Source organism: Chroicocephalus ridibundus, chromosome Z, assembly GCF_963924245.1.
Source record: "Chroicocephalus ridibundus chromosome Z, bChrRid1.1, whole genome shotgun sequence".
NCBI lineage: Eukaryota > Metazoa > Chordata > Aves > Charadriiformes > Laridae > Chroicocephalus > Chroicocephalus ridibundus.
Window position 1 is genome coordinate 38,325,724 of NC_086316.1, and position 565,531 is coordinate 38,891,254.

Consider the following 565,531-nt stretch of genomic DNA (forward strand, 5'->3'; position numbering starts at 1 on the left):
TGGGCCTTGTTCTCTCTGTCTCTGGGGACTGCTCTCGCTGCTCAGGTTGTCTCTTTGCTATCACTCACGTGAGAGCTACACTGAAAAGCAGGAACCATTGGAGGTTCCTCTCACATAGAAAGAGCCAGGAGGGAAAAGTGCGGCTTCTCCTCACTGTCTCCACAAACTCTATCCAATTGCACCAGCTACCTCTATGCTATCACTCTCAGAAGAGCTGCCCTAAAAACAGATTGCCGGCTAGATGTCAATTTTTCCAACGGCTCCTTCGACATGAGAGAACGGGGACTTTGGAGGTCGGAGGCGGCAGGGAAACGCGCAGCCCCAAGGTCTGTGGGGCCATGCAAGCCGCTCCCAGAGAGCTTTAGAACAAGCCACACTTTTCCCTCCTGGCTCCTCGAGAAAGTGCCAAGAGGGAAAAGTGGATCTCCTCGCTCTCTCCAGAAACTACTTCCACTTATCGCTTTGCTTACACTCTCCTCGGAGCTAGGCGCAAAACCAACAACCATCTACTAGATCTCCCACATGGGAAGTGCCAAGAGGGACTTGTAGGGCTTCTTCCCACTGTCTCTAGGAACGGCTTGCACCGTCCCAGTAACCTCAGTTGTTACGCTCTGCAAAGAGCTGCACACAAAAGCAGCAAAACAAGGAAATTGCTCCCATATGGCAAGTGGCCGGAGGGCAATGTAGGGCTTCTTCTCAGGGTCTCGAGGAACTGCTCTCACTGGTTCAGGCAGTTCTGGGCTAACCCTCTCCAGAGAGCGGTCGTCAAAACAAACCAACAAAGAAAGAAACATCTGGGGATATCTGCCACATGGAAAGCCCCGGGAGGGAAAAGGAAGGCTTGTTCTCAGTGTCTCTAGGAACTGCTTTCAGTGTGCAGGGAACTGGTGTGCTCACACTCTCTTCGGAGCTGCCCTGAAAACAGGGAACCATGTGCAGATTGCTCCCACACAAAAAGTGCGGGAAGGGAAAAGTGGTTCTTGTTCTCACTGTCTCCAGAAACTACTTCCACTTATCGCTTTGCTTACACTCTCCTCGGAGCTAGGCGCAAAACCAACAACCATCTACTAGATCTCCCACATGGGAAGTGCCAAGAGGGACTTGTAGGGCTTCTTCCCACTGTCTCTAGGAACGGCTTGCACGGTCCCAGTAACCTCAGTTGTTACGCTCTGCAAAGAGCTGCACACAAAAGCAGCAAAACAAGGAAATTGCTCCCGTATGGCAAGTGGCCGGAGGGAAATGTAGGGCTTCTTCTCAGGGTCTCGAGGAACTGCTCTCACTGGTTCAGGCAGTTCTGGGCTAACCCTCTCCAGAGAGCGGTCGTCAAAACAAACCAACAAAGAAAGAAACATCTGGGGATATCTGCCACATGGAAAGCCCCGGGAGGGAAAAGGAAGGCTTGTTCTCAGTGTCTCTAGGAAGTGCTTTCAGTGTGCAGGGATCTGGTGTGCTCACACTCTCTTTAGAGCTGTACTGAAAACCGGAACCGTGTGGAGGTTGCTCCCACACAAAAAGTGCCGGGAGGGAAAAGTGGGCCTTGTTCTCACTGTCTCTGGGAACTGCTCTCGCTGCTCAGGTTGTCTCTTTGCTATCACTCACGTGAGAGCTACACTGAAAAGCAGGAACCATTGGAGGTTCCTCTCACATAGAAAGAGCCAGGAGGGAAAAGTGGGGCTTCTCCTCACTGTCTCCGCAAACTCTATCCAATTGCACCAGCTACCTCTATGCTATCACTCTCAGAAGAGCTGCCCTAAAAACAGATTGCCGGCTAGATGCCAATTTTTCCAACGGGTCCTTCGACATGAGAGAACGGGTACTTTGGAGGTCGGAGGCGGCAGGGAAACGCGCAGCCCCAAGGTCTGTGGGGCCATGCAAGCCGCTCCCAGAGAGCTTTAGAACAAGCCACACTTTTCCCTCCTGGCTCCTCGAGAAAGTGCCAAGAGGGAAAAGTGGATCTCCTCGCTGTCTCCAGAAACTACTGCCACTTATCGCTTTGCTTACACTCTCCTCGGAGCTAGGCGCAAAACCAACAACCATCTACTAGATCTCCCACATGGGAAGTGCCAAGAGGGACTTGTAGGGCTTCTTCCCACTGTCTCTAGGAACGGCTTGCACCGTCCCAGTAACCTCAGTTGTTACGCTCTGCAAAGAGCTGCACACAAAAGCAGCAAAACAAGGAAATTGCTCCCATATGGCAAGTGGCCGGAGGGAAATGTAGGGCTTCTTCTCAGGGTCTCGAGGAACTGCTCTCACTGGTTCAGGCAGTTCTGGGCTAACCCTCTCCAGAGAGCGGTCCTGGTCTTACAGACCAACAAACAAAGAAAGAAACATCTGGGGATATCTGCCACATGGAAAGCCCCGGGAGGGAAAAGGAAGGCTTGTTCTCAGTGTCTCTAGGAACTGCTTTCAGTGTGCAGGGAACTGGTGTGCTCACACTCTCTTCGGAGCTGCCCTGAAAACAGGGAACCGTGTGCAGATTGCTCCCACACAAAAAGTGGGGGAAGGGAAAAGTGGTTCTTGTTGTCACTGTCTCCAGAAACTACTTCCACTTATCGCTTTGCTTACACTCTCCTCGGAGCTAGGCGCAAAACCAACAACCATCTTGCTAGATCTCCCACATGGGAAGTGCCAAGAGGGACTTGTAGGGCTTCTTCCCACTGTCTCTAAGAACGGCTTGCACCGTCCCAGTAAGCTCAGTTGTTACGCTCTGCAAAGAGCTGCACACAAAAGCAGCAAAACAAGGAAATTGCTCCTATATGGCAAGGGGCCGGAGGGCAATGTAGGGCTTCTTCTCAGGGTCTCGAGGAACTGCTCTCACTGGTTCAGGCAGTTCTGGGCTAACCCTCTCCAGAGAGCGTTCCTCAAAACAAACCAACAAAGAAAGAAACATCTGGGGATATCTGCCACATGGAAAGCCCCGGGAGGGAAAAGGAAGGCTTGTTCTCAGTGTCTCTAGGAAGTGCTTTCAGTGTGCAGGGAACTGGTGTGCTCACACTCTCTTTAGAGCTGTACTGAAAACCGGAACCGTGTGGAGGTTGCTCCCACACAAAAAGTGCCGGGAGGGAAAAGTGGGCCTTGTTCTCTCTGTCTCTGGGGACTGCTCTCGCTGCTCAGGTTGTCTCTTTGCTATCACTCACGTGAGAGCTACACTGAAAAGCAGGAACCATTGGAGGTTCCTCTCACATAGAAAGAGCCAGGAGGGAAAAGTGCGGCTTCTCCTCACTGTCTCCACAAACTCTATCCAATTGCACCAGCTACCTCTATGCTATCACTCTCAGAAGAGCTGCCCTAAAAACAGATTGCCGGCTAGATGTCAATTTTTCCAACGGCTCCTTCGACATGAGAGAACGGGGACTTTGGAGGTCGGAGGCGGCAGGGAAACGCGCAGCCCCAAGGTCTGTGGGGCCATGCAAGCCGCTCCCAGAGAGCTTTAGAACAAGCCACACTTTTCCCTCCTGGCTCCTCGAGAAAGTGCCAAGAGGGAAAAGTGGATCTCCTCGCTCTCTCCAGAAACTACTTCCACTTATCGCTTTCCTTACACTCTCCTCGGAGCTAGGCGCAAAACCAACAACCATCTACTAGATCTCCCACATGGGAAGTGCCAAGAGGGACTTGTAGGGCTTCTTCCCACTGTCTCTAGGAACGGCTTGCACCGTCCCAGTAACCTCAGTTGTTACGCTCTGCAAAGAGCTGCACACAAAAGCAGCAAAACAAGGAAATTGCTCCCATATGGCAAGTGGCCGGAGGGCAATGTAGGGCTTCTTCTCAGGGTCTCGAGGAACTGCTCTCACTGGTTCAGGCAGTTCTGGGCTAACCCTCTCCAGAGAGCGGTCGTCAAAACAAACCAACAAAGAAAGAAACATCTGGGGATATCTGCCACATGGAAAGCCCCGGGAGGGAAAAGGAAGGCTTGTTCTCAGTGTCTCTAGGAACTGCTTTCAGTGTGCAGGGAACTGGTGTGCTCACACTCTCTTCGGAGCTGCCCTGAAAACAGGGAACCATGTGCAGATTGCTCCCACACAAAAAGTGCGGGAAGGGAAAAGTGGTTCTTGTTCTCACTGTCTCCAGAAACTACTTCCACTTATCGCTTTGCTTACACTCTCCTCGGAGCTAGGCGCAAAACCAACAACCATCTACTAGATCTCCCACATGGGAAGTGCCAAGAGGGACTTGTAGGGCTTCTTCCCACTGTCTCTAGGAACGGCTTGCACGGTCCCAGTAACCTCAGTTGTTACGCTCTGCAAAGAGCTGCACACAAAAGCAGCAAAACAAGGAAATTGCTCCCGTACGGCAAGTGGCCGGAGGGAAATGTAGGGCTTCTTCTCAGGGTCTCGAGGAACTGCTCTCACTGGTTCAGGCAGTTCTGGGCTAACCCTCTCCAGAGAGCGGTCCTGGTCCTACAGACCAACAAACAAAGAAAGAAACATCTGGGGATATCTGCCCCATGGAAAGCCCCGGGAGGGAAAAGGAAGGCTTGTTCTCAGTGTCTCTGGGAAGTGCTTTCAGTGTGCAGGGAACTGGTGTGCTCACACTCTCTTCGGAGCTGCCCTGAAAACAGGGAACCGTGTGCAGATTGCTCCCACACAAAAAGTGGGGGAAGGGAAAAGTGGTTCTTGTTGTCACTGTCTCCAGAAACTACTTCCACTTATCGCTTTGCTTACACTCTCCTCGGAGCTAGGCGCAAAACCAACAACCATCTTGCTAGATCTCCCACATGGGAAGTGCCAAGAGGGACTTGTAGGGCTTCTTCCCACTGTCTCTAGGAACGGCTTGCACGGTCCCAGTAACCTCAGTTGTTCCGCTCTGCAAAGAGCTGCACACAAAAGCAGCAAAACAAGGAAATTGCTCCCATATGGCAAGCGGCCGGAGGGAAATGTAGGGCTTCTTCTCAGGGTCTCGAGGAACTGCTCTCACTGGTTCAGGCAGTTCTGGGCTAACCCTCTCCAGAGAGCGTTCCTCAAAACAAACCAACAAAGAAAGAAACATCTGGGGATATCTGCCACATGGAAAGCCCCGGGAGGGAAAAGGAAGGCTTGTTCTCAGTGTCTCTAGGAAGTGCTTTCAGTGTGCAGGGAACTGGTGTGCTCACACTCTCTTTAGAGCTGTACTGAAAACCGGAACCGTGTGGAGGTTGCTCCCACACAAAAAGTGCCGGGAGGGAAAAGTGGGCCTTGTTCTCTCTGTCTCTGGGAACTGCTCTCGCTGCTCAGGTTGTCTCTTTGCTATCACTCACGTGAGAGCTACACTGAAAAGCAGGAACCATTGGAGGTTCCTCTCACATAGAAAGAGCCAGGAGGGAAAAGTGCGGCTTCTCCTCACTGTCTCCACAAACTCTATCCAATTGCACCAGCTACCTCTATGCTATCACTCTCAGAAGAGCTGCCCTAAAAACAGATTGCCGGCTAGATGTCAATTTTTCCAACGGCTCCTTCGACATGAGAGAACGGGGACTTTGGAGGTCGGAGGCGGCAGGGAAACGCGCAGCCCCAAGGTCTGTGGGGCCATGCAAGCCGCTCCCAGAAAGCTTTAGAACAAGCCACACTTTTCCCTCCTGGCTGCTCGAGAAAGTGCCAAGAGGGAAAAGTGGATCTCCTCACTCTCTCCAGAAACTACTTCCACTTATCGCTTTGCTTACACTCTCCTCGGAGCTAGGCGCAAAACCAACAACCATCTACTAGATCTCCCACATGGGAAGTGCCAAGAGGGACTTGTAGGGCTTCTTCCCACTGTCTCTAGGAACGGCTTGCACCGTCCCAGTAACCTCAGTTGTTACGCTCTGCAAAGAGCTGCACACAAAAGCAGCAAAACAAGGAAATTGCTCCCATATGGCAAGTGGCCGGAGGGAAATGTAGGGCTTCTTCTCAGGGTCTCGAGGAACTGCTCTCACTGGTTCAGGCAGTTCTGGGCTAACCCTCTCCAGAGAGCGGTCGTCAAAACAAACCAACAAAGAAAGAAACATCTGGGGATATCTGCCACATGGAAAGCCCCGGGAGGGAAAAGGAAGGCTTGTTCTCAGTGTCTCTAGGAAGTGCTTTCAGTGTGCAGGGAACTGGTGTGCTCACACTCTCTTCGGAGCTGCCCTGAAAACAGGGAACCGTGTGCAGATTGCTCCCACACAAAAAGTGCGGGAAGGGAAAAGTGGTTCTTGTTCTCACTGTCTCCAGAAACTACTTCCACTTATCGCTTTGCTTACACTCTCCTCGGAGCTAGGCGCAAAACCAACAACCATCTTGCTAGATCTCCCACATGGGAAGTGCCAAGAGGGACTTGTAGGCCTTCTTCCCACTGTCTCTAAGAACGGCTTGCACCGTCCCAGTAACCTCAGTTGTTACGCTCTGCAAAGAGCTGCACACAAAAGCAGCAAAACAAGGAAATTGCTCCCATATGGCAAGTGGCCGGAGGGAAATGTAGGGCTTCTTCTCAGGGTCTCGAGGAACTGCTCTCACTGGTTCAGGCAGTTCTGGGCTAACCCTCTCCAGAGAGCGGTCCTGGTCCTACAGACCAACAAACAAAGAAAGAAACATCTGGGGATATCTGCCCCATGGAAAGCCCCGGGAGGGAAAAGGAAGGCTTGTTCTCAGTGTCTCTGGGAAGTGCTTTCAGTGTGCAGGGAACTGGTGTGCTCACACTCTCTTCGGAGCTGCCCTGAAAACAGGGAACCGTGTGCAGATTGCTCCCACACAAAAAGTGGGGGAAGGGAAAAGTGGTTCTTGTTCTCACTGTCTCCAGAAACTACTTCCACTTATCGCTTTGCTTACACTCTCCTCGGAGCTAGGCGCAAAACCAACAACCATCTTGCTAGATCTCCCACATGGGAAGTGCCAAGAGGGACTTGTAGGGCTTCTTCCCACTGTCTCTAGGAACGGCTTGCACGGTCCCAGTAACCTCAGTTGTTCCGCTCTGCAAAGAGCTGCACACAAAAGCAGCAAAACAAGGAAATTGCTCCCGTATGGCAAGCGGCCGGAGGGAAATGTAGGGCTTCTTCTCAGGGTCTCGAGGAACTGCTCTCACTGGTTCAGGCAGTTCTGGGCTAACCCTCTCCAGAGAGCGTTCCTCAAAACAAACCAACAAAGAAAGAAACATCTGGGGATATCTGCCACATGGAAAGCCCCGGGAGGGAAAAGGAAGGCTTGTTCTCAGTGTCTCTAGGAAGTGCTTTCAGTGTGCAGGGAACTGGTGTGCTCACACTCTCTTTAGAGCTGTACTGAAAACCGGAACCGTGTGGAGGTTGCTCCCACACAAAAAGTGCCGGGAGGGAAAAGTGGGCCTTGTTCTCTCTGTCTCTGGGAACTGCTCTCGCTGCTCAGGTTGTCTCTTTGCTATCACTCACGTGAGAGCTACACTGAAAAGCAGGAACCATTGGAGGTTCCTCTCACATAGAAAGAGCCAGGAGGGAAAAGTGCGGCTTCTCCTCACTGTCTCCACAAACTCTATCCAATTGCACCAGCTACCTCTATGCTATCACTCTCAGAAGAGCTGCCCTAAAAACAGATTGCCGGCTAGATGTCAATTTTTCCAACGGGTCCTTCGACGTGAGAGAACGGGGACTTTGGAGGTCGGAGGCGGCAGGGAAACGCGCAGCCCCAAGGTCTGTGGGGCCATGCAAGCCGCTCCCAGAGAGCTTTAGAACAAGCCACACTTTTCCCTCCTGGCTGCTCGAGAAAGTGCCAAGAGGGAAAAGTGGATCTCCTCACTCTCTCCAGAAACTACTTCCACTTATCGCTTTGCTTACACTCTCCTCGGAGCTAGGCGCAAAACCAACAACCATCTACTAGATCTCCCACATGGGAAGTGCCAAGAGGGACTTGTAGGGCTTCTTCCCACTGTCTCTAGGAACGGCTTGCACCGTCCCAGTAACCTCAGTTGTTACGCTCTGCAAAGAGCTGCACACAAAAGCAGCAAAACAAGGAAATTGCTCCCATATGGCAAGTGGCCGGAGGGAAATGTAGGGCTTCTTCTCAGGGTCTCGAGGAACTGCTCTCACTGGTTCAGGCAGTTCTGGGCTAACCCTCTCCAGAGAGCGGTCGTCAAAACAAACCAACAAAGAAAGAAACATCTGGGGATATCTGCCACATGGAAAGCCCCGGGAGGGAAAAGGAAGGCTTGTTCTCAGTGTCTCTAGGAAGTGCTTTCAGTGTGCAGGGAACTGGTGTGCTCACACTCTCTTCGGAGCTGCCCTGAAAACAGGGAACCGTGTGCAGATTGCTCCCACACAAAAAGTGCGGGAAGGGAAAAGTGGTTCTTGTTCTCACTGTCTCCAGAAACTACTTCCACTTATCGCTTTGCTTACACTCTCCTCGGAGCTAGGCGCAAAACCAACAACCATCTTGCTAGATCTCCCACATGGGAAGTGCCAAGAGGGACTTGTAGGCCTTCTTCCCACTGTCTCTAAGAACGGCTTGCACCGTCCCAGTAACCTCAGTTGTTACGCTCTGCAAAGAGCTGCACACAAAAGCAGCAAAACAAGGAAATTGCTCCCATATGGCAAGTGGCCGGAGGGCAATGTAGGGCTTCTTCTCAGGGTCTCGAGGAACTGCTCTCACTGGTTCAGGCAGTTCTGGGCTAACCCTCTCCAGAGAGCGGTCGTCAAAACAAACCAACAAAGAAAGAAACATCTGGGGATATCTGCCACATGGAAAGCCCCGGGAGGGAAAAGGAAGGCTTGTTCTCAGTGTCTCTAGGAACTGCTTTCAGTGTGCAGGGAACTGGTGTGCTCACACTCTCTTCGGAGCTGCCCTGAAAACAGGGAACCATGTGCAGATTGCTCCCACACAAAAAGTGCGGGAAGGGAAAAGTGGTTCTTGTTCTCACTGTCTCCAGAAACTACTTCCACTTATCGCTTTGCTTACACTCTCCTCGGAGCTAGGCGCAAAACCAACAACCATCTACTAGATCTCCCACATGGGAAGTGCCAAGAGGGACTTGTAGGGCTTCTTCCCACTGTCTCTAGGAACGGCTTGCACGGTCCCAGTAACCTCAGTTGTTACGCTCTGCAAAGAGCTGCACACAAAAGCAGCAAAACAAGGAAATTGCTCCCGTATGGCAAGTGGCCGGAGGGAAATGTAGGGCTTCTTCTCAGGGTCTCGAGGAACTGCTCTCACTGGTTCAGGCAGTTCTGGGCTAACCCTCTCCAGAGAGCGGTCCTCAAAACAAACCAACAAAGAAAGAAACATCTGGGGATATCTGCCACATGGAAAGCCCCGGGAGGGAAAAGGAAGGCTTGTTCTCAGTGTCTCTAGGAAGTGCTTTCAGTGTGCAGGGATCTGGTGTGCTCACACTCTCTTTAGAGCTGTACTGAAAACCGGAACCGTGTGGAGGTTGCTCCCACACAAAAAGTGCCGGGAGGGAAAAGTGGGCCTTGTTCTCACTGTCTCTGGGAACTGCTCTCGCTGCTCAGGTTGTCTCTTTGCTATCACTCACGTGAGAGCTACACTGAAAAGCAGGAACCATTGGAGGTTCCTCTCACATAGAAAGAGCCAGGAGGGAAAAGTGCGGCTTCTCCTCACTGTCTCCGCAAACTCTATCCAATTGCACCAGCTACCTCTATGCTATCACTCTCAGAAGAGCTGCCCTAAAAACAGATTGCCGGCTAGATGCCAATTTTTCCAACGGGTCCTTCGACATGAGAGAACGGGTACTTTGGAGGTCGGAGGCGGCAGGGAAACGCGCAGCCCCAAGGTCTGTGGGGCCATGCAAGCCGCTCCCAGAGAGCTTTAGAACAAGCCACACTTTTCCCTCCTGGCTCCTCGAGAAAGTGCCAAGAGGGAAAAGTGGATCTCCTCGCTGTCTCCAGAAACTACTGCCACTTATCGCTTTGCTTACACTCTCCTCGGAGCTAGGCGCAAAACCAACAATCATGTTGCTAGATCTCCCACATGGGAAGTGCCAAGAGGGACTTGTAGGCCTTCTTCCCACTGTCTCTAGGAACGGCTTGCACCGTCCCAGTAACCTCAGTTGTTACGCTCTGCAAAGAGCTGCACACAAAAGCAGCAAAACAAGGAAATTGCTCCCATATGGCAAGTGGCCGGAGGGAAATGTAGGGCTTCTTCTCAGGGTCTCGAGGAACTGCTCTCACTGGTTCAGGCAGTTCTGGGCTAACCCTCTCCAGAGAGCGGTCCTGGTCCTACAGACCAACAAACAAAGAAAGAAACATCTGGGGATATCTGCCCCATGGAAAGCCCCGGGAGGGAAAAGGAAGGCTTGTTCTCAGTGTCTCTGGGAAGTGCTTTCAGTGTGCAGGGAACTGGTGTGCTCACACTCTCTTCGGAGCTGCCCTGAAAACAGGGAACCGTGTGCAGATTGCTCCCACACAAAAAGTGGGGGAAGGGAAAAGTGGTTCTTGTTCTCACTGTCTCCAGAAACTACTTCCACTTATCGCTTTGCTTACACTCTCCTCGGAGCTAGGCGCAAAACCAACAACCATCTTGCTAGATCTCCCACATGGGAAGTGCCAAGAGGGACTTGTAGGGCTTCTTCCCACTGTCTCTAGGAACGGCTTGCACGGTCCCAGTAACCTCAGTTGTTCCGCTCTGCAAAGAGCTGCACACAAAAGCAGCAAAACAAGGAAATTGCTCCCGTATGGCAAGCGGCCGGAGGGAAATGTAGGGCTTCTTCTCAGGGTCTCGAGGAACTGCTCTCACTGGTTCAGGCAGTTCTGGGCTAACCCTCTCCAGAGAGCGTTCCTCAAAACAAACCAACAAAGAAAGAAACATCTGGGGATATCTGCCACATGGAAAGCCCCGGGAGGGAAAAGGAAGGCTTGTTCTCAGTGTCTCTAGGAAGTGCTTTCAGTGTGCAGGGAACTGGTGTGCTCACACTCTCTTTAGAGCTGTACTGAAAACCGGAACCGTGTGGAGGTTGCTCCCACACAAAAAGTGCCGGGAGGGAAAAGTGGGCCTTGTTCTCTCTGTCTCTGGGAACTGCTCTCGCTGCTCAGGTTGTCTCTTTGCTATCACTCACGTGAGAGCTACACTGAAAAGCAGGAACCATTGGAGGTTCCTCTCACATAGAAAGAGCCAGGAGGGAAAAGTGCGGCTTCTCCTCACTGTCTCCACAAACTCTATCCAATTGCACCAGCTACCTCTATGCTATCACTCTCAGAAGAGCTGCCCTAAAAACAGATTGCCGGCTAGATGTCAATTTTTCCAACGGGTCCTTCGACGTGAGAGAACGGGGACTTTGGAGGTCGGAGGCGGCAGGGAAACGCGCAGCCCCAAGGTCTGTGGGGCCATGCAAGCCGCTCCCAGAGAGCTTTAGAACAAGCCACACTTTTCCCTCCTGGCTGCTCGAGAAAGTGCCAAGAGGGAAAAGTGGATCTCCTCACTCTCTCCAGAAACTACTTCCACTTATCGCTTTGCTTACACTCTCCTCGGAGCTAGGCGCAAAACCAACAACCATCTACTAGATCTCCCACATGGGAAGTGCCAAGAGGGACTTGTAGGGCTTCTTCCCACTGTCTCTAGGAACGGCTTGCACCGTCCCAGTAACCTCAGTTGTTACGCTCTGCAAAGAGCTGCACACAAAAGCAGCAAAACAAGGAAATTGCTCCCATATGGCAAGTGGCCGGAGGGAAATGTAGGGCTTCTTCTCAGGGTCTCGAGGAACTGCTCTCACTGGTTCAGGCAGTTCTGGGCTAACCCTCTCCAGAGAGCGGTCGTCAAAACAAACCAACAAAGAAAGAAACATCTGGGGATATCTGCCACATGGAAAGCCCCGGGAGGGAAAAGGAAGGCTTGTTCTCAGTGTCTCTAGGAAGTGCTTTCAGTGTGCAGGGAACTGGTGTGCTCACACTCTCTTCGGAGCTGCCCTGAAAACAGGGAACCGTGTGCAGATTGCTCCCACACAAAAAGTGCGGGAAGGGAAAAGTGGTTCTTGTTCTCACTGTCTCCAGAAACTACTTCCACTTATCGCTTTGCTTACACTCTCCTCGGAGCTAGGCGCAAAACCAACAACCATCTTGCTAGATCTCCCACATGGGAAGTGCCAAGAGGGACTTGTAGGCCTTCTTCCCACTGTCTCTAAGAACGGCTTGCACCGTCCCAGTAACCTCAGTTGTTACGCTCTGCAAAGAGCTGCACACAAAAGCAGCAAAACAAGGAAATTGCTCCCATATGGCAAGTGGCCGGAGGGCAATGTAGGGCTTCTTCTCAGGGTCTCGAGGAACTGCTCTCACTGGTTCAGGCAGTTCTGGGCTAACCCTCTCCAGAGAGCGGTCGTCAAAACAAACCAACAAAGAAAGAAACATCTGGGGATATCTGCCACATGGAAAGCCCCGGGAGGGAAAAGGAAGGCTTGTTCTCAGTGTCTCTAGGAACTGCTTTCAGTGTGCAGGGAACTGGTGTGCTCACACTCTCTTCGGAGCTGCCCTGAAAACAGGGAACCATGTGCAGATTGCTCCCACACAAAAAGTGCGGGAAGGGAAAAGTGGTTCTTGTTCTCACTGTCTCCAGAAACTACTTCCACTTATCGCTTTGCTTACACTCTCCTCGGAGCTAGGCGCAAAACCAACAACCATCTACTAGATCTCCCACATGGGAAGTGCCAAGAGGGACTTGTAGGGCTTCTTCCCACTGTCTCTAGGAACGGCTTGCACGGTCCCAGTAACCTCAGTTGTTACGCTCTGCAAAGAGCTGCACACAAAAGCAGCAAAACAAGGAAATTGCTCCCGTATGGCAAGTGGCCGGAGGGAAATGTAGGGCTTCTTCTCAGGGTCTCGAGGAACTGCTCTCACTGGTTCAGGCAGTTCTGGGCTAACCCTCTCCAGAGAGCGGTCCTCAAAACAAACCAACAAAGAAAGAAACATCTGGGGATATCTGCCACATGGAAAGCCCCGGGAGGGAAAAGGAAGGCTTGTTCTCAGTGTCTCTAGGAAGTGCTTTCAGTGTGCAGGGATCTGGTGTGCTCACACTCTCTTTAGAGCTGTACTGAAAACCGGAACCGTGTGGAGGTTGCTCCCACACAAAAAGTGCCGGGAGGGAAAAGTGGGCCTTGTTCTCACTGTCTCTGGGAACTGCTCTCGCTGCTCAGGTTGTCTCTTTGCTATCACTCACGTGAGAGCTACACTGAAAAGCAGGAACCATTGGAGGTTCCTCTCACATAGAAAGAGCCAGGAGGGAAAAGTGCGGCTTCTCCTCACTGTCTCCGCAAACTCTATCCAATTGCACCAGCTACCTCTATGCTATCACTCTCAGAAGAGCTGCCCTAAAAACAGATTGCCGGCTAGATGCCAATTTTTCCAACGGGTCCTTCGACATGAGAGAACGGGTACTTTGGAGGTCGGAGGCGGCAGGGAAACGCGCAGCCCCAAGGTCTGTGGGGCCATGCAAGCCGCTCCCAGAGAGCTTTAGAACAAGCCACACTTTTCCCTCCTGGCTCCTCGAGAAAGTGCCAAGAGGGAAAAGTGGATCTCCTCGCTGTCTCCAGAAACTACTGCCACTTATCGCTTTGCTTACACTCTCCTCGGAGCTAGGCGCAAAACCAACAATCATGTTGCTAGATCTCCCACATGGGAAGTGCCAAGAGGGACTTGTAGGCCTTCTTCCCACTGTCTCTAGGAACGGCTTGCACGGTCCCAGTAACCTCAGTTGTTACGCTCTGCAAAGAGCTGCACACAAAAGCAGCAAAACAAGGAAATTGCTCCCATATGGCAAGTGGCCGGAGGGAAATGTAGGGCTTCTTCTCAGGGTCTCGAGGAACTGCTCTCACTGGTTCAGGCAGTTCTGGGCTAACCCTCTCCAGAGAGCGGTCCTGGTCCTACAGACCAACAAACAAAGAAAGAAACATCTGGGGATATCTGCCCCATGGAAAGCCCCGGGAGGGAAAAGGAAGGCTTGTTCTCAGTGTCTCTGGGAAGTGCTTTCAGTGTGCAGGGAACTGGTGTGCTCACACTCTCTTCGGAGCTGCCCTGAAAACAGGGAACCGTGTGCAGATTGCTCCCACACAAAAAGTGGGGGAAGGGAAAAGTGGTTCTTGTTCTCACTGTCTCCAGAAACTACTTCCACTTATCGCTTTGCTTACACTCTCCTCGGAGCTAGGCGCAAAACCAACAACCATCTTGCTAGATCTCCCACATGGGAAGTGCCAAGAGGGACTTGTAGGGCTTCTTCCCACTGTCTCTAGGAACGGCTTGCACGGTCCCAGTAACCTCAGTTGTTCCGCTCTGCAAAGAGCTGCACACAAAAGCAGCAAAACAAGGAAATTGCTCCCATATGGCAAGCGGCCGGAGGGAAATGTAGGGCTTCTTCTCAGGGTCTCGAGGAACTGCTCTCACTGGTTCAGGCAGTTCTGGGCTAACCCTCTCCAGAGAGCGTTCCTCAAAACAAACCAACAAAGAAAGAAACATCTGGGGATATCTGCCACATGGAAAGCCCCGGGAGGGAAAAGGAAGGCTTGTTCTCAGTGTCTCTGGGAAGTGCTTTCAGTGTGCAGGGAACTGGTGTGCTCACACTCTCTTTAGAGCTGTACTGAAAACCGGAACCGTGTGGAGGTTGCTCCCACACAAAAAGTGCCGGGAGGGAAAAGTGGGCCTTGTTCTCTCTGTCTCTGGGAACTGCTCTCGCTGCTCAGGTTGTCTCTTTGCTATCACTCACGTGAGAGCTACACTGAAAAGCAGGAACCATTGGAGGTTCCTCTCACATAGAAAGAGCCAGGAGGGAAAAGTGCGGCTTCTCCTCACTGTCTCCACAAACTCTATCCAATTGCACCAGCTACCTCTATGCTATCACTCTCAGAAGAGCTGCCCTAAAAACAGATTGCCGGCTAGATGTCAATTTTTCCAACGGGTCCTTCGACATGAGAGAACGGGGACTTTGGAGGTCGGAGGCGGCAGGGAAACGCGCAGCCCCAAGGTCTGTGGGGCCATGCAAGCCGCTCCCAGAGAGCTTTAGAACAAGCCACACTTTTCCCTCCTGGCTGCTCGAGAAAGTGCCAAGAGGGAAAAGTGGATCTCCTCACTCTCTCCAGAAACTACTTCCACTTATCGCTTTGCTTACACTCTCCTCGGAGCTAGGCGCAAAACCAACAACCATCTACTAGATCTCCCACATGGGAAGTGCCAAGAGGGACTTGTAGGGCTTCTTCCCACTGTCTCTAGGAACGGCTTGCACCGTCCCAGTAACCTCAGTTGTTACGCTCTGCAAAGAGCTGCACACAAAAGCAGCAAAACAAGGAAATTGCTCCCATATGGCAAGTGGCCGGAGGGAAATGTAGGGCTTCTTCTCAGGGTCTCGAGGAACTGCTCTCACTGGTTCAGGCAGTTCTGGGCTAACCCTCTCCAGAGAGCGGTCGTCAAAACAAACCAACAAAGAAAGAAACATCTGGGGATATCTGCCACATGGAAAGCCCCGGGAGGGAAAAGGAAGGCTTGTTCTCAGTGTCTCTAGGAAGTGCTTTCAGTGTGCAGGGAACTGGTGTGCTCACACTCTCTTCGGAGCTGCCCTGAAAACAGGGAACCGTGTGCAGATTGCTCCCACACAAAAAGTGCGGGAAGGGAAAAGTGGTTCTTGTTCTCACTGTCTCCAGAAACTACTTCCACTTATCGCTTTGCTTACACTCTCCTCGGAGCTAGGCGCAAAACCAACAACCATCTTGCTAGATCTCCCACATGGGAAGTGCCAAGAGGGACTTGTAGGCCTTCTTCCCACTGTCTCTAAGAACGGCTTGCACCGTCCCAGTAAGCTCAGTTGTTACGCTCTGCAAAGAGCTGCACACAAAAGCAGCAAAACAAGGAAATTGCTCCTATATGGCAAGGGGCCGGAGGGCAATGTAGGGCTTCTTCTCAGGGTCTCGAGGAACTGCTCTCACTGGTTCAGGCAGTTCTGGGCTAACCCTCTCCAGAGAGCGTTCCTCAAAACAAACCAACAAAGAAAGAAACATCTGGGGATATCTGCCCCATGGAAAGCCCCGGGAGGGAAAAGGAAGGCTTGTTCTCAGTGTCTCTAGGAAGTGCTTTCAGTGTGCAGGGAACTGGTGTGCTCACACTCTCTTTAGAGCTGTACTGAAAACCGGAACCGTGTGGAGGTTGCTCCCACACAAAAAGTGCCGGGAGGGAAAAGTGGGCCTTGTTCTCACTGTCTCTGGGAACTGCTCTCGCTGCTCAGGTTGTCTCTTTGCTATCACTCACGTGAGAGCTACACTGAAAAGCAGGAACCATTGGAGGTTCCTCTCACATAGAAAGAGCCAGGAGGGAAAAGTGGGGCTTCTCCTCACTGTCTCCACAAACTCTATCCAATTGCACCAGCTACCTCTATGCTATCACTCTCAGAAGAGCTGCCCTAAAAACAGATTGCCGGCTAGATGCCAATTTTTCCAACGGGTCCTTCGACATGAGAGAACGGGTACTTTGGAGGTCGGAGGCGGCAGGGAAACGCGCAGCCCCAAGGTCTGTGGGGCCATGCAAGCCGCTCCCAGAGAGCTTTAGAACAAGCCACACTTTTCCCTCCTGGCTCCTCGAGAAAGTGCCAAGAGGGAAAAGTGGATCTCCTCGCTGTCTCCAGAAACTACTGCCACTTATCGCTTTGCTTACACTCTCCTCGGAGCTAGGCGCAAAACCAACAATCATCTTGCTAGATCTCCCACATGGGAAGTGCCAAGAGGGACTTGTAGGCCTTCTTCCCACTGTCTCTAGGAACGGCTTGCACCGTCCCAGTAACCTCAGTTGTTACGCTCTGCAAAGAGCTGCACACAAAAGCAGCAAAACAAGGAAATTGCTCCCATATGGAAAGTGGCCGGAGGGAAATGTAGGGCTTCTTCTCAGGGTCTCGAGGAACTGCTCTCACTGGTTCAGGCAGTTCTGGGCTAACCCTCTCCAGAGAGCGGTCCTGGTCCTACAGACCAACAAACAAAGAAAGAAACATCTGGGGATATCTGCCCCATGGAAAGCCCCGGGAGGGAAAAGGAAGGCTTGTTCTCAGTGTCTCTGGGAACTGCTTTCAGTGTGCAGGGAACTGGTGTGCTCACACTCTCTTCGGAGCTGCCCTGAAAACAGGGAACCGTGTGCAGCTTGCTCCCACACAAAAAGTGGCGGAAGGGAAAAGTGGTTCTTGTTCTCACTGTCTCCAGAAACTACTTCCACTTATCGCTTTGCTTACAATCTCCTCGGAGCTAGGCGCAAAACCAACAACCATCTTGCTAGATCTCCCACATGGGAAGTGCCAAGAGGGACTTGTAGGGCTTCTTCCCACTGTCTCTAGGAACGGCTTGCACGGTCCCAGTAACCTCAGTTGTTACGCTCTGCAAAGAGCTGCACACAAAAGCAGCAAAACAAGGAAATTGCTCCCATATGGCAAGCGGCCGGAGGGAAATGTAGGGCTTCTTCTCAGGGTCTCAAGGAACTGCTCTCACTGGTTCAGGCAGTTCTGGGCTAACCCTCTCCAGAGAGCGTTCCTCAAAACAAACCAAGAAAGAAAGAAACATCTGGGGATATCTGCCACATGGAAAGCCCCGGGAGGGAAAAGGAAGGCTTGTTCTCAGTGTCTCTAGGAAGTGCTTTCAGTGTGCAGGGATCTGGTGTGCTCACACTCTCTTTAGAGCTGTACTGAAAACCGGAACCGTGTGGAGGTTGCTCCCACACAAAAAGTGCCGGGAGGGAAAAGTGGGCCTTGTTCTCACTGTCTCTGGGAACTGCTCTCGCTGCTCAGGTTGTCTCTTTGCTATCACTCACGTGAGAGCTACACTGAAAAGCAGGAACCATTGGAGGTTCCTCTCACATAGAAAGAGCCAGGAGGGAAAAGTGCGGCTTCTCCTCACTGTCTCCGCAAACTCTATCCAATTGCACCAGCTACCTCTATGCTATCACTCTCAGAAGAGCTGCCCTAAAAACAGATTGCCGGCTAGATGCCAATTTTTCCAACGGGTCCTTCGACATGAGAGAACGGGGACTTTGGAGGTCGGAGGCGGCAGGGAAACGCGCAGCCCCAAGGTCTGTGGGGCCATGCAAGCCGCTCCCAGAGAGCTTTAGAACAAGCCACACTTTTCCCTCCTGGCTGCTCGAGAAAGTGCCAAGAGGGAAAAGTGGATCTCCTCACTCTCTCCAGAAACTACTTCCACTTATCGCTTTGCTTACACTCTCCTCGGAGCTAGGCGCAAAACCAACAACCATCTACTAGATCTCCCACATGGGAAGTGCCAAGAGGGACTTGTAGGGCTTCTTCCCACTGTCTCTAGGAACGGCTTGCACCGTCCCAGTAACCTCAGTTGTTACGCTCTGCAAAGAGCTGCACACAAAAGCAGCAAAACAAGGAAATTGCTCCCATATGGCAAGTGGCCGGAGGGAAATGTAGGGCTTCTTCTCAGGGTCTCGAGGAACTGCTCTCACTGGTTCAGGCAGTTCTGGGCTAACCCTCTCCAGAGAGCGGTCGTCAAAACAAACCAACAAAGAAAGAAACATCTGGGGATATCTGCCACATGGAAAGCCCCGGGAGGGAAAAGGAAGGCTTGTTCTCAGTGTCTCTAGGAAGTGCTTTCAGTGTGCAGGGAACTGGTGTGCTCACACTCTCTTCGGAGCTGCCCTGAAAACAGGGAACCGTGTGCAGATTGCTCCCACACAAAAAGTGCGGGAAGGGAAAAGTGGTTCTTGTTCTCACTGTCTCCAGAAACTACTTCCACTTATCGCTTTGCTTACACTCTCCTCGGAGCTAGGCGCAAAACCAACAACCATCTTGCTAGATCTCCCACATGGGAAGTGCCAAGAGGGACTTGTAGGCCTTCTTCCCACTGTCTCTAAGAACGGCTTGCACCGTCCCAGTAAGCTCAGTTGTTACGCTCTGCAAAGAGCTGCACACAAAAGCAGCAAAACAAGGAAATTGCTCCTATATGGCAAGGGGCCGGAGGGCAATGTAGGGCTTCTTCTCAGGGTCTCGAGGAACTGCTCTCACTGGTTCAGGCAGTTCTGGGCTAACCCTCTCCAGAGAGCGTTCCTCAAAACAAACCAACAAAGAAAGAAACATCTGGGGATATCTGCCCCATGGAAAGCCCCGGGAGGGAAAAGGAAGGCTTGTTCTCAGTGTCTCTAGGAAGTGCTTTCAGTGTGCAGGGAACTGGTGTGCTCACACTCTCTTTAGAGCTGTACTGAAAACCGGAACCGTGTGGAGGTTGCTCCCACACAAAAAGTGCCGGGAGGGAAAAGTGGGCCTTGTTCTCACTGTCTCTGGGAACTGCTCTCGCTGCTCAGGTTGTCTCTTTGCTATCACTCACGTGAGAGCTACACTGAAAAGCAGGAACCATTGGAGGTTCCTCTCACATAGAAAGAGCCAGGAGGGAAAAGTGGGGCTTCTCCTCACTGTCTCCACAAACTCTATCCAATTGCACCAGCTACCTCTATGCTATCACTCTCAGAAGAGCTGCCCTAAAAACAGATTGCCGGCTAGATGCCAATTTTTCCAACGGGTCCTTCGACATGAGAGAACGGGTACTTTGGAGGTCGGAGGCGGCAGGGAAACGCGCAGCCCCAAGGTCTGTGGGGCCATGCAAGCCGCTCCCAGAGAGCTTTAGAACAAGCCACACTTTTCCCTCCTGGCTCCTCGAGAAAGTGCCAAGAGGGAAAAGTGGATCTCCTCGCTGTCTCCAGAAACTACTGCCACTTATCGCTTTGCTTACACTCTCCTCGGAGCTAGGCGCAAAACCAACAATCATCTTGCTAGATCTCCCACATGGGAAGTGCCAAGAGGGACTTGTAGGCCTTCTTCCCACTGTCTCTAGGAACGGCTTGCACCGTCCCAGTAACCTCAGTTGTTACGCTCTGCAAAGAGCTGCACACAAAAGCAGCAAAACAAGGAAATTGCTCCCATATGGAAAGTGGCCGGAGGGAAATGTAGGGCTTCTTCTCAGGGTCTCGAGGAACTGCTCTCACTGGTTCAGGCAGTTCTGGGCTAACCCTCTCCAGAGAGCGGTCCTGGTCCTACAGACCAACAAACAAAGAAAGAAACATCTGGGGATATCTGCCCCATGGAAAGCCCCGGGAGGGAAAAGGAAGGCTTGTTCTCAGTGTCTCTGGGAAGTGCTTTCAGTGTGCAGGGAACTGGTGTGCTCACACTCTCTTCGGAGCTTTCCTGAAAACAGGGAACCGTGTGCAGCTTGCTCCCACACAAAAAGTGGCGGAAGGGAAAAGTGGTTCTTGTTCTCACTGTCTCCAGAAACTACTTCCACTTATCGCTTTGCTTACACTCTCCTCGGAGCTAGGCGCAAAACCAACAACCATCTTGCTAGATCTCCCACATGGGAAGTGCCAAGAGGGACTTGTAGGGCTTCTTCCCACTGTCTCTAGGAACGGCTTGCACGGTCCCAGTAACCTCAGTTGTTACGCTCTGCAAAGAGCTGCACACAAAAGCAGCAAAACAAGGAAATTGCTCCCATATGGCAAGCGGCCGGAGGGAAATGTAGGGCTTCTTCTCAGGGTCTCGAGGAACTGCTCTCACTGGTTCAGGCAGTTCTGGGCTAACCCTCTCCAGAGAGCGTTCCTCAAAACAAACCAAGAAAGAAAGAAACATCTGGGGATATCTGCCACATGGAAAGCCCCGGGAGGGAAAAGGAAGGCTTGTTCTCAGTGTCTCTAGGAAGTGCTTTCAGTGTGCAGGGAACTGGTGTGCTCACACTCTCTTTAGAGCTGTACTGAAAACCGGAACCGTGTGGAGGTTGCTCCCACACAAAAAGTGCCGGGAGGGAAAAGTGGGCCTTGTTCTCACTGTCTCTGGGAACTGCTCTCGCTGCTCAGGTTGTCTCTTTGCTATCACTCACGTGAGAGCTACACTGAAAAGCAGGAACCATTGGAGGTTCCTCTCACATAGAAAGAGCCAGGAGGGAAAAGTGGGGCTTCTCCTCACTGTCTCCGCAAACTCTATCCAATTGCACCAGCTACCTCTATGCTATCACTCTCAGAAGAGCTGCCCTAAAAACAGATTGCCGGCTAGATGCCAATTTTTCCAACGGGTCCTTCGACATGAGAGAACGGGTACTTTGGAGTTCGGAGGCGGCAGGGAAACGTGCAGCCCCAAGGTCTGTGGGGCCATGCAAGCCGCTCCCAGAGAGCTTTAGAACAAGCCACACTTTTCCCTACTGGCTCCTCGAGAAAGTGCCAAGAGGGAAAAGTGGATCTCCTCGCTGTCTCCAGAAACTACTGCCACTTATCGCTTTGCTTACACTCTCCTCGGAGCTAGGCGCAAAACCAACAACCATCTTGCTAGATCTCCCACATGGGAAGTGCCAAGAGGGACTTGTAGGCCTTCTTCCCACTGTCTCTAGGAACGGCTTGCACCGTCCCAGTAACCTCAGTTGTTACGCTCTGCAAAGAGCTGCACACAAAAGCAGCAAAACAAGGAAATTGCTCCCATATGGCAAGTGGCCGGAGGGAAATGTAGGGCTTCTTCTCAGGGTCCCGAGGAACTGCTCTCACTGGTTCAGGCAGTTCTGGGCTAACCCTCTCCAGAGAGCGGTCCTGGTCCTACAGACCAACAAACAAAGAAAGAAACATCTGGGGATATCTGCCACATGGAAAGCCCCGGGAGGGAAAAGGAAGGCTTGTTCTCAGTGTCTCTAGGAAGTGCTTTCAGTGTGCAGGGAACTGGTGTGCTCACACTCTCTTCGGAGCTGCCCTGAAAACAGGGAACCGTGTGCAGATTGCTCCCACACAAAAAGTGCGGGAAGGGAAAAGTGGTTCTTGTTCTCACTGTCTCCAGAAACTACTTCCACTTATCGCTTTGCTTACACTCTCCTCGGAGCTAGGCGCAAAACCAACAACCATCTTGCTAGATCTCCCACATGGGAAGTGCCAAGAGGGACTTGTAGGCCTTCTTCCCACTGTCTCTAGGAACGGCTTGCACGGTCCCAGTAACCTCAGTTGTTACGCTCTGCAAAGAGCTGCACACAAAAGCAGCAAAACAAGGAAATTGCTCCCATATGGAAAGTGGCCGGAGGGAAATGTAGGGCTTCTTCTCAGGGTCTCGAGGAACTGCTCTCACTGGTTCAGGCAGTTCTGGGCTAACCCTCTCCAGAGAGCGGTCCTGGTCCTACAGACCAACAAACAAAGAAAGAAACATCTGGGGATATCTGCCCCATGGAAAGCCCCGGGAGGGAAAAGGAAGGCTTGTTCTCAGTGTCTCTGGGAAGTGCTTTCAGTGTGCAGGGAACTGGTGTGCTCACACTCTCTTCGGAGCTGCCCTGAAAACAGGGAACCGTGTGCAGCTTGCTCCCACACAAAAAGTGGGGGAAGGGAAAAGTGGTTCTTGTTCTCACTGTCTCCAGAAACTACTTCCACTTATCGCTTTGCTTACAATCTCCTCGGAGCTAGGCGCAAAACCAACAACCATCTTGCTAGATCTCCCACATGGGAAGTGCCAAGAGGGACTTGTAGGGCTTCTTCCCACTGTCTCTAGGAACGGCTTGCACGGTCCCAGTAACCTCAGTTGTTACGCTCTGCAAAGAGCTGCACACAAAAGCAGCAAAACAAGGAAATTGCTCCCATATGGCAAGCGGCCGGAGGGAAATGTAGGGCTTCTTCTCAGGGTCTCGAGGAACTGCTCTCACTGGTTCAGGCAGTTCTGGGCTAACCCTCTCCAGAGAGCGTTCCTCAAAACAAACCAACAAAGAAAGAAACATCTGGGGATATCTGCCACATGGAAAGCCCCGGGAGGGAAAAGGAAGGCTTGTTCTCAGTGTCTCTAGGAAGTGCTTTCAGTGTGCAGGGAACTGGTGTGCTCACACTCTCTTTAGAGCTGTACTGAAAACCGGAACCGTGTGGAGGTTGCTCCCACACAAAAAGTGCCGGGAGGGAAAAGTGGGCCTTGTTCTCACTGTCTCTGGGAACTGCTCTCGCTGCTCAGGTTGTCTCTTTGCTATCACTCACGTGAGAGCTACACTGAAAAGCAGGAACCATTGGAGGTTCCTCTCACATAGAAAGAGCCAGGAGGGAAAAGTGGGGCTTCTCCTCACTGTCTCCGCAAACTCTATCCAATTGCACCAGCTACCTCTATGCTATCACTCTCAGAAGAGCTGCCCTAAAAACAGATTGCCGGCTAGATGCCAATTTTTCCAACGGGTCCTTCGAGATGAGAGAACGGGTACTTTGGAGTTCGGAGGCGGCAGGGAAACGTGCAGCCCCAAGGTCTGTGGGGCCATGCAAGCCACTCCCAGAGAGCTTTAGAACAAGCCACACTTTTCCCTACTGGCTCCTCGAGAAAGTGCCAAGAGGGAAAAGTGGATCTCCTCGCTGTCTCCAGAAACTACTGCCACTTATCGCTTTGCTTACACTCTCCTCGGAGCTAGGCGCAAAACCAACAACCATCTTGCTAGATCTCCCACATGGGAAGTGCCAAGAGGGACTTGTAGGCCTTCTTCCCACTGTCTCTAGGAACGGCTTGCACGGTCCCAGTAACCTCAGTTGTTACGCTCTGCAAAGAGCTGCACACAAAAGCAGCAAAACAAGGAAATTGCTCCCATATGGCAAGCGGCCGGAGGGAAATGTAGGGCTTCTTCTCAGGGTCTCGAGGAACTGCTCTCACTGGTTCAGGCAGTTCTGGGCTAACCCTCTCCAGAGAGCGTTCCTCAAAACAAACCAACAAAGAAAGAAACATCTGGGGATATCTGCCACATGGAAAGCCCCGGGAGGGAAAAGGAAGGCTTGTTCTCAGTGTCTCTAGGAAGTGCTTTCAGTGTGCAGGGAACTGGTGTGCTCACACTCTCTTTAGAGCTGTACTGAAAACCGGAACCGTGTGGAGGTTGCTCCCACACAAAAAGTGCCGGGAGGGAAAAGTGGGCCTTGTTCTCACTGTCTCTGGGAACTGCTCTCGCTGCTCAGGTTGTCTCTTTGCTATCACTCACGTGAGAGCTACACTGAAAAGCAGGAACCATTGGAGGTTCCTCTCACATAGAAAGAGCCAGGAGGGAAAAGTGGGGCTTCTCCTCACTGTCTCCGCAAACTCTATCCAATTGCACCAGCTACCTCTATGCTATCACTCTCAGAAGAGCTGCCCTAAAAACAGATTGCCGGCTAGATGCCAATTTTTCCAACGGGTCCTTCGAGATGAGAGAACGGGTACTTTGGAGTTCGGAGGCGGCAGGGAAACGTGCAGCCCCAAGGTCTGTGGGGCCATGCAAGCCACTCCCAGAGAGCTTTAGAACAAGCCACACTTTTCCCTACTGGCTCCTCGAGAAAGTGCCAAGAGGGAAAAGTGGATCTCCTCGCTGTCTCCAGAAACTACTGCCACTTATCGCTTTGCTTACACTCTCCTCGGAGCTAGGCGCAAAACCAACAACCATCTTGCTAGATCTCCCACATGGGAAGTGCCAAGAGGGACTTGTAGGCCTTCTTCCCACTGTCTCTAGGAACGGCTTGCACCGTCCCAGTAACCTCAGTTGTTACGCTCTGCAAAGAGCTGCACACAAAAGCAGCAAAACAAGGAAATTGCTCCCATATGGCAAGTGGCCGGAGGGAAATGTAGGGCTTCTTCTCAGGGTCTCGAGGAACTGCTCTCACTGGTTGAGGCAGTTCTGGGCTAACCCTCTCCAGAGAGCGGTCCTGGTCCTACAGACCAACAAACAAAGAAAGAAACATCTGGGGATATCTGCCACATGGAAAGCCCCGGGAGGGAAAAGGAAGGCTTGTTCTCAGTGTCTCTGGGAAGTGCTTTCAGTGTGCAGGGAACTGGTGTGCTCACACTCTCTTCGGAGCTGCCCTGAAAACAGGGAACCGTGTGCAGATTGCTCCCACACAAAAAGTGGGGGAAGGGAAAAGTGGTTCTTGTTCTCACTGTCTCCAGAAACTACTTCCACTTATCGCTTTGCTTACACTCTCCTCGGAGCTAGGCGCAAAACCAACAACCATCTTGCTAGATCTCCCACATGGGAAGTGCCAAGAGGGACTTGTAGGGCTTCTTCCCACTGTCTCTAGGAACGGCTTGCACGGTCCCAGTAACCTCAGTTGTTACGCTCTGCAAAGAGCTGCACACAAAAGCAGCAAAACAAGGAAATTGCTCCCATATGGCAAGTGGCCGGAGGGAAATGTAGGGCTTCTTCTCAGGGTCTCGAGGAACTGCTCTCACTGGTTCAGGCAGTTCTGGGCTAAGCCTCTCCAGAGAGCGGTCCTGGTCCTACAGACCAACAAACAAAGAAAGAAACATCTGGGGATATCTGCCACATGGAAAGCCCCGGGAGGGAAAAGGAAGGCTTGTTCTCAGTGTCTCTGGGAAGTGCTTTCAGTGTGCAGGGAACTGGTGTGCTCACACTCTCTTCGGAGCTGCCCTGAAAACAGGGAACCGTGTGCAGATTGCTCCCACACAAAAAGTGGGGGAAGGGAAAAGTGGTTCTTGTTCTCACTGTCTCCAGAAACTACTGCCACTTATCGCTTTGCTTACACTCTCCTCGGAGCTAGGCGCAAAACCAACAACCATCTTGCTAGATCTCCCACATGGGAAGTGCCAAGAGGGACTTGTAGGGCTTCTTCCCACTGTCTCTAGAACGGCTTGCACGGTCCCAGTAACCTCAGTTGTTACGCTCTGCAAAGAGCTGCACACAAAAGCAGCAAAACAAGGAAATTGCTCCCATATGGCAAGCGGCCGGAGGGAAATGTAGGGCTTCTTCTCAGGGTCTCGAGGAACTGCTCTCACTGGTTCAGGCAGTTCTGGGCTAACCCTCTCCAGAGAGCGTTCCTCAAAACAAACCAACAAAGAAAGAAACATCTGGGGATATCTGCCACATGGAAAGCCCCGGGAGGGAAAAGGAAGGCTTGTTCTCAGTGTCTCTAGGAAGTGCTTTCAGTGTGCAGGGAACTGGTGTGCTCACACTCTCTTTAGAGCTGTACTGAAAACCGGAACCGTGTGGAGGTTGCTCCCACACAAAAAGTGCCGGGAGGGAAAAGTGGGCCTTGTTCTCACTGTCTCTGGGAACTGCTCTCGCTGCTCAGGTTGTCTCTTTGCTATCACTCACGTGAGAGCTACACTGAAAAGCAGGAACCATTGGAGGTTCCTCTCACATAGAAAGAGCCAGGAGGGAAAAGTGGGGCTTCTCCTCACTGTCTCCGCACACTCTATCCAATTGCACCAGCTACCTCTATGCTATCACTCTCAGAAGAGCTGCCCTAAAAACAGATTGCCGGCTAGATGCCAATTTTTCCAACGGGTCCTTCGAGATGAGAGAACGGGGACTTTGGAGGTCGGAGGCGGCAGGGAAACGCGCAGCCCCAAGGTCTGTGGGGCCATGCAAGCCGCTCCCAGAGAGCTTTAGAACAAGCCACACTTTTCCCTCCTGGCTCCTCGAGAAAGTGCCAAGAGGGAAAAGTGGATCTCCTCGCTGTCTCCAGAAACTACTGCCACTTATCGCTTTGCTTACACTCTCCTCGGAGCTAGGCGCAAAACCAACAATCATCTTGCTAGATCTCCCACATGGGAAGTGCCAAGAGGGACTTGTAGGCCTTCTTCCCACTGTCTCTAGGAACGGCTTGCACCGTCCCAGTAACCTCAGTTGTTACGCTCTGCAAAGAGCTGCACACAAAAGCAGCAAAACAAGGAAATTGCTCCCATATGGAAAGTGGCCGGAGGGAAATGTAGGGCTTCTTCTCAGGGTCTCGAGGAACTGCTCTCACTGGTTCAGGCAGTTCTGGGCTAAGCCTCTCCAGAGAGCGGTCCTGGTCCTACAGACCAACAAACAAAGAAAGAAACATCTGGGGATATCTGCCCCATGGAAAGCCCCGGGAGGGAAAAGGAAGGCTTGTTCTCAGTGTCTCTGGGAAGTGCTTTCAGTGTGCAGGGAACTGGTGTGCTCACACTCTCTTCGGAGCTGCCCTGAAAACAGGGAACCGTGTGCAGCTTGCTCCCACACAAAAAGTGGGGGAAGGGAAAAGTGGTTCTTGTTCTCACTGTCTCCAGAAACTACTTCCACTTATCGCTTTGCTTACAATCTCCTCGGAGCTAGGCGCAAAACCAACAACCATCTTGCTAGATCTCCCACATGGGAAGTGCCAAGAGGGACTTGTAGGGCTTCTTCCCACTGTCTCTAGGAACGGCTTGCACGGTCCCAGTAACCTCAGTTGTTACGCTCTGCAAAGAGCTGCACACAAAAGCAGCAAAACAAGGAAATTGCTCCCATATGGCAAGCGGCCGGAGGGAAATGTAGGGCTTCTTCTCAGGGTCTCGAGGAACTGCTCTCACTGGTTCAGGCAGTTCTGGGCTAACCCTCTCCAGAGAGCGTTCCTCAAAACAAACCAACAAAGAAAGAAACATCTGGGGATATCTGCCACATGGAAAGCCCCGGGAGGGAAAAGGAAGGCTTGTTCTCAGTGTCTCTAGGAAGTGCTTTCAGTGTGCAGGGAACTGGTGTGCTCACACTCTCTTTAGAGCTGTACTGAAAACCGGAACCGTGTGGAGGTTGCTCCCACACAAAAAGTGCCGGGAGGGAAAAGTGGGCCTTGTTCTCACTGTCTCTGGGAACTGCTCTCGCTGCTCAGGTTGTCTCTTTGCTATCACTCACGTGAGAGCTACACTGAAAAGCAGGAACCATTGGAGGTTCCTCTCACATAGAAAGAGCCAGGAGGGAAAAGTGGGGCTTCTCCTCACTGTCTCCGCAAACTCTATCCAATTGCACCAGCTACCTCTATGCTATCACTCTCAGAAGAGCTGCCCTAAAAACAGATTGCCGGCTAGATGCCAATTTTTCCAACGGGTCCTTCGAGATGAGAGAACGGGTACTTTGGAGTTCGGAGGCGGCAGGGAAACGTGCAGCCCCAAGGTCTGTGGGGCCATGCAAGCCACTCCCAGAGAGCTTTAGAACAAGCCACACTTTTCCCTACTGGCTCCTCGAGAAAGTGCCAAGAGGGAAAAGTGGATCTCCTCGCTGTCTCCAGAAACTACTGCCACTTATCGCTTTGCTTACACTCTCCTCGGAGCTAGGCGCAAAACCAACAACCATCTTGCTAGATCTCCCACATGGGAAGTGCCAAGAGGGACTTGTAGGCCTTCTTCCCACTGTCTCTAGGAACGGCTTGCACCGTCCCAGTAACCTCAGTTGTTACGCTCTGCAAAGAGCTGCACACAAAAGCAGCAAAACAAGGAAATTGCTCCCATATGGCAAGTGGCCGGAGGGAAATGTAGGGCTTCTTCTCAGGGTCTCGAGGAACTGCTCTCACTGGTTGAGGCAGTTCTGGGCTAACCCTCTCCAGAGAGCGGTCCTGGTCCTACAGACCAACAAACAAAGAAAGAAACATCTGGGGATATCTGCCACATGGAAAGCCCCGGGAGGGAAAAGGAAGGCTTGTTCTCAGTGTCTCTGGGAAGTGCTTTCAGTGTGCAGGGAACTGGTGTGCTCACACTCTCTTCGGAGCTGCCCTGAAAACAGGGAACCGTGTGCAGATTGCTCCCACACAAAAAGTGGGGGAAGGGAAAAGTGGTTCTTGTTCTCACTGTCTCCAGAAACTACTTCCACTTATCGCTTTGCTTACACTCTCCTCGGAGCTAGGCGCAAAACCAACAACCATCTTGCTAGATCTCCCACATGGGAAGTGCCAAGAGGGACTTGTAGGGCTTCTTCCCACTGTCTCTAGGAACGGCTTGCACGGTCCCAGTAACCTCAGTTGTTACGCTCTGCAAAGAGCTGCACACAAAAGCAGCAAAACAAGGAAATTGCTCCCATATGGCAAGTGGCCGGAGGGAAATGTAGGGCTTCTTCTCAGGGTCTCGAGGAACTGCTCTCACTGGTTCAGGCAGTTCTGGGCTAACCCTCTCCAGAGAGCGGTCCTGGTCCTACAGACCAACAAACAAAGAAAGAAACATCTGGGGATATCTGCCACATGGAAAGCCCCGGGAGGGAAAAGGAAGGCTTGTTCTCAGTGTCTCTGGGAAGTGCTTTCAGTGTGCAGGGAACTGGTGTGCTCACACTCTCTTCGGAGCTGCCCTGAAAACAGGGAACCGTGTGCAGATTGCTCCCACACAAAAAGTGGGGGAAGGGAAAAGTGGTTCTTGTTCTCACTGTCTCCAGAAACTACTGCCACTTATCGCTTTGCTTACACTCTCCTCGGAGCTAGGCGCAAAACCAACAACCATCTTGCTAGATCTCCCACATGGGAAGTGCCAAGAGGGACTTGTAGGGCTTCTTCCCACTGTCTCTAGAACGGCTTGCACGGTCCCAGTAACCTCAGTTGTTACGCTCTGCAAAGAGCTGCACACAAAAGCAGCAAAACAAGGAAATTGCTCCCATATGGCAAGCGGCCGGAGGGAAATGTAGGGCTTCTTCTCAGGGTCTCGAGGAACTGCTCTCACTGGTTCAGGCAGTTCTGGGCTAACCCTCTCCAGAGAGCGTTCCTCAAAACAAACCAACAAAGAAAGAAACATCTGGGGATATCTGCCACATGGAAAGCCCCGGGAGGGAAAAGGAAGGCTTGTTCTCAGTGTCTCTAGGAAGTGCTTTCAGTGTGCAGGGAACTGGTGTGCTCACACTCTCTTTAGAGCTGTACTGAAAACCGGAACCGTGTGGAGGTTGCTCCCACACAAAAAGTGCCGGGAGGGAAAAGTGGGCCTTGTTCTCACTGTCTCTGGGAACTGCTCTCGCTGCTCAGGTTGTCTCTTTGCTATCACTCACGTGAGAGCTACACTGAAAAGCAGGAACCATTGGAGGTTCCTCTCACATAGAAAGAGCCAGGAGGGAAAAGTGGGGCTTCTCCTCACTGTCTCCGCACACTCTATCCAATTGCACCAGCTACCTCTATGCTATCACTCTCAGAAGAGCTGCCCTAAAAACAGATTGCCGGCTAGATGCCAATTTTTCCAACGGGTCCTTCGAGATGAGAGAACGGGGACTTTGGAGGTCGGAGGCGGCAGGGAAACGCGCAGCCCCAAGGTCTGTGGGGCCATGCAAGCCGCTCCCAGAGAGCTTTAGAACAAGCCACACTTTTCCCTCCTGGCTCCTCGAGAAAGTGCCAAGAGGGAAAAGTGGATCTCCTCGCTGTCTCCAGAAACTACTGCCACTTATCGCTTTGCTTACAATCTCCTCGGAGCTAGGCGCAAAACCAACAACCATCTTGCTAGATCTCCCACATGGGAAGTGCCAAGAGGGACTTGTAGGGCTTCTTCCCACTGTCTCTAGGAACGGCTTGCACGGTCCCAGTAACCTCAGTTCTTACGCTCTGCAAAGAGCTGCACACAAAAGCAGCAAAACAAGGAAATTGCTCCCATATGGCAAGCGGCCGGAGGGAAATGTAGGGCTTCTTCTCAGGGTCTCGAGGAACTGCTCTCACTGGTTCAGGCAGTTCTGGGCTAACCCTCTCCAGAGAGCGTTCCTCAAAACAAACCAACAAAGAAAGAAACATCTGGGGATATCTGCCACATGGAAAGCCCCGGGAGGGAAAAGGAAGGCTTGTTCTCAGTGTCTCTAGGAAGTGCTTTCAGTGTGCAGGGAACTGGTGTGCTCACACTCTCTTTAGAGCTGTACTGAAAACCGGAACCGTGTGGAGGTTGCTCCCACACAAAAAGTGCCGGGAGGGAAAAGTGGGCCTTGTTCTCACTGTCTCTGGGAACTGCTCTCGCTGCTCAGGTTGTCTCTTTGCTATCACTCACGTGAGAGCTACACTGAAAAGCAGGAACCATTGGAGGTTCCTCTCACATAGAAAGAGCCAGGAGGGAAAAGTGGGGCTTCTCCTCACTGTCTCCGCAAACTCTATCCAATTGCACCAGCTACCTCTATGCTATCACTCTCAGAAGAGCTGCCCTAAAAACAGATTGCCGGCTAGATGCCAATTTTTCCAACGGGTCCTTCGACATGAGAGAACGGGTACTTTGGAGGTCGGAGGCGGCAGGGAAACGCGCAGCCCCAAGGTCTGTGGGGCCATGCAAGCCGCTCCCAGAGAGCTTTAGAACAAGCCACACTTTTCCCTCCTGGCTCCTCGAGAAAGTGCCAAGAGGGAAAAGTGGATCTCCTCGCTGTCTCCAGAAACTACTGCCACTTATCGCTTTGCTTACACTCTCCTCGGAGCTAGGCGCAAAACCAACAACCATCTTGCTAGATCTCCCACATGGGAAGTGCCAAGAGGGACTTGTAGGCCTTCTTCCCACTGTCTCTAGGAACGGCTTGCACGGTCCCAGTAACCTCAGTTGTTACGCTCTGCAAAGAGCTGCACACAAAAGCAGCAAAACAAGGAAATTGCTCCCATATGGCAAGTGGCCGGAGGGAAATGTAGGGCTTCTTCTCAGGGTCTCGAGGAACTGCTCTCACTGGTTGAGGCAGTTCTGGGCTAACCCTCTCCAGAGAGCGGTCCTGGTCCTACAGACCAACAAACAAAGAAAGAAACATCTGGGGATATCTGCCACATGGAAAGCCCCGGGAGGGAAAAGGAAGGCTTGTTCTCAGTGTCTCTGGGAAGTGCTTTCAGTGTGCAGGGAACTGGTGTGCTCACACTCTCTTCGGAGCTGCCCTGAAAACAGGGAACCGTGTGCAGATTGCTCCCACACAAAAAGTGGGGGAAGGGAAAAGTGGTTCTTGTTCTCACTGTCTCCAGAAACTACTTCCACTTATCGCTTTGCTTACACTCTCCTCGGAGCTAGGCGCAAAACCAACAACCATCTTGCTAGATCTCCCACATGGGAAGTGCCAAGAGGGACTTGTAGGGCTTCTTCCCACTGTCTCTAGGAACGGCTTGCACGGTCCCAGTAACCTCAGTTGTTACGCTCTGCAAAGAGCTGCACACAAAAGCAGCAAAACAAGGAAATTGCTCCCATATGGCAAGTGGCCGGAGGGCAATGTAGGGCTTCTTCTCAGGGTCTCGAGGAACTGCTCTCACTGGTTCAGGCAGTTCTGGGCTAACCCTCTCCAGAGAGCGGTCCTGGTCCTACAGACCAACAAACAAAGAAAGAAACATCTGGGGATATCTGCCACATGGAAAGCCCCGGGAGGGAAAAGGAAGGCTTGTTCTCAGTGTCTCTGGGAAGTGCTTTCAGTGTGCAGGGAACTGGTGTGCTCACACTCTCTTCGGAGCTGCCCTGAAAACAGGGAACCGTGTGCAGATTGCTCCCACACAAAAAGTGGGGGAAGGGAAAAGTGGTTCTTGTTCTCACTGTCTCCAGAAACTACTGCCACTTATCGCTTTGCTTACACTCTCCTCGGAGCTAGGCGCAAAACCAACAACCATCTTGCTAGATCTCCCACATGGGAAGTGCCAAGAGGGACTTGTAGGGCTTCTTCCCACTGTCTCTAGAACGGCTTGCACGGTCCCAGTAACCTCAGTTGTTACGCTCTGCAAAGAGCTGCACACAAAAGCAGCAAAACAAGGAAATTGCTCCCATATGGCAAGCGGCCGGAGGGAAATGTAGGGCTTCTTCTCAGGGTCTCGAGGAACTGCTCTCACTGGTTCAGGCAGTTCTGGGCTAACCCTCTCCAGAGAGCGTTCCTCAAAACAAACCAACAAAGAAAGAAACATCTGGGGATATCTGCCACATGGAAAGCCCCGGGAGGGAAAAGGAAGGCTTGTTCTCAGTGTCTCTAGGAAGTGCTTTCAGTGTGCAGGGAACTGGTGTGCTCACACTCTCTTTAGAGCTGTACTGAAAACCGGAACCGTGTGGAGGTTGCTCCCACACAAAAAGTGCCGGGAGGGAAAAGTGGGCCTTGTTCTCACTGTCTCTGGGAACTGCTCTCGCTGCTCAGGTTGTCTCTTTGCTATCACTCACGTGAGAGCTACACTGAAAAGCAGGAACCATTGGAGGTTCCTCTCACATAGAAAGAGCCAGGAGGGAAAAGTGGGGCTTCTCCTCACTGTCTCCGCAAACTCTATCCAATTGCACCAGCTACCTCTATGCTATCACTCTCAGAAGAGCTGCCCTAAAAACAGATTGCCGGCTAGATGCCAATTTTTCCAACGGGTCCTTCGAGATGAGAGAACGGGGACTTTGGAGGTCGGAGGCGGCAGGGAAACGCGCAGCCCCAAGGTCTGTGGGGCCATGCAAGCCACTCCCAGAGAGCTTTAGAACAAGCCACACTTTTCCCTCCTGGCTCCTCGAGAAAGTGCCAAGAGGGAAAAGTGGATCTCCTCGCTCTCTCCAGAAACTACTGCCACTTATCGCTTTGCTTACACTCTCCTCGGAGCTAGGCGCAAAACCAACAACCATCTTGCTAGATCTCCCACATGGGAAGTGCCAAGAGGGACTTGTAGGGCTTCTTCCCACTGTCTCTAGAACGGCTTGCACGGTCCCAGTAACCTCAGTTGTTACGCTCTGCAAAGAGCTGCACACAAAAGCAGCAAAACAAGGAAATTGCTCCCATATGGCAAGCGGCCGGAGGGAAATGTAGGGCTTCTTCTCAGGGTCTCGAGGAACTGCTCTCACTGGTTCAGGCAGTTCTGGGCTAACCCTCTCCAGAGAGCGTTCCTCAAAACAAACCAACAAAGAAAGAAACATCTGGGGATATCTGCCACATGGAAAGCCCCGGGAGGGAAAAGGAAGGCTTGTTCTCAGTGTCTCTAGGAAGTGCTTTCAGTGTGCAGGGAACTGGTGTGCTCACACTCTCTTTAGAGCTGTACTGAAAACCGGAACCGTGTGGAGGTTGCTCCCACACAAAAAGTGCCGGGAGGGAAAAGTGGGCCTTGTTCTCACTGTCTCTGGGAACTGCTCTCGCTGCTCAGGTTGTCTCTTTGCTATCACTCACGTGAGAGCTACACTGAAAAGCAGGAACCATTGGAGGTTCCTCTCACATAGAAAGAGCCAGGAGGGAAAAGTGGGGCTTCTCCTCACTGTCTCCGCACACTCTATCCAATTGCACCAGCTACCTCTATGCTATCACTCTCAGAAGAGCTGCCCTAAAAACAGATTGCCGGCTAGATGCCAATTTTTCCAACGGGTCCTTCGAGATGAGAGAACGGGGACTTTGGAGGTCGGAGGCGGCAGGGAAACGCGCAGCCCCAAGGTCTGTGGGGCCATGCAAGCCGCTCCCAGAGAGCTTTAGAACAAGCCACACTTTTCCCTCCTGGCTCCTCGAGAAAGTGCCAAGAGGGAAAAGTGGATCTCCTCGCTGTCTCCAGAAACTACTGCCACTTATCGCTTTGCTTACAATCTCCTCGGAGCTAGGCGCAAAACCAACAACCATCTTGCTAGATCTCCCACATGGGAAGTGCCAAGAGGGACTTGTAGGGCTTCTTCCCACTGTCTCTAGGAACGGCTTGCACGGTCCCAGTAACCTCAGTTCTTACGCTCTGCAAAGAGCTGCACACAAAAGCAGCAAAACAAGGAAATTGCTCCCATATGGCAAGCGGCCGGAGGGAAATGTAGGGCTTCTTCTCAGGGTCTCGAGGAACTGCTCTCACTGGTTCAGGCAGTTCTGGGCTAACCCTCTCCAGAGAGCGTTCCTCAAAACAAACCAACAAAGAAAGAAACATCTGGGGATATCTGCCACATGGAAAGCCCCGGGAGGGAAAAGGAAGGCTTGTTCTCAGTGTCTCTAGGAAGTGCTTTCAGTGTGCAGGGAACTGGTGTGCTCACACTCTCTTTAGAGCTGTACTGAAAACCGGAACCGTGTGGAGGTTGCTCCCACACAAAAAGTGCCGGGAGGGAAAAGTGGGCCTTGTTCTCACTGTCTCTGGGAACTGCTCTCGCTGCTCAGGTTGTCTCTTTGCTATCACTCACGTGAGAGCTACACTGAAAAGCAGGAACCATTGGAGGTTCCTCTCACATAGAAAGAGCCAGGAGGGAAAAGTGGGGCTTCTCCTCACTGTCTCCGCAAACTCTATCCAATTGCACCAGCTACCTCTATGCTATCACTCTCAGAAGAGCTGCCCTAAAAACAGATTGCCGGCTAGATGCCAATTTTTCCAACGGGTCCTTCGACATGAGAGAACGGGTACTTTGGAGGTCGGAGGCGGCAGGGAAACGCGCAGCCCCAAGGTCTGTGGGGCCATGCAAGCCGCTCCCAGAGAGCTTTAGAACAAGCCACACTTTTCCCTCCTGGCTCCTCGAGAAAGTGCCAAGAGGGAAAAGTGGATCTCCTCGCTCTCTCCAGAAACTACTGCCACTTATCGCTTTGCTTACACTCTCCTCGGAGCTAGGCGCAAAACCAACAACCATCTTGCTAGATCTCCCACATGGGAAGTGCCAAGAGGGACTTGTAGGCCTTCTTCCCACTGTCTCTAGGAACGGCTTGCACGGTCCCAGTAACCTCAGTTGTTACGCTCTGCAAAGAGCTGCACACAAAAGCAGCAAAACAAGGAAATTGCTCCCATATGGCAAGTGGCCGGAGGGAAATGTAGGGCTTCTTCTCAGGGTCTCGAGGAACTGCTCTCACTGGTTGAGGCAGTTCTGGGCTAACCCTCTCCAGAGAGCGGTCCTGGTCCTACAGACCAACAAACAAAGAAAGAAACATCTGGGGATATCTGCCACATGGAAAGCCCCGGGAGGGAAAAGGAAGGCTTGTTCTCAGTGTCTCTGGGAAGTGCTTTCAGTGTGCAGGGAACTGGTGTGCTCACACTCTCTTCGGAGCTGCCCTGAAAACAGGGAACCGTGTGCAGATTGCTCCCACACAAAAAGTGGGGGAAGGGAAAAGTGGTTCTTGTTCTCACTGTCTCCAGAAACTACTTCCACTTATCGCTTTGCTTACACTCTCCTCGGAGCTAGGCGCAAAACCAACAACCATCTTGCTAGATCTCCCACATGGGAAGTGCCAAGAGGGACTTGTAGGGCTTCTTCCCACTGTCTCTAGGAACGGCTTGCACGGTCCCAGTAACCTCAGTTGTTACGCTCTGCAAAGAGCTGCACACAAAAGCAGCAAAACAAGGAAATTGCTCCCATATGGCAAGTGGCCGGAGGGCAATGTAGGGCTTCTTCTCAGGGTCTCGAGGAACTGCTCTCACTGGTTCAGGCAGTTCTGGGCTAACCCTCTCCAGAGAGCGGTCCTGGTCCTACAGACCAACAAACAAAGAAAGAAACATCTGGGGATATCTGCCACATGGAAAGCCCCGGGAGGGAAAAGGAAGGCTTGTTCTCAGTGTCTCTGGGAAGTGCTTTCAGTGTGCAGGGAACTGGTGTGCTCACACTCTCTTCGGAGCTGCCCTGAAAACAGGGAACCGTGTGCAGATTGCTCCCACACAAAAAGTGGGGGAAGGGAAAAGTGGTTCTTGTTCTCACTGTCTCCAGAAACTACTGCCACTTATCGCTTTGCTTACACTCTCCTCGGAGCTAGGCGCAAAACCAACAACCATCTTGCTAGATCTCCCACATGGGAAGTGCCAAGAGGGACTTGTAGGGCTTCTTCCCACTGTCTCTAGAACGGCTTGCACGGTCCCAGTAACCTCAGTTGTTACGCTCTGCAAAGAGCTGCACACAAAAGCAGCAAAACAAGGAAATTGCTCCCATATGGCAAGCGGCCGGAGGGAAATGTAGGGCTTCTTCTCAGGGTCTCGAGGAACTGCTCTCACTGGTTCAGGCAGTTCTGGGCTAACCCTCTCCAGAGAGCGTTCCTCAAAACAAACCAACAAAGAAAGAAACATCTGGGGATATCTGCCACATGGAAAGCCCCGGGAGGGAAAAGGAAGGCTTGTTCTCAGTGTCTCTAGGAAGTGCTTTCAGTGTGCAGGGAACTGGTGTGCTCACACTCTCTTTAGAGCTGTACTGAAAACCGGAACCGTGTGGAGGTTGCTCCCACACAAAAAGTGCCGGGAGGGAAAAGTGGGCCTTGTTCTCACTGTCTCTGGGAACTGCTCTCGCTGCTCAGGTTGTCTCTTTGCTATCACTCACGTGAGAGCTACACTGAAAAGCAGGAACCATTGGAGGTTCCTCTCACATAGAAAGAGCCAGGAGGGAAAAGTGGGGCTTCTCCTCACTGTCTCCGCAAACTCTATCCAATTGCACCAGCTACCTCTATGCTATCACTCTCAGAAGAGCTGCCCTAAAAACAGATTGCCGGCTAGATGCCAATTTTTCCAACGGGTCCTTCGAGATGAGAGAACGGGGACTTTGGAGGTCGGAGGCGGCAGGGAAACGCGCAGCCCCAAGGTCTGTGGGGCCATGCAAGCCACTCCCAGAGAGCTTTAGAACAAGCCACACTTTTCCCTCCTGGCTCCTCGAGAAAGTGCCAAGAGGGAAAAGTGGATCTCCTCGCTCTCTCCAGAAACTACTGCCACTTATCGCTTTGCTTACACTCTCCTCGGAGCTAGGCGCAAAACCAACAACCATCTTGCTAGATCTCCCACATGGGAAGTGCCAAGAGGGACTTGTAGGGCTTCTTCCCACTGTCTCTAGAACGGCTTGCACGGTCCCAGTAACCTCAGTTGTTACGCTCTGCAAAGAGCTGCACACAAAAGCAGCAAAACAAGGAAATTGCTCCCATATGGCAAGCGGCCGGAGGGAAATGTAGGGCTTCTTCTCAGGGTCTCGAGGAACTGCTCTCACTGGTTCAGGCAGTTCTGGGCTAACCCTCTCCAGAGAGCGTTCCTCAAAACAAACCAACAAAGAAAGAAATATCTGGGGATATCTGCCACATGGAAAGCCCCGGGAGGGAAAAGGAAGGCTTGTTCTCAGTGTCTCTAGGAAGTGCTTTCAGTGTGCAGGGAACTGGTGTGCTCACACTCTCTTTAGAGCTGTACTGAAAACCGGAACCGTGTGGAGGTTGCTCCCACACAAAAAGTGCCGGGAGGGAAAAGTGGGCCTTGTTCTCACTGTCTCTGGGAACTGCTCTCGCTGCTCAGGTTGTCTCTTTGCTATCACTCACGTGAGAGCTACACTGAAAAGCAGGAACCATTGGAGGTTCCTCTCACATAGAAAGAGCCAGGAGGGAAAAGTGGGGCTTCTCCTCACTGTCTCCGCAAACTCTATCCAATTGCACCAGCTACCTCTATGCTATCACTCTCAGAAGAGCTGCCCTAAAAACAGATTGCCGGCTAGATGCCAATTTTTCCAACGGGTCCTTCGACGTGAGAGAACGGGTACTTTGGAGGTCGGAGGCGGCAGGGAAACGCGCAGCCCCAAGGTCTCTGGGGCCATGCAAGCCGCTCCCAGAGAGCTTTAGAACAAGCCACACTTTTCCCTCCTGGCTCCTCGAGAAAGTGCCAAGAGGGAAAAGTGGATCTCCTCGCTCTCTCCAGAAACTACTGCCACTTATCGCTTTGCTTACACTCTCCTCGGAGCTAGGCGCAAAACCAACAATCATCTTGCTAGATCGCCCACATGGGAAGTGCCAAGAGGGACTTGTAGGCCTTCTTCCCACTGTCTCTAGGAATGGCTTGCACCGTCCCAGTAACCTCAGTTGTTACGCTCTGCAAAGAGCTGCACACAAAAGCAGCAAAACAAGGAAATTGCTCCCATATGGCAAGTGGCCGGAGGGAAATGTAGGGCTTCTTCTCAGGGTCTCGAGGAACTGCTCTCACTGGTTCAGGCAGTTCTGGGCTAACCCTCTCCAGAGAGCGGTCCTGGTCCTACAGACCAACAAACAAAGAAAGAAACATCTGGGGATATCTGCCACATGGAAAGCCCCGGGAGGGAAAAGGAAGGCTTGTTCTCAGTGTCTCTGGGAAGTGCTTTCAGTGTGCAGGGAACTGGTGTGCTCACACTCTCTTCAGAGCTGCCCTGAAAACAGGGAACCGTGTGCAGATTGCTCCCACACAAAAAGTGGGGGAAGGGAAAAGTGGTTCTTGTTCTCACTGTCTCCAGAAACTACTGCCACTTATCGCTTTGCTTACAATCTCCTCGGAGCTAGGCGCAAAACCAACAACCATCTTGCTAGATCTCCCACATGCGAAGTGCCAAGAGGGACTTGTAGGGCTTCTTCCCACTGTCTCTAGGAACGGCTTGCACGGTCCCAGTAACCTCAGTTGTTACGCTCTGCAAAGAGCTGCACACAAAAGCAGCAAAACAAGGAAATTGCTCCCATATGGCAAGCGGCCGGAGGGAAATGTAGGGCTTCTTCTCAGGGTCTCGAGGAACTGCTCTCACTGGTTCAGGCAGTTCTGGGCTAACCCTCTCCAGAGAGCGTTCCTCAAAACAAACCAACAAAGAAAGAAACATCTGGGGATATCTGCCACATGGAAAGCCCCGGGAGGGAAAAGGAAGGCTTGTTCTCAGTGTCTCTAGGAAGTGCTTTCAGTGTGCAGGGAACTGGTGTGCTCACACTCTCTTTAGAGCTGTACTGAAAACCGGAACCGTGTGGAGGTTGCTCCCACACAAAAAGTGCCGGGAGGGAAAAGTGGGCCTTGTTCTCACTGTCTCTGGGAACTGCTCTCGCTGCTCAGGTTGTCTCTTTGCTATCACTCACGTGAGAGCTACACTGAAAAGCAGGAACCATTGGAGGTTCCTCTCACATAGAAAGAGCCAGGAGGGAAAAGTGGGGCTTCTCCTCACTGTCTCCGCAAACTCTATCCAATTGCACCAGCTACCTCTATGCTATCACTCTCAGAAGAGCTGCCCTAAAAACAGATTGCCGGCTAGATGCCAATTTTTCCAACGGGTCCTTCGACATGAGAGAACGGGGACTTTGGAGGTCGGAGGCGGCAGGGAAACGCGCAGCCCCAAGGTCTGTGGGGCCATGCAAGCCGCTCCCAGAGAGCTTTAGAACAAGCCACACTTTTCCCTCCTGGCTCCTCGAGAAAGTGCCAAGAGGGAAAAGTGGATCTCCTCGCTGTCTCCAGAAACTACTGCCACTTATCGCTTTGCTTACACTCTCCTCGGAGCTAGGCGCAAAACCAACAATCATCTTGCTAGATCGCCCACATGGGAAGTGCCAAGAGGGACTTGTAGGCCTTCTTCCCACTGTCTCTAGGAATGGCTTGCACCGTCCCAGTAACCTCAGTTGTTACGCTCTGCAAAGAGCTGCACACAAAAGCAGCAAAACAAGGAAATTGCTCCCATATGGCAAGTGGCCGGAGGGAAATGTAGGGCTTCTTCTCAGGGTCTCGAGGAACTGCTCTCACTGGTTCAGGCAGTTCTGGGCTAACCCTCTCCAGAGAGCGGTCCTGGTCCTACAGACCAACAAACAAAGAAAGAAACATCTGGGGATATCTGCCACATGGAAAGCCCCGGGAGGGAAAAGGAAGGCTTGTTCTCAGTGTCTCTGGGAAGTGCTTTCAGTGTGCAGGGAACTGGTGTGCTCACACTCTCTTCAGAGCTGCCCTGAAAACAGGGAACCGTGTGCAGATTGCTCCCACACAAAAAGTGGGGGAAGGGAAAAGTGGTTCTTGTTCTCACTGTCTCCAGAAACTACTGCCACTTATCGCTTTGCTTACAATCTCCTCGGAGCTAGGCGCAAAACCAACAACCATCTTGCTAGATCTCCCACATGCGAAGTGCCAAGAGGGACTTGTAGGGCTTCTTCCCACTGTCTCTAGGAACGGCTTGCACGGTCCCAGTAACCTCAGTTGTTACGCTCTGCAAAGAGCTGCACACAAAAGCAGCAAAACAAGGAAATTGCTCCCATATGGCAAGCGGCCGGAGGGAAATGTAGGGCTTCTTCTCAGGGTCTCGAGGAACTGCTCTCACTGGTTCAGGCAGTTCTGGGCTAACCCTCTCCAGAGAGCGTTCCTCAAAACAAACCAACAAAGAAAGAAACATCTGGGGATATCTGCCACATGGAAAGCCCCGGGAGGGAAAAGGAAGGCTTGTTCTCAGTGTCTCTAGGAAGTGCTTTCAGTGTGCAGGGAACTGGTGTGCTCACACTCTCTTTAGAGCTGTACTGAAAACCGGAACCGTGTGGAGGTTGCTCCCACACAAAAAGTGCCGGGAGGGAAAAGTGGGCCTTGTTCTCACTGTCTCTGGGAACTGCTCTCGCTGCTCAGGTTGTCTCTTTGCTATCACTCACGTGAGAGCTACACTGAAAAGCAGGAACCATTGGAGGTTCCTCTCACATAGAAAGAGCCAGGAGGGAAAAGTGGGGCTTCTCCTCACTGTCTCCGCAAACTCTATCCAATTGCACCAGCTACCTCTATGCTATCACTCTCAGAAGAGCTGCCCTAAAAACAGATTGCCGGCTAGATGCCAATTTTTCCAACGGGTCCTTCGACATGAGAGAACGGGGACTTTGGAGGTCGGAGGCGGCAGGGAAACGCGCAGCCCCAAGGTCTGTGGGGCCATGCAAGCCGCTCCCAGAGAGCTTTAGAACAAGCCACACTTTTCCCTCCTGGCTCCTCGAGAAAGTGCCAAGAGGGAAAAGTGGATCTCCTCGCTGTCTCCAGAAACTACTGCCACTTATCGCTTTGCTTACACTCTCCTCGGAGCTAGGCGCAAAACCAACAATCATCTTGCTAGATCTCCCACATGGGAAGTGCCAAGAGGGACTTGTAGGGCTTCTTCCCACTGTCTCTAGGAACGGCTTGCACCGTCCCAGTAACCTCAGTTGTTACGCTCTGCAAAGAGCTGCACACAAAAGCAGCAAAACAAGGAAATTGCTCCCGTATGGCAAGTGGCCGGAGGGAAATGTAGGGCTTCTTCTCAGGGTCTCGAGGAACTGCTCTCACTGGTTGAGGCAGTTCTGGGCTAAGCCTCTCCAGAGAGCGGTCCTGGTCCTACAGACCAACAAACAAAGAAAGAAACATCTGGGGATATCTGCCACATGGAAAGCCCCGGGAGGGAAAAGGAAGGCTTGTTCTCAGTGTCTCTGGGAAGTGCTTTCAGTGTGCAGGGAACTGGTGTGCTCACACTCTCTTCAGAGCTGCCCTGAAAACAGGGAACCGTGTGCAGATTGCTCCCACACAAAAAGTGGGGGAAGGGAAAAGTGGTTCTTGTTCTCACTGTCTCCAGAAACTACTTCCACTTATCGCTTTGCTTACAATCTCCTCGGAGCTAGGCGCAAAACCAACAACCATCTTGCTAGATCTCCCACATGCGAAGTGCCAAGAGGGACTTGTAGGGCTTCTTCCCACTGTCTCTAGGAACGGCTTGCACGGTCCCAGTAACCTCAGTTGTTACGCTCTGCAAAGAGCTGCACACAAAAGCAGCAAAACAAGGAAATTGCTCCCATATGGCAAGCGGCCGGAGGGAAATGTAGGGCTTCTTCTCAGGGTCTCGAGGAACTGCTCTCACTGGTTCAGGCAGTTCTGGGCTAACCCTCTCCAGAGAGCGTTCCTCAAAACAAACCAACAAAGAAAGAAACATCTGGGGATATCTGCCACATGGAAAGCCCCGGGAGGGAAAAGGAAGGCTTGTTCTCAGTGTCTCTAGGAAGTGCTTTCAGTGTGCAGGGAACTGGTGTGCTCACACTCTCTTTAGAGCTGTACTGAAAACCGGAACCGTGTGGAGGTTGCTCAGAGACAAAAAGTGCCGGGAGGGAAAAGTGGGCCTTGTTCTCACTGTCTCTGGGAACTGCTCTCGCTGCTCAGGTTGTCTCTTTGCTATCACTCACGTGAGAGCTACACTGAAAAGCAGGAACCATTGGAGGTTCCTCTCACATAGAAAGAGCCAGGAGGGAAAAGTGGGGCTTCTCCTCACTGTCTCCGCAAACTCTATCCAATTGCACCAGCTACCTCTATGCTATCACTCTCAGAAGAGCTGCCCTAAAAACAGATTGCCGGCTAGATGCCAATTTTTCCAACGGGTCCTTCGACGTGAGAGAACGGGTACTTTGGAGGTCGGAGGCGGCAGGGAAACGCGCAGCCCCAAGGTCTGTGGGGCCATGCAAGCCGCTCCCAGAGAGCTTTAGAACAAGCCACACTTTTCCCTCCTGGCTCCTCGAGAAAGTGCCAAGAGGGAAAAGTGGATCTCCTCGCTCTCTCCAGAAACTACTGCCACTTATCGCTTTGCTTACACTCTCCTCGGAGCTAGGCGCAAAACCAACAATCATCTTGCTAGATCGCCCACATGGGAAGTGCCAAGAGGGACTTGTAGGCCTTCTTCCCACTGTCTCTAGGAATGGCTTGCACCGTCCCAGTAACCTCAGTTGTTACGCTCTGCAAAGAGCTGCACACAAAAGCAGCAAAACAAGGAAATTGCTCCCATATGGCAAGTGGCCGGAGGGAAATGTAGGGCTTCTTCTCAGGGTCTCGAGGAACTGCTCTCACTGGTTCAGGCAGTTCTGGGCTAACCCTCTCCAGAGAGCGGTCCTGGTCCTACAGACCAACAAACAAAGAAAGAAACATCTGGGGATATCTGCCACATGGAAAGCCCCGGGAGGGAAAAGGAAGGCTTGTTCTCAGTGTCTCTGGGAAGTGCTTTCAGTGTGCAGGGAACTGGTGTGCTCACACTCTCTTCAGAGCTGCCCTGAAAACAGGGAACCGTGTGCAGATTGCTCCCACACAAAAAGTGGGGGAAGGGAAAAGTGGTTCTTGTTCTCACTGTCTCCAGAAACTACTGCCACTTATCGCTTTGCTTACAATCTCCTCGGAGCTAGGCGCAAAACCAACAACCATCTTGCTAGATCTCCCACATGCGAAGTGCCAAGAGGGACTTGTAGGGCTTCTTCCCACTGTCTCTAGGAACGGCTTGCACGGTCCCAGTAACCTCAGTTGTTACGCTCTGCAAAGAGCTGCACACAAAAGCAGCAAAACAAGGAAATTGCTCCCATATGGCAAGCGGCCGGAGGGAAATGTAGGGCTTCTTCTCAGGGTCTCGAGGAACTGCTCTCACTGGTTCAGGCAGTTCTGGGCTAACCCTCTCCAGAGAGCGTTCCTCAAAACAAACCAACAAAGAAAGAAACATCTGGGGATATCTGCCACATGGAAAGCCCCGGGAGGGAAAAGGAAGGCTTGTTCTCAGTGTCTCTAGGAAGTGCTTTCAGTGTGCAGGGAACTGGTGTGCTCACACTCTCTTTAGAGCTGTACTGAAAACCGGAACCGTGTGGAGGTTGCTCCCACACAAAAAGTGCCGGGAGGGAAAAGTGGGCCTTGTTCTCACTGTCTCTGGGAACTGCTCTCGCTGCTCAGGTTGTCTCTTTGCTATCACTCACGTGAGAGCTACACTGAAAAGCAGGAACCATTGGAGGTTCCTCTCACATAGAAAGAGCCAGGAGGGAAAAGTGGGGCTTCTCCTCACTGTCTCCGCAAACTCTATCCAATTGCACCAGCTACCTCTATGCTATCACTCTCAGAAGAGCTGCCCTAAAAACAGATTGCCGGCTAGATGCCAATTTTTCCAACGGGTCCTTCGACATGAGAGAACGGGGACTTTGGAGGTCGGAGGCGGCAGGGAAACGCGCAGCCCCAAGGTCTGTGGGGCCATGCAAGCCGCTCCCAGAGAGCTTTAGAACAAGCCACACTTTTCCCTCCTGGCTCCTCGAGAAAGTGCCAAGAGGTAAAAGTGGATCTCCTCGCTGTCTCCAGAAACTACTGCCACTTATCGCTTTGCTTACACTCTCCTCGGAGCTAGGCGCAAAACCAACAATCATCTTGCTAGATCTCCCACATGGGAAGTGCCAAGAGGGACTTGTAGGGCTTCTTCCCACTGTCTCTAGGAACGGCTTGCACCGTCCCAGTAACCTCAGTTGTTACGCTCTGCAAAGAGCTGCACACAAAAGCAGCAAAACAAGGAAATTGCTCCCGTATGGCAAGTGGCCGGAGGGAAATGTAGGGCTTCTTCTCAGGGTCTCGAGGAACTGCTCTCACTGGTTGAGGCAGTTCTGGGCTAAGCCTCTCCAGAGAGCGGTCCTGGTCCTACAGACCAACAAACAAAGAAAGAAACATCTGGGGATATCTGCCACATGGAAAGCCCCGGGAGGGAAAAGGAAGGCTTGTTCTCAGTGTCTCTGGGAAGTGCTTTCAGTGTGCAGGGAACTGGTGTGCTCACACTCTCTTCGGAGCTGCCCTGAAAACAGGGAACCGTGTGCAGATTGCTCCCACACAAAAAGTGGGGGAAGGGAAAAGTGGTTCTTGTTCTCACTGTCTCCAGAAACTACTTCCACTTATCGCTTTGCTTACACTCTCCTCGGAGCTAGGCGCAAAACCAACAACCATCTTGCTAGATCTCCCACATGGGAAGTGCCAAGAGGGACTTGTAGGCCTTCTTCCCACTGTCTCTAGGAACGGCTTGCACGGTCCCAGTAACCTCAGTTGTTACGCTCTGCAAAGAGCTGCACACAAAAGCAGCAAAACAAGGAAATTGCTCCCATATGGCAAGCGGCCGGAGGGAAATGTAGGGCTTCTTCTCAGGGTCTCGGGGAACTGCTCTCACTGGTTCAGGCAGTTCTGGGCTAACCCTCTCCAGAGAGCGTTCCTCAAAACAAACCAACAAAGAAAGAAACATCTGGGGATATCTGCCACATGGAAAGCCCCGGGAGGGAAAAGGAAGGCTTGTTCTCAGTGTCTCTAGGAAGTGCTTTCAGTGTGCAGGGAACTGGTGTGCTCACACTCTCTTTAGAGCTGTACTGAAAACCGGAACCGTGTGGAGGTTGCTCCCACACAAAAAGTGCCGGGAGGGAAAAGTGGGCCTTGTTCTCACTGTCTCTGGGAACTGCTCTCGCTGCTCAGGTTGTCTCTTTGCTATCACTCACGTGAGAGCTACACTGAAAAGCAGGAACCATTGGAGGTTCCTCTCACATAGAAAGAGCCAGGAGGGAAAAGTGGGGCTTCTCCTCACTGTCTCCGCAAACTCTATCCAATTGCACCAGCTACCTCTATGCTATCACTCTCAGAAGAGCTGCCCTAAAAACAGATTGCCGGCTAGATGCCAATTTTTCCAACGGGTCCTTCGACGTGAGAGAACGGGTACTTTGGAGGTCGGAGGCGGCAGGGAAACGCGCAGCCCCAAGGTCTGTGGGGCCATGCAAGCCGCTCCCAGAGAGGTTTAGAACAAGCCACACTTTTCCCTCCTGGCTCCTCGAGAAAAGTGCCAAGAGGGAAAAGTGGATCTCCTCGCTGTCTCCAGAAACTACTGCCACTTATCGCTTTGCTTACAATCTCCTCGGAGCTAGGCGCAAAACCAACAACCATCTTGCTAGATCTCCCACATGGGAAGTGCCAAGAGGGACTTGTAGGCCTTCTTCCCACTGTCTCTAGGAACGGCTTGCACCATCCCAGTAACCTCAGTTGTTACGCTCTGCAAAGAGCTGCACACAAAAGCAGCAAAACAAGGAAATTGCTCCCATATGGCAAGCGGCCGGAGGGAAATGTAGGGCTTCTTCTCAGGGTCTCGAGGAACTGCTCTCACTGGTTCAGGCAGTTCTGGGCTAACCCTCTCCAGAGAGCGGTCCTGGTCCTACAGACCAACAAACAAAGAAAGAAACATCTGGGGATATCTGCCACATGGAAAGCCCCGGGAGGGAAAAGGAAGGCTTGTTCTCAGTGTCTCTGGGAACTGCTTTCAGTGTGCAGGGAACTGGTGTGCTCACACTCTCTTCGGAGCTGCCCTGAAAACAGGGAACCGTGTGCAGCTTGCTCCCACACAAAAAGTGGGGGAAGGGAAAAGTGGTTCTTGTTCTCACTGTCTCCAGAAACTACTGCCACTTATCGCTTTGCTTACAATCTCCTCGGAGCTAGGCGCAAAACCAACAACCATCTTGCTAGATCTCCCACATGGGAAGTGCCAAGAGGGACTTGTAGGGCTTCTTCCCACTGTCTCTAGGAACGGCTTGCACCGTCCCAGTAACCTCAGTTGTTACGCTCTGCAAAGAGCTGCACACAAAAGCAGCAAAACAAGGAAATTGCTCCCATATGGCAAGCGGCCGGAGGGCAATGTAGGGCTTCTTCTCAGGGTCTCGAGGAACTGCTCTCACTGGTTCAGGCAGTTCTGGGCTAACCCTCTCCAGAGAGCGTTCCTCAAAACAAACCAACAAAGAAAGAAACATCTGGGGATATCTGCCACATGGAAAGCCCCGGGAGGGAAAAGGAAGGCTTGTTCTCAGTGTCTCTAGGAAGTGCTTTCAGTGTGCAGGGAACTGGTGTGCTCACACTCTCTTTAGAGCTGTACTGAAAACCGGAACCGTGTGGAGGTTGCTCCCACACAAAAAGTGCCGGGAGGGAAAAGTGGGCCTTGTTCTCACTGTCTCTGGGAACTGCTCTCGCTGCTCAGGTTGTCTCTTTGCTATCATTCACGTGAGAGCTACACTGAAAAGCAGGAACCATTGGAGGTTCCTCTCACATAGAAAGAGCCAGGAGGGAAAAGTGGGGCTTCTCCTCACTGTCTCCGCAAACTCTATCCAATTGCACCAGCTACCTCTATGCTATCACTCTCAGAAGAGCTGCCCTAAAAACAGATTGCCGGCTAGATGCCAATTTTTCCAACGGGTCCTTCGACGTGAGAGAACGGGTACTTTGGAGGTCGGAGGCGGCAGGGAAACGCGCAGCCCCAAGGTCTGTGGGGCCATGCAAGCCGCTCCCAGAGAGCTTTCGAACAAGCCACACTTTTCCCTCCTGGCTCCTCGAGAAAGTGCCAAGAGGGAAAAGTGGATCTCCTCGCTGTCTCCAGAAACTACTGCCACTTATCGCTTTGCTTACACTCTCCTCGGAGCTAGGCGCAAAACCAACAATCATCTTGCTAGATCTCCCACATGGGAAGTGCCAAGAGGGACTTGTAGGGCTTCTTCCCACTGTCTCTAGGAACGGCTTGCACCGTCCCAGTAAGCTCAGTTGTTACGCTCTGCAAAGAGCTGCACACAAAAGCAGCAAAACAAGGAAATTGCTCCCGTATGGCAAGTGGCCGGAGGGAAATGTAGGGCTTCTTCTCAGGGTCTCGAGGAACTGCTCTCACTGGTTCAGGCAGTTCTGGGCTAACCCTCTCCAGAGAGCGGTCCTGGTCCTACAGACCAACAAACAAAGAAAGAAACATCTGGGGATATCTGCCACATGGAAAGCCCCGGGAGGGAAAAGGAAGGCTTGTTCTCAGTGTCTCTGGGAACTGCTTTCAGTGTGCAGGGAACTGGTGTGCTCACACTCTCTTCGGAGCTGCCCTGAAAACAGGGAACCGTGTGCAGCTTGCTCCCACACAAAAAGTGGGGGAAGGGAAAAGTGGTTCTTGTTCTCACTGTCTCCAGAAACTACTGCCACTTATCGCTTTGCTTACAATCTCCTCGGAGCTAGGCGCAAAACCAACAACCATCTTGCTAGATCTCCCACATGGGAAGTGCCAAGAGGGACTTGTAGGGCTTCTTCCCACTGTCTCTAGGAACGGCTTGCACCGTCCCAGTAACCTCAGTTGTTACGCTCTGCAAAGAGCTGCACACAAAAGCAGCAAAACAAGGAAATTGCTCCCATATGGCAAGCGGCCGGAGGGCAATGTAGGGCTTCTTCTCAGGGTCTCGAGGAACTGCTCTCACTGGTTCAGGCAGTTCTGGGCTAACCCTCTCCAGAGAGCGTTCCTCAAAACAAACCAACAAAGAAAGAAACATCTGGGGATATCTGCCACATGGAAAGCCCCGGGAGGGAAAAGGAAGGCTTGTTCTCAGTGTCTCTAGGAAGTGCTTTCAGTGTGCAGGGAACTGGTGTGCTCACACTCTCTTTAGAGCTGTACTGAAAACCGGAACCGTGTGGAGGTTGCTCCCACACAAAAAGTGCCGGGAGGGAAAAGTGGGCCTTGTTCTCACTGTCTCTGGGAACTGCTCTCGCTGCTCAGGTTGTCTCTTTGCTATCATTCACGTGAGAGCTACACTGAAAAGCAGGAACCATTGGAGGTTCCTCTCACATAGAAAGAGCCAGGAGGGAAAAGTGGGGCTTCTCCTCACTGTCTCCGCAAACTCTATCCAATTGCACCAGCTACCTCTATGCTATCACTCTCAGAAGAGCTGCCCTAAAAACAGATTGCCGGCTAGATGCCAATTTTTCCAACGGGTCCTTCGACGTGAGAGAACGGGTACTTTGGAGGTCGGAGGCGGCAGGGAAACGCGCAGCCCCAAGGTCTGTGGGGCCATGCAAGCCGCTCCCAGAGAGCTTTCGAACAAGCCACACTTTTCCCTCCTGGCTCCTCGAGAAAGTGCCAAGAGGGAAAAGTGGATCTCCTCGCTGTCTCCAGAAACTACTGCCACTTATCGCTTTGCTTACACTCTCCTCGGAGCTAGGCGCAAAACCAACAATCATCTTGCTAGATCTCCCACATGGGAAGTGCCAAGAGGGACTTGTAGGGCTTCTTCCCACTGTCTCTAGGAACGGCTTGCACCGTCCCAGTAAGCTCAGTTGTTACGCTCTGCAAAGAGCTGCACACAAAAGCAGCAAAACAAGGAAATTGCTCCCGTATGGCAAGTGGCCGGAGGGAAATGTAGGGCTTCTTCTCAGGGTCTCGAGGAACTGCTCTCACTGGTTCAGGCAGTTCTGGGCTAACCCTCTCCAGAGAGCGGTCCTGGTCCTACAGACCAACAAACAAAGAAAGAAACATCTGGGGATATCTGCCACATGGAAAGCCCCGGGAGGGAAAAGGAAGGCTTGTTCTCAGTGTCTCTGGGAACTGCTTTCAGTGTGCAGGGAACTGGTGTGCTCACACTCTCTTCGGAGCTGCCCTGAAAACAGGGAACCGTGTGCAGCTTGCTCCCACACAAAAAGTGGGGGAAGGGAAAAGTGGTTCTTGTTCTCACTGTCTCCAGAAACTACTGCCACTTATCGCTTTGCTTACAATCTCCTCGGAGCTAGGCGCAAAACCAACAACCATCTTGCTAGATCTCCCACATGGGAAGTGCCAAGAGGGACTTGTAGGGCTTCTTCCCACTGTCTCTAGGAACGGCTTGCACCGTCCCAGTAACCTCAGTTGTTACGCTCTGCAAAGAGCTGCACACAAAAGCAGCAAAACAAGGAAATTGCTCCCATATGGCAAGCGGCCGGAGGGCAATGTAGGGCTTCTTCTCAGGGTCTCGAGGAACTGCTCTCACTGGTTCAGGCAGTTCTGGGCTAACCCTCTCCAGAGAGCGTTCCTCAAAACAAACCAACAAAGAAAGAAACATCTGGGGATATCTGCCACATGGAAAGCCCCGGGAGGGAAAAGGAAGGCTTGTTCTCAGTGTCTCTAGGAAGTGCTTTCAGTGTGCAGGGAACTGGTGTGCTCACACTCTCTTTAGAGCTGTACTGAAAACCGGAACCGTGTGGAGGTTGCTCCCACACAAAAAGTGCCGGGAGGGAAAAGTGGGCCTTGTTCTCACTGTCTCTGGGAACTGCTCTCGCTGCTCAGGTTGTCTCTTTGCTATCATTCACGTGAGAGCTACACTGAAAAGCAGGAACCATTGGAGGTTCCTCTCACATAGAAAGAGCCAGGAGGGAAAAGTGGGGCTTCTCCTCACTGTCTCCGCAAACTCTATCCAATTGCACCAGCTACCTCTATGCTATCACTCTCAGAAGAGCTGCCCTAAAAACAGATTGCCGGCTAGATGCCAATTTTTCCAACGGGTCCTTCGACGTGAGAGAACGGGTACTTTGGAGGTCGGAGGCGGCAGGGAAACGCGCAGCCCCAAGGTCTGTGGGGCCATGCAAGCCGCTCCCAGAGAGCTTTCGAACAAGCCACACTTTTCCCTCCTGGCTCCTCGAGAAAGTGCCAAGAGGGAAAAGTGGATCTCCTCGCTGTCTCCAGAAACTACTTCCACTTATCGCTTTGCTTACACTCTCCTCGGAGCTAGGCGCAAAACCAACAATCATCTTGCTAGATCTCCCACATGGGAAGTGCCAAGAGGGACTTGTAGGGCTTCTTCCCACTGTCTCTAGGAACGGCTTGCACCGTCCCAGTAAGCTCAGTTGTTACGCTCTGCAAAGAGCTGCACACAAAAGCAGCAAAACAAGGAAATTGCTCCCGTATGGCAAGTGGCCGGAGGGAAATGTAGGGCTTCTTCTCAGGGTCTCGAGGAACTGCTCTCACTGGTTGAGGCAGTTCTGGGCTAAGCCTCTCCAGAGAGCGGTCCTGGTCCTACAGACCAACAAACAAAGAAAGAAACATCTGGGGATATCTGCCACATGGAAAGCCCCGGGAGGGAAAAGGAAGGCTTGTTCTCAGTGTCTCTGGGAAGTGCTTTCAGTGTGCAGGGAACTGGTGTGCTCACACTCTCTTCGGAGCTGCCCTGAAAACAGGGAACCGTGTGCAGATTGCTCCCACACAAAAAGTGGGGGAAGGGAAAAGTGGTTCTTGTTCTCACTGTCTCCAGAAACTACTTCCACTTATCGCTTTGCTTACACTCTCCTCGGAGCTAGGCGCAAAACCAACAACCATCTTGCTAGATCTCCCACATGGGAAGTGCCAAGAGGGACTTGTAGGCCTTCTTCCCACTGTCTCTAGGAACGGCTTGCACGGTCCCAGTAACCTCAGTTGTTACGCTCTGCAAAGAGCTGCACACAAAAGCAGCAAAACAAGGAAATTGCTCCCATATGGCAAGCGGCCGGAGGGAAATGTAGGGCTTCTTCTCAGGGTCTCGAGGAACTGCTCTCACTGGTTCAGGCAGTTCTGGGCTAACCCTCTCCAGAGAGCGTTCCTCAAAACAAACCAACAAAGAAAGAAACATCTGGGGATATCTGCCACATGGAAAGCCCCGGGAGGGAAAAGGAAGGCTTGTTCTCAGTGTCTCTAGGAAGTCTTTCAGTGTGCAGGGAACTGGTGTGCTCACACTCTCTTTAGAGCTGTACTGAAAACCGGAACCGTGTGGAGGTTGCTCCCACACAAAAAGTGCCGGGAGGGAAAAGTGGGCCTTGTTCTCACTGTCTCTGGGAACTGCTCTCGCTGCTCAGGTTGTCTCTTTGCTATCACTCACGTGAGAGCTACACTGAAAAGCAGGAACCATTGGAGGTTCCTCTCACATAGAAAGAGCCAGGAGGGAAAAGTGGGGCTTCTCCTCACTGTCTCCGCAAACTCTATCCAATTGCACCAGCTACCTCTATGCTATCACTCTCAGAAGAGCTGCCCTAAAAACAGATTGCCGGCTAGATGCCAATTTTTCCAACGGGTCCTTCGACGTGAGAGAACGGGTACTTTGGAGGTCGGAGGCGGCAGGGAAACGCGCAGCCCCAAGGTCTGTGGGGCCATGCAAGCCGCTCCCAGAGAGCTTTAGAACAAGCCACACTTTTCCCTCCTGGCTCCTCGAGAAAGTGCCAAGAGGGAAAAGTGGATCTCCTCGCTGTCTCCAGAAACTACTGCCACTTATCGCTTTGCTTACAATCTCCTCGGAGCTAGGCGCAAAACCAACAACCATCTTGCTAGATCTCCCACATGGGAAGTGCCAAGAGGGACTTGTAGGCCTTCTTCCCACTGTCTCTAGGAACGGCTTGCACCATCCCAGTAACCTCAGTTGTTACGCTCTGCAAAGAGCTGCACACAAAAGCAGCAAAACAAGGAAATTGCTCCCATATGGCAAGCGGCCGGAGGGAAATGTAGGGCTTCTTCTCAGGGTCTCGAGGAACTGCTCTCACTGGTTCAGGCAGTTCTGGGCTAACCCTCTCCAGAGAGCGGTCCTGGTCCTACAGACCAACAAACAAAGAAAGAAACATCTGGGGATATCTGCCACATGGAAAGCCCCGGGAGGGAAAAGGAAGGCTTGTTCTCAGTGTCTCTGGGAACTGCTTTCAGTGTGCAGGGAACTGGTGTGCTCACACTCTCTTCGGAGCTGCCCTGAAAACAGGGAACCGTGTGCAGCTTGCTCCCACACAAAAAGTGGGGGAAGGGAAAAGTGGTTCTTGTTCTCACTGTCTCCAGAAACTACTTCCACTTATCGCTTTGCTTACACTCTCCTCGGAGCTAGGCGCAAAACCAACAACCATCTTGCTAGATCTCCCACATGGGAAGTGCCAAGAGGGACTTGTAGGGCTTCTTCCCACTGTCTCTAGAACGGCTTGCACGGTCCCAGTAACCTCAGTTGTTACGCTCTGCAAAGAGCTGCACACAAAAGCAGCAAAACAAGGAAATTGCTCCCATATGGCAAGTGGCCGGAGGGAAATGTAGGGCTTCTTCTCAGGGTCTCGAGGAACTGCTCTCACTGGTTCAGGCAGTTCTGGGCTAACCCTCTCCAGAGAGCGGTCCTGGTCCTACAGACCAACAAACAAAGAAAGAAACATCTGGGGATATCTGCCACATGGAAAGCCCCGGGAGGGAAAAGGAAGGCTTGTTCTCAGTGTCTCTGGGAACTGCTTTCAGTGTGCAGGGAACTGGTGTGCTCACACTCTCTTCGGAGCTGCCCTGAAAACAGGGAACCGTGTGCAGCTTGCTCCCACACAAAAAGTGGGGGAAGGGAAAAGTGGTTCTTGTTCTCACTGTCTCCAGAAACTACTTCCACTTATCGCTTTGCTTACACTCTCCTCGGAGCTAGGCGCAAAACCAACAACCATCTTGCTAGATCTCCCACATGGGAAGTGCCAAGAGGGACTTGTAGGGCTTCTTCCCACTGTCTCTAGAACGGCTTGCACGGTCCCAGTAACCTCAGTTGTTACGCTCTGCAAAGAGCTGCACACAAAAGCAGCAAAACAAGGAAATTGCTCCCATATGGCAAGCGGCCGGAGGGAAATGTAGGGCTTCTTCTCAGGGTCTCGAGGAACTGCTCTCACTGGTTCAGGCAGTTCTGGGCTAACCCTCTCCAGAGAGCGTTCCTCAAAACAAACCAACAAAGAAAGAAACATCTGGGGATATCTGCCACATGGAAAGCCCCGGGAGGGAAAAGGAAGGCTTGTTCTCAGTGTCTCTAGGAAGTGCTTTCAGTGTGCAGGGAACTGGTGTGCTCACACTCTCTTTAGAGCTGTACTGAAAACCGGAACCGTGTGGAGGTTGCTCCCACACAAAAAGTGCCGGGAGGGAAAAGTGGGCCTTGTTCTCACTGTCTCTGGGAACTGCTCTCGCTGCTCAGGTTGTCTCTTTGCTATCACTCACGTGAGAGCTACACTGAAAAGCAGGAACCATTGGAGGTTCCTCTCACATAGAAAGAGCCAGGAGGGAAAAGTGGGGCTTCTCCTCACTGTCTCCGCAAACTCTATCCAATTGCACCAGCTACCTCTATGCTATCACTCTCAGAAGAGCTGCCCTAAAAACAGATTGCCGGCTAGATGCCAATTTTTCCAACGGGTCCTTCGACGTGAGAGAACGGGTACTTTGGAGGTCGGAGGCGGCAGGGAAACGCGCAGCCCCAAGGTCTGTGGGGCCATGCAAGCCGCTCCCAGAGAGCTTTAGAACAAGCCACACTTTTCCCTCCTGGCTCCTCGAGAAAGTGCCAAGAGGGAAAAGTGGATCTCCTCGCTCTCTCCAGAAACTACTGCCACTTATCGCTTTGCTTACACTCTCCTCGGAGCTAGACGCAAAACCAACAATCATCTTGCTAGATCGCCCACATGGGAAGTGCCAAGAGGGACTTGTAGGCCTTCTTCCCACTGTCTCTAGGAATGGCTTGCACCGTCCCAGTAACCTCAGTTGTTACGCTCTGCAAAGAGCTGCACACAAAAGCAGCAAAACAAGGAAATTGCTCCCATATGGCAAGTGGCCGGAGGGAAATGTAGGGCTTCTTCTCAGGGTCTCGAGGAACTGCTCTCACTGGTTCAGGCAGTTCTGGGCTAACCCTCTCCAGAGAGCGGTCCTGGTCCTACAGACCAACAAACAAAGAAAGAAACATCTGGGGATATCTGCCACATGGAAAGCCCCGGGAGGGAAAAGGAAGGCTTGTTCTCAGTGTCTCTGGGAAGTGCTTTCAGTGTGCAGGGAACTGGTGTGCTCACACTCTCTTCAGAGCTGCCCTGAAAACAGGGAACCGTGTGCAGCTTGCTCCCACACAAAAAGTGGGGGAAGGGAAAAGTGGTTCTTGTTCTCACTGTCTCCAGAAACTACTGCCACTTATCGCTTTGCTTACAATCTCCTCGGAGCTAGGCGCAAAACCAACAACCATCTTGCTAGATCTCCCACATGCGAAGTGCCAAGAGGGACTTGTAGGGCTTCTTCCCACTGTCTCTAGGAACGGCTTGCACGGTCCCAGTAACCTCAGTTGTTACGCTCTGCAAAGAGCTGCACACAAAAGCAGCAAAACAAGGAAATTGCTCCCATATGGCAAGCGGCCGGAGGGAAATGTAGGGCTTCTTCTCAGGGTCTCGAGGAACTGCTCTCACTGGTTCAGGCAGTTCTGGGCTAACCCTCTCCAGAGAGCGTTCCTCAAAACAAACCAACAAAGAAAGAAACATCTGGGGATATCTGCCACATGGAAAGCCCCGGGAGGGAAAAGGAAGGCTTGTTCTCAGTGTCTCTAGGAAGTGCTTTCAGTGTGCAGGGAACTGGTGTGCTCACACTCTCTTTAGAGCTGTACTGAAAACCGGAACCGTGTGGAGGTTGCTCAGAGACAAAAAGTGCCGGGAGGGAAAAGTGGGCCTTGTTCTCACTGTCTCTGGGAACTGCTCTCGCTGCTCAGGTTGTCTCTTTGCTATCACTCACGTGAGAGCTACACTGAAAAGCAGGAACCATTGGAGGTTCCTCTCACATAGAAAGAGCCAGGAGGGAAAAGTGGGGCTTCTCCTCACTGTCTCCGCAAACTCTATCCAATTGCACCAGCTACCTCTATGCTATCACTCTCAGAAGAGCTGCCCTAAAAACAGATTGCCGGCTAGATGCCAATTTTTCCAACGGGTCCTTCGACGTGAGAGAACGGGTACTTTGGAGGTCGGAGGCGGCAGGGAAACGCGCAGCCCCAAGGTCTCTGGGGCCATGCAAGCCGCTCCCAGAGAGCTTTCGAACAAGCCACACTTTTCCCTCCTGGCTCCTCGAGAAAGTGCCAAGAGGGAAAAGTGGATCTCCTCGCTGTCTCCAGAAACTACTGCCACTTATCGCTTTGCTTACACTCTCCTCGGAGCTAGGCGCAAAACCAACAATCATCTTGCTAGATCTCCCACATGGGAAGTGCCAAGAGGGACTTGTAGGGCTTCTTCCCACTGTCTCTAGGAACGGCTTGCACCGTCCCAGTAACCTCAGTTGTTACGCTCTGCAAAGAGCTGCACACAAAAGCAGCAAAACAAGGAAATTGCTCCCGTATGGCAAGTGGCCGGAGGGAAATGTAGGGCTTCTTCTCAGGGTCTCGAGGAACTGCTGTCACTGGTTGAGGCAGTTCTGGGCTAAGCCTCTCCAGAGAGCGGTCGTGGTCCTACAGACCAACAAACAAAGAAAGAAACATCTGGGGATATCTGCCACATGGAAAGCCCCGGGAGGGAAAAGGAAGGCTTGTTCTCAGTGTCTCTGGGAAGTGCTTTCAGTGTGCAGGGAACTGGTGTGCTCACACTCTCTTCGGAGCTGCCCTGAAAACAGGGAACCGTGTGCAGATTGCTCCCACACAAAAAGTGGGGGAAGGGAAAAGTGGTTCTTGTTGTCACTGTCTCCAGAAACTACTTCCACTTATCGCTTTGCTTACACTCTCCTCGGAGCTAGGCGCAAAACCAACAACCATCTTGCTAGATCTCCCACATGGGAAGTGCCAAGAGGGACTTGTAGGCCTTCTTCCCACTGTCTCTAGGAACGGCTTGCACCGTCCCAGTAACCTCAGTTGTTACGCTCTGCAAAGAGCTGCACACAAAAGCAGCAAAACAAGGAAATTGCTCCCATATGGCAAGCGGCCGGAGGGAAATGTAGGGCTTCTTCTCAGGGTCTCGAGGAACTGCTCTCACTGGTTCAGGCAGTTCTGGGCTAACCCTCTCCAGAGAGCGTTCCTCAAAACAAACCAACAAAGAAAGAAACATCTGGGGATATCTGCCCCATGGAAAGCCCCGGGAGGGAAAAGGAAGGCTTGTTCTCAGTGTCTCTAGGAAGTGCTTTCAGTGTGCAGGGAACTGGTGTGCTCACACTCTCTTTAGAGCTGTACTGAAAACCGGAACCGTGTGGAGGTTGCTCCCACACAAAAAGTGCCGGGAGGGAAAAGTGGGCCTTGTTCTCACTGTCTCTGGGAACTGCTCTCGCTGCTCAGGTTGTCTCTTTGCTATCACTCACGTGAGAGCTACACTGAAAAGCAGGAACCATTGGAGGTTCCTCTCACATAGAAAGAGCCAGGAGGGAAAAGTGGGGCTTCTCCTCACTGTCTCCGCAAACTCTATCCAATTGCACCAGCTACCTCTATGCTATCACTCTCAGAAGAGCTGCCCTAAAAACAGATTGCCGGCTAGATGCCAATTTTTCCAACGGGTCCTTCGACGTGAGAGAACGGGTACTTTGGAGGTCGGAGGCGGCAGGGAAACGCGCAGCCCCAAGGTCTGTGGGGCCATGCAAGCCGCTCCCAGAGAGGTTTAGAACAAGCCACACTTTTCCCTCCTGGCTCCTCGAGAAAAGTGCCAAGAGGGAAAAGTGGATCTCCTCGCTGTCTCCAGAAACTACTGCCACTTATCGCTTTGCTTACAATCTCCTCGGAGCTAGGCGCAAAACCAACAACCATCTTGCTAGATCTCCCACATGGGAAGTGCCAAGAGAGACTTGTAGGCCTTCTTCCCACTGTCTCTAGGAACGGCTTGCACCGTCCCAGTAACCTCAGTTGTTACGCTCTGCAAAGAGCTGCACACAAAAGCAGCAAAACAAGGAAATTGCTCCTATATGGCAAGCGGCCGGAGGGAAATGTAGGGCTTCTTCTCAGGGTCTCGAGGAACTGCTCTCACTGGTTCAGGCAGTTCTGGGCTAACCCTCTCCAGAGAGCGGTCCTGGTCCTACAGACCAACAAACAAAGAAAGAAACATCTGGGGATATCTGCCACATGGAAAGCCCCGGGAGGGAAAAGGAAGGCTTGTTCTCAGTGTCTCTGGGAACTGCTTTCAGTGTGCAGGGAACTGGTGTGCTCACACTCTCTTCGGAGCTGCCCTGAAAACAGGGAACCGTGTGCAGCTTGCTCCCACACAAAAAGTGGGGGAAGGGAAAAGTGGTTCTTGTTCTCACTGTCTCCAGAAACTACTGCCACTTATCGCTTTGCTTACAATCTCCTCGGAGCTAGGCGCAAAACCAACAACCATCTTGCTAGATCTCCCACATGGGAAGTGCCAAGAGGGACTTGTAGGGCTTCTTCCCACTGTCTCTAGGAACGGCTTGCACGGTCCCAGTAACCTCAGTTGTTACGCTCTGCAAAGAGCTGCACACAAAAGCAGCAAAACAAGGAAATTGCTCCCATATGGCAAGCGGCCGGAGGGAAATGTAGGGCTTCTTCTCAGGGTCTCGAGGAACTGCTCTCACTGGTTCAGGCAGTTCTGGGCTAACCCTCTCCAGAGAGCGTTCCTCAAAACAAACCAACAAAGAAAGAAACATCTGGGGATATCTGCCACATGGAAAGCCCCGGGAGGGAAAAGGAAGGCTTGTTCTCAGTGTCTCTAGGAAGTGCTTTCAGTGTGCAGGGAACTGGTGTGCTCACACTCTCTTTAGAGCTGTACTGAAAACCGGAACCGTGTGGAGGTTGCTCCCACACAAAAAGTGCCGGGAGGGAAAAGTGGGCCTTGTTCTCACTGTCTCTGGGAACTGCTCTCGCTGCTCAGGTTGTCTCTTTGCTATCACTCACGTGAGAGCTACACTGAAAAGCAGGAACCATTGGAGGTTCCTCTCACATAGAAAGAGCCAGGAGGGAAAAGTGGGGCTTCTCCTCACTGTCTCCGCAAACTCTATCCAATTGCACCAGCTACCTCTATGCTATCACTCTCAGAAGAGCTGCCCTAAAAACAGATTGCCGGCTAGATGCCAATTTTTCCAACGGGTCCTTCGACGTGAGAGAACGGGTACTTTGGAGGTCGGAGGCGGCAGGGAAACGCGCAGCCCCAAGGTCTGTGGGGCCATGCAAGCCGCTCCCAGAGAGCTTTCGAACAAGCCACACTTTTCCCTCCTGGCTCCTCGAGAAAGTGCCAAGAGGGAAAAGTGGATCTCCTCGCTGTCTCCAGAAACTACTGCCACTTATCGCTTTGCTTACACTCTCCTCGGAGCTAGGCGCAAAACCAACAATCATCTTGCTAGATCTCCCACATGGGAAGTGCCAAGAGGGACTTGTAGGGCTTCTTCCCACTGTCTCTAGGAACGGCTTGCACCGTCCCAGTAAGCTCAGTTGTTACGCTCTGCAAAGAGCTGCACACAAAAGCAGCAAAACAAGGAAATTGCTCCCGTATGGCAAGTGGCCGGAGGGAAATGTAGGGCTTCTTCTCAGGGTCTCGAGGAACTGCTCTCACTGGTTGAGGCAGTTCTGGGCTAAGCCTCTCCAGAGAGCGGTCCTGGTCCTACAGACCAACAAACAAAGAAAGAAACATCTGGGGATATCTGCCACATGGAAAGCCCCGGGAGGGAAAAGGAAGGCTTGTTCTCAGTGTCTCTGGGAAGTGCTTTCAGTGTGCAGGGAACTGGTGTGCTCACACTCTCTTCGGAGCTGCCCTGAAAACAGGGAACCGTGTGCAGATTGCTCCCACACAAAAAGTGGGGGAAGGGAAAAGTGGTTCTTGTTCTCACTGTCTCCAGAAACTACTTCCACTTATCGCTTTGCTTACACTCTCCTCGGAGCTAGGCGCAAAACCAACAACCATCTTGCTAGATCTCCCACATGGGAAGTGCCAAGAGGGACTTGTAGGCCTTCTTCCCACTGTCTCTAGGAACGGCTTGCACGGTCCCAGTAACCTCAGTTGTTACGCTCTGCAAAGAGCTGCACACAAAAGCAGCAAAACAAGGAAATTGCTCCCATATGGCAAGCGGCCGGAGGGAAATGTAGGGCTTCTTCTCAGGGTCTCGAGGAACTGCTCTCACTGGTTCAGGCAGTTCTGGGCTAACCCTCTCCAGAGAGCGTTCCTCAAAACAAACCAACAAAGAAAGAAACATCTGGGGATATCTGCCACATGGAAAGCCCCGGGAGGGAAAAGGAAGGCTTGTTCTCAGTGTCTCTAGGAAGTCTTTCAGTGTGCAGGGAACTGGTGTGCTCACACTCTCTTTAGAGCTGTACTGAAAACCGGAACCGTGTGGAGGTTGCTCCCACACAAAAAGTGCCGGGAGGGAAAAGTGGGCCTTGTTCTCACTGTCTCTGGGAACTGCTCTCGCTGCTCAGGTTGTCTCTTTGCTATCACTCACGTGAGAGCTACACTGAAAAGCAGGAACCATTGGAGGTTCCTCTCACATAGAAAGAGCCAGGAGGGAAAAGTGGGGCTTCTCCTCACTGTCTCCGCAAACTCTATCCAATTGCACCAGCTACCTCTATGCTATCACTCTCAGAAGAGCTGCCCTAAAAACAGATTGCCGGCTAGATGCCAATTTTTCCAACGGGTCCTTCGACGTGAGAGAACGGGTACTTTGGAGGTCGGAGGCGGCAGGGAAACGCGCAGCCCCAAGGTCTGTGGGGCCATGCAAGCCGCTCCCAGAGAGCTTTAGAACAAGCCACACTTTTCCCTCCTGGCTCCTCGAGAAAGTGCCAAGAGGGAAAAGTGGATCTCCTCGCTGTCTCCAGAAACTACTGCCACTTATCGCTTTGCTTACAATCTCCTCGGAGCTAGGCGCAAAACCAACAACCATCTTGCTAGATCTCCCACATGCGAAGTGCCAAGAGGGACTTGTAGGGCTTCTTCCCACTGTCTCTAGGAACGGCTTGCACGGTCCCAGTAACCTCAGTTGTTACGCTCTGCAAAGAGCTGCACACAAAAGCAGCAAAACAAGGAAATTGCTCCCATATGGCAAGCGGCCGGAGGGAAATGTAGGGCTTCTTCTCAGGGTCTCGAGGAACTGCTCTCACTGGTTCAGGCAGTTCTGGGCTAACCCTCTCCAGAGAGCGGTCCTGGTCCTACAGACCAACAAACAAAGAAAGAAACATCTGGGGATATCTGCCACATGGAAAGCCCCGGGAGGGAAAAGGAAGGCTTGTTCTCAGTGTCTCTGGGAACTGCTTTCAGTGTGCAGGGAACTGGTGTGCTCACACTCTCTTCGGAGCTGCCCTGAAAACAGGGAACCGTGTGCAGCTTGCTCCCACACAAAAAGTGGGGGAAGGGAAAAGTGGTTCTTGTTCTCACTGTCTCCAGAAACTACTTCCACTTATCGCTTTGCTTACACTCTCCTCGGAGCTAGGCGCAAAACCAACAACCATCTTGCTAGATCTCCCACATGGGAAGTGCCAAGAGGGACTTGTAGGGCTTCTTCCCACTGTCTCTAGAACGGCTTGCACGGTCCCAGTAACCTCAGTTGTTACGCTCTGCAAAGAGCTGCACACAAAAGCAGCAAAACAAGGAAATTGCTCCCATATGGCAAGTGGCCGGAGGGAAATGTAGGGCTTCTTCTCAGGGTCTCGAGGAACTGCTCTCACTGGTTCAGGCAGTTCTGGGCTAACCCTCTCCAGAGAGCGGTCCTGGTCCTACAGACCAACAAACAAAGAAAGAAACATCTGGGGATATCTGCCACATGGAAAGCCCCGGGAGGGAAAAGGAAGGCTTGTTCTCAGTGTCTCTGGGAACTGCTTTCAGTGTGCAGGGAACTGGTGTGCTCACACTCTCTTCGGAGCTGCCCTGAAAACAGGGAACCGTGTGCAGCTTGCTCCCACACAAAAAGTGGGGGAAGGGAAAAGTGGTTCTTGTTCTCACTGTCTCCAGAAACTACTTCCACTTATCGCTTTGCTTACACTCTCCTCGGAGCTAGGCGCAAAACCAACAACCATCTTGCTAGATCTCCCACATGGGAAGTGCCAAGAGGGACTTGTAGGGCTTCTTCCCACTGTCTCTAGAACGGCTTGCACGGTCCCAGTAACCTCAGTTGTTACGCTCTGCAAAGAGCTGCACACAAAAGCAGCAAAACAAGGAAATTGCTCCCATATGGCAAGCGGCCGGAGGGAAATGTAGGGCTTCTTCTCAGGGTCTCGAGGAACTGCTCTCACTGGTTCAGGCAGTTCTGGGCTAACCCTCTCCAGAGAGCGTTCCTCAAAACAAACCAACAAAGAAAGAAACATCTGGGGATATCTGCCACATGGAAAGCCCCGGGAGGGAAAAGGAAGGCTTGTTCTCAGTGTCTCTAGGAAGTGCTTTCAGTGTGCAGGGAACTGGTGTGCTCACACTCTCTTTAGAGCTGTACTGAAAACCGGAACCGTGTGGAGGTTGCTCCCACACAAAAAGTGCCGGGAGGGAAAAGTGGGCCTTGTTCTCACTGTCTCTGGGAACTGCTCTCGCTGCTCAGGTTGTCTCTTTGCTATCACTCACGTGAGAGCTACACTGAAAAGCAGGAACCATTGGAGGTTCCTCTCACATAGAAAGAGCCAGGAGGGAAAAGTGGGGCTTCTCCTCACTGTCTCCGCAAACTCTATCCAATTGCACCAGCTACCTCTATGCTATCACTCTCAGAAGAGCTGCCCTAAAAACAGATTGCCGGCTAGATGCCAATTTTTCCAACGGGTCCTTCGACGTGAGAGAACGGGTACTTTGGAGGTCGGAGGCGGCAGGGAAACGCGCAGCCCCAAGGTCTGTGGGGCCATGCAAGCCGCTCCCAGAGAGCTTTAGAACAAGCCACACTTTTCCCTCCTGGCTCCTCGAGAAAGTGCCAAGAGGGAAAAGTGGATCTCCTCGCTCTCTCCAGAAACTACTGCCACTTATCGCTTTGCTTACACTCTCCTCGGAGCTAGACGCAAAACCAACAATCATCTTGCTAGATCGCCCACATGGGAAGTGCCAAGAGGGACTTGTAGGCCTTCTTCCCACTGTCTCTAGGAATGGCTTGCACCGTCCCAGTAACCTCAGTTGTTACGCTCTGCAAAGAGCTGCACACAAAAGCAGCAAAACAAGGAAATTGCTCCCATATGGCAAGTGGCCGGAGGGAAATGTAGGGCTTCTTCTCAGGGTCTCGAGGAACTGCTCTCACTGGTTCAGGCAGTTCTGGGCTAACCCTCTCCAGAGAGCGGTCCTGGTCCTACAGACCAACAAACAAAGAAAGAAACATCTGGGGATATCTGCCACATGGAAAGCCCCGGGAGGGAAAAGGAAGGCTTGTTCTCAGTGTCTCTGGGAAGTGCTTTCAGTGTGCAGGGAACTGGTGTGCTCACACTCTCTTCAGAGCTGCCCTGAAAACAGGGAACCGTGTGCAGCTTGCTCCCACACAAAAAGTGGGGGAAGGGAAAAGTGGTTCTTGTTCTCACTGTCTCCAGAAACTACTGCCACTTATCGCTTTGCTTACAATCTCCTCGGAGCTAGGCGCAAAACCAACAACCATCTTGCTAGATCTCCCACATGCGAAGTGCCAAGAGGGACTTGTAGGGCTTCTTCCCACTGTCTCTAGAACGGCTTGCACGGTCCCAGTAACCTCAGTTGTTACGCTCTGCAAAGAGCTGCACACAAAAGCAGCAAAACAAGGAAATTGCTCCCATATGGCAAGCGGCCGGAGGGAAATGTAGGGCTTCTTCTCAGGGTCTCGAGGAACTGCTCTCACTGGTTCAGGCAGTTCTGGGCTAACCCTCTCCAGAGAGCGTTCCTCAAAACAAACCAACAAAGAAAGAAACATCTGGGGATATCTGCCACATGGAAAGCCCCGGGAGGGAAAAGGAAGGCTTGTTCTCAGTGTCTCTAGGAAGTGCTTTCAGTGTGCAGGGAACTGGTGTGCTCACACTCTCTTTAGAGCTGTACTGAAAACCGGAACCGTGTGGAGGTTGCTCAGAGACAAAAAGTGCCGGGAGGGAAAAGTGGGCCTTGTTCTCACTGTCTCTGGGAACTGCTCTCGCTGCTCAGGTTGTCTCTTTGCTATCACTCACGTGAGAGCTACACTGAAAAGCAGGAACCATTGGAGGTTCCTCTCACATAGAAAGAGCCAGGAGGGAAAAGTGGGGCTTCTCCTCACTGTCTCCGCAAACTCTATCCAATTGCACCAGCTACCTCTATGCTATCACTCTCAGAAGAGCTGCCCTAAAAACAGATTGCCGGCTAGATGCCAATTTTTCCAACGGGTCCTTCGACGTGAGAGAACGGGTACTTTGGAGGTCGGAGGCGGCAGGGAAACGCGCAGCCCCAAGGTCTCTGGGGCCATGCAAGCCGCTCCCAGAGAGCTTTCGAACAAGCCACACTTTTCCCTCCTGGCTCCTCGAGAAAGTGCCAAGAGGGAAAAGTGGATCTCCTCGCTGTCTCCAGAAACTACTGCCACTTATCGCTTTGCTTACACTCTCCTCGGAGCTAGGCGCAAAACCAACAATCATCTTGCTAGATCTCCCACATGGGAAGTGCCAAGAGGGACTTGTAGGGCTTCTTCCCACTGTCTCTAGGAACGGCTTGCACCGTCCCAGTAACCTCAGTTGTTACGCTCTGCAAAGAGCTGCACACAAAAGCAGCAAAACAAGGAAATTGCTCCCGTATGGCAAGTGGCCGGAGGGAAATGTAGGGCTTCTTCTCAGGGTCTCGAGGAACTGCTGTCACTGGTTGAGGCAGTTCTGGGCTAAGCCTCTCCAGAGAGCGGTCGTGGTCCTACAGACCAACAAACAAAGAAAGAAACATCTGGGGATATCTGCCACATGGAAAGCCCCGGGAGGGAAAAGGAAGGCTTGTTCTCAGTGTCTCTGGGAAGTGCTTTCAGTGTGCAGGGAACTGGTGTGCTCACACTCTCTTCGGAGCTGCCCTGAAAACAGGGAACCGTGTGCAGATTGCTCCCACACAAAAAGTGGGGGAAGGGAAAAGTGGTTCTTGTTGTCACTGTCTCCAGAAACTACTTCCACTTATCGCTTTGCTTACACTCTCCTCGGAGCTAGGCGCAAAACCAACAACCATCTTGCTAGATCTCCCACATGGGAAGTGCCAAGAGGGACTTGTAGGCCTTCTTCCCACTGTCTCTAGGAACGGCTTGCACCGTCCCAGTAACCTCAGTTGTTACGCTCTGCAAAGAGCTGCACACAAAAGCAGCAAAACAAGGAAATTGCTCCCATATGGCAAGCGGCCGGAGGGAAATGTAGGGCTTCTTCTCAGGGTCTCGAGGAACTGCTCTCACTGGTTCAGGCAGTTCTGGGCTAACCCTCTCCAGAGAGCGTTCCTCAAAACAAACCAACAAAGAAAGAAACATCTGGGGATATCTGCCCCATGGAAAGCCCCGGGAGGGAAAAGGAAGGCTTGTTCTCAGTGTCTCTAGGAAGTGCTTTCAGTGTGCAGGGAACTGGTGTGCTCACACTCTCTTTAGAGCTGTACTGAAAACCGGAACCGTGTGGAGGTTGCTCCCACACAAAAAGTGCCGGGAGGGAAAAGTGGGCCTTGTTCTCACTGTCTCTGGGAACTGCTCTCGCTGCTCAGGTTGTCTCTTTGCTATCACTCACGTGAGAGCTACACTGAAAAGCAGGAACCATTGGAGGTTCCTCTCACATAGAAAGAGCCAGGAGGGAAAAGTGGGGCTTCTCCTCACTGTCTCCGCAAACTCTATCCAATTGCACCAGCTACCTCTATGCTATCACTCTCAGAAGAGCTGCCCTAAAAACAGATTGCCGGCTAGATGCCAATTTTTCCAACGGGTCCTTCGACGTGAGAGAACGGGTACTTTGGAGGTCGGAGGCGGCAGGGAAACGCGCAGCCCCAAGGTCTGTGGGGCCATGCAAGCCGCTCCCAGAGAGGTTTAGAACAAGCCACACTTTTCCCTCCTGGCTCCTCGAGAAAAGTGCCAAGAGGGAAAAGTGGATCTCCTCGCTGTCTCCAGAAACTACTGCCACTTATCGCTTTGCTTACAATCTCCTCGGAGCTAGGCGCAAAACCAACAACCATCTTGCTAGATCTCCCACATGGGAAGTGCCAAGAGAGACTTGTAGGCCTTCTTCCCACTGTCTCTAGGAACGGCTTGCACCGTCCCAGTAACCTCAGTTGTTACGCTCTGCAAAGAGCTGCACACAAAAGCAGCAAAACAAGGAAATTGCTCCTATATGGCAAGCGGCCGGAGGGAAATGTAGGGCTTCTTCTCAGGGTCTCGAGGAACTGCTCTCACTGGTTCAGGCAGTTCTGGGCTAACCCTCTCCAGAGAGCGGTCCTGGTCCTACAGACCAACAAACAAAGAAAGAAACATCTGGGGATATCTGCCACATGGAAAGCCCCGGGAGGGAAAAGGAAGGCTTGTTCTCAGTGTCTCTGGGAACTGCTTTCAGTGTGCAGGGAACTGGTGTGCTCACACTCTCTTCGGAGCTGCCCTGAAAACAGGGAACCGTGTGCAGCTTGCTCCCACACAAAAAGTGGGGGAAGGGAAAAGTGGTTCTTGTTCTCACTGTCTCCAGAAACTACTGCCACTTATCGCTTTGCTTACAATCTCCTCGGAGCTAGGCGCAAAACCAACAACCATCTTGCTAGATCTCCCACATGGGAAGTGCCAAGAGGGACTTGTAGGGCTTCTTCCCACTGTCTCTAGGAACGGCTTGCACGGTCCCAGTAACCTCAGTTGTTACGCTCTGCAAAGAGCTGCACACAAAAGCAGCAAAACAAGGAAATTGCTCCCATATGGCAAGCGGCCGGAGGGAAATGTAGGGCTTCTTCTCAGGGTCTCGAGGAACTGCTCTCACTGGTTCAGGCAGTTCTGGGCTAACCCTCTCCAGAGAGCGTTCCTCAAAACAAACCAACAAAGAAAGAAACATCTGGGGATATCTGCCACATGGAAAGCCCCGGGAGGGAAAAGGAAGGCTTGTTCTCAGTGTCTCTAGGAAGTGCTTTCAGTGTGCAGGGAACTGGTGTGCTCACACTCTCTTTAGAGCTGTACTGAAAACCGGAACCGTGTGGAGGTTGCTCCCACACAAAAAGTGCCGGGAGGGAAAAGTGGGCCTTGTTCTCACTGTCTCTGGGAACTGCTCTCGCTGCTCAGGTTGTCTCTTTGCTATCACTCACGTGAGAGCTACACTGAAAAGCAGGAACCATTGGAGGTTCCTCTCACATAGAAAGAGCCAGGAGGGAAAAGTGGGGCTTCTCCTCACTGTCTCCGCAAACTCTATCCAATTGCACCAGCTACCTCTATGCTATCACTCTCAGAAGAGCTGCCCTAAAAACAGATTGCCGGCTAGATGCCAATTTTTCCAACGGGTCCTTCGACGTGAGAGAACGGGTACTTTGGAGGTCGGAGGCGGCAGGGAAACGCGCAGCCCCAAGGTCTGTGGGGCCATGCAAGCCGCTCCCAGAGAGCTTTAGAACAAGCCACACTTTTCCCTCCTGGCTCCTCGAGAAAAGTGCCAAGAGGGAAAAGTGGATCTCCTCGCTGTCTCCAGAAACTACTGCCACTTATCGCTTTGCTTACAATCTCCTCGGAGCTAGGCGCAAAACCAACAACCATCTTGCTAGATCTCCCACATGGGAAGTGCAAAGAGGGACTTGTAGGCCTTCTTCCCACTGTCTCTAGGAACGGCTTGCACCGTCCCAGTAACCTCAGTTGTTACGCTCTGCAAAGAGCTGCACACAAAAGCAGCAAAACAAGGAAATTGCTCCCATATGGCAAGCGGCCGGAGGGAAATGTAGGGCTTCTTCTCAGGGTCTCGAGGAACTGCTCTCACTGGTTGAGGCAGTTCTGGGCTAAGCCTCTCCAGAGAGCGGTCCTGGTCCTACAGACCAACAAACAAAGAAAGAAACATCTGGGGATATCTGCCACATGGAAAGCCCCGGGAGGGAAAAGGAAGGCTTGTTCTCAGTGTCTCTGGGAAGTGCTTTCAGTGTGCAGGGAACTGGTGTGCTCACACTCTCTTCGGAGCTGCCCTGAAAACAGGGAACCGTGTGCAGATTGCTCCCACACAAAAAGTGGGGGAAGGGAAAAGTGGTTCTTGTTCTCACTGTCTCCAGAAACTACTGCCACTTATCGCTTTGCTTACAATCTCCTCGGAGCTAGGCGCAAAACCAACAACCATCTTGCTAGATCTCCCACATGGGAAGTGCCAAGAGGGACTTGTAGGGCTTCTTCCCACTGTCTCTAGGAACGGCTTGCACGGTCCCAGTAACCTCAGTTGTTACGCTCTGCAAAGAGCTGCACACAAAAGCAGCAAAACAAGGAAATTGCTCCCATATGGCAAGTGGCCGGAGGGAAATGTAGGGCTTCTTCTCAGGGTCTCGAGGAACTGCTCTCACTGGTTCAGGCAGTTCTGGGCTAACCCTCTCCAGAGAGCGTTCCTCAAAACAAACCAACAAAGAAAGAAACATCTGGGGATATCTGCCACATGGAAAGCCCCGGGAGGGAAAAGGAAGGCTTGTTCTCAGTGTCTCTAGGAAGTGCTTTCAGTGTGCAGGGAACTGGTGTGCTCACACTCTCTTTAGAGCTGTACTGAAAACCGGAACCGTGTGGAGGTTGCTCCCACACAAAAAGTGCCGGGAGGGAAAAGTGGGCCTTGTTCTCACTGTCTCTGGGAACTGCTCTCGCTGCTCAGGTTGTCTCTTTGCTATCACTCACGTGAGAGCTACACTGAAAAGCAGGAACCATTGGAGGTTCCTCTCACATAGAAAGAGCCAGGAGGGAAAAGTGCGGCTTCTCCTCACTGTCTCTGCAAACTCTATCCAATTGCACCAGCTACCTCTATGCTATCACTCTCAGAAGAGCTGCCCTAAAAACAGATTGCCGGCTAGATGCCAATTTTTCCAACGGGTCCTTCGACATGAGAGAACGGGTACTTTGGAGGTCGGAGGCGGCAGGGAAATGCGCAGCCCCAAGGTCTGTGGGGCCATGCAAGCCGCTCCCAGAGAGCTTTAGAACAAGCCACACTTTTCCCTCCTGGCTCCTCGAGAAAGTGCCAAGAGGGAAAAGTGGATCTCCTCGCTGTCTCCAGAAACTACTGCCACTTATCGCTTTGCTTACACTCTCCTCGGAGCTAGGCGCAAAACCAACAATCATCTTGCTAGATCACCCACATGGGAAGTGCCAAGAGGGACTTGTAGGCCTTCTTCCCACTGTCTCTAGGAATGGCTTGCACCGTCCCAGTAACCTCAGTTGTTACGCTCTGCAAAGAGCTGCACACAAAAGCAGCAAAACAAGGAAATTGCTCCCATATGGCAAGTGGCCGGAGGGAAATGTAGGGCTTCTTCTCAGGGTCTCGAGGAACTGCTCTCACTGGTTCAGGCAGTTCTGGGCTAACCCTCTCCAGAGAGCGGTCCTGGTCCTACAGACCAACAAACAAAGAAAGAAACATCTGGGGATATCTGCCACATGGAAAGCCCCGGGAGGGAAAAGGAAGGCTTGTTCTCAGTGTCTCTGGGAACTGCTTTCAGTGTGCAGGGAACTGGTGTGCTCACACTCTCTTCGGAGCTGCCCTGAAAACAGGGAACCGTGTGCAGCTTGCTCCCACACAAAAAGTGGGGGAAGGGAAAAGTGGTTCTTGTTCTCACTGTCTCCAGAAACTACTGCCACTTATCGCTTTGCTTACAATCTCCTCGGAGCTAGGCGCAAAACCAACAACCATCTTGCTAGATCTCCCACATGGGAAGTGCCAAGAGGGACTTGTAGGGCTTCTTCCCACTGTCTCTAGGAACGGCTTGCACGGTCCCAGTAACCTCAGTTGTTACACTCTGCAAAGAGCTGCACACAAAAGCAGCAAAACAAGGAAATTGCTCCCATATGGCAAGCGGCCGGAGGGAAATGTAGGGCTTCTTCTCAGGGTCTCGAGGAACTGCTCTCACTGGTTCAGGCAGTTCTGGGCTAACCCTCTCCAGAGAGCGGTCCTGGTCCTACAGACCAACAAACAAAGAAAGAAACATCTGGGGATATCTGCCACATGGAAAGCCCCGGGAGGGAAAAGGAAGGCTTGTTCTCAGTGTCTCTGGGAACTGCTTTCAGTGTGCAGGGAACTGGTGTGCTCACACTCTCTTTAGAGCTGCCCTGAAAACAGGGAACCGTGTGCAGATTGCTCCCACACAAAAAGTGGGGGAAGGGAAAAGTGGTTCTTGTTCTCACTGTCTCCAGAAACTACTGCCACTTATCGCTTTGCTTACAATCTCCTCGGAGCTAGGCGCAAAACCAACAACCATCTTGCTAGATCTCCCACATGGGAAGTGCCAAGAGGGACTTGTAGGGCTTCTTCCCACTGTCTCTAGGAACGGCTTGCACGGTCCCAGTAACCTCAGTTGTTACGCTCTGCAAAGAGCTGCACACAAAAGCAGCAAAACAAGGAAATTGCTCCCATATGGCAAGCGGCCGGAGGGAAATGTAGGGCTTCTTCTCAGGGTCTCGAGGAACTGCTCTCACTGGTTCAGGCAGTTCTGGGCTAACCCTCTCCAGAGAGCGTTCCTCAAAACAAACCAACAAAGAAAGAAACATCTGGGGATATCTGCCACATGGAAAGCCCCGGGAGGGAAAAGGAAGGCTTGTTCTCAGTGTCTCTAGGAAGTGCTTTCAGTGTGCAGGGAACTGGTGTGCTCACACTCTCTTTAGAGCTGTACTGAAAACCGGAACCGTGTGGAGGTTGCTCCCACACAAAAAGAGCCGGGAGGGAAAAGTGGGCCTTGTTCTCACTGTCTCTGGGAACTGCTCTCGCTGCTCAGGTTGTCTCTTTGCTATCACTCACGTGAGAGCTACACTGAAAAGCAGGAACCATTGGAGGTTCCTCTCACATAGAAAGAGCCAGGAGGGAAAAGTGGGGCTTCTCCTCACTGTCTCCGCAAACTCTATCCAATTGCACCAGCTACCTCTATGCTATCACTCTCAGAAGAGCTGCCCTAAAAACAGATTGCCGGCTAGATGCCAATTTTTCCAACGGGTCCTTCGACATGAGAGAACGGGGACTTTGGAGGTCGGAGGCGGCAGGGAAACGCGCAGCCCCAAGGTCTGTGGGGCCATGCAAGCCGCTCCCAGAGAGCTTTAGAACAAGCCACACTTTTCCCTCCTGGCTCCTCGAGAAAGTGCCAAGAGGGAAAAGTGGATCTCCTCGCTGTCTCCAGAAACTACTGCCACTTATCGCTTTGCTTACACTCTCCTCGGAGCTAGGCGCAAAACCAACAATCATCTTGCTAGATCGCCCACATGGGAAGTGCCAAGAGGGACTTGTAGGCCTTCTTCCCACTGTCTCTAGGAATGGCTTGCACCGTCCCAGTAACCTCAGTTGTTACGCTCTGCAAAGAGCTGCACACAAAAGCAGCAAAACAAGGAAATTGCTCCCATATGGCAAGTGGCCGGAGGGAAATGTAGGGCTTCTTCTCAGGGTCTCGAGGAACTGCTCTCACTGGTTCAGGCAGTTCTGGGCTAACCCTCTCCAGAGAGCGGTCCTGGTCCTACAGACCAACAAACAAAGAAAGAAACATCTGGGGATATCTGCCACATGGAAAGCCCCGGGAGGGAAAAGGAAGGCTTGTTCTCAGTGTCTCTGGGAACTGCTTTCAGTGTGCAGGGAACTGGTGTGCTCACACTCTCTTCGGAGCTGCCCTGAAAACAGGGAACCGTGTGCAGATTGCTCCCACACAAAAAGTGCGGGAAGGGAAAAGTGGTTCTTGTTCTCACTGTCTCCAGAAACTACTGCCACTTATCGCTTTGCTTACAATCTCCTCGGAGCTAGGCGCAAAACCAACAACCATCTTGCTAGATCTCCCACATGGGAAGTGCCAAGAGGGACTTGTAGGCCTTCTTCCCACTGTCTCTAGGAACGGCTTGCACCGTCCCAGTAACCTCAGTTGTTACGCTCTGCAAAGAGCTGCACACAAAAGCAGCAAAACAAGGAAATTGCTCCCATATGGCAAGCGGCCGGAGGGAAATGTAGGGCTTCTTCTCAGGGTCTCGAGGAACTGCTCTCACTGGTTCAGGCAGTTCTGGGCTAACCCTCTCCAGAGAGCGTTCCTCAAAACAAACCAACAAAGAAAGAAACATCTGGGGATATCTGCCACATGGAAAGCCCCGGGAGGGAAAAGGAAGGCTTGTTCTCAGTGTCTCTAGGAAGTGCTTTCAGTGTGCAGGGAACTGGTGTGCTCACACTCTCTTTAGAGGTGTACTGAAAACCGGAACCGTGTGGAGGTTGCTCCCAGACAAAAAGTGCCGGGAGGGAAAAGTGGGCCTTGTTCTCACTGTCTCTGGGAACTGCTCTCGCTGCTCAGGTTGTCTCTTTGCTATCACTCACGTGAGAGCTACACTGAAAAGCAGGAACCATTGGAGGTTCCTCTCACATAGAAAGAGCCAGGAGGGAAAAGTGGGGCTTCTCCTCACTGTCTCCGCAAACTCTATCCAATTGCACCAGCTACCTCTATGCTATCACTCTCAGAAGAGCTGCCCTAAAAACAGATTGCCGGCTAGATGCCAATTTTTCCAACGGGTCCTTCGACATGAGAGAACGGGTACTTTGGAGGTCGGAGGCGGCAGGGAAACGCGCAGCCCCAAGGTCTGTGGGGCCATGCAAGCCGCTCCCAGAGAGCTTTAGAACAAGCCACACTTTTCCCTCCTGGCTCCTCGAGAAAGTGCCAAGAGGGAAAAGTGGATCTCCTCGCTCTCTCCAGAAACTACTTCCACTTATCGCTTTGCTTACACTCTCCTCGGAGCTAGGCGCAAAACCAACAATCATCTTGCTAGATCTCCCACATGGGAAGTGCCAAGAGGGACTTGTAGGCCTTCTTCCCACTGTCTCTAGGAACGACTTGCACCGTCCCAGTAACCTCAGTTGTTACGCTCTGCAAAGAGCTGCACACAAAAGCAGCAAAACAAGGAAATTGCTCCCATATGGCAAGCGGCCGGAGGGCAATGTAGGGCTTCTTCTCAGGGTCTCGAGGAACTGCTCTCACTGGTTCAGGCAGTTCTGGGCTAACCCTCTCCAGAGAGCGTTCCTCAAAACAAACCAACAAAGAAAGAAACATCTGGGGATATCTGCCACATGGAAAGCCCCGGGAGGGAAAAGGAAGGCTTGTTCTCAGTGTCTCTGGGAACTGCTTTCAGTGTGCAGGGAACTGGTGTGCTCAAACTCTCTTTAGAGCTGCCCTGAAAACAGGGAACCGTGTGCAGATTGCTCCCACACAAAAAGTGGGGGAAGGGAAAAGTGGTTCTTGTTCTCACTGTCTCCAGAAACTACTGCCACTTATCGCTTTGCTTACAATCTCCTCGGAGCTAGGCGCAAAACCAACAACCATCTTGCTAGATCTCCCACATGGGAAGTGCCAAGAGGGACTTGTAGGGCTTCTTCCCACTGTCTCTAGGAACGGCTTGCACGGTCCCAGTAACCTCAGTTGTTACGCTCTGCAAAGAGCTGCACACAAAAGCAGCAAAACAAGGAAATTGCTCCCATATGGCAAGCGGCCGGAGGGAAATGTAGGGCTTCTTCTCAGGGTCTCGAGGAACTGCTCTCACTGGTTCAGGCAGTTCTGGGCTAACCCTCTCCAGAGAGCGTTCCTCAAAACAAACCAACAAAGAAAGAAACATCTGGGGATATCTGCCACATGGAAAGCCCCGGGAGGGAAAAGGAAGGCTTGTTCTCAGTGTCTCTAGGAAGTGCTTTCAGTGTGCAGGGAACTGGTGTGCTCACACTCTCTTTAGAGCTGTACTGAAAACCGGAACCGTGTGGAGGTTGCTCCCACACAAAAAGTGCCGGGAGGGAAAAGTGGGCCTTGTTCTCACTGTCTCTGGGAACTGCTCTCGCTGCTCAGGTTGTCTCTTTGCTATCACTCACGTGAGAGCTACACTGAAAAGCAGGAACCATTGGAGGTTCCTCTCACATAGAAAGAGCCAGGGGGGAAAAGTGGGGCTTCTCCTCACTGTCTCCGCAAACTCTATCCAATTGCACCAGCTACCTCTATGCTATCACTCTCAGAAGAGCTGCCCTAAAAACAGATTGCCGGCTAGATGCCAATTTTTCCAACGGGTCCTTCGACATGAGAGAACGGGTACTTTGGAGGTCGGAGGCGGCAGGGAAACGCGCAGCCCCAAGGTCTGTGGGGCCATGCAAGCCGCTCCCAGAGAGCTTTAGAACAAGCCACACTTTTCCCTCCTGGCTCCTCGAGAAAGTGCCAAGAGGGAAAAGTGGATCTCCTCGCTGTCTCCAGAAACTACTGCCACTTATCGCTTTGCTTACACTCTCCTCGGAGCTAGGCGCAAAACCAACAATCATCTTGCTATATCACCCACATGGGAAGTGCCAAGAGGGACTTGTAGGCCTTCTTCCCACTGTCTCTAGGAATGGCTTGCACCGTCCCAGTAACCTCAGTTGTTACGCTCTGCAAAGAGCTGCACACAAAAGCAGCAAAACAAGGAAATTGCTCCCATATGGCAAGTGGCCGGAGGGAAATGTAGGGCTTCTTCTCAGGGTCTCGAGGAACTGCTCTCACTGGTTCAGGCAGTTCTGGGCTAACCCTCTCCAGAGAGCGGTCCTGGTCCTACAGACCAACAAACAAAGAAAGAAACATCTGGGGATATCTGCCACATGGAAAGCCCCGGGAGGGAAAAGGAAGGCTTGTTCTCAGTGTCTCTAGGAAGTGCTTTCAGTGTGCAGGGAACTGGTGTGCTCACACTCTCTTTAGAGCTGTACTGAAAACCGGAACCGTGTGGAGGTTGCTCAGAGACAAAAAGTGCCGGGAGGGAAAAGTGGGCCTTGTTCTCACTGTCTCTGGGAACTGCTCTCGCTGCTCAGGTTGTCTCTTTGCTATCACTCACGTGAGAGCTACACTGAAAAGCAGGAACCATTGGAGGTTCCTCTCACATAGAAAGAGCCAGGAGGGAAAAGTGGGGCTTCTCCTCACTGTCTCCGCAAACTCTATCCAATTGCACCAGCTACCTCTATGCTATCACTCTCAGAAGAGCTGCCCTAAAAACAGATTGCCGGCTAGATGCCAATTTTTCCAACGGGTCCTTCGACGTGAGAGAACGGGTACTTTGGAGGTCGGAGGCGGCAGGGAAACGCGCAGCCCCAAGGTCTCTGGGGCCATGCAAGCCGCTCCCAGAGAGCTTTCGAACAAGCCACACTTTTCCCTCCTGGCTCCTCGAGAAAGTGCCAAGAGGGAAAAGTGGATCTCCTCGCTGTCTCCAGAAACTACTGCCACTTATCGCTTTGCTTACACTCTCCTCGGAGCTAGGCGCAAAACCAACAATCATCTTGCTAGATCTCCCACATGGGAAGTGCCAAGAGGGACTTGTAGGGCTTCTTCCCACTGTCTCTAGGAACGGCTTGCACCGTCCCAGTAAGCTCAGTTGTTACGCTCTGCAAAGAGCTGCACACAAAAGCAGCAAAACAAGGAAATTGCTCCCGTATGGCAAGTGGCCGGAGGGAAATGTAGGGCTTCTTCTCAGGGTCTCGAGGAACTGCTGTCACTGGTTGAGGCAGTTCTGGGCTAAGCCTCTCCAGAGAGCGGTCGTGGTCCTACAGACCAACAAACAAAGAAAGAAACATCTGGGGATATCTGCCACATGGAAAGCCCCGGGAGGGAAAAGGAAGGCTTGTTCTCAGTGTCTCTGGGAAGTGCTTTCAGTGTGCAGGGAACTGGTGTGCTCACACTCTCTTCGGAGCTGCCCTGAAAACAGGGAACCGTGTGCAGATTGCTCCCACACAAAAAGTGGGGGAAGGGAAAAGTGGTTCTTGTTGTCACTGTCTCCAGAAACTACTTCCACTTATCGCTTTGCTTACACTCTCCTCGGAGCTAGGCGCAAAACCAACAACCATCTTGCTAGATCTCCCACATGGGAAGTGCCAAGAGGGACTTGTAGGCCTTCTTCCCACTGTCTCTAGGAACGGCTTGCACCGTCCCAGTAACCTCAGTTGTTACGCTCTGCAAAGAGCTGCACACAAAAGCAGCAAAACAAGGAAATTGCTCCCATATGGCAAGCGGCCGGAGGGAAATGTAGGGCTTCTTCTCAGGGTCTCGAGGAACTGCTCTCACTGGTTCAGGCAGTTCTGGGCTAACCCTCTCCAGAGAGCGTTCCTCAAAACAAACCAACAAAGAAAGAAACATCTGGGGATATCTGCCCCATGGAAAGCCCCGGGAGGGAAAAGGAAGGCTTGTTCTCAGTGTCTCTAGGAAGTGCTTTCAGTGTGCAGGGAACTGGTGTGCTCACACTCTCTTTAGAGCTGTACTGAAAACCGGAACCGTGTGGAGGTTGCTCCCACACAAAAAGTGCCGGGAGGGAAAAGTGGGCCTTGTTCTCACTGTCTCTGGGAACTGCTCTCGCTGCTCAGGTTGTCTCTTTGCTATCACTCACGTGAGAGCTACACTGAAAAGCAGGAACCATTGGAGGTTCCTCTCACATAGAAAGAGCCAGGAGGGAAAAGTGGGGCTTCTCCTCACTGTCTCCGCAAACTCTATCCAATTGCACCAGCTACCTCTATGCTATCACTCTCAGAAGAGCTGCCCTAAAAACAGATTGCCGGCTAGATGCCAATTTTTCCAACGGGTCCTTCGACGTGAGAGAACGGGTACTTTGGAGGTCGGAGGCGGCAGGGAAACGCGCAGCCCCAAGGTCTGTGGGGCCATGCAAGCCGCTCCCAGAGAGGTTTAGAACAAGCCACACTTTTCCCTCCTGGCTCCTCGAGAAAAGTGCCAAGAGGGAAAAGTGGATCTCCTCGCTGTCTCCAGAAACTACTGCCACTTATCGCTTTGCTTACAATCTCCTCGGAGCTAGGCGCAAAACCAACAACCATCTTGCTAGATCTCCCACATGGGAAGTGCCAAGAGAGACTTGTAGGCCTTCTTCCCACTGTCTCTAGGAACGGCTTGCACCGTCCCAGTAACCTCAGTTGTTACGCTCTGCAAAGAGCTGCACACAAAAGCAGCAAAACAAGGAAATTGCTCCTATATGGCAAGCGGCCGGAGGGAAATGTAGGGCTTCTTCTCAGGGTCTCGAGGAACTGCTCTCACTGGTTCAGGCAGTTCTGGGCTAACCCTCTCCAGAGAGCGGTCCTGGTCCTACAGACCAACAAACAAAGAAAGAAACATCTGGGGATATCTGCCACATGGAAAGCCCCGGGAGGGAAAAGGAAGGCTTGTTCTCAGTGTCTCTGGGAACTGCTTTCAGTGTGCAGGGAACTGGTGTGCTCACACTCTCTTCGGAGCTGCCCTGAAAACAGGGAACCGTGTGCAGCTTGCTCCCACACAAAAAGTGGGGGAAGGGAAAAGTGGTTCTTGTTCTCACTGTCTCCAGAAACTACTGCCACTTATCGCTTTGCTTACAATCTCCTCGGAGCTAGGCGCAAAACCAACAACCATCTTGCTAGATCTCCCACATGGGAAGTGCCAAGAGGGACTTGTAGGGCTTCTTCCCACTGTCTCTAGGAACGGCTTGCACGGTCCCAGTAACCTCAGTTGTTACGCTCTGCAAAGAGCTGCACACAAAAGCAGCAAAACAAGGAAATTGCTCCCATATGGCAAGCGGCCGGAGGGAAATGTAGGGCTTCTTCTCAGGGTCTCGAGGAACTGCTCTCACTGGTTCAGGCAGTTCTGGGCTAACCCTCTCCAGAGAGCGTTCCTCAAAACAAACCAACAAAGAAAGAAACATCTGGGGATATCTGCCACATGGAAAGCCCCGGGAGGGAAAAGGAAGGCTTGTTCTCAGTGTCTCTAGGAAGTGCTTTCAGTGTGCAGGGAACTGGTGTGCTCACACTCTCTTTAGAGCTGTACTGAAAACCGGAACCGTGTGGAGGTTGCTCCCACACAAAAAGTGCCGGGAGGGAAAAGTGGGCCTTGTTCTCACTGTCTCTGGGAACTGCTCTCGCTGCTCAGGTTGTCTCTTTGCTATCACTCACGTGAGAGCTACACTGAAAAGCAGGAACCATTGGAGGTTCCTCTCACATAGAAAGAGCCAGGAGGGAAAAGTGGGGCTTCTCCTCACTGTCTCCGCAAACTCTATCCAATTGCACCAGCTACCTCTATGCTATCACTCTCAGAAGAGCTGCCCTAAAAACAGATTGCCGGCTAGATGCCAATTTTTCCAACGGGTCCTTCGACGTGAGAGAACGGGTACTTTGGAGGTCGGAGGCGGCAGGGAAACGCGCAGCCCCAAGGTCTGTGGGGCCATGCAAGCCGCTCCCAGAGAGCTTTAGAACAAGCCACACTTTTCCCTCCTGGCTCCTCGAGAAAAGTGCCAAGAGGGAAAAGTGGATCTCCTCGCTGTCTCCAGAAACTACTGCCACTTATCGCTTTGCTTACAATCTCCTCGGAGCTAGGCGCAAAACCAACAACCATCTTGCTAGATCTCCCACATGGGAAGTGCAAAGAGGGACTTGTAGGCCTTCTTCCCACTGTCTCTAGGAACGGCTTGCACCGTCCCAGTAACCTCAGTTGTTACGCTCTGCAAAGAGCTGCACACAAAAGCAGCAAAACAAGGAAATTGCTCCCATATGGCAAGCGGCCGGAGGGAAATGTAGGGCTTCTTCTCAGGGTCTCGAGGAACTGCTCTCACTGGTTGAGGCAGTTCTGGGCTAAGCCTCTCCAGAGAGCGGTCCTGGTCCTACAGACCAACAAACAAAGAAAGAAACATCTGGGGATATCTGCCACATGGAAAGCCCCGGGAGGGAAAAGGAAGGCTTGTTCTCAGTGTCTCTGGGAAGTGCTTTCAGTGTGCAGGGAACTGGTGTGCTCACACTCTCTTCGGAGCTGCCCTGAAAACAGGGAACCGTGTGCAGATTGCTCCCACACAAAAAGTGCGGGAAGGGAAAAGTGGTTCTTGTTCTCACTGTCTCCAGAAACTACTGCCACTTATCGCTTTGCTTACAATCTCCTCGGAGCTAGGCGCAAAACCAACAACCATCTTGCTAGATCTCCCACATGGGAAGTGCCAAGAGGGACTTGTAGGGCTTCTTCCCACTGTCTCTAGGAACGGCTTGCACGGTCCCAGTAACCTCAGTTGTTACGCTCTGCAAAGAGCTGCACACAAAAGCAGCAAAACAAGGAAATTGCTCCCATATGGCAAGTGGCCGGAGGGAAATGTAGGGCTTCTTCTCAGGGTCTCGAGGAACTGCTCTCACTGGTTCAGGCAGTTCTGGGCTAACCCTCTCCAGAGAGCGTTCCTCAAAACAAACCAACAAAGAAAGAAACATCTGGGGATATCTGCCACATGGAAAGCCCCGGGAGGGAAAAGGAAGGCTTGTTCTCAGTGTCTCTAGGAAGTGCTTTCAGTGTGCAGGGAACTGGTGTGCTCACACTCTCTTTAGAGCTGTACTGAAAACCGGAACCGTGTGGAGGTTGCTCCCACACAAAAAGTGCCGGGAGGGAAAAGTGGGCCTTGTTCTCACTGTCTCTGGGAACTGCTCTCGCTGCTCAGGTTGTCTCTTTGCTATCACTCACGTGAGAGCTACACTGAAAAGCAGGAACCATTGGAGGTTCCTCTCACATAGAAAGAGCCAGGGGGGAAAAGTGGGGCTTCTCCTCACTGTCTCCGCAAACTCTATCCAATTGCACCAGCTACCTCTATGCTATCACTCTCAGAAGAGCTGCCCTAAAAACAGATTGCCGGCTAGATGCCAATTTTTCCAACGGGTCCTTCGACATGAGAGAACGGGTACTTTGGAGGTCGGAGGCGGCAGGGAAACGCGCAGCCCCAAGGTCTGTGGGGCCATGCAAGCCGCTCCCAGAGAGCTTTAGAACAAGCCACACTTTTCCCTCCTGGCTCCTCGAGAAAGTGCCAAGAGGGAAAAGTGGATCTCCTCGCTGTCTCCAGAAACTACTGCCACTTATCGCTTTGCTTACACTCTCCTCGGAGCTAGGCGCAAAACCAACAATCATCTTGCTATATCACCCACATGGGAAGTGCCAAGAGGGACTTGTAGGCCTTCTTCCCACTTTCTCTAGGAATGGCTTGCACCGTCCCAGTAACCTCAGTTGTTACGCTCTGCAAAGAGCTGCACACAAAAGCAGCAAAACAAGGAAATTGCTCCCATATGGCAAGTGGTCGGAGGGAAATGTAGGGCTTCTTCTCAGGGTCTCGAGGAACTGCTCTCACTGGTTGAGGCAGTTCTGGGCTAACCCTCTCCAGAGAGCGGTCCTGGTCCTACAGACCAACAAACAAAGAAAGAAACATCTGGGGATATCTGCCACATGGAAAGCCCCGGGAGGGAAAAGGAAGGCTTGTTCTCAGTGTCTCTGGGAACTGCTTTCAGTGTGCAGGGAACTGGTGTGCTCACACTCTCTTCGGAGCTGCCCTGAAAACAGGGAACCGTGTGCAGCTTGCTCCCACACAAAAAGTGGGGGAAGGGAAAAGTGGTTCTTGTTCTCACTGTCTCCAGAAACTACTGCCACTTATCGCTTTGCTTACAATCTCCTCGGAGCTAGGCGCAAAACCAACAACCATCTTGCTAGATCTCCCACATGGGAAGTGCCAAGAGGGACTTGTAGGGCTTCTTCCCACTGTCTCTAGGAACGGCTTGCACGGTCCCAGTAACCTCAGTTGTTACGCTCTGCAAAGAGCTGCACACAAAAGCAGCAAAACAAGGAAATTGCTCCCATATGGCAAGTGGCCGGAGGGAAATGTAGGGCTTCTTCTCAGGGTCTCGAGGAACTGCTCTCACTGGTTCAGGCAGTTCTGGGCTAACCCTCTCCAGAGAGCGTTCCTCAAAACAAACCAACAAAGAAAGAAACATCTGGGGATATCTGCCACATGGAAAGCCCCGGGAGGGAAAAGGAAGGCTTGTTCTCAGTGTCTCTAGGAAGTGCTTTCAGTGTGCAGGGAACTGGTGTGCTCACACTCTCTTTAGAGCTGTACTGAAAACCGGAACCGTGTGGAGGTTGCTCCCACACAAAAAGTGCCGGGAGGGAAAAGTGGGCCTTGTTCTCACTGTCTCTGGGAACTGCTCTCGCTGCTCAGGTTGTCTCTTTGCTATCACTCACGTGAGAGCTACACTGAAAAGCAGGAACCATTGGAGGTTCCTCTCACATAGAAAGAGCCAGGAGGGAAAAGTGCGGCTTCTCCTCACTGTCTCTGCAAACTCTATCCAATTGCACCAGCTACCTCTATGCTATCACTCTCAGAAGAGCTGCCCTAAAAACAGATTGCCGGCTAGATGCCAATTTTTCCAACGGGTCCTTCGACATGAGAGAACGGGTACTTTGGAGGTCGGAGGCGGCAGGGAAATGCGCAGCCCCAAGGTCTCTGGGGCCATGCAAGCCGCTCCCAGAGAGCTTTAGAACAAGCCACACTTTTCCCTCCTGGCTCCTCGAGAAAGTGCCAAGAGGGAAAAGTGGATCTCCTCGCTGTCTCCAGAAACTACTGCCACTTATCGCTTTGCTTACACTCTCCTCGGAGCTAGGCGCAAAACCAACAATCATCTTGCTAGATCACACACATGGGAAGTGCCAAGAGGGACTTGTAGGCCTTCTTCCCACTGTCTCTAGGAATGGCTTGCACCGTCCCAGTAACCTCAGTTGTTACGCTCTGCAAAGAGCTGCACACAAAAGCAGCAAAACAAGGAAATTGCTCCCATATGGCAAGTGGCCGGAGGGAAATGTAGGGCTTCTTCTCAGGGTCTCGAGGAACTGCTCTCACTGGTTCAGGCAGTTCTGGGCTAACCCTCTCCAGAGAGCGGTCCTGGTCCTACAGACCAACAAACAAAGAAAGAAACATCTGGGGATATCTGCCACATGGAAAGCCCCGGGAGGGAAAAGGAAGGCTTGTTCTCAGTGTCTCTGGGAACTGCTTTCAGTGTGCAGGGAACTGGTGTGCTCACACTCTCTTCGGAGCTGCCCTGAAAACAGGGAACCGTGTGCAGCTTGCTCCCACACAAAAAGTGGGGGAAGGGAAAAGTGGTTCTTGTTCTCACTGTCTCCAGAAACTACTGCCACTTATCGCTTTGCTTACAATCTCCTCGGAGCTAGGCGCAAAACCAACAACCATCTTGCTAGATCTCCCACATGGGAAGTGCCAAGAGGGACTTGTAGGGCTTCTTCCCACTGTCTCTAGGAACGGCTTGCACGGTCCCAGTAACCTCAGTTGTTACACTCTGCAAAGAGCTGCACACAAAAGCAGCAAAACAAGGAAATTGCTCCCATATGGCAAGCGGCCGGAGGGAAATGTAGGGCTTCTTCTCAGGGTCTCGAGGAACTGCTCTCACTGGTTCAGGCAGTTCTGGGCTAACCCTCTCCAGAGAGCGGTCCTGGTCCTACAGACCAACAAACAAAGAAAGAAACATCTGGGGATATCTGCCACATGGAAAGCCCCGGGAGGGAAAAGGAAGGCTTGTTCTCAGTGTCTCTGGGAACTGCTTTCAGTGTGCAGGGAACTGGTGTGCTCACACTCTCTTTAGAGCTGCCCTGAAAACAGGGAACCGTGTGCAGATTGCTCCCACACAAAAAGTGGGGGAAGGGAAAAGTGGTTCTTGTTCTCACTGTCTCCAGAAACTACTGCCACTTATCGCTTTGCTTACAATCTCCTCGGAGCTAGGCGCAAAACCAACAACCATCTTGCTAGATCTCCCACATGGGAAGTGCCAAGAGGGACTTGTAGGCCTTCTTCCCACTGTCTCTAGGAACGGCTTGCACGGTCCCAGTAACCTCAGTTGTTACGCTCTGCAAAGAGCTGCACACAAAAGCAGCAAAACAAGGAAATTGCTCCCATATGGCAAGCGGCCGGAGGGAAATGTAGGGCTTCTTCTCAGGGTCTCGAGGAACTGCTCTCACTGGTTCAGGCAGTTCTGGGCTAACCCTCTCCAGAGAGCGTTCCTCAAAACAAACCAACAAAGAAAGAAACATCTGGGGATATCTGCCACATGGAAAGCCCCGGGAGGGAAAAGGAAGGCTTGTTCTCAGTGTCTCTAGGAAGTGCTTTCAGTGTGCAGGGAACTGGTGTGCTCACACTCTCTTTAGAGCTGTACTGAAAACCGGAACCGTGTGGAGGTTGCTCCCACACAAAAAGTGCCGGGAGGGAAAAGTGGGCCTTGTTCTCACTGTCTCTGGGAACTGCTCTCGCTGCTCAGGTTGTCTCTTTGCTATCACTCACGTGAGAGCTACACTGAAAAGCAGGAACCATTGGAGGTTCCTCTCACATAGAAAGAGCCAGGAGGGAAAAGTGGGGCTTCTCCTCACTGTCTCCGCAAACTCTATCCAATTGCACCAGCTACCTCTATGCTATCACTCTCAGAAGAGCTGCCCTAAAAACAGATTGCCGGCTAGATGCCAATTTTTCCAACGGGTCCTTCGACATGAGAGAACGGGGACTTTGGAGGTCGGAGGCGGCAGGGAAACGCGCAGCCCCAAGGTCTGTGGGGCCATGCAAGCCGCTCCCAGAGAGCTTTAGAACAAGCCACACTTTTCCCTCCTGGCTCCTCGAGAAAGTGCCAAGAGGGAAAAGTGGATCTCCTCGCTGTCTCCAGAAACTACTGCCACTTATCGCTTTGCTTACACTCTCCTCGGAGCTAGGCGCAAAACCAACAATCATCTTGCTAGATCGCCCACATGGGAAGTGCCAAGAGGGACTTGTAGGCCTTCTTCCCACTGTCTCTAGGAATGGCTTGCACCGTCCCAGTAACCTCAGTTGTTACGCTCTGCAAAGAGCTGCACACAAAAGCAGCAAAACAAGGAAATTGCTCCCATATGGCAAGTGGCCGGAGGGAAATGTAGGGCTTCTTCTCAGGGTCTCGAGGAACTGCTCTCACTGGTTCAGGCAGTTCTGGGCTAACCCTCTCCAGAGAGCGGTCCTGGTCCTACAGACCAACAAACAAAGAAAGAAACATCTGGGGATATCTGCCACATGGAAAGCCCCGGGAGGGAAAAGGAAGGCTTGTTCTCAGTGTCTCTGGGAACTGCTTTCAGTGTGCAGGGAACTGGTGTGCTCACACTCTCTTCGGAGCTGCCCTGAAAACAGGGAACCGTGTGCAGATTGCTCCCACACAAAAAGTGCGGGAAGGGAAAAGTGGTTCTTGTTCTCACTGTCTCCAGAAACTACTGCCACTTATCGCTTTGCTTACAATCTCCTCGGAGCTAGGCGCAAAACCAACAACCATCTTGCTAGATCTCCCACATGGGAAGTGCCAAGAGGGACTTGTAGGCCTTCTTCCCACTGTCTCTAGGAACGGCTTGCACCGTCCCAGTAACCTCAGTTGTTACGCTCTGCAAAGAGCTGCACACAAAAGCAGCAAAACAAGGAAATTGCTCCCATATGGCAAGCGGCCGGAGGGAAATGTAGGGCTTCTTCTCAGGGTCTCGAGGAACTGCTCTCACTGGTTCAGGCAGTTCTGGGCTAACCCTCTCCAGAGAGCGTTCCTCAAAACAAACCAACAAAGAAAGAAACATCTGGGGATATCTGCCACATGGAAAGCCCCGGGAGGGAAAAGGAAGGCTTGTTCTCAGTGTCTCTAGGAAGTGCTTTCAGTGTGCAGGGAACTGGTGTGCTCACACTCTCTTTAGAGGTGTACTGAAAACCGGAACCGTGTGGAGGTTGCTCCCAGACAAAAAGTGCCGGGAGGGAAAAGTGGGCCTTGTTCTCACTGTCTCTGGGAACTGCTCTCGCTGCTCAGGTTGTCTCTTTGCTATCACTCACGTGAGAGCTACACTGAAAAGCAGGAACCATTGGAGGTTCCTCTCACATAGAAAGAGCCAGGAGGGAAAAGTGGGGCTTCTCCTCACTGTCTCCGCAAACTCTATCCAATTGCACCAGCTACCTCTATGCTATCACTCTCAGAAGAGCTGCCCTAAAAACAGATTGCCGGCTAGATGCCAATTTTTCCAACGGGTCCTTCGACATGAGAGAACGGGTACTTTGGAGGTCGGAGGCGGCAGGGAAACGCGCAGCCCCAAGGTCTGTGGGGCCATGCAAGCCGCTCCCAGAGAGCTTTAGAACAAGCCACACTTTTCCCTCCTGGCTCCTCGAGAAAGTGCCAAGAGGGAAAAGTGGATCTCCTCGCTCTCTCCAGAAACTACTTCCACTTATCGCTTTGCTTACACTCTCCTCGGAGCTAGGCGCAAAACCAACAATCATCTTGCTAGATCTCCCACATGGGAAGTGCCAAGAGGGACTTGTAGGCCTTCTTCCCACTGTCTCTAGGAACGACTTGCACCGTCCCAGTAACCTCAGTTGTTACGCTCTGCAAAGAGCTGCACACAAAAGCAGCAAAACAAGGAAATTGCTCCCATATGGCAAGCGGCCGGAGGGCAATGTAGGGCTTCTTCTCAGGGTCTCGAGGAACTGCTCTCACTGGTTCAGGCAGTTCTGGGCTAACCCTCTCCAGAGAGCGTTCCTCAAAACAAACCAACAAAGAAAGAAACATCTGGGGATATCTGCCACATGGAAAGCCCCGGGAGGGAAAAGGAAGGCTTGTTCTCAGTGTCTCTGGGAACTGCTTTCAGTGTGCAGGGAACTGGTGTGCTCAAACTCTCTTTAGAGCTGCCCTGAAAACAGGGAACCGTGTGCAGATTGCTCCCACACAAAAAGTGGGGGAAGGGAAAAGTGGTTCTTGTTCTCACTGTCTCCAGAAACTACTGCCACTTATCGCTTTGCTTACAATCTCCTCGGAGCTAGGCGCAAAACCAACAACCATCTTGCTAGATCTCCCACATGGGAAGTGCCAAGAGGGACTTGTAGGGCTTCTTCCCACTGTCTCTAGGAACGGCTTGCACGGTCCCAGTAACCTCAGTTGTTACGCTCTGCAAAGAGCTGCACACAAAAGCAGCAAAACAAGGAAATTGCTCCCATATGGCAAGCGGCCGGAGGGAAATGTAGGGCTTCTTCTCAGGGTCTCGAGGAACTGCTCTCACTGGTTCAGGCAGTTCTGGGCTAACCCTCTCCAGAGAGCGTTCCTCAAAACAAACCAACAAAGAAAGAAACATCTGGGGATATCTGCCACATGGAAAGCCCCGGGAGGGAAAAGGAAGGCTTGTTCTCAGTGTCTCTAGGAAGTGCTTTCAGTGTGCAGGGAACTGGTGTGCTCACACTCTCTTTAGAGCTGTACTGAAAACCGGAACCGTGTGGAGGTTGCTCCCACACAAAAAGTGCCGGGAGGGAAAAGTGGGCCTTGTTCTCACTGTCTCTGGGAACTGCTCTCGCTGCTCAGGTTGTCTCTTTGCTATCACTCACGTGAGAGCTACACTGAAAAGCAGGAACCATTGGAGGTTCCTCTCACATAGAAAGAGCCAGGGGGGAAAAGTGGGGCTTCTCCTCACTGTCTCCGCAAACTCTATCCAATTGCACCAGCTACCTCTATGCTATCACTCTCAGAAGAGCTGCCCTAAAAACAGATTGCCGGCTAGATGCCAATTTTTCCAACGGGTCCTTCGACATGAGAGAACGGGTACTTTGGAGGTCGGAGGCGGCAGGGAAACGCGCAGCCCCAAGGTCTGTGGGGCCATGCAAGCCGCTCCCAGAGAGCTTTAGAACAAGCCACACTTTTCCCTCCTGGCTCCTCGAGAAAGTGCCAAGAGGGAAAAGTGGATCTCCTCGCTGTCTCCAGAAACTACTTCCACTTATCGCTTTGCTTACACTCTCCTCGGAGCTAGGCGCAAAACCAACAATCATCTTGCTATATCACCCACATGGGAAGTGCCAAGAGGGACTTGTAGGCCTTCTTCCCACTGTCTCTAGGAATGGCTTGCACCGTCCCAGTAACCTCAGTTGTTACGCTCTGCAAAGAGCTGCACACAAAAGCAGCAAAACAAGGAAATTGCTCCCATATGGCAAGTGGCCGGAGGGAAATGTAGGGCTTCTTCTCAGGGTCTCGAGGAACTGCTCTCACTGGTTCAGGCAGTTCTGGGCTAACCCTCTCCAGAGAGCGTTCCTCAAAACAAACCAACAAAGAAAGAAACATCTGGGGATATCTGCCACATGGAAAGCCCCGGGAGGGAAAAGGAAGGCTTGTTCTCAGTGTCTCTAGGAAGTGCTTTCAGTGTGCAGGGAACTGGTGTGCTCACACTCTCTTTAGAGCTGTACTGAAAACCGGAACCGTGTGGAGGTTGCTCCCACACAAAAAGTGCCGGGAGGGAAAAGTGGGCCTTGTTCTCACTGTCTCTGGGAACTGCTCTCGCTGCTCAGGTTGTCTCTTTGCTATCACTCACGTGAGAGCTACACTGAAAAGCAGGAACCATTGGAGGTTCCTCTCACATAGAAAGAACCAGGGGGGAAAAGTGGGGCTTCTCCTCACTGTCTCCACAAACTCTATCCAATTGCACCAGCTACCTCTATGCTATCACTCTCAGAAGAGCTGCCCTAAAAACAGATTGCCGGCTAGATGCCAATTTTTCCAACGGGTCCTTCGACATGAGAGAACGGGTACTTTGGAGGTCGGAGGCGGCAGGGAAACGCGCAGCCCCAAGGTCTGTGGGGCCATGCAAGCCGCTCCCAGAGAGCTTTAGAACAAGCCACACTTTTCCCTCCTGGCTCCTCGAGAAAGTGCCAAGAGGGAAAAGTGGATCTCCTCGCTCTCTCCAGAAACTACTGCCACTTATCGCTTTGCTTACACTCTCCTCGGAGCTAGGCGCAAAACCAACAATCATCTTGCTATATCACCCACATGGGAAGTGCCAAGAGGGACTTGTAGGCCTTCTTCCCACTGTCTCTAGGAATGGCTTGCACCGTCCCAGTAACCTCAGTTGTTACGCTCTGCAAAGAGCTGCACACAAAAGCAGCAAAACAAGGAAATTGCTCCCATATGGCAAGTGGCCGGAGGGAAATGTAGGGCTTCTTCTCAGGGTCTCGAGGAACTGCTCTCACTGGTTCAGGCAGTTCTGGGCTAACCCTCTCCAGAGAGCGGTCCTGGTCCTACAGACCAACAAACAAAGAAAGAAACATCTGGGGATATCTGCCACATGGAAAGCCCCGGGAGGGAAAAGGAAGGCTTGTTCTCAGTGTCTCTGGGAACTGCTTTCAGTGTGCAGGGAACTGGTGTGCTCACACTCTCTTCGGAGCTGCCCTGAAAACAGGGAACCGTGTGCAGCTTGCTCCCACACAAAAAGTGGGGGAAGGGAAAAGTGGTTCTTGTTCTCACTGTCTCCAGAAACTACTGCCACTTATCGCTTTGCTTACACTCTCCTCGGAGCTAGGCGCAAAACCAACAACCATCTTGCTAGATCTCCCACATGGGAAGTGCCAAGAGGGACTTGTAGGCCTTCTTCCCACTGTCTCTAGGAACGGCTTGCACCGTCCCAGTAACCTCAGTTGTTACGCTCTGCAAAGAGCTGCACACAAAAGCAGCAAAACAAGGAAATTGCTCCCATATGGCAAGCGGCCGGAGGGAAATGTAGGGCTTCTTCTCAGGGTCTCGAGGAACTGCTCTCACTGGTTCAGGCAGTTCTGGGCTAACCCTCTCCAGAGAGCGTTCCTCAAAACAAACCAACAAAGAAAGAAACATCTGGGGATATCTGCCACATGGAAAGCCCCGGGAGGGAAAAGGAAGGCTTGTTCTCAGTGTCTCTAGGAAGTGCTTTCAGTGTGCAGGGAACTGGTGTGCTCACACTCTCTTTAGAGCTGTACTGAAAACCGGAACCGTGTGGAGGTTGCTCCCACACAAAAAGTGCCGGGAGGGAAAAGTGGGCCTTGTTCTCACTGTCTCTGGGAACTGCTCTCGCTGCTCAGGTTGTCTCTTTGCTATCACTCACGTGAGAGCTACACTGAAAAGCAGGAACCATTGGAGGTTCCTCTCACATAGAAAGAGCCAGGGGGGAAAAGTGGGGCTTCTCCTCACTGTCTCCGCAAACTCTATCCAATTGCACCAGCTACCTCTATGCTATCACTCTCAGAAGAGCTGCCCTAAAAACAGATTGCCGGCTAGATGCCAATTTTTCCAACGGGTCCTTCGACATGAGAGAACGGGGACTTTGGAGGTCGGAGGCGGCAGGGAAACGCGCAGCCCCAAGGTCTGTGGGGCCATGCAAGCCGCTCCCAGAGAGCTTTAGAACAAGCCACACTTTTCCCTCCTGGCTCCTCGAGAAAGTGCCAAGAGGGAAAAGTGGATCTCCTCGCTGTCTCCAGAAACTACTGCCACTTATCGCTTTGCTTACACTCTCCTCGGAGCTAGGCGCAAAACCAATAATCATCTTGCTAGATCGCCCACATGGGAAGTGCCAAGAGGGACTTGTAGGCCTTCTTCCCACTGTCTCTAGGAATGGCTTGCACCGTCCCAGTAACCTCAGTTGTTACGCTCTGCAAAGAGCTGCACACAAAAGCAGCAAAACAAGGAAATTGCTCCCATATGGCAAGTGGCCGGAGGGAAATGTAGGGCTTCTTCTCAGGGTCTCGAGGAACTGCTCTCACTGGTTCAGGCAGTTCTGGGCTAACCCTCTCCAGAGAGCGGTCCTGGTCCTACAGACCAACAAACAAAGAAAGAAACATCTGGGGATATCTGCCACATGGAAAGCCCCGGGAGGGAAAAGGAAGGCTTGTTCTCAGTGTCTCTGGGAACTGCTTTCAGTGTGCAGGGAACTGGTGTGCTCACACTCTCTTCGGAGCTGCCCTGAAAACAGGGAACCGTGTGCAGATTGCTCCCACACAAAAAGTGCGGGAAGGGAAAAGTGGTTCTTGTTCTCACTGTCTCCAGAAACTACTGCCACTTATCGCTTTGCTTACAATCTCCTCGGAGCTAGGCGCAAAACCAACAACCATCTTGCTAGATCTCCCACATGGGAAGTGCCAAGAGGGACTTGTAGGCCTTCTTCCCACTGTCTCTAGGAACGGCTTGCACCGTCCCAGTAACCTCAGTTGTTACGCTCTGCAAAGAGCTGCACACAAAAGCAGCAAAACAAGGAAATTGCTCCCATATGGCAAGCGGCCGGAGGGAAATGTAGGGCTTCTTCTCAGGGTCTCGAGGAACTGCTCTCACTGGTTCAGGCAGTTCTGGGCTAACCCTCTCCAGAGAGCGTTCCTCAAAACAAACCAACAAAGAAAGAAACATCTGGGGATATCTGCCACATGGAAAGCCCCGGGAGGGAAAAGGAAGGCTTGTTCTCAGTGTCTCTAGGAAGTGCTTTCAGTGTGCAGGGAACTGGTGTGCTCACACTCTCTTTAGAGCTGTACTGAAAACCGGAACCGTGTGGAGGTTGCTCCCAGACAAAAAGTGCCGGGAGGGAAAAGTGGGCCTTGTTCTCACTGTCTCTGGGAACTGCTCTCGCTGCTCAGGTTGTCTCTTTGCTATCACTCACGTGAGAGCTACACTGAAAAGCAGGAACCATTGGAGGTTCCTCTCACATAGAAAGAGCCAGGAGGGAAAAGTGGGGCTTCTCCTCACTGTCTCCGCAAACTCTATCCAATTGCACCAGCTACCTCTATGCTATCACTCTCAGAAGAGCTGCCCTAAAAACAGATTGCCGGCTAGATGCCAATTTTTCCAACGGGTCCTTCGACATGAGAGAACGGGTACTTTGGAGGTCGGAGGCGGCAGGGAAACGCGCAGCCCCAAGGTCTGTGGGGCCATGCAAGCCGCTCCCAGAGAGCTTTAGAACAAGCCACACTTTTCCCTCCTGGCTCCTCGAGAAAGTGCCAAGAGGGAAAAGTGGATCTCCTCGCTCTCTCCAGAAACTACTTCCACTTATCGCTTTGCTTACACTCTCCTCGGAGCTAGGCGCAAAACCAACAATCATCTTGCTAGATCTCCCACATGGGAAGTGCCAAGAGGGACTTGTAGGCCTTCTTCCCACTGTCTCTAGGAACGACTTGCACCGTCCCAGTAACCTCAGTTGTTACGCTCTGCAAAGAGCTGCACACAAAAGCAGCAAAACAAGGAAATTGCTCCCATATGGCAAGCGGCCGGAGGGCAATGTAGGGCTTCTTCTCAGGGTCTCGAGGAACTGCTCTCACTGGTTCAGGCAGTTCTGGGCTAACCCTCTCCAGAGAGCGTTCCTCAAAACAAACCAACAAAGAAAGAAACATCTGGGGATATCTGCCACATGGAAAGCCCCGGGAGGGAAAAGGAAGGCTTGTTCTCAGTGTCTCTGGGAACTGCTTTCAGTGTGCAGGGAACTGGTGTGCTCAAACTCTCTTTAGAGCTGCCCTGAAAACAGGGAACCGTGTGCAGATTGCTCCCACACAAAAAGTGGGGGAAGGGAAAAGTGGTTCTTGTTCTCACTGTCTCCAGAAACTACTGCCACTTATCGCTTTGCTTACAATCTCCTCGGAGCTAGGCGCAAAACCAACAACCATCTTGCTAGATCTCCCACATGGGAAGTGCCAAGAGGGACTTGTAGGGCTTCTTCCCACTGTCTCTAGGAACGGCTTGCACGGTCCCAGTAACCTCAGTTGTTACGCTCTGCAAAGAGCTGCACACAAAAGCAGCAAAACAAGGAAATTGCTCCCATATGGCAAGCGGCCGGAGGGAAATGTAGGGCTTCTTCTCAGGGTCTCGAGGAACTGCTCTCACTGGTTCAGGCAGTTCTGGGCTAACCCTCTCCAGAGAGCGTTCCTCAAAACAAACCAACAAAGAAAGAAACATCTGGGGATATCTGCCACATGGAAAGCCCCGGGAGGGAAAAGGAAGGCTTGTTCTCAGTGTCTCTAGGAAGTGCTTTCAGTGTGCAGGGAACTGGTGTGCTCACACTCTCTTTAGAGCTGTACTGAAAACCGGAACCGTGTGGAGGTTGCTCCCACACAAAAAGTGCCGGGAGGGAAAAGTGGGCCTTGTTCTCACTGTCTCTGGGAACTGCTCTCGCTGCTCAGGTTGTCTCTTTGCTATCACTCACGTGAGAGCTACACTGAAAAGCAGGAACCATTGGAGGTTCCTCTCACATAGAAAGAGCCAGGGGGGAAAAGTGGGGCTTCTCCTCACTGTCTCCGCAAACTCTATCCAATTGCACCAGCTACCTCTATGCTATCACTCTCAGAAGAGCTGCCCTAAAAACAGATTGCCGGCTAGATGCCAATTTTTCCAACGGGTCCTTCGACATGAGAGAACGGGTACTTTGGAGGTCGGAGGCGGCAGGGAAACGCGCAGCCCCAAGGTCTGTGGGGCCATGCAAGCCGCTCCCAGAGAGCTTTAGAACAAGCCACACTTTTCCCTCCTGGCTCCTCGAGAAAGTGCCAAGAGGGAAAAGTGGATCTCCTCGCTGTCTCCAGAAACTACTGCCACTTATCGCTTTGCTTACACTCTCCTCGGAGCTAGGCGCAAAACCAACAATCATCTTGCTATATCACCCACATGGGAAGTGCCAAGAGGGACTTGTAGGCCTTCTTCCCACTGTCTCTAGGAATGGCTTGCACCGTCCCAGTAACCTCAGTTGTTACGCTCTGCAAAGAGCTGCACACAAAAGCAGCAAAACAAGGAAATTGCTCCCATATGGCAAGTGGCCGGAGGGAAATGTAGGGCTTCTTCTCAGGGTCTCGAGGAACTGCTCTCACTGGTTCAGGCAGTTCTGGGCTAACCCTCTCCAGAGAGCGGTCCTGGTCCTACAGACCAACAAACAAAGAAAGAAACATCTGGGGATATCTGCCACATGGAAAGCCCCGGGAGGGAAAAGGAAGGCTTGTTCTCAGTGTCTCTGGGAACTGCTTTCAGTGTGCAGGGAACTGGTGTGCTCACACTCTCTTCGGAGCTGCCCTGAAAACAGGGAACCGTGTGCAGCTTGCTCCCACACAAAAAGTGGGGGAAGGGAAAAGTGGTTCTTGTTCTCACTGTCTCCAGAAACTACTGCCACTTATCGCTTTGCTTACAATCTCCTCGGAGCTAGGCGCAAAACCAACAACCATCTTGCTAGATCTCCCACATGGGAAGTGCCAAGAGGGACTTGTAGGGCTTCTTCCCACTGTCTCTAGGAACGGCTTGCACGGTCCCAGTAACCTCAGTTGTTACGCTCTGCAAAGAGCTGCACACAAAAGCAGCAAAACAAGGAAATTGCTCCCATATGGCAAGTGGCCGGAGGGAAATGTAGGGCTTCTTCTCAGGGTCTCGAGGAACTGCTCTCACTGGTTCAGGCAGTTCTGGGCTAACCCTCTCCAGAGAGCGTTCCTCAAAACAAACCAACAAAGAAAGAAACATCTGGGGATATCTGCCACATGGAAAGCCCCGGGAGGGAAAAGGAAGGCTTGTTCTCAGTGTCTCTAGGAAGTGCTTTCAGTGTGCAGGGAACTGGTGTGCTCACACTCTCTTTAGAGCTGTACTGAAAACCGGAACCGTGTGGAGGTTGCTCCCACACAAAAAGTGCCGGGAGGGAAAAGTGGGCCTTGTTCTCACTGTCTCTGGGAACTGCTCTCGCTGCTCAGGTTGTCTCTTTGCTATCACTCACGTGAGAGCTACACTGAAAAGCAGGAACCATTGGAGGTTCCTCTCACATAGAAAGAGCCAGGAGGGAAAAGTGGGGCTTCTCCTCACTGTCTCCACAAACTCTATCCAATTGCACCAGCTACCTCTATGCTATCACTCTCAGAAGAGCTGCCCTAAAAACAGATTGCCGGCTAGATGCCAATTTTTCCAACGGGTCCTTCGACATGAGAGAACGGGTACTTTGGAGGTCGGAGGCGGCAGGGAAACGCGCAGCCCCAAGGTCTGTGGGGCCATGCAAGCCGCTCCCAGAGAGCTTTAGAACAAGCCACACTTTTCCCTCCTGGCTCCTCGAGAAAGTGCCAAGAGGGAAAAGTGGATCTCCTCGCTGTCTCCAGAAACTACTGCCACTTATCGCTTTGCTTACACTCTCCTCGGAGCTAGGCGCAAAACCAACAATCATCTTGCTATATCACCCACATGGGAAGTGCCAAGAGGGACTTGTAGGCCTTCTTCCCACTGTCTCTAGGAATGGCTTGCACCGTCCCAGTAACCTCAGTTGTTACGCTCTGCAAAGAGCTGCACACAAAAGCAGCAAAACAAGGAAATTGCTCCCATATGGCAAGTGGCCGGAGGGAAATGTAGGGCTTCTTCTCAGGGTCTCGAGGAACTGCTCTCACTGGTTCAGGCAGTTCTGGGCTAACCCTCTCCAGAGAGCGGTCCTGGTCCTACAGACCAACAAACAAAGAAAGAAACATCTGGGGATATCTGCCACATGGAAAGCCCCGGGAGGGAAAAGGAAGGCTTGTTCTCAGTGTCTCTGGGAACTGCTTTCAGTGTGCAGGGAACTGGTGTGCTCACACTCTCTTCGGAGCTGCCCTGAAAACAGGGAACCGTGTGCAGCTTGCTCCCACACAAAAAGTGGGGGAAGGGAAAAGTGGTTCTTGTTCTCACTGTCTCCAGAAACTACTGCCACTTATCGCTTTGCTTACACTCTCCTCGGAGCTAGGCGCAAAACCAACAACCATCTTGCTAGATCTCCCACATGGGAAGTGCCAAGAGGGACTTGTAGGCCTTCTTCCCACTGTCTCTAGGAACGGCTTGCACCGTCCCAGTAACCTCAGTTGTTACGCTCTGCAAAGAGCTGCACACAAAAGCAGCAAAACAAGGAAATTGCTCCCATATGGCAAGCGGCCGGAGGGAAATGTAGGGCTTCTTCTCAGGGTCTCGAGGAACTGCTCTCACTGGTTCAGGCAGTTCTGGGCTAACCCTCTCCAGAGAGCGTTCCTCAAAACAAACCAACAAAGAAAGAAACATCTGGGGATATCTGCCCCATGGAAAGCCCCGGGAGGGAAAAGGAAGGCTTGTTCTCAGTGTCTCTAGGAAGTGCTTTCAGTGTGCAGGGAACTGGTGTGCTCACACTCTCTTTAGAGCTGTACTGAAAACCGGAACCGTGTGGAGGTTGCTCCCACACAAAAAGTGCCGGGAGGGAAAAGTGGGCCTTGTTCTCACTGTCTCTGGGAACTGCTCTCGCTGCTCAGGTTGTCTCTTTGCTATCACTCACGTGAGAGCTACACTGAAAAGCAGGAACCATTGGAGGTTCCTCTCACATAGAAAGAGCCAGGGGGGAAAAGTGGGGCTTCTCCTCACTGTCTCCGCAAACTCTATCCAATTGCACCAGCTACCTCTATGCTATCACTCTCAGAAGAGCTGCCCTAAAAACAGATTGCCGGCTAGATGCCAATTTTTCCAACGGGTCCTTCGACATGAGAGAACGGGTACTTTGGAGGTCGGAGGCGGCAGGGAAACGCGCAGCCCCAAGGTCTGTGGGGCCATGCAAGCCGCTCCCAGAGAGCTTTAGAACAAGCCACACTTTTCCCTCCTGGCTCCTCGAGAAAGTGCCAAGAGGGAAAAGTGGATCTCCTCGCTGTCTCCAGAAACTACTGCCACTTATCGCTTTGCTTACACTCTCCTCGGAGCTAGGCGCAAAACCAACAATCATCTTGCTATATCACCCACATGGGAAGTGCCAAGAGGGACTTGTAGGCCTTCTTCCCACTGTCTCTAGGAATGGCTTGCACCGTCCCAGTAACCTCAGTTGTTACGCTCTGCAAAGAGCTGCACACAAAAGCAGCAAAACAAGGAAATTGCTCCCATATGGCAAGTGGCCGGAGGGAAATGTAGGGCTTCTTCTCAGGGTCTCGAGGAACTGCTCTCACTGGTTCAGGCAGTTCTGGGCTAACCCTCTCCAGAGAGCGGTCCTGGTCCTACAGACCAACAAACAAAGAAAGAAACATCTGGGGATATCTGCCACATGGAAAGCCCCGGGAGGGAAAAGGAAGGCTTGTTCTCAGTGTCTCTGGGAACTGCTTTCAGTGTGCGGGGAACTGGTGTGCTCACACTCTCTTCGGAGCTGCCCTGAAAACAGGGAACCGTGTGCAGCTTGCTCCCACACAAAAAGTGGGGGAAGGGAAAAGTGGTTCTTGTTCTCACTGTCTCCAGAAACTACTGCCACTTATCGCTTTGCTTACAATCTCCTCGGAGCTAGGCGCAAAACCAACAACCATCTTGCTAGATCTCCCACATGGGAAGTGCCAAGAGGGACTTGTAGGGCTTCTTCCCACTGTCTCTAGGAACGGCTTGCACGGTCCCAGTAACCTCAGTTGTTACGCTCTGCAAAGAGCTGCACACAAAAGCAGCAAAACAAGGAAATTGCTCCCATATGGCAAGTGGCCGGAGGGAAATGTAGGGCTTCTTCTCAGGGTCTCGAGGAACTGCTCTCACTGGTTCAGGCAGTTCTGGGCTAACCCTCTCCAGAGAGCGGTCCTGGTCCTACAGACCAACAAACAAAGAAAGAAACATCTGGGGATATCTGCCACATGGAAAGCCCCGGGAGGGAAAAGGAAGGCTTGTTCTCAGTGTCTCTGGGAACTGCTTTCAGTGTGCAGGGAACTGGTGTGCTCACACTCTCTTCGGAGCTGCCCTGAAAACAGGGAACCGTGTGCAGCTTGCTCCCACACAAAAAGTGGGGGAAGGGAAAAGTGGTTCTTGTTCTCACTGTCTCCAGAAACTACTGCCACTTATCGCTTTGCTTACACTCTCCTCGGAGCTAGGCGCAAAACCAACAACCATCTTGCTAGATCTCCCACATGGGAAGTGCCAAGAGGGACTTGTAGGGCTTCTTCCCACTGTCTCTAGGAACGGCTTGCACCGTCCCAGTAACCTCAGTTGTTACGCTCTGCAAAGAGCTGCACACAAAAGCAGCAAAACAAGGAAATTGCTCCCATATGGCAAGCGGCCGGAGGGAAATGTAGGGCTTCTTCTCAGGGTCTCGAGGAACTGCTCTCACTGGTTCAGGCAGTTCTGGGCTAACCCTCTCCAGAGAGCGTTCCTCAAAACAAACCAACAAAGAAAGAAACATCTGGGGATATCTGCCACATGGAAAGCCCCGGGAGGGAAAAGGAAGGCTTGTTCTCAGTGTCTCTAGGAAGTGCTTTCAGTGTGCAGGGAACTGGTGTGCTCACACTCTCTTTAGAGCTGTACTGAAAACCGGAACCGTGTGGAGGTTGCTCCCACACAAAAAGTGCCGGGAGGGAAAAGTGGGCCTTGTTCTCACTGTCTCTGGGAACTGCTCTCGCTGCTCAGGTTGTCTCTTTGCTATCACTCACGTGAGAGCTACACTGAAAAGCAGGAACCATTGGAGGTTCCTCTCACATAGAAAGAGCCAGGGGGGAAAAGTGGGGCTTCTCCTCACTGTCTCCGCAAACTCTATCCAATTGCACCAGCTACCTCTATGCTATCACTCTCAGAAGAGCTGCCCTAAAAACAGATTGCCGGCTAGATGCCAATTTTTCCAACGGGTCCTTCGACATGAGAGAACGGGTACTTTGGAGGTCGGAGGCGGCAGGGAAACGCGCAGCCCCAAGGTCTGTGGGGCCATGCAAGCCGCTCCCAGAGAGCTTTAGAACAAGCCACACTTTTCCCTCCTGGCTCCTCGAGAAAGTGCCAAGAGGGAAAAGTGGATCTCCTCGCTGTCTCCAGAAACTACTGCCACTTATCGCTTTGCTTACACTCTCCTCGGAGCTAGGCGCAAAACCAACAATCATCTTGCTATATCACCCACATGGGAAGTGCCAAGAGGGACTTGTAGGCCTTCTTCCCACTGTCTCTAGGAATGGCTTGCACCGTCCCAGTAACCTCAGTTGTTACGCTCTGCAAAGAGCTGCACACAAAAGCAGCAAAACAAGGAAATTGCTCCCATATGGCAAGTGGCCGGAGGGAAATGTAGGGCTTCTTCTCAGGGTCTCGAGGAACTGCTCTCACTGGTTCAGGCAGTTCTGGGCTAACCCTCTCCAGAGAGCGGTCCTGGTCCTACAGACCAACAAACAAAGAAAGAAACATCTGGGGATATCTGCCACATGGAAAGCCCCGGGAGGGAAAAGGAAGGCTTGTTCTCAGTGTCTCTGGGAACTGCTTTCAGTGTGCAGGGAACTGGTGTGCTCACACTCTCTTCGGAGCTGCCCTGAAAACAGGGAACCGTGTGCAGCTTGCTCCCACACAAAAAGTGGGGGAAGGGAAAAGTGGTTCTTGTTCTCACTGTCTCCAGAAACTACTGCCACTTATCGCTTTGCTTACAATCTCCTCGGAGCTAGGCGCAAAACCAACAACCATCTTGCTAGATCTCCCACATGGGAAGTGCCAAGAGGGACTTGTAGGGCTTCTTCCCACTGTCTCTAGGAACGGCTTGCACGGTCCCAGTAACCTCAGTTGTTACGCTCTGCAAAGAGCTGCACACAAAAGCAGCAAAACAAGGAAATTGCTCCCATATGGCAAGCGGCCGGAGGGAAATGTAGGGCTTCTTCTCAGGGTCTCGAGGAACTGCTCTCACTGGTTCAGGCAGTTCTGGGCTAACCCTCTCCAGAGAGCGTTCCTCAAAACAAACCAACAAAGAAAGAAACATCTGGGGATATCTGCCACATGGAAAGCCCCGGGAGGGAAAAGGAAGGCTTGTTCTCAGTGTCTCTAGGAAGTGCTTTCAGTGTGCAGGGAACTGGTGTGCTCACACTCTCTTTAGAGCTGTACTGAAAACCGGAACCGTGTGGAGGTTGCTCCCAGACAAAAAGTGCCGGGAGGGAAAAGTGGGCCTTGTTCTCACTGTCTCTGGGAACTGCTCTCGCTGCTCAGGTTGTCTCTTTGCTATCACTCACGTGAGAGCTACACTGAAAAGCAGGAACCATTGGAGGTTCCTCTCACATAGAAAGAGCCAGGAGGGAAAAGTGGGGCTTCTCCTCACTGTCTCCGCAAACTCTATCCAATTGCACCAGCTACCTCTATGCTATCACTCTCAGAAGAGCTGCCCTAAAAACAGATTGCCGGCTAGATGCCAATTTTTCCAACGGGTCCTTCGACATGAGAGAACGGGGACTTTGGAGGTCGGAGGCGGCAGGGAAACACGCAGCCCCAAGGTCTGTGGGGCCATGCAAGCCGCTCCCAGAGAGCTTTAGAACAAGCCACACTTTTCCCTCCTGGCTCCTCGAGAAAGTGCCAAGAGGGAAAAGTGGATCTCCTCGCTGTCTCCAGAAACTACTGCCACTTATCGCTTTGCTTACACTCTCCTCGGAGCTAGGCGCAAAACCAACAATCATCTTGCTAGATCGCCCACATGGGAAGTGCCAAGAGGGACTTGTAGGCCTTCTTCCCACTGTCTCTAGGAATGGCTTGCACCGTCCCAGTAACCTCAGTTGTTACGCTCTGCAAAGAGCTGCACACAAAAGCAGCAAAACAAGGAAATTGCTCCCATATGGCAAGTGGCCGGAGGGAAATGTAGGGCTTCTTCTCAGGGTCTCGAGGAACTGCTCTCACTGGTTCAGGCAGTTCTGGGCTAACCCTCTCCAGAGAGCGGTCCTGGTCCTACAGACCAACAAACAAAGAAAGAAACATCTGGGGATATCTGCCACATGGAAAGCCCCGGGAGGGAAAAGGAAGGCTTGTTCTCAGTGTCTCTGGGAACTGCTTTCAGTGTGCAGGGAACTGGTGTGCTCACACTCTCTTCGGAGCTGCCCTGAAAACAGGGAACCGTGTGCAGCTTGCTCCCACACAAAAAGTGGGGGAAGGGAAAAGTGGTTCTTGTTCTCACTGTCTCCAGAAACTACTGCCACTTATCGCTTTGCTTACAATCTCCTCGGAGCTAGGCGCAAAACCAACAACCATCTTGCTAGATCTCCCACATGGGAAGTGCCAAGAGGGACTTGTAGGGCTTCTTCCCACTGTCTCTAGGAACGGCTTGCACGGTCCCAGTAACCTCAGTTGTTACGCTCTGCAAAGAGCTGCACACAAAAGCAGCAAAACAAGGAAATTGCTCCCATATGGCAAGCGGCCGGAGGGAAATGTAGGGCTTCTTCTCAGGGTCTCGAGGAACTGCTCTCACTGGTTCAGGCAGTTCTGGGCTAACCCTCTCCAGAGAGCGTTCCTCAAAACAAACCAACAAAGAAAGAAACATCTGGGGATATCTGCCACATGGAAAGCCCCGGGAGGGAAAAGGAAGGCTTGTTCTCAGTGTCTCTAGGAAGTGCTTTCAGTGTGCAGGGAACTGGTGTGCTCACACTCTCTTTAGAGCTGTACTGAAAACCGGAACCGTGTGGAGGTTGCTCCCAGACAAAAAGTGCCGGGAGGGAAAAGTGGGCCTTGTTCTCACTGTCTCTGGGAACTGCTCTCGCTGCTCAGGTTGTCTCTTTGCTATCACTCACGTGAGAGCTACACTGAAAAGCAGGAACCATTGGAGGTTCCTCTCACATAGAAAGAGCCAGGAGGGAAAAGTGGGGCTTCTCCTCACTGTCTCCGCAAACTCTATCCAATTGCACCAGCTACCTCTATGCTATCACTCTCAGAAGAGCTGCCCTAAAAACAGATTGCCGGCTAGATGCCAATTTTTCCAACGGGTCCTTCGACATGAGAGAACGGGTACTTTGGAGGTCGGAGGCGGCAGGGAAACGCGCAGCCCCAAGGTCTGTGGGGCCATGCAAGCCGCTCCCAGAGAGCTTTAGAACAAGCCACACTTTTCCCTCCTGGCTCCTCGAGAAAGTGCCAAGAGGGAAAAGTGGATCTCCTCGCTGTCTCCAGAAACTACTGCCACTTATCGCTTTGCTTACACTCTCCTCGGAGCTAGGCGCAAAACCAACAACCATCTACTAGATCTCCCACATGGGAAGTGCCAAGAGGGACTTGTAGGGCTTCTTCCCACTGTCTCTAGGAACGGCTTGCACCGTCCCAGTAACCTCAGTTGTTACGCTCTGCAAAGAGCTGCACACAAAAGCAGCAAAACAAGGAAATTGCTCCCATATGGCAAGTGGCCGGAGGGAAATGTAGGGCTTCTTCTCAGGGTCTCGAGGAACTGCTCTCACTGGTTCAGGCAGTTCTGGGCTAACCCTCTCCAGAGAGCGGTCCTGGTCTTACAGACCAACAAACAAAGAAAGAAACATCTGGGGATATCTGCCACATGGAAAGCCCCGGGAGGGAAAAGGAAGGCTTGTTCTCAGTGTCTCTGGGAACTGCTTTCAGTGTGCAGGGAACTGGTGTGCTCACACTCTCTTCGGAGCTGCCCTGAAAACAGGGAACCGTGTGCAGCTTGCTCCCACACAAAAAGTGGGGGAAGGGAAAAGTGGTTCTTGTTCTCACTGTCTCCAGAAACTACTGCCACTTATCGCTTTGCTTACAATCTCCTCGGAGCTAGGCGCAAAACCAACAACCATCTTGCTAGATCTCCCACATGGGAAGTGCCAAGAGGGACTTGTAGGGCTTCTTCCCACTGTCTCTAGGAACGGCTTGCACGGTCCCAGTAACCTCAGTTGTTACGCTCTGCAAAGAGCTGCACACAAAAGCAGCAAAACAAGGAAATTGCTCCCATATGGCAAGCGGCCGGAGGGAAATGTAGGGCTTCTTCTCAGGGTCTCGAGGAACTGCTCTCACTGGTTCAGGCAGTTCTGGGCTAACCCTCTCCAGAGAGCGTTCCTCAAAACAAACCAACAAAGAAAGAAACATCTGGGGATATCTGCCACATGGAAAGCCCCGGGAGGGAAAAGGAAGGCTTGTTCTCAGTGTCTCTAGGAAGTGCTTTCAGTGTGCAGGGAACTGGTGTGCTCACACTCTCTTTAGAGCTGTACTGAAAACCGGAACCGTGTGGAGGTTGCTCCCACACAAAAAGTGCCGGGAGGGAAAAGTGGGCCTTGTTCTCACTGTCTCTGGGAACTGCTCTCGCTGCTCAGGTTGTCTCTTTGCTATCACTCACGTGAGAGCTACACTGAAAAGCAGGAACCATTGGAGGTTCCTCTCACATAGAAAGAGCCAGGGGGGAAAAGTGGGGCTTCTCCTCACTGTCTCCGCAAACTCTATCCAATTGCACCAGCTACCTCTATGCTATCACTCTCAGAAGAGCTGCCCTAAAAACAGATTGCCGGCTAGATGCCAATTTTTCCAACGGGTCCTTCGACATGAGAGAACGGGGACTTTGGAGGTCGGAGGCGGCAGGGAAACGCGCAGCCCCAAGGTCTGTGGGGCCATGCAAGCCGCTCCCAGAGAGCTTTAGAACAAGCCACACTTTTCCCTCCTGGCTCCTCGAGAAAGTGCCAAGAGGGAAAAGTGGATCTCCTCGCTGTCTCCAGAAACTACTGCCACTTATCGCTTTGCTTACACTCTCCTCGGAGCTAGGCGCAAAACCAACAATCATCTTGCTATATCACCCACATGGGAAGTGCCAAGAGGGACTTGTAGGCCTTCTTCCCACTGTCTCTAGGAATGGCTTGCACCGTCCCAGTAACCTCAGTTGTTACGCTCTGCAAAGAGCTGCACACAAAAGCAGCAAAACAAGGAAATTGCTCCCATATGGCAAGTGGCCGGAGGGAAATGTAGGGCTTCTTCTCAGGGTCTCGAGGAACTGCTCTCACTGGTTCAGGCAGTTCTGGGCTAACCCTCTCCAGAGAGCGGTCCTGGTCCTACAGACCAACAAACAAAGAAAGAAACATCTGGGGATATCTGCCACATGGAAAGCCCCGGGAGGGAAAAGGAAGGCTTGTTCTCAGTGTCTCTGGGAACTGCTTTCAGTGTGCAGGGAACTGGTGTGCTCACACTCTCTTCGGAGCTGCCCTGAAAACAGGGAACCGTGTGCAGCTTGCTCCCACACAAAAAGTGGGGGAAGGGAAAAGTGGTTCTTGTTCTCACTGTCTCCAGAAACTACTGCCACTTATCGCTTTGCTTACAATCTCCTCGGAGCTAGGCGCAAAACCAACAACCATCTTGCTAGATCTCCCACATGGGAAGTGCCAAGAGGGACTTGTAGGGCTTCTTCCCACTGTCTCTAGGAACGGCTTGCACGGTCCCAGTAACCTCAGTTGTTACGCTCTGCAAAGAGCTGCACACAAAAGCAGCAAAACAAGGAAATTGCTCCCATATGGCAAGCGGCCGGAGGGAAATGTAGGGCTTCTTCTCAGGGTCTCGAGGAACTGCTCTCACTGGTTCAGGCAGTTCTGGGCTAACCCTCTCCAGAGAGCGTTCCTCAAAACAAACCAACAAAGAAAGAAACATCTGGGGATATCTGCCACATGGAAAGCCCCGGGAGGGAAAAGGAAGGCTTGTTCTCAGTGTCTCTAGGAAGTGCTTTCAGTGTGCAGGGAACTGGTGTGCTCACACTCTCTTTAGAGCTGTACTGAAAACCGGAACCGTGTGGAGGTTGCTCCCACACAAAAAGTGCCGGGAGGGAAAAGTGGGCCTTGTTCTCACTGTCTCTGGGAACTGCTCTCGCTGCTCAGGTTGTCTCTTTGCTATCACTCACGTGAGAGCTACACTGAAAAGCAGGAACCATTGGAGGTTCCTCTCACATAGAAAGAGCCAGGGGGGAAAAGTGGGGCTTCTCCTCACTGTCTCCGCAAACTCTATCCAATTGCACCAGCTACCTCTATGCTATCACTCTCAGAAGAGCTGCCCTAAAAACAGATTGCCGGCTAGATGCCAATTTTTCCAACGGGTCCTTCGACATGAGAGAACGGGGACTTTGGAGGTCGGAGGCGGCAGGGAAACGCGCAGCCCCAAGGTCTGTGGGGCCATGCAAGCCGCTCCCAGAGAGCTTTAGAACAAGCCACACTTTTCCCTCCTGGCTCCTCGAGAAAGTGCCAAGAGGGAAAAGTGGATCTCCTCGCTGTCTCCAGAAACTACTGCCACTTATCGCTTTGCTTACACTCTCCTCGGAGCTAGGCGCAAAACCAACAATCATCTTGCTATATCACCCACATGGGAAGTGCCAAGAGGGACTTGTAGGCCTTCTTCCCACTGTCTCTAGGAATGGCTTGCACCGTCCCAGTAACCTCAGTTGTTACGCTCTGCAAAGAGCTGCACACAAAAGCAGCAAAACAAGGAAATTGCTCCCATATGGCAAGTGGCCGGAGGGAAATGTAGGGCTTCTTCTCAGGGTCTCGAGGAACTGCTCTCACTGGTTCAGGCAGTTCTGGGCTAACCCTCTCCAGAGAGCGGTCCTGGTCCTACAGACCAACAAACAAAGAAAGAAACATCTGGGGATATCTGCCACATGGAAAGCCCCGGGAGGGAAAAGGAAGGCTTGTTCTCAGTGTCTCTGGGAACTGCTTTCAGTGTGCAGGGAACTGGTGTGCTCACACTCTCTTCGGAGCTGCCCTGAAAACAGGGAACCGTGTGCAGCTTGCTCCCACACAAAAAGTGGGGGAAGGGAAAAGTGGTTCTTGTTCTCACTGTCTCCAGAAACTACTGCCACTTATCGCTTTGCTTACACTCTCCTCGGAGCTAGGCGCAAAACCAACAACCATCTTGCTAGATCTCCCACATGGGAAGTGCCAAGAGGGACTTGTAGGCCTTCTTCCCACTGTCTCTAGGAACGGCTTGCACCGTCCCAGTAACCTCAGTTGTTACGCTCTGCAAAGAGCTGCACACAAAAGCAGCAAAACAAGGAAATTGCTCCCATATGGCAAGCGGCCGGAGGGAAATGTAGGGCTTCTTCTCAGGGTCTCGAGGAACTGCTCTCACTGGTTCAGGCAGTTCTGGGCTAACCCTCTCCAGAGAGCGTTCCTCAAAACAAACCAACAAAGAAAGAAACATCTGGGGATATCTGCCACATGGAAAGCCCCGGGAGGGAAAAGGAAGGCTTGTTCTCAGTGTCTCTAGGAAGTGCTTTCAGTGTGCAGGGAACTGGTGTGCTCACACTCTCTTTAGAGCTGTACTGAAAACCGGAACCGTGTGGAGGTTGCTCCCACACAAAAAGTGCCGGGAGGGAAAAGTGGGCCTTGTTCTCACTGTCTCTGGGAACTGCTCTCGCTGCTCAGGTTGTCTCTTTGCTATCACTCACGTGAGAGCTACACTGAAAAGCAGGAACCATTGGAGGTTCCTCTCACATAGAAAGAGCCAGGGGGGAAAAGTGGGGCTTCTCCTCACTGTCTCCGCAAACTCTATCCAATTGCACCAGCTACCTCTATGCTATCACTCTCAGAAGAGCTGCCCTAAAAACAGATTGCCGGCTAGATGCCAATTTTTCCAACGGGTCCTTCGACATGAGAGAACGGGTACTTTGGAGGTCGGAGGCGGCAGGGAAACGCGCAGCCCCAAGGTCTGTGGGGCCATGCAAGCCGCTCCCAGAGAGCTTTAGAACAAGCCACACTTTTCCCTCCTGGCTCCTCGAGAAAGTGCCAAGAGGGAAAAGTGGATCTCCTCGCTCTCTCCAGAAACTACTGCCACTTATCGCTTTGCTTACACTCTCCTCGGAGCTAGGCGCAAAACCAACAATCATCTTGCTATATCACCCACATGGGAAGTGCCAAGAGGGACTTGTAGGCCTTCTTCCCACTGTCTCTAGGAATGGCTTGCACCGTCCCAGTAACCTCAGTTGTTACGCTCTGCAAAGAGCTGCACACAAAAGCAGCAAAACAAGGAAATTGCTCCCATATGGCAAGTGGCCGGAGGGAAATGTAGGGCTTCTTCTCAGGGTCTCGAGGAACTGCTCTCACTGGTTCAGGCAGTTCTGGGCTAACCCTCTCCAGAGAGCGGTCCTGGTCCTACAGACCAACAAACAAAGAAAGAAACATCTGGGGATATCTGCCACATGGAAAGCCCCGGGAGGGAAAAGGAAGGCTTGTTCTCAGTGTCTCTGGGAACTGCTTTCAGTGTGCAGGGAACTGGTGTGCTCACACTCTCTTCGGAGCTGCCCTGAAAACAGGGAACCGTGTGCAGCTTGCTCCCACACAAAAAGTGGGGGAAGGGAAAAGTGGTTCTTGTTCTCACTGTCTCCAGAAACTACTGCCACTTATCGCTTTGCTTACACTCTCCTCGGAGCTAGGCGCAAAACCAACAACCATCTTGCTAGATCTCCCACATGGGAAGTGCCAAGAGGGACTTGTAGGCCTTCTTCCCACTGTCTCTAGGAACGGCTTGCACCGTCCCAGTAACCTCAGTTGTTACGCTCTGCAAAGAGCTGCACACAAAAGCAGCAAAACAAGGAAATTGCTCCCATATGGCAAGCGGCCGGAGGGAAATGTAGGGCTTCTTCTCAGGGTCTCGAGGAACTGCTCTCACTGGTTCAGGCAGTTCTGGGCTAACCCTCTCCAGAGAGCGTTCCTCAAAACAAACCAACAAAGAAAGAAACATCTGGGGATATCTGCCCCATGGAAAGCCCCGGGAGGGAAAAGGAAGGCTTGTTCTCAGTGTCTCTAGGAAGTGCTTTCAGTGTGCAGGGAACTGGTGTGCTCACACTCTCTTTAGAGCTGTACTGAAAACCGGAACCGTGTGGAGGTTGCTCCCACACAAAAAGTGCCGGGAGGGAAAAGTGGGCCTTGTTCTCACTGTCTCTGGGAACTGCTCTCGCTGCTCAGGTTGTCTCTTTGCTATCACTCACGTGAGAGCTACACTGAAAAGCAGGAACCATTGGAGGTTCCTCTCACATAGAAAGAGCCAGGGGGGAAAAGTGGGGCTTCTCCTCACTGTCTCCGCAAACTCTATCCAATTGCACCAGCTACCTCTATGCTATCACTCTCAGAAGAGCTGCCCTAAAAACAGATTGCCGGCTAGATGCCAATTTTTCCAACGGGTCCTTCGACATGAGAGAACGGGTACTTTGGAGGTCGGAGGCGGCAGGGAAACGCGCAGCCCCAAGGTCTGTGGGGCCATGCAAGCCGCTCCCAGAGAGCTTTAGAACAAGCCACACTTTTCCCTCCTGGCTCCTCGAGAAAGTGCCAAGAGGGAAAAGTGGATCTCCTCGCTGTCTCCAGAAACTACTGCCACTTATCGCTTTGCTTACACTCTCCTCGGAGCTAGGCGCAAAACCAACAATCATCTTGCTATATCACCCACATGGGAAGTGCCAAGAGGGACTTGTAGGCCTTCTTCCCACTGTCTCTAGGAATGGCTTGCACCGTCCCAGTAACCTCAGTTGTTACGCTCTGCAAAGAGCTGCACACAAAAGCAGCAAAACAAGGAAATTGCTCCCATATGGCAAGTGGCCGGAGGGAAATGTAGGGCTTCTTCTCAGGGTCTCGAGGAACTGCTCTCACTGGTTCAGGCAGTTCTGGGCTAACCCTCTCCAGAGAGCGGTCCTGGTCCTACAGACCAACAAACAAAGAAAGAAACATCTGGGGATATCTGCCACATGGAAAGCCCCGGGAGGGAAAAGGAAGGCTTGTTCTCAGTGTCTCTGGGAACTGCTTTCAGTGTGCGGGGAACTGGTGTGCTCACACTCTCTTCGGAGCTGCCCTGAAAACAGGGAACCGTGTGCAGCTTGCTCCCACACAAAAAGTGGGGGAAGGGAAAAGTGGTTCTTGTTCTCACTGTCTCCAGAAACTACTGCCACTTATCGCTTTGCTTACAATCTCCTCGGAGCTAGGCGCAAAACCAACAACCATCTTGCTAGATCTCCCACATGGGAAGTGCCAAGAGGGACTTGTAGGGCTTCTTCCCACTGTCTCTAGGAACGGCTTGCACGGTCCCAGTAACCTCAGTTGTTACGCTCTGCAAAGAGCTGCACACAAAAGCAGCAAAACAAGGAAATTGCTCCCATATGGCAAGTGGCCGGAGGGAAATGTAGGGCTTCTTCTCAGGGTCTCGAGGAACTGCTCTCACTGGTTCAGGCAGTTCTGGGCTAACCCTCTCCAGAGAGCGGTCCTGGTCCTACAGACCAACAAACAAAGAAAGAAACATCTGGGGATATCTGCCACATGGAAAGCCCCGGGAGGGAAAAGGAAGGCTTGTTCTCAGTGTCTCTGGGAACTGCTTTCAGTGTGCAGGGAACTGGTGTGCTCACACTCTCTTCGGAGCTGCCCTGAAAACAGGGAACCGTGTGCAGCTTGCTCCCACACAAAAAGTGGGGGAAGGGAAAAGTGGTTCTTGTTCTCACTGTCTCCAGAAACTACTGCCACTTATCGCTTTGCTTACACTCTCCTCGGAGCTAGGCGCAAAACCAACAACCATCTTGCTAGATCTCCCACATGGGAAGTGCCAAGAGGGACTTGTAGGGCTTCTTCCCACTGTCTCTAGGAACGGCTTGCACCGTCCCAGTAACCTCAGTTGTTACGCTCTGCAAAGAGCTGCACACAAAAGCAGCAAAACAAGGAAATTGCTCCCATATGGCAAGCGGCCGGAGGGAAATGTAGGGCTTCTTCTCAGGGTCTCGAGGAACTGCTCTCACTGGTTCAGGCAGTTCTGGGCTAACCCTCTCCAGAGAGCGTTCCTCAAAACAAACCAACAAAGAAAGAAACATCTGGGGATATCTGCCACATGGAAAGCCCCGGGAGGGAAAAGGAAGGCTTGTTCTCAGTGTCTCTAGGAAGTGCTTTCAGTGTGCAGGGAACTGGTGTGCTCACACTCTCTTTAGAGCTGTACTGAAAACCGGAACCGTGTGGAGGTTGCTCCCACACAAAAAGTGCCGGGAGGGAAAAGTGGGCCTTGTTCTCACTGTCTCTGGGAACTGCTCTCGCTGCTCAGGTTGTCTCTTTGCTATCACTCACGTGAGAGCTACACTGAAAAGCAGGAACCATTGGAGGTTCCTCTCACATAGAAAGAGCCAGGGGGGAAAAGTGGGGCTTCTCCTCACTGTCTCCGCAAACTCTATCCAATTGCACCAGCTACCTCTATGCTATCACTCTCAGAAGAGCTGCCCTAAAAACAGATTGCCGGCTAGATGCCAATTTTTCCAACGGGTCCTTCGACATGAGAGAACGGGTACTTTGGAGGTCGGAGGCGGCAGGGAAACGCGCAGCCCCAAGGTCTGTGGGGCCATGCAAGCCGCTCCCAGAGAGCTTTAGAACAAGCCACACTTTTCCCTCCTGGCTCCTCGAGAAAGTGCCAAGAGGGAAAAGTGGATCTCCTCGCTGTCTCCAGAAACTACTGCCACTTATCGCTTTGCTTACACTCTCCTCGGAGCTAGGCGCAAAACCAACAATCATCTTGCTATATCACCCACATGGGAAGTGCCAAGAGGGACTTGTAGGCCTTCTTCCCACTGTCTCTAGGAATGGCTTGCACCGTCCCAGTAACCTCAGTTGTTACGCTCTGCAAAGAGCTGCACACAAAAGCAGCAAAACAAGGAAATTGCTCCCATATGGCAAGTGGCCGGAGGGAAATGTAGGGCTTCTTCTCAGGGTCTCGAGGAACTGCTCTCACTGGTTCAGGCAGTTCTGGGCTAACCCTCTCCAGAGAGCGGTCCTGGTCCTACAGACCAACAAACAAAGAAAGAAACATCTGGGGATATCTGCCACATGGAAAGCCCCGGGAGGGAAAAGGAAGGCTTGTTCTCAGTGTCTCTGGGAACTGCTTTCAGTGTGCAGGGAACTGGTGTGCTCACACTCTCTTCGGAGCTGCCCTGAAAACAGGGAACCGTGTGCAGCTTGCTCCCACACAAAAAGTGGGGGAAGGGAAAAGTGGTTCTTGTTCTCACTGTCTCCAGAAACTACTGCCACTTATCGCTTTGCTTACAATCTCCTCGGAGCTAGGCGCAAAACCAACAACCATCTTGCTAGATCTCCCACATGGGAAGTGCCAAGAGGGACTTGTAGGGCTTCTTCCCACTGTCTCTAGGAACGGCTTGCACGGTCCCAGTAACCTCAGTTGTTACGCTCTGCAAAGAGCTGCACACAAAAGCAGCAAAACAAGGAAATTGCTCCCATATGGCAAGCGGCCGGAGGGAAATGTAGGGCTTCTTCTCAGGGTCTCGAGGAACTGCTCTCACTGGTTCAGGCAGTTCTGGGCTAACCCTCTCCAGAGAGCGTTCCTCAAAACAAACCAACAAAGAAAGAAACATCTGGGGATATCTGCCACATGGAAAGCCCCGGGAGGGAAAAGGAAGGCTTGTTCTCAGTGTCTCTAGGAAGTGCTTTCAGTGTGCAGGGAACTGGTGTGCTCACACTCTCTTTAGAGCTGTACTGAAAACCGGAACCGTGTGGAGGTTGCTCCCAGACAAAAAGTGCCGGGAGGGAAAAGTGGGCCTTGTTCTCACTGTCTCTGGGAACTGCTCTCGCTGCTCAGGTTGTCTCTTTGCTATCACTCACGTGAGAGCTACACTGAAAAGCAGGAACCATTGGAGGTTCCTCTCACATAGAAAGAGCCAGGAGGGAAAAGTGGGGCTTCTCCTCACTGTCTCCGCAAACTCTATCCAATTGCACCAGCTACCTCTATGCTATCACTCTCAGAAGAGCTGCCCTAAAAACAGATTGCCGGCTAGATGCCAATTTTTCCAACGGGTCCTTCGACATGAGAGAACGGGGACTTTGGAGGTCGGAGGCGGCAGGGAAACACGCAGCCCCAAGGTCTGTGGGGCCATGCAAGCCGCTCCCAGAGAGCTTTAGAACAAGCCACACTTTTCCCTCCTGGCTCCTCGAGAAAGTGCCAAGAGGGAAAAGTGGATCTCCTCGCTGTCTCCAGAAACTACTGCCACTTATCGCTTTGCTTACACTCTCCTCGGAGCTAGGCGCAAAACCAACAATCATCTTGCTAGATCGCCCACATGGGAAGTGCCAAGAGGGACTTGTAGGCCTTCTTCCCACTGTCTCTAGGAATGGCTTGCACCGTCCCAGTAACCTCAGTTGTTACGCTCTGCAAAGAGCTGCACACAAAAGCAGCAAAACAAGGAAATTGCTCCCATATGGCAAGTGGCCGGAGGGAAATGTAGGGCTTCTTCTCAGGGTCTCGAGGAACTGCTCTCACTGGTTCAGGCAGTTCTGGGCTAACCCTCTCCAGAGAGCGGTCCTGGTCCTACAGACCAACAAACAAAGAAAGAAACATCTGGGGATATCTGCCACATGGAAAGCCCCGGGAGGGAAAAGGAAGGCTTGTTCTCAGTGTCTCTGGGAACTGCTTTCAGTGTGCAGGGAACTGGTGTGCTCACACTCTCTTCGGAGCTGCCCTGAAAACAGGGAACCGTGTGCAGCTTGCTCCCACACAAAAAGTGGGGGAAGGGAAAAGTGGTTCTTGTTCTCACTGTCTCCAGAAACTACTGCCACTTATCGCTTTGCTTACAATCTCCTCGGAGCTAGGCGCAAAACCAACAACCATCTTGCTAGATCTCCCACATGGGAAGTGCCAAGAGGGACTTGTAGGGCTTCTTCCCACTGTCTCTAGGAACGGCTTGCACGGTCCCAGTAACCTCAGTTGTTACGCTCTGCAAAGAGCTGCACACAAAAGCAGCAAAACAAGGAAATTGCTCCCATATGGCAAGCGGCCGGAGGGAAATGTAGGGCTTCTTCTCAGGGTCTCGAGGAACTGCTCTCACTGGTTCAGGCAGTTCTGGGCTAACCCTCTCCAGAGAGCGTTCCTCAAAACAAACCAACAAAGAAAGAAACATCTGGGGATATCTGCCACATGGAAAGCCCCGGGAGGGAAAAGGAAGGCTTGTTCTCAGTGTCTCTAGGAAGTGCTTTCAGTGTGCAGGGAACTGGTGTGCTCACACTCTCTTTAGAGCTGTACTGAAAACCGGAACCGTGTGGAGGTTGCTCCCAGACAAAAAGTGCCGGGAGGGAAAAGTGGGCCTTGTTCTCACTGTCTCTGGGAACTGCTCTCGCTGCTCAGGTTGTCTCTTTGCTATCACTCACGTGAGAGCTACACTGAAAAGCAGGAACCATTGGAGGTTCCTCTCACATAGAAAGAGCCAGGAGGGAAAAGTGGGGCTTCTCCTCACTGTCTCCGCAAACTCTATCCAATTGCACCAGCTACCTCTATGCTATCACTCTCAGAAGAGCTGCCCTAAAAACAGATTGCCGGCTAGATGCCAATTTTTCCAACGGGTCCTTCGACATGAGAGAACGGGGACTTTGGAGGTCGGAGGCGGCAGGGAAACGCGCAGCCCCAAGGTCTGTGGGGCCATGCAAGCCGCTCCCAGAGAGCTTTAGAACAAGCCACACTTTTCCCTCCTGGCTCCTCGAGAAAGTGCCAAGAGGGAAAAGTGGATCTCCTCGCTGTCTCCAGAAACTACTGCCACTTATCGCTTTGCTTACACTCTCCTCGGAGCTAGGCGCAAAACCAACAACCATCTACTAGATCTCCCACATGGGAAGTGCCAAGAGGGACTTGTAGGGCTTCTTCCCACTGTCTCTAGGAACGGCTTGCACCGTCCCAGTAACCTCAGTTGTTACGCTCTGCAAAGAGCTGCACACAAAAGCAGCAAAACAAGGAAATTGCTCCCATATGGCAAGTGGCCGGAGGGAAATGTAGGGCTTCTTCTCAGGGTCTCGAGGAACTGCTCTCACTGGTTCAGGCAGTTCTGGGCTAACCCTCTCCAGAGAGCGGTCCTGGTCTTACAGACCAACAAACAAAGAAAGAAACATCTGGGGATATCTGCCACATGGAAAGCCCCGGGAGGGAAAAGGAAGGCTTGTTCTCAGTGTCTCTGGGAACTGCTTTCAGTGTGCAGGGAACTGGTGTGCTCACACTCTCTTCGGAGCTGCCCTGAAAACAGGGAACCGTGTGCAGCTTGCTCCCACACAAAAAGTGGGGGAAGGGAAAAGTGGTTCTTGTTCTCACTGTCTCCAGAAACTACTGCCACTTATCGCTTTGCTTACAATCTCCTCGGAGCTAGGCGCAAAACCAACAACCATCTTGCTAGATCTCCCACATGGGAAGTGCCAAGAGGGACTTGTAGGGCTTCTTCCCACTGTCTCTAGGAACGGCTTGCACGGTCCCAGTAACCTCAGTTGTTACGCTCTGCAAAGAGCTGCACACAAAAGCAGCAAAACAAGGAAATTGCTCCCATATGGCAAGCGGCCGGAGGGAAATGTAGGGCTTCTTCTCAGGGTCTCGAGGAACTGCTCTCACTGGTTCAGGCAGTTCTGGGCTAACCCTCTCCAGAGAGCGTTCCTCAAAACAAACCAACAAAGAAAGAAACATCTGGGGATATCTGCCACATGGAAAGCCCCGGGAGGGAAAAGGAAGGCTTGTTCTCAGTGTCTCTAGGAAGTGCTTTCAGTGTGCAGGGAACTGGTGTGCTCACACTCTCTTTAGAGCTGTACTGAAAACCGGAACCGTGTGGAGGTTGCTCCCACACAAAAAGTGCCGGGAGGGAAAAGTGGGCCTTGTTCTCACTGTCTCTGGGAACTGCTCTCGCTGCTCAGGTTGTCTCTTTGCTATCACTCACGTGAGAGCTACACTGAAAAGCAGGAACCATTGGAGGTTCCTCTCACATAGAAAGAGCCAGGGGGGAAAAGTGGGGCTTCTCCTCACTGTCTCCGCAAACTCTATCCAATTGCACCAGCTACCTCTATGCTATCACTCTCAGAAGAGCTGCCCTAAAAACAGATTGCCGGCTAGATGCCAATTTTTCCAACGGGTCCTTCGACATGAGAGAACGGGGACTTTGGAGGTCGGAGGCGGCAGGGAAACGCGCAGCCCCAAGGTCTGTGGGGCCATGCAAGCCGCTCCCAGAGAGCTTTAGAACAAGCCACACTTTTCCCTCCTGGCTCCTCGAGAAAGTGCCAAGAGGGAAAAGTGGATCTCCTCGCTGTCTCCAGAAACTACTGCCACTTATCGCTTTGCTTACACTCTCCTCGGAGCTAGGCGCAAAACCAACAATCATCTTGCTATATCACCCACATGGGAAGTGCCAAGAGGGACTTGTAGGCCTTCTTCCCACTGTCTCTAGGAATGGCTTGCACCGTCCCAGTAACCTCAGTTGTTACGCTCTGCAAAGAGCTGCACACAAAAGCAGCAAAACAAGGAAATTGCTCCCATATGGCAAGTGGCCGGAGGGAAATGTAGGGCTTCTTCTCAGGGTCTCGAGGAACTGCTCTCACTGGTTCAGGCAGTTCTGGGCTAACCCTCTCCAGAGAGCGGTCCTGGTCCTACAGACCAACAAACAAAGAAAGAAACATCTGGGGATATCTGCCACATGGAAAGCCCCGGGAGGGAAAAGGAAGGCTTGTTCTCAGTGTCTCTGGGAACTGCTTTCAGTGTGCAGGGAACTGGTGTGCTCACACTCTCTTCGGAGCTGCCCTGAAAACAGGGAACCGTGTGCAGCTTGCTCCCACACAAAAAGTGGGGGAAGGGAAAAGTGGTTCTTGTTCTCACTGTCTCCAGAAACTACTGCCACTTATCGCTTTGCTTACAATCTCCTCGGAGCTAGGCGCAAAACCAACAACCATCTTGCTAGATCTCCCACATGGGAAGTGCCAAGAGGGACTTGTAGGGCTTCTTCCCACTGTCTCTAGGAACGGCTTGCACGGTCCCAGTAACCTCAGTTGTTACGCTCTGCAAAGAGCTGCACACAAAAGCAGCAAAACAAGGAAATTGCTCCCATATGGCAAGCGGCCGGAGGGAAATGTAGGGCTTCTTCTCAGGGTCTCGAGGAACTGCTCTCACTGGTTCAGGCAGTTCTGGGCTAACCCTCTCCAGAGAGCGTTCCTCAAAACAAACCAACAAAGAAAGAAACATCTGGGGATATCTGCCACATGGAAAGCCCCGGGAGGGAAAAGGAAGGCTTGTTCTCAGTGTCTCTAGGAAGTGCTTTCAGTGTGCAGGGAACTGGTGTGCTCACACTCTCTTTAGAGCTGTACTGAAAACCGGAACCGTGTGGAGGTTGCTCCCACACAAAAAGTGCCGGGAGGGAAAAGTGGGCCTTGTTCTCACTGTCTCTGGGAACTGCTCTCGCTGCTCAGGTTGTCTCTTTGCTATCACTCACGTGAGAGCTACACTGAAAAGCAGGAACCATTGGAGGTTCCTCTCACATAGAAAGAGCCAGGGGGGAAAAGTGGGGCTTCTCCTCACTGTCTCCGCAAACTCTATCCAATTGCACCAGCTACCTCTATGCTATCACTCTCAGAAGAGCTGCCCTAAAAACAGATTGCCGGCTAGATGCCAATTTTTCCAACGGGTCCTTCGACATGAGAGAACGGGGACTTTGGAGGTCGGAGGCGGCAGGGAAACGCGCAGCCCCAAGGTCTGTGGGGCCATGCAAGCCGCTCCCAGAGAGCTTTAGAACAAGCCACACTTTTCCCTCCTGGCTCCTCGAGAAAGTGCCAAGAGGGAAAAGTGGATCTCCTCGCTGTCTCCAGAAACTACTGCCACTTATCGCTTTGCTTACACTCTCCTCGGAGCTAGGCGCAAAACCAACAATCATCTTGCTATATCACCCACATGGGAAGTGCCAAGAGGGACTTGTAGGCCTTCTTCCCACTGTCTCTAGGAATGGCTTGCACCGTCCCAGTAACCTCAGTTGTTACGCTCTGCAAAGAGCTGCACACAAAAGCAGCAAAACAAGGAAATTGCTCCCATATGGCAAGTGGCCGGAGGGAAATGTAGGGCTTCTTCTCAGGGTCTCGAGGAACTGCTCTCACTGGTTCAGGCAGTTCTGGGCTAACCCTCTCCAGAGAGCGGTCCTGGTCCTACAGACCAACAAACAAAGAAAGAAACATCTGGGGATATCTGCCACATGGAAAGCCCCGGGAGGGAAAAGGAAGGCTTGTTCTCAGTGTCTCTGGGAACTGCTTTCAGTGTGCAGGGAACTGGTGTGCTCACACTCTCTTCGGAGCTGCCCTGAAAACAGGGAACCGTGTGCAGCTTGCTCCCACACAAAAAGTGGGGGAAGGGAAAAGTGGTTCTTGTTCTCACTGTCTCCAGAAACTACTGCCACTTATCGCTTTGCTTACAATCTCCTCGGAGCTAGGCGCAAAACCAACAACCATCTTGCTAGATCTCCCACATGGGAAGTGCCAAGAGGGACTTGTAGGGCTTCTTCCCACTGTCTCTAGGAACGGCTTGCACGGTCCCAGTAACCTCAGTTGTTACGCTCTGCAAAGAGCTGCACACAAAAGCAGCAAAACAAGGAAATTGCTCCCATATGGCAAGCGGCCGGAGGGAAATGTAGGGCTTCTTCTCAGGGTCTCGAGGAACTGCTCTCACTGGTTCAGGCAGTTCTGGGCTAACCCTCTCCAGAGAGCGTTCCTCAAAACAAACCAACAAAGAAAGAAACATCTGGGGATATCTGCCACATGGAAAGCCCCGGGAGGGAAAAGGAAGGCTTGTTCTCAGTGTCTCTAGGAAGTGCTTTCAGTGTGCAGGGAACTGGTGTGCTCACACTCTCTTTAGAGCTGTACTGAAAACCGGAACCGTGTGGAGGTTGCTCCCACACAAAAAGTGCCGGGAGGGAAAAGTGGGCCTTGTTCTCACTGTCTCTGGGAACTGCTCTCGCTGCTCAGGTTGTCTCTTTGCTATCACTCACGTGAGAGCTACACTGAAAAGCAGGAACCATTGGAGGTTCCTCTCACATAGAAAGAGCCAGGGGGGAAAAGTGGGGCTTCTCCTCACTGTCTCCGCAAACTCTATCCAATTGCACCAGCTACCTCTATGCTATCACTCTCAGAAGAGCTGCCCTAAAAACAGATTGCCGGCTAGATGCCAATTTTTCCAACGGGTCCTTCGACATGAGAGAACGGGGACTTTGGAGGTCGGAGGCGGCAGGGAAACGCGCAGCCCCAAGGTCTGTGGGGCCATGCAAGCCGCTCCCAGAGAGCTTTAGAACAAGCCACACTTTTCCCTCCTGGCTCCTCGAGAAAGTGCCAAGAGGGAAAAGTGGATCTCCTCGCTGTCTCCAGAAACTACTGCCACTTATCGCTTTGCTTACACTCTCCTCGGAGCTAGGCGCAAAACCAACAATCATCTTGCTATATCACCCACATGGGAAGTGCCAAGAGGGACTTGTAGGCCTTCTTCCCACTGTCTCTAGGAATGGCTTGCACCGTCCCAGTAACCTCAGTTGTTACGCTCTGCAAAGAGCTGCACACAAAAGCAGCAAAACAAGGAAATTGCTCCCATATGGCAAGTGGCCGGAGGGAAATGTAGGGCTTCTTCTCAGGGTCTCGAGGAACTGCTCTCACTGGTTCAGGCAGTTCTGGGCTAACCCTCTCCAGAGAGCGGTCCTGGTCCTACAGACCAACAAACAAAGAAAGAAACATCTGGGGATATCTGCCACATGGAAAGCCCCGGGAGGGAAAAGGAAGGCTTGTTCTCAGTGTCTCTGGGAACTGCTTTCAGTGTGCAGGGAACTGGTGTGCTCACACTCTCTTCGGAGCTGCCCTGAAAACAGGGAACCGTGTGCAGCTTGCTCCCACACAAAAAGTGGGGGAAGGGAAAAGTGGTTCTTGTTCTCACTGTCTCCAGAAACTACTGCCACTTATCGCTTTGCTTACAATCTCCTCGGAGCTAGGCGCAAAACCAACAACCATCTTGCTAGATCTCCCACATGGGAAGTGCCAAGAGGGACTTGTAGGGCTTCTTCCCACTGTCTCTAGGAACGGCTTGCACGGTCCCAGTAACCTCAGTTGTTACGCTCTGCAAAGAGCTGCACACAAAAGCAGCAAAACAAGGAAATTGCTCCCATATGGCAAGCGGCCGGAGGGAAATGTAGGGCTTCTTCTCAGGGTCTCGAGGAACTGCTCTCACTGGTTCAGGCAGTTCTGGGCTAACCCTCTCCAGAGAGCGTTCCTCAAAACAAACCAACAAAGAAAGAAACATCTGGGGATATCTGCCACATGGAAAGCCCCGGGAGGGAAAAGGAAGGCTTGTTCTCAGTGTCTCTAGGAAGTGCTTTCAGTGTGCAGGGAACTGGTGTGCTCACACTCTCTTTAGAGCTGTACTGAAAACCGGAACCGTGTGGAGGTTGCTCCCACACAAAAAGTGCCGGGAGGGAAAAGTGGGCCTTGTTCTCACTGTCTCTGGGAACTGCTCTCGCTGCTCAGGTTGTCTCTTTGCTATCACTCACGTGAGAGCTACACTGAAAAGCAGGAACCATTGGAGGTTCCTCTCACATAGAAAGAGCCAGGGGGGAAAAGTGGGGCTTCTCCTCACTGTCTCCGCAAACTCTATCCAATTGCACCAGCTACCTCTATGCTATCACTCTCAGAAGAGCTGCCCTAAAAACAGATTGCCGGCTAGATGCCAATTTTTCCAACGGGTCCTTCGACATGAGAGAACGGGTACTTTGGAGGTCGGAGGCGGCAGGGAAACGCGCAGCCCCAAGGTCTGTGGGGCCATGCAAGCCGCTCCCAGAGAGCTTTAGAACAAGCCACACTTATCCCTCCTGGCTCCTCGAGAAAGTGCCAAGAGGGAAAAGTGGATCTCCTCGCTGTCTCCAGAAACTACTGCCACTTATCGCTTTGCTTACACTCTCCTCGGAGCTAGGCGCAAAACCAACAATCATCTTGCTATATCACCCACATGGGAAGTGCCAAGAGGGACTTGTAGGCCTTCTTCCCACTGTCTCTAGGAATGGCTTGCACCGTCCCAGTAACCTCAGTTGTTACGCTCTGCAAAGAGCTGCACACAAAAGCAGCAAAACAAGGAAATTGCTCCCATATGGCAAGTGGCCGGAGGGAAATGTAGGGCTTCTTCTCAGGGTCTCGAGGAACTGCTCTCACTGGTTCAGGCAGTTCTGGGCTAACCCTCTCCAGAGAGCGGTCCTGGTCCTACAGACCAACAAACAAAGAAAGAAACATCTGGGGATATCTGCCACATGGAAAGCCCCGGGAGGGAAAAGGAAGGCTTGTTCTCAGTGTCTCTGGGAACTGCTTTCAGTGTGCAGGGAACTGGTGTGCTCACACTCTCTTCGGAGCTGCCCTGAAAACAGGGAACCGTGTGCAGCTTGCTCCCACACAAAAAGTGGGGGAAGGGAAAAGTGGTTCTTGTTCTCACTGTCTCCAGAAACTACTGCCACTTATCGCTTTGCTTACAATCTCCTCGGAGCTAGGCGCAAAACCAACAACCATCTTGCTAGATCTCCCACATGGGAAGTGCCAAGAGGGACTTGTAGGGCTTCTTCCCACTGTCTCTAGGAACGGCTTGCACGGTCCCAGTAACCTCAGTTGTTACGCTCTGCAAAGAGCTGCACACAAAAGCAGCAAAACAAGGAAATTGCTCCCATATGGCAAGCGGCCGGAGGGAAATGTAGGGCTTCTTCTCAGGGTCTCGAGGAACTGCTCTCACTGGTTCAGGCAGTTCTGGGCTAACCCTCTCCAGAGAGCGTTCCTCAAAACAAACCAACAAAGAAAGAAACATCTGGGGATATCTGCCACATGGAAAGCCCCGGGAGGGAAAAGGAAGGCTTGTTCTCAGTGTCTCTAGGAAGTGCTTTCAGTGTGCAGGGAACTGGTGTGCTCACACTCTCTTTAGAGCTGTACTGAAAACCGGAACCGTGTGGAGGTTGCTCCCACACAAAAAGTGCCGGGAGGGAAAAGTGGGCCTTGTTCTCACTGTCTCTGGGAACTGCTCTCGCTGCTCAGGTTGTCTCTTTGCTATCACTCACGTGAGAGCTACACTGAAAAGCAGGAACCATTGGAGGTTCCTCTCACATAGAAAGAGCCAGGGGGGAAAAGTGGGGCTTCTCCTCACTGTCTCCGCAAACTCTATCCAATTGCACCAGCTACCTCTATGCTATCACTCTCAGAAGAGCTGCCCTAAAAACAGATTGCCGGCTAGATGCCAATTTTTCCAACGGGTCCTTCGACATGAGAGAACGGGGACTTTGGAGGTCGGAGGCGGCAGGGAAACGCGCAGCCCCAAGGTCTGTGGGGCCATGCAAGCCGCTCCCAGAGAGCTTTAGAACAAGCCACACTTTTCCCTCCTGGCTCCTCGAGAAAGTGCCAAGAGGGAAAAGTGGATCTCCTCGCTGTCTCCAGAAACTACTGCCACTTATCGCTTTGCTTACACTCTCCTCGGAGCTAGGCGCAAAACCAACAATCATCTTGCTATATCACCCACATGGGAAGTGCCAAGAGGGACTTGTAGGCCTTCTTCCCACTGTCTCTAGGAATGGCTTGCACCGTCCCAGTAACCTCAGTTGTTACGCTCTGCAAAGAGCTGCACACAAAAGCAGCAAAACAAGGAAATTGCTCCCATATGGCAAGTGGCCGGAGGGAAATGTAGGGCTTCTTCTCAGGGTCTCGAGGAACTGCTCTCACTGGTTCAGGCAGTTCTGGGCTAACCCTCTCCAGAGAGCGGTCCTGGTCCTACAGACCAACAAACAAAGAAAGAAACATCTGGGGATATCTGCCACATGGAAAGCCCCGGGAGGGAAAAGGAAGGCTTGTTCTCAGTGTCTCTGGGAACTGCTTTCAGTGTGCAGGGAACTGGTGTGCTCACACTCTCTTCGGAGCTGCCCTGAAAACAGGGAACCGTGTGCAGCTTGCTCCCACACAAAAAGTGGGGGAAGGGAAAAGTGGTTCTTGTTCTCACTGTCTCCAGAAACTACTGCCACTTATCGCTTTGCTTACAATCTCCTCGGAGCTAGGCGCAAAACCAACAACCATCTTGCTAGATCTCCCACATGGGAAGTGCCAAGAGGGACTTGTAGGGCTTCTTCCCACTGTCTCTAGGAACGGCTTGCACCGTCCCAGTAACCTCAGTTGTTACGCTCTGCAAAGAGCTGCACACAAAAGCAGCAAAACAAGGAAATTGCTCCCATATGGCAAGCGGCCGGAGGGAAATGTAGGGCTTCTTCTCAGGGTCTCGAGGAACTGCTCTCACTGGTTCAGGCAGTTCTGGGCTAACCCTCTCCAGAGAGCGTTCCTCAAAACAAACCAACAAAGAAAGAAACATCTGGGGATATCTGCCACATGGAAAGCCCCGGGAGGGAAAAGGAAGGCTTGTTCTCAGTGTCTCTAGGAAGTGCTTTCAGTGTGCAGGGAACTGGTGTGCTCACACTCTCTTTAGAGCTGTACTGAAAACCGGAACCGTGTGGAGGTTGCTCCCACACAAAAAGTGCCGGGAGGGAAAAGTGGGCCTTGTTCTCACTGTCTCTGGGAACTGCTCTCGCTGCTCAGGTTGTCTCTTTGCTATCACTCACGTGAGAGCTACACTGAAAAGCAGGAACCATTGGAGGTTCCTCTCACATAGAAAGAGCCAGGGGGGAAAAGTGGGGCTTCTCCTCACTGTCTCCGCAAACTCTATCCAATTGCACCAGCTACCTCTATGCTATCACTCTCAGAAGAGCTGCCCTAAAAACAGATTGCCGGCTAGATGCCAATTTTTCCAACGGGTCCTTCGACATGAGAGAACGGGGACTTTGGAGGTCGGAGGCGGCAGGGAAACGCGCAGCCCCAAGGTCTGTGGGGCCATGCAAGCCGCTCCCAGAGAGCTTTAGAACAAGCCACACTTTTCCCTCCTGGCTCCTCGAGAAAGTGCCAAGAGGGAAAAGTGGATCTCCTCGCTGTCTCCAGAAACTACTGCCACTTATCGCTTTGCTTACACTCTCCTCGGAGCTAGGCGCAAAACCAACAATCATCTTGCTATATCACCCACATGGGAAGTGCCAAGAGGGACTTGTAGGCCTTCTTCCCACTGTCTCTAGGAATGGCTTGCACCGTCCCAGTAACCTCAGTTGTTACGCTCTGCAAAGAGCTGCACACAAAAGCAGCAAAACAAGGAAATTGCTCCCATATGGCAAGTGGCCGGAGGGAAATGTAGGGCTTCTTCTCAGGGTCTCGAGGAACTGCTCTCACTGGTTCAGGCAGTTCTGGGCTAACCCTCTCCAGAGAGCGGTCCTGGTCCTACAGACCAACAAACAAAGAAAGAAACATCTGGGGATATCTGCCACATGGAAAGCCCCGGGAGGGAAAAGGAAGGCTTGTTCTCAGTGTCTCTGGGAACTGCTTTCAGTGTGCAGGGAACTGGTGTGCTCACACTCTCTTCGGAGCTGCCCTGAAAACAGGGAACCGTGTGCAGCTTGCTCCCACACAAAAAGTGGGGGAAGGGAAAAGTGGTTCTTGTTCTCACTGTCTCCAGAAACTACTGCCACTTATCGCTTTGCTTACAATCTCCTCGGAGCTAGGCGCAAAACCAACAACCATCTTGCTAGATCTCCCACATGGGAAGTGCCAAGAGGGACTTGTAGGGCTTCTTCCCACTGTCTCTAGGAACGGCTTGCACGGTCCCAGTAACCTCAGTTGTTACGCTCTGCAAAGAGCTGCACACAAAAGCAGCAAAACAAGGAAATTGCTCCCATATGGCAAGCGGCCGGAGGGAAATGTAGGGCTTCTTCTCAGGGTCTCGAGGAACTGCTCTCACTGGTTCAGGCAGTTCTGGGCTAACCCTCTCCAGAGAGCGTTCCTCAAAACAAACCAACAAAGAAAGAAACATCTGGGGATATCTGCCACATGGAAAGCCCCGGGAGGGAAAAGGAAGGCTTGTTCTCAGTGTCTCTAGGAAGTGCTTTCAGTGTGCAGGGAACTGGTGTGCTCACACTCTCTTTAGAGCTGTACTGAAAACCGGAACCGTGTGGAGGTTGCTCCCACACAAAAAGTGCCGGGAGGGAAAAGTGGGCCTTGTTCTCACTGTCTCTGGGAACTGCTCTCGCTGCTCAGGTTGTCTCTTTGCTATCACTCACGTGAGAGCTACACTGAAAAGCAGGAACCATTGGAGGTTCCTCTCACATAGAAAGAGCCAGGGGGGAAAAGTGGGGCTTCTCCTCACTGTCTCCGCAAACTCTATCCAATTGCACCAGCTACCTCTATGCTATCACTCTCAGAAGAGCTGCCCTAAAAACAGATTGCCGGCTAGATGCCAATTTTTCCAACGGGTCCTTCGACATGAGAGAACGGGGACTTTGGAGGTCGGAGGCGGCAGGGAAACGCGCAGCCCCAAGGTCTGTGGGGCCATGCAAGCCGCTCCCAGAGAGCTTTAGAACAAGCCACACTTTTCCCTCCTGGCTCCTCGAGAAAGTGCCAAGAGGGAAAAGTGGATCTCCTCGCTGTCTCCAGAAACTACTGCCACTTATCGCTTTGCTTACACTCTCCTCGGAGCTAGGCGCAAAACCAACAATCATCTTGCTATATCACCCACATGGGATGTGCCAAGAGGGACTTGTAGGCCTTCTTCCCACTGTCTCTAGGAATGGCTTGCACCGTCCCAGTAACCTCAGTTGTTACGCTCTGCAAAGAGCTGCACACAAAAGCAGCAAAACAAGGAAATTGCTCCCATATGGCAAGTGGCCGGAGGGAAATGTAGGGCTTCTTCTCAGGGTCTCGAGGAACTGCTCTCACTGGTTCAGGCAGTTCTGGGCTAACCCTCTCCAGAGAGCGGTCCTGGTCCTACAGACCAACAAACAAAGAAAGAAACATCTGGGGATATCTGCCACATGGAAAGCCCCGGGAGGGAAAAGGAAGGCTTGTTCTCAGTGTCTCTAGGAAGTGCTTTCAGTGTGCAGGGAACTGGTGTGCTCACACTCTCTTTAGAGCTGTACTGAAAACCGGAACCGTGTGGAGGTTGCTCCCACACAAAAAGTGCTGGGAGGGAAAAGTGGGCCTTGTTCTCACTGTCTCTGGGAACTGCTCTCGCTGCTCAGGTTGTCTCTTTGCTATCACTCACGTGAGAGCTACACTGAAAAGCAGGAACCATTGGAGGTTCCTCTCACATAGAAAGAGCCAGGGGGGAAAAGTGGGGCTTCTCCTCACTGTCTCCGCAAACTCTATCCAATTGCACCAGCTACCTCTATGCTATCACTCTCAGAAGAGCTGCCCTAAAAACAGATTGCCGGCTAGATGCCAATTTTTCCAACGGGTCCTTCGACATGAGAGAACGGGTACTTTGGAGGTCGGAGGCGGCAGGGAAACGCGCAGCCCCAAGGTCTGTGGGGCCATGCAAGCCGCTCCCAGAGAGCTTTAGAACAAGCCACACTTTTCCCTCCTGGCTCCTCGAGAAAGTGCCAAGAGGGAAAAGTGGATCTCCTCGCTGTCTCCAGAAACTACTGCCACTTATCGCTTTGCTTACACTCTCCTCGGAGCTAGGCGCAAAACCAACAATCATCTTGCTATATCACCCACATGGGAAGTGCCAAGAGGGACTTGTAGGCCTTCTTCCCACTGTCTCTAGGAATGGCTTGCACCGTCCCAGTAACCTCAGTTGTTACGCTCTGCAAAGAGCTGCACACAAAAGCAGCAAAACAAGGAAATTGCTCCCATATGGCAAGTGGCCGGAGGGAAATGTAGGGCTTCTTCTCAGGGTCTCGAGGAACTGCTCTCACTGGTTCAGGCAGTTCTGGGCTAACCCTCTCCAGAGAGCGGTCCTGGTCCTACAGACCAACAAACAAAGAAAGAAACATCTGGGGATATCTGCCACATGGAAAGCCCCGGGAGGGAAAAGGAAGGCTTGTTCTCAGTGTCTCTGGGAACTGCTTTCAGTGTGCAGGGAACTGGTGTGCTCACACTCTCTTCGGAGCTGCCCTGAAAACAGGGAACCGTGTGCAGCTTGCTCCCACACAAAAAGTGGGGGAAGGGAAAAGTGGTTCTTGTTCTCACTGTCTCCAGAAACTACTGCCACTTATCGCTTTGCTTACAATCTCCTCGGAGCTAGGCGCAAAACCAACAACCATCTTGCTAGATCTCCCACATGGGAAGTGCCAAGAGGGACTTGTAGGGCTTCTTCCCACTGTCTCTAGGAACGGCTTGCACGGTCCCAGTAACCTCAGTTGTTACGCTCTGCAAAGAGCTGCACACAAAAGCAGCAAAACAAGGAAATTGCTCCCATATGGCAAGCGGCCGGAGGGAAATGTAGGGCTTCTTCTCAGGGTCTCGAGGAACTGCTCTCACTGGTTCAGGCAGTTCTGGGCTAACCCTCTCCAGAGAGCGTTCCTCAAAACAAACCAACAAAGAAAGAAACATCTGGGGATATCTGCCCCATGGAAAGCCCCGGGAGGGAAAAGGAAGGCTTGTTCTCAGTGTCTCTAGGAAGTGCTTTCAGTGTGCAGGGAACTGGTGTGCTCACACTCTCTTTAGAGCTGTACTGAAAACCGGAACCGTGTGGAGGTTGCTCCCACACAAAAAGTGCCGGGAGGGAAAAGTGGGCCTTGTTCTCACTGTCTCTGGGAACTGCTCTCGCTGCTCAGGTTGTCTCTTTGCTATCACTCACGTGAGAGCTACACTGAAAAGCAGGAACCATTGGAGGTTCCTCTCACATAGAAAGAGCCAGGAGGGAAAAGTGGGGCTTCTCCTCACTGTCTCCGCAAACTCTATCCAATTGCACCAGCTACCTCTATGCTATCACTCTCAGAAGAGCTGCCCTAAAAACAGATTGCCGGCTAGATGCCAATTTTTCCAACGGGTCCTTCGACATGAGAGAACGGGGACTTTGGAGGTCGGAGGCGGCAGGGAAACGCGCAGCCCCAAGGTCTGTGGGGCCATGCAAGCCGCTCCCAGAGAGCTTTAGAACAAGCCACACTTTTCCCTCCTGGCTCCTCGAGAAAGTGCCAAGAGGGAAAAGTGGATCTCCTCGCTGTCTCCAGAAACTACTGCCACTTATCGCTTTGCTTACACTCTCCTCGGAGCTAGGCGCAAAACCAACAATCATCTTGCTAGATCGCCCACATGGGAAGTGCCAAGAGGGACTTGTAGGCCTTCTTCCCACTGTCTCTAGGAATGGCTTGCACCGTCCCAGTAACCTCAGTTGTTACGCTCTGCAAAGAGCTGCACACAAAAGCAGCAAAACAAGGAAATTGCTCCCATATGGCAAGTGGCCGGAGGGAAATGTAGGGCTTCTTCTCAGGGTCTCGAGGAACTGCTCTCACTGGTTCAGGCAGTTCTGGGCTAACCCTCTCCAGAGAGCGGTCCTGGTCCTACAGACCAACAAACAAAGAAAGAAACATCTGGGGATATCTGCCACATGGAAAGCCCCGGGAGGGAAAAGGAAGGCTTGTTCTCAGTGTCTCTGGGAACTGCTTTCAGTGTGCAGGGAACTGGTGTGCTCACACTCTCTTCGGAGCTGCCCTGAAAACAGGGAACCGTGTGCAGATTGCTCCCACACAAAATGTGGGGGAAGGGAAAAGTGGTTCTTGTTCTCACTGTCTCCAGAAACTACTGCCACTTATCGCTTTGCTTACAATCTCCTCGGAGCTAGGCGCAAAACCAACAACCATCTTGCTAGATCTCCCACATGGGAAGTGCCAAGAGGGACTTGTAGGGCTTCTTCCCACTGTCTCTAGGAACGGCTTGCACGGTCCCAGTAACCTCAGTTGTTACGCTCTGCAAAGAGCTGCACACAAAAGCAGCAAAACAAGGAAATTGCTCCCATATGGCAAGCGGCCGGAGGGAAATGTAGGGCTTCTTCTCAGGGTCTCGAGGAACTGCTCTCACTGGTTCAGGCAGTTCTGGGCTAACCCTCTCCAGAGAGCGTTCCTCAAAACAAACCAACAAAGAAAGAAACATCTGGGGATATCTGCCACATGGAAAGCCCCGGGAGGGAAAAGGAAGGCTTGTTCTCAGTGTCTCTAGGAAGTGCTTTCAGTGTGCAGGGAACTGGTGTGCTCACACTCTCTTTAGAGCTGTACTGAAAACCGGAACCGTGTGGAGGTTGCTCCCACACAAAAAGTGCCGGGAGGGAAAAGTGGGCCTTGTTCTCACTGTCTCTGGGAACTGCTCTCGCTGCTCAGGTTGTCTCTTTGCTATCACTCACGTGAGAGCTACACTGAAAAGCAGGAACCATTGGAGGTTCCTCTCACATAGAAAGAGCCAGGGGGGAAAAGTGGGGCTTCTCCTCACTGTCTCCGCAAACTCTATCCAATTGCACCAGCTACCTCTATGCTATCACTCTCAGAAGAGCTGCCCTAAAAACAGATTGCCGGCTAGATGCCAATTTTTCCAACGGGTCCTTCGACATGAGAGAACGGGGACTTTGGAGGTCGGAGGCGGCAGGGAAACGCGCAGCCCCAAGGTCTGTGGGGCCATGCAAGCCGCTCCCAGAGAGCTTTAGAACAAGCCACACTTTTCCCTCCTGGCTCCTCGAGAAAGTGCCAAGAGGGAAAAGTGGATCTCCTCGCTGTCTCCAGAAACTACTGCCACTTATCGCTTTGCTTACACTCTCCTCGGAGCTAGGCGCAAAACCAACAATCATCTTGCTATATCACCCACATGGGATGTGCCAAGAGGGACTTGTAGGCCTTCTTCCCACTGTCTCTAGGAATGGCTTGCACCGTCCCAGTAACCTCAGTTGTTACGCTCTGCAAAGAGCTGCACACAAAAGCAGCAAAACAAGGAAATTGCTCCCATATGGCAAGTGGCCGGAGGGAAATGTAGGGCTTCTTCTCAGGGTCTCGAGGAACTGCTCTCACTGGTTCAGGCAGTTCTGGGCTAACCCTCTCCAGAGAGCGGTCCTGGTCCTACAGACCAACAAACAAAGAAAGAAACATCTGGGGATATCTGCCACATGGAAAGCCCCGGGAGGGAAAAGGAAGGCTTGTTCTCAGTGTCTCTAGGAAGTGCTTTCAGTGTGCAGGGAACTGGTGTGCTCACACTCTCTTCGGAGCTGCCCTGAAAACAGGGAACCGTGTGCAGCTTGCTCCCACACAAAAAGTGGGGGAAGGGAAAAGTGGTTCTTGTTCTCACTGTCTCCAGAAACTACTGCCACTTATCGCTTTGCTTACAATCTCCTCGGAGCTAGGCGCAAAACCAACAACCATCTTGCTAGATCTCCCACATGGGAAGTGCCAAGAGGGACTTGTAGGGCTTCTTCCCACTGTCTCTAGGAACGGCTTGCACGGTCCCAGTAACCTCAGTTGTTACGCTCTGCAAAGAGCTGCACACAAAAGCAGCAAAACAAGGAAATTGCTCCCATATGGCAAGCGGCCGGAGGGAAATGTAGGGCTTCTTCTCAGGGTCTCGAGGAACTGCTCTCACTGGTTCAGGCAGTTCTGGGCTAACCCTCTCCAGAGAGCGTTCCTCAAAACAAACCAACAAAGAAAGAAACATCTGGGGATATCTGCCACATGGAAAGCCCCGGGAGGGAAAAGGAAGGCTTGTTCTCAGTGTCTCTAGGAAGTGCTTTCAGTGTGCAGGGAACTGGTGTGCTCACACTCTCTTTAGAGCTGTACTGAAAACCGGAACCGTGTGGAGGTTGCTCCCACACAAAAAGTGCCGGGAGGGAAAAGTGGGCCTTGTTCTCACTGTCTCTGGGAACTGCTCTCGCTGCTCAGGTTGTCTCTTTGCTATCACTCACGTGAGAGCTACACTGAAAAGCAGGAACCATTGGAGGTTCCTCTCACATAGAAAGAGCCAGGAGGGAAAAGTGGGGCTTCTCCTCACTGTCTCCGCAAACTCTATCCAATTGCACCAGCTACCTCTATGCTATCACTCTCAGAAGAGCTGCCCTAAAAACAGATTGCCGGCTAGATGCCAATTTTTCCAACGGGTCCTTCGACATGAGAGAACGGGGACTTTGGAGGTCGGAGGCGGCAGGGAAACGCGCAGCCCCAAGGTCTGTGGGGCCATGCAAGCCGCTCCCAGAGAGCTTTAGAACAAGCCACACTTTTCCCTCCTGGCTCCTCGAGAAAGTGCCAAGAGGGAAAAGTGGATCTCCTCACTGTCTCCAGAAACTACTGCCACTTATCGCTTTGCTTACACTCTCCTCGGAGCTAGGCGCAAAACCAACAATCATCTTGCTAGATCTCCCACATGGGAAGTGCCAAGAGGGACTTGTAGGGCTTCTTCCCACTGTCTCTAGGAATGGCTTGCACCGTCCCAGTAACCTCAGTTGTTACGCTCTGCAAAGAGCTGCACACAAAAGCAGCAAAACAAGGAAATTGCTCCCATATGGCAAGTGGCCGGAGGGAAATGTAGGGCTTCTTCTCAGGGTCTCGAGGAACTGCTCTCACTGGTTCAGGCAGTTCTGGGCTAACCCTCTCCAGAGAGCGGTCCTGGTCCTACAGACCAACAAACAAAGAAAGAAACATCTGGGGATATCTGCCACATGGAAAGCCCCGGGAGGGAAAAGGAAGGCTTGTTCTCAGTGTCTCTGGGAACTGCTTTCAGTGTGCAGGGAACTGGTGTGCTCACACTCTCTTCGGAGCTGCCCTGAAAACAGGGAACCGTGTGCAGCTTGCTCCCACACAAAAAGTGGGGGAAGGGAAAAGTGGTTCTTGTTCTCACTGTCTCCAGAAACTACTGCCACTTATCGCTTTGCTTACAATCTCCTCGGAGCTAGGCGCAAAACCAACAACCATCTTGCTAGATCTCCCACATGGGAAGTGCCAAGAGGGACTTGTAGGGCTTCTTCCCACTGTCTCTAGGAATGGCTTGCACCGTCCCAGTAACCTCAGTTGTTACGCTCTGCAAAGAGCTGCACACAAAAGCAGCAAAACAAGGAAATTGCTCCCATATGGCAAGTGGCCGGAGGGAAATGTAGGGCTTCTTCTCAGGGTCTCGAGGAACTGCTCTCACTGGTTCAGGCAGTTCTGGGCTAACCCTCTCCAGAGAGCGTTCCTCAAAACAAACCAACAAAGAAAGAAACATCTGGGGATATCTGCCACATGGAAAGCCCCGGGAGGGAAAAGGAAGGCTTGTTCTCAGTGTCTCTAGGAAGTGCTTTCAGTGTGCAGGGAACTGGTGTGCTCACACTCTCTTTAGAGCTGTACTGAAAACCGGAACCGTGTGGAGGTTGCTCCCACACAAAAAGTGCCGGGAGGGAAAAGTGGGCCTTGTTCTCACTGTCTCTGGGAACTGCTCTCGCTGCTCAGGTTGTCTCTTTGCTATCACTCACGTGAGAGCTACACTGAAAAGCAGGAACCATTGGAGGTTCCTCTCACATAGAAAGAGCCAGGAGGGAAAAGTGGGGCTTCTCCTCACTGTCTCCGCAAACTCTATCCAATTGCACCAGCTACCTCTATGCTATCACTCTCAGAAGAGCTGCCCTAAAAACAGATTGCCGGCTAGATGCCAATTTTTCCAACGGGTCCTTCGACATGAGAGAACGGGTACTTTGGAGGTCGGAGGCGGCAGGGAAACGCGCAGCCCCAAGGTCTGTGGGGCCATGCAAGCCGCTCCCAGAGAGCTTTAGAACAAGCCACACTTTTCCCTCCTGGCTCCTCGAGAAAGTGCCAAGAGGGAAAAGTGGATCTCCTCACTGTCTCCAGAAACTACTGCCACTTATCGCTTTGCTTACACTCTCCTCGGAGCTAGGCGCAAAACCAACAATCATCTTGCTAGATCTCCCACATGGGAAGTGCCAAGAGGGACTTGTAGGGCTTCTTCCCACTGTCTCTAGGAATGGCTTGCACCGTCCCAGTAACCTCAGTTGTTACGCTCTGCAAAGAGCTGCACACAAAAGCAGCAAAACAAGGAAATTGCTCCCATATGGCAAGTGGCCGGAGGGAAATGTAGGGCTTCTTCTCAGGGTCTCGAGGAACTGCTCTCACTGGTTCAGGCAGTTCTGGGCTAACCCTCTCCAGAGAGCGGTCCTGGTCCTACAGACCAACAAACAAAGAAAGAAACATCTGGGGATATCTGCCACATGGAAAGCCCCGGGAGGGAAAAGGAAGGCTTGTTCTCAGTGTCTCTGGGAACTGCTTTCAGTGTGCAGGGAACTGGTGTGCTCACACTCTCTTCGGAGCTGCCCTGAAAACAGGGAACCGTGTGCAGCTTGCTCCCACACAAAAAGTGGGGGAAGGGAAAAGTGGTTCTTGTTCTCACTGTCTCCAGAAACTACTGCCACTTATCGCTTTGCTTACAATCTCCTCGGAGCTAGGCGCAAAACCAACAACCATCTTGCTAGATCTCCCACATGGGAAGTGCCAAGAGGGACTTGTAGGGCTTCTTCCCACTGTCTCTAGGAACGGCTTGCACGGTCCCAGTAACCTCAGTTGTTACGCTCTGCAAAGAGCTGCACACAAAAGCAGCAAAACAAGGAAATTGCTCCCATATGGCAAGCGGCCGGAGGGAAATGTAGGGCTTCTTCTCAGGGTCTCGAGGAACTGCTCTCACTGGTTCAGGCAGTTCTGGGCTAACCCTCTCCAGAGAGCGTTCCTCAAAACAAACCAACAAAGAAAGAAACATCTGGGGATATCTGCCACATGGAAAGCCCCGGGAGGGAAAAGGAAGGCTTGTTCTCAGTGTCTCTAGGAAGTGCTTTCAGTGTGCAGGGAACTGGTGTGCTCACACTCTCTTTAGAGCTGTACTGAAAACCGGAACCGTGTGGAGGTTGCTCCCACACAAAAAGTGCCGGGAGGGAAAAGTGGGCCTTGTTCTCACTGTCTCTGGGAACTGCTCTCGCTGCTCAGGTTGTCTCTTTGCTATCACTCACGTGAGAGCTACACTGAAAAGCAGGAACCATTGGAGGTTCCTCTCACATAGAAAGAGCCAGGAGGGAAAAGTGGGGCTTCTCCTCACTGTCTCCGCAAACTCTATCCAATTGCACCAGCTACCTCTATGCTATCACTCTCAGAACAGCTGCCCTAAAAACAGATTGCCGGCTAGATGCCAATTTTTCCAACGGGTCCTTCGACATGAGAGAACGGGGACTTTGGAGGTCGGAGGCGGCAGGGAAACGCGCAGCCCCAAGGTCTGTGGGGCCATGCAAGCCGCTCCCAGAGAGCTTTAGAACAAGCCACACTTTTCCCTCCTGGCTCCTCGAGAAAGTGCCAAGAGGGAAAAGTGGATCTCCTCGCTCTCTCCAGAAACTACTTCCACTTATCGCTTTGCTTACACTCTCCTCGGAGCTAGGCGCAAAACCAACAACCATCTACTAGATCTCCCACATGGGAAGTGCCAAGAGGGACTTGTAGGGCTTCTTCCCACTGTCTCTAGGAATGGCTTGCACCGTCCCAGTAACCTCAGTTGTTACGCTCTGCAAAGAGCTGCACACAAAAGCAGCAAAACAAGGAAATTGCTCCCATATGGCAAGTGGCCGGAGGGAAATGTAGGGCTTCTTCTCAGGGTCTCGAGGAACTGCTCTCACTGGTTCAGGCAGTTCTGGGCTAACCCTCTCCAGAGAGCGGTCCTGGTCCTACAGACCAACAAACAAAGAAAGAAACATCTGGGGATATCTGCCACATGGAAAGCCCCGGGAGGGAAAAGGAAGGCTTGTTCTCAGTGTCTCTGGGAACTGCTTTCAGTGTGCAGGGAACTGGTGTGCTCACACTCTCTTCGGAGCTGCCCTGAAAACAGGGAACCGTGTGCAGATTGCTCCCACACAAAAAGTGCGGGAAGGGAAAAGTGGTTCTTGTTCTCACTGTCTCCAGAAACTACTGCCACTTATCGCTTTGCTTACACTCTCCTCGGAGCTAGGCGCAAAACCAACAACCATCTTGCTAGATCTCCCACATGGGAAGTGCCAAGAGGGACTTGTAGGGCTTCTTCCCACTGTCTCTAGGAACGGCTTGCACCGTCCCAGTAACCTCAGTTGTTACGCTCTGCAAAGAGCTGCACACAAAAGCAGCAAAACACGGAAATTGCTCCTATATGGCAAGTGGCCGGAGGGAAATGTAGGGCTTCTTCTCAGGGTCTCGAGGAACTGCTCTCACTGGTTCAGGCAGTTCTGGGCTAACCCTCTCCAGAGAGTGTTCCTCAAAACAAACCAACAAAGAAAGAAACATCTGGGGATATCTGCCACATGGAAAGCCCCGGGAGGGAAAAGGAAGGCTTGTTCTCAGTGTCTCTAGGAAGTGCTTTCAGTGTGCAGGGAACTGGTGTGCTCACACTCTCTTTAGAGCTGTACTGAAAACCGGAACCGTGTGGAGGTTGCTCCCACACAAAAAGTGCCGGGAGGGAAAAGTGGGCCTTGTTCTCACTGTCTCTGGGAACTGCTCTCGCTGCTCAGGTTGTCTCTTTGCTATCACTCACGTGAGAGCTACACTGAAAAGCAGGAACCATTGGAGGTTCCTCTCACATAGAAAGAGCCAGGAGGGAAAAGTGGGGCTTCTCCTCACTGTCTCCGCAAACTCTATCCAATTGCACCAGCTACCTCTATGCTATCACTCTCAGAAGAGCTGCCCTAAAAACAGATTGCCGGCTAGATGCCAATTTTTCCAACGGGTCCTTCGACATGAGAGAACGGGGACTTTGGAGGTCGGAGGCGGCAGGGAAACGCGCAGCCCCAAGGTCTGTGGGGCCATGCAAGCCGCTCCCAGAGAGCTTTAGAACAAGCCACACTTTTCCCTCCTGGCTCCTCGAGAAAGTGCCAAGAGGGAAAAGTGGATCTCCTCGCTCTCTCCAGAAACTACTTCCACTTATCGCTTTGCTTACACTCTCCTCGGAGCTAGGCGCAAAACAACAACCATCTACTAGATCTCCCACATGGGAAGTGCCAAGAGGGACTTGTAGGCCTTCTTCCCACTGTCTCTAGGAACGGCTTGCACCGTCCCAGTAACCTCAGTTGTTACGCTCTGCAAAGAGCTGCACACAAAAGCAGCAAAACAAGGAAATTGCTCCCATATGGCAAGTGGCCGGAGGGAAATGTAGGGCTTCTTCTCAGGGTCTCGAGGAACTGCTCTCACTGGTTCAGGCAGTTCTGGGCTAACCCTCTCCAGAGAGCGGTCCTGGTCCTACAGACCAACAAACAAAGAAAGAAACATCTGGGGATATCTGCCACATGGAAAGCCCCGGGAGGGAAAAGGAAGGCTTGTTCTCAGTGTCTCTGGGAACTGCTTTCAGTGTGCAGGGAACTGGTGTGCTCACACTCTCTTCGGAGCTGCCCTGAAAACAGGGAACCGTGTGCAGATTGCTCCCACACAAAAAGTGCGGGAAGGGAAAAGTGGTTCTTGTTCTCACTGTCTCCAGAAACTACTGCCACTTATCGCTTTGCTTACACTCTCCTCGGAGCTAGGCGCAAAACCAACAACCATCTTGCTAGATCTCCCACATGGGAAGTGCCAAGAGGGACTTGTAGGGCTTCTTCCCACTGTCTCTAGGAACGGCTTGCACCGTCCCAGTAACCTCAGTTGTTACGCTCTGCAAAGAGCTGCACACAAAAGCAGCAAAACACGGAAATTGCTCCTATATGGCAAGTGGCCGGAGGGAAATGTAGGGCTTCTTCTCAGGGTCTCGAGGAACTGCTCTCACTGGTTCAGGCAGTTCTGGGCTAACCCTCTCCAGAGAGTGTTCCTCAAAACAAACCAACAAAGAAAGAAACATCTGGGGATATCTGCCACATGGAAAGCCCCGGGAGGGAAAAGGAAGGCTTGTTCTCAGTGTCTCTAGGAAGTGCTTTCAGTGTGCAGGGAACTGGTGTGCTCACACTCTCTTTAGAGCTGTACTGAAAACCGGAACCGTGTGGAGGTTGCTCCCACACAAAAAGTGCCGGGAGGGAAAAGTGGGCCTTGTTCTCACTGTCTCTGGGAACTGCTCTCGCTGCTCAGGTTGTCTCTTTGCTATCACTCACGTGAGAGCTACACTGAAAAGCAGGAACCATTGGAGGTTCCTCTCACATAGAAAGAGCCAGGAGGGAAAAGTGGGGCTTCTCCTCACTGTCTCCGCAAACTCTATCCAATTGCACCAGCTACCTCTATGCTATCACTCTCAGAAGAGCTGCCCTAAAAACAGATTGCCGGCTAGATGCCAATTTTTCCAACGGGTCCTTCGACATGAGAGAACGGGGACTTTGGAGGTCGGAGGCGGCAGGGAAACGCGCAGCCCCAAGGTCTGTGGGGCCATGCAAGCCGCTCCCAGAGAGCTTTAGAACAAGCCACACTTTTCCCTCCTGGCTCCTCGAGAAAGTGCCAAGAGGGAAAAGTGGATCTCCTCGCTCTCTCCAGAAACTACTTCCACTTATCGCTTTGCTTACACTCTCCTCGGAGCTAGGCGCAAAACAACAACCATCTACTAGATCTCCCACATGGGAAGTGCCAAGAGGGACTTGTAGGGCTTCTTCCCACTGTCTCTAGGAACGGCTTGCACCGTCCCAGTAACCTCAGTTGTTACACTCTGCAAAGAGCTGCACACAAAAGCAGCAAAACAAGGAAATTGCTCCCATATGGCAAGTGGCCGGAGGGAAATGTAGGGCTTCTTCTCAGGGTCTCGAGGAACTGCTCTCACTGGTTCAGGCAGTTCTGGGCTAACCCTCTCCAGAGAGCGGTCCTGGTCCTACAGACCAACAAACAGAGAAAGAAACATCTGGGGATATCTGCCCCATGGAAAGCCCCGGGAGGGAAAAGGAAGGCTTGTTCTCAGTGTCTCTAGGAAGTGCTTTCAGTGTGCAGGGAACTGGTGTGCTCACACTCTCTTCGGAGCTGCCCTGAAAACAGGGAACCGTGTGCAGATTGCTCCCACACAAAAAGTGCGGGAAGGGAAAAGTGGTTCTTGTTCTCACTGTCTCCAGAAACTACTTCCACTTATCGCTTTGCTTACACTCTCCTCGGAGCTAGGCGCAAAACCAACAACCATCTTGCTAGATCTCCCACATGGGAAGTGCCAAGAGGGACTTGTAGGCCTTCTTCCCACTGTCTCTAAGAACGGCTTGCACCGTCCCAGTAAGCTCAGTTGTTACGCTCTGCAAAGAGCTGCACACAAAAGCAGCAAAACAAGGAAATTGCTCCCATATGGCAAGTGGCCGGAGGGAAATGTAGGGCTTCTTCTCAGGGTCTCGAGGAACTGCTCTCACTGGTTCAGGCAGTTCTGGGCTAACCCTCTCCAGAGAGCGGTCCTGGTCCTACAGACCAACAAACAAAGAAAGAAACATCTGGGGATATCTGCCCCATGGAAAGCCCCGGGAGGGAAAAGGAAGGCTTGTTCTCAGTGTCTCTAGGAAGTGCTTTCAGTGTGCAGGGAACTGGTGTGCTCACACTCTCTTCGGAGCTGCCCTGAAAACAGGGAACCATGTGCAGATTGCTCCCACACAAAAAGTGCGGGAAGGGAAAAGTGGTTCTTGTTCTCACTGTCTCCAGAAACTACTTCCACTTATCGCTTTGCTTACACTCTCCTCGGAGCTAGGCGCAAAACCAACAACCATCTTGCTAGATCTCCCACATGGGAAGTGCCAAGAGGGACTTGTAGGCCTTCTTCCCACTGTCTCTAGGAACGGCTTGCACCGTCCCAGTAACCTCAGTTGTTACGCTCTGCAAAGAGCTGCACACAAAAGCAGCAAAACACGGAAATTGCTCCTATATGGCAAGTGGCCGGAGGGAAATGTAGGGCTTCTTCTCAGGGTCTCGAGGAACTGCTCTCACTGGTTCAGGCAGTTCTGGGCTAACCCTCTCCAGAGAGTGTTCCTCAAAACAAACCAACAAAGAAAGAAACATCTGGGGATATCTGCCACATGGAAAGCCCCGGGAGGGAAAAGGAAGGCTTGTTCTCAGTGTCTCTAGGAAGTGCTTTCAGTGTGCAGGGAACTGGTGTGCTCACACTCTCTTTAGAGCTGTACTGAAAACCGGAACCGTGTGGAGGTTGCTCCCAGACAAAAAGTGCCGGGAGGGAAAAGTGGGCCTTGTTCTCACTGTCTCTGGGAACTGCTCTCGCTGCTCAGGTTGTCTCTTTGCTATCACTCACGTGAGAGCTACACTGAAAAGCAGGAACCATTGGAGGTTCCTCTCACATAGAAAGAGCCAGGAGGGAAAAGTGGGGCTTCTCCTCACTGTCTCCGCAAACTCTATCCAATTGCACCAGCTACCTCTATGCTATCACTCTCAGAAGAGCTGCCCTAAAAACAGATTGCCGGCTAGATGCCAATTTTTCCAACGGGTCCTTCGACATGAGAGAACGGGTACTTTGGAGGTCGGAGGCGGCAGGGAAACGCGCAGCCCCAAGGTCTGTGGGGCCATGCAAGCCGCTCCCAGAGAGCTTTAGAACAAGCCACACTTTTCCCTCCTGGCTCCTCGAGAAAGTGCCAAGAGGGAAAAGTGGATCTCCTCGCTGTCTCCAGAAACTACTTCCACTTATCGCTTTGCTTACACTCTCCTCGGAGCTAGGCGCAAAACCAACAACCATCTTGCTAGATCTCCCACATGGGAAGTGCCAAGAGGGACTTGTAGGCCTTCTTCCCACTGTCTCTAAGAACGGCTTGCACCGTCCCAGTAACCTCAGTTGTTACGCTCTGCAAAGAGCTGCACACAAAAGCAGCAAAACAAGGAAATTGCTCCCATATGGCAAGTGGCCGGAGGGAAATGTAGGGCTTCTTCTCAGGGTCTCGAGGAACTGCTCTCACTGGTTCAGGCAGTTCTGGGCTAACCCTCTCCAGAGAGCGTTCCTCAAAACAAACCAACAAAGAAAGAAACATCTGGGGATATCTGCCACATGGAAAGCCCCGGGAGGGAAAAGGAAGGCTTGTTCTCAGTGTCTCTAGGAAGTGCTTTCAGTGTGCAGGGAACTGGTGTGCTCACACTCTCTTCGGAGCTGCCCTGAAAACAGGGAACCGTGTGCAGATTGCTCCCACACAAAAAGTGCGGGAAGGGAAAAGTGGTTCTTGTTCTCACTGTCTCCAGAAACTACTTCCACTTATCGCTTTGCTTACACTCTCCTCGGAGCTAGGCGCAAAACCAACAACCATCTTGCTAGATCTCCCACATGGGAAGTGCCAAGAGGGACTTGTAGGCCTTCTTCCCACTGTCTCTAAGAACGGCTTGCACCGTCCCAGTAACCTCAGTTGTTACGCTCTGCAAAGAGCTGCACACAAAAGCAGCAAAACAAGGAAATTGCTCCCATATGGCAAGTGGCCGGAGGGAAATGTAGGGCTTCTTCTCAGGGTCTCGAGGAACTGCTCTCACTGGTTCAGGCAGTTCTGGGCTAACCCTCTCCAGAGAGCGGTCCTGGTCCTACAGACCAACAAACAAAGAAAGAAACATCTGGGGATATCTGCCACATGGAAAGCCCCGGGAGGGAAAAGGAAGGCTTGTTCTCAGTGTCTCTAGGAAGTGCTTTCAGTGTGCAGGGAACTGGTGTGCTCACACTCTCTTTAGAGCTGTACTGAAAACCGGAACCGTGTGGAGGTTGCTCCCAGACAAAAAGTGCCGGGAGGGAAAAGTGGGCCTTGTTCTCACTGTCTCTGGGAACTGCTCTCGCTGCTCAGGTTGTCTCTTTGCTATCACTCACGTGAGAGCTACACTGAAAAGCAGGAACCATTGGAGGTTCCTCTCACATAGAAAGAGCCAGGAGGGAAAAGTGGGGCTTCTCCTCACTGTCTCCGCAAACTCTATCCAATTGCACCAGCTACCTCTATGCTATCACTCTCAGAAGAGCTGCCCTAAAAACAGATTGCCGGCTAAATGCCAATTTTTCCAACGGGTCCTTCGACATGAGAGAACGGGGACTTTGGAGGTCGGAGGCGGCAGGGAAACGCGCAGCCCCAAGGTCTGTGGGGCCATGCAAGCCGCTCCCAGAGAGCTTTAGAACAAGCCACACTTTTCCCTCCTGGCTCCTCGAGAAAGTGCCAAGAGGGAAAAGTGGATCTCCTCGCTGTCTCCAGAAACTACTGCCACTTATCGCTTTGCTTACACTCTCCTCGGAGCTAGGCGCAAAACCAACAACCATCTACTAGATCTCCCACATGGGAAGTGCCAAGAGGGACTTGTAGGCCTTCTTCCCACTGTCTCTAGGAACGGCTTGCACCGTCCCAGTAACCTCAGTTGTTACGCTCTGCAAAGAGCTGCACACAAAAGCAGCAAAACAAGGAAATTGCTCCCATATGGCAAGTGGCCGGAGGGAAATGTAGGGCTTCTTCTCAGGGTCTCGAGGAACTGCTCTCACTGGTTCAGGCAGTTCTGGGCTAACCCTCTCCAGAGAGTGGTCCTGGTCCTACAGACCAACAAACAAAGAAAGAAACATCTGGGGATATCTGCCCCATGGAAAGCCCCGGGAAGGAAAAGGAAGGCTTGTTCTCAGTGTCTCTGGGAACTGCTTTCAGTGTGCAGGGAACTGGTGTGCTCACACTCTCTTCGGAGCTGCCCTGAAAACAGGGAACCGTGTGCAGATTGCTCCCACACAAAAAGTGGGGGAAGGGAAAAGTGGTTCTTGTTCTCACTGTCTCCAGAAACTACTTCCACTTATCGCTTTGCTTACACTCTCCTCGGAGCTAGGCGCAAAACCAACAACCATCTACTAGATCTCCCACATGGGAAGTGCCAAGAGGGACTTGTAGGGCTTCTTCCCACTGTCTCTAGGAACGGCTTGCACCGTCCCAGTAACCTCAGTTGTTACGCTCTGCAAAGAGCTGCACACAAAAGCAGCAAAACAAGGAAATTGCTCCTATATGGCAAGTGGCCGGAGGGAAATGTAGGGCTTCTTCTCAGGGTCTCGAGGAACTGCTCTCACTGGTTCAGGCAGTTCTGGGCTAACCCTCTCCAGAGAGTGTTCCTCAAAACAAACCAACAAAGAAAGAAACATCTGGGGATATCTGCCACATGGAAAGCCCCGGGAGGGAAAAGGAAGGCTTGTTCTCAGTGTCTCTAGGAAGTGCTTTCAGTGTGCAGGGAACTGGTGTGCTCACACTCTCTTTAGAGCTGTACTGAAAACCGGAACCGTGTGGAGGTTGCTCAGAGACAAAAAGTGCCGGGAGGGAAAAGTGGGCCTTGTTCTCACTGTCTCTGGGAACTGCTCTCGCTGCTCAGGTTGTCTCTTTGCTATCACTCACGTGAGAGCTACACTGAAAAGCAGGAACCATTGGAGGTTCCTCTCACATAGAAAGAGCCAGGAGGGAAAAGTGGGGCTTCTCCTCACTGTCTCCGCAAACTCTATCCAATTGCACCAGCTACCTCTATGCTATCACTCTCAGAAGAGCTGCCCTAAAAACAGATTGCCGGCTAGATGCCAATTTTTCCAACGGGTCCTTCGACATGAGAGAACGGGGACTTTGGAGGTCGGAGGCGGCAGGGAAACGCGCAGCCCCAAGGTCTGTGGGGCCATGCAAGCCGCTCCCAGAGAGCTTTAGAACAAGCCACACTTTTCCCTCCTGGCTCCTCGAGAAAGTGCCAAGAGGGAAAAGTGGATCTCCTCGCTGTCTCCAGAAACTACTTCCACTTATCGCTTTGCTTACACTCTCCTCGGAGCTAGGCGCAAAACAACAACCATCTACTAGATCTCCCACATGGGAAGTGCCAAGAGGGACTTGTAGGCCTTCTTCCCACTGTCTCTAGGAACGGCTTGCACGGTCCCAGTAACCTCAGTTGTTACGCTCTGCAAAGAGCTGCACACAAAAGCAGCAAAACACGGAAATTGCTCCTATATGGCAAGTGGCCGGAGGGAAATGTAGGGCTTCTTCTCAGGGTCTCGAGGAACTGCTCTCACTGGTTCAGGCAGTTCTGGGCTAACCCTCTCCAGAGAGCGGTCCTGGTCCTACAGACCAACAAACAAAGAAAGAAACATCTGGGGATATCTGCCCCATGGAAAGCCCCGGGAGGGAAAAGGAAGGCTTGTTCTCAGTGTCTCTAGGAAGTGCTTTCAGTGTGCAGGGAACTGGTGTGCTCACACTCTCTTCGGAGCTGCCCTGAAAACAGGGAACCGTGTGCAGATTGCTCCCACACAAAAAGTGCGGGAAGGGAAAAGTGGTTCTTGTTCTCACTGTCTCCAGAAACTACTTCCACTTATCGCTTTGCTTACACTCTCCTCGGAGCTAGGCGCAAAACCAACAACCATCTTGCTAGATCTCCCACATGGGAAGTGCCAAGAGGGACTTGTAGGCCTTCTTCCCACTGTCTCTAAGAACGGCTTGCACCGTCCCAGTAACCTCAGTTGTTACGCTCTGCAAAGAGCTGCACACAAAAGCAGCAAAACAAGGAAATTGCTCCCATATGGCAAGTGGCCGGAGGGCAATGTAGGGCTTCTTCTCAGGGTCTCGAGGAACTGCTCTCACTGGTTCAGGCAGTTCTGGGCTAACCCTCTCCAGAGAGCGGTCCTGGTCCTACAGACCAACAAACAAAGAAAGAAACATCTGGGGATATCTGCCACATGGAAAGCCCCGGGAGGGAAAAGGAAGGCTTGTTCTCAGTGTCTCTAGGAAGTGCTTTCAGTGTGCAGGGAACTGGTGTGCTCACACTCTCTTCGGAGCTGCCCTGAAAACAGGGAACCATGTGCAGATTGCTCCCACACAAAAAGTGCGGGAAGGGAAAAGTGGTTCTTGTTCTCACTGTCTCCAGAAACTACTTCCACTTATCGCTTTGCTTACACTCTCCTCGGAGCTAGGCGCAAAACCAACAACCATCTTGCTAGATCTCCCACATGGGAAGTGCCAAGAGGGACTTGTAGGCCTTCTTCCCACTGTCTCTAGGAACGGCTTGCACCGTCCCAGTAACCTCAGTTGTTACGCTCTGCAAAGAGCTGCACACAAAAGCAGCAAAACACGGAAATTGCTCCTATATGGCAAGTGGCCGGAGGGCAATGTAGGGCTTCTTCTCAGGGTCTCGAGGAACTGCTCTCACTGGTTCAGGCAGTTCTGGGCTAACCCTCTCCAGAGAGTGGTCCTGGTCCTACAGACCAACAAACAAAGATAGAAACATCTGGGGATATCTGCCACATGGAAAGCCCCGGGAAGGAAAAGGAAGGCTTGTTCTCAGTGTCTCTGGGAACTGCTTTCAGTGTGCAGGGAACTGGTGTGCTCACACTCTCTTCGGAGCTGCCCTGAAAACAGGGAACCGTGTGCAGATTGCTCCCACACAAAAAGTGGGGGAAGGGAAAAGTGGTTCTTGTTCTCACTGTCTCCAGAAACTACTGCCACTTATCGCTTTGCTTACACTCTCCTCGGAGCTAGGCGCAAAACCAACAACCATCTACTAGATCTCCCACATGGGAAGTGCCAAGAGGGACTTGTAGGGCTTCTTCCCACTGTCTCTAGGAACGGCTTGCACCGTCCCAGTAACCTCAGTTGTTACGCTCTGCAAAGAGCTGCACACAAAAGCAGCAAAACACGGAAATTGCTCCTATATGGCAAGTGGCCGGAGGGAAATGTAGGGCTTCTTCTCAGGGTCTCGAGGAACTGCTCTCACTGGTTCAGGCAGTTCTGGGCTAACCCTCTCCAGAGAGCGTTCCTCAAAACAAACCAACAAAGAAAGAAACATCTGGGGATATCTGCCACATGGAAAGCCCCGGGAGGGAAAAGGAAGGCTTGTTCTCAGTGTCTCTAGGAAGTGCTTTCAGTGTGCAGGGAACTGGTGTGCTCACACTCTCTTTAGAGCTGTACTGAAAACCGGAACCGTGTGGAGGTTGCTCCCACACAAAAAGTGCCGGGAGGGAAAAGTGGGCCTTGTTCTCACTGTCTCTGGGAACTGCTCTCGCTGCTCAGGTTGTCTCTTTGCTATCACTCACGTGAGAGCTACACTGAAAAGCAGGAACCATTGGAGGTTCCTCTCACATAGAAAGAGCCAGGAGGGAAAAGTGGGGCTTCTCCTCACTGTCTCCGCAAACTCTATCCAATTGCACCAGCTACCTCTATGCTATCACTCTCAGAAGAGCTGCCCTAAAAACAGATTGCCGGCTAGATGCCAATTTTTCCAACGGGTCCTTCGACATGAGAGAACGGGGACTTTGGAGGTCGGAGGCGGCAGGGAAACGCGCAGCCCCAAGGTCTGTGGGGCCATGCAAGCCGCTCCCAGAGAGCTTTAGAACAAGCCACACTTTTCCCTCCTGGCTCCTCGAGAAAGTGCCAAGAGGGAAAAGTGGATCTCCTCGCTGTCTCCAGAAACTACTTCCACTTATCGCTTTGCTTACACTCTCCTCGGAGCTAGGCGCAAAACCAACAACCATCTTGCTAGATCTCCCACATGGGAAGTGCCAAGAGGGACTTGTAGGCCTTCTTCCCACTGTCTCTAAGAACGGCTTGCACCGTCCCAGTAACCTCAGTTGTTACGCTCTGCAAAGAGCTGCACACAAAAGCAGCAAAACAAGGAAATTGCTCCCATATGGCAAGTGGCCGGAGGGCAATGTAGGGCTTCTTCTCAGGGTCTCGAGGAACTGCTCTCACTGGTTCAGGCAGTTCTGGGCTAACCCTCTCCAGAGAGCGGTCCTGGTCCTACAGACCAACAAACAAAGAAAGAAACATCTGGGGATATCTGCCACATGGAAAGCCCCGGGAGGGAAAAGGAAGGCTTGTTCTCAGTGTCTCTAGGAAGTGCTTTCAGTGTGCAGGGAACTGGTGTGCTCACACTCTCTTCGGAGCTGCCCTGAAAACAGGGAACCATGTGCAGATTGCTCCCACACAAAAAGTGCGGGAAGGGAAAAGTGGTTCTTGTTCTCACTGTCTCCAGAAACTACTTCCACTTATCGCTTTGCTTACACTCTCCTCGGAGCTAGGCGCAAAACCAACAACCATCTTGCTAGATCTCCCACATGGGAAGTGCCAAGAGGGACTTGTAGGCCTTCTTCCCACTGTCTCTAGGAACGGCTTGCACCGTCCCAGTAACCTCAGTTGTTACGCTCTGCAAAGAGCTGCACACAAAAGCAGCAAAACACGGAAATTGCTCCTATATGGCAAGTGGCCGGAGGGCAATGTAGGGCTTCTTCTCAGGGTCTCGAGGAACTGCTCTCACTGGTTCAGGCAGTTCTGGGCTAACCCTCTCCAGAGAGTGGTCCTGGTCCTACAGACCAACAAACAAAGATAGAAACATCTGGGGATATCTGCCACATGGAAAGCCCCGGGAAGGAAAAGGAAGGCTTGTTCTCAGTGTCTCTGGGAACTGCTTTCAGTGTGCAGGGAACTGGTGTGCTCACACTCTCTTCGGAGCTGCCCTGAAAACAGGGAACCGTGTGCAGATTGCTCCCACACAAAAAGTGGGGGAAGGGAAAAGTGGTTCTTGTTCTCACTGTCTCCAGAAACTACTGCCACTTATCGCTTTGCTTACACTCTCCTCGGAGCTAGGCGCAAAACCAACAACCATCTACTAGATCTCCCACATGGGAAGTGCCAAGAGGGACTTGTAGGGCTTCTTCCCACTGTCTCTAGGAACGGCTTGCACCGTCCCAGTAACCTCAGTTGTTACGCTCTGCAAAGAGCTGCACACAAAAGCAGCAAAACACGGAAATTGCTCCTATATGGCAAGTGGCCGGAGGGAAATGTAGGGCTTCTTCTCAGGGTCTCGAGGAACTGCTCTCACTGGTTCAGGCAGTTCTGGGCTAACCCTCTCCAGAGAGCGTTCCTCAAAACAAACCAACAAAGAAAGAAACATCTGGGGATATCTGCCACATGGAAAGCCCCGGGAGGGAAAAGGAAGGCTTGTTCTCAGTGTCTCTAGGAAGTGCTTTCAGTGTGCAGGGAACTGGTGTGCTCACACTCTCTTTAGAGCTGTACTGAAAACCGGAACCGTGTGGAGGTTGCTCCCACACAAAAAGTGCCGGGAGGGAAAAGTGGGCCTTGTTCTCACTGTCTCTGGGAACTGCTCTCGCTGCTCAGGTTGTCTCTTTGCTATCACTCACGTGAGAGCTACACTGAAAAGCAGGAACCATTGGAGGTTCCTCTCACATAGAAAGAGCCAGGAGGGAAAAGTGGGGCTTCTCCTCACTGTCTCCGCAAACTCTATCCAATTGCACCAGCTACCTCTATGCTATCACTCTCAGAAGAGCTGCCCTAAAAACAGATTGCCGGCTAGATGCCAATTTTTCCAACGGGTCCTTCGACATGAGAGAACGGGGACTTTGGAGGTCGGAGGCGGCAGGGAAACGCGCAGCCCCAAGGTCTGTGGGGCCATGCAAGCCGCTCCCAGAGAGCTTTAGAACAAGCCACACTTTTCCCTCCTGGCTCCTCGAGAAAGTGCCAAGAGGGAAAAGTGGATCTCCTCGCTGTCTCCAGAAACTACTTCCACTTATCGCTTTGCTTACACTCTCCTCGGAGCTAGGCGCAAAACAACAACCATCTACTAGATCTCCCACATGGGAAGTGCCAAGAGGGACTTGTAGGCCTTCTTCCCACTGTCTCTAGGAACGGCTTGCACGGTCCCAGTAACCTCAGTTGTTACGCTCTGCAAAGAGCTGCACACAAAAGCAGCAAAACACGGAAATTGCTCCTATATGGCAAGTGGCCGGAGGGAAATGTAGGGCTTCTTCTCAGGGTCTCGAGGAACTGCTCTCACTGGTTCAGGCAGTTCTGGGCTAACCCTCTCCAGAGAGCGGTCCTGGTCCTACAGACCAACAAACAAAGAAAGAAACATCTGGGGATATCTGCCCCATGGAAAGCCCCGGGAGGGAAAAGGAAGGCTTGTTCTCAGTGTCTCTAGGAAGTGCTTTCAGTGTGCAGGGAACTGGTGTGCTCACACTCTCTTCGGAGCTGCCCTGAAAACAGGGAACCGTGTGCAGATTGCTCCCACACAAAAAGTGCGGGAAGGGAAAAGTGGTTCTTGTTCTCACTGTCTCCAGAAACTACTTCCACTTATCGCTTTGCTTACACTCTCCTCGGAGCTAGGCGCAAAACCAACAACCATCTTGCTAGATCTCCCACATGGGAAGTGCCAAGAGGGACTTGTAGGCCTTCTTCCCACTGTCTCTAAGAACGGCTTGCACCGTCCCAGTAAGCTCAGTTGTTACGCTCTGCAAAGAGCTGCACACAAAAGCAGCAAAACAAGGAAATTGCTCCCATATGGCAAGTGGCCGGAGGGAAATGTAGGGCTTCTTCTCAGGGTCTCGAGGAACTGCTCTCACTGGTTCAGGCAGTTCTGGGCTAACCCTCTCCAGAGAGCGGTCCTGGTCCTACAGACCAACAAACAAAGAAAGAAACATCTGGGGATATCTGCCCCATGGAAAGCCCCGGGAGGGAAAAGGAAGGCTTGTTCTCAGTGTCTCTAGGAAGTGCTTTCAGTGTGCAGGGAACTGGTGTGCTCACACTCTCTTCGGAGCTGCCCTGAAAACAGGGAACCATGAGCAGATTGCTCCCACACAAAAAGTGCGGGAAGGGAAAAGTGGTTCTTGTTCTCACTGTCTCCAGAAACTACTTCCACTTATCGCTTTGCTTACACTCTCCTCGGAGCTAGGCGCAAAACCAACAACCATCTTGCTAGATCTCCCACATGGGAAGTGCCAAGAGGGACTTGTAGGCCTTCTTCCCACTGTCTCTAGGAACGGCTTGCACGGTCCCAGTAACCTCAGTTGTTACGCTCTGCAAAGAGCTGCACACAAAAGCAGCAAAACACGGAAATTGCTCCTATATGGCAAGTGGCCGGAGGGAAATGTAGGGCTTCTTCTCAGGGTCTCGAGGAACTGCTCTCACTGGTTCAGGCAGTTCTGGGCTAACCCTCTCCAGAGAGTGTTCCTCAAAACAAACCAACAAAGAAAGAAACATCTGGGGATATCTGCCACATGGAAAGCCCCGGGAGGGAAAAGGAAGGCTTGTTCTCAGTGTCTCTAGGAAGTGCTTTCAGTGTGCAGGGAACTGGTGTGCTCACACTCTCTTTAGAGCTGTACTGAAAACCGGAACCGTGTGGAGGTTGCTCAGAGACAAAAAGTGCCGGGAGGGAAAAGTGGGCCTTGTTCTCACTGTCTCTGGGAACTGCTCTCGCTGCTCAGGTTGTCTCTTTGCTATCACTCACGTGAGAGCTACACTGAAAAGCAGGAACCATTGGAGGTTCCTCTCACATAGAAAGAGCCAGGAGGGAAAAGTGGGGCTTCTCCTCACTGTCTCCGCAAACTCTATCCAATTGCACCAGCTACCTCTATGCTATCACTCTCAGAAGAGCTGCCCTAAAAACAGATTGCCGGCTAGATGCCAATTTTTCCAACGGGTCCTTCGACATGAGAGAACGGGGACTTTGGAGGTCGGAGGCGGCAGGGAAACGCGCAGCCCCAAGGTCTGTGGGGCCATGCAAGCCGCTCCCAGAGAGCTTTAGAACAAGCCACACTTTTCCCTCCTGGCTCCTCGAGAAAGTGCCAAGAGGGAAAAGTGGATCTCCTCGCTGTCTCCAGAAACTACTTCCACTTATCGCTTTGCTTACACTTTCCTCGGAGCTAGGCGCAAAACAACAACCATCTACTAGATCTCCCACATGGGAAGTGCCAAGAGGGACTTGTAGGCCTTCTTCCCACTGTCTCTAGGAACGGCTTGCACGGTCCCAGTAACCTCAGTTGTTACGCTCTGCAAAGAGCTGCACACAAAAGCAGCAAAACACGGAAATTGCTCCTATATGGCAAGTGGCCGGAGGGAAATGTAGGGCTTCTTCTCAGGGTCTCGAGGAACTGCTCTCACTGGTTCAGGCAGTTCTGGGCTAACCCTCTCCAGAGAGCGGTCCTGGTCCTACAGACCAACAAACAAAGAAAGAAACATCTGGGGATATCTGCCCCATGGAAAGCCCCGGGAGGGAAAAGGAAGGCTTGTTCTCAGTGTCTCTAGGAAGTGCTTTCAGCGTGCAGGGAACTGGTGTGCTCACACTCTCTTCGGAGCTGCCCTGAAAACAGGGAACCGTGTGCAGATTGCTCCCACACAAAAAGTGCGGGAAGGGAAAAGTGGTTCTTGTTCTCACTGTCTCCAGAAACTACTTCCACTTATCGCTTTGCTTACACTCTCCTCGGAGCTAGGCGCAAAACCAACAACCATCTTGCTAGATCTCCCACATGGGAAGTGCCAAGAGGGACTTGTAGGCCTTCTTCCCACTGTCTCTAAGAACGGCTTGCACCGTCCCAGTAAGCTCAGTTGTTACGCTCTGCAAAGAGCTGCACACAAAAGCAGCAAAACAAGGAAATTGCTCCCATATGGCAAGTGGCCGGAGGGCAATGTAGGGCTTCTTCTCAGGGTCTCGAGGAACTGCTCTCACTGGTTCAGGCAGTTCTGGGCTAACCCTCTCCAGAGAGCGGTCCTGGTCCTACAGACCAACAAACAAAGAAAGAAACATCTGGGGATATCTGCCCCATGGAAAGCCCCGGGAGGGAAAAGGAAGGCTTGTTCTCAGTGTCTCTAGGAAGTGCTTTCAGCGTGCAGGGAACTGGTGTGCTCACACTCTCTTCGGAGCTGCCCTGAAAACAGGGAACCATGTGCAGATTGCTCCCACACAAAAAGTGCGGGAAGGGAAAAGTGGTTCTTGTTCTCACTGTCTCCAGAAACTACTTCCACTTATCGCTTTGCTTACACTCTCCTCGGAGCTAGGCGCAAAACCAACAACCATCTTGCTAGATCTCCCACATGGGAACTGCCAAGAGGGACTTGTAGGCCTTCTTCCCACTGTCTCTAAGAACGGCTTGCACCGTCCCAGTAAGCTCAGTTGTTACGCTCTGCAAAGAGCTGCACACAAAAGCAGTAAAACAAGGAAATTGCTCCCATATGGCAAGTGGCCGGAGGGAAATGTAGGGCTTCTTCTCAGGGTCTCGAGGAACTGCTCTCACTGGTTCAGGCAGTTCTGGGCTAACCCTCTCCAGAGAGTGTTCCTCAAAACAAACCAACAAAGAAAGAAACATCTGGGGATATCTGCCACATGGAAAGCCCCGGGAGGGAAAAGGAAGGCTTGTTCTCAGTGTCTCTAGGAAGTGCTTTCAGTGTGCAGGGAACTGGTGTGCTCACACTCTCTTTAGAGCTGTACTGAAAACCGGAACCGTGTGGAGGTTGCTCCCAGACAAAAAGTGCCGGGAGGGAAAAGTGGGCCTTGTTCTCACTGTCTCTGGGAACTGCTCTCGCTGCTCAGGTTGTCTCTTTGCTATCACTCACGTGAGAGCTACACTGAAAAGCAGGAACCATTGGAGGTTCCTCTCACATAGAAAGAGCCAGGAGGGAAAAGTGGGGCTTCTCCTCACTGTCTCCGCAAACTCTATCCAATTGCACCAGCTACCTCTATGCTATCACTCTCAGAAGAGCTGCCCTAAAAACAGATTGCCGGCTAGATGCCAATTTTTCCAACGGGTCCTTCGACATGAGAGAACGGGGACTTTGGAGGTCGGAGGCGGCAGGGAAACGCGCAGCCCCAAGGTCTGTGGGGCCATGCAAGCCGCTCCCAGAGAGCTTTAGAACAAGCCACACTTTTCCCTCCTGGCTCCTCGAGAAAGTGCCAAGAGGGAAAAGTGGATCTCCTCGCTGTCTCCAGAAACTACTTCCACTTATCGCTTTGCTTACACTCTCCTCGGAGCTAGGCGCAAAACAACAACCATCTACTAGATCTCCCACATGGGAAGTGCCAAGAGGGACTTGTAGGCCTTCTTCCCACTGTCTCTAGGAACGGCTTGCACGGTCCCAGTAACCTCAGTTGTTACGCTCTGCAAAGAGCTGCACACAAAAGCAGCAAAACACGGAAATTGCTCCTATATGGCAAGTGGCCGGAGGGAAATGTAGGGCTTCTTCTCAGGGTCTCGAGGAACTGCTCTCACTGGTTCAGGCAGTTCTGGGCTAACCCTCTCCAGAGAGCGGTCCTGGTCCTACAGACCAACAAACAAAGAAAGAAACATCTGGGGATATCTGCCCCATGGAAAGCCCCGGGAGGGAAAAGGAAGGCTTGTTCTCAGTGTCTCTAGGAAGTGCTTTCAGTGTGCAGGGAACTGGTGTGCTCACACTCTCTTCGGAGCTGCCCTGAAAACAGGGAACCGTGTGCAGATTGCTCCCACACAAAAAGTGCGGGAAGGGAAAAGTGGTTCTTGTTCTCACTGTCTCCAGAAACTACTTCCACTTATCGCTTTGCTTACACTCTCCTCGGAGCTAGGCGCAAAACCAACAACCATCTTGCTAGATCTCCCACATGGGAAGTGCCAAGAGGGACTTGTAGGCCTTCTTCCCACTGTCTCTAAGAACGGCTTGCACCGTCCCAGTAACCTCAGTTGTTACGCTCTGCAAAGAGCTGCACACAAAAGCAGCAAAACAAGGAAATTGCTCCCATATGGCAAGTGGCCGGAGGGAAATGTAGGGCTTCTTCTCAGGGTCTCGAGGAACTGCTCTCACTGGTTCAGGCAGTTCTGGGCTAACCCTCTCCAGAGAGCGGTCCTGGTCCTACAGACCAACAAACAAAGAAAGAAACATCTGGGGATATCTGCCCCATGGAAAGCCCCGGGAGGGAAAAGGAAGGCTTGTTCTCAGTGTCTCTAGGAAGTGCTTTCAGTGTGCAGGGAACTGGTGTGCTCACACTCTCTTCGGAGCTGCCCTGAAAACAGGGAACCATGTGCAGATTGCTCCCACACAAAAAGTGCGGGAAGGGAAAAGTGGTTCTTGTTCTCACTGTCTCCAGAAACTACTTCCACTTATCGCTTTGCTTACACTCTCCTCGGAGCTAGGCGCAAAACCAACAACCATCTTGCTAGATCTCCCACATGGGAAGTGCCAAGAGGGACTTGTAGGCCTTCTTCCCACTGTCTCTAGGAACGGCTTGCACCGTCCCAGTAACCTCAGTTGTTACGCTCTGCAAAGAGCTGCACACAAAAGCAGCAAAACACGGAAATTGCTCCCATATGGCAAGTGGCCGGAGGGCAATGTAGGGCTTCTTCTCAGGGTCTCGAGGAACTGCTCTCACTGGTTCAGGCAGTTCTGGGCTAACCCTCTCCAGAGAGTGTTCCTCAAAACAAACCAACAAAGAAAGAAACATCTGGGGATATCTGCCACATGGAAAGCCCCGGGAGGGAAAAGGAAGCCTTGTTCTCAGTGTCTCTAGGAAGTGCTTTCAGTGTGCAGGGAACTGGTGTGCTCACACTCTCTTTAGAGCTGTACTGAAAACCGGAACCGTGTGGAGGTTGCTCAGAGACAAAAAGTGCCGGGAGGGAAAAGTGGGCCTTGTTCTCACTGTCTCTGGGAACTGCTCTCGCTGCTCAGGTTGTCTCTTTGCTATCACTCACGTGAGAGCTACACTGAAAAGCAGGAACCATTGGAGGTTCCTCTCACATAGAAAGAGCCAGGAGGGAAAAGTGGGGCTTCTCCTCACTGTCTCCGCAAACTCTATCCAATTGCACCAGCTACCTCTATGCTATCACTCTCAGAAGAGCTGCCCTAAAAACAGATTGCCGGCTAGATGCCAATTTTTCCAACGGGTCCTTCGACATGAGAGAACGGGGACTTTGGAGTTCGGAGGCGGCAGGGAAACGTGCAGCCCCAAGGTCTGTGGGGCCATGCAAGCCGCTCCCAGAGAGCTTTAGAACAAGCCACACTTTTCCCTCCTGGCTCCTCGAGAAAGTGCCAAGAGGGAAAAGTGGATCTCCTCGCTGTCTCCAGAAACTACTTCCACTTATCGCTTTGCTTACACTCTCCTCAGAGCTAGGCGCAAAACCAACAACCATCTTGCTAGATCTCCCACATGGGAAGTGCCAAGAGGGACTTGTAGGCCTTCTTCCCAATGTCTCTAGGAACGGCTTGCACCGTCCCAGTAAGCTCAGTTGTTACGCTCTGCAAAGAGCTGCACACAAAAGCAGCAAAACAAGGAAATTGCTCCCATATGGCAAGTGGCCGGAGGGCAATGTAGGGCTTCTTCTCAGGGTCTCGAGGAACTGCTCTCACTGGTTCAGGCAGTTCTGGGCTAACCCTCTCCAGAGAGCGGTCCTGGTCCTACAGACCAACAAACAAAGAAAGAAACATCTGGGGATATCTGCCACATGGAAAGCCCCGGGAGGGAAAAGGAAGGCTTGTTCTCAGTGTCTCTGGGAACTGCTTTCAGTGTGCAGGGAACTGGTGTGCTCACACTCTCTTCGGAGCTGCCCTGAAAACAGGGAACCGTGTGCAGATTGCTCCCACACAAAAAGTGGGGGAAGGGAAAAGTGGTTCTTGTTCTCACTGTCTCCAGAAACTACTGCCACTTATCGCTTTGCTTACACTCTCCTCGGAGCTAGGCGCAAAACCAACAACCATCTTGCTAGATCTCCCACATGGGAAGTGCCAAGAGGGACTTGTAGGGCTTCTTCCCACTGTCTCTAGGAACGGCTTGCACCGTCCCAGTAACCTCAGTTGTTACGCTCTGCAAAGAGCTGCACACAAAAGCAGCAAAACACGGAAATTGCTCCTATATGGCAAGTGGCCGGAGGGAAATGTAGGGCTTCTTCTCAGGGTCTCGAGGAACTGCTCTCACTGGTTCAGGCAGTTCTGGGCTAACCCTCTCCAGAGAGTGTTCCTCAAAACAAACCAACAAAGAAAGAAACATCTGGGGATATCTGCCACATGGAAAGCCCCGGGAGGGAAAAGGAAGGCTTGTTCTCAGTGTCTCTAGGAAGTGCTTTCAGTGTGCAGGGAACTGGTGTGCTCACACTCTCTTTAGAGCTGTACTGAAAACCGGAACCGTGTGGAGGTTGCTCAGAGACAAAAAGTGCCGGGAGGGAAAAGTGGGCCTTGTTCTCACTGTCTCTGGGAACTGCTCTCGCTGCTCAGGTTGTCTCTTTGCTATCACTCACGTGAGAGCTACACTGAAAAGCAGGAACCATTGGAGGTTCCTCTCACATAGAAAGAGCCAGGAGGGAAAAGTGGGGCTTCTCCTCACTGTCTCCGCAAACTCTATCCAATTGCACCAGCTACCTCTATGCTATCACTCTCAGAAGAGCTGCCCTAAAAACAGATTGCCGGCTAGATGCCAATTTTTCCAACGGGTCCTTCGACATGAGAGAACGGGGACTTTGGAGGTCGGAGGCGGCAGGGAAACGCGCAGCCCCAAGGTCTGTGGGGCCATGCAAGCCGCTCCCAGAGAGCTTTAGAACAAGCCACACTTTTCCCTCCTGGCTCCTCGAGAAAGTGCCAAGAGGGAAAAGTGGATCTCCTCGCTCTCTCCAGAAACTACTTCCACTTATCGCTTTGCTTACACTCTCCTCGGAGCTAGGCGCAAAACAACAACCATCTACTAGATCTCCCACATGGGAAGTGCCAAGAGGGACTTGTAGGGCTTCTTCCCACTGTCTCTAGGAACGGCTTGCACCGTCCCAGTAACCTCAGTTGTTACGCTCTGCAAAGAGCTGCACACAAAAGCAGCAAAACAAGGAAATTGCTCCTATATGGCAAGTGGCCGGAGGGAAATGTAGGGCTTCTTCTCAGGGTCTCGAGGAACTGCTCTCACTGGTTCAGGCAGTTCTGGGCTAACCCTCTCCAGAGAGCGGTCCTGGTCCTACAGACCAACAAACAAAGAAAGAAACATCTGGGGATATCTGCCACATGGAAAGCCCCGGGAGGGAAAAGGAAGGCTTGTTCTCAGTGTCTCTAGGAAGTGCTTTCAGCGTGCAGGGAACTGGTGTGCTCACACTCTCTTCGGAGCTGCCCTGAAAACAGGGAACCATGTGCAGATTGCTCCCACACAAAAAGTGCGGGAAGGGAAAAGTGGTTCTTGTTCTCACTGTCTCCAGAAACTACTTCCACTTATCGCTTTGCTTACACTCTCCTCGGAGCTAGGCGCAAAACCAACAACCATCTTGCTAGATCTCCCACATGGGAAGTGCCAAGAGGGACTTGTAGGCCTTCTTCCCACTGTCTCTAGGAACGGCTTGCACCGTCCCAGTAACCTCAGTTGTTACGCTCTGCAAAGAGCTGCACACAAAAGCAGCAAAACACGGAAATTGCTCCCATATGGCAAGTGGCCGGAGGGCAATGTAGGGCTTCTTCTCAGGGTCTCGAGGAACTGCTCTCACTGGTTCAGGCAGTTCTGGGCTAACCCTCTCCAGAGAGCGTTCCTCAAAACAAACCAACAAAGAAAGAAACATCTGGGGATATCTGCCACATGGAAAGCCCCGGGAGGGAAAAGGAAGGCTTGTTCTCAGTGTCTCTAGGAAGTGCTTTCAGTGTGCAGGGAACTGGTGTGCTCACACTCTCTTTAGAGCTGTACTGAAAACCGGAACCGTGTGGAGGTTGCTCCCACACAAAAAGTGCCGGGAGGGAAAAGTGGGCCTTGTTCTCACTGTCTCTGGGAACTGCTCTCGCTGCTCAGGTTGTCTCTTTGCTATCACTCACGTGAGAGCTACACTGAAAAGCAGGAACCATTGGAGGTTCCTCTCACATAGAAAGAGCCAGGAGGGAAAAGTGGGGCTTCTCCTCACTGTCTCCGCAAACTCTATCCAATTGCACCAGCTACCTCTATGCTATCACTCTCAGAAGAGCTGCCCTAAAAACAGATTGCCGGCTAGATGCCAATTTTTCCAACGGGTCCTTCGACATGAGAGAACGGGGACTTTGGAGGTCGGAGGCGGCAGGGAAACGCGCAGCCCCAAGGTCTGTGGGGCCATGCAAGCCGCTCCCAGAGAGCTTTAGAACAAGCCACACTTTTCCCTCCTGGCTCCTCGAGAAAGTGCCAAGAGGGAAAAGTGGATCTCCTCGCTGTCTCCAGAAACTACTTCCACTTATCGCTTTGCTTACACTCTCCTCGGAGCTAGGCGCAAAACCAACAACCATCTACTAGATCTCCCACATGGGAAGTGCCAAGAGGGACTTGTAGGGCTTCTTCCCACTGTCTCTAGGAACGGCTTGCACCGTCCCAGTAACCTCAGTTGTTACGCTCTGCAAAGAGCTGCACACAAAAGCAGCAAAACAAGGAAATTGCTCCTATATGGCAAGTGGCCGGAGGGAAATGTAGGGCTTCTTCTCAGGGTCTCGAGGAACTGCTCTCACTGGTTCAGGCAGTTCTGGGCTAACCCTCTCCAGAGAGCGTTCCTCAAAACAAACCAACAAAGAAAGAAACATCTGGGGATATCTGCCACATGGAAAGCCCCGGGAGGGAAAAGGAAGGCTTGTTCTCAGTGTCTCTAGGAAGTGCTTTCAGTGTGCAGGGAACTGGTGTGCTCACACTCTCTTCGGAGCTGCCCTGAAAACAGGGAACCGTGTGCAGATTGCTCCCACACAAAAAGTGGGGGAAGGGAAAAGTGGTTCTTGTTCTCACTGTCTCCAGAAACTACTTCCACTTATCGCTTTGCTTACACTCTCCTCGGAGCTAGGCGCAAAACCAACAACCATCTTGCTAGATCTCCCACATGGGAAGTGCCAAGAGGGACTTGTAGGGCTTCTTCCCACTGTCTCTAGGAACGGCTTGCACGGTCCCAGTAACCTCAGTTGTTACGCTCTGCAAAGAGCTGCACACAAAAGCAGCAAAACAAGGAAATTGCTCCCATATGGCAAGTGGCCGGAGGGAAATGTAGGGCTTCTTCTCAGGGTCTCGAGGAACTGCTCTCACTGGTTCAGGCAGTTCTGGGCTAACCCTCTCCAGAGAGTGTTCCTCAAAACAAACCAACAAAGAAAGAAACATCTGGGGATATCTGCCACATGGAAAGCCCCGGGAGGGAAAAGGAAGGCTTGTTCTCAGTGTCTCTAGGAAGTGCTTTCAGTGTGCAGGGAACTGGTGTGCTCACACTCTCTTTAGAGCTGTACTGAAAACCGGAACCGTGTGGAGGTTGCTCCCACACAAAAAGTGCCGGGAGGGAAAAGTGGGCCTTGTTCTCACTGTCTCTGGGAACTGCTCTCGCTGCTCAGGTTGTCTCTTTGCTATCACTCACGTGAGAGCTACACTGAAAAGCAGGAACCATTGGAGGTTCCTCTCACATAGAAAGAGCCAGGAGGGAAAAGTGGGGCTTCTCCTCACTGTCTCCGCAAACTCTATCCAATTGCACCAGCTACCTCTATGCTATCACTCTCAGAAGAGCTGCCCTAAAAACAGATTGCCGGCTAGATGCCAATTTTTCCAACGGGTCCTTCGACATGAGAGAACGGGGACTTTGGAGGTCGGAGGCGGCAGGGAAACGCGCAGCCCCAAGGTCTGTGGGGCCATGCAAGCCGCTCCCAGAGAGCTTTAGAACAAGCCACACTTTTCCCTCCTGGCTCCTCGAGAAAGTGCCAAGAGGGAAAAGTGGATCTCCTCGCTGTCTCCAGAAACTACTTCCACTTATCGCTTTGCTTACACTCTCCTCGGAGCTAGGCGCAAAACCAACAACCATCTACTAGATCTCCCACATGGGAAGTGCCAAGAGGGACTTGTAGGGCTTCTTCCCACTGTCTCTAGGAACGGCTTGCACCGTCCCAGTAACCTCAGTTGTTACGCTCTGCAAAGAGCTGCACACAAAAGCAGCAAAACAAGGAAATTGCTCCTATATGGCAAGTGGCCGGAGGGAAATGTAGGGCTTCTTCTCAGGGTCTCGAGGAACTGCTCTCACTGGTTCAGGCAGTTCTGGGCTAACCCTCTCCAGAGAGCGGTCCTGGTCCTACAGACCAACAAACAAAGAAAGAAACATCTGGGGATATCTGCCCCATGGAAAGCCCCGGGAGGGAAAAGGAAGGCTTGTTCTCAGTGTCTCTAGGAAGTGCTTTCAGCGTGCAGGGAACTGGTGTGCTCACACTCTCTTCGGAGCTGCCCTGAAAACAGGGAACCATGTGCAGATTGCTCCCACACAAAAAGTGCGGGAAGGGAAAAGTGGTTCTTGTTCTCACTGTCTCCAGAAACTACTGCCACTTATCGCTTTGCTTACACTCTCCTCGGAGCTAGGCGCAAAACCAACAACCATCTTGCTAGATCTCCCACATGGGAAGTGCCAAGAGGGACTTGTAGGCCTTCTTCCCACTGTCTCTAGGAACGGCTTGCACGGTCCCAGTAACCTCAGTTGTTACGCTCTGCAAAGAGCTGCACACAAAAGCAGCAAAACACGGAAATTGCTCCTATATGGCAAGTGGCCGGAGGGAAATGTAGGGCTTCTTCTCAGGGTCTCGAGGAACTGCTCTCACTGGTTCAGGCAGTTCTGGGCTAACCCTCTCCAGAGAGTGTTCCTCAAAACAAACCAACAAAGAAAGAAACATCTGGGGATATCTGCCACATGGAAAGCCCCGGGAGGGAAAAGGAAGGCTTGTTCTCAGTGTCTCTAGGAAGTGCTTTCAGTGTGCAGGGAACTGGTGTGCTCACACTCTCTTTAGAGCTGTACTGAAAACCGGAACCGTGTGGAGGTTGCTCAGAGACAAAAAGTGCCGGGAGGGAAAAGTGGGCCTTGTTCTCACTGTCTCTGGGAACTGCTCTCGCTGCTCAGGTTGTCTCTTTGCTATCACTCACGTGAGAGCTACACTGAAAAGCAGGAACCATTGGAGGTTCCTCTCACATAGAAAGAGCCAGGAGGGAAAAGTGGGGCTTCTCCTCACTGTCTCCGCAAACTCTATCCAATTGCACCAGCTACCTCTATGCTATCACTCTCAGAAGAGCTGCCCTAAAAACAGATTGCCGGCTAGATGCCAATTTTTCCAACGGGTCCTTCGACATGAGAGAACGGGGACTTTGGAGGTCGGAGGCGGCAGGGAAACGCGCAGCCCCAAGGTCTGTGGGGCCATGCAAGCCGCTCCCAGAGAGCTTTAGAACAAGCCACACTTTTCCCTCCTGGCTCCTCGAGAAAGTGCCAAGAGGGAAAAGTGGATCTCCTCGCTGTCTCCAGAAACTACTTCCACTTATCGCTTTGCTTACACTCTCCTCGGAGCTAGGCGCAAAACCAACAACCATCTACTAGATCTCCCACATGGGAAGTGCCAAGAGGGACTTGTAGGGCTTCTTCCCACTGTCTCTAGGAACGGCTTGCACCGTCCCAGTAACCTCAGTTGTTACGCTCTGCAAAGAGCTGCACACAAAAGCAGCAAAACAAGGAAATTGCTCCCATATGGCAAGTGGCCGGAGGGAAATGTAGGGCTTCTTCTCAGGGTCTCGAGGAACTGCTCTCACTGGTTCAGGCAGTTCTGGGCTAACCCTCTCCAGAGAGCGGTCCTGGTCCTACAGACCAACAAACAAAGAAAGAAACATCTGGGGATATCTGCCCCATGGAAAGCCCCGGGAGGGAAAAGGAAGGCTTGTTCTCAGTGTCTCTAGGAAGTGCTTTCAGCGTGCAGGGAACTGGTGTGCTCACACTCTCTTCGGAGCTGCCCTGAAAACAGGGAACCATGTGCAGATTGCTCCCACACAAAAAGTGCGGGAAGGGAAAAGTGGTTCTTGTTCTCACTGTCTCCAGAAACTACTTCCACTTATCGCTTTGCTTACACTCTCCTCGGAGCTAGGCGCAAAACCAACAACCATCTTGCTAGATCTCCCACATGGGAAGTGCCAAGAGGGACTTGTAGGCCTTCTTCCCACTGTCTCTAGGAACGGCTTGCACCGTCCCAGTAACCTCAGTTGTTACGCTCTGCAAAGAGCTGCACACAAAAGCAGCAAAACACGGAAATTGCTCCCATATGGCAAGTGGCCGGAGGGCAATGTAGGGCTTCTTCTCAGGGTCTCGAGGAACTGCTCTCACTGGTTCAGGCAGTTCTGGGCTAACCCTCTCCAGAGAGCGTTCCTCAAAACAAACCAACAAAGAAAGAAACATCTGGGGATATCTGCCACATGGAAAGCCCCGGGAGGGAAAAGGAAGGCTTGTTCTCAGTGTCTCTAGGAAGTGCTTTCAGTGTGCAGGGAACTGGTGTGCTCACACTCTCTTTAGAGCTGTACTGAAAACCGGAACCGTGTGGAGGTTGCTCCCACACAAAAAGTGCCGGGAGGGAAAAGTGGGCCTTGTTCTCACTGTCTCTGGGAACTGCTCTCGCTGCTCAGGTTGTCTCTTTGCTATCACTCACGTGAGAGCTACACTGAAAAGCAGGAACCATTGGAGGTTCCTCTCACATAGAAAGAGCCAGGAGGGAAAAGTGGGGCTTCTCCTCACTGTCTCCGCAAACTCTATCCAATTGCACCAGCTACCTCTATGCTATCACTCTCAGAAGAGCTGCCCTAAAAACAGATTGCCGGCTAGATGCCAATTTTTCCAACGGGTCCTTCGACATGAGAGAACGGGGACTTTGGAGGTCGGAGGCGGCAGGGAAACGCGCAGCCCCAAGGTCTGTGGGGCCATGCAAGCCGCTCCCAGAGAGCTTTAGAACAAGCCACACTTTTCCCTCCTGGCTCCTCGAGAAAGTGCCAAGAGGGAAAAGTGGATCTCCTCGCTGTCTCCAGAAACTACTTCCACTTATCGCTTTGCTTACACTCTCCTCGGAGCTAGGCGCAAAACCAACAACCATCTACTAGATCTCCCACATGGGAAGTGCCAAGAGGGACTTGTAGGGCTTCTTCCCACTGTCTCTAGGAACGGCTTGCACCGTCCCAGTAACCTCAGTTGTTACGCTCTGCAAAGAGCTGCACACAAAAGCAGCAAAACAAGGAAATTGCTCCTATATGGCAAGTGGCCGGAGGGAAATGTAGGGCTTCTTCTCAGGGTCTCGAGGAACTGCTCTCACTGGTTCAGGCAGTTCTGGGCTAACCCTCTCCAGAGAGCGTTCCTCAAAACAAACCAACAAAGAAAGAAACATCTGGGGATATCTGCCACATGGAAAGCCCCGGGAGGGAAAAGGAAGGCTTGTTCTCAGTGTCTCTAGGAAGTGCTTTCAGTGTGCAGGGAACTGGTGTGCTCACACTCTCTTCGGAGCTGCCCTGAAAACAGGGAACCGTGTGCAGATTGCTCCCACACAAAAAGTGGGGGAAGGGAAAAGTGGTTCTTGTTCTCACTGTCTCCAGAAACTACTTCCACTTATCGCTTTGCTTACACTCTCCTCGGAGCTAGGCGCAAAACCAACAACCATCTTGCTAGATCTCCCACATGGGAAGTGCCAAGAGGGACTTGTAGGCCTTCTTCCCACTGTCTCTAGGAACGGCTTGCACGGTCCCAGTAACCTCAGTTGTTACGCTCTGCAAAGAGCTGCACACAAAAGCAGCAAAACACGGAAATTGCTCCTATATGGCAAGTGGCCGGAGGGAAATGTAGGGCTTCTTCTCAGGGTCTCGAGGAACTGCTCTCACTGGTTCAGGCAGTTCTGGGCTAACCCTCTCCAGAGAGTGTTCCTCAAAACAAACCAACAAAGAAAGAAACATCTGGGGATATCTGCCACATGGAAAGCCCCGGGAGGGAAAAGGAAGGCTTGTTCTCAGTGTCTCTAGGAAGTGCTTTCAGTGTGCAGGGAACTGGTGTGCTCACACTCTCTTTAGAGCTGTACTGAAAACCGGAACCGTGTGGAGGTTGCTCCCACACAAAAAGTGCCGGGAGGGAAAAGTGGGCCTTGTTCTCACTGTCTCTGGGAACTGCTCTCGCTGCTCAGGTTGTCTCTTTGCTATCACTCACGTGAGAGCTACACTGAAAAGCAGGAACCATTGGAGGTTCCTCTCACATAGAAAGAGCCAGGAGGGAAAAGTGGGGCTTCTCCTCACTGTCTCCGCAAACTCTATCCAATTGCACCAGCTACCTCTATGCTATCACTCTCAGAAGAGCTGCCCTAAAAACAGATTGCCGGCTAGATGCCAATTTTTCCAACGGGTCCTTCGACATGAGAGAACGGGGACTTTGGAGGTCGGAGGCGGCAGGGAAACGCGCAGCCCCAAGGTCTGTGGGGCCATGCAAGCCGCTCCCAGAGAGCTTTAGAACAAGCCACACTTTTCCCTCCTGGCTCCTCGAGAAAGTGCCAAGAGGGAAAAGTGGATCTCCTCGCTCTCTCCAGAAACTACTTCCACTTATCGCTTTGCTTACACTCTCCTCGGAGCTAGGCGCAAAACCAACAACCATCTACTAGATCTCCCACATGGGAAGTGCCAAGAGGGACTTGTAGGGCTTCTTCCCACTGTCTCTAGGAACGGCTTGCACCGTCCCAGTAACCTCAGTTGTTACGCTCTGCAAAGAGCTGCACACAAAAGCAGCAAAACAAGGAAATTGCTCCTATATGGCAAGTGGCCGGAGGGAAATGTAGGGCTTCTTCTCAGGGTCTCGAGGAACTGCTCTCACTGGTTCAGGCAGTTCTGGGCTAACCCTCTCCAGAGAGCGGTCCTGGTCCTACAGACCAACAAACAAAGAAAGAAACATCTGGGGATATCTGCCCCATGGAAAGCCCCGGGAGGGAAAAGGAAGGCTTGTTCTCAGTGTCTCTAGGAAGTGCTTTCAGCGTGCAGGGAACTGGTGTGCTCACACTCTCTTCGGAGCTGCCCTGAAAACAGGGAACCATGTGCAGATTGCTCCCACACAAAAAGTGCGGGAAGGGAAAAGTGGTTCTTGTTCTCACTGTCTCCAGAAACTACTTCCACTTATCGCTTTGCTTACACTCTCCTCGGAGCTAGGCGCAAAACCAACAACCATCTTGCTAGATCTCCCACATGGGAAGTGCCAAGAGGGACTTGTAGGCCTTCTTCCCACTGTCTCTAGGAACGGCTTGCACGGTCCCAGTAACCTCAGTTGTTACGCTCTGCAAAGAGCTGCACACAAAAGCAGCAAAACACGGAAATTGCTCCCATATGGCAAGTGGCCGGAGGGCAATGTAGGGCTTCTTCTCAGGGTCTCGAGGAACTGCTCTCACTGGTTCAGGCAGTTCTGGGCTAACCCTCTCCAGAGAGTGTTCCTCAAAACAAACCAACAAAGAAAGAAACATCTGGGGATATCTGCCACATGGAAAGCCCCGGGAGGGAAAAGGAAGGCTTGTTCTCAGTGTCTCTAGGAAGTGCTTTCAGTGTGCAGGGAACTGGTGTGCTCACACTCTCTTTAGAGCTGTACTGAAAACCGGAACCGTGTGGAGGTTGCTCAGAGACAAAAAGTGCCGGGAGGGAAAAGTGGGCCTTGTTCTCACTGTCTCTGGGAACTGCTCTCGCTGCTCAGGTTGTCTCTTTGCTATCACTCACGTGAGAGCTACACTGAAAAGCAGGAACCATTGGAGGTTCCTCTCACATAGAAAGAGCCAGGAGGGAAAAGTGGGGCTTCTCCTCACTGTCTCCGCAAACTCTATCCAATTGCACCAGCTACCTCTATGCTATCACTCTCAGAAGAGCTGCCCTAAAAACAGATTGCCGGCTAGATGCCAATTTTTCCAACGGGTCCTTCGACATGAGAGAACGGGGACTTTGGAGTTCGGAGGCGGCAGGGAAACGTGCAGCCCCAAGGTCTGTGGGGCCATGCAAGCCGCTCCCAGAGAGCTTTAGAACAAGCCACACTTTTCCCTCCTGGCTCCTCGAGAAAGTGCCAAGAGGGAAAAGTGGATCTCCTCGCTGTCTCCAGAAACTACTGCCACTTATCGCTTTGCTTACACTCTCCTCAGAGCTAGGCGCAAAACCAACAACCATCTTGCTAGATCTCCCACATGGGAAGTGCCAAGAGGGACTTGTAGGCCTTCTTCCCACTGTCTCTAGGAACGGCTTGCACCGTCCCAGTAACCTCAGTTGTTACGCTCTGCAAAGAGCTGCACACAAAAGCAGCAAAACAAGGAAATTGCTCCTATATGGCAAGTGGCCGGAGGGAAATGTAGGGCTTCTTCTCAGGGTCTCGAGGAACTGCTCTCACTGGTTCAGGCAGTTCTGGGCTAACCCTCTCCAGAGAGTGTTCCTCAAAACAAACCAACAAAGAAAGAAACATCTGGGGATATCTGCCACATGGAAAGCCCCGGGAGGGAAAAGGAAGGCTTGTTCTCAGTGTCTCTAGGAAGTGCTTTCAGTGTGCAGGGAACTGGTGTGCTCACACTCTCTTTAGAGCTGTACTGAAAACCGGAACCGTGTGGAGGTTGCTCCCACACAAAAAGTGCCGGGAGGGAAAAGTGGGCCTTGTTCTCACTGTCTCTGGGAACTGCTCTCGCTGCTCAGGTTGTCTCTTTGCTATCACTCACGTGAGAGCTACACTGAAAAGCAGGAACCATTGGAGGTTCCTCTCACATAGAAAGAGCCAGGAGGGAAAAGTGGGGCTTCTCCTCACTGTCTCCGCAAACTCTATCCAATTGCACCAGCTACCTCTATGCTATCACTCTCAGAAGAGCTGCCCTAAAAACAGATTGCCGGCTAGATGCCAATTTTTCCAACGGGTCCTTCGACATGAGAGAACGGGGACTTTGGAGTTCGGAGGCGGCAGGGAAACGTGCAGCCCCAAGGTCTGTGGGGCCATGCAAGCCGCTCCCAGAGAGCTTTAGAACAAGCCACACTTTTCCCTCCTGGCTCCTCGAGAAAGTGCCAAGAGGGAAAAGTGGATCTCCTCGCTCTCTCCAGAAACTACTGCCACTTATCGCTTTGCTTACACTCTCCTCAGAGCTAGGCGCAAAACCAACAACCATCTTGCTAGATCTCCCACATGGGAAGTGCCAAGAGGGACTTGTAGGCCTTCTTCCCACTGTCTCTAGGAACGGCTTGCACCGTCCCAGTAAGCTCAGTTGTTACGCTCTGCAAAGAGCTGCACACAAAAGCAGCAAAACAAGGAAATTGCTCCTATATGGCAAGGGGCCGGAGGGCAATGTAGGGCTTCTTCTCAGGGTCTCGAGGAACTGCTCTCACTGGTTCAGGCAGTTCTGGGCTAACCCTCTCCAGAGAGCGTTCCTCAAAACAAACCAACAAAGAAAGAAACATCTGGGGATATCTGCCACATGGAAAGCCCCGGGAAGGAAAAGGAAGGCTTGTTCTCAGTGTCTCTGGGAACTGCTTTCAGTGTGCAGGGAACTGGTGTGCTCACACTCTCTTCGGAGCTGCCCTGAAAACAGGGAACCGTGTGCAGATTGCTCCCACACAAAAAGTGGGGGAAGGGAAAAGTGGTTCTTGTTCTCACTGTCTCCAGAAACTACTTCCACTTATCGCTTTGCTTACACTCTCCTCGGAGCTAGGCGCAAAACCAACAACCATCTTGCTAGATCTCCCACATGGGAAGTGCCAAGAGGGACTTGTAGGCCTTCTTCCCACTGTCTCTAGGAACGGCTTGCACCGTCCCAGTAACCTCAGTTGTTACGCTCTGCAAAGAGCTGCACACAAAAGCAGCAAAACACGGAAATTGCTCCTATATGGCAAGTGGCCGGAGGGAAATGTAGGGCTTCTTCTCAGGGTCTCGAGGAACTGCTCTCACTGGTTCAGGCAGTTCTGGGCTAACCCTCTCCAGAGAGTGGTCCTCAAAACAAACCAACAAAGAAAGAAACATCTGGGGATATCTGCCACATGGAAAGCCCCGGGAGGGAAAAGGAAGGCTTGTTCTCAGTGTCTCTAGGAAGTGCTTTCAGTGTGCAGGGAACTGGTGTGCTCACACTCTCTTTAGAGCTGTACTGAAAACCGGAACCGTGTGGAGGTTGCTCCCACACAAAAAGTGCCGGGAGGGAAAAGTGGGCCTTGTTCTCACTGTCTCTGGGAACTGCTCTCGCTGCTCAGGTTGTCTCTTTGCTATCACTCACGTGAGAGCTACACTGAAAAGCAGGAACCATTGGAGGTTCCTCTCACATAGAAAGAGCCAGGAGGGAAAAGTGGGGCTTCTCCTCACTGTCTCCGCAAACTCTATCCAATTGCACCAGCTACCTCTATGCTATCACTCTCAGAAGAGCTGCCCTAAAAACAGATTGCCGGCTAGATGCCAATTTTTCCAACGGGTCCTTCGACATGAGAGAACGGGGACTTTGGAGGTCGGAGGCGGCAGGGAAACGCGCAGCCCCAAGGTCTGTGGGGCCATGCAAGCCGCTCCCAGAGAGCTTTAGAACAAGCCACACTTTTCCCTCCTGGCTCCTCGAGAAAGTGCCAAGAGGGAAAAGTGGATCTCCTCGCTCTCTCCAGAAACTACTTCCACTTATCGCTTTGCTTACACTCTCCTCGGAGCTAGGCGCAAAACCAACAACCATCTACTAGATCTCCCACATGGGAAGTGCCAAGAGGGACTTGTAGGGCTTCTTCCCACTGTCTCTAGGAACGGCTTGCACCGTCCCAGTAACCTCAGTTGTTACGCTCTGCAAAGAGCTGCACACAAAAGCAGCAAAACAAGGAAATTGCTCCTATATGGCAAGTGGCCGGAGGGAAATGTAGGGCTTCTTCTCAGGGTCTCGAGGAACTGCTCTCACTGGTTCAGGCAGTTCTGGGCTAACCCTCTCCAGAGAGCGGTCCTGGTCCTACAGACCAACAAACAAAGAAAGAAACATCTGGGGATATCTGCCCCATGGAAAGCCCCGGGAGGGAAAAGGAAGGCTTGTTCTCAGTGTCTCTAGGAAGTGCTTTCAGCGTGCAGGGAACTGGTGTGCTCACACTCTCTTCGGAGCTGCCCTGAAAACAGGGAACCATGTGCAGATTGCTCCCACACAAAAAGTGCGGGAAGGGAAAAGTGGTTCTTGTTCTCACTGTCTCCAGAAACTACTTCCACTTATCGCTTTGCTTACACTCTCCTCGGAGCTAGGCGCAAAACCAACAACCATCTTGCTAGATCTCCCACATGGGAAGTGCCAAGAGGGACTTGTAGGCCTTCTTCCCACTGTCTCTAGGAACGGCTTGCACCGTCCCAGTAACCTCAGTTGTTACGCTCTGCAAAGAGCTGCACACAAAAGCAGCAAAACACGGAAATTGCTCCCATATGGCAAGTGGCCGGAGGGAAATGTAGGGCTTCTTCTCAGGGTCTCGAGGAACTGCTCTCACTGGTTCAGGCAGTTCTGGGCTAACCCTCTCCAGAGAGTGGTCCTCAAAACAAACCAACAAAGAAAGAAACATCTGGGGATATCTGCCACATGGAAAGCCCCGGGAGGGAAAAGGAAGGCTTGTTCTCAGTGTCTCTAGGAAGTGCTTTCAGTGTGCAGGGAACTGGTGTGCTCACACTCTCTTTAGAGCTGTACTGAAAACCGGAACCGTGTGGAGGTTGCTCCCACACAAAAAGTGCCGGGAGGGAAAAGTGGGCCTTGTTCTCACTGTCTCTGGGAACTGCTCTCGCTGCTCAGGTTGTCTCTTTGCTATCACTCACGTGAGAGCTACACTGAAAAGCAGGAACCATTGGAGGTTCCTCTCACATAGAAAGAGCCAGGAGGGAAAAGTGGGGCTTCTCCTCACTGTCTCCGCAAACTCTATCCAATTGCACCAGCTACCTCTATGCTATCACTCTCAGAAGAGCTGCCCTAAAAACAGATTGCCGGCTAGATGCCAATTTTTCCAACGGGTCCTTCGACATGAGAGAACGGGGACTTTGGAGGTCGGAGGCGGCAGGGAAACGCGCAGCCCCAAGGTCTGTGGGGCCATGCAAGCCGCTCCCAGAGAGCTTTAGAACAAGCCACACTTTTCCCTCCTGGCTCCTCGAGAAAGTGCCAAGAGGGAAAAGTGGATCTCCTCGCTCTCTCCAGAAACTACTTCCACTTATCGCTTTGCTTACACTCTCCTCGGAGCTAGGCGCAAAACCAACAACCATCTACTAGATCTCCCACATGGGAAGTGCCAAGAGGGACTTGTAGGGCTTCTTCCCACTGTCTCTAGGAACGGCTTGCACCGTCCCAGTAACCTCAGTTGTTACGCTCTGCAAAGAGCTGCACACAAAAGCAGCAAAACAAGGAAATTGCTCCTATATGGCAAGTGGCCGGAGGGAAATGTAGGGCTTCTTCTCAGGGTCTCGAGGAACTGCTCTCACTGGTTCAGGCAGTTCTGGGCTAACCCTCTCCAGAGAGCGGTCCTGGTCCTACAGACCAACAAACAAAGAAAGAAACATCTGGGGATATCTGCCCCATGGAAAGCCCCGGGAGGGAAAAGGAAGGCTTGTTCTCAGTGTCTCTAGGAAGTGCTTTCAGCGTGCAGGGAACTGGTGTGCTCACACTCTCTTCGGAGCTGCCCTGAAAACAGGGAACCATGTGCAGATTGCTCCCACACAAAAAGTGCGGGAAGGGAAAAGTGGTTCTTGTTCTCACTGTCTCCAGAAACTACTTCCACTTATCGCTTTGCTTACACTCTCCTCGGAGCTAGGCGCAAAACCAACAACCATCTTGCTAGATCTCCCACATGGGAAGTGCCAAGAGGGACTTGTAGGCCTTCTTCCCACTGTCTCTAGGAACGGCTTGCACCGTCCCAGTAACCTCAGTTGTTACGCTCTGCAAAGAGCTGCACACAAAAGCAGCAAAACACGGAAATTGCTCCCATATGGCAAGTGGCCGGAGGGCAATGTAGGGCTTCTTCTCAGGGTCTCGAGGAACTGCTCTCACTGGTTCAGGCAGTTCTGGGCTAACCCTCTCCAGAGAGTGTTCCTCAAAACAAACCAACAAAGAAAGAAACATCTGGGGATATCTGCCACATGGAAAGCCCCGGGAGGGAAAAGGAAGGCTTGTTCTCAGTGTCTCTAGGAAGTGCTTTCAGTGTGCAGGGAACTGGTGTGCTCACACTCTCTTTAGAGCTGTACTGAAAACCGGAACCGTGTGGAGGTTGCTCCCACACAAAAAGTGCCGGGAGGGAAAAGTGGGCCTTGTTCTCACTGTCTCTGGGAACTGCTCTCGCTGCTCAGGTTGTCTCTTTGCTATCACTCACGTGAGAGCTACACTGAAAAGCAGGAACCATTGGAGGTTCCTCTCACATAGAAAGAGCCAGGAGGGAAAAGTGGGGCTTCTCCTCACTGTCTCCGCAAACTCTATCCAATTGCACCAGCTACCTCTATGCTATCACTCTCAGAAGAGCTGCCCTAAAAACAGATTGCCGGCTAGATGCCAATTTTTCCAACGGGTCCTTCGACATGAGAGAACGGGGACTTTGGAGGTCGGAGGCGGCAGGGAAACGCGCAGCCCCAAGGTCTGTGGGGCCATGCAAGCCGCTCCCAGAGAGCTTTAGAACAAGCCACACTTTTCCCTCCTGGCTCCTCGAGAAAGTGCCAAGAGGGAAAAGTGGATCTCCTCGCTGTCTCCAGAAACTACTTCCACTTATCGCTTTGCTTACACTCTCCTCGGAGCTAGGCGCAAAACCAACAACCATCTTGCTAGATCTCCCACATGGGAAGTGCCAAGAGGGACTTGTAGGCCTTCTTCCCACTGTCTCTAGGAACGGCTTGCACCGTCCCAGTAACCTCAGTTGTTACGCTCTGCAAAGAGCTGCACACAAAAGCAGCAAAACAAGGAAATTGCTCCTATATGGCAAGTGGCCGGAGGGAAATGTAGGGCTTCTTCTCAGGGTCTCGAGGAACTGCTCTCACTGGTTCAGGCAGTTCTGGGCTAACCCTCTCCAGAGAGCGTTCCTCAAAACAAACCAACAAAGAAAGAAACATCTGGGGATATCTGCCACATGGAAAGCCCCGGGAGGGAAAAGGAAGGCTTGTTCTCAGTGTCTCTAGGAAGTGCTTTCAGTGTGCAGGGAACTGGTGTGCTCACACTCTCTTCGGAGCTGCCCTGAAAACAGGGAACTGTGTGCAGATTGCTCCCACACAAAAAGTGCGGGAAGGGAAAAGTGGTTCTTGTTCTCACTGTCTCCAGAAACTACTTCCACTTATCGCTTTGCTTACACTCTCCTCGGAGCTAGGCGCAAAACCAACAACCATCTTGCTAGATCTCCCACATGGGAAGTGCCAAGAGGGACTTGTAGGCCTTCTTCCCACTGTCTCTAAGAACGGCATGCACCGTCCCAGTAAGCTCAGTTGTTACGCTCTGCAAAGAGCTGCACACAAAAGCAGCAAAACAAGGAAATTGCTCCCATATGGCAAGTGGCCGGAGGGAAATGTAGGGCTTCTTCTCAGGGTCTCGAGGAACTGCTCTCACTGGTTCAGGCAGTTCTGGGCTAACCCTCTCCAGAGAGTGTTCCTCAAAACAAACCAACAAAGAAAGAAACATCTGGGGATATCTGCCACATGGAAAGCCCCGGGAGGGAAAAGGAAGGCTTGTTCTCAGTGTCTCTAGGAAGTGCTTTCAGTGTGCAGGGAACTGGTGTGCTCACACTCTCTTTAGAGCTGTACTGAAAACCGGAACCGTGTGGAGGTTGCTCAGAGACAAAAAGTGCCGGGAGGGAAAAGTGGGCCTTGTTCTCACTGTCTCTGGGAACTGCTCTCGCTGCTCAGGTTGTCTCTTTGCTATCACTCACGTGAGAGCTACACTGAAAAGCAGGAACCATTGGAGGTTCCTCTCACATAGAAAGAGCCAGGAGGGAAAAGTGGGGCTTCTCCTCACTGTCTCCGCAAACTCTATCCAATTGCACCAGCTACCTCTATGCTATCACTCTCAGAAGAGCTGCCCTAAAAACAGATTGCCGGCTAGATGCCAATTTTTCCAACGGGTCCTTCGACATGAGAGAACGGGGACTTTGGAGTTCGGAGGCGGCAGGGAAACGTGCAGCCCCAAGGTCTGTGGGGCCATGCAAGCCGCTCCCAGAGAGCTTTAGAACAAGCCACACTTTTCCCTCCTGGCTCCTCGAGAAAGTGCCAAGAGGGAAAAGTGGATCTCCTCGCTGTCTCCAGAAACTACTTCCACTTATCGCTTTGCTTACACTCTCCTCAGAGCTAGGCGCAAAACCAACAACCATCTTGCTAGATCTCCCACATGGGAAGTGCCAAGAGGGACTTGTAGGCCTTCTTCCCACTGTCTCTAGGAACGGCTTGCACCGTCCCAGTAACCTCAGTTGTTACGCTCTGCAAAGAGCTGCACACAAAAGCAGCAAAACAAGGAAATTGCTCCTATATGGCAAGTGGCCGGAGGGCAATGTAGGGCTTCTTCTCAGGGTCTCGAGGAACTGCTCTCACTGGTTCAGGCAGTTCTGGGCTAACCCTCTCCAGGGAGTGTTCCTCAAAACAAACCAACAAAGAAAGAAACATCTGGGGATATCTGCCACATGGAAAGCCCCGGGAGGGAAAAGGAAGGCTTGTTCTCAGTGTCTCTAGGAAGTGCTTTCAGTGTGCAGGGAACTGGTGTGCTCACACTCTCTTTAGAGCTGTACTGAAAACCGGAACCGTGTGGAGGTTGCTCCCACACAAAAAGTGCCGGGAGGGAAAAGTGGGCCTTGTTCTCACTGTCTCTGGGAACTGCTCTCGCTGCTCAGGTTGTCTCTTTGCTATCACTCACGTGAGAGCTACACTGAAAAGCAGGAACCATTGGAGGTTCCTCTCACATAGAAAGAGCCAGGAGGGAAAAGTGGGGCTTCTCCTCACTGTCTCCGCAAACTCTATCCAATTGCACCAGCTACCTCTATGCTATCACTCTCAGAAGAGCTGCCCTAAAAACAGATTGCCGGCTAGATGCCAATTTTTCCAACGGGTCCTTCGACATGAGAGAACGGGGACTTTGGAGTTCGGAGGCGGCAGGGAAACGTGCAGCCCCAAGGTCTGTGGGGCCATGCAAGCCGCTCCCAGAGAGCTTTAGAACAAGCCACACTTTTCCCTCCTGGCTCCTCGAGAAAGTGCCAAGAGGGAAAAGTGGATCTCCTCGCTCTCTCCAGAAACTACTTCCACTTATCGCTTTGCTTACACTCTCCTCGGAGCTAGGCGCAAAACCAACAACCATCTACTAGATCTCCCACATGGGAAGTGCCAAGAGGGACTTGTAGGGCTTCTTCCCACTGTCTCTAGGAACGGCTTGCACCGTCCCAGTAACCTCAGTTGTTACGCTCTGCAAAGAGCTGCACACAAAAGCAGCAAAACAAGGAAATTGCTCCTATATGGCAAGTGGCCGGAGGGAAATGTAGGGCTTCTTCTCAGGGTCTCGAGGAACTGCTCTCACTGGTTCAGGCAGTTCTGGGCTAACCCTCTCCAGAGAGCGGTCCTGGTCCTACAGACCAACAAACAAAGAAAGAAACATCTGGGGATATCTGCCCCATGGAAAGCCCCGGGAGGGAAAAGGAAGGCTTGTTCTCAGTGTCTCTAGGAAGTGCTTTCAGCGTGCAGGGAACTGGTGTGCTCACACTCTCTTCGGAGCTGCCCTGAAAACAGGGAACCATGTGCAGATTGCTCCCACACAAAAAGTGCGGGAAGGGAAAAGTGGTTCTTGTTCTCACTGTCTCCAGAAACTACTTCCACTTATCGCTTTGCTTACACTCTCCTCGGAGCTAGGCGCAAAACCAACAACCATCTTGCTAGATCTCCCACATGGGAAGTGCCAAGAGGGACTTGTAGGCCTTCTTCCCACTGTCTCTAGGAACGGCTTGCACCGTCCCAGTAACCTCAGTTGTTACGCTCTGCAAAGAGCTGCACACAAAAGCAGCAAAACACGGAAATTGCTCCCATATGGCAAGTGGCCGGAGGGCAATGTAGGGCTTCTTCTCAGGGTCTCGAGGAACTGCTCTCACTGGTTCAGGCAGTTCTGGGCTAACCCTCTCCAGAGAGTGTTCCTCAAAACAAACCAACAAAGAAAGAAACATCTGGGGATATCTGCCACATGGAAAGCCCCGGGAGGGAAAAGGAAGGCTTGTTCTCAGTGTCTCTAGGAAGTGCTTTCAGTGTGCAGGGAACTGGTGTGCTCACACTCTCTTTAGAGCTGTACTGAAAACCGGAACCGTGTGGAGGTTGCTCAGAGACAAAAAGTGCCGGGAGGGAAAAGTGGGCCTTGTTCTCACTGTCTCTGGGAACTGCTCTCGCTGCTCAGGTTGTCTCTTTGCTATCACTCACGTGAGAGCTACACTGAAAAGCAGGAACCATTGGAGGTTCCTCTCACATAGAAAGAGCCAGGAGGGAAAAGTGGGGCTTCTCCTCACTGTCTCCGCAAACTCTATCCAATTGCACCAGCTACCTCTATGCTATCACTCTCAGAAGAGCTGCCCTAAAAACAGATTGCCGGCTAGATGCCAATTTTTCCAACGGGTCCTTCGACATGAGAGAACGGGGACTTTGGAGTTCGGAGGCGGCAGGGAAACGTGCAGCCCCAAGGTCTGTGGGGCCATGCAAGCCGCTCCCAGAGAGCTTTAGAACAAGCCACACTTTTCCCTCCTGGCTCCTCGAGAAAGTGCCAAGAGGGAAAAGTGGATCTCCTCGCTGTCTCCAGAAACTACTTCCACTTATCGCTTTGCTTACACTCTCCTCGGAGCTAGGCGCAAAACCAACAACCATCTTGCTAGATCTCCCACATGGGAAGTGCCAAGAGGGACTTGTAGGCCTTCTTCCCACTGTCTCTAGGAACGGCTTGCACCGTCCCAGTAACCTCAGTTGTTACGCTCTGCAAAGAGCTGCACACAAAAGCAGCAAAACAAGGAAATTGCTCCTATATGGCAAGTGGCCGGAGGGCAATGTAGGGCTTCTTCTCAGGGTCTCGAGGAACTGCTCTCACTGGTTCAGGCAGTTCTGGGCTAACCCTCTCCAGAGAGTGTTCCTCAAAACAAACCAACAAAGAAAGAAACATCTGGGGATATCTGCCACATGGAAAGCCCCGGGAGGGAAAAGGAAGGCTTGTTCTCAGTGTCTCTAGGAAGTGCTTTCAGTGTGCAGGGAACTGGTGTGCTCACACTCTCTTTAGAGCTGTACTGAAAACTGGAACCGTGTGGAGGTTGCTCAGAGACAAAAAGTGCCGGGAGGGAAAAGTGGGCCTTGTTCTCACTGTCTCTGGGAACTGCTCTCGCTGCTCAGGTTGTCTCTTTGCTATCACTCACGTGAGAGCTACACTGAAAAGCAGGAACCATTGGAGGTTCCTCTCACATAGAAAGAGCCAGGAGGGAAAAGTGGGGCTTCTCCTCACTGTCTCCGCAAACTCTATCCAATTGCACCAGCTACCTCTATGCTATCACTCTCAGAAGAGCTGCCCTAAAAACAGATTGCCGGCTAGATGCCAATTTTTCCAACGGGTCCTTCGACATGAGAGAACGGGGACTTTGGAGGTCGGAGGCGGCAGGGAAACGCGCAGCCCCAAGGTCTGTGGGGCCATGCAAGCCGCTCCCAGAGAGCTTTAGAACAAGCCACACTTTTCCCTCCTGGCTCCTCGAGAAAGTGCCAAGAGGGAAAAGTGGATCTCCTCGCTGTCTCCAGAAACTACTTCCACTTATCGCTTTGCTTACACTCTCCTCAGAGCTAGGCGCAAAACCAACAACCATCTACTAGATCTCCCACATGGGAAGTGCCAAGAGGGACTTGTAGGGCTTCTTCCCACTGTCTCTAGGAACGGCTTGCACCGTCCCAGTAACCTCAGTTGTTACGCTCTGCAAAGAGCTGCACACAAAAGCAGCAAAACAAGGAAATTGCTCCTATATGGCAAGTGGCCGGAGGGAAATGTAGGGCTTCTTCTCAGGGTCTCGAGGAACTGCTCTCACTGGTTCAGGCAGTTCTGGGCTAACCCTCTCCAGAGAGCGTTCCTCAAAACAAACCAACAAAGAAAGAAACATCTGGGGATATCTGCCACATGGAAAGCCCCGGGAGGGAAAAGGAAGGCTTGTTCTCAGTGTCTCTAGGAACTGCTTTCAGTGTGCAGGGAACTGGTGTGCTCACACTCTCTTCGGAGCTGCCCTGAAAACAGGGAACTGTGTGCAGATTGCTCCCACACAAAAAGTGCGGGAAGGGAAAAGTGGTTCTTGTTCTCACTGTCTCCAGAAACTACTTCCACTTATCGCTTTGCTTACACTCTCCTCGGAGCTAGGCGCAAAACCAACAACCATCTTGCTAGATCTCCCACATGGGAAGTGCCAAGAGGGACTTGTAGGCCTTCTTCCCACTGTCTCTAAGAACGGCATGCACCGTCCCAGTAAGCTCAGTTGTTACGCTCTGCAAAGAGCTGCACACAAAAGCAGCAAAACAAGGAAATTGCTCCCATATGGCAAGTGGCCGGAGGGAAATGTAGGGCTTCTTCTCAGGGTCTCGAGGAACTGCTCTCACTGGTTCAGGCAGTTCTGGGCTAACCCTCTCCAGAGAGTGTTCCTCAAAACAAACCAACAAAGAAAGAAACATCTGGGGATATCTGCCACATGGAAAGCCCCGGGAGGGAAAAGGAAGGCTTGTTCTCAGTGTCTCTAGGAAGTGCTTTCAGTGTGCAGGGAACTGGTGTGCTCACACTCTCTTTAGAGCTGTACTGAAAACCGGAACCGTGTGGAGGTTGCTCAGAGACAAAAAGTGCCGGGAGGGAAAAGTGGGCCTTGTTCTCACTGTCTCTGGGAACTGCTCTCGCTGCTCAGGTTGTCTCTTTGCTATCACTCACGTGAGAGCTACACTGAAAAGCAGGAACCATTGGAGGTTCCTCTCACATAGAAAGAGCCAGGAGGGAAAAGTGGGGCTTCTCCTCACTGTCTCCGCAAACTCTATCCAATTGCACCAGCTACCTCTATGCTATCACTCTCAGAAGAGCTGCCCTAAAAACAGATTGCCGGCTAGATGCCAATTTTTCCAACGGGTCCTTCGACATGAGAGAACGGGGACTTTGGAGTTCGGAGGCGGCAGGGAAACGTGCAGCCCCAAGGTCTGTGGGGCCATGCAAGCCGCTCCCAGAGAGCTTTAGAACAAGCCACACTTTTCCCTCCTGGCTCCTCGAGAAAGTGCCAAGAGGGAAAAGTGGATCTCCTCGCTGTCTCCAGAAACTACTTCCACTTATCGCTTTGCTTACACTCTCCTCAGAGCTAGGCGCAAAACCAACAACCATCTTGCTAGATCTCCCACATGGGAAGTGCCAAGAGGGACTTGTAGGCCTTCTTCCCACTGTCTCTAGGAACGGCTTGCACCGTCCCAGTAACCTCAGTTGTTACGCTCTGCAAAGAGCTGCACACAAAAGCAGCAAAACAAGGAAATTGCTCCTATATGGCAAGTGGCCGGAGGGCAATGTAGGGCTTCTTCTCAGGGTCTCGAGGAACTGCTCTCACTGGTTCAGGCAGTTCTGGGCTAACCCTCTCCAGGGAGTGTTCCTCAAAACAAACCAACAAAGAAAGAAACATCTGGGGATATCTGCCACATGGAAAGCCCCGGGAGGGAAAAGGAAGGCTTGTTCTCAGTGTCTCTAGGAAGTGCTTTCAGTGTGCAGGGAACTGGTGTGCTCACACTCTCTTTAGAGCTGTACTGAAAACCGGAACCGTGTGGAGGTTGCTCCCACACAAAAAGTGCCGGGAGGGAAAAGTGGGCCTTGTTCTCACTGTCTCTGGGAACTGCTCTCGCTGCTCAGGTTGTCTCTTTGCTATCACTCACGTGAGAGCTACACTGAAAAGCAGGAACCATTGGAGGTTCCTCTCACATAGAAAGAGCCAGGAGGGAAAAGTGGGGCTTCTCCTCACTGTCTCCGCAAACTCTATCCAATTGCACCAGCTACCTCTATGCTATCACTCTCAGAAGAGCTGCCCTAAAAACAGATTGCCGGCTAGATGCCAATTTTTCCAACGGGTCCTTCGACATGAGAGAACGGGGACTTTGGAGTTCGGAGGCGGCAGGGAAACGTGCAGCCCCAAGGTCTGTGGGGCCATGCAAGCCGCTCCCAGAGAGCTTTAGAACAAGCCACACTTTTCCCTCCTGGCTCCTCGAGAAAGTGCCAAGAGGGAAAAGTGGATCTCCTCGCTCTCTCCAGAAACTACTTCCACTTATCGCTTTGCTTACACTCTCCTCGGAGCTAGGCGCAAAACCAACAACCATCTACTAGATCTCCCACATGGGAAGTGCCAAGAGGGACTTGTAGGGCTTCTTCCCACTGTCTCTAGGAACGGCTTGCACCGTCCCAGTAACCTCAGTTGTTACGCTCTGCAAAGAGCTGCACACAAAAGCAGCAAAACAAGGAAATTGCTCTTATATGGCAAGTGGCCGGAGGGAAATGTAGGGCTTCTTCTCAGGGTCTCGAGGAACTGCTCTCACTGGTTCAGGCAGTTCTGGGCTAACCCTCTCCAGAGAGCGGTCCTGGTCCTACAGACCAACAAACAAAGAAAGAAACATCTGGGGATATCTGCCCCATGGAAAGCCCCGGGAGGGAAAAGGAAGGCTTGTTCTCAGTGTCTCTAGGAAGTGCTTTCAGCGTGCAGGGAACTGGTGTGCTCACACTCTCTTCGGAGCTGCCCTGAAAACAGGGAACCATGTGCAGATTGCTCCCACACAAAAAGTGCGGGAAGGGAAAAGTGGTTCTTGTTCTCACTGTCTCCAGAAACTACTTCCACTTATCGCTTTGCTTACACTCTCCTCGGAGCTAGGCGCAAAACCAACAACCATCTTGCTAGATCTCCCACATGGGAAGTGCCAAGAGGGACTTGTAGGCCTTCTTCCCACTGTCTCTAGGAACGGCTTGCACCGTCCCAGTAACCTCAGTTGTTACGCTCTGCAAAGAGCTGCACACAAAAGCAGCAAAACACGGAAATTGCTCCCATATGGCAAGTGGCCGGAGGGCAATGTAGGGCTTCTTCTCAGGGTCTCGAGGAACTGCTCTCACTGGTTCAGGCAGTTCTGGGCTAACCCTCTCCAGAGAGTGTTCCTCAAAACAAACCAACAAAGAAAGAAACATCTGGGGATATCTGCCACATGGAAAGCCCCGGGAGGGAAAAGGAAGGCTTGTTCTCAGTGTCTCTAGGAAGTGCTTTCAGTGTGCAGGGAACTGGTGTGCTCACACTCTCTTTAGAGCTGTACTGAAAACCGGAACCGTGTGGAGGTTGCTCAGAGACAAAAAGTGCCGGGAGGGAAAAGTGGGCCTTGTTCTCACTGTCTCTGGGAACTGCTCTCGCTGCTCAGGTTGTCTCTTTGCTATCACTCACGTGAGAGCTACACTGAAAAGCAGGAACCATTGGAGGTTCCTCTCACATAGAAAGAGCCAGGAGGGAAAAGTGGGGCTTCTCCTCACTGTCTCCGCAAACTCTATCCAATTGCACCAGCTACCTCTATGCTATCACTCTCAGAAGAGCTGCCCTAAAAACAGATTGCCGGCTAGATGCCAATTTTTCCAACGGGTCCTTCGACATGAGAGAACGGGGACTTTGGAGTTCGGAGGCGGCAGGGAAACGTGCAGCCCCAAGGTCTGTGGGGCCATGCAAGCCGCTCCCAGAGAGCTTTAGAACAAGCCACACTTTTCCCTCCTGGCTCCTCGAGAAAGTGCCAAGAGGGAAAAGTGGATCTCCTCGCTGTCTCCAGAAACTACTTCCACTTATCGCTTTGCTTACACTCTCCTCGGAGCTAGGCGCAAAACCAACAACCATCTTGCTAGATCTCCCACATGGGAAGTGCCAAGAGGGACTTGTAGGCCTTCTTCCCACTGTCTCTAGGAACGGCTTGCACCGTCCCAGTAACCTCAGTTGTTACGCTCTGCAAAGAGCTGCACACAAAAGCAGCAAAACAAGGAAATTGCTCCTATATGGCAAGTGGCCGGAGGGCAATGTAGGGCTTCTTCTCAGGGTCTCGAGGAACTGCTCTCACTGGTTCAGGCAGTTCTGGGCTAACCCTCTCCAGAGAGTGTTCCTCAAAACAAACCAACAAAGAAAGAAACATCTGGGGATATCTGCCACATGGAAAGCCCCGGGAGGGAAAAGGAAGGCTTGTTCTCAGTGTCTCTAGGAAGTGCTTTCAGTGTGCAGGGAACTGGTGTGCTCACACTCTCTTTAGAGCTGTACTGAAAACTGGAACCGTGTGGAGGTTGCTCCCACACAAAAAGTGCCGGGAGGGAAAAGTGGGCCTTGTTCTCACTGTCTCTGGGAACTGCTCTCGCTGCTCAGGTTGTCTCTTTGCTATCACTCACGTGAGAGCTACACTGAAAAGCAGGAACCATTGGAGGTTCCTCTCACATAGAAAGAGCCAGGAGGGAAAAGTGGGGCTTCTCCTCACTGTCTCCGCAAACTCTATCCAATTGCACCAGCTACCTCTATGCTATCACTCTCAGAAGAGCTGCCCTAAAAACAGATTGCCGGCTAGATGCCAATTTTTCCAACGGGTCCTTCGACATGAGAGAACGGGGACTTTGGAGGTCGGAGGCGGCAGGGAAACGCGCAGCCCCAAGGTCTGTGGGGCCATGCAAGCCGCTCCCAGAGAGCTTTAGAACAAGCCACACTTTTCCCTCCTGGCTCCTCGAGAAAGTGCCAAGAGGGAAAAGTGGATCTCCTCGCTGTCTCCAGAAACTACTTCCACTTATCGCTTTGCTTACACTCTCCTCGGAGCTAGGCGCAAAACCAACAACCATCTACTAGATCTCCCACATGGGAAGTGCCAAGAGGGACTTGTAGGGCTTCTTCCCACTGTCTCTAGGAACGGCTTGCACCGTCCCAGTAACCTCAGTTGTTACGCTCTGCAAAGAGCTGCACACAAAAGCAGCAAAACAAGGAAATTGCTCCTATATGGCAAGTGGCCGGAGGGAAATGTAGGGCTTCTTCTCAGGGTCTCGAGGAACTGCTCTCACTGGTTCAGGCAGTTCTGGGCTAACCCTCTCCAGAGAGCGTTCCTCAAAACAAACCAACAAAGAAAGAAACATCTGGGGATATCTGCCACATGGAAAGCCCCGGGAGGGAAAAGGAAGGCTTGTTCTCAGTGTCTCTAGGAACTGCTTTCAGTGTGCAGGGAACTGGTGTGCTCACACTCTCTTCGGAGCTGCCCTGAAAACAGGGAACTGTGTGCAGATTGCTCCCACACAAAAAGTGCGGGAAGGGAAAAGTGGTTCTTGTTCTCACTGTCTCCAGAAACTACTTCCACTTATCGCTTTGCTTACACTCTCCTCGGAGCTAGGCGCAAAACCAACAACCATCTTGCTAGATCTCCCACATGGGAAGTGCCAAGAGGGACTTGTAGGCCTTCTTCCCACTGTCTCTAAGAACGGCATGCACCGTCCCAGTAAGCTCAGTTGTTACGCTCTGCAAAGAGCTGCACACAAAAGCAGCAAAACAAGGAAATTGCTCCCATATGGCAAGTGGCCGGAGGGAAATGTAGGGCTTCTTCTCAGGGTCTCGAGGAACTGCTCTCACTGGTTCAGGCAGTTCTGGGCTAACCCTCTCCAGAGAGCGGTCCTGGTCCTACAGACCAACAAACAAAGAAAGAAACATCTGGGGATATCTGCCCCATGGAAAGCCCCGGGAGGGAAAAGGAAGGCTTGTTCTCAGTGTCTCTAGGAAGTGCTTTCAGCGTGCAGGGAACTGGTGTGCTCACACTCTCTTCGGAGCTGCCCTGAAAACAGGGAACCATGTGCAGATTGCTCCCACACAAAAAGTGCGGGAAGGGAAAAGTGGTTCTTGTTCTCACTGTCTCCAGAAACTACTTCCACTTATCGCTTTGCTTACACTCTCCTCGGAGCTAGGCGCAAAACCAACAACCATCTTGCTAGATCTCCCACATGGGAAGTGCCAAGAGGGACTTGTAGGCCTTCTTCCCACTGTCTCTAGGAACGGCTTGCACCGTCCCAGTAACCTCAGTTGTTACGCTCTGCAAAGAGCTGCACACAAAAGCAGCAAAACACGGAAATTGCTCCCATATGGCAAGTGGCCGGAGGGCAATGTAGGGCTTCTTCTCAGGGTCTCGAGGAACTGCTCTCACTGGTTCAGGCAGTTCTGGGCTAACCCTCTCCAGAGAGTGTTCCTCAAAACAAACCAACAAAGAAAGAAACATCTGGGGATATCTGCCACATGGAAAGCCCCGGGAGGGAAAAGGAAGGCTTGTTCTCAGTGTCTCTAGGAAGTGCTTTCAGTGTGCAGGGAACTGGTGTGCTCACACTCTCTTTAGAGCTGTACTGAAAACCGGAACCGTGTGGAGGTTGCTCAGAGACAAAAAGTGCCGGGAGGGAAAAGTGGGCCTTGTTCTCACTGTCTCTGGGAACTGCTCTCGCTGCTCAGGTTGTCTCTTTGCTATCACTCACGTGAGAGCTACACTGAAAAGCAGGAACCATTGGAGGTTCCTCTCACATAGAAAGAGCCAGGAGGGAAAAGTGGGGCTTCTCCTCACTGTCTCCGCAAACTCTATCCAATTGCACCAGCTACCTCTATGCTATCACTCTCAGAAGAGCTGCCCTAAAAACAGATTGCCGGCTAGATGCCAATTTTTCCAACGGGTCCTTCGACATGAGAGAACGGGGACTTTGGAGTTCGGAGGCGGCAGGGAAACGTGCAGCCCCAAGGTCTGTGGGGCCATGCAAGCCGCTCCCAGAGAGCTTTAGAACAAGCCACACTTTTCCCTCCTGGCTCCTCGAGAAAGTGCCAAGAGGGAAAAGTGGATCTCCTCGCTCTCTCCAGAAACTACTGCCACTTATCGCTTTGCTTACACTCTCCTCAGAGCTAGGCGCAAAACCAACAACCATCTTGCTAGATCTCCCACATGGGAAGTGCCAAGAGGGACTTGTAGGCCTTCTTCCCACTGTCTCTAGGAACGGCTTGCACCGTCCCAGTAAGCTCAGTTGTTACGCTCTGCAAAGAGCTGCACACAAAAGCAGCAAAACAAGGAAATTGCTCCTATATGGCAAGGGGCCGGAGGGCAATGTAGGGCTTCTTCTCAGGGTCTCGAGGAACTGCTCTCACTGGTTCAGGCAGTTCTGGGCTAACCCTCTCCAGAGAGCGTTCCTCAAAACAAACCAACAAAGAAAGAAACATCTGGGGATATCTGCCACATGGAAAGCCCCGGGAGGGAAAAGGAAGGCTTGTTCTCAGTGTCTCTGGGAACTGCTTTCAGTGTGCAGGGAACTGGTGTGCTCACACTCTCTTCGGAGCTGCCCTGAAAACAGGGAACCGTGTGCAGATTGCTCCCACACAAAAAGTGGGGGAAGGGAAAAGTGGTTCTTGTTCTCACTGTCTCCAGAAACTACTTCCACTTATCGCTTTGCTTACACTCTCCTCGGAGCTAGGCGCAAAACCAACAACCATCTTGCTAGATCTCCCACATGGGAAGTGCCAAGAGGGACTTGTAGGCCTTCTTCCCACTGTCTCTAGGAACGGCTTGCACGGTCCCAGTAACCTCAGTTGTTACGCTCTGCAAAGAGCTGCACACAAAAGCAGCAAAACACGGAAATTGCTCCTATATGGCAAGTGGCCGGAGGGAAATGTAGGGCTTCTTCTCAGGGTCTCGAGGAACTGCTCTCACTGGTTCAGGCAGTTCTGGGCTAACCCTCTCCAGAGAGCGTTCCTCAAAACAAACCAACAAAGAAAGAAACATCTGGGGATATCTGCCACATGGAAAGCCCCGGGAGGGAAAAGGAAGGCTTGTTCTCAGTGTCTCTAGGAAGTGCTTTCAGTGTGCAGGGAACTGGTGTGCTCACACTCTCTTTAGAGCTGTACTGAAAACCGGAACCGTGTGGAGGTTGCTCCCACACAAAAAGTGCCGGGAGGGAAAAGTGGGCCTTGTTCTCACTGTCTCTGGGAACTGCTCTCGCTGCTCAGGTTGTCTCTTTGCTATCACTCACGTGAGAGCTACACTGAAAAGCAGGAACCATTGGAGGTTCCTCTCACATAGAAAGAGCCAGGAGGGAAAAGTGGGGCTTCTCCTCACTGTCTCCGCAAACTCTATCCAATTGCACCAGCTACCTCTATGCTATCACTCTCAGAAGAGCTGCCCTAAAAACAGATTGCCGGCTAGATGCCAATTTTTCCAACGGGTCCTTCGACATGAGAGAACGGGGACTTTGGAGGTCGGAGGCGGCAGGGAAACGCGCAGCCCCAAGGTCTGTGGGGCCATGCAAGCCGCTCCCAGAGAGCTTTAGAACAAGCCACACTTTTCCCTCCTGGCTCCTCGAGAAAGTGCCAAGAGGGAAAAGTGGATCTCCTCGCTGTCTCCAGAAACTACTTCCACTTATCGCTTTGCTTACACTCTCCTCGGAGCTAGGCGCAAAACCAACAACCATCTACTAGATCTCCCACATGGGAAGTGCCAAGAGGGACTTGTAGGGCTTCTTCCCACTGTCTCTAGGAACGGCTTGCACCGTCCCAGTAACCTCAGTTGTTACGCTCTGCAAAGAGCTGCACACAAAAGCAGCAAAACAAGGAAATTGCTCCTATATGGCAAGTGGCCGGAGGGAAATGTAGGGCTTCTTCTCAGGGTCTCGAGGAACTGCTCTCACTGGTTCAGGCAGTTCTGGGCTAACCCTCTCCAGAGAGCGGTCCTGGTCCTACAGACCAACAAACAAAGAAAGAAACATCTGGGGATATCTGCCCCATGGAAAGCCCCGGGAGGGAAAAGGAAGGCTTGTTCTCAGTGTCTCTAGGAAGTGCTTTCAGCGTGCAGGGAACTGGTGTGCTCACACTCTCTTCGGAGCTGCCCTGAAAACAGGGAACCATGTGCAGATTGCTCCCACACAAAAAGTGCGGGAAGGGAAAAGTGGTTCTTGTTCTCACTGTCTCCAGAAACTACTTCCACTTATCGCTTTGCTTACACTCTCCTCGGAGCTAGGCGCAAAACCAACAACCATCTTGCTAGATCTCCCACATGGGAAGTGCCAAGAGGGACTTGTAGGCCTTCTTCCCACTGTCTCTAGGAACGGCTTGCACCGTCCCAGTAACCTCAGTTGTTACGCTCTGCAAAGAGCTGCACACAAAAGCAGCAAAACACGGAAATTGCTCCCATATGGCAAGTGGCCGGAGGGCAATGTAGGGCTTCTTCTCAGGGTCTCGAGGAACTGCTCTCACTGGTTCAGGCAGTTCTGGGCTAACCCTCTCCAGAGAGTGTTCCTCAAAACAAACCAACAAAGAAAGAAACATCTGGGGATATCTGCCACATGGAAAGCCCCGGGAGGGAAAAGGAAGGCTTGTTCTCAGTGTCTCTAGGAAGTGCTTTCAGTGTGCAGGGAACTGGTGTGCTCACACTCTCTTTAGAGCTGTACTGAAAACCGGAACCGTGTGGAGGTTGCTCAGAGACAAAAAGTGCCGGGAGGGAAAAGTGGGCCTTGTTCTCACTGTCTCTGGGAACTGCTCTCGCTGCTCAGGTTGTCTCTTTGCTATCACTCACGTGAGAGCTACACTGAAAAGCAGGAACCATTGGAGGTTCCTCTCACATAGAAAGAGCCAGGAGGGAAAAGTGGGGCTTCTCCTCACTGTCTCCGCAAACTCTATCCAATTGCACCAGCTACCTCTATGCTATCACTCTCAGAAGAGCTGCCCTAAAAACAGATTGCCGGCTAGATGCCAATTTTTCCAACGGGTCCTTCGACATGAGAGAACGGGGACTTTGGAGTTCGGAGGCGGCAGGGAAACGTGCAGCCCCAAGGTCTGTGGGGCCATGCAAGCCGCTCCCAGAGAGCTTTAGAACAAGCCACACTTTTCCCTCCTGGCTCCTCGAGAAAGTGCCAAGAGGGAAAAGTGGATCTCCTCGCTGTCTCCAGAAACTACTTCCACTTATCGCTTTGCTTACACTCTCCTCAGAGCTAGGCGCAAAACCAACAACCATCTTGCTAGATCTCCCACATGGGAAGTGCCAAGAGGGACTTGTAGGCCTTCTTCCCACTGTCTCTAGGAACGGCTTGCACCGTCCCAGTAACCTCAGTTGTTACGCTCTGCAAAGAGCTGCACACAAAAGCAGCAAAACAAGGAAATTGCTCCCATATGGCAAGTGGCCGGAGGGAAATGTAGGGCTTCTTCTCAGGGTCTCGAGGAACTGCTCTCACTGGTTCAGGCAGTTCTGGGCTAACCCTCTCCAGAGAGTGTTCCTCAAAACAAACCAACAAAGAAAGAAACATCTGGGGATATCTGCCACATGGAAAGCCCCGGGAGGGAAAAGGAAGGCTTGTTCTCAGTGTCTCTAGGAAGTGCTTTCAGTGTGCAGGGAACTGGTGTGCTCACACTCTCTTTAGAGCTGTACTGAAAACCGGAACCGTGTGGAGGTTGCTCCCACACAAAAAGTGCCGGGAGGGAAAAGTGGGCCTTGTTCTCACTGTCTCTGGGAACTGCTCTCGCTGCTCAGGTTGTCTCTTTGCTATCACTCACGTGAGAGCTACACTGAAAAGCAGGAACCATTGGAGGTTCCTCTCACATAGAAAGAGCCAGGAGGGAAAAGTGGGGCTTCTCCTCACTGTCTCCGCAAACTCTATCCAATTGCACCAGCTACCTCTATGCTATCACTCTCAGAAGAGCTGCCCTAAAAACAGATTGCCGGCTAGATGCCAATTTTTCCAACGGGTCCTTCGACATGAGAGAACGGGGACTTTGGAGGTCGGAGGCGGCAGGGAAACGCGCAGCCCCAAGGTCTGTGGGGCCATGCAAGCCGCTCCCAGAGAGCTTTAGAACAAGCCACACTTTTCCCTCCTGGCTCCTCGAGAAAGTGCCAAGAGGGAAAAGTGGATCTCCTCGCTGTCTCCAGAAACTACTTCCACTTATCGCTTTGCTTACACTCTCCTCGGAGCTAGGCGCAAAACCAACAACCATCTACTAGATCTCCCACATGGGAAGTGCCAAGAGGGACTTGTAGGCCTTCTTCCCACTGTCTCTAGGAACGGCTTGCACCGTCCCAGTAACCTCAGTTGTTACGCTCTGCAAAGAGCTGCACACAAAAGCAGCAAAACAAGGAAATTGCTCCTATATGGCAAGTGGCCGGAGGGAAATGTAGGGCTTCTTCTCAGGGTCTCGAGGAACTGCTCTCACTGGTTCAGGCAGTTCTGGGCTAACCCTCTCCAGAGAGCGTTCCTCAAAACAAACCAACAAAGAAAGAAACATCTGGGGATATCTGCCACATGGAAAGCCCCGGGAGGGAAAAGGAAGGCTTGTTCTCAGTGTCTCTAGGAAGTGCTTTCAGTGTGCAGGGAACTGGTGTGCTCACACTCTCTTCGGAGCTGCCCTGAAAACAGGGAACCGTGTGCAGATTGCTCCCACAGAAAAAGTGCGGGAAGGGAAAAATGGTTCTTGTTCTCACTGTCTCCAGAAACTACTTCCACTTATCGCTTTGCTTACACTCTCCTCGGAGCTAGGCGCAAAACCAACAACCATCTTGCTAGATCTCCCACATGGGAAGTGCCAAGAGGGACTTGTAGGCCTTCCTCCCACTGTCTCTAGGAACGGCATGCACCGTCCCAGTAAGCTCAGTTGTTACGCTCTGCAAAGAGCTGCACACAAAAGCAGCAAAACAAGGAAATTGCTCCCATATGGCAAGTGGCCGGAGGGAAATGTAGGGCTTCTTCTCAGGGTCTCGAGGAACTGCTCTCACTGGTTCAGGCAGTTCTGGGCTAACCCTCTCCAGAGAGCGGTCCTGGTCCTACAGACCAACAAACAAAGAAAGAAACATCTGGGGATATCTGCCCCATGGAAAGCCCCGGGAGGGAAAAGGAAGGCTTGTTCTCAGTGTCTCTAGGAAGTGCTTTCAGTGTGCAGGGAACTGGTGTGCTCACACTCTCTTCGGAGCTGCCCTGAAAACAGGGAACCATGTGCAGATTGCTCCCACACAAAAAGTGCGGGAAGGGAAAAGTGGTTCTTGTTCTCACTGTCTCCAGAAACTACTTCCACTTATCGCTTTGCTTACACTCTCCTCGGAGCTAGGCGCAAAACCAACAACCATCTTGCTAGATCTCCCACATGGGAAGTGCCAAGAGGGACTTGTAGGCCTTCTTCCCACTGTCTCTAGGAACGGCTTGCACCGTCCCAGTAAGCTCAGTTGTTACGCTCTGCAAAGAGCTGCACACAAAAGCAGCAAAACAAGGAAATTGCTCCCATATGGCAAGTGGCCGGAGGGAAATGTAGGGCTTCTTCTCAGGGTCTCGAGGAACTGCTCTCACTGGTTCAGGCAGTTCTGGGCTAACCCTCTCCAGAGAGCGGTCCTGGTCCTACAGACCAACAAACAAAGAAAGAAACATCTGGGGATATCTGCCCCATGGAAAGCCCCGGGAGGGAAAAGGAAGGCTTGTTCTCAGTGTCTCTAGGAAGTGCTTTCAGTGTGCAGGGAACTGGTGTGCTCACACTCTCTTCGGAGCTGCCCTGAAAACAGGGAACCATGTGCAGATTGCTCCCACACAAAAAGTGCGGGAAGGGAAAAGTGGTTCTTGTTCTCACTGTCTCCAGAAACTACTTCCACTTATCGCTTTGCTTACACTCTCCTCGGAGCTAGGCGCAAAACCAACAACCATCTTGCTAGATCTCCCACATGGGAAGTGCCAAGAGGGACTTGTAGGCCTTCTTCCCACTGTCTCTAGGAACGGCTTGCACCGTCCCAGTAACCTCAGTTGTTACGCTCTGCAAAGAGCTGCACACAAAAGCAGCAAAACACGGAAATTGCTCCCATATGGCAAGTGGCCGGAGGGAAATGTAGGGCTTCTTCTCAGGGTCTCGAGGAACTGCTCTCACTGGTTCAGGCAGTTCTGGGCTAACCCTCTCCAGAGAGTGTTCCTCAAAACAAACCAACAAAGAAAGAAACATCTGGGGATATCTGCCACATGGAAAGCCCCGGGAGGGAAAAGGAAGGCTTGTTCTCAGTGTCTCTAGGAAGTGCTTTCAGTGTGCAGGGAACTGGTGTGCTCACACTCTCTTCGGAGCTGCCCTGAAAACAGGGAACCGTGTGCAGATTGCTCCCACACAAAAAGTGCGGGAAGGGAAAAGTGGTTCTTGTTCTCACTGTCTCCAGAAACTACTTCCACTTATCGCTTTGCTTACACTCTCCTCGGAGCTAGGCGCAAAACCAACAACCATCTTGCTAGATCTCCCACATGGGAAGTGCCAAGAGGGACTTGTAGGCCTTCTTCCCACTGTCTCTAAGAACGGCTTGCACCGTCCCAGTAAGCTCAGTTGTTACGCTCTGCAAAGAGCTGCACACAAAAGCAGCAAAACAAGGAAATTGCTCCCATATGGCAAGTGGCCGGAGGGCAATGTAGGGCTTCTTCTCAGGGTCTCGAGGAACTGCTCTCACTGGTTCAGGCAGTTCTGGGCTAACCCTCTCCAGAGAGTGTTCCTCAAAACAAACCAACAAAGAAAGAAACATCTGGGGATATCTGCCCCATGGAAAGCCCCGGGAGGGAAAAGGAAGGCTTGTTCTCAGTGTCTCTAGGAAGTGCTTTCAGTGTGCAGGGAACTGGTGTGCTCACACTCTCTTTAGAGCTGTACTGAAAACCGGAACCGTGTGGAGGTTGCTCAGAGACAAAAAGTGCCGGGAGGGAAAAGTGGGCCTTGTTCTCACTGTCTCTGGGAACTGCTCTCGCTGCTCAGGTTGTCTCTTTGCTATCACTCACGTGAGAGCTACACTGAAAAGCAGGAACCATTGGAGGTTCCTCTCACATAGAAAGAGCCAGGAGGGAAAAGTGGGGCTTCTCCTCACTGTCTCCGCAAACTCTATCCAATTGCACCAGCTACCTCTATGCTATCACTCTCAGAAGAGCTGCCCTAAAAACAGATTGCCGGCTAGATGCCAATTTTTCCAACGGGTCCTTCGACATGAGAGAACGGGGACTTTGGAGTTCGGAGGCGGCAGGGAAACGTGCAGCCCCAAGGTCTGTGGGGCCATGCAAGCCGCTCCCAGAGAGCTTTAGAACAAGCCACACTTTTCCCTCCTGGCTCCTCGAGAAAGTGCCAAGAGGGAAAAGTGGATCTCCTCGCTGTCTCCAGAAACTACTTCCACTTATCGCTTTGCTTACACTCTCCTCAGAGCTAGGCGCAAAACCAACAACCATCTTGCTAGATCTCCCACATGGGAAGTGCCAAGAGGGACTTGTAGGCCTTCTTCCCACTGTCTCTAGGAACGGCTTGCACCATCCCAGTAACCTCAGTTGTTACGCTCTGCAAAGAGCTGCACACAAAAGCAGCAAAACAAGGAAATTGCTCCTATATGGCAAGTGGCCGGAGGGCAATGTAGGGCTTCTTCTCAGGGTCTCGAGGAACTGCTCTCACTGGTTCAGGCAGTTCTGGGCTAACCCTCTCCAGAGAGCGTTCCTCAAAACAAACCAACAAAGAAAGAAACATCTGGGGATATCTGCCACATGGAAAGCCCCGGGAAGGAAAAGGAAGGCTTGTTCTCAGTGTCTCTGGGAACTGCTTTCAGTGTGCAGGGAACTGGTGTGCTCACACTCTCTTCGGAGCTGCCCTGAAAACAGGGAACCGTGTGCAGATTGCTCCCACACAAAAAGTGGGGGAAGGGAAAAGTGGTTCTTGTTCTCACTGTCTCCAGAAACTACTTCCACTTATCGCTTTGCTTACACTCTCCTCGGAGCTAGGCGCAAAACCAACAACCATCTTGCTAGATCTCCCACATGGGAAGTGCCAAGAGGGACTTGTAGGCCTTCTTCCCACTGTCTCTAGGAACGGCTTGCACGGTCCCAGTAACCTCAGTTGTTACGCTCTGCAAAGAGCTGCACACAAAAGCAGCAAAACACGGAAATTGCTCCTATATGGCAAGTGGCCGGAGGGAAATGTAGGGCTTCTTCTCAGGGTCTCGAGGAACTGCTCTCACTGGTTCAGGCAGTTCTGGGCTAACCCTCTCCAGAGAGTGTTCCTCAAAACAAACCAACAAAGAAAGAAACATCTGGGGATATCTGCCACATGGAAAGCCCCGGGAGGGAAAAGGAAGGCTTGTTCTCAGTGTCTCTAGGAAGTGCTTTCAGTGTGCAGGGAACTGGTGTGCTCACACTCTCTTTAGAGCTGTACTGAAAACCGGAACCGTGTGGAGGTTGCTCAGAGACAAAAAGTGCCGGGAGGGAAAAGTGGGCCTTGTTCTCACTGTCTCTGGGAACTGCTCTCGCTGCTCAGGTTGTCTCTTTGCTATCACTCACGTGAGAGCTACACTGAAAAGCAGGAACCATTGGAGGTTCCTCTCACATAGAAAGAGCCAGGAGGGAAAAGTGCGGCTTCTCCTCACTGTCTCCACAAACTCTATCCAATTGCACCAGCTACCTCTATGCTATCACTCTCAGAAGAGCTGCCCTAAAAACAGATTGCTGGCTAAATGCCAATTATTCCAACGGGTCCTTCGACATGAGAGAACGGGGACTTTGGAGGTCGGAGGCGGCAGGGAAACGCGCAGCCCCAAGGTCTGTGGGGCCATGCAAGCCGCTCCCAGAGAGCTTTAGAACAAGCCACACTTTTCCCTCCTGGCTCCTCGAGAAAGTGCCAAGAGGGAAAAGTGGATCTCCTCGCTGTCTCCAGAAACTACTTCCACTTATCGCTTTGCTTACACTCTCCTCGGAGCTAGGCGCAAAACCAACAACCATCTACTAGATCTCCCACATGGGAAGTGCCAAGAGGGACTTGTAGGCCTTCTTCCCACTGTCTCTAGGAACGGCTTGCACCGTCCCAGTAACCTCAGTTGTTACGCTCTGCAAAGAGCTGCACACAAAAGCAGCAAAACAAGGAAATTGCTCCCATATGGCAAGTGGCCGGAGGGCAATGTAGGGCTTCTTCTCAGGGTCTCGAGGAACTGCTCTCACTGGTTCAGGCAGTTCTGGGCTAACCCTCTCCAGAGAGCGTTCCTCAAAACAAACCAACAAAGAAAGAAACATCTGGGGATATCTGCCCCATGGAAAGCCCCGGGAGGGAAAAGGAAGGCTTGTTCTCAGTGTCTCTAGGAAGTGCTTTCAGTGTGCAGGGAACTGGTGTGCTCACACTCTCTTTAGAGCTGTACTGAAAACCGGAACCGTGTGGAGGTTGCTCCCACACAAAAAGTGCCGGGAGGGAAAAGTGGGCCTTGTTCTCACTGTCTCTGGGAACTGCTCTCGCTGCTCAGGTTGTCTCTTTGCTATCACTCACGTGAGAGCTACACTGAAAAGCAGGAACCATTGGAGGTTCCTCTCACATAGAAAGAGCCAGGAGGGAAAAGTGGGGCTTCTCCTCACTGTCTCCGCAAACTCTATCCAATTGCACCAGCTACCTCTATGCTATCACTCTCAGAAGAGCTGCCCTAAAAACAGATTGCCGGCTAGATGCCAATTTTTCCAACGGGTCCTTCGACATGAGAGAACGGGGACTTTGGAGGTCGGAGGCGGCAGGGAAACGCGCAGCCCCAAGGTCTGTGGGGCCATGCAAGCCGCTCCCAGAGAGCTTTAGAACAAGCCACACTTTTCCCTCCTGGCTCCTCGAGAAAGTGCCAAGAGGGAAAAGTGGATCTCCTCGCTCTCTCCAGAAACTACTTCCACTTATCGCTTTGCTTACACTCTCCTCGGAGCTAGGCGCAAAACCAACAACCATCTACTAGATCTCCCACATGGGAAGTGCCAAGAGGGACTTGTAGGCCTTCTTCCCACTGTCTCTAGGAACGGCTTGCACCGTCCCAGTAACCTCAGTTGTTACGCTCTGCAAAGAGCTGCACACAAAAGCAGCAAAACAAGGAAATTGCTCCCATATGGCAAGTGGCCGGAGGGAAATGTAGGGCTTCTTCTCAGGGTCTCGAGGAACTGCTCTCACTGGTTCAGGCAGTTCTGGGCTAACCCTCTCCAGAGAGTGGTCCTGGTCCTACAGACCAACAAACAAAGAAAGAAACATCTGGGGATATCTGCCACATGGAAAGCCCCGGGAGGGAAAAGGAAGGCTTGTTCTCAGTGTCTCTAGGGACTGCTTTCAGTGTGCAGGGAACTGGTGTGCTCACACTCTCTTCGGAGCTGCCCTGAAAACAGGGAACCGTGTGCAGATTGCTCCCACACAAAAAGTGCGGGAAGGGAAAAGTGGTTCTTGTTCTCACTGTCTCCAGAAACTACTTCCACTTATCGCTTTGCTTACACTCTCCTCGGAGCTAGGCGCAAAACCAACAACCATCTTGCTAGATCTCCCACATGGGAAGTGCCAAGAGGGACTTGTAGGCCTTCTTCCCACTGTCTCTAAGAACGGATTGCACCGTCCCAGTAACCTCAGTTGTTACGCTCTGCAAAGAGCTGCACACAAAAGCAGCAAAACAAGGAAATTGCTCCAATATGGCAAGTGGCCGGAGGGCAATGTAGGGCTTCTTCTCAGGGTCTCGAGGAACTGCTCTCACTGGTTCAGGCAGTTCTGGGCTAACCCTCTCCAGAGAGCGTTCCTCAAAACAAACCAACAAAGAAAGAAACATCTGGGGATATCTGCCCCATGGAAAGCCCCGGGAGGGAAAAGGAAGGCTTGTTCTCAGTGTCTCTAGGAAGTGCTTTCAGTGTGCAGGGAACTGGTGTGCTCACACTCTCTTTAGAGCTGTACTGAAAACCGGAACCGTGTGGAGGTTGCTCCCAGACAAAAAGTGCCGGGAGGGAAAAGTGGGCCTTGTTCTCACTGTCTCTGGGAACTGCTCTCGCTGCTCAGGTTGGCTCTTTGCTATCATTCACGTGAGAGCTACACTGAAAAGCAGGAACCATTGGAGGTTCCTCTCACATAGAAAGAGCCAGGAGGGAAAAGTGGGGCTTCTCCTCACTGTCTCCGCAAACTCTATCCAATTGCACCAGCTACCTCTATGCTATCACTCCCAGAAGAGCTGCCCTAAAAACAGATTGCCGGCTAGATGCCAATTTTTCCAATGGGTCCTTCGACATGAGAGAACGGGGACTTTGGAGGTCGGAGGCGGCAGGGAAACGCGCAGCCCCAAGGTCTGTGGGGCCATGCAAGCCGCTCCCAGAGAGCTTTAGAACAAGCCACACTTTTCCCTCCTGGCTCCTCGAGAAAGTGCCAAGAGGGAAAAGTGGATCTCCGCGCTCTCTCCAGAAACTACTTCCACTTATCGCTTTGCTTACACTCTCCTCGGAGCTAGGCGCAAAACCAACAATCATCTTGCTAGATCTCCCACATGGGAAGTGCCAAGAGGGACTTGTAGGGCTTCTTCCCACTGTCTCTAGGAACGGCTTGCACCGTCCCAGTAACCTCAGTTGTTACGCTCTGCAAAGAGCTGCACACAAAAGCAGCAAAACAAGGAAATTGCTCCCATATGGCAAGTGGCCGGAGGGAAATGTAGGGCTTCTTCTCAGGGTCCCGAGGAACTGCTCTCACTGGTTCAGGCAGTTCTGGGCTAAGCCTCTCCAGAGAGCGGTCCTGGTCCTACAGACCAACAAACAAAGAAAGAAACATCTGGGGATATCTGCCACATGGAAAGCCCCGGGAGGGAAAAGGAAGGCTTGTTCTCAGTGTCTCTAGGAAGTGCTTTCAGTGTGCAGGGAACTGGTGTGCTCACACTCTCTTCGGAGCTGCCCTGAAAACAGGGAACCGTGTGCAGATTGCTCCCACACAAAAAGTGCGGGAAGGGAAAAGTGGTTCTTGTTCTCACTGTCTCCAGAAACTACTTCCACTTATCGCTTTGCTTACACTCTCCTCGGAGCTAGGCGCAAAACCAACAACCATCTTGCTAGATCTCCCACATGGGAAGTGCCAAGAGGGACTTGTAGGCCTTCTTCCCACTGTCTCTAAGAACGGCTTGCACCGTCCCAGTAACCTCAGTTGTTACGCTCTGCAAAGAGCTGCACACAAAAGCAGCAAAACAAGGAAATTGCTCCAATATGGCAAGTGGCCGGAGGGCAATGTAGGGCTTCTTCTCAGGGTCTCGAGGAACTGCTCTCACTGGTTCAGGCAGTTCTGGGCTAACCCTCTCCAGAGAGCGTTCCTCAAAACAAACCAACAAAGAAAGAAACATCTGGGGATATCTGCCACATGGAAAGCCCCGGGAGGGAAAAGGAAGGCTTGTTCTCAGTGTCTCTAGGAAGTGCTTTCAGTGTGCAGGGAACTGGTGTGCTCACACTCTCTTTAGAGCTGTACTGAAAACCGGAACCGTGTGGAGGTTGCTCCCACACAAAAAGTGCCGGGAGGGAAAAGTGGGCCTTGTTCTCACTGTCTCTGGGAACTGCTCTCGCTGCTCAGGTTGGCTCTTTGCTATCATTCACGTGAGAGCTACACTGAAAAGCAGGAACCATTGGAGGTTCCTCTCACATAGAAAGAGCCAGGAGGGAAAAGTGGGGCTTCTCCTCACTGTCTCCGCAAACTCTATCCAATTGCACCAGCTACCTCTATGCTATCACTCCCAGAAGAGCTGCCCTAAAAACAGATTGCCGGCTAGATGCCAATGTTTCCAATGGGTCCTTCGACATGAGAGAACGGGGACTTTGGAGGTCGGAGGCGGCAGGGAAACGCGCAGCCCCAAGGTCTGTGGGGCCATGCAAGCCGCTCCCAGAGAGCTTTAGAACAAGCCACACTTTTCCCTCCTGGCTCCTCGAGAAAGTGCCAAGAGGGAAAAGTGGATCTCCTCGCTGTCTCCAGAAACTACTTCCACTTATCGCTTTGCTTACACTCTCCTCGGAGCTAGGCGCAAAACCAACAATCATCTTGCTAGATCTCCCACATGGGAAGTGCCAAGAGGGACTTGTAGGCCTTCTTCCCACTGTCTCTAGGAACGGCTTGCACCGTCCCAGTAACCTCAGTTGTTACGCTCTGCAAAGAGCTGCACACAAAAGCAGCAAAACAAGGAAATTGCTCCCATATGGCAAGTGGCCGGAGGGAAATGTAGGGCTTCTTCTCAGGGTCCCGAGGAACTGCTCTCACTGGTTCAGGCAGTTCTGGGCTAACCCTCTCCAGAGAGCGGTCTTGGTCCTACAGACAAACAAACAAAGAAAGAAACATCTGGGGATATCTGCCACATGGAAAGCCCCGGGAGGGAAAAGGAAGGCTTGTTCTCAGTGTCTCTAGGAAGTGCTTTCAGTGTGCAGGGAACTGGTGTGCTCACACTCTCTTCAGAGCTGCCCTGAAAACAGGGAACCGTGTGCAGATTGCTCCCACACAAAAACTGGGGGAAGGGAAAAGTGGTTCTTGTTCTCACTGTCTCCAGAAACTACTTCCACTTATCGCTTTGCTTACACTCTCCTCGGAGCTAGGCGCAAAACCAACAACCATCTTGCTAGATCTCCCACATGGGAAGTGCCAAGAGGGACTTGTAGGCCTTCTTCCCACTGTCTCTAGGAACGGCTTGCACCGTCCCAGTAACCTCAGTTGTTACGCTCTGCAAAGAGCTGCACACAAAAGCAGCAAAACACGGAAATTGCTCCTATATGGCAAGTGGCCGGAGGGAAATGTAGGGCTTCTTCTCAGGGTCTCGAGGAACTGCTCTCACTGGTTCAGGCAGTTCTGGGCTAACCCTCTCCAGAGAGTGTTCCTCAAAACAAACCAACAAAGAAAGAAACATCTGGGGATATCTGCCACATGGAAAGCCCCGGGAGGGAAAAGGAAGGCTTGTTCTCAGTGTCTCTAGGAAGTGCTTTCAGTGTGCAGGGAACTGGTGTGCTCACACTCTCTTTAGAGCTGTACTGAAAACCGGAACCGTGTGGAGGTTGCTCCCACACAAAAAGTGCCGGGAGGGAAAAGTGGGCCTTGTTCTCACTGTCTCTGGGAACTGCTCTCGCTGCTCAGGTTGTCTCTTTGCTATCACTCACGTGAGAGCTACACTGAAAAGCAGGAACCATTGGAGGTTCCTCTCACATAGAAAGAGCCAGGAGGGAAAAGTGCGGCTTCTCCTCACTGTCTCCACAAACTCTATCCAATTGCACCAGCTACCTCTATGCTATCACTCTCAGAAGAGCTGCCCTAAAAACAGATTGCTGGCTAAATGCCAATTATTGCAACGGGTCCTTCGACATGAGAGAACGGGGACTTTGGAGGTCGGAGGCGGCAGGGAAACGCGCAGCCCCAAGGTCTGTGGGGCCATGCAAGCCGCTCCCAGAGAGCTTTAGAACAAGCCACACTTTTCCCTCCTGGCTCCTCGAGAAAGTGCCAAGAGGGAAAAGTGGATCTCCTCGCTGTCTCCAGAAACTACTTCCACTTATCGCTTTGCTTACACTCTCCTCGGAGCTAGGCGCAAAACCAACAACCATCTTGCTAGATCTCCCACATGGGAAGTGCCAAGAGGGACTTGTAGGGCTTCTTCCCACTGTCTCTAGGAACGGCTTGCACCGTCCCAGTAACCTCAGTTGTTACGCTCTGCAAAGAGCTGCACACAAAAGCAGCAAAACAAGGAAATTGCTCCCATATGGCAAGTGGCCGGAGGGCAATGTAGGGCTTCTTCTCAGGGTCTCGAGGAACTGCTCTCACTGGTTCAGGCAGTTCTGGGCTAACCCTCTCCAGAGAGCGTTCCTCAAAACAAACCAACAAAGAAAGAAACATCTGGGGATATCTGCCCCATGGAAAGCCCCGGGAGGGAAAAGGAAGGCTTGTTCTCAGTGTCTCTAGGAAGTGCTTTCAGTGTGCAGGGAACTGGTGTGCTCACACTCTCTTTAGAGCTGTACTGAAAACCGGAACCGTGTGGAGGTTGCTCCCACACAAAAAGTGCCGGGAGGGAAAAGTGGGCCTTGTTCTCACTGTCTCTGGGAACTGCTCTCGCTGCTCAGGTTGTCTCTTTGCTATCACTCACGTGAGAGCTACACTGAAAAGCAGGAACCATTGGAGGTTCCTCTCACATAGAAAGAGCCAGGAGGGAAAAGTGGGGCTTCTCCTCACTGTCTCCGCAAACTCTATCCAATTGCACCAGCTACCTCTATGCTATCACTCCCAGAAGAGCTGCCCTAAAAACAGATTGCCGGCTAGATGCCAATTTTTCCAACGGGTCCTTCGACATGAGAGAACGGGTACTTTGGAGGTCGGAGGCGGCAGGGAAACGCGCAGCCCCAAGGTCTGTGGGGCCATGCAAGCCGCTCCCAGAGAGCTTTAGAACAAGCCACACTTTTCCCTCCTGGCTCCTCGAGAAAGTGCCAAGAGGGAAAAGTGGATCTCCTCGCTGTCTCCAGAAACTACTTCCACTTATCGCTTTGCTTACACTCTCCTCGGAGCTAGGCGCAAAACCAACAACCATCTACTAGATCTCCCACATGGGAAGTGCCAAGAGGGACTTGTAGGGCTTCTTCCCACTGTCTCTAGGAACGGCTTGCACCGTCCCAGTAACCTCAGTTGTTACGCTCTGCAAAGAGCTGCACACAAAAGCAGCAAAACAAGGAAATTGCTCCCATATGGCAAGTGGCCGGAGGGCAATGTAGGGCTTCTTCTCAGGGTCTCGAGGAACTGCTCTCACTGGTTCAGGCAGTTCTGGGCTAAGCCTCTCCAGAGAGCGGTCCTGGTCCTACAGACCAACAAACAAAGAAAGAAACATCTGGGGATATCTGCCACATGGAAAGCCCCGGGAGGGAAAAGGAAGGCTTGTTCTCAGTGTCTCTAGGAAGTGCTTTCAGTGTGCAGGGAACTGGTGTGCTCACACTCTCTTCGGAGCTGCCCTGAAAACAGGGAACCGTGTGCAGATTGCTCCCACACAAAAAGTGCGGGAAGGGAAAAGTGGTTCTTGTTCTCACTGTCTCCAGAAACTACTTCCACTTATCGCTTTGCTTACACTCTCCTCGGAGCTAGGCGCAAAACCAACAACCATCTTGCTAGATCTCCCACATGGGAAGTGCCAAGAGGGACTTGTAGGCCTTCTTCCCACTGTCTCTAAGAACGGCTTGCACCGTCCCAGTAACCTCAGTTGTTACGCTCTGCAAAGAGCTGCACACAAAAGCAGCAAAACAAGGAAATTGCTCCAATATGGCAAGTGGCCGGAGGGCAATGTAGGGCTTCTTCTCAGGGTCTCGAGGAACTGCTCTCACTGGTTCAGGCAGTTCTGGGCTAACCCTCTCCAGAGAGCGTTCCTCAAAACAAACCAACAAAGAAAGAAACATCTGGGGATATCTGCCACATGGAAAGCCCCGGGAGGGAAAAGGAAGGCTTGTTCTCAGTGTCTCTAGGAAGTGCTTTCAGTGTGCAGGGAACTGGTGTGCTCACACTCTCTTTAGAGCTGTACTGAAAACCGGAACCGTGTGGAGGTTGCTCCCACACAAAAAGTGCCGGGAGGGAAAAGTGGGCCTTGTTCTCACTGTCTCTGGGAACTGCTCTCGCTGCTCAGGTTGGCTCTTTGCTATCATTCACGTGAGAGCTACACTGAAAAGCAGGAACCATTGGAGGTTCCTCTCACATAGAAAGAGCCAGGAGGGAAAAGTGGGGCTTCTCCTCACTGTCTCCGCAAACTCTATCCAATTGCACCAGCTACCTCTATGCTATCACTCCCAGAAGAGCTGCCCTAAAAACAGATTGCCGGCTAGATGCCAATGTTTCCAATGGGTCCTTCGACATGAGAGAACGGGGACTTTGGAGGTCGGAGGCGGCAGGGAAACGCGCAGCCCCAAGGTCTGTGGGGCCATGCAAGCCGCTCCCAGAGAGCTTTAGAACAAGCCACACTTTTCCCTCCTGGCTCCTCGAGAAAGTGCCAAGAGGGAAAAGTGGATCTCCTCGCTGTCTCCAGAAACTACTTCCACTTATCGCTTTGCTTACACTCTCCTCGGAGCTAGGCGCAAAACCAACAACCATCTTGCTAGATCTCCCACATGGGAAGTGCCAAGAGGGACTTGTAGGGCTTCTTCCCACTGTCTCTAGGAACGGCTTGCACCGTCCCAGTAACCTCAGTTGTTACGCTCTGCAAAGAGCTGCACACAAAAGCAGCAAAACAAGGAAATTGCTCCCATATGGCAAGTGGCCGGAGGGCAATGTAGGGCTTCTTCTCAGGGTCTCGAGGAACTGCTCTCACTGGTTCAGGCAGTTCTGGGCTAACCCTCTCCAGAGAGCGTTCCTCAAAACAAACCAACAAAGAAAGAAACATCTGGGGATATCTGCCCCATGGAAAGCCCCGGGAGGGAAAAGGAAGGCTTGTTCTCAGTGTCTCTAGGAAGTGCTTTCAGTGTGCAGGGAACTGGTGTGCTCACACTCTCTTTAGAGCTGTACTGAAAACCGGAACCGTGTGGAGGTTGCTCCCACACAAAAAGTGCCGGGAGGGAAAAGTGGGCCTTGTTCTCACTGTCTCTGGGAACTGCTCTCGCTGCTCAGGTTGTCTCTTTGCTATCACTCACGTGAGAGCTACACTGAAAAGCAGGAACCATTGGAGGTTCCTCTCACATAGAAAGAGCCAGGAGGGAAAAGTGGGGCTTCTCCTCACTGTCTCCGCAAACTCTATCCAATTGCACCAGCTACCTCTATGCTATCACTCCCAGAAGAGCTGCCCTAAAAACAGATTGCCGGCTAGATGCCAATTTTTCCAACGGGTCCTTCGACATGAGAGAACGGGTACTTTGGAGGTCGGAGGCGGCAGGGAAACGCGCAGCCCCAAGGTCTGTGGGGCCATGCAAGCCGCTCCCAGAGAGCTTTAGAACAAGCCACACTTTTCCCTCCTGGCTCCTCGAGAAAGTGCCAAGAGGGAAAAGTGGATCTCCTCGCTGTCTCCAGAAACTACTTCCACTTATCGCTTTGCTTACACTCTCCTCGGAGCTAGGCGCAAAACCAACAACCATCTACTAGATCTCCCACATGGGAAGTGCCAAGAGGGACTTGTAGGGCTTCTTCCCACTGTCTCTAGGAACGGCTTGCACCGTCCCAGTAACCTCAGTTGTTACGCTCTGCAAAGAGCTGCACACAAAAGCAGCAAAACAAGGAAATTGCTCCCATATGGCAAGTGGCCGGAGGGCAATGTAGGGCTTCTTCTCAGGGTCTCGAGGAACTGCTCTCACTGGTTCAGGCAGTTCTGGGCTAAGCCTCTCCAGAGAGCGGTCCTGGTCCTACAGACCAACAAACAAAGAAAGAAACATCTGGGGATATCTGCCACATGGAAAGCCCCGGGAGGGAAAAGGAAGGCTTGTTCTCAGTGTCTCTAGGAAGTGCTTTCAGTGTGCAGGGAACTGGTGTGCTCACACTCTCTTCGGAGCTGCCCTGAAAACAGGGAACCGTGTGCAGATTGCTCCCACACAAAAAGTGCGGGAAGGGAAAAGTGGTTCTTGTTCTCACTGTCTCCAGAAACTACTTCCACTTATCGCTTTGCTTACACTCTCCTCGGAGCTAGGCGCAAAACCAACAACCATCTTGCTAGATCTCCCACATGGGAAGTGCCAAGAGGGACTTGTAGGCCTTCTTCCCACTGTCTCTAAGAACGGCTTGCACCGTCCCAGTAACCTCAGTTGTTACGCTCTGCAAAGAGCTGCACACAAAAGCAGCAAAACAAGGAAATTGCTCCAATATGGCAAGTGGCCGGAGGGCAATGTAGGGCTTCTTCTCAGGGTCTCGAGGAACTGCTCTCACTGGTTCAGGCAGTTCTGGGCTAACCCTCTCCAGAGAGCGTTCCTCAAAACAAACCAACAAAGAAAGAAACATCTGGGGATATCTGCCACATGGAAAGCCCCGGGAGGGAAAAGGAAGGCTTGTTCTCAGTGTCTCTAGGAAGTGCTTTCAGTGTGCAGGGAACTGGTGTGCTCACACTCTCTTTAGAGCTGTACTGAAAACCGGAACCGTGTGGAGGTTGCTCCCACACAAAAAGTGCCGGGAGGGAAAAGTGGGCCTTGTTCTCACTGTCTCTGGGAACTGCTCTCGCTGCTCAGGTTGGCTCTTTGCTATCATTCACGTGAGAGCTACACTGAAAAGCAGGAACCATTGGAGGTTCCTCTCACATAGAAAGAGCCAGGAGGGAAAAGTGGGGCTTCTCCTCACTGTCTCCGCAAACTCTATCCAATTGCACCAGCTACCTCTATGCTATCACTCCCAGAAGAGCTGCCCTAAAAACAGATTGCCGGCTAGATGCCAATGTTTCCAATGGGTCCTTCGACATGAGAGAACGGGGACTTTGGAGGTCGGAGGCGGCAGGGAAACGCGCAGCCCCAAGGTCTGTGGGGCCATGCAAGCCGCTCCCAGAGAGCTTTAGAACAAGCCACACTTTTCCCTCCTGGCTCCTCGAGAAAGTGCCAAGAGGGAAAAGTGGATCTCCTCGCTGTCTCCAGAAACTACTTCCACTTATCGCTTTGCTTACACTCTCCTCGGAGCTAGGCGCAAAACCAACAATCATCTTGCTAGATCTCCCACATGGGAAGTGCCAAGAGGGACTTGTAGGCCTTCTTCCCACTGTCTCTAGGAACGGCTTGCACCGTCCCAGTAACCTCAGTTGTTACGCTCTGCAAAGAGCTGCACACAAAAGCAGCAAAACAAGGAAATTGCTCCCATATGGCAAGTGGCCGGAGGGAAATGTAGGGCTTCTTCTCAGGGTCCCGAGGAACTGCTCTCACTGGTTCAGGCAGTTCTGGGCTAACCCTCTCCAGAGAGCGGTCTTGGTCCTACAGACAAACAAACAAAGAAAGAAACATCTGGGGATATCTGCCACATGGAAAGCCCCGGGAGGGAAAAGGAAGGCTTGTTCTCAGTGTCTCTAGGAAGTGCTTTCAGTGTGCAGGGAACTGGTGTGCTCACACTCTCTTCAGAGCTGCCCTGAAAACAGGGAACCGTGTGCAGATTGCTCCCACACAAAAACTGGGGGAAGGGAAAAGTGGTTCTTGTTCTCACTGTCTCCAGAAACTACTTCCACTTATCGCTTTGCTTACACTCTCCTCGGAGCTAGGCGCAAAACCAACAACCATCTTGCTAGATCTCCCACATGGGAAGTGCCAAGAGGGACTTGTAGGCCTTCTTCCCACTGTCTCTAGGAACGGCTTGCACCGTCCCAGTAAGCTCAGTTGTTACGCTCTGCAAAGAGCTGCACACAAAAGCAGCAAAACAAGGAAATTGCTCCAATATGGCAAGTGGCCGGAGGGCAATGTAGGGCTTCTTCTCAGGGTCTCGAGGAACTGCTCTCACTGGTTCAGGCAGTTCTGGGCTAACCCTCTCCAGAGAGCGTTCCTCAAAACAAACCAACAAAGAAAGAAACATCTGGGGATATCTGCCCCATGGAAAGCCCCGGGAGGGAAAAGGAAGGCTTGTTCTCAGTGTCTCTAGGAAGTGCTTTCAGTGTGCAGGGAACTGGTGTGCTCACACTCTCTTTAGAGCTGTACTGAAAACCGGAACCGTGTGGAGGTTGCTCCCAGACAAAAAGTGCCGGGAGGGAAAAGTGGGCCTTGTTCTCACTGTCTCTGGGAACTGCTCTCGCTGCTCAGGTTGGCTCTTTGCTATCATTCACGTGAGAGCTACACTGAAAAGCAGGAACCATTGGAGGTTCCTCTCACATAGAAAGAGCCAGGAGGGAAAAGTGGGGCTTCTCCTCACTGTCTCCGCAAACTCTATCCAATTGCACCAGCTACCTCTATGCTATCACTCCCAGAAGAGCTGCCCTAAAAACAGATTGCCGGCTAGATGCCAATTTTTCCAATGGGTCCTTCGACATGAGAGAACGGGGACTTTGGAGGTCGGAGGCGGCAGGGAAACGCGCAGCCCCAAGGTCTGTGGGGCCATGCAAGCCGCTCCCAGAGAGCTTTAGAACAAGCCACACTTTTCCCTCCTGGCTCCTCGAGAAAGTGCCAAGAGGGAAAAGTGGATCTCCGCGCTCTCTCCAGAAACTACTTCCACTTATCGCTTTGCTTACACTCTCCTCGGAGCTAGGCGCAAAACCAACAATCATCTTGCTAGATCTCCCACATGGGAAGTGCCAAGAGGGACTTGTAGGGCTTCTTCCCACTGTCTCTAGGAACGGCTTGCACCGTCCCAGTAACCTCAGTTGTTACGCTCTGCAAAGAGCTGCACACAAAAGCAGCAAAACAAGGAAATTGCTCCCATATGGCAAGTGGCCGGAGGGAAATGTAGGGCTTCTTCTCAGGGTCCCGAGGAACTGCTCTCACTGGTTCAGGCAGTTCTGGGCTAAGCCTCTCCAGAGAGCGGTCCTGGTCCTACAGACCAACAAACAAAGAAAGAAACATCTGGGGATATCTGCCACATGGAAAGCCCCGGGAGGGAAAAGGAAGGCTTGTTCTCAGTGTCTCTAGGAAGTGCTTTCAGTGTGCAGGGAACTGGTGTGCTCACACTCTCTTCGGAGCTGCCCTGAAAACAGGGAACCGTGTGCAGATTGCTCCCACACAAAAAGTGCGGGAAGGGAAAAGTGGTTCTTGTTCTCACTGTCTCCAGAAACTACTTCCACTTATCGCTTTGCTTACACTCTCCTCGGAGCTAGGCGCAAAACCAACAACCATCTTGCTAGATCTCCCACATGGGAAGTGCCAAGAGGGACTTGTAGGCCTTCTTCCCACTGTCTCTAAGAACGGCTTGCACCGTCCCAGTAACCTCAGTTGTTACGCTCTGCAAAGAGCTGCACACAAAAGCAGCAAAACAAGGAAATTGCTCCAATATGGCAAGTGGCCGGAGGGCAATGTAGGGCTTCTTCTCAGGGTCTCGAGGAACTGCTCTCACTGGTTCAGGCAGTTCTGGGCTAACCCTCTCCAGAGAGCGTTCCTCAAAACAAACCAACAAAGAAAGAAACATCTGGGGATATCTGCCACATGGAAAGCCCCGGGAGGGAAAAGGAAGGCTTGTTCTCAGTGTCTCTAGGAAGTGCTTTCAGTGTGCAGGGAACTGGTGTGCTCACACTCTCTTTAGAGCTGTACTGAAAACCGGAACCGTGTGGAGGTTGCTCCCACACAAAAAGTGCCGGGAGGGAAAAGTGGGCCTTGTTCTCACTGTCTCTGGGAACTGCTCTCGCTGCTCAGGTTGGCTCTTTGCTATCATTCACGTGAGAGCTACACTGAAAAGCAGGAACCATTGGAGGTTCCTCTCACATAGAAAGAGCCAGGAGGGAAAAGTGGGGCTTCTCCTCACTGTCTCCGCAAACTCTATCCAATTGCACCAGCTACCTCTATGCTATCACTCCCAGAAGAGCTGCCCTAAAAACAGATTGCCGGCTAGATGCCAATGTTTCCAATGGGTCCTTCGACATGAGAGAACGGGGACTTTGGAGGTCGGAGGCGGCAGGGAAACGCGCAGCCCCAAGGTCTGTGGGGCCATGCAAGCCGCTCCCAGAGAGCTTTAGAACAAGCCACACTTTTCCCTCCTGGCTCCTCGAGAAAGTGCCAAGAGGGAAAAGTGGATCTCCTCGCTGTCTCCAGAAACTACTTCCACTTATCGCTTTGCTTACACTCTCCTCGGAGCTAGGCGCAAAACCAACAATCATCTTGCTAGATCTCCCACATGGGAAGTGCCAAGAGGGACTTGTAGGCCTTCTTCCCACTGTCTCTAGGAACGGCTTGCACCGTCCCAGTAACCTCAGTTGTTACGCTCTGCAAAGAGCTGCACACAAAAGCAGCAAAACAAGGAAATTGCTCCCATATGGCAAGTGGCCGGAGGGAAATGTAGGGCTTCTTCTCAGGGTCCCGAGGAACTGCTCTCACTGGTTCAGGCAGTTCTGGGCTAACCCTCTCCAGAGAGCGGTCTTGGTCCTACAGACAAACAAACAAAGAAAGAAACATCTGGGGATATCTGCCACATGGAAAGCCCCGGGAGGGAAAAGGAAGGCTTGTTCTCAGTGTCTCTAGGAAGTGCTTTCAGTGTGCAGGGAACTGGTGTGCTCACACTCTCTTCAGAGCTGCCCTGAAAACAGGGAACCGTGTGCAGATTGCTCCCACACAAAAACTGGGGGAAGGGAAAAGTGGTTCTTGTTCTCACTGTCTCCAGAAACTACTTCCACTTATCGCTTTGCTTACACTCTCCTCGGAGCTAGGCGCAAAACCAACAACCATCTTGCTAGATCTCCCACATGGGAAGTGCCAAGAGGGACTTGTAGGCCTTCTTCCCACTGTCTCTAGGAACGGCTTGCACCGTCCCAGTAAGCTCAGTTGTTACGCTCTGCAAAGAGCTGCACACAAAAGCAGCAAAACAAGGAAATTGCTCCAATATGGCAAGTGGCCGGAGGGCAATGTAGGGCTTCTTCTCAGGGTCTCGAGGAACTGCTCTCACTGGTTCAGGCAGTTCTGGGCTAACCCTCTCCAGAGAGCGTTCCTCAAAACAAACCAACAAAGAAAGAAACATCTGGGGATATCTGCCACATGGAAAGCCCCGGGAGGGAAAAGGAAGGCTTGTTCTCAGTGTCTCTAGGAAGTGCTTTCAGTGTGCAGGGAACTGGTGTGCTCACACTCTCTTTAGAGCTGTACTGAAAACCGGAACCGTGTGGAGGTTGCTCCCACACAAAAAGTGCCGGGAGGGAAAAGTGGGCCTTGTTCTCACTGTCTCTGGGAACTGCTCTCGCTGCTCAGGTTGTCTCTTTGCTATCACTCACGTGAGAGCTACACTGAAAAGCAGGAACCATTGGAGGTTCCTCTCACATAGAAAGAGCCAGGAGGGAAAAGTGGGGCTTCTCCTCACTGTCTCCGCAAACTCTATCCAATTGCACCAGCTACCTCTATGCTATCACTCTCAGAAGAGCTGCCCTAAAAACAGATTGCCGGCTAGATGCCAATTTTTCCAACGGGTCCTTCGACATGAGAGAACGGGGACTTTGGAGGTCGGAGGCGGCAGGGAAACGCGCAGCCCCAAGGTCTGTGGGGCCATGCAAGCCGCTCCCAGAGAGCTTTAGAACAAGCCACACTTTTCCCTCCTGGCTCCTCGAGAAAGTGCCAAGAGGGAAAAGTGGATCTCCTCGCTGTCTCCAGAAACTACTTCCACTTATCGCTTTGCTTACACTCTCCTCGGAGCTAGGCGCAAAACCAACAACCATCTTGCTAGATCTCCCACATGGGAAGTGCCAAGAGGGACTTGTAGGGCTTCTTCCCACTGTCTCTAGGAACGGCTTGCACCGTCCCAGTAACCTCAGTTGTTACGCTCTGCAAAGAGCTGCACACAAAAGCAGCAAAACAAGGAAATTGCTCCCATATGGCAAGTGGCCGGAGGGAAAAGTAGGGCTTCTTCTCAGGGTCTCGAGGAACTGCTCTCACTGGTTCAGGCAGTTCTGGGCTAACCCTCTCCAGAGAGTGGTCCTGGTCCTACAGACCAACAAACAAAGAAAGAAACATCTGGGGATATCTGCCACATGGAAAGCCCCGGGAGGGAACAGGAAGGCTTGTTCTCAGTGTCTCTAGGAACTGCTTTCAGTGTGCAGGGAACTGGTGTGCTCACACTCTCTTCGGAGCTGCCCTGAAAACAGGGAACCATGTGCAGATTGCTCCCACACAAAAAGTGCGGGAAGGGAAAAGTGGTTCTTGTTCTCACTGTCTCCAGAAACTACTTCCACTTATCGCTTTGCTTACACTCTCCTCGGAGCTAGGCGCAAAACCAACAACCATCTTGCTAGATCTCCCACATGGGAAGTGCCAAGAGGGACTTGTAGGCCTTCTTCCCACTGTCTCTAAGAACGGCTTGCACCGTCCCAGTAACCTCAGTTGTTACGCTCTGCAAAGAGCTGCACACAAAAGCAGCAAAACAAGGAAATTGCTCCTATATGGCAAGGGGCCGGAGGGCAATGTAGGGCTTCTTCTCAGGGTCTCGAGGAACTGCTCTCACTGGTTCAGGCAGTTCTGGGCTAACCCTCTCCAGAGAGCGTTCCTCAAAACAAACCAACAAAGAAAGAAACATCTGGGGATATCTGCCACATGGAAAGCCCCGGGAGGGAAAAGGAAGGCTTGTTCTCAGTGTCTCTAGGAAGTGCTTTCAGTGTGCAGGGAACTGGTGTGCTCACACTCTCTTTAGAGCTGTACTGAAAACCGGAACCGTGTGGAGGTTGCTCCCAGACAAAAAGTGCCGGGAGGGAAAAGTGGGCCTTGTTCTCACTGTCTCTGGGAACTGCTCTCACTGCTCAGGTTGTCTCTTTGCTATCACTCACGTGAGAGCTACACTGAAAAGCAGGAACCATTGGAGGTTCCTCTCACATAGAAAGAGCCAGGAGGGAAAAGTGGGGCTTCTCCTCACTGTCTCCGCAAACTCTATCCAATTGCACCAGCTACCTCTATGCTATCACTCTCAGAAGAGCTGCCCTAAAAACAGATTGCCGGCTAGATGCCAATTTTTCCAACGGGTCCTTCGACATGAGAGAACGGGGACTTTGGAGGTCGGAGGCGGCAGGGAAACGCGCAGCCCCAAGGTCTGTGGGGCCATGCAAGCCGCTCCCAGAGAGCTTTAGAACAAGCCACACTTTTCCCTCCTGGCTCCTCGAGAAAGTGCCAAGAGGGAAAAGTGGATCTCCTCGCTCTCTCCAGAAACTACTTCCACTTATCGCTTTGCTTACACTCTCCTCGGAGCTAGGCGCAAAACCAACAACCATCTTGCTAGATCTCCCACATGGGAAGTGCCAAGAGGGACTTGTAGGCCTTCTTCCCACTGTCTCTAAGAACGGCTTGCACCGTCCCAGTAAGCTCAGTTGTTACGCTCTGCAAAGAGCTGCACACAAAAGCAGCAAAACAAGGAAATTGCTCCTATATGGCAAGGGGCCGGAGGGCAATGTAGGGCTTCTTCTCAGGGTCCCGAGGAACTGCTCTCACTGGTTCAGGCAGTTCTGGGCTAAGCCTCTCCAGAGAGCGGTCCTGGTCCTACAGACCAACAAACAAAGAAAGAAACATCTGGGGATATCTGCCACATGGAAAGCCCCGGGAGGGAAAAGGAAGGCTTGTTCTCAGTGTCTCTAGGAAGTGCTTTCAGTGTGCAGGGAACTGGTGTGCTCACACTCTCTTCGGAGCTGCCCTGAAAACAGGGAACCGTGTGCAGATTGCTCCCACACAAAAAGTGCGGGAAGGGAAAAGTGGTTCTTGTTCTCACTGTCTCCAGAAACTACTTCCACTTATCGCTTTGCTTACACTCTCCTCGGAGCTAGGCGCAAAACCAACAACCATCTTGCTAGATCTCCCACATGGGAAGTGCCAAGAGGGACTTGTAGGCCTTCTTCCCACTGTCTCTAGGAACGGCTTGCACCGTCCCAGTAAGCTCAGTTGTTACGCTCTGCAAAGAGCTGCACACAAAAGCAGCAAAACAAGGAAATTGCTCCAATATGGCAAGTGGCCGGAGGGCAATGTAGGGCTTCTTCTCAGGGTCTCGAGGAACTGCTCTCACTGGTTCAGGCAGTTCTGGGCTAACCCTCTCCAGAGAGCGTTCCTCAAAACAAACCAACAAAGAAAGAAACATCTGGGGATATCTGCCCCATGGAAAGCCCCGGGAGGGAAAAGGAAGGCTTGTTCTCAGTGTCTCTAGGAAGTGCTTTCAGTGTGCAGGGAACTGGTGTGCTCACACTCTCTTTAGAGCTGTACTGAAAACCGGAACCGTGTGGAGGTTGCTCCCACACAAAAAGTGCCGGGAGGGAAAAGTGGGCCTTGTTCTCACTGTCTCTGGGAACTGCTCTCGCTGCTCAGGTTGGCTCTTTGCTATCATTCACGTGAGAGCTACACTGAAAAGCAGGAACCATTGGAGGTTCCTCTCACATAGAAAGAGCCAGGAGGGAAAAGTGGGGCTTCTCCTCACTGTCTCCGCAAACTCTATCCAATTGCACCAGCTACCTCTATGCTATCACTCCCAGAAGAGCTGCCCTAAAAACAGATTGCCGGCTAGATGCCAATTTTTCCAATGGGTCCTTCGACATGAGAGAACGGGGACTTTGGAGGTCGGAGGCGGCAGGGAAACGCGCAGCCCCAAGGTCTGTGGGGCCATGCAAGCCGCTCCCAGAGAGCTTTAGAACAAGCCACACTTTTCCCTCCTGGCTCCTCGAGAAAGTGCCAAGAGGGAAAAGTGGATCTCCGCGCTCTCTCCAGAAACTACTTCCACTTATCGCTTTGCTTACACTCTCCTCGGAGCTAGGCGCAAAACCAACAATCATCTTGCTAGATCTCCCACATGGGAAGTGCCAAGAGGGACTTGTAGGGCTTCTTCCCACTGTCTCTAGGAACGGCTTGCACCGTCCCAGTAACCTCAGTTGTTACGCTCTGCAAAGAGCTGCACACAAAAGCAGCAAAACAAGGAAATTGCTCCCATATGGCAAGTGGCCGGAGGGAAATGTAGGGCTTCTTCTCAGGGTCCCGAGGAACTGCTCTCACTGGTTCAGGCAGTTCTGGGCTAAGCCTCTCCAGAGAGCGGTCCTGGTCCTACAGACCAACAAACAAAGAAAGAAACATCTGGGGATATCTGCCACATGGAAAGCCCCGGGAGGGAAAAGGAAGGCTTGTTCTCAGTGTCTCTAGGAAGTGCTTTCAGTGTGCAGGGAACTGGTGTGCTCACACTCTCTTCGGAGCTGCCCTGAAAACAGGGAACCGTGTGCAGATTGCTCCCACACAAAAAGTGCGGGAAGGGAAAAGTGGTTCTTGTTCTCACTGTCTCCAGAAACTACTTCCACTTATCGCTTTGCTTACACTCTCCTCGGAGCTAGGCGCAAAACCAACAACCATCTTGCTAGATCTCCCACATGGGAAGTGCCAAGAGGGACTTGTAGGCCTTCTTCCCACTGTCTCTAAGAACGGCTTGCACCGTCCCAGTAACCTCAGTTGTTACGCTCTGCAAAGAGCTGCACACAAAAGCAGCAAAACAAGGAAATTGCTCCAATATGGCAAGTGGCCGGAGGGCAATGTAGGGCTTCTTCTCAGGGTCTCGAGGAACTGCTCTCACTGGTTCAGGCAGTTCTGGGCTAACCCTCTCCAGAGAGCGTTCCTCAAAACAAACCAACAAAGAAAGAAACATCTGGGGATATCTGCCACATGGAAAGCCCCGGGAGGGAAAAGGAAGGCTTGTTCTCAGTGTCTCTAGGAAGTGCTTTCAGTGTGCAGGGAACTGGTGTGCTCACACTCTCTTTAGAGCTGTACTGAAAACCGGAACCGTGTGGAGGTTGCTCCCACACAAAAAGTGCCGGGAGGGAAAAGTGGGCCTTGTTCTCACTGTCTCTGGGAACTGCTCTCGCTGCTCAGGTTGGCTCTTTGCTATCATTCACGTGAGAGCTACACTGAAAAGCAGGAACCATTGGAGGTTCCTCTCACATAGAAAGAGCCAGGAGGGAAAAGTGGGGCTTCTCCTCACTGTCTCCGCAAACTCTATCCAATTGCACCAGCTACCTCTATGCTATCACTCCCAGAAGAGCTGCCCTAAAAACAGATTGCCGGCTAGATGCCAATGTTTCCAATGGGTCCTTCGACATGAGAGAACGGGGACTTTGGAGGTCGGAGGCGGCAGGGAAACGCGCAGCCCCAAGGTCTGTGGGGCCATGCAAGCCGCTCCCAGAGAGCTTTAGAACAAGCCACACTTTTCCCTCCTGGCTCCTCGAGAAAGTGCCAAGAGGGAAAAGTGGATCTCCTCGCTGTCTCCAGAAACTACTTCCACTTATCGCTTTGCTTACACTCTCCTCGGAGCTAGGCGCAAAACCAACAATCATCTTGCTAGATCTCCCACATGGGAAGTGCCAAGAGGGACTTGTAGGCCTTCTTCCCACTGTCTCTAGGAACGGCTTGCACCGTCCCAGTAACCTCAGTTGTTACGCTCTGCAAAGAGCTGCACACAAAAGCAGCAAAACAAGGAAATTGCTCCCATATGGCAAGTGGCCGGAGGGAAATGTAGGGCTTCTTCTCAGGGTCCCGAGGAACTGCTCTCACTGGTTCAGGCAGTTCTGGGCTAACCCTCTCCAGAGAGCGGTCTTGGTCCTACAGACAAACAAACAAAGAAAGAAACATCTGGGGATATCTGCCACATGGAAAGCCCCGGGAGGGAAAAGGAAGGCTTGTTCTCAGTGTCTCTAGGAAGTGCTTTCAGTGTGCAGGGAACTGGTGTGCTCACACTCTCTTCAGAGCTGCCCTGAAAACAGGGAACCGTGTGCAGATTGCTCCCACACAAAAACTGGGGGAAGGGAAAAGTGGTTCTTGTTCTCACTGTCTCCAGAAACTACTTCCACTTATCGCTTTGCTTACACTCTCCTCGGAGCTAGGCGCAAAACCAACAACCATCTTGCTAGATCTCCCACATGGGAAGTGCCAAGAGGGACTTGTAGGCCTTCTTCCCACTGTCTCTAGGAACGGCTTGCACCGTCCCAGTAAGCTCAGTTGTTACGCTCTGCAAAGAGCTGCACACAAAAGCAGCAAAACAAGGAAATTGCTCCAATATGGCAAGTGGCCGGAGGGCAATGTAGGGCTTCTTCTCAGGGTCTCGAGGAACTGCTCTCACTGGTTCAGGCAGTTCTGGGCTAACCCTCTCCAGAGAGCGTTCCTCAAAACAAACCAACAAAGAAAGAAACATCTGGGGATATCTGCCACATGGAAAGCCCCGGGAGGGAAAAGGAAGGCTTGTTCTCAGTGTCTCTAGGAAGTGCTTTCAGTGTGCAGGGAACTGGTGTGCTCACACTCTCTTTAGAGCTGTACTGAAAACCGGAACCGTGTGGAGGTTGCTCCCACACAAAAAGTGCCGGGAGGGAAAAGTGGGCCTTGTTCTCACTGTCTCTGGGAACTGCTCTCGCTGCTCAGGTTGTCTCTTTGCTATCACTCACGTGAGAGCTACACTGAAAAGCAGGAACCATTGGAGGTTCCTCTCACATAGAAAGAGCCAGGAGGGAAAAGTGGGGCTTCTCCTCACTGTCTCCGCAAACTCTATCCAATTGCACCAGCTACCTCTATGCTATCACTCTCAGAAGAGCTGCCCTAAAAACAGATTGCCGGCTAGATGCCAATTTTTCCAACGGGTCCTTCGACATGAGAGAACGGGGACTTTGGAGGTCGGAGGCGGCAGGGAAACGCGCAGCCCCAAGGTCTGTGGGGCCATGCAAGCCGCTCCCAGAGAGCTTTAGAACAAGCCACACTTTTCCCTCCTGGCTCCTCGAGAAAGTGCCAAGAGGGAAAAGTGGATCTCCTCGCTGTCTCCAGAAACTACTTCCACTTATCGCTTTGCTTACACTCTCCTCGGAGCTAGGCGCAAAACCAACAACCATCTTGCTAGATCTCCCACATGGGAAGTGCCAAGAGGGACTTGTAGGGCTTCTTCCCACTGTCTCTAGGAACGGCTTGCACCGTCCCAGTAACCTCAGTTGTTACGCTCTGCAAAGAGCTGCACACAAAAGCAGCAAAACAAGGAAATTGCTCCCATATGGCAAGTGGCCGGAGGGAAAAGTAGGGCTTCTTCTCAGGGTCTCGAGGAACTGCTCTCACTGGTTCAGGCAGTTCTGGGCTAACCCTCTCCAGAGAGTGGTCCTGGTCCTACAGACCAACAAACAAAGAAAGAAACATCTGGGGATATCTGCCACATGGAAAGCCCCGGGAGGGAACAGGAAGGCTTGTTCTCAGTGTCTCTAGGAACTGCTTTCAGTGTGCAGGGAACTGGTGTGCTCACACTCTCTTCGGAGCTGCCCTGAAAACAGGGAACCATGTGCAGATTGCTCCCACACAAAAAGTGCGGGAAGGGAAAAGTGGTTCTTGTTCTCACTGTCTCCAGAAACTACTTCCACTTATCGCTTTGCTTACACTCTCCTCGGAGCTAGGCGCAAAACCAACAACCATCTTGCTAGATCTCCCACATGGGAAGTGCCAAGAGGGACTTGTAGGCCTTCTTCCCACTGTCTCTAAGAACGGCTTGCACCGTCCCAGTAACCTCAGTTGTTACGCTCTGCAAAGAGCTGCACACAAAAGCAGCAAAACAAGGAAATTGCTCCTATATGGCAAGGGGCCGGAGGGCAATGTAGGGCTTCTTCTCAGGGTCTCGAGGAACTGCTCTCACTGGTTCAGGCAGTTCTGGGCTAACCCTCTCCAGAGAGCGTTCCTCAAAACAAACCAACAAAGAAAGAAACATCTGGGGATATCTGCCACATGGAAAGCCCCGGGAGGGAAAAGGAAGGCTTGTTCTCAGTGTCTCTAGGAAGTGCTTTCAGTGTGCAGGGAACTGGTGTGCTCACACTCTCTTTAGAGCTGTACTGAAAACCGGAACCGTGTGGAGGTTGCTCCCAGACAAAAAGTGCCGGGAGGGAAAAGTGGGCCTTGTTCTCACTGTCTCTGGGAACTGCTCTCACTGCTCAGGTTGTCTCTTTGCTATCACTCACGTGAGAGCTACACTGAAAAGCAGGAACCATTGGAGGTTCCTCTCACATAGAAAGAGCCAGGAGGGAAAAGTGGGGCTTCTCCTCACTGTCTCCGCAAACTCTATCCAATTGCACCAGCTACCTCTATGCTATCACTCTCAGAAGAGCTGCCCTAAAAACAGATTGCCGGCTAGATGCCAATTTTTCCAACGGGTCCTTCGACATGAGAGAACGGGGACTTTGGAGGTCGGAGGCGGCAGGGAAACGCGCAGCCCCAAGGTCTGTGGGGCCATGCAAGCCGCTCCCAGAGAGCTTTAGAACAAGCCACACTTTTCCCTCCTGGCTCCTCGAGAAAGTGCCAAGAGGGAAAAGTGGATCTCCTCGCTCTCTCCAGAAACTACTTCCACTTATCGCTTTGCTTACACTCTCCTCGGAGCTAGGCGCAAAACCAACAACCATCTTGCTAGATCTCCCACATGGGAAGTGCCAAGAGGGACTTGTAGGCCTTCTTCCCACTGTCTCTAAGAACGGCTTGCACCGTCCCAGTAAGCTCAGTTGTTACGCTCTGCAAAGAGCTGCACACAAAAGCAGCAAAACAAGGAAATTGCTCCTATATGGCAAGGGGCCGGAGGGCAATGTAGGGCTTCTTCTCAGGGTCTCGAGGAACTGCTCTCACTGGTTCAGGCAGTTCTGGGCTAACCCTCTCCAGAGAGCGTTCCTCAAAACAAACCAACAAAGAAAGAAACATCTGGGGATATCTGCCACATGGAAAGCCCCGGGAGGGAAAAGGAAGGCTTGTTCTCAGTGTCTCTAGGAAGTGCTTTCAGTGTGCAGGGAACTGGTGTGCTCACACTCTCTTTAGAGCTGTACTGAAAACCGGAACCGTGTGGAGGTTGCTCCCAGACAAAAAGTGCCGGGAGGGAAAAGTGGGCCTTGTTCTCACTGTCTCTGGGAACTGCTCTCGCTGCTCAGGTTGTCTCTTTGCTATCACTCACATGAGAGCTACACTGAAAAGCAGGAACCATTGGAGGTTCCTCTCACATAGAAAGAGCCAGGAGGGAAAAGTGGGGCTTCTCCTCACTGTCTCCGCAAACTCTATCCAATTGCACCAGCTACCTCTATGCTATCACTCTCAGAAGAGCTGCCCTAAAAACAGATTGCCGGCTAGATGCCAATTTTTCCAACGGGTCCTTCGACATGAGAGAACGGGGACTTTGGAGGTCGGAGGCGGCAGGGAAACGCGCAGCCCCAAGGTCTGTGGGGCCATGCAAGCCGCTCCCAGAGAGCTTTAGAACAAGCCACACTTTTCCCTCCTGGCTCCTCGAGAAAGTGCCAAGAGGGAAAAGTGGATCTCCTCGCTGTCTCCAGAAACTACTGCCACTTATCGCTTTGCTTACACTCTCCTCGGAGCTAGGCGCAAAACCAACAACCATCTTGCTAGATCTCCCACATGGGAAGTGCCAAGAGGGACTTGTAGGGCTTCTTCCCACTGTCTCTAGGAACGGCTTGCACCGTCCCAGTAACCTCAGTTGTTAGGCTCTGCAAAGAGCTGCACACAAAAGCAGCAAAACAAGGAAATTGCTCCCATATGGCAAGTGGCCGGAGGGAAAAGTAGGGCTTCTTCTCAGGGTCTCGAGGAACTGCTCTCACTGGTTCAGGCAGTTCTGGGCTAACCCTCTCCAGAGAGTGGTCCTGGTCCTACAGACCAACAAACAAAGAAAGAAACATCTGGGGATATCTGCCCCATGGAAAGCCCCGGGAGGGAAAAGGAAGGCTTGTTCTCAGTGTCTCTAGGAACTGCTTTCAGTGTGCAGGGAACTGGTGTGCTCACACTCTCTTCGGAGCTGCCCTGAAAACAGGGAACCATGTGCAGATTGCTCCCACACAAAAAGTGCGGGAAGGGAAAAGTGGTTCTTGTTCTCACTGTCTCCAGAAACTACTTCCACTTATCGCTTTGCTTACACTCTCCTCGGAGCTAGGCGCAAAACCAACAACCATCTTGCTAGATCTCCCACATGGGAAGTGCCAAGAGGGACTTGTAGGCCTTCTTCCCACTGTCTCTAGGAACGGCTTGCACCGTCCCAGTAAGCTCAGTTGTTACGCTCTGCAAAGAGCTGCACACAAAAGCAGCAAAACAAGGAAATTGCTCCTATATGGCAAGGGGCCGGAGGGCAATGTAGGGCTTCTTCTCAGGGTCTCGAGGAACTGCTCTCACTGGTTCAGGCAGTTCTGGGCTAACCCTCTCCAGAGAGCGTTCCTCAAAACAAACCAACAAAGAAAGAAACATCTGGGGATATCTGCCACATGGAAAGCCCCGGGAGGGAAAAGGAAGGCTTGTTCTCAGTGTCTCTAGGAAGTGCTTTCAGTGTGCAGGGAACTGGTGTGCTCACACTCTCTTTAGAGCTGTACTGAAAACCGGAACCGTGTGGAGGTTGCTCAGAGACAAAAAGTGCCGGGAGGGAAAAGTGGGCCTTGTTCTCACTGTCTCTGGGAACTGCTCTCACTGCTCAGGTTGTCTCTTTGCTATCACTCACGTGAGAGCTACACTGAAAAGCAGGAACCATTGGAGGTTCCTCTCACATAGAAAGAGCCAGGAGGGAAAAGTGGGGCTTCTCCTCACTGTCTCCGCAAACTCTATCCAATTGCACCAGCTACCTCTATGCTATCACTCTCAGAAGAGCTGCCCTAAAAACAGATTGCCGGCTAGATGCCAATTTTTCCAACGGGTCCTTCGACATGAGAGAACGGGGACTTTGGAGGTCGGAGGCGGCAGGGAAACGCGCAGCCCCAAGGTCTGTGGGGCCATGCAAGCCGCTCCCAGAGAGCTTTAGAACAAGCCACACTTTTCCCTCCTGGCTCCTCGAGAAAGTGCCAAGAGGGAAAAGTGGATCTCCTCGCTCTCTCCAGAAACTACTTCCACTTATCGCTTTGCTTACACTCTCCTCGGAGCTAGGCGCAAAACCAACAACCATCTACTAGATCTCCCACATGGGAAGTGCCAAGAGGGACTTGTAGGGCTTCTTCCCACTGTCTCTACGAACGGCTTGCACCGTCCCAGTAACCTCAGCTGTTACGCTCTGCAAAGAGCTGCACACAAAAGCAGCAAAACAAGGAAATTGCTCCCATATGGCAAGTGGCCGGAGGGAAATGTAGGGCTTCTTCTCAGGGTCTCGAGGAACTGCTCTCACTGGTTCAGGCAGTTCTGGGCTAACCCTCTCCAGAGAGTGGTCCTGGTCCTACAGACCAACAAACAAAGAAAGAAACATCTGGGGATATCTGCCACATGGAAAGCCCCGGGAGGGAAAAGGAAGGCTTGTTCTCAGTGTCTCTAGGAAGTGCTTTCAGTGTGCAGGGAACTGGTGTGCTCACACTCTCTTCGGAGCTGCCCTGAAAACAGGGAACCGTGTGCAGATTGCTCCCACACAAAAAGTGCGGGAAGGGAAAAGTGGTTCTTGTTCTCACTGTCTCCAGAAACTACTTCCACTTATCGCTTTGCTTACAATCTCCTCGGAGCTAGGCGCAAAACCAACAACCATCTTGCTAGATCTCCCACATGGGAAGTGCCAAGAGGGACTTGTAGGCCTTCTTCCCACTGTCTCTAAGAACGGCTTGCACCGTCCCAGTAAGCTCAGTTGTTACGCTCTGCAAAGAGCTGCACACAAAAGCAGCAAAACAAGGAAATTGCTCCTATATGGCAAGGGGCCGGAGGGCAATGTAGGGCTTCTTCTCAGGGTCTCGAGGAACTGGTCTCACTGGTTCAGGCAGTTCTGGGCTAACCCTCTCCAGAGAGCGTTCCTCAAAACAAACCAACAAAGAAAGAAACATCTGGGGATATCTGCCACATGGAAAGCCCCGGGAGGGAAAAGGAAGGCTTGTTCTCAGTGTCTCTAGGAAGTGCTTTCAGTGTGCAGGGAACTGGTGTGCTCACACTCTCTTTAGAGCTGTACTGAAAACCGGAACCGTGTGGAGGTTGCTCCCACACAAAAAGTGCCGGGAGGGAAAAGTGGGCCTTGTTCTCACTGTCTCTGGGAACTGCTCTCGCTGCTCAGGTTGTCTCTTTGCTATCACTCACGTGAGAGCTACACTGAAAAGCAGGAACCATTGGAGGTTCCTCTCACATAGAAAGAGCCAGGAGGGAAAAGTGGGGCTTCTCCTCACTGTCTCCGCAAACTCTATCCAATTGCACCAGCTACCTCTATGCTATCACTCTCAGAAGAGCTGCCCTAAAAACAGATTGCCGGCTAGATGCCAATTTTTCCAACGGGTCCTTCGACATGAGAGAACGGGGACTTTGGAGGTCGGAGGCGGCAGGGAAACGCGCAGCCCCAAGGTCTGTGGGGCCATGCAAGCCGCTCCCAGAGAGCTTTAGAACAAGCCACACTTTTCCCTCCTGGCTCCTCGAGAAAGTGCCAAGAGGGAAAAGTGGATCTCCTCGCTGTCTCCAGAAACTACTGCCACTTATCGCTTTGCTTACACTCTCCTCGGAGCTAGGCGCAAAACCAACAACCATCTTGCTAGATCTCCCACATGGGAAGTGCCAAGAGGGACTTGTAGGGCTTCTTCCCACTGTCTCTAGGAACGGCTTGCACCGTCCCAGTAACCTCAGTTGTTACGCTCTGCAAAGAGCTGCACACAAAAGCAGCAAAACAAGGAAATTGCTCCCATATGGCAAGTGGCCGGAGGGAAAAGTAGGGCTTCTTCTCAGGGTCTCGAGGAACTGCTCTCACTGGTTCAGGCAGTTCTGGGCTAACCCTCTCCAGAGAGTGGTCCTGGTCCTACAGACCAACAAACAAAGAAAGAAACATCTGGGGATATCTGCCCCATGGAAAGCCCCGGGAGGGAAAAGGAAGGCTTGTTCTCAGTGTCTCTAGGAACTGCTTTCAGTGTGCAGGGAACTGGTGTGCTCACACTCTCTTCGGAGCTGCCCTGAAAACAGGGAACCATGTGCAGATTGCTCCCACACAAAAAGTGCGGGAAGGGAAAAGTGGTTCTTGTTCTCACTGTCTCCAGAAACTACTTCCACTTATCGCTTTGCTTACACTCTCCTCGGAGCTAGGCGCAAAACCAACAACCATCTTGCTAGATCTCCCACATGGGAAGTGCCAAGAGGGACTTGTAGGCCTTCTTCCCACTGTCTCTAGGAACGGCTTGCACCGTCCCAGTAAGCTCAGTTGTTACGCTCTGCAAAGAGCTGCACACAAAAGCAGCAAAACAAGGAAATTGCTCCTATATGGCAAGGGGCCGGAGGGCAATGTAGGGCTTCTTCTCAGGGTCTCGAGGAACTGCTCTCACTGGTTCAGGCAGTTCTGGGCTAACCCTCTCCAGAGAGCGTTCCTCAAAACAAACCAACAAAGAAAGAAACATCTGGGGATATCTGCCACATGGAAAGCCCCGGGAGGGAAAAGGAAGGCTTGTTCTCAGTGTCTCTAGGAAGTGCTTTCAGTGTGCAGGGAACTGGTGTGCTCACACTCTCTTTAGAGCTGTACTGAAAACCGGAACCGTGTGGAGGTTGCTCCCAGACAAAAAGAGCCGGGAGGGAAAAGTGGGCCTTGTTCTCACTGTCTCTGGGAACTGCTCTCGCTGCTCAGGTTGTCTCTTTGCTATCACTCACGTGAGAGCTACACTGAAAAGCAGGAACCATTGGAGGTTCCTCTCACATAGAAAGAGCCAGGAGGGAAAAGTGGGGCTTCTCCTCACTGTCTCCGCAAACTCTATCCAATTGCACCAGCTACCTCTATGCTATCACTCTCAGAAGAGCTGCCCTAAAAACAGATTGCCGGCTAGATGCCAATTTTTCCAACGGGTCCTTCGACATGAGAGAACGGGGACTTTGGAGGTCGGAGGCGGCAGGGAAACGCGCAGCCCCAAGGTCTGTGGGGCCATGCAAGCCGCTCCCAGAGAGCTTTAGAACAAGCCACACTTTTCCCTCCTGGCTCCTCGAGAAAGTGCCAAGAGGGAAAAGTGGATCTCCTCGCTGTCTCCAGAAACTACTGCCACTTATCGCTTTGCTTACACTCTCCTCGGAGCTAGGCGCAAAACCAACAACCATCTACTAGATCTCCCACATGGGAAGTGCCAAGAGGGACTTGTAGGCCTTCTTCCCACTGTCTCTAGGAACGGCTTGCACCGTCCCAGTAAGCTCAGTTGTTACGCTCTGCAAAGAGCTGCACACAAAAGCAGCAAAACAAGGAAATTGCTCCCATATGGCAAGTGGCCGGAGGGAAATGTAGGGCTTCTTCTCAGGGTCTCGAGGAACTGCTCTCACTGGTTCAGGCAGTTCTGGGCTAACCCTCTCCAGAGAGCGTTCCTCAAAACAAACCAACAAAGAAAGAAACATCTGGGGATATCTGCCACATGGAAAGCCCCGGGAGGGAAAAGGAAGGCTTGTTCTCAGTGTCTCTAGGAAGTGCTTTCAGTGTGCAGGGAACTGGTGTGCTCACACTCTCTTTAGAGCTGTACTGAAAACCGGAACCGTGTGGAGGTTGCTCCCACACAAAAAGTGCCGGGAGGGAAAAGTGGGCCTTGTTCTCACTGTCTCTGGGAACTGCTCTCGCTGCTCAGGTTGTCTCTTTGCTATCACTCACGTGAGAGCTACACTGAAAAGCAGGAACCATTGGAGGTTCCTCTCACATAGAAAGAGCCAGGAGGGAAAAGTGGGGCTTCTCCTCACTGTCTCCGCAAACTCTATCCAATTGCACCAGCTACCTCTATGCTATCACTCTCAGAAGAGCTGCCCTAAAAACAGATTGCCGGCTAGATGCCAATTTTTCCAACGGGTCCTTCGACATGAGAGAACGGGGACTTTGGAGGTCGGAGGCGGCAGGGAAACGCGCAGCCCCAAGGTCTGTGGGGCCATGCAAGCCGCTCCCAGAGAGCTTTAGAACAAGCCACACTTTTCCCTCCTGGCTCCTCGAGAAAGTGCCAAGAGGGAAAAGTGGATCTCCTCGCTGTCTCCAGAAACTACTTCCACTTATCGCTTTGCTTACACTCTCCTCGGAGCTAGGCGCAAAACCAACAATCATCTTGCTAGATCTCCCACATGGGAAGTGCCAAGAGGGACTTGTAGGCCTTCTTCCCACTGTCTCTAGGAACGGCTTGCACCGTCCCAGTAACCTCAGTTGTTACGCTCTGCAAAGAGCTGCACACAAAAGCAGCAAAACAAGGAAATTGCTCCCATATGGCAAGTGGCCGGAGGGAAATGTAGGGCTTCTTCTCAGGGTCCCGAGGAACTGCTCTCACTGGTTCAGGCAGTTCTGGGCTAACCCTCTCCAGAGAGCGGTCTTGGTCCTACAGACAAACAAACAAAGAAAGAAACATCTGGGGATATCTGCCACATGGAAAGCCCCGGGAGGGAAAAGGAAGGCTTGTTCTCAGTGTCTCTAGGAAGTGCTTTCAGTGTGCAGGGAACTGGTGTGCTCACACTCTCTTCAGAGCTGCCCTGAAAACAGGGAACCGTGTGCAGATTGCTCCCACACAAAAACTGGGGGAAGGGAAAAGTGGTTCTTGTTCTCACTGTCTCCAGAAACTACTTCCACTTATCGCTTTGCTTACACTCTCCTCGGAGCTAGGCGCAAAACCAACAACCATCTTGCTAGATCTCCCACATGGGAAGTGCCAAGAGGGACTTGTAGGCCTTCTTCCCACTGTCTCTAGGAACGGCTTGCACCGTCCCAGTAAGCTCAGTTGTTACGCTCTGCAAAGAGCTGCACACAAAAGCAGCAAAACAAGGAAATTGCTCCAATATGGCAAGTGGCCGGAGGGCAATGTAGGGCTTCTTCTCAGGGTCTCGAGGAACTGCTCTCACTGGTTCAGGCAGTTCTGGGCTAACCCTCTCCAGAGAGCGTTCCTCAAAACAAACCAACAAAGAAAGAAACATCTGGGGATATCTGCCACATGGAAAGCCCCGGGAGGGAAAAGGAAGGCTTGTTCTCAGTGTCTCTAGGAAGTGCTTTCAGTGTGCAGGGAACTGGTGTGCTCACACTCTCTTTAGAGCTGTACTGAAAACCGGAACCGTGTGGAGGTTGCTCCCAGACAAAAAGTGCCGGGAGGGAAAAGTGGGCCTTGTTCTCACTGTCTCTGGGAACTGCTCTCGCTGCTCAGGTTGTCTCTTTGCTATCACTCACGTGAGAGCTACACTGAAAAGCAGGAACCATTGGAGGTTCCTCTCACATAGAAAGAGCCAGGAGGGAAAAGTGGGGCTTCTCCTCACTGTCTCCGCAAACTCTATCCAATTGCACCAGCTACCTCTATGCTATCACTCTCAGAAGAGCTGCCCTAAAAACAGATTGCCGGCTAGATGCCAATTTTTCCAACGGGTCCTTCGACATGAGAGAACGGGGACTTTGGAGGTCGGAGGCGGCAGGGAAACGCGCAGCCCCAAGGTCTGTGGGGCCATGCAAGCCGCTCCCAGAGAGCTTTAGAACAAGCCACACTTTTCCCTCCTGGCTCCTCGAGAAAGTGCCAAGAGGGAAAAGTGGATCTCCTCGCTGTCTCCAGAAACTACTTCCACTTATCGCTTTGCTTACACTCTCCTCGGAGCTAGGCGCAAAACCAACAACCATCTTGCTAGATCTCCCACATGGGAAGTGCCAAGAGGGACTTGTAGGGCTTCTTCCCACTGTCTCTAGGAACGGCTTGCACCGTCCCAGTAACCTCAGTTGTTACGCTCTGCAAAGAGCTGCACACAAAAGCAGCAAAACAAGGAAATTGCTCCCATATGGCAAGTGGCCGGAGGGAAAAGTAGGGCTTCTTCTCAGGGTCTCGAGGAACTGCTCTCACTGGTTCAGGCAGTTCTGGGCTAACCCTCTCCAGAGAGTGGTCCTGGTCCTACAGACCAACAAACAAAGAAAGAAACATCTGGGGATATCTGCCACATGGAAAGCCCCGGGAGGGAACAGGAAGGCTTGTTCTCAGTGTCTCTAGGAACTGCTTTCAGTGTGCAGGGAACTGGTGTGCTCACACTCTCTTCGGAGCTGCCCTGAAAACAGGGAACCATGTGCAGATTGCTCCCACACAAAAAGTGCGGGAAGGGAAAAGTGGTTCTTGTTCTCACTGTCTCCAGAAACTACTTCCACTTATCGCTTTGCTTACACTCTCCTCGGAGCTAGGCGCAAAACCAACAACCATCTTGCTAGATCTCCCACATGGGAAGTGCCAAGAGGGACTTGTAGGCCTTCTTCCCACTGTCTCTAAGAACGGCTTGCACCGTCCCAGTAAGCTCAGTTGTTACGCTCTGCAAAGAGCTGCACACAAAAGCAGCAAAACAAGGAAATTGCTCCTATATGGCAAGGGGCCGGAGGGCAATGTAGGGCTTCTTCTCAGGGTCTCGAGGAACTGCTCTCACTGGTTCAGGCAGTTCTGGGCTAACCCTCTCCAGAGAGCGTTCCTCAAAACAAACCAACAAAGAAAGAAACATCTGGGGATATCTGCCACATGGAAAGCCCCGGGAGGGAAAAGGAAGGCTTGTTCTCAGTGTCTCTAGGAAGTGCTTTCAGTGTGCAGGGAACTGGTGTGCTCACACTCTCTTTAGAGCTGTACTGAAAACCGGAACCGTGTGGAGGTTGCTCCCAGACAAAAAGTGCCGGGAGGGAAAAGTGGGCCTTGTTCTCACTGTCTCTGGGAACTGCTCTCGCTGCTCAGGTTGTCTCTTTGCTATCACTCACATGAGAGCTACACTGAAAAGCAGGAACCATTGGAGGTTCCTCTCACATAGAAAGAGCCAGGAGGGAAAAGTGGGGCTTCTCCTCACTGTCTCCGCAAACTCTATCCAATTGCACCAGCTACCTCTATGCTATCACTCTCAGAAGAGCTGCCCTAAAAACAGATTGCCGGCTAGATGCCAATTTTTCCAACGGGTCCTTCGACATGAGAGAACGGGGACTTTGGAGGTCGGAGGCGGCAGGGAAACGCGCAGCCCCAAGGTCTGTGGGGCCATGCAAGCCGCTCCCAGAGAGCTTTAGAACAAGCCACACTTTTCCCTCCTGGCTCCTCGAGAAAGTGCCAAGAGGGAAAAGTGGATCTCCTCGCTGTCTCCAGAAACTACTGCCACTTATCGCTTTGCTTACACTCTCCTCGGAGCTAGGCGCAAAACCAACAACCATCTTGCTAGATCTCCCACATGGGAAGTGCCAAGAGGGACTTGTAGGGCTTCTTCCCACTGTCTCTAGGAACGGCTTGCACCGTCCCAGTAACCTCAGTTGTTAGGCTCTGCAAAGAGCTGCACACAAAAGCAGCAAAACAAGGAAATTGCTCCCATATGGCAAGTGGCCGGAGGGAAAAGTAGGGCTTCTTCTCAGGGTCTCGAGGAACTGCTCTCACTGGTTCAGGCAGTTCTGGGCTAACCCTCTCCAGAGAGTGGTCCTGGTCCTACAGACCAACAAACAAAGAAAGAAACATCTGGGGATATCTGCCCCATGGAAAGCCCCGGGAGGGAAAAGGAAGGCTTGTTCTCAGTGTCTCTAGGAACTGCTTTCAGTGTGCAGGGAACTGGTGTGCTCACACTCTCTTCGGAGCTGCCCTGAAAACAGGGAACCATGTGCAGATTGCTCCCACACAAAAAGTGCGGGAAGGGAAAAGTGGTTCTTGTTCTCACTGTCTCCAGAAACTACTTCCACTTATCGCTTTGCTTACACTCTCCTCGGAGCTAGGCGCAAAACCAACAACCATCTTGCTAGATCTCCCACATGGGAAGTGCCAAGAGGGACTTGTAGGCCTTCTTCCCACTGTCTCTAGGAACGGCTTGCACCGTCCCAGTAAGCTCAGTTGTTACGCTCTGCAAAGAGCTGCACACAAAAGCAGCAAAACAAGGAAATTGCTCCTATATGGCAAGGGGCCGGAGGGCAATGTAGGGCTTCTTCTCAGGGTCTCGAGGAACTGCTCTCACTGGTTCAGGCAGTTCTGGGCTAACCCTCTCCAGAGAGCGTTCCTCAAAACAAACCAACAAAGAAAGAAACATCTGGGGATATCTGCCACATGGAAAGCCCCGGGAGGGAAAAGGAAGGCTTGTTCTCAGTGTCTCTAGGAAGTGCTTTCAGTGTGCAGGGAACTGGTGTGCTCACACTCTCTTTAGAGCTGTACTGAAAACCGGAACCGTGTGGAGGTTGCTCAGAGACAAAAAGTGCCGGGAGGGAAAAGTGGGCCTTGTTCTCACTGTCTCTGGGAACTGCTCTCACTGCTCAGGTTGTCTCTTTGCTATCACTCACGTGAGAGCTACACTGAAAAGCAGGAACCATTGGAGGTTCCTCTCACATAGAAAGAGCCAGGAGGGAAAAGTGGGGCTTCTCCTCACTGTCTCCGCAAACTCTATCCAATTGCACCAGCTACCTCTATGCTATCACTCTCAGAAGAGCTGCCCTAAAAACAGATTGCCGGCTAGATGCCAATTTTTCCAACGGGTCCTTCGACATGAGAGAACGGGGACTTTGGAGGTCGGAGGCGGCAGGGAAACGCGCAGCCCCAAGGTCTGTGGGGCCATGCAAGCCGCTCCCAGAGAGCTTTAGAACAAGCCACACTTTTCCCTCCTGGCTCCTCGAGAAAGTGCCAAGAGGGAAAAGTGGATCTCCTCGCTCTCTCCAGAAACTACTTCCACTTATCGCTTTGCTTACACTCTCCTCGGAGCTAGGCGCAAAACCAACAACCATCTACTAGATCTCCCACATGGGAAGTGCCAAGAGGGACTTGTAGGGCTTCTTCCCACTGTCTCTACGAACGGCTTGCACCGTCCCAGTAACCTCAGCTGTTACGCTCTGCAAAGAGCTGCACACAAAAGCAGCAAAACAAGGAAATTGCTCCCATATGGCAAGTGGCCGGAGGGAAATGTAGGGCTTCTTCTCAGGGTCTCGAGGAACTGCTCTCACTGGTTCAGGCAGTTCTGGGCTAACCCTCTCCAGAGAGTGGTCCTGGTCCTACAGACCAACAAACAAAGAAAGAAACATCTGGGGATATCTGCCACATGGAAAGCCCCGGGAGGGAAAAGGAAGGCTTGTTCTCAGTGTCTCTAGGAAGTGCTTTCAGTGTGCAGGGAACTGGTGTGCTCACACTCTCTTCGGAGCTGCCCTGAAAACAGGGAACCGTGTGCAGATTGCTCCCACACAAAAAGTGCGGGAAGGGAAAAGTGGTTCTTGTTCTCACTGTCTCCAGAAACTACTTCCACTTATCGCTTTGCTTACAATCTCCTCGGAGCTAGGCGCAAAACCAACAACCATCTTGCTAGATCTCCCACATGGGAAGTGCCAAGAGGGACTTGTAGGCCTTCTTCCCACTGTCTCTAAGAACGGCTTGCACCGTCCCAGTAAGCTCAGTTGTTACGCTCTGCAAAGAGCTGCACACAAAAGCAGCAAAACAAGGAAATTGCTCCTATATGGCAAGGGGCCGGAGGGCAATGTAGGGCTTCTTCTCAGGGTCTCGAGGAACTGCTCTCACTGGTTCAGGCAGTTCTGGGCTAACCCTCTCCAGAGAGCGTTCCTCAAAACAAACCAACAAAGAAAGAAACATCTGGGGATATCTGCCACATGGAAAGCCCCGGGAGGGAAAAGGAAGGCTTGTTCTCAGTGTCTCTAGGAAGTGCTTTCAGTGTGCAGGGAACTGGTGTGCTCACACTCTCTTTAGAGCTGTACTGAAAACCGGAACCGTGTGGAGGTTGCTCCCACACAAAAAGTGCCGGGAGGGAAAAGTGGGCCTTGTTCTCACTGTCTCTGGGAACTGCTCTCGCTGCTCAGGTTGTCTCTTTGCTATCACTCACGTGAGAGCTACACTGAAAAGCAGGAACCATTGGAGGTTCCTCTCACATAGAAAGAGCCAGGAGGGAAAAGTGGGGCTTCTCCTCACTGTCTCCGCAAACTCTATCCAATTGCACCAGCTACCTCTATGCTATCACTCTCAGAAGAGCTGCCCTAAAAACAGATTGCCGGCTAGATGCCAATTTTTCCAACGGGTCCTTCGACATGAGAGAACGGGGACTTTGGAGGTCGGAGGCGGCAGGGAAACGCGCAGCCCCAAGGTCTGTGGGGCCATGCAAGCCGCTCCCAGAGAGCTTTAGAACAAGCCACACTTTTCCCTCCTGGCTCCTCGAGAAAGTGCCAAGAGGGAAAAGTGGATCTCCTCGCTGTCTCCAGAAACTACTGCCACTTATCGCTTTGCTTACACTCTCCTCGGAGCTAGGCGCAAAACCAACAACCATCTTGCTAGATCTCCCACATGGGAAGTGCCAAGAGGGACTTGTAGGGCTTCTTCCCACTGTCTCTAGGAACGGCTTGCACCGTCCCAGTAACCTCAGTTGTTACGCTCTGCAAAGAGCTGCACACAAAAGCAGCAAAACAAGGAAATTGCTCCCATATGGCAAGTGGCCGGAGGGAAAAGTAGGGCTTCTTCTCAGGGTCTCGAGGAACTGCTCTCACTGGTTCAGGCAGTTCTGGGCTAACCCTCTCCAGAGAGTGGTCCTGGTCCTACAGACCAACAAACAAAGAAAGAAACATCTGGGGATATCTGCCCCATGGAAAGCCCCGGGAGGGAAAAGGAAGGCTTGTTCTCAGTGTCTCTAGGAACTGCTTTCAGTGTGCAGGGAACTGGTGTGCTCACACTCTCTTCGGAGCTGCCCTGAAAACAGGGAACCATGTGCAGATTGCTCCCACACAAAAAGTGCGGGAAGGGAAAAGTGGTTCTTGTTCTCACTGTCTCCAGAAACTACTTCCACTTATCGCTTTGCTTACACTCTCCTCGGAGCTAGGCGCAAAACCAACAACCATCTTGCTAGATCTCCCACATGGGAAGTGCCAAGAGGGACTTGTAGGCCTTCTTCCCACTGTCTCTAGGAACGGCTTGCACCGTCCCAGTAAGCTCAGTTGTTACGCTCTGCAAAGAGCTGCACACAAAAGCAGCAAAACAAGGAAATTGCTCCTATATGGCAAGGGGCCGGAGGGCAATGTAGGGCTTCTTCTCAGGGTCTCGAGGAACTGCTCTCACTGGTTCAGGCAGTTCTGGGCTAACCCTCTCCAGAGAGCGTTCCTCAAAACAAACCAACAAAGAAAGAAACATCTGGGGATATCTGCCACATGGAAAGCCCCGGGAGGGAAAAGGAAGGCTTGTTCTCAGTGTCTCTAGGAAGTGCTTTCAGTGTGCAGGGAACTGGTGTGCTCACACTCTCTTTAGAGCTGTACTGAAAACCGGAACCGTGTGGAGGTTGCTCCCAGACAAAAAGAGCCGGGAGGGAAAAGTGGGCCTTGTTCTCACTGTCTCTGGGAACTGCTCTCGCTGCTCAGGTTGTCTCTTTGCTATCACTCACGTGAGAGCTACACTGAAAAGCAGGAACCATTGGAGGTTCCTCTCACATAGAAAGAGCCAGGAGGGAAAAGTGGGGCTTCTCCTCACTGTCTCCGCAAACTCTATCCAATTGCACCAGCTACCTCTATGCTATCACTCTCAGAAGAGCTGCCCTAAAAACAGATTGCCGGCTAGATGCCAATTTTTCCAACGGGTCCTTCGACATGAGAGAACGGGGACTTTGGAGGTCGGAGGCGGCAGGGAAACGCGCAGCCCCAAGGTCTGTGGGGCCATGCAAGCCGCTCCCAGAGAGCTTTAGAACAAGCCACACTTTTCCCTCCTGGCTCCTCGAGAAAGTGCCAAGAGGGAAAAGTGGATCTCCTCGCTGTCTCCAGAAACTACTGCCACTTATCGCTTTGCTTACACTCTCCTCGGAGCTAGGCGCAAAACCAACAACCATCTACTAGATCTCCCACATGGGAAGTGCCAAGAGGGACTTGTAGGCCTTCTTCCCACTGTCTCTAGGAACGGCTTGCACCGTCCCAGTAACCTCAGATGTTACGCTCTGCAAAGAGCTGCACACAAAAGCAGCAAAACAAGGAAATTGCTCCCATATGGCAAGTGGCCGGAGGGAAATGTAGGGCTTCTTCTCAGGGTCTCGAGGAACTGCTCTCACTGGTTCAGGCAGTTCTGGGCTAACCCTCTCCAGAGAGCGTTCCTCAAAACAAACCAACAAAGAAAGAAACATCTGGGGATATCTGCCACATGGAAAGCCCCGGGAGGGAAAAGGAAGGCTTGTTCTCAGTGTCTCTAGGAAGTGCTTTCAGTGTGCAGGGAACTGGTGTGCTCACACTCTCTTTAGAGCTGTACTGAAAACCGGAACCGTGTGGAGGTTGCTCCCACACAAAAAGTGCCGGGAGGGAAAAGTGGGCCTTGTTCTCACTGTCTCTGGGAACTGCTCTCGCTGCTCAGGTTGTCTCTTTGCTATCACTCACGTGAGAGCTACACTGAAAAGCAGGAACCATTGGAGGTTCCTCTCACATAGAAAGAGCCAGGAGGGAAAAGTGGGGCTTCTCCTCACTGTCTCCGCAAACTCTATCCAATTGCACCAGCTACCTCTATGCTATCACTCTCAGAAGAGCTGCCCTAAAAACAGATTGCCGGCTAGATGCCAATTTTTCCAACGGGTCCTTCGACATGAGAGAACGGGGACTTTGGAGGTCGGAGGCGGCAGGGAAACGCGCAGCCCCAAGGTCTGTGGGGCCATGCAAGCCGCTCCCAGAGAGCTTTAGAACAAGCCACACTTTTCCCTCCTGGCTCCTCGAGAAAGTGCCAAGAGGGAAAAGTGGATCTCCTCGCTCTCTCCAGAAACTACTTCCACTTATCGCTTTGCTTACACTCTCCTCGGAGCTAGGCGCAAAACCAACAACCATCTACTAGATCTCCCACATGGGAAGTGCCAAGAGGGACTTGTAGGGCTTCTTCCCACTGTCTCTAGGAACGGCTTGCACCGTCCCAGTAACCTCAGCTGTTACGCTCTGCAAAGAGCTGCACACAAAAGCAGCAAAACAAGGAAATTGCTCCCATATGGCAAGTGGCCGGAGGGAAATGTAGGGCTTCTTCTCAGGGTCTCGAGGAACTGCTCTCACTGGTTCAGGCAGTTCTGGGCTAACCCTCTCCAGAGAGTGGTCCTGGTCCTACAGACCAACAAACAAAGAAAGAAACATCTGGGGATATCTGCCACATGGAAAGCCCCGGGAGGGAAAAGGAAGGCTTGTTCTCAGTGTCTCTAGGAACTGCTTTCAGTGTGCAGGGAACTGGTGTGCTCACACTCTCTTCGGAGCTGCCCTGAAAACAGGGAACCGTGTGCAGATTGCTCCCACACAAAAAGTGCGGGAAGGGAAAAGTGGTTCTTGTTCTCACTGTCTCCAGAAACTACTTCCACTTATCGCTTTGCTTACAATCTCCTCGGAGCTAGGCGCAAAACCAACAACCATCTTGCTAGATCTCCCACATGGGAAGTGCCAAGAGGGACTTGTAGGCCTTCTTCCCACTGTCTCTAAGAACGGCTTGCACCGTCCCAGTAAGCTCAGTTGTTACGCTCTGCAAAGAGCTGCACACAAAAGCAGCAAAACAAGGAAATTGCTCCTATATGGCAAGGGGCCGGAGGGCAATGTAGGGCTTCTTCTCAGGGTCTCGAGGAACTGCTCTCACTGGTTCAGGCAGTTCTGGGCTAACCCTCTCCAGAGAGCGTTCCTCAAAACAAACCAACAAAGAAAGAAACATCTGGGGATATCTGCCACATGGAAAGCCCCGGGAGGGAAAAGGAAGGCTTGTTCTCAGTGTCTCTAGGAAGTGCTTTCAGTGTGCAGGGAACTGGTGTGCTCACACTCTCTTTAGAGCTGTACTGAAAACCGGAACCGTGTGGAGGTTGCTCCCACACAAAAAGTGCCGGGAGGGAAAAGTGGGCCTTGTTCTCACTGTCTCTGGGAACTGCTCTCGCTGCTCAGGTTATCTCTTTGCTATCACTCACGTGAGAGCTACACTGAAAAGCAGGAACCATTGGAGGTTCCTCTCACATAGAAAGAGCCAGGAGGGAAAAGTGGGGCTTCTCCTCACTGTCTCCGCAAACTCTATCCAATTGCACCAGCTACCTCTATGCTATCACTCTCAGAAGAGCTGCCCTAAAAACAGATTGCCGGCTAGATGCCAATTTTTCCAACGGGTCCTTCGACATGAGAGAACGGGGACTTTGGAGGTCGGAGGCGGCAGGGAAACGCGCAGCCCCAAGGTCTGTGGGGCCATGCAAGCCGCTCCCAGAGAGCTTTAGAACAAGCCACACTTTTCCCTCCTGGCTCCTCGAGAAAGTGCCAAGAGGGAAAAGTGGATCTCCTCGCTCTCTCCAGAAACTACTTCCACTTATCGCTTTGCTTACACTCTCCTCGGAGCTAGGCGCAAAACCAACAACCATCTACTAGATCTCCCACATGGGAAGTGCCAAGAGGGACTTGTAGGGCTTCTTCCCACTGTCTCTAGGAACGGCTTGCACCGTCCCAGTAACCTCAGCTGTTACGCTCTGCAAAGAGCTGCACACAAAAGCAGCAAAACAAGGAAATTGCTCCCATATGGCAAGTGGCCGGAGGGAAATGTAGGGCTTCTTCTCAGGGTCTCGAGGAACTGCTCTCACTGGTTCAGGCAGTTCTGGGCTAACCCTCTCCAGAGAGTGGTCCTGGTCCTACAGACCAACAAACAAAGAAAGAAACATCTGGGGATATCTGCCACATGGAAAGCCCCGGGAGGGAAAAGGAAGGCTTGTTCTCAGTGTCTCTAGGAACTGCTTTCAGTGTGCAGGGAACTGGTGTGCTCACACTCTCTTCGGAGCTGCCCTGAAAACAGGGAACCGTGTGCAGATTGCTCCCACACAAAAAGTGCGGGAAGGGAAAAGTGGTTCTTGTTCTCACTGTCTCCAGAAACTACTTCCACTTATCGCTTTGCTTACAATCTCCTCGGAGCTAGGCGCAAAACCAACAACCATCTTGCTAGATCTCCCACATGGGAAGTGCCAAGAGGGACTTGTAGGCCTTCTTCCCACTGTCTCTAAGAACGGCTTGCACCGTCCCAGTAAGCTCAGTTGTTACGCTCTGCAAAGAGCTGCACACAAAAGCAGCAAAACAAGGAAATTGCTCCTATATGGCAAGGGGCCGGAGGGCAATGTAGGGCTTCTTCTCAGGGTCTCGAGGAACTGCTCTCACTGGTTCAGGCAGTTCTGGGCTAACCCTCTCCAGAGAGCGTTCCTCAAAACAAACCAACAAAGAAAGAAACATCTGGGGATATCTGCCACATGGAAAGCCCCGGGAGGGAAAAGGAAGGCTTGTTCTCAGTGTCTCTAGGAAGTGCTTTCAGTGTGCAGGGAACTGGTGTGCTCACACTCTCTTTAGAGCTGTACTGAAAACCGGAACCGTGTGGAGGTTGCTCCCACACAAAAAGTGCCGGGAGGGAAAAGTGGGCCTTGTTCTCACTGTCTCTGGGAACTGCTCTCGCTGCTCAGGTTATCTCTTTGCTATCACTCACGTGAGAGCTACACTGAAAAGCAGGAACCATTGGAGGTTCCTCTCACATAGAAAGAGCCAGGAGGGAAAAGTGGGGCTTCTCCTCACTGTCTCCGCAAACTCTATCCAATTGCACCAGCTACCTCTATGCTATCACTCTCAGAAGAGCTGCCCTAAAAACAGATTGCCGGCTAGATGCCAATTTTTCCAACGGGTCCTTCGACATGAGAGAACGGGGACTTTGGAGGTCGGAGGCGGCAGGGAAACGCGCAGCCCCAAGGTCTGTGGGGCCATGCAAGCCGCTCCCAGAGAGCTTTAGAACAAGCCACACTTTTCCCTCCTGGCTCCTCGAGAAAGTGCCAAGAGGGAAAAGTGGATCTCCTCGCTGTCTCCAGAAACTACTGCCACTTATCGCTTTGCTTACACTCTCCTCGGAGCTAGGCGCAAAACCAACAACCATCTTGCTAGATCTCCCACATGGGAAGTGCCAAGAGGGACTTGTAGGGCTTCTTCCCACTGTCTCTAGGAACGGCTTGCACCGTCCCAGTAACCTCAGTTGTTACGCTCTGCAAAGAGCTGCACACAAAAGCAGCAAAACAAGGAAATTGCTCCCATATGGCAAGTGGCCGGAGGGAAAAGTAGGGCTTCTTCTCAGGGTCTCGAGGAACTGCTCTCACTGGTTCAGGCAGTTCTGGGCTAACCCTCTCCAGAGAGTGGTCCTGGTCCTACAGACCAACAAACAAAGAAAGAAACATCTGGGGATATCTGCCACATGGAAAGCCCCGGGAGGGAAAAGGAAGGCTTGTTCTCAGTGTCTCTAGGAACTGCTTTCAGTGTGCAGGGAACTGGTGTGCTCACACTCTCTTCGGAGCTGCCCTGAAAACAGGGAACCATGTGCAGATTGCTCCCACACAAAAAGTGCGGGAAGGGAAAAGTGGTTCTTGTTCTCACTGTCTCCAGAAACTACTTCCACTTATCGCTTTGCTTACACTCTCCTCGGAGCTAGGCGCAAAACCAACAACCATCTTGCTAGATCTCCCACATGGGAAGTGCCAAGAGGGACTTGTAGGCCTTCTTCCCACTGTCTCTAGGAACGGCTTGCACCGTCCCAGTAAGCTCAGTTGTTACGCTCTGCAAAGAGCTGCACACAAAAGCAGCAAAACAAGGAAATTGCTCCTATATGGCAAGGGGCTGGAGGGCAATGTAGGGCTTCTTCTCAGGGTCTCGAGGAACTGCTCTCACTGGTTCAGGCAGTTCTGGGCTAACCCTCTCCAGAGAGCGTTCCTCAAAACAAACCAACAAAGAAAGAAACATCTGGGGATATCTGCCACATGGAAAGCCCCGGGAGGGAAAAGGAAGGCTTGTTCTCAGTGTCTCTAGGAAGTGCTTTCAGTGTGCAGGGAACTGGTGTGCTCACACTCTCTTTAGAGCTGTACTGAAAACCGGAACCGTGTGGAGGTTGCTCCCAGACAAAAAGAGCCGGGAGGGAAAAGTGGGCCTTGTTCTCACTGTCTCTGGGAACTGCTCTCGCTGCTCAGGTTGTCTCTTTGCTATCACTCACGTGAGAGCTACACTGAAAAGCAGGAACCATTGGAGGTTCCTCTCACATAGAAAGAGCCAGGAGGGAAAAGTGGGGCTTCTCCTCACTGTCTCCGCAAACTCTATCCAATTGCACCAGCTACCTCTATGCTATCACTCTCAGAAGAGCTGCCCTAAAAACAGATTGCCGGCTAGATGCCAATTTTTCCAACGGGTCCTTCGACATGAGAGAACGGGGACTTTGGAGGTCGGAGGCGGCAGGGAAACGCGCAGCCCCAAGGTCTGTGGGGCCATGCAAGCCGCTCCCAGAGAGCTTTAGAACAAGCCACACTTTTCCCTCCTGGCTCCTCGAGAAAGTGCCAAGAGGGAAAAGTGGATCTCCTCGCTGTCTCCAGAAACTACTGCCACTTATCGCTTTGCTTACACTCTCCTCGGAGCTAGGCGCAAAACCAACAACCATCTACTAGATCTCCCACATGGGAAGTGCCAAGAGGGACTTGTAGGCCTTCTTCCCACTGTCTCTAGGAACGGCTTGCACCGTCCCAGTAACCTCAGATGTTACGCTCTGCAAAGAGCTGCACACAAAAGCAGCAAAACAAGGAAATTGCTCCCATATGGCAAGTGGCCGGAGGGAAATGTAGGGCTTCTTCTCAGGGTCTCGAGGAACTGCTCTCACTGGTTCAGGCAGTTCTGGGCTAACCCTCTCCAGAGAGCGTTCCTCAAAACAAACCAACAAAGAAAGAAACATCTGGGGATATCTGCCACATGGAAAGCCCCGGGAGGGAAAAGGAAGGCTTGTTCTCAGTGTCTCTAGGAAGTGCTTTCAGTGTGCAGGGAACTGGTGTGCTCACACTCTCTTTAGAGCTGTACTGAAAACCGGAACCGTGTGGAGGTTGCTCCCACACAAAAAGTGCCGGGAGGGAAAAGTGGGCCTTGTTCTCACTGTCTCTGGGAACTGCTCTCGCTGCTCAGGTTGTCTCTTTGCTATCACTCACGTGAGAGCTACACTGAAAAGCAGGAACCATTGGAGGTTCCTCTCACATAGAAAGAGCCAGGAGGGAAAAGTGGGGCTTCTCCTCACTGTCTCCGCAAACTCTATCCAATTGCACCAGCTACCTCTATGCTATCACTCTCAGAAGAGCTGCCCTAAAAACAGATTGCCGGCTAGATGCCAATTTTTCCAACGGGTCCTTCGACATGAGAGAACGGGTACTTTGGAGTTCGGAGGCGGCAGGGAAACGTGCAGCCCCAAGGTCTGTGGGGCCATGCAAGCCGCTCCCAGAGAGCTTTAGAACAAGCCACACTTTTCCCTCCTGGCTCCTCGAGAAAGTGCCAAGAGGGAAAAGTGGATCTCCTCGCTGTCTCCAGAAACTACTTCCACTTATCGCTTTGCTTACACTCTCCTCGGAGCTAGGCGCAAAACCAACAACCATCTACTAGATCTCCCACATGGGAAGTGCCAAGAGGGACTTGTAGGGCTTCTTCCCACTGTCTCTAGGAACGGCTTGCACCGTCCCAGTAACCTCAGTTGTTAGGCTCTGCAAAGAGCTGCACACAAAAGCAGCAAAACAAGGAAATTGCTCCCATATGGCAAGTGGCCGGAGGGCAATGTAGGGCTTCTTCTCAGGGTCTCGAGGAACTGCTCTCACTGGTTCAGGCAGTTCTGGGCTAACCCTCTCCAGAGAGTGGTCCTGGTCCTACAGACCAACAAACAAAGAAAGAAACATCTGGGGATATCTGCCCCATGGAAAGCCCCGGGAGGGAAAAGGAAGGCTTGTTCTCAGTGTCTCTAGGAACTGCTTTCAGTGTGCAGGGAACTGGTGTGCTCACACTCTCTTCGGAGCTGCCCTGAAAACAGGGAACCATGTGCAGATTGCTCCCACACAAAAAGTGCGGGAAGGGAAAAGTGGTTCTTGTTCTCACTGTCTCCAGAAACTACTTCCACTTATCGCTTTGCTTACACTCTCCTCGGAGCTAGGCGCAAAACCAACAACCATCTTGCTAGATCTCCCACATGGGAAGTGCCAAGAGGGACTTGTAGGCCTTCTTCCCACTGTCTCTAGGAACGGCTTGCACCGTCCCAGTAAGCTCAGTTGTTACGCTCTGCAAAGAGCTGCACACAAAAGCAGCAAAACAAGGAAATTGCTCCTATATGGCAAGGGGCTGGAGGGCAATGTAGGGCTTCTTCTCAGGGTCTCGAGGAACTGCTCTCACTGGTTCAGGCAGTTCTGGGCTAACCCTCTCCAGAGAGCGTTCCTCAAAACAAACCAACAAAGAAAGAAACATCTGGGGATATCTGCCACATGGAAAGCCCCGGGAGGGAAAAGGAAGGCTTGTTCTCAGTGTCTCTAGGAAGTGCTTTCAGTGTGCAGGGAACTGGTGTGCTCACACTCTCTTTAGAGCTGTACTGAAAACCGGAACCGTGTGGAGGTTGCTCCCAGACAAAAAGAGCCGGGAGGGAAAAGTGGGCCTTGTTCTCACTGTCTCTGGGAACTGCTCTCGCTGCTCAGGTTGTCTCTTTGCTATCACTCACGTGAGAGCTACACTGAAAAGCAGGAACCATTGGAGGTTCCTCTCACATAGAAAGAGCCAGGAGGGAAAAGTGGGGCTTCTCCTCACTGTCTCCGCAAACTCTATCCAATTGCACCAGCTACCTCTATGCTATCACTCTCAGAAGAGCTGCCCTAAAAACAGATTGCCGGCTAGATGCCAATTTTTCCAACGGGTCCTTCGACATGAGAGAACGGGGACTTTGGAGGTCGGAGGCGGCAGGGAAACGCGCAGCCCCAAGGTCTGTGGGGCCATGCAAGCCGCTCCCAGAGAGCTTTAGAACAAGCCACACTTTTCCCTCCTGGCTCCTCGAGAAAGTGCCAAGAGGGAAAAGTGGATCTCCTCGCTGTCTCCAGAAACTACTGCCACTTATCGCTTTGCTTACACTCTCCTCGGAGCTAGGCGCAAAACCAACAACCATCTACTAGATCTCCCACATGGGAAGTGCCAAGAGGGACTTGTAGGCCTTCTTCCCACTGTCTCTAGGAACGGCTTGCACCGTCCCAGTAACCTCAGATGTTACGCTCTGCAAAGAGCTGCACACAAAAGCAGCAAAACAAGGAAATTGCTCCCATATGGCAAGTGGCCGGAGGGAAATGTAGGGCTTCTTCTCAGGGTCTCGAGGAACTGCTCTCACTGGTTCAGGCAGTTCTGGGCTAACCCTCTCCAGAGAGCGTTCCTCAAAACAAACCAACAAAGAAAGAAACATCTGGGGATATCTGCCACATGGAAAGCCCCGGGAGGGAAAAGGAAGGCTTGTTCTCAGTGTCTCTAGGAAGTGCTTTCAGTGTGCAGGGAACTGGTGTGCTCACACTCTCTTTAGAGCTGTACTGAAAACCGGAACCGTGTGGAGGTTGCTCCCACACAAAAAGTGCCGGGAGGGAAAAGTGGGCCTTGTTCTCACTGTCTCTGGGAACTGCTCTCGCTGCTCAGGTTGTCTCTTTGCTATCACTCACGTGAGAGCTACACTGAAAAGCAGGAACCATTGGAGGTTCCTCTCACATAGAAAGAGCCAGGAGGGAAAAGTGGGGCTTCTCCTCACTGTCTCCGCAAACTCTATCCAATTGCACCAGCTACCTCTATGCTATCACTCTCAGAAGAGCTGCCCTAAAAACAGATTGCCGGCTAGATGCCAATTTTTCCAACGGGTCCTTCGACATGAGAGAACGGGTACTTTGGAGTTCGGAGGCGGCAGGGAAACGTGCAGCCCCAAGGTCTGTGGGGCCATGCAAGCCGCTCCCAGAGAGCTTTAGAACAAGCCACACTTTTCCCTCCTGGCTCCTCGAGAAAGTGCCAAGAGGGAAAAGTGGATCTCCTCGCTGTCTCCAGAAACTACTTCCACTTATCGCTTTGCTTACACTCTCCTCGGAGCTAGGCGCAAAACCAACAACCATCTACTAGATCTCCCACATGGGAAGTGCCAAGAGGGACTTGTAGGGCTTCTTCCCACTGTCTCTAGGAACGGCTTGCACCGTCCCAGTAAGCTCAGTTGTTAGGCTCTGCAAAGAGCTGCACACAAAAGCAGCAAAACAAGGAAATTGCTCCCATATGGCAAGTGGCCGGAGGGAAATGTAGGGCTTCTTCTCAGGGTCTCGAGGAACTGCTCTCACTGGTTCAGGCAGTTCTGGGCTAACCCTCTCCAGAGAGTGGTCCTGGTCCTACAGACCAACAAACAAAGAAAGAAACATCTGGGGATATCTGCCCCATGGAAAGCCCCGGGAGGGAAAAGGAAGGCTTGTTCTCAGTGTCTCTAGGAACTGCTTTCAGTGTGCAGGGAACTGGTGTGCTCACACTCTCTTCGGAGCTGCCCTGAAAACAGGGAACCATGTGCAGATTGCTCCCACACAAAAAGTGCGGGAAGGGAAAAGTGGTTCTTGTTCTCACTGTCTCCAGAAACTACTTCCACTTATCGCTTTGCTTACACTCTCCTCGGAGCTAGGCGCAAAACCAACAACCATCTTGCTAGATCTCCCACATGGGAAGTGCCAAGAGGGACTTGTAGGCCTTCTTCCCACTGTCTCTAGGAACGGCTTGCACCGTCCCAGTAAGCTCAGTTGTTACGCTCTGCAAAGAGCTGCACACAAAAGCAGCAAAACAAGGAAATTGCTCCTATATGGCAAGGGGCTGGAGGGCAATGTAGGGCTTCTTCTCAGGGTCTCGAGGAACTGCTCTCACTGGTTCAGGCAGTTCTGGGCTAACCCTCTCCAGAGAGCGTTCCTCAAAACAAACCAACAAAGAAAGAAACATCTGGGGATATCTGCCACATGGAAAGCCCCGGGAGGGAAAAGGAAGGCTTGTTCTCAGTGTCTCTAGGAAGTGCTTTCAGTGTGCAGGGAACTGGTGTGCTCACACTCTCTTTAGAGCTGTACTGAAAACCGGAACCGTGTGGAGGTTGCTCCCACACAAAAAGTGCCGGGAGGGAAAAGTGGGCCTTGTTCTCACTGTCTCTGGGAACTGCTCTCGCTGCTCAGGTTGTCTCTTTGCTATCACTCACGTGAGAGCTACACTGAAAAGCAGGAACCATTGGAGGTTCCTCTCACATAGAAAGAGCCAGGAGGGAAAAGTGGGGCTTCTCCTCACTGTCTCCGCAAACTCTATCCAATTGCACCAGCTACCTCTATGCTATCACTCTCAGAAGAGCTGCCCTAAAAACAGATTGCCGGCTAGATGCCAATTTTTCCAACGGGTCCTTCGACATGAGAGAACGGGGACTTTGGAGGTCGGAGGCGGCAGGGAAACGCGCAGCCCCAAGGTCTGTGGGGCCATGCAAGCCGCTCCCAGAGAGCTTTAGAACAAGCCACACTTTTCCCTCCTGGCTCCTCGAGAAAGTGCCAAGAGGGAAAAGTGGATCTCCTCGCTGTCTCCAGAAACTACTGCCACTTATCGCTTTGCTTACACTCTCCTCGGAGCTAGGCGCAAAACCAACAACCATCTACTAGATCTCCCACATGGGAAGTGCCAAGAGGGACTTGTAGGCCTTCTTCCCACTGTCTCTAGGAACGGCTTGCACCGTCCCAGTAACCTCAGATGTTACGCTCTGCAAAGAGCTGCACACAAAAGCAGCAAAACAAGGAAATTGCTCCCATATGGCAAGTGGCCGGAGGGAAATGTAGGGCTTCTTCTCAGGGTCTCGAGGAACTGCTCTCACTGGTTCAGGCAGTTCTGGGCTAACCCTCTCCAGAGAGCGTTCCTCAAAACAAACCAACAAAGAAAGAAACATCTGGGGATATCTGCCACATGGAAAGCCCCGGGAGGGAAAAGGAAGGCTTGTTCTCAGTGTCTCTAGGAAGTGCTTTCAGTGTGCAGGGAACTGGTGTGCTCACACTCTCTTTAGAGCTGTACTGAAAACCGGAACCGTGTGGAGGTTGCTCCCACACAAAAAGTGCCGGGAGGGAAAAGTGGGCCTTGTTCTCACTGTCTCTGGGAACTGCTCTCGCTGCTCAGGTTGTCTCTTTGCTATCACTCACGTGAGAGCTACACTGAAAAGCAGGAACCATTGGAGGTTCCTCTCACATAGAAAGAGCCAGGAGGGAAAAGTGGGGCTTCTCCTCACTGTCTCCGCAAACTCTATCCAATTGCACCAGCTACCTCTATGCTATCACTCTCAGAAGAGCTGCCCTAAAAACAGATTGCCGGCTAGATGCCAATTTTTCCAACGGGTCCTTCGACATGAGAGAACGGGTACTTTGGAGTTCGGAGGCGGCAGGGAAACGTGCAGCCCCAAGGTCTGTGGGGCCATGCAAGCCGCTCCCAGAGAGCTTTAGAACAAGCCACACTTTTCCCTCCTGGCTCCTCGAGAAAGTGCCAAGAGGGAAAAGTGGATCTCCTCGCTGTCTCCAGAAACTACTTCCACTTATCGCTTTGCTTACACTCTCCTCGGAGCTAGGCGCAAAACCAACAACCATCTACTAGATCTCCCACATGGGAAGTGCCAAGAGGGACTTGTAGGGCTTCTTCCCACTGTCTCTAGGAACGGCTTGCACCGTCCCAGTAACCTCAGTTGTTACGCTCTGCAAAGAGCTGCACACAAAAGCAGCAAAACAAGGAAATTGCTCCCATATGGCAAGTGGCCGGAGGGAAATGTAGGGCTTCTTCTCAGGGTCTCGAGGAACTGCTCTCACTGGTTCAGGCAGTTCTGGGCTAACCCTCTCCAGAGAGTGGTCCTGGTCCTACAGACCAACAAACAAAGAAAGAAACATCTGGGGATATCTGCCCCATGGAAAGCCCCGGGAGGGAAAAGGAAGGCTTGTTCTCAGTGTCTCTAGGAACTGCTTTCAGTGTGCAGGGAACTGGTGTGCTCACACTCTCTTCGGAGCTGCCCTGAAAACAGGGAACCGTGTGCAGATTGCTCCCACACAAAAAGTGTGGGAAGGGAAAAGTGGTTCTTGTTCTCACTGTCTCCAGAAACTACTTCCACTTATCGCTTTGCCTACACTCTCCTCGGAGCTAGGCGCAAAACCAACAACCATCTTACTAGATCTCCCACATGGGAAGTGCCAAGAGGGACTTGTAGGCCTTCTTCCCACTGTCTCTAAGAACGGCTTGCACCGTCCCAGTAAGCTCAGTTGTTACGCTCTGCAAAGAGCTGCACACAAAAGCAGCAAAACAAGGAAATTGCTCCTATATGGCAAGGGGCCGGAGGGCAATGTAGGGCTTCTTCTCAGGGTCTCGAGGAACTGCTCTCACTGGTTCAGGCAGTTCTGGGCTAACCCTCTCCAGAGAGCGTTCCTCAAAACAAACCAACAAAGAAAGAAACATCTGGGGATATCTGCCACATGGAAAGCCCCGGGAGGGAAAAGGAAGGCTTGTTCTCAGTGTCTCTAGGAAGTGCTTTCAGTGTGCAGGGAACTGGTGTGCTCACACTCTCTTTAGAGCTGTACTGAAAACCGGAACCGTGTGGAGGTTGCTCCCACACAAAAAGTGCCGGGAGGGAAAAGTGGGCCTTGTTCTCACTGTCTCTGGGAACTGCTCTCGCTGCTCAGGTTGTCTCTTTGCTATCACTCACGTGAGAGCTACACTGAAAAGCAGGAACCATTGGAGGTTCCTCTCACATAGAAAGAGCCAGGAGGGAAAAGTGGGGCTTCTCCTCACTGTCTCCGCAAACTCTATCCAATTGCACCAGCTACCTCTATGCTATCACTCTCAGAAGAGCTGCCCTAAAAACAGATTGCCGGCTAGATGCCAATTTTTCCAACGGGTCCTTCGACATGAGAGAACGGGGACTTTGGAGGTCGGAGGCGGCAGGGAAACGCGCAGCCCCAAGGTCTGTGGGGCCATGCAAGCCGCTCCCAGAGAGCTTTAGAACAAGCCACACTTTTCCCTCCTGGCTCCTCGAGAAAGTGCCAAGAGGGAAAAGTGGATCTCCTCCCTGTCTCCAGAAACTACTGCCACTTATCGCTTTGCTTACACTCTCCTCGGAGCTAGGCGCAAAACCAACAACCATCTTGCTAGATCTCCCACATGGGAAGTGCCAAGAGGGACTTGTAGGGCTTCTTCCCACTGTCTCTAGGAACGGCTTGCACCGTCCCAGTAACCTCAGTTGTTACGCTCTGCAAAGAGCTGCACACAAAAGCAGCAAAACAAGGAAATTGCTCCCATATGGCAAGTGGCCGGAGGGAAAAGTAGGGCTTCTTCTCAGGGTCTCGAGGAACTGCTCTCACTGGTTCAGGCAGTTCTGGGCTAACCCTCTCCAGAGAGTGGTCCTGGTCCTACAGACCAACAAACAAAGAAAGAAACATCTGGGGATATCTGCCACATGGAAAGCCCCGGGAGGGAAAAGGAAGGCTTGTTCTCAGTGTCTCTAGGAACTGCTTTCAGTGTGCAGGGAACTGGTGTGCTCACACTGTCTTCGGAGCTGCCCTGAAAACAGGGAACCATGTGCAGATTGCTCCCACACAAAAAGTGCGGGAAGGGAAAAGTGGTTCTTGTTCTCACTGTCTCCAGAAACTACTTCCACTTATCGCTTTGCTTACACTCTCCTCGGAGCTAGGCGCAAAACCAACAACCATCTTGCTAGATCTCCCACATGGGAAGTGCCAAGAGGGACTTGTAGGGCTTCTTCCCACTGTCTCTAGGAACGGCTTGCACCGTCCCAGTAAGCTCAGTTGTTACGCTCTGCAAAGAGCTGCACACAAAAGCAGCAAAACAAGGAAATTGCTCCTATATGGCAAGGGGCTGGAGGGCAATGTAGGGCTTCTTCTCAGGGTCTCGAGGAACTGCTCTCACTGGTTCAGGCAGTTCTGGGCTAACCCTCTCCAGAGAGCGTTCCTCAAAACAAACCAACAAAGAAAGAAACATCTGGGGATATCTGCCACATGGAAAGCCCCGGGAGGGAAAAGGAAGGCTTGTTCTCAGTGTCTCTAGGAAGTGCTTTCAGTGTGCAGGGAACTGGTGTGCTCACACTCTCTTTAGAGCTGTACTGAAAACCGGAACCGTGTGGAGGTTGCTCCCAGACAAAAAGAGCCGGGAGGGAAAAGTGGGCCTTGTTCTCACTGTCTCTGGGAACTGCTCTCGCTGCTCAGGTTGTCTCTTTGCTATCACTCACGTGAGAGCTACACTGAAAAGCAGGAACCATTGGAGGTTCCTCTCACATAGAAAGAGCCAGGAGGGAAAAGTGGGGCTTCTCCTCACTGTCTCCGCAAACTCTATCCAATTGCACCAGCTACCTCTATGCTATCACTCTCAGAAGAGCTGCCCTAAAAACAGATTGCCGGCTAGATGCCAATTTTTCCAACGGGTCCTTCGACATGAGAGAACGGGGACTTTGGAGGTCGGAGGCGGCAGGGAAACGCGCAGCCCCAAGGTCTGTGGGGCCATGCAAGCCGCTCCCAGAGAGCTTTAGAACAAGCCACACTTTTCCCTCCTGGCTCCTCGAGAAAGTGCCAAGAGGGAAAAGTGGATCTCCTCGCTGTCTCCAGAAACTACTGCCACTTATCGCTTTGCTTACACTCTCCTCGGAGCTAGGCGCAAAACCAACAACCATCTTGCTAGATCTCCCACATGGGAAGTGCCAAGAGGGACTTGTAGGCCTTCTTCCCACTGTCTCTAGGAACGGCTTGCACCGTCCCAGTAACCTCAGATGTTACGCTCTGCAAAGAGCTGCACACAAAAGCAGCAAAACAAGGAAATTGCTCCCATATGGCAAGTGGCCGGAGGGAAATGTAGGGCTTCTTCTCAGGGTCTCGAGGAACTGCTCTCACTGGTTCAGGCAGTTCTGGGCTAACCCTCTCCAGAGAGTGGTCCTGGTCCTACAGACCAACAAACAAAGAAAGAAACATCTGGGGATATCTGCCCCATGGAAAGCCCCGGGAGGGAAAAGGAAGGCTTGTTCTCAGTGTCTCTAGGAACTGCTTTCAGTGTGCAGGGAACTGGTGTGCTCACACTCTCTTCGGAGCTGCCCTGAAAACAGGGAACCGTGTGCAGATTGCTCCCACACAAAAACTGGGGGAAGGGAAAAGTGGTTCTTGTTCTCACTGTCTCCAGAAACTACTTCCACTTATCGCTTTGCCTACACTCTCCTCGGAGCTAGGCGCAAAACCAACAACCATCTTGCTAGATCTCCCACATGGGAAGTGCCAAGAGGGACTTGTAGGCCTTCTTCCCACTGTCTCTAAGAACGGCTTGCACCGTCCCAGTAAGCTCAGTTGTTACGCTCTGCAAAGAGCTGCACACAAAAGCAGCAAAACAAGGAAATTGCTCCTATATGGCAAGGGGCCGGAGGGCAATGTAGGGCTTCTTCTCAGGGTCTCGAGGAACTGCTCTCACTGGTTCAGGCAGTTCTGGGCTAACCCTCTCCAGAGAGCGTTCCTCAAAACAAACCAACAAAGAAAGAAACATCTGGGGATATCTGCCACATGGAAAGCCCCGGGAGGGAAAAGGAAGGCTTGTTCTCAGTGTCTCTAGGAAGTGCTTTCAGTGTGCAGGGAACTGGTGTGCTCACACTCTCTTTAGAGCTGTACTGAAAACCGGAACCGTGTGGAGGTTGCTCCCACACAAAAAGTGCCGGGAGGGAAAAGTGGGCCTTGTTCTCACTGTCTCTGGGAACTGCTCTCGCTGCTCAGGTTGTCTCTTTGCTATCACTCACGTGAGAGCTACACTGAAAAGCAGGAACCATTGGAGGTTCCTCTCACATAGAAAGAGCCAGGAGGGAAAAGTGGGGCTTCTCCTCACTGTCTCCGCAAACTCTATCCAATTGCACCAGCTACCTCTATGCTATCACTCTCAGAAGAGCTGCCCTAAAAACAGATTGCCGGCTAGATGCCAATTTTTCCAACGGGTCCTTCGACATGAGAGAACGGGGACTTTGGAGGTCGGAGGCGGCAGGGAAACGCGCAGCCCCAAGGTCTGTGGGGCCATGCAAGCCGCTCCCAGAGAGCTTTAGAACAAGCCACACTTTTCCCTCCTGGCTCCTCGAGAAAGTGCCAAGAGGGAAAAGTGGATCTCCTCGCTGTCTCCAGAAACTACTTCCACTTATCGCTTTGCTTACACTCTCCTCGGAGCTAGGCGCAAAACCAACAACCATCTACTAGATCTCCCACATGGGAAGTGCCAAGAGGGACTTGTAGGGCTTCTTCCCACTGTCTCTAGGAACGGCTTGCACCGTCCCAGTAACCTCAGTTGTTAGGCTCTGCAAAGAGCTGCACACAAAAGCAGCAAAACAAGGAAATTGCTCCCATATGGCAAGTGGCCGGAGGGAAATGTAGGGCTTCTTCTCAGGGTCTCGAGGAACTGCTCTCACTGGTTCAGGCAGTTCTGGGCTAACCCTCTCCAGAGAGTGGTCCTGGTCCTACAGACCAACAAACAAAGAAAGAAACATCTGGGGATATCTGCCCCATGGAAAGCCCCGGGAGGGAAAAGGAAGGCTTGTTCTCAGTGTCTCTAGGAACTGCTTTCAGTGTGCAGGGAACTGGTGTGCTCACACTCTCTTCGGAGCTGCCCTGAAAACAGGGAACCGTGTGCAGATTGCTCCCACACAAAAAGTGTGGGAAGGGAAAAGTGGTTCTTGTTCTCACTGTCTCCAGAAACTACTTCCACTTATCGCTTTGCCTACACTCTCCTCGGAGCTAGGCGCAAAACCAACAACCATCTTGCTAGATCTCCCACATGGGAAGTGCCAAGAGGGACTTGTAGGCCTTCTTCCCACTGTCTCTAAGAACGGCTTGCACCGTCCCAGTAAGCTCAGTTGTTACGCTCTGCAAAGAGCTGCACACAAAAGCAGCAAAACAAGGAAATTGCTCCTATATGGCAAGGGGCCGGAGGGCAATGTAGGGCTTCTTCTCAGGGTCTCGAGGAACTGCTCTCACTGGTTCAGGCAGTTCTGGGCTAACCCTCTCCAGAGAGCGTTCCTCAAAACAAACCAACAAAGAAAGAAACATCTGGGGATATCTGCCACATGGAAAGCCCCGGGAGGGAAAAGGAAGGCTTGTTCTCAGTGTCTCTAGGAAGTGCTTTCAGTGTGCAGGGAACTGGTGTGCTCACACTCTCTTTAGAGCTGTACTGAAAACCGGAACCGTGTGGAGGTTGCTCCCACACAAAAAGTGCCGGGAGGGAAAAGTGGGCCTTGTTCTCACTGTCTCTGGGAACTGCTCTCGCTGCTCAGGTTGTCTCTTTGCTATCACTCACGTGAGAGCTACACTGAAAAGCAGGAACCATTGGAGGTTCCTCTCACATAGAAAGAGCCAGGAGGGAAAAGTGGGGCTTCTCCTCACTGTCTCCGCAAACTCTATCCAATTGCACCAGCTACCTCTATGCTATCACTCTCAGAAGAGCTGCCCTAAAAACAGATTGCCGGCTAGATGCCAATTTTTCCAACGGGTCCTTCGACATGAGAGAACGGGGACTTTGGAGGTCGGAGGCGGCAGGGAAACGCGCAGCCCCAAGGTCTGTGGGGCCATGCAAGCCGCTCCCAGAGAGCTTTAGAACAAGCCACACTTTTCCCTCCTGGCTCCTCGAGAAAGTGCCAAGAGGGAAAAGTGGATCTCCTCGCTGTCTCCAGAAACTACTGCCACTTATCGCTTTGCTTACACTCTCCTCGGAGCTAGGCGCAAAACCAACAACCATCTTGCTAGATCTCCCACATGGGAAGTGCCAAGAGGGACTTGTAGGCCTTCTTCCCACTGTCTCTAGGAACGGCTTGCACCGTCCCAGTAACCTCAGTTGTTACGCTCTGCAAAGAGCTGCACACAAAAGCAGCAAAACAAGGAAATTGCTCCCATATGGCAAGTGGCCGGAGGGAAAAGTAGGGCTTCTTCTCAGGGTCTCGAGGAACTGCTCTCACTGGTTCAGGCAGTTCTGGGCTAACCCTCTCCAGAGAGTGGTCCTGGTCCTACAGACCAACAAACAAAGAAAGAAACATCTGGGGATATCTGCCACATGGAAAGCCCCGGGAGGGAAAAGGAAGGCTTGTTCTCAGTGTCTCTAGGAACTGCTTTCAGTGTGCAGGGAACTGGTGTGCTCACACTCTCTTCGGAGCTGCCCTGAAAACAGGGAACCATGTGCAGATTGCTCCCACACAAAAAGTGCGGGAAGGGAAAAGTGGTTCTTGTTCTCACTGTCTCCAGAAACTACTTCCACTTATCGCTTTGCTTACACTCTCCTCGGAGCTAGGCGCAAAACCAACAACCATCTTGCTAGATCTCCCACATGGGAAGTGCCAAGAGGGACTTGTAGGCCTTCTTCCCACTGTCTCTAGGAACGGCTTGCACCGTCCCAGTAAGCTCAGTTGTTACGCTCTGCAAAGAGCTGCACACAAAAGCAGCAAAACAAGGAAATTGCTCCTATATGGCAAGGGGCCGGAGGGCAATGTAGGGCTTCTTCTCAGGGTCTCGAGGAACTGCTCTCACTGGTTCAGGCAGTTCTGGGCTAACCCTCTCCAGAGAGCGTTCCTCAAAACAAACCAACAAAGAAAGAAACATCTGGGGATATCTGCCACATGGAAAGCCCCGGGAGGGAAAAGGAAGGCTTGTTCTCAGTGTCTCTAGGAAGTGCTTTCAGTGTGCAGGGAACTGGTGTGCTCACACTCTCTTTAGAGCTGTACTGAAAACCGGAACCGTGTGGAGGTTGCTCCCAGACAAAAAGAGCCGGGAGGGAAAAGTGGGCCTTGTTCTCACTGTCTCTGGGAACTGCTCTCGCTGCTCAGGTTGTCTCTTTGCTATCACTCACGTGAGAGCTACACTGAAAAGCAGGAACCATTGGAGGTTCCTCTCACATAGAAAGAGCCAGGAGGGAAAAGTGGGGCTTCTCCTCACTGTCTCCGCAAACTCTATCCAATTGCACCAGCTACCTCTATGCTATCACTCTCAGAAGAGCTGCCCTAAAAACAGATTGCCGGCTAGATGCCAATTTTTCCAACGGGTCCTTCGACATGAGAGAACGGGGACTTTGGAGGTCGGAGGCGGCAGGGAAACGCGCAGCCCCAAGGTCTGTGGGGCCATGCAAGCCGCTCCCAGAGAGCTTTAGAACAAGCCACACTTTTCCCTCCTGGCTCCTCGAGAAAGTGCCAAGAGGGAAAAGTGGATCTCCTCGCTGTCTCCAGAAACTACTGCCACTTATCGCTTTGCTTACACTCTCCTCGGAGCTAGGCGCAAAACCAACAACCATCTACTAGATCTCCCACATGGGAAGTGCCAAGAGGGACTTGTAGGCCTTCTTCCCACTGTCTCTAGGAACGGCTTGCACCGTCCCAGTAACCTCAGATGTTACGCTCTGCAAAGAGCTGCACACAAAAGCAGCAAAACAAGGAAATTGCTCCCATATGGCAAGTGGCCGGAGGGAAATGTAGGGCTTCTTCTCAGGGTCTCGAGGAACTGCTCTCACTGGTTCAGGCAGTTCTGGGCTAACACTCTCCAGAGAGCGTTCCTCAAAACAAACCAACAAAGAAAGAAACATCTGGGGATATCTGCCACATGGAAAGCCCCGGGAGGGAAAAGGAAGGCTTGTTCTCAGTGTCTCTAGGAAGTGCTTTCAGTGTGCAGGGAACTGGTGTGCTCACACTCTCTTTAGAGCTGTACTGAAAACCGGAACCGTGTGGAGGTTGCTCCCACACAAAAAGTGCCGGGAGGGAAAAGTGGGCCTTGTTCTCACTGTCTCTGGGAACTGCTCTCGCTGCTCAGGTTGTCTCTTTGCTATCACTCACGTGAGAGCTACACCGAAAAGCAGGAACCATTGGAGGTTCCTCTCACATAGAAAGAGCCAGGAGGGAAAAGTGGGGCTTCTCCTCACTGTCTCCGCAAACTCTATCCAATTGCACCAGCTACCTCTATGCTATCACTCTCAGAAGAGCTGCCCTAAAAACAGATTGCCGGCTAGATGCCAATTTTTCCAACGGGTCCTTCGACATGAGAGAACGGGGACTTTGGAGTTCGGAGGCGGCAGGGAAACGTGCAGCCCCAAGGTCTGTGGGGCCATGCAAGCCGCTCCCAGAGAGCTTTAGAACAAGCCACACTTTTCCCTCCTGGCTCCTCGAGAAAGTGCCAAGAGGGAAAAGTGGATCTCCTCGCTGTCTCCAGAAACTACTTCCACTTATCGCTTTGCTTACACTCTCCTCGGAGCTAGGCGCAAAACCAACAACCATCTACTAGATCTCCCACATGGGAAGTGCCAAGAGGGACTTGTAGGGCTTCTTCCCACTGTCTCTAGGAACGGCTTGCACCGTCCCAGTAACCTCAGTTGTTAGGCTCTGCAAAGAGCTGCACACAAAAGCAGCAAAACAAGGAAATTGCTCCCATATGGCAAGTGGCCGGAGGGAAATGTAGGGCTTCTTCTCAGGGTCTCGAGGAACTGCTCTCACTGGTTCAGGCAGTTCTGGGCTAACCCTCTCCAGAGAGTGGTCCTGGTCCTACAGACCAACAAACAAAGAAAGAAACATCTGGGGATATCTGCCACATGGAAAGCCCCGGGAGGGAAAAGGAAGGCTTGTTCTCAGTGTCTCTAGGAACTGCTTTCAGTGTGCAGGGAACTGGTGTGCTCACACTCTCTTCGGAGCTGCCCTGAAAACAGGGAACCGTGTGCAGATTGCTCCCACACAAAAAGTGTGGGAAGGGAAAAGTGGTTCTTGTTCTCACTGTCTCCAGAAACTACTTCCACTTATCGCTTTGCTTACACTCTCCTCGGAGCTAGGCGCAAAACCAACAACCATCTTGCTAGATCTCCCACATGGGAAGTGCCAAGAGGGACTTGTAGGCCTTCTTCCCACTGTCTCTAAGAACGGCTTGCACCGTCCCAGTAAGCTCAGTTGTTACGCTCTGCAAAGAGCTGCACACAAAAGCAGCAAAACAAGGAAATTGCTCCCATATGGCAAGCGGCCGGAGGGAAATGTAGGGCTTCTTCTCAGGGTCTCGAGGAACTGCTCTCACTGGTTCAGGCAGTTCTGGGCTAACCCTCTCCAGAGAGCGTTCCTCAAAACAAACCAACAAAGAAAGAAACATCTGGGGATATCTGCCACATGGAAAGCCCCGGGAGGGAAAAGGAAGGCTTGTTCTCAGTGTCTCTAGGAAGTGCTTTCAGTGTGCAGGGAACTGGTGTGCTCACACTCTCTTTAGAGCTGTACTGAAAACCGGAACCGTGTGGAGGTTGCTCCCACACAAAAAGTGCCGGGAGGGAAAAGTGGGCCTTGTTCTCACTGTCTCTGGGAACTGCTCTCGCTGCTCAGGTTGTCTCTTTGCTATCACTCACGTGAGAGCTACACTGAAAAGCAGGAACCATTGGAGGTTCCTCTCACATAGAAAGAGCCAGGAGGGAAAAGTGGGGCTTCTCCTCACTGTCTCCGCAAACTCTATCCAATTGCACCAGCTACCTCTATGCTATCACTCTCAGAAGAGCTGCCCTAAAAACAGATTGCCGGCTAGATGCCAATTTTTCCAACGGGTCCTTCGACATGAGAGAACGGGGACTTTGGAGGTCGGAGGCGGCAGGGAAACGCGCAGCCCCAAGGTCTGTGGGGCCATGCAAGCCGCTCCCAGAGAGCTTTAGAACAAGCCACACTTTTCCCTCCTGGCTCCTCGAGAAAGTGCCAAGAGGGAAAAGTGGATCTCCTCGCTGTCTCCAGAAACTACTGCCACTTATCGCTTTGCTTACACTCTCCTCGGAGCTAGGCGCAAAACCAACAACCATCTACTAGATCTCCCACATGGGAAGTGCCAAGAGGGACTTGTAGGGCTTCTTCCCACTGTCTCTAGGAACGGCTTGCACCGTCCCAGTAACCTCAGTTGTTACGCTCTGCAAAGAGCTGCACACAAAAGCAGCAAAACAAGGAAATTGCTCCCATATGGCAAGTGGCCGGAGGGAAATGTAGGGCTTCTTCTCAGGGTCTCGAGGAACTGCTCTCACTGGTTCAGGCAGTTCTGGGCTAACCCTCTCCAGAGAGCGTTCCTCAAAACAAACCAACAAAGAAAGAAACATCTGGGGATATCTGCCACATGGAAAGCCCCGGGAGGGAAAAGGAAGGCTTGTTCTCAGTGTCTCTAGGAAGTGCTTTCAGTGTGCAGGGAACTGGTGTGCTCACACTCTCTTTAGAGCTGTACTGAAAACCGGAACCGTGTGGAGGTTGCTCCCACACAAAAAGTGCCGGGAGGGAAAAGTGGGCCTTGTTCTCACTGTCTCTGGGAACTGCTCTCGCTGCTCAGGTTGTCTCTTTGCTATCACTCACGTGAGAGCTACACTGAAAAGCAGGAACCATTGGAGGTTCCTCTCACATAGAAAGAGCCAGGAGGGAAAAGTGGGGCTTCTCCTCACTGTCTCCGCAAACTCTATCCAATTGCACCAGCTACCTCTATGCTATCACTCTCAGAAGAGCTGCCCTAAAAACAGATTGCCGGCTAGATGCCAATTTTTCCAACGGGTCCTTCGACATGAGAGAACGGGGACTTTGGAGGTCGGAGGCGGCAGGGAAACGCGCAGCCCCAAGGTCTGTGGGGCCATGCAAGCCGCTCCCAGAGAGCTTTAGAACAAGCCACACTTTTCCCTCCTGGCTCCTCGAGAAAGTGCCAAGAGGGAAAAGTGGATCTCCTCGCTGTCTCCAGAAACTACTTCCACTTATCGCTTTGCTTACACTCTCCTCGGAGCTAGGCGCAAAACCAACAACCATCTACTAGATCTCCCACATGGGAAGTGCCAAGAGGGACTTGTAGGGCTTCTTCCCACTGTCTCTAGGAACGGCTTGCACCGTCCCAGTAACCTCAGTTGTTACGCTCTGCAAAGAGCTGCACACAAAAGCAGCAAAACAAGGAAATTGCTCCCATATGGCAAGCGGCCGGAGGGAAATGTAGGGCTTCTTCTCAGGGTCTCGAGGAACTGCTCTCACTGGTTCAGGCAGTTCTGGGCTAACCCTCTCCAGAGAGCGTTCCTCAAAACAAACCAACAAAGAAAGAAACATCTGGGGATATCTGCCACATGGAAAGCCCCGGGAGGGAAAAGGAAGGCTTGTTCTCAGTGTCTCTAGGAAGTGCTTTCAGTGTGCAGGGAACTGGTGTGCTCACACTCTCTTTAGAGCTGTACTGAAAACCGGAACCGTGTGGAGGTTGCTCCCACACAAAAAGTGCCGGGAGGGAAAAGTGGGCCTTGTTCTCACTGTCTCTGGGAACTGCTCTCGCTGCTCAGGTTGTCTCTTTGCTATCACTCACGTGAGAGCTACACTGAAAAGCAGGAACCATTGGAGGTTCCTCTCACATAGAAAGAGCCAGGAGGGAAAAGTGGGGCTTCTCCTCACTGTCTCCGCAAACTCTATCCAATTGCACCAGCTACCTCTATGCTATCACTCTCAGAAGAGCTGCCCTAAAAACAGATTGCCGGCTAGATGCCAATTTTTCCAACGGGTCCTTCGACATGAGAGAACGGGGACTTTGGAGGTCGGAGGCGGCAGGGAAACGCGCAGCCCCAAGGTCTGTGGGGCCATGCAAGCCGCTCCCAGAGAGCTTTAGAACAAGCCACACTTTTCCCTCCTGGCTCCTCGAGAAAGTGCCAAGAGGGAAAAGTGGATCTCCTCGCTGTCTCCAGAAACTACTGCCACTTATCGCTTTGCTTACACTCTCCTCGGAGCTAGGCGCAAAACCAACAACCATCTTGCTAGATCTCCCACATGGGAAGTGCCAAGAGGGACTTGTAGGCCTTCTTCCCACTGTCTCTAGGAACGGCTTGCACGGTCCCAGTAACCTCAGTTGTTACGCTCTGCAAAGAGCTGCACACAAAAGCAGCAAAACAAGGAAATTGCTCCCATATGGCAAGTGGCCGGAGGGCAATGTAGGGCTTCTTCTCAGGGTCTCGAGGAACTGCTCTCACTGGTTCAGGCAGTTCTGGGCTAACCCTCTCCAGAGAGCGTTCCTCAAAACAAACCAACAAAGAAAGAAACATCTGGGGATATCTGCCACATGGAAAGCCCCGGGAGGGAAAAGGAAGGCTTGTTCTCAGTGTCTCTAGGAAGTGCTTTCAGTGTGCAGGGAACTGGTGTGCTCACACTCTCTTTAGAGCTGTACTGAAAACCGGAACCGTGTGGAGGTTGCTCCCAGACAAAAAGTGCCGGGAGGGAAAAGTGGGCCTTGTTCTCACTGTCTCTGGGAACTGCTCTCGCTGCTCAGGTTGTCTCTTTGCTATCACTCACGTGAGAGCTACACTGAAAAGCAGGAACCATTGGAGGTTCCTCTCACATAGAAAGAGCCAGGAGGGAAAAGTGCGGCTTCTCCTCACTGTCTCCACAAACTCTATCCAATTGCACCAGCTACCTCTATGCTATCACTCTCAGAAGAGCTGCCCTAAAAACAGATTGCCGGCTAGATGCCAATTTTTCCAACGGGTCCTTCGACATGAGAGAACGGGGACTTTGGAGGTCGGAGGCGGCAGGGAAACGCGCAGCCCCAAGGTCTGTGGGGCCATGCAAGCCGCTCCCAGAGAGCTTTAGAACAAGCCACACTTTTCCCTCCTGGCTCCTCGAGAAAGTGCCAAGAGGGAAAAGTGGATCTCCTCGCTGTCTCCAGAAACTACTTCCACTTATCGCTTTGCTTACACTCTCCTCGGAGCTAGGCGCAAAACCAACAACCATCTACTAGATCTCCCACATGGGAAGTGCCAAGAGGGACTTGTAGGGCTTCTTCCCACTGTCTCTAGGAACGGCTTGCACCGTCCCAGTAACCTCAGTTGTTACGCTCTGCAAAGAGCTGCACACAAAAGCAGCAAAACAAGGAAATTGCTCCCATATGGCAAGCGGCCGGAGGGAAATGTAGGGCTTCTTCTCAGGGTCTCGAGGAACTGCTCTCACTGGTTCAGGCAGTTCTGGGCTAACCCTCTCCAGAGAGCGTTCCTCAAAACAAACCAACAAAGAAAGAAACATCTGGGGATATCTGCCACATGGAAAGCCCCGGGAGGGAAAAGGAAGGCTTGTTCTCAGTGTCTCTAGGAAGTGCTTTCAGTGTGCAGGGAACTGGTGTGCTCACACTCTCTTTAGAGCTGTACTGAAAACCGGAACCGTGTGGAGGTTGCTCCCAGACAAAAAGTGCCGGGAGGGAAAAGTGGGCCTTGTTCTCACTGTCTCTGGGAACTGCTCTCGCTGCTCAGGTTGTCTCTTTGCTATCACTCACGTGAGAGCTACACTGAAAAGCAGGAACCATTGGAGGTTCCTCTCACATAGAAAGAGCCAGGAGGGAAAAGTGGGGCTTCTCCTCACTGTCTCCACAAACTCTATCCAATTGCACCAGCTACCTCTATGCTATCACTCTCAGAAGAGCTGCCCTAAAAACAGATTGCCGGCTAGATGCCAATTTTTCCAACGGGTCCTTCGACATGAGAGAACGGGGACTTTGGAGGTCGGAGGCGGCAGGGAAACGCGCAGCCCCAAGGTCTGTGGGGCCATGCAAGCCGCTCCCAGAGAGCTTTAGAACAAAGCCACACTTTTCCCTCCTGGCTCCTCGAGAAAGTGCCAAGAGGGAAAAGTGGATCTCCTCGCTGTCTCCAGAAACTACTTCCACTTATCGCTTTGCTTACACTCTCCTCGGAGCTAGGCGCAAAACCAACAACCATCTACTAGATCTCCCACATGGGAAGTGCCAAGAGGGACTTGTAGGCCTTCTTCCCACTGTCTCTAGGAACGGCTTGCACCGTCCCAGTAACCTCAGTTGTTACGCTCTGCAAAGAGCTGCACACAAAAGCAGCAAAACAAGGAAATTGCTCCCATATGGCAAGCGGCCGGAGGGAAATGTAGGGCTTCTTCTCAGGGTCTCGAGGAACTGCTCTCACTGGTTCAGGCAGTTCTGGGCTAACCCTCTCCAGAGAGCGTTCCTCAAAACAAACCAACAAAGAAAGAAACATCTGGGGATATCTGCCACATGGAAAGCCCCGGGAGGGAAAAGGAAGGCTTGTTCTCAGTGTCTCTAGGAAGTGCTTTCAGTGTGCAGGGAACTGGTGTGCTCACACTCTCTTTAGAGCTGTACTGAAAACCGGAACCGTGTGGAGGTTGCTCCCACACAAAAAGTGCCGGGAGGGAAAAGTGGGCCTTGTTCTCACTGTCTCTGGGAACTGCTCTCGCTGCTCAGGTTGTCTCTTTGCTATCACTCACGTGAGAGCTACACTGAAAAGCAGGAACCATTGGAGGTTCCTCTCACATAGAAAGAGCCAGGAGGGAAAAGTGGGGCTTCTCCTCACTGTCTCCGCAAACTCTATCCAATTGCACCAGCTACCTCTATGCTATCACTCTCAGAAGAGCTGCCCTAAAAACAGATTGCCGGCTAGATGCCAATTTTTCCAACGGGTCCTTCGACATGAGAGAACGGGGACTTTGGAGGTCAGAGGCGGCAGGGAAACGCGCAGCCCCAAGGTCTGTGGGGCCATGCAAGCCGCTCCCAGAGAGCTTTAGAACAAGCCACACTTTTCCCTCCTGGCTCCTCGAGAAAGTGCCAAGAGGGAAAAGTGGATCTCCTCGCTGTCTCCAGAAACTACTGCCACTTATCGCTTTGCTTACACTCTCCTCGGAGCTAGGCGCAAAACCAACAACCATCTACTAGATCTCCCACATGGGAAGTGCCAAGAGGGACTTGTAGGCCTTCTTCCCACTGTCTCTAGGAACGGCTTGCACCGTCCCAGTAACCTCAGTTGTTACGCTCTGCAAAGAGCTGCACACAAAAGCAGCAAAACAAGGAAATTGCTCCCATATGGCAAGTGGCCGGAGGGCAATGTAGGGCTTCTTCTCAGGGTCTCGAGGAACTGCTCTCACTGGTTCAGGCAGTTCTGGGCTAACCCTCTCCAGAGAGCGTTCCTCAAAACAAACCAACAAAGAAAGAAACATCTGGGGATATCTGCCACATGGAAAGCCCCGGGAGGGAAAAGGAAGGCTTGTTCTCAGTGTCTCTAGGAAGTGCTTTCAGTGTGCAGGGAACTGGTGTGCTCACACTCTCTTTAGAGCTGTACTGAAAACCGGAACCGTGTGGAGGTTGCTCCCAGACAAAAAGTGCCGGGAGGGAAAAGTGGGCCTTGTTCTCACTGTCTCTGGGAACTGCTCTCGCTGCTCAGGTTGTCTCTTTGCTATCACTCACGTGAGAGCTACACTGAAAAGCAGGAACCATTGGAGGTTCCTCTCACATAGAAAGAGCCAGGAGGGAAAAGTGGGGCTTCTCCTCACTGTCTCCACAAACTCTATCCAATTGCACCAGCTACCTCTATGCTATCACTCTCAGAAGAGCTGCCCTAAAAACAGATTGCCGGCTAGATGCCAATTTTTCCAACGGGTCCTTCGACATGAGAGAACGGGGACTTTGGAGGTCGGAGGCGGCAGGGAAACGCGCAGCCCCAAGGTCTGTGGGGCCATGCAAGCCGCTCCCAGAGAGCTTTAGAACAAGCCACACTTTTCCCTCCTGGCTCCTCGAGAAAGTGCCAAGAGGGAAAAGTGGATCTCCTCGCTGTCTCCAGAAACTACTTCCACTTATCGCTTTGCTTACACTCTCCTCGGAGCTAGGCGCAAAACCAACAACCATCTTGCTAGATCTCCCACATGGGAAGTGCCAAGAGGGACTTGTAGGCCTTCTTCCCACTGTCTCTAAGAACGGCATGCACCGTCCCAGTAACCTCAGTTGTTACGCTCTGCAAAGAGCTGCACACAAAAGCAGCAAACAAGGAAATTGCTCCCATATGGCAAGTGGCCGGAGGGCAATGTAGGGCTTCTTCTCAGGGTCTCGAGGAACTGCTCTCACTGGTTCAGGCAGTTCTGGGCTAACCCTCTCCAGAGAGCGTTCCTCAAAACAAACCAACAAAGAAAGAAACATCTGGGGATATCTGCCACATGGAAAGCCCCGGGAGGGAAAAGGAAGGCTTGTTCTCAGTGTCTCTAGGAACTGCTTTCAGTGTGCAGGGAACTGGTGTGCTCACACTCTCTTTAGAGCTGTACTGAAAACCGGAACCGTGTGGAGGTTGCTCCCACACAAAAAGTGCCGGGAGGGAAAAGTGGGCCTTGTTCTCACTGTCTCTGGGAACTGCTCTCGCTGCTCAGGTTGTCTCTTTGCTATCACTCACGTGAGAGCTACACTGAAAAGCAGGAACCATTGGAGGTTCCTCTCACATAGAAAGAGCCAGGAGGGAAAAGTGGGGCTTCTCCTCACTGTCTCCGCAAACTCTATCCAATTGCACCAGCTACCTCTATGCTATCACTCTCAGAAGAGCTGCCCTAAAAACAGATTGCCGGCTAGATGCCAATTTTTCCAACGGGTCCTTCGACATGAGAGAACGGGTACTTTGGAGTTCGGAGGCGGCAGGGAAACGTGCAGCCCCAAGGTCTGTGGGGCCATGCAAGCCGCTCCCAGAGAGCTTTAGAACAAGCCACACTTTTCCCTCCTGGCTCCTCGAGAAAGTGCCAAGAGGGAAAAGTGGATCTCCTCGCTGTCTCCAGAAACTACTTCCACTTATCGCTTTGCTTACACTCTCCTCGGAGCTAGGCGCAAAACCAACAACCATCTTGCTAGATCTCCCACATGGGAAGTGCCAAGAGGGACTTGTAGGCCTTCTTCCCACTGTCTCTAGGAACGGCTTGCACCGTCCCAGTAACCTCAGTTGTTATGCTCTGCAAAGAGCTGCACACAAAAGCAGCAAAACAAGGAAATTGCTCCCATATGGCAAGTGGCCGGAGGGAAATGTAGGGCTTCTTCTCAGGGTCTCGAGGAACTGCTCTCACTGGTTCAGGCAGTTCTGGGCTAACCCTCTCCAGAGAGCGTTCCTCAAAACAAACCAACAAAGAAAGAAACATCTGGGGATATCTGCCACATGGAAAGCCCCGGGAGGGAAAAGGAAGGCTTGTTCTCAGTGTCTCTAGGAAGTGCTTTCAGTGTGCAGGGAACTGGTGTGCTCACACTCTCTTTAGAGCTGTACTGAAAACCGGAACCGTGTGGAGGTTGCTCCCACACAAAAAGTGCCGGGAGGGAAAAGTGGGCCTTGTTCTCACTGTCTCTGGGAACTGCTCTCGCTGCTCAGGTTGTCTCTTTGCTATCACTCACGTGAGAGCTACACTGAAAAGCAGGAACCATTGGAGGTTCCTCTCACATAGAAAGAGCCAGGAGGGAAAAGTGGGGCTTCTCCTCACTGTCTCCGCAAACTCTATCCAATTGCACCAGCTACCTCTATGCTATCACTCTCAGAAGAGCTGCCCTAAAAACAGATTGCCGGCTAGATGCCAATTTTTCCAACGGGTCCTTCGACATGAGAGAACGGGGACTTTGGAGGTCGGAGGCGGCAGGGAAACGCGCAGCCCCAAGGTCTGTGGGGCCATGCAAGCCGCTCCCAGAGAGCTTTAGAACAAGCCACACTTTTCCCTCCTGGCTCCTCGAGAAAGTGCCAAGAGGGAAAAGTGGATCTCCTCGCTCTCTCCAGAAACTACTTCCACTTATCGCTTTGCTTACACTCTCCTCGGAGCTAGGCGCAAAACCAACAACCATCTACTAGATCTCCCACATGGGAAGTGCCAAGAGGGACTTGTAGGGCTTCTTCCCACTGTCTCTAGGAACGGCTTGCACCGTCCCAGTAACCTCAGTTGTTACGCTCTGCAAAGAGCTGCACACAAAAGCAGCAAAACAAGGAAATTGCTCCCATATGGCAAGTGGCCGGAGGGAAATGTAGGGCTTCTTCTCAGGGTCTCGAGGAACTGCTCTCACTGGTTCAGGCAGTTCTGGGCTAACCCTCTCCAGAGAGTGGTCCTGGTCCTACAGACCAACAAACAAAGAAAGAAACATCTGGGGATATCTGCCACATGGAAAGCCCCGGGAGGGAAAAGGAAGGCTTGTTCTCAGTGTCTCTAGGAACTGCTTTCAGTGTGCAGGGAACTGGTGTGCTCACACTCTCTTCGGAGCTGCCCTGAAAACAGGGAACCGTGTGCAGATTGCTCCCACACAAAAAGTGCGGGAAGGGAAAAGTGGTTCTTGTTCTCACTGTCTCCAGAAACTACTTCCACTTATCGCTTTGCTTACACTCTCCTCGGAGCTAGGCGCAAAACCAACAACCATCTTGCTAGATCTCCCACATGGGAAGTGCCAAGAGGGACTTGTAGGCCTTCTTCCCACTGTCTCTAAGAACGGCATGCACCGTCCCAGTAACCTCAGTTGTTACGCTCTGCAAAGAGCTGCACACAAAAGCAGCAAAACAAGGAAATTGCTCCCATATGGCAAGTGGCCGGAGGGAAATGTAGGGCTTCTTCTCAGGGTCTCGAGGAACTGCTCTCACTGGTTCAGGCAGTTCTGGGCTAACCCTCTCCAGAGAGCGTTCCTCAAAACAAACCAACAAAGAAAGAAACATCTGGGGATATCTGCCACATGGAAAGCCCCGGGAGGGAAAAGGAAGGCTTGTTCTCAGTGTCTCTAGGAAGTGCTTTCAGTGTGCAGGGAACTGGTGTGCTCACACTCTCTTTAGAGCTGTACTGAAAACCGGAACCGTGTGGAGGTTGCTCCCACACAAAAAGTGCCGGGAGGGAAAAGTGGGCCTTGTTCTCACTGTCTCTGGGAACTGCTCTCGCTGCTCAGGTTGTCTCTTTGCTATCACTCACGTGAGAGCTACACTGAAAAGCAGGAACCATTGGAGGTTCCTCTCACATAGAAAGAGCCAGGAGGGAAAAGTGGGGCTTCTCCTCACTGTCTCCGCAAACTCTATCCAATTGCACCAGCTACCTCTATGCTATCACTCTCAGAAGAGCTGCCCTAAAAACAGATTGCCGGCTAGATGCCAATTTTTCCAACGGGTCCTTCGACATGAGAGAACGGGGACTTTGGAGGTCGGAGGCGGCAGGGAAACACGCAGCCCCAAGGTCTGTGGGGCCATGCAAGCCGCTCCCAGAGAGCTTTAGAACAAGCCACACTTTTCCCTCCTGGCTCCTCGAGAAAGTGCCAAGAGGGAAAAGTGGATCTCCTCGCTCTCTCCAGAAACTACTTCCACTTATCGCTTTGCTTACACTCTCCTCGGAGCTAGGCGCAAAACCAACAACCATCTACTAGATCTCCCACATGGGAAGTGCCAAGAGGGACTTGTAGGGCTTCTTCCCACTGTCTCTAGGAACGGCTTGCACCGTCCCAGTAACCTCAGTTGTTACGCTCTGCAAAGAGCTGCACACAAAAGCAGCAAAACAAGGAAATTGCTCCCATATGGCAAGTGGCCGGAGGGAAATGTAGGGCTTCTTCTCAGGGTCTCGAGGAACTGCTCTCACTGGTTCAGGCAGTTCTGGGCTAACCCTCTCCAGAGAGTGGTCCTGGTCCTACAGACCAACAAACAAAGAAAGAAACATCTGGGGATATCTGCCACATGGAAAGCCCCGGGAGGGAAAAGGAAGGCTTGTTCTCAGTGTCTCTAGGAAGTGCTTTCAGTGTGCAGGGAACTGGTGTGCTCACACTCTCTTCGGAGCTGCCCTGAAAACAGGGAACCGTGTGCAGATTGCTCCCACACAAAAAGTGCGGGAAGGGAAAAGTGGTTCTTGTTCTCACTGTCTCCAGAAACTACTTCCACTTATCGCTTTGCTTACACTCTCCTCGGAGCTAGGCGCAAAACCAACAACCATCTTGCTAGATCTCCCACATGGGAAGTGCCAAGAGGGACTTGTAGGCCTTCTTCCCACTGTCTCTAAGAACGGCATGCACCGTCCCAGTAACCTCAGTTGTTACGCTCTGCAAAGAGCTGCACACAAAAGCAGCAAAACAAGGAAATTGCTCCCATATGGCAAGTGGCCGGAGGGCAATGTAGGGCTTCTTCTCAGGGTCTCGAGGAACTGCTCTCACTGGTTCAGGCAGTTCTGGGCTAACCCTCTCCAGAGAGCGTTCCTCAAAACAAACCAACAAAGAAAGAAACATCTGGGGATATCTGCCACATGGAAAGCCCCGGGAGGGAAAAGGAAGGCTTGTTCTCAGTGTCTCTAGGAAGTGCTTTCAGTGTGCAGGGAACTGGTGTGCTCACACTCTCTTTAGAGCTGTACTGAAAACCGGAACCGTGTGGAGGTTGCTCCCAGACAAAAAGTGCCGGGAGGGAAAAGTGGGCCTTGTTCTCACTGTCTCTGGGAACTGCTCTCGCTGCTCAGGTTGTCTCTTTGCTATCACTCACGTGAGAGCTACACTGAAAAGCAGGAACCATTGGAGGTTCCTCTCACATAGAAAGAGCCAGGAGGGAAAAGTGGGGCTTCTCCTCACTGTCTCCGCAAACTCTATCCAATTGCACCAGCTACCTCTATGCTATCACTCTCAGAAGAGCTGCCCTAAAAACAGATTGCCGGCTAGATGCCAATTTTTCCAACGGGTCCTTCGACATGAGAGAACGGGGACTTTGGAGGTCGGAGGCGGCAGGGAAACACGCAGCCCCAAGGTCTGTGGGGCCATGCAAGCCGCTCCCAGAGAGCTTTAGAACAAGCCACACTTTTCCCTCCTGGCTCCTCGAGAAAGTGCCAAGAGGGAAAAGTGGATCTCCTCGCTCTCTCCAGAAACTACTTCCACTTATCGCTTTGCTTACACTCTCCTCGGAGCTAGGCGCAAAACCAACAACCATCTACTAGATCTCCCACATGGGAAGTGCCAAGAGGGACTTGTAGGGCTTCTTCCCACTGTCTCTAGGAACGGATTGCACCGTCCCAGTAACCTCAGTTGTTACGCTCTGCAAAGAGCTGCACACAAAAGCAGCAAAACAAGGAAATTGCTCCCATATGGCAAGTGGCCGGAGGGAAATGTAGGGCTTCTTCTCAGGGTCTCGAGGAACTGCTCTCACTGGTTCAGGCAGTTCTGGGCTAACCCTCTCCAGAGAGTGGTCCTGGTCCTACAGACCAACAAACAAAGAAAGAAACATCTGGGGATATCTGCCACATGGAAAGCCCCGGGAGGGAAAAGGAAGGCTTGTTCTCAGTGTCTCTAGGAAGTGCTTTCAGTGTGCAGGGAACTGGTGTGCTCACACTCTCTTCGGAGCTGCCCTGAAAACAGGGAACCGTGTGCAGATTGCTCCCACACAAAAAGTGCGGGAAGGGAAAAGTGGTTCTTGTTCTCACTGTCTCCAGAAACTACTTCCACTTATCGCTTTGCTTACACTCTCCTCGGAGCTAGGCGCAAAACCAACAACCATCTTGCTAGATCTCCCACATGGGAAGTGCCAAGAGGGACTTGTAGGCCTTCTTCCCACTGTCTCTAAGAACGGCATGCACCGTCCCAGTAACCTCAGTTGTTACGCTCTGCAAAGAGCTGCACACAAAAGCAGCAAAACAAGGAAATTGCTCCCATATGGCAAGTGGCCGGAGGGAAATGTAGGGCTTCTTCTCAGGGTCTCGAGGAACTGCTCTCACTGGTTCAGGCAGTTCTGGGCTAACCCTCTCCAGAGAGCGTTCCTCAAAACAAACCAACAAAGAAAGAAACATCTGGGGATATCTGCCACATGGAAAGCCCCGGGAGGGAAAAGGAAGGCTTGTTCTCAGTGTCTCTAGGAAGTGCTTTCAGTGTGCAGGGAACTGGTGTGCTCACACTCTCTTTAGAGCTGTACTGAAAACCGGAACCGTGTGGAGGTTGCTCCCACACAAAAAGTGCCGGGAGGGAAAAGTGGGCCTTGTTCTCACTGTCTCTGGGAACTGCTCTCGCTGCTCAGGTTGTCTCTTTGCTATCACTCACGTGAGAGCTACACTGAAAAGCAGGAACCATTGGAGGTTCCTCTCACATAGAAAGAGCCAGGAGGGAAAAGTGGGGCTTCTCCTCACTGTCTCCGCAAACTCTATCCAATTGCACCAGCTACCTCTATGCTATCACTCTCAGAAGAGCTGCCCTAAAAACAGATTGCCGGCTAGATGCCAATTTTTCCAACGGGTCCTTCGACATGAGAGAACGGGGACTTTGGAGGTCGGAGGCGGCAGGGAAACACGCAGCCCCAAGGTCTGTGGGGCCATGCAAGCCGCTCCCAGAGAGCTTTAGAACAAGCCACACTTTTCCCTCCTGGCTCCTCGAGAAAGTGCCAAGAGGGAAAAGTGGATCTCCTCGCTCTCTCCAGAAACTACTTCCACTTATCGCTTTGCTTACACTCTCCTCGGAGCTAGGCGCAAAACCAACAACCATCTACTAGATCTCCCACATGGGAAGTGCCAAGAGGGACTTGTAGGGCTTCTTCCCACTGTCTCTAGGAACGGCTTGCACCGTCCCAGTAACCTCAGTTGTTACGCTCTGCAAAGAGCTGCACACAAAAGCAGCAAAACAAGGAAATTGCTCCCATATGGCAAGTGGCCGGAGGGAAATGTAGGGCTTCTTCTCAGGGTCTCGAGGAACTGCTCTCACTGGTTCAGGCAGTTCTGGGCTAACCCTCTCCAGAGAGTGGTCCTGGTCCTACAGACCAACAAACAAAGAAAGAAACATCTGGGGATATCTGCCACATGGAAAGCCCCGGGAGGGAAAAGGAAGGCTTGTTCTCAGTGTCTCTAGGAAGTGCTTTCAGTGTGCAGGGAACTGGTGTGCTCACACTCTCTTCGGAGCTGCCCTGAAAACAGGGAACCGTGTGCAGATTGCTCCCACACAAAAAGTGCGGGAAGGGAAAAGTGGTTCTTGTTCTCACTGTCTCCAGAAACTACTTCCACTTATCGCTTTGCTTACACTCTCCTCGGAGCTAGGCGCAAAACCAACAACCATCTTGCTAGATCTCCCACATGGGAAGTGCCAAGAGGGACTTGTAGGCCTTCTTCCCACTGTCTCTAAGAACGGCATGCACCGTCCCAGTAACCTCAGTTGTTACGCTCTGCAAAGAGCTGCACACAAAAGCAGCAAAACAAGGAAATTGCTCCCATATGGCAAGTGGCCGGAGGGCAATGTAGGGCTTCTTCTCAGGGTCTCGAGGAACTGCTCTCACTGGTTCAGGCAGTTCTGGGCTAACCCTCTCCAGAGAGCGTTCCTCAAAACAAACCAACAAAGAAAGAAACATCTGGGGATATCTGCCACATGGAAAGCCCCGGGAGGGAAAAGGAAGGCTTGTTCTCAGTGTCTCTAGGAAGTGCTTTCAGTGTGCAGGGAACTGGTGTGCTCACACTCTCTTTAGAGCTGTACTGAAAACCGGAACCGTGTGGAGGTTGCTCCCACACAAAAAGTGCCGGGAGGGAAAAGTGGGCCTTGTTCTCACTGTCTCTGGGAACTGCTCTCGCTGCTCAGGTTGTCTCTTTGCTATCACTCACGTGAGAGCTACACTGAAAAGCAGGAACCATTGGAGGTTCCTCTCACATAGAAAGAGCCAGGAGGGAAAAGTGGGGCTTCTCCTCACTGTCTCCGCAAACTCTATCCAATTGCACCAGCTACCTCTATGCTATCACTCTCAGAAGAGCTGCCCTAAAAACAGATTGCCGGCTAGATGCCAATTTTTCCAACGGGTCCTTCGACATGAGAGAACGGGGACTTTGGAGGTCGGAGGCGGCAGGGAAACACGCAGCCCCAAGGTCTGTGGGGCCATGCAAGCCGCTCCCAGAGAGCTTTAGAACAAGCCACACTTTTCCCTCCTGGCTCCTCGAGAAAGTGCCAAGAGGGAAAAGTGGATCTCCTCGCTCTCTCCAGAAACTACTTCCACTTATCGCTTTGCTTACACTCTCCTCGGAGCTAGGCGCAAAACCAACAACCATCTTGCTAGATCTCCCACATGGGAAGTGCCAAGAGGGACTTGTAGGCCTTCTTCCCACTGTCTCTAGGAACGGCTTGCACCGTCCCAGTAACCTCAGTTGTTACGCTCTGCAAAGAGCTGCACACAAAAGCAGCAAAACAAGGAAATTGCTCCCATATGGCAAGTGGCCGGAGGGAAAAGTAGGGCTTCTTCTCAGGGTCTCGAGGAACTGCTCTCACTGGTTCAGGCAGTTCTGGGCTAACCCTCTCCAGAGAGTGGTCCTGGTCCTACAGACCAACAAACAAAGAAAGAAACATCTGGGGATATCTGCCACATGGAAAGCCCCGGGAGGGAAAAGGAAGGCTTGTTCTCAGTGTCTCTAGGAACTGCTTTCAGTGTGCAGGGAACTGGTGTGCTCACACTCTCTTCGGAGCTGCCCTGAAAACAGGGAACCATGTGCAGATTGCTCCCACACAAAAAGTGCGGGAAGGGAAAAGTGGTTCTTGTTCTCACTGTCTCCAGAAACTACTTCCACTTATCGCTTTGCTTACACTCTCCTCGGAGCTAGGCGCAAAACCAACAACCATCTTGCTAGATCTCCCACATGGGAAGTGCCAAGAGGGACTTGTAGGCCTTCTTCCCACTGTCTCTAGGAACGGCTTGCACCGTCCCAGTAAGCTCAGTTGTTACGCTCTGCAAAGAGCTGCACACAAAAGCAGCAAAACAAGGAAATTGCTCCTATATGGCAAGGGGCCGGAGGGCAATGTAGGGCTTCTTCTCAGGGTCTCGAGGAACTGCTCTCACTGGTTCAGGCAGTTCTGGGCTAACCCTCTCCAGAGAGCGTTCCTCAAAACAAACCAACAAAGAAAGAAACATCTGGGGATATCTGCCACATGGAAAGCCCCGGGAGGGAAAAGGAAGGCTTGTTCTCAGTGTCTCTAGGAAGTGCTTTCAGTGTGCAGGGAACTGGTGTGCTCACACTCTCTTTAGAGCTGTACTGAAAACCGGAACCGTGTGGAGGTTGCTCCCAGACAAAAAGAGCCGGGAGGGAAAAGTGGGCCTTGTTCTCACTGTCTCTGGGAACTGCTCTCGCTGCTCAGGTTGTCTCTTTGCTATCACTCACGTGAGAGCTACACTGAAAAGCAGGAACCATTGGAGGTTCCTCTCACATAGAAAGAGCCAGGAGGGAAAAGTGGGGCTTCTCCTCACTGTCTCCGCAAACTCTATCCAATTGCACCAGCTACCTCTATGCTATCACTCTCAGAAGAGCTGCCCTAAAAACAGATTGCCGGCTAGATGCCAATTTTTCCAACGGGTCCTTCGACATGAGAGAACGGGGACTTTGGAGGTCGGAGGCGGCAGGGAAACGCGCAGCCCCAAGGTCTGTGGGGCCATGCAAGCCGCTCCCAGAGAGCTTTAGAACAAGCCACACTTTTCCCTCCTGGCTCCTCGAGAAAGTGCCAAGAGGGAAAAGTGGATCTCCTCGCTGTCTCCAGAAACTACTGCCACTTATCGCTTTGCTTACACTCTCCTCGGAGCTAGGCGCAAAACCAACAACCATCTACTAGATCTCCCACATGGGAAGTGCCAAGAGGGACTTGTAGGCCTTCTTCCCACTGTCTCTAGGAACGGCTTGCACCGTCCCAGTAACCTCAGATGTTACGCTCTGCAAAGAGCTGCACACAAAAGCAGCAAAACAAGGAAATTGCTCCCATATGGCAAGTGGCCGGAGGGAAATGTAGGGCTTCTTCTCAGGGTCTCGAGGAACTGCTCTCACTGGTTCAGGCAGTTCTGGGCTAACACTCTCCAGAGAGCGTTCCTCAAAACAAACCAACAAAGAAAGAAACATCTGGGGATATCTGCCACATGGAAAGCCCCGGGAGGGAAAAGGAAGGCTTGTTCTCAGTGTCTCTAGGAAGTGCTTTCAGTGTGCAGGGAACTGGTGTGCTCACACTCTCTTTAGAGCTGTACTGAAAACCGGAACCGTGTGGAGGTTGCTCCCACACAAAAAGTGCCGGGAGGGAAAAGTGGGCCTTGTTCTCACTGTCTCTGGGAACTGCTCTCGCTGCTCAGGTTGTCTCTTTGCTATCACTCACGTGAGAGCTACACCGAAAAGCAGGAACCATTGGAGGTTCCTCTCACATAGAAAGAGCCAGGAGGGAAAAGTGGGGCTTCTCCTCACTGTCTCCGCAAACTCTATCCAATTGCACCAGCTACCTCTATGCTATCACTCTCAGAAGAGCTGCCCTAAAAACAGATTGCCGGCTAGATGCCAATTTTTCCAACGGGTCCTTCGACATGAGAGAACGGGGACTTTGGAGTTCGGAGGCGGCAGGGAAACGTGCAGCCCCAAGGTCTGTGGGGCCATGCAAGCCGCTCCCAGAGAGCTTTAGAACAAGCCACACTTTTCCCTCCTGGCTCCTCGAGAAAGTGCCAAGAGGGAAAAGTGGATCTCCTCGCTGTCTCCAGAAACTACTTCCACTTATCGCTTTGCTTACACTCTCCTCGGAGCTAGGCGCAAAACCAACAACCATCTACTAGATCTCCCACATGGGAAGTGCCAAGAGGGACTTGTAGGGCTTCTTCCCACTGTCTCTAGGAACGGCTTGCACCGTCCCAGTAACCTCAGTTGTTAGGCTCTGCAAAGAGCTGCACACAAAAGCAGCAAAACAAGGAAATTGCTCCCATATGGCAAGTGGCCGGAGGGAAATGTAGGGCTTCTTCTCAGGGTCTCGAGGAACTGCTCTCACTGGTTCAGGCAGTTCTGGGCTAACCCTCTCCAGAGAGTGGTCCTGGTCCTACAGACCAACAAACAAAGAAAGAAACATCTGGGGATATCTGCCACATGGAAAGCCCCGGGAGGGAAAAGGAAGGCTTGTTCTCAGTGTCTCTAGGAACTGCTTTCAGTGTGCAGGGAACTGGTGTGCTCACACTCTCTTCGGAGCTGCCCTGAAAACAGGGAACCGTGTGCAGATTGCTCCCACACAAAAAGTGTGGGAAGGGAAAAGTGGTTCTTGTTCTCACTGTCTCCAGAAACTACTTCCACTTATCGCTTTGCTTACACTCTCCTCGGAGCTAGGCGCAAAACCAACAACCATCTTGCTAGATCTCCCACATGGGAAGTGCCAAGAGGGACTTGTAGGCCTTCTTCCCACTGTCTCTAAGAACGGCTTGCACCGTCCCAGTAACCTCAGTTGTTACGCTCTGCAAAGAGCTGCACACAAAAGCAGCAAAACAAGGAAATTGCTCCCATATGGCAAGCGGCCGGAGGGAAATGTAGGGCTTCTTCTCAGGGTCTCGAGGAACTGCTCTCACTGGTTCAGGCAGTTCTGGGCTAACCCTCTCCAGAGAGCGTTCCTCAAAACAAACCAACAAAGAAAGAAACATCTGGGGATATCTGCCACATGGAAAGCCCCGGGAGGGAAAAGGAAGGCTTGTTCTCAGTGTCTCTAGGAAGTGCTTTCAGTGTGCAGGGAACTGGTGTGCTCACACTCTCTTTAGAGCTGTACTGAAAACCGGAACCGTGTGGAGGTTGCTCCCACACAAAAAGTGCCGGGAGGGAAAAGTGGGCCTTGTTCTCACTGTCTCTGGGAACTGCTCTCGCTGCTCAGGTTGTCTCTTTGCTATCACTCACGTGAGAGCTACACTGAAAAGCAGGAACCATTGGAGGTTCCTCTCACATAGAAAGAGCCAGGAGGGAAAAGTGGGGCTTCTCCTCACTGTCTCCGCAAACTCTATCCAATTGCACCAGCTACCTCTATGCTATCACTCTCAGAAGAGCTGCCCTAAAAACAGATTGCCGGCTAGATGCCAATTTTTCCAACGGGTCCTTCGACATGAGAGAACGGGGACTTTGGAGGTCGGAGGCGGCAGGGAAACGCGCAGCCCCAAGGTCTGTGGGGCCATGCAAGCCGCTCCCAGAGAGCTTTAGAACAAGCCACACTTTTCCCTCCTGGCTCCTCGAGAAAGTGCCAAGAGGGAAAAGTGGATCTCCTCGCTGTCTCCAGAAACTACTTCCACTTATCGCTTTGCTTACACTCTCCTCGGAGCTAGGCGCAAAACCAACAACCATCTACTAGATCTCCCACATGGGAAGTGCCAAGAGGGACTTGTAGGGCTTCTTCCCACTGTCTCTAGGAACGGCTTGCACCGTCCCAGTAACCTCAGTTGTTACGCTCTGCAAAGAGCTGCACACAAAAGCAGCAAAACAAGGAAATTGCTCCCATATGGCAAGTGGCCGGAGGGAAATGTAGGGCTTCTTCTCAGGGTCTCGAGGAACTGCTCTCACTGGTTCAGGCAGTTCTGGGCTAACCCTCTCCAGAGAGCGTTCCTCAAAACAAACCAACAAAGAAAGAAACATCTGGGGATATCTGCCACATGGAAAGCCCCGGGAGGGAAAAGGAAGGCTTGTTCTCAGTGTCTCTAGGAAGTGCTTTCAGTGTGCAGGGAACTGGTGTGCTCACACTCTCTTTAGAGCTGTACTGAAAACCGGAACCGTGTGGAGGTTGCTCCCACACAAAAAGTGCCGGGAGGGAAAAGTGGGCCTTGTTCTCACTGTCTCTGGGAACTGCTCTCGCTGCTCAGGTTGTCTCTTTGCTATCACTCACGTGAGAGCTACACTGAAAAGCAGGAACCATTGGAGGTTCCTCTCACATAGAAAGAGCCAGGAGGGAAAAGTGGGGCTTCTCCTCACTGTCTCCGCAAACTCTATCCAATTGCACCAGCTACCTCTATGCTATCACTCTCAGAAGAGCTGCCCTAAAAACAGATTGCCGGCTAGATGCCAATTTTTCCAACGGGTCCTTCGACATGAGAGAACGGGGACTTTGGAGGTCGGAGGCGGCAGGGAAACGCGCAGCCCCAAGGTCTGTGGGGCCATGCAAGCCGCTCCCAGAGAGCTTTAGAACAAGCCACACTTTTCCCTCCTGGCTCCTCGAGAAAGTGCCAAGAGGGAAAAGTGGATCTCCTCGCTGTCTCCAGAAACTACTTCCACTTATCGCTTTGCTTACACTCTCCTCGGAGCTAGGCGCAAAACCAACAACCATCTACTAGATCTCCCACATGGGAAGTGCCAAGAGGGACTTGTAGGGCTTCTTCCCACTGTCTCTAGGAACGGCTTGCACCGTCCCAGTAACCTCAGTTGTTACGCTCTGCAAAGAGCTGCACACAAAAGCAGCAAAACAAGGAAATTGCTCCCATATGGCAAGCGGCCGGAGGGAAATGTAGGGCTTCTTCTCAGGGTCTCGAGGAACTGCTCTCACTGGTTCAGGCAGTTCTGGGCTAACCCTCTCCAGAGAGCGTTCCTCAAAACAAACCAACAAAGAAAGAAACATCTGGGGATATCTGCCACATGGAAAGCCCCGGGAGGGAAAAGGAAGGCTTGTTCTCAGTGTCTCTAGGAAGTGCTTTCAGTGTGCAGGGAACTGGTGTGCTCACACTCTCTTTAGAGCTGTACTGAAAACCGGAACCGTGTGGAGGTTGCTCCCACACAAAAAGTGCCGGGAGGGAAAAGTGGGCCTTGTTCTCACTGTCTCTGGGAACTGCTCTCGCTGCTCAGGTTGTCTCTTTGCTATCACTCACGTGAGAGCTACACTGAAAAGCAGGAACCATTGGAGGTTCCTCTCACATAGAAAGAGCCAGGAGGGAAAAGTGGGGCTTCTCCTCACTGTCTCCGCAAACTCTATCCAATTGCACCAGCTACCTCTATGCTATCACTCTCAGAAGAGCTGCCCTAAAAACAGATTGCCGGCTAGATGCCAATTTTTCCAACGGGTCCTTCGACATGAGAGAACGGGGACTTTGGAGGTCGGAGGCGGCAGGGAAACGCGCAGCCCCAAGGTCTGTGGGGCCATGCAAGCCGCTCCCAGAGAGCTTTAGAACAAGCCACACTTTTCCCTCCTGGCTCCTCGAGAAAGTGCCAAGAGGGAAAAGTGGATCTCCTCGCTGTCTCCAGAAACTACTGCCACTTATCGCTTTGCTTACACTCTCCTCGGAGCTAGGCGCAAAACCAACAACCATCTTGCTAGATCTCCCACATGGGAAGTGCCAAGAGGGACTTGTAGGCCTTCTTCCCACTGTCTCTAGGAACGGCTTGCACGGTCCCAGTAACCTCAGTTGTTACGCTCTGCAAAGAGCTGCACACAAAAGCAGCAAAACAAGGAAATTGCTCCCATATGGCAAGTGGCCGGAGGGCAATGTAGGGCTTCTTCTCAGGGTCTCGAGGAACTGCTCTCACTGGTTCAGGCAGTTCTGGGCTAACCCTCTCCAGAGAGCGTTCCTCAAAACAAACCAACAAAGAAAGAAACATCTGGGGATATCTGCCACATGGAAAGCCCCGGGAGGGAAAAGGAAGGCTTGTTCTCAGTGTCTCTAGGAAGTGCTTTCAGTGTGCAGGGAACTGGTGTGCTCACACTCTCTTTAGAGCTGTACTGAAAACCGGAACCGTGTGGAGGTTGCTCCCAGACAAAAAGTGCCGGGAGGGAAAAGTGGGCCTTGTTCTCACTGTCTCTGGGAACTGCTCTCGCTGCTCAGGTTGTCTCTTTGCTATCACTCACGTGAGAGCTACACTGAAAAGCAGGAACCATTGGAGGTTCCTCTCACATAGAAAGAGCCAGGAGGGAAAAGTGGGGCTTCTCCTCACTGTCTCCACAAACTCTATCCAATTGCACCAGCTACCTCTATGCTATCACTCTCAGAAGAGCTGCCCTAAAAACAGATTGCCGGCTAGATGCCAATTTTTCCAACGGGTCCTTCGACATGAGAGAACGGGGACTTTGGAGGTCGGAGGCGGCAGGGAAACGCGCAGCCCCAAGGTCTGTGGGGCCATGCAAGCCGCTCCCAGAGAGCTTTAGAACAAGCCACACTTTTCCCTCCTGGCTCCTCGAGAAAGTGCCAAGAGGGAAAAGTGGATCTCCTCGCTGTCTCCAGAAACTACTTCCACTTATCGCTTTGCTTACACTCTCCTCGGAGCTAGGCGCAAAACCAACAACCATCTACTAGATCTCCCACATGGGAAGTGCCAAGAGGGACTTGTAGGGCTTCTTCCCACTGTCTCTAGGAACGGCTTGCACCGTCCCAGTAACCTCAGTTGTTACGCTCTGCAAAGAGCTGCACACAAAAGCAGCAAAACAAGGAAATTGCTCCCATATGGCAAGCGGCCGGAGGGAAATGTAGGGCTTCTTCTCAGGGTCTCGAGGAACTGCTCTCACTGGTTCAGGCAGTTCTGGGCTAACCCTCTCCAGAGAGCGTTCCTCAAAACAAACCAACAAAGAAAGAAACATCTGGGGATATCTGCCACATGGAAAGCCCCGGGAGGGAAAAGGAAGGCTTGTTCTCAGTGTCTCTAGGAAGTGCTTTCAGTGTGCAGGGAACTGGTGTGCTCACACTCTCTTTAGAGCTGTACTGAAAACCGGAACCGTGTGGAGGTTGCTCCCAGACAAAAAGTGCCGGGAGGGAAAAGTGGGCCTTGTTCTCACTGTCTCTGGGAACTGCTCTCGCTGCTCAGGTTGTCTCTTTGCTATCACTCACGTGAGAGCTACACTGAAAAGCAGGAACCATTGGAGGTTCCTCTCACATAGAAAGAGCCAGGAGGGAAAAGTGGGGCTTCTCCTCACTGTCTCCACAAACTCTATCCAATTGCACCAGCTACCTCTATGCTATCACTCTCAGAAGAGCTGCCCTAAAAACAGATTGCCGGCTAGATGCCAATTTTTCCAACGGGTCCTTCGACATGAGAGAACGGGGACTTTGGAGGTCGGAGGCGGCAGGGAAACGCGCAGCCCCAAGGTCTGTGGGGCCATGCAAGCCGCTCCCAGAGAGCTTTAGAACAAAGCCACACTTTTCCCTCCTGGCTCCTCGAGAAAGTGCCAAGAGGGAAAAGTGGATCTCCTCGCTGTCTCCAGAAACTACTTCCACTTATCGCTTTGCTTACACTCTCCTCGGAGCTAGGCGCAAAACCAACAACCATCTACTAGATCTCCCACATGGGAAGTGCCAAGAGGGACTTGTAGGCCTTCTTCCCACTGTCTCTAGGAACGGCTTGCACCGTCCCAGTAACCTCAGTTGTTACGCTCTGCAAAGAGCTGCACACAAAAGCAGCAAAACAAGGAAATTGCTCCCATATGGCAAGCGGCCGGAGGGAAATGTAGGGCTTCTTCTCAGGGTCTCGAGGAACTGCTCTCACTGGTTCAGGCAGTTCTGGGCTAACCCTCTCCAGAGAGCGTTCCTCAAAACAAACCAACAAAGAAAGAAACATCTGGGGATATCTGCCACATGGAAAGCCCCGGGAGGGAAAAGGAAGGCTTGTTCTCAGTGTCTCTAGGAAGTGCTTTCAGTGTGCAGGGAACTGGTGTGCTCACACTCTCTTTAGAGCTGTACTGAAAACCGGAACCGTGTGGAGGTTGCTCCCACACAAAAAGTGCCGGGAGGGAAAAGTGGGCCTTGTTCTCACTGTCTCTGGGAACTGCTCTCGCTGCTCAGGTTGTCTCTTTGCTATCACTCACGTGAGAGCTACACTGAAAAGCAGGAACCATTGGAGGTTCCTCTCACATAGAAAGAGCCAGGAGGGAAAAGTGGGGCTTCTCCTCACTGTCTCCGCAAACTCTATCCAATTGCACCAGCTACCTCTATGCTATCACTCTCAGAAGAGCTGCCCTAAAAACAGATTGCCGGCTAGATGCCAATTTTTCCAACGGGTCCTTCGACATGAGAGAACGGGGACTTTGGAGGTCAGAGGCGGCAGGGAAACGCGCAGCCCCAAGGTCTGTGGGGCCATGCAAGCCGCTCCCAGAGAGCTTTAGAACAAGCCACACTTTTCCCTCCTGGCTCCTCGAGAAAGTGCCAAGAGGGAAAAGTGGATCTCCTCGCTGTCTCCAGAAACTACTGCCACTTATCGCTTTGCTTACACTCTCCTCGGAGCTAGGCGCAAAACCAACAACCATCTACTAGATCTCCCACATGGGAAGTGCCAAGAGGGACTTGTAGGCCTTCTTCCCACTGTCTCTAGGAACGGCTTGCACCGTCCCAGTAACCTCAGTTGTTACGCTCTGCAAAGAGCTGCACACAAAAGCAGCAAAACAAGGAAATTGCTCCCATATGGCAAGTGGCCGGAGGGCAATGTAGGGCTTCTTCTCAGGGTCTCGAGGAACTGCTCTCACTGGTTCAGGCAGTTCTGGGCTAACCCTCTCCAGAGAGCGTTCCTCAAAACAAACCAACAAAGAAAGAAACATCTGGGGATATCTGCCACATGGAAAGCCCCGGGAGGGAAAAGGAAGGCTTGTTCTCAGTGTCTCTAGGAAGTGCTTTCAGTGTGCAGGGAACTGGTGTGCTCACACTCTCTTTAGAGCTGTACTGAAAACCGGAACCGTGTGGAGGTTGCTCCCAGACAAAAAGTGCCGGGAGGGAAAAGTGGGCCTTGTTCTCACTGTCTCTGGGAACTGCTCTCGCTGCTCAGGTTGTCTCTTTGCTATCACTCACGTGAGAGCTACACTGAAAAGCAGGAACCATTGGAGGTTCCTCTCACATAGAAAGAGCCAGGAGGGAAAAGTGCGGCTTCTCCTCACTGTCTCCACAAACTCTATCCAATTGCACCAGCTACCTCTATGCTATCACTCTCAGAAGAGCTGCCCTAAAAACAGATTGCCGGCTAGATGCCAATTTTTCCAACGGGTCCTTCGACATGAGAGAACGGGGACTTTGGAGGTCGGAGGCGGCAGGGAAACGCGCAGCCCCAAGGTCTGTGGGGCCATGCAAGCCGCTCCCAGAGAGCTTTAGAACAAGCCACACTTTTCCCTCCTGGCTCCTCGAGAAAGTGCCAAGAGGGAAAAGTGGATCTCCTCGCTGTCTCCAGAAACTACTTCCACTTATCGCTTTGCTTACACTCTCCTCGGAGCTAGGCGCAAAACCAACAACCATCTACTAGATCTCCCACATGGGAAGTGCCAAGAGGGACTTGTAGGCCTTCTTCCCACTGTCTCTAAGAACGGCATGCACCGTCCCAGTAACCTCAGTTGTTACGCTCTGCAAAGAGCTGCACACAAAAGCAGCAAACAAGGAAATTGCTCCCATATGGCAAGTGGCCGGAGGGCAATGTAGGGCTTCTTCTCAGGGTCTCGAGGAACTGCTCTCACTGGTTCAGGCAGTTCTGGGCTAACCCTCTCCAGAGAGCGTTCCTCAAAACAAACCAACAAAGAAAGAAACATCTGGGGATATCTGCCACATGGAAAGCCCCGGGAGGGAAAAGGAAGGCTTGTTCTCAGTGTCTCTAGGAACTGCTTTCAGTGTGCAGGGAACTGGTGTGCTCACACTCTCTTTAGAGCTGTACTGAAAACCGGAACCGTGTGGAGGTTGCTCCCACACAAAAAGTGCCGGGAGGTAAAAGTGGGCCTTGTTCTCACTGTCTCTGGGAACTGCTCTCGCTGCTCAGGTTGTCTCTTTGCTATCACTCACGTGAGAGCTACACTGAAAAGCAGGAACCATTGGAGGTTCCTCTCACATAGAAAGAGCCAGGAGGGAAAAGTGGGGCTTCTCCTCACTGTCTCCGCAAACTCTATCCAATTGCACCAGCTACCTCTATGCTATCACTCTCAGAAGAGCTGCCCTAAAAACAGATTGCCGGCTAGATGCCAATTTTTCCAACGGGTCCTTCGACATGAGAGAACGGGTACTTTGGAGTTCGGAGGCGGCAGGGAAACGTGCAGCCCCAAGGTCTGTGGGGCCATGCAAGCCGCTCCCAGAGAGCTTTAGAACAAGCCACACTTTTCCCTCCTGGCTCCTCGAGAAAGTGCCAAGAGGGAAAAGTGGATCTCCTCGCTGTCTCCAGAAACTACTTCCACTTATCGCTTTGCTTACACTCTCCTCGGAGCTAGGCGCAAAACCAACAACCATCTTGCTAGATCTCCCACATGGGAAGTGCCAAGAGGGACTTGTAGGCCTTCTTCCCACTGTCTCTAGGAACGGCTTGCACCGTCCCAGTAACCTCAGTTGTTATGCTCTGCAAAGAGCTGCACACAAAAGCAGCAAAACAAGGAAATTGCTCCCATATGGCAAGTGGCCGGAGGGAAATGTAGGGCTTCTTCTCAGGGTCTCGAGGAACTGCTCTCACTGGTTCAGGCAGTTCTGGGCTAACCCTCTCCAGAGAGCGTTCCTCAAAACAAACCAACAAAGAAAGAAACATCTGGGGATATCTGCCACATGGAAAGCCCCGGGAGGGAAAAGGAAGGCTTGTTCTCAGTGTCTCTAGGAAGTGCTTTCAGTGTGCAGGGAACTGGTGTGCTCACACTCTCTTTAGAGCTGTACTGAAAACCGGAACCGTGTGGAGGTTGCTCCCACACAAAAAGTGCCGGGAGGGAAAAGTGGGCCTTGTTCTCACTGTCTCTGGGAACTGCTCTCGCTGCTCAGGTTGTCTCTTTGCTATCACTCACGTGAGAGCTACACTGAAAAGCAGGAACCATTGGAGGTTCCTCTCACATAGAAAGAGCCAGGAGGGAAAAGTGGGGCTTCTCCTCACTGTCTCCGCAAACTCTATCCAATTGCACCAGCTACCTCTATGCTATCACTCTCAGAAGAGCTGCCCTAAAAACAGATTGCCGGCTAGATGCCAATTTTTCCAACGGGTCCTTCGACATGAGAGAACGGGGACTTTGGAGGTCGGAGGCGGCAGGGAAACGCGCAGCCCCAAGGTCTGTGGGGCCATGCAAGCCGCTCCCAGAGAGCTTTAGAACAAGCCACACTTTTCCCTCCTGGCTCCTCGAGAAAGTGCCAAGAGGGAAAAGTGGATCTCCTCGCTCTCTCCAGAAACTACTTCCACTTATCGCTTTGCTTACACTCTCCTCGGAGCTAGGCGCAAAACCAACAACCATCTACTAGATCTCCCACATGGGAAGTGCCAAGAGGGACTTGTAGGGCTTCTTCCCACTGTCTCTAGGAACGGCTTGCACCGTCCCAGTAACCTCAGTTGTTACGCTCTGCAAAGAGCTGCACACAAAAGCAGCAAAACAAGGAAATTGCTCCCATATGGCAAGTGGCCGGAGGGAAATGTAGGGCTTCTTCTCAGGGTCTCGAGGAACTGCTCTCACTGGTTCAGGCAGTTCTGGGCTAACCCTCTCCAGAGAGTGGTCCTGGTCCTACAGACCAACAAACAAAGAAAGAAACATCTGGGGATATCTGCCACATGGAAAGCCCCGGGAGGGAAAAGGAAGGCTTGTTCTCAGTGTCTCTAGGAACTGCTTTCAGTGTGCAGGGAACTGGTGTGCTCACACTCTCTTCGGAGCTGCCCTGAAAACAGGGAACCGTGTGCAGATTGCTCCCACACAAAAAGTGCGGGAAGGGAAAAGTGGTTCTTGTTCTCACTGTCTCCAGAAACTACTTCCACTTATCGCTTTGCTTACACTCTCCTCGGAGCTAGGCGCAAAACCAACAACCATCTTGCTAGATCTCCCACATGGGAAGTGCCAAGAGGGACTTGTAGGCCTTCTTCCCACTGTCTCTAAGAACGGCATGCACCGTCCCAGTAACCTCAGTTGTTACGCTCTGCAAAGAGCTGCACACAAAAGCAGCAAAACAAGGAAATTGCTCCCATATGGCAAGTGGCCGGAGGGAAATGTAGGGCTTCTTCTCAGGGTCTCGAGGAACTGCTCTCACTGGTTCAGGCAGTTCTGGGCTAACCCTCTCCAGAGAGCGTTCCTCAAAACAAACCAACAAAGAAAGAAACATCTGGGGATATCTGCCACATGGAAAGCCCCGGGAGGGAAAAGGAAGGCTTGTTCTCAGTGTCTCTAGGAAGTGCTTTCAGTGTGCAGGGAACTGGTGTGCTCACACTCTCTTTAGAGCTGTACTGAAAACCGGAACCGTGTGGAGGTTGCTCCCACACAAAAAGTGCCGGGAGGGAAAAGTGGGCCTTGTTCTCACTGTCTCTGGGAACTGCTCTCGCTGCTCAGGTTGTCTCTTTGCTATCACTCACGTGAGAGCTACACTGAAAAGCAGGAACCATTGGAGGTTCCTCTCACATAGAAAGAGCCAGGAGGGAAAAGTGGGGCTTCTCCTCACTGTCTCCGCAAACTCTATCCAATTGCACCAGCTACCTCTATGCTATCACTCTCAGAAGAGCTGCCCTAAAAACAGATTGCCGGCTAGATGCCAATTTTTCCAACGGGTCCTTCGACATGAGAGAACGGGGACTTTGGAGGTCGGAGGCGGCAGGGAAACACGCAGCCCCAAGGTCTGTGGGGCCATGCAAGCCGCTCCCAGAGAGCTTTAGAACAAGCCACACTTTTCCCTCCTGGCTCCTCGAGAAAGTGCCAAGAGGGAAAAGTGGATCTCCTCGCTCTCTCCAGAAACTACTTCCACTTATCGCTTTGCTTACACTCTCCTCGGAGCTAGGCGCAAAACCAACAACCATCTACTAGATCTCCCACATGGGAAGTGCCAAGAGGGACTTGTAGGGCTTCTTCCCACTGTCTCTAGGAACGGCTTGCACCGTCCCAGTAACCTCAGTTGTTACGCTCTGCAAAGAGCTGCACACAAAAGCAGCAAAACAAGGAAATTGCTCCCATATGGCAAGTGGCCGGAGGGAAATGTAGGGCTTCTTCTCAGGGTCTCGAGGAACTGCTCTCACTGGTTCAGGCAGTTCTGGGCTAACCCTCTCCAGAGAGTGGTCCTGGTCCTACAGACCAACAAACAAAGAAAGAAACATCTGGGGATATCTGCCACATGGAAAGCCCCGGGAGGGAAAAGGAAGGCTTGTTCTCAGTGTCTCTAGGAAGTGCTTTCAGTGTGCAGGGAACTGGTGTGCTCACACTCTCTTCGGAGCTGCCCTGAAAACAGGGAACCGTGTGCAGATTGCTCCCACACAAAAAGTGCGGGAAGGGAAAAGTGGTTCTTGTTCTCACTGTCTCCAGAAACTACTTCCACTTATCGCTTTGCTTACACTCTCCTCGGAGCTAGGCGCAAAACCAACAACCATCTTGCTAGATCTCCCACATGGGAAGTGCCAAGAGGGACTTGTAGGCCTTCTTCCCACTGTCTCTAAGAACGGCATGCACCGTCCCAGTAACCTCAGTTGTTACGCTCTGCAAAGAGCTGCACACAAAAGCAGCAAAACAAGGAAATTGCTCCCATATGGCAAGTGGCCGGAGGGCAATGTAGGGCTTCTTCTCAGGGTCTCGAGGAACTGCTCTCACTGGTTCAGGCAGTTCTGGGCTAACCCTCTCCAGAGAGCGTTCCTCAAAACAAACCAACAAAGAAAGAAACATCTGGGGATATCTGCCACATGGAAAGCCCCGGGAGGGAAAAGGAAGGCTTGTTCTCAGTGTCTCTAGGAAGTGCTTTCAGTGTGCAGGGAACTGGTGTGCTCACACTCTCTTTAGAGCTGTACTGAAAACCGGAACCGTGTGGAGGTTGCTCCCACACAAAAAGTGCCGGGAGGGAAAAGTGGGCCTTGTTCTCACTGTCTCTGGGAACTGCTCTCGCTGCTCAGGTTGTCTCTTTGCTATCACTCACGTGAGAGCTACACTGAAAAGCAGGAACCATTGGAGGTTCCTCTCACATAGAAAGAGCCAGGAGGGAAAAGTGGGGCTTCTCCTCACTGTCTCCGCAAACTCTATCCAATTGCACCAGCTACCTCTATGCTATCACTCTCAGAAGAGCTGCCCTAAAAACAGATTGCCGGCTAGATGCCAATTTTTCCAACGGGTCCTTCGACATGAGAGAACGGGGACTTTGGAGGTCGGAGGCGGCAGGGAAACACGCAGCCCCAAGGTCTGTGGGGCCATGCAAGCCGCTCCCAGAGAGCTTTAGAACAAGCCACACTTTTCCCTCCTGGCTCCTCGAGAAAGTGCCAAGAGGGAAAAGTGGATCTCCTCGCTCTCTCCAGAAACTACTTCCACTTATCGCTTTGCTTACACTCTCCTCGGAGCTAGGCGCAAAACCAACAACCATCTACTAGATCTCCCACATGGGAAGTGCCAAGAGGGACTTGTAGGCCTTCTTCCCACTGTCTCTAGGAACGGCTTGCACCGTCCCAGTAACCTCAGTTGTTACGCTCTGCAAAGAGCTGCACACAAAAGCAGCAAAACAAGGAAATTGCTCCCATATGGCAAGTGGCCGGAGGGAAATGTAGGGCTTCTTCTCAGGGTCTCGAGGAACTGCTCTCACTGGTTCAGGCAGTTCTGGGCTAACCCTCTCCAGAGAGTGGTCCTGGTCCTACAGACCAACAAACAAAGAAAGAAACATCTGGGGATATCTGCCACATGGAAAGCCCCGGGAGGGAAAAGGAAGGCTTGTTCTCAGTGTCTCTAGGAAGTGCTTTCAGTGTGCAGGGAACTGGTGTGCTCACACTCTCTTCGGAGCTGCCCTGAAAACAGGGAACCGTGTGCAGATTGCTCCCACACAAAAAGTGCGGGAAGGGAAAAGTGGTTCTTGTTCTCACTGTCTCCAGAAACTACTTCCACTTATCGCTTTGCTTACACTCTCCTCGGAGCTAGGCGCAAAACCAACAACCATCTTGCTAGATCTCCCACATGGGAAGTGCCAAGAGGGACTTGTAGGCCTTCTTCCCACTGTCTCTAAGAACGGCATGCACCGTCCCAGTAACCTCAGTTGTTACGCTCTGCAAAGAGCTGCACACAAAAGCAGCAAAACAAGGAAATTGCTCCCATATGGCAAGTGGCCGGAGGGAAATGTAGGGCTTCTTCTCAGGGTCTCGAGGAACTGCTCTCACTGGTTCAGGCAGTTCTGGGCTAACCCTCTCCAGAGAGCGTTCCTCAAAACAAACCAACAAAGAAAGAAACATCTGGGGATATCTGCCACATGGAAAGCCCCGGGAGGGAAAAGGAAGGCTTGTTCTCAGTGTCTCTAGGAAGTGCTTTCAGTGTGCAGGGAACTGGTGTGCTCACACTCTCTTTAGAGCTGTACTGAAAACCGGAACCGTGTGGAGGTTGCTCCCACACAAAAAGTGCCGGGAGGGAAAAGTGGGCCTTGTTCTCACTGTCTCTGGGAACTGCTCTCGCTGCTCAGGTTGTCTCTTTGCTATCACTCACGTGAGAGCTACACTGAAAAGCAGGAACCATTGGAGGTTCCTCTCACATAGAAAGAGCCAGGAGGGAAAAGTGGGGCTTCTCCTCACTGTCTCCGCAAACTCTATCCAATTGCACCAGCTACCTCTATGCTATCACTCTCAGAAGAGCTGCCCTAAAAACAGATTGCCGGCTAGATGCCAATTTTTCCAACGGGTCCTTCGACATGAGAGAACGGGGACTTTGGAGGTCGGAGGCGGCAGGGAAACACGCAGCCCCAAGGTCTGTGGGGCCATGCAAGCCGCTCCCAGAGAGCTTTAGAACAAGCCACACTTTTCCCTCCTGGCTCCTCGAGAAAGTGCCAAGAGGGAAAAGTGGATCTCCTCGCTCTCTCCAGAAACTACTTCCACTTATCGCTTTGCTTACACTCTCCTCGGAGCTAGGCGCAAAACCAACAACCATCTACTAGATCTCCCACATGGGAAGTGCCAAGAGGGACTTGTAGGGCTTCTTCCCACTGTCTCTAGGAACGGCTTGCACCGTCCCAGTAACCTCAGTTGTTACGCTCTGCAAAGAGCTGCACACAAAAGCAGCAAAACAAGGAAATTGCTCCCATATGGCAAGTGGCCGGAGGGAAATGTAGGGCTTCTTCTCAGGGTCTCGAGGAACTGCTCTCACTGGTTCAGGCAGTTCTGGGCTAACCCTCTCCAGAGAGTGGTCCTGGTCCTACAGACCAACAAACAAAGAAAGAAACATCTGGGGATATCTGCCACATGGAAAGCCCCGGGAGGGAAAAGGAAGGCTTGTTCTCAGTGTCTCTAGGAAGTGCTTTCAGTGTGCAGGGAACTGGTGTGCTCACACTCTCTTCGGAGCTGCCCTGAAAACAGGGAACCGTGTGCAGATTGCTCCCACACAAAAAGTGCGGGAAGGGAAAAGTGGTTCTTGTTCTCACTGTCTCCAGAAACTACTTCCACTTATCGCTTTGCTTACACTCTCCTCGGAGCTAGGCGCAAAACCAACAACCATCTTGCTAGATCTCCCACATGGGAAGTGCCAAGAGGGACTTGTAGGCCTTCTTCCCACTGTCTCTAAGAACGGCATGCACCGTCCCAGTAACCTCAGTTGTTACGCTCTGCAAAGAGCTGCACACAAAAGCAGCAAAACAAGGAAATTGCTCCCATATGGCAAGTGGCCGGAGGGCAATGTAGGGCTTCTTCTCAGGGTCTCGAGGAACTGCTCTCACTGGTTCAGGCAGTTCTGGGCTAACCCTCTCCAGAGAGCGTTCCTCAAAACAAACCAACAAAGAAAGAAACATCTGGGGATATCTGCCACATGGAAAGCCCCGGGAGGGAAAAGGAAGGCTTGTTCTCAGTGTCTCTAGGAAGTGCTTTCAGTGTGCAGGGAACTGGTGTGCTCACACTCTCTTTAGAGCTGTACTGAAAACCGGAACCGTGTGGAGGTTGCTCCCACACAAAAAGTGCCGGGAGGGAAAAGTGGGCCTTGTTCTCACTGTCTCTGGGAACTGCTCTCGCTGCTCAGGTTGTCTCTTTGCTATCACTCACGTGAGAGCTACACTGAAAAGCAGGAACCATTGGAGGTTCCTCTCACATAGAAAGAGCCAGGAGGGAAAAGTGGGGCTTCTCCTCACTGTCTCCGCAAACTCTATCCAATTGCACCAGCTACCTCTATGCTATCACTCTCAGAAGAGCTGCCCTAAAAACAGATTGCCGGCTAGATGCCAATTTTTCCAACGGGTCCTTCGACATGAGAGAACGGGGACTTTGGAGGTCGGAGGCGGCAGGGAAACACGCAGCCCCAAGGTCTGTGGGGCCATGCAAGCCGCTCCCAGAGAGCTTTAGAACAAGCCACACTTTTCCCTCCTGGCTCCTCGAGAAAGTGCCAAGAGGGAAAAGTGGATCTCCTCGCTCTCTCCAGAAACTACTTCCACTTATCGCTTTGCTTACACTCTCCTCGGAGCTAGGCGCAAAACCAACAACCATCTACTAGATCTCCCACATGGGAAGTGCCAAGAGGGACTTGTAGGGCTTCTTCCCACTGTCTCTAGGAACGGCTTGCACCGTCCCAGTAACCTCAGTTGTTACGCTCTGCAAAGAGCTGCACACAAAAGCAGCAAAACAAGGAAATTGCTCCCATATGGCAAGTGGCCGGAGGGAAATGTAGGGCTTCTTCTCAGGGTCTCGAGGAACTGCTCTCACTGGTTCAGGCAGTTCTGGGCTAACCCTCTCCAGAGAGTGGTCCTGGTCCTACAGACCAACAAACAAAGAAAGAAACATCTGGGGATATCTGCCACATGGAAAGCCCCGGGAGGGAAAAGGAAGGCTTGTTCTCAGTGTCTCTAGGAACTGCTTTCAGTGTGCAAGGAACTGGTGTGCTCACACTCTCTTCGGAGCTGCCCTGAAAACAGGGAACCGTGTGCAGATTGCTCCCACACAAAAAGTGCGGGAAGGGAAAAGTGGTTCTTGTTCTCACTGTCTCCAGAAACTACTTCCACTTATCGCTTTGCTTACACTCTCCTCGGAGCTAGGCGCAAAACCAACAACCATCTTGCTAGATCTCCCACATGGGAAGTGCCAAGAGGGACTTGTAGGGCTTCTTCCCACTGTCTCTAAGAACGGCATGCACCGTCCCAGTAACCTCAGTTGTTACGCTCTGCAAAGAGCTGCACACAAAAGCAGCAAAACAAGGAAATTGCTCCCATATGGCAAGTGGCCGGAGGGCAATGTAGGGCTTCTTCTCAGGGTCTCGAGGAACTGCTCTCACTGGTTCAGGCAGTTCTGGGCTAACCCTCTCCAGAGAGCGTTCCTCAAAACAAACCAACAAAGAAAGAAACATCTGGGGATATCTGCCACATGGAAAGCCCCGGGAGGGAAAAGGAAGGCTTGTTCTCAGTGTCTCTAGGAAGTGCTTTCAGTGTGCAGGGAACTGGTGTGCTCACACTCTCTTTAGAGCTGTACTGAAAACCGGAACCGTGTGGAGGTTGCTCCCACACAAAAAGTGCCGGGAGGGAAAAGTGGGCCTTGTTCTCACTGTCTCTGGGAACTGCTCTCGCTGCTCAGGTTGTCTCTTTGCTATCACTCACGTGAGAGCTACACTGAAAAGCAGGAACCATTGGAGGTTCCTCTCACATAGAAAGAGCCAGGAGGGAAAAGTGGGGCTTCTCCTCACTGTCTCCGCAAACTCTATCCAATTGCACCAGCTACCTCTATGCTATCACTCTCAGAAGAGCTGCCCTAAAAACAGATTGCCGGCTAGATGCCAATTTTTCCAACGGGTCCTTCGACATGAGAGAACGGGGACTTTGGAGGTCGGAGGCGGCAGGGAAACACGCAGCCCCAAGGTCTGTGGGGCCATGCAAGCCGCTCCCAGAGAGCTTTAGAACAAGCCACACTTTTCCCTCCTGGCTCCTCGAGAAAGTGCCAAGAGGGAAAAGTGGATCTCCTCGCTCTCTCCAGAAACTACTTCCACTTATCGCTTTGCTTACACTCTCCTCGGAGCTAGGCGCAAAACCAACAACCATCTTGCTAGATCTCCCACATGGGAAGTGCCAAGAGGGACTTGTAGGCCTTCTTCCCACTGTCTCTAGGAACGGCTTGCACCGTCCCAGTAACCTCAGTTGTTACGCTCTGCAAAGAGCTGCACACAAAAGCAGCAAAACAAGGAAATTGCTCCCATATGGCAAGTGGCCGGAGGGAAATGTAGGGCTTCTTCTCAGGGTCTCGAGGAACTGCTCTCACTGGTTCAGGCAGTTCTGGGCTAACCCTCTCCAGAGAGTGGTCCTGGTCCTACAGACCAACAAACAAAGAAAGAAACATCTGGGGATATCTGCCACATGGAAAGCCCCGGGAGGGAAAAGGAAGGCTTGTTCTCAGTGTCTCTAGGAACTGCTTTCAGTGTGCAGGGAACTGGTGTGCTCACACTCTCTTCGGAGCTGCCCTGAAAACAGGGAACCGTGTGCAGATTGCTCCCACACAAAAAGTGCGGGAAGGGAAAAGTGGTTCTTGTTCTCACTGTCTCCAGAAACTACTTCCACTTATCGCTTTGCTTACACTCTCCTCGGAGCTAGGCGCAAAACCAACAACCATCTTGCTAGATCTCCCACATGGGAAGTGCCAAGAGGGACTTGTAGGCCTTCTTCCCACTGTCTCTAAGAACGGCATGCACCGTCCCAGTAACCTCAGTTGTTACGCTCTGCAAAGAGCTGCACACAAAAGCAGCAAAACAAGGAAATTGCTCCCATATGGCAAGTGGCCGGAGGGCAATGTAGGGCTTCTTCTCAGGGTCTCGAGGAACTGCTCTCACTGGTTCAGGCAGTTCTGGGCTAACCCTCTCCAGAGAGCGTTCCTCAAAACAAACCAACAAAGAAAGAAACATCTGGGGATATCTGCCACATGGAAAGCCCCGGGAGGGAAAAGGAAGGCTTGTTCTCAGTGTCTCTAGGAAGTGCTTTCAGTGTGCAGGGAACTGGTGTGCTCACACTCTCTTTAGAGCTGTACTGAAAACCGGAACCGTGTGGAGGTTGCTCCCACACAAAAAGTGCCGGGAGGGAAAAGTGGGCCTTGTTCTCACTGTCTCTGGGAACTGCTCTCGCTGCTCAGGTTGTCTCTTTGCTATCACTCACGTGAGAGCTACACTGAAAAGCAGGAACCATTGGAGGTTCCTCTCACATAGAAAGAGCCAGGAGGGAAAAGTGGGGCTTCTCCTCACTGTCTCCGCAAACTCTATCCAATTGCACCAGCTACCTCTATGCTATCACTCTCAGAAGAGCTGCCCTAAAAACAGATTGCCGGCTAGATGCCAATTTTTCCAACGGGTCCTTCGACATGAGAGAACGGGGACTTTGGAGGTCGGAGGCGGCAGGGAAACACGCAGCCCCAAGGTCTGTGGGGCCATGCAAGCCGCTCCCAGAGAGCTTTAGAACAAGCCACACTTTTCCCTCCTGGCTCCTCGAGAAAGTGCCAAGAGGGAAAAGTGGATCTCCTCGCTCTCTCCAGAAACTACTTCCACTTATCGCTTTGCTTACACTCTCCTCGGAGCTAGGCGCAAAACCAACAACCATCTACTAGATCTCCCACATGGGAAGTGCCAAGAGGGACTTGTAGGCCTTCTTCCCACTGTCTCTAGGAACGGCTTGCACCGTCCCAGTAACCTCAGTTGTTACGCTCTGCAAAGAGCTGCACACAAAAGCAGCAAAACAAGGAAATTGCTCCCATATGGCAAGTGGCCGGAGGGAAATGTAGGGCTTCTTCTCAGGGTCTCGAGGAACTGCTCTCACTGGTTCAGGCAGTTCTGGGCTAACCCTCTCCAGAGAGTGGTCCTGGTCCTACAGACCAACAAACAAAGAAAGAAACATCTGGGGATATCTGCCACATGGAAAGCCCCGGGAGGGAAAAGGAAGGCTTGTTCTCAGTGTCTCTAGGAACTGCTTTCAGTGTGCAGGGAACTGGTGTGCTCACACTCTCTTCGGAGCTGCCCTGAAAACAGGGAACCGTGTGCAGATTGCTCCCACACAAAAAGTGCGGGAAGGGAAAAGTGGTTCTTGTTCTCACTGTCTCCAGAAACTACTTCCACTTATCGCTTTGCTTACACTCTCCTCGGAGCTAGGCGCAAAACCAACAACCATCTTGCTAGATCTCCCACATGGGAAGTGCCAAGAGGGACTTGTAGGCCTTCTTCCCACTGTCTCTAAGAACGGCATGCACCGTCCCAGTAACCTCAGTTGTTACGCTCTGCAAAGAGCTGCACACAAAAGCAGCAAAACAAGGAAATTGCTCCCATATGGCAAGTGGCCGGAGGGCAATGTAGGGCTTCTTCTCAGGGTCTCGAGGAACTGCTCTCACTGGTTCAGGCAGTTCTGGGCTAACCCTCTCCAGAGAGCGTTCCTCAAAACAAACCAACAAAGAAAGAAACATCTGGGGATATCTGCCACATGGAAAGCCCCGGGAGGGAAAAGGAAGGCTTGTTCTCAGTGTCTCTAGGAAGTGCTTTCAGTGTGCAGGGAACTGGTGTGCTCACACTCTCTTTAGAGCTGTACTGAAAACCGGAACCGTGTGGAGGTTGCTCCCACACAAAAAGTGCCGGGAGGGAAAAGTGGGCCTTGTTCTCACTGTCTCTGGGAACTGCTCTCGCTGCTCAGGTTGTCTCTTTGCTATCACTCACATGAGAGCTACACTGAAAAGCAGGAACCATTGGAGGTTCCTCTCACATAGAAAGAGCCAGGAGGGAAAAGTGGGGCTTCTCCTCACTGTCTCCGCAAACTCTATCCAATTGCACCAGCTACCTCTATGCTATCACTCTCAGAAGAGCTGCCCTAAAAACAGATTGCCGGCTAGATGCCAATTTTTCCAACGGGTCCTTCGACATGAGAGAACGGGGACTTTGGAGGTCGGAGGCGGCAGGGAAACGCGCAGCCCCAAGGTCTGTGGGGCCATGCAAGCCGCTCCCAGAGAGCTTTAGAACAAGCCACACTTTTCCCTCCTGGCTCCTCGAGAAAGTGCCAAGAGGGAAAAGTGGATCTCCTCGCTCTCTCCAGAAACTACTTCCACTTATCGCTTTGCTTACACTCTCCTCGGAGCTAGGCACAAAACCAACAATCATCTTGCTAGATCTCCCACATGGGAAGTGCCAAGAGGGACTTGTAGGGCTTCTTCCCACTGTCTCTAGGAACGGCTTGCACCGTCCCAGTAACCTCAGTTGTTACGCTCTGCAAAGAGCTGCACACAAAAGCAGCAAAACAAGGAAATTGCTCCCATATGGCAAGTGGCCGGAGGGAAATGTAGGGCTTCTTCTCAGGGTCTCGAGGAACTGCTCTCACTGGTTCAGGCAGTTCTGGGCTAACCCTCTCCAGAGAGCGGTCCTGGTCCTACAGACCAACAAACAAAGAAAGAAACATCTGGGGATATCTGCCACATGGAAAGCCCCGGGAGGGAAAAGGAAGGCTTGTTCTCAGTGTCTCTAGGAAGTGCTTTCAGTGTGCAGGGAACTGGTGTGCTCACACTCCCTTCGGAGCTGCCCTGAAAACAGGGAACCGTGTGCAGATTGCTCCCACACAAAAAGTGCGGGAAGGGAAAAGTGGTTCTTGTTCTCACTGTCTCCAGAAACTACTTCCACTTATCGCTTTGCTTACACTCTCCTCGGAGCTAGGCGCAAAACCAACAACCATCTTGCTAGATCTCCCACATGGGAAGTGCCAAGAGGGACTTGTAGGCCTTCTTCCCACTGTCTCTAAGAACGGCATGCACCGTCCCAGTAACCTCAGTTGTTACGCTCTGCAAAGAGCTGCACACAAAAGCAGCAAAACAAGGAAATTGCTCCCATATGGCAAGTGGCCGGAGGGCAATGTAGGGCTTCTTCTCAGGGTCTCGAGGAACTGCTCTCACTGGTTCAGGCAGTTCTGGGCTAACCCTCTCCAGAGAGCGTTCCTCAAAACAAACCAACAAAGAAAGAAACATCTGGGGATATCTGCCACATGGAAAGCCCCGGGAGGGAAAAGGAAGGCTTGTTCTCAGTGTCTCTAGGAAGTGCTTTCAGTGTGCAGGGAACTGGTGTGCTCACACTCTCTTTAGAGCTGTACTGAAAACCGGAACCGTGTGGAGGTTGCTCCCACACAAAAAGTGCCGGGAGGGAAAAGTGGGCCTTGTTCTCACTGTCTCTGGGAACTGCTCTCGCTGCTCAGGTTGTCTCTTTGCTATCACTCACGTGAGAGCTACACTGAAAAGCAGGAACCATTGGAGGTTCCTCTCACATAGAAAGAGCCAGGAGGGAAAAGTGGGGCTTCTCCTCACTGTCTCCGCAAACTCTATCCAATTGCACCAGCTACCTCTATGCTATCACTCTCAGAAGAGCTGCCCTAAAAACAGATTGCCGGCTAGATGCCAATTTTTCCAACGGGTCCTTCGACATGAGAGAACGGGGACTTTGGAGGTCGGAGGCGGCAGGGAAACACGCAGCCCCAAGGTCTGTGGGGCCATGCAAGCCGCTCCCAGAGAGCTTTAGAACAAGCCACACTTTTCCCTCCTGGCTCCTCGAGAAAGTGCCAAGAGGGAAAAGTGGATCTCCTCGCTCTCTCCAGAAACTACTTCCACTTATCGCTTTGCTTACACTCTCCTCGGAGCTAGGCGCAAAACCAACAACCATCTACTAGATCTCCCACATGGGAAGTGCCAAGAGGGACTTGTAGGCCTTCTTCCCACTGTCTCTAGGAACGGCTTGCACCGTCCCAGTAACCTCAGTTGTTACGCTCTGCAAAGAGCTGCACACAAAAGCAGCAAAACAAGGAAATTGCTCCCATATGGCAAGTGGCCGGAGGGAAATGTAGGGCTTCTTCTCAGGGTCTCGAGGAACTGCTCTCACTGGTTCAGGCAGTTCTGGGCTAACCCTCTCCAGAGAGTGGTCCTGGTCCTACAGACCAACAAACAAAGAAAGAAACATCTGGGGATATCTGCCACATGGAAAGCCCCGGGAGGGAAAAGGAAGGCTTGTTCTCAGTGTCTCTAGGAACTGCTTTCAGTGTGCAGGGAACTGGTGTGCTCACACTCTCTTCGGAGCTGCCCTGAAAACAGGGAACCGTGTGCAGATTGCTCCCACACAAAAAGTGCGGGAAGGGAAAAGTGGTTCTTGTTCTCACTGTCTCCAGAAACTACTTCCACTTATCGCTTTGCTTACACTCTCCTCGGAGCTAGGCGCAAAACCAACAACCATCTTGCTAGATCTCCCACATGGGAAGTGCCAAGAGGGACTTGTAGGCCTTCTTCCCACTGTCTCTAAGAACGGCATGCACCGTCCCAGTAACCTCAGTTGTTACGCTCTGCAAAGAGCTGCACACAAAAGCAGCAAAACAAGGAAATTGCTCCCATATGGCAAGTGGCCGGAGGGCAATGTAGGGCTTCTTCTCAGGGTCTCGAGGAACTGCTCTCACTGGTTCAGGCAGTTCTGGGCTAACCCTCTCCAGAGAGCGTTCCTCAAAACAAACCAACAAAGAAAGAAACATCTGGGGATATCTGCCACATGGAAAGCCCCGGGAGGGAAAAGGAAGGCTTGTTCTCAGTGTCTCTAGGAAGTGCTTTCAGTGTGCAGGGAACTGGTGTGCTCACACTCTCTTTAGAGCTGTACTGAAAACCGGAACCGTGTGGAGGTTGCTCCCACACAAAAAGTGCCGGGAGGGAAAAGTGGGCCTTGTTCTCACTGTCTCTGGGAACTGCTCTCGCTGCTCAGGTTGTCTCTTTGCTATCACTCACATGAGAGCTACACTGAAAAGCAGGAACCATTGGAGGTTCCTCTCACATAGAAAGAGCCAGGAGGGAAAAGTGGGGCTTCTCCTCACTGTCTCCGCAAACTCTATCCAATTGCACCAGCTACCTCTATGCTATCACTCTCAGAAGAGCTGCCCTAAAAACAGATTGCCGGCTAGATGCCAATTTTTCCAACGGGTCCTTCGACATGAGAGAACGGGGACTTTGGAGGTCGGAGGCGGCAGGGAAACGCGCAGCCCCAAGGTCTGTGGGGCCATGCAAGCCGCTCCCAGAGAGCTTTAGAACAAGCCACACTTTTCCCTCCTGGCTCCTCGAGAAAGTGCCAAGAGGGAAAAGTGGATCTCCTCGCTCTCTCCAGAAACTACTTCCACTTATCGCTTTGCTTACACTCTCCTCGGAGCTAGGCACAAAACCAACAATCATCTTGCTAGATCTCCCACATGGGAAGTGCCAAGAGGGACTTGTAGGGCTTCTTCCCACTGTCTCTAGGAACGGCTTGCACCGTCCCAGTAACCTCAGTTGTTACGCTCTGCAAAGAGCTGCACACAAAAGCAGCAAAACAAGGAAATTGCTCCCATATGGCAAGTGGCCGGAGGGAAATGTAGGGCTTCTTCTCAGGGTCTCGAGGAACTGCTCTCACTGGTTCAGGCAGTTCTGGGCTAACCCTCTCCAGAGAGTGGTCCTGGTCCTACAGACCAACAAACAAAGAAAGAAACATCTGGGGATATCTGCCACATGGAAAGCCCCGGGAGGGAAAAGGAAGGCTTGTTCTCAGTGTCTCTAGGAACTGCTTTCAGTGTGCAGGGAACTGGTGTGCTCACACTCTCTTCGGAGCTGCCCTGAAAACAGGGAACCGTGTGCAGATTGCTCCCACACAAAAAGTGCGGGAAGGGAAAAGTGGTTCTTGTTCTCACTGTCTCCAGAAACTACTTCCACTTATCGCTTTGCTTACACTCTCCTCGGAGCTAGGCGCAAAACCAACAACCATCTTGCTAGATCTCCCACATGGGAAGTGCCAAGAGGGACTTGTAGGCCTTCTTCCCACTGTCTCTAAGAACGGCATGCACCGTCCCAGTAAGCTCAGTTGTTACGCTCTGCAAAGAGCTGCACACAAAAGCAGCAAAACAAGGAAATTGCTCCAATATGGCAAGTGGCCGGAGGGCAATGTAGGGCTTCTTCTCAGGGTCTCGAGGAACTGCTCTCACTGGTTCAGGCAGTTCTGGGCTAACCCTCTCCAGAGAGCGTTCCTCAAAACAAACCAACAAAGAAAGAAACATCTGGGGATATCTGCCACATGGAAAGCCCCGGGAGGGAAAAGGAAGGCTTGTTCTCAGTGTCTCTAGGAAGTGCTTTCAGTGTGCAGGGAACTGGTGTGCTCACACTCTCTTTAGAGCTGTACTGAAAACCGGAACCGTGTGGAGGTTGCTCCCACACAAAAAGTGCCGGGAGGGAAAAGTGGGCCTTGTTCTCACTGTCTCTGGGAACTGCTCTCGCTGCTCAGGTTGTCTCTTTGCTATCACTCACGTGAGAGCTACACTGAAAAGCAGGAACCATTGGAGGTTCCTCTCACATAGAAAGAGCCAGGAGGGAAAAGTGGGGCTTCTCCTCACTGTCTCCGCAAACTCTATCCAATTGCACCAGCTACCTCTATGCTATCACTCTCAGAAGAGCTGCCCTAAAAACAGATTGCCGGCTAGATGCCAATTTTTCCAACGGGTCCTTCGACATGAGAGAACGGGGACTTTGGAGGTCGGAGGCGGCAGGGAAACACGCAGCCCCAAGGTCTGTGGGGCCATGCAAGCCGCTCCCAGAGAGCTTTAGAACAAGCCACACTTTTCCCTCCTGGCTCCTCGAGAAAGTGCCAAGAGGGAAAAGTGGATCTCCTCGCTCTCTCCAGAAACTACTTCCACTTATCGCTTTGCTTACACTCTCCTCGGAGCTAGGCGCAAAACCAACAACCATCTACTAGATCTCCCACATGGGAAGTGCCAAGAGGGACTTGTAGGCCTTCTTCCCACTGTCTCTAGGAACGGCTTGCACCGTCCCAGTAACCTCAGTTGTTACGCTCTGCAAAGAGCTGCACACAAAAGCAGCAAAACAAGGAAATTGCTCCCATATGGCAAGTGGCCGGAGGGAAATGTAGGGCTTCTTCTCAGGGTCTCGAGGAACTGCTCTCACTGGTTCAGGCAGTTCTGGGCTAACCCTCTCCAGAGAGTGGTCCTGGTCCTACAGACCAACAAAAAAGAAAGAAACATCTGGGGATATCTGCCACATGGAAAGCCCCGGGAGGGAAAAGGAAGGCTTGTTCTCAGTGTCTCTAGGAAGTGCTTTCAGTGTGCAGGGAACTGGTGTGCTCACACTCTCTTCGGAGCTGCCCTGAAAACAGGGAACCGTGTGCAGATTGCTCCCACACAAAAAGTGCGGGAAGGGAAAAGTGGTTCTTGTTCTCACTGTCTCCAGAAACTACTTCCACTTATCGCTTTGCTTACACTCTCCTCGGAGCTAGGCGCAAAACCAACAACCATCTTGCTAGATCTCCCACATGGGAAGTGCCAAGAGGGACTTGTAGGCCTTCTTCCCACTGTCTCTAAGAACGGCATGCACCGTCCCAGTAACCTCAGTTGTTACGCTCTGCAAAGAGCTGCACACAAAAGCAGCAAAACAAGGAAATTGCTCCCATATGGCAAGTGGCCGGAGGGCAATGTAGGGCTTCTTCTCAGGGTCTCGAGGAACTGCTCTCACTGGTTCAGGCAGTTCTGGGCTAACCCTCTCCAGAGAGTGGTCCTGGTCCTACAGACCAACAAACAAAGAAAGAAACATCTGGGGATATCTGCCACATGGAAAGCCCCGGGAGGGAAAAGGAAGGCTTGTTCTCAGTGTCTCTAGGAACTGCTTTCAGTGTGCAGGGAACTGGTGTGCTCACACTCTCTTCGGAGCTGCCCTGAAAACAGGGAACCGTGTGCAGATTGCTCCCACACAAAAAGTGGGGGAAGGGAAAAGTGGTTCTTGTTCTCACTGTCTCCAGAAACTACTTCCACTTATCGCTTTGCTTACACTCTCCTCGGAGCTAGGCGCAAAACCAACAACCATCTTGCTAGATCTCCCACATGGGAAGTGCCAAGAGGGACTTGTAGGCCTTCTTCCCACTGTCTCTAAGAACGGCATGCACCGTCCCAGTAAGCTCAGTTGTTACGCTCTGCAAAGAGCTGCACACAAAAGCAGCAAAACAAGGAAATTGCTCCAATATGGCAAGTGGCCGGAGGGCAATGTAGGGCTTCTTCTCAGGGTCTCGAGGAACTGCTCTCACTGGTTCAGGCAGTTCTGGGCTAACCCTCTCCAGAGAGCGTTCCTCAAAACAAACCAACAAAGAAAGAAACATCTGGGGATATCTGCCACATGGAAAGCCCCGGGAGGGAAAAGGAAGGCTTGTTCTCAGTGTCTCTAGGAAGTGCTTTCAGTGTGCAGGGAACTGGTGTGCTCACACTCTCTTTAGAGCTGTACTGAAAACCGGAACCGTGTGGAGGTTGCTCCCACACAAAAAGTGCCGGGAGGGAAAAGTGGGCCTTGTTCTCACTGTCTCTGGGAACTGCTCTCGCTGCTCAGGTTGTCTCTTTGCTATCACTCACGTGAGAGCTACACTGAAAAGCAGGAACCATTGGAGGTTCCTCTCACATAGAAAGAGCCAGGAGGGAAAAGTGGGGCTTCTCCTCACTGTCTCCGCAAACTCTATCCAATTGCACCAGCTACCTCTATGCTATCACTCTCAGAAGAGCTGCCCTAAAAACAGATTGCCGGCTAGATGCCAATTTTTCCAACGGGTCCTTCGACATGAGAGAACGGGGACTTTGGAGGTCGGAGGCGGCAGGGAAACACGCAGCCCCAAGGTCTGTGGGGCCATGCAAGCCGCTCCCAGAGAGCTTTAGAACAAGCCACACTTTTCCCTCCTGGCTCCTCGAGAAAGTGCCAAGAGGGAAAAGTGGATCTCCTCGCTCTCTCCAGTCCACTTATCGCTTTGCTTACACTCTCCTCGGAGCTAGGCGCAAAACCAACAACCATCTACTAGATCTCCCACATGGGAAGTGCCAAGAGGGACTTGTAGGGCTTCTTCCCACTGTCTCTAGGAACGGCTTGCACCGTCCCAGTAACCTCAGTTGTTACGCTCTGCAAAGAGCTGCACACAAAAGCAGCAAAACAAGGAAATTGCTCCCATATGGCAAGTGGCCGGAGGGCAATGTAGGGCTTCTTCTCAGGGTCTCGAGGAACTGCTCTCACTGGTTCAGGCAGTTCTGGGCTAACCCTCTCCAGAGAGTGGTCCTGGTCCTACAGACCAACAAACAAAGAAAGAAACATCTGGGGATATCTGCCACATGGAAAGCCCCGGGAGGGAAAAGGAAGGCTTGTTCTCAGTGTCTCTAGGAACTGCTTTCAGTGTGCAGGGAACTGGTGTGCTCACACTCTCTTCGGAGCTGCCCTGAAAACAGGGAACCGTGTGCAGATTGCTCCCACACAAAAAGTGGGGGAAGGGAAAAGTGGTTCTTGTTCTCACTGTCTCCAGAAACTACTTCCACTTATCGCTTTGCTTACACTCTCCTCGGAGCTAGGCGCAAAACCAACAACCATCTTGCTAGATCTCCCACATGGGAAGTGCCAAGAGGGACTTGTAGGCCTTCTTCCCACTGTCTCTAAGAACGGCATGCACCGTCCCAGTAACCTCAGTTGTTACGCTCTGCAAAGAGCTGCACACAAAAGCAGCAAAACAAGGAAATTGCTCCCATATGGCAAGTGGCCGGAGGGCAATGTAGGGCTTCTTCTCAGGGTCTCGAGGAACTGCTCTCACTGGTTCAGGCAGTTCTGGGCTAACCCTCTCCAGAGAGCGTTCCTCAAAACAAACCAACAAAGAAAGAAACATCTGGGGCTATCTGCCACATGGAAAGCCCCGGGAGGGAAAAGGAAGGCTTGTTCTCAGTGTCTCTAGGAAGTGCTTTCAGTGTGCAGGGAACTGGTGTGCTCACACTCTCTTTAGAGCTGTACTGAAAACCGGAACCGTGTGGAGGTTGCTCCCAGACAAAAAGTGCCGGGAGGGAAAAGTGGGCCTTGTTCTCACTGTCTCTGGGAACTGCTCTCGCTGCTCAGGTTGTCTCTTTGCTATCACTCACGTGAGAGCTACACTGAAAAGCAGGAACCATTGGAGGTTCCTCTCACATAGAAAGAGCCAGGAGGGAAAAGTGGGGCTTCTCCTCACTGTCTCCGCAAACTCTATCCAATTGCACCAGCTACCTCTATGCTATCACTCTCAGAAGAGCTGCCCTAAAAACAGATTGCCGGCTAGATGCCAATTTTTCCAACGGGTCCTTCGACATGAGAGAACGGGGACTTTGGAGGTCGGAGGCGGCAGGGAAACACGCAGCCCCAAGGTCTGTGGGGCCATGCAAGCCGCTCCCAGAGAGCTTTAGAACAAGCCACACTTTTCCCTCCTGGCTCCTCGAGAAAGTGCCAAGAGGGAAAAGTGGATCTCCTCGCTCTCTCCACAAACTACTTCCACTTATCGCTTTGCTTACACTCTCCTCGGAGCTAGGCGCAAAACCAACAACCATCTACTAGATCTCCCACATGGGAAGTGCCAAGAGGGACTTGTAGGCCTTCTTCCCACTGTCTCTAGGAACGGCTTGCACCGTCCCAGTAACCTCAGTTGTTACGCTCTGCAAAGAGCTGCACACAAAAGCAGCAAAACAAGGAAATTGCTCCCATATGGCAAGTGGCCGGAGGGAAATGTAGGGCTTCTTCTCAGGGTCTCGAGGAACTGCTCTCACTGGTTCAGGCAGTTCTGGGCTAACCCTCTCCAGAGAGTGGTCCTGGTCCTACAGACCAACAAAAAAGAAAGAAACATCTGGGGATATCTGCCACATGGAAAGCCCCGGGAGGGAAAAGGAAGGCTTGTTCTCAGTGTCTCTAGGAAGTGCTTTCAGTGTGCAGGGAACTGGTGTGCTCACACTCTCTTCGGAGCTGCCCTGAAAACAGGGAACCGTGTGCAGATTGCTCCCACACAAAAAGTGCGGGAAGGGAAAAGTGGTTCTTGTTCTCACTGTCTCCAGAAACTACTTCCACTTATCGCTTTGCTTACACTCTCCTCGGAGCTAGGCGCAAAACCAACAACCATCTTGCTAGATCTCCCACATGGGAAGTGCCAAGAGGGACTTGTAGGCCTTCTTCCCACTGTCTCTAGGAACGGCTTGCACCGTCCCAGTAACCTCAGTTGTTACGCTCTGCAAAGAGCTGCACACAAAAGCAGCAAAACACGGAAATTGCTCCTATATGGCAAGTGGCCGGAGGGAAATGTAGGGCTTCTTCTCAGGGTCTCGAGGAACTGCTCTCACTGGTTCAGGCAGTTCTGGGCTAACCCTCTCCAGAGAGTGTTCCTCAAAACAAACCAACAAAGAAAGAAACATCTGGGGATATCTGCCCCATGGAAAGCCCCGGGAGGGAAAAGGAAGGCTTGTTCTCAGTGTCTCTAGGAAGTGCTTTCAGTGTGCAGGGAACTGGTGTGCTCACACTCTCTTTAGAGCTGTACTGAAAACCGGAACCGTGTGGAGGTTGCTCCCACACAAAAAGTGCCGGGAGGGAAAAGTGGGCCTTGTTCTCACTGTCTCTGGGAACTGCTCTCGCTGCTCAGGTTGTCTCTTTGCTATCACTCACGTGAGAGCTACACTGAAAAGCAGGAACCATTGGAGGTTCCTCTCACATAGAAAGAGCCAGGAGGGAAAAGTGGGGCTTCTCCTCACTGTCTCCGCAAACTCTATCCAATTGCACCAGCTACCTCTATGCTATCACTCTCAGAAGAGCTGCCCTAAAAACAGATTGCCGGCTAGATGCCAATTTTTCCAACGGGTCCTTCGACATGAGAGAACGGGGACTTTGGAGGTCGGAGGCGGCAGGGAAACGCGCAGCCCCAAGGTCTGTGGGGCCATGCAAGCCGCTCCCAGAGAGCTTTAGAACAAGCCACACTTTTCCCTCCTGGCTCCTCGAGAAAGTGCCAAGAGGGAAAAGTGGATCTCCTCGCTCTCTCCAGAAACTACTGCCACTTATCGCTTTGCTTACACTCTCCTCGGAGCTAGGCGCAAAACCAACAACCATCTTGCTAGATCTCCCACATGGGAAGTGCCAAGAGGGACTTGTAGGGCTTCTTCCCACTGTCTCTAGGAACGGCTTGCACCGTCCCAGTAAGCTCAGTTGTTACGCTCTGCAAAGAGCTGCACACAAAAGCAGCAAAACAAGGAAATTGCTCCCATATGGCAAGTGGCCGGAGGGAAAAGTAGGGCTTCTTCTCAGGGTCTCGAGGAACTGCTCTCACTGGTTCAGGCAGTTCTGGGCTAACCCTCTCCAGAGAGCGTTCCTCAAAACAAACCAACAAAGAAAGAAACATCTGGGGATATCTGCCACATGGAAAGCCCCGGGAGGGAAAAGGAAGGCTTGTTCTCAGTGTCTCTAGGAAGTGCTTTCAGTGTGCAGGGAACTGGTGTGCTCACACTCTCTTCGGAGCTGCCCTGAAAACAGGGAACCGTGTGCAGATTGCTCCCACACAAAAAGTGCGGGAAGGGAAAAGTGGTTCTTGTTCTCACTGTCTCCAGAAACTACTTCCACTTATCGTTTTGCTTACACTCTCCTCGGAGCTAGGCGCAAAACCAACAACCATCTTGCTAGATCTCCCACATGGGAAGTGCCAAGAGGGACTTGTAGGCCTTCTTCCCACTGTCTCTAGGAACGGCTTGCACCGTCCCAGTAACCTCAGTTGTTACGCTCTGCAAAGAGCTGCACACAAAAGCAGCAAAACAAGGAAATTGCTCCCATATGGCAAGTGGCCGGAGGGAAATGTAGGGCTTCTTCTCAGGGTCTCGAGGAACTGCTCTCACTGGTTCAGGCAGTTCTGGGCTAACCCTCTCCAGAGAGCGTTCCTCAAAACAAACCAACAAAGAAAGAAACATCTGGGGATATCTGCCACATGGAAAGCCCCGGGAGGGAAAAGGAAGGCTTGTTCTCAGTGTCTCTAGGAAGTGCTTTCAGTGTGCAGGGAACTGGTGTGCTCACACTCTCTTTAGAGCTGTACTGAAAACCGGAACCGTGTGGAGGTTGCTCCCACACAAAAAGTGCCGGGAGGGAAAAGTGGGCCTTGTTCTCACTGTCTCTGGGAACTGCTCTCGCTGCTCAGGTTGTCTCTTTGCTATCACTCACGTGAGAGCTACACTGAAAAGCAGGAACCATTGGAGGTTCCTCTCACATAGAAAGAGCCAGGAGGGAAAAGTGGGGCTTCTCCTCACTGTCTCCGCAAACTCTATCCAATTGCACCAGCTACCTCTATGCTATCACTCTCAGAAGAGCTGCCCTAAAAACAGATTGCCGGCTAGATGCCAATTTTTCCAACGGGTCCTTCGACATGAGAGAACGGGGACTTTGGAGGTCGGAGGCGGCAGGGAAACGCGCAGCCCCAAGGTCTGTGGGGCCATGCAAGCCGCTCCCAGAGAGCTTTAGAACAAGCCACACTTTTCCCTCCTGGCTCCTCGAGAAAGTGCCAAGAGGGAAAAGTGGATCTCCTCGCTGTCTCCAGAAACTACTTCCACTTATCGCTTTGCTTACACTCTCCTCGGAGCTAGGCGCAAAACCAACAACCATCTACTAGATCTCCCACATGGGAAGTGCCAAGAGGGACTTGTAGGGCTTCTTCCCACTGTCTCTAGGAACGGCTTGCACCGTCCCAGTAACCTCAGTTGTTACGCTCTGCAAAGAGCTGCACACAAAAGCAGCAAAACAAGGAAATTGCTCCCATATGGCAAGTGGCCGGAGGGAAATGTAGGGCTTCTTCTCAGGGTCCCGAGGAACTGCTCTCACTGGTTCAGGCAGTTCTGGGCTAACCCTCTCCAGAGAGCGGTCCTGGTCCTACAGACCAACAAACAAAGAAAGAAACATCTGGGGATATCTGCCCCATGGAAAGCCCCGGGAGGGAAAAGGAAGGCTTGTTCTCAGTGTCTCTAGGAAGTGCTTTCAGTGTGCAGGGAACTGGTGTGCTCACAATCTCTTCGGAGCTGCCCTGAAAACAGGGAACCGTGTGCAGATTGCTCCCACACAAAAAGTGGGGGAAGGGAAAAGTGGTTCTTGTTCTCACTGTCTCCAGAAACTACTTCCACTTATCGCTTTGCTTACACTCTCCTCGGAGCTAGGCGCAAAACCAACAACCATCTTGCTAGATCTCCCACATGGGAAGTGCCAAGAGGGACTTGTAGGCCTTCTTCCCACTGTCTCTAGGAACGGCTTGCACCGTCCCAGTAACCTCAGTTGTTACGCTCTGCAAAGAGCTGCACACAAAAGCAGCAAAACAAGGAAATTGCTCCAATATGGCAAGTGGCCGGAGGGAAATGTAGGGCTTCTTCTCAGGGTCTCGAGGAACTGCTCTCACTGGTTCAGGCAGTTCTGGGCTAACCCTCTCCAGAGAGCGTTCCTCAAAACAAACCAACAAAGAAAGAAACATCTGGGGATATCTGCCACATGGAAAGCCCCGGGAGGGAAAAGGAAGGCTTGTTCTCAGTGTCTCTAGGAAGTGCTTTCAGTGTGCAGGGAACTGGTGTGCTCACACTCTCTTTAGAGCTGCCCTGAAAACCGGAACCGTGTGGAGGTTGCTCCCACACAAAAAGTGCCGGGAGGGAAAAGTGGGCCTTGTTCTCACTGTCTCTGGGAACTGCTCTCGCTGCTCAGGTTGTCTCTTTGCTATCACTCACGTGAGAGCTACACTGAAAAGCAGGAACCATTGGAGGTTCCTCTCACATAGAAAGAGCCAGGAGGGAAAAGTGGGGCTTCTCCTCACTGTCTCCGCAAACTCTATCCAATTGCACCAGCTACCTCTATGCTATCACTCTCAGAAGAGCTGCCCTAAAAACAGATTGCCGGCTAGATGCCAATTTTTCCAACGGGTCCTTCGACATGAGAGAACGGGGACTTTGGAGGTCGGAGGCGGCAGGGAAACGCGCAGCCCCAAGGTCTGTGGGGCCATGCAAGCCGCTCCCAGAGAGCTTTAGAACAAGCCACACTTTTCCCTCCTGGCTCCTCGAGAAAGTGCCAAGAGGGAAAAGTGGATCTCCTCGCTCTCTCCAGAAACTACTGCCACTTATCGCTTTGCTTACACTCTCCTCGGAGCTAGGCGCAAAACCAACAACCATCTTGCTAGATCTCCCACATGGGAAGTGCCAAGAGGGACTTGTAGGCCTTCTTCCCACTGTCTCTAAGAACGGCATGCACCGTCCCAGTAAGCTCAGTTGTTACGCTCTGCAAAGAGCTGCACACAAAAGCAGCAAAACAAGGAAATTGCTCCCATATGGCAAGTGGCCGGAGGGCAATGTAGGGCTTCTTCTCAGGGTCTCGAGGAACTGCTCTCACTGGTTCAGGCAGTTCTGGGCTAACCCTCTCCAGAGAGCGTTCCTCAAAACAAACCAACAAAGAAAGAAACATCTGGGGATATCTGCCACATGGAAAGCCCCGGGAGGGAAAAGGAAGGCTTGTTCTCAGTGTCTCTAGGAAGTGCTTTCAGTGTGCAGGGAACTGGTGTGCTCACACTCTCTTTAGAGCTGTACTGAAAACCGGAACCGTGTGGAGGTTGCTCCCACACAAAAAGTGCCGGGAGGGAAAAGTGGGCCTTGTTCTCACTGTCTCTGGGAACTGCTCTCGCTGCTCAGGTTGTCTCTTTGCTATCACTCACGTGAGAGCTACACTGAAAAGCAGGAACCATTGGAGGTTCCTCTCACATAGAAAGAGCCAGGAGGGAAAAGTGGGGCTTCTCCTCACTGTCTCCGCAAACTCTATCCAATTGCACCAGCTACCTCTATGCTATCACTCTCAGAAGAGCTGCCCTAAAAACAGATTGCTGGCTAAATGCCAATTTTTCCAACGGGTCCTTCGACATGAGAGAACGGGGACTTTGGAGGTCGGAGGCGGCAGGGAAACGCGCAGCCCCAAGGTCTGTGGGGCCATGCAAGCCGCTCCCAGAGAGCTTTAGAACAAGCCACACTTTTCCCTCCTGGCTCCTCGAGAAAGTGCCAAGAGGGAAAAGTGGATCTCCTCGCTGTCTCCAGAAACTACTTCCACTTATCGCTTTGCTTACACTCTCCTCGGAGCTAGGCGCAAAACCAACAACCATCTTGCTAGATCTCCCACATGGGAAGTGCCAAGAGGGACTTGTAGGCCTTCTTCCCACTGTCTCTAAGAACGGCATGCACCGTCCCAGTAAGCTCAGTTGTTACGCTCTGCAAAGAGCTGCACACAAAAGCAGCAAAACAAGGAAATTGCTCCCATATGGCAAGTGGCCGGAGGGCAATGTAGGGCTTCTTCTCAGGGTCTCGAGGAACTGCTCTCACTGGTTCAGGCAGTTCTGGGCTAACCCTCTCCAGAGAGCGTTCCTCAAAACAAACCAACAAAGAAAGAAACATCTGGGGATATCTGCCACATGGAAAGCCCCGGGAGGGAAAAGGAAGGCTTGTTCTCAGTGTCTCTAGGAAGTGCTTTCAGTGTGCAGGGAACTGGTGTGCTCACACTCTCTTTAGAGCTGTACTGAAAACCGGAACCGTGTGGAGGTTGCTCCCACACAAAAAGTGCCGGGAGGGAAAAGTGGGCCTTGTTCTCACTGTCTCTGGGAACTGCTCTCGCTGCTCAGGTTGTCTCTTTGCTATCACTCACGTGAGAGCTACACTGAAAAGCAGGAACCATTGGAGGTTCCTCTCACATAGAAAGAGCCAGGAGGGAAAAGTGGGGCTTCTCCTCACTGTCTCCGCAAACTCTATCCAATTGCACCAGCTACCTCTATGCTATCACTCTCAGAAGAGCTGCCCTAAAAACAGATTGCCGGCTAGATGCCAATTTTTCCAACGGGTCCTTCGACATGAGAGAACGGGGACTTTGGAGGTCGGAGGCGGCAGGGAAACGCGCAGCCCCAAGGTCTGTGGGGCCATGCAAGCCGCTCCCAGAGAGCTTTAGAACAAGCCACACTTTTCCCTCCTGGCTCCTCGAGAAAGTGCCAAGAGGGAAAAGTGGATCTCCTCGCTCTCTCCAGAAACTACTTCCACTTATCGCTTTGCTTACACTCTCCTCGGAGCTAGGCGCAAAACCAACAACCATCTACTAGATCTCCCACATGGGAAGTGCCAAGAGGGACTTGTAGGCCTTCTTCCCACTGTCTCTAGGAACGGCTTGCACCGTCCCAGTAACCTCAGTTGTTACGCTCTGCAAAGAGCTGCACACAAAAGCAGCAAAACAAGGAAATTGCTCCCATATGGCAAGTGGCCGGAGGGAAATGTAGGGCTTCTTCTCAGGGTCTCGAGGAACTGCTCTCACTGGTTCAGGCAGTTCTGGGCTAACCCTCTCCAGAGAGTGGTCCTGGTCCTACAGACCAACAAACAAAGAAAGAAACATCTGGGGATATCTGCCACATGGAAAGCCCCGGGAGGGAAAAGGAAGGCTTGTTCTCAGTGTCTCTAGGAACTGCTTTCAGTGTGCAGGGAACTGGTGTGCTCACACTATCTTCGGAGCTGCCCTGAAAACAGGGAACCGTGTGCAGATTGCTCCCACACAAAAAGTGCGGGAAGGGAAAAGTGGTTCTTGTTCTCACTGTCTCCAGAAACTACTTCCACTTATCGCTTTGCTTACACTCTCCTCGGAGCTAGGCGCAAAACCAACAACCATCTTGCTAGATCTCCCACATGGGAAGTGCCAAGAGGGACTTGTAGGCCTTCTTCCCACTGTCTCTAAGAACGGCATGCACCGTCCCAGTAAGCTCAGTTGTTACGCTCTGCAAAGAGCTGCACACAAAAGCAGCAAAACAAGGAAATTGCTCCCATATGGCAAGTGGCCGGAGGGCAATGTAGGGCTTCTTCTCAGGGTCTCGAGGAACTGCTCTCACTGGTTCAGGCAGTTCTGGGCTAACCCTCTCCAGAGAGCGTTCCTCAAAACAAACCAACAAAGAAAGAAACATCTGGGGATATCTGCCACATGGAAAGCCCCGGGAGGGAAAAGGAAGGCTTGTTCTCAGTGTCTCTAGGAAGTGCTTTCAGTGTGCAGGGAACTGGTGTGCTCACACTCTCTTTAGAGCTGTACTGAAAACCGGAACCGTGTGGAGGTTGCTCCCACACAAAAAGTGCCGGGAGGGAAAAGTGGGCCTTGTTCTCACTGTCTCTGGGAACTGCTCTCGCTGCTCAGGTTGTCTCTTTGCTATCACTCACGTGAGAGCTACACTGAAAAGCAGGAACCATTGGAGGTTCCTCTCACATAGAAAGAGCCAGGAGGGAAAAGTGGGGCTTCTCCTCACTGTCTCCGCAAACTCTATCCAATTGCACCAGCTACCTCTATGCTATCACTCTCAGAAGAGCTGCCCTAAAAACAGATTGCCGGCTAGATGCCAATTTTTCCAACGGGTCCTTCGACATGAGAGAACGGGGACTTTGGAGGTCGGAGGCGGCAGGGAAACGCGCAGCCCCAAGGTCTGTGGGGCCATGCAAGCCGCTCCCAGAGAGCTTTAGAACAAGCCACACTTTTCCCTCCTGGCTCCTCGAGAAAGTGCCAAGAGGGAAAAGTGGATCTCCTCGCTCTCTCCAGAAACTACTTCCACTTATCGCTTTGCTTACACTCTCCTCGGAGCTAGGCGCAAAACCAACAACCATCTACTAGATCTCCCACATGGGAAGTGCCAAGAGGGACTTGTAGGCCTTCTTCCCACTGTCTCTAGGAACGGCTTGCACCGTCCCAGTAACCTCAGTTGTTACGCTCTGCAAAGAGCTGCACACAAAAGCAGCAAAACAAGGAAATTGCTCCCATATGGCAAGTGGCCGGAGGGCAATGTAGGGCTTCTTCTCAGGGTCTCAAGGAACTGCTCTCACTGGTTCAGGTAGTTCTGGGCTAACCCTCTCCAGAGAGCGTTCCTCAAAACAAACCAACAAAGAAAGAAACATCTGGGGATATCTGCCACATGGAAAGCCCCGGGAGGGAAAAGGAAGGCTTGTTCTCAGTGTCTCTAGGAACTGCTTTCAGTGTGCAGGGAACTGGTGTGCTCACACTCTCTTCGGAGCTGCCCTGAAAACAGGGAACCGTGTGCAGATTGCTCCCACACAAAAAGTGCGGGAAGGGAAAAGTGGTTCTTGTTCTCACTGTCTCCAGAAACTACTTCCACTTATCGCTTTGCTTACACTCTCCTCGGAGCTAGGCGCAAAACCAACAACCATCTTGCTAGATCTCCCACATGGGAAGTGCCAAGAGGGACTTGTAGGCCTTCTTCCCACTGTCTCTAAGAACGGCATGCACCGTCCCAGTAACCTCAGTTGTTACGCTCTGCAAAGAGCTGCACACAAAAGCAGCAAAACAAGGAAATTGCTCCCATATGGCAAGTGGCCGGAGGGCAATGTAGGGCTTCTTCTCAGGGTCTCGAGGAACTGCTCTCACTGGTTCAGGCAGTTCTGGGCTAACCCTCTCCAGAGAGCGTTCCTCAAAACAAACCAACAAAGAAAGAAACATCTGGGGATATCTGCCACATGGAAAGCCCCGGGAGGGAAAAGGAAGGCTTGTTCTCAGTGTCTCTAGGAAGTGCTTTCAGTGTGCAGGGAACTGGTGTGCTCACACTCTCTTTAGAGCTGTACTGAAAACCGGAACCGTGTGGAGGTTGCTCCCACACAAAAAGTGCCGGGAGGGAAAAGTGGGCCTTGTTCTCACTGTCTCTGGGAACTGCTCTCGCTGCTCAGGTTGTCTCTTTGCTATCACTCACGTGAGAGCTACACTGAAAAGCAGGAACCATTGGAGGTTCCTCTCACATAGAAAGAGCCAGGAGGGAAAAGTGGGGCTTCTCCTCACTGTCTCCGCAAACTCTATCCAATTGCACCAGCTACCTCTATGCTATCACTCTCAGAAGAGCTGCCCTAAAAACAGATTGCTGGCTAAATGACAATTATTCCAACGGGTCCTTCGACATGAGAGAACGGGGACTTTGGAGGTCGGAGGCGGCAGGGAAACGCGCAGCCCCAAGGTCTGTGGGGCCATGCAAGCCGCTCCCAGAGAGCTTTAGAACAAGCCACACTTTTCCCTCCTGGCTCCTCGAGAAAGTGCCAAGAGGGAAAAGTGGATCTCCTCGCTGTCTCCAGAAACTACTTCCACTTATCGCTTTGCTTACACTCTCCTCGGAGCTAGGCGCAAAACCAACAACCATCTTGCTAGATCTCCCACATGGGAAGTGCCAAGAGGGACTTGTAGGGCTTCTTCCCACTGTCTCTAGGAACGGCTTGCACCGTCCCAGTAACCTCAGTTGTTACGCTCTGCAAAGAGCTGCACACAAAAGCAGCAAAACAAGGAAATTGCTCCCATATGGCAAGTGGCCGGAGGGCAATGTAGGGCTTCTTCTCAGGGTCTCGAGGAACTGCTCTCACTGGTTCAGGCAGTTCTGGGCTAACCCTCTCCAGAGAGCGTTCCTCAAAACAAACCAACAAAGAAAGAAACATCTGGGGATATCTGCCACATGGAAAGCCCCGGGAGGGAAAAGGAAGGCTTGTTCTCAGTGTCTCTAGGAAGTGCTTTCAGTGTGCAGGGAACTGGTGTGCTCACACTCTCTTTAGAGCTGTACTGAAAACCGGAACCGTGTGGAGGTTGCTCCCACACAAAAAGTGCCGGGAGGGAAAAGTGGGCCTTGTTCTCACTGTCTCTGGGAACTGCTCTCGCTGCTCAGGTTGTCTCTTTGCTATCATTCACGTGAGAGCTACACTGAAAAGCAGGAACCATTGGAGGTTCCTCTCACATAGAAAGAGCCAGGAGGGAAAAGTGGGGCTTCTCCTCACTGTCTCCGCAAACTCTATCCAATTGCACCAGCTACCTCTATGCTATCACTCTCAGAAGAGCTGCCCTAAAAACAGATTGCCGGCTAGATGCCAATTTTTCCAACGGGTCCTTCGACATGAGAGAACGGGGACTTTGGAGGTCGGAGGCGGCAGGGAAACGCGCAGCCCCAAGGTCTGTGGGGCCATGCAAGCCGCTCCCAGAGAGCTTTAGAACAAGCCACACTTTTCCCTCCTGGCTCCTCGAGAAAGTGCCAAGAGGGAAAAGTGGATCTCCTCGCTGTCTCCAGAAACTACTTCCACTTATCGCTTTGCTTACACTCTCCTCGGAGCTAGGCGCAAAACCAACAACCATCTTGCTAGATCTCCCACATGGGAAGTGCCAAGAGGGACTTGTAGGCCTTCTTCCCACTGTCTCTAGGAACGGCTTGCACCGTCCCAGTAACCTCAGTTGTTACGCTCTGCAAAGAGCTGCACACAAAAGCAGCAAAACAAGGAAATTGCTCCCATATGGCAAGTGGCCGGAGGGAAATGTAGGGCTTCTTCTCAGGGTCTCGAGGAACTGCTCTCACTGGTTCAGGCAGTTCTGGGCTAACCCTCTCCAGAGAGTGGTCCTGGTCCTACAGACCAACAAACAAAGAAAGAAACATCTGGGGATATCTGCCACATGGAAAGCCCCGGGAGGGAAAAGGAAGGCTTGTTCTCAGTGTCTCTAGGAACTGCTTTCAGTGTGCAGGGAACTGGTGTGCTCACACTATCTTCGGAGCTGCCCTGAAAACAGGGAACCGTGTGCAGATTGCTCCCACACAAAAAGTGCGGGAAGGGAAAAGTGGTTCTTGTTCTCACTGTCTCCAGAAACTACTTCCACTTATCGCTTTGCTTACACTCTCCTCGGAGCTAGGCGCAAAACCAACAACCATCTACTAGATCTCCCACATGGGAAGTGCCAAGAGGGACTTGTAGGCCTTCTTCCCACTGTCTCTAGGAACGGCTTGCACCGTCCCAGTAACCTCAGTTGTTACGCTCTGCAAAGAGCTGCACACAAAAGCAGCAAAACAAGGAAATTGCTCCCATATGGCAAGTGGCCGGAGGGAAATGTAGGGCTTCTTCTCAGGGTCTCGAGGAACTGCTCTCACTGGTTCAGGCAGTTCTGGGCTAACCCTCTCCAGAGAGTGGTCCTGGTCCTACAGACCAACAAACAAAGAAAGAAACATCTGGGGATATCTGCCACATGGAAAGCCCCGGGAGGGAAAAGGAAGGCTTGTTCTCAGTGTCTCTAGGAACTGCTTTCAGTGTGCAGGGAACTGGTGTGCTCACACTATCTTCGGAGCTGCCCTGAAAACAGGGAACCGTGTGCAGATTGCTCCCACACAAAAAGTGCGGGAAGGGAAAAGTGGTTCTTGTTCTCACTGTCTCCAGAAACTACTGCCACTTATCGCTTTGCTTACACTCTCCTCGGAGCTAGGCGCAAAACCAACAACCATCTTGCTAGATCTCCCACATGGGAAGTGCCAAGAGGGACTTGTAGGCCTTCTTCCCACTGTCTCTAAGAACGGCATGCACCGTCCCAGTAACCTCAGTTGTTACGCTCTGCAAAGAGCTGCACACAAAAGCAGCAAAACACGGAAATTGCTCCCATATGGCAAGTGGCCGGAGGGCAATGTAGGGCTTCTTCTCAGGGTCTCGAGGAACTGCTCTCACTGGTTCAGGCAGTTCTGGGCTAACCCTCTCCAGAGAGCGTTCCTCAAAACAAACCAACAAAGAAAGAAACATCTGGGGATATCTGCCACATGGAAAGCCCCGGGAGGGAAAAGGAAGGCTTGTTCTCAGTGTCTCTAGGAAGTGCTTTCAGTGTGCAGGGAACTGGTGTGCTCACACTCTCTTTAGAGCTGTACTGAAAACCGGAACCGTGTGGAGGTTGCTCCCACACAAAAAGTGCCGGGAGGGAAAAGTGGGCCTTGTTCTCACTGTCTCTGGGAACTGCTCTCGCTGCTCAGGTTGTCTCTTTGCTATCACTCACGTGAGAGCTACACTGAAAAGCAGGAACCATTGGAGGTTCCTCTCACATAGAAAGAGCCAGGAGGGAAAAGTGGGGCTTCTCCTCACTGTCTCCGCAAACTCTATCCAATTGCACCAGCTACCTCTATGCTATCACTCTCAGAAGAGCTGCCCTAAAAACAGATTGCCGGCTAGATGCCAATTTTTCCAACGGGTCCTTCGACATGAGAGAACGGGGACTTTGGAGGTCGGAGGCGGCAGGGAAACGCGCAGCCCCAAGGTCTGTGGGGCCATGCAAGCCGCTCCCAGAGAGCTTTAGAACAAGCCACACTTTTCCCTCCTGGCTCCTCGAGAAAGTGCCAAGAGGGAAAAGTGGATCTCCTCGCTGTCTCCAGAAACTACTTCCACTTATCGCTTTGCTTACACTCTCCTCGGAGCTAGGCGCAAAACCAACAACCATCTTGCTAGATCTCCCACATGGGAAGTGCCAAGAGGGACTTGTAGGCCTTCTTCCCACTGTCTCTAAGAACGGCATGCACCGTCCCAGTAACCTCAGTTGTTACGCTCTGCAAAGAGCTGCACACAAAAGCAGCAAAACAAGGAAATTGCTCCCATATGGCAAGTGGCCGGAGGGCAATGTAGGGCTTCTTCTCAGGGTCTCGAGGAACTGCTCTCACTGGTTCAGGCAGTTCTGGGCTAACCCTCTCCAGAGAGCGTTCCTCAAAACAAACCAACAAAGAAAGAAACATCTGGGGATATCTGCCACATGGAAAGCCCCGGGAGGGAAAAGGAAGGCTTGTTCTCAGTGTCTCTAGGAAGTGCTTTCAGTGTGCAGGGAACTGGTGTGCTCACACTCTCTTTAGAGCTCTACTGAAAACCGGAACCGTGTGGAGGTTGCTCCCACACAAAAAGTGCCGGGAGGGAAAAGTGGGCCTTGTTCTCACTGTCTCTGGGAACTGCTCTCGCTGCTCAGGTTGTCTCTTTGCTATCACTCACGTGAGAGCTACACTGAAAAGCAGGAACCATTGGAGGTTCCTCTCACATAGAAAGAGCCAGGAGGGAAAAGTGGGGCTTCTCCTCACTGTCTCCGCAAACTCTATCCAATTGCACCAGCTACCTCTATGCTATCACTCTCAGAAGAGCTGCCCTAAAAACAGATTGCTGGCTAAATGACAATTATTCCAACGGGTCCTTCGACATGAGAGAACGGGGACTTTGGAGGTCGGAGGCGGCAGGGAAACGCGCAGCCCCAAGGTCTGTGGGGCCATGCAAGCCGCTCCCAGAGAGCTTTAGAACAAGCCACACTTTTCCCTCCTGGCTCCTCGAGAAAGTGCCAAGAGGGAAAAGTGGATCTCCTCGCTGTCTCCAGAAACTACTTCCACTTATCGCTTTGCTTACACTCTCCTCGGAGCTAGGCGCAAAACCAACAACCATCTTGCTAGATCTCCCACATGGGAAGTGCCAAGAGGGACTTGTAGGGCTTCTTCCCACTGTCTCTAGGAACGGCTTGCACCGTCCCAGTAAGCTCAGTTGTTACGCTCTGCAAAGAGCTGCACACAAAAGCAGCAAAACAAGGAAATTGCTCCCATATGGCAAGTGGCCGGAGGGCAATGTAGGGCTTCTTCTCAGGGTCTCGAGGAACTGCTCTCACTGGTTCAGGCAGTTCTGGGCTAACCCTCTCCAGAGAGCGTTCCTCAAAACAAACCAACAAAGAAAGAAACATCTGGGGATATCTGCCACATGGAAAGCCCCGGGAGGGAAAAGGAAGGCTTGTTCTCAGTGTCTCTAGGAAGTGCTTTCAGTGTGCAGGGAACTGGTGTGCTCACACTCTCTTTAGAGCTGTACTGAAAACCGGAACCGTGTGGAGGTTGCTCCCACACAAAAAGTGCCGGGAGGGAAAAGTGGGCCTTGTTCTCACTGTCTCTGGGAACTGCTCTCGCTGCTCAGGTTGTCTCTTTGCTATCATTCACGTGAGAGCTACACTGAAAAGCAGGAACCATTGGAGGTTCCTCTCACATAGAAAGAGCCAGGAGGGAAAAGTGGGGCTTCTCCTCACTGTCTCCGCAAACTCTATCCAATTGCACCAGCTACCTCTATGCTATCACTCTCAGAAGAGCTGCCCTAAAAACAGATTGCCGGCTAGATGCCAATTTTTCCAACGGGTCCTTCGACATGAGAGAACGGGGACTTTGGAGGTCGGAGGCGGCAGGGAAACGCGCAGCCCCAAGGTCTGTGGGGCCATGCAAGCCGCTCCCAGAGAGCTTTAGAACAAGCCACACTTTTCCCTCCTGGCTCCTCGAGAAAGTGCCAAGAGGGAAAAGTGGATCTCCTCGCTGTCTCCAGAAACTACTTCCACTTATCGCTTTGCTTACACTCTCCTCGGAGCTAGGCGCAAAACCAACAACCATCTTGCTAGATCTCCCACATGGGAAGTGCCAAGAGGGACTTGTAGGCCTTCTTCCCACTGTCTCTAGGAACGGCTTGCACCGTCCCAGTAACCTCAGTTGTTACGCTCTGCAAAGAGCTGCACACAAAAGCAGCAAAACAAGGAAATTGCTCCCATATGGCAAGTGGCCGGAGGGAAATGTAGGGCTTCTTCTCAGGGTCTCGAGGAACTGCTCTCACTGGTTCAGGCAGTTCTGGGCTAACCCTCTCCAGAGAGTGGTCCTGGTCCTACAGACCAACAAACAAAGAAAGAAACATCTGGGGATATCTGCCACATGGAAAGCCCCGGGAGGGAAAAGGAAGGCTTGTTCTCAGTGTCTCTAGGAACTGCTTTCAGTGTGCAGGGAACTGGTGTGCTCACACTATCTTCGGAGCTGCCCTGAAAACAGGGAACCGTGTGCAGATTGCTCCCACACAAAAAGTGCGGGAAGGGAAAAGTGGTTCTTGTTCTCACTGTCTCCAGAAACTACTTCCACTTATCGCTTTGCTTACACTCTCCTCGGAGCTAGGCGCAAAACCAACAACCATCTTGCTAGATCTCCCACATGGGAAGTGCCAAGAGGGACTTGTAGGGCTTCTTCCCACTGTCTCTAAGAACGGCATGCACCGTCCCAGTAACCTCAGTTGTTACGCTCTGCAAAGAGCTGCACACAAAAGCAGCAAAACAAGGAAATTGCTCCCATATGGCAAGTGGCCGGAGGGCAATGTAGGGCTTCTTCTCAGGGTCTCGAGGAACTGCTCTCACTGGTTCAGGCAGTTCTGGGCTAACCCTCTCCAGAGAGCGTTCCTCAAAACAAACCAACAAAGAAAGAAACATCTGGGGATATCTGCCACATGGAAAGCCCCGGGAGGGAAAAGGAAGGCTTGTTCTCAGTGTCTCTAGGAAGTGCTTTCAGTGTGCAGGGAACTGGTGTGCTCACACTCTCTTTAGAGCTGTACTGAAAACCGGAACCGTGTGGAGGTTGCTCCCACACAAAAAGTGCCGGGAGGGAAAAGTGGGCCTTGTTCTCACTGTCTCTGGGAACTGCTCTCGCTGCTCAGGTTGTCTCTTTGCTATCATTCACGTGAGAGCTACACTGAAAAGCAGGAACCATTGGAGGTTCCTCTCACATAGAAAGAGCCAGGAGGGAAAAGTGGGGCTTCTCCTCACTGTCTCCGCAAACTCTATCCAATTGCACCAGCTACCTCTATGCTATCACTCTCAGAAGAGCTGCCCTAAAAACAGATTGCCGGCTAGATGCCAATTTTTCCAACGGGTCCTTCGACATGAGAGAACGGGGACTTTGGAGGTCGGAGGCGGCAGGGAAACGCGCAGCCCCAAGGTCTGTGGGGCCATGCAAGCCGCTCCCAGAGAGCTTTAGAACAAGCCACACTTTTCCCTCCTGGCTCCTCGAGAAAGTGCCAAGAGGGAAAAGTGGATCTCCTCGCTGTCTCCAGAAACTACTTCCACTTATCGCTTTGCTTACACTCTCCTCGGAGCTAGGCGCAAAACCAACAACCATCTTGCTAGATCTCCCACATGGGAAGTGCCAAGAGGGACTTGTAGGCCTTCTTCCCACTGTCTCTAGGAACGGCTTGCACCGTCCCAGTAACCTCAGTTGTTACGCTCTGCAAAGAGCTGCACACAAAAGCAGCAAAACAAGGAAATTGCTCCCATATGGCAAGTGGCCGGAGGGCAATGTAGGGCTTCTTCTCAGGGTCTCGAGGAACTGCTCTCACTGGTTCAGGCAGTTCTGGGCTAACCCTCTCCAGAGAGTGGTCCTGGTCCTACAGACCAACAAACAAAGAAAGAAACATCTGGGGATATCTGCCACATGGAAAGCCCCGGGAGGGAAAAGGAAGGCTTGTTCTCAGTGTCTCTAGGAACTGCTTTCAGTGTGCAGGGAACTGGTGTGCTCACACTATCTTCGGAGCTGCCCTGAAAACAGGGAACCGTGTGCAGATTGCTCCCACACAAAAAGTGCGGGAAGGGAAAAGTGGTTCTTGTTCTCACTGTCTCCAGAAACTACTTCCACTTATCGCTTTGCTTACACTCTCCTCGGAGCTAGGCGCAAAACCAACAACCATCTACTAGATCTCCCACATGGGAAGTGCCAAGAGGGACTTGTAGGCCTTCTTCCCACTGTCTCTAGGAACGGCTTGCACCGTCCCAGTAACCTCAGTTGTTACGCTCTGCAAAGAGCTGCACACAAAAGCAGCAAAACAAGGAAATTGCTCCCATATGGCAAGTGGCCGGAGGGAAATGTAGGGCTTCTTCTCAGGGTCTCGAGGAACTGCTCTCACTGGTTCAGGCAGTTCTGGGCTAACCCTCTCCAGAGAGTGGTCCTGGTCCTACAGACCAACAAACAAAGAAAGAAACATCTGGGGATATCTGCCACATGGAAAGCCCCGGGAGGGAAAAGGAAGGGTTGTTCTCAGTGTCTCTAGGAACTGCTTTCAGTGTGCAGGGAACTGGTGTGCTCACACTATCTTCGGAGCTGCCCTGAAAACAGGGAACCGTGTGCAGATTGCTCCCACACAAAAAGTGCGGGAAGGGAAAAGTGGTTCTTGTTCTCACTGTCTCCAGAAACTACTGCCACTTATCGCTTTGCTTACACTCTCCTCGGAGCTAGGCGCAAAACCAACAACCATCTTGCTAGATCTCCCACATGGGAAGTGCCAAGAGGGACTTGTAGGCCTTCTTCCCACTGTCTCTAAGAACGGCATGCACCGTCCCAGTAACCTCAGTTGTTACGCTCTGCAAAGAGCTGCACACAAAAGCAGCAAAACAAGGAAATTGCTCCCATATGGCAAGTGGCCGGAGGGCAATGTAGGGCTTCTTCTCAGGGTCTCGAGGAACTGCTCTCACTGGTTCAGGCAGTTCTGGGCTAACCCTCTCCAGAGAGCGTTCCTCAAAACAAACCAACAAAGAAAGAAACATCTGGGGATATCTGCCACATGGAAAGCCCCGGGAGGGAAAAGGAAGGCTTGTTCTCAGTGTCTCTAGGAAGTGCTTTCAGTGTGCAGGGAACTGGTGTGCTCACACTCTCTTTAGAGCTGTACTGAAAACCGGAACCGTGTGGAGGTTGCTCCCACACAAAAAGTGCCGGGAGGGAAAAGTGGGCCTTGTTCTCACTGTCTCTGGGAACTGCTCTCGCTGCTCAGGTTGTCTCTTTGCTATCACTCACGTGAGAGCTACACTGAAAAGCAGGAACCATTGGAGGTTCCTCTCACATAGAAAGAGCCAGGAGGGAAAAGTGGGGCTTCTCCTCACTGTCTCCGCAAACTCTATCCAATTGCACCAGCTACCTCTATGCTATCACTCTCAGAAGAGCTGCCCTAAAAACAGATTGCCGGCTAGATGCCAATTTTTCCAACGGGTCCTTCGACATGAGAGAACGGGGACTTTGGAGGTCGGAGGCGGCAGGGAAACGCGCAGCCCCAAGGTCTGTGGGGCCATGCAAGCCGCTCCCAGAGAGCTTTAGAACAAGCCACACTTTTCCCTCCTGGCTCCTCGAGAAAGTGCCAAGAGGGAAAAGTGGATCTCCTCGCTGTCTCCAGAAACTACTGCCACTTATCGCTTTGCTTACACTCTCCTCGGAGCTAGGCGCAAAACCAACAACCATCTTGCTAGATCTCCCACATGGGAAGTGCCAAGAGGGACTTGTAGGCCTTCTTCCCACTGTCTCTAAGAACGGCATGCACCGTCCCAGTAACCTCAGTTGTTACGCTCTGCAAAGAGCTGCACACAAAAGCAGCAAAACAAGGAAATTGCTCCCATATGGCAAGTGGCCGGAGGGCAATGTAGGGCTTCTTCTCAGGGTCTCGAGGAACTGCTCTCACTGGTTCAGGCAGTTCTGGGCTAACCCTCTCCAGAGAGCGTTCCTCAAAACAAACCAACAAAGAAAGAAACATCTGGGGATATCTGCCACATGGAAAGCCCCGGGAGGGAAAAGGAAGGCTTGTTCTCAGTGTCTCTAGGAAGTGCTTTCAGTGTGCAGGGAACTGGTGTGCTCACACTCTCTTTAGAGCTGTACTGAAAACCGGAACCGTGTGGAGGTTGCTCCCACACAAAAAGTGCCGGGAGGGAAAAGTGGGCCTTGTTCTCACTGTCTCTGGGAACTGCTCTCGCTGCTCAGGTTGTCTCTTTGCTATCACTCACGTGAGAGCTACACTGAAAAGCAGGAACCATTGGAGGTTCCTCTCACATAGAAAGAGCCAGGAGGGAAAAGTGGGGCTTCTCCTCACTGTCTCCGCAAACTCTATCCAATTGCACCAGCTACCTCTATGCTATCACTCTCAGAAGAGCTGCCCTAAAAACAGATTGCTGGCTAAATGCCAATTATTCCAACGGGTCCTTCGACATGAGAGAACGGGGACTTTGGAGGTCGGAGGCGGCAGGGAAACGCGCAGCCCCAAGGTCTGTGGGGCCATGCAAGCCGCTCCCAGAGAGCTTTAGAACAAGCCACACTTTTCCCTCCTGGCTCCTCGAGAAAGTGCCAAGAGGGAAAAGTGGATCTCCTCGCTGTCTCCAGAAACTACTTCCACTTATCGCTTTGCTTACACTCTCCTCGGAGCTAGGCGCAAAACCAACAACCATCTTGCTAGATCTCCCACATGGGAAGTGCCAAGAGGGACTTGTAGGGCTTCTTCCCACTGTCTCTAAGAACGGCATGCACCGTCCCAGTAACCTCAGTTGTTACGCTCTGCAAAGAGCTGCACACAAAAGCAGCAAAACAAGGAAATTGCTCCCATATGGCAAGTGGCCGGAGGGCAATGTAGGGCTTCTTCTCAGGGTCTCGAGGAACTGCTCTCACTGGTTCAGGCAGTTCTGGGCTAACCCTCTCCAGAGAGCGTTCCTCAAAACAAACCAACAAAGAAAGAAACATCTGGGGATATCTGCCACATGGAAAGCCCCGGGAGGGAAAAGGAAGGCTTGTTCTCAGTGTCTCTAGGAAGTGCTTTCAGTGTGCAGGGAACTGGTGTGCTCACACTCTCTTTAGAGCTGTACTGAAAACCGGAACCGTGTGGAGGTTGCTCCCACACAAAAAGTGCCGGGAGGGAAAAGTGGGCCTTGTTCTCACTGTCTCTGGGAACTGCTCTCGCTGCTCAGGTTGTCTCTTTGCTATCATTCACGTGAGAGCTACACTGAAAAGCAGGAACCATTGGAGGTTCCTCTCACATAGAAAGAGCCAGGAGGGAAAAGTGGGGCTTCTCCTCACTGTCTCCGCAAACTCTATCCAATTGCACCAGCTACCTCTATGCTATCACTCTCAGAAGAGCTGCCCTAAAAACAGATTGCCGGCTAGATGCCAATTTTTCCAACGGGTCCTTCGACATGAGAGAACGGGGACTTTGGAGGTCGGAGGCGGCAGGGAAACGCGCAGCCCCAAGGTCTGTGGGGCCATGCAAGCCGCTCCCAGAGAGCTTTAGAACAAGCCACACTTTTCCCTCCTGGCTCCTCGAGAAAGTGCCAAGAGGGAAAAGTGGATCTCCTCGCTGTCTCCAGAAACTACTTCCACTTATCGCTTTGCTTACACTCTCCTCGGAGCTAGGCGCAAAACCAACAACCATCTTGCTAGATCTCCCACATGGGAAGTGCCAAGAGGGACTTGTAGGCCTTCTTCCCACTGTCTCTAGGAACGGCTTGCACCGTCCCAGTAACCTCAGTTGTTACGCTCTGCAAAGAGCTGCACACAAAAGCAGCAAAACAAGGAAATTGCTCCCATATGGCAAGTGGCCGGAGGGAAATGTAGGGCTTCTTCTCAGGGTCTCGAGGAACTGCTCTCACTGGTTCAGGCAGTTCTGGGCTAACCCTCTCCAGAGAGTGGTCCTGGTCCTACAGACCAACAAACAAAGAAAGAAACATCTGGGGATATCTGCCACATGGAAAGCCCCGGGAGGGAAAAGGAAGGCTTGTTCTCAGTGTCTCTAGGAACTGCTTTCAGTGTGCAGGGAACTGGTGTGCTCACACTATCTTCGGAGCTGCCCTGAAAACAGGGAACCGTGTGCAGATTGCTCCCACACAAAAAGTGCGGGAAGGGAAAAGTGGTTCTTGTTCTCACTGTCTCCAGAAACTACTTCCACTTATCGCTTTGCTTACACTCTCCTCGGAGCTAGGCGCAAAACCAACAACCATCTACTAGATCTCCCACATGGGAAGTGCCAAGAGGGACTTGTAGGCCTTCTTCCCACTGTCTCTAGGAACGGCTTGCACCGTCCCAGTAACCTCAGTTGTTACGCTCTGCAAAGAGCTGCACACAAAAGCAGCAAAACAAGGAAATTGCTCCCATATGGCAAGTGGCCGGAGGGAAATGTAGGGCTTCTTCTCAGGGTCTCGAGGAACTGCTCTCACTGGTTCAGGCAGTTCTGGGCTAACCCTCTCCAGAGAGTGGTCCTGGTCCTACAGACCAACAAACAAAGAAAGAAACATCTGGGGATATCTGCCACATGGAAAGCCCCGGGAGGGAAAAGGAAGGGTTGTTCTCAGTGTCTCTAGGAACTGCTTTCAGTGTGCAGGGAACTGGTGTGCTCACACTATCTTCGGAGCTGCCCTGAAAACAGGGAACCGTGTGCAGATTGCTCCCACACAAAAAGTGCGGGAAGGGAAAAGTGGTTCTTGTTCTCACTGTCTCCAGAAACTACTGCCACTTATCGCTTTGCTTACACTCTCCTCGGAGCTAGGCGCAAAACCAACAACCATCTTGCTAGATCTCCCACATGGGAAGTGCCAAGAGGGACTTGTAGGCCTTCTTCCCACTGTCTCTAAGAACGGCATGCACCGTCCCAGTAACCTCAGTTGTTACGCTCTGCAAAGAGCTGCACACAAAAGCAGCAAAACAAGGAAATTGCTCCCATATGGCAAGTGGCCGGAGGGCAATGTAGGGCTTCTTCTCAGGGTCTCGAGGAACTGCTCTCACTGGTTCAGGCAGTTCTGGGCTAACCCTCTCCAGAGAGCGTTCCTCAAAACAAACCAACAAAGAAAGAAACATCTGGGGATATCTGCCACATGGAAAGCCCCGGGAGGGAAAAGGAAGGCTTGTTCTCAGTGTCTCTAGGAAGTGCTTTCAGTGTGCAGGGAACTGGTGTGCTCACACTCTCTTTAGAGCTGTACTGAAAACCGGAACCGTGTGGAGGTTGCTCCCACACAAAAAGTGCCGGGAGGGAAAAGTGGGCCTTGTTCTCACTGTCTCTGGGAACTGCTCTCGCTGCTCAGGTTGTCTCTTTGCTATCACTCACGTGAGAGCTACACTGAAAAGCAGGAACCATTGGAGGTTCCTCTCACATAGAAAGAGCCAGGAGGGAAAAGTGGGGCTTCTCCTCACTGTCTCCGCAAACTCTATCCAATTGCACCAGCTACCTCTATGCTATCACTCTCAGAAGAGCTGCCCTAAAAACAGATTGCCGGCTAGATGCCAATTTTTCCAACGGGTCCTTCGACATGAGAGAACGGGGACTTTGGAGGTCGGAGGCGGCAGGGAAACGCGCAGCCCCAAGGTCTGTGGGGCCATGCAAGCCGCTCCCAGAGAGCTTTAGAACAAGCCACACTTTTCCCTCCTGGCTCCTCGAGAAAGTGCCAAGAGGGAAAAGTGGATCTCCTCGCTGTCTCCAGAAACTACTGCCACTTATCGCTTTGCTTACACTCTCCTCGGAGCTAGGCGCAAAACCAACAACCATCTTGCTAGATCTCCCACATGGGAAGTGCCAAGAGGGACTTGTAGGCCTTCTTCCCACTGTCTCTAAGAACGGCATGCACCGTCCCAGTAACCTCAGTTGTTACGCTCTGCAAAGAGCTGCACACAAAAGCAGCAAAACAAGGAAATTGCTCCCATATGGCAAGTGGCCGGAGGGCAATGTAGGGCTTCTTCTCAGGGTCTCGAGGAACTGCTCTCACTGGTTCAGGCAGTTCTGGGCTAACCCTCTCCAGAGAGCGTTCCTCAAAACAAACCAACAAAGAAAGAAACATCTGGGGATATCTGCCACATGGAAAGCCCCGGGAGGGAAAAGGAAGGCTTGTTCTCAGTGTCTCTAGGAAGTGCTTTCAGTGTGCAGGGAACTGGTGTGCTCACACTCTCTTTAGAGCTGTACTGAAAACCGGAACCGTGTGGAGGTTGCTCCCACACAAAAAGTGCCGGGAGGGAAAAGTGGGCCTTGTTCTCACTGTCTCTGGGAACTGCTCTCGCTGCTCAGGTTGTCTCTTTGCTATCACTCACGTGAGAGCTACACTGAAAAGCAGGAACCATTGGAGGTTCCTCTCACATAGAAAGAGCCAGGAGGGAAAAGTGGGGCTTCTCCTCACTGTCTCCGCAAACTCTATCCAATTGCACCAGCTACCTCTATGCTATCACTCTCAGAAGAGCTGCCCTAAAAACAGATTGCTGGCTAAATGCCAATTATTCCAACGGGTCCTTCGACATGAGAGAACGGGGACTTTGGAGGTCGGAGGCGGCAGGGAAACGCGCAGCCCCAAGGTCTGTGGGGCCATGCAAGCCGCTCCCAGAGAGCTTTAGAACAAGCCACACTTTTCCCTCCTGGCTCCTCGAGAAAGTGCCAAGAGGGAAAAGTGGATCTCCTCGCTGTCTCCAGAAACTACTTCCACTTATCGCTTTGCTTACACTCTCCTCGGAGCTAGGCGCAAAACCAACAACCATCTTGCTAGATCTCCCACATGGGAAGTGCCAAGAGGGACTTGTAGGGCTTCTTCCCACTGTCTCTAAGAACGGCATGCACCGTCCCAGTAACCTCAGTTGTTACGCTCTGCAAAGAGCTGCACACAAAAGCAGCAAAACAAGGAAATTGCTCCCATATGGCAAGTGGCCGGAGGGCAATGTAGGGCTTCTTCTCAGGGTCTCGAGGAACTGCTCTCACTGGTTCAGGCAGTTCTGGGCTAACCCTCTCCAGAGAGCGTTCCTCAAAACAAACCAACAAAGAAAGAAACATCTGGGGATATCTGCCACATGGAAAGCCCCGGGAGGGAAAAGGAAGGCTTGTTCTCAGTGTCTCTAGGAAGTGCTTTCAGTGTGCAGGGAACTGGTGTGCTCACACTCTCTTTAGAGCTGTACTGAAAACCGGAACCGTGTGGAGGTTGCTCCCACACAAAAAGTGCCGGGAGGGAAAAGTGGGCCTTGTTCTCACTGTCTCTGGGAACTGCTCTCGCTGCTCAGGTTGTCTCTTTGCTATCACTCACGTGAGAGCTACACTGAAAAGCAGGAACCATTGGAGGTTCCTCTCACATAGAAAGAGCCAGGAGGGAAAAGTGGGGCTTCTCCTCACTGTCTCCGCAAACTCTATCCAATTGCACCAGCTACCTCTATGCTATCACTCTCAGAAGAGCTGCCCTAAAAACAGATTGCTGGCTAAATGCCAATTATTCCAACGGGTCCTTCGACATGAGAGAACGGGGACTTTGGAGGTCGGAGGCGGCAGGGAAACGCGCAGCCCCAAGGTCTGTGGGGCCATGCAAGCCGCTCCCAGAGAGCTTTAGAACAAGCCACACTTTTCCCTCCTGGCTCCTCGAGAAAGTGCCAAGAGGGAAAAGTGGATCTCCTCGCTGTCTCCAGAAACTACTTCCACTTATCGCTTTGCTTACACTCTCCTCGGAGCTAGGCGCAAAACCAACAACCATCTTGCTAGATCTCCCACATGGGAAGTGCCAAGAGGGACTTGTAGGGCTTCTTCCCACTGTCTCTAGGAACGGCTTGCACCGTCCCAGTAACCTCAGTTGTTACGCTCTGCAAAGAGCTGCACACAAAAGCAGCAAAACAAGGAAATTGCTCCCATATGGCAAGTGGCCGGAGGGCAATGTAGGGCTTCTTCTCAGGGTCTCGAGGAACTGCTCTCACTGGTTCAGGCAGTTCTGGGCTAACCCTCTCCAGAGAGCGTTCCTCAAAACAAACCAACAAAGAAAGAAACATCTGGGGATATCTGCCACATGGAAAGCCCCGGGAGGGAAAAGGAAGGCTTGTTCTCAGTGTCTCTAGGAACTGCTTTCAGTGTGCAGGGAACTGGTGTGCTCACACTCTCTTTAGAGCTGTACTGAAAACCGGAACGGTGTGGAGGTTGCTCCCACACAAAAAGTGCCGGGAGGGAAAAGTGGGCCTTGTTCTCACTGTCTCTGGGAACTGCTCTCGCTGCTCAGGTTGTCTCTTTGCTATCATTCACGTGAGAGCTACACTGAAAAGCAGGAACCATTGGAGGTTCCTCTCACATAGAAAGAGCCAGGAGGGAAAAGTGGGGCTTCTCCTCACTGTCTCCGCAAACTCTATCCAATTGCACCAGCTACCTCTATGCTATCACTCTCAGAAGAGCTGCCCTAAAAACAGATTGCCGGCTAGATGCCAATTTTTCCAACGGGTCCTTCGACATGAGAGAACGGGGACTTTGGAGGTCGGAGGCGGCAGGGAAACGCGCAGCCCCAAGGTCTGTGGGGCCATGCAAGCCGCTCCCAGAGAGCTTTAGAACAAGCCACACTTTTCCCTCCTGGCTCCTCGAGAAAGTGCCAAGAGGGAAAAGTGGATCTCCTCGCTGTCTCCAGAAACTACTTCCACTTATCGCTTTGCTTACACTCTCCTCGGAGCTAGGCGCAAAACCAACAACCATCTTGCTAGATCTCCCACATGGGAAGTGCCAAGAGGGACTTGTAGGCCTTCTTCCCACTGTCTCTAGGAACGGCTTGCACCGTCCCAGTAACCTCAGTTGTTACGCTCTGCAAAGAGCTGCACACAAAAGCAGCAAAACAAGGAAATTGCTCCTATATGGCAAGTGGCCGGAGGGAAATGTAGGGCTTCTTCTCAGGGTCTCGAGGAACTGCTCTCACTGGTTCAGGCAGTTCTGGGCTAACCCTCTCCAGAGAGTGGTCCTGGTCCTACAGACCAACAAACAAAGAAAGAAACATCTGGGGATATCTGCCACATGGAAAGCCCCGGGAGGGAAAAGGAAGGCTTGTTCTCAGTGTCTCTAGGAACTGCTTTCAGTGTGCAGGGAACTGGTGTGCTCACACTATCTTCGGAGCTGCCCTGAAAACAGGGAACCGTGTGCAGATTGCTCCCACACAAAAAGTGCGGGAAGGGAAAAGTGGTTCTTGTTCTCACTGTCTCCAGAAACTACTGCCACTTATCGCTTTGCTTACACTCTCCTCGGAGCTAGGCGCAAAACCAACAACCATCTACTAGATCTCCCACATGGGAAGTGCCAAGAGGGACTTGTAGGCCTTCTTCCCACTGTCTCTAGGAACGGCTTGCACCGTCCCAGTAACCTCAGTTGTTACGCTCTGCAAAGAGCTGCACACAAAAGCAGCAAAACAAGGAAATTGCTCCCATATGGCAAGTGGCCGGAGGGAAATGTAGGGCTTCTTCTCAGGGTCTCGAGGAACTGCTCTCACTGGTTCAGGCAGTTCTGGGCTAACCCTCTCCAGAGAGTGGTCCTGGTCCTACAGACCAACAAACAAAGAAAAAAACATCTGGGGATATCTGCCACATGGAAAGCCCCGGGAGGGAAAAGGAAGGCTTGTTCTCAGTGTCTCTAGGAACTGCTTTCAGTGTGCAGGGAACTGGTGTGCTCACACTATCTTCGGAGCTGCCCTGAAAACAGGGAACCGTGTGCAGATTGCTCCCACACAAAAAGTGCGGGAAGGGAAAAGTGGTTCTTGTTCTCACTGTCTCCAGAAACTACTGCCACTTATCGCTTTGCTTACACTCTCCTCGGAGCTAGGCGCAAAACCAACAACCATCTTGCTAGATCTCCCACATGGGAAGTGCCAAGAGGGACTTGTAGGGCTTCTTCCCACTGTCTCTAAGAACGGCATGCACCGTCCCAGTAACCTCAGTTGTTACGCTCTGCAAAGAGCTGCACACAAAAGCAGCAAAACAAGGAAATTGCTCCAATATGGCAAGTGGCCGGAGGGCAATGTAGGGCTTCTTCTCAGGGTCTCGAGGAACTGCTCTCACTGGTTCAGGCAGTTCTGGGCTAACCCTCTCCAGAGAGCGTTCCTCAAAACAAACCAACAAAGAAAGAAACATCTGGGGATATCTGCCACATGGAAAGCCCCGGGAGGGAAAAGGAAGGCTTGTTCTCAGTGTCTCTAGGAAGTGCTTTCAGTGTGCAGGGAACTGGTGTGCTCACACTCTCTTTAGAGCTGTACTGAAAACCGGAACCGTGTGGAGGTTGCTCCCACACAAAAAGTGCCGGGAGGGAAAAGTGGGCCTTGTTCTCACTGTCTCTGGGAACTGCTCTCGCTGCTCAGGTTGTCTCTTTGCTATCACTCACGTGAGAGCTACACTGAAAAGCAGGAACCATTGGAGGTTCCTCTCACATAGAAAGAGCCAGGAGGGAAAAGTGGGGCTTCTCCTCACTGTCTCCGCAAACTCTATCCAATTGCACCAGCTACCTCTATGCTATCACTCTCAGAAGAGCTGCCCTAAAAACAGATTGCCGGCTAGATGCCAATTTTTCCAACGGGTCCTTCGACATGAGAGAACGGGGACTTTGGAGGTCGGAGGCGGCAGGGAAACGCGCAGCCCCAAGGTCTGTGGGGCCATGCAAGCCGCTCCCAGAGAGCTTTAGAACAAGCCACACCTTTCCCTCCTGGCTCCTCGAGAAAGTGCCAAGAGGGAAAAGTGGATCTCCTCGCTGTCTCCAGAAACTACTTCCACTTATCGCTTTGCTTACACTCTCCTCGGAGCTAGGCGCAAAACCAACAACCATCTACTAGATCTCCCACATGGGAAGTGCCAAGAGGGACTTGTAGGCCTTCTTCCCACTGTCTCTAGGAACGGCTTGCACCGTCCCAGTAACCTCAGTTGTTACGCTCTGCAAAGAGCTGCACACAAAAGCAGCAAAACAAGGAAATTGCTCCCATATGGCAAGTGGCCGGAGGGAAAAGTAGGGCTTCTTCTCAGGGTCTCGAGGAACTGCTCTCACTGGTTCAGGCAGTTCTGGGCTAACCCTCTCCAGAGAGCGTTCCTCAAAACAAACCAACAAAGAAAGAAACATCTGGGGATATCTGCCACATGGAAAGCCCCGGGAGGGAAAAGGAAGGCTTGTTCTCAGTGTCTCTAGGAAGTGCTTTCAGTGTGCAGGGAACTGGTGTGCTCACACTCTCTTTAGAGCTGTACTGAAAACCGGAACCGTGTGGAGGTTGCTCCCACACAAAAAGTGCCGGGAGGGAAAAGTGGGCCTTGTTCTCACTGTCTCTGGGAACTGCTCTCGCTGCTCAGGTTGTCTCTTTGCTATCATTCACGTGAGAGCTACACTGAAAAGCAGGAACCATTGGAGGTTCCTCTCACATAGAAAGAGCCAGGAGGGAAAAGTGGGGCTTCTCCTCACTGTCTCCGCAAACTCTATCCAATTGCACCAGCTACCTCTATGCTATCACTCTCAGAAGAGCTGCCCTAAAAACAGATTGCCGGCTAGATGCCAATTTTTCCAACGGGTCCTTCGACATGAGAGAACGGGGACTTTGGAGGTCGGAGGCGGCAGGGAAACGCGCAGCCCCAAGGTCTGTGGGGCCATGCAAGCCGCTCCCAGAGAGCTTTAGAACAAGCCACACTTTTCCCTCCTGGCTCCTCGAGAAAGTGCCAAGAGGGAAAAGTGGATCTCCTCGCTGTCTCCAGAAACTACTTCCACTTATCGCTTTGCTTACACTCTCCTCGGAGCTAGGCGCAAAACCAACAACCATCTTGCTAGATCTCCCACATGGGAAGTGCCAAGAGGGACTTGTAGGCCTTCTTCCCACTGTCTCTAGGAACGGCTTGCACCGTCCCAGTAACCTCAGTTGTTACGCTCTGCAAAGAGCTGCACACAAAAGCAGCAAAACAAGGAAATTGCTCCCATATGGCAAGTGGCCGGAGGGAAATGTAGGGCTTCTTCTCAGGGTCTCGAGGAACTGCTCTCACTGGTTCAGGCAGTTCTGGGCTAACCCTCTCCAGAGAGTGGTCCTGGTCCTACAGACCAACAAACAAAGAAAGAAACATCTGGGGATATCTGCCACATGGAAAGCCCCGGGAGGGAAAAGGAAGGCTTGTTCTCAGTGTCTCTAGGAACTGCTTTCAGTGTGCAGGGAACTGGTGTGCTCACACTATCTTCGGAGCTGCCCTGAAAACAGGGAACCGTGTGCAGATTGCTCCCACACAAAAAGTGCGGGAAGGGAAAAGTGGTTCTTGTTCTCACTGTCTCCAGAAACTACTTCCACTTATCGCTTTGCTTACACTCTCCTCGGAGCTAGGCGCAAAACCAACAACCATCTACTAGATCTCCCACATGGGAAGTGCCAAGAGGGACTTGTAGGCCTTCTTCCCACTGTCTCTAGGAACGGCTTGCACCGTCCCAGTAACCTCAGTTGTTACGCTCTGCAAAGAGCTGCACACAAAAGCAGCAAAACAAGGAAATTGCTCCCATATGGCAAGTGGCCGGAGGGAAATGTAGGGCTTCTTCTCAGGGTCTCGAGGAACTGCTCTCACTGGTTCAGGCAGTTCTGGGCTAACCCTCTCCAGAGAGTGGTCCTGGTCCTACAGACCAACAAACAAAGAAAGAAACATCTGGGGATATCTGCCACATGGAAAGCCCCGGGAGGGAAAAGGAAGGGTTGTTCTCAGTGTCTCTAGGAACTGCTTTCAGTGTGCAGGGAACTGGTGTGCTCACACTATCTTCGGAGCTGCCCTGAAAACAGGGAACCGTGTGCAGATTGCTCCCACACAAAAAGTGCGGGAAGGGAAAAGTGGTTCTTGTTCTCACTGTCTCCAGAAACTACTGCCACTTATCGCTTTGCTTACACTCTCCTCGGAGCTAGGCGCAAAACCAACAACCATCTTGCTAGATCTCCCACATGGGAAGTGCCAAGAGGGACTTGTAGGCCTTCTTCCCACTGTCTCTAAGAACGGCATGCACCGTCCCAGTAACCTCAGTTGTTACGCTCTGCAAAGAGCTGCACACAAAAGCAGCAAAACAAGGAAATTGCTCCCATATGGCAAGTGGCCGGAGGGCAATGTAGGGCTTCTTCTCAGGGTCTCGAGGAACTGCTCTCACTGGTTCAGGCAGTTCTGGGCTAACCCTCTCCAGAGAGCGTTCCTCAAAACAAACCAACAAAGAAAGAAACATCTGGGGATATCTGCCACATGGAAAGCCCCGGGAGGGAAAAGGAAGGCTTGTTCTCAGTGTCTCTAGGAACTGCTTTCAGTGTGCAGGGAACTGGTGTGCTCACACTCTCTTTAGAGCTGTACTGAAAACCGGAACCGTGTGGAGGTTGCTCCCACACAAAAAGTGCCGGGAGGGAAAAGTGGGCCTTGTTCTCACTGTCTCTGGGAACTGCTCTCGCTGCTCAGGTTGTCTCTTTGCTATCACTCACGTGAGAGCTACACTGAAAAGCAGGAACCATTGGAGGTTCCTCTCACATAGAAAGAGCCAGGAGGGAAAAGTGGGGCTTCTCCTCACTGTCTCCGCAAACTCTATCCAATTGCACCAGCTACCTCTATGCTATCACTCTCAGAAGAGCTGCCCTAAAAACAGATTGCCGGCTAGATGCCAATTTTTCCAACGGGTCCTTCGACATGAGAGAACGGGGACTTTGGAGGTCGGAGGCGGCAGGGAAACGCGCAGCCCCAAGGTCTGTGGGGCCATGCAAGCCGCTCCCAGAGAGCTTTAGAACAAGCCACACTTTTCCCTCCTGGCTCCTCGAGAAAGTGCCAAGAGGGAAAAGTGGATCTCCTCGCTGTCTCCAGAAACTACTGCCACTTATCGCTTTGCTTACACTCTCCTCGGAGCTAGGCGCAAAACCAACAACCATCTTGCTAGATCTCCCACATGGGAAGTGCCAAGAGGGACTTGTAGGCCTTCTTCCCACTGTCTCTAAGAACGGCATGCACCGTCCCAGTAACCTCAGTTGTTACGCTCTGCAAAGAGCTGCACACAAAAGCAGCAAAACAAGGAAATTGCTCCCATATGGCAAGTGGCCGGAGGGCAATGTAGGGCTTCTTCTCAGGGTCTCGAGGAACTGCTCTCACTGGTTCAGGCAGTTCTGGGCTAACCCTCTCCAGAGAGCGTTCCTCAAAACAAACCAACAAAGAAAGAAACATCTGGGGATATCTGCCACATGGAAAGCCCCGGGAGGGAAAAGGAAGGCTTGTTCTCAGTGTCTCTAGGAAGTGCTTTCAGTGTGCAGGGAACTGGTGTGCTCACACTCTCTTTAGAGCTGTACTGAAAACCGGAACCGTGTGGAGGTTGCTCCCACACAAAAAGTGCCGGGAGGGAAAAGTGGGCCTTGTTCTCACTGTCTCTGGGAACTGCTCTCGCTGCTCAGGTTGTCTCTTTGCTATCACTCACGTGAGAGCTACACTGAAAAGCAGGAACCATTGGAGGTTCCTCTCACATAGAAAGAGCCAGGAGGGAAAAGTGGGGCTTCTCCTCACTGTCTCCGCAAACTCTATCCAATTGCACCAGCTACCTCTATGCTATCACTCTCAGAAGAGCTGCCCTAAAAACAGATTGCTGGCTAAATGCCAATTATTCCAACGGGTCCTTCGACATGAGAGAACGGGGACTTTGGAGGTCGGAGGCGGCAGGGAAACGCGCAGCCCCAAGGTCTGTGGGGCCATGCAAGCCGCTCCCAGAGAGCTTTAGAACAAGCCACACTTTTCCCTCCTGGCTCCTCGAGAAAGTGCCAAGAGGGAAAAGTGGATCTCCTCGCTGTCTCCAGAAACTACTTCCACTTATCGCTTTGCTTACACTCTCCTCGGAGCTAGGCGCAAAACCAACAACCATCTTGCTAGATCTCCCACATGGGAAGTGCCAAGAGGGACTTGTAGGGCTTCTTCCCACTGTCTCTAGGAACGGCTTGCACCGTCCCAGTAACCTCAGTTGTTACGCTCTGCAAAGAGCTGCACACAAAAGCAGCAAAACAAGGAAATTGCTCCCATATGGCAAGTGGCCGGAGGGCAATGTAGGGCTTCTTCTCAGGGTCTCGAGGAACTGCTCTCACTGGTTCAGGCAGTTCTGGGCTAACCCTCTCCAGAGAGCGTTCCTCAAAACAAACCAACAAAGAAAGAAACATCTGGGGATATCTGCCACATGGAAAGCCCCGGGAGGGAAAAGGAAGGCTTGTTCTCAGTGTCTCTAGGAACTGCTTTCAGTGTGCAGGGAACTGGTGTGCTCACACTCTCTTTAGAGCTGTACTGAAAACCGGAACGGTGTGGAGGTTGCTCCCACACAAAAAGTGCCGGGAGGGAAAAGTGGGCCTTGTTCTCACTGTCTCTGGGAACTGCTCTCGCTGCTCAGGTTGTCTCTTTGCTATCATTCACGTGAGAGCTACACTGAAAAGCAGGAACCATTGGAGGTTCCTCTCACATAGAAAGAGCCAGGAGGGAAAAGTGGGGCTTCTCCTCACTGTCTCCGCAAACTCTATCCAATTGCACCAGCTACCTCTATGCTATCACTCTCAGAAGAGCTGCCCTAAAAACAGATTGCCGGCTAGATGCCAATTTTTCCAACGGGTCCTTCGACATGAGAGAACGGGGACTTTGGAGGTCGGAGGCGGCAGGGAAACGCGCAGCCCCAAGGTCTGTGGGGCCATGCAAGCCGCTCCCAGAGAGCTTTAGAACAAGCCACACTTTTCCCTCCTGGCTCCTCGAGAAAGTGCCAAGAGGGAAAAGTGGATCTCCTCGCTGTCTCCAGAAACTACTTCCACTTATCGCTTTGCTTACACTCTCCTCGGAGCTAGGCGCAAAACCAACAACCATCTTGCTAGATCTCCCACATGGGAAGTGCCAAGAGGGACTTGTAGGCCTTCTTCCCACTGTCTCTAGGAACGGCTTGCACCGTCCCAGTAACCTCAGTTGTTACGCTCTGCAAAGAGCTGCACACAAAAGCAGCAAAACAAGGAAATTGCTCCTATATGGCAAGTGGCCGGAGGGAAATGTAGGGCTTCTTCTCAGGGTCTCGAGGAACTGCTCTCACTGGTTCAGGCAGTTCTGGGCTAACCCTCTCCAGAGAGTGGTCCTGGTCCTACAGACCAACAAACAAAGAAAGAAACATCTGGGGATATCTGCCACATGGAAAGCCCCGGGAGGGAAAAGGAAGGCTTGTTCTCAGTGTCTCTAGGAACTGCTTTCAGTGTGCAGGGAACTGGTGTGCTCACACTATCTTCGGAGCTGCCCTGAAAACAGGGAACCGTGTGCAGATTGCTCCCACACAAAAAGTGCGGGAAGGGAAAAGTGGTTCTTGTTCTCACTGTCTCCAGAAACTACTGCCACTTATCGCTTTGCTTACACTCTCCTCGGAGCTAGGCGCAAAACCAACAACCATCTACTAGATCTCCCACATGGGAAGTGCCAAGAGGGACTTGTAGGCCTTCTTCCCACTGTCTCTAGGAACGGCTTGCACCGTCCCAGTAACCTCAGTTGTTACGCTCTGCAAAGAGCTGCACACAAAAGCAGCAAAACAAGGAAATTGCTCCCATATGGCAAGTGGCCGGAGGGAAATGTAGGGCTTCTTCTCAGGGTCTCGAGGAACTGCTCTCACTGGTTCAGGCAGTTCTGGGCTAACCCTCTCCAGAGAGTGGTCCTGGTCCTACAGACCAACAAACAAAGAAAAAAACATCTGGGGATATCTGCCACATGGAAAGCCCCGGGAGGGAAAAGGAAGGCTTGTTCTCAGTGTCTCTAGGAACTGCTTTCAGTGTGCAGGGAACTGGTGTGCTCACACTCTCTTCGGAGCTGCCCTGAAAACAGGGAACCGTGTGCAGATTGCTCCCACACAAAAAGTGCGGGAAGGGAAAAGTGGTTCTTGTTCTCACTGTCTCCAGAAACTACTGCCACTTATCGCTTTGCTTACACTCTCCTCGGAGCTAGGCGCAAAACCAACAACCATCTTGCTAGATCTCCCACATGGGAAGTGCCAAGAGGGACTTGTAGGGCTTCTTCCCACTGTCTCTAGGAACGGCTTGCACGGTCCCAGTAACCTCAGTTGTTACGCTCTGCAAAGAGCTGCACACAAAAGCAGCAAAACAAGGAAATTGCTCCCATATGGCAAGCGGCCGGAGGGAAATGTAGGGCTTCTTCTCAGGGTCTCGAGGAACTACTCTCACTGGTTCAGGCAGTTCTGGGCTAACCCTCTCCAGAGAGCGTTCCTCAAAACAAACCAACAAAGAAAGAAACATCTGGGGATATCTGCCACATGGAAAGCCCCGGGAGGGAAAAGGAAGGCTTGTTCTCAGTGTCTCTAGGAAGTGCTTTCAGTGTGCAGGGAACTGGTGTGCTCACACTCTCTTTAGAGCTGTACTGAAAACCGGAACCGTGTGGAGGTTGCTCCCACACAAAAAGTGCCGGGAGGGAAAAGTGGGCCTTGTTCTCACTGTCTCTGGGAACTGCTCTCGCTGCTCAGGTTGTCTCTTTGCTATCACTCACGTGAGAGCTACACTGAAAAGCAGGAACCATTGGAGGTTCCTCTCACATAGAAAGAGCCAGGAGGGAAAAGTGGGGCTTCTCCTCACTGTCTCCGCAAACTCTATCCAATTGCACCAGCTACCTCTATGCTATCACTCTCAGAAGAGCTGCCCTAAAAACAGATTGCTGGCTAAATGCCAATTATTCCAACGGGTCCTTCGACATGAGAGAACGGGGACTTTGGAGGTCGGAGGCGGCAGGGAAACGCGCAGCCCCAAGGTCTGTGGGGCCATGCAAGCCGCTCCCAGAGAGCTTTAGAACAAGCCACACTTTTCCCTCCTGGCTCCTCGAGAAAGTGCCAAGAGGGAAAAGTGGATCTCCTCGCTGTCTCCAGAAACTACTTCCACTTATCGCTTTGCTTACACTCTCCTCGGAGCTAGGCGCAAAACCAACAACCATCTTGCTAGATCTCCCACATGGGAAGTGCCAAGAGGGACTTGTAGGGCTTCTTCCCACTGTCTCTAGGAACGGCTTGCACCGTCCCAGTAACCTCAGTTGTTACGCTCTGCAAAGAGCTGCACACAAAAGCAGCAAAACAAGGAAATTGCTCCCATATGGCAAGTGGCCGGAGGGCAATGTAGGGCTTCTTCTCAGGGTCTCGAGGAACTGCTCTCACTGGTTCAGGCAGTTCTGGGCTAACCCTCTCCAGAGAGCGTTCCTCAAAACAAACCAACAAAGAAAGAAACATCTGGGGATATCTGCCACATGGAAAGCCCCGGGAGGGAAAAGGAAGGCTTGTTCTCAGTGTCTCTAGGAACTGCTTTCAGTGTGCAGGGAACTGGTGTGCTCACACTCTCTTTAGAGCTGTACTGAAAACCGGAACGGTGTGGAGGTTGCTCCCACACAAAAAGTGCCGGGAGGGAAAAGTGGGCCTTGTTCTCACTGTCTCTGGGAACTGCTCTCGCTGCTCAGGTTGTCTCTTTGCTATCATTCACGTGAGAGCTACACTGAAAAGCAGGAACCATTGGAGGTTCCTCTCACATAGAAAGAGCCAGGAGGGAAAAGTGGGGCTTCTCCTCACTGTCTCCGCAAACTCTATCCAATTGCACCAGCTACCTCTATGCTATCACTCTCAGAAGAGCTGCCCTAAAAACAGATTGCCGGCTAGATGCCAATTTTTCCAACGGGTCCTTCGACATGAGAGAACGGGGACTTTGGAGGTCGGAGGCGGCAGGGAAACGCGCAGCCCCAAGGTCTGTGGGGCCATGCAAGCCGCTCCCAGAGAGCTTTAGAACAAGCCACACTTTTCCCTCCTGGCTCCTCGAGAAAGTGCCAAGAGGGAAAAGTGGATCTCCTCGCTGTCTCCAGAAACTACTTCCACTTATCGCTTTGCTTACACTCTCCTCGGAGCTAGGCGCAAAACCAACAACCATCTTGCTAGATCTCCCACATGGGAAGTGCCAAGAGGGACTTGTAGGCCTTCTTCCCACTGTCTCTAGGAACGGCTTGCACCGTCCCAGTAACCTCAGTTGTTACGCTCTGCAAAGAGCTGCACACAAAAGCAGCAAAACAAGGAAATTGCTCCTATATGGCAAGTGGCCGGAGGGAAATGTAGGGCTTCTTCTCAGGGTCTCGAGGAACTGCTCTCACTGGTTCAGGCAGTTCTGGGCTAACCCTCTCCAGAGAGTGGTCCTGGTCCTACAGACCAACAAACAAAGAAAGAAACATCTGGGGATATCTGCCACATGGAAAGCCCCGGGAGGGAAAAGGAAGGCTTGTTCTCAGTGTCTCTAGGAACTGCTTTCAGTGTGCAGGGAACTGGTGTGCTCACACTATCTTCGGAGCTGCCCTGAAAACAGGGAACCGTGTGCAGATTGCTCCCACACAAAAAGTGCGGGAAGGGAAAAGTGGTTCTTGTTCTCACTGTCTCCAGAAACTACTGCCACTTATCGCTTTGCTTACACTCTCCTCGGAGCTAGGCGCAAAACCAACAACCATCTACTAGATCTCCCACATGGGAAGTGCCAAGAGGGACTTGTAGGCCTTCTTCCCACTGTCTCTAGGAACGGCTTGCACCGTCCCAGTAACCTCAGTTGTTACGCTCTGCAAAGAGCTGCACACAAAAGCAGCAAAACAAGGAAATTGCTCCCATATGGCAAGTGGCCGGAGGGAAATGTAGGGCTTCTTCTCAGGGTCTCGAGGAACTGCTCTCACTGGTTCAGGCAGTTCTGGGCTAACCCTCTCCAGAGAGTGGTCCTGGTCCTACAGACCAACAAACAAAGAAAAAAACATCTGGGGATATCTGCCACATGGAAAGCCCCGGGAGGGAAAAGGAAGGCTTGTTCTCAGTGTCTCTAGGAACTGCTTTCAGTGTGCAGGGAACTGGTGTGCTCACACTATCTTCGGAGCTGCCCTGAAAACAGGGAACCGTGTGCAGATTGCTCCCACACAAAAAGTGCGGGAAGGGAAAAGTGGTTCTTGTTCTCACTGTCTCCAGAAACTACTGCCACTTATCGCTTTGCTTACACTCTCCTCGGAGCTAGGCGCAAAACCAACAACCATCTTGCTAGATCTCCCACATGGGAAGTGCCAAGAGGGACTTGTAGGGCTTCTTCCCACTGTCTCTAAGAACGGCATGCACCGTCCCAGTAACCTCAGTTGTTACGCTCTGCAAAGAGCTGCACACAAAAGCAGCAAAACAAGGAAATTGCTCCAATATGGCAAGTGGCCGGAGGGCAATGTAGGGCTTCTTCTCAGGGTCTCGAGGAACTGCTCTCACTGGTTCAGGCAGTTCTGGGCTAACCCTCTCCAGAGAGCGTTCCTCAAAACAAACCAACAAAGAAAGAAACATCTGGGGATATCTGCCACATGGAAAGCCCCGGGAGGGAAAAGGAAGGCTTGTTCTCAGTGTCTCTAGGAAGTGCTTTCAGTGTGCAGGGAACTGGTGTGCTCACACTCTCTTTAGAGCTCTACTGAAAACCGGAACCGTGTGGAGGTTGCTCCCACACAAAAAGTGCCGGGAGGGAAAAGTGGGCCTTGTTCTCACTGTCTCTGGGAACTGCTCTCGCTGCTCAGGTTGTCTCTTTGCTATCACTCACGTGAGAGCTACACTGAAAAGCAGGAACCATTGGAGGTTCCTCTCACATAGAAAGAGCCAGGAGGGAAAAGTGGGGCTTCTCCTCACTGTCTCCGCAAACTCTATCCAATTGCAGCAGCTACCTCTATGCTATCACTCTCAGAAGAGCTGCCCTAAAAACAGATTGCCGGCTAGATGCCAATTTTTCCAATGGGTCCTTCGACATGAGAGAACGGGGACTTTGGAGGTCGGAGGCGGCAGGGAAACGTGCAGCCCCAAGGTCTGTGGGGCCGTGCAAGCCGCTCCCAGAGAGCTTTAGAACAAGCCACACTTTTCCCTCCTGGCTCCTCGAGAAAGTGCCAAGAGGGAAAAGTGGATCTCCTCGCTGTCTCCAGAAACTACTTCCACTTATCGCTTTGCTTACACTCTCCTCGGAGCTAGGCGCAAAACCAACAACCATCTACTAGATCTCCCACATGGGAAGTGCCAAGAGGGACTTGTAGGGCTTCTTCCCACTGTCTCTAGGAACGGCTTGCACCGTCCCAGTAACCTCAGTTGTTACGCTCTGCAAAGAGCTGCACACAAAAGCAGCAAAACAAGGAAATTGCTCCCATATGGCAAGTGGCCGGAGGGAAATGTAGGGCTTCTTCTCAGGGTCTCGAGGAACTGCTCTCACTGGTTCAGGCAGTTCTGGGCTAACCCTCTCCAGAGAGTGGTCCTGGTCCTACAGACCAACAAACAAAGAAAGAAACATCTGGGGATATCTGCCACATGGAAAGCCCCGGGAGGGAAAAGGAAGGCTTGTTCTCAGTGTCTCTAGGAACTGCTTTCAGTGTGCAGGGAACTGGTGTGCTCACACTATCTTCGGAGCTGCCCTGAAAACAGGGAACCGTGTGCAGATTGCTCCCACACAAAAAGTGCGGGAAGGGAAAAGTGGTTCTTGTTCTCACTGTCTCCAGAAACTACTGCCACTTATCGCTTTGCTTACACTCTCCTCGGAGCTAGGCGCAAAACCAACAACCATCTTGCTAGATCTCCCACATGGGAAGTGCCAAGAGGGACTTGTAGGGCTTCTTCCCACTGTCTCTAAGAACGGCATGCACCGTCCCAGTAACCTCAGTTGTTACGCTCTGCAAAGAGCTGCACACAAAAGCAGCAAAACAAGGAAATTGCTCCAATATGGCAAGTGGCCGGAGGGCAATGTAGGGCTTCTTCTCAGGGTCTCGAGGAACTGCTCTCACTGGTTCAGGCAGTTCTGGGCTAACCCTCTCCAGAGAGCGTTCCTCAAAACAAACCAACAAAGAAAGAAACATCTGGGGATATCTGCCACATGGAAAGCCCCGGGAGGGAAAAGGAAGGCTTGTTCTCAGTGTCTCTAGGAAGTGCTTTCAGTGTGCAGGGAACTGGTGTGCTCACACTCTCTTTAGAGCTGTACTGAAAACCGGAACCGTGTGGAGGTTGCTCCCACACAAAAAGTGCCGGGAGGGAAAAGTGGGCCTTGTTCTCACTGTCTCTGGGAACTGCTCTCGCTGCTCAGGTTGTCTCTTTGCTATCACTCACGTGAGAGCTACACTGAAAAGCAGGAACCATTGGAGGTTCCTCTCACATAGAAAGAGCCAGGAGGGAAAAGTGGGGCTTCTCCTCACTGTCTCCGCAAACTCTATCCAATTGCACCAGCTACCTCTATGCTATCACTCTCAGAAGAGCTGCCCTAAAAACAGATTGCCGGCTAGATGCCAATTTTTCCAACGGGTCCTTCGACATGAGAGAACGGGGACTTTGGAGGTCGGAGGCGGCAGGGAAACGCGCAGCCCCAAGGTCTGTGGGGCCATGCAAGCCGCTCCCAGAGAGCTTTAGAACAAGCCACACCTTTCCCTCCTGGCTCCTCGAGAAAGTGCCAAGAGGGAAAAGTGGATCTCCTCGCTGTCTCCAGAAACTACTTCCACTTATCGCTTTGCTTACACTCTCCTCGGAGCTAGGCGCAAAACCAACAACCATCTACTAGATCTCCCACATGGGAAGTGCCAAGAGGGACTTGTAGGCCTTCTTCCCACTGTCTCTAGGAACGGCTTGCACCGTCCCAGTAACCTCAGTTGTTACGCTCTGCAAAGAGCTGCACACAAAAGCAGCAAAACAAGGAAATTGCTCCCATATGGCAAGTGGCCGGAGGGAAAAGTAGGGCTTCTTCTCAGGGTCTCGAGGAACTGCTCTCACTGGTTCAGGCAGTTCTGGGCTAACCCTCTCCAGAGAGCGTTCCTCAAAACAAACCAACAAAGAAAGAAACATCTGGGGATATCTGCCACATGGAAAGCCCCGGGAGGGAAAAGGAAGGCTTGTTCTCAGTGTCTCTAGGAAGTGCTTTCAGTGTGCAGGGAACTGGTGTGCTCACACTCTCTTCGGAGCTGCCCTGAAAACAGGGAACCGTGTGCAGATTGCTCCCACACAAAAAGTGGGGGAAGGGAAAAGTGGTTCTTGTTCTCACTGTCTCCAGAAACTACTTCCACTTATCGCTTTGCTTACACTCTCCTCGGAGCTAGGCGCAAAACCAACAACCATCTTGCTAGATCTCCCACATGGGAAGTGCCAAGAGGGACTTGTAGGCCTTCTTCCCACTGTCTCTAGGAACGGCATGCACCGTCCCAGTAAGCTCAGTTGTTACGCTCTGCAAAGAGCTGCACACAAAAGCAGCAAAACAAGGAAATTGCTCCCATATGGCAAGTGGCCGGAGGGCAATGTAGGGCTTCTTCTCAGGGTCTCGAGGAACTGCTCTCACTGGTTCAGGCAGTTCTGGGCTAACCCTCTCCAGAGAGCGTTCCTCAAAACAAACCAACAAAGAAAGAAACATCTGGGGATATCTGCCACATGGAAAGCCCCGGGAGGGAAAAGGAAGGCTTGTTCTCAGTGTCTCTAGGAAGTGCTTTCAGTGTGCAGGGAACTGGTGTGCTCACACTCTCTTTAGAGCTGTACTGAAAACCGGAACCGTGTGGAGGTTGCTCCCACACAAAAAGTGCCGGGAGGGAAAAGTGGGCCTTGTTCTCACTGTCTCTGGGAACTGCTCTCGCTGCTCAGGTTGTCTCTTTGCTATCACTCACGTGAGAGCTACACTGAAAAGCAGGAACCATTGGAGGTTCCTCTCACATAGAAAGAGCCAGGAGGGAAAAGTGGGGCTTCTCCTCACTGTCTCCGCAAACTCTATCCAATTGCACCAGCTACCTCTATGCTATCACTCTCAGAAGAGCTGCCCTAAAAACAGATTGCCGGCTAGATGCCAATTTTTCCAACGGGTCCTTCGACATGAGAGAACGGGGACTTTGGAGGTCGGAGGCGGCAGGGAAACACGCAGCCCCAAGGTCTGTGGGGCCATGCAAGCCACTCCCAGAGAGCTTTAGAACAAGCCACACTTTTCCCTCCTGGCTCCTCGAGAAAGTGCCAAGAGGGAAAAGTGGATCTCCTCGCTGTCTCCAGAAACTACTTCCACTTATCGCTTTGCTTACACTCTCCTCGGAGCTAGGCGCAAAACCAACAACCATCTACTAGATCTCCCACATGGGAAGTGCCAAGAGGGACTTGTAGGCCTTCTTCCCACTGTCTCTAGGAACGGCTTGCACCGTCCCAGTAACCTCAGTTGTTACGCTCTGCAAAGAGCTGCACACAAAAGCAGCAAAACAAGGAAATTGCTCCCATATGGCAAGTGGCCGGAGGGAAAAGTAGGGCTTCTTCTCAGGGTCTCGAGGAACTGCTCTCACTGGTTCAGGCAGTTCTGGGCTAACCCTCTCCAGAGAGCGTTCCTCAAAACAAACCAACAAAGAAAGAAACATCTGGGGATATCTGCCACATGGAAAGCCCCGGGAGGGAAAAGGAAGGCTTGTTCTCAGTGTCTCTAGGAAGTGCTTTCAGTGTGCAGGGAACTGGTGTGCTCACACTCTCTTCGGAGCTGCCCTGAAAACAGGGAACCGTGTGCAGATTGCTCCCACACAAAAAGTGGGGGAAGGGAAAAGTGGTTCTTGTTCTCACTGTCTCCAGAAACTACTTCCACTTATCGCTTTGCTTACACTCTCCTCGGAGCTAGGCGCAAAACCAACAACCATCTTGCTAGATCTCCCACATGGGAAGTGCCAAGAGGGACTTGTAGGCCTTCTTCCCACTGTCTCTAGGAACGGCATGCACCGTCCCAGTAAGCTCAGTTGTTACGCTCTGCAAAGAGCTGCACACAAAAGCAGCAAAACAAGGAAATTGCTCCCATATGGCAAGTGGCCGGAGGGCAATGTAGGGCTTCTTCTCAGGGTCTCGAGGAACTGCTCTCACTGGTTCAGGCAGTTCTGGGCTAACCCTCTCCAGAGAGTGGTCCTGGTCCTACAGACCAACAAACAAAGAAAAAAACATCTGGGGATATCTGCCACATGGAAAGCCCCGGGAGGGAAAAGGAAGGCTTGTTCTCAGTGTCTCTAGGAACTGCTTTCAGTGTGCAGGGAACTGGTGTGCTCACACTCTCTTCGGAGCTGCCCTGAAAACAGGGAACCGTGTGCAGATTGCTCCCACACAAAAAGTGCGGGAAGGGAAAAGTGGTTCTTGTTCTCACTGTCTCCAGAAACTACTGCCACTTATCGCTTTGCTTACACTCTCCTCGGAGCTAGGCGCAAAACCAACAACCATCTTGCTAGATCTCCCACATGGGAAGTGCCAAGAGGGACTTGTAGGGCTTCTTCCCACTGTCTCTAGGAACGGCTTGCACGGTCCCAGTAACCTCAGTTGTTACGCTCTGCAAAGAGCTGCACACAAAAGCAGCAAAACAAGGAAATTGCTCCCATATGGCAAGCGGCCGGAGGGAAATGTAGGGCTTCTTCTCAGGGTCTCGAGGAACTACTCTCACTGGTTCAGGCAGTTCTGGGCTAACCCTCTCCAGAGAGCGTTCCTCAAAACAAACCAACAAAGAAAGAAACATCTGGGGATATCTGCCACATGGAAAGCCCCGGGAGGGAAAAGGAAGGCTTGTTCTCAGTGTCTCTAGGAAGTGCTTTCAGTGTGCAGGGAACTGGTGTGCTCACACTCTCTTTAGAGCTGTACTGAAAACCGGAACCGTGTGGAGGTTGCTCCCACACAAAAAGTGCCGGGAGGGAAAAGTGGGCCTTGTTCTCACTGTCTCTGGGAACTGCTCTCGCTGCTCAGGTTGTCTCTTTGCTATCACTCACGTGAGAGCTACACTGAAAAGCAGGAACCATTGGAGGTTCCTCTCACATAGAAAGAGCCAGGAGGGAAAAGTGGGGCTTCTCCTCACTGTCTCCGCAAACTCTATCCAATTGCACCAGCTACCTCTATGCTATCACTCTCAGAAGAGCTGCCCTAAAAACAGATTGCTGGCTAAATGCCAATTATTCCAACGGGTCCTTCGACATGAGAGAACGGGGACTTTGGAGGTCGGAGGCGGCAGGGAAACGCGCAGCCCCAAGGTCTGTGGGGCCATGCAAGCCGCTCCCAGAGAGCTTTAGAACAAGCCACACTTTTCCCTCCTGGCTCCTCGAGAAAGTGCCAAGAGGGAAAAGTGGATCTCCTCGCTGTCTCCAGAAACTACTTCCACTTATCGCTTTGCTTACACTCTCCTCGGAGCTAGGCGCAAAACCAACAACCATCTTGCTAGATCTCCCACATGGGAAGTGCCAAGAGGGACTTGTAGGGCTTCTTCCCACTGTCTCTAGGAACGGCTTGCACCGTCCCAGTAACCTCAGTTGTTACGCTCTGCAAAGAGCTGCACACAAAAGCAGCAAAACAAGGAAATTGCTCCCATATGGCAAGTGGCCGGAGGGCAATGTAGGGCTTCTTCTCAGGGTCTCGAGGAACTGCTCTCACTGGTTCAGGCAGTTCTGGGCTAACCCTCTCCAGAGAGCGTTCCTCAAAACAAACCAACAAAGAAAGAAACATCTGGGGATATCTGCCACATGGAAAGCCCCGGGAGGGAAAAGGAAGGCTTGTTCTCAGTGTCTCTAGGAACTGCTTTCAGTGTGCAGGGAACTGGTGTGCTCACACTCTCTTTAGAGCTGTACTGAAAACCGGAACGGTGTGGAGGTTGCTCCCACACAAAAAGTGCCGGGAGGGAAAAGTGGGCCTTGTTCTCACTGTCTCTGGGAACTGCTCTCGCTGCTCAGGTTGTCTCTTTGCTATCATTCACGTGAGAGCTACACTGAAAAGCAGGAACCATTGGAGGTTCCTCTCACATAGAAAGAGCCAGGAGGGAAAAGTGGGGCTTCTCCTCACTGTCTCCGCAAACTCTATCCAATTGCACCAGCTACCTCTATGCTATCACTCTCAGAAGAGCTGCCCTAAAAACAGATTGCCGGCTAGATGCCAATTTTTCCAACGGGTCCTTCGACATGAGAGAACGGGGACTTTGGAGGTCGGAGGCGGCAGGGAAACGCGCAGCCCCAAGGTCTGTGGGGCCATGCAAGCCGCTCCCAGAGAGCTTTAGAACAAGCCACACTTTTCCCTCCTGGCTCCTCGAGAAAGTGCCAAGAGGGAAAAGTGGATCTCCTCGCTGTCTCCAGAAACTACTTCCACTTATCGCTTTGCTTACACTCTCCTCGGAGCTAGGCGCAAAACCAACAACCATCTTGCTAGATCTCCCACATGGGAAGTGCCAAGAGGGACTTGTAGGCCTTCTTCCCACTGTCTCTAGGAACGGCTTGCACCGTCCCAGTAACCTCAGTTGTTACGCTCTGCAAAGAGCTGCACACAAAAGCAGCAAAACAAGGAAATTGCTCCTATATGGCAAGTGGCCGGAGGGAAATGTAGGGCTTCTTCTCAGGGTCTCGAGGAACTGCTCTCACTGGTTCAGGCAGTTCTGGGCTAACCCTCTCCAGAGAGTGGTCCTGGTCCTACAGACCAACAAACAAAGAAAGAAACATCTGGGGATATCTGCCACATGGAAAGCCCCGGGAGGGAAAAGGAAGGCTTGTTCTCAGTGTCTCTAGGAACTGCTTTCAGTGTGCAGGGAACTGGTGTGCTCACACTATCTTCGGAGCTGCCCTGAAAACAGGGAACCGTGTGCAGATTGCTCCCACACAAAAAGTGCGGGAAGGGAAAAGTGGTTCTTGTTCTCACTGTCTCCAGAAACTACTGCCACTTATCGCTTTGCTTACACTCTCCTCGGAGCTAGGCGCAAAACCAACAACCATCTACTAGATCTCCCACATGGGAAGTGCCAAGAGGGACTTGTAGGCCTTCTTCCCACTGTCTCTAGGAACGGCTTGCACCGTCCCAGTAACCTCAGTTGTTACGCTCTGCAAAGAGCTGCACACAAAAGCAGCAAAACAAGGAAATTGCTCCCATATGGCAAGTGGCCGGAGGGAAATGTAGGGCTTCTTCTCAGGGTCTCGAGGAACTGCTCTCACTGGTTCAGGCAGTTCTGGGCTAACCCTCTCCAGAGAGTGGTCCTGGTCCTACAGACCAACAAACAAAGAAAAAAACATCTGGGGATATCTGCCACATGGAAAGCCCCGGGAGGGAAAAGGAAGGCTTGTTCTCAGTGTCTCTAGGAACTGCTTTCAGTGTGCAGGGAACTGGTGTGCTCACACTATCTTCGGAGCTGCCCTGAAAACAGGGAACCGTGTGCAGATTGCTCCCACACAAAAAGTGCGGGAAGGGAAAAGTGGTTCTTGTTCTCACTGTCTCCAGAAACTACTGCCACTTATCGCTTTGCTTACACTCTCCTCGGAGCTAGGCGCAAAACCAACAACCATCTTGCTAGATCTCCCACATGGGAAGTGCCAAGAGGGACTTGTAGGGCTTCTTCCCACTGTCTCTAAGAACGGCATGCACCGTCCCAGTAACCTCAGTTGTTACGCTCTGCAAAGAGCTGCACACAAAAGCAGCAAAACAAGGAAATTGCTCCAATATGGCAAGTGGCCGGAGGGCAATGTAGGGCTTCTTCTCAGGGTCTCGAGGAACTGCTCTCACTGGTTCAGGCAGTTCTGGGCTAACCCTCTCCAGAGAGCGTTCCTCAAAACAAACCAACAAAGAAAGAAACATCTGGGGATATCTGCCACATGGAAAGCCCCGGGAGGGAAAAGGAAGGCTTGTTCTCAGTGTCTCTAGGAAGTGCTTTCAGTGTGCAGGGAACTGGTGTGCTCACACTCTCTTTAGAGCTCTACTGAAAACCGGAACCGTGTGGAGGTTGCTCAGAGACAAAAAGTGCCGGGAGGGAAAAGTGGGCCTTGTTCTCACTGTCTCTGGGAACTGCTCTCGCTGCTCAGGTTGTCTCTTTGCTATCACTCACGTGAGAGCTACACTGAAAAGCAGGAACCATTGGAGGTTCCTCTCACATAGAAAGAGCCAGGAGGGAAAAGTGGGGCTTCTCCTCACTGTCTCCGCAAACTCTATCCAATTGCAGCAGCTACCTCTATGCTATCGCTCTCAGAAGAGCTGCCCTAAAAACAGATTGCCGGCTAGATGCCAATTTTTCCAATGGGTCCTTCGACATGAGAGAACGGGGACTTTGGAGGTCGGAGGCGGCAGGGAAACGTGCAGCCCCAAGGTCTGTGGGGCCGTGCAAGCCGCTCCCAGAGAGCTTTAGAACAAGCCACACTTTTCCCTCCTGGCTCCTCGAGAAAGTGCCAAGAGGGAAAAGTGGATCTCCTCGCTGTCTCCAGAAACTACTTCCACTTATCGCTTTGCTTACACTCTCCTCGGAGCTAGGCGCAAAACCAACAACCATCTACTAGATCTCCCACATGGGAAGTGCCAAGAGGGACTTGTAGGGCTTCTTCCCACTGTCTCTAGGAACGGCTTGCACCGTCCCAGTAACCTCAGTTGTTACGCTCTGCAAAGAGCTGCACACAAAAGCAGCAAAACAAGGAAATTGCTCCCATATGGCAAGTGGCCGGAGGGAAATGTAGGGCTTCTTCTCAGGGTCTCGAGGAACTGCTCTCACTGGTTCAGGCAGTTCTGGGCTAACCCTCTCCAGAGAGTGGTCCTGGTCCTACAGACCAACAAACAAAGAAAGAAACATCTGGGGATATCTGCCACATGGAAAGCCCCGGGAGGGAAAAGGAAGGCTTGTTCTCAGTGTCTCTAGGAACTGCTTTCAGTGTGCAGGGAACTGGTGTGCTCACACTATCTTCGGAGCTGCCCTGAAAACAGGGAACCGTGTGCAGATTGCTCCCACACAAAAAGTGCGGGAAGGGAAAAGTGGTTCTTGTTCTCACTGTCTCCAGAAACTACTGCCACTTATCGCTTTGCTTACACTCTCCTCGGAGCTAGGCGCAAAACCAACAACCATCTTGCTAGATCTCCCACATGGGAAGTGCCAAGAGGGACTTGTAGGGCTTCTTCCCACTGTCTCTAAGAACGGCATGCACCGTCCCAGTAACCTCAGTTGTTACGCTCTGCAAAGAGCTGCACACAAAAGCAGCAAAACAAGGAAATTGCTCCAATATGGCAAGTGGCCGGAGGGCAATGTAGGGCTTCTTCTCAGGGTCTCGAGGAACTGCTCTCACTGGTTCAGGCAGTTCTGGGCTAACCCTCTCCAGAGAGCGTTCCTCAAAACAAACCAACAAAGAAAGAAACATCTGGGGATATCTGCCACATGGAAAGCCCCGGGAGGGAAAAGGAAGGCTTGTTCTCAGTGTCTCTAGGAAGTGCTTTCAGTGTGCAGGGAACTGGTGTGCTCACACTCTCTTTAGAGCTGTACTGAAAACCGGAACCGTGTGGAGGTTGCTCCCACACAAAAAGTGCCGGGAGGGAAAAGTGGGCCTTGTTCTCACTGTCTCTGGGAACTGCTCTCGCTGCTCAGGTTGTCTCTTTGCTATCACTCACGTGAGAGCTACACTGAAAAGCAGGAACCATTGGAGGTTCCTCTCACATAGAAAGAGCCAGGAGGGAAAAGTGGGGCTTCTCCTCACTGTCTCCGCAAACTCTATCCAATTGCACCAGCTACCTCTATGCTATCACTCTCAGAAGAGCTGCCCTAAAAACAGATTGCCGGCTAGATGCCAATTTTTCCAACGGGTCCTTCGACATGAGAGAACGGGGACTTTGGAGGTCGGAGGCGGCAGGGAAACGCGCAGCCCCAAGGTCTGTGGGGCCATGCAAGCCGCTCCCAGAGAGCTTTAGAACAAGCCACACCTTTCCCTCCTGGCTCCTCGAGAAAGTGCCAAGAGGGAAAAGTGGATCTCCTCGCTGTCTCCAGAAACTACTTCCACTTATCGCTTTGCTTACACTCTCCTCGGAGCTAGGCGCAAAACCAACAACCATCTACTAGATCTCCCACATGGGAAGTGCCAAGAGGGACTTGTAGGCCTTCTTCCCACTGTCTCTAGGAACGGCTTGCACCGTCCCAGTAACCTCAGTTGTTACGCTCTGCAAAGAGCTGCACACAAAAGCAGCAAAACAAGGAAATTGCTCCCATATGGCAAGTGGCCGGAGGGAAAAGTAGGGCTTCTTCTCAGGGTCTCGAGGAACTGCTCTCACTGGTTCAGGCAGTTCTGGGCTAACCCTCTCCAGAGAGCGTTCCTCAAAACAAACCAACAAAGAAAGAAACATCTGGGGATATCTGCCACATGGAAAGCCCCGGGAGGGAAAAGGAAGGCTTGTTCTCAGTGTCTCTAGGAAGTGCTTTCAGTGTGCAGGGAACTGGTGTGCTCACACTCTCTTCGGAGCTGCCCTGAAAACAGGGAACCGTGTGCAGATTGCTCCCACACAAAAAGTGGGGGAAGGGAAAAGTGGTTCTTGTTCTCACTGTCTCCAGAAACTACTTCCACTTATCGCTTTGCTTACACTCTCCTCGGAGCTAGGCGCAAAACCAACAACCATCTTGCTAGATCTCCCACATGGGAAGTGCCAAGAGGGACTTGTAGGCCTTCTTCCCACTGTCTCTAGGAACGGCATGCACCGTCCCAGTAAGCTCAGTTGTTACGCTCTGCAAAGAGCTGCACACAAAAGCAGCAAAACAAGGAAATTGCTCCCATATGGCAAGTGGCCGGAGGGCAATGTAGGGCTTCTTCTCAGGGTCTCGAGGAACTGCTCTCACTGGTTCAGGCAGTTCTGGGCTAACCCTCTCCAGAGAGCGTTCCTCAAAACAAACCAACAAAGAAAGAAACATCTGGGGATATCTGCCACATGGAAAGCCCCGGGAGGGAAAAGGAAGGCTTGTTCTCAGTGTCTCTAGGAAGTGCTTTCAGTGTGCAGGGAACTGGTGTGCTCACACTCTCTTTAGAGCTGTACTGAAAACCGGAACCGTGTGGAGGTTGCTCCCACACAAAAAGTGCCGGGAGGGAAAAGTGGGCCTTGTTCTCACTGTCTCTGGGAACTGCTCTCGCTGCTCAGGTTGTCTCTTTGCTATCACTCACGTGAGAGCTACACTGAAAAGCAGGAACCATTGGAGGTTCCTCTCACATAGAAAGAGCCAGGAGGGAAAAGTGGGGCTTCTCCTCACTGTCTCCGCAAACTCTATCCAATTGCACCAGCTACCTCTATGCTATCACTCTCAGAAGAGCTGCCCTAAAAACAGATTGCCGGCTAGATGCCAATTTTTCCAACGGGTCCTTCGACATGAGAGAACGGGGACTTTGGAGGTCGGAGGCGGCAGGGAAACACGCAGCCCCAAGGTCTGTGGGGCCATGCAAGCCACTCCCAGAGAGCTTTAGAACAAGCCACACTTTTCCCTCCTGGCTCCTCGAGAAAGTGCCAAGAGGGAAAAGTGGATCTCCTCGCTGTCTCCAGAAACTACTTCCACTTATCGCTTTGCTTACACTCTCCTCGGAGCTAGGCGCAAAACCAACAACCATCTACTAGATCTCCCACATGGGAAGTGCCAAGAGGGACTTGTAGGCCTTCTTCCCACTGTCTCTAGGAACGGCTTGCACCGTCCCAGTAACCTCAGTTGTTACGCTCTGCAAAGAGCTGCACACAAAAGCAGCAAAACAAGGAAATTGCTCCCATATGGCAAGTGGCCGGAGGGAAAAGTAGGGCTTCTTCTCAGGGTCTCGAGGAACTGCTCTCACTGGTTCAGGCAGTTCTGGGCTAACCCTCTCCAGAGAGCGTTCCTCAAAACAAACCAACAAAGAAAGAAACATCTGGGGATATCTGCCACATGGAAAGCCCCGGGAGGGAAAAGGAAGGCTTGTTCTCAGTGTCTCTAGGAAGTGCTTTCAGTGTGCAGGGAACTGGTGTGCTCACACTCTCTTCGGAGCTGCCCTGAAAACAGGGAACCGTGTGCAGATTGCTCCCACACAAAAAGTGGGGGAAGGGAAAAGTGGTTCTTGTTCTCACTGTCTCCAGAAACTACTTCCACTTATCGCTTTGCTTACACTCTCCTCGGAGCTAGGCGCAAAACCAACAACCATCTTGCTAGATCTCCCACATGGGAAGTGCCAAGAGGGACTTGTAGGCCTTCTTCCCACTGTCTCTAGGAACGGCATGCACCGTCCCAGTAAGCTCAGTTGTTACGCTCTGCAAAGAGCTGCACACAAAAGCAGCAAAACAAGGAAATTGCTCCCATATGGCAAGTGGCCGGAGGGCAATGTAGGGCTTCTTCTCAGGGTCTCGAGGAACTGCTCTCACTGGTTCAGGCAGTTCTGGGCTAACCCTCTCCAGAGAGCGTTCCTCAAAACAAACCAACAAAGAAAGAAACATCTGGGGATATCTGCCACATGGAAAGCCCCGGGAGGGAAAAGGAAGGCTTGTTCTCAGTGTCTCTAGGAAGTGCTTTCAGTGTGCAGGGAACTGGTGTGCTCACACTCTCTTTAGAGCTGTACTGAAAACCGGAACCGTGTGGAGGTTGCTCCCACACAAAAAGTGCCGGGAGGGAAAAGTGGGCCTTGTTCTCACTGTCTCTGGGAACTGCTCTCGCTGCTCAGGTTGTCTCTTTGCTATCACTCACGTGAGAGCTACACTGAAAAGCAGGAACCATTGGAGGTTCCTCTCACATAGAAAGAGCCAGGAGGGAAAAGTGGGGCTTCTCCTCACTGTCTCCACAAACTCTATCCAATTGCACCAGCTACCTCTATGCTATCACTCTCAGAAGAGCTGCCCTAAAAACAGATTGCCGGCTAGATGCCAATTTTTCCAACGGGTCCTTCGACATGAGAGAACGGGGACTTTGGAGGTCGGAGGCGGCAGGGAAACACGCAGCCCCAAGGTCTGTGGGGCCATGCAAGCCACTCCCAGAGAGCTTTAGAACAAGCCACACTTTTCCCTCCTGGCTCCTCGAGAAAGTGCCAAGAGGGAAAAGTGGATCTCCTCGCTGTCTCCAGAAACTACTTCCACTTATCGCTTTGCTTACACTCTCCTCGGAGCTAGGCGCAAAACCAACAACCATCTACTAGATCTCCCACATGGGAAGTGCCAAGAGGGACTTGTAGGGCTTCTTCCCACTGTCTCTAGGAACGGCTTGCACCGTCCCAGTAACCTCAGTTGTTACGCTCTGCAAAGAGCTGCACACAAAAGCAGCAAAACAAGGAAATTGCTCCCATATGGCAAGTGGCCGGAGGGAAATGTAGGGCTTCTTCTCAGGGTCTCGAGGAACTGCTCTCACTGGTTCAGGCAGTTCTGGGCTAACCCTCTCCAGAGAGTGGTCCTGGTCCTACAGACCAACAAACAAAGAAAGAAACATCTGGGGATATCTGCCACATGGAAAGCCCCGGGAGGGAAAAGGAAGGCTTGTTCTCAGTGTCTCTAGGAAGTGCTTTCAGTGTCCAGGGAACTGGTGTGCTCACACTCTCTTCGGAGCTGCCCTGAAAACAGGGAACCGTGTGCAGATTGCTCCCACACAAAAAGTGCGGGAAGGGAAAAGTGGTTCTTGTTCTCACTGTCTCCAGAAACTACTTCCACTTATCGCTTTGCTTACACTCTCCTCGGAGCTAGGCGCAAAACCAACAACCATCTTGCTAGATCTCCCACATGGGAAGTGCCAAGAGGGACTTGTAGGCCTTCTTCCCACTGTCTCTAAGAACGGCATGCACCGTCCCAGTAACCTCAGTTGTTACGCTCTGCAAAGAGCTGCACACAAAAGCAGCAAAACAAGGAAATTGCTCCCATATGGCAAGTGGCCGGAGGGCAATGTAGGGCTTCTTCTCAGGGTCTCGAGGAACTGCTCTCACTGGTTCAGGCAGTTCTGGGCTAACCCTCTCCAGAGAGCGTTCCTCAAAACAAACCAACAAAGAAAGAAACATCTGGGGATATCTGCCACATGGAAAGCCCCGGGAGGGAAAAGGAAGGCTTGTTCTCAGTGTCTCTAGGAAGTGCTTTCAGTGTGCAGGGAACTGGTGTGCTCACACTCTCTTTAGAGCTGTACTGAAAACCGGAACCGTGTGGAGGTTGCTCCCACACAAAAAGTGCCGGGAGGGAAAAGTGGGCCTTGTTCTCACTGTCTCTGGGAACTGCTCTCGCTGCTCAGGTTGTCTCTTTGCTATCACTCACGTGAGAGCTACACTGAAAAGCAGGAACCATTGGAGGTTCCTCTCACATAGAAAGAGCCAGGAGGGAAAAGTGGGGCTTCTCCTCACTGTCTCCGCAAACTCTATCCAATTGCACCAGCTACCTCTATGCTATCACTCTCAGAAGAGCTGCCCTAAAAACAGATTGCCGGCTAGATGCCAATTTTTCCAACGGGTCCTTCGACATGAGAGAACGGGGACTTTGGAGGTCGGAGGCGGCAGGGAAACGCGCAGCCCCAAGGTCTGTGGGGCCATGCAAGCCGCTCCCAGAGAGCTTTAGAACAAGCCACACTTTTCCCTCCTGGCTCCTCGAGAAAGTGCCAAGAGGGAAAAGTGGATCTCCTCGCTGTCTCCAGAAACTACTTCCACTTATCGCTTTGCTTACACTCTCCTCGGAGCTAGGCGCAAAACCAACAACCATCTACTAGATCTCCCACATGGGAAGTGCCAAGAGGGACTTGTAGGGCTTCTTCCCACTGTCTCTAGGAACGGCTTGCACCGTCCCAGTAACCTCAGTTGTTACGCTCTGCAAAGAGCTGCACACAAAAGCAGCAAAACAAGGAAATTGCTCCCATATGGCAAGTGGCCGGAGGGAAAAGTAGGGCTTCTTCTCAGGGTCTCGAGGAACTGCTCTCACTGGTTCAGTCAGTTCTGGGCTAACCCTCTCCAGAGAGCGTTCCTCAAAACAAACCAACAAAGAAAGAAACATCTGGGGATATCTGCCACATGGAAAGCCCCGGGAGGGAAAAGGAAGGCTTGTTCTCAGTGTCTCTAGGAAGTGCTTTCAGTGTGCAGGGAACTGGTGTGCTCACACTCTCTTTAGAGCTGTACTGAAAACCGGAACCGTGTGGAGGTTGCTCCCACACAAAAAGTGCCGGGAGGGAAAAGTGGGCCTTGTTCTCACTGTCTCTGGGAACTGCTCTCGCTGCTCAGGTTGTCTCTTTGCTATCACTCACGTGAGAGCTACACTGAAAAGCAGGAACCATTGGAGGTTCCTCTCACATAGAAAGAGCCAGGAGGGAAAAGTGGGGCTTCTCCTCACTGTCTCCGCAAACTCTATCCAATTGCACCAGCTACCTCTATGCTATCACTCTCAGAAGAGCTGCCCTAAAAACAGATTGCCGGCTAGATGCCAATTTTTCCAACGGGTCCTTCGACATGAGAGAACGGGGACTTTGGAGGTCGGAGGCGGCAGGGAAACACGCAGCCCCAAGGTCTGTGGGGCCATGCAAGCCACTCCCAGAGAGCTTTAGAACAAGCCACACTTTTCCCTCCTGGCTCCTCGAGAAAGTGCCAAGAGGGAAAAGTGGATCTCCTCGCTGTCTCCAGAAACTACTTCCACTTATCGCTTTGCTTACACTCTCCTCGGAGCTAGGCGCAAAACCAACAACCATCTACTAGATCTCCCACATGGGAAGTGCCAAGAGGGACTTGTAGGGCTTCTTCCCACTGTCTCTAGGAACGGCTTGCACCGTCCCAGTAACCTCAGTTGTTACGCTCTGCAAAGAGCTGCACACAAAAGCAGCAAAACAAGGAAATTGCTCCCATATGGCAAGTGGCCGGAGGGAAATGTAGGGCTTCTTCTCAGGGTCTCGAGGAACTGCTCTCACTGGTTCAGGCAGTTCTGGGCTAACCCTCTCCAGAGAGTGGTCCTGGTCCTACAGACCAACAAACAAAGAAAGAAACATCTGGGGATATCTGCCACATGGAAAGCCCCGGGAGGGAAAAGGAAGGCTTGTTCTCAGTGTCTCTAGGAACTGCTTTCAGTGTGCAGGGGACTGGTGTGCTCACACTCTCTTCGGAGCTGCCCTGAAAACAGGGAACCGTGTGCAGATTGCTCCCACACAAAAAGTGCGGGAAGGGAAAAGTGGTTCTTGTTCTCACTGTCTCCAGAAACTACTTCCACTTATCGCTTTGCTTACACTCTCCTCGGAGCTAGGCGCAAAACCAACAACCATCTTGCTAGATCTCCCACATGGGAAGTGCCAAGAGGGACTTGTAGGCCTTCTTCCCACTGTCTCTAGGAACGGCATGCACCGTCCCAGTAAGCTCAGTTGTTACGCTCTGCAAAGAGCTGCACACAAAAGCAGCAAAACAAGGAAATTGCTCCCATATGGCAAGTGGCCGGAGGGCAATGTAGGGCTTCTTCTCAGGGTCTCGAGGAACTGCTCTCACTGGTTCAGGCAGTTCTGGGCTAACCCTCTCCAGAGAGCGTTCCTCAAAACAAACCAACAAAGAAAGAAACATCTGGGGATATCTGCCACATGGAAAGCCCCGGGAGGGAAAAGGAAGGCTTGTTCTCAGTGTCTCTAGGAAGTGCTTTCAGTGTGCAGGGAACTGGTGTGCTCACACTCTCTTTAGAGCTGTACTGAAAACCGGAACCGTGTGGAGGTTGCTCCCACACAAAAAGTGCCGGGAGGGAAAAGTGGGCCTTGTTCTCACTGTCTCTGGGAACTGCTCTCGCTGCTCAGGTTGTCTCTTTGCTATCACTCACGTGAGAGCTACACTGAAAAGCAGGAACCATTGGAGGTTCCTCTCACATAGAAAGAGCCAGGAGGGAAAAGTGGGGCTTCTCCTCACTGTCTCCGCAAACTCTATCCAATTGCACCAGCTACCTCTATGCTATCACTCTCAGAAGAGCTGCCCTAAAAACAGATTGCCGGCTAGATGCCAATTTTTCCAACGGGTCCTTCGACATGAGAGAACGGGGACTTTGGAGGTCGGAGGCGGCAGGGAAACGCGCAGCCCCAAGGTCTGTGGGGCCATGCAAGCCGCTCCCAGAGAGCTTTAGAACAAGCCACACTTTTCCCTCCTGGCTCCTCGAGAAAGTGCCAAGAGGGAAAAGTGGATCTCCTCGCTCTCTCCAGAAACTACTGCCACTTATCGCTTTGCTTACACTCTCCTCGGAGCTAGGCGCAAAACCAACAACCATCTTGCTAGATCTCCCACATGGGAAGTGCCAAGAGGGACTTGTAGGCCTTCCTCCCACTGTCTCTAGGAACGGCTTGCACCGTCCCAGTAACCTCAGTTGTTACGCTCTGCAAAGAGCTGCACACAAAAGCAGCAAAACAAGGAAATTGCTCCCATATGGCAAGTGGCCGGAGGGAAATGTAGGGCTTCTTCTCAGGGTCCCGAGGAACTGCTCTCACTGGTTCAGGCAGTTCTGGGCTAACCCTCTCCAGAGAGCGGTCCTGGTCCTACAGACCAACAAACAAAGAAAGAAACATCTGGGGATATCTGCCACATGGAAAGCCCCGGGAGGGAAAAGGAAGGCTTGTTCTCAGTGTCTCTAGGAACTGCTTTCAGTGTCCAGGGAACTGGTGTGCTCACACTCTCTTCGGAGCTGCCCTGAAAACAGGGAACCGTGTGCAGATTGCTCCCACACAAAAAGTGCGGGAAGGGAAAAGTGGTTCTTGTTCTCACTGTCTCCAGAAACTACTGCCACTTATCGCTTTGCTTACACTCTCCTCGGAGCTAGGCGCAAAACCAACAACCATCTTGCTAGATCTCCCACATGGGAAGTGCCAAGAGGGACTTGTAGGCCTTCTTCCCACTGTCTCTAAGAACGGCATGCACCGTCCCAGTAAGCTCAGTTGTTACGCTCTGCAAAGAGCTGCACACAAAAGCAGCAAAACAAGGAAATTGCTCCCATATGGCAAGTGGCCGGAGGGAAATGTAGGGCTTCTTCTCAGGGTCTCGAGGAACTGCTCTCACTGGTTCAGGCAGTTCTGGGCTAACCCTCTCCAGAGAGCGGTCCTCAAAACAAACCAACAAAGAAAGAAACATCTGGGGATATCTGCCACATGGAAAGCCCCGGGAGGGAAAAGGAAGGCTTGTTCTCAGTGTCTCTAGGAAGTGCTTTCAGTGTGCAGGGAACTGGTGTGCTCACACTCTCTTTAGAGCTGTACTGAAAACCGGAACCGTGTGGAGGTTGCTCCCAGACAAAAAGTGCCGGGAGGGAAAAGTGGGCCTTGTTCTCACTGTCTCTGGGAACTGCTCTCGCTGCTCAGGTTGTCTCTTTGCTATCACTCACGTGAGAGCTACACTGAAAAGCAGGAACCATTGGAGGTTCCTCTCACATAGAAAGAGCCAGGAGGGAAAAGTGGGGCTTCTCCTCACTGTCTCCGCAAACTCTATCCAATTGCACCAGCTACCTCTATGCTATCACTCTCAGAAGAGCTGCCCTAAAAACAGATTGCCGGCTAGATGCCAATTTTTCCAACGGGTCCTTCGACATGAGAGAACGGGGACTTTGGAGGTCGGAGGCGGCAGGGAAACGCGCAGCCCCAAGGTCTGTGGGGCCATGCAAGCCGCTCCCAGAGAGCTTTAGAACAAGCCACACTTTTCCCTCCTGGCTCCTCGAGAAAGTGCCAAGAGGGAAAAGTGGATCTCCTCGCTGTCTCCAGAAACTACTGCCACTTATCGCTTTGCTTACACTCTCCTCGGAGCTAGGCGCAAAACCAACAACCATCTTGCTAGATCTCCCACATGGGAAGTGCCAAGAGGGACTTGTAGGGTTTCTTCCCACTGTCTCTAGGAACGGCTTGCACCGTCCCAGTTACCTCAGTTGTTACGCTCTGCAAAGAGCTGCACACAAAAGCAGCAAAACAAGGAAATTGCTCCCATATGGCAAGTGGCCGGAGGGAAAAGTAGGGCTTCTTCTCAGGGTCTCGAGGAACTGCTCTCACTGGTTCAGGCAGTTCTGGGCTAACCCCCTCCAGAGAGTGGTCCTGGTCCTACAGACCAACAAACAAAGAAAGAAACATCTGGGGATATCTGCCACATGGAAAGCCCCGGGAGGGAAAAGGAAGGCTTGTTCTCAGTGTCTCTAGGAAGTGCTTTCAGTGTGCAGGGAACTGGTGTGCTCACACTCTCTTTAGAGCTGTACTGAAAACCGGAACCGTGTGGAGGTTGCTCCCACACAAAAAGTGCCGGGAGGTAAAAGTGGGCCTTGTTCTCACTGTCTCTGGGAACTGCTCTCGCTGCTCAGGTTGTCTCTTTGCTATCACTCACGTGAGAGCTACACTGAAAAGCAGGAACTATTGGAGGTTCCTCTCACATAGAAAGAGCCAGGAGGGAAAAGTGGGGCTTCTCCTCACTGTCTCCGCAAACTCTATCCAATTGCACCAGCTACCTCTATGCTATCACTCTCAGAAGAGCTGCCCTAAAAACAGATTGCCGGCTAGATGCCAATTTTTCCAACGGGTCCTTCGACATGAGAGAACGGGTACTTTGGAGGTCGGAGGCGGCAGGGAAACGCGCAGCCCCAAGGTCTGTGGGGCCATGCAAGCCGCTCCCAGAGAGCTTTAGAACAAGCCACACTTTTCCCTCCTGGCTCCTCGAGAAAGTGCCAAGAGGGAAAAGTGGATCTCCTCGCTGTCTCCAGAAACTACTTCCACTTATCGCTTTGCTTACACTCTCCTCGGAGCTAGGCGCAAAACCAACAACCATCTTGCTAGATCTCCCACATGGGAAGTGCCAAGAGGGACTTGTAGGGCTTCTTCCCACTGTCTCTAGGAACGGCTTGCACCGTCCCAGTAACCTCAGTTGTTACGCTCTGCAAAGAGCTGCACACAAAAGCAGCAAAACAAGGAAATTGCTCCCATATGGCAAGTGGCCGGAGGGAAATGTAGGGCTTCTTCTCAGGGTCCCGAGGAACTGCTCTCACTGGTTCAGGCAGTTCTGGGCTAACCCTCTCCAGAGAGTGGTCCTGGTCCTACAGACCAACAAACAAAGAAAGAAACATCTGGGGATATCTGCCACATGGAAAGCCCCGGGAGGGAAAAGGAAGGCTTGTTCTCAGTGTCTCTAGGAAGTGCTTTCAGTGTGCAGGGAACTGGTGTGCTCACACTCTCTTCGGAGCTGCCCTGAAAACAGGGAACCGTGTGCAGATTGCTCCCACACAAAAAGTGCGGGAAGGGAAAAGTGGTTCTTGTTCTCACTGTCTCCAGAAACTACTTCCACTTATCGCTTTGCTTACACTCTCCTCGGAGCTAGGCGCAAAACCAACAACCATCTTGCTAGATCTCCCACATGGGAAGTGCCAAGAGGGACTTGTAGGGCTTCTTCCCACTGTCTCTAGGAATGGCTTGCACCGTCCCAGTAACCTCAGTTGTTACGCTCTGCAAAGAGCTGCACACAAAAGCAGCAAAACAAGGAAATTGCTCCCATATGGCAAGTGGCCGGAGGGAAATGTAGGGCTTCTTCTCAGGGTCTCGAGGAACTGCTCTCACTGGTTCAGGCAGTTCTGGGCTAACCCTCTCCAGAGAGCGTTCCTCAAAACAAACCAACAAAGAAAGAAACATCTGGGGATATCTGCCCCATGGAAAGCCCCGGGAGGGAAAAGGAAGGCTTGTTCTCAGTGTCTCTAGGAAGTGCTTTCAGTGTGCAGGGAACTGGTGTGCTCACACTCTCTTTAGAGCTGTACTGAAAACCGGAACCGTGTGGAGGTTGCTCCCACACAAAAAGTGCCGGGAGGTAAAAGTGGGCCTTGTTCTCACTGTCTCTGGGAACTGCTCTCGCTGCTCAGGTTGTCTCTTTGCTATCACTCACGTGAGAGCTACACTGAAAAGCAGGAACCATTGGAGGTTCCTCTCACATAGAAAGAGCCAGGAGGGAAAAGTGGGGCTTCTCCTCACTGTCTCCGCAAACTCTATCCAATTGCACCAGCTACCTCTATGCTATCACTCTCAGAAGAGCTGCCCTAAAAACAGATTGCCGGCTAGATGCCAATTTTTCCAACGGGTCCTTCGACATGAGAGAACGGGGACTTTGGAGGTCGGAGGCGGCAGGGAAACACGCAGCCCCAAGGTCTGTGGGGCCATGCAAGCCGCTCCCAGAGAGCTTTAGAACAAGCCACACTTTTCCCTCCTGGCTCCTCGAGAAAGTGCCAAGAGGGAAAAGTGGATCTCCTCGCTGTCTCCAGAAACTACTTCCACTTATCGCTTTGCTTACACTCTCCTCGGAGCTAGGCGCAAAACCAACAACCATCTTGCTAGATCTCCCACATGGGAAGTGCCAAGAGGGACTTGTAGGCCTTCTTCCCACTGTCTCTAGGAACGGCTTGCACCGTCCCAGTAACCTCAGTTGTTACGCTCTGCAAAGAGCTGCACACAAAAGCAGAAAAACAAGGAAATTGCTCCCATATGGCAAGTGGCCGGAGGGAAATGTAGGGCTTCTTCTCAGGGTCTCGAGGAACTGCTCTCACTGGTTCAGGCAGTTCTGGGCTAACCCTCTCCAGAGAGCGTTCCTCAAAACAAACCAACAAAGAAAGAAACATCTGGGGATATCTGCCCCATGGAAAGCCCCGGGAGGGAAAAGGAAGGCTTGTTCTCAGTGTCTCTAGGAAGTGCTTTCAGTGTGCAGGGAACTGGTGTGCTCACACTCTCTTTAGAGCTGTACTGAAAACCGGAACCGTGTGGAGGTTGCTCCCAGACAAAAAGTGCCGGGAGGGAAAAGTGGGCCTTGTTCTTACTGTCTCTGGGAACTGCTCTCGCTGCTCAGGTTGTCTCTTTGCTATCACTCACGTGAGAGCTACACTGAAAAGCAGGAACCATTGGAGGTTCCTCTCACATAGAAAGAGCCAGGAGGGAAAAGTGGGGCTTCTCCTCACTGTCTCCACAAACTCTATCCAATTGCACCAGCTACCTCTATGCTATCACTCTCAGAAGAGCTGCCCTAAAAACAGATTGCCGGCTAGATGCCAATTTTTCCAACGGGTCCTTCGACATGAGAGAACGGGTACTTTGGAGGTCGGAGGCGGCAGGGAAACGCGCAGCCCCAAGGTCTCTGGGGCCATGCAAGCCGCTCCCAGAGAGCTTTAGAACAAGCCACACTTTTCCCTCCTGGCTCCTCGAGAAAGTGCCAAGAGGGAAAAGTGGATCTCCTCGCTCTCTCCAGAAACTACTTCCACTTATCGCTTTGCTTACACTCTCCTCGGAGCTAGGCGCAAAACCAACAACCATCTTGCTAGATCTCCCACATGGGAAGTGCCAAGAGGGACTTGTAGGCCTTCTTCCCACTGTCTCTAGGAACGGCTTGCACCGTCCCAGTAACCTCAGTTGTTACGCTCTGCAAAGAGCTGCACACAAAAGCAGCAAAACAAGGAAATTGCTCCCATATGGCAAGTGGCCGGAGGGCAATGTAGGGCTTCTTCTCAGGGTCTCGAGGAACTGCTCTCACTGGTTCAGGCAGTTCTGGGCTAACCCTCTCCAGAGAGCGGTCCTCAAAACAAACCAACAAAGAAAGAAACATCTGGGGATATCTGCCACATGGAAAGCCCCGGGAGGGAAAAGGAAGGCTTGTTCTCAGTGTCTCTAGGAAGTGCTTTCAGTGTGCAGGGAACTGGTGTGCTCACACTCTCTTTAGAGCTGTACTGAAAACCGGAACCGTGTGGAGGTTGCTCCCACACAAAAAGTGCCGGGAGGGAAAAGTGGGCCTTGTTCTCACTGTCTCTGGGAACTGCTCTCGCTGCTCAGGTTGTCTCTTTGCTATCACTCACGTGAGAGCTACACTGAAAAGCAGGAACCATTGGAGGTTCCTCTCACATAGAAAGAGCCAGGAGGGAAAAGTGGGGCTTCTCCTCACTGTCTCCGCAAACTCTATCCAATTGCACCAGCTACCTCTATGCTATCACTCTCAGAAGAGCTGCCCTAAAAACAGATTGCCGGCTAGATGCCAATTTTTCCAACGGGTCCTTCGACATGAGAGAACGGGGACTTTGGAGGTCGGAGGCGGCAGGGAAACGCGCAGCCCCAAGGTCTGTGGGGCCATGCAAGCCGCTCCCAGAGAGCTTTAGAACAAGCCACACTTTTCCCTCCTGGCTCCTCGAGAAAGTGCCAAGAGGGAAAAGTGGATCTCCTCGCTGTCTCCAGAAACTACTGCCACTTATCGCTTTGCTTACACTCTCCTCGGAGCTAGGCGCAAAACCAACAACCATCTTGCTAGATCTCCCACATGGGAAGTGCCAAGAGGGACTTGTAGGGCTTCTTCCCACTGTCTCTAGGAATGGCTTGCACCGTCCCAGTAACCTCAGTTGTTACGCTCTGCAAAGAGCTGCACACAAAAGCAGCAAAACAAGGAAATTGCTCCCATATGGCAAGTGGCCGGAGGGAAATGTAGGGCTTCTTCTCAGGGTCTCGAGGAACTGCTCTCACTGGTTCAGGCAGTTCTGGGCTAACCCTCTCCAGAGAGCGTTCCTCAAAACAAACCAACAAAGAAAGAAACATCTGGGCATATCTGCCCCATGGAAAGCCCCGGGAGGGAAAAGGAAGGCTTGTTCTCAGTGTCTCTAGGAAGTGCTTTCAGTGTGCAGGGAACTGGTGTGCTCACACTCTCTTTAGAGCTGTACTGAAAACCGGAACCGTGTGGAGGTTGCTCCCACACAAAAAGTGCCGGGAGGTAAAAGTGGGCCTTGTTCTCACTGTCTCTGGGAACTGCTCTCGCTGCTCAGGTTGTCTCTTTGCTATCACTCACGTGAGAGCTACACTGAAAAGCAGGAACCATTGGAGGTTCCTCTCACATAGAAAGAGCCAGGAGGGAAAAGTGGGGCTTCTCCTCACTGTCTCCGCAAACTCTATCCAATTGCACCAGCTACCTCTATGCTATCACTCTCAGAAGAGCTGCCCTAAAAACAGATTGCCGGCTAGATGCCAATTTTTCCAACGGGTCCTTCGACATGAGAGAACGGGGACTTTGGAGGTCGGAGGCGGCAGGGAAACACGCAGCCCCAAGGTCTGTGGGGCCATGCAAGCCGCTCCCAGAGAGCTTTAGAACAAGCCACACTTTTCCCTCCTGGCTCCTCGAGAAAGTGCCAAGAGGGAAAAGTGGATCTCCTCGCTGTCTCCAGAAACTACTTCCACTTATCGCTTTGCTTACACTCTCCTCGGAGCTAGGCGCAAAACCAACAACCATCTTGCTAGATCTCCCACATGGGAAGTGCCAAGAGGGACTTGTAGGCCTTCTTCCCACTGTCTCTAGGAACGGCTTGCACCGTCCCAGTAACCTCAGTTGTTACGCTCTGCAAAGAGCTGCACACAAAAGCAGAAAAACAAGGAAATTGCTCCCATATGGCAAGTGGCCGGAGGGAAATGTAGGGCTTCTTCTCAGGGTCTCGAGGAACTGCTCTCACTGGTTCAGGCAGTTCTGGGCTAACCCTCTCCAGAGAGCGTTCCTCAAAACAAACCAACAAAGAAAGAAACATCTGGGGATATCTGCCCCATGGAAAGCCCCGGGAGGGAAAAGGAAGGCTTGTTCTCAGTGTCTCTAGGAAGTGCTTTCAGTGTGCAGGGAACTGGTGTGCTCACACTCTCTTTAGAGCTGTACTGAAAACCGGAACCGTGTGGAGGTTGCTCCCAGACAAAAAGTGCCGGGAGGGAAAAGTGGGCCTTGTTCTTACTGTCTCTGGGAACTGCTCTCGCTGCTCAGGTTGTCTCTTTGCTATCACTCACGTGAGAGCTACACTGAAAAGCAGGAACCATTGGAGGTTCCTCTCACATAGAAAGAGCCAGGAGGGAAAAGTGGGGCTTCTCCTCACTGTCTCCACAAACTCTATCCAATTGCACCAGCTACCTCTATGCTATCACTCTCAGAAGAGCTGCCCTAAAAACAGATTGCCGGCTAGATGCCAATTTTTCCAACGGGTCCTTCGACATGAGAGAACGGGGACTTTGGAGGTCGGAGGCGGCAGGGAAACGCGCAGCCCCAAGGTCTGTGGGGCCATGCAAGCCGCTCCCAGAGAGCTTTAGAACAAGCCACACTTTTCCCTCCTGGCTCCTCGAGAAAGTGCCAAGAGGGAAAAGTGGATCTCCTCGCTGTCTCCAGAAACTACTGCCACTTATCGCTTTGCTTACACTCTCCTCGGAGCTAGGCGCAAAACCAACAACCATCTTGCTAGATCTCCCACATGGGAAGTGCCAAGAGGGACTTGTAGGGCTTCTTCCCACTGTCTCTAGGAATGGCTTGCACCGTCCCAGTAACCTCAGTTGTTACGCTCTGCAAAGAGCTGCACACAAAAGCAGCAAAACAAGGAAATTGCTCCCATATGGCAAGTGGCCGGAGGGAAATGTAGGGCTTCTTCTCAGGGTCTCGAGGAACTGCTCTCACTGGTTCAGGCAGTTCTGGGCTAACCCTCTCCAGAGAGCGTTCCTCAAAACAAACCAACAAAGAAAGAAACATCTGGGCATATCTGCCCCATGGAAAGCCCCGGGAGGGAAAAGGAAGGCTTGTTCTCAGTGTCTCTAGGAAGTGCTTTCAGTGTGCAGGGAACTGGTGTGCTCACACTCTCTTTAGAGCTGTACTGAAAACCGGAACCGTGTGGAGGTTGCTCCCACACAAAAAGTGCCGGGAGGTAAAAGTGGGCCTTGTTCTCACTGTCTCTGGGAACTGCTCTCGCTGCTCAGGTTGTCTCTTTGCTATCACTCACGTGAGAGCTACACTGAAAAGCAGGAACCATTGGAGGTTCCTCTCACATAGAAAGAGCCAGGAGGGAAAAGTGGGGCTTCTCCTCACTGTCTCCGCAAACTCTATCCAATTGCACCAGCTACCTCTATGCTATCACTCTCAGAAGAGCTGCCCTAAAAACAGATTGCCGGCTAGATGCCAATTTTTCCAACGGGTCCTTCGACATGAGAGAACGGGGACTTTGGAGGTCGGAGGCGGCAGGGAAACACGCAGCCCCAAGGTCTGTGGGGCCATGCAAGCCGCTCCCAGAGAGCTTTAGAACAAGCCACACTTTTCCCTCCTGGCTCCTCGAGAAAGTGCCAAGAGGGAAAAGTGGATCTCCTCGCTGTCTCCAGAAACTACTTCCACTTATCGCTTTGCTTACACTCTCCTCGGAGCTAGGCGCAAAACCAACAACCATCTTGCTAGATCTCCCACATGGGAAGTGCCAAGAGGGACTTGTAGGCCTTCTTCCCACTGTCTCTAGGAACGGCTTGCACCGTCCCAGTAAGCTCAGTTGTTACGCTCTGCAAAGAGCTGCACACAAAAGCAGAAAAACAAGGAAATTGCTCCCATATGGCAAGTGGCCGGAGGGAAATGTAGGGCTTCTTCTCAGGGTCTCGAGGAACTGCTCTCACTGGTTCAGGCAGTTCTGGGCTAACCCTCTCCAGAGAGCGTTCCTCAAAACAAACCAACAAAGAAAGAAACATCTGGGGATATCTGCCCCATGGAAAGCCCCGGGAGGGAAAAGGAAGGCTTGTTCTCAGTGTCTCTAGGAAGTGCTTTCAGTGTGCAGGGAACTGGTGTGCTCACACTCTCTTTAGAGCTGTACTGAAAACCGGAACCGTGTGGAGGTTGCTCCCAGACAAAAAGTGCCGGGAGGGAAAAGTGGGCCTTGTTCTTACTGTCTCTGGGAACTGCTCTCGCTGCTCAGGTTGTCTCTTTGCTATCACTCACGTGAGAGCTACACTGAAAAGCAGGAACCATTGGAGGTTCCTCTCACATAGAAAGAGCCAGGAGGGAAAAGTGGGGCTTCTCCTCACTGTCTCCACAAACTCTATCCAATTGCACCAGCTACCTCTATGCTATCACTCTCAGAAGAGCTGCCCTAAAAACAGATTGCCGGCTAGATGCCAATTTTTCCAACGGGTCCTTCGACATGAGAGAACGGGTACTTTGGAGGTCGGAGGCGGCAGGGAAACGCGCAGCCCCAAGGTCTCTGGGGCCATGCAAGCCGCTCCCAGAGAGCTTTAGAACAAGCCACACTTTTCCCTCCTGGCTCCTCGAGAAAGTGCCAAGAGGGAAAAGTGGATCTCCTCGCTCTCTCCAGAAACTACTTCCACTTATCGCTTTGCTTACACTCTCCTCGGAGCTAGGCGCAAAACCAACAACCATCTTGCTAGATCTCCCACATGGGAAGTGCCAAGAGGGACTTGTAGGCCTTCTTCCCACTGTCTCTAGGAACGGCTTGCACCGTCCCAGTAAGCTCAGTTGTTACGCTCTGCAAAGAGCTGCACACAAAAGCAGCAAAACAAGGAAATTGCTCCCATATGGCAAGTGGCCGGAGGGCAATGTAGGGCTTCTTCTCAGGGTCTCGAGGAACTGCTCTCACTGGTTCAGGCAGTTCTGGGCTAACCCTCTCCAGAGAGCGGTCCTCAAAACAAACCAACAAAGAAAGAAACATCTGGGGATATCTGCCACATGGAAAGCCCCGGGAGGGAAAAGGAAGGCTTGTTCTCAGTGTCTCTAGGAAGTGCTTTCAGTGTGCAGGGAACTGGTGTGCTCACACTCTCTTTAGAGCTGTACTGAAAACCGGAACCGTGTGGAGGTTGCTCCCACACAAAAAGTGCCGGGAGGGAAAAGTGGGCCTTGTTCTCACTGTCTCTGGGAACTGCTCTCGCTGCTCAGGTTGTCTCTTTGCTATCACTCACGTGAGAGCTACACTGAAAAGCAGGAACCATTGGAGGTTCCTCTCACATAGAAAGAGCCAGGAGGGAAAAGTGGGGCTTCTCCTCACTGTCTCCGCAAACTCTATCCAATTGCACCAGCTACCTCTATGCTATCACTCTCAGAAGAGCTGCCCTAAAAACAGATTGCCGGCTAGATGCCAATTTTTCCAACGGGTCCTTCGACATGAGAGAACGGGGACTTTGGAGGTCGGAGGCGGCAGGGAAACGCGCAGCCCCAAGGTCTGTGGGGCCATGCAAGCCGCTCCCAGAGAGCTTTAGAACAAGCCACACTTTTCCCTCCTGGCTCCTCGAGAAAGTGCCAAGAGGGAAAAGTGGATCTCCTCGCTGTCTCCAGAAACTACTGCCACTTATCGCTTTGCTTACACTCTCCTCGGAGCTAGGCGCAAAACCAACAACCATCTTGCTAGATCTCCCACATGGGAAGTGCCAAGAGGGACTTGTAGGCCTTCTTCCCACTGTCTCTAGGAACGGCTTGCACCGTCCCAGTAACCTCAGTTGTTACGCTCTGCAAAGAGCTGCACACAAAAGCAGCAAAACAAGGAAATTGCTCCCATATGGCAAGTGGCCGGAGGGAAAAGTAGGGCTTCTTCTCAGGGTCTCGAGGAACTGCTCTCACTGGTTCAGGCAGTTCTGGGCTAACCCTCTCCAGAGAGCGTTCCTCAAAACAAACCAACAAAGAAAGAAACATCTGGGGATATCTGCCACATGGAAAGCCCCGGGAGGGAAAAGGAAGGCTTGTTCTCAGTGTCTCTAGGAAGTGCTTTCAGTGTGCAGGGAACTGGTGTGCTCACACTCTCTTTAGAGCTGTACTGAAAACCGGAACCGTGTGGAGGTTGCTCCCAGACAAAAAGTGCCGGGAGGGAAAAGTGGGCCTTGTTCTCACTGTCTCTGGGAACTGCTCTCGCTGCTCAGGTTGTCTCTTTGCTATCACTCACGTGAGAGCTACACTGAAAAGCAGGAACCATTGGAGGTTCCTCTCACATAGAAAGAGCCAGGAGGGAAAAGTGGGGCTTCTCCTCACTGTCTCCGCAAACTCTATCCAATTGCACCAGCTACCTCTATGCTATCACTCTCAGAAGAGCTGCCCTAAAAACAGATTGCCGGCTAGATGCCAATTTTTCCAACGGGTCCTTCGACATGAGAGAACGGGGACTTTGGAGGTCGGAGGCGGCAGGGAAACACGCAGCCCCAAGGTCTGTGGGGCCATGCAAGCCGCTCCCAGAGAGCTTTAGAACAAGCCACACTTTTCCCTCCTGGCTCCTCGAGAAAGTGCCAAGAGGGAAAAGTGGATCTCCTCGCTGTCTCCAGAAACTACTTCCACTTATCGCTTTGCTTACACTCTCCTCGGAGCTAGGCGCAAAACCAACAACCATCTTGCTAGATCTCCCACATGGGAAGTGCCAAGAGGGACTTGTAGGCCTTCTTCCCACTGTCTCTAGGAACGGCTTGCACCGTCCCAGTAACCTCAGTTGTTACGCTCTGCAAAGAGCTGCACACAAAAGCAGAAAAACAAGGAAATTGCTCCCATATGGCAAGTGGCCGGAGGGAAATGTAGGGCTTCTTCTCAGGGTCTCGAGGAACTGCTCTCACTGGTTCAGGCAGTTCTGGGCTAACCCTCTCCAGAGAGCGTTCCTCAAAACAAACCAACAAAGAAAGAAACATCTGGGGATATCTGCCCCATGGAAAGCCCCGGGAGGGAAAAGGAAGGCTTGTTCTCAGTGTCTCTAGGAAGTGCTTTCAGTGTGCAGGGAACTGGTGTGCTCACACTCTCTTTAGAGCTGTACTGAAAACCGGAACCGTGTGGAGGTTGCTCCCAGACAAAAAGTGCCGGGAGGGAAAAGTGGGCCTTGTTCTTACTGTCTCTGGGAACTGCTCTCGCTGCTCAGGTTGTCTCTTTGCTATCACTCACGTGAGAGCTACACTGAAAAGCAGGAACCATTGGAGGTTCCTCTCACATAGAAAGAGCCAGGAGGGAAAAGTGGGGCTTCTCCTCACTGTCTCCACAAACTCTATCCAATTGCACCAGCTACCTCTATGCTATCACTCTCAGAAGAGCTGCCCTAAAAACAGATTGCCGGCTAGATGCCAATTTTTCCAACGGGTCCTTCGACATGAGAGAACGGGGACTTTGGAGGTCGGAGGCGGCAGGGAAACGCGCAGCCCCAAGGTCTGTGGGGCCATGCAAGCCGCTCCCAGAGAGCTTTAGAACAAGCCACACTTTTCCCTCCTGGCTCCTCGAGAAAGTGCCAAGAGGGAAAAGTGGATCTCCTCGCTGTCTCCAGAAACTACTGCCACTTATCGCTTTGCTTACACTCTCCTCGGAGCTAGGCGCAAAACCAACAACCATCTTGCTAGATCTCCCACATGGGAAGTGCCAAGAGGGACTTGTAGGGCTTCTTCCCACTGTCTCTAGGAATGGCTTGCACCGTCCCAGTAACCTCAGTTGTTACGCTCTGCAAAGAGCTGCACACAAAAGCAGCAAAACAAGGAAATTGCTCCCATATGGCAAGTGGCCGGAGGGAAATGTAGGGCTTCTTCTCAGGGTCTCGAGGAACTGCTCTCACTGGTTCAGGCAGTTCTGGGCTAACCCTCTCCAGAGAGCGTTCCTCAAAACAAACCAACAAAGAAAGAAACATCTGGGCATATCTGCCCCATGGAAAGCCCCGGGAGGGAAAAGGAAGGCTTGTTCTCAGTGTCTCTAGGAAGTGCTTTCAGTGTGCAGGGAACTGGTGTGCTCACACTCTCTTTAGAGCTGTACTGAAAACCGGAACCGTGTGGAGGTTGCTCCCACACAAAAAGTGCCGGGAGGTAAAAGTGGGCCTTGTTCTCACTGTCTCTGGGAACTGCTCTCGCTGCTCAGGTTGTCTCTTTGCTATCACTCACGTGAGAGCTACACTGAAAAGCAGGAACCATTGGAGGTTCCTCTCACATAGAAAGAGCCAGGAGGGAAAAGTGGGGCTTCTCCTCACTGTCTCCGCAAACTCTATCCAATTGCACCAGCTACCTCTATGCTATCACTCTCAGAAGAGCTGCCCTAAAAACAGATTGCCGGCTAGATGCCAATTTTTCCAACGGGTCCTTCGACATGAGAGAACGGGGACTTTGGAGGTCGGAGGCGGCAGGGAAACACGCAGCCCCAAGGTCTGTGGGGCCATGCAAGCCGCTCCCAGAGAGCTTTAGAACAAGCCACACTTTTCCCTCCTGGCTCCTCGAGAAAGTGCCAAGAGGGAAAAGTGGATCTCCTCGCTGTCTCCAGAAACTACTTCCACTTATCGCTTTGCTTACACTCTCCTCGGAGCTAGGCGCAAAACCAACAACCATCTTGCTAGATCTCCCACATGGGAAGTGCCAAGAGGGACTTGTAGGCCTTCTTCCCACTGTCTCTAGGAACGGCTTGCACCGTCCCAGTAACCTCAGTTGTTACGCTCTGCAAAGAGCTGCACACAAAAGCAGAAAAACAAGGAAATTGCTCCCATATGGCAAGTGGCCGGAGGGAAATGTAGGGCTTCTTCTCAGGGTCTCGAGGAACTGCTCTCACTGGTTCAGGCAGTTCTGGGCTAACCCTCTCCAGAGAGCGTTCCTCAAAACAAACCAACAAAGAAAGAAACATCTGGGGATATCTGCCCCATGGAAAGCCCCGGGAGGGAAAAGGAAGGCTTGTTCTCAGTGTCTCTAGGAAGTGCTTTCAGTGTGCAGGGAACTGGTGTGCTCACACTCTCTTTAGAGCTGTACTGAAAACCGGAACCGTGTGGAGGTTGCTCCCAGACAAAAAGTGCCGGGAGGGAAAAGTGGGCCTTGTTCTTACTGTCTCTGGGAACTGCTCTCGCTGCTCAGGTTGTCTCTTTGCTATCACTCACGTGAGAGCTACACTGAAAAGCAGGAACCATTGGAGGTTCCTCTCACATAGAAAGAGCCAGGAGGGAAAAGTGGGGCTTCTCCTCACTGTCTCCACAAACTCTATCCAATTGCACCAGCTACCTCTATGCTATCACTCTCAGAAGAGCTGCCCTAAAAACAGATTGCCGGCTAGATGCCAATTTTTCCAACGGGTCCTTCGACATGAGAGAACGGGTACTTTGGAGGTCGGAGGCGGCAGGGAAACGCGCAGCCCCAAGGTCTCTGGGGCCATGCAAGCCGCTCCCAGAGAGCTTTAGAACAAGCCACACTTTTCCCTCCTGGCTCCTCGAGAAAGTGCCAAGAGGGAAAAGTGGATCTCCTCGCTCTCTCCAGAAACTACTTCCACTTATCGCTTTGCTTACACTCTCCTCGGAGCTAGGCGCAAAACCAACAACCATCTTGCTAGATCTCCCACATGGGAAGTGCCAAGAGGGACTTGTAGGCCTTCTTCCCACTGTCTCTAGGAACGGCTTGCACCGTCCCAGTAAGCTCAGTTGTTACGCTCTGCAAAGAGCTGCACACAAAAGCAGCAAAACAAGGAAATTGCTCCCATATGGCAAGTGGCCGGAGGGCAATGTAGGGCTTCTTCTCAGGGTCTCGAGGAACTGCTCTCACTGGTTCAGGCAGTTCTGGGCTAACCCTCTCCAGAGAGCGGTCCTCAAAACAAACCAACAAAGAAAGAAACATCTGGGGATATCTGCCACATGGAAAGCCCCGGGAGGGAAAAGGAAGGCTTGTTCTCAGTGTCTCTAGGAAGTGCTTTCAGTGTGCAGGGAACTGGTGTGCTCACACTCTCTTTAGAGCTGTACTGAAAACCGGAACCGTGTGGAGGTTGCTCCCACACAAAAAGTGCCGGGAGGGAAAAGTGGGCCTTGTTCTCACTGTCTCTGGGAACTGCTCTCGCTGCTCAGGTTGTCTCTTTGCTATCACTCACGTGAGAGCTACACTGAAAAGCAGGAACCATTGGAGGTTCCTCTCACATAGAAAGAGCCAGGAGGGAAAAGTGGGGCTTCTCCTCACTGTCTCCGCAAACTCTATCCAATTGCACCAGCTACCTCTATGCTATCACTCTCAGAAGAGCTGCCCTAAAAACAGATTGCCGGCTAGATGCCAATTTTTCCAACGGGTCCTTCGACATGAGAGAACGGGGACTTTGGAGGTCGGAGGCGGCAGGGAAACGCGCAGCCCCAAGGTCTGTGGGGCCATGCAAGCCGCTCCCAGAGAGCTTTAGAACAAGCCACACTTTTCCCTCCTGGCTCCTCGAGAAAGTGCCAAGAGGGAAAAGTGGATCTCCTCGCTGTCTCCAGAAACTACTGCCACTTATCGCTTTGCTTACACTCTCCTCGGAGCTAGGCGCAAAACCAACAACCATCTTGCTAGATCTCCCACATGGGAAGTGCCAAGAGGGACTTGTAGGCCTTCTTCCCACTGTCTCTAGGAACGGCTTGCACCGTCCCAGTAACCTCAGTTGTTACGCTCTGCAAAGAGCTGCACACAAAAGCAGCAAAACAAGGAAATTGCTCCCATATGGCAAGTGGCCGGAGGGAAAAGTAGGGCTTCTTCTCAGGGTCTCGAGGAACTGCTCTCACTGGTTCAGGCAGTTCTGGGCTAACCCTCTCCAGAGAGCGTTCCTCAAAACAAACCAACAAAGAAAGAAACATCTGGGGATATCTGCCACATGGAAAGCCCCGGGAGGGAAAAGGAAGGCTTGTTCTCAGTGTCTCTAGGAAGTGCTTTCAGTGTGCAGGGAACTGGTGTGCTCACACTCTCTTTAGAGCTGTACTGAAAACCGGAACCGTGTGGAGGTTGCTCCCAGACAAAAAGTGCCGGGAGGGAAAAGTGGGCCTTGTTCTCACTGTCTCTGGGAACTGCTCTCGCTGCTCAGGTTGTCTCTTTGCTATCACTCACGTGAGAGCTACACTGAAAAGCAGGAACCATTGGAGGTTCCTCTCACATAGAAAGAGCCAGGAGGGAAAAGTGGGGCTTCTCCTCACTGTCTCCGCAAACTCTATCCAATTGCACCAGCTACCTCTATGCTATCACTCTCAGAAGAGCTGCCCTAAAAACAGATTGCCGGCTAGATGCCAATTTTTCCAACGGGTCCTTCGACATGAGAGAACGGGGACTTTGGAGGTCGGAGGCGGCAGGGAAACACGCAGCCCCAAGGTCTGTGGGGCCATGCAAGCCGCTCCCAGAGAGCTTTAGAACAAGCCACACTTTTCCCTCCTGGCTCCTCGAGAAAGTGCCAAGAGGGAAAAGTGGATCTCCTCGCTCTCTCCAGAAACTACTTCCACTTATCGCTTTGCTTACACTCTCCTCGGAGCTAGGCGCAAAACCAACAACCATCTACTAGATCTCCCACATGGGAAGTGCCAAGAGGGACTTGTAGGGCTTCTTCCCACTGTCTCTAGGAACGGCTTGCACCGTCCCAGTAACCTCAGTTGTTACGCTCTGCAAAGAGCTGCACACAAAAGCAGCAAAACAAGGAAATTGCTCCCATATGGCAAGTGGCCGGAGGGAAATGTAGGGCTTCTTCTCAGGGTCTCGAGGAACTGCTCTCACTGGTTCAGGCAGTTCTGGGCTAACCCTCTCCAGAGAGTGGTCCTGGTCCTACAGACCAACAAACAAAGAAAGAAACATCTGGGGATATCTGCCACATGGAAAGCCCCGGGAGGGAAAAGGAAGGCTTGTTCTCAGTGTCTCTAGGAACTGCTTTCAGTGTGCAGGGAACTGGTGTGCTCACACTCTCTTCGGAGCTGCCCTGAAAACAGGGAACCGTGTGCAGATTGCTCCCACACAAAAAGTGCGGGAAGGGAAAAGTGGTTCTTGTTCTCACTGTCTCCAGAAACTACTTCCACTTATCGCTTTGCTTACACTCTCCTCGGAGCTAGGAGCAAAACCAACAACCATCTTGCTAGATCTCCCACATGGGAAGTGCCAAGAGGGACTTGTAGGCCTTCTTCCCACTGTCTCTAAGAACGGCATGCACCGTCCCAGTAACCTCAGTTGTTACGCTCTGCAAAGAGCTGCACACAAAAGCAGCAAACAAGGAAATTGCTCCCATATGGCAAGTGGCCGGAGGGCAATGTAGGGCTTCTTCTCAGGGTCTCGAGGAACTGCTCTCACTGGTTCAGGCAGTTCTGGGCTAACCCTCTCCAGAGAGCGTTCCTCAAAACAAACCAACAAAGAAAGAAACATCTGGGGATATCTGCCACATGGAAAGCCCCGGGAGGGAAAAGGAAGGCTTGTTCTCAGTGTCTCTAGGAACTGCTTTCAGTGTGCAGGGAACTGGTGTGCTCACACTCTCTTTAGAGCTGTACTGAAAACCGGAACCGTGTGGAGGTTGCTCCCACACAAAAAGTGCCGGGAGGTAAAAGTGGGCCTTGTTCTCACTGTCTCTGGGAACTGCTCTCGCTGCTCAGGTTGTCTCTTTGCTATCACTCACGTGAGAGCTACACTGAAAAGCAGGAACCATTGGAGGTTCCTCTCACATAGAAAGAGCCAGGAGGGAAAAGTGGGGCTTCTCCTCACTGTCTCCGCAAACTCTATCCAATTGCACCAGCTACCTCTATGCTATCACTCTCAGAAGAGCTGCCCTAAAAACAGATTGCCGGCTAGATGCCAATTTTTCCAACGGGTCCTTCGACATGAGAGAACGGGTACTTTGGAGTTCGGAGGCGGCAGGGAAACGTGCAGCCCCAAGGTCTGTGGGGCCATGCAAGCCGCTCCCAGAGAGCTTTAGAACAAGCCACACTTTTCCCTCCTGGCTCCTCGAGAAAGTGCCAAGAGGGAAAAGTGGATCTCCTCGCTGTCTCCAGAAACTACTTCCACTTATCGCTTTGCTTACACTCTCCTCGGAGCTAGGCGCAAAACCAACAACCATCTTGCTAGATCTCCCACATGGGAAGTGCCAAGAGGGACTTGTAGGCCTTCTTCCCACTGTCTCTAGGAACGGCTTGCACCGTCCCAGTAACCTCAGTTGTTACGCTCTGCAAAGAGCTGCACACAAAAGCAGCAAAACAAGGAAATTGCTCCCATATGGCAAGTGGCCGGAGGGAAAAGTAGGGCTTCTTCTCAGGGTCTCGAGGAACTGCTCTCACTGGTTCAGGCAGTTCTGGGCTAACCCTCTCCAGAGAGCGTTCCTCAAAACAAACCAACAAAGAAAGAAACATCTGGGGATATCTGCCACATGGAAAGCCCCGGGAGGGAAAAGGAAGGCTTGTTCTCAGTGTCTCTAGGAAGTGCTTTCAGTGTGCAGGGAACTGGTGTGCTCACACTCTCTTTAGAGCTGTACTGAAAACCGGAACCGTGTGGAGGTTGCTCCCAGACAAAAAGTGCCGGGAGGGAAAAGTGGGCCTTGTTCTCACTGTCTCTGGGAACTGCTCTCGCTGCTCAGGTTGTCTCTTTGCTATCACTCACGTGAGAGCTACACTGAAAAGCAGGAACCATTGGAGGTTCCTCTCACATAGAAAGAGCCAGGAGGGAAAAGTGGGGCTTCTCCTCACTGTCTCCGCAAACTCTATCCAATTGCACCAGCTACCTCTATGCTATCACTCTCAGAAGAGCTGCCCTAAAAACAGATTGCCGGCTAGATGCCAATTTTTCCAACGGGTCCTTCGACATGAGAGAACGGGGACTTTGGAGGTCGGAGGCGGCAGGGAAACACGCAGCCCCAAGGTCTGTGGGGCCATGCAAGCCGCTCCCAGAGAGCTTTAGAACAAGCCACACTTTTCCCTCCTGGCTCCTCGAGAAAGTGCCAAGAGGGAAAAGTGGATCTCCTCGCTCTCTCCAGAAACTACTTCCACTTATCGCTTTGCTTACACTCTCCTCGGAGCTAGGCGCAAAACCAACAACCATCTACTAGATCTCCCACATGGGAAGTGCCAAGAGGGACTTGTAGGGCTTCTTCCCACTGTCTCTAGGAACGGCTTGCACCGTCCCAGTAACCTCAGTTGTTACGCTCTGCAAAGAGCTGCACACAAAAGCAGCAAAACAAGGAAATTGCTCCCATATGGCAAGTGGCCGGAGGGAAATGTAGGGCTTCTTCTCAGGGTCTCGAGGAACTGCTCTCACTGGTTCAGGCAGTTCTGGGCTAACCCTCTCCAGAGAGTGGTCCTGGTCCTACAGACCAACAAACAAAGAAAGAAACATCTGGGGATATCTGCCACATGGAAAGCCCCGGGAGGGAAAAGGAAGGCTTGTTCTCAGTGTCTCTAGGAACTGCTTTCAGTGTGCAGGGAACTGGTGTGCTCACACTCTCTTCGGAGCTGCCCTGAAAACAGGGAACCGTGTGCAGATTGCTCCCACACAAAAAGTGCGGGAAGGGAAAAGTGGTTCTTGTTCTCACTGTCTCCAGAAACTACTTCCACTTATCGCTTTGCTTACACTCTCCTCGGAGCTAGGCGCAAAACCAACAACCATCTTGCTAGATCTCCCACATGGGAAGTGCCAAGAGGGACTTGTAGGCCTTCTTCCCACTGTCTCTAAGAACGGCATGCACCGTCCCAGTAACCTCAGTTGTTACGCTCTGCAAAGAGCTGCACACAAAAGCAGCAAACAAGGAAATTGCTCCCATATGGCAAGTGGCCGGAGGGCAATGTAGGGCTTCTTCTCAGGGTCTCGAGGAACTGCTCTCACTGGTTCAGGCAGTTCTGGGCTAACCCTCTCCAGAGAGCGTTCCTCAAAACAAACCAACAAAGAAAGAAACATCTGGGGATATCTGCCACATGGAAAGCCCCGGGAGGGAAAAGGAAGGCTTGTTCTCAGTGTCTCTAGGAACTGCTTTCAGTGTGCAGGGAACTGGTGTGCTCACACTCTCTTTAGAGCTGTACTGAAAACCGGAACCGTGTGGAGGTTGCTCCCACACAAAAAGTGCCGGGAGGTAAAAGTGGGCCTTGTTCTCACTGTCTCTGGGAACTGCTCTCGCTGCTCAGGTTGTCTCTTTGCTATCACTCACGTGAGAGCTACACTGAAAAGCAGGAACCATTGGAGGTTCCTCTCACATAGAAAGAGCCAGGAGGGAAAAGTGGGGCTTCTCCTCACTGTCTCCGCAAACTCTATCCAATTGCACCAGCTACCTCTATGCTATCACTCTCAGAAGAGCTGCCCTAAAAACAGATTGCCGGCTAGATGCCAATTTTTCCAACGGGTCCTTCGACATGAGAGAACGGGTACTTTGGAGTTCGGAGGCGGCAGGGAAACGTGCAGCCCCAAGGTCTGTGGGGCCATGCAAGCCGCTCCCAGAGAGCTTTAGAACAAGCCACACTTTTCCCTCCTGGCTCCTCGAGAAAGTGCCAAGAGGGAAAAGTGGATCTCCTCGCTGTCTCCAGAAACTACTTCCACTTATCGCTTTGCTTACACTCTCCTCGGAGCTAGGCGCAAAACCAACAACCATCTTGCTAGATCTCCCACATGGGAAGTGCCAAGAGGGACTTGTAGGCCTTCTTCCCACTGTCTCTAGGAACGGCTTGCACCGTCCCAGTAACCTCAGTTGTTATGCTCTGCAAAGAGCTGCACACAAAAGCAGCAAAACAAGGAAATTGCTCCCATATGGCAAGTGGCCGGAGGGAAATGTAGGGCTTCTTCTCAGGGTCTCGAGGAACTGCTCTCACTGGTTCAGGCAGTTCTGGGCTAACCCTCTCCAGAGAGCGTTCCTCAAAACAAACCAACAAAGAAAGAAACATCTGGGGATATCTGCCACATGGAAAGCCCCGGGAGGGAAAAGGAAGGCTTGTTCTCAGTGTCTCTAGGAAGTGCTTTCAGTGTGCAGGGAACTGGTGTGCTCACACTCTCTTTAGAGCTGTACTGAAAACCGGAACCGTGTGGAGGTTGCTCCCACACAAAAAGTGCCGGGAGGGAAAAGTGGGCCTTGTTCTCACTGTCTCTGGGAACTGCTCTCGCTGCTCAGGTTGTCTCTTTGCTATCACTCACGTGAGAGCTACACTGAAAAGCAGGAACCATTGGAGGTTCCTCTCACATAGAAAGAGCCAGGAGGGAAAAGTGGGGCTTCTCCTCACTGTCTCCGCAAACTCTATCCAATTGCACCAGCTACCTCTATGCTATCACTCTCAGAAGAGCTGCCCTAAAAACAGATTGCCGGCTAGATGCCAATTTTTCCAACGGGTCCTTCGACATGAGAGAACGGGGACTTTGGAGGTCGGAGGCGGCAGGGAAACACGCAGCCCCAAGGTCTGTGGGGCCATGCAAGCCGCTCCCAGAGAGCTTTAGAACAAGCCACACTTTTCCCTCCTGGCTCCTCGAGAAAGTGCCAAGAGGGAAAAGTGGATCTCCTCGCTCTCTCCAGAAACTACTTCCACTTATCGCTTTGCTTACACTCTCCTCGGAGCTAGGCGCAAAACCAACAACCATCTACTAGATCTCCCACATGGGAAGTGCCAAGAGGGACTTGTAGGGCTTCTTCCCACTGTCTCTAGGAACGGCTTGCACCGTCCCAGTAACCTCAGTTGTTACGCTCTGCAAAGAGCTGCACACAAAAGCAGCAAAACAAGGAAATTGCTCCCATATGGCAAGTGGCCGGAGGGAAATGTAGGGCTTCTTCTCAGGGTCTCGAGGAACTGCTCTCACTGGTTCAGGCAGTTCTGGGCTAACCCTCTCCAGAGAGTGGTCCTGGTCCTACAGACCAACAAACAAAGAAAGAAACATCTGGGGATATCTGCCACATGGAAAGCCCCGGGAGGGAAAAGGAAGGCTTGTTCTCAGTGTCTCTAGGAACTGCTTTCAGTGTGCAGGGAACTGGTGTGCTCACACTCTCTTCGGAGCTGCCCTGAAAACAGGGAACCGTGTGCAGATTGCTCCCACACAAAAAGTGCGGGAAGGGAAAAGTGGTTCTTGTTCTCACTGTCTCCAGAAACTACTTCCACTTATCGCTTTGCTTACACTCTCCTCGGAGCTAGGCGCAAAACCAACAACCATCTTGCTAGATCTCCCACATGGGAAGTGCCAAGAGGGACTTGTAGGCCTTCTTCCCACTGTCTCTAGGAACGGCTTGCACCGTCCCAGTAACCTCAGTTGTTATGCTCTGCAAAGAGCTGCACACAAAAGCAGCAAAACAAGGAAATTGCTCCCATATGGCAAGTGGCCGGAGGGAAATGTAGGGCTTCTTCTCAGGGTCTCGAGGAACTGCTCTCACTGGTTCAGGCAGTTCTGGGCTAACCCTCTCCAGAGAGCGGTCCTCAAAACAAACCAACAAAGAAAGAAACATCTGGGGATATCTGCCACATGGAAAGCCCCGGGAGGGAAAAGGAAGGCTTGTTCTCAGTGTCTCTAGGAAGTGCTTTCAGTGTGCAGGGAACTGGTGTGCTCACACTCTCTTTAGAGCTGTACTGAAAACCGGAACCGTGTGGAGGTTGCTCCCACACAAAAAGTGCCGGGAGGGAAAAGTGGGCCTTGTTCTCACTGTCTCTGGGAACTGCTCTCGCTGCTCAGGTTGTCTCTTTGCTATCACTCACGTGAGAGCTACACTGAAAAGCAGGAACCATTGGAGGTTCCTCTCACATAGAAAGAGCCAGGAGGGAAAAGTGGGGCTTCTCCTCACTGTCTCCGCAAACTCTATCCAATTGCACCAGCTACCTCTATGCTATCACTCTCAGAAGAGCTGCCCTAAAAACAGATTGCCGGCTAGATGCCAATTTTTCCAACGGGTCCTTCGACATGAGAGAACGGGGACTTTGGAGGTCGGAGGCGGCAGGGAAACACGCAGCCCCAAGGTCTGTGGGGCCATGCAAGCCGCTCCCAGAGAGCTTTAGAACAAGCCACACTTTTCCCTCCTGGCTCCTCGAGAAAGTGCCAAGAGGGAAAAGTGGATCTCCTCGCTCTCTCCAGAAACTACTTCCACTTATCGCTTTGCTTACACTCTCCTCGGAGCTAGGCGCAAAACCAACAACCATCTACTAGATCTCCCACATGGGAAGTGCCAAGAGGGACTTGTAGGGCTTCTTCCCACTGTCTCTAGGAACGGCTTGCACCGTCCCAGTAACCTCAGTTGTTACGCTCTGCAAAGAGCTGCACACAAAAGCAGCAAAACAAGGAAATTGCTCCCATATGGCAAGTGGCCGGAGGGAAATGTAGGGCTTCTTCTCAGGGTCTCGAGGAACTGCTCTCACTGGTTCAGGCAGTTCTGGGCTAACCCTCTCCAGAGAGTGGTCCTGGTCCTACAGACCAACAAACAAAGAAAGAAACATCTGGGGATATCTGCCACATGGAAAGCCCCGGGAGGGAAAAGGAAGGCTTGTTCTCAGTGTCTCTAGGAACTGCTTTCAGTGTGCAGGGAACTGGTGTGCTCACACTCTCTTCGGAGCTGCCCTGAAAACAGGGAACCGTGTGCAGATTGCTCCCACACAAAAAGTGCGGGAAGGGAAAAGTGGTTCTTGTTCTCACTGTCTCCAGAAACTACTTCCACTTATCGCTTTGCTTACACTCTCCTCGGAGCTAGGCGCAAAACCAACAACCATCTTGCTAGATCTCCCACATGGGAAGTGCCAAGAGGGACTTGTAGGCCTTCTTCCCACTGTCTCTAAGAACGGCATGCACCGTCCCAGTAACCTCAGTTGTTACGCTCTGCAAAGAGCTGCACACAAAAGCAGCAAACAAGGAAATTGCTCCCATATGGCAAGTGGCCGGAGGGCAATGTAGGGCTTCTTCTCAGGGTCTCGAGGAACTGCTCTCACTGGTTCAGGCAGTTCTGGGCTAACCCTCTCCAGAGAGCGTTCCTCAAAACAAACCAACAAAGAAAGAAACATCTGGGGATATCTGCCACATGGAAAGCCCCGGGAGGGAAAAGGAAGGCTTGTTCTCAGTGTCTCTAGGAAGTGCTTTCAGTGTGCAGGGAACTGGTGTGCTCACACTCTCTTTAGAGCTGTACTGAAAACCGGAACCGTGTGGAGGTTGCTCCCACACAAAAAGTGCCGGGAGGTAAAAGTGGGCCTTGTTCTCACTGTCTCTGGGAACTGCTCTCGCTGCTCAGGTTGTCTCTTTGCTATCACTCACGTGAGAGCTACACTGAAAAGCAGGAACCATTGGAGGTTCCTCTCACATAGAAAGAGCCAGGAGGGAAAAGTGGGGCTTCTCCTCACTGTCTCCGCAAACTCTATCCAATTGCACCAGCTACCTCTATGCTATCACTCTCAGAAGAGCTGCCCTAAAAACAGATTGCCGGCTAGATGCCAATTTTTCCAACGGGTCCTTCGACATGAGAGAACGGGGACTTTGGAGGTCGGAGGCGGCAGGGAAACACGCAGCCCCAAGGTCTGTGGGGCCATGCAAGCCGCTCCCAGAGAGCTTTAGAACAAGCCACACTTTTCCCTCCTGGCTCCTCGAGAAAGTGCCAAGAGGGAAAAGTGGATCTCCTCGCTGTCTCCAGAAACTACTTCCACTTATCGCTTTGCTTACACTCTCCTCGGAGCTAGGCGCAAAACCAACAACCATCTACTAGATCTCCCACATGGGAAGTGCCAAGAGGGACTTGTAGGGCTTCTTCCCACTGTCTCTAGGAACGGCTTGCACCGTCCCAGTAACCTCAGTTGTTACGCTCTGCAAAGAGCTGCACACAAAAGCAGCAAAACAAGGAAATTGCTCCCATATGGCAAGTGGCCGGAGGGAAATGTAGGGCTTCTTCTCAGGGTCTCGAGGAACTGCTCTCACTGGTTCAGGCAGTTCTGGGCTAACCCTCTCCAGAGAGTGGTCCTGGTCCTACAGACCAACAAACAAAGAAAGAAACATCTGGGGATATCTGCCACATGGAAAGCCCCGGGAGGGAAAAGGAAGGCTTGTTCTCAGTGTCTCTAGGAACTGCTTTCAGTGTGCAGGGAACTGGTGTGCTCACACTCTCTTCGGAGCTGCCCTGAAAACAGGGAACCGTGTGCAGATTGCTCCCACACAAAAAGTGCGGGAAGGGAAAAGTGGTTCTTGTTCTCACTGTCTCCAGAAACTACTTCCACTTATCGCTTTGCTTACACTCTCCTCGGAGCTAGGCGCAAAACCAACAACCATCTTGCTAGATCTCCCACATGGGAAGTGCCAAGAGGGACTTGTAGGCCTTCTTCCCACTGTCTCTAGGAACGGCTTGCACCGTCCCAGTAACCTCAGTTGTTACGCTCTGCAAAGAGCTGCACACAAAAGCAGCAAAACAAGGAAATTGCTCCCATATGGCAAGTGGCCGGAGGGAAATGTAGGGCTTCTTCTCAGGGTCTCGAGGAACTGCTCTCACTGGTTCAGGCAGTTCTGGGCTAACCCTCTCCAGAGAGCGTTCCTCAAAACAAACCAACAAAGAAAGAAACATCTGGGGATATCTGCCACATGGAAAGCCCCGGGAGGGAAAAGGAAGGCTTGTTCTCAGTGTCTCTAGGAAGTGCTTTCAGTGTGCAGGGAACTGGTGTGCTCACACTCTCTTTAGAGCTGTACTGAAAACCGGAACCGTGTGGAGGTTGCTCCCACACAAAAAGTGCCGGGAGGGAAAAGTGGGCCTTGTTCTCACTGTCTCTGGGAACTGCTCTCGCTGCTCAGGTTGTCTCTTTGCTATCACTCACGTGAGAGCTACACTGAAAAGCAGGAACCATTGGAGGTTCCTCTCACATAGAAAGAGCCAGGAGGGAAAAGTGGGGCTTCTCCTCACTGTCTCCGCAAACTCTATCCAATTGCACCAGCTACCTCTATGCTATCACTCTCAGAAGAGCTGCCCTAAAAACAGATTGCCGGCTAGATGCCAATTTTTCCAACGGGTCCTTCGACATGAGAGAACGGGGACTTTGGAGGTCGGAGGCGGCAGGGAAACACGCAGCCCCAAGGTCTGTGGGGCCATGCAAGCCGCTCCCAGAGAGCTTTAGAACAAGCCACACTTTTCCCTCCTGGCTCCTCGAGAAAGTGCCAAGAGGGAAAAGTGGATCTCCTCGCTCTCTCCAGAAACTACTTCCACTTATCGCTTTGCTTACACTCTCCTCGGAGCTAGGCGCAAAACCAACAACCATCTACTAGATCTCCCACATGGGAAGTGCCAAGAGGGACTTGTAGGGCTTCTTCCCACTGTCTCTAGGAACGGCTTGCACCGTCCCAGTAACCTCAGTTGTTACGCTCTGCAAAGAGCTGCACACAAAAGCAGCAAAACAAGGAAATTGCTCCCATATGGCAAGTGGCCGGAGGGAAATGTAGGGCTTCTTCTCAGGGTCTCGAGGAACTGCTCTCACTGGTTCAGGCAGTTCTGGGCTAACCCTCTCCAGAGAGTGGTCCTGGTCCTACAGACCAACAAACAAAGAAAGAAACATCTGGGGATATCTGCCACATGGAAAGCCCCGGGAGGGAAAAGGAAGGCTTGTTCTCAGTGTCTCTAGGAAGTGCTTTCAGTGTGCAGGGAACTGGTGTGCTCACACTCTCTTCGGAGCTGCCCTGAAAACAGGGAACCGTGTGCAGATTGCTCCCACACAAAAAGTGCGGGAAGGGAAAAGTGGTTCTTGTTCTCACTGTCTCCAGAAACTACTTCCACTTATCGCTTTGCTTACACTCTCCTCGGAGCTAGGCGCAAAACCAACAACCATCTTGCTAGATCTCCCACATGGGAAGTGCCAAGAGGGACTTGTAGGCCTTCTTCCCACTGTCTCTAGGAACGGCTTGCACCGTCCCAGTAAGCTCAGTTGTTACGCTCTGCAAAGAGCTGCACACAAAAGCAGCAAAACAAGGAAATTGCTCCCATATGGCAAGTGGCCGGAGGGCAATGTAGGGCTTCTTCTCAGGGTCTCGAGGAACTGCTCTCACTGGTTCAGGCAGTTCTGGGCTAACCCTCTCCAGAGAGCGGTCCTCAAAACAAACCAACAAAGAAAGAAACATCTGGGGATATCTGCCACATGGAAAGCCCCGGGAGGGAAAAGGAAGGCTTGTTCTCAGTGTCTCTAGGAAGTGCTTTCAGTGTGCAGGGAACTGGTGTGCTCACACTCTCTTTAGAGCTGTACTGAAAACCGGAACCGTGTGGAGGTTGCTCAGAGACAAAAAGTGCCGGGAGGGAAAAGTGGGCCTTGTTCTCACTGTCTCTGGGAACTGCTCTCGCTGCTCAGGTTGTCTCTTTGCTATCACTCACGTGAGAGCTACACTGAAAAGCAGGAACCATTGGAGGTTCCTCTCACATAGAAAGAGCCAGGAGGGAAAAGTGGGGCTTCTCCTCACTGTCTCCGCAAACTCTATCCAATTGCACCAGCTACCTCTATGCTATCACTCTCAGAAGAGCTGCCCTAAAAACAGATTGCCGGCTAGATGCCAATTTTTCCAACGGGTCCTTCGACATGAGAGAACGGGGACTTTGGAGGTCGGAGGCGGCAGGGAAACACGCAGCCCCAAGGTCTGTGGGGCCATGCAAGCCGCTCCCAGAGAGCTTTAGAACAAGCCACACTTTTCCCTCCTGGCTCCTCGAGAAAGTGCCAAGAGGGAAAAGTGGATCTCCTCGCTCTCTCCAGAAACTACTTCCACTTATCGCTTTGCTTACACTCTCCTCGGAGCTAGGCGCAAAACCAACAACCATCTACTAGATCTCCCACATGGGAAGTGCCAAGAGGGACTTGTAGGGCTTCTTCCCACTGTCTCTAGGAACGGCTTGCACCGTCCCAGTAACCTCAGTTGTTACGCTCTGCAAAGAGCTGCACACAAAAGCAGCAAAACAAGGAAATTGCTCCCATATGGCAAGTGGCCGGAGGGAAATGTAGGGCTTCTTCTCAGGGTCTCGAGGAACTGCTCTCACTGGTTCAGGCAGTTCTGGGCTAACCCTCTCCAGAGAGTGGTCCTGGTCCTACAGACCAACAAACAAAGAAAGAAACATCTGGGGATATCTGCCACATGGAAAGCCCCGGGAGGGAAAAGGAAGGCTTGTTCTCAGTGTCTCTAGGAAGTGCTTTCAGTGTGCAGGGAACTGGTGTGCTCACACTCTCTTCGGAGCTGCCCTGAAAACAGGGAACCGTGTGCAGATTGCTCCCACACAAAAAGTGCGGGAAGGGAAAAGTGGTTCTTGTTCTCACTGTCTCCAGAAACTACTTCCACTTATCGCTTTGCTTACACTCTCCTCGGAGCTAGGCGCAAAACCAACAACCATCTTGCTAGATCTCCCACATGGGAAGTGCCAAGAGGGACTTGTAGGCCTTCTTCCCACTGTCTCTAGGAACGGCTTGCACCGTCCCAGTAAGCTCAGTTGTTACGCTCTGCAAAGAGCTGCACACAAAAGCAGCAAAACAAGGAAATTGCTCCCATATGGCAAGTGGCCGGAGGGCAATGTAGGGCTTCTTCTCAGGGTCTCGAGGAACTGCTCTCACTGGTTCAGGCAGTTCTGGGCTAACCCTCTCCAGAGAGCGGTCCTCAAAACAAACCAACAAAGAAAGAAACATCTGGGGATATCTGCCACATGGAAAGCCCCGGGAGGGAAAAGGAAGGCTTGTTCTCAGTGTCTCTAGGAAGTGCTTTCAGTGTGCAGGGAACTGGTGTGCTCACACTCTCTTTAGAGCTGTACTGAAAACCGGAACCGTGTGGAGGTTGCTCAGAGACAAAAAGTGCCGGGAGGGAAAAGTGGGCCTTGTTCTCACTGTCTCTGGGAACTGCTCTCGCTGCTCAGGTTGTCTCTTTGCTATCACTCACGTGAGAGCTACACTGAAAAGCAGGAACCATTGGAGGTTCCTCTCACATAGAAAGAGCCAGGAGGGAAAAGTGGGGCTTCTCCTCACTGTCTCCGCAAACTCTATCCAATTGCACCAGCTACCTCTATGCTATCACTCTCAGAAGAGCTGCCCTAAAAACAGATTGCCGGCTAGATGCCAATTTTTCCAACGGGTCCTTCGACATGAGAGAACGGGGACTTTGGAGGTCGGAGGCGGCAGGGAAACGCGCAGCCCCAAGGTCTGTGGGGCCATGCAAGCCGCTCCCAGAGAGCTTTAGAACAAGCCACACTTTTCCCTCCTGGCTCCTCGAGAAAGTGCCAAGAGGGAAAAGTGGATCTCCTCGCTGTCTCCAGAAACTACTTCCACTTATCGCTTTGCTTACACTCTCCTCGGAGCTAGGCGCAAAACCAACAACCATCTTGCTAGATCTCCCACATGGGAAGTGCCAAGAGGGACTTGTAGGCCTTCTTCCCACTGTCTCTAGGAACGGCTTGCACCGTCCCAGTAACCTCAGTTGTTACGCTCTGCAAAGAGCTGCACACAAAAGCAGCAAAACAAGGAAATTGCTCCCATATGGCAAGTGGCCGGAGGGAAAAGTAGGGCTTCTTCTCAGGGTCCCGAGGAACTGCTCTCACTGGTTCAGGCAGTTCTGGGCTAACCCTCTCCAGAGAGCGTTCCTCAAAACAAACCAACAAAGAAAGAAACATCTGGGGATATCTGCCACATGGAAAGCCCCGGGAGGGAAAAGGAAGGCTTGTTCTCAGTGTCTCTAGGAAGTGCTTTCAGTGTGCAGGGAACTGGTGTGCTCACACTCTCTTTAGAGCTGTACTGAAAACCGGAACCGTGTGGAGGTTGCTCCCAGACAAAAAGTGCCGGGAGGGAAAAGTGGGCCTTGTTCTCACTGTCTCTGGGAACTGCTCTCGCTGCTCAGGTTGTCTCTTTGCTATCACTCACGTGAGAGCTACACTGAAAAGCAGGAACCATTGGAGGTTCCTCTCACATAGAAAGAGCCAGGAGGGAAAAGTGGGGCTTCTCCTCACTGTCTCCGCAAACTCTATCCAATTGCACCAGCTACCTCTATGCTATCACTCTCAGAAGAGCTGCCCTAAAAACAGATTGCCGGCTAGATGCCAATTTTTCCAACGGGTCCTTCGACATGAGAGAACGGGGACTTTGGAGGTCGGAGGCGGCAGGGAAACACGCAGCCCCAAGGTCTGTGGGGCCATGCAAGCCGCTCCCAGAGAGCTTTAGAACAAGCCACACTTTTCCCTCCTGGCTCCTCGAGAAAGTGCCAAGAGGGAAAAGTGGATCTCCTCGCTGTCTCCAGAAACTACTTCCACTTATCGCTTTGCTTACACTCTCCTCGGAGCTAGGCGCAAAACCAACAACCATCTACTAGATCTCCCACATGGGAAGTGCCAAGAGGGACTTGTAGGGCTTCTTCCCACTGTCTCTAGGAACGGCTTGCACCGTCCCAGTAACCTCAGTTGTTACGCTCTGCAAAGAGCTGCACACAAAAGCAGCAAAACACGGAAATTGCTCCCATATGGCAAGTGGCCGGAGGGAAATGTAGGGCTTCTTCTCAGGGTCTCGAGGAACTGCTCTCACTGGTTCAGGCAGTTCTGGGCTAACCCTCTCCAGAGAGTGGTCCTGGTCCTACAGACCAACAAACAAAGAAAGAAACATCTGGGGATATCTGCCACATGGAAAGCCCCGGGAGGGAAAAGGAAGGCTTGTTCTCAGTGTCTCTAGGAACTGCTTTCAGTGTGCAGGGAACTGGTGTGCTCACACTCTCTTCGGAGCTGCCCTGAAAACAGGGAACCGTGTGCAGATTGCTCCCACACAAAAAGTGCGGGAAGGGAAAAGTGGTTCTTGTTCTCACTGTCTCCAGAAACTACTTCCACTTATCGCTTTGCTTACACTCTCCTCGGAGCTAGGAGCAAAACCAACAACCATCTTGCTAGATCTCCCACATGGGAAGTGCCAAGAGGGACTTGTAGGCCTTCTTCCCACTGTCTCTAAGAACGGCATGCACCGTCCCAGTAACCTCAGTTGTTACGCTCTGCAAAGAGCTGCACACAAAAGCAGCAAAACAAGGAAATTGCTCCCATATGGCAAGTGGCCGGAGGGCAATGTAGGGCTTCTTCTCAGGGTCTCGAGGAACTGCTCTCACTGGTTCAGGCAGTTCTGGGCTAACCCTCTCCAGAGAGCGGTCCTCAAAACAAACCAACAAAGAAAGAAACATCTGGGGATATCTGCCACATGGAAAGCCCCGGGAGGGAAAAGGAAGGCTTGTTCTCAGTGTCTCTAGGAAGTGCTTTCAGTGTGCAGGGAACTGGTGTGCTCACACTCTCTTTAGAGCTGTACTGAAAACCGGAACCGTGTGGAGGTTGCTCCCACACAAAAAGTGCCGGGAGGGAAAAGTGGGCCTTGTTCTCACTGTCTCTGGGAACTGCTCTCGCTGCTCAGGTTGTCTCTTTGCTATCACTCACGTGAGAGCTACACTGAAAAGCAGGAACCATTGGAGGTTCCTCTCACATAGAAAGAGCCAGGAGGGAAAAGTGGGGCTTCTCCTCACTGTCTCCGCAAACTCTATCCAATTGCACCAGCTACCTCTATGCTATCACTCTCAGAAGAGCTGCCCTAAAAACAGATTGCCGGCTAGATGCCAATTTTTCCAACGGGTCCTTCGACATGAGAGAACGGGGACTTTGGAGGTCGGAGGCGGCAGGGAAACGCGCAGCCCCAAGGTCTGTGGGGCCATGCAAGCCGCTCCCAGAGAGCTTTAGAACAAGCCACACTTTTCCCTCCTGGCTCCTCGAGAAAGTGCCAAGAGGGAAAAGTGGATCTCCTCGCTGTCTCCAGAAACTACTTCCACTTATCGCTTTGCTTACACTCTCCTCGGAGCTAGGCGCAAAACCAACAACCATCTTGCTAGATCTCCCACATGGGAAGTGCCAAGAGGGACTTGTAGGCCTTCTTCCCACTGTCTCTAGGAACGGCTTGCACCGTCCCAGTAACCTCAGTTGTTACGCTCTGCAAAGAGCTGCACACAAAAGCAGCAAAACAAGGAAATTGCTCCCATATGGCAAGTGGCCGGAGGGAAAAGTAGGGCTTCTTCTCAGGGTCCCGAGGAACTGCTCTCACTGGTTCAGGCAGTTCTGGGCTAACCCTCTCCAGAGAGCGTTCCTCAAAACAAACCAACAAAGAAAGAAACATCTGGGGATATCTGCCACATGGAAAGCCCCGGGAGGGAAAAGGAAGGCTTGTTCTCAGTGTCTCTAGGAAGTGCTTTCAGTGTGCAGGGAACTGGTGTGCTCACACTCTCTTTAGAGCTGTACTGAAAACCGGAACCGTGTGGAGGTTGCTCCCAGACAAAAAGTGCCGGGAGGGAAAAGTGGGCCTTGTTCTCACTGTCTCTGGGAACTGCTCTCGCTGCTCAGGTTGTCTCTTTGCTATCACTCACGTGAGAGCTACACTGAAAAGCAGGAACCATTGGAGGTTCCTCTCACATAGAAAGAGCCAGGAGGGAAAAGTGGGGCTTCTCCTCACTGTCTCCGCAAACTCTATCCAATTGCACCAGCTACCTCTATGCTATCACTCTCAGAAGAGCTGCCCTAAAAACAGATTGCCGGCTAGATGCCAATTTTTCCAACGGGTCCTTCGACATGAGAGAACGGGGACTTTGGAGGTCGGAGGCGGCAGGGAAACACGCAGCCCCAAGGTCTGTGGGGCCATGCAAGCCGCTCCCAGAGAGCTTTAGAACAAGCCACACTTTTCCCTCCTGGCTCCTCGAGAAAGTGCCAAGAGGGAAAAGTGGATCTCCTCGCTGTCTCCAGAAACTACTTCCACTTATCGCTTTGCTTACACTCTCCTCGGAGCTAGGCGCAAAACCAACAACCATCTACTAGATCTCCCACATGGGAAGTGCCAAGAGGGACTTGTAGGGCTTCTTCCCACTGTCTCTAGGAACGGCTTGCACCGTCCCAGTAACCTCAGTTGTTACGCTCTGCAAAGAGCTGCACACAAAAGCAGCAAAACACGGAAATTGCTCCCATATGGCAAGTGGCCGGAGGGAAATGTAGGGCTTCTTCTCAGGGTCTCGAGGAACTGCTCTCACTGGTTCAGGCAGTTCTGGGCTAACCCTCTCCAGAGAGTGGTCCTGGTCCTACAGACCAACAAACAAAGAAAGAAACATCTGGGGATATCTGCCACATGGAAAGCCCCGGGAGGGAAAAGGAAGGCTTGTTCTCAGTGTCTCTAGGAACTGCTTTCAGTGTGCAGGGAACTGGTGTGCTCACACTCTCTTCGGAGCTGCCCTGAAAACAGGGAACCGTGTGCAGATTGCTCCCACACAAAAAGTGCGGGAAGGGAAAAGTGGTTCTTGTTCTCACTGTCTCCAGAAACTACTTCCACTTATCGCTTTGCTTACACTCTCCTCGGAGCTAGGAGCAAAACCAACAACCATCTTGCTAGATCTCCCACATGGGAAGTGCCAAGAGGGACTTGTAGGCCTTCTTCCCACTGTCTCTAAGAACGGCATGCACCGTCCCAGTAACCTCAGTTGTTACGCTCTGCAAAGAGCTGCACACAAAAGCAGCAAACAAGGAAATTGCTCCCATATGGCAAGTGGCCGGAGGGCAATGTAGGGCTTCTTCTAAGGGTCTCGAGGAACTGCTCTCACTGGTTCAGGCAGTTCTGGGCTAACCCTCTCCAGAGAGCGTTCCTCAAAACAAACCAACAAAGAAAGAAACATCTGGGGATATCTGCCACATGGAAAGCCCCGGGAGGGAAAAGGAAGGCTTGTTCTCAGTGTCTCTAGGAACTGCTTTCAGTGTGCAGGGAACTGGTGTGCTCACACTCTCTTTAGAGCTGTACTGAAAACCGGAACCGTGTGGAGGTTGCTCCCACACAAAAAGTGCCGGGAGGGAAAAGTGGGCCTTGTTCTCACTGTCTCTGGGAACTGCTCTCGCTGCTCAGGTTGTCTCTTTGCTATCACTCACGTGAGAGCTACACTGAAAAGCAGGAACCATTGGAGGTTCCTCTCACATAGAAAGAGCCAGGAGGGAAAAGTGGGGCTTCTCCTCACTGTCTCCGCAAACTCTATCCAATTGCACCAGCTACCTCTATGCTATCACTCTCAGAAGAGCTGCCCTAAAAACAGATTGCCGGCTAGATGCCAATTTTTCCAACGGGTCCTTCGACATGAGAGAACGGGTACTTTGGAGTTCGGAGGCGGCAGGGAAACGTGCAGCCCCAAGGTCTGTGGGGCCATGCAAGCCGCTCCCAGAGAGCTTTAGAACAAGCCACACTTTTCCCTCCTGGCTCCTCGAGAAAGTGCCAAGAGGGAAAAGTGGATCTCCTCGCTGTCTCCAGAAACTACTTCCACTTATCGCTTTGCTTACACTCTCCTCGGAGCTAGGCGCAAAACCAACAACCATCTTGCTAGATCTCCCACATGGGAAGTGCCAAGAGGGACTTGTAGGCCTTCTTCCCACTGTCTCTAGGAACGGCTTGCACCGTCCCAGTAACCTCAGTTGTTATGCTCTGCAAAGAGCTGCACACAAAAGCAGCAAAACAAGGAAATTGCTCCCATATGGCAAGTGGCCGGAGGGAAATGTAGGGCTTCTTCTCAGGGTCTCGAGGAACTGCTCTCACTGGTTCAGGCAGTTCTGGGCTAACCCTCTCCAGAGAGCGTTCCTCAAAACAAACCAACAAAGAAAGAAACATCTGGGGATATCTGCCACATGGAAAGCCCCGGGAGGGAAAAGGAAGGCTTGTTCTCAGTGTCTCTAGGAAGTGCTTTCAGTGTGCAGGGAACTGGTGTGCTCACACTCTCTTTAGAGCTGTACTGAAAACCGGAACCGTGTGGAGGTTGCTCCCACACAAAAAGTGCCGGGAGGGAAAAGTGGGCCTTGTTCTCACTGTCTCTGGGAACTGCTCTCGCTGCTCAGGTTGTCTCTTTGCTATCACTCACGTGAGAGCTACACTGAAAAGCAGGAACCATTGGAGGTTCCTCTCACATAGAAAGAGCCAGGAGGGAAAAGTGGGGCTTCTCCTCACTGTCTCCGCAAACTCTATCCAATTGCACCAGCTACCTCTATGCTATCACTCTCAGAAGAGCTGCCCTAAAAACAGATTGCCGGCTAGATGCCAATTTTTCCAACGGGTCCTTCGACATGAGAGAACGGGGACTTTGGAGGTCGGAGGCGGCAGGGAAACACGCAGCCCCAAGGTCTGTGGGGCCATGCAAGCCGCTCCCAGAGAGCTTTAGAACAAGCCACACTTTTCCCTCCTGGCTCCTCGAGAAAGTGCCAAGAGGGAAAAGTGGATCTCCTCGCTCTCTCCAGAAACTACTTCCACTTATCGCTTTGCTTACACTCTCCTCGGAGCTAGGCGCAAAACCAACAACCATCTACTAGATCTCCCACATGGGAAGTGCCAAGAGGGACTTGTAGGGCTTCTTCCCACTGTCTCTAGGAACGGCTTGCACCGTCCCAGTAACCTCAGTTGTTACGCTCTGCAAAGAGCTGCACACAAAAGCAGCAAAACAAGGAAATTGCTCCCATATGGCAAGTGGCCGGAGGGAAATGTAGGGCTTCTTCTCAGGGTCTCGAGGAACTGCTCTCACTGGTTCAGGCAGTTCTGGGCTAACCCTCTCCAGAGAGTGGTCCTGGTCCTACAGACCAACAAACAAAGAAAGAAACATCTGGGGATATCTGCCACATGGAAAGCCCCGGGAGGGAAAAGGAAGGCTTGTTCTCAGTGTCTCTAGGAAGTGCTTTCAGTGTGCAGGGAACTGGTGTGCTCACACTCTCTTCGGAGCTGCCCTGAAAACAGGGAACCGTGTGCAGATTGCTCCCACACAAAAAGTGCGGGAAGGGAAAAGTGGTTCTTGTTCTCACTGTCTCCAGAAACTACTTCCACTTATCGCTTTGCTTACACTCTCCTCGGAGCTAGGCGCAAAACCAACAACCATCTTGCTAGATCTCCCACATGGGAAGTGCCAAGAGGGACTTGTAGGCCTTCTTCCCACTGTCTCTAGGAACGGCTTGCACCGTCCCAGTAACCTCAGTTGTTACGCTCTGCAAAGAGCTGCACACAAAAGCAGCAAAACAAGGAAATTGCTCCCATATGGCAAGTGGCCGGAGGGCAATGTAGGGCTTCTTCTCAGGGTCTCGAGGAACTGCTCTCACTGGTTCAGGCAGTTCTGGGCTAACCCTCTCCAGAGAGCGGTCCTCAAAACAAATCAACAAAGAAAGAAACATCTGGGGATATCTGCCACATGGAAAGCCCCGGGAGGGAAAAGGAAGGCTTGTTCTCAGTGTCTCTAGGAAGTGCTTTCAGTGTGCAGGGAACTGGTGTGCTCACACTCTCTTTAGAGCTGTACTGAAAACCGGAACCGTGTGGAGGTTGCTCCCACACAAAAAGTGCCGGGAGGGAAAAGTGGGCCTTGTTCTCACTGTCTCTGGGAACTGCTCTCGCTGCTCAGGTTGTCTCTTTGCTATCACTCACGTGAGAGCTACACTGAAAAGCAGGAACCATTGGAGGTTCCTCTCACATAGAAAGAGCCAGGAGGGAAAAGTGGGGCTTCTCCTCACTGTCTCCGCAAACTCTATCCAATTGCACCAGCTACCTCTATGCTATCACTCTCAGAAGAGCTGCCCTAAAAACAGATTGCCGGCTAGATGCCAATTTTTCCAACGGGTCCTTCGACATGAGAGAACGGGGACTTTGGAGGTCGGAGGCGGCAGGGAAACGCGCAGCCCCAAGGTCTGTGGGGCCATGCAAGCCGCTCCCAGAGAGCTTTAGAACAAGCCACACTTTTCCCTCCTGGCTCCTCGAGAAAGTGCCAAGAGGGAAAAGTGGATCTCCTCGCTGTCTCCAGAAACTACTTCCACTTATCGCTTTGCTTACACTCTCCTCGGAGCTAGGCGCAAAACCAACAACCATCTTGCTAGATCTCCCACATGGGAAGTGCCAAGAGGGACTTGTAGGGCTTCTTCCCACTGTCTCTAGGAACGGCTTGCACCGTCCCAGTAACCTCAGTTGTTACGCTCTGCAAAGAGCTGCACACAAAAGCAGCAAAACAAGGAAATTGCTCCCATATGGCAAGTGGCCGGAGGGAAAAGTAGGGCTTCTTCTCAGGGTCCCGAGGAACTGCTCTCACTGGTTCAGGCAGTTCTGGGCTAACCCTCTCCAGAGAGCGTTCCTCAAAACAAACCAACAAAGAAAGAAACATCTGGGGATATCTGCCACATGGAAAGCCCCGGGAGGGAAAAGGAAGGCTTGTTCTCAGTGTCTCTAGGAAGTGCTTTCAGTGTGCAGGGAACTGGTGTGCTCACACTCTCTTTAGAGCTGTACTGAAAACCGGAACCGTGTGGAGGTTGCTCCCAGACAAAAAGTGCCGGGAGGGAAAAGTGGGCCTTGTTCTCACTGTCTCTGGGAACTGCTCTCGCTGCTCAGGTTGTCTCTTTGCTATCACTCACGTGAGAGCTACACTGAAAAGCAGGAACCATTGGAGGTTCCTCTCACATAGAAAGAGCCAGGAGGGAAAAGTGGGGCTTCTCCTCACTGTCTCCGCAAACTCTATCCAATTGCACCAGCTACCTCTATGCTATCACTCTCAGAAGAGCTGCCCTAAAAACAGATTGCCGGCTAGATGCCAATTTTTCCAACGGGTCCTTCGACATGAGAGAACGGGGACTTTGGAGGTCGGAGGCGGCAGGGAAACACGCAGCCCCAAGGTCTGTGGGGCCATGCAAGCCGCTCCCAGAGAGCTTTAGAACAAGCCACACTTTTCCCTCCTGGCTCCTCGAGAAAGTGCCAAGAGGGAAAAGTGGATCTCCTCGCTGTCTCCAGAAACTACTTCCACTTATCGCTTTGCTTACACTCTCCTCGGAGCTAGGCGCAAAACCAACAACCATCTACTAGATCTCCCACATGGGAAGTGCCAAGAGGGACTTGTAGGGCTTCTTCCCACTGTCTCTAGGAACGGCTTGCACCGTCCCAGTAACCTCAGTTGTTACGCTCTGCAAAGAGCTGCACACAAAAGCAGCAAAACACGGAAATTGCTCCCATATGGCAAGTGGCCGGAGGGAAATGTAGGGCTTCTTCTCAGGGTCTCGAGGAACTGCTCTCACTGGTTCAGGCAGTTCTGGGCTAACCCTCTCCAGAGAGTGGTCCTGGTCCTACAGACCAACAAACAAAGAAAGAAACATCTGGGGATATCTGCCACATGGAAAGCCCCGGGAGGGAAAAGGAAGGCTTGTTCTCAGTGTCTCTAGGAACTGCTTTCAGTGTGCAGGGAACTGGTGTGCTCACACTCTCTTCGGAGCTGCCCTGAAAACAGGGAACCGTGTGCAGATTGCTCCCACACAAAAAGTGCGGGAAGGGAAAAGTGGTTCTTGTTCTCACTGTCTCCAGAAACTACTTCCACTTATCGCTTTGCTTACACTCTCCTCGGAGCTAGGAGCAAAACCAACAACCATCTTGCTAGATCTCCCACATGGGAAGTGCCAAGAGGGACTTGTAGGCCTTCTTCCCACTGTCTCTAAGAACGGCATGCACCGTCCCAGTAACCTCAGTTGTTACGCTCTGCAAAGAGCTGCACACAAAAGCAGCAAACAAGGAAATTGCTCCCATATGGCAAGTGGCCGGAGGGCAATGTAGGGCTTCTTCTAAGGGTCTCGAGGAACTGCTCTCACTGGTTCAGGCAGTTCTGGGCTAACCCTCTCCAGAGAGCGTTCCTCAAAACAAACCAACAAAGAAAGAAACATCTGGGGATATCTGCCACATGGAAAGCCCCGGGAGGGAAAAGGAAGGCTTGTTCTCAGTGTCTCTAGGAACTGCTTTCAGTGTGCAGGGAACTGGTGTGCTCACACTCTCTTTAGAGCTGTACTGAAAACCGGAACCGTGTGGAGGTTGCTCCCACACAAAAAGTGCCGGGAGGTAAAAGTGGGCCTTGTTCTCACTGTCTCTGGGAACTGCTCTCGCTGCTCAGGTTGTCTCTTTGCTATCACTCACGTGAGAGCTACACTGAAAAGCAGGAACCATTGGAGGTTCCTCTCACATAGAAAGAGCCAGGAGGGAAAAGTGGGGCTTCTCCTCACTGTCTCCGCAAACTCTATCCAATTGCACCAGCTACCTCTATGCTATCACTCTCAGAAGAGCTGCCCTAAAAACAGATTGCCGGCTAGATGCCAATTTTTCCAACGGGTCCTTCGACATGAGAGAACGGGTACTTTGGAGTTCGGAGGCGGCAGGGAAACGTGCAGCCCCAAGGTCTGTGGGGCCATGCAAGCCGCTCCCAGAGAGCTTTAGAACAAGCCACACTTTTCCCTCCTGGCTCCTTGAGAAAGTGCCAAGAGGGAAAAGTGGATCTCCTCGCTGTCTCCAGAAACTACTTCCACTTATCGCTTTGCTTACACTCTCCTCGGAGCTAGGCGCAAAACCAACAACCATCTTGCTAGATCTCCCACATGGGAAGTGCCAAGAGGGACTTGTAGGCCTTCTTCCCACTGTCTCTAGGAACGGCTTGCACCGTCCCAGTAACCTCAGTTGTTATGCTCTGCAAAGAGCTGCACACAAAAGCAGCAAAACAAGGAAATTGCTCCCATATGGCAAGTGGCCGGAGGGAAATGTAGGGCTTCTTCTCAGGGTCTCGAGGAACTGCTCTCACTGGTTCAGGCAGTTCTGGGCTAACCCTCTCCAGAGAGCGTTCCTCAAAACAAACCAACAAAGAAAGAAACATCTGGGGATATCTGCCACATGGAAAGCCCCGGGAGGGAAAAGGAAGGCTTGTTCTCAGTGTCTCTAGGAAGTGCTTTCAGTGTGCAGGGAACTGGTGTGCTCACACTCTCTTTAGAGCTGTACTGAAAACCGGAACCGTGTGGAGGTTGCTCCCACACAAAAAGTGCCGGGAGGGAAAAGTGGGCCTTGTTCTCACTGTCTCTGGGAACTGCTCTCGCTGCTCAGGTTGTCTCTTTGCTATCACTCACGTGAGAGCTACACTGAAAAGCAGGAACCATTGGAGGTTCCTCTCACATAGAAAGAGCCAGGAGGGAAAAGTGGGGCTTCTCCTCACTGTCTCCGCAAACTCTATCCAATTGCACCAGCTACCTCTATGCTATCACTCTCAGAAGAGCTGCCCTAAAAACAGATTGCCGGCTAGATGCCAATTTTTCCAACGGGTCCTTCGACATGAGAGAACGGGGACTTTGGAGGTCGGAGGCGGCAGGGAAACGCGCAGCCCCAAGGTCTGTGGGGCCATGCAAGCCGCTCCCAGAGAGCTTTAGAACAAGCCACACTTTTCCCTCCTGGCTCCTCGAGAAAGTGCCAAGAGGGAAAAGTGGATCTCCTCGCTGTCTCCAGAAACTACTGCCACTTATCGCTTTGCTTACACTCTCCTCGGAGCTAGGCGCAAAACCAACAACCATCTTGCTAGATCTCCCACATGGGAAGTGCCAAGAGGGACTTGTAGGCCTTCTTCCCACTGTCTCTAGGAACGGCTTGCACCGTCCCAGTAACCTCAGTTGTTACGCTCTGCAAAGAGCTGCACACAAAAGCAGCAAAACAAGGAAATTGCTCCCATATGGCAAGTGGCCGGAGGGAAAAGTAGGGCTTCTTCTCAGGGTCTCGAGGAACTGCTCTCACTGGTTCAGGCAGTTCTGGGCTAACCCTCTCCAGAGAGCGTTCCTCAAAACAAACCAACAAAGAAAGAAACATCTGGGGATATCTGCCACATGGAAAGCCCCGGGAGGGAAAAGGAAGGCTTGTTCTCAGTGTCTCTAGGAAGTGCTTTCAGTGTGCAGGGAACTGGTGTGCTCACACTCTCTTTAGAGCTATACTGAAAACCGGAACCGTGTGGAGGTTGCTCCCACACAAAAAGTGCCGGGAGGGAAAAGTGGGCCTTGTTCTCACTGTCTCTGGGAACTGCTCTCGCTGCTCAGGTTGTCTCTTTGCTATCACTCACGTGAGAGCTACACTGAAAAGCAGGAACCATTGGAGGTTCCTCTCACATAGAAAGAGCCAGGAGGGAAAAGTGGGGCTTCTCCTCACTGTCTCCGCAAACTCTATCCAATTGCACCAGCTACCTCTATGCTATCACTCTCAGAAGAGCTGCCCTAAAAACAGATTGCCGGCTAGATGCCAATTTTTCCAACGGGTCCTTCGACATGAGAGAACGGGGACTTTGGAGGTCGGAGGCGGCAGGGAAACACGCAGCCCCAAGGTCTGTGGGGCCATGCAAGCCGCTCCCAGAGAGCTTTAGAACAAGCCACACTTTTCCCTCCTGGCTCCTCGAGAAAGTGCCAAGAGGGAAAAGTGGATCTCCTCGCTCTCTCCAGAAACTACTTCCACTTATCGCTTTGCTTACACTCTCCTCGGAGCTAGGCGCAAAACCAACAACCATCTACTAGATCTCCCACATGGGAAGTGCCAAGAGGGACTTGTAGGGCTTCTTCCCACTGTCTCTAGGAACGGCTTGCACCGTCCCAGTAACCTCAGTTGTTACGCTCTGCAAAGAGCTGCACACAAAAGCAGCAAAACAAGGAAATTGCTCCCATATGGCAAGTGGCCGGAGGGAAATGTAGGGCTTCTTCTCAGGGTCTCGAGGAACTGCTCTCACTGGTTCAGGCAGTTCTGGGCTAACCCTCTCCAGAGAGTGGTCCTGGTCCTACAGACCAACAAACAAAGAAAGAAACATCTGGGGATATCTGCCACATGGAAAGCCCCGGGAGGGAAAAGGAAGGCTTGTTCTCAGTGTCTCTAGGAACTGCTTTCAGTGTGCAGGGAACTGGTGTGCTCACACTCTCTTCGGAGCTGCCCTGAAAACAGGGAACCGTGTGCAGATTGCTCCCACACAAAAAGTGCGGGAAGGGAAAAGTGGTTCTTGTTCTCACTGTCTCCAGAAACTACTTCCACTTATCGCTTTGCTTACACTCTCCTCGGAGCTAGGCGCAAAACCAACAACCATCTTGCTAGATCTCCCACATGGGAAGTGCCAAGAGGGACTTGTAGGCCTTCTTCCCACTGTCTCTAAGAACGGCATGCACCGTCCCAGTAACCTCAGTTGTTACGCTCTGCAAAGAGCTGCACACAAAAGCAGCAAAACAAGGAAATTGCTCCCATATGGCAAGTGGCCGGAGGGAAATGTAGGGCTTCTTCTCAGGGTCTCGAGGAACTGCTCTCACTGGTTCAGGCAGTTCTGGGCTAACCCTCTCCAGAGAGCGTTCCTCAAAACAAACCAACAAAGAAAGAAACATCTGGGGATATCTGCCACATGGAAAGCCCCGGGAGGGAAAAGGAAGGCTTGTTCTCAGTGTCTCTAGGAAGTGCTTTCAGTGTGCAGGGAACTGGTGTGCTCACACTCTCTTTAGAGCTGTACTGAAAACCGGAACGGTGTGGAGGTTGCTCCCACACAAAAAGTGCCGGGAGGGAAAAGTGGGCCTTGTTCTCACTGTCTCTGGGAACTGCTCTCGCTGCTCAGGTTGTCTCTTTGCTATCACTCACGTGAGAGCTACACTGAAAAGCAGGAACCATTGGAGGTTCCTCTCACATAGAAAGAGCCAGGAGGGAAAAGTGGGGCTTCTCCTCACTGTCTCCGCAAACTCTATCCAATTGCACCAGCTACCTCTATGCTATCACTCTCAGAAGAGCTGCCCTAAAAACAGATTGCCGGCTAGATGCCAATTTTTCCAACGGGTCCTTCGACATGAGAGAACGGGGACTTTGGAGGTCGGAGGCGGCAGGGAAACACGCAGCCCCAAGGTCTGTGGGGCCATGCAAGCCGCTCCCAGAGAGCTTTAGAACAAGCCACACTTTTCCCTCCTGGCTCCTCGAGAAAGTGCCAAGAGGGAAAAGTGGATCTCCTCGCTCTCTCCAGAAACTACTTCCACTTATCGCTTTGCTTACACTCTCCTCGGAGCTAGGCGCAAAACCAACAACCATCTACTAGATCTCCCACATGGGAAGTGCCAAGAGGGACTTGTAGGGCTTCTTCCCACTGTCTCTAGGAACGGCTTGCACCGTCCCAGTAACCTCAGTTGTTACGCTCTGCAAAGAGCTGCACACAAAAGCAGCAAAACAAGGAAATTGCTCCCATATGGCAAGTGGCCGGAGGGCAATGTAGGGCTTCTTCTCAGGGTCTCGAGGAACTGCTCTCACTGGTTCAGGCAGTTCTGGGCTAACCCTCTCCAGAGAGTGGTCCTGGTCCTACAGACCAACAAACAAAGAAAGAAACATCTGGGGATATCTGCCACATGGAAAGCCCCGGGAGGGAAAAGGAAGGCTTGTTCTCAGTGTCTCTAGGAACTGCTTTCAGTGTGCAGGGAACTGGTGTGCTCACACTCTCTTCGGAGCTGCCCTGAAAACAGGGAACCGTGTGCAGATTGCTCCCACACAAAAAGTGCGGGAAGGGAAAAGTGGTTCTTGTTCTCACTGTCTCCAGAAACTACTTCCACTTATCGCTTTGCTTACACTCTCCTCGGAGCTAGGCGCAAAACCAACAACCATCTTGCTAGATCTCCCACATGGGAAGTGCCAAGAGGGACTTGTAGGCCTTCTTCCCACTGTCTCTAAGAACGGCATGCACCGTCCCAGTAACCTCAGTTGTTACGCTCTGCAAAGAGCTGCACACAAAAGCAGCAAAACAAGGAAATTGCTCCCATATGGCAAGTGGCCGGAGGGCAATGTAGGGCTTCTTCTCAGGGTCTCGAGGAACTGCTCTCACTGGTTCAGGCAGTTCTGGGCTAACCCTCTCCAGAGAGCGTTCCTCAAAACAAACCAACAAAGAAAGAAACATCTGGGGATATCTGCCACATGGAAAGCCCCGGGAGGGAAAAGGAAGGCTTGTTCTCAGTGTCTCTAGGAAGTGCTTTCAGTGTGCAGGGAACTGGTGTGCTCACACTCTCTTTAGAGCTGTACTGAAAACCGGAACCGTGTGGAGGTTGCTCCCACACAAAAAGTGCCGGGAGGGAAAAGTGGGCCTTGTTCTCACTGTCTCTGGGAACTGCTCTCGCTGCTCAGGTTGTCTCTTTGCTATCACTCACGTGAGAGCTACACTGAAAAGCAGGAACCATTGGAGGTTCCTCTCACATAGAAAGAGCCAGGAGGGAAAAGTGGGGCTTCTCCTCACTGTCTCCGCAAACTCTATCCAATTGCACCAGCTACCTCTATGCTATCACTCTCAGAAGAGCTGCCCTAAAAACAGATTGCCGGCTAGATGCCAATTTTTCCAACGGGTCCTTCGACATGAGAGAACGGGGACTTTGGAGGTCGGAGGCGGCAGGGAAACACGCAGCCCCAAGGTCTGTGGGGCCATGCAAGCCGCTCCCAGAGAGCTTTAGAACAAGCCACACTTTTCCCTCCTGGCTCCTCGAGAAAGTGCCAAGAGGGAAAAGTGGATCTCCTCGCTCTCTCCAGAAACTACTTCCACTTATCGCTTTGCTTACACTCTCCTCGGAGCTAGGCGCAAAACCAACAACCATCTACTAGATCTCCCACATGGGAAGTGCCAAGAGGGACTTGTAGGGCTTCTTCCCACTGTCTCTAGGAACGGCTTGCACCGTCCCAGTAACCTCAGTTGTTACGCTCTGCAAAGAGCTGCACACAAAAGCAGCAAAACAAGGAAATTGCTCCCATATGGCAAGTGGCCGGAGGGAAATGTAGGGCTTCTTCTCAGGGTCTCGAGGAACTGCTCTCACTGGTTCAGGCAGTTCTGGGCTAACCCTCTCCAGAGAGTGGTCCTGGTCCTACAGACCAACAAACAAAGAAAGAAACATCTGGGGATATCTGCCACATGGAAAGCCCCGGGAGGGAAAAGGAAGGCTTGTTCTCAGTGTCTCTAGGAACTGCTTTCAGTGTGCAGGGAACTGGTGTGCTCACACTCTCTTCGGAGCTGCCCTGAAAACAGGGAACCGTGTGCAGATTGCTCCCACACAAAAAGTGCGGGAAGGGAAAAGTGGTTCTTGTTCTCACTGTCTCCAGAAACTACTTCCACTTATCGCTTTGCTTACACTCTCCTCGGAGCTAGGCGCAAAACCAACAACCATCTTGCTAGATCTCCCACATGGGAAGTGCCAAGAGGGACTTGTAGGGCTTCTTCCCACTGTCTCTAAGAACGGCATGCACCGTCCCAGTAACCTCAGTTGTTACGCTCTGCAAAGAGCTGCACACAAAAGCAGCAAAACAAGGAAATTGCTCCCATATGGCAAGTGGCCGGAGGGCAATGTAGGGCTTCTTCTCAGGGTCTCGAGGAACTGCTCTCACTGGTTCAGGCAGTTCTGGGCTAACCCTCTCCAGAGAGCGTTCCTCAAAACAAACCAACAAAGAAAGAAACATCTGGGGATATCTGCCACATGGAAAGCCCCGGGAGGGAAAAGGAAGGCTTGTTCTCAGTGTCTCTAGGAAGTGCTTTCAGTGTGCAGGGAACTGGTGTGCTCACACTCTCTTTAGAGCTGTACTGAAAACCGGAACCGTGTGGAGGTTGCTCCCACACAAAAAGTGCCGGGAGGGAAAAGTGGGCCTTGTTCTCACTGTCTCTGGGAACTGCTCTCGCTGCTCAGGTTGTCTCTTTGCTATCACTCACGTGAGAGCTACACTGAAAAGCAGGAACCATTGGAGGTTCCTCTCACATAGAAAGAGCCAGGAGGGAAAAGTGGGGCTTCTCCTCACTGTCTCCGCAAACTCTATCCAATTGCACCAGCTACCTCTATGCTATCACTCTCAGAAGAGCTGCCCTAAAAACAGATTGCCGGCTAGATGCCAATTTTTCCAACGGGTCCTTCGACATGAGAGAACGGGGACTTTGGAGGTCGGAGGCGGCAGGGAAACACGCAGCCCCAAGGTCTGTGGGGCCATGCAAGCCGCTCCCAGAGAGCTTTAGAACAAGCCACACTTTTCCCTCCTGGCTCCTCGAGAAAGTGCCAAGAGGGAAAAGTGGATCTCCTCGCTCTCTCCAGAAACTACTTCCACTTATCGCTTTGCTTACACTCTCCTCGGAGCTAGGCGCAAAACCAACAACCATCTACTAGATCTCCCACATGGGAAGTGCCAAGAGGGACTTGTAGGGCTTCTTCCCACTGTCTCTAGGAACGGCTTGCACCGTCCCAGTAACCTCAGTTGTTACGCTCTGCAAAGAGCTGCACACAAAAGCAGCAAAACAAGGAAATTGCTCCCATATGGCAAGTGGCCGGAGGGAAATGTAGGGCTTCTTCTCAGGGTCTCGAGGAACTGCTCTCACTGGTTCAGGCAGTTCTGGGCTAACCCTCTCCAGAGAGTGGTCCTGGTCCTACAGACCAACAAACAAAGAAAGAAACATCTGGGGATATCTGCCACATGGAAAGCCCCGGGAGGGAAAAGGAAGGCTTGTTCTCAGTGTCTCTAGGAACTGCTTTCAGTGTGCAGGGAACTGGTGTGCTCACACTCTCTTCGGAGCTGCCCTGAAAACAGGGAACCGTGTGCAGATTGCTCCCACACAAAAAGTGGGGGAAGGGAAAAGTGGTTCTTGTTCTCACTGTCTCCAGAAACTACTTCCACTTATCGCTTTGCTTACACTCTCCTCGGAGCTAGGCGCAAAACCAACAACCATCTTGCTAGATCTCCCACATGGGAAGTGCCAAGAGGGACTTGTAGGCCTTCTTCCCACTGTCTCTAAGAACGGCATGCACCGTCCCAGTAACCTCAGTTGTTACGCTCTGCAAAGAGCTGCACACAAAAGCAGCAAAACAAGGAAATTGCTCCCATATGGCAAGTGGCCGGAGGGAAATGTAGGGCTTCTTCTCAGGGTCTCGAGGAACTGCTCTCACTGGTTCAGGCAGTTCTGGGCTAACCCTCTCCAGAGAGCGTTCCTCAAAACAAACCAACAAAGAAAGAAACATCTGGGGATATCTGCCACATGGAAAGCCCCGGGAGGGAAAAGGAAGGCTTGTTCTCAGTGTCTCTAGGAAGTGCTTTCAGTGTGCAGGGAACTGGTGTGCTCACACTCTCTTTAGAGCTGTACTGAAAACCGGAACCGTGTGGAGGTTGCTCCCACACAAAAAGTGCCGGGAGGGAAAAGTGGGCCTTGTTCTCACTGTCTCTGGGAACTGCTCTCGCTGCTCAGGTTGTCTCTTTGCTATCACTCACGTGAGAGCTACACTGAAAAGCAGGAACCATTGGAGGTTCCTCTCACATAGAAAGAGCCAGGAGGGAAAAGTGGGGCTTCTCCTCACTGTCTCCGCAAACTCTATCCAATTGCACCAGCTACCTCTATGCTATCACTCTCAGAAGAGCTGCCCTAAAAACAGATTGCCGGCTAGATGCCAATTTTTCCAACGGGTCCTTCGACATGAGAGAACGGGGACTTTGGAGGTCGGAGGCGGCAGGGAAACGCGCAGCCCCAAGGTCTGTGGGGCCATGCAAGCCGCTCCCAGAGAGCTTTAGAACAAGCCACACTTTTCCCTCCTGGCTCCTCGAGAAAGTGCCAAGAGGGAAAAGTGGATCTCCTCGCTGTCTCCAGAAACTACTGCCACTTATCGCTTTGCTTACACTCTCCTCGGAGCTAGGCGCAAAACCAACAACCATCTTGCTAGATCTCCCACATGGGAAGTGCCAAGAGGGACTTGTAGGCCTTCTTCCCACTGTCTCTAGGAACGGCTTGCACCGTCCCAGTAACCTCAGTTGTTACGCTCTGCAAAGAGCTGCACACAAAAGCAGCAAAACAAGGAAATTGCTCCCATATGGCAAGTGGCCGGAGGGAAAAGTAGGGCTTCTTCTCAGGGTCTCGAGGAACTGCTCTCACTGGTTCAGGCAGTTCTGGGCTAACCCTCTCCAGAGAGCGTTCCTCAAAACAAACCAACAAAGAAAGAAACATCTGGGGATATCTGCCACATGGAAAGCCCCGGGAGGGAAAAGGAAGGCTTGTTCTCAGTGTCTCTAGGAAGTGCTTTCAGTGTGCAGGGAACTGGTGTGCTCACACTCTCTTTAGAGCTATACTGAAAACCGGAACCGTGTGGAGGTTGCTCCCACACAAAAAGTGCCGGGAGGGAAAAGTGGGCCTTGTTCTCACTGTCTCTGGGAACTGCTCTCGCTGCTCAGGTTGTCTCTTTGCTATCACTCACGTGAGAGCTACACTGAAAAGCAGGAACCATTGGAGGTTCCTCTCACATAGAAAGAGCCAGGAGGGAAAAGTGGGGCTTCTCCTCACTGTCTCCGCAAACTCTATCCAATTGCACCAGCTACCTCTATGCTATCACTCTCAGAAGAGCTGCCCTAAAAACAGATTGCCGGCTAGATGCCAATTTTTCCAACGGGTCCTTCGACATGAGAGAACGGGGACTTTGGAGGTCGGAGGCGGCAGGGAAACACGCAGCCCCAAGGTCTGTGGGGCCATGCAAGCCGCTCCCAGAGAGCTTTAGAACAAGCCACACTTTTCCCTCCTGGCTCCTCGAGAAAGTGCCAAGAGGGAAAAGTGGATCTCCTCGCTCTCTCCAGAAACTACTTCCACTTATCGCTTTGCTTACACTCTCCTCGGAGCTAGGCGCAAAACCAACAACCATCTACTAGATCTCCCACATGGGAAGTGCCAAGAGGGACTTGTAGGGCTTCTTCCCACTGTCTCTAGGAACGGCTTGCACCGTCCCAGTAACCTCAGTTGTTACGCTCTGCAAAGAGCTGCACACAAAAGCAGCAAAACAAGGAAATTGCTCCCATATGGCAAGTGGCCGGAGGGAAATGTAGGGCTTCTTCTCAGGGTCTCGAGGAACTGCTCTCACTGGTTCAGGCAGTTCTGGGCTAACCCTCTCCAGAGAGTGGTCCTGGTCCTACAGACCAACAAACAAAGAAAGAAACATCTGGGGATATCTGCCACATGGAAAGCCCCGGGAGGGAAAAGGAAGGCTTGTTCTCAGTGTCTCTAGGAACTGCTTTCAGTGTGCAGGGAACTGGTGTGCTCACACTCTCTTCGGAGCTGCCCTGAAAACAGGGAACCGTGTGCAGATTGCTCCCACACAAAAAGTGCGGGAAGGGAAAAGTGGTTCTTGTTCTCACTGTCTCCAGAAACTACTTCCACTTATCGCTTTGCTTACACTCTCCTCGGAGCTAGGCGCAAAACCAACAACCATCTTGCTAGATCTCCCACATGGGAAGTGCCAAGAGGGACTTGTAGGCCTTCTTCCCACTGTCTCTAAGAACGGCATGCACCGTCCCAGTAACCTCAGTTGTTACGCTCTGCAAAGAGCTGCACACAAAAGCAGCAAAACAAGGAAATTGCTCCCATATGGCAAGTGGCCGGAGGGAAATGTAGGGCTTCTTCTCAGGGTCTCGAGGAACTGCTCTCACTGGTTCAGGCAGTTCTGGGCTAACCCTCTCCAGAGAGCGTTCCTCAAAACAAACCAACAAAGAAAGAAACATCTGGGGATATCTGCCACATGGAAAGCCCCGGGAGGGAAAAGGAAGGCTTGTTCTCAGTGTCTCTAGGAAGTGCTTTCAGTGTGCAGGGAACTGGTGTGCTCACACTCTCTTTAGAGCTGTACTGAAAACCGGAACCGTGTGGAGGTTGCTCCCACACAAAAAGTGCCGGGAGGGAAAAGTGGGCCTTGTTCTCACTGTCTCTGGGAACTGCTCTCGCTGCTCAGGTTGTCTCTTTGCTATCACTCACGTGAGAGCTACACTGAAAAGCAGGAACCATTGGAGGTTCCTCTCACATAGAAAGAGCCAGGAGGGAAAAGTGGGGCTTCTCCTCACTGTCTCCGCAAACTCTATCCAATTGCACCAGCTACCTCTATGCTATCACTCTCAGAAGAGCTGCCCTAAAAACAGATTGCCGGCTAGATGCCAATTTTTCCAACGGGTCCTTCGACATGAGAGAACGGGGACTTTGGAGGTCGGAGGCGGCAGGGAAACACGCAGCCCCAAGGTCTGTGGGGCCATGCAAGCCGCTCCCAGAGAGCTTTAGAACAAGCCACACTTTTCCCTCCTGGCTCCTCGAGAAAGTGCCAAGAGGGAAAAGTGGATCTCCTCGCTCTCTCCAGAAACTACTTCCACTTATCGCTTTGCTTACACTCTCCTCGGAGCTAGGCGCAAAACCAACAACCATCTACTAGATCTCCCACATGGGAAGTGCCAAGAGGGACTTGTAGGGCTTCTTCCCACTGTCTCTAGGAACGGCTTGCACCGTCCCAGTAACCTCAGTTGTTACGCTCTGCAAAGAGCTGCACACAAAAGCAGCAAAACAAGGAAATTGCTCCCATATGGCAAGTGGCCGGAGGGCAATGTAGGGCTTCTTCTCAGGGTCTCGAGGAACTGCTCTCACTGGTTCAGGCAGTTCTGGGCTAACCCTCTCCAGAGAGTGGTCCTGGTCCTACAGACCAACAAACAAAGAAAGAAACATCTGGGGATATCTGCCACATGGAAAGCCCCGGGAGGGAAAAGGAAGGCTTGTTCTCAGTGTCTCTAGGAACTGCTTTCAGTGTGCAGGGAACTGGTGTGCTCACACTCTCTTCGGAGCTGCCCTGAAAACAGGGAACCGTGTGCAGATTGCTCCCACACAAAAAGTGCGGGAAGGGAAAAGTGGTTCTTGTTCTCACTGTCTCCAGAAACTACTTCCACTTATCGCTTTGCTTACACTCTCCTCGGAGCTAGGCGCAAAACCAACAACCATCTTGCTAGATCTCCCACATGGGAAGTGCCAAGAGGGACTTGTAGGCCTTCTTCCCACTGTCTCTAAGAACGGCATGCACCGTCCCAGTAACCTCAGTTGTTACGCTCTGCAAAGAGCTGCACACAAAAGCAGCAAAACAAGGAAATTGCTCCCATATGGCAAGTGGCCGGAGGGCAATGTAGGGCTTCTTCTCAGGGTCTCGAGGAACTGCTCTCACTGGTTCAGGCAGTTCTGGGCTAACCCTCTCCAGAGAGCGTTCCTCAAAACAAACCAACAAAGAAAGAAACATCTGGGGATATCTGCCACATGGAAAGCCCCGGGAGGGAAAAGGAAGGCTTGTTCTCAGTGTCTCTAGGAAGTGCTTTCAGTGTGCAGGGAACTGGTGTGCTCACACTCTCTTTAGAGCTGTACTGAAAACCGGAACCGTGTGGAGGTTGCTCCCACACAAAAAGTGCCGGGAGGGAAAAGTGGGCCTTGTTCTCACTGTCTCTGGGAACTGCTCTCGCTGCTCAGGTTGTCTCTTTGCTATCACTCACGTGAGAGCTACACTGAAAAGCAGGAACCATTGGAGGTTCCTCTCACATAGAAAGAGCCAGGAGGGAAAAGTGGGGCTTCTCCTCACTGTCTCCGCAAACTCTATCCAATTGCACCAGCTACCTCTATGCTATCACTCTCAGAAGAGCTGCCCTAAAAACAGATTGCCGGCTAGATGCCAATTTTTCCAACGGGTCCTTCGACATGAGAGAACGGGGACTTTGGAGGTCGGAGGCGGCAGGGAAACACGCAGCCCCAAGGTCTGTGGGGCCATGCAAGCCGCTCCCAGAGAGCTTTAGAACAAGCCACACTTTTCCCTCCTGGCTCCTCGAGAAAGTGCCAAGAGGGAAAAGTGGATCTCCTCGCTCTCTCCAGAAACTACTTCCACTTATCGCTTTGCTTACACTCTCCTCGGAGCTAGGCGCAAAACCAACAACCATCTACTAGATCTCCCACATGGGAAGTGCCAAGAGGGACTTGTAGGGCTTCTTCCCACTGTCTCTAGGAACGGCTTGCACCGTCCCAGTAACCTCAGTTGTTACGCTCTGCAAAGAGCTGCACACAAAAGCAGCAAAACAAGGAAATTGCTCCCATATGGCAAGTGGCCGGAGGGAAATGTAGGGCTTCTTCTCAGGGTCTCGAGGAACTGCTCTCACTGGTTCAGGCAGTTCTGGGCTAACCCTCTCCAGAGAGTGGTCCTGGTCCTACAGACCAACAAACAAAGAAAGAAACATCTGGGGATATCTGCCACATGGAAAGCCCCGGGAGGGAAAAGGAAGGCTTGTTCTCAGTGTCTCTAGGAACTGCTTTCAGTGTGCAGGGAACTGGTGTGCTCACACTCTCTTCGGAGCTGCCCTGAAAACAGGGAACCGTGTGCAGATTGCTCCCACACAAAAAGTGCGGGAAGGGAAAAGTGGTTCTTGTTCTCACTGTCTCCAGAAACTACTTCCACTTATCGCTTTGCTTACACTCTCCTCGGAGCTAGGCGCAAAACCAACAACCATCTTGCTAGATCTCCCACATGGGAAGTGCCAAGAGGGACTTGTAGGGCTTCTTCCCACTGTCTCTAAGAACGGCATGCACCGTCCCAGTAACCTCAGTTGTTACGCTCTGCAAAGAGCTGCACACAAAAGCAGCAAAACAAGGAAATTGCTCCCATATGGCAAGTGGCCGGAGGGCAATGTAGGGCTTCTTCTCAGGGTCTCGAGGAACTGCTCTCACTGGTTCAGGCAGTTCTGGGCTAACCCTCTCCAGAGAGCGTTCCTCAAAACAAACCAACAAAGAAAGAAACATCTGGGGATATCTGCCACATGGAAAGCCCCGGGAGGGAAAAGGAAGGCTTGTTCTCAGTGTCTCTAGGAAGTGCTTTCAGTGTGCAGGGAACTGGTGTGCTCACACTCTCTTTAGAGCTGTACTGAAAACCGGAACCGTGTGGAGGTTGCTCCCACACAAAAAGTGCCGGGAGGGAAAAGTGGGCCTTGTTCTCACTGTCTCTGGGAACTGCTCTCGCTGCTCAGGTTGTCTCTTTGCTATCACTCACGTGAGAGCTACACTGAAAAGCAGGAACCATTGGAGGTTCCTCTCACATAGAAAGAGCCAGGAGGGAAAAGTGGGGCTTCTCCTCACTGTCTCCGCAAACTCTATCCAATTGCACCAGCTACCTCTATGCTATCACTCTCAGAAGAGCTGCCCTAAAAACAGATTGCCGGCTAGATGCCAATTTTTCCAACGGGTCCTTCGACATGAGAGAACGGGGACTTTGGAGGTCGGAGGCGGCAGGGAAACACGCAGCCCCAAGGTCTGTGGGGCCATGCAAGCCGCTCCCAGAGAGCTTTAGAACAAGCCACACTTTTCCCTCCTGGCTCCTCGAGAAAGTGCCAAGAGGGAAAAGTGGATCTCCTCGCTCTCTCCAGAAACTACTTCCACTTATCGCTTTGCTTACACTCTCCTCGGAGCTAGGCGCAAAACCAACAACCATCTACTAGATCTCCCACATGGGAAGTGCCAAGAGGGACTTGTAGGGCTTCTTCCCACTGTCTCTAGGAACGGCTTGCACCGTCCCAGTAACCTCAGTTGTTACGCTCTGCAAAGAGCTGCACACAAAAGCAGCAAAACAAGGAAATTGCTCCCATATGGCAAGTGGCCGGAGGGAAATGTAGGGCTTCTTCTCAGGGTCTCGAGGAACTGCTCTCACTGGTTCAGGCAGTTCTGGGCTAACCCTCTCCAGAGAGTGGTCCTGGTCCTACAGACCAACAAACAAAGAAAGAAACATCTGGGGATATCTGCCACATGGAAAGCCCCGGGAGGGAAAAGGAAGGCTTGTTCTCAGTGTCTCTAGGAACTGCTTTCAGTGTGCAGGGAACTGGTGTGCTCACACTCTCTTCGGAGCTGCCCTGAAAACAGGGAACCGTGTGCAGATTGCTCCCACACAAAAAGTGGGGGAAGGGAAAAGTGGTTCTTGTTCTCACTGTCTCCAGAAACTACTTCCACTTATCGCTTTGCTTACACTCTCCTCGGAGCTAGGCGCAAAACCAACAACCATCTTGCTAGATCTCCCACATGGGAAGTGCCAAGAGGGACTTGTAGGCCTTCTTCCCACTGTCTCTAAGAACGGCATGCACCGTCCCAGTAACCTCAGTTGTTACGCTCTGCAAAGAGCTGCACACAAAAGCAGCAAAACAAGGAAATTGCTCCCATATGGCAAGTGGCCGGAGGGCAATGTAGGGCTTCTTCTCAGGGTCTCGAGGAACTGCTCTCACTGGTTCAGGCAGTTCTGGGCTAACCCTCTCCAGAGAGCGTTCCTCAAAACAAACCAACAAAGAAAGAAACATCTGGGGATATCTGCCACATGGAAAGCCCCGGGAGGGAAAAGGAAGGCTTGTTCTCAGTGTCTCTAGGAAGTGCTTTCAGTGTGCAGGGAACTGGTGTGCTCACACTCTCTTTAGAGCTGTACTGAAAACCGGAACCGTGTGGAGGTTGCTCCCACACAAAAAGTGCCGGGAGGGAAAAGTGGGCCTTGTTCTCACTGTCTCTGGGAACTGCTCTCGCTGCTCAGGTTGTCTCTTTGCTATCACTCACGTGAGAGCTACACTGAAAAGCAGGAACCATTGGAGGTTCCTCTCACATAGAAAGAGCCAGGAGGGAAAAGTGGGGCTTCTCCTCACTGTCTCCGCAAACTCTATCCAATTGCACCAGCTACCTCTATGCTATCACTCTCAGAAGAGCTGCCCTAAAAACAGATTGCCGGCTAGATGCCAATTTTTCCAACGGGTCCTTCGACATGAGAGAACGGGGACTTTGGAGGTCGGAGGCGGCAGGGAAACACGCAGCCCCAAGGTCTGTGGGGCCATGCAAGCCGCTCCCAGAGAGCTTTAGAACAAGCCACACTTTTCCCTCCTGGCTCCTCGAGAAAGTGCCAAGAGGGAAAAGTGGATCTCCTCGCTCTCTCCAGAAACTACTTCCACTTATCGCTTTGCTTACACTCTCCTCGGAGCTAGGCGCAAAACCAACAACCATCTACTAGATCTCCCACATGGGAAGTGCCAAGAGGGACTTGTAGGGCTTCTTCCCACTGTCTCTAGGAACGGCTTGCACCGTCCCAGTAACCTCAGTTGTTACGCTCTGCAAAGAGCTGCACACAAAAGCAGCAAAACAAGGAAATTGCTCCCATATGGCAAGTGGCCGGAGGGAAATGTAGGGCTTCTTCTCAGGGTCTCGAGGAACTGCTCTCACTGGTTCAGGCAGTTCTGGGCTAACCCTCTCCAGAGAGTGGTCCTGGTCCTACAGACCAACAAACAAAGAAAGAAACATCTGGGGATATCTGCCACATGGAAAGCCCCGGGAGGGAAAAGGAAGGCTTGTTCTCAGTGTCTCTAGGAACTGCTTTCAGTGTGCAGGGAACTGGTGTGCTCACACTCTCTTCGGAGCTGCCCTGAAAACAGGGAACCGTGTGCAGATTGCTCCCACACAAAAAGTGCGGGAAGGGAAAAGTGGTTCTTGTTCTCACTGTCTCCAGAAACTACTTCCACTTATCGCTTTGCTTACACTCTCCTCGGAGCTAGGCGCAAAACCAACAACCATCTTGCTAGATCTCCCACATGGGAAGTGCCAAGAGGGACTTGTAGGCCTTCTTCCCACTGTCTCTAAGAACGGCTTGCACCGTCCCAGTAACCTCAGTTGTTACGCTCTGCAAAGAGCTGCACACAAAAGCAGCAAAACAAGGAAATTGCTCCCATATGGCAAGTGGCCGGAGGGCAATGTAGGGCTTCTTCTCAGAGTCTCGAGGAACTGCTCTCACTGGTTCAGGCAGTTCTGGGCTAACCCTCTCCAGAGAGCGTTCCTCAAAACAAACCAACAAAGAAAGAAACATCTGGGGATATCTGCCACATGGAAAGCCCCGGGAGGGAAAAGGAAGGCTTGTTCTCAGTGTCTCTAGGAAGTGCTTTCAGTGTGCAGGGAACTGGTGTGCTCACACTCTCTTTAGAGCTGTACTGAAAACCGGAACCGTGTGGAGGTTGCTCCCACACAAAAAGTGCCGGGAGGGAAAAGTGGGCCTTGTTCTCACTGTCTCTGGGAACTGCTCTCGCTGCTCAGGTTGTCTCTTTGCTATCACTCACGTGAGAGCTACACTGAAAAGCAGGAACCATTGGAGGTTCCTCTCACATAGAAAGAGCCAGGAGGGAAAAGTGGGGCTTCTCCTCACTGTCTCCGCAAACTCTATCCAATTGCACCAGCTACCTCTATGCTATCACTCTCAGAAGAGCTGCCCTAAAAACAGATTGCCGGCTAGATGCCAATTTTTCCAACGGGTCCTTCGACATGAGAGAACGGGGACTTTGGAGGTCGGAGGCGGCAGGGAAACGCGCAGCCCCAAGGTCTGTGGGGCCATGCAAGCCGCTCCCAGAGAGCTTTAGAACAAGCCACACTTTTCCCTCCTGGCTCCTCGAGAAAGTGCCAAGAGGGAAAAGTGGATCTCCTCGCTCTCTCCAGAAACTACTTCCACTTATCGCTTTGCTTACACTCTCCTCGGAGCTAGGCGCAAAACCAACAATCATCTTGCTAGATCTCCCACATGGGAAGTGCCAAGAGGGACTTGTAGGGCTTCTTCCCACTGTCTCTAGGAACGGCTTGCACCGTCCCAGTAACCTCAGTTGTTACGCTCTGCAAAGAGCTGCACACAAAAGCAGCAAAACAAGGAAATTGCTCCCATATGGCAAGTGGCCGGAGGGCAATGTAGGGCTTCTTCTCAGGGTCTCGAGGAACTGCTCTCACTGGTTCAGGCAGTTCTGGGCTAACCCTCTCCAGAGAGCGGTCCTGGTCCTACAGACCAACAAACAAAGAAAGAAACATCTGGGGATATCTGCCACATGGAAAGCCCCGGGAGGGAAAAGGAAGGCTTGTTCTCAGTGTCTCTAGGAAGTGCTTTCAGTGTGCAGGGAACTGGTGTGCTCACACTCTCTTCGGAGCTGCCCTGAAAACAGGGAACCGTGTGCAGATTGCTCCCACACAAAAAGTGGGGGAAGGGAAAAGTGGTTCTTGTTCTCACTGTCTCCAGAAACTACTTCCACTTATCGCTTTGCTTACACTCTCCTCGGAGCTAGGCGCAAAACCAACAACCATCTTGCTAGATCTCCCACATGGGAAGTGCCAAGAGGGACTTGTAGGCCTTCTTCCCACTGTCTCTAAGAACGGCATGCACCGTCCCAGTAAGCTCAGTTGTTACGCTCTGCAAAGAGCTGCACACAAAAGCAGCAAAACAAGGAAATTGCTCCAATATGGCAAGTGGCCGGAGGGCAATGTAGGGCTTCTTCTCAGGGTCTCGAGGAACTGCTCTCACTGGTTCAGGCAGTTCTGGGCTAACCCTCTCCAGAGAGCGTTCCTCAAAACAAACCAACAAAGAAAGAAACATCTGGGGATATCTGCCACATGGAAAGCCCCGGGAGGGAAAAGGAAGGCTTGTTCTCAGTGTCTCTAGGAAGTGCTTTCAGTGTGCAGGGAACTGGTGTGCTCACACTCTCTTTAGAGCTGTACTGAAAACCGGAACCGTGTGGAGGTTGCTCCCACACAAAAAGTGCCGGGAGGGAAAAGTGGGCCTTGTTCTCACTGTCTCTGGGAACTGCTCTCGCTGCTCAGGTTGTCTCTTTGCTATCACTCACGTGAGAGCTACACTGAAAAGCAGGAACCATTGGAGGTTCCTCTCACATAGAAAGAGCCAGGAGGGAAAAGTGGGGCTTCTCCTCACTGTCTCCGCAAACTCTATCCAATTGCACCAGCTACCTCTATGCTATCACTCTCAGAAGAGCTGCCCTAAAAACAGATTGCCGGCTAGATGCCAATTTTTCCAACGGGTCCTTCGACATGAGAGAACGGGGACTTTGGAGGTCGGAGGCGGCAGGGAAACACGCAGCCCCAAGGTCTGTGGGGCCATGCAAGCCGCTCCCAGAGAGCTTTAGAACAAGCCACACTTTTCCCTCCTGGCTCCTCGAGAAAGTGCCAAGAGGGAAAAGTGGATCTCCTCGCTCTCTCCAGAAACTACTTCCACTTATCGCTTTGCTTACACTCTCCTCGGAGCTAGGCGCAAAACCAACAACCATCTACTAGATCTCCCACATGGGAAGTGCCAAGAGGGACTTGTAGGCCTTCTTCCCACTGTCTCTAGGAACGGCTTGCACCGTCCCAGTAACCTCAGTTGTTACGCTCTGCAAAGAGCTGCACACAAAAGCAGCAAAACAAGGAAATTGCTCCCATATGGCAAGTGGCCGGAGGGAAATGTAGGGCTTCTTCTCAGGGTCTCGAGGAACTGCTCTCACTGGTTCAGGCAGTTCTGGGCTAACCCTCTCCAGAGAGTGGTCCTGGTCCTACAGACCAACAAAAAAGAAAGAAACATCTGGGGATATCTGCCACATGGAAAGCCCCGGGAGGGAAAAGGAAGGCTTGTTCTCAGTGTCTCTAGGAAGTGCTTTCAGTGTGCAGGGAACTGGTGTGCTCACACTCTCTTCGGAGCTGCCCTGAAAACAGGGAACCGTGTGCAGATTGCTCCCACACAAAAAGTGCGGGAAGGGAAAAGTGGTTCTTGTTCTCACTGTCTCCAGAAACTACTTCCACTTATCGCTTTGCTTACACTCTCCTCGGAGCTAGGCGCAAAACCAACAACCATCTTGCTAGATCTCCCACATGGGAAGTGCCAAGAGGGACTTGTAGGCCTTCTTCCCACTGTCTCTAAGAACGGATTGCACCGTCCCAGTAACCTCAGTTGTTACGCTCTGCAAAGAGCTGCACACAAAAGCAGCAAAACAAGGAAATTGCTCCCATATGGCAAGTGGCCGGAGGGCAATGTAGGGCTTCTTCTCAGGGTCTCGAGGAACTGCTCTCACTGGTTCAGGCAGTTCTGGGCTAACCCTCTCCAGAGAGCGTTCCTCAAAACAAACCAACAAAGAAAGAAACATCTGGGGATATCTGCCACATGGAAAGCCCCGGGAGGGAAAAGGAAGGCTTGTTCTCAGTGTCTCTAGGAAGTGCTTTCAGTGTGCAGGGAACTGGTGTGCTCACACTCTCTTTAGAGCTGTACTGAAAACCGGAACCGTGTGGAGGTTGCTCCCACACAAAAAGTGCCGGGAGGGAAAAGTGGGCCTTGTTCTCACTGTCTCTGGGAACTGCTCTCGCTGCTCAGGTTGTCTCTTTGCTATCACTCACGTGAGAGCTACACTGAAAAGCAGGAACCATTGGAGGTTCCTCTCACATAGAAAGAGCCAGGAGGGAAAAGTGGGGCTTCTCCTCACTGTCTCCGCAAACTCTATCCAATTGCACCAGCTACCTCTATGCTATCACTCTCAGAAGAGCTGCCCTAAAAACAGATTGCCGGCTAGATGCCAATTTTTCCAACGGGTCCTTCGACATGAGAGAACGGGGACTTTGGAGGTCGGAGGCGGCAGGGAAACGCGCAGCCCCAAGGTCTGTGGGGCCATGCAAGCCGTTCCCAGAGAGCTTTAGAACAAGCCACACTTTTCCCTCCTGGCTCCTCGAGAAAGTGCCAAGAGGGAAAAGTGGATCTCCTCGCTCTCTCCAGTCCACTTATCGCTTTGCTTACACTCTCCTCGGAGCTAGGCGCAAAACCAACAACCATCTACTAGATCTCCCACATGGGAAGTGCCAAGAGGGACTTGTAGGGCTTCTTCCCACTGTCTCTAGGAACGGCTTGCACCGTCCCAGTAACCTCAGTTGTTACGCTCTGCAAAGAGCTGCACACAAAAGCAGCAAAACAAGGAAATTGCTCCCATATGGCAAGTGGCCGGAGGGAAATGTAGGGCTTCTTCTCAGGGTCTCGAGGAACTGCTCTCACTGGTTCAGGCAGTTCTGGGCTAACCCTCTCCAGAGAGTGGTCCTGGTCCTACAGACCAACAAACAAAGAAAGAAACATCTGGGGATATCTGCCACATGGAAAGCCCCGGGAGGGAAAAGGAAGGCTTGTTCTCAGTGTCTCTAGGAACTGCTTTCAGTGTGCAGGGAACTGGTGTGCTCACACTCTCTTCGGAGCTGCCCTGAAAACAGGGAACCGTGTGCAGATTGCTCCCACACAAAAAGTGGGGGAAGGGAAAAGTGGTTCTTGTTCTCACTGTCTCCAGAAACTACTTCCACTTATCGCTTTGCTTACACTCTCCTCGGAGCTAGGCGCAAAACCAACAACCATCTTGCTAGATCTCCCACATGGGAAGTGCCAAGAGGGACTTGTAGGCCTTCTTCCCACTGTCTCTAAGAACGGCATGCACCGTCCCAGTAACCTCAGTTGTTACGCTCTGCAAAGAGCTGCACACAAAAGCAGCAAAACAAGGAAATTGCTCCCATATGGCAAGTGGCCGGAGGGCAATGTAGGGCTTCTTCTCAGGGTCTCGAGGAACTGCTCTCACTGGTTCAGGCAGTTCTGGGCTAACCCTCTCCAGAGAGCGTTCCTCAAAACAAACCAACAAAGAAAGAAACATCTGGGGATATCTGCCACATGGAAAGCCCCGGGAGGGAAAAGGAAGGCTTGTTCTCAGTGTCTCTAGGAAGTGCTTTCAGTGTGCAGGGAACTGGTGTGCTCACACTCTCTTTAGAGCTGTACTGAAAACCGGAACCGTGTGGAGGTTGCTCCCACACAAAAAGTGCCGGGAGGGAAAAGTGGGCCTTGTTCTCACTGTCTCTGGGAACTGCTCTCGCTGCTCAGGTTGTCTCTTTGCTATCACTCACGTGAGAGCTACACTGAAAAGCAGGAACCATTGGAGGTTCCTCTCACATAGAAAGAGCCAGGAGGGAAAAGTGGGGCTTCTCCTCACTGTCTCCGCAAACTCTATCCAATTGCACCAGCTACCTCTATGCTATCACTCTCAGAAGAGCTGCCCTAAAAACAGATTGCCGGCTAGATGCCAATTTTTCCAACGGGTCCTTCGACATGAGAGAACGGGGACTTTGGAGGTCGGAGGCGGCAGGGAAACACGCAGCCCCAAGGTCTGTGGGGCCATGCAAGCCGCTCCCAGAGAGCTTTAGAACAAGCCACACTTTTCCCTCCTGGCTCCTCGAGAAAGTGCCAAGAGGGAAAAGTGGATCTCCTCGCTCTCTCCAGAAACTACTTCCACTTATCGCTTTGCTTACACTCTCCTCGGAGCTAGGCGCAAAACCAACAACCATCTACTAGATCTCCCACATGGGAAGTGCCAAGAGGGACTTGTAGGGCTTCTTCCCACTGTCTCTAGGAACGGCTTGCACCGTCCCAGTAACCTCAGTTGTTACGCTCTGCAAAGAGCTGCACACAAAAGCAGCAAAACAAGGAAATTGCTCCCATATGGCAAGTGGCCGGAGGGAAATGTAGGGCTTCTTCTCAGGGTCTCGAGGAACTGCTCTCACTGGTTCAGGCAGTTCTGGGCTAACCCTCTCCAGAGAGTGGTCCTGGTCCTACAGACCAACAAACAAAGAAAGAAACATCTGGGGATATCTGCCACATGGAAAGCCCCGGGAGGGAAAAGGAAGGCTTGTTCTCAGTGTCTCTAGGAACTGCTTTCAGTGTGCAGGGAACTGGTGTGCTCACACTCTCTTCGGAGCTGCCCTGAAAACAGGGAACCGTGTGCAGATTGCTCCCACACAAAAAGTGCGGGAAGGGAAAAGTGGTTCTTGTTCTCACTGTCTCCAGAAACTACTTCCACTTATCGCTTTGCTTACACTCTCCTCGGAGCTAGGCGCAAAACCAACAACCATCTTGCTAGATCTCCCACATGGGAAGTGCCAAGAGGGACTTGTAGGCCTTCTTCCCACTGTCTCTAAGAACGGCTTGCACCGTCCCAGTAACCTCAGTTGTTACGCTCTGCAAAGAGCTGCACACAAAAGCAGCAAAACAAGGAAATTGCTCCCATATGGCAAGTGGCCGGAGGGCAATGTAGGGCTTCTTCTCAGAGTCTCGAGGAACTGCTCTCACTGGTTCAGGCAGTTCTGGGCTAACCCTCTCCAGAGAGCGTTCCTCAAAACAAACCAACAAAGAAAGAAACATCTGGGGATATCTGCCACATGGAAAGCCCCGGGAGGGAAAAGGAAGGCTTGTTCTCAGTGTCTCTAGGAAGTGCTTTCAGTGTGCAGGGAACTGGTGTGCTCACACTCTCTTTAGAGCTGTACTGAAAACCGGAACCGTGTGGAGGTTGCTCCCACACAAAAAGTGCCGGGAGGGAAAAGTGGGCCTTGTTCTCACTGTCTCTGGGAACTGCTCTCGCTGCTCAGGTTGTCTCTTTGCTATCACTCACGTGAGAGCTACACTGAAAAGCAGGAACCATTGGAGGTTCCTCTCACATAGAAAGAGCCAGGAGGGAAAAGTGGGGCTTCTCCTCACTGTCTCCGCAAACTCTATCCAATTGCACCAGCTACCTCTATGCTATCACTCTCAGAAGAGCTGCCCTAAAAACAGATTGCCGGCTAGATGCCAATTTTTCCAACGGGTCCTTCGACATGAGAGAACGGGGACTTTGGAGGTCGGAGGCGGCAGGGAAACGCGCAGCCCCAAGGTCTGTGGGGCCATGCAAGCCGCTCCCAGAGAGCTTTAGAACAAGCCACACTTTTCCCTCCTGGCTCCTCGAGAAAGTGCCAAGAGGGAAAAGTGGATCTCCTCGCTCTCTCCAGAAACTACTTCCACTTATCGCTTTGCTTACACTCTCCTCGGAGCTAGGCGCAAAACCAACAATCATCTTGCTAGATCTCCCACATGGGAAGTGCCAAGAGGGACTTGTAGGGCTTCTTCCCACTGTCTCTAGGAACGGCTTGCACCGTCCCAGTAACCTCAGTTGTTACGCTCTGCAAAGAGCTGCACACAAAAGCAGCAAAACAAGGAAATTGCTCCCATATGGCAAGTGGCCGGAGGGCAATGTAGGGCTTCTTCTCAGGGTCTCGAGGAACTGCTCTCACTGGTTCAGGCAGTTCTGGGCTAACCCTCTCCAGAGAGCGGTCCTGGTCCTACAGACCAACAAACAAAGAAAGAAACATCTGGGGATATCTGCCACATGGAAAGCCCCGGGAGGGAAAAGGAAGGCTTGTTCTCAGTGTCTCTAGGAAGTGCTTTCAGTGTGCAGGGAACTGGTGTGCTCACACTCTCTTCGGAGCTGCCCTGAAAACAGGGAACCGTGTGCAGATTGCTCCCACACAAAAAGTGGGGGAAGGGAAAAGTGGTTCTTGTTCTCACTGTCTCCAGAAACTACTTCCACTTATCGCTTTGCTTACACTCTCCTCGGAGCTAGGCGCAAAACCAACAACCATCTTGCTAGATCTCCCACATGGGAAGTGCCAAGAGGGACTTGTAGGCCTTCTTCCCACTGTCTCTAAGAACGGCATGCACCGTCCCAGTAAGCTCAGTTGTTACGCTCTGCAAAGAGCTGCACACAAAAGCAGCAAAACAAGGAAATTGCTCCAATATGGCAAGTGGCCGGAGGGCAATGTAGGGCTTCTTCTCAGGGTCTCGAGGAACTGCTCTCACTGGTTCAGGCAGTTCTGGGCTAACCCTCTCCAGAGAGCGTTCCTCAAAACAAACCAACAAAGAAAGAAACATCTGGGGATATCTGCCACATGGAAAGCCCCGGGAGGGAAAAGGAAGGCTTGTTCTCAGTGTCTCTAGGAAGTGCTTTCAGTGTGCAGGGAACTGGTGTGCTCACACTCTCTTTAGAGCTGTACTGAAAACCGGAACCGTGTGGAGGTTGCTCCCACACAAAAAGTGCCGGGAGGGAAAAGTGGGCCTTGTTCTCACTGTCTCTGGGAACTGCTCTCGCTGCTCAGGTTGTCTCTTTGCTATCACTCACGTGAGAGCTACACTGAAAAGCAGGAACCATTGGAGGTTCCTCTCACATAGAAAGAGCCAGGAGGGAAAAGTGGGGCTTCTCCTCACTGTCTCCGCAAACTCTATCCAATTGCACCAGCTACCTCTATGCTATCACTCTCAGAAGAGCTGCCCTAAAAACAGATTGCCGGCTAGATGCCAATTTTTCCAACGGGTCCTTCGACATGAGAGAACGGGGACTTTGGAGGTCGGAGGCGGCAGGGAAACACGCAGCCCCAAGGTCTGTGGGGCCATGCAAGCCGCTCCCAGAGAGCTTTAGAACAAGCCACACTTTTCCCTCCTGGCTCCTCGAGAAAGTGCCAAGAGGGAAAAGTGGATCTCCTCGCTCTCTCCAGAAACTACTTCCACTTATCGCTTTGCTTACACTCTCCTCGGAGCTAGGCGCAAAACCAACAACCATCTACTAGATCTCCCACATGGGAAGTGCCAAGAGGGACTTGTAGGCCTTCTTCCCACTGTCTCTAGGAACGGCTTGCACCGTCCCAGTAACCTCAGTTGTTACGCTCTGCAAAGAGCTGCACACAAAAGCAGCAAAACAAGGAAATTGCTCCCATATGGCAAGTGGCCGGAGGGAAATGTAGGGCTTCTTCTCAGGGTCTCGAGGAACTGCTCTCACTGGTTCAGGCAGTTCTGGGCTAACCCTCTCCAGAGAGTGGTCCTGGTCCTACAGACCAACAAAAAAGAAAGAAACATCTGGGGATATCTGCCACATGGAAAGCCCCGGGAGGGAAAAGGAAGGCTTGTTCTCAGTGTCTCTAGGAAGTGCTTTCAGTGTGCAGGGAACTGGTGTGCTCACACTCTCTTCGGAGCTGCCCTGAAAACAGGGAACCGTGTGCAGATTGCTCCCACACAAAAAGTGCGGGAAGGGAAAAGTGGTTCTTGTTCTCACTGTCTCCAGAAACTACTTCCACTTATCGCTTTGCTTACACTCTCCTCGGAGCTAGGCGCAAAACCAACAACCATCTTGCTAGATCTCCCACATGGGAAGTGCCAAGAGGGACTTGTAGGCCTTCTTCCCACTGTCTCTAAGAACGGATTGCACCGTCCCAGTAACCTCAGTTGTTACGCTCTGCAAAGAGCTGCACACAAAAGCAGCAAAACAAGGAAATTGCTCCCATATGGCAAGTGGCCGGAGGGCAATGTAGGGCTTCTTCTCAGGGTCTCGAGGAACTGCTCTCACTGGTTCAGGCAGTTCTGGGCTAACCCTCTCCAGAGAGCGTTCCTCAAAACAAACCAACAAAGAAAGAAACATCTGGGGATATCTGCCACATGGAAAGCCCCGGGAGGGAAAAGGAAGGCTTGTTCTCAGTGTCTCTAGGAAGTGCTTTCAGTGTGCAGGGAACTGGTGTGCTCACACTCTCTTTAGAGCTGTACTGAAAACCGGAACCGTGTGGAGGTTGCTCCCACACAAAAAGTGCCGGGAGGGAAAAGTGGGCCTTGTTCTCACTGTCTCTGGGAACTGCTCTCGCTGCTCAGGTTGTCTCTTTGCTATCACTCACGTGAGAGCTACACTGAAAAGCAGGAACCATTGGAGGTTCCTCTCACATAGAAAGAGCCAGGAGGGAAAAGTGGGGCTTCTCCTCACTGTCTCCGCAAACTCTATCCAATTGCACCAGCTACCTCTATGCTATCACTCTCAGAAGAGCTGCCCTAAAAACAGATTGCCGGCTAGATGCCAATTTTTCCAACGGGTCCTTCGACATGAGAGAACGGGGACTTTGGAGGTCGGAGGCGGCAGGGAAACGCGCAGCCCCAAGGTCTGTGGGGCCATGCAAGCCGTTCCCAGAGAGCTTTAGAACAAGCCACACTTTTCCCTCCTGGCTCCTCGAGAAAGTGCCAAGAGGGAAAAGTGGATCTCCTCGCTCTCTCCAGTCCACTTATCGCTTTGCTTACACTCTCCTCGGAGCTAGGCGCAAAACCAACAACCATCTACTAGATCTCCCACATGGGAAGTGCCAAGAGGGACTTGTAGGGCTTCTTCCCACTGTCTCTAGGAACGGCTTGCACCGTCCCAGTAACCTCAGTTGTTACGCTCTGCAAAGAGCTGCACACAAAAGCAGCAAAACAAGGAAATTGCTCCCATATGGCAAGTGGCCGGAGGGCAATGTAGGGCTTCTTCTCAGGGTCTCGAGGAACTGCTCTCACTGGTTCAGGCAGTTCTGGGCTAACCCTCTCCAGAGAGTGGTCCTGGTCCTACAGACCAACAAACAAAGAAAGAAACATCTGGGGATATCTGCCACATGGAAAGCCCCGGGAGGGAAAAGGAAGGCTTGTTCTCAGTGTCTCTAGGAAGTGCTTTCAGTGTGCAGGGAACTGGTGTGCTCACACTCTCTTCGGAGCTGCCCTGAAAACAGGGAACCGTGTGCAGATTGCTCCCACACAAAAAGTGCGGGAAGGGAAAAGTGGTTCTTGTTCTCACTGTCTCCAGAAACTACTTCCACTTATCGCTTTGCTTACACTCTCCTCGGAGCTAGGCGCAAAACCAACAACCATCTTGCTAGATCTCCCACATGGGAAGTGCCAAGAGGGACTTGTAGGCCTTCTTCCCACTGTCTCTAAGAACGGCATGCACCGTCCCAGTAACCTCAGTTGTTACGCTCTGCAAAGAGCTGCACACAAAAGCAGCAAAACAAGGAAATTGCTCCCATATGGCAAGTGGCCGGAGGGCAATGTAGGGCTTCTTCTCAGGGTCTCGAGGAACTGCTCTCACTGGTTCAGGCAGTTCTGGGCTAACCCTCTCCAGAGAGTGGTCCTGGTCCTACAGACCAACAAACAAAGAAAGAAACATCTGGGGATATCTGCCACATGGAAAGCCCCGGGAGGGAAAAGGAAGGCTTGTTCTCAGTGTCTCTAGGAAGTGCTTTCAGTGTGCAGGGAACTGGTGTGCTCACACTCTCTTCGGAGCTGCCCTGAAAACAGGGAACCGTGTGCAGATTGCTCCCACACAAAAAGTGCGGGAAGGGAAAAGTGGTTCTTGTTCTCACTGTCTCCAGAAACTACTTCCACTTATCGCTTTGCTTACACTCTCCTCGGAGCTAGGCGCAAAACCAACAACCATCTTGCTAGATCTCCCACATGGGAAGTGCCAAGAGGGACTTGTAGGCCTTCTTCCCACTGTCTCTAAGAACGGCATGCACCGTCCCAGTAACCTCAGTTGTTACGCTCTGCAAAGAGCTGCACACAAAAGCAGCAAAACAAGGAAATTGCTCCCATATGGCAAGTGGCCGGAGGGCAATGTAGGGCTTCTTCTCAGGGTCTCGAGGAACTGCTCTCACTGGTTCAGGCAGTTCTGGGCTAACCCTCTCCAGAGAGCGTTCCTCAAAACAAACCAACAAAGAAAGAAACATCTGGGGCTATCTGCCACATGGAAAGCCCCTGGAGGGAAAAGGAAGGCTTGTTCTCAGTGTCTCTAGGAAGTGCTTTCAGTGTGCAGGGAACTGGTGTGCTCACACTCTCTTTAGAGCTGTACTGAAAACCGGAACCGTGTGGAGGTTGCTCAGAGACAAAAAGTGCCGGGAGGGAAAAGTGGGCCTTGTTCTCACTGTCTCTGGGAACTGCTCTCGCTGCTCAGGTTGTCTCTTTGCTATCACTCACGTGAGAGCTACACTGAAAAGCAGGAACCATTGGAGGTTCCTCTCACATAGAAAGAGCCAGGAGGGAAAAGTGGGGCTTCTCCTCACTGTCTCCGCAAACTCTATCCAATTGCACCAGCTACCTCTATGCTATCACTCTCAGAAGAGCTGCCCTAAAAACAGATTGCCGGCTAGATGCCAATTTTTCCAACGGGTCCTTCGACATGAGAGAACGGGGACTTTGGAGGTCGGAGGCGGCAGGGAAACACGCAGCCCCAAGGTCTGTGGGGCCATGCAAGCCGCTCCCAGAGAGCTTTAGAACAAGCCACACTTTTCCCTCCTGGCTCCTCGAGAAAGTGCCAAGAGGGAAAAGTGGATCTCCTCGCTCTCTCCACAAACTACTTCCACTTATCGCTTTGCTTACACTCTCCTCGGAGCTAGGCGCAAAACCAACAACCATCTACTAGATCTCCCACATGGGAAGTGCCAAGAGGGACTTGTAGGCCTTCTTCCCACTGTCTCTAGGAACGGCTTGCACCGTCCCAGTAACCTCAGTTGTTACGCTCTGCAAAGAGCTGCACACAAAAGCAGCAAAACAAGGAAATTGCTCCCATATGGCAAGTGGCCGGAGGGAAATGTAGGGCTTCTTCTCAGGGTCTCGAGGAACTGCTCTCACTGGTTCAGGCAGTTCTGGGCTAACCCTCTCCAGAGAGTGGTCCTGGTCCTACAGACCAACAAAAAAGAAAGAAACATCTGGGGATATCTGCCACATGGAAAGCCCCGGGAGGGAAAAGGAAGGCTTGTTCTCAGTGTCTCTAGGAACTGCTTTCAGTGTGCAGGGAACTGGTGTGCTCACACTCTCTTCGGAGCTGCCCTGAAAACAGGGAACCGTGTGCAGATTGCTCCCACACAAAAAGTGCGGGAAGGGAAAAGTGGTTCTTGTTCTCACTGTCTCCAGAAACTACTTCCACTTATCGCTTTGCTTACACTCTCCTCGGAGCTAGGCGCAAAACCAACAACCATCTTGCTAGATCTCCCACATGGGAAGTGCCAAGAGGGACTTGTAGGCCTTCTTCCCACTGTCTCTAAGAACGGCTTGCACCGTCCCAGTAACCTCAGTTGTTACGCTCTGCAAAGAGCTGCACACAAAAGCAGCAAAACAAGGAAATTGCTCCCATATGGCAAGTGGCCGGAGGGCAATGTAGGGCTTCTTCTCAGGGTCTCGAGGAACTGCTCTCACTGGTTCAGGCAGTTCTGGGCTAACCCTCTCCAGAGAGCGTTCCTCAAAACAAACCAACAAAGAAAGAAACATCTGGGGATATCTGCCACATGGAAAGCCCCGGGAGGGAAAAGGAAGGCTTGTTCTCAGTGTCTCTAGGAAGTGCTTTCAGTGTGCAGGGAACTGGTGTGCTCACACTCTCTTTAGAGCTGTACTGAAAACCGGAACCGTGTGGAGGTTGCTCCCACACAAAAAGTGCCGGGAGGGAAAAGTGGGCCTTGTTCTCACTGTCTCTGGGAACTGCTCTCGCTGCTCAGGTTGTCTCTTTGCTATCACTCACGTGAGAGCTACACTGAAAAGCAGGAACCATTGGAGGTTCCTCTCACATAGAAAGAGCCAGGAGGGAAAAGTGCGGCTTCTCCTCACTGTCTCCGCAAACTCTATCCAATTGCACCAGCTACCTCTATGCTATCACTCTCAGAAGAGCTGCCCTAAAAACAGATTGCCGGCTAGATGCCAATTTTTCCAACGGGTCCTTCGACATGAGAGAACGGGGACTTTGGAGGTCGGAGGCGGCAGGGAAACGCGCAGCCCCAAGGTCTGTGGGGCCATGCAAGCCGCTCCCAGAGAGCTTTAGAACAAGCCACACTTTTCCCTCCTGGCTCCTCGAGAAAGTGCCAAGAGGGAAAAGTGGATCTCCTCGCTCTCTCCAGAAACTACTTCCACTTGTCGCTTTGCTTACACTCTCCTCGGAGCTAGGCGCAAAACCAACAACCATCTTGCTAGATCTCCCACATGGGAAGTGCCAAGAGGGACTTGTAGGCCTTCTTCCCACTGTCTCTAGGAACGGCTTGCACCGTCCCAGTAAGCTCAGTTGTTACGCTCTGCAAAGAGCTGCACACAAAAGCAGCAAAACAAGGAAATTGCTCCCATATGGCAAGTGGCCGGAGGGAAATGTAGGGCTTCTTCTCAGGGTCTCGAGGAACTGCTCTCACTGGTTCAGGCAGTTCTGGGCTAACCCTCTCCAGAGAGTGGTCCTGGTCCTACAGACCAACAAACAAAGATAGAAACATCTGGGGATATCTGCCACATGGAAAGCCCCGGGAAGGAAAAGGAAGGCTTGTTCTCAGTGTCTCTGGGAACTGCTTTCAGTGTGCAGGGAACTGGTGTGCTCACACTCTCTTCGGAGCTGCCCTGAAAACAGGGAACCGTGTGCAGATTGCTCCCACACAAAAAGTGGGGGAAGGGAAAAGTGGTTCTTGTTCTCACTGTCTCCAGAAACTACTGCCACTTATCGCTTTGCTTACACTCTCCTCGGAGCTAGGCGCAAAACCAACAACCATCTGCTAGATCTCCCACATGGGAAGTGCCAAGAGGGACTTGTAGGGCATCTTCCCACTGTCTCTAGGAACGGCTTGCACCGTCCCAGTAACCTCAGTTGTTACGCTCTGCAAAGAGCTGCACACAAAAGCAGCAAAACACGGAAATTGCTCCTATATGGCAAGTGGCCGGAGGGAAATGTAGGGCTTCTTCTCAGGGTCTCGAGGAACTGCTCTCACTGGTTCAGGCAGTTCTGGGCTAACCCTCTCCAGAGAGCGTTCCTCAAAACAAACCAACAAAGAAAGAAACATCTGGGGATATCTGCCACATGGAAAGCCCCGGGAGGGAAAAGGAAGGCTTGTTCTCAGTGTCTCTAGGAAGTGCTTTCAGTGTGCAGGGAACTGGTGTGCTCACACTCTCTTTAGAGCTGTACTGAAAACCGGAACCGTGTGGAGGTTGCTCCCACACAAAAAGTGCTGGGAGGGAAAAGTGGGCCTTGTTCTCACTGTCTCTGGGAACTGCTCTCGCTGCTCAGGTTGTCTCTTTGCTATCACTCACGTGAGAGCTACACTGAAAAGCAGGAACCATTGGAGGTTCCTCTCACATAGAAAGAGCCAGGAGGGAAAAGTGGGGCTTCTCCTCACTGTCTCCGCAAACTCTATCCAATTGCACCAGCTACCTCTATGCTATCACTCTCAGAAGAGCTGCCCTAAAAACAGATTGCCGGCTAGATGCCAATTTTTCCAACGGGTCCTTCGACATGAGAGAACGGGGACTTTGGAGGTCGGAGGCGGCAGGGAAACGCGCAGCCCCAAGGTCTGTGGGGCCATGCAAGCCGCTCCCAGAGAGCTTTAGAACAAGCCACACTTTTCCCTCCTGGCTCCTCGAGAAAGTGCCAAGAGGGAAAAGTGGATCTCCTCGCTGTCTCCAGAAACTACTTCCACTTATCGCTTTGCTTACACTCTCCTCGGAGCTAGGCGCAAAACAACAACCATCTACTAGATCTCCCACATGGGAAGTGCCAAGAGGGACTTGTAGGCCTTCTTCCCACTGTCTCTAGGAACGGCTTGCACGGTCCCAGTAACCTCAGTTGTTACGCTCTGCAAAGAGCTGCACACAAAAGCAGCAAAACACGGAAATTGCTCCTATATGGCAAGTGGCCGGAGGGAAATGTAGGGCTTCTTCTCAGGGTCTCGAGGAACTGCTCTCACTGGTTCAGGCAGTTCTGGGCTAACCCTCTCCAGAGAGCGGTCCTGGTCCTACAGACCAACAAACAAAGAAAGAAACATCTGGGGATATCTGCCCCATGGAAAGCCCCGGGAGGGAAAAGGAAGGCTTGTTCTCAGTGTCTCTAGGAAGTGCTTTCAGTGTGCAGGGAACTGGTGTGCTCACACTCTCTTCGGAGCTGCCCTGAAAACAGGGAACCGTGTGCAGATTGCTCCCACACAAAAAGTGCGGGAAGGGAAAAGTGGTTCTTGTTCTCACTGTCTCCAGAAACTACTTCCACTTATCGCTTTGCTTACACTCTCCTCGGAGCTAGGCGCAAAACCAACAACCATCTTGCTAGATCTCCCACATGGGAAGTGCCAAGAGGGACTTGTAGGCCTTCTTCCCACTGTCTCTAGGAACGGCTTGCACCGTCCCAGTAAGCTCAGTTGTTACGCTCTGCAAAGAGCTGCACACAAAAGCAGCAAAACAAGGAAATTGCTCCCATATGGCAAGTGGCCGGAGGGAAAAGTAGGGCTTCTTCTCAGGGTCTCGAGGAACTGCTCTCACTGGTTCAGGCAGTTCTGGGCTAACCCTCTCCAGAGAGCGGTCCTGGTCCTACAGACCAACAAACAAAGAAAGAAACATCTGGGGATATCTGCCACATGGAAAGCCCCGGGAGGGAAAAGGAAGGCTTGTTCTCAGTGTCTCTAGGAAGTGCTTTCAGTGTGCAGGGAACTGGTGTGCTCACACTCTCTTCGGAGCTGCCCTGAAAACAGGGAACCATGTGCAGATTGCTCCCACACAAAAAGTGCGGGAAGGGAAAAGTGGTTCTTGTTCTCACTGTCTCCAGAAACTACTTCCACTTATCGCTTTGCTTACACTCTCCTCGGAGCTAGGCGCAAAACCAACAACCATCTTGCTAGATCTCCCACATGGGAAGTGCCAAGAGGGACTTGTAGGCCTTCTTCCCACTGTCTCTAGGAACGGCTTGCACCGTCCCAGTAACCTCAGTTGTTACGCTCTGCAAAGAGCTGCACACAAAAGCAGCAAAACACGGAAATTGCTCCTATATGGCAAGTGGCCGGAGGGAAATGTAGGGCTTCTTCTCAGGGTCTCGAGGAACTGCTCTCACTGGTTCAGGCAGTTCTGGGCTAACCCTCTCCAGAGAGTGTTCCTCAAAACAAACCAACAAAGAAAGAAACATCTGGGGCTATCTGCCACATGGAAAGCCCCGGGAGGGAAAAGGAAGGCTTGTTCTCAGTGTCTCTAGGAAGTGCTTTCAGTGTGCAGGGAACTGGTGTGCTCACACTCTCTTTAGAGCTGTACTGAAAACCGGAACCGTGTGGAGGTTGCTCAGAGACAAAAAGTGCCGGGAGGGAAAAGTGGGCCTTGTTCTCACTGTCTCTGGGAACTGCTCTCGCTGCTCAGGTTGTCTCTTTGCTATCACTCACGTGAGAGCTACACTGAAAAGCAGGAACCATTGGAGGTTCCTCTCACATAGAAAGAGCCAGGAGGGAAAAGTGGGGCTTCTCCTCACTGTCTCCGCAAACTCTATCCAATTGCACCAGCTACCTCTATGCTATCACTCTCAGAAGAGCTGCCCTAAAAACAGATTGCCGGCTAGATGCCAATTTTTCCAACGGGTCCTTCGACATGAGAGAACGGGGACTTTGGAGGTCGGAGGCGGCAGGGAAACACGCAGCCCCAAGGTCTGTGGGGCCATGCAAGCCGCTCCCAGAGAGCTTTAGAACAAGCCACACTTTTCCCTCCTGGCTCCTCGAGAAAGTGCCAAGAGGGAAAAGTGGATCTCCTCGCTCTCTCCAGAAACTACTTCCACTTATCGCTTTGCTTACACTCTCCTCGGAGCTAGGCGCAAAACCAACAACCATCTACTAGATCTCCCACATGGGAAGTGCCAAGAGGGACTTGTAGGGCTTCTTCCCACTGTCTCTAGGAACGGCTTGCACCGTCCCAGTAACCTCAGTTGTTACGCTCTGCAAAGAGCTGCACACAAAAGCAGCAAAACAAGGAAATTGCTCCCATATGGCAAGTGGCCGGAGGGAAATGTAGGGCTTCTTCTCAGGGTCTCGAGGAACTGCTCTCACTGGTTCAGGCAGTTCTGGGCTAACCCTCTCCAGAGAGTGGTCCTGGTCCTACAGACCAACAAAAAAGAAAGAAACATCTGGGGATATCTGCCACATGGAAAGCCCCGGGAAGGAAAAGGAAGGCTTGTTCTCAGTGTCTCTGGGAACTGCTTTCAGTGTGCAGGGAACTGGTGTGCTCACACTCTCTTCGGAGCTGCCCTGAAAACAGGGAACCGTGTGCAGATTGCTCCCACACAAAAAGTGGGGGAAGGGAAAAGTGGTTCTTGTTCTCACTGTCTCCAGAAACTACTGCCACTTATCGCTTTGCTTACACTCTCCTCGGAGCTAGGCGCAAAACCAACAACCATCTACTAGATCTCCCACATGGGAAGTGCCAAGAGGGACTTGTAGGGCTTCTTCCCACTGTCTCTAGGAACGGCTTGCACCGTCCCAGTAACCTCAGTTGTTACGCTCTGCAAAGAGCTGCACACAAAAGCAGCAAAACACGGAAATTGCTCCTATATGGCAAGTGGCCGGAGGGAAATGTAGGGCTTCTTCTCAGGGTCTCGAGGAACTGCTCTCACTGGTTCAGGCAGTTCTGGGCTAACCCTCTCCAGAGAGCGTTCCTCAAAACAAACCAACAAAGAAAGAAACATCTGGGGATATCTGCCACATGGAAAGCCCCGGGAGGGAAAAGGAAGGCTTGTTCTCAGTGTCTCTAGGAAGTGCTTTCAGTGTGCAGGGAACTGGTGTGCTCACACTCTCTTTAGAGCTGTACTGAAAACCGGAACCGTGTGGAGGTTGCTCCCACACAAAAAGTGCTGGGAGGGAAAAGTGGGCCTTGTTCTCACTGTCTCTGGGAACTGCTCTCGCTGCTCAGGTTGTCTCTTTGCTATCACTCACGTGAGAGCTACACTGAAAAGCAGGAACCATTGGAGGTTCCTCTCACATAGAAAGAGCCAGGAGGGAAAAGTGGGGCTTCTCCTCACTGTCTCCGCAAACTCTATCCAATTGCACCAGCTACCTCTATGCTATCACTCTCAGAAGAGCTGCCCTAAAAACAGATTGCCGGCTAGATGCCAATTTTTCCAACGGGTCCTTCGACATGAGAGAACGGGGACTTTGGAGGTCGGAGGCGGCAGGGAAACGCGCAGCCCCAAGGTCTGTGGGGCCATGCAAGCCGCTCCCAGAGAGCTTTAGAACAAGCCACACTTTTCCCTCCTGGCTCCTCGAGAAAGTGCCAAGAGGGAAAAGTGGATCTCCTCGCTCTCTCCAGAAACTACTTCCACTTATCGCTTTGCTTACACTCTCCTCGGAGCTAGGCGCAAAACAACAACCATCTACTAGATCTCCCACATGGGAAGTGCCAAGAGGGACTTGTAGGCCTTCTTCCCACTGTCTCTAGGAACGGCTTGCACGGTCCCAGTAACCTCAGTTGTTACGCTCTGCAAAGAGCTGCACACAAAAGCAGCAAAACACGGAAATTGCTCCTATATGGCAAGTGGCCGGAGGGAAATGTAGGGCTTCTTCTCAGGGTCTCGAGGAACTGCTCTCACTGGTTCAGGCAGTTCTGGGCTAACCCTCTCCAGAGAGCGGTCCTGGTCCTACAGACCAACAAACAAAGAAAGAAACATCTGGGGATATCTGCCCCATGGAAAGCCCCGGGAGGGAAAAGGAAGGCTTGTTCTCAGTGTCTCTAGGAAGTGCTTTCAGTGTGCAGGGAACTGGTGTGCTCACACTCTCTTCGGAGCTGCCCTGAAAACAGGGAACCGTGTGCAGATTGCTCCCACACAAAAAGTGCGGGAAGGGAAAAGTGGTTCTTGTTCTCACTGTCTCCAGAAACTACTTCCACTTATCGCTTTGCTTACACTCTCCTCGGAGCTAGGCGCAAAACCAACAACCATCTTGCTAGATCTCCCACATGGGAAGTGCCAAGAGGGACTTGTAGGCCTTCTTCCCACTGTCTCTAAGAACGGCTTGCACCGTCCCAGTAAGCTCAGTTGTTACGCTCTGCAAAGAGCTGCACACAAAAGCAGCAAAACAAGGAAATTGCTCCCATATGGCAAGTGGCCGGAGGGAAAAGTAGGGCTTCTTCTCAGGGTCTCGAGGAACTGCTCTCACTGGTTCAGGCAGTTCTGGGCTAACCCTCTCCAGAGAGCGGTCCTGGTCCTACAGACCAACAAACAAAGAAAGAAACATCTGGGGATATCTGCCCCATGGAAAGCCCCGGGAGGGAAAAGGAAGGCTTGTTCTCAGTGTCTCTAGGAAGTGCTTTCAGTGTGCAGGGAACTGGTGTGCTCACACTCTCTTCGGAGCTGCCCTGAAAACAGGGAACCATGTGCAGATTGCTCCCACACAAAAAGTGCGGGAAGGGAAAAGTGGTTCTTGTTCTCACTGTCTCCAGAAACTACTTCCACTTATCGCTTTGCTTACACTCTCCTCGGAGCTAGGCGCAAAACCAACAACCATCTTGCTAGATCTCCCACATGGGAAGTGCCAAGAGGGACTTGTAGGCCTTCTTCCCACTGTCTCTAGGAACGGCTTGCACCGTCCCAGTAACCTCAGTTGTTACGCTCTGCAAAGAGCTGCACACAAAAGCAGCAAAACACGGAAATTGCTCCTATATGGCAAGTGGCCGGAGGGAAATGTAGGGCTTCTTCTCAGGGTCTCGAGGAACTGCTCTCACTGGTTCAGGCAGTTCTGGGCTAACCCTCTCCAGAGAGTGTTCCTCAAAACAAACCAACAAAGAAAGAAACATCTGGGGCTATCTGCCACATGGAAAGCCCCGGGAGGGAAAAGGAAGGCTTGTTCTCAGTGTCTCTAGGAAGTGCTTTCAGTGTGCAGGGAACTGGTGTGCTCACACTCTCTTTAGAGCTGTACTGAAAACCGGAACCGTGTGGAGGTTGCTCAGAGACAAAAAGTGCCGGGAGGGAAAAGTGGGCCTTGTTCTCACTGTCTCTGGGAACTGCTCTCGCTGCTCAGGTTGTCTCTTTGCTATCACTCACGTGAGAGCTACACTGAAAAGCAGGAACCATTGGAGGTTCCTCTCACATAGAAAGAGCCAGGAGGGAAAAGTGGGGCTTCTCCTCACTGTCTCCGCAAACTCTATCCAATTGCACCAGCTACCTCTATGCTATCACTCTCAGAAGAGCTGCCCTAAAAACAGATTGCCGGCTAGATGCCAATTTTTCCAACGGGTCCTTCGACATGAGAGAACGGGGACTTTGGAGGTCGGAGGCGGCAGGGAAACGCGCAGCCCCAAGGTCTGTGGGGCCATGCAAGCCGCTCCCAGAGAGCTTTAGAACAAGCCACACTTTTCCCTCCTGGCTCCTCGAGAAAGTGCCAAGAGGGAAAAGTGGATCTCCTCGCTGTCTCCAGAAACTACTTCCACTTATCGCTTTGCTTACACTCTCCTCGGAGCTAGGCGCAAAACAACAACCATCTACTAGATCTCCCACATGGGAAGTGCCAAGAGGGACTTGTAGGCCTTCTTCCCACTGTCTCTAGGAACGGCTTGCACGGTCCCAGTAACCTCAGTTGTTACGCTCTGCAAAGAGCTGCACACAAAAGCAGCAAAACACGGAAATTGCTCCTATATGGCAAGTGGCCGGAGGGAAATGTAGGGCTTCTTCTCAGGGTCTCGAGGAACTGCTCTCACTGGTTCAGGCAGTTCTGGGCTAACCCTCTCCAGAGAGCGGTCCTGGTCCTACAGACCAACAAACAAAGAAAGAAACATCTGGGGATATCTGCCCCATGGAAAGCCCCGGGAGGGAAAAGGAAGGCTTGTTCTCAGTGTCTCTAGGAAGTGCTTTCAGTGTGCAGGGAACTGGTGTGCTCACACTCTCTTCGGAGCTGCCCTGAAAACAGGGAACCGTGTGCAGATTGCTCCCACACAAAAAGTGCGGGAAGGGAAAAGTGGTTCTTGTTCTCACTGTCTCCAGAAACTACTTCCACTTATCGCTTTGCTTACACTCTCCTCGGAGCTAGGCGCAAAACCAACAACCATCTTGCTAGATCTCCCACATGGGAAGTGCCAAGAGGGACTTGTAGGCCTTCTTCCCACTGTCTCTAAGAACGGCTTGCACCGTCCCAGTAAGCTCAGTTGTTACGCTCTGCAAAGAGCTGCACACAAAAGCAGCAAAACAAGGAAATTGCTCCCATATGGCAAGTGGCCGGAGGGAAATGTAGGGCTTCTTCTCAGGGTCTCGAGGAACTGCTCTCACTGGTTCAGGCAGTTCTGGGCTAACCCTCTCCAGAGAGCGGTCCTGGTCCTACAGACCAACAAACAAAGAAAGAAACATCTGGGGATATCTGCCCCATGGAAAGCCCCGGGAGGGAAAAGGAAGGCTTGTTCTCAGTGTCTCTAGGAAGTGCTTTCAGCGTGCAGGGAACTGGTGTGCTCACACTCTCTTCGGAGCTGCCCTGAAAACAGGGAACCATGTGCAGATTGCTCCCACACAAAAAGTGCGGGAAGGGAAAAGTGGTTCTTGTTCTCACTGTCTCCAGAAACTACTTCCACTTATCGCTTTGCTTACACTCTCCTCGGAGCTAGGCGCAAAACCAACAACCATCTTGCTAGATCTCCCACATGGGAAGTGCCAAGAGGGACTTGTAGGCCTTCTTCCCACTGTCTCTAGGAACGGCTTGCACCGTCCCAGTAAGCTCAGTTGTTACGCTCTGCAAAGAGCTGCACACAAAAGCAGCAAAACACGGAAATTGCTCCCATATGGCAAGTGGCCGGAGGGAAATGTAGGGCTTCTTCTCAGGGTCTCGAGGAACTGCTCTCACTGGTTCAGGCAGTTCTGGGCTAACCCTCTCCAGAGAGTGTTCCTCAAAACAAACCAACAAAGAAAGAAACATCTGGGGATATCTGCCACATGGAAAGCCCCGGGAGGGAAAAGGAAGGCTTGTTCTCAGTGTCTCTAGGAAGTGCTTTCAGTGTGCAGGGAACTGGTGTGCTCACACTCTCTTTAGAGCTGTACTGAAAACCGGAACCGTGTGGAGGTTGCTCAGAGACAAAAAGTGCCGGGAGGGAAAAGTGGGCCTTGTTCTCACTGTCTCTGGGAACTGCTCTCGCTGCTCAGGTTGTCTCTTTGCTATCACTCACGTGAGAGCTACACTGAAAAGCAGGAACCATTGGAGGTTCCTCTCACATAGAAAGAGCCAGGAGGGAAAAGTGGGGCTTCTCCTCACTGTCTCCGCAAACTCTATCCAATTGCACCAGCTACCTCTATGCTATCACTCTCAGAAGAGCTGCCCTAAAAACAGATTGCCGGCTAGATGCCAATTTTTCCAACGGGTCCTTCGACATGAGAGAACGGGGACTTTGGAGTTCGGAGGCGGCAGGGAAACGTGCAGCCCCAAGGTCTGTGGGGCCATGCAAGCCGCTCCCAGAGAGCTTTAGAACAAGCCACACTTTTCCCTCCTGGCTCCTCGAGAAAGTGCCAAGAGGGAAAAGTGGATCTCCTCGCTGTCTCCAGAAACTACTTCCACTTATCGCTTTGCTTACACTCTCCTCAGAGCTAGGCGCAAAACCAACAACCATCTTGCTAGATCTCCCACATGGGAAGTGCCAAGAGGGACTTGTAGGCCTTCTTCCCACTGTCTCTAGGAACGGCTTGCACCGTCCCAGTAACCTCAGTTGTTACGCTCTGCAAAGAGCTGCACACAAAAGCAGCAAAACAAGGAAATTGCTCCTATATGGCAAGTGGCCGGAGGGCAATGTAGGGCTTCTTCTCAGGGTCTCGAGGAACTGCTCTCACTGGTTCAGGCAGTTCTGGGCTAACCCTCTCCAGAGAGCGTTCCTCAAAACAAACCAACAAAGAAAGAAACATCTGGGGATATCTGCCACATGGAAAGCCCCGGGAAGGAAAAGGAAGGCTTGTTCTCAGTGTCTCTGGGAACTGCTTTCAGTGTGCAGGGAACTGGTGTGCTCACACTCTCTTCGGAGCTGCCCTGAAAACAGGGAACCGTGTGCAGATTGCTCCCACACAAAAAGTGGGGGAAGGGAAAAGTGGTTCTTGTTCTCACTGTCTCCAGAAACTACTTCCACTTATCGCTTTGCTTACACTCTCCTCGGAGCTAGGCGCAAAACCAACAACCATCTTGCTAGATCTCCCACATGGGAAGTGCCAAGAGGGACTTGTAGGCCTTCTTCCCACTGTCTCTAGGAACGGCTTGCACGGTCCCAGTAACCTCAGTTGTTACGCTCTGCAAAGAGCTGCACACAAAAGCAGCAAAACACGGAAATTGCTCCTATATGGCAAGTGGCCGGAGGGCAATGTAGGGCTTCTTCTCAGGGTCTCGAGGAACTGCTCTCACTGGTTCAGGCAGTTCTGGGCTAACCCTCTCCAGAGAGTGTTCCTCAAAACAAACCAACAAAGAAAGAAACATCTGGGGATATCTGCCACATGGAAAGCCCCGGGAGGGAAAAGGAAGGCTTGTTCTCAGTGTCTCTAGGAAGTGCTTTCAGTGTGCAGGGAACTGGTGTGCTCACACTCTCTTTAGAGCTGTACTGAAAACCGGAACCGTGTGGAGGTTGCTCCCACACAAAAAGTGCCGGGAGGGAAAAGTGGGCCTTGTTCTCACTGTCTCTGGGAACTGCTCTCGCTGCTCAGGTTGTCTCTTTGCTATCACTCACGTGAGAGCTACACTGAAAAGCAGGAACCATTGGAGGTTCCTCTCACATAGAAAGAGCCAGGAGGGAAAAGTGGGGCTTCTCCTCACTGTCTCCGCAAACTCTATCCAATTGCACCAGCTACCTCTATGCTATCACTCTCAGAAGAGCTGCCCTAAAAACAGATTGCCGGCTAGATGCCAATTTTTCCAACGGGTCCTTCGACATGAGAGAACGGGGACTTTGGAGGTCGGAGGCGGCAGGGAAACGCGCAGCCCCAAGGTCTGTGGGGCCATGCAAGCCGCTCCCAGAGAGCTTTAGAACAAGCCACACTTTTCCCTCCTGGCTCCTCGAGAAAGTGCCAAGAGGGAAAAGTGGATCTCCTCGCTGTCTCCAGAAACTACTTCCACTTATCGCTTTGCTTACACTCTCCTCGGAGCTAGGCGCAAAACCAACAACCATCTACTAGATCTCCCACATGGGAAGTGCCAAGAGGGACTTGTAGGGCTTCTTCCCACTGTCTCTAGGAACGGCTTGCACCGTCCCAGTAACCTCAGTTGTTACGCTCTGCAAAGAGCTGCACACAAAAGCAGCAAAACAAGGAAATTGCTCCTATATGGCAAGTGGCCGGAGGGAAATGTAGGGCTTCTTCTCAGGGTCTCGAGGAACTGCTCTCACTGGTTCAGGCAGTTCTGGGCTAACCCTCTCCAGAGAGCGTTCCTCAAAACAAACCAACAAAGAAAGAAACATCTGGGGATATCTGCCACATGGAAAGCCCCGGGAGGGAAAAGGAAGGCTTGTTCTCAGTGTCTCTAGGAAGTGCTTTCAGTGTGCAGGGAACTGGTGTGCTCACACTCTCTTCGGAGCTGCCCTGAAAACAGGGAACCGTGTGCAGATTGCTCCCACACAAAAAGTGCGGGAAGGGAAAAGTGGTTCTTGTTCTCACTGTCTCCAGAAACTACTTCCACTTATCGCTTTGCTTACACTCTCCTCGGAGCTAGGCGCAAAACCAACAACCATCTTGCTAGATCTCCCACATGGGAAGTGCCAAGAGGGACTTGTAGGCCTTCTTCCCACTGTCTCTAAGAACGGCATGCACCGTCCCAGTAAGCTCAGTTGTTACGCTCTGCAAAGAGCTGCACACAAAAGCAGCAAAACAAGGAAATTGCTCCCATATGGCAAGTGGCCGGAGGGAAATGTAGGGCTTCTTCTCAGGGTCTCGAGGAACTGCTCTCACTGGTTCAGGCAGTTCTGGGCTAACCCTCTCCAGAGAGCGGTCCTGGTCCTACAGACCAACAAACAAAGAAAGAAACATCTGGGGATATCTGCCCCATGGAAAGCCCCGGGAGGGAAAAGGAAGGCTTGTTCTCAGTGTCTCTAGGAAGTGCTTTCAGTGTGCAGGGAACTGGTGTGCTCACACTCTCTTCGGAGCTGCCCTGAAAACAGGGAACCGTGTGCAGATTGCTCCCACACAAAAAGTGGGGGAAGGGAAAAGTGGTTCTTGTTCTCACTGTCTCCAGAAACTACTTCCACTTATCGCTTTGCTTACACTCTCCTCGGAGCTAGGCGCAAAACCAACAACCATCTTGCTAGATCTCCCACATGGGAAGTGCCAAGAGGGACTTGTAGGCCTTCTTCCCACTGTCTCTAGGAACGGCTTGCACGGTCCCAGTAACCTCAGTTGTTACGCTCTGCAAAGAGCTGCACACAAAAGCAGCAAAACACGGAAATTGCTCCTATATGGCAAGTGGCCGGAGGGCAATGTAGGGCTTCTTCTCAGGGTCTCGAGGAACTGCTCTCACTGGTTCAGGCAGTTCTGGGCTAACCCTCTCCAGAGAGTGTTCCTCAAAACAAACCAACAAAGAAAGAAACATCTGGGGATATCTGCCACATGGAAAGCCCCGGGAGGGAAAAGGAAGGCTTGTTCTCAGTGTCTCTAGGAAGTGCTTTCAGTGTGCAGGGAACTGGTGTGCTCACACTCTCTTTAGAGCTGTACTGAAAACCGGAACCGTGTGGAGGTTGCTCCCACACAAAAAGTGCCGGGAGGGAAAAGTGGGCCTTGTTCTCACTGTCTCTGGGAACTGCTCTCGCTGCTCAGGTTGTCTCTTTGCTATCACTCACGTGAGAGCTACACTGAAAAGCAGGAACCATTGGAGGTTCCTCTCACATAGAAAGAGCCAGGAGGGAAAAGTGCGGCTTCTCCTCACTGTCTCCGCAAACTCTATCCAATTGCACCAGCTACCTCTATGCTATCACTCTCAGAAGAGCTGCCCTAAAAACAGATTGCCGGCTAGATGCCAATTTTTCCAACGGGTCCTTCGACATGAGAGAACGGGGACTTTGGAGGTCGGAGGCGGCAGGGAAACGCGCAGCCCCAAGGTCTGTGGGGCCATGCAAGCCGCTCCCAGAGAGCTTTAGAACAAGCCACACTTTTCCCTCCTGGCTCCTCGAGAAAGTGCCAAGAGGGAAAAGTGGATCTCCTCGCTGTCTCCAGAAACTACTTCCACTTATCGCTTTGCTTACACTCTCCTCGGAGCTAGGCGCAAAACCAACAACCATCTACTAGATCTCCCACATGGGAAGTGCCAAGAGGGACTTGTAGGGCTTCTTCCCACTGTCTCTAGGAACGGCTTGCACCGTCCCAGTAACCTCAGTTGTTACGCTCTGCAAAGAGCTGCACACAAAAGCAGCAAAACAAGGAAATTGCTCCTATATGGCAAGTGGCCGGAGGGAAATGTAGGGCTTCTTCTCAGGGTCTCGAGGAACTGCTCTCACTGGTTCAGGCAGTTCTGGGCTAACCCTCTCCAGAGAGCGTTCCTCAAAACAAACCAACAAAGAAAGAAACATCTGGGGATATCTGCCACATGGAAAGCCCCGGGAGGGAAAAGGAAGGCTTGTTCTCAGTGTCTCTAGGAAGTGCTTTCAGTGTGCAGGGAACTGGTGTGCTCACACTCTCTTCGGAGCTGCCCTGAAAACAGGGAACCGTGTGCAGATTGCTCCCACACAAAAAGTGCGGGAAGGGAAAAGTGGTTCTTGTTCTCACTGTCTCCAGAAACTACTTCCACTTATCGCTTTGCTTACACTCTCCTCGGAGCTAGGCGCAAAACCAACAACCATCTTGCTAGATCTCCCACATGGGAAGTGCCAAGAGGGACTTGTAGGCCTTCTTCCCACTGTCTCTAAGAACGGCATGCACCGTCCCAGTAAGCTCAGTTGTTACGCTCTGCAAAGAGCTGCACACAAAAGCAGCAAAACAAGGAAATTGCTCCCATATGGCAAGTGGCCGGAGGGAAATGTAGGGCTTCTTCTCAGGGTCTCGAGGAACTGCTCTCACTGGTTCAGGCAGTTCTGGGCTAACCCTCTCCAGAGAGCGGTCCTGGTCCTACAGACCAACAAACAAAGAAAGAAACATCTGGGGATATCTGCCCCATGGAAAGCCCCGGGAGGGAAAAGGAAGGCTTGTTCTCAGTGTCTCTAGGAAGTGCTTTCAGTGTGCAGGGAACTGGTGTGCTCACACTCTCTTCGGAGCTGCCCTGAAAACAGGGAACCGTGTGCAGATTGCTCCCACACAAAAAGTGCGGGAAGGGAAAAGTGGTTCTTGTTCTCACTGTCTCCAGAAACTACTTCCACTTATCGCTTTGCTTACACTCTCCTCGGAGCTAGGCGCAAAACCAACAACCATCTTGCTAGATCTCCCACATGGGAAGTGCCAAGAGGGACTTGTAGGCCTTCTTCCCACTGTCTCTAGGAACGGCTTGCACGGTCCCAGTAACCTCAGTTGTTACGCTCTGCAAAGAGCTGCACACAAAAGCAGCAAAACACGGAAATTGCTCCTATATGGCAAGTGGCCGGAGGGCAATGTAGGGCTTCTTCTCAGGGTCTCGAGGAACTGCTCTCACTGGTTCAGGCAGTTCTGGGCTAACCCTCTCCAGAGAGTGTTCCTCAAAACAAACCAACAAAGAAAGAAACATCTGGGGATATCTGCCACATGGAAAGCCCCGGGAGGGAAAAGGAAGGCTTGTTCTCAGTGTCTCTAGGAAGTGCTTTCAGTGTGCAGGGAACTGGTGTGCTCACACTCTCTTTAGAGCTGTACTGAAAACCGGAACCGTGTGGAGGTTGCTCCCACACAAAAAGTGCCGGGAGGGAAAAGTGGGCCTTGTTCTCACTGTCTCTGGGAACTGCTCTCGCTGCTCAGGTTGTCTCTTTGCTATCACTCACGTGAGAGCTACACTGAAAAGCAGGAACCATTGGAGGTTCCTCTCACATAGAAAGAGCCAGGAGGGAAAAGTGCGGCTTCTCCTCACTGTCTCCGCAAACTCTATCCAATTGCACCAGCTACCTCTATGCTATCACTCTCAGAAGAGCTGCCCTAAAAACAGATTGCCGGCTAGATGCCAATTTTTCCAACGGGTCCTTCGACATGAGAGAACGGGGACTTTGGAGGTCGGAGGCGGCAGGGAAACGCGCAGCCCCAAGGTCTGTGGGGCCATGCAAGCCGCTCCCAGAGAGCTTTAGAACAAGCCACACTTTTCCCTCCTGGCTCCTCGAGAAAGTGCCAAGAGGGAAAAGTGGATCTCCTTGCTGTCTCCAGAAACTACTTCCACTTATCGCTTTGCTTACACTCTCCTCGGAGCTAGGCGCAAAACCAACAACCATCTACTAGATCTCCCACATGGGAAGTGCCAAGAGGGACTTGTAGGGCTTCTTCCCACTGTCTCTAGGAACGGCTTGCACCGTCCCAGTAACCTCAGTTGTTACGCTCTGCAAAGAGCTGCACACAAAAGCAGCAAAACAAGGAAATTGCTCCTATATGGCAAGTGGCCGGAGGGCAATGTAGGGCTTCTTCTCAGGGTCTCGAGGAACTGCTCTCACTGGTTCAGGCAGTTCTGGGCTAACCCTCTCCAGAGAGCGTTCCTCAAAACAAACCAACAAAGAAAGAAACATCTGGGGATATCTGCCACATGGAAAGCCCCGGGAAGGAAAAGGAAGGCTTGTTCTCAGTGTCTCTGGGAACTGCTTTCAGTGTGCAGGGAACTGGTGTGCTCACACTCTCTTCGGAGCTGCCCTGAAAACAGGGAACCGTGTGCAGATTGCTCCCACACAAAAAGTGGGGGAAGGGAAAAGTGGTTCTTGTTCTCACTGTCTCCAGAAACTACTTCCACTTATCGCTTTGCTTACACTCTCCTCGGAGCTAGGCGCAAAACCAACAACCATCTTGCTAGATCTCCCACATGGGAAGTGCCAAGAGGGACTTGTAGGCCTTCTTCCCACTGTCTCTAGGAACGGCTTGCACGGTCCCAGTAACCTCAGTTGTTACGCTCTGCAAAGAGCTGCACACAAAAGCAGCAAAACACGGAAATTGCTCCTATATGGCAAGTGGCCGGAGGGAAATGTAGGGCTTCTTCTCAGGGTCTCGAGGAACTGCTCTCACTGGTTCAGGCAGTTCTGGGCTAACCCTCTCCAGAGAGTGTTCCTCAAAACAAACCAACAAAGAAAGAAACATCTGGGGATATCTGCCACATGGAAAGCCCCGGGAGGGAAAAGGAAGGCTTGTTCTCAGTGTCTCTAGGAAGTGCTTTCAGTGTGCAGGGAACTGGTGTGCTCACACTCTCTTTAGAGCTGTACTGAAAACCGGAACCGTGTGGAGGTTGCTCCCACACAAAAAGTGCCGGGAGGGAAAAGTGGGCCTTGTTCTCACTGTCTCTGGGAACTGCTCTCGCTGCTCAGGTTGTCTCTTTGCTATCACTCACGTGAGAGCTACACTGAAAAGCAGGAACCATTGGAGGTTCCTCTCACATAGAAAGAGCCAGGAGGGAAAAGTGGGGCTTCTCCTCACTGTCTCCGCAAACTCTATCCAATTGCACCAGCTACCTCTATGCTATCACTCTCAGAAGAGCTGCCCTAAAAACAGATTGCCGGCTAGATGCCAATTTTTCCAACGGGTCCTTCGACATGAGAGAACGGGGACTTTGGAGGTCGGAGGCGGCAGGGAAACGCGCAGCCCCAAGGTCTGTGGGGCCATGCAAGCCGCTCCCAGAGAGCTTTAGAACAAGCCACACTTTTCCCTCCTGGCTCCTCGAGAAAGTGCCAAGAGGGAAAAGTGGATCTCCTCGCTGTCTCCAGAAACTACTTCCACTTATCGCTTTGCTTACACTCTCCTCGGAGCTAGGCGCAAAACCAACAACCATCTACTAGATCTCCCACATGGGAAGTGCCAAGAGGGACTTGTAGGGCTTCTTCCCACTGTCTCTAGGAACGGCTTGCACCGTCCCAGTAACCTCAGTTGTTACGCTCTGCAAAGAGCTGCACACAAAAGCAGCAAAACAAGGAAATTGCTCCTATATGGCAAGTGGCCGGAGGGAAATGTAGGGCTTCTTCTCAGGGTCTCGAGGAACTGCTCTCACTGGTTCAGGCAGTTCTGGGCTAACCCTCTCCAGAGAGCGTTCCTCAAAACAAACCAACAAAGAAAGAAACATCTGGGGATATCTGCCACATGGAAAGCCCCGGGAGGGAAAAGGAAGGCTTGTTCTCAGTGTCTCTAGGAAGTGCTTTCAGTGTGCAGGGAACTGGTGTGCTCACACTCTCTTCGGAGCTGCCCTGAAAACAGGGAACCGTGTGCAGATTGCTCCCACACAAAAAGTGGGGGAAGGGAAAAGTGGTTCTTGTTCTCACTGTCTCCAGAAACTACTTCCACTTATCGCTTTGCTTACACTCTCCTCGGAGCTAGGCGCAAAACCAACAACCATCTTGCTAGATCTCCCACATGGGAAGTGCCAAGAGGGACTTGTAGGCCTTCTTCCCACTGTCTCTAAGAACGGCATGCACCGTCCCAGTAAGCTCAGTTGTTACGCTCTGCAAAGAGCTGCACACAAAAGCAGCAAAACAAGGAAATTGCTCCCATATGGCAAGTGGCCGGAGGGAAATGTAGGGCTTCTTCTCAGGGTCTCGAGGAACTGCTCTCACTGGTTCAGGCAGTTCTGGGCTAACCCTCTCCAGAGAGCGGTCCTGGTCCTACAGACCAACAAACAAAGAAAGAAACATCTGGGGATATCTGCCCCATGGAAAGCCCCGGGAGGGAAAAGGAAGGCTTGTTCTCAGTGTCTCTAGGAAGTGCTTTCAGTGTGCAGGGAACTGGTGTGCTCACACTCTCTTCGGAGCTGCCCTGAAAACAGGGAACCGTGTGCAGATTGCTCCCACACAAAAAGTGCGGGAAGGGAAAAGTGGTTCTTGTTCTCACTGTCTCCAGAAACTACTTCCACTTATCGCTTTGCTTACACTCTCCTCGGAGCTAGGCGCAAAACCAACAACCATCTTGCTAGATCTCCCACATGGGAAGTGCCAAGAGGGACTTGTAGGCCTTCTTCCCACTGTCTCTAAGAACGGCTTGCACCGTCCCAGTAAGCTCAGTTGTTACGCTCTGCAAAGAGCTGCACACAAAAGCAGCAAAACAAGGAAATTGCTCCCATATGGCAAGTGGCCGGAGGGAAATGTAGGGCTTCTTCTCAGGGTCTCGAGGAACTGCTCTCACTGGTTCAGGCAGTTCTGGGCTAACCCTCTCCAGAGAGCGGTCCTGGTCCTACAGACCAACAAACAAAGAAAGAAACATCTGGGGATATCTGCCCCATGGAAAGCCCCGGGAGGGAAAAGGAAGGCTTGTTCTCAGTGTCTCTAGGAAGTGCTTTCAGTGTGCAGGGAACTGGTGTGCTCACACTCTCTTCGGAGCTGCCCTGAAAACAGGGAACCATGTGCAGATTGCTCCCACACAAAAAGTGGGGGAAGGGAAAAGTGGTTCTTGTTCTCACTGTCTCCAGAAACTACTTCCACTTATCGCTTTGCTTACACTCTCCTCGGAGCTAGGCGCAAAACCAACAACCATCTTGCTAGATCTCCCACATGGGAAGTGCCAAGAGGGACTTGTAGGCCTTCTTCCCACTGTCTCTAGGAACGGCTTGCACCGTCCCAGTAACCTCAGTTGTTACGCTCTGCAAAGAGCTGCACACAAAAGCAGCAAAACACGGAAATTGCTCCTATATGGCAAGTGGCCGGAGGGCAATGTAGGGCTTCTTCTCAGGGTCTCGAGGAACTGCTCTCACTGGTTCAGGCAGTTCTGGGCTAACCCTCTCCAGAGAGTGTTCCTCAAAACAAACCAACAAAGAAAGAAACATCTGGGGATATCTGCCACATGGAAAGCCCCGGGAGGGAAAAGGAAGGCTTGTTCTCAGTGTCTCTAGGAAGTGCTTTCAGTGTGCAGGGAACTGGTGTGCTCACACTCTCTTTAGAGCTGTACTGAAAACCGGAACCGTGTGGAGGTTGCTCAGAGACAAAAAGTGCCGGGAGGGAAAAGTGGGCCTTGTTCTCACTGTCTCTGGGAACTGCTCTCGCTGCTCAGGTTGTCTCTTTGCTATCACTCACGTGAGAGCTACACTGAAAAGCAGGAACCATTGGAGGTTCCTCTCACATAGAAAGAGCCAGGAGGGAAAAGTGGGGCTTCTCCTCACTGTCTCCGCAAACTCTATCCAATTGCACCAGCTACCTCTATGCTATCACTCTCAGAAGAGCTGCCCTAAAAACAGATTGCCGGCTAGATGCCAATTTTTCCAACGGGTCCTTCGACATGAGAGAACGGGGACTTTGGAGTTCGGAGGCGGCAGGGAAACGTGCAGCCCCAAGGTCTGTGGGGCCATGCAAGCCGCTCCCAGAGAGCTTTAGAACAAGCCACACTTTTCCCTCCTGGCTCCTCGAGAAAGTGCCAAGAGGGAAAAGTGGATCTCCTCGCTGTCTCCAGAAACTACTTCCACTTATCGCTTTGCTTACACTCTCCTCAGAGCTAGGCGCAAAACCAACAACCATCTTGCTAGATCTCCCACATGGGAAGTGCCAAGAGGGACTTGTAGGCCTTCTTCCCACTGTCTCTAGGAACGGCTTGCACCGTCCCAGTAAGCTCAGTTGTTACGCTCTGCAAAGAGCTGCACACAAAAGCAGCAAAACAAGGAAATTGCTCCCATATGGCAAGTGGCCGGAGGGAAATGTAGGGCTTCTTCTCAGGGTCTCGAGGAACTGCTCTCACTGGTTCAGGCAGTTCTGGGCTAACCCTCTCCAGAGAGCGGTCCTGGTCCTACAGACCAACAAACAAAGAAAGAAACATCTGGGGATATCTGCCCCATGGAAAGCCCCGGGAGGGAAAAGGAAGGCTTGTTCTCAGTGTCTCTGGGAACTGCTTTCAGTGTGCAGGGAACTGGTGTGCTCACACTCTCTTCGGAGCTGCCCTGAAAACAGGGAACCATGTGCAGATTGCTCCCACACAAAAAGTGGGGGAAGGGAAAAGTGGTTCTTGTTCTCACTGTCTCCAGAAACTACTTCCACTTATCGCTTTGCTTACACTCTCCTCGGAGCTAGGCGCAAAACCAACAACCATCTTGCTAGATCTCCCACATGGGAAGTGCCAAGAGGGACTTGTAGGCCTTCTTCCCACTGTCTCTAGGAACGGCTTGCACCGTCCCAGTAACCTCAGTTGTTACGCTCTGCAAAGAGCTGCACACAAAAGCAGCAAAACACGGAAATTGCTCCTATATGGCAAGTGGCCGGAGGGCAATGTAGGGCTTCTTCTCAGGGTCTCGAGGAACTGCTCTCACTGGTTCAGGCAGTTCTGGGCTAACCCTCTCCAGAGAGTGTTCCTCAAAACAAACCAACAAAGAAAGAAACATCTGGGGATATCTGCCACATGGAAAGCCCCGGGAGGGAAAAGGAAGGCTTGTTCTCAGTGTCTCTAGGAAGTGCTTTCAGTGTGCAGGGAACTGGTGTGCTCACACTCTCTTTAGAGCTGTACTGAAAACCGGAACCGTGTGGAGGTTGCTCAGAGACAAAAAGTGCCGGGAGGGAAAAGTGGGCCTTGTTCTCACTGTCTCTGGGAACTGCTCTCGCTGCTCAGGTTGTCTCTTTGCTATCACTCACGTGAGAGCTACACTGAAAAGCAGGAACCATTGGAGGTTCCTCTCACATAGAAAGAGCCAGGAGGGAAAAGTGGGGCTTCTCCTCACTGTCTCCGCAAACTCTATCCAATTGCACCAGCTACCTCTATGCTATCACTCTCAGAAGAGCTGCCCTAAAAACAGATTGCCGGCTAGATGCCAATTTTTCCAACGGGTCCTTCGACATGAGAGAACGGGGACTTTGGAGTTCGGAGGCGGCAGGGAAACGTGCAGCCCCAAGGTCTGTGGGGCCATGCAAGCCGCTCCCAGAGAGCTTTAGAACAAGCCACACTTTTCCCTCCTGGCTCCTCGAGAAAGTGCCAAGAGGGAAAAGTGGATCTCCTCGCTGTCTCCAGAAACTACTTCCACTTATCGCTTTGCTTACACTCTCCTCAGAGCTAGGCGCAAAACCAACAACCATCTTGCTAGATCTCCCACATGGGAAGTGCCAAGAGGGACTTGTAGGCCTTCTTCCCACTGTCTCTAGGAACGGCTTGCACCGTCCCAGTAACCTCAGTTGTTACGCTCTGCAAAGAGCTGCACACAAAAGCAGCAAAACAAGGAAATTGCTCCTATATGGCAAGTGGCCGGAGGGCAATGTAGGGCTTCTTCTCAGGGTCTCGAGGAACTGCTCTCACTGGTTCAGGCAGTTCTGGGCTAACCCTCTCCAGAGAGCGTTCCTCAAAACAAACCAACAAAGAAAGAAACATCTGGGGATATCTGCCACATGGAAAGCCCCGGGAAGGAAAAGGAAGGCTTGTTCTCAGTGTCTCTGGGAACTGCTTTCAGTGTGCAGGGAACTGGTGTGCTCACACTCTCTTCGGAGCTGCCCTGAAAACAGGGAACCGTGTGCAGATTGCTCCCACACAAAAAGTGGGGGAAGGGAAAAGTGGTTCTTGTTCTCACTGTCTCCAGAAACTACTTCCACTTATCGCTTTCCTTACACTCTCCTCGGAGCTAGGCGCAAAACCAACAACCATCTTGCTAGATCTCCCACATGGGAAGTGCCAAGAGGGACTTGTAGGCCTTCTTCCCACTGTCTCTAGGAACGGCTTGCACGGTCCCAGTAACCTCAGTTGTTACGCTCTGCAAAGAGCTGCACACAAAAGCAGCAAAACACGGAAATTGCTCCTATATGGCAAGTGGCCGGAGGGCAATGTAGGGCTTCTTCTCAGGGTCTCGAGGAACTGCTCTCACTGGTTCAGGCAGTTCTGGGCTAACCCTCTCCAGAGAGTGTTCCTCAAAACAAACCAACAAAGAAAGAAACATCTGGGGATATCTGCCACATGGAAAGCCCCGGGAGGGAAAAGGAAGGCTTGTTCTCAGTGTCTCTAGGAAGTGCTTTCAGTGTGCAGGGAACTGGTGTGCTCACACTCTCTTTAGAGCTGTACTGAAAACCGGAACCGTGTGGAGGTTGCTCAGAGACAAAAAGTGCCGGGAGGGAAAAGTGGGCCTTGTTCTCACTGTCTCTGGGAACTGCTCTCGCTGCTCAGGTTGTCTCTTTGCTATCACTCACGTGAGAGCTACACTGAAAAGCAGGAACCATTGGAGGTTCCTCTCACATAGAAAGAGCCAGGAGGGAAAAGTGGGGCTTCTCCTCACTGTCTCCGCAAACTCTATCCAATTGCACCAGCTACCTCTATGCTATCACTCTCAGAAGAGCTGCCCTAAAAACAGATTGCCGGCTAGATGCCAATTTTTCCAACGGGTCCTTCGACATGAGAGAACGGGGACTTTGGAGGTCGGAGGCGGCAGGGAAACGCGCAGCCCCAAGGTCTGTGGGGCCATGCAAGCCGCTCCCAGAGAGCTTTAGAACAAGCCACACTTTTCCCTCCTGGCTCCTCGAGAAAGTGCCAAGAGGGAAAAGTGGATCTCCTCGCTGTCTCCAGAAACTACTTCCACTTATCGCTTTGCTTACACTCTCCTCGGAGCTAGGCGCAAAACCAACAACCATCTACTAGATCTCCCACATGGGAAGTGCCAAGAGGGACTTGTAGGGCTTCTTCCCACTGTCTCTAGGAACGGCTTGCACCGTCCCAGTAACCTCAGTTGTTACGCTCTGCAAAGAGCTGCACACAAAAGCAGCAAAACAAGGAAATTGCTCCTATATGGCAAGTGGCCGGAGGGAAATGTAGGGCTTCTTCTCAGGGTCTCGAGGAACTGCTCTCACTGGTTCAGGCAGTTCTGGGCTAACCCTCTCCAGAGAGCGTTCCTCAAAACAAACCAACAAAGAAAGAAACATCTGGGGATATCTGCCACATGGAAAGCCCCGGGAGGGAAAAGGAAGGCTTGTTCTCAGTGTCTCTAGGAAGTGCTTTCAGTGTGCAGGGAACTGGTGTGCTCACACTCTCTTCGGAGCTGCCCTGAAAACAGGGAACCGTGTGCAGATTGCTCCCACACAAAAAGTGCGGGAAGGGAAAAGTGGTTCTTGTTCTCACTGTCTCCAGAAACTACTTCCACTTATCGCTTTGCTTACACTCTCCTCGGAGCTAGGCGCAAAACCAACAACCATCTTGCTAGATCTCCCACATGGGAAGTGCCAAGAGGGACTTGTAGGCCTTCTTCCCACTGTCTCTAAGAACGGCATGCACCGTCCCAGTAAGCTCAGTTGTTACGCTCTGCAAAGAGCTGCACACAAAAGCAGCAAAACAAGGAAATTGCTCCCATATGGCAAGTGGCCGGAGGGAAATGTAGGGCTTCTTCTCAGGGTCTCGAGGAACTGCTCTCACTGGTTCAGGCAGTTCTGGGCTAACCCTCTCCAGAGAGCGGTCCTGGTCCTACAGACCAACAAACAAAGAAAGAAACATCTGGGGATATCTGCCCCATGGAAAGCCCCGGGAGGGAAAAGGAAGGCTTGTTCTCAGTGTCTCTAGGAAGTGCTTTCAGTGTGCAGGGAACTGGTGTGCTCACACTCTCTTCGGAGCTGCCCTGAAAACAGGGAACCGTGTGCAGATTGCTCCCACACAAAAAGTGGGGGAAGGGAAAAGTGGTTCTTGTTCTCACTGTCTCCAGAAACTACTTCCACTTATCGCTTTGCTTACACTCTCCTCGGAGCTAGGCGCAAAACCAACAACCATCTTGCTAGATCTCCCACATGGGAAGTGCCAAGAGGGACTTGTAGGCCTTCTTCCCACTGTCTCTAGGAACGGCTTGCACCGTCCCAGTAAGCTCAGTTGTTACGCTCTGCAAAGAGCTGCACACAAAAGCAGCAAAACACGGAAATTGCTCCTATATGGCAAGTGGCCGGAGGGCAATGTAGGGCTTCTTCTCAGGGTCTCGAGGAACTGCTCTCACTGGTTCAGGCAGTTCTGGGCTAACCCTCTCCAGAGAGTGTTCCTCAAAACAAACCAACAAAGAAAGAAACATCTGGGGATATCTGCCACATGGAAAGCCCCGGGAGGGAAAAGGAAGGCTTGTTCTCAGTGTCTCTAGGAAGTGCTTTCAGTGTGCAGGGAACTGGTGTGCTCACACTCTCTTTAGAGCTGTACTGAAAACCGGAACCGTGTGGAGGTTGCTCAGAGACAAAAAGTGCCGGGAGGGAAAAGTGGGCCTTGTTCTCACTGTCTCTGGGAACTGCTCTCGCTGCTCAGGTTGTCTCTTTGCTATCACTCACGTGAGAGCTACACTGAAAAGCAGGAACCATTGGAGGTTCCTCTCACATAGAAAGAGCCAGGAGGGAAAAGTGGGGCTTCTCCTCACTGTCTCCGCAAACTCTATCCAATTGCACCAGCTACCTCTATGCTATCACTCTCAGAAGAGCTGCCCTAAAAACAGATTGCCGGCTAGATGCCAATTTTTCCAACGGGTCCTTCGACATGAGAGAACGGGGACTTTGGAGGTCGGAGGCGGCAGGGAAACGCGCAGCCCCAAGGTCTGTGGGGCCATGCAAGCCGCTCCCAGAGAGCTTTAGAACAAGCCACACTTTTCCCTCCTGGCTCCTCGAGAAAGTGCCAAGAGGGAAAAGTGGATCTCCTCGCTGTCTCCAGAAACTACTTCCACTTATCGCTTTGCTTACACTCTCCTCGGAGCTAGGCGCAAAACAACAACCATCTACTAGATCTCCCACATGGGAAGTGCCAAGAGGGACTTGTAGGCCTTCTTCCCACTGTCTCTAGGAACGGCTTGCACGGTCCCAGTAACCTCAGTTGTTACGCTCTGCAAAGAGCTGCACACAAAAGCAGCAAAACACGGAAATTGCTCCTATATGGCAAGTGGCCGGAGGGAAATGTAGGGCTTCTTCTCAGGGTCTCGAGGAACTGCTCTCACTGGTTCAGGCAGTTCTGGGCTAACCCTCTCCAGAGAGCGGTCCTGGTCCTACAGACCAACAAACAAAGAAAGAAACATCTGGGGATATCTGCCACATGGAAAGCCCCGGGAGGGAAAAGGAAGGCTTGTTCTCAGTGTCTCTAGGAAGTGCTTTCAGTGTGCAGGGAACTGGTGTGCTCACACTCTCTTCGGAGCTGCCCTGAAAACAGGGAACCGTGTGCAGATTGCTCCCACACAAAAAGTGCCGGAAGGGAAAAGTGGTTCTTGTTCTCACTGTCTCCAGAAACTACTTCCACTTATCGCTTTGCTTACACTCTCCTCGGAGCTAGGCGCAAAACCAACAACCATCTTGCTAGATCTCCCACATGGGAAGTGCCAAGAGGGACTTGTAGGCCTTCTTCCCACTGTCTCTAAGAACGGCTTGCACCGTCCCAGTAAGCTCAGTTGTTACGCTCTGCAAAGAGCTGCACACAAAAGCAGCAAAACAAGGAAATTGCTCCCATATGGCAAGTGGCCGGAGGGCAATGTAGGGCTTCTTCTCAGGGTCTCGAGGAACTGCTCTCACTGGTTCAGGCAGTTCTGGGCTAACCCTCTCCAGAGAGCGGTCCTGGTCCTACAGACCAACAAACAAAGAAAGAAACATCTGGGGATATCTGCCCCATGGAAAGCCCCGGGAGGGAAAAGGAAGGCTTGTTCTCAGTGTCTCTAGGAAGTGCTTTCAGTGTGCAGGGAACTGGTGTGCTCACACTCTCTTCGGAGCTGCCCTGAAAACAGGGAACCATGTGCAGATTGCTCCCACACAAAAAGTGCGGGAAGGGAAAAGTGGTTCTTGTTCTCACTGTCTCCAGAAACTACTTCCACTTATCGCTTTGCTTACACTCTCCTCGGAGCTAGGCGCAAAACCAACAACCATCTTGCTAGATCTCCCACATGGGAAGTGCCAAGAGGGACTTGTAGGCCTTCTTCCCACTGTCTCTAAGAACGGCTTGCACCGTCCCAGTAAGCTCAGTTGTTACGCTCTGCAAAGAGCTGCACACAAAAGCAGCAAAACAAGGAAATTGCTCCCATATGGCAAGTGGCCGGAGGGAAATGTAGGGCTTCTTCTCAGGGTCTCGAGGAACTGCTCTCACTGGTTCAGGCAGTTCTGGGCTAACCCTCTCCAGAGAGCGGTCCTGGTCCTACAGACCAACAAACAAAGAAAGAAACATCTGGGGATATCTGCCCCATGGAAAGCCCCGGGAGGGAAAAGGAAGGCTTGTTCTCAGTGTCTCTAGGAAGTGCTTTCAGTGTGCAGGGAACTGGTGTGCTCACACTCTCTTCGGAGCTGCCCTGAAAACAGGGAACCATGTGCAGATTGCTCCCACACAAAAAGTGCGGGAAGGGAAAAGTGGTTCTTGTTCTCACTGTCTCCAGAAACTACTTCCACTTATCGCTTTGCTTACACTCTCCTCGGAGCTAGGCGCAAAACCAACAACCATCTTGCTAGATCTCCCACATGGGAAGTGCCAAGAGGGACTTGTAGGCCTTCTTCCCACTGTCTCTAGGAACGGCTTGCACGGTCCCAGTAACCTCAGTTGTTACGCTCTGCAAAGAGCTGCACACAAAAGCAGCAAAACACGGAAATTGCTCCTATATGGCAAGTGGCCGGAGGGCAATGTAGGGCTTCTTCTCAGGGTCTCGAGGAACTGCTCTCACTGGTTCAGGCAGTTCTGGGCTAACCCTCTCCAGAGAGCGTTCCTCAAAACAAACCAACAAAGAAAGAAACATCTGGGGATATCTGCCACATGGAAAGCCCCGGGAGGGAAAAGGAAGGCTTGTTCTCAGTGTCTCTAGGAAGTGCTTTCAGTGTGCAGGGAACTGGTGTGCTCACACTCTCTTTAGAGCTGTACTGAAAACCGGAACCGTGTGGAGGTTGCTCAGAGACAAAAAGTGCCGGGAGGGAAAAGTGGGCCTTGTTCTCACTGTCTCTGGGAACTGCTCTCGCTGCTCAGGTTGTCTCTTTGCTATCACTCACGTGAGAGCTACACTGAAAAGCAGGAACCATTGGAGGTTCCTCTCACATAGAAAGAGCCAGGAGGGAAAAGTGGGGCTTCTCCTCACTGTCTCCGCAAACTCTATCCAATTGCACCAGCTACCTCTATGCTATCACTCTCAGAAGAGCTGCCCTAAAAACAGATTGCCGGCTAGATGCCAATTTTTCCAACGGGTCCTTCGACATGAGAGAACGGGGACTTTGGAGTTCGGAGGCGGCAGGGAAACGTGCAGCCCCAAGGTCTGTGGGGCCATGCAAGCCGCTCCCAGAGAGCTTTAGAACAAGCCACACTTTTCCCTCCTGGCTCCTCGAGAAAGTGCCAAGAGGGAAAAGTGGATCTCCTCGCTGTCTCCAGAAACTACTTCCACTTATCGCTTTGCTTACACTCTCCTCAGAGCTAGGCGCAAAACCAACAACCATCTTGCTAGATCTCCCACATGGGAAGTGCCAAGAGGGACTTGTAGGCCTTCTTCCCACTGTCTCTAGGAACGGCTTGCACCGTCCCAGTAACCTCAGTTGTTACGCTCTGCAAAGAGCTGCACACAAAAGCAGCAAAACAAGGAAATTGCTCCTATATGGCAAGTGGCCGGAGGGCAATGTAGGGCTTCTTCTCAGGGTCTCGAGGAACTGCTCTCACTGGTTCAGGCAGTTCTGGGCTAACCCTCTCCAGAGAGCGTTCCTCAAAACAAACCAACAAAGAAAGAAACATCTGGGGATATCTGCCACATGGAAAGCCCCGGGAAGGAAAAGGAAGGCTTGTTCTCAGTGTCTCTGGGAACTGCTTTCAGTGTGCAGGGAACTGGTGTGCTCACACTCTCTTCGGAGCTGCCCTGAAAACAGGGAACCGTGTGCAGATTGCTCCCACACAAAAAGTGGGGGAAGGGAAAAGTGGTTCTTGTTCTCACTGTCTCCAGAAACTACTTCCACTTATCGCTTTGCTTACACTCTCCTCGGAGCTAGGCGCAAAACCAACAACCATCTTGCTAGATCTCCCACATGGGAAGTGCCAAGAGGGACTTGTAGGCCTTCTTCCCACTGTCTCTAAGAACGGCATGCACCGTCCCAGTAAGCTCAGTTGTTACGCTCTGCAAAGAGCTGCACACAAAAGCAGCAAAACAAGGAAATTGCTCCCATATGGCAAGTGGCCGGAGGGAAATGTAGGGCTTCTTCTCAGGGTCTCGAGGAACTGCTCTCACTGGTTCAGGCAGTTCTGGGCTAACCCTCTCCAGAGAGCGGTCCTGGTCCTACAGACCAACAAACAAAGAAAGAAACATCTGGGGATATCTGCCACATGGAAAGCCCCGGGAGGGAAAAGGAAGGCTTGTTCTCAGTGTCTCTAGGAACTGCTTTCAGTGTGCAGGGAACTGGTGTGCTCACACTCTCTTCGGAGCTGCCCTGAAAACAGGGAACCATGTGCAGATTGCTCCCACACAAAAAGTGCGGGAAGGGAAAAGTGGTTCTTGTTCTCACTGTCTCCAGAAACTACTTCCACTTATCGCTTTGCTTACACTCTCCTCGGAGCTAGGCGCAAAACCAACAACCATCTTGCTAGATCTCCCACATGGGAAGTGCCAAGAGGGACTTGTAGGCCTTCTTCCCACTGTCTCTAGGAACGGCTTGCACCGTCCCAGTAACCTCAGTTGTTACGCTCTGCAAAGAGCTGCACACAAAAGCAGCAAAACACGGAAATTGCTCCTATATGGCAAGTGGCCGGAGGGCAATGTAGGGCTTCTTCTCAGGGTCTCGAGGAACTGCTCTCACTGGTTCAGGCAGTTCTGGGCTAACCCTCTCCAGAGAGTGTTCCTCAAAACAAACCAACAAAGAAAGAAACATCTGGGGATATCTGCCACATGGAAAGCCCCGGGAGGGAAAAGGAAGGCTTGTTCTCAGTGTCTCTAGGAAGTGCTTTCAGTGTGCAGGGAACTGGTGTGCTCACACTCTCTTTAGAGCTGTACTGAAAACCGGAACCGTGTGGAGGTTGCTCAGAGACAAAAAGTGCCGGGAGGGAAAAGTGGGCCTTGTTCTCACTGTCTCTGGGAACTGCTCTCGCTGCTCAGGTTGTCTCTTTGCTATCACTCACGTGAGAGCTACACTGAAAAGCAGGAACCATTGGAGGTTCCTCTCACATAGAAAGAGCCAGGAGGGAAAAGTGGGGCTTCTCCTCACTGTCTCCGCAAACTCTATCCAATTGCACCAGCTACCTCTATGCTATCACTCTCAGAAGAGCTGCCCTAAAAACAGATTGCCGGCTAGATGCCAATTTTTCCAACGGGTCCTTCGACATGAGAGAACGGGGACTTTGGAGTTCGGAGGCGGCAGGGAAACGTGCAGCCCCAAGGTCTGTGGGGCCATGCAAGCCGCTCCCAGAGAGCTTTAGAACAAGCCACACTTTTCCCTCCTGGCTCCTCGAGAAAGTGCCAAGAGGGAAAAGTGGATCTCCTCGCTGTCTCCAGAAACTACTTCCACTTATCGCTTTGCTTACACTCTCCTCAGAGCTAGGCGCAAAACCAACAACCATCTTGCTAGATCTCCCACATGGGAAGTGCCAAGAGGGACTTGTAGGCCTTCTTCCCACTGTCTCTAGGAACGGCTTGCACCGTCCCAGTAACCTCAGTTGTTACGCTCTGCAAAGAGCTGCACACAAAAGCAGCAAAACAAGGAAATTGCTCCTATATGGCAAGTGGCCGGAGGGCAATGTAGGGCTTCTTCTCAGGGTCTCGAGGAACTGCTCTCACTGGTTCAGGCAGTTCTGGGCTAACCCTCTCCAGAGAGCGTTCCTCAAAACAAACCAACAAAGAAAGAAACATCTGGGGATATCTGCCACATGGAAAGCCCCGGGAAGGAAAAGGAAGGCTTGTTCTCAGTGTCTCTGGGAACTGCTTTCAGTGTGCAGGGGACTGGTGTGCTCACACTCTCTTCGGAGCTGCCCTGAAAACAGGGAACCGTGTGCAGATTGCTCCCACACAAAAAGTGGGGGAAGGGAAAAGTGGTTCTTGTTCTCACTGTCTCCAGAAACTACTTCCACTTATCGCTTTGCTTACACTCTCCTCGGAGCTAGGCGCAAAACCAACAACCATCTTGCTAGATCTCCCACATGGGAAGTGCCAAGAGGGACTTGTAGGCCTTCTTCCCACTGTCTCTAAGAACGGCATGCACCGTCCCAGTAAGCTCAGTTGTTACGCTCTGCAAAGAGCTGCACACAAAAGCAGCAAAACAAGGAAATTGCTCCCATATGGCAAGTGGCTGGAGGGAAATGTAGGGCTTCTTCTCAGGGTCTCGAGGAACTGCTCTCACTGGTTCAGGCAGTTCTGGGCTAACCCTCTCCAGAGAGCGGTCCTGGTCCTACAGACCAACAAACAAAGAAAGAAACATCTGGGGATATCTGCCCCATGGAAAGCCCCGGGAGGGAAAAGGAAGGCTTGTTCTCAGTGTCTCTAGGAACTGCTTTCAGTGTGCAGGGAACTGGTGTGCTCACACTCTCTTCGGAGCTGCCCTGAAAACAGGGAACCATGTGCAGATTGCTCCCACACAAAAAGTGCGGGAAGGGAAAAGTGGTTCTTGTTCTCACTGTCTCCAGAAACTACTTCCACTTATCGCTTTGCTTACACTCTCCTCGGAGCTAGGCGCAAAACCAACAACCATCTTGCTAGATCTCCCACATGGGAAGTGCCAAGAGGGACTTGTAGGCCTTCTTCCCACTGTCTCTAGGAACGGCTTGCACCGTCCCAGTAACCTCAGTTGTTACGCTCTGCAAAGAGCTGCACACAAAAGCAGCAAAACACGGAAATTGCTCCTATATGGCAAGTGGCCGGAGGGCAATGTAGGGCTTCTTCTCAGGGTCTCGAGGAACTGCTCTCACTGGTTCAGGCAGTTCTGGGCTAACCCTCTCCAGAGAGTGTTCCTCAAAACAAACCAACAAAGAAAGAAACATCTGGGGATATCTGCCACATGGAAAGCCCCGGGAGGGAAAAGGAAGGCTTGTTCTCAGTGTCTCTAGGAAGTGCTTTCAGTGTGCAGGGAACTGGTGTGCTCACACTCTCTTTAGAGCTGTACTGAAAACCGGAACCGTGTGGAGGTTGCTCAGAGACAAAAAGTGCCGGGAGGTAAAAGTGGGCCTTGTTCTCACTGTCTCTGGGAACTGCTCTCGCTGCTCAGGTTGTCTCTTTGCTATCACTCACGTGAGAGCTACACTGAAAAGCAGGAACCATTGGAGGTTCCTCTCACATAGAAAGAGCCAGGAGGGAAAAGTGGGGCTTCTCCTCACTGTCTCCGCAAACTCTATCCAATTGCACCAGCTACCTCTATGCTATCACTCTCAGAAGAGCTGCCCTAAAAACAGATTGCCGGCTAGATGCCAATTTTTCCAACGGGTCCTTCGACATGAGAGAACGGGGACTTTGGAGTTCGGAGGCGGCAGGGAAACGTGCAGCCCCAAGGTCTGTGGGGCCATGCAAGCCGCTCCCAGAGAGCTTTAGAACAAGCCACACTTTTCCCTCCTGGCTCCTCGAGAAAGTGCCAAGAGGGAAAAGTGGATCTCCTCGCTGTCTCCAGAAACTACTTCCACTTATCGCTTTGCTTACACTCTCCTCAGAGCTAGGCGCAAAACCAACAACCATCTTGCTAGATCTCCCACATGGGAAGTGCCAAGAGGGACTTGTAGGCCTTCTTCCCACTGTCTCTAGGAACGGCTTGCACCGTCCCAGTAACCTCAGTTGTTACGCTCTGCAAAGAGCTGCACACAAAAGCAGCAAAACAAGGAAATTGCTCCTATATGGCAAGGGGCCGGAGGGCAATGTAGGGCTTCTTCTCAGGGTCTCGAGGAACTGCTCTCACTGGTTCAGGCAGTTCTGGGCTAACCCTCTCCAGAGAGCGTTCCTCAAAACAAACCAACAAAGAAAGAAACATCTGGGGATATCTGCCACATGGAAAGCCCCGGGAAGGAAAAGGAAGGCTTGTTCTCAGTGTCTCTGGGAACTGCTTTCAGTGTGCAGGGAACTGGTGTGCTCACACTCTCTTCGGAGCTGCCCTGAAAACAGGGAACCGTGTGCAGATTGCTCCCACACAAAAAGTGGGGGAAGGGAAAAGTGGTTCTTGTTCTCACTGTCTCCAGAAACTACTTCCACTTATCGCTTTGCTTACACTCTCCTCGGAGCTAGGCGCAAAACCAACAACCATCTTGCTAGATCTCCCACATGGGAAGTGCCAAGAGGGACTTGTAGGCCTTCTTCCCACTGTCTCTAGGAACGGCTTGCACCGTCCCAGTAACCTCAGTTGTTACGCTCTGCAAAGAGCTGCACACAAAAGCAGCAAAACAAGGAAATTGCTCCTATATGGCAAGTGGCCGGAGGGAAATGTAGGGCTTCTTCTCAGGGTCTCGAGGAACTGCTCTCACTGGTTCAGGCAGTTCTGGGCTAACCCTCTCCAGAGAGCGTTCCTCAAAACAAACCAACAAAGAAAGAAACATCTGGGGATATCTGCCACATGGAAAGCCCCGGGAGGGAAAAGGAAGGCTTGTTCTCAGTGTCTCTAGGAAGTGCTTTCAGTGTGCAGGGAACTGGTGTGCTCACACTCTCTTTAGAGCTGTACTGAAAACCGGAACCGTGTGGAGGTTGCTCAGAGACAAAAAGTGCCGGGAGGGAAAAGTGGGCCTTGTTCTCACTGTCTCTGGGAACTGCTCTCGCTGCTCAGGTTGTCTCTTTGCTATCACTCACGTGAGAGCTACACTGAAAAGCAGGAACCATTGGAGGTTCCTCTCACATAGAAAGAGCCAGGAGGGAAAAGTGCGGCTTCTCCTCACTGTCTCCACAAACTCTATCCAATTGCACCAGCTACCTCTATGCTATCACTCTCAGAAGAGCTGCCCTAAAAACAGATTGCTGGCTAAATGCCAATTATTCCAACGGGTCCTTCGACATGAGAGAACGGGGACTTTGGAGGTCGGAGGCGGCAGGGAAACGCGCAGCCCCAAGGTCTGTGGGGCCATGCAAGCCGCTCCCAGAGAGCTTTAGAACAAGCCACACTTTTCCCTCCTGGCTCCTCGAGAAAGTGCCAAGAGGGAAAAGTGTATCTCCTCGCTGTCTCCAGAAACTACTTCCACTTATCGCTTTGCTTACACTCTCCTCGGAGCTAGGCGCAAAACCAACAACCATCTACTAGATCTCCCACATGGGAAGTGCCAAGAGGGACTTGTAGGCCTTCTTCCCACTGTCTCTAGGAACGGCTTGCACCGTCCCAGTAACCTCAGTTGTTACGCTCTGCAAAGAGCTGCACACAAAAGCAGCAAAACAAGGAAATTGCTCCCATATGGCAAGTGGCCGGAGGGCAATGTAGGGCTTCTTCTCAGGGTCTCGAGGAACTGCTCTCACTGGTTCAGGCAGTTCTGGGCTAACCCTCTCCAGAGAGTGGTCCTGGTCCTACAGACCAACAAACAAAGAAAGAAACATCTGGGGCTACCTGCCACATGGAAAGCCCCGGGAAGGAAAAGGAAGGCTTGTTCTCAGTGTCTCTGGGAACTGCTTTCAGTGTGCAGGGAACTGGTGTGCTCACACTCTCTTCGGAGCTGCCCTGAAAACAGGGAACCGTGTGCAGATTGCTCCCACACAAAAAGTGCGGGAAGGGAAAAGTGGTTCTTGTTCTCACTGTCTCCAGAAACTACTTCCACTTATCGCTTTGCTTACACTCTCCTCGGAGCTAGGCGCAAAACCAACAACCATCTTGCTAGATCTCCCACATGGGAAGTGCCAAGAGGGACTTGTAGGCCTTCTTCCCACTGTCTCTAAGAACGGCATGCACCGTCCCAGTAAGCTCAGTTGTTACGCTCTGCAAAGAGCTGCACACAAAAGCAGCAAAACAAGGAAATTGCTCCCATATGGCAAGTGGCCGGAGGGCAATGTAGGGCTTCTTCTCAGGGTCTCGAGGAACTGCTCTCACTGGTTCAGGCAGTTCTGGGCTAACCCTCTCCAGAGAGCGTTCCTCAAAACAAACCAACAAAGAAAGAAACATCTGGGGATATCTGCCCCATGGAAAGCCCCGGGAGGGAAAAGGAAGGCTTGTTCTCAGTGTCTCTAGGAAGTGCTTTCAGTGTGCAGGGAACTGGTGTGCTCACACTCTCTTTAGAGCTGTACTGAAAACCGGAACCGTGTGGAGGTTGCTCCCAGACAAAAAGAGCCGGGAGGGAAAAGTGGGCCTTGTTCTCACTGTCTCTGGGAACTGCTCTCGCTGCTCAGGTTGTCTCTTTGCTATCACTCACGTGAGAGCTACACTGAAAAGCAGGAACCATTGGAGGTTCCTCTCACATAGAAAGAGCCAGGAGGGAAAAGTGGGGCTTCTCCTCACTGTCTCCGCAAACTCTATCCAATTGCACCAGCTACCTCTATGCTATCACTCCCAGAAGAGCTGCCCTAAAAACAGATTGGCGGCTAGATGCCAATGTTTCCAATGGGTCCTTCGACATGAGAGAACGGGGACTTTGGAGGTCGGAGGCGGCAGGGAAACGCGCAGCCCCAAGGTCTGTGGGGCCATGCAAGCCGCTCCCAGAGAGCTTTAGAACAAGCCACACTTTTCCCTCCTGGCTCCTCGAGAAAGTGCCAAGAGGGAAAAGTGGATCTCCTCGCTCTCTCCAGAAACTACTTCCACTTATCGCTTTGCTTACACTCTCCTCGGAGCTAGGCGCAAAACCAACAATCATCTTGCTAGATCTCCCACATGGGAAGTGCCAAGAGGGACTTGTAGGCCTTCTTCCCACTGTCTCTAGGAACGGCTTGCACCGTCCCAGTAACCTCAGTTGTTACGCTCTGCAAAGAGCTGCACACAAAAGCAGCAAAACAAGGAAATTGCTCCCATATGGCAAGTGGCCGGAGGGAAATGTAGGGCTTCTTCTCAGGGTCCCGAGGAACTGCTCTCACTGGTTCAGGCAGTTCTGGGCTAACCCTCTCCAGAGAGCGGTCTTGGTCCTACAGACAAACAAACAAAGAAAGAAACATCTGGGGATATCTGCCACATGGAAAGCCCCGGGAGGGAAAAGGAAGGCTTGTTCTCAGTGTCTCTAGGAAGTGCTTTCAGTGTGCAGGGAACTGGTGTGCTCACACTCTCTTCAGAGCTGCCCTGAAAACAGGGAACCGTGTGCAGATTGCTCCCACACAAAAACTGGGGGAAGGGAAAAGTGGTTCTTGTTCTCACTGTCTCCAGAAACTACTTCCACTTATCGCTTTGCTTACACTCTCCTCGGAGCTAGGCGCAAAACCAACAACCATCTTGCTAGATCTCCCACATGGGAAGTGCCAAGAGGGACTTGTAGGGCTTCTTCCCACTGTCTCTAAGAACGGCATGCACCGTCCCAGTAAGCTCAGTTGTTACGCTCTGCAAAGAGCTGCACACAAAAGCAGCAAAACACGGAAATTGCTCCAATATGGCAAGTGGCCGGAGGGCAATGTAGGGCTTCTTCTCAGGGTCTCGAGGAACTGCTCTCACTGGTTCAGGCAGTTCTGGGCTAACCCTCTCCAGAGAGCGTTCCTCAAAACAAACCAACAAAGAAAGAAACATCTGGGGATATCTGCCACATGGAAAGCCCCGGGAGGGAAAAGGAAGGCTTGTTCTCAGTGTCTCTAGGAAGTGCTTTCAGTGTGCAGGGAACTGGTGTGCTCACACTCTCTTTAGAGCTGTACTGAAAACCGGAACCGTGTGGAGGTTGCTCCCACACAAAAAGTGCCGGGAGGGAAAAGTGGGCCTTGTTCTCACTGTCTCTGGGAACTGCTCTCGCTGCTCAGGTTGTCTCTTTGCTATCACTCACGTGAGAGCTACACTGAAAAGCAGGAACCATTGGAGGTTCCTCTCACATAGAAAGAGCCAGGAGGGAAAAGTGGGGCTTCTCCTCACTGTCTCCGCAAACTCTATCCAATTGCACCAGCTACCTCTATGCTATCACTCTCAGAAGAGCTGCCCTAAAAACAGATTGCCGGCTAGATGCCAATTTTTCCAACGGGTCCTTCGACATGAGAGAACGGGGACTTTGGAGGTCGGAGGCGGCAGGGAAACGCGCAGCCCCAAGGTCTGTGGGGCCATGCAAGCCGCTCCCAGAGAGCTTTAGAACAAGCCACACTTTTCCCTCCTGGCTCCTCGAGAAAGTGCCAAGAGGGAAAAGTGGATCTCCTCGCTGTCTCCAGAAACTACTGCCACTTATCGCTTTGCTTACACTCTCCTCGGAGCTAGGCGCAAAACCAACAACCATCTTGCTAGATCTCCCACATGGGAAGTGCCAAGAGGGACTTGTAGGGCTTCTTCCCACTGTCTCTAGGAACGGCTTGCACCGTCCCAGTAACCTCAGTTGTTACGCTCTGCAAAGAGCTGCACACAAAAGCAGCAAAACAAGGAAATTGCTCCCATATGGCAAGTGGCCGGAGGGAAAAGTAGGGCTTCTTCTCAGGGTCTCGAGGAACTGCTCTCACTGGTTCAGGCAGTTCTGGGCTAACCCTCTCCAGAGAGTGGTCCTGGTCCTACAGACCAACAAACAAAGAAAGAAACATCTGGGGATATCTGCCACATGGAAAGCCCCGGGAGGGAACAGGAAGGCTTGTTCTCAGTGTCTCTAGGAACTGCTTTCAGTGTGCAGGGAACTGGTGTGCTCACACTCTCTTCGGAGCTGCCCTGAAAACAGGGAACCATGTGCAGATTGCTCCCACACAAAAAGTGCGGGAAGGGAAAAGTGGTTCTTGTTCTCACTGTCTCCAGAAACTACTTCCACTTATCGCTTTGCTTACACTCTCCTCGGAGCTAGGCGCAAAACCAACAACCATCTTGCTAGATCTCCCACATGGGAAGTGCCAAGAGGGACTTGTAGGCCTTCTTCCCACTGTCTCTAAGAACGGCTTGCTCCGTCCCAGTAACCTCAGTTGTTACGCTCTGCAAAGAGCTGCACACAAAAGCAGCAAAACAAGGAAATTGCTCCCATATGGCAAGTGGCCGGAGGGAAATGTAGGGCTTCTTCTCAGGGTCTCGAGGAACTGCTCTCACTGGTTCAGGCAGTTCTGGGCTAACCCTCTCCAGAGAGCGGTCCTGGTCCTACAGACCAACAAACAAAGAAAGAAACATCTGGGGATATCTGCCCCATGGAAAGCCCCGGGAGGGAAAAGGAAGGCTTGTTCTCAGTGTCTCTAGGAAGTGCTTTCAGTGTGCAGGGAACTGGTGTGCTCACACTCTCTTCGGAGCTGCCCTGAAAACAGGGAACCGTGTGCAGATTGCTCCCACACAAAAAGTGGGGGAAGGGAAAAGTGGTTCTTGTTCTCACTGTCTCCAGAAACTACTTCCACTTATCGCTTTGCTTACACTCTCCTCGGAGCTAGGCGCAAAACCAACAACCATCTTGCTAGATCTCCCACATGGGAAGTGCCAAGAGGGACTTGTAGGCCTTCTTCCCACTGTCTCTAGGAACGGCTTGCACCGTCCCAGTAAGCTCAGTTGTTACGCTCTGCAAAGAGCTGCACACAAAAGCAGCAAAACACGGAAATTGCTCCTATATGGCAAGTGGCCGGAGGGCAATGTAGGGCTTCTTCTCAGGGTCTCGAGGAACTGCTCTCACTGGTTCAGGCAGTTCTGGGCTAACCCTCTCCAGAGAGTGTTCCTCAAAACAAACCAACAAAGAAAGAAACATCTGGGGATATCTGCCACATGGAAAGCCCCGGGAGGGAAAAGGAAGGCTTGTTCTCAGTGTCTCTAGGAAGTGCTTTCAGTGTGCAGGGAACTGGTGTGCTCACACTCTCTTTAGAGCTGTACTGAAAACCGGAACCGTGTGGAGGTTGCTCAGAGACAAAAAGTGCCGGGAGGGAAAAGTGGGCCTTGTTCTCACTGTCTCTGGGAACTGCTCTCGCTGCTCAGGTTGTCTCTTTGCTATCACTCACGTGAGAGCTACACTGAAAAGCAGGAACCATTGGAGGTTCCTCTCACATAGAAAGAGCCAGGAGGGAAAAGTGGGGCTTCTCCTCACTGTCTCCGCAAACTCTATCCAATTGCACCAGCTACCTCTATGCTATCACTCTCAGAAGAGCTGCCCTAAAAACAGATTGCCGGCTAGATGCCAATTTTTCCAACGGGTCCTTCGACATGAGAGAACGGGGACTTTGGAGGTCGGAGGCGGCAGGGAAACGCGCAGCCCCAAGGTCTGTGGGGCCATGCAAGCCGCTCCCAGAGAGCTTTAGAACAAGCCACACTTTTCCCTCCTGGCTCCTCGAGAAACTGCCAAGAGGGAAAAGTGGATCTCCTCGCTGTCTCCAGAAACTACTTCCACTTATCGCTTTGCTTACACTCTCCTCGGAGCTAGGCGCAAAACAACAACCATCTACTAGATCTCCCACATGGGAAGTGCCAAGAGGGACTTGTAGGCCTTCTTCCCACTGTCTCTAGGAACGGCTTGCACGGTCCCAGTAACCTCAGTTGTTACGCTCTGCAAAGAGCTGCACACAAAAGCAGCAAAACACGGAAATTGCTCCTATATGGCAAGTGGCCGGAGGGAAATGTAGGGCTTCTTCTCAGGGTCTCGAGGAACTGCTCTCACTGGTTCAGGCAGTTCTGGGCTAACCCTCTCCAGAGAGCGGTCCTGGTCCTACAGACCAACAAACAAAGAAAGAAACATCTGGGGATATCTGCCACATGGAAAGCCCCGGGAGGGAAAAGGAAGGCTTGTTCTCAGTGTCTCTAGGAAGTGCTTTCAGTGTGCAGGGAACTGGTGTGCTCACACTCTCTTCGGAGCTGCCCTGAAAACAGGGAACCGTGTGCAGATTGCTCCCACACAAAAAGTGCCGGAAGGGAAAAGTGGTTCTTGTTCTCACTGTCTCCAGAAACTACTTCCACTTATCGCTTTGCTTACACTCTCCTCGGAGCTAGGCGCAAAACCAACAACCATCTTGCTAGATCTCCCACATGGGAAGTGCCAAGAGGGACTTGTAGGCCTTCTTCCCACTGTCTCTAAGAACGGCTTGCACCGTCCCAGTAAGCTCAGTTGTTACGCTCTGCAAAGAGCTGCACACAAAAGCAGCAAAACAAGGAAATTGCTCCCATATGGCAAGTGGCCGGAGGGAAATGTAGGGCTTCTTCTCAGGGTCTCGAGGAACTGCTCTCACTGGTTCAGGCAGTTCTGGGCTAACCCTCTCCAGAGAGCGGTCCTGGTCCTACAGACCAACAAACAAAGAAAGAAACATCTGGGGATATCTGCCCCATGGAAAGCCCCGGGAGGGAAAAGGAAGGCTTGTTCTCAGTGTCTCTAGGAAGTGCTTTCAGTGTGCAGGGAACTGGTGTGCTCACACTCTCTTCGGAGCTGCCCTGAAAACAGGGAACCATGTGCAGATTGCTCCCACACAAAAAGTGCGGGAAGGGAAAAGTGGTTCTTGTTCTCACTGTCTCCAGAAACTACTTCCACTTATCGCTTTGCTTACACTCTCCTCGGAGCTAGGCGCAAAACCAACAACCATCTTGCTAGATCTCCCACATGGGAAGTGCCAAGAGGGACTTGTAGGCCTTCTTCCCACTGTCTCTAAGAACGGCTTGCACCGTCCCAGTAAGCTCAGTTGTTACGCTCTGCAAAGAGCTGCACACAAAAGCAGCAAAACAAGGAAATTGCTCCCATATGGCAAGTGGCCGGAGGGAAATGTAGGGCTTCTTCTCAGGGTCTCGAGGAACTGCTCTCACTGGTTCAGGCAGTTCTGGGCTAACCCTCTCCAGAGAGCGGTCCTGGTCCTACAGACCAACAAACAAAGAAAGAAACATCTGGGGATATCTGCCCCATGGAAAGCCCCGGGAGGGAAAAGGAAGGCTTGTTCTCAGTGTCTCTAGGAAGTGCTTTCAGTGTGCAGGGAACTGGTGTGCTCACACTCTCTTCGGAGCTGCCCTGAAAACAGGGAACCATGTGCAGATTGCTCCCACACAAAAAGTGCGGGAAGGGAAAAGTGGTTCTTGTTCTCACTGTCTCCAGAAACTACTTCCACTTATCGCTTTGCTTACACTCTCCTCGGAGCTAGGCGCAAAACCAACAACCATCTTGCTAGATCTCCCACATGGGAAGTGCCAAGAGGGACTTGTAGGCCTTCTTCCCACTGTCTCTAGGAACGGCTTGCACGGTCCCAGTAACCTCAGTTGTTACGCTCTGCAAAGAGCTGCACACAAAAGCAGCAAAACACGGAAATTGCTCCTATATGGCAAGTGGCCGGAGGGCAATGTAGGGCTTCTTCTCAGGGTCTCGAGGAACTGCTCTCACTGGTTCAGGCAGTTCTGGGCTAACCCTCTCCAGAGAGCGTTCCTCAAAACAAACCAACAAAGAAAGAAACATCTGGGGATATCTGCCACATGGAAAGCCCCGGGAGGGAAAAGGAAGGCTTGTTCTCAGTGTCTCTAGGAAGTGCTTTCAGTGTGCAGGGAACTGGTGTGCTCACACTCTCTTTAGAGCTGTACTGAAAACCGGAACCGTGTGGAGGTTGCTCAGAGACAAAAAGTGCCGGGAGGGAAAAGTGGGCCTTGTTCTCACTGTCTCTGGGAACTGCTCTCGCTGCTCAGGTTGTCTCTTTGCTATCACTCACGTGAGAGCTACACTGAAAAGCAGGAACCATTGGAGGTTCCTCTCACATAGAAAGAGCCAGGAGGGAAAAGTGGGGCTTCTCCTCACTGTCTCCGCAAACTCTATCCAATTGCACCAGCTACCTCTATGCTATCACTCTCAGAAGAGCTGCCCTAAAAACAGATTGCCGGCTAGATGCCAATTTTTCCAACGGGTCCTTCGACATGAGAGAACGGGGACTTCGGAGTTCGGAGGCGGCAGGGAAACGTGCAGCCCCAAGGTCTGTGGGGCCATGCAAGCCGCTCCCAGAGAGCTTTAGAACAAGCCACACTTTTCCCTCCTGGCTCCTCGAGAAAGTGCCAAGAGGGAAAAGTGGATCTCCTCGCTGTCTCCAGAAACTACTTCCACTTATCGCTTTGCTTACACTCTCCTCAGAGCTAGGCGCAAAACCAACAACCATCTTGCTAGATCTCCCACATGGGAAGTGCCAAGAGGGACTTGTAGGCCTTCTTCCCACTGTCTCTAGGAACGGCTTGCACCGTCCCAGTAACCTCAGTTGTTACGCTCTGCAAAGAGCTGCACACAAAAGCAGCAAAACAAGGAAATTGCTCCTATATGGCAAGTGGCCGGAGGGCAATGTAGGGCTTCTTCTCAGGGTCTCGAGGAACTGCTCTCACTGGTTCAGGCAGTTCTGGGCTAACCCTCTCCAGAGAGCGTTCCTCAAAACAAACCAACAAAGAAAGAAACATCTGGGGATATCTGCCACATGGAAAGCCCCGGGAAGGAAAAGGAAGGCTTGTTCTCAGTGTCTCTGGGAACTGCTTTCAGTGTGCAGGGAACTGGTGTGCTCACACTCTCTTCGGAGCTGCCCTGAAAACAGGGAACCGTGTGCAGATTGCTCCCACACAAAAAGTGGGGGAAGGGAAAAGTGGTTCTTGTTCTCACTGTCTCCAGAAACTACTTCCACTTATCGCTTTGCTTACACTCTCCTCGGAGCTAGGCGCAAAACCAACAACCATCTTGCTAGATCTCCCACATGGGAAGTGCCAAGAGGGACTTGTAGGCCTTCTTCCCACTGTCTCTAAGAACGGCATGCACCGTCCCAGTAAGCTCAGTTGTTACGCTCTGCAAAGAGCTGCACACAAAAGCAGCAAAACAAGGAAATTGCTCCCATATGGCAAGTGGCCGGAGGGAAATGTAGGGCTTCTTCTCAGGGTCTCGAGGAACTGCTCTCACTGGTTCAGGCAGTTCTGGGCTAACCCTCTCCAGAGAGCGGTCCTGGTCCTACAGACCAACAAACAAAGAAAGAAACATCTGGGGATATCTGCCACATGGAAAGCCCCGGGAGGGAAAAGGAAGGCTTGTTCTCAGTGTCTCTAGGAACTGCTTTCAGTGTGCAGGGAACTGGTGTGCTCACACTCTCTTCGGAGCTGCCCTGAAAACAGGGAACCATGTGCAGATTGCTCCCACACAAAAAGTGCGGGAAGGGAAAAGTGGTTCTTGTTCTCACTGTCTCCAGAAACTACTTCCACTTATCGCTTTGCTTACACTCTCCTCGGAGCTAGGCGCAAAACCAACAACCATCTTGCTAGATCTCCCACATGGGAAGTGCCAAGAGGGACTTGTAGGCCTTCTTCCCACTGTCTCTAGGAACGGCTTGCACCGTCCCAGTAACCTCAGTTGTTACGCTCTGCAAAGAGCTGCACACAAAAGCAGCAAAACACGGAAATTGCTCCTATATGGCAAGTGGCCGGAGGGCAATGTAGGGCTTCTTCTCAGGGTCTCGAGGAACTGCTCTCACTGGTTCAGGCAGTTCTGGGCTAACCCTCTCCAGAGAGTGTTCCTCAAAACAAACCAACAAAGAAAGAAACATCTGGGGATATCTGCCACATGGAAAGCCCCGGGAGGGAAAAGGAAGGCTTGTTCTCAGTGTCTCTAGGAAGTGCTTTCAGTGTGCAGGGAACTGGTGTGCTCACACTCTCTTTAGAGCTGTACTGAAAACCGGAACCGTGTGGAGGTTGCTCAGAGACAAAAAGTGCCGGGAGGGAAAAGTGGGCCTTGTTCTCACTGTCTCTGGGAACTGCTCTCGCTGCTCAGGTTGTCTCTTTGCTATCACTCACGTGAGAGCTACACTGAAAAGCAGGAACCATTGGAGGTTCCTCTCACATAGAAAGAGCCAGGAGGGAAAAGTGGGGCTTCTCCTCACTGTCTCCGCAAACTCTATCCAATTGCACCAGCTACCTCTATGCTATCACTCTCAGAAGAGCTGCCCTAAAAACAGATTGCCGGCTAGATGCCAATTTTTCCAACGGGTCCTTCGACATGAGAGAACGGGGACTTTGGAGTTCGGAGGCGGCAGGGAAACGTGCAGCCCCAAGGTCTGTGGGGCCATGCAAGCCGCTCCCAGAGAGCTTTAGAACAAGCCACACTTTTCCCTCCTGGCTCCTCGAGAAAGTGCCAAGAGGGAAAAGTGGATCTCCTCGCTGTCTCCAGAAACTACTTCCACTTATCGCTTTGCTTACACTCTCCTCAGAGCTAGGCGCAAAACCAACAACCATCTTGCTAGATCTCCCACATGGGAAGTGCCAAGAGGGACTTGTAGGCCTTCTTCCCACTGTCTCTAGGAACGGCTTGCACCGTCCCAGTAACCTCAGTTGTTACGCTCTGCAAAGAGCTGCACACAAAAGCAGCAAAACAAGGAAATTGCTCCTATATGGCAAGTGGCCGGAGGGCAATGTAGGGCTTCTTCTCAGGGTCTCGAGGAACTGCTCTCACTGGTTCAGGCAGTTCTGGGCTAACCCTCTCCAGAGAGCGTTCCTCAAAACAAACCAACAAAGAAAGAAACATCTGGGGATATCTGCCACATGGAAAGCCCCGGGAAGGAAAAGGAAGGCTTGTTCTCAGTGTCTCTGGGAACTGCTTTCAGTGTGCAGGGGACTGGTGTGCTCACACTCTCTTCGGAGCTGCCCTGAAAACAGGGAACCGTGTGCAGATTGCTCCCACACAAAAAGTGGGGGAAGGGAAAAGTGGTTCTTGTTCTCACTGTCTCCAGAAACTACTTCCACTTATCGCTTTGCTTACACTCTCCTCGGAGCTAGGCGCAAAACCAACAACCATCTTGCTAGATCTCCCACATGGGAAGTGCCAAGAGGGACTTGTAGGCCTTCTTCCCACTGTCTCTAAGAACGGCATGCACCGTCCCAGTAAGCTCAGTTGTTACGCTCTGCAAAGAGCTGCACACAAAAGCAGCAAAACAAGGAAATTGCTCCCATATGGCAAGTGGCCGGAGGGAAATGTAGGGCTTCTTCTCAGGGTCTCGAGGAACTGCTCTCACTGGTTCAGGCAGTTCTGGGCTAACCCTCTCCAGAGAGCGGTCCTGGTCCTACAGACCAACAAACAAAGAAAGAAACATCTGGGGATATCTGCCCCATGGAAAGCCCCGGGAGGGAAAAGGAAGGCTTGTTCTCAGTGTCTCTAGGAACTGCTTTCAGTGTGCAGGGAACTGGTGTGCTCACACTCTCTTCGGAGCTGCCCTGAAAACAGGGAACCATGTGCAGATTGCTCCCACACAAAAAGTGCGGGAAGGGAAAAGTGGTTCTTGTTCTCACTGTCTCCAGAAACTACTTCCACTTATCGCTTTGCTTACACTCTCCTCGGAGCTAGGCGCAAAACCAACAACCATCTTGCTAGATCTCCCACATGGGAAGTGCCAAGAGGGACTTGTAGGCCTTCTTCCCACTGTCTCTAGGAACGGCTTGCACCGTCCCAGTAACCTCAGTTGTTACGCTCTGCAAAGAGCTGCACACAAAAGCAGCAAAACACGGAAATTGCTCCTATATGGCAAGTGGCCGGAGGGCAATGTAGGGCTTCTTCTCAGGGTCTCGAGGAACTGCTCTCACTGGTTCAGGCAGTTCTGGGCTAACCCTCTCCAGAGAGTGTTCCTCAAAACAAACCAACAAAGAAAGAAACATCTGGGGATATCTGCCACATGGAAAGCCCCGGGAGGGAAAAGGAAGGCTTGTTCTCAGTGTCTCTAGGAAGTGCTTTCAGTGTGCAGGGAACTGGTGTGCTCACACTCTCTTTAGAGCTGTACTGAAAACCGGAACCGTGTGGAGGTTGCTCAGAGACAAAAAGTGCCGGGAGGTAAAAGTGGGCCTTGTTCTCACTGTCTCTGGGAACTGCTCTCGCTGCTCAGGTTGTCTCTTTGCTATCACTCACGTGACAGCTACACTGAAAAGCAGGAACCATTGGAGGTTCCTCTCACATAGAAAGAGCCAGGAGGGAAAAGTGGGGCTTCTCCTCACTGTCTCCGCAAACTCTATCCAATTGCACCAGCTACCTCTATGCTATCACTCTCAGAAGAGCTGCCCTAAAAACAGATTGCCGGCTAGATGCCAATTTTTCCAACGGGTCCTTCGACATGAGAGAACGGGGACTTTGGAGTTCGGAGGCGGCAGGGAAACGTGCAGCCCCAAGGTCTGTGGGGCCATGCAAGCCGCTCCCAGAGAGCTTTAGAACAAGCCACACTTTTCCCTCCTGGCTCCTCGAGAAAGTGCCAAGAGGGAAAAGTGGATCTCCTCGCTGTCTCCAGAAACTACTTCCACTTATCGCTTTGCTTACACTCTCCTCAGAGCTAGGCGCAAAACCAACAACCATCTTGCTAGATCTCCCACATGGGAAGTGCCAAGAGGGACTTGTAGGCCTTCTTCCCACTGTCTCTAGGAACGGCTTGCACGGTCCCAGTAACCTCAGTTGTTACGCTCTGCAAAGAGCTGCACACAAAAGCAGCAAAACAAGGAAATTGCTCCTATATGGCAAGGGGCCGGAGGGCAATGTAGGGCTTCTTCTCAGGGTCTCGAGGAACTGCTCTCACTGGTTCAGGCAGTTCTGGGCTAACCCTCTCCAGAGAGTGGTCCTGGTCCTACAGACCAACAAACAAAGAAAGAAACATCTGGGGCTACCTGCCACATGGAAAGCCCCGGGAAGGAAAAGGAAGGCTTGTTCTCAGTGTCTCTGGGAACTGCTTTCAGTGTGCAGGGAACTGGTGTGCTCACACTCTCTTCGGAGCTGCCCTGAAAACAGGGAACCGTGTGCAGATTGCTCCCACACAAAAAGTGCGGGAAGGGAAAAGTGGTTCTTGTTCTCACTGTCTCCAGAAACTACTTCCACTTATCGCTTTGCTTACACTCTCCTCGGAGCTAGGCGCAAAACCAACAACCATCTTGCTAGATCTCCCACATGGGAAGTGCCAAGAGGGACTTGTAGGCCTTCTTCCCACTGTCTCTAAGAACGGCATGCACCGTCCCAGTAAGCTCAGTTGTTACGCTCTGCAAAGAGCTGCACACAAAAGCAGCAAAACAAGGAAATTGCTCCCATATGGCAAGTGGCCGGAGGGCAATGTAGGGCTTCTTCTCAGGGTCTCGAGGAACTGCTCTCACTGGTTCAGGCAGTTCTGGGCTAACCCTCTCCAGAGAGCGTTCCTCAAAACAAACCAACAAAGAAAGAAACATCTGGGGATATCTGCCCCATGGAAAGCCCCGGGAGGGAAAAGGAAGGCTTGTTCTCAGTGTCTCTAGGAAGTGCTTTCAGTGTGCAGGGAACTGGTGTGCTCACACTCTCTTTAGAGCTGTACTGAAAACCGGAACCGTGTGGAGGTTGCTCCCAGACAAAAAGAGCCGGGAGGGAAAAGTGGGCCTTGTTCTCACTGTCTCTGGGAACTGCTCTCGCTGCTCAGGTTGTCTCTTTGCTATCACTCACGTGAGAGCTACACTGAAAAGCAGGAACCATTGGAGGTTCCTCTCACATAGAAAGAGCCAGGAGGGAAAAGTGGGGCTTCTCCTCACTGTCTCCGCAAACTCTATCCAATTGCACCAGCTACCTCTATGCTATCACTCCCAGAAGAGCTGCCCTAAAAACAGATTGGCGGCTAGATGCCAATGTTTCCAATGGGTCCTTCGACATGAGAGAACGGGGACTTTGGAGGTCGGAGGCGGCAGGGAAACGCGCAGCCCCAAGGTCTGTGGGGCCATGCAAGCCGCTCCCAGAGAGCTTTAGAACAAGCCACACTTTTCCCTCCTGGCTCCTCGAGAAAGTGCCAAGAGGGAAAAGTGGATCTCCTCGCTCTCTCCAGAAACTACTTCCACTTATCGCTTTGCTTACACTCTCCTCGGAGCTAGGCGCAAAACCAACAATCATCTTGCTAGATCTCCCACATGGGAAGTGCCAAGAGGGACTTGTAGGCCTTCTTCCCACTGTCTCTAGGAACGGCTTGCACCGTCCCAGTAACCTCAGTTGTTACGCTCTGCAAAGAGCTGCACACAAAAGCAGCAAAACAAGGAAATTGCTCCCATATGGCAAGTGGCCGGAGGGAAATGTAGGGCTTCTTCTCAGGGTCCCGAGGAACTGCTCTCACTGGTTCAGGCAGTTCTGGGCTAACCCTCTCCAGAGAGCGGTCTTGGTCCTACAGACAAACAAACAAAGAAAGAAACATCTGGGGATATCTGCCACATGGAAAGCCCCGGGAGGGAAAAGGAAGGCTTGTTCTCAGTGTCTCTAGGAAGTGCTTTCAGTGTGCAGGGAACTGGTGTGCTCACACTCTCTTCAGAGCTGCCCTGAAAACAGGGAACCGTGTGCAGATTGCTCCCACACAAAAACTGGGGGAAGGGAAAAGTGGTTCTTGTTCTCACTGTCTCCAGAAACTACTTCCACTTATCGCTTTGCTTACACTCTCCTCGGAGCTAGGCGCAAAACCAACAACCATCTTGCTAGATCTCCCACATGGGAAGTGCCAAGAGGGACTTGTAGGGCTTCTTCCCACTGTCTCTAAGAACGGCATGCACCGTCCCAGTAAGCTCAGTTGTTACGCTCTGCAAAGAGCTGCACACAAAAGCAGCAAAACAAGGAAATTGCTCCAATATGGCAAGTGGCCGGAGGGCAATGTAGGGCTTCTTCTCAGGGTCTCGAGGAACTGCTCTCACTGGTTCAGGCAGTTCTGGGCTAACCCTCTCCAGAGAGCGTTCCTCAAAACAAACCAACAAAGAAAGAAACATCTGGGGATATCTGCCACATGGAAAGCCCCGGGAGGGAAAAGGAAGGCTTGTTCTCAGTGTCTCTAGGAAGTGCTTTCAGTGTGCAGGGAACTGGTGTGCTCACACTCTCTTTAGAGCTGTACTGAAAACCGGAACCGTGTGGAGGTTGCTCCCACACAAAAAGTGCCGGGAGGGAAAAGTGGGCCTTGTTCTCACTGTCTCTGGGAACTGCTCTCGCTGCTCAGGTTGTCTCTTTGCTATCACTCACGTGAGAGCTACACTGAAAAGCAGGAACCATTGGAGGTTCCTCTCACATAGAAAGAGCCAGGAGGGAAAAGTGGGGCTTCTCCTCACTGTCTCCGCAAACTCTATCCAATTGCACCAGCTACCTCTATGCTATCACTCTCAGAAGAGCTGCCCTAAAAACAGATTGCCGGCTAGATGCCAATTTTTCCAACGGGTCCTTCGACATGAGAGAACGGGGACTTTGGAGGTCGGAGGCGGCAGGGAAACGCGCAGCCCCAAGGTCTGTGGGGCCATGCAAGCCGCTCCCAGAGAGCTTTAGAACAAGCCACACTTTTCCCTCCTGGCTCCTCGAGAAAGTGCCAAGAGGGAAAAGTGGATCTCCTCGCTCTCTCCAGAAACTACTGCCACTTATCGCTTTGCTTACACTCTCCTCGGAGCTAGGCGCAAAACCAACAACCATCTTGCTAGATCTCCCACATGGGAAGTGCCAAGAGGGACTTGTAGGCCTTCTTCCCACTGTCTCTAGGAACGGCTTGCACCGTCCCAGTAACCTCAGTTGTTACGCTCTGCAAAGAGCTGCACACAAAAGCAGCAAAACAAGGAAATTGCTCCCATATGGCAAGTGGCCGGAGGGAAAAGTAGGGCTTCTTCTCAGGGTCTCGAGGAACTGCTCTCACTGGTTCAGGCAGTTCTGGGCTAACCCTCTCCAGAGAGTGGTCCTGGTCCTACAGACCAACAAACAAAGAAAGAAACATCTGGGGATATCTGCCACATGGAAAGCCCCGGGAGGGAACAGGAAGGCTTGTTCTCAGTGTCTCTAGGAACTGCTTTCAGTGTGCAGGGAACTGGTGTGCTCACACTCTCTTCGGAGCTGCCCTGAAAACAGGGAACCATGTGCAGATTGCTCCCACACAAAAAGTGCGGGAAGGGAAAAGTGGTTCTTGTTCTCACTGTCTCCAGAAACTACTTCCACTTATCGCTTTGCTTACACTCTCCTCGGAGCTAGGCGCAAAACCAACAACCATCTTGCTAGATCTCCCACATGGGAAGTGCCAAGAGGGACTTGTAGGCCTTCTTCCCACTGTCTCTAAGAACGGCTTGCTCCGTCCCAGTAACCTCAGTTGTTACGCTCTGCAAAGAGCTGCACACAAAAGCAGCAAAACAAGGAAATTGCTCCTATATGGCAAGGGGCCGGAGGGCAATGTAGGGCTTCTTCTCAGGGTCTCGAGGAACTGCTCTCACTGGTTCAGGCAGTTCTGGGCTAACCCTCTCCAGAGAGCGTTCCTCAAAACAAACCAACAAAGAAAGAAACATCTGGGGATATCTGCCACATGGAAAGCCCCGGGAGGGAAAAGGAAGGCTTGTTCTCAGTGTCTCTAGGAAGTGCTTTCAGTGTGCAGGGAACTGGTGTGCTCACACTCTCTTTAGAGCTGTACTGAAAACCGGAACCGTGTGGAGGTTGCTCCCACACAAAAAGTGCCGGGAGGGAAAAGTGGGCCTTGTTCTCACTGTCTCTGGGAACTGCTCTCGCTGCTCAGGTTGTCTCTTTGCTATCACTCACGTGAGAGCTACACTGAAAAGCAGGAACCATTGGAGGTTCCTCTCACATAGAAAGAGCCAGGAGGGAAAAGTGGGGCTTCTCCTCACTGTCTCCGCAAACTCTATCCAATTGCACCAGCTACCTCTATGCTATCACTCTCAGAAGAGCTGCCCTAAAAACAGATTGCCGGCTAGATGCCAATTTTTCCAACGGGTCCTTCGACATGAGAGAACGGGGACTTTGGAGGTCGGAGGCGGCAGGGAAACGCGCAGCCCCAAGGTCTGTGGGGCCATGCAAGCCGCTCCCAGAGAGCTTTAGAACAAGCCACACTTTTCCCTCCTGGCTCCTCGAGAAAGTGCCAAGAGGGAAAAGTGGATCTCCTCGCTCTCTCCAGAAACTACTTCCACTTATCGCTTTGCTTACACTCTCCTCGGAGCTAGGCGCAAAACCAACAACCATCTACTAGATCTCCCACATGGGAAGTGCCAAGAGGGACTTGTAGGGCTTCTTCCCACTGTCTCTAGGAACGGCTTGCACCGTCCCAGTAACCTCAGCTGTTACGCTCTGCAAAGAGCTGCACACAAAAGCAGCAAAACAAGGAAATTGCTCCCATATGGCAAGTGGCCGGAGGGAAATGTAGGGCTTCTTCTCAGGGTCTCGAGGAACTGCTCTCACTGGTTCAGGCAGTTCTGGGCTAACCCTCTCCAGAGAGTGGTCCTGGTCCTACAGACCAACAAACAAAGAAAGAAACATCTGGGGATATCTGCCACATGGAAAGCCCCGGGAGGGAAAAGGAAGGCTTGTTCTCAGTGTCTCTAGGAAGTGCTTTCAGTGTGCAGGGAACTGGTGTGCTCACACTCTCTTTAGAGCTGTACTGAAAACCGGAACCGTGTGGAGGTTGCTCCCAGACAAAAAGTGCCGGGAGGGAAAAGTGGGCCTTGTTCTCACTGTCTCTGGGAACTGCTCTCGCTGCTCAGGTTGTCTCTTTGCTATCACTCACGTGAGAGCTACACTGAAAAGCAGGAACCATTGGAGGTTCCTCTCACATAGAAAGAGCCAGGAGGGAAAAGTGGGGCTTCTCCTCACTGTCTCCGCAAACTCTATCCAATTGCACCAGCTACCTCTATGCTATCACTCTCAGAAGAGCTGCCCTAAAAACAGATTGCCGGCTAGATGCCAATTTTTCCAACGGGTCCTTCGACATGAGAGAACGGGGACTTTGGAGGTCGGAGGCGGCAGGGAAACGCGCAGCCCCAAGGTCTGTGGGGCCATGCAAGCCGCTCCCAGAGAGCTTTAGAACAAGCCACACTTTTCCCTCCTGGCTCCTCGAGAAAGTGCCAAGAGGGAAAAGTGGATCTCCTCGCTGTCTCCAGAAACTACTGCCACTTATCGCTTTGCTTACACTCTCCTCGGAGCTAGGCGCAAAACCAACAACCATCTTGCTAGATCTCCCACATGGGAAGTGCCAAGAGGGACTTGTAGGGCTTCTTCCCACTGTCTCTAGGAACGGCTTGCACCGTCCCAGTAACCTCAGTTGTTACGCTCTGCAAAGAGCTGCACACAAAAGCAGCAAAACAAGGAAATTGCTCCCATATGGCAAGTGGCCGGAGGGAAAAGTAGGGCTTCTTCTCAGGGTCTCGAGGAACTGCTCTCACTGGTTCAGGCAGTTCTGGGCTAACCCTCTCCAGAGAGTGGTCCTGGTCCTACAGACCAACAAACAAAGAAAGAAACATCTGGGGATATCTGCCACATGGAAAGCCCCGGGAGGGAACAGGAAGGCTTGTTCTCAGTGTCTCTAGGAACTGCTTTCAGTGTGCAGGGAACTGGTGTGCTCACACTCTCTTCGGAGCTGCCCTGAAAACAGGGAACCATGTGCAGATTGCTCCCACACAAAAAGTGGGGGAAGGGAAAAGTGGTTCTTGTTCTCACTGTCTCCAGAAACTACTTCCACTTATCGCTTTGCTTACACTCTCCTCGGAGCTAGGCGCAAAACCAACAACCATCTTGCTAGATCTCCCACATGGGAAGTGCCAAGAGGGACTTGTAGGCCTTCTTCCCACTGTCTCTAGGAACGGCTTGCACCGTCCCAGTAACCTCAGTTGTTACGCTCTGCAAAGAGCTGCACACAAAAGCAGCAAAACAAGGAAATTGCTCCTATATGGCAAGGGGCCGGAGGGCAATGTAGGGCTTCTTCTCAGGGTCTCGAGGAACTGCTCTCACTGGTTCAGGCAGTTCTGGGCTAACCCTCTCCAGAGAGCGTTCCTCAAAACAAACCAACAAAGAAAGAAACATCTGGGGATATCTGCCACATGGAAAGCCCCGGGAGGGAAAAGGAAGGCTTGTTCTCAGTGTCTCTAGGAAGTGCTTTCAGTGTGCAGGGAACTGGTGTGCTCACACTCTCTTTAGAGCTGTACTGAAAACCGGAACCGTGTGGAGGTTGCTCCCAGACAAAAAGAGCCGGGAGGGAAAAGTGGGCCTTGTTCTCACTGTCTCTGGGAACTGCTCTCGCTGCTCAGGTTGTCTCTTTGCTATCACTCACGTGAGAGCTACACTGAAAAGCAGGAACCATTGGAGGTTCCTCTCACATAGAAAGAGCCAGGAGGGAAAAGTGGGGCTTCTCCTCACTGTCTCCGCAAACTCTATCCAATTGCACCAGCTACCTCTATGCTATCACTCTCAGAAGAGCTGCCCTAAAAACAGATTGCCGGCTAGATGCCAATTTTTCCAACGGGTCCTTCGACATGAGAGAACGGGGACTTTGGAGGTCGGAGGCGGCAGGGAAACGCGCAGCCCCAAGGTCTGTGGGGCCATGCAAGCCGCTCCCAGAGAGCTTTAGAACAAGCCACACTTTTCCCTCCTGGCTCCTCGAGAAAGTGCCAAGAGGGAAAAGTGGATCTCCTCGCTGTCTCCAGAAACTACTGCCACTTATCGCTTTGCTTACACTCTCCTCGGAGCTAGGCGCAAAACCAACAACCATCTACTAGATCTCCCACATGGGAAGTGCCAAGAGGGACTTGTAGGCCTTCTTCCCACTGTCTCTAGGAACGGCTTGCACCGTCCCAGTAACCTCAGTTGTTACGCTCTGCAAAGAGCTGCACACAAAAGCAGCAAAACAAGGAAATTGCTCCCATATGGCAAGTGGCCGGAGGGCAATGTAGGGCTTCTTCTCAGGGTCTCGAGGAACTGCTCTCACTGGTTCAGGCAGTTCTGGGCTAACCCTCTCCAGAGAGCGTTCCTCAAAACAAACCAACAAAGAAAGAAACATCTGGGGATATCTGCCACATGGAAAGCCCCGGGAGGGAAAAGGAAGGCTTGTTCTCAGTGTCTCTAGGAACTGCTTTCAGTGTGCAGGGAACTGGTGTGCTCACACTCTCTTCGGAGCTGCCCTGAAAACAGGGAACCGTGTGGAGGTTGCTCCCACACAAAAAGTGCTGGGAGGGAAAAGTGGGCCTTGTTCTCACTGTCTCTGGGAACTGCTCTCGCTGCTCAGGTTGTCTCTTTGCTATCACTCACGTGAGAGCTACACTGAAAAGCAGGAACCATTGGAGGTTCCTCTCACATAGAAAGAGCCAGGAGGGAAAAGTGGGGCTTCTCCTCACTGTCTCCGCAAACTCTATCCAATTGCACCAGCTACCTCTATGCTATCACTCTCAGAAGAGCTGCCCTAAAAACAGATTGCCGGCTAGATGCCAATTTTTCCAACGGGTCCTTCGACATGAGAGAACGGGGACTTTGGAGGTCGGAGGCGGCAGGGAAACGCGCAGCCCCAAGGTCTGTGGGGCCATGCAAGCCGCTCCCAGAGAGCTTTAGAACAAGCCACACTTTTCCCTCCTGGCTCCTCGAGAAAGTGCCAAGAGGGAAAAGTGGATCTCCTCGCTGTCTCCAGAAACTACTTCCACTTATCGCTTTGCTTACACTCTCCTCGGAGCTAGGCGCAAAACCAACAACCATCTACTAGATCTCCCACATGGGAAGTGCCAAGAGGGACTTGTAGGCCTTCTTCCCACTGTCTCTAGGAACGGCTTGCACCGTCCCAGTAACCTCAGTTGTTACGCTCTGCAAAGAGCTGCACACAAAAGCAGCAAAACAAGGAAATTGCTCCCATATGGCAAGTGGCCGGAGGGCAATGTAGGGCTTCTTCTCAGGGTCTCGAGGAACTGCTCTCACTGGTTCAGGCAGTTCTGGGCTAACCCTCTCCAGAGAGCGTTCCTCAAAACAAACCAACAAAGAAAGAAACATCTGGGGATATCTGCCACATGGAAAGCCCCGGGAGGGAAAAGGAAGGCTTGTTCTCAGTGTCTCTAGGAAGTGCTTTCAGTGTGCAGGGAACTGGTGTGCTCACACTCTCTTTAGAGCTGTACTGAAAACCGGAACCGTGTGGAGGTTGCTCCCACACAAAAAGTGCCGGGAGGGAAAAGTGGGCCTTGTTCTCACTGTCTCTGGGAACTGCTCTCGCTGCTCAGGTTGTCTCTTTGCTATCACTCACGTGAGAGCTACACTGAAAAGCAGGAACCATTGGAGGTTCCTCTCACATAGAAAGAGCCAGGAGGGAAAAGTGCGGCTTCTCCTCACTGTCTCCACAAACTCTATCCAATTGCACCAGCTACCTCTATGCTATCACTCTCAGAAGAGCTGCCCTAAAAACAGATTGCCGGCTAGATGCCAATTTTTCCAACGGGTCCTTCGACATGAGAGAACGGGGACTTTGGAGGTCGGAGGCGGCAGGGAAACGCGCAGCCCCAAGGTCTGTGGGGCCATGCAAGCCGCTCCCAGAGAGCTTTAGAACAAGCCACACTTTTCCCTCCTGGCTCCTCGAGAAAGTGCCAAGAGGGAAAAGTGGATCTCCTCGCTGTCTCCAGAAACTACTTCCACTTATCGCTTTGCTTACACTCTCCTCGGAGCTAGGCGCAAAACCAACAACCATCTACTAGATCTCCCACATGGGAAGTGCCAAGAGGGACTTGTAGGCCTTTTCCCACTGTCTCTAGGAACGGCTTGCACCGTCCCAGTAACCTCAATTGTTACGCTCTGCAAAGAGCTGCACACAAAAGCAGCAAAACAAGGAAATTGCTCCCATATGGCAAGTGGCCGGAGGGAAATGTAGGGCTTCTTCTCAGGGTCTCGAGGAACTGCTCTCACTGGTTCAGGCAGTTCTGGGCTAACCCTCTCCAGAGAGCGGTCCTGGTCCTACAGACCAACAAACAAAGAAAGAAACATCTGGGGATATCTGCCACATGGAAAGCCCCGGGAGGGAAAAGGAAGGCTTGTTCTCAGTGTCTCTAGGAACTGCTTTCAGTGTGCAGGGAACTGGTGTGCTCACACTCTCTTCGGAGCTGCCCTGAAAACAGGGAACCATGTGCAGATTGCTCCCACACAAAAAGTGGGGGAAGGGAAAAGTGGTTCTTGTTCTCACTGTCTCCATAAACTACTTCCACTTATCGCTTTGCTTACACTCTCCTCGGAGCTAGGCGCAAAACCAACAACCATCTTGCTAGATCTCCCACATGGGAAGTGCCAAGAGGGACTTGTAGGCCTTCTTCCCACTGTCTCTAAGAACGGCATGCACCGTCCCAGTAAGCTCAGTTGTTACGCTCTGCAAAGAGCTGCACACAAAAGCAGCAAAACAAGGAAATTGCTCCAATATGGCAAGTGGCCGGAGGGCAATGTAGGGCTTCTTCTCAGGGTCTCGAGGAACTGCTCTCACTGGTTCAGGCAGTTCTGGGCTAACCCTCTCCAGAGAGCGTTCCTCAAAACAAACCAACAAAGAAAGAAACATCTGGGGATATCTGCCCCATGGAAAGCCCCGGGAGGGAAAAGGAAGGCTTGTTCTCAGTGTCTCTAGGAAGTGCTTTCAGTGTGCAGGGAACTGGTGTGCTCACACTCTCTTTAGAGCTGTACTGAAAACCGGAACCGTGTGGAGGTTGCTCCCACACAAAAAGTGCCGGGAGGGAAAAGTGGGCCTTGTTCTCACTGTCTCTGGGAACTGCTCTCGCTGCTCAGGTTGTCTCTTTGCTATCACTCACGTGAGAGCTACACTGAAAAGCAGGAACCATTGGAGGTTCCTCTCACATAGAAAGAGCCAGGAGGGAAAAGTGGGGCTTCTCCTCACTGTCTCCGCAAACTCTATCCAATTGCACCAGCTACCTCTATGCTATCACTCTCAGAAGAGCTGCCCTAAAAACAGATTGCCGGCTAGATGCCAATTTTTCCAACGGGTCCTTCGACATGAGAGAACGGGGACTTTGGAGGTCGGAGGCGGCAGGGAAACGCGCAGCCCCAAGGTCTGTGGGGCCATGCAAGCCGCTCCCAGAGAGCTTTAGAACAAGCCACACTTTTCCCTCCTGGCTCCTCGAGAAAGTGCCAAGAGGGAAAAGTGGATCTCCTCGCTCTCTCCAGAAACTACTGCCACTTATCGCTTTGCTTACACTCTCCTCGGAGCTAGGCGCAAAACCAACAACCATCTTGCTAGATCTCCCACATGGGAAGTGCCAAGAGGGACTTGTAGGCCTTCTTCCCACTGTCTCTAGGAACGGCTTGCACCGTCCTAGTAACCTCAGTTGTTACGCTCTGCAAAGAGCTGCACACAAAAGCAGCAAAACAAGGAAATTGCTCCCATATGGCAAGTGGCCGGAGGGAAAAGTAGGGATTCTTCTCAGGGTCTCGAGGAACTGCTCTCACTGGTTCAGGCAGTTCTGGGCTAACCCTCTCCAGAGAGCGTTCCTCAAAACAAACCAACAAAGAAAGAAACATCTGGGGATATCTGCCACATGGAAAGCCCCGGGAGGGAAAAGGAAGGCTTGTTCTCAGTGTCTCTAGGAACTGCTTTCAGTGTGCAGGGAACTGGTGTGCTCACACTCTCTTCGGAGCTGCCCTGAAAACAGGGAACCGTGTGCAGATTGCTCCCACACAAAAAGTGGGGGAAGGGAAAAGTGGTTCTTGTTCTCACTGTCTCCAGAAACTACTGCCACTTATCGCTTTGCTTACAATCTCCTCGGAGCTAGGCGCAAAACCAACAACCATCTTGCTAGATCTCCCACATGGGAAGTGCCAAGAGGGACTTGTAGGGCTTCTTCCCACTGTCTCTAGGAACGGCTTGCACGGTCCCAGTAACCTCAGTTGTTACGCTCTGCAAAGAGCTGCACACAAAAGCAGCAAAACAAGGAAATTGCTCCCATATGGCAAGCGGCCGGAGGGAAATGTAGGGCTTCTTCTCAGGGTCTCGAGGAACTGCTCTCACTGGTTCAGGCAGTTCTGGGCTAACCCTCTCCAGAGAGCGTTCCTCAAAACAAACCAACAAAGAAAGAAACATCTGGGGATATCTGCCACATGGAAAGCCCCGGGAGGGAAAAGGAAGGCTTGTTCTCAGTGTCTCTAGGAAGTGCTTTCAGTGTGCAGGGAACTGGTGTGCTCACACTCTCTTTAGAGCTGTACTGAAAACCGGAACCGTGTGGAGGTTGCTCCCACACAAAAAGTGCCGGGAGGGAAAAGTGGGCCTTGTTCTCACTGTCTCTGGGAACTGCTCTCGCTGCTCAGGTTGTCTCTTTGCTATCACTCACGTGAGAGCTACACTGAAAAGCAGGAACCATTGGAGGTTCCTCTCACATAGAAAGAGCCAGGAGGGAAAAGTGGGGCTTCTCCTCACTGTCTCCGCAAACTCTATCCAATTGCACCAGCTACCTCTATGCTATCACTCTCAGAAGAGCTGCCCTAAAAACAGATTGCCGGCTAGATGCCAATTTTTCCAACGGGTCCTTCGACATGAGAGAACGGGTACTTTGGAGGTCGGAGGCGGCAGGGCAACGCGCAGCCCCAAGGTCTGTGGGGCCATGCAAGCCGCTCCCAGAGAGCTTTAGAACAAGCCACACTTTTCCCTCCTGGCTCCTCAAGAAAGTGCCAAGAGGGAAAAGTGGATCTCCTCGCTCTCTCCAGAAACTACTGCCACTTATCGCTTTGCTTACACTCTCCTCGGAGTTAGGCGCAAAACCAACAATCATCTTGCTAGATCTCCCACATGGGAAGTGCCAAGAGGGACTTGTAGGGCTTCTTCCCACTGTCTCTAGGAACGGCTTGCACCGTCCCAGTAAGCTCAGTTGTTACGCTCTGCAAAGAGCTGCACACAAAAGCAGCAAAACACGGAAATTGCTCCTATATGGCAAGTGGCCGGAGGGCAATGTAGGGCTTCTTCTCAGGGTCTCGAGGAACTGCTCTCACTGGTTCAGGCAGTTCTGGGCTAACCCTCTCCAGAGAGTGTTCCTCAAAACAAACCAACAAAGAAAGAAACATCTGGGGATATCTGCCACATGGAAAGCCCCGGGAGGGAAAAGGAAGGCTTGTTCTCAGTGTCTCTAGGAAGTGCTTTCAGTGTGCAGGGAACTGGTGTGCTCACAATCTCTTCGGAGCTGCCCTGAAAACAGGGAACCGTGTGCAGATTGCTCCCACACAAAAAGTGGGGGAAGGGAAAAGTGGTTCTTGTTCTCACTGTCTCCAGAAACTACTTCCACTTATCGCTTTGCTTACACTCTCCTCGGAGCTAGGCGCAAAACCAACAACCATCTTGCTAGATCTCCCACATGGGAAGTGCCAAGAGGGACTTGTAGGCCTTCTTCCCACTGTCTCTAGGAACGGCTTGCACCGTCCCAGTAACCTCAGTTGTTACGCTCTGCAAAGAGCTGCACACAAAAGCAGCAAAACAAGGAAATTGCTCCCATATGGCAAGTGGCCGGAGGGCAATGTAGGGCTTCTTCTCAGGGTCTCGAGGAACTGCTCTCACTGGTTCAGGCAGTTCTGGGCTAACCCTCTCCAGAGAGCGTTCCTCAAAACAAACCAACAAAGAAAGAAACATCTGGGGATATCTGCCACATGGAAAGCCCCGGGAGGGAAAAGGAAGGCTTGTTCTCAGTGTCTCTAGGAACTGCTTTCAGTGTGCAGGGAACTGGTGTGCTCACACTCTCTTCGGAGCTGCCCTGAAAACAGGGAACCGTGTGCAGATTGCTCCCACACAAAAAGTGCGGGAAGGGAAAAGTGGTTCTTGTTCTCACTGTCTCCAGAAACTACTTCCACTTATCGCTTTGCTTACACTCTCCTCGGAGCTAGGCGCAAAACCAACAACCATCTTGCTAGATCTCCCACATGGGAAGTGCCAAGAGGGACTTGTAGGCCTTCTTCCCACTGTCTCTAAGAACGGCTTGCACCGTCCCAGTAAGCTCAGTTGTTACGCTCTGCAAAGAGCTGCACACAAAAGCAGCAAAACAAGGAAATTGCTCCTATATGGCAAGGGGCCGGAGGGCAATGTAGGGCTTCTTCTCAGGGTCTCGAGGAACTGCTCTCACTGGTTCAGGCAGTTCTGGGCTAACCCTCTCCAGAGAGCGTTCCTCAAAACAAACCAACAAAGAAAGAAACATCTGGGGATATCTGCCACATGGAAAGCCCCGGGAGGGAAAAGGAAGGCTTGTTCTCAGTGTCTCTAGGAACTGCTTTCAGTGTGCAGGGAACTGGTGTGCTCACACTCTCTTTAGAGCTGTACTGAAAACCGGAACCGTGTGGAGGTTGCTCCCACACAAAAAGTGCCGGGAGGGAAAAGTGGGCCTTGTTCTCACTGTCTCTGGGAACTGCTCTCGCTGCTCAGGTTGTCTCTTTGCTATCACTCACGTGAGAGCTACACTGAAAAGCAGGAACCGTTGGAGGTTCCTCTCACATAGAAAGAGCCAGGAGGGAAAAGTGGGGCTTCTCCTCACTGTCTCCGCAAACTCTATCCAATTGCACCAGCTACCTCTATGCTATCACTCTCAGAAGAGCTGCCCTAAAAACAGATTGCCGGCTAGATGCCAATTTTTCCAACGGGTCCTTCGACATGAGAGAACGGGGACTTTGGAGGTCGGAGGCGGCAGGGAAACGCGCAGCCCCAAGGTCTGTGGGGCCATGCAAGCCGCTCCCAGAGAGCTTTAGAACAAGCCACACTTTTCCCTCCTGGCTCCTCGAGAAAGTGCCAAGAGGGAAAAGTGGATCTCCTCGCTGTCTCCAGAAACTACTTCCACTTATCGCTTTGCTTACACTCTCCTCGGAGCTAGGCGCAAAACCAACAACCATCTTGCTAGATCTCCCACATGGGAAGTGCCAAGAGGGACTTGTAGGGCTTCTTCCCACTGTCTCTAAGAACGGCTTGCACCGTCCCAGTAACCTCAGTTGTTACGCTCTGCAAAGAGCTGCACACAAAAGCAGCAAAACAAGGAAATTGCTCCCATATGGCAAGCGGCCGGAGGGAAATGTAGGGCTTCTTCTCAGGGTCTCGAGGAACTGCTCTCACTGGTTCAGGCAGTTCTGGGCTAACCCTCTCCAGAGAGCGTTCCTCAAAACAAACCAACAAAGAAAGAAACATCTGGGGATATCTGCCACATGGAAAGCCCCGGGAGGGAAAAGGAAGGCTTGTTCTCAGTGTCTCTAGGAAGTGCTTTCAGTGTGCAGGGAACTGGTGTGCTCACACTCTCTTTAGAGCTGTACTGAAAACCGGAACCGTGTGGAGGTTGCTCCCACACAAAAAGTGCCGGGAGGGAAAAGTGGGCCTTGTTCTCACTGTCTCTGGGAACTGCTCTCGCTGCTCAGGTTGTCTCTTTGCTATCACTCACGTGAGAGCTACACTGAAAAGCAGGAACCATTGGAGGTTCCTCTCACATAGAAAGAGCCAGGAGGGAAAAGTGGGGCTTCTCCTCACTGTCTCCACAAACTCTATCCAATTGCACCAGCTACCTCTATGCTATCACTCTCAGAAGAGCTGCCCTAAAAACAGATTGCCGGCTAGATGCCAATTTTTCCAACGGGTCCTTCGACATGAGAGAACGGGGACTTTGGAGGTCGGAGGCGGCAGGGAAACGCGCAGCCCCAAGGTCTGTGGGGCCATGCAAGCCGCTCCCAGAGAGCTTTAGAACAAGCCACACTTTTCCCTCCTGGCTCCTCGAGAAAGTGCCAAGAGGGAAAAGTGGATCTCCTCGCTGTCTCCAGAAACTACTTCCACTTATCGCTTTGCTTACACTCTCCTCGGAGCTAGGCGCAAAACCAACAACCATCTACTAGATCTCCCACATGGGAAGTGCCAAGAGGGACTTGTAGGCCTTTTCCCACTGTCTCTAGGAACGGCTTGCACCGTCCCAGTAACCTCAGTTGTTACGCTCTGCAAAGAGCTGCACACAAAAGCAGCAAAACAAGGAAATTGCTCCCATATGGCAAGTGGCCGGAGGGAAATGTAGGGCTTCTTCTCAGGGTCTCGAGGAACTGCTCTCACTGGTTCAGGCAGTTCTGGGCTAACCCTCTCCAGAGAGCGGTCCTGGTCCTACAGACCAACAAACAAAGAAAGAAACATCTGGGGATATCTGCCACATGGAAAGCCCCGGGAGGGAAAAGGAAGGCTTGTTCTCAGTGTCTCTAGGAACTGCTTTCAGTGTGCAGGGAACTGGTGTGCTCACACTCTCTTCGGAGCTGCCCTGAAAACAGGGAACCATGTGCAGATTGCTCCCACACAAAAAGTGGGGGAAGGGAAAAGTGGTTCTTGTTCTCACTGTCTCCAGAAACTACTTCCACTTATCGCTTTGCTTACACTCTCCTCGGAGCTAGGCGCAAAACCAACAACCATCTTGCTAGATCTCCCACATGGGAAGTGCCAAGAGGGACTTGTAGGCCTTCTTCCCACTGTCTCTAAGAACGGCATGCACCGTCCCACGAAGCTCAGTTGTTACGCTCTGCAAAGAGCTGCACACAAAAGCAGCAAAACAAGGAAATTGCTCCAATATGGCAAGTGGCCGGAGGGCAATGTAGGGCTTCTTCTCAGGGTCTCGAGGAACTGCTCTCACTGGTTCAGGCAGTTCTGGGCTAACCCTCTCCAGAGAGCGTTCCTCAAAACAAACCAACAAAGAAAGAAACATCTGGGGATATCTGCCCCATGGAAAGCCCCGGGAGGGAAAAGGAAGGCTTGTTCTCAGTGTCTCTAGGAAGTGCTTTCAGTGTGCAGGGAACTGGTGTGCTCACACTCTCTTTAGAGCTGTACTGAAAACCGGAACCGTGTGGAGGTTGCTCCCACACAAAAAGTGCCGGGAGGGAAAAGTGGGCCTTGTTCTCACTGTCTCTGGGAACTGCTCTCGCTGCTCAGGTTGTCTCTTTGCTATCACTCACGTGAGAGCTACACTGAAAAGCAGGAACCATTGGAGGTTCCTCTCACATAGAAAGAGCCAGGAGGGAAAAGTGGGGCTTCTCCTCACTGTCTCCGCAAACTCTATCCAATTGCACCAGCTACCTCTATGCTATCACTCTCAGAAGAGCTGCCCTAAAAACAGATTGCCGGCTAGATGCCAATTTTTCCAACGGGTCCTTCGACATGAGAGAACGGGGACTTTGGAGGTCGGAGGCGGCAGGGAAACGCGCAGCCCCAAGGTCTGTGGGGCCATGCAAGCCGCTCCCAGAGAGCTTTAGAACAAGCCACACTTTTCCCTCCTGGCTCCTCGAGAAAGTGCCAAGAGGGAAAAGTGGATCTCCTCGCTCTCTCCAGAAACTACTGCCACTTATCGCTTTGCTTACACTCTCCTCGGAGCTAGGCGCAAAACCAACAACCATCTTGCTAGATCTCCCACATGGGAAGTGCCAAGAGGGACTTGTAGGCCTTCTTCCCACTGTCTCTAGGAACGGCTTGCACCGTCCTAGTAACCTCAGTTGTTACGCTCTGCAAAGAGCTGCACACAAAAGCAGCAAAACAAGGAAATTGCTCCCATATGGCAAGTGGCCGGAGGGAAAAGTAGGGCTTCTTCTCAGGGTCTCGAGGAACTGCTCTCACTGGTTCAGGCAGTTCTGGGCTAACCCTCTCCAGAGAGCGTTCCTCAAAACAAACCAACAAAGAAAGAAACATCTGGGGATATCTGCCACATGGAAAGCCCCGGGAGGGAAAAGGAAGGCTTGTTCTCAGTGTCTCTAGGAACTGCTTTCAGTGTGCAGGGAACTGGTGTGCTCACACTCTCTTCGGAGCTGCCCTGAAAACAGGGAACCGTGTGCAGATTGCTCCCACACAAAAAGTGGGGGAAGGGAAAAGTGGTTCTTGTTCTCACTGTCTCCAGAAACTACTGCCACTTATCGCTTTGCTTACAATCTCCTCGGAGCTAGGCGCAAAACCAACAACCATCTTGCTAGATCTCCCACATGGGAAGTGCCAAGAGGGACTTGTAGGGCTTCTTCCCACTGTCTCTAGGAACGGCTTGCACGGTCCCAGTAACCTCAGTTGTTACGCTCTGCAAAGAGCTGCACACAAAAGCAGCAAAACAAGGAAATTGCTCCCATATGGCAAGCGGCCGGAGGGAAATGTAGGGCTTCTTCTCAGGGTCTCGAGGAACTACTCTCACTGGTTCAGGCAGTTCTGGGCTAACCCTCTCCAGAGAGCGTTCCTCAAAACAAACCAACAAAGAAAGAAACATCTGGGGATATCTGCCACATGGAAAGCCCCGGGAGGGAAAAGGAAGGCTTGTTCTCAGTGTCTCTAGGAAGTGCTTTCAGTGTGCAGGGAACTGGTGTGCTCACACTCTCTTTAGAGCTGTACTGAAAACCGGAACCGTGTGGAGGTTGCTCCCACACAAAAAGTGCCGGGAGGGAAAAGTGGGCCTTGTTCTCACTGTCTCTGGGAACTGCTCTCGCTGCTCAGGTTGTCTCTTTGCTATCACTCACGTGAGAGCTACACTGAAAAGCAGGAACCATTGGAGGTTCCTCTCACATAGAAAGAGCCAGGAGGGAAAAGTGGGGCTTCTCCTCACTGTCTCCGCAAACTCTATCCAATTGCACCAGCTACCTCTATGCTATCACTCTCAGAAGAGCTGCCCTAAAAACAGATTGCCGGCTAGATGCCAATTTTTCCAACGGGTCCTTCGACATGAGAGAACGGGTACTTTGGAGGTCGGAGGCGGCAGGGCAACGCGCAGCCCCAAGGTCTGTGGGGCCATGCAAGCCGCTCCCAGAGAGCTTTAGAACAAGCCACACTTTTCCCTCCTGGCTCCTCAAGAAAGTGCCAAGAGGGAAAAGTGGATCTCCTCGCTCTCTCCAGAAACTACTGCCACTTATCGCTTTGCTTACACTCTCCTCGGAGTTAGGCGCAAAACCAACAATCATCTTGCTAGATCTCCCACATGGGAAGTGCCAAGAGGGACTTGTAGGGCTTCTTCCCACTGTCTCTAGGAACGGCTTGCACCGTCCCAGTAAGCTCAGTTGTTACGCTCTGCAAAGAGCTGCACACAAAAGCAGCAAAACACGGAAATTGCTCCTATATGGCAAGTGGCCGGAGGGCAATGTAGGGCTTCTTCTCAGGGTCTCGAGGAACTGCTCTCACTGGTTCAGGCAGTTCTGGGCTAACCCTCTCCAGAGAGTGTTCCTCAAAACAAACCAACAAAGAAAGAAACATCTGGGGATATCTGCCACATGGAAAGCCCCGGGAGGGAAAAGGAAGGCTTGTTCTCAGTGTCTCTAGGAAGTGCTTTCAGTGTGCAGGGAACTGGTGTGCTCACAATCTCTTCGGAGCTGCCCTGAAAACAGGGAACCGTGTGCAGATTGCTCCCACACAAAAAGTGGGGGAAGGGAAAAGTGGTTCTTGTTCTCACTGTCTCCAGAAACTACTTCCACTTATCGCTTTGCTTACACTCTCCTCGGAGCTAGGCGCAAAACCAACAACCATCTTGCTAGATCTCCCACATGGGAAGTGCCAAGAGGGACTTGTAGGCCTTCTTCCCACTGTCTCTAGGAACGGCTTGCACCGTCCCAGTAACCTCAGTTGTTACGCTCTGCAAAGAGCTGCACACAAAAGCAGCAAAACAAGGAAATTGCTCCTATATGGCAAGTGGCCGGAGGGAAATGTAGGGCTTCTTCTCAGGGTCTCGAGGAACTGCTCTCACTGGTTCAGGCAGTTCTGGGCTAACCCTCTCCAGAGAGTGTTCCTCAAAACAAACCAACAAAGAAAGAAACATCTGGGGATATCTGCCACATGGAAAGCCCCGGGAGGGAAAAGGAAGGCTTGTTCTCAGTGTCTCTAGGAAGTGCTTTCAGTGTGCAGGGAACTGGTGTGCTCACACTCTCTTTAGAGCTGTACTGAAAACCGGAACCGTGTGGAGGTTGCTCCCAGACAAAAAGTGCCGGGAGGGAAAAGTGGGCCTTGTTCTCACTGTCTCTGGGAACTGCTCTCGCTGCTCAGGTTGTCTCTTTGCTATCACTCACGTGAGAGCTACACTGAAAAGCAGGAACCATTGGAGGTTCCTCTCACATAGAAAGAGCCAGGAGGGAAAAGTGGGGCTTCTCCTCACTGTCTCCGCAAACTCTATCCAATTGCACCAGCTACCTCTATGCTATCACTCTCAGAAGAGCTGCCCTAAAAACAGATTGCCGGCTAGATGCCAATTTTTCCAACGGGTCCTTCGACATGAGAGAACGGGGACTTTGGAGGTCGGAGGCGGCAGGGAAACGCGCAGCCCCAAGGTCTGTGGGGCCATGCAAGCCGCTCCCAGAGAGCTTTAGAACAAGCCACACTTTTCCCTCCTGGCTCCTCGAGAAAGTGCCAAGAGGGAAAAGTGGATCTCCTCGCTGTCTCCAGAAACTACTGCCACTTATCGCTTTGCTTACACTCTCCTCGGAGCTAGGCGCAAAACCAACAACCATCTACTAGATCTCCCACATGGGAAGTGCCAAGAGGGACTTGTAGGGCTTCTTCCCACTGTCTCTAGGAACGGCTTGCACCGTCCCAGTAACCTCAGTTGTTACGCTCTGCAAAGAGCTGCACACAAAAGCAGCAAAACAAGGAAATTGCTCCCATATGGCAAGTGGCCGGAGGGCAATGTAGGGCTTCTTCTCAGGGTCTCGAGGAACTGCTCTCACTGGTTCAGGCAGTTCTGGGCTAACCCTCTCCAGAGAGCGGTCCTGGTCTTACAGACCAACAAACAAAGAAAGAAACATCTGGGGCTATCTGCCACATGGAAAGCCCCGGGAGGGAAAAGGAAGGCTTGTTCTCAGTGTCTCTAGGAAGTGCTTTCAGTGTGCAGGGAACTGGTGTGCTCACACTCTCTTCGGAGCTGCCCTGAAAACAGGGAACCGTGTGCAGATTGCTCCCACACAAAAAGTGGGGGAAGGGAAAAGTGGTTCTTGTTCTCACTGTCTCCAGAAACTACTTCCACTTATCGCTTTGCTTACACTCTCCTCGGAGCTAGGCGCAAAACCAACAACCATCTTGCTAGATCTCCCACATGGGAAGTGCCAAGAGGGACTTGTAGGCCTTCTTCCCACTGTCTCTAGGAACGGCTTGCACCGTCCCAGTAACCTCAGTTGTTACGCTCTGCAAAGAGCTGCACACAAAAGCAGCAAAACAAGGAAATTGCTCCTATATGGCAAGTGGCCGGAGGGAAATGTAGGGCTTCTTCTCAGGGTCTCGAGGAACTGCTCTCACTGGTTCAGGCAGTTCTGGGCTAACCCTCTCCAGAGAGAGTTCCTCAAAACAAACCAACAAAGAAAGAAACATCTGGGGATATCTGCCACATGGAAAGCCCCGGGAGGGAAAAGGAAGGCTTGTTCTCAGTGTCTCTAGGAAGTGCTTTCAGTGTGCAGGGAACTGGTGTGCTCACACTCTCTTTAGAGCTGTACTGAAAACCGGAACCGTGTGGAGGTTGCTCCCACACAAAAAGTGCTGGGAGGGAAAAGTGGGCCTTGTTCTCACTGTCTCTGGGAACTGCTCTCGCTGCTCAGGTTGTCTCTTTGCTATCACTCACGTGAGAGCTACACTGAAAAGCAGGAACCATTGGAGGTTCCTCTCACATAGAAAGAGCCAGGAGGGAAAAGTGGGGCTTCTCCTCACTGTCTCCGCAAACTCTATCCAATTGCACCAGCTACCTCTATGCTATCACTCTCAGAAGAGCTGCCCTAAAAACAGATTGCCGGCTAGATGCCAATTTTTCCAACGGGTCCTTCGACATGAGAGAACGGGGACTTTGGAGGTCGGAGGCGGCAGGGAAACGCGCAGCCCCAAGGTCTGTGGGGCCATGCAAGCCGCTCCCAGAGAGCTTTAGAACAAGCCACACTTTTCCCTCCTGGCTCCTCGAGAAAGTGCCAAGAGGGAAAAGTGGATCTCCTCGCTGTCTCCAGAAACTACTTCCACTTATCGCTTTGCTTACACTCTCCTCGGAGCTAGGCGCAAAACCAACAACCATCTTGCTAGATCTCCCACATGGGAAGTGCCAAGAGGGACTTGTAGGCCTTCTTCCCACTGTCTCTAAGAACGGCTTGCACCGTCCCAGTAACCTCAGTTGTTACGCTCTGCAAAGAGCTGCACACAAAAGCAGCAAAACAAGGAAATTGCTCCCATATGGCAAGCGGCCGGAGGGAAATGTAGGGCTTCTTCTCAGGGTCTCGAGGAACTGCTCTCACTGGTTCAGGCAGTTCTGGGCTAACCCTCTCCAGAGAGCGTTCCTCAAAACAAACCAACAAAGAAAGAAACATCTGGGGATATCTGCCACATGGAAAGCCCCGGGAGGGAAAAGGAAGGCTTGTTCTCAGTGTCTCTAGGAAGTGCTTTCAGTGTGCAGGGAACTGGTGTGCTCACACTCTCTTTAGAGCTGTACTGAAAACCGGAACCGTGTGGAGGTTGCTCCCACACAAAAAGTGCCGGGAGGGAAAAGTGGGCCTTGTTCTCACTGTCTCTGGGAACTGCTCTCGCTGCTCAGGTTGTCTCTTTGCTATCACTCACGTGAGAGCTACACTGAAAAGCAGGAACCATTGGAGGTTCCTCTCACATAGAAAGAGCCAGGAGGGAAAAGTGGGGCTTCTCCTCACTGTCTCCGCAAACTCTATCCAATTGCACCAGCTACCTCTATGCTATCACTCTCAGAAGAGCTGCCCTAAAAACAGATTGCCGGCTAGATGCCAATTTTTCCAACGGGTCCTTCGACATGAGAGAACGGGGACTTTGGAGGTCGGAGGCGGCAGGGAAACGCGCAGCCCCAAGGTCTGTGGGGCCATGCAAGCCGCTCCCAGAGAGCTTTAGAACAAGCCACACTTTTCCCTCCTGGCTCCTCGAGAAAGTGCCAAGAGGGAAAAGTGGATCTCCTCGCTCTCTCCAGAAACTACTTCCACTTATCGCTTTGCTTACACTCTCCTCGGAGCTAGGCGCAAAACCAACAACCATCTACTAGATCTCCCACATGGGAAGTGCCAAGAGGGACTTGTAGGCCTTCTTCCCACTGTCTCTAGGAACGGCTTGCACCGTCCCAGTAACCTCAGTTGTTACGCTCTGCAAAGAGCTGCACACAAATGCAGCAAAACAAGGAAATTGCTCCCATATGGCAAGTGGCCGGAGGGCAATGTAGGGCTTCTTCTCAGGGTCTCGAGGAACTGCTCTCACTGGTTCAGGCAGTTCTGGGCTAACCCTCTCCAGAGAGCGTTCCTCAAAACAAACCAACAAAGAAAGAAACATCTGGGGATATCTGCCACATGGAAAGCCCCGGGAGGGAAAAGGAAGGCTTGTTCTCAGTGTCTCTAGGAAGTGCTTTCAGTGTGCAGGGAACTGGTGTGCTCACACTCTCTTTAGAGCTGTACTGAAAACCGGAACCGTGTGGAGGTTGCTCCCACACAAAAAGTGCCGGGAGGGAAAAGTGGGCCTTGTTCTCACTGTCTCTGGGAACTGCTCTCGCTGCTCAGGTTGTCTCTTTGCTATCACTCACGTGAGAGCTACACTGAAAAGCAGGAACCATTGGAGGTTCCTCTCACATAGAAAGAGCCAGGAGGGAAAAGTGCGGCTTCTCCTCACTGTCTCCACAAACTCTATCCAATTGCACCAGCTACCTCTATGCTATCACTCTCAGAAGAGCTGCCCTAAAAACAGATTGCCGGCTAGATGCCAATTTTTCCAACGGGTCCTTCGACATGAGAGAACGGGGACTTTGGAGGTCGGAGGCGGCAGGGAAACGCGCAGCCCCAAGGTCTGTGGGGCCATGCAAGCCGCTCCCAGAGAGCTTTAGAACAAGCCACACTTTTCCCTCCTGGCTCCTCGAGAAAGTGCCAAGAGGGAAAAGTGGATCTCCTCGCTGTCTCCAGAAACTACTTCCACTTATCGCTTTGCTTACACTCTCCTCGGAGCTAGGCGCAAAACCAACAACCATCTACTAGATCTCCCACATGGGAAGTGCCAAGAGGGACTTGTAGGCCTTCTTCCCACTGTCTCTAGGAACGGCTTGCACCGTCCCAGTAACCTCAGTTGTTACGCTCTGCAAAGAGCTGCACACAAAAGCAGCAAAACAAGGAAATTGCTCCCATATGGCAAGTGGCCGGAGGGAAATGTAGGGCTTCTTCTCAGGGTCTCGAGGAACTGCTCTCACTGGTTCAGGCAGTTCTGGGCTAACCCTCTCCAGAGAGCGGTCCTGGTCCTACAGACCAACAAACAAAGAAAGAAACATCTGGGGATATCTGCCACATGGAAAGCCCCGGGAGGGAAAAGGAAGGCTTGTTCTCAGTGTCTCTAGGAACTGCTTTCAGTGTGCAGGGAACTGGTGTGCTCACACTCTCTTCGGAGCTGCCCTGAAAACAGGGAACCATGTGCAGATTGCTCCCACACAAAAAGTGGGGGAAGGGAAAAGTGGTTCTTGTTCTCACTGTCTCCAGAAACTACTTCCACTTATCGCTTTGCTTACACTCTCCTCGGAGCTAGGCGCAAAACCAACAACCATCTTGCTAGATCTCCCACATGGGAAGTGCCAAGAGGGACTTGTAGGCCTTCTTCCCACTGTCTCTAAGAACGGCATGCACCGTCCCAGTAAGCTCAGTTGTTACGCTCTGCAAAGAGCTGCACACAAAAGCAGCAAAACAAGGAAATTGCTCCAATATGGCAAGTGGCCGGAGGGCAATGTAGGGCTTCTTCTCAGGGTCTCGAGGAACTGCTCTCACTGGTTCAGGCAGTTCTGGGCTAACCCTCTCCAGAGAGCGTTCCTCAAAACAAACCAACAAAGAAAGAAACATCTGGGGATATCTGCCCCATGGAAAGCCCCGGGAGGGAAAAGGAAGGCTTGTTCTCAGTGTCTCTAGGAAGTGCTTTCAGTGTGCAGGGAACTGGTGTGCTCACACTCTCTTTAGAGCTGTACTGAAAACCGGAACCGTGTGGAGGTTGCTCCCACACAAAAAGTGCCGGGAGGGAAAAGTGGGCCTTGTTCTCACTGTCTCTGGGAACTGCTCTCGCTGCTCAGGTTGTCTCTTTGCTATCACTCACGTGAGAGCTACACTGAAAAGCAGGAACCATTGGAGGTTCCTCTCACATAGAAAGAGCCAGGAGGGAAAAGTGGGGCTTCTCCTCACTGTCTCCGCAAACTCTATCCAATTGCACCAGCTACCTCTATGCTATCACTCTCAGAAGAGCTGCCCTAAAAACAGATTGCCGGCTAGATGCCAATTTTTCCAACGGGTCCTTCGACATGAGAGAACGGGGACTTTGGAGGTCGGAGGCGGCAGGGAAACGCGCAGCCCCAAGGTCTGTGGGGCCATGCAAGCCGCTCCCAGAGAGCTTTAGAACAAGCCACACTTTTCCCTCCTGGCTCCTCGAGAAAGTGCCAAGAGGGAAAAGTGGATCTCCTCGCTCTCTCCAGAAACTACTGCCACTTATCGCTTTGCTTACACTCTCCTCGGAGCTAGGCGCAAAACCAACAACCATCTTGCTAGATCTCCCACATGGGAAGTGCCAAGAGGGACTTGTAGGCCTTCTTCCCACTGTCTCTAGGAACGGCTTGCACCGTCCTAGTAACCTCAGTTGTTACGCTCTGCAAAGAGCTGCACACAAAAGCAGCAAAACAAGGAAATTGCTCCCATATGGCAAGTGGCCGGAGGGAAAAGTAGGGCTTCTTCTCAGGGTCTCGAGGAACTGCTCTCACTGGTTCAGGCAGTTCTGGGCTAACCCTCTCCAGAGAGCGTTCCTCAAAACAAACCAACAAAGAAAGAAACATCTGGGGATATCTGCCACATGGAAAGCCCCGGGAGGGAAAAGGAAGGCTTGTTCTCAGTGTCTCTAGGAAGTGCTTTCAGTGTGCAGGGAACTGGTGTGCTCACACTCTCTTCGGAGCTGCCCTGAAAACAGGGAACCGTGTGCAGATTGCTCCCACACAAAAAGTGGGGGAAGGGAAAAGTGGTTCTTGTTCTCACTGTCTCCAGAAACTACTGCCACTTATCGCTTTGCTTACAATCTCCTCGGAGCTAGGCGCAAAACCAACAACCATCTTGCTAGATCTCCCACATGGGAAGTGCCAAGAGGGACTTGTAGGGCTTCTTCCCACTGTCTCTAGGAACGGCTTGCACGGTCCCAGTAACCTCAGTTGTTACGCTCTGCAAAGAGCTGCACACAAAAGCAGCAAAACAAGGAAATTGCTCCCATATGGCAAGCGGCCGGAGGGAAATGTAGGGCTTCTTCTCAGGGTCTCGAGGAACTGCTCTCACTGGTTCAGGCAGTTCTGGGCTAACCCTCTCCAGAGAGCGTTCCTCAAAACAAACCAACAAAGAAAGAAACATCTGGGGATATCTGCCACATGGAAAGCCCCGGGAGGGAAAAGGAAGGCTTGTTCTCAGTGTCTCTAGGAAGTGCTTTCAGTGTGCAGGGAACTGGTGTGCTCACACTCTCTTTAGAGCTGTACTGAAAACCGGAACCGTGTGGAGGTTGCTCCCACACAAAAAGTGCCGGGAGGGAAAAGTGGGCCTTGTTCTCACTGTCTCTGGGAACTGCTCTCGCTGCTCAGGTTGTCTCTTTGCTATCACTCACGTGAGAGCTACACTGAAAAGCAGGAACCATTGGAGGTTCCTCTCACATAGAAAGAGCCAGGAGGGAAAAGTGGGGCTTCTCCTCACTGTCTCCGCAAACTCTATCCAATTGCACCAGCTACCTCTATGCTATCACTCTCAGAAGAGCTGCCCTAAAAACAGATTGCCGGCTAGATGCCAATTTTTCCAACGGGTCCTTCGACATGAGAGAACGGGTACTTTGGAGGTCGGAGGCGGCAGGGCAACGCGCAGCCCCAAGGTCTGTGGGGCCATGCAAGCCGCTCCCAGAGAGCTTTAGAACAAGCCACACTTTTCCCTCCTGGCTCCTCAAGAAAGTGCCAAGAGGGAAAAGTGGATCTCCTCGCTCTCTCCAGAAACTACTGCCACTTATCGCTTTGCTTACACTCTCCTCGGAGCTAGGCACAAAACCAACAATCATCTTGCTAGATCTCCCACATGGGAAGTGCCAAGAGGGACTTGTAGGGCTTCTTCCCACTGTCTCTAGGAACGGCTTGCACCGTCCCAGTAAGCTCAGTTGTTACGCTCTGCAAAGAGCTGCACACAAAAGCAGCAAAACACGGAAATTGCTCCTATATGGCAAGTGGCCGGAGGGCAATGTAGGGCTTCTTCTCAGGGTCTCGAGGAACTGCTCTCACTGGTTCAGGCAGTTCTGGGCTAACCCTCTCCAGAGAGTGTTCCTCAAAACAAACCAACAAAGAAAGAAACATCTGGGGATATCTGCCACATGGAAAGCCCCGGGAGGGAAAAGGAAGGCTTGTTCTCAGTGTCTCTAGGAAGTGCTTTCAGTGTGCAGGGAACTGGTGTGCTCACAATCTCTTCGGAGCTGCCCTGAAAACAGGGAACCGTGTGCAGATTGCTCCCACACAAAAAGTGGGGGAAGGGAAAAGTGGTTCTTGTTCTCACTGTCTCCAGAAACTACTTCCACTTATCGCTTTGCTTACACTCTCCTCGGAGCTAGGCGCAAAACCAACAACCATCTTGCTAGATCTCCCACATGGGAAGTGCCAAGAGGGACTTGTAGGCCTTCTTCCCACTGTCTCTAGGAACGGCTTGCACCGTCCCAGTAACCTCAGTTGTTACGCTCTGCAAAGAGCTGCACACAAAAGCAGCAAAACAAGGAAATTGCTCCTATATGGCAAGTGGCCGGAGGGAAATGTAGGGCTTCTTCTCAGGGTCTCGAGGAACTGGTCTCACTGGTTCAGGCAGTTCTGGGCTAACCCTCTCCAGAGAGTGTTCCTCAAAACAAACCAACAAAGAAAGAAACATCTGGGGATATCTGCCACATGGAAAGCCCCGGGAGGGAAAAGGAAGGCTTGTTCTCAGTGTCTCTAGGAAGTGCTTTCAGTGTGCAGGGAACTGGTGTGCTCACACTCTCTTTAGAGCTGTACTGAAAACCGGAACCGTGTGGAGGTTGCTCCCACACAAAAAGTGCCGGGAGGGAAAAGTGGGCCTTGTTCTCACTGTCTCTGGGAACTGCTCTCGCTGCTCAGGTTGTCTCTTTGCTATCACTCACGTGAGAGCTACACTGAAAAGCAGGAACCATTGGAGGTTCCTCTCACATAGAAAGAGCCAGGAGGGAAAAGTGGGGCTTCTCCTCACTGTCTCCGCAAACTCTATCCAATTGCACCAGCTACCTCTATGCTATCACTCTCAGAAGAGCTGCCCTAAAAACAGATTGCCGGCTAGATGCCAATTTTTCCAACGGGTCCTTCGACATGAGAGAACGGGGACTTTGGAGGTCGGAGGCGGCAGGGCAACGCGCAGCCCCAAGGTCTGTGGGGCCATGCAAGCCGCTCCCAGAGAGCTTTAGAACAAGCCACACTTTTCCCTCCTGGCTCCTCGAGAAAGTGCCAAGAGGGAAAAGTGGATCTCCTCGCTCTCTCCAGAAACTACTGCCACTTATCGCTTTGCTTACACTCTCCTCGGAGCTAGGCGCAAAACCAACAACCATCTTGCTAGATCTCCCACATGGGAAGTGCCAAGAGGGACTTGTAGGGCTTCTTCCCACTGTCTCTAGGAACGGCTTGCACCGTCCCAGTAACCTCAGTTGTTACGCTCTGCAAAGAGCTGCACACAAAAGCAGCAAAACAAGGAAATTGCTCCCATATGGCAAGTGGCCGGAGGGCAATGTAGGGCTTCTTCTCAGGGTCTCGAGGAACTGCTCTCACTGGTTCAGGCAGTTCTGGGCTAACCCTCTCCAGAGAGCGGTCCTGGTCTTACAGACCAACAAACAAAGAAAGAAACATCTGGGGCTATCTGCCACATGGAAAGCCCCGGGAGGGAAAAGGAAGGCTTGTTCTCAGTGTCTCTAGGAAGTGCTTTCAGTGTGCAGGGAACTGGTGTGCTCACACTCTCTTCGGAGCTGCCCTGAAAACAGGGAACCGTGTGCAGATTGCTCCCACACAAAAAGTGCGGGAAGGGAAAAGTGGTTCTTGTTCTCACTGTCTCCAGAAACTACTTCCACTTATCGCTTTGCTTACACTCTCCTCGGAGCTAGGCGCAAAACCAACAACCATCTTGCTAGATCTCCCACATGGGAAGTGCCAAGAGGGACTTGTAGGCCTTCTTCCCACTGTCTCTAGGAACGGCTTGCACCGTCCCAGTAACCTCAGTTGTTACGCTCTGCAAAGAGCTGCACACAAAAGCAGCAAAACAAGGAAATTGCTCCTATATGGCAAGTGGCCGGAGGGAAATGTAGGGCTTCTTCTCAGGGTCTCGAGGAACTGCTCTCACTGGTTCAGGCAGTTCTGGGCTAACCCTCTCCAGAGAGAGTTCCTCAAAACAAACCAACAAAGAAAGAAACATCTGGGGATATCTGCCACATGGAAAGCCCCGGGAGGGAAAAGGAAGGCTTGTTCTCAGTGTCTCTAGGAAGTGCTTTCAGTGTGCAGGGAACTGGTGTGCTCACACTCTCTTTAGAGCTGTACTGAAAACCGGAACCGTGTGGAGGTTGCTCCCACACAAAAAGTGCCGGGAGGGAAAAGTGGGCCTTGTTCTCACTGTCTCTGGGAACTGCTCTCGCTGCTCAGGTTGTCTCTTTGCTATCACTCACGTGAGAGCTACACTGAAAAGCAGGAACCATTGGAGGTTCCTCTCACATAGAAAGAGCCAGGAGGGAAAAGTGGGGCTTCTCCTCACTGTCTCCACAAACTCTATCCAATTGCACCAGCTACCTCTATGCTATCACTCTCAGAAGAGCTGCCCTAAAAACAGATTGCCGGCTAGATGCCAATTTTTCCAACGGGTCCTTCGACATGAGAGAACGGGGACTTTGGAGGTCGGAGGCGGCAGGGAAACGCGCAGCCCCAAGGTCTGTGGGGCCATGCAAGCCGCTCCCAGAGAGCTTTAGAACAAGCCACACTTTTCCCTCCTGGCTCCTCGAGAAAGTGCCAAGAGGGAAAAGTGGATCTCCTCGCTGTCTCCAGAAACTACTTCCACTTATCGCTTTGCTTACACTCTCCTCGGAGCTAGGCGCAAAACCAACAACCATCTACTAGATCTCCCACATGGGAAGTTCCAAGAGGGACTTGTAGGCCTTCTTCCCACTGTCTCTAGGAACGGCTTGCACCGTCCCAGTAACCTCAGTTGTTACGCTCTGCAAAGAGCTGCACACAAAAGCAGCAAAACAAGGAAATTGCTCCCATATGGCAAGTGGCCGGAGGGAAATGTAGGGCTTCTTCTCAGGGTCCCGAGGAACTGCTCTCACTGGTTCAGGCAGTTCTGGGCTAACCCTCTCCAGAGAGTGGTCCTGGTCCTACAGACCAACAAACAAAGAAAGAAACATCTGGGGATATCTGCCCCATGGAAAGCCCCGGGAGGGAAAAGGAAGGCTTGTTCTCAGTGTCTCTAGGAACTGCTTTCAGTGTGCAGGGAACTGGTGTGCTCACACTCTCTTCGGAGCTGCCCTGAAAACAGGGAACCGTGTGCAGATTGCTCCCACACAAAAAGTGCGGGAAGGGAAAAGTGGTTCTTGTTCTCACTGTCTCCAGAAACTACTTCCACTTATCGCTTTGCTTACACTCTCCTCGGAGCTAGGCGCAAAACCAACAACCATCTTGCTAGATCTCCCACATGGGAAGTGCCAAGAGGGACTTGTAGGCCTTCTTCCCACTGTCTCTAGGAACGGCTTGCACCGTCCCAGTAACCTCAGTTGTTACGCTCTGCAAAGAGCTGCACACAAAAGCAGCAAAACACGGAAATTGCTCCTATATGGCAAGTGGCCGGAGGGAAATGTAGGGCTTCTTCTCAGGGTCTCGAGGAACTGCTCTCACTGGTTCAGGCAGTTCTGGGCTAACCCTCTCCAGAGAGTGTTCCGCAAAACAAACCAACAAAGAAAGAAACATCTGGGGATATCTGCCCCATGGAAAGCCCCGGGAGGGAAAAGGAAGGCTTGTTCTCAGTGTCTCTAGGAAGTGCTTTCAGTGTGCAGGGAACTGGTGTGCTCACACTCTCTTTAGAGCTGTACTGAAAACCGGAACCGTGTGGAGGTTGCTCCCAGACAAAAAGTGCCGGGAGGGAAAAGTGGGCCTTGTTCTCACTGTCTCTGGGAACTGCTCTCGCTGCTCAGGTTGTCTCTTTGCTATCACTCACGTGAGAGCTACACTGAAAAGCAGGAACCATTGGAGGTTCCTCTCACATAGAAAGAGCCAGGATGGAAAAGTGGGGCTTCTCCTCACTGTCTCCACAAACTCTATCCAATTGCACCAGCTACCTCTATGCTATCACTCTCAGAAGAGCTGCCCTAAAAACAGATTGCCGGCTAGATGCCAATTTTTCCAACGGGTCCTTCGACATGAGAGAACGGGGACTTTGGAGGTCGGAGGAGGCAGGGAAACGCACAGCCCCAAGGTCTGTGGGGCCATGCAAGCCGCTCCCAGAGAGCTTTAGAACAAGCCACACTTTTCCCTCCTGGCTCCTCGAGAAAGTGCCAAGAGGGAAAAGTGGATCTCCTCGCTCTCTCCAGAAACTACTGCCACTTATCGCTTTGCTTACACTCTCCTCGGAGCTAGGCGCAAAACCAACAACCATCTACTAGATCTCCCACATGGGAAGTGCCAAGAGGGACTTGTAGGCCTTCTTCCCACTGTCTCTAGGAACGGCTTGCACCGTCCCAGTAACCTCAGTTGTTACGCTCTGCAAAGAGCTGCACACAAAAGCAGCAAAACAAGGAAATTGCTCCCATATGGCAAGTGGCCGGAGGGAAATGTAGGGCTTCTTCTCAGGGTCCCGAGGAACTGCTCTCACTGGTTCAGGCAGTTCTGGGCTAACCCTCTCCAGAGAGCGGTCCTGGTCCTACAGACCAACAAACAAAGAAAGAAACATCTGGGGATATCTGCCCCATGGAAAGCCCCGGGAGGGAAAAGGAAGGCTTGTTCTCAGTGTCTCTAGGAAGTGCTTTCAGTGTGCAGGGAACTGGTGTGCTCACACTCTCTTCGGAGCTGCCCTGAAAACAGGGAACCGTGTGCAGATTGCTCCCACACAAAAAGTGCGGGAAGGGAAAAGTGGTTCTTGTTCTCACTGTCTCCAGAAACTACTTCCACTTATCGCTTTGCTTACACTCTCCTCGGAGCTAGGCGCAAAACCAACAACCATCTTGCTAGATCTCCCACATGGGAAGTGCCAAGAGGGACTTGTAGGCCTTCTTCCCACTGTCTCTAAGAACGGCTTGCACCGTCCCAGTAAGCTCAGTTGTTACGCTCTGCAAAGAGCTGCACACAAAAGCAGCAAAACAAGGAAATTGCTCCCATATGGCAAGTGGCCGGAGGGCAATGTAGGGCTTCTTCTCAGGGTCTCGAGGAACTGCTCTCACTGGTTCAGGCAGTTCTGGGCTAACCCTCTCCAGAGAGCGTTCCTCAAAACAAACCAACAAAGAAAGAAACATCTGGGGATATCTGCCACATGGAAAGCCCCGGGAGGGAAAAGGAAGGCTTGTTCTCAGTGTCTCTAGGAAGTGCTTTCAGTGTGCAGGGAACTGGTGTGCTCACAATCTCTTCGGAGCTGCCCTGAAAACAAGGAACCGTGTGCAGATTGCTCCCACACAAAAAGTGGGGGAAGGGAAAAGTGGTTCTTGTTCTCACTGTCTCCAGAAACTACTTCCACTTATCGCTTTGCTTACACTCTCCTCGGAGCTAGGCGCAAAACCAACAACCATCTTGCTAGATCTCCCACATGGGAAGTGCCAAGAGGGACTTGTAGGCCTTCTTCCCACTGTCTCTAGGAACGGCTTGCACCGTCCCAGTAACCTCAGTTGTTACGCTCTGCAAAGAGCTGCACACAAAAGCAGCAAAACAAGGAAATTGCTCCAATATGGCAAGTGGCCGGAGGGCAATGTAGGGCTTCTTCTCAGGGTCTCGAGGAACTGCTCTCACTGGTTCAGGCAGTTCTGGGCTAACCCTCTCCAGAGAGTGTTCCTCAAAACAAACCAACAAAGAAAGAAACATCTGGGGATATCTGCCACATGGAAAGCCCCGGGAGGGAAAAGGAAGGCTTGTTCTCAGTGTCTCTAGGAAGTGCTTTCAGTGTGCAGGGAACTGGTGTGCTCACAATCTCTTCGGAGCTGCCCTGAAAACAGGGAACCGTGTGCAGATTGCTCCCACACAAAAAGTGGGGGAAGGGAAAAGTGGTTCTTGTTCTCACTGTCTCCAGAAACTACTTCCACTTATCGCTTTGCTTACACTCTCCTCGGAGCTAGGCGCAAAACCAACAACCATCTTGCTAGATCTCCCACATGGGAAGTGCCAAGAGGGACTTGTAGGCCTTCTTCCCACTGTCTCTAGGAACGGCTTGCACCGTCCCAGTAACCTCAGTTGTTACGCTCTGCAAAGAGCTGCACACAAAAGCAGCAAAACAAGGAAATTGCTCCAATATGGCAAGTGGCCGGAGGGCAATGTAGGGCTTCTTCTCAGGGTCTCGAGGAACTGCTCTCACTGGTTCAGGCAGTTCTGGGCTAACCCTCTCCAGAGAGTGTTCCTCAAAACAAACCAACAAAGAAAGAAACATCTGGGGATATCTGCCACATGGAAAGCCCCGGGAGGGAAAAGGAAGGCTTGTTCTCAGTGTCTCTAGGAAGTGCTTTCAGTGTGCAGGGAACTGGTGTGCTCACACTCTCTTTAGAGCTCTACTGAAAACCGGAACCGTGTGGAGGTTGCTCCCACACAAAAAGTGCCGGGAGGGAAAAGTGGGCGTTGTTCTCACTGTCTCTGGGAACTGCTCTCGCTGCTCAGGTTGTCTCTTTGCTATCACTCACGTGAGAGCTACACTGAAAAGCAGGAACCATTGGAGGTTCCTCTCACATAGAAAGAGCCAGGAGGGAAAAGTGGGGCTTCTCCTCACTGTCTCCGCAAACTCTATCCAATTGCACCAGCTACCTCTATGCTATCACTCTCAGAAGAGCTGCCCTAAAAACAGATTGCCGGCTAGATGCCAATTTTTCCAACGGGTCCTTCGACATGAGAGAACGGGGACTTTGGAGGTCGGAGGAGGCAGGGAAACGCGCAGCCCCAAGGTCTGTGGGGCCATGCAAGCCGCTCCCAGAGAGCTTTAGAACAAGCCACACTTTTCCCTCCTGGCTCCTCGAGAAAGTGCCAAGAGGGAAAAGTGGATCTCCTCGCTCTCTCCAGAAACTACTGCCACTTATCGCTTTGCTTACACTCTCCTCGGAGCTAGGCGCAAAACCAACAACCATCTTGCTAGATCTCCCACATGGGAAGTGCCAAGAGGGACTTGTAGGGCTTCTTCCCACTGTCTCTAGGAACGGCTTGCACCGTCCCAGTAACCTCAGTTGTTACGCTCTGCAAAGAGCTGCACACAAAAGCAGCAAAACAAGGAAATTGCTCCCATATGGCAAGTGGCCGGAGGGCAATGTAGGGCTTCTTCTCAGGGTCTCGAGGAACTGCTCTCACTGGTTCAGGCAGTTCTGTGCTAACCCTCTCCAGAGAGCGTTCCTCAAAACAAACCAACAAAGAAAGAAACATCTGGGGATATCTGCCACATGGAAAGCCCCGGGAGGGAAAAGGAAGGCTTGTTCTCAGTGTCTCTAGGAACTGCTTTCAGTGTGCAGGGAACTGGTGTGCTCACACTCTCTTCGGAGCTGCCCTGAAAACAGGGAACCGTGTGCAGATTGCTCCCACACAAAAAGTGCGGGAAGGGAAAAGTGGTTCTTGTTCTCACTGTCTCCAGAAACTACTTCCACTTATCGCTTTGCTTACACTCTCCTCGGAGCTAGGCGCAAAACCAACAACCATCTTGCTAGATCTCCCACATGGGAAGTGCCAAGAGGGACTTGTAGGCCTTCTTCCCACTGTCTCTAGGAACGGCTTGCACCGTCCCAGTAACCTCAGTTGTTACGCTCTGCAAAGAGCTGCACACAAAAGCAGCAAAACACGGAAATTGCTCCTATATGGCAAGTGGCCGGAGGGAAATGTAGGGCTTCTTCTCAGGGTCTCGAGGAACTGCTCTCACTGGTTCAGGCAGTTCTGGGCTAACCCTCTCCAGAGAGTGTTCCTCAAAACAAACCAACAAAGAAAGAAACATCTGGGGATATCTGCCACATGGAAAGCCCCGGGAGGGAAAAGGAAGGCTTGTTCTCAGTGTCTCTAGGAAGTGCTTTCAGTGTGCAGGGAACTGGTGTGCTCACACTCTCTTTAGAGCTGTACTGAAAACCGGAACCGTGTGGAGGTTGCTCCCACACAAAAAGTGCCGGGAGGGAAAAGTGGGCCTTGTTCTCACTGTCTCTGGGAACTGCTCTCGCTGCTCAGGTTGTCTCTTTGCTATCACTCACGTGAGAGCTACACTGAAAAGCAGGAACCATTGGAGGTTCCTCTCACATAGAAAGAGCCAGGAGGGAAAAGTGGGGCTTCTCCTCACTGTCTCCGCAAACTCTATCCAATTGCACCAGCTACCTCTATGCTATCACTCTCAGAAGAGCTGCCCTAAAAACAGATTGCCGGCTAGATGCCAATTTTTCCAACGGGTCCTTCGACATGAGAGAACGGGGACTTTGGAGGTCGGAGGCGGCAGGGAAACGCACAGCCCCAAGGTCTGTGGGGCCATGCAAGCCGCTCCCAGAGAGCTTTAGAACAAGCCACACTTTTCCCTCCTGGCTCCTCGAGAAAGTGCCAAGAGGGAAAAGTGGATCTCCTCGCTGTCTCCAGAAACTACTTCCACTTATCGCTTTGCTTACACTCTCCTCGGAGCTAGGCGCAAAACCAACAACCATCTACTAGATCTCCCACATGGGAAGTGCCAAGAGGGACTTGTAGGGCTTCTTCCCACTGTCTCTAGGAACGGCTTGCACCGTCCCAGTAACCTCAGTTGTTACGCTCTGCAAAGAGCTGCACACAAAAGCAGCAAAACAAGGAAATTGCTCCCATATGGCAAGTGGCCGGAGGGAAATGTAGGGCTTCTTCTCAGGGTCTCGAGGAACTGCTCTCACTGGTTCAGGCAGTTCTGGGCTAACCCTCTCCAGAGAGTGGTCCTGGTCCTACAGACCAACAAACAAAGAAAGAAACATCTGGGGATATCTGCCACATGGAAAGCCACGGGAGGGAAAAGGAAGGCTTGTTCTCAGTGTCTCTACGAACTGCTTTCAGTGTGCAGGGAACTGGTGTGCTCACACTCTCTTCGGAGCTGCCCTGAAAACAGGGAACCGTGTGCAGATTGCTCCCACACAAAAAGTGCGGGAAGGGAAAAGTGGTTCTTGTTCTCACTGTCTCCAGAAACTACTTCCACTTATCGCTTTGCTTACACTCTCCTCGGAGCTAGGCGCAAAACCAACAACCATCTTGCTAGATCTCCCACATGGGAAGTGCCAAGAGGGACTTGTAGGCCTTCTTCCCACTGTCTCTAGGAACGGCTTGCACCGTCCCAGTAACCTCAGTTGTTACGCTCTGCAAAGAGCTGCACACAAAAGCAGCAAAACAAGGAAATTGCTCCTATATGGCAAGTGGCCGGAGGGAAATGTAGGGCTTCTTCTCAGGGTCTCGAGGAACTGCTCTCACTGGTTCAGGCAGTTCTGGGCTAACCCTCTCCAGAGAGCGTTCCTCAAAACAAACCAACAAAGAAAGAAACATCTGGGGATATCTGCCACATGGAAAGCCCCGGGAGGGAAAAGGAAGGCTTGTTCTCAGTGTCTCTAGGAAGTGCTTTCAGTGTGCAGGGAACTGGTGTGCTCACACTCTCTTTAGAGCTGTACTGAAAACCGGAACCGTGTGGAGGTTGCTCCCACACAAAAAGTGCCGGGAGGGAAAAGTGGGCCTTGTTCTCACTGTCTCTGGGAACTGCTCTCGCTGCTCAGGTTGTCTCTTTGCTATCACTCACGTGAGAGCTACACTGAAAAGCAGGAACCATTGGAGGTTCCTCTCACATAGAAAGAGCCAGGAGGGAAAAGTGGGGCTTCTCCTCACTGTCTCCACAAACTCTATCCAATTGCACCAGCTACCTCTATGCTATCACTCTCAGAAGAGCTGCCCTAAAAACAGATTGCCGGCTAGATGCCAATTTTTCCAACGGGTCCTTCGACATGAGAGAACGGGGACTTTGGAGGTCGGAGGCGGCAGGGAAACGCACAGCCCCAAGGTCTGTGGGGCCATGCAAGCCGCTCCCAGAGAGCTTTAGAACAAGCCACACTTTTCCCTCCTGGCTCCTCGAGAAAGTGCCAAGAGGGAAAAGTGGATCTCCTCGCTGTCTCCAGAAACTACTTCCACTTATCGCTTTGCTTACACTCTCCTCGGAGCTAGGCGCAAAACCAACAACCATCTACTAGATCTCCCACATGGGAAGTGCCAAGAGGGACTTGTAGGGCTTCTTCCCACTGTCTCTAGGAACGGCTTGCACCGTCCCAGTAACCTCAGTTGTTACGCTCTGCAAAGAGCTGCACACAAAAGCAGCAAAACAAGGAAATTGCTCCCATATGGCAAGTGGCCGGAGGGAAATGTAGGGCTTCTTCTCAGGGTCTCGAGGAACTGCTCTCACTGGTTCAGGCAGTTCTGGGCTAACCCTCTCCAGAGAGTGGTCCTGGTCCTACAGACCAACAAACAAAGAAAGAAACATCTGGGGATATCTGCCACATGGAAAGCCACGGGAGGGAAAAGGAAGGCTTGTTCTCAGTGTCTCTACGAACTGCTTTCAGTGTGCAGGGAACTGGTGTGCTCACACTCTCTTCGGAGCTGCCCTGAAAACAGGGAACCGTGTGCAGATTGCTCCCACACAAAAAGTGCGGGAAGGGAAAAGTGGTTCTTGTTCTCACTGTCTCCAGAAACTACTTCCACTTATCGCTTTGCTTACACTCTCCTCGGAGCTAGGCGCAAAACCAACAACCATCTTGCTAGATCTCCCACATGGGAAGTGCCAAGAGGGACTTGTAGGCCTTCTTCCCACTGTCTCTAGGAACGGCTTGCACCGTCCCAGTAACCTCAGTTGTTACGCTCTGCAAAGAGCTGCACACAAAAGCAGCAAAACACGGAAATTGCTCCTATATGGCAAGTGGCCGGAGGGAAATGTAGGGCTTCTTCTCAGGGTCTCGAGGAACTGCTCTCACTGGTTCAGGCAGTTCTGGGCTAACCCTCTCCAGAGAGTGTTCCTCAAAACAAACCAACAAAGAAAGAAACATCTGGGGATATCTGCCACATGGAAAGCCCCGGGAGGGAAAAGGAAGGCTTGTTCTCAGTGTCTCTAGGAAGTGCTTTCAGTGTGCAGGGAACTGGTGTGCTCACACTCTCTTTAGAGCTGTACTGAAAACCGGAACCGTGTGGAGGTTGCTCCCACACAAAAAGTGCCGGGAGGGAAAAGTGGGCCTTGTTCTCACTGTCTCTGGGAACTGCTCTCGCTGCTCAGGTTGTCTCTTTGCTATCACTCACGTGAGAGCTACACTGAAAAGCAGGAACCATTGGAGGTTCCTCTCACATAGAAAGAGCCAGGAGGGAAAAGTGGGGCTTCTCCTCACTGTCTCCACAAACTCTATCCAATTGCACCAGCTACCTCTATGCTATCACTCTCAGAAGAGCTGCCCTAAAAACAGATTGCCGGCTAGATGCCAATTTTTCCAACGGGTCCTTCGACATGAGAGAACGGGGACTTTGGAGGTCGGAGGCGGCAGGGAAACGCACAGCCCCAAGGTCTGTGGGGCCATGCAAGCCGCTCCCAGAGAGCTTTAGAACAAGCCACACTTTTCCCTCCTGGCTCCTCGAGAAAGTGCCAAGAGGGAAAAGTGGATCTCCTCGCTGTCTCCAGAAACTACTGCCACTTATCGCTTTGCTTACACTCTCCTCGGAGCTAGGCGCAAAACCAACAACCATCTACTAGATCTCCCACATGGGAAGTGCCAAGAGGGACTTGTAGGGCTTCTTCCCACTGTCTCTAGGAACGGCTTGCACCGTCCCAGTAACCTCAGTTGTTACGCTCTGCAAAGAGCTGCACACAAAAGCAGCAAAACAAGGAAATTGCTCCCATATGGCAAGTGGCCGGAGGGAAATGTAGGGCTTCTTCTCAGGGTCCCGAGGAACTGCTCTCACTGGTTCAGGCAGTTCTGGGCTAACCCTCTCCAGAGAGCGGTCCTGGTCCTACAGACCAACAAACAAAGAAAGAAACATCTGGGGATATCTGCCACATGGAAAGCCCCGGGAGGGAAAAGGAAGGCTTGTTCTCAGTGTCTCTAGGAAGTGCTTTCAGTGTGCAGGGAACTGGTGTGCTCACAATCTCTTCGGAGCTGCCCTGAAAACAGGGAACCGTGTGCAGATTGCTCCCACACAAAAAGTGGGGGAAGGGAAAAGTGGTTCTTGTTCTCACTGTCTCCAGAAACTACTTCCACTTATCGCTTTGCTTACACTCTCCTCGGAGCTAGGCGCAAAACCAACAACCATCTTGCTAGATCTCCCACATGGGAAGTGCCAAGAGGGACTTGTAGGCCTTCTTCCCACTGTCTCTAGGAACGGCTTGCACCGTCCCAGTAACCTCAGTTGTTACGCTCTGCAAAGAGCTGCACACAAAAGCAGCAAAACAAGGAAATTGCTCCAATATGGCAAGTGGCCGGAGGGCAATGTAGGGCTTCTTCTCAGGGTCTCGAGGAACTGCTCTCACTGGTTCAGGCAGTTCTGGGCTAACCCTCTCCAGAGAGCGTTCCTCAAAACAAACCAACAAAGAAAGAAACATCTGGGGATATCTGCCACATGGAAAGCCCCGGGAGGGAAAAGGAAGGCTTGTTCTCAGTGTATCTAGGAAGTGCTTTCAGTGTGCAGGGAACTGGTGTGCTCACACTCTCTTTAGAGCTGCCCTGAAAACCGGAACCGTGTGGAGGTTGCTCCCACACAAAAAGTGCCGGGAGGGAAAAGTGGGCCTTGTTCTCACTGTCTCTGGGAACTGCTCTCGCTGCTCAGGTTGTCTCTTTGCTATCACTCACGTGAGAGCTACACTGAAAAGCAGGAACCATTGGAGGTTCCTCTCACATAGAAAGAGCCAGGAGGGAAAAGTGGGGCTTCTCCTCACTGTCTCCGCAAACTCTATCCAATTGCACCAGCTACCTCTATGCTATCACTCTCAGAAGAGCTGCCCTAAAAACAGATTGCCGGCTAGATGCCAATTTTTCCAACGGGTCCTTCGACATGAGAGAACGGGGACTTTGGAGGTCGGAGGCGGCAGGGAAACGCGCAGCCCCAAGGTCTGTGGGGCCATGCAAGCCGCTCCCAGAGAGCTTTAGAACAAGCCACACTTTTCCCTCCTGGCTCCTCGAGAAAGTGCCAAGAGGGAAAAGTGGATCTCCTCGCTCTCTCCAGAAACTACTGCCACTTATCGCTTTGCTTACACTCTCCTCGGAGCTAGGCGCAAAACCAACAACCATCTTGCTAGATCTCCCACGTGGGAAGTGCCAAGAGGGACTTGTAGGGCTTCTTCCCACTGTCTCTAAGAACGGCATGCACCGTCCCAGTAAGCTCAGTTGTTACGCTCTGCAAAGAGCTGCACACAAAAGCAGCAAAACAAGGAAATTGCTCCCATATGGCAAGTGGCCGGAGGGCAATGTAGGGCTTCTTCTCAGGGTCTCGAGGAACTGCTCTCACTGGTTCAGGCAGTTCTGGGCTAACCCTCTCCAGAGAGCGTTCCTCAAAACAAACCAACAAAGAAAGAAACATCTGGGGATATCTGCCACATGGAAAGCCCCGGGAGGGAAAAGGAAGGCTTGTTCTCAGTGTCTCTAGGAAGTGCTTTCAGTGTGCAGGGAACTGGTGTGCTCACACTCTCTTTAGAGCTGTACTGAAAACCGGAACCGTGTGGAGGTTGCTCCCACACAAAAAGTGCCGGGAGGGAAAAGTGGGCCTTGTTCTCACTGTCTCTGGGAACTGCTCTCGCTGCTCAGGTTGTCTCTTTGCTATCACTCACGTGAGAGCTACACTGAAAAGCAGGAACCATTGGAGGTTCCTCTCACATAGAAAGAGCCAGGAGGGAAAAGTGGGGCTTCTCCTCACTGTCTCCGCAAACTCTATCCAATTGCACCAGCTACCTCTATGCTATCACTCTCAGAAGAGCTGCCCTAAAAACAGATTGCCGGCTAGATGCCAATTTTTCCAACGGGTCCTTCGACATGAGAGAACGGGGACTTTGGAGGTCGGAGGCGGCAGGGAAACGCGCAGCCCCAAGGTCTGTGGGGCCATGCAAGCCGCTCCCAGAGAGCTTTAGAACAAGCCACACTTTTCCCTCCTGGCTCCTCGAGAAAGTGCCAAGAGGGAAAAGTGGATCTCCTCGCTGTCTCCAGAAACTACTTCCACTTATCGCTTTGCTTACACTCTCCTCGGAGCTAGGCGCAAAACCAACAACCATCTTGCTAGATCTCCCACATGGGAAGTGCCAAGAGGGACTTGTAGGCCTTCTTCCCACTGTCTCTAAGAACGGCATGCACCGTCCCAGTAAGCTCAGTTGTTACGCTCTGCAAAGAGCTGCACACAAAAGCAGCAAAACAAGGAAATTGCTCCCATATGGCAAGTGGCCGGAGGGCAATGTAGGGCTTCTTCTCAGGGTCTCGAGGAACTGCTCTCACTGGTTCAGGCAGTTCTGGGCTAACCCTCTCCAGAGAGCGTTCCTCAAAACAAACCAACAAAGAAAGAAACATCTGGGGATATCTGCCACATGGAAAGCCCCGGGAGGGAAAAGGAAGGCTTGTTCTCAGTGTCTCTAGGAAGTGCTTTCAGTGTGCAGGGAACTGGTGTGCTCACACTCTCTTTAGAGCTGTACTGAAAACCGGAACCGTGTGGAGGTTGCTCCCACACAAAAAGTGCCGGGAGGGAAAAGTGGGCCTTGTTCTCACTGTCTCTGGGAACTGCTCTCGCTGCTCAGGTTGTCTCTTTGCTATCACTCACGTGAGAGCTACACTGAAAAGCAGGAACCATTGGAGGTTCCTCTCACATAGAAAGAGCCAGGAGGGAAAAGTGGGGCTTCTCCTCACTGTCTCCGCAAACTCTATCCAATTGCACCAGCTACCTCTATGCTATCACTCTCAGAAGAGCTGCCCTAAAAACAGATTGCCGGCTAGATGCCAATTTTTCCAACGGGTCCTTCGACATGAGAGAACGGGGACTTTGGAGGTCGGAGGCGGCAGGGAAACGCGCAGCCCCAAGGTCTGTGGGGCCATGCAAGCCGCTCCCAGAGAGCTTTAGAACAAGCCACACTTTTCCCTCCTGGCTCCTCGAGAAAGTGCCAAGAGGGAAAAGTGGATCTCCTCGCTCTCTCCAGAAACTACTGCCACTTATCGCTTTGCTTACACTCTCCTCGGAGCTAGGCGCAAAACCAACAACCATCTTGCTAGATCTCCCACATGGGAAGTGCCAAGAGGGACTTGTAGGCCTTCTTCCCACTGTCTCTAAGAACGGCATGCACCGTCCCAGTAAGCTCAGTTGTTACGCTCTGCAAAGAGCTGCACACAAAAGCAGCAAAACAAGGAAATTGCTCCCATATGGCAAGTGGCCGGAGGGCAATGTAGGGCTTCTTCTCAGGGTCTCGAGGAACTGCTCTCACTGGTTCAGGCAGTTCTGGGCTAACCCTCTCCAGAGAGCGTTCCTCAAAACAAACCAACAAAGAAAGAAACATCTGGGGATATCTGCCACATGGAAAGCCCCGGGAGGGAAAAGGAAGGCTTGTTCTCAGTGTCTCTAGGAAGTGCTTTCAGTGTGCAGGGAACTGGTGTGCTCACACTCTCTTTAGAGCTGTACTGAAAACCGGAACCGTGTGGAGGTTGCTCCCACACAAAAAGTGCCGGGAGGGAAAAGTGGGCCTTGTTCTCACTGTCTCTGGGAACTGCTCTCGCTGCTCAGGTTGTCTCTTTGCTATCACTCACGTGAGAGCTACACTGAAAAGCAGGAACCATTGGAGGTTCCTCTCACATAGAAAGAGCCAGGAGGGAAAAGTGGGGCTTCTCCTCACTGTCTCCGCAAACTCTATCCAATTGCACCAGCTACCTCTATGCTATCACTCTCAGAAGAGCTGCCCTAAAAACAGATTGCCGGCTAGATGCCAATTTTTCCAACGGGTCCTTCGACATGAGAGAACGGGGACTTTGGAGGTCGGAGGCGGCAGGGAAACGCGCAGCCCCAAGGTCTGTGGGGCCATGCAAGCCGCTCCCAGAGAGCTTTAGAACAAGCCACACTTTTCCCTCCTGGCTCCTCGAGAAAGTGCCAAGAGGGAAAAGTGGATCTCCTCGCTGTCTCCAGAAACTACTGCCACTTATCGCTTTGCTTACACTCTCCTCGGAGCTAGGCGCAAAACCAACAACCATCTTGCTAGATCTCCCACATGGGAAGTGCCAAGAGGGACTTGTAGGGCTTCTTCCCACTGTCTCTAAGAACGGCATGCACCGTCCCAGTAAGCTCAGTTGTTACGCTCTGCAAAGAGCTGCACACAAAAGCAGCAAAACAAGGAAATTGCTCCCATATGGCAAGTGGCCGGAGGGCAATGTAGGGCTTCTTCTCAGGGTCTCGAGGAACTGCTCTCACTGGTTCAGGCAGTTCTGGGCTAACCCTCTCCAGAGAGCGTTCCTCAAAACAAACCAACAAAGAAAGAAACATCTGGGGATATCTGCCACATGGAAAGCCCCGGGAGGGAAAAGGAAGGCTTGTTCTCAGTGTCTCTAGGAAGTGCTTTCAGTGTGCAGGGAACTGGTGTGCTCACACTCTCTTTAGAGCTGTACTGAAAACCGGAACCGTGTGGAGGTTGCTCCCACACAAAAAGTGCCGGGAGGGAAAAGTGGGCCTTGTTCTCACTGTCTCTGGGAACTGCTCTCGCTGCTCAGGTTGTCTCTTTGCTATCACTCACGTGAGAGCTACACTGAAAAGCAGGAACCATTGGAGGTTCCTCTCACATAGAAAGAGCCAGGAGGGAAAAGTGGGGCTTCTCCTCACTGTCTCCGCAAACTCTATCCAATTGCACCAGCTACCTCTATGCTATCACTCTCAGAAGAGCTGCCCTAAAAACAGATTGCCGGCTAGATGCCAATTTTTCCAACGGGTCCTTCGACATGAGAGAACGGGGACTTTGGAGGTCGGAGGCGGCAGGGAAACGCGCAGCCCCAAGGTCTGTGGGGCCATGCAAGCCGCTCCCAGAGAGCTTTAGAACAAGCCACACTTTTCCCTCCTGGCTCCTCGAGAAAGTGCCAAGAGGGAAAAGTGGATCTCCTCGCTGTCTCCAGAAACTACTTCCACTTATCGCTTTGCTTACACTCTCCTCCGAGCTAGGCGCAAAACCAACAACCATCTACTAGATCTCCCACATGGGAAGTGCCAAGAGGGACTTGTAGGCCTTCTTCCCACTGTCTCTAGGAACGGCTTGCACCGTCCCAGTAACCTCAGTTGTTACGCTCTGCAAAGAGCTGCACACAAAAGCAGCAAAACAAGGAAATTGCTCCCATATGGCAAGTGGCCGGAGGGAAATGTAGGGCTTCTTCTCAGGGTCTCGAGGAACTGCTCTCACTGGTTCAGGCAGTTCTGGGCTAACCCTCTCCAGAGAGTGGTCCTGGTCCTACAGACCAACAAACAAAGAAAGAAACATCTGGGGATATCTGCCACATGGAAAGCCCCGGGAGGGAAAAGGAAGGCTTGTTCTCAGTGTCTCTACGAACTGCTTTCAGTGTGCAGGGAACTGGTGTGCTCACACTCTCTTCGGAGCTGCCCTGAAAACAGGGAACCGTGTGCAGATTGCTCCCACACAAAAAGTGGGGGAAGGGAAAAGTGGTTCTTGTTCTCACTGTCTCCAGAAACTACTTCCACTTATCGCTTTGCTTACACTCTCCTCGGAGCTAGGCGCAAAACCAACAACCATCTTGCTAGATCTCCCACATGGGAAGTGCCAAGAGGGACTTGTAGGCCTTCTTCCCACTGTCTCTAAGAACGGCATGCACCGTCCCAGTAACCTCAGTTGTTACGCTCTGCAAAGAGCTGCACACAAAAGCAGCAAAACAAGGAAATTGCTCCAATATGGCAAGTGGCCGGAGGGCAATGTAGGGCTTCTTCTCAGGGTCTCGAGGAACTGCTCTCACTGGTTCAGGCAGTTCTGGGCTAACCCTCTCCAGAGAGCGTTCCTCAAAACAAACCAACAAAGAAAGAAACATCTGGGGATATCTGCCACATGGAAAGCCCCGGGAGGGAAAAGGAAGGCTTGTTCTCAGTGTCTCTAGGAAGTGCTTTCAGTGTGCAGGGAACTGGTGTGCTCACACTCTCTTTAGAGCTGTACTGAAAACCGGAACCGTGTGGAGGTTGCTCCCACACAAAAAGTGCCGGGAGGGAAAAGTGGGCCTTGTTCTCACTGTCTCTGGGAACTGCTCTCGCTGCTCAGGTTGTCTCTTTGCTATCACTCACCTGAGAGCTACACTGAAAAGCAGGAACCATTGGAGGTTCCTCTCACATAGAAAGAGCCAGGAGGGAAAAGTGGGGCTTCTCCTCACTGTCTCCGCAAACTCTATCCAATTGCACCAGCTACCTCTATGCTATCACTCTCAGAAGAGCTGCCCTAAAAACAGATTGCCGGCTAGATGCCAATTTTTCCAACGGGTCCTTCGACATGAGAGAACGGGGACTTTGGAGGTCGGAGGCGGCAGGGAAACACGCAGCCCCAAGGTCTGTGGGGCCATGCAAGCCGCTCCCAGAGAGCTTTAGAACAAGCCACACTTTTCCCTCCTGGCTCCTCGAGAAAGTGCCAAGAGGGAAAAGTGGATCTCCTCGCTGTCTCCAGAAACTACTTCCACTTATCGCTTTGCTTACACTCTCCTCGGAGCTAGGCGCAAAACCAACAACCATCTACTAGATCTCCCACATGGGAAGTGCCAAGAGGGACTTGTAGGGCTTCTTCCCACTGTCTCTAGGAACGGCTTGCACCGTCCCAGTAACCTCAGTTGTTACGCTCTGCAAAGAGCTGCACACAAAAGCAGCAAAACAAGGAAATTGCTCCCATATGGCAAGTGGCCGGAGGGAAATGTAGGGCTTCTTCTCAGGGTCTCGAGGAACTGCTCTCACTGGTTCAGGCAGTTCTGGGCTAACCCTCTCCAGAGAGTGGTCCTGGTCCTACAGACCAACAAACAAAGAAAGAAACATCTGGGGATATCTGCCACATGGAAAGCCCCGGGAGGGAAAAGGAAGGCTTGTTCTCAGTGTCTCTACGAACTGCTTTCAGTGTGCAGGGAACTGGTGTGCTCACACTCTCTTCGGAGCTGCCCTGAAAACAGGGAACCGTGTGCAGATTGCTCCCACACAAAAAGTGCGGGAAGGGAAAAGTGGTTCTTGTTCTCACTGTCTCCAGAAACTACTTCCACTTATCGCTTTGCTTACACTCTCCTCGGAGCTAGGCGCAAAACCAACAACCATCTTGCTAGATCTCCCACATGGGAAGTGCCAAGAGGGACTTGTAGGCCTTCTTCCCACTGTCTCTAGGAACGGCTTGCACCGTCCCAGTAACCTCAGTTGTTACGCTCTGCAAAGAGCTGCACACAAAAGCAGCAAAACAAGGAAATTGCTCCTATAGGGCAAGTGGCCGGAGGGAAATGTAGGGCTTCTTCTCAGGGTCTCGAGGAACTGCTCTCACTGGTTCAGGCAGTTCTGGGCTAACCCTCTCCAGAGAGCGTTCCTCAAAACAAACCAACAAAGAAAGAAACATCTGGGGATATCTGCCACATGGAAAGCCCCGGGAGGGAAAAGGAAGGCTTGTTCTCAGTGTCTCTAGGAAGTGCTTTCAGTGTGCAGGGAACTGGTGTGCTCACACTCTCTTTAGAGCTGTACTGAAAACCGGAACCGTGTGGAGGTTGCTCCCACACAAAAAGTGCCGGGAGGGAAAAGTGGGCCTTGTTCTCACTGTCTCTGGGAACTGCTCTCGCTGCTCAGGTTGTCTCTTTGCTATCACTCACGTGAGAGCTACACTGAAAAGCAGGAACCATTGGAGGTTCCTCTCACATAGAAAGAGCCAGGAGGGAAAAGTGGGGCTTCTCCTCACTGTCTCCACAAACTCTATCCAATTGCACCAGCTACCTCTATGCTATCACTCTCAGAAGAGCTGCCCTAAAAACAGATTGCCGGCTAGATGCCAATTTTTCCAACGGGTCCTTCGACATGAGAGAACGGGGACTTTGGAGGTCGGAGGCGGCAGGGAAACGCACAGCCCCAAGGTCTGTGGGGCCATGCAAGCCGCTCCCAGAGAGCTTTAGAACAAGCCACACTTTTCCCTCCTGGCTCCTCGAGAAAGTGCCAAGAGGGAAAAGTGGATCTCCTCGCTGTCTCCAGAAACTACTTCCACTTATCGCTTTGCTTACACTCTCCTCGGAGCTAGGCGCAAAACCAACAACCATCTACTAGATCTCCCACATGGGAAGTGCCAAGAGGGACTTGTAGGGCTTCTTCCCACTGTCTCTAGGAACGGCTTGCACCGTCCCAGTAACCTCAGTTGTTACGCTCTGCAAAGAGCTGCACACAAAAGCAGCAAAACAAGGAAATTGCTCCCATATGGCAAGTGGCCGGAGGGAAATGTAGGGCTTCTTCTCAGGGTCTCGAGGAACTGCTCTCACTGGTTCAGGCAGTTCTGGGCTAACCCTCTCCAGAGAGTGGTCCTGGTCCTACAGACCAACAAACAAAGAAAGAAACATCTGGGGATATCTGCCACATGGAAAGCCCCGGGAGGGAAAAGGAAGGCTTGTTCTCAGTGTCTCTACGAACTGCTTTCAGTGTGCAGGGAACTGGTGTGCTCACACTCTCTTCGGAGCTGCCCTGAAAACAGGGAACCGTGTGCAGATTGCTCCCACACAAAAAGTGCGGGAAGGGAAAAGTGGTTCTTGTTCTCACTGTCTCCAGAAACTACTTCCACTTATCGCTTTGCTTACACTCTCCTCGGAGCTAGGCGCAAAACCAACAACCATCTTGCTAGATCTCCCACATGGGAAGTGCCAAGAGGGACTTGTAGGCCTTCTTCCCACTGTCTCTAGGAACGGCTTGCACCGTCCCAGTAACCTCAGTTGTTACGCTCTGCAAAGAGCTGCACACAAAAGCAGCAAAACACGGAAATTGCTCCTATATGGCAAGTGGCCGGAGGGAAATGTAGGGCTTCTTCTCAGGGTCTCGAGGAACTGCTCTCACTGGTTCAGGCAGTTCTGGGCTAACCCTCTCCAGAGAGTGTTCCTCAAAACAAACCAACAAAGAAAGAAACATCTGGGGATATCTGCCACATGGAAAGCCCCGGGAGGGAAAAGGAAGGCTTGTTCTCAGTGTCTCTAGGAAGTGCTTTCAGTGTGCAGGGAACTGGTGTGCTCACACTCTCTTTAGAGCTGTACTGAAAACCGGAACCGTGTGGAGGTTGCTCCCACACAAAAAGTGCCGGGAGGGAAAAGTGGGCCTTGTTCTCACTGTCTCTGGGAACTGCTCTCGCTGCTCAGGTTGTCTCTTTGCTATCACTCACGTGAGAGCTACACTGAAAAGCAGGAACCATTGGAGGTTCCTCTCACATAGAAAGAGCCAGGAGGGAAAAGTGGGGCTTCTCCTCACTGTCTCCACAAACTCTATCCAATTGCACCAGCTACCTCTATGCTATCACTCTCAGAAGAGCTGCCCTAAAAACAGATTGCCGGCTAGATGCCAATTTTTCCAACGGGTCCTTCGACATGAGAGAACGGGGACTTTGGAGGTCGGAGGCGGCAGGGAAACGCACAGCCCCAAGGTCTGTGGGGCCATGCAAGCCGCTCCCAGAGAGCTTTAGAACAAGCCACACTTTTCCCTCCTGGCTCCTCGAGAAAGTGCCAAGAGGGAAAAGTGGATCTCCTCGCTGTCTCCAGAAACTACTGCCACTTATCGCTTTGCTTACACTCTCCTCGGAGCTAGGCGCAAAACCAACAACCATCTACTAGATCTCCCACATGGGAAGTGCCAAGAGGGACTTGTAGGGCTTCTTCCCACTGTCTCTAGGAACGGCTTGCACCGTCCCAGTAACCTCAGTTGTTACGCTCTGCAAAGAGCTGCACACAAAAGCAGCAAAACAAGGAAATTGCTCCCATATGGCAAGTGGCCGGAGGGAAATGTAGGGCTTCTTCTCAGGGTCCCGAGGAACTGCTCTCACTGGTTCAGGCAGTTCTGGGCTAACCCTCTCCAGAGAGCGGTCCTGGTCCTACAGACCAACAAACAAAGAAAGAAACATCTGGGGATATCTGCCCCATGGAAAGCCCCGGGAGGGAAAAGGAAGGCTTGTTCTCAGTGTCTCTAGGAAGTGCTTTCAGTGTGCAGGGAACTGGTGTGCTCACAATCTCTTCGGAGCTGCCCTGAAAACAGGGAACCGTGTGCAGATTGCTCCCACACAAAAAGTGGGGGAAGGGAAAAGTGGTTCTTGTTCTCACTGTCTCCAGAAACTACTTCCACTTATCGCTTTGCTTACACTCTCCTCGGAGCTAGGCGCAAAACCAACAACCATCTTGCTAGATCTCCCACATGGGAAGTGCCAAGAGGGACTTGTAGGCCTTCTTCCCACTGTCTCTAGGAACGGCTTGCACCGTCCCAGTAACCTCAGTTGTTACGCTCTGCAAAGAGCTGCACACAAAAGCAGCAAAACAAGGAAATTGCTCCAATATGGCAAGTGGCCGGAGGGCAATGTAGGGCTTCTTCTCAGGGTCTCGAGGAACTGCTCTCACTGGTTCAGGCAGTTCTGGGCTAACCCTCTCCAGAGAGCGTTCCTCAAAACAAACCAACAAAGAAAGAAACATCTGGGGATATCTGCCACATGGAAAGCCCCGGGAGGGAAAAGGAAGGCTTGTTCTCAGTGTCTCTAGGAAGTGCTTTCAGTGTGCAGGGAACTGGTGTGCTCACACTCTCTTTAGAGCTCTACTGAAAACCGGAACCGTGTGGAGGTTGCTCCCACACAAAAAGTGCCGGGAGGGAAAAGTGGGCCTTGTTCTCACTGTCTCTGGGAACTGCTCTCGCTGCTCAGGTTGTCTCTTTGCTATCACTCACGTGAGAGCTACACTGAAAAGCAGGAACCATTGGAGGTTCCTCTCACATAGAAAGAGCCAGGAGGGAAAAGTGGGGCTTCTCCTCACTGTCTCCGCAAACTCTATCCAATTGCACCAGCTACCTCTATGCTATCACTCTCAGAAGAGCTGCCCTAAAAACAGATTGCCGGCTAGATGCCAATTTTTCCAACGGGTCCTTCGACATGAGAGAACGGGGACTTTGGAGGTCGGAGGCGGCAGGGAAACGCGCAGCCCCAAGGTCTGTGGGGCCATGCAAGCCGCTCCCAGAGAGCTTTAGAACAAGCCACACTTTTCCCTCCTGGCTCCTCGAGAAAGTGCCAAGAGGGAAAAGTGGATCTCCTCGCTCTCTCCAGAAACTACTGCCACTTATCGCTTTGCTTACACTCTCCTCGGAGCTAGGCGCAAAACCAACAACCATCTTGCTAGATCTCCCACATGGGAAGTGCCAAGAGGGACTTGTAGGCCTTCTTCCCACTGTCTCTAAGAACGGCATGCACCGTCCCAGTAAGCTCAGTTGTTACGCTCTGCAAAGAGCTGCACACAAAAGCAGCAAAACAAGGAAATTGCTCCCATATGGCAAGTGGCCGGAGGGCAATGTAGGGCTTCTTCTCAGGGTCTCGAGGAACTGCTCTCACTGGTTCAGGCAGTTCTGGGCTAACCCTCTCCAGAGAGCGTTCCTCAAAACAAACCAACAAAGAAAGAAACATCTGGGGATATCTGCCACATGGAAAGCCCCGGGAGGGAAAAGGAAGGCTTGTTCTCAGTGTCTCTAGGAAGTGCTTTCAGTGTGCAGGGAACTGGTGTGCTCACACTCTCTTTAGAGCTGTACTGAAAACCGGAACCGTGTGGAGGTTGCTCCCACACAAAAAGTGCCGGGAGGGAAAAGTGGGCCTTGTTCTCACTGTCTCTGGGAACTGCTCTCGCTGCTCAGGTTGTCTCTTTGCTATCACTCACGTGAGAGCTACACTGAAAAGCAGGAACCATTGGAGGTTCCTCTCACATAGAAAGAGCCAGGAGGGAAAAGTGGGGCTTCTCCTCACTGTCTCCGCAAACTCTATCCAATTGCACCAGCTACCTCTATGCTATCACTCTCAGAAGAGCTGCCCTAAAAACAGATTGCCGGCTAGATGCCAATTTTTCCAACGGGTCCTTCGACATGAGAGAACGGGGACTTTGGAGGTCGGAGGCGGCAGGGAAACGCGCAGCCCCAAGGTCTGTGGGGCCATGCAAGCCGCTCCCAGAGAGCTTTAGAACAAGCCACACTTTTCCCTCCTGGCTCCTCGAGAAAGTGCCAAGAGGGAAAAGTGGATCTCCTCGCTGTCTCCAGAAACTACTTCCACTTATCGCTTTGCTTACACTCTCCTCGGAGCTAGGCGCAAAACCAACAACCATCTTGCTAGATCTCCCACATGGGAAGTGCCAAGAGGGACTTGTAGGCCTTCTTCCCACTGTCTCTAAGAACGGCATGCACCGTCCCAGTAAGCTCAGTTGTTACGCTCTGCAAAGAGCTGCACACAAAAGCAGCAAAACAAGGAAATTGCTCCCATATGGCAAGTGGCCGGAGGGCAATGTAGGGCTTCTTCTCAGGGTCTCGAGGAACTGCTCTCACTGGTTCAGGCAGTTCTGGGCTAACCCTCTCCAGAGAGCGTTCCTCAAAACAAACCAACAAAGAAAGAAACATCTGGGGATATCTGCCACATGGAAAGCCCCGGGAGGGAAAAGGAAGGCTTGTTCTCAGTGTCTCTAGGAAGTGCTTTCAGTGTGCAGGGAACTGGTGTGCTCACACTCTCTTTAGAGCTGTACTGAAAACCGGAACCGTGTGGAGGTTGCTCCCACACAAAAAGTGCCGGGAGGGAAAAGTGGGCCTTGTTCTCACTGTCTCTGGGAACTGCTCTCGCTGCTCAGGTTGTCTCTTTGCTATCACTCACGTGAGAGCTACACTGAAAAGCAGGAACCATTGGAGGTTCCTCTCACATAGAAAGAGCCAGGAGGGAAAAGTGGGGCTTCTCCTCACTGTCTCCACAAACTCTATCCAATTGCACCAGCTACCTCTATGCTATCACTCTCAGAAGAGCTGCCCTAAAAACAGATTGCCGGCTAGATGCCAATTTTTCCAACGGGTCCTTCGACATGAGAGAACGGGGACTTTGGAGGTCGGAGGCGGCAGGGAAACGCACAGCCCCAAGGTCTGTGGGGCCATGCAAGCCGCTCCCAGAGAGCTTTAGAACAAGCCACACTTTTCCCTCCTGGCTCCTCGAGAAAGTGCCAAGAGGGAAAAGTGGATCTCCTCGCTGTCTCCAGAAACTACTTCCACTTATCGCTTTGCTTACACTCTCCTCGGAGCTAGGCGCAAAACCAACAACCATCTACTAGATCTCCCACATGGGAAGTGCCAAGAGGGACTTGTAGGGCTTCTTCCCACTGTCTCTAGGAACGGCTTGCACCGTCCCAGTAACCTCAGTTGTTACGCTCTGCAAAGAGCTGCACACAAAAGCAGCAAAACAAGGAAATTGCTCCCATATGGCAAGTGGCCGGAGGGAAATGTAGGGCTTCTTCTCAGGGTCTCGAGGAACTGCTCTCACTGGTTCAGGCAGTTCTGGGCTAACCCTCTCCAGAGAGTGGTCCTGGTCCTACAGACCAACAAACAAAGAAAGAAACATCTGGGGATATCTGCCACATGGAAAGCCCCGGGAGGGAAAAGGAAGGCTTGTTCTCAGTGTCTCTACGAACTGCTTTCAGTGTGCAGGGAACTGGTGTGCTCACACTCTCTTCGGAGCTGCCCTGAAAACAGGGAACCGTGTGCAGATTGCTCCCACACAAAAAGTGCGGGAAGGGAAAAGTGGTTCTTGTTCTCACTGTCTCCAGAAACTACTTCCACTTATCGCTTTGCTTACACTCTCCTCGGAGCTAGGCGCAAAACCAACAACCATCTTGCTAGATCTCCCACATGGGAAGTGCCAAGAGGGACTTGTAGGCCTTCTTCCCACTGTCTCTAGGAACGGCTTGCACCGTCCCAGTAACCTCAGTTGTTACGCTCTGCAAAGAGCTGCACACAAAAGCAGCAAAACACGGAAATTGCTCCTATATGGCAAGTGGCCGGAGGGAAATGTAGGGCTTCTTCTCAGGGTCTCGAGGAACTGCTCTCACTGGTTCAGGCAGTTCTGGGCTAACCCTCTCCAGAGAGTGTTCCTCAAAACAAACCAACAAAGAAAGAAACATCTGGGGATATCTGCCACATGGAAAGCCCCGGGAGGGAAAAGGAAGGCTTGTTCTCAGTGTCTCTAGGAAGTGCTTTCAGTGTGCAGGGAACTGGTGTGCTCACACTCTCTTTAGAGCTGTACTGAAAACCGGAACCGTGTGGAGGTTGCTCCCACACAAAAAGTGCCGGGAGGGAAAAGTGGGCCTTGTTCTCACTGTCTCTGGGAACTGCTCTCGCTGCTCAGGTTGTCTCTTTGCTATCACTCACGTGAGAGCTACACTGAAAAGCAGGAACCATTGGAGGTTCCTCTCACATAGAAAGAGCCAGGAGGGAAAAGTGGGGCTTCTCCTCACTGTCTCCACAAACTCTATCCAATTGCACCAGCTACCTCTATGCTATCACTCTCAGAAGAGCTGCCCTAAAAACAGATTGCCGGCTAGATGCCAATTTTTCCAACGGGTCCTTCGACATGAGAGAACGGGGACTTTGGAGGTCGGAGGCGGCAGGGAAACGCACAGCCCCAAGGTCTGTGGGGCCATGCAAGCCGCTCCCAGAGAGCTTTAGAACAAGCCACACTTTTCCCTCCTGGCTCCTCGAGAAAGTGCCAAGAGGGAAAAGTGGATCTCCTCGCTGTCTCCAGAAACTACTGCCACTTATCGCTTTGCTTACACTCTCCTCGGAGCTAGGCGCAAAACCAACAACCATCTACTAGATCTCCCACATGGGAAGTGCCAAGAGGGACTTGTAGGGCTTCTTCCCACTGTCTCTAGGAACGGCTTGCACCGTCCCAGTAACCTCAGTTGTTACGCTCTGCAAAGAGCTGCACACAAAAGCAGCAAAACAAGGAAATTGCTCCCATATGGCAAGTGGCCGGAGGGAAATGTAGGGCTTCTTCTCAGGGTCCCGAGGAACTGCTCTCACTGGTTCAGGCAGTTCTGGGCTAACCCTCTCCAGAGAGCGGTCCTGGTCCTACAGACCAACAAACAAAGAAAGAAACATCTGGGGATATCTGCCCCATGGAAAGCCCCGGGAGGGAAAAGGAAGGCTTGTTCTCAGTGTCTCTAGGAAGTGCTTTCAGTGTGCAGGGAACTGGTGTGCTCACAATCTCTTCGGAGCTGCCCTGAAAACAGGGAACCGTGTGCAGATTGCTCCCACACAAAAAGTGGGGGAAGGGAAAAGTGGTTCTTGTTCTCACTGTCTCCAGAAACTACTTCCACTTATCGCTTTGCTTACACTCTCCTCGGAGCTAGGCGCAAAACCAACAACCATCTTGCTAGATCTCCCACATGGGAAGTGCCAAGAGGGACTTGTAGGCCTTCTTCCCACTGTCTCTAGGAACGGCTTGCACCGTCCCAGTAACCTCAGTTGTTACGCTCTGCAAAGAGCTGCACACAAAAGCAGCAAAACAAGGAAATTGCTCCAATATGGCAAGTGGCCGGAGGGCAATGTAGGGCTTCTTCTCAGGGTCTCGAGGAACTGCTCTCACTGGTTCAGGCAGTTCTGGGCTAACCCTCTCCAGAGAGCGTTCCTCAAAACAAACCAACAAAGAAAGAAACATCTGGGGATATCTGCCACATGGAAAGCCCCGGGAGGGAAAAGGAAGGCTTGTTCTCAGTGTCTCTAGGAAGTGCTTTCAGTGTGCAGGGAACTGGTGTGCTCACACTCTCTTTAGAGCTCTACTGAAAACCGGAACCGTGTGGAGGTTGCTCCCACACAAAAAGTGCCGGGAGGGAAAAGTGGGCCTTGTTCTCACTGTCTCTGGGAACTGCTCTCGCTGCTCAGGTTGTCTCTTTGCTATCACTCACGTGAGAGCTACACTGAAAAGCAGGAACCATTGGAGGTTCCTCTCACATAGAAAGAGCCAGGAGGGAAAAGTGGGGCTTCTCCTCACTGTCTCCGCAAACTCTATCCAATTGCACCAGCTACCTCTATGCTATCACTCTCAGAAGAGCTGCCCTAAAAACAGATTGCCGGCTAGATGCCAATTTTTCCAACGGGTCCTTCGACATGAGAGAACGGGGACTTTGGAGGTCGGAGGCGGCAGGGAAACGCGCAGCCCCAAGGTCTGTGGGGCCATGCAAGCCGCTCCCAGAGAGCTTTAGAACAAGCCACACTTTTCCCTCCTGGCTCCTCGAGAAAGTGCCAAGAGGGAAAAGTGGATCTCCTCGCTGTCTCCAGAAACTACTGCCACTTATCGCTTTGCTTACACTCTCCTCGGAGCTAGGCGCAAAACCAACAACCATCTTGCTAGATCTCCCACATGGGAAGTGCCAAGAGGGACTTGTAGGCCTTCTTCCCACTGTCTCTAAGAACGGCATGCACCGTCCCAGTAAGCTCAGTTGTTACGCTCTGCAAAGAGCTGCACACAAAAGCAGCAAAACAAGGAAATTGCTCCCATATGGCAAGTGGCCGGAGGGCAATGTAGGGCTTCTTCTCAGGGTCTCGAGGAACTGCTCTCACTGGTTCAGGCAGTTCTGGGCTAACCCTCTCCAGAGAGCGTTCCTCAAAACAAACCAACAAAGAAAGAAACATCTGGGGATATCTGCCACATGGAAAGCCCCGGGAGGGAAAAGGAAGGCTTGTTCTCAGTGTCTCTAGGAAGTGCTTTCAGTGTGCAGGGAACTGGTGTGCTCACACTCTCTTTAGAGCTGTACTGAAAACCGGAACCGTGTGGAGGTTGCTCCCACACAAAAAGTGCCGGGAGGGAAAAGTGGGCCTTGTTCTCACTGTCTCTGGGAACTGCTCTCGCTGCTCAGGTTGTCTCTTTGCTATCACTCACGTGAGAGCTACACTGAAAAGCAGGAACCATTGGAGGTTCCTCTCACATAGAAAGAGCCAGGAGGGAAAAGTGGGGCTTCTCCTCACTGTCTCCACAAACTCTATCCAATTGCACCAGCTACCTCTATGCTATCACTCTCAGAAGAGCTGCCCTAAAAACAGATTGCCGGCTAGATGCCAATTTTTCCAACGGGTCCTTCGACATGAGAGAACGGGGACTTTGGAGGTCGGAGGCGGCAGGGAAACGCACAGCCCCAAGGTCTGTGGGGCCATGCAAGCCGCTCCCAGAGAGCTTTAGAACAAGCCACACTTTTCCCTCCTGGCTCCTCGAGAAAGTGCCAAGAGGGAAAAGTGGATCTCCTCGCTGTCTCCAGAAACTACTTCCACTTATCGCTTTGCTTACACTCTCCTCGGAGCTAGGCGCAAAACCAACAACCATCTACTAGATCTCCCACATGGGAAGTGCCAAGAGGGACTTGTAGGGCTTCTTCCCACTGTCTCTAGGAACGGCTTGCACCGTCCCAGTAACCTCAGTTGTTACGCTCTGCAAAGAGCTGCACACAAAAGCAGCAAAACAAGGAAATTGCTCCCATATGGCAAGTGGCCGGAGGGAAATGTAGGGCTTCTTCTCAGGGTCTCGAGGAACTGCTCTCACTGGTTCAGGCAGTTCTGGGCTAACCCTCTCCAGAGAGTGGTCCTGGTCCTACAGACCAACAAACAAAGAAAGAAACATCTGGGGATATCTGCCACATGGAAAGCCCCGGGAGGGAAAAGGAAGGCTTGTTCTCAGTGTCTCTACGAACTGCTTTCAGTGTGCAGGGAACTGGTGTGCTCACACTCTCTTCGGAGCTGCCCTGAAAACAGGGAACCGTGTGCAGATTGCTCCCACACAAAAAGTGCGGGAAGGGAAAAGTGGTTCTTGTTCTCACTGTCTCCAGAAACTACTTCCACTTATCGCTTTGCTTACACTCTCCTCGGAGCTAGGCGCAAAACCAACAACCATCTTGCTAGATCTCCCACATGGGAAGTGCCAAGAGGGACTTGTAGGCCTTCTTCCCACTGTCTCTAGGAACGGCTTGCACCGTCCCAGTAACCTCAGTTGTTACGCTCTGCAAAGAGCTGCACACAAAAGCAGCAAAACACGGAAATTGCTCCTATATGGCAAGTGGCCGGAGGGAAATGTAGGGCTTCTTCTCAGGGTCTCGAGGAACTGCTCTCACTGGTTCAGGCAGTTCTGGGCTAACCCTCTCCAGAGAGTGTTCCTCAAAACAAACCAACAAAGAAAGAAACATCTGGGGATATCTGCCACATGGAAAGCCCCGGGAGGGAAAAGGAAGGCTTGTTCTCAGTGTCTCTAGGAAGTGCTTTCAGTGTGCAGGGAACTGGTGTGCTCACACTCTCTTTAGAGCTGTACTGAAAACCGGAACCGTGTGGAGGTTGCTCCCACACAAAAAGTGCCGGGAGGGAAAAGTGGGCCTTGTTCTCACTGTCTCTGGGAACTGCTCTCGCTGCTCAGGTTGTCTCTTTGCTATCACTCACGTGAGAGCTACACTGAAAAGCAGGAACCATTGGAGGTTCCTCTCACATAGAAAGAGCCAGGAGGGAAAAGTGGGGCTTCTCCTCACTGTCTCCACAAACTCTATCCAATTGCACCAGCTACCTCTATGCTATCACTCTCAGAAGAGCTGCCCTAAAAACAGATTGCCGGCTAGATGCCAATTTTTCCAACGGGTCCTTCGACATGAGAGAACGGGGACTTTGGAGGTCGGAGGCGGCAGGGAAACGCACAGCCCCAAGGTCTGTGGGGCCATGCAAGCCGCTCCCAGAGAGCTTTAGAACAAGCCACACTTTTCCCTCCTGGCTCCTCGAGAAAGTGCCAAGAGGGAAAAGTGGATCTCCTCGCTGTCTCCAGAAACTACTGCCACTTATCGCTTTGCTTACACTCTCCTCGGAGCTAGGCGCAAAACCAACAACCATCTACTAGATCTCCCACATGGGAAGTGCCAAGAGGGACTTGTAGGGCTTCTTCCCACTGTCTCTAGGAACGGCTTGCACCGTCCCAGTAACCTCAGTTGTTACGCTCTGCAAAGAGCTGCACACAAAAGCAGCAAAACAAGGAAATTGCTCCCATATGGCAAGTGGCCGGAGGGAAATGTAGGGCTTCTTCTCAGGGTCCCGAGGAACTGCTCTCACTGGTTCAGGCAGTTCTGGGCTAACCCTCTCCAGAGAGCGGTCCTGGTCCTACAGACCAACAAACAAAGAAAGAAACATCTGGGGATATCTGCCCCATGGAAAGCCCCGGGAGGGAAAAGGAAGGCTTGTTCTCAGTGTCTCTAGGAAGTGCTTTCAGTGTGCAGGGAACTGGTGTGCTCACAATCTCTTCGGAGCTGCCCTGAAAACAGGGAACCGTGTGCAGATTGCTCCCACACAAAAAGTGGGGGAAGGGAAAAGTGGTTCTTGTTCTCACTGTCTCCAGAAACTACTTCCACTTATCGCTTTGCTTACACTCTCCTCGGAGCTAGGCGCAAAACCAACAACCATCTTGCTAGATCTCCCACATGGGAAGTGCCAAGAGGGACTTGTAGGCCTTCTTCCCACTGTCTCTAGGAACGGCTTGCACCGTCCCAGTAACCTCAGTTGTTACGCTCTGCAAAGAGCTGCACACAAAAGCAGCAAAACAAGGAAATTGCTCCAATATGGCAAGTGGCCGGAGGGCAATGTAGGGCTTCTTCTCAGGGTCTCGAGGAACTGCTCTCACTGGTTCAGGCAGTTCTGGGCTAACCCTCTCCAGAGAGCGTTCCTCAAAACAAACCAACAAAGAAAGAAACATCTGGGGATATCTGCCACATGGAAAGCCCCGGGAGGGAAAAGGAAGGCTTGTTCTCAGTGTCTCTAGGAAGTGCTTTCAGTGTGCAGGGAACTGGTGTGCTCACACTCTCTTTAGAGCTCTACTGAAAACCGGAACCGTGTGGAGGTTGCTCCCACACAAAAAGTGCCGGGAGGGAAAAGTGGGCCTTGTTCTCACTGTCTCTGGGAACTGCTCTCGCTGCTCAGGTTGTCTCTTTGCTATCACTCACGTGAGAGCTACACTGAAAAGCAGGAACCATTGGAGGTTCCTCTCACATAGAAAGAGCCAGGAGGGAAAAGTGGGGCTTCTCCTCACTGTCTCCGCAAACTCTATCCAATTGCACCAGCTACCTCTATGCTATCACTCTCAGAAGAGCTGCCCTAAAAACAGATTGCCGGCTAGATGCCAATTTTTCCAACGGGTCCTTCGACATGAGAGAACGGGGACTTTGGAGGTCGGAGGCGGCAGGGAAACGCGCAGCCCCAAGGTCTGTGGGGCCATGCAAGCCGCTCCCAGAGAGCTTTAGAACAAGCCACACTTTTCCCTCCTGGCTCCTCGAGAAAGTGCCAAGAGGGAAAAGTGGATCTCCTCGCTCTCTCCAGAAACTACTGCCACTTATCGCTTTGCTTACACTCTCCTCGGAGCTAGGCGCAAAACCAACAACCATCTTGCTAGATCTCCCACATGGGAAGTGCCAAGAGGGACTTGTAGGCCTTCTTCCCACTGTCTCTAAGAACGGCATGCACCGTCCCAGTAAGCTCAGTTGTTACGCTCTGCAAAGAGCTGCACACAAAAGCAGCAAAACAAGGAAATTGCTCCCATATGGCAAGTGGCCGGAGGGCAATGTAGGGCTTCTTCTCAGGGTCTCGAGGAACTGCTCTCACTGGTTCAGGCAGTTCTGGGCTAACCCTCTCCAGAGAGCGTTCCTCAAAACAAACCAACAAAGAAAGAAACATCTGGGGATATCTGCCACATGGAAAGCCCCGGGAGGGAAAAGGAAGGCTTGTTCTCAGTGTCTCTAGGAAGTGCTTTCAGTGTGCAGGGAACTGGTGTGCTCACACTCTCTTTAGAGCTGTACTGAAAACCGGAACCGTGTGGAGGTTGCTCCCACACAAAAAGTGCCGGGAGGGAAAAGTGGGCCTTGTTCTCACTGTCTCTGGGAACTGCTCTCGCTGCTCAGGTTGTCTCTTTGCTATCACTCACGTGAGAGCTACACTGAAAAGCAGGAACCATTGGAGGTTCCTCTCACATAGAAAGAGCCAGGAGGGAAAAGTGGGGCTTCTCCTCACTGTCTCCGCAAACTCTATCCAATTGCACCAGCTACCTCTATGCTATCACTCTCAGAAGAGCTGCCCTAAAAACAGATTGCCGGCTAGATGCCAATTTTTCCAACGGGTCCTTCGACATGAGAGAACGGGGACTTTGGAGGTCGGAGGCGGCAGGGAAACGCGCAGCCCCAAGGTCTGTGGGGCCATGCAAGCCGCTCCCAGAGAGCTTTAGAACAAGCCACACTTTTCCCTCCTGGCTCCTCGAGAAAGTGCCAAGAGGGAAAAGTGGATCTCCTCGCTGTCTCCAGAAACTACTTCCACTTATCGCTTTGCTTACACTCTCCTCGGAGCTAGGCGCAAAACCAACAACCATCTTGCTAGATCTCCCACATGGGAAGTGCCAAGAGGGACTTGTAGGCCTTCTTCCCACTGTCTCTAAGAACGGCATGCACCGTCCCAGTAAGCTCAGTTGTTACGCTCTGCAAAGAGCTGCACACAAAAGCAGCAAAACAAGGAAATTGCTCCCATATGGCAAGTGGCCGGAGGGCAATGTAGGGCTTCTTCTCAGGGTCTCGAGGAACTGCTCTCACTGGTTCAGGCAGTTCTGGGCTAACCCTCTCCAGAGAGCGTTCCTCAAAACAAACCAACAAAGAAAGAAACATCTGGGGATATCTGCCACATGGAAAGCCCCGGGAGGGAAAAGGAAGGCTTGTTCTCAGTGTCTCTAGGAAGTGCTTTCAGTGTGCAGGGAACTGGTGTGCTCACACTCTCTTTAGAGCTGTACTGAAAACCGGAACCGTGTGGAGGTTGCTCCCACACAAAAAGTGCCGGGAGGGAAAAGTGGGCCTTGTTCTCACTGTCTCTGGGAACTGCTCTCGCTGCTCAGGTTGTCTCTTTGCTATCACTCACGTGAGAGCTACACTGAAAAGCAGGAACCATTGGAGGTTCCTCTCACATAGAAAGAGCCAGGAGGGAAAAGTGGGGCTTCTCCTCACTGTCTCCGCAAACTCTATCCAATTGCACCAGCTACCTCTATGCTATCACTCTCAGAAGAGCTGCCCTAAAAACAGATTGCCGGCTAGATGCCAATTTTTCCAACGGGTCCTTCGACATGAGAGAACGGGGACTTTGGAGGTCGGAGGCGGCAGGGAAACGCGCAGCCCCAAGGTCTGTGGGGCCATGCAAGCCGCTCCCAGAGAGCTTTAGAACAAGCCACACTTTTCCCTCCTGGCTCCTCGAGAAAGTGCCAAGAGGGAAAAGTGGATCTCCTCGCTGTCTCCAGAAACTACTGCCACTTATCGCTTTGCTTACACTCTCCTCGGAGCTAGGCGCAAAACCAACAACCATCTTGCTAGATCTCCCACATGGGAAGTGCCAAGAGGGACTTGTAGGCCTTCTTCCCACTGTCTCTAAGAACGGCATGCACCGTCCCAGTAAGCTCAGTTGTTACGCTCTGCAAAGAGCTGCACACAAAAGCAGCAAAACAAGGAAATTGCTCCCATATGGCAAGTGGCCGGAGGGCAATGTAGGGCTTCTTCTCAGGGTCTCGAGGAACTGCTCTCACTGGTTCAGGCAGTTCTGGGCTAACCCTCTCCAGAGAGCGTTCCTCAAAACAAACCAACAAAGAAAGAAACATCTGGGGATATCTGCCACATGGAAAGCCCCGGGAGGGAAAAGGAAGGCTTGTTCTCAGTGTCTCTAGGAAGTGCTTTCAGTGTGCAGGGAACTGGTGTGCTCACACTCTCTTTAGAGCTGTACTGAAAACCGGAACCGTGTGGAGGTTGCTCCCACACAAAAAGTGCCGGGAGGGAAAAGTGGGCCTTGTTCTCACTGTCTCTGGGAACTGCTCTCGCTGCTCAGGTTGTCTCTTTGCTATCACTCACGTGAGAGCTACACTGAAAAGCAGGAACCATTGGAGGTTCCTCTCACATAGAAAGAGCCAGGAGGGAAAAGTGGGGCTTCTCCTCACTGTCTCCGCAAACTCTATCCAATTGCACCAGCTACCTCTATGCTATCACTCTCAGAAGAGCTGCCCTAAAAACAGATTGCCGGCTAGATGCCAATTTTTCCAACGGGTCCTTCGACATGAGAGAACGGGGACTTTGGAGGTCGGAGGCGGCAGGGAAACGCGCAGCCCCAAGGTCTGTGGGGCCATGCAAGCCGCTCCCAGAGAGCTTTAGAACAAGCCACACTTTTCCCTCCTGGCTCCTCGAGAAAGTGCCAAGAGGGAAAAGTGGATCTCCTCGCTGTCTCCAGAAACTACTTCCACTTATCGCTTTGCTTACACTCTCCTCGGAGCTAGGCGCAAAACCAACAACCATCTACTAGATCTCCCACATGGGAAGTGCCAAGAGGGACTTGTAGGCCTTCTTCCCACTGTCTCTAGGAACGGCTTGCACCGTCCCAGTAACCTCAGTTGTTACGCTCTGCAAAGAGCTGCACACAAAAGCAGCAAAACAAGGAAATTGCTCCCATATGGCAAGTGGCCGGAGGGAAATGTAGGGCTTCTTCTCAGGGTCTCGAGGAACTGCTCTCACTGGTTCAGGCAGTTCTGGGCTAACCCTCTCCAGAGAGTGGTCCTGGTCCTACAGACCAACAAACAAAGAAAGAAACATCTGGGGATATCTGCCACATGGAAAGCCCCGGGAGGGAAAAGGAAGGCTTGTTCTCAGTGTCTCTACGAACTGCTTTCAGTGTGCAGGGAACTGGTGTGCTCACACTATCTTCGGAGCTGCCCTGAAAACAGGGAACCGTGTGCAGATTGCTCCCACACAAAAAGTGCAGGAAGGGAAAAGTGGTTCTTGTTCTCACTGTCTCCAGAAACTACTTCCACTTATCGCTTTGCTTACACTCTCCTCGGAGCTAGGCGCAAAACCAACAACCATCTTGCTAGATCTCCCACATGGGAAGTGCCAAGAGGGACTTGTAGGCCTTCTTCCCACTGTCTCTAAGAACGGCATGCACCGTCCCAGTAACCTCAGTTGTTACGCTCTGCAAAGAGCTGCACACAAAAGCAGCAAAACAAGGAAATTGCTCCAATATGGCAAGTGGCCGGAGGGCAATGTAGGGCTTCTTCTCAGGGTCTCGAGGAACTGCTCTCACTGGTTCAGGCAGTTCTGGGCTAACCCTCTCCAGAGAGCGTTCCTCAAAACAAACCAACAAAGAAAGAAACATCTGGGGATATCTGCCACATGGAAAGCCCCGGGAGGGAAAAGGAAGGCTTGTTCTCAGTGTCTCTAGGAAGTGCTTTCAGTGTGCAGGGAACTGGTGTGCTCACACTCTCTTTAGAGCTCTACTGAAAACCGGAACCGTGTGGAGGTTGCTCCCACACAAAAAGTGCCGGGAGGGAAAAGTGGGCCTTGTTCTCACTGTCTCTGGGAACTGCTCTCGCTGCTCAGGTTGTCTCTTTGCTATCACTCACGTGAGAGCTACACTGAAAAGCAGGAACCATTGGAGGTTCCTCTCACATAGAAAGAGCCAGGAGGGAAAAGTGGGGCTTCTCCTCACTGTCTCCGCAAACTCTATCCAATTGCACCAGCTACCTCTATGCTATCACTCTCAGAAGAGCTGCCCTAAAAACAGATTGCCGGCTAGATGCCAATTTTTCCAACGGGTCCTTCGACATGAGAGAACGGGGACTTTGGAGGTCGGAGGCGGCAGGGAAACACGCAGCCCCAAGGTCTGTGGGGCCATGCAAGCCGCTCCCAGAGAGCTTTAGAACAAGCCACACTTTTCCCTCCTGGCTCCTCGAGAAAGTGCCAAGAGGGAAAAGTGGATCTCCTCGCTGTCTCCAGAAACTACTTCCACTTATCGCTTTGCTTACACTCTCCTCGGAGCTAGGCGCAAAACCAACAACCATCTACTAGATCTCCCACATGGGAAGTGCCAAGAGGGACTTGTAGGGCTTCTTCCCACTGTCTCTAGGAACGGCTTGCACCGTCCCAGTAACCTCAGTTGTTACGCTCTGCAAAGAGCTGCACACAAAAGCAGCAAAACAAGGAAATTGCTCCCATATGGCAAGTGGCCGGAGGGAAATGTAGGGCTTCTTCTCAGGGTCTCGAGGAACTGCTCTCACTGGTTCAGGCAGTTCTGGGCTAACCCTCTCCAGAGAGTGGTCCTGGTCCTACAGACCAACAAACAAAGAAAGAAACATCTGGGGATATCTGCCACATGGAAAGCCCCGGGAGGGAAAAGGAAGGCTTGTTCTCAGTGTCTCTAGGAACTGCTTTCAGTGTGCAGGGAACTGGTGTGCTCACACTATCTTCGGAGCTGCCCTGAAAACAGGGAACCGTGTGCAGATTGCTCCCACACAAAAAGTGCGGGAAGGGAAAAGTGGTTCTTGTTCTCACTGTCTCCAGAAACTACTTCCACTTATCGCTTTGCTTACACTCTCCTCGGAGCTAGGCGCAAAACCAACAACCATCTTGCTAGATCTCCCACATGGGAAGTGCCAAGAGGGACTTGTAGGCCTTCTTCCCACTGTCTCTAAGAACGGCATGCACCGTCCCAGTAAGCTCAGTTGTTACGCTCTGCAAAGAGCTGCACACAAAAGCAGCAAAACAAGGAAATTGCTCCAATATGGCAAGTGGCCGGAGGGCAATGTAGGGCTTCTTCTCAGGGTCTCGAGGAACTGCTCTCACTGGTTCAGGCAGTTCTGGGCTAACCCTCTCCAGAGAGCGTTCCTCAAAACAAACCAACAAAGAAAGAAACATCTGGGGATATCTGCCACATGGAAAGCCCCGGGAGGGAAAAGGAAGGCTTGTTCTCAGTGTCTCTAGGAAGTGCTTTCAGTGTGCAGGGAACTGGTGTGCTCACACTCTCTTTAGAGCTCTACTGAAAACCGGAACCGTGTGGAGGTTGCTCCCACACAAAAAGTGCCGGGAGGGAAAAGTGGGCCTTGTTCTCACTGTCTCTGGGAACTGCTCTCGCTGCTCAGGTTGTCTCTTTGCTATCACTCACGTGAGAGCTACACTGAAAAGCAGGAACCATTGGAGGTTCCTCTCACATAGAAAGAGCCAGGAGGGAAAAGTGGGGCTTCTCCTCACTGTCTCCGCAAACTCTATCCAATTGCACCAGCTACCTCTATGCTATCACTCTCAGAAGAGCTGCCCTAAAAACAGATTGCTGGCTAAATGCCAATTTTTCCAACGGGTCCTTCGACATGAGAGAACGGGGACTTTGGAGGTCGGAGGCGGCAGGGAAACGCGCAGCCCCAAGGTCTGTGGGGCCATGCAAGCCGCTCCCAGAGAGCTTTAGAACAAGCCACACTTTTCCCTCCTGGCTCCTCGAGAAAGTGCCAAGAGGGAAAAGTGGATCTCCTCGCTGTCTCCAGAAACTACTTCCACTTATCGCTTTGCTTACACTCTCCTCGGAGCTAGGCGCAAAACCAACAACCATCTACTAGATCTCCCACATGGGAAGTGCCAAGAGGGACTTGTAGGGCTTCTTCCCACTGTCTCTAGGAACGGCTTGCACCGTCCCAGTAACCTCAGTTGTTACGCTCTGCAAAGAGCTGCACACAAAAGCAGCAAAACAAGGAAATTGCTCCAATATGGCAAGTGGCCGGAGGGCAATGTAGGGCTTCTTCTCAGGGTCTCGAGGAACTGCTCTCACTGGTTCAGGCAGTTCTGGGCTAACCCTCTCCAGAGAGCGTTCCTCAAAACAAACCAACAAAGAAAGAAACATCTGGGGATATCTGCCACATGGAAAGCCCCGGGAGGGAAAAGGAAGGCTTGTTCTCAGTGTCTCTAGGAAGTGCTTTCAGTGTGCAGGGAACTGGTGTGCTCACACTCTCTTTAGAGCTGTACTGAAAACCGGAACCGTGTGGAGGTTGCTCCCACACAAAAAGTGCCGGGAGGGAAAAGTGGGCCTTGTTCTCACTGTCTCTGGGAACTGCTCTCGCTGCTCAGGTTGTCTCTTTGCTATCACTCACGTGAGAGCTACACTGAAAAGCAGGAACCATTGGAGGTTCCTCTCACATAGAAAGAGCCAGGAGGGAAAAGTGGGGCTTCTCCTCACTGTCTCCGCAAACTCTATCCAATTGCACCAGCTACCTCTATGCTATCACTCTCAGAAGAGCTGCCCTAAAAACAGATTGCCGGCTAGATGCCAATTTTTCCAACGGGTCCTTCGACATGAGAGAACGGGGACTTTGGAGGTCGGAGGCGGCAGGGAAACACGCAGCCCCAAGGTCTGTGGGGCCATGCAAGCCGCTCCCAGAGAGCTTTAGAACAAGCCACACTTTTCCCTCCTGGCTCCTCGAGAAAGTGCCAAGAGGGAAAAGTGGATCTCCTCGCTGTCTCCAGAAACTACTTCCACTTATCGCTTTGCTTACACTCTCCTCGGAGCTAGGCGCAAAACCAACAACCATCTACTAGATCTCCCACATGGGAAGTGCCAAGAGGGACTTGTAGGGCTTCTTCCCACTGTCTCTAGGAACGGCTTGCACCGTCCCAGTAACCTCAGTTGTTACGCTCTGCAAAGAGCTGCACACAAAAGCAGCAAAACAAGGAAATTGCTCCCATATGGCAAGTGGCCGGAGGGAAATGTAGGGCTTCTTCTCAGGGTCTCGAGGAACTGCTCTCACTGGTTCAGGCAGTTCTGGGCTAACCCTCTCCAGAGAGTGGTCCTGGTCCTACAGACCAACAAACAAAGAAAGAAACATCTGGGGATATCTGCCACATGGAAAGCCCCGGGAGGGAAAAGGAAGGCTTGTTCTCAGTGTCTCTAGGAACTGCTTTCAGTGTGCAGGGAACTGGTGTGCTCACACTATCTTCGGAGCTGCCCTGAAAACAGGGAACCGTGTGCAGATTGCTCCCACACAAAAAGTGCGGGAAGGGAAAAGTGGTTCTTGTTCTCACTGTCTCCAGAAACTACTTCCACTTATCGCTTTGCTTACACTCTCCTCGGAGCTAGGCGCAAAACCAACAACCATCTTGCTAGATCTCCCACATGGGAAGTGCCAAGAGGGACTTGTAGGCCTTCTTCCCACTGTCTCTAGGAACGGCTTGCACCGTCCCAGTAACCTCAGTTGTTACGCTCTGCAAAGAGCTGCACACAAAAGCAGCAAAACAAGGAAATTGCTCCTATATGGCAAGTGGCCGGAGGGAAATGTAGGGCTTCTTCTCAGGGTCTCGAGGAACTGCTCTCACTGGTTCAGGCAGTTCTGGGCTAACCCTCTCCAGAGAGCGTTCCTCAAAACAAACCAACAAAGAAAGAAACATCTGGGGATATCTGCCACATGGAAAGCCCCGGGAGGGAAAAGGAAGGCTTGTTCTCAGTGTCTCTAGGAAGTGCTTTCAGTGTGCAGGGAACTGGTGTGCTCACACTCTCTTTAGAGCTGTACTGAAAACCGGAACCGTGTGGAGGTTGCTCCCACACAAAAAGTGCCGGGAGGGAAAAGTGGGCCTTGTTCTCACTGTCTCTGGGAACTGCTCTCGCTGCTCAGGTTGTCTCTTTGCTATCACTCACGTGAGAGCTACACTGAAAAGCAGGAACCATTGGAGGTTCCTCTCACATAGAAAGAGCCAGGAGGGAAAAGTGGGGCTTCTCCTCACTGTCTCCACAAACTCTATCCAATTGCACCAGCTACCTCTATGCTATCACTCTCAGAAGAGCTGCCCTAAAAACAGATTGCCGGCTAGATGCCAATTTTTCCAACGGGTCCTTCGACATGAGAGAACGGGGACTTTGGAGGTCGGAGGCGGCAGGGAAACGCACAGCCCCAAGGTCTGTGGGGCCATGCAAGCCGCTCCCAGAGAGCTTTAGAACAAGCCACACTTTTCCCTCCTGGCTCCTCGAGAAAGTGCCAAGAGGGAAAAGTGGATCTCCTCGCTGTCTCCAGAAACTACTTCCACTTATCGCTTTGCTTACACTCTCCTCGGAGCTAGGCGCAAAACCAACAACCATCTACTAGATCTCCCACATGGGAAGTGCCAAGAGGGACTTGTAGGGCTTCTTCCCACTGTCTCTAGGAACGGCTTGCACCGTCCCAGTAACCTCAGTTGTTACGCTCTGCAAAGAGCTGCACACAAAAGCAGCAAAACAAGGAAATTGCTCCCATATGGCAAGTGGCCGGAGGGAAATGTAGGGCTTCTTCTCAGGGTCTCGAGGAACTGCTCTCACTGGTTCAGGCAGTTCTGGGCTAACCCTCTCCAGAGAGTGGTCCTGGTCCTACAGACCAACAAACAAAGAAAGAAACATCTGGGGATATCTGCCACATGGAAAGCCCCGGGAGGGAAAAGGAAGGCTTGTTCTCAGTGTCTCTACGAACTGCTTTCAGTGTGCAGGGAACTGGTGTGCTCACACTCTCTTCGGAGCTGCCCTGAAAACAGGGAACCGTGTGCAGATTGCTCCCACACAAAAAGTGCGGGAAGGGAAAAGTGGTTCTTGTTCTCACTGTCTCCAGAAACTACTTCCACTTATCGCTTTGCTTACACTCTCCTCGGAGCTAGGCGCAAAACCAACAACCATCTTGCTAGATCTCCCACATGGGAAGTGCCAAGAGGGACTTGTAGGCCTTCTTCCCACTGTCTCTAGGAACGGCTTGCACCGTCCCAGTAACCTCAGTTGTTACGCTCTGCAAAGAGCTGCACACAAAAGCAGCAAAACACGGAAATTGCTCCTATATGGCAAGTGGCCGGAGGGAAATGTAGGGCTTCTTCTCAGGGTCTCGAGGAACTGCTCTCACTGGTTCAGGCAGTTCTGGGCTAACCCTCTCCAGAGAGTGTTCCTCAAAACAAACCAACAAAGAAAGAAACATCTGGGGATATCTGCCACATGGAAAGCCCCGGGAGGGAAAAGGAAGGCTTGTTCTCAGTGTCTCTAGGAAGTGCTTTCAGTGTGCAGGGAACTGGTGTGCTCACACTCTCTTTAGAGCTGTACTGAAAACCGGAACCGTGTGGAGGTTGCTCCCACACAAAAAGTGCCGGGAGGGAAAAGTGGGCCTTGTTCTCACTGTCTCTGGGAACTGCTCTCGCTGCTCAGGTTGTCTCTTTGCTATCACTCACGTGAGAGCTACACTGAAAAGCAGGAACCATTGGAGGTTCCTCTCACATAGAAAGAGCCAGGAGGGAAAAGTGGGGCTTCTCCTCACTGTCTCCACAAACTCTATCCAATTGCACCAGCTACCTCTATGCTATCACTCTCAGAAGAGCTGCCCTAAAAACAGATTGCCGGCTAGATGCCAATTTTTCCAACGGGTCCTTCGACATGAGAGAACGGGGACTTTGGAGGTCGGAGGCGGCAGGGAAACGCACAGCCCCAAGGTCTGTGGGGCCATGCAAGCCGCTCCCAGAGAGCTTTAGAACAAGCCACACTTTTCCCTCCTGGCTCCTCGAGAAAGTGCCAAGAGGGAAAAGTGGATCTCCTCGCTGTCTCCAGAAACTACTGCCACTTATCGCTTTGCTTACACTCTCCTCGGAGCTAGGCGCAAAACCAACAACCATCTACTAGATCTCCCACATGGGAAGTGCCAAGAGGGACTTGTAGGGCTTCTTCCCACTGTCTCTAGGAACGGCTTGCACCGTCCCAGTAACCTCAGTTGTTACGCTCTGCAAAGAGCTGCACACAAAAGCAGCAAAACAAGGAAATTGCTCCCATATGGCAAGTGGCCGGAGGGAAATGTAGGGCTTCTTCTCAGGGTCCCGAGGAACTGCTCTCACTGGTTCAGGCAGTTCTGGGCTAACCCTCTCCAGAGAGCGGTCCTGGTCCTACAGACCAACAAACAAAGAAAGAAACATCTGGGGATATCTGCCCCATGGAAAGCCCCGGGAGGGAAAAGGAAGGCTTGTTCTCAGTGTCTCTAGGAAGTGCTTTCAGTGTGCAGGGAACTGGTGTGCTCACAATCTCTTCGGAGCTGCCCTGAAAACAGGGAACCGTGTGCAGATTGCTCCCACACAAAAAGTGGGGGAAGGGAAAAGTGGTTCTTGTTCTCACTGTCTCCAGAAACTACTTCCACTTATCGCTTTGCTTACACTCTCCTCGGAGCTAGGCGCAAAACCAACAACCATCTTGCTAGATCTCCCACATGGGAAGTGCCAAGAGGGACTTGTAGGCCTTCTTCCCACTGTCTCTAGGAACGGCTTGCACCGTCCCAGTAACCTCAGTTGTTACGCTCTGCAAAGAGCTGCACACAAAAGCAGCAAAACAAGGAAATTGCTCCAATATGGCAAGTGGCCGGAGGGCAATGTAGGGCTTCTTCTCAGGGTCTCGAGGAACTGCTCTCACTGGTTCAGGCAGTTCTGGGCTAACCCTCTCCAGAGAGCGTTCCTCAAAACAAACCAACAAAGAAAGAAACATCTGGGGATATCTGCCACATGGAAAGCCCCGGGAGGGAAAAGGAAGGCTTGTTCTCAGTGTCTCTAGGAAGTGCTTTCAGTGTGCAGGGAACTGGTGTGCTCACACTCTCTTTAGAGCTGCCCTGAAAACCGGAACCGTGTGGAGGTTGCTCCCACACAAAAAGTGCCGGGAGGGAAAAGTGGGCCTTGTTCTCACTGTCTCTGGGAACTGCTCTCGCTGCTCAGGTTGTCTCTTTGCTATCACTCACGTGAGAGCTACACTGAAAAGCAGGAACCATTGGAGGTTCCTCTCACATAGAAAGAGCCAGGAGGGAAAAGTGGGGCTTCTCCTCACTGTCTCCGCAAACTCTATCCAATTGCACCAGCTACCTCTATGCTATCACTCTCAGAAGAGCTGCCCTAAAAACAGATTGCCGGCTAGATGCCAATTTTTCCAACGGGTCCTTCGACATGAGAGAACGGGGACTTTGGAGGTCGGAGGCGGCAGGGAAACGCGCAGCCCCAAGGTCTCTGGGGCCATGCAAGCCGCTCCCAGAGAGCTTTAGAACAAGCCACACTTTTCCCTCCTGGCTCCTCGAGAAAGTGCCAAGAGGGAAAAGTGGATCTCCTCGCTGTCTCCAGAAACTACTGCCACTTATCGCTTTGCTTACACTCTCCTCGGAGCTAGGCGCAAAACCAACAACCATCTTGCTAGATCTCCCACATGGGAAGTGCCAAGAGGGACTTGTAGGGCTTCTTCCCACTGTCTCTAAGAACGGCATGCACCGTCCCAGTAAGCTCAGTTGTTACGCTCTGCAAAGAGCTGCACACAAAAGCAGCAAAACAAGGAAATTGCTCCCATATGGCAAGTGGCCGGAGGGCAATGTAGGGCTTCTTCTCAGGGTCTCGAGGAACTGCTCTCACTGGTTCAGGCAGTTCTGGGCTAACCCTCTCCAGAGAGCGTTCCTCAAAACAAACCAACAAAGAAAGAAACATCTGGGGATATCTGCCACATGGAAAGCCCCGGGAGGGAAAAGGAAGGCTTGTTCTCAGTGTCTCTAGGAAGTGCTTTCAGTGTGCAGGGAACTGGTGTGCTCACACTCTCTTTAGAGCTGTACTGAAAACCGGAACCGTGTGGAGGTTGCTCCCACACAAAAAGTGCCGGGAGGGAAAAGTGGGCCTTGTTCTCACTGTCTCTGGGAACTGCTCTCGCTGCTCAGGTTGTCTCTTTGCTATCACTCACGTGAGAGCTACACTGAAAAGCAGGAACCATTGGAGGTTCCTCTCACATAGAAAGAGCCAGGAGGGAAAAGTGGGGCTTCTCCTCACTGTCTCCGCAAACTCTATCCAATTGCACCAGCTACCTCTATGCTATCACTCTCAGAAGAGCTGCCCTAAAAACAGATTGCCGGCTAGATGCCAATTTTTCCAACGGGTCCTTCGACATGAGAGAACGGGGACTTTGGAGGTCGGAGGCGGCAGGGAAACGCGCAGCCCCAAGGTCTGTGGGGCCATGCAAGCCGCTCCCAGAGAGCTTTAGAACAAGCCACACTTTTCCCTCCTGGCTCCTCGAGAAAGTGCCAAGAGGGAAAAGTGGATCTCCTCGCTGTCTCCAGAAACTACTTCCACTTATCGCTTTGCTTACACTCTCCTCGGAGCTAGGCGCAAAACCAACAACCATCTTGCTAGATCTCCCACATGGGAAGTGCCAAGAGGGACTTGTAGGCCTTCTTCCCACTGTCTCTAAGAACGGCATGCACCGTCCCAGTAAGCTCAGTTGTTACGCTCTGCAAAGAGCTGCACACAAAAGCAGCAAAACAAGGAAATTGCTCCCATATGGCAAGTGGCCGGAGGGCAATGTAGGGCTTCTTCTCAGGGTCTCGAGGAACTGCTCTCACTGGTTCAGGCAGTTCTGGGCTAACCCTCTCCAGAGAGCGTTCCTCAAAACAAACCAACAAAGAAAGAAACATCTGGGGATATCTGCCACATGGAAAGCCCCGGGAGGGAAAAGGAAGGCTTGTTCTCAGTGTCTCTAGGAAGTGCTTTCAGTGTGCAGGGAACTGGTGTGCTCACACTCTCTTTAGAGCTGTACTGAAAACCGGAACCGTGTGGAGGTTGCTCCCACACAAAAAGTGCCGGGAGGGAAAAGTGGGCCTTGTTCTCACTGTCTCTGGGAACTGCTCTCGCTGCTCAGGTTGTCTCTTTGCTATCACTCACGTGAGAGCTACACTGAAAAGCAGGAACCATTGGAGGTTCCTCTCACATAGAAAGAGCCAGGAGGGAAAAGTGGGGCTTCTCCTCACTGTCTCCGCAAACTCTATCCAATTGCACCAGCTACCTCTATGCTATCACTCTCAGAAGAGCTGCCCTAAAAACAGATTGCCGGCTAGATGCCAATTTTTCCAACGGGTCCTTCGACATGAGAGAACGGGGACTTTGGAGGTCGGAGGCGGCAGGGAAACGCGCAGCCCCAAGGTCTGTGGGGCCATGCAAGCCGCTCCCAGAGAGCTTTAGAACAAGCCACACTTTTCCCTCCTGGCTCCTCGAGAAAGTGCCAAGAGGGAAAAGTGGATCTCCTCGCTGTCTCCAGAAACTACTGCCACTTATCGCTTTGCTTACACTCTCCTCGGAGCTAGGCGCAAAACCAACAACCATCTTGCTAGATCTCCCACATGGGAAGTGCCAAGAGGGACTTGTAGGGCTTCTTCCCACTGTCTCTAAGAACGGCATGCACCGTCCCAGTAAGCTCAGTTGTTACGCTCTGCAAAGAGCTGCACACAAAAGCAGCAAAACAAGGAAATTGCTCCCATATGGCAAGTGGCCGGAGGGCAATGTAGGGCTTCTTCTCAGGGTCTCGAGGAACTGCTCTCACTGGTTCAGGCAGTTCTGGGCTAACCCTCTCCAGAGAGCGTTCCTCAAAACAAACCAACAAAGAAAGAAACATCTGGGGATATCTGCCACATGGAAAGCCCCGGGAGGGAAAAGGAAGGCTTGTTCTCAGTGTCTCTAGGAAGTGCTTTCAGTGTGCAGGGAACTGGTGTGCTCACACTCTCTTTAGAGCTGTACTGAAAACCGGAACCGTGTGGAGGTTGCTCCCACACAAAAAGTGCCGGGAGGGAAAAGTGGGCCTTGTTCTCACTGTCTCTGGGAACTGCTCTCGCTGCTCAGGTTGTCTCTTTGCTATCACTCACGTGAGAGCTACACTGAAAAGCAGGAACCATTGGAGGTTCCTCTCACATAGAAAGAGCCAGGAGGGAAAAGTGGGGCTTCTCCTCACTGTCTCCGCAAACTCTATCCAATTGCACCAGCTACCTCTATGCTATCACTCTCAGAAGAGCTGCCCTAAAAACAGATTGCCGGCTAGATGCCAATTTTTCCAACGGGTCCTTCGACATGAGAGAACGGGGACTTTGGAGGTCGGAGGCGGCAGGGAAACGCGCAGCCCCAAGGTCTGTGGGGCCATGCAAGCCGCTCCCAGAGAGCTTTAGAACAAGCCACACTTTTCCCTCCTGGCTCCTCGAGAAAGTGCCAAGAGGGAAAAGTGGATCTCCTCGCTGTCTCCAGAAACTACTTCCACTTATCGCTTTGCTTACACTCTCCTCGGAGCTAGGCGCAAAACCAACAACCATCTACTAGATCTCCCACATGGGAAGTGCCAAGAGGGACTTGTAGGCCTTCTTCCCACTGTCTCTAGGAACGGCTTGCACCGTCCCAGTAACCTCAGTTGTTACGCTCTGCAAAGAGCTGCACACAAAAGCAGCAAAACAAGGAAATTGCTCCCATATGGCAAGTGGCCGGAGGGAAATGTAGGGCTTCTTCTCAGGGTCTCGAGGAACTGCTCTCACTGGTTCAGGCAGTTCTGGGCTAACCCTCTCCAGAGAGTGGTCCTGGTCCTACAGACCAACAAACAAAGAAAGAAACATCTGGGGATATCTGCCACATGGAAAGCCCCGGGAGGGAAAAGGAAGGCTTGTTCTCAGTGTCTCTACGAACTGCTTTCAGTGTGCAGGGAACTGGTGTGCTCACACTCTCTTCGGAGCTGCCCTGAAAACAGGGAACCGTGTGCAGATTGCTCCCACACAAAAAGTGCAGGAAGGGAAAAGTGGTTCTTGTTCTCACTGTCTCCAGAAACTACTTCCACTTATCGCTTTGCTTACACTCTCCTCGGAGCTAGGCGCAAAACCAACAACCATCTTGCTAGATCTCCCACATGGGAAGTGCCAAGAGGGACTTGTAGGCCTTCTTCCCACTGTCTCTAAGAACGGCATGCACCGTCCCAGTAACCTCAGTTGTTACGCTCTGCAAAGAGCTGCACACAAAAGCAGCAAAACAAGGAAATTGCTCCAATATGGCAAGTGGCCGGAGGGCAATGTAGGGCTTCTTCTCAGGGTCTCGAGGAACTGCTCTCACTGGTTCAGGCAGTTCTGGGCTAACCCTCTCCAGAGAGCGTTCCTCAAAACAAACCAACAAAGAAAGAAACATCTGGGGATATCTGCCACATGGAAAGCCCCGGGAGGGAAAAGGAAGGCTTGTTCTCAGTGTCTCTAGGAAGTGCTTTCAGTGTGCAGGGAACTGGTGTGCTCACACTCTCTTTAGAGCTGTACTGAAAACCGGAACCGTGTGGAGGTTGCTCCCACACAAAAAGTGCCGGGAGGGAAAAGTGGGCCTTGTTCTCACTGTCTCTGGGAACTGCTCTCGCTGCTCAGGTTGTCTCTTTGCTATCACTCACGTGAGAGCTACACTGAAAAGCAGGAACCATTGGAGGTTCCTCTCACATAGAAAGAGCCAGGAGGGAAAAGTGGGGCTTCTCCTCACTGTCTCCGCAAACTCTATCCAATTGCACCAGCTACCTCTATGCTATCACTCTCAGAAGAGCTGCCCTAAAAACAGATTGCCGGCTAGATGCCAATTTTTCCAACGGGTCCTTCGACATGAGAGAACGGGGACTTTGGAGGTCGGAGGCGGCAGGGAAACACGCAGCCCCAAGGTCTGTGGGGCCATGCAAGCCGCTCCCAGAGAGCTTTAGAACAAGCCACACTTTTCCCTCCTGGCTCCTCGAGAAAGTGCCAAGAGGGAAAAGTGGATCTCCTCGCTGTCTCCAGAAACTACTTCCACTTATCGCTTTGCTTACACTCTCCTCGGAGCTAGGCGCAAAACCAACAACCATCTACTAGATCTCCCACATGGGAAGTGCCAAGAGGGACTTGTAGGGCTTCTTCCCACTGTCTCTAGGAACGGCTTGCACCGTCCCAGTAACCTCAGTTGTTACGCTCTGCAAAGAGCTGCACACAAAAGCAGCAAAACAAGGAAATTGCTCCCATATGGCAAGTGGCCGGAGGGAAATGTAGGGCTTCTTCTCAGGGTCTCGAGGAACTGCTCTCACTGCTTCAGGCAGTTCTGGGCTAACCCTCTCCAGAGAGTGGTCCTGGTCCTACAGACCAACAAACAAAGAAAGAAACATCTGGGGATATCTGCCACATGGAAAGCCCCGGGAGGGAAAAGGAAGGCTTGTTCTCAGTGTCTCTAGGAACTGCTTTCAGTGTGCAGGGAACTGGTGTGCTCACACTATCTTCGGAGCTGCCCTGAAAACAGGGAACCGTGTGCAGATTGCTCCCACACAAAAAGTGCGGGAAGGGAAAAGTGGTTCTTGTTCTCACTGTCTCCAGAAACTACTTCCACTTATCGCTTTGCTTACACTCTCCTCGGAGCTAGGCGCAAAACCAACAACCATCTTGCTAGATCTCCCACATGGGAAGTGCCAAGAGGGACTTGTAGGGCTTCTTCCCACTGTCTCTAAGAACGGCATGCACCGTCCCAGTAAGCTCAGTTGTTACGCTCTGCAAAGAGCTGCACACAAAAGCAGCAAAACAAGGAAATTGCTCCAATATGGCAAGTGGCCAGAGGGCAATGTAGGGCTTCTTCTCAGGGTCTCGAGGAACTGCTCTCACTGGTTCAGGCAGTTCTGGGCTAACCCTCTCCAGAGAGCGTTCCTCAAAACAAACCAACAAAGAAAGAAACATCTGGGGATATCTGCCACATGGAAAGCCCCGGGAGGGAAAAGGAAGGCTTGTTCTCAGTGTCTCTAGGAAGTGCTTTCAGTGTGCAGGGAACTGGTGTGCTCACACTCTCTTTAGAGCTCTACTGAAAACCGGAACCGTGTGGAGGTTGCTCCCACACAAAAAGTGCCGGGAGGGAAAAGTGGGCCTTGTTCTCACTGTCTCCGGGAACTGCTCTCGCTGCTCAGGTTGTCTCTTTGCTATCACTCACGTGAGAGCTACACTGAAAAGCAGGAACCATTGGAGGTTCCTCTCACATAGAAAGAGCCAGGAGGGAAAAGTGGGGCTTCTCCTCACTGTCTCCGCAAACTCTATCCAATTGCACCAGCTACCTCTATGCTATCACTCTCAGAAGAGCTGCCCTAAAAACAGATTGCTGGCTAAATGCCAATTTTTCCAACGGGTCCTTCGACATGAGAGAACGGGGACTTTGGAGGTCGGAGGCGGCAGGGAAACGCGCAGCCCCAAGGTCTGTGGGGCCATGCAAGCCGCTCCCAGAGAGCTTTAGAACAAGCCACACTTTTCCCTCCTGGCTCCTCGAGAAAGTGCCAAGAGGGAAAAGTGGATCTCCTCGCTGTCTCCAGAAACTACTTCCACTTATCGCTTTGCTTACACTCTCCTCGGAGCTAGGCGCAAAACCAACAACCATCTACTAGATCTCCCACATGGGAAGTGCCAAGAGGGACTTGTAGGGCTTCTTCCCACTGTCTCTAGGAACGGCTTGCACCGTCCCAGTAACCTCAGTTGTTACGCTCTGCAAAGAGCTGCACACAAAAGCAGCAAAACAAGGAAATTGCTCCAATATGGCAAGTGGCCGGAGGGCAATGTAGGGCTTCTTCTCAGGGTCTCGAGGAACTGCTCTCACTGGTTCAGGCAGTTCTGGGCTAACCCTCTCCAGAGAGCGTTCCTCAAAACAAACCAACAAAGAAAGAAACATCTGGGGATATCTGCCACATGGAAAGCCCCGGGAGGGAAAAGGAAGGCTTGTTCTCAGTGTCTCTAGGAAGTGCTTTCAGTGTGCAGGGAACTGGTGTGCTCACACTCTCTTTAGAGCTCTACTGAAAACCGGAACCGTGTGGAGGTTGCTCCCACACAAAAAGTGCCGGGAGGGAAAAGTGGGCCTTGTTCTCACTGTCTCCGGGAACTGCTCTCGCTGCTCAGGTTGTCTCTTTGCTATCACTCACGTGAGAGCTACACTGAAAAGCAGGAACCATTGGAGGTTCCTCTCACATAGAAAGAGCCAGGAGGGAAAAGTGGGGCTTCTCCTCACTGTCTCCGCAAACTCTATCCAATTGCACCAGCTACCTCTATGCTATCACTCTCAGAAGAGCTGCCCTAAAAACAGATTGCTGGCTAAATGCCAATTTTTCCAACGGGTCCTTCGACATGAGAGAACGGGGACTTTGGAGGTCGGAGGCGGCAGGGAAACGCGCAGCCCCAAGGTCTGTGGGGCCATGCAAGCCGCTCCCAGAGAGCTTTAGAACAAGCCACACTTTTCCCTCCTGGCTCCTCGAGAAAGTGCCAAGAGGGAAAAGTGGATCTCCTCGCTGTCTCCAGAAACTACTTCCACTTATCGCTTTGCTTACACTCTCCTCGGAGCTAGGCGCAAAACCAACAACCATCTACTAGATCTCCCACATGGGAAGTGCCAAGAGGGACTTGTAGGGCTTCTTCCCACTGTCTCTAGGAACGGCTTGCACCGTCCCAGTAACCTCAGTTGTTACGCTCTGCAAAGAGCTGCACACAAAAGCAGCAAAACAAGGAAATTGCTCCAATATGGCAAGTGGCCGGAGGGCAATGTAGGGCTTCTTCTCAGGGTCTCGAGGAACTGCTCTCACTGGTTCAGGCAGTTCTGGGCTAACCCTCTCCAGAGAGCGTTCCTCAAAACAAACCAACAAAGAAAGAAACATCTGGGGATATCTGCCACATGGAAAGCCCCGGGAGGGAAAAGGAAGGCTTGTTCTCAGTGTCTCTAGGAAGTGCTTTCAGTGTGCAGGGAACTGGTGTGCTCACACTCTCTTTAGAGCTGTACTGAAAACCGGAACCGTGTGGAGGTTGCTCCCACACAAAAAGTGCCGGGAGGGAAAAGTGGGCCTTGTTCTCACTGTCTCTGGGAACTGCTCTCGCTGCTCAGGTTGTCTCTTTGCTATCACTCACGTGAGAGCTACACTGAAAAGCAGGAACCATTGGAGGTTCCTCTCACATAGAAAGAGCCAGGAGGGAAAAGTGGGGCTTCTCCTCACTGTCTCCGCAAACTCTATCCAATTGCACCAGCTACCTCTATGCTATCACTCTCAGAAGAGCTGCCCTAAAAACAGATTGCCGGCTAGATGCCAATTTTTCCAACGGGTCCTTCGACATGAGAGAACGGGGACTTTGGAGGTCGGAGGCGGCAGGGAAACACGCAGCCCCAAGGTCTGTGGGGCCATGCAAGCCGCTCCCAGAGAGCTTTAGAACAAGCCACACTTTTCCCTCCTGGCTCCTCGAGAAAGTGCCAAGAGGGAAAAGTGGATCTCCTCGCTGTCTCCAGAAACTACTTCCACTTATCGCTTTGCTTACACTCTCCTCGGAGCTAGGCGCAAAACCAACAACCATCTACTAGATCTCCCACATGGGAAGTGCCAAGAGGGACTTGTAGGGCTTCTTCCCACTGTCTCTAGGAACGGCTTGCACCGTCCCAGTAACCTCAGTTGTTACGCTCTGCAAAGAGCTGCACACAAAAGCAGCAAAACAAGGAAATTGCTCCCATATGGCAAGTGGCCGGAGGGAAATGTAGGGCTTCTTCTCAGGGTCTCGAGGAACTGCTCTCACTGGTTCAGGCAGTTCTGGGCTAACCCTCTCCAGAGAGTGGTCCTGGTCCTACAGACCAACAAACAAAGAAAGAAACATCTGGGGATATCTGCCACATGGAAAGCCCCGGGAGGGAAAAGGAAGGCTTGTTCTCAGTGTCTCTAGGAACTGCTTTCAGTGTGCAGGGAACTGGTGTGCTCACACTATCTTCGGAGCTGCCCTGAAAACAGGGAACCGTGTGCAGATTGCTCCCACACAAAAAGTGCGGGAAGGGAAAAGTGGTTCTTGTTCTCACTGTCTCCAGAAACTACTTCCACTTATCGCTTTGCTTACACTCTCCTCGGAGCTAGGCGCAAAACCAACAACCATCTTGCTAGATCTCCCACATGGGAAGTGCCAAGAGGGACTTGTAGGCCTTCTTCCCACTGTCTCTAAGAACGGCATGCACCGTCCCAGTAAGCTCAGTTGTTACGCTCTGCAAAGAGCTGCACACAAAAGCAGCAAAACAAGGAAATTGCTCCAATATGGCAAGTGGCCGGAGGGCAATGTAGGGCTTCTTCTCAGGGTCTCGAGGAACTGCTCTCACTGGTTCAGGCAGTTCTGGGCTAACCCTCTCCAGAGAGCGTTCCTCAAAACAAACCAACAAAGAAAGAAACATCTGGGGATATCTGCCACATGGAAAGCCCCGGGAGGGAAAAGGAAGGCTTGTTCTCAGTGTCTCTAGGAAGTGCTTTCAGTGTGCAGGGAACTGGTGTGCTCACACTCTCTTTAGAGCTGTACTGAAAACCGGAACCGTGTGGAGGTTGCTCCCACACAAAAAGTGCCGGGAGGGAAAAGTGGGCCTTGTTCTCACTGTCTCTGGGAACTGCTCTCGCTGCTCAGGTTGTCTCTTTGCTATCACTCACGTGAGAGCTACACTGAAAAGCAGGAACCATTGGAGGTTCCTCTCACATAGAAAGAGCCAGGAGGGAAAAGTGGGGCTTCTCCTCACTGTCTCCGCAAACTCTATCCAATTGCACCAGCTACCTCTATGCTATCACTCTCAGAAGAGCTGCCCTAAAAACAGATTGCTGGCTAAATGCCAATTTTTCCAACGGGTCCTTCGACATGAGAGAACGGGGACTTTGGAGGTCGGAGGCGGCAGGGAAACGCGCAGCCCCAAGGTCTGTGGGGCCATGCAAGCCGCTCCCAGAGAGCTTTAGAACAAGCCACACTTTTCCCTCCTGGCTCCTCGAGAAAGTGCCAAGAGGGAAAAGTGGATCTCCTCGCTGTCTCCAGAAACTACTTCCACTTATCGCTTTGCTTACACTCTCCTCGGAGCTAGGCGCAAAACCAACAACCATCTACTAGATCTCCCACATGGGAAGTGCCAAGAGGGACTTGTAGGGCTTCTTCCCACTGTCTCTAGGAACGGCTTGCACCGTCCCAGTAACCTCAGTTGTTACGCTCTGCAAAGAGCTGCACACAAAAGCAGCAAAACAAGGAAATTGCTCCAATATGGCAAGTGGCCGGAGGGCAATGTAGGGCTTCTTCTCAGGGTCTCGAGGAACTGCTCTCACTGGTTCAGGCAGTTCTGGGCTAACCCTCTCCAGAGAGCGTTCCTCAAAACAAACCAACAAAGAAAGAAACATCTGGGGATATCTGCCACATGGAAAGCCCCGGGAGGGAAAAGGAAGGCTTGTTCTCAGTGTCTCTAGGAAGTGCTTTCAGTGTGCAGGGAACTGGTGTGCTCACACTCTCTTTAGAGCTGTACTGAAAACCGGAACCGTGTGGAGGTTGCTCCCACACAAAAAGTGCCGGGAGGGAAAAGTGGGCCTTGTTCTCACTGTCTCTGGGAACTGCTCTCGCTGCTCAGGTTGTCTCTTTGCTATCACTCACGTGAGAGCTACACTGAAAAGCAGGAACCATTGGAGGTTCCTCTCACATAGAAAGAGCCAGGAGGGAAAAGTGGGGCTTCTCCTCACTGTCTCCGCAAACTCTATCCAATTGCACCAGCTACCTCTATGCTATCACTCTCAGAAGAGCTGCCCTAAAAACAGATTGCCGGCTAGATGCCAATTTTTCCAACGGGTCCTTCGACATGAGAGAACGGGGACTTTGGAGGTCGGAGGCGGCAGGGAAACGCGCAGCCCCAAGGTCTGTGGGGCCATGCAAGCCGCTCCCAGAGAGCTTTAGAACAAGCCACACTTTTCCCTCCTGGCTCCTCGAGAAAGTGCCAAGAGGGAAAAGTGGATCTCCTCGCTGTCTCCAGAAACTACTTCCACTTATCGCTTTGCTTACACTCTCCTCGGAGCTAGGCGCAAAACCAACAACCATCTTGCTAGATCTCCCACATGGGAAGTGCCAAGAGGGACTTGTAGGCCTTCTTCCCACTGTCTCTAAGAACGGCATGCACCGTCCCAGTAACCTCAGTTGTTACGCTCTGCAAAGAGCTGCACACAAAAGCAGCAAAACAAGGAAATTGCTCCCATATGGCAAGTGGCCGGAGGGCAATGTAGGGCTTCTTCTCAGGGTCTCGAGGAACTGCTCTCACTGGTTCAGGCAGTTCTGGGCTAACCCTCTCCAGAGAGCGTTCCTCAAAACAAACCAACAAAGAAAGAAACATCTGGGGATATCTGCCCCATGGAAAGCCCCGGGAGGGAAAAGGAAGGCTTGTTCTCAGTGTCTCTAGGAAGTGCTTTCAGTGTGCAGGGAACTGGTGTGCTCACACTCTCTTCGGAGCTGCCCTGAAAACAGGGAACCGTGTGCAGATTGCTCCCACACAAAAAGTGCGGGAAGGGAAAAGTGGTTCTTGTTCTCACTGTCTCCAGAAACTACTTCCACTTATCGCTTTGCTTACACTCTCCTCGGAGCTAGGCGCAAAACCAACAACCATCTTGCTAGATCTCCCACATGGGAAGTGCCAAGAGGGACTTGTAGGGCTTCTTCCCACTGTCTCTAAGAACGGCATGCACCGTCCCAGTAAGCTCAGTTGTTACGCTCTGCAAAGAGCTGCACACAAAAGCAGCAAAACAAGGAAATTGCTCCCATATGGCAAGTGGCCGGAGGGCAATGTAGGGCTTCTTCTCAGGGTCTCGAGGAACTGCTCTCACTGGTTCAGGCAGTTCTGGGCTAACCCTCTCCAGAGAGCGTTCCTCAAAACAAACCAACAAAGAAAGAAACATCTGGGGATATCTGCCACATGGAAAGCCCCGGGAGGGAAAAGGAAGGCTTGTTCTCAGTGTCTCTAGGAAGTGCTTTCAGTGTGCAGGGAACTGGTGTGCTCACACTCTCTTTAGAGCTGTACTGAAAACCGGAACCGTGTGGAGGTTGCTCCCACACAAAAAGTGCCGGGAGGGAAAAGTGGGCCTTGTTCTCACTGTCTCTGGGAACTGCTCTCGCTGCTCAGGTTGTCTCTTTGCTATCACTCACGTGAGAGCTACACTGAAAAGCAGGAACCATTGGAGGTTCCTCTCACATAGAAAGAGCCAGGAGGGAAAAGTGGGGCTTCTCCTCACTGTCTCCGCAAACTCTATCCAATTGCACCAGCTACCTCTATGCTATCACTCTCAGAAGAGCTGCCCTAAAAACAGATTGCTGGCTAAATGCCAATTTTTCCAACGGGTCCTTCGACATGAGAGAACGGGGACTTTGGAGGTCGGAGGCGGCAGGGAAACGCGCAGCCCCAAGGTCTGTGGGGCCATGCAAGCCGCTCCCAGAGAGCTTTAGAACAAGCCACACTTTTCCCTCCTGGCTCCTCGAGAAAGTGCCAAGAGGGAAAAGTGGATCTCCTCGCTGTCTCCAGAAACTACTTCCACTTATCGCTTTGCTTACACTCTCCTCGGAGCTAGGCGCAAAACCAACAACCATCTACTAGATCTCCCACATGGGAAGTGCCAAGAGGGACTTGTAGGGCTTCTTCCCACTGTCTCTAGGAACGGCTTGCACCGTCCCAGTAACCTCAGTTGTTACGCTCTGCAAAGAGCTGCACACAAAAGCAGCAAAACAAGGAAATTGCTCCAATATGGCAAGTGGCCGGAGGGCAATGTAGGGCTTCTTCTCAGGGTCTCGAGGAACTGCTCTCACTGGTTCAGGCAGTTCTGGGCTAACCCTCTCCAGAGAGTGGTCCTGGTCCTACAGACCAACAAACAAAGAAAGAAACATCTGGGGATATCTGCCACATGGAAAGCCCCGGGAGGGAAAAGGAAGGCTTGTTCTCAGTGTCTCTAGGAACTGCTTTCAGTGTGCAGGGAACTGGTGTGCTCACACTATCTTCGGAGCTGCCCTGAAAACAGGGAACCGTGTGCAGATTGCTCCCACACAAAAAGTGCGGGAAGGGAAAAGTGGTTCTTGTTCTCACTGTCTCCAGAAACTACTTCCACTTATCGCTTTGCTTACACTCTCCTCGGAGCTAGGCGCAAAACCAACAACCATCTACTAGATCTCCCACATGGGAAGTGCCAAGAGGGACTTGTAGGCCTTCTTCCCACTGTCTCTAGGAACGGCTTGCACCGTCCCAGTAACCTCAGTTGTTACGCTCTGCAAAGAGCTGCACACAAAAGCAGCAAAACAAGGAAATTGCTCCCATATGGCAAGTGGCCGGAGGGCAATGTAGGGCTTCTTCTCAGGGTCTCGAGGAACTGCTCTCACTGGTTCAGGCAGTTCTGGGCTAACCCTCTCCAGAGAGTGGTCCTGGTCCTACAGACCAACAAACAAAGAAAGAAACATCTGGGGATATCTGCCACATGGAAAGCCCCGGGAGGGAAAAGGAAGGCTTGTTCTCAGTGTCTCTAGGAACTGCTTTCAGTGTGCAGGGAACTGGTGTGCTCACACTATCTTCGGAGCTGCCCTGAAAACAGGGAACCGTGTGCAGATTGCTCCCACACAAAAAGTGCGGGAAGGGAAAAGTGGTTCTTGTTCTCACTGTCTCCAGAAACTACTGCCACTTATCGCTTTGCTTACACTCTCCTCGGAGCTAGGCGCAAAACCAACAACCATCTTGCTAGATCTCCCACATGGGAAGTGCCAAGAGGGACTTGTAGGCCTTCTTCCCACTGTCTCTAAGAACGGCATGCACCGTCCCAGTAACCTCAGTTGTTACGCTCTGCAAAGAGCTGCACACAAAAGCAGCAAAACAAGGAAATTGCTCCAATATGGCAAGTGGCCGGAGGGCAATGTAGGGCTTCTTCTCAGGGTCTCGAGGAACTGCTCTCACTGGTTCAGGCAGTTCTGGGCTAACCCTCTCCAGAGAGCGTTCCTCAAAACAAACCAACAAAGAAAGAAACATCTGGGGATATCTGCCACATGGAAAGCCCCGGGAGGGAAAAGGAAGGCTTGTTCTCAGTGTCTCTAGGAAGTGCTTTCAGTGTGCAGGGAACTGGTGTGCTCACACTCTCTTTAGAGCTGTACTGAAAACCGGAACCGTGTGGAGGTTGCTCCCACACAAAAAGTGCCGGGAGGGAAAAGTGGGCCTTGTTCTCACTGTCTCTGGGAACTGCTCTCGCTGCTCAGGTTGTCTCTTTGCTATCACTCACGTGAGAGCTACACTGAAAAGCAGGAACCATTGGAGGTTCCTCTCACATAGAAAGAGCCAGGAGGGAAAAGTGGGGCTTCTCCTCACTGTCTCCGCAAACTCTATCCAATTGCACCAGCTACCTCTATGCTATCACTCTCAGAAGAGCTGCCCTAAAAACAGATTGCCGGCTAGATGCCAATTTTTCCAACGGGTCCTTCGACATGAGAGAACGGGGACTTTGGAGGTCGGAGGCGGCAGGGAAACGCGCAGCCCCAAGGTCTGTGGGGCCATGCAAGCCGCTTCCAGAGAGCTTTAGAACAAGCCACACTTTTCCCTCCTGGCTCCTCGAGAAAGTGCCAAAAGGGAAAAGTGGATCTCCTCGCTGTCTCCAGAAACTACTTCCACTTATCGCTTTGCTTACACTCTCCTCGGAGCTAGGCGCAAAACCAACAACCATCTACTAGATCTCCCACATGGGAAGTGCCAAGAGGGACTTGTAGGGCTTCTTCCCACTGTCTCTAGGAATGGCTTGCACCGTCCCAGTAACCTCAGTTGTTACGCTCTGCAAAGAGCTGCACACAAAAGCAGCAAAACAAGGAAATTGCTCCCATATGGCAAGTGGCCGGAGGGAAATGTAGGGCTTCTTCTCAGGGTCTCGAGGAACTGCTCTCACTGGTTCAGGCAGTTCTGGGCTAACCCTCTCCAGAGAGTGGTCCTGGTCCTACAGACCAACAAACAAAGAAAGAAACATCTGGGGATATCTGCCACATGGAAAGCCCCGGGAGGGAAAAGGAAGGCTTGTTCTCAGTGTCTCTAGGAACTGCTTTCAGTGTGCAGGGAACTGGTGTGCTCACACTATCTTCGGAGCTGCCCTGAAAACAGGGAACCGTGTGCAGATTGCTCCCACACAAAAAGTGGGGGAAGGGAAAAGTGGTTCTTGTTCTCACTGTCTCCAGAAACTACTTCCACTTATCGCTTTGCTTACACTCTCCTCTTAGCTAGGCGCAAAACCAACAACCATCTTGCTAGATCTCCCACATGGGAAGTGCCAAGAGGGACTTGTAGGCCTTCTTCCCACTGTCTCTAGGAACGGCATGCACCGTCCCAGTAAGCTCAGTTGTTACGCTCTGCAAAGAGCTGCACACAAAAGCAGCAAAACAAGGAAATTGCTCCCATATGGCAAGTGGCCGGAGGGCAATGTAGGGCTTCTTCTCAGGGTCTCGAGGAACTGCTCTCACTGGTTCAGGCAGTTCTGGGCTAACCCTCTCCAGAGAGCGTTCCTCAAAACAAACCAACAAAGAAAGAAACATCTGGGGATATCTGCCACATGGAAAGCCCCGGGAGGGAAAAGGAAGGCTTGTTCTCAGTGTCTCTAGGAAGTGCTTTCAGTGTGCAGGGAACTGGTGTGCTCACACTCTCTTTAGAGCTGTACTGAAAACCGGAACCGTGTGGAGGTTGCTCCCACACAAAAAGTGCCGGGAGGGAAAAGTGGGCCTTGTTCTCACTGTCTCTGGGAACTGCTCTCGCTGCTCAGGTTGTCTCTTTGCTATCACTCACGTGAGAGCTACACTGAAAAGCAGGAACCATTGGAGGTTCCTCTCACATAGAAAGAGCCAGGAGGGAAAAGTGGGGCTTCTCCTCACTGTCTCCGCAAACTCTATCCAATTGCACCAGCTACCTCTATGCTATCACTCTCAGAAGAGCTGCCCTAAAAACAGATTGCCGGCTAGATGCCAATTTTTCCAACGGGTCCTTCGACATGAGAGAACGGGGACTTTGGAGGTCGGAGGCGGCAGGGAAACGCGCAGCCCCAAGGTCTGTGGGGCCATGCAAGCCGCTCCCAGAGAGCTTTAGAACAAGCCACACTTTTCCCTCCTGGCTCCTCGAGAAAGTGCCAAGAGGGAAAAGTGGATCTCCTCGCTCTCTCCAGAAACTACTTCCACTTATCGCTTTGCTTACACTCTCCTCGGAGCTAGGCGCAAAACCAACAACCATCTACTAGATCTCCCACATGGGAAGTGCCAAGAGGGACTTGTAGGCCTTCTTCCCACTGTCTCTAGGAACGGCTTGCACCGTCCCAGTAACCTCAGTTGTTACGCTCTGCAAAGAGCTGCACACAAAAGCAGCAAAACAAGGAAATTGCTCCCATATGGCAAGTGGCCGGAGGGAAAAGTAGGGCTTCTTCTCAGGGTCTCGAGGAACTGCTCTCACTGGTTCAGGCAGTTCTGGGCTAACCCTCTCCAGAGAGCGTTCCTCAAAACAAACCAACAAAGAAAGAAACATCTGGGGATATCTGCCACATGGAAAGCCCCGGGAGGGAAAAGGAAGGCTTGTTCTCAGTGTCTCTAGGAAGTGCTTTCAGTGTGCAGGGAACTGGTGTGCTCACACTCTCTTCGGAGCTGCCCTGAAAACAGGGAACCGTGTGCAGATTGCTCCCACACAAAAAGTGGGGGAAGGGAAAAGTGGTTCTTGTTCTCACTGTCTCCAGAAACTACTTCCACTTATCGCTTTGCTTACACTCTCCTCGGAGCTAGGCGCAAAACCAACAACCATCTTGCTAGATCTCCCACATGGGAAGTGCCAAGAGGGACTTGTAGGCCTTCTTCCCACTGTCTCTAGGAACGGCATGCACCGTCCCAGTAAGCTCAGTTGTTACGCTCTGCAAAGAGCTGCACACAAAAGCAGCAAAACAAGGAAATTGCTCCCATATGGCAAGTGGCCGGAGGGAAATGTAGGGCTTCTTCTCAGGGTCTCGAGGAACTGCTCTCACTTGTTCAGGCAGTTCTGGGCTAACCCTCTCCAGAGAGCGTTCCTCAAAACAAACCAACAAAGAAAGAAACATCTGGGGATATCTGCCACATGGAAAGCCCCGGGAGGGAAAAGGAAGGCTTGTTCTCAGTGTCTCTAGGAAGTGCTTTCAGTGTGCAGGGAACTGGTGTGCTCACACTCTCTTTAGAGCTGTACTGAAAACCGGAACCGTGTGGAGGTTGCTCCCACACAAAAAGTGCCGGGAGGGAAAAGTGGGCCTTGTTCTCACTGTCTCTGGGAACTGCTCTCGCTGCTCAGGTTGTCTCTTTGCTATCACTCACGTGAGAGCTACACTGAAAAGCAGGAACCATTGGAGGTTCCTCTCACATAGAAAGAGCCAGGAGGGAAAAGTGGGGCTTCTCCTCACTGTCTCCGCAAACTCTATCCAATTGCACCAGCTACCTCTATGCTATCACTCTCAGAAGAGCTGCCCTAAAAACAGATTGCCGGCTAGATGCCAATTTTTCCAACGGGTCCTTCGACATGAGAGAACGGGGACTTTGGAGGTCGGAGGCGGCAGGGAAACACGCAGCCCCAAGGTCTGTGGGGCCATGCAAGCCGCTCCCAGAGAGCTTTAGAACAAGCCACACTTTTCCCTCCTGGCTCCTCGAGAAAGTGCCAAGAGGGAAAAGTGGATCTCCTCGCTGTCTCCAGAAACTACTTCCACTTATCGCTTTGCTTACACTCTCCTCGGAGCTAGGCGCAAAACCAACAACCATCTACTAGATCTCCCACATGGGAAGTGCCAAGAGGGACTTGTAGGCCTTCTTCCCACTGTCTCTAGGAACGGCTTGCACCGTCCCAGTAACCTCAGTTGTTACGCTCTGCAAAGAGCTGCACACAAAAGCAGCAAAACAAGGAAATTGCTCCCATATGGCAAGTGGCCGGAGGGAAATGTAGGGCTTCTTCTCAGGGTCTCGAGGAACTGCTCTCACTGGTTCAGGCAGTTCTGGGCTAACCCTCTCCAGAGAGTGGTCCTGGTCCTACAGACCAACAAACAAAGAAAGAAACATCTGGGGATATCTGCCACATGGAAAGCCCCGGGAGGGAAAAGGAAGGCTTGTTCTCAGTGTCTCTAGGAACTGCTTTCAGTGTGCAGGGAACTGGTGTGCTCACACTCTCTTCGGAGCTGCCCTGAAAACAGGGAACCGTGTGCAGATTGCTCCCACACAAAAAGTGCGGGAAGGGAAAAGTGGTTCTTGTTCTCACTGTCTCCAGAAACTACTTCCACTTATCGCTTTGCTTACACTCTCCTCGGAGCTAGGCGCAAAACCAACAACCATCTTGCTAGATCTCCCACATGGGAAGTGCCAAGAGGGACTTGTAGGCCTTCTTCCCACTGTCTCTAAGAACGGCATGCACCGTCCCAGTAACCTCAGTTGTTACGCTCTGCAAAGAGCTGCACACAAAAGCAGCAAAACAAGGAAATTGCTCCCATATGGCAAGTGGCCGGAGGGCAATGTAGGGCTTCTTCTCAGGGTCTCGAGGAACTGCTCTCACTGGTTCAGGCAGTTCTGGGCTAACCCTCTCCAGAGAGCGGTCCTGGTCTTACAGACCAACAAACAAAGAAAGAAACATCTGGGGCTATCTGCCACATGGAAAGCCCCGGGAGGGAAAAGGAAGGCTTGTTCTCAGTGTCTCTAGGAAGTGCTTTCAGTGTGCAGGGAACTGGTGTGCTCACACTCTCTTTAGAGCTCTACTGAAAACCGGAACCGTGTGGAGGTTGCTCCCACACAAAAAGTGCCGGGAGGGAAAAGTGGGCCTTGTTCTCACTGTCTCTGGGAACTGCTCTCGCTGCTCAGGTTGTCTCTTTGTATCACTCACGTGAGAGCTACACTGAAAAGCAGGAACCATTGGAGGTTCCTCTCACATAGAAAGAGCCAGGAGGGAAAAGTGGGGCTTCTCCTCACTGTCTCCGCAAACTCTATCCAATTGCACCAGCTACCTCTATGCTATCACTCTCAGAAGAGCTGCCCTAAAAACAGATTGCCGGCTAGATGCCAATTTTTCCAACGGGTCCTTCGACATGAGAGAACGGGGACTTTGGAGGTCGGAGGCGGCAGGGAAACGCGCAGCCCCAAGGTCTGTGGGGCCATGCAAGCCGCTCCCAGAGAGCTTTAGAACAAGCCACACTTTTCCCTCCTGGCTCCTCGAGAAAGTGCCAAGAGGGAAAAGTGGATCTCCTCGCTGTCTCCAGAAACTACTGCCACGTATCGCTTTGCTTACACTCTCCTCGGAGCTAGGCGCAAAACCAACAACCATCTTGCTAGATCTCCCACATGGGAAGTGCCAAGAGGGACTTGTAGGCCTTCCTCCCACTGTCTCTAGGAACGGCTTGCACCGTCCCAGTAACCTCAGTTGTTACGCTCTGCAAAGAGCTGCACACAAAAGCAGCAAAACAAGGAAATTGCTCCCATATGGCAAGTGGCCGGAGGGAAATGTAGGGCTTCTTCTCAGGGTCCCGAGGAACTGCTCTCACTGGTTCAGGCAGTTCTGGGCTAACCCTCTCCAGAGAGCGGTCCTGGTCCTACAGACCAACAAACAAAGAAAGAAACATCTGGGGATATCTGCCACATGGAAAGCCCCGGGAGGGAAAAGGAAGGCTTGTTCTCAGTGTCTCTAGGAACTGCTTTCAGCGTGCAGGGAACTGGTGTGCTCACACTCTCTTCGGAGCTGCCCTGAAAACAGGGAACCGTGTGCAGATTGCTCCCACACAAAAAGTGCGGGAAGGGAAAAGTGGTTCTTGTTCTCACTGTCTCCAGAAACTACTTCCACTTATCGCTTTGCTTACACTCTCCTCGGAGCTAGGCGCAAAACCAACAACCATCTTGCTAGATCTCCCACATGGGAAGTGCCAAGAGGGACTTGTAGGCCTTCTTCCCACTGTCTCTAAGAACGGCATGCACCGTCCCAGTAACCTCAGTTGTTACGCTCTGCAAAGAGCTGCACACAAAAGCAGCAAAACAAGGAAATTGCTCCCATATGGCAAGTGGCCGGAGGGAAATGTAGGGCTTCTTCTCAGGGTCTCGAGGAACTGCTCTCACTGGTTCAGGCAGTTCTGGGCTAACCCTCTCCAGAGAGCGTTCCTCAAAACAAACCAACAAAGAAAGAAACATCTGGGGATATCTGCCACATGGAAAGCCCCGGGAGGGAAAAGGAAGGCTTGTTCTCAGTGTCTCTAGGAAGTGCTTTCAGTGTGCAGGGAACTGGTGTGCTCACACTCTCTTTAGAGCTGTACTGAAAACCGGAACCGTGTGGAGGTTGCTCCCAGACAAAAAGTGCCGGGAGGGAAAAGTGGGCCTTGTTCTCACTGTCTCTGGGAACTGCTCTCGCTGCTCAGGTTGTCTCTTTGCTATCACTCACGTGAGAGCTACACTGAAAAGCAGGAACCATTGGAGGTTCCTCTCACATAGAAAGAGCCAGGAGGGAAAAGTGGGGCTTCTCCTCACTGTCTCCGCAAACTCTATCCAATTGCACCAGCTACCTCTATGCTATCACTCTCAGAAGAGCTGCCCTAAAAACAGATTGCCGGCTAGATGCCAATTTTTCCAACGGGTCCTTCGACATGAGAGAACGGGGACTTTGGAGTTCGGAGGCGGCAGGGAAACGTGCAGCCCCAAGGTCTGTGGGGCCATGCAAGCCGCTCCCAGAGAGCTTTAGAACAAGCCACACTTTTCCCTCCTGGCTCCTCGAGAAAGTGCCAAGAGGGAAAAGTGGATCTCCTCGCTGTCTCCAGAAACTACTGCCACTTATCGCTTTGCTTACACTCTCCTCGGAGCTAGGCGCAAAACCAACAACCATCTTGCTAGATCTCCCACATGGGAAGTGCCAAGAGGGACTTGTAGGGCTTCTTCCCACTGTCTCTAGGAACGGCTTGCACCGTCCCAGTTACCTCAGTTGTTACGCTCTGCAAAGAGCTGCACACAAAAGCAGCAAAACAAGGAAATTGCTCCCATATGGCAAGTGGCCGGAGGGAAAAGTAGGGCTTCTTCTCAGGGTCTCGAGGAACTGCTCTCACTGGTTCAGGCAGTTCTGGGCTAACCCCCTCCAGAGAGTGGTCCTGGTCCTACAGACCAACAAACAAAGAAAGAAACATCTGGGGATATCTGCCACATGGAAAGCCCCGGGAGGGAAAAGGAAGGCTTGTTCTCAGTGTCTCTAGGAACTGCTTTCAGTGTGCAGGGAACTGGTGTGCTCACACTCTCTTTAGAGCTGTACTGAAAACCGGAACCGTGTGGAGGTTGCTCCCACACAAAAAGTGCCGGGAGGGAAAAGTGGGCCTTGTTCTCACTGTCTCTGGGAACTGCTCTCGCTGCTCAGGTTGTCTCTTTGCTATCACTCACGTGAGAGCTACACTGAAAAGCAGGAACTATTGGAGGTTCCTCTCACATAGAAAGAGCCAGGAGGGAAAAGTGGGGCTTCTCCTCACTGTCTCCGCAAACTCTATCCAATTGCACCAGCTACCTCTATGCTATCACTCTCAGAAGAGCTGCCCTAAAAACAGATTGCCGGCTAGATGCCAATTTTTCCAACGGGTCCTTCGACATGAGAGAACGGGTACTTTGGAGGTCGGAGGCGGCAGGGAAACGCGCAGCCCCAAGGTCTGTGGGGCCATGCAAGCCGCTCCCAGAGAGCTTTAGAACAAGCCACACTTTTCCCTCCTGGCTCCTCGAGAAAGTGCCAAGAGGGAAAAGTGGATCTCCTCGCTCTCTCCAGAAACTACTTCCACTTATCGCTTTGCTTACACTCTCCTCGGAGCTAGGCGCAAAACCAACAACCATCTTGCTAGATCTCCCACATGGGAAGTGCCAAGAGGGACTTGTAGGGCTTCTTCCCACTGTCTCTAGGAACGGCTTGCACCGTCCCAGTAACCTCAGTTGTTACGCTCTGCAAAGAGCTGCACACAAAAGCAGCAAAACAAGGAAATTGCTCCCATATGGCAAGTGGCCGGAGGGAAATGTAGGGCTTCTTCTCAGGGTCTCGAGGAACTGCTCTCACTGGTTCAGGCAGTTCTGGGCTAACCCTCTCCAGAGAGTGGTCCTGGTCCTACAGACCAACAAACAAAGAAAGAAACATCTGGGGATATCTGCCACATGGAAAGCCCCGGGAGGGAAAAGGAAGGCTTGTTCTCAGTGTCTCTAGGAAGTGCTTTCAGTGTGCAGGGAACTGGTGTGCTCACACTCTCTTCGGAGCTGCCCTGAAAACAGGGAACCGTGTGCAGATTGCTCCCACACAAAAAGTGCGGGAAGGGAAAAGTGGTTCTTGTTCTCACTGTCTCCAGAAACTACTTCCACTTATCGCTTTGCTTACACTCTCCTCGGAGCTAGGCGCAAAACCAACAACCATCTTGCTAGATCTCCCACATGGGAAGTGCCAAGAGGGACTTGTAGGCCTTCTTCCCACTCTCTCTAAGAACGGCTTGCACCGTCCCAGTAAGCTCAGTTGTTACGCTCTGCAAAGAGCTGCACACAAAAGCAGCAAAACAAGGAAATTGCTCCTATATGGCAAGGGGCCGGAGGGCAATGTAGGGCTTCTTCTCAGGGTCTCGAGGAACTGCTCTCACTGGTTCAGGCAGTTCTGGGCTAACCCTCTCCAGAGAGCGTTCCTCAAAACAAACCAACAAAGAAAGAAACATCTGGGGATATCTGCCACATGGAAAGCCCCGGGAGGGAAAAGGAAGGCTTGTTCTCAGTGTCTCTAGGAACTGCTTTCAGTTTGCAGGGAACTGGTGTGCTCACACTCTCTTTAGAGCTGTACTGAAAACCGGAACCGTGTGGAGGTTGCTCCCACACAAAAAGTGCCAGGAGGGAAAAGTGGGCCTTGTTCTCACTGTCTCTGGGAACTGCTCTCGCTGCTCAGGTTGTCTCTTTGCTATCACTCACGTGAGAGCTACACTGAAAAGCAGGAACCATTGGAGGTTCCTCTCACATAGAAAGAGCCAGGAGGGAAAAGTGGGGCTTCTCCTCACTGTCTCCACAAACTCTATCCAATTGCACCAGCTACCTCTATGCTATCACTCTCAGAAGAGCTGCCCTAAAAACAGATTGCCGGCTAGATGCCAATTTTTCCAACGGGTCCTTCGACATGAGAGAACGGGGACTTTGGAGGTCGGAGGCGGCAGGGAAACGCGCAGCCCCAAGGTCTGTGGGGCCATGCAAGCCGCTCCCAGAGAGCTTTAGAACAAGCCACACTTTTCCCTCCTGGCTCCTCGAGAAAGTGCCAAGAGGGAAAAGTGGATCTCCTCGCTGTCTCCAGAAACTACTTCCACTTATCGCTTTGCTTACACTCTCCTCGGAGCTAGGCGCAAAACCAACAACCATCTACTAGATCTCCCACATGGGAAGTGCCAAGAGGGACTTGTAGGGCTTCTTCCCACTGTCTCTAGGAACGGCTTGCACCGTCCCAGTAACCTCAGTTGTTACGCTCTGCAAAGAGCTGCACACAAAAGCAGCAAAACAAGGAAATTGCTCCCATATGGCAAGTGGCCGGAGGGAAATGTAGGGCTTCTTCTCAGGGTCTCGAGGAACTGCTCTCACTGGTTCAGGCAGTTCTGGGCTAACCCTCTCCAGAGAGCGTTCCTCAAAACAAACCAACAAAGAAAGAAACATCTGGGCATATCTGCCCCATGGAAAGCCCCGGGAGGGAAAAGGAAGGCTTGTTCTCAGTGTCTCTAGGAAGTGCTTTCAGTGTGCAGGGAACTGGTGTGCTCACACTCTCTTTAGAGCTGTACTGAAAACCGGAACCGTGTGGAGGTTGCTCCCAGACAAAAAGTGCCGGGAGGGAAAAGTGGGCCTTGTTCTCACTGTCTCTGGGAACTGCTCTCGCTGCTCAGGTTGTCTCTTTGCTATCACTCACGTGAGAGCTACACTGAAAAGCAGGAACCATTGGAGGTTCCTCTCACATAGAAAGAGCCAGGAGGGAAAAGTGGGGCTTCTCCTCACTGTCTCCGCAAACTCTATCCAATTGCACCAGCTACCTCTATGCTATCACTCTCAGAAGAGCTGCCCTAAAAACAGATTGCCGGCTAGATGCCAATTTTTCCAACGGGTCCTTCAACATGAGAGAACGGGGACTTTGGAGGTCGGAGGCGGCAGGGAAACGCGCAGCCCCAAGGTCTCTGGGGCCATGCAAGCCGCTCCCAGAGAGCTTTAGAACAAGCCACACTTTTCCCTCCTGGCTCCTCGAGAAAGTGATAGAGGGAAAAGTGGATCTCCTCGCTCTCTCCAGAAACTACTTCCACTTATCGCTTTGCTTACACTCTCCTCGGAGCTAGGCGCAAAACCAACAACCATCTACTAGATCTCCCACATGGGAAGTGCCAAGAGGGACTTGTAGGGCTTCTTCCCACTGTCTCTAGGAACGGCTTGCACCGTCCCAGTAACCTCAGATGTTACGCTCTGCAAAGAGCTGCACACAAAAGCAGCAAAACAAGGAAATTGCTCCCATATGGCAAGTGGCCGGAGGGAAATGTAGGGCTTCTTCTCAGGGTCTCGAGGAACTGCTCTCACTGGTTCAGGCAGTTCTGGGCTAACCCTCTCCAGAGAGCGTTCCTCAAAACAAACCAACAAAGAAAGAAACATCTGGGGATATCTGCCACATGGAAAGCCCCGGGAGGGAAAAGGAAGGCTTGTTCTCAGTGTCTCTAGGAACTGCTTTCAGTGTGCAGGGAACTGGTGTGCTCACACTCTCTTTAGAGCTGTACTGAAAACCGGAACCGTGTGGAGGTTGCTCCCACACAAAAAGTGCCGGGAGGGAAAAGTGGGCCTTGTTCTCACTGTCTCTGGGAACTGCTCTCGCTGCTCAGGTTGTCTCTTTGCTATCACTCACGTGAGAGCTACACTGAAAAGCAGGAACCATTGGAGGTTCCTCTCACATAGAAAGAGCCAGGAGGGAAAAGTGGGGCTTCTCCTCACTGTCTCCGCAAACTCTATCCAATTGCACCAGCTACCTCTATGCTATCACTCTCAGAAGAGCTGCCCTAAAAACAGATTGCCGGCTAGATGCCAATTTTTCCAACGGGTCCTTCGACATGAGAGAACGGGTACTTTGGAGGTCGGAGGCGGCAGGGAAACGCGCAGCCCCAAGGTCTGTGGGGCCATGCAAGCCGCTCCCAGAGAGCTTTAGAACAAGCCACACTTTTCCCTCCTGGCTCCTCGAGAAAGTGCCAAGAGGGAAAAGTGGATCTCCTCGCTGTCTCCAGAAACTACTTCCACTTATCGCTTTGCTTACACTCTCCTCGGAGCTAGGCGCAAAACCAACAACCATCTTGCTAGATCTCCCACATGGGAATGCCAAGAGGGACTTGTAGGCCTTCTTCCCACTGTCTCTAGGAACGGCTTGCACCGTCCCAGTAACCTCAGTTGTTACGCTCTGCAAAGAGCTGCACACAAAAGCAGCAAAACAAGGAAATTGCTCCCATATGGCAAGTGGCCGGAGGGAAATGTAGGGCTTCTTCTCAGGGTCTCGAGGAACTGCTCTCACTGGTTCAGGCAGTTCTGGGCTAACCCTCTCCAGAGAGTGGTCCTGGTCCTACAGACCAACAAACAAAGAAAGAAACATCTGGGGATATCTGCCACATGGAAAGCCCCGGGAGGGAAAAGGAAGGCTTGTTCTCAGTGTCTCTAGGAAGTGCTTTCAGTGTGCAGGGAACTGGTGTGCTCACACTCTCTTCGGAGCTGCCCTGAAAACAGGGAACCGTGTGCAGATTGCTCCCACACAAAAAGTGCGGGAAGGGAAAAGTGGTTCTTGTTCTCACTGTCTCCAGAAACTACTTCCACTTATCGCTTTGCTTACACTCTCCTCGGAGCTAGGCGCAAAACCAACAACCATCTTGCTAGATCTCCCACATGGGAAGTGCCAAGAGGGACTTGTAGGCCTTCTTCCCACTCTCTCTAAGAACGGCTTGCACCGTCCCAGTAAGCTCAGTTGTTACGCTCTGCAAAGAGCTGCACACAAAAGCAGCAAAACAAGGAAATTGCTCCTATATGGCAAGGGGCCGGAGGGCAATGTAGGGCTTCTTCTCAGGGTCTCGAGGAACTGCTCTCACTGGTTCAGGCAGTTCTGGGCTAACCCTCTCCAGAGAGCGTTCCTCAAAACAAACCAACAAAGAAAGAAACATCTGGGGATATCTGCCACATGGAAAGCCCCGGGAGGGAAAAGGAAGGCTTGTTCTCAGTGTCTCTAGGAAGTGCTTTCAGTGTGCAGGGAACTGGTGTGCTCACACTCTCTTTAGAGCTGTACTGAAAACCGGAACCGTGTGGAGGTTGCTCCCACACAAAAAGTGCCGGGAGGGAAAAGTGGGCCTTGTTCTCACTGTCTCTGGGAACTGCTCTCGCTGCTCAGGTTGTCTCTTTGCTATCACTCACGTGAGAGCTACACTGAAAAGCAGGAACCATTGGAGGTTCCTCTCACATAGAAAGAGCCAGGAGGGAAAAGTGCGGCTTCTCCTCACTGTCTCCACAAACTCTATCCAATTGCACCAGCTACCTCTATGCTATCACTCTCAGAAGAGCTGCCCTAAAAACAGATTGCCGGCTAGATGCCAATTTTTCCAACGGGTCCTTCGACATGAGAGAACGGGGACTTTGGAGGTCGGAGGCGGCAGGGAAACGCGCAGCCCCAAGGTCTGTGGGGCCATGCAAGCCGCTCCCAGAGAGCTTTAGAACAAGCCACACTTTTCCCTCCTGGCTCCTCGAGAAAGTGCCAAGAGGGAAAAGTGGATCTCCTCGCTCTCTCCAGAAACTACTTCCACTTATCGCTTTGCTTACACTCTCCTCGGAGCTAGGCGCAAAACCAACAACCATCTACTAGATCTCCCACATGGGAAGTGCCAAGAGGGACTTGTAGGGCTTCTTCCCACTGTCTCTAGGAACGGCTTGCACCGTCCCAGTAACCTCAGTTGTTACGCTCTGCAAAGAGCTGCACACAAAAGCAGCAAAACAAGGAAATTGCTCCCATATGGCAAGTGGCCGGAGGGAAATGTAGGGCTTCTTCTCAGGGTCTCGAGGAACTGCTCTCACTGGTTCAGGCAGTTCTGGGCTAACCCTCTCCAGAGAGCGTTCCTCAAAACAAACCAACAAAGAAAGAAACATCTGGGCATATCTGCCCCATGGAAAGCCCCGGGAGGGAAAAGGAAGGCTTGTTCTCAGTGTCTCTAGGAAGTGCTTTCAGTGTGCAGGGAACTGGTGTGCTCACACTCTCTTTAGAGCTGTACTGAAAACCGGAACCGTGTGGAGGTTGCTCCCAGACAAAAAGTGCCGGGAGGGAAAAGTGGGCCTTGTTCTTACTGTCTCTGGGAACTGCTCTCGCTGCTCAGGTTGTCTCTTTGCTATCACTCACGTGAGAGCTACACTGAAAAGCAGGAACCATTGGAGGTTCCTCTCACATAGAAAGAGCCAGGAGGGAAAAGTGGGGCTTCTCCTCACTGTCTCCACAAACTCTATCCAATTGCACCAGCTACCTCTATGCTATCACTCTCAGAAGAGCTGCCCTAAAAACAGATTGCCGGCTAGATGCCAATTTTTCCAACGGGTCCTTCGACATGAGAGAACGGGGACTTTGGAGGTCGGAGGCGGCAGGGAAACGCGCAGCCCCAAGGTCTCTGGGGCCATGCAAGCCGCTCCCAGAGAGCTTTAGAACAAGCCACACTTTTCCCTCCTGGCTCCTCGAGAAAGTGCCAAGAGGGAAAAGTGGATCTCCTCGCTCTCTCCAGAAACTACTTCCACTTATCGCTTTGCTTACACTCTCCTCGGAGCTAGGCGCAAAACCAACAACCATCTTGCTAGATCTCCCACATGGGAAGTGCCAAGAGGGACTTGTAGGCCTTCTTCCCACTGTCTCTAGGAACGGCTTGCACCGTCCCAGTAAGCTCAGTTGTTACGCTCTGCAAAGAGCTGCACACAAAAGCAGCAAAACAAGGAAATTGCTCCCATATGGCAAGTGGCCGGAGGGCAATGTAGGGCTTCTTCTCAGGGTCTCGAGGAACTGCTCTCACTGGTTCAGGCAGTTCTGGGCTAACCCTCTCCAGAGAGCGTTCCTCAAAACAAACCAACAAAGAAAGAAACATCTGGGGATATCTGCCACATGGAAAGCCCCGGGAGGGAAAAGGAAGGCTTGTTCTCAGTGTCTCTAGGAAGTGCTTTCAGTGTGCAGGGAACTGGTGTGCTCACACTCTCTTTAGAGCTGTACTGAAAACCGGAACCGTGTGGAGGTTGCTCCCACACAAAAAGTGCCGGGAGGGAAAAGTGGGCCTTGTTCTCACTGTCTCTGGGAACTGCTCTCGCTGCTCAGGTTGTCTCTTTGCTATCACTCACGTGAGAGCTACACTGAAAAGCAGGAACCATTGGAGGTTCCTCTCACATAGAAAGAGCCAGGAGGGAAAAGTGGGGCTTCTCCTCACTGTCTCCGCAAACTCTATCCAATTGCACCAGCTACCTCTATGCTATCACTCTCAGAAGAGCTGCCCTAAAAACAGATTGCCGGCTAGATGCCAATTTTTCCAACGGGTCCTTCGACATGAGAGAACGGGGACTTTGGAGGTCGGAGGCGGCAGGGAAACGCGCAGCCCCAAGGTCTGTGGGGCCATGCAAGCCGCTCCCAGAGAGCTTTAGAACAAGCCACACTTTTCCCTCCTGGCTCCTCGAGAAAGTGCCAAGAGGGAAAAGTGGATCTCCTCGCTGTCTCCAGAAACTACTGCCACTTATCGCTTTGCTTACACTCTCCTCGGAGCTAGGCGCAAAACCAACAACCATCTTGCTAGATCTCCCACATGGGAAGTGCCAAGAGGGACTTGTAGGCCTTCTTCCCACTGTCTCTAGGAACGGCTTGCACCGTCCCAGTAACCTCAGTTGTTACGCTCTGCAAAGAGCTGCACACAAAAGCAGCAAAACAAGGAAATTGCTCCCATATGGCAAGTGGCCGGAGGGAAAAGTAGGGCTTCTTCTCAGGGTCTCGAGGAACTGCTCTCACTGGTTCAGGCAGTTCTGGGCTAACCCTCTCCAGAGAGCGTTCCTCAAAACAAACCAACAAAGAAAGAAACATCTGGGGATATCTGCCACATGGAAAGCCCCGGGAGGGAAAAGGAAGGCTTGTTCTCAGTGTCTCTAGGAAGTGCTTTCAGTGTGCAGGGAACTGGTGTGCTCACACTCTCTTTAGAGCTGTACTGAAAACCGGAACCGTGTGGAGGTTGCTCCCACACAAAAAGTGCCGGGAGGGAAAAGTGGGCCTTGTTCTCACTGTCTCTGGGAACTGCTCTCGCTGCTCAGGTTGTCTCTTTGCTATCACTCACGTGAGAGCTACACTGAAAAGCAGGAACCATTGGAGGTTCCTCTCACATAGAAAGAGCCAGGAGGGAAAAGTGGGGCTTCTCCTCACTGTCTCCGCAAACTCTATCCAATTGCACCAGCTACCTCTATGCTATCACTCTCAGAAGAGCTGCCCTAAAAACAGATTGCCGGCTAGATGCCAATTTTTCCAACGGGTCCTTCGACATGAGAGAACGGGGACTTTGGAGGTCGGAGGCGGCAGGGAAACACGCAGCCCCAAGGTCTGTGGGGCCATGCAAGCCGCTCCCAGAGAGCTTTAGAACAAGCCACACTTTTCCCTCCTGGCTCCTCGAGAAAGTGCCAAGAGGGAAAAGTGGATCTCCTCGCTCTCTCCAGAAACTACTTCCACTTATCGCTTTGCTTACACTCTCCTCGGAGCTAGGCGCAAAACCAACAACCATCTACTAGATCTCCCACATGGGAAGTGCCAAGAGGGACTTGTAGGGCTTCTTCCCACTGTCTCTAGGAACGGCTTGCACCGTCCCAGTAACCTCAGTTGTTACGCTCTGCAAAGAGCTGCACACAAAAGCAGCAAAACAAGGAAATTGCTCCCATATGGCAAGTGGCCGGAGGGAAATGTAGGGCTTCTTCTCAGGGTCTCGAGGAACTGCTCTCACTGGTTCAGGCAGTTCTGGGCTAACCCTCTCCAGAGAGTGGTCCTGGTCCTACAGACCAACAAACAAAGAAAGAAACATCTGGGGATATCTGCCACATGGAAAGCCCCGGGAGGGAAAAGGAAGGCTTGTTCTCAGTGTCTCTAGGAACTGCTTTCAGTGTGCAGGGAACTGGTGTGCTCACACTCTCTTCGGAGCTGCCCTGAAAACAGGGAACCGTGTGCAGATTGCTCCCACACAAAAAGTGCGGGAAGGGAAAAGTGGTTCTTGTTCTCACTGTCTCCAGAAACTACTTCCACTTATCGCTTTGCTTACACTCTCCTCGGAGCTAGGCGCAAAACCAACAACCATCTTGCTAGATCTCCCACATGGGAAGTGCCAAGAGGGACTTGTAGGCCTTCTTCCCACTGTCTCTAAGAACGGCATGCACCGTCCCAGTAACCTCAGTTGTTACGCTCTGCAAAGAGCTGCACACAAAAGCAGCAAAACAAGGAAATTGCTCCCATATGGCAAGTGGCCGGAGGGCAATGTAGGGCTTCTTCTCAGGGTCTCGAGGAACTGCTCTCACTGGTTCAGGCAGTTCTGGGCTAACCCTCTCCAGAGAGCGTTCCTCAAAACAAACCAACAAAGAAAGAAACATCTGGGGATATCTGCCACATGGAAAGCCCCGGGAGGGAAAAGGAAGGCTTGTTCTCAGTGTCTCTAGGAAGTGCTTTCAGTGTGCAGGGAACTGGTGTGCTCACACTCTCTTTAGAGCTGTACTGAAAACCGGAACCGTGTGGAGGTTGCTCCCACACAAAAAGTGCCGGGAGGGAAAAGTGGGCCTTGTTCTCACTGTCTCTGGGAACTGCTCTCGCTGCTCAGGTTGTCTCTTTGCTATCACTCACGTGAGAGCTACACTGAAAAGCAGGAACCATTGGAGGTTCCTCTCACATAGAAAGAGCCAGGAGGGAAAAGTGGGGCTTCTCCTCACTGTCTCCGCAAACTCTATCCAATTGCACCAGCTACCTCTATGCTATCACTCTCAGAAGAGCTGCCCTAAAAACAGATTGCCGGCTAGATGCCAATTTTTCCAACGGGTCCTTCGACATGAGAGAACGGGGACTTTGGAGGTCGGAGGCGGCAGGGAAACATGCAGCCCCAAGGTCTGTGGGGCCATGCAAGCCGCTCCCAGAGAGCTTTAGAACAAGCCACACTTTTCCCTCCTGGCTCCTCGAGAAAGTGCCAAGAGGGAAAAGTGGATCTCCTCGCTCTCTCCAGAAACTACTTCCACTTATCGCTTTGCTTACACTCTCCTCGGAGCTAGGCGCAAAACCAACAACCATCTACTAGATCTCCCACATGGGAAGTGCCAAGAGGGACTTGTAGGGCTTCTTCCCACTGTCTCTAGGAACGGCTTGCACCGTCCCAGTAACCTCAGTTGTTACGCTCTGCAAAGAGCTGCACACAAAAGCAGCAAAACAAGGAAATTGCTCCCATATGGCAAGTGGCCGGAGGGAAATGTAGGGCTTCTTCTCAGGGTCTCGAGGAACTGCTCTCACTGGTTCAGGCAGTTCTGGGCTAACCCTCTCCAGAGAGTGGTCCTGGTCCTACAGACCAACAAACAAAGAAAGAAACATCTGGGGATATCTGCCACATGGAAAGCCCCGGGAGGGAAAAGGAAGGCTTGTTCTCAGTGTCTCTAGGAACTGCTTTCAGTGTGCAGGGAACTGGTGTGCTCACACTCTCTTCGGAGCTGCCCTGAAAACAGGGAACCGTGTGCAGATTGCTCCCACACAAAAAGTGCGGGAAGGGAAAAGTGGTTCTTGTTCTCACTGTCTCCAGAAACTACTTCCACTTATCGCTTTGCTTACACTCTCCTCGGAGCTAGGCGCAAAACCAACAACCATCTTGCTAGATCTCCCACATGGGAAGTGCCAAGAGGGACTTGTAGGCCTTCTTCCCACTGTCTCTAAGAACGGCATGCACCGTCCCAGTAACCTCAGTTGTTACGCTCTGCAAAGAGCTGCACACAAAAGCAGCAAAACAAGGAAATTGCTCCCATATGGCAAGTGGCCGGAGGGCAATGTAGGGCTTCTTCTCAGGGTCTCGAGGAACTGCTCTCACTGGTTCAGGCAGTTCTGGGCTAACCCTCTCCAGAGAGCGTTCCTCAAAACAAACCAACAAAGAAAGAAACATCTGGGGATATCTGCCACATGGAAAGCCCCGAGAGGGAAAAGGAAGGCTTGTTCTCAGTGTCTCTAGGAAGTGCTTTCAGTGTGCAGGGAACTGGTGTGCTCACACTCTCTTTAGAGCTGTACTGAAAACCGGAACCGTGTGGAGGTTGCTCCCAGACAAAAAGTGCCGGGAGGGAAAAGTGGGCCTTGTTCTCACTGTCTCTGGGAACTGCTCTCGCTGCTCAGGTTGTCTCTTTGCTATCACTCACGTGAGAGCTACACTGAAAAGCAGGAACCATTGGAGGTTCCTCTCACATAGAAAGAGCCAGGAGGGAAAAGTGGGGCTTCTCCTCACTGTCTCCGCAAACTCTATCCAATTGCACCAGCTACCTCTATGCTATCACTCTCAGAAGAGCTGCCCTAAAAACAGATTGCCGGCTAGATGCCAATTTTTCCAACGGGTCCTTCGACATGAGAGAACGGGGACTTTGGAGGTCGGAGGCGGCAGGGAAACACGCAGCCCCAAGGTCTGTGGGGCCATGCAAGCCGCTCCCAGAGAGCTTTAGAACAAGCCACACTTTTCCCTCCTGGCTCCTCGAGAAAGTGCCAAGAGGGAAAAGTGGATCTCCTCGCTCTCTCCAGAAACTACTTCCACTTATCGCTTTGCTTACACTCTCCTCGGAGCTAGGCGCAAAACCAACAACCATCTACTAGATCTCCCACATGGGAAGTGCCAAGAGGGACTTGTAGGGCTTCTTCCCACTGTCTCTAGGAACGGCTTGCACCGTCCCAGTAACCTCAGTTGTTACGCTCTGCAAAGAGCTGCACACAAAAGCAGCAAAACAAGGAAATTGCTCCCATATGGCAAGTGGCCGGAGGGAAATGTAGGGCTTCTTCTCAGGGTCTCGAGGAACTGCTCTCACTGGTTCAGGCAGTTCTGGGCTAACCCTCTCCAGAGAGTGGTCCTGGTCCTACAGACCAACAAACAAAGAAAGAAACATCTGGGGATATCTGCCACATGGAAAGCCCCGGGAGGGAAAAGGAAGGCTTGTTCTCAGTGTCTCTAGGAACTGCTTTCAGTGTGCAGGGAACTGGTGTGCTCACACTCTCTTCGGAGCTGCCCTGAAAACAGGGAACCGTGTGCAGATTGCTCCCACACAAAAAGTGGGGGAAGGGAAAAGTGGTTCTTGTTCTCACTGTCTCCAGAAACTACTTCCACTTATCGCTTTGCTTACACTCTCCTCGGAGCTAGGCGCAAAACCAACAACCATCTTGCTAGATCTCCCACATGGGAAGTGCCAAGAGGGACTTGTAGGCCTTCTTCCCACTGTCTCTAAGAACGGCATGCACCGTCCCAGTAACCTCAGTTGTTACGCTCTGCAAAGAGCTGCACACAAAAGCAGCAAAACAAGGAAATTGCTCCCATATGGCAAGTGGCCGGAGGGCAATGTAGGGCTTCTTCTCAGGGTCTCGAGGAACTGCTCTCACTGGTTCAGGCAGTTCTGGGCTAACCCTCTCCAGAGAGCGTTCCTCAAAACAAACCAACAAAGAAAGAAACATCTGGGGATATCTGCCACATGGAAAGCCCCGGGAGGGAAAAGGAAGGCTTGTTCTCAGTGTCTCTAGGAAGTGCTTTCAGTGTGCAGGGAACTGGTGTGCTCACACTCTCTTTAGAGCTGTACTGAAAACCGGAACCGTGTGGAGGTTGCTCCCACACAAAAAGTGCCGGGAGGGAAAAGTGGGCCTTGTTCTCACTGTCTCTGGGAACTGCTCTCGCTGCTCAGGTTGTCTCTTTGCTATCACTCACGTGAGAGCTACACTGAAAAGCAGGAACCATTGGAGGTTCCTCTCACATAGAAAGAGCCAGGAGGGAAAAGTGGGGCTTCTCCTCACTGTCTCCGCAAACTCTATCCAATTGCACCAGCTACCTCTATGCTATCACTCTCAGAAGAGCTGCCCTAAAAACAGATTGCCGGCTAGATGCCAATTTTTCCAACGGGTCCTTCGACATGAGAGAACGGGGACTTTGGAGGTCGGAGGCGGCAGGGAAACACGCAGCCCCAAGGTCTGTGGGGCCATGCAAGCCGCTCCCAGAGAGCTTTAGAACAAGCCACACTTTTCCCTCCTGGCTCCTCGAGAAAGTGCCAAGAGGGAAAAGTGGATCTCCTCGCTCTCTCCAGAAACTACTTCCACTTATCGCTTTGCTTACACTCTCCTCGGAGCTAGGCGCAAAACCAACAACCATCTTGCTAGATCTCCCACATGGGAAGTGCCAAGAGGGACTTGTAGGCCTTCTTCCCACTGTCTCTAGGAACGGCTTGCACCGTCCCAGTAAGCTCAGTTGTTACGCTCTGCAAAGAGCTGCACACAAAAGCAGCAAAACAAGGAAATTGCTCCCATATGGCAAGTGGCCGGAGGGCAATGTAGGGCTTCTTCTCAGGGTCTCGAGGAACTGCTCTCACTGGTTCAGGCAGTTCTGGGCTAACCCTCTCCAGAGAGCGTTCCTCAAAACAAACCAACAAAGAAAGAAACATCTGGGGATATCTGCCACATGGAAAGCCCCGGGAGGGAAAAGGAAGGCTTGTTCTCAGTGTCTCTAGGAAGTGCTTTCAGTGTGCAGGGAACTGGTGTGCTCACACTCTCTTTAGAGCTGTACTGAAAACCGGAACCGTGTGGAGGTTGCTCCCACACAAAAAGTGCCGGGAGGGAAAAGTGGGCCTTGTTCTCACTGTCTCTGGGAACTGCTCTCGCTGCTCAGGTTGTCTCTTTGCTATCACTCACGTGAGAGCTACACTGAAAAGCAGGAACCATTGGAGGTTCCTCTCACATAGAAAGAGCCAGGAGGGAAAAGTGGGGCTTCTCCTCACTGTCTCCGCAAACTCTATCCAATTGCACCAGCTACCTCTATGCTATCACTCTCAGAAGAGCTGCCCTAAAAACAGATTGCCGGCTAGATGCCAATTTTTCCAACGGGTCCTTCGACATGAGAGAACGGGGACTTTGGAGGTCGGAGGCGGCAGGGAAACGCGCAGCCCCAAGGTCTGTGGGGCCATGCAAGCCGCTCCCAGAGAGCTTTAGAACAAGCCACACTTTTCCCTCCTGGCTCCTCGAGAAAGTGCCAAGAGGGAAAAGTGGATCTCCTCGCTGTCTCCAGAAACTACTGCCACTTATCGCTTTGCTTACACTCTCCTCGGAGCTAGGCGCAAAACCAACAACCATCTTGCTAGATCTCCCACATGGGAAGTGCCAAGAGGGACTTGTAGGCCTTCTTCCCACTGTCTCTAGGAACGGCTTGCACCGTCCCAGTAACCTCAGTTGTTACGCTCTGCAAAGAGCTGCACACAAAAGCAGCAAAACAAGGAAATTGCTCCCATATGGCAAGTGGCCGGAGGGAAAAGTAGGGCTTCTTCTCAGGGTCTCGAGGAACTGCTCTCACTGGTTCAGGCAGTTCTGGGCTAACCCTCTCCAGAGAGCGTTCCTCAAAACAAACCAACAAAGAAAGAAACATCTGGGGATATCTGCCACATGGAAAGCCCCGGGAGGGAAAAGGAAGGCTTGTTCTCAGTGTCTCTAGGAAGTGCTTTCAGTGTGCAGGGAACTGGTGTGCTCACACTCTCTTTAGAGCTGTACTGAAAACCGGAACCGTGTGGAGGTTGCTCCCACACAAAAAGTGCCGGGAGGGAAAAGTGGGCCTTGTTCTCACTGTCTCTGGGAACTGCTCTCGCTGCTCAGGTTGTCTCTTTGCTATCACTCACGTGAGAGCTACACTGAAAAGCAGGAACCATTGGAGGTTCCTCTCACATAGAAAGAGCCAGGAGGGAAAAGTGGGGCTTCTCCTCACTGTCTCCGCAAACTCTATCCAATTGCACCAGCTACCTCTATGCTATCACTCTCAGAAGAGCTGCCCTAAAAACAGATTGCCGGCTAGATGCCAATTTTTCCAACGGGTCCTTCGACATGAGAGAACGGGGACTTTGGAGGTCGGAGGCGGCAGGGAAACACGCAGCCCCAAGGTCTGTGGGGCCATGCAAGCCGCTCCCAGAGAGCTTTAGAACAAGCCACACTTTTCCCTCCTGGCTCCTCGAGAAAGTGCC